The sequence below is a fragment of the Pan troglodytes genome, chromosome 8 (genome assembly GCF_028858775.2).
Source record: "Pan troglodytes isolate AG18354 chromosome 8, NHGRI_mPanTro3-v2.0_pri, whole genome shotgun sequence".
NCBI lineage: Eukaryota > Metazoa > Chordata > Mammalia > Primates > Hominidae > Pan > Pan troglodytes.
Genome location: NC_072406.2, coordinates 104958218 through 105531699, shown reverse-complemented (window position 1 = coordinate 105531699; position 573482 = coordinate 104958218). Strand labels below are relative to the sequence as shown.

At 41.2% G+C, this 573482-nt stretch overlaps 3 protein-coding genes, 2 long non-coding RNA genes and 2 pseudogenes across 41 annotated transcripts; 2 read left to right on the top strand and 5 right to left on the bottom strand.

Annotated features, from left to right (window-relative positions):
- Positions 1 to 12085: 12085 nt before the first annotated feature.
- On the top strand, positions 12086 to 12685 carry LOC740208 (large ribosomal subunit protein uL22-like; annotated as a pseudogene).
- A 74086-nt stretch (positions 12686 to 86771) lies between these two features.
- LOC450615 (X-ray repair cross-complementing protein 6-like) lies at positions 86772 to 89941 on the top strand (annotated as a pseudogene).
- A 10864-nt stretch (positions 89942 to 100805) lies between these two features.
- LOC134807199 (uncharacterized) lies at positions 100806 to 151355 on the bottom strand. Its single transcript, XR_010146986.1, has 3 exons — positions 151267 to 151355; positions 149751 to 149846; positions 100806 to 104351 (listed from the first exon to the last, which is right to left on the bottom strand). It is a non-coding gene; the product is annotated as an uncharacterized LOC134807199 (long non-coding RNA).
- A 67087-nt stretch (positions 151356 to 218442) lies between these two features.
- Positions 218443 to 222851, bottom strand: CYP26A1 (cytochrome P450 family 26 subfamily A member 1). 2 transcript variants are annotated; one of them, NM_001428151.1, is made up of 7 exons: positions 222203 to 222429; positions 221793 to 222017; positions 221256 to 221546; positions 221018 to 221176; positions 220372 to 220506; positions 219635 to 219787; positions 218443 to 219368 (listed from the first exon to the last, which is right to left on the bottom strand). In NM_001428151.1, exons 1-7 carry the CDS (start codon positions 222389 to 222391, stop codon positions 219027 to 219029), a joined length of 1494 nt encoding a protein of 497 aa, NP_001415080.1. In that variant the 5' UTR covers positions 222392 to 222429; the 3' UTR covers positions 218443 to 219026. The 2 variants fall into 2 exon arrangements, with proteins under 2 accessions (NP_001415080.1, XP_016774365.1); XM_016918876.3 differs by lacking the exon at positions 222203 to 222429 and adding an exon at positions 222492 to 222851 and having other exon boundaries at positions 218445 to 219368.
- A 4679-nt stretch (positions 222852 to 227530) lies between these two features.
- On the bottom strand, positions 227531 to 235500 carry LOC100610581 (cytochrome P450 26C1). The gene is given in 6 exon segments (NM_001428150.1): positions 227531 to 228005; positions 230003 to 230332; positions 231762 to 231917; positions 233303 to 233578; positions 234064 to 234288; positions 234831 to 235500. Coding segments are annotated over 6 exon segments (1569 nt in total). The 5' UTR covers positions 235035 to 235500; the 3' UTR covers positions 227531 to 227627.
- A 1309-nt stretch (positions 235501 to 236809) lies between these two features.
- On the bottom strand, positions 236810 to 491652 carry EXOC6 (exocyst complex component 6). Of its 36 annotated transcripts, XM_063782005.1 has the most exons (27): positions 491434 to 491596; positions 467779 to 467948; positions 464451 to 464508; positions 463368 to 463433; positions 459888 to 459999; positions 421392 to 421545; positions 401032 to 401203; positions 399711 to 399758; positions 399532 to 399622; positions 395039 to 395084; positions 385025 to 385229; positions 378773 to 378928; positions 374638 to 374706; positions 366258 to 366341; positions 360490 to 360536; positions 360245 to 360365; positions 358117 to 358188; positions 353183 to 353280; positions 345610 to 345715; positions 341635 to 341744; positions 339284 to 339395; positions 338320 to 338454; positions 319787 to 319966; positions 298604 to 298745; positions 282025 to 282098; positions 239266 to 239378; positions 236810 to 238077 (listed from the first exon to the last, which is right to left on the bottom strand). In XM_063782005.1, the coding sequence occupies exons 6-27, from the start codon at positions 421427 to 421429 to the stop codon at positions 237945 to 237947; spliced, it is 2352 nt and encodes a 783-aa protein (XP_063638075.1). In that variant the 5' UTR covers positions 421430 to 421545; positions 459888 to 459999; positions 463368 to 463433; positions 464451 to 464508; positions 467779 to 467948; positions 491434 to 491596; the 3' UTR covers positions 236810 to 237944. The 36 variants fall into 36 exon arrangements, with proteins under 36 accessions (XP_063638075.1, XP_063638074.1, XP_054515771.2 ...); XM_063782004.1 differs by lacking the exons at positions 421392 to 421545; positions 463368 to 463433 and having other exon boundaries at positions 341635 to 341741; positions 491434 to 491623; XM_054659796.2 differs by lacking the exons at positions 421392 to 421545; positions 463368 to 463433 and having other exon boundaries at positions 491434 to 491614.
- On the bottom strand, positions 446701 to 447811 carry LOC134807198 (uncharacterized). Its single transcript, XR_010146985.1, has 2 exons — positions 447724 to 447811; positions 446701 to 446787 (listed from the first exon to the last, which is right to left on the bottom strand). It is a non-coding gene; the product is annotated as an uncharacterized LOC134807198 (long non-coding RNA).
- Positions 491653 to 573482: the final 81830 nt, after the last annotated feature.

Sequence of the window (573482 nt, the reverse complement as noted above, 5' to 3'; positions counted from 1 at the left end):
AGGAGACAGGTAATACTTGCTGATGGTCTGAGGAGTGAATCTTGTCTCATAACCAAAGCTCGGGTCACTTTGAGCCTTTTGACAGCTACCTCCAGCACCCACAGACACAGCTGATTTGGCCCAAACCACCTTTATTTAACTAGCTGACGATGTTTAACCATTGGAAAAAGTCACATTAAAGATTATATTTTGAGCTTTTCCCCACACATTGAAAAGTCTGCCAGCATTTCACTGTGCAGAAATTGTCTGGAGTCATGTGCCTGCCAGTCACCCCAAGTCCCCTGCCTTGCTCCGTGGACGTTTGCTGCCCAGCTCCTCAGGATGCTGAGGGTGGGACGTGGGTGCATTTTGTTATCAAAGTAACCGGAGTAGGCTCGCCTCTAACCAAGACAGAGAATCAACCAGAAGTTCCCTGCTGGGCAGCACCCTCTACATGTCTCTGCCATTGTGGCCAGGCCCCTGCTCCCCATGGCTCCACGCTGGACTTCAGGGCAGCACCCCGCTCCTTCCTGGGCCCTCCTCACCCTCCCCAGCTGCTCCAAGTCAGCCATGACCCCAAGATTCTAGGGACATACAAACAACATCTCCTGAACAGGCTCCTCTCAGCAATGAAAATTCACATGGCCAATATGGCAATGCTCAATTTGATTAAAAAGGAAGAAAATATAAATTAAAACCACAATGAACTATCATTTCACATACTCCAAATTGGCAAAAAATTTAAAAGTCTTTGACATCAAGACTCAAGAGGGCTGTGCAACAACATATATTTTTATACATAGCTGGTAGATGTTTAAACAGGTAAAACCACAGTAAAAAACAATTTGTCATTATCTACCAAAGGTATCAGTCCCTGCTCTGTGACCCAGCAACCCTACTCTTAGATTTGTACCCTAAAGAGACATTAACACAGTGCACTTGAAGAAAAATTTTTAAATGTTTGAAATTGCAGAACATCGGAGAAACTCTCATGTTTTCCATTAACAGTAGATTGGATAATAAATTGAGGTATAGTCATTTAATAAAATACTATAAAGTGGTGAATGTGAGTGCACTGTAGCTACACATTACAAATGAATAAATCCGAAACCAGAGGTACGTCATCTTTTGGCTTCCCTGGTCCACACTGGAAGAAGAAGTGGGCCACACATAAAATACATTAACACTAACGATAGCTGATGAGATTTAAAAAAAAAAATCACCAAAAAAAAAAAAAAAAAAACCTCTCATAACGTTTTAAGAAAGTTTATGAATTTGTATTGCGCCACTTTCAAAGCCGTCCTGGGCTGCATGTGGCCTCTGGGCCGCAGGTTACACAAGCTTGGCCTAGAAGGAATGTTACAGCTGGGGGAATCTAAGGGATAATTCTTCCCTTATATCCACAGCATAGAAGCCCTGAACATAACTCCTAGAAATATTTTTTCTTTAAAAATTTTAAAATTCATTTATATTCACTGCAGACACTTTATTGGGAAAAAGCATAAAAAAGAACATTAAAAATCCATAATCTATCATGAGATAACTACTATTAACATTATCTTGTGGTGTTTCCTTCTACTCTTGCCGTTTTTAGACATAAAATTGGGATTCCACCTCCAGAACTTCCCTGGCCTTGCCTTCATGATTCTCCAAGGCTTTTGTTTGTTTTTTGTGACAGGAGCTTGCTCTGTTGCCCAGGCTGGAGTACAGTGACACAATCATGGCTCAATGCAGCTTTGACCTCCCCGGGTTCAGATGATCCTCCCACTTCAGCCCCCCACGTAGCTGGGACTACAAGCACGCACCACCATGTCTGGCTAATTTTTGTTTTTATTTTTGTTTTGGAGAAAAGGAGTTTTGTCTTGTTGCCGAGACTGGTCTCGAACTCCTGGGCTCAAGTGATCCAACCGCCTCAGTCTCCCAAAGTGCTGCGATTACCGGCATGAGCCACCATGCCTAGCCAACTCTCCAGTTTTATATCTTGCTTTTCTTCCCTCTCTTAAAATTGTATTTCATAGGCCGGGCACAGTGGCTGACACCTGTAATCCCAGCACTTTGGGAGGCCGAGGTGGGCGGATCACGAGGTCAGGAGTTTGAGACCAGCCTGGCCAACATAGTGAAACCCTGTCTCTACTAAAAATACAAAAATCAGCTGGGCATGGTGGCACGTGCCTGTAATCCCAGCTACTCGGGAGGCTGAGGCAGGAGAATCGCTTGAACCCGGGAGGCAGAGGTTGTGGTGAACCGAGATTGCGCCACTGCACTTCAGCCTGGGCAACAGAGCGAGATTCCATCTTAAAAAAAAAAATTGTATTTCATAAACATTTTCCACAATTTATGAATTTCAAAACCTAATTTATAATGGTCATTTAAAATTCCATCACATGGATCTACTCTAATTTAACAAATCCCCTATCACTGAGGATATATGTAACAATATATATTGTTTCCAATTCTTTGCTATTTACAATGCTGCTTTAAACATCCATGGACAAAGATCTTTGCTTGTATTTTGGGGCCTCTAGATCTATTAAATTGTTAACAGTATAAGGTCAGGGACAATGTTTGTCTTGTTCACCCAACCTTGTGCATGAGATAGAGCAGCATCAACGAATGGGCAAATGAATTTCTTATTCATTCCTGAGTCAAAGGGGAATTCCTGAGTCAGAGGGCACGAGCATATTTAATGCCCTTGAGATACATTGCCAGTTGCTTCCTGAAATGTAGTACCAATTTATACCCCGCCCCAAGTAGAGTCTTGAGAAGTTTCCAGCCAGAATTAATGGCCATTCCTTAGCCACTCTTTCCATCTACATGGGGTGACTTTCTCCACCTTGATTGCTGGCCCTCAAACGCAATGGGGAAGAAGGGGCCTGCCACAAGTCTGTTTTGAGGACCTCCTGTGGGGACAGTAGTCTCCCCTCTGGGTCGGGAGAAGTAGAGAAGTCCTCCAGTGCCCTTTAGAAAGAGCATGTACTTGGACTCTTTGCTCTTGGAAAATGTGAATTCTACTAAAGAATCCTCAATATGCTTCGAGTACGCTGAGCAAGTCCCCATCCAGGACGCTAAGATCTACAAGTCTGTCTTGAAGCCTCATCAATTTTCAAATTAAACTTCTTCATATTTCTTTTAAAAAGAGGAGAGGGCACTTTGAGTTAACTCACAAAAAAAGACAAAAAGTAGAATCAAGCAGTAAAATAGAATTTCCACAAGATTAAAATAAAGGTATAAGAAGAAAAGCAAATGTTCTAAGAGTCAATGTACTGCTCTGATTTGGGTTTAAAAAGTGACTTGGAACATCCGTGAGGGGAATATTTGTCCTCTGGCTGTTCTTAACTGGTTGGTAATAGGAAAGGAAGATAAATCTTGGGACCTCAAAATTATTAAGCCAAAGGGAAAAGTCAAGCTGAGAACTGCTTAGGGCAAACTTGCCACCCATTCTATTCCTAAAAAAGATATGTATTAAAGGCCAGGTGCAGTGGCTCACGCCTGTAATCCCAGCACTTTGGGAGGCCGAGGCGGGTGGATCACTTAAGGCCAGGAGTTCGAGACCAGCCTGGCCAACATGGTAAAACCCCATCTCTACTAAAAATACAAAAAATTAGCCAAATATGGTGGTGGGCATCTGCTACTCAGGGGCCTGAGGCTGGAGAATCACTTGAACCTGGGAGGTGAAGTTTGCAGTGAGCCAAGATCACGCCACTGCACTCCAGCCTGGGCGACAAAGTGAGACTCCATCCAAAAAAATAAATAAATAAAAGATATCTACTAAGATAAAAAAGCTACATATCTCCATCACAAGGAAATTTGCTGTGGACAAAGGACAGACAGAACTCAAAGTCATCCCTCTGCTGAGATAAATGCATATCTGGTTGCCTCCTTTAAAAAGTCTCATTAGAAACTCAAAAGAATGCAACCTTTGTCTTGTGAACCCCAAATATCTGAGACAGGTCTCAGTCTATTTAGAAAGTTTATTTTGTGGCCGGGCTCGGTGGCTCACACCCATAATCCCAGCACTTTGGGAGGGCGAGGCAGGCAGATCACAAGGTCAGGAGATCGAGACCATCCTGGCTAACACGGTGAAACCCCATCTCTACTAAAAATACAAAAAAAATTAGCCGGGCGTAGTGACAGACACCTGTAGTCCCAGCTACTCGGGAGGCTGAGGCAGGAGAATGGCGTGAACCCGGGAGGCGGAGCATGCAGTGAGCCAAGATTATGCCACTGCACTCCAGCCTGGGCGACAGAGCAAGACTCCATCTCCAAAAACAACAACAACAACAACAAAAACAAAAACAGAAAGTTTATTTTGCCAATCTCTTAACTACCTATGATCTGGCCCTTCCCACTTTGAGTTGTCCTGCCTTTCTGAATGGAAACATATATTAATTCATGTCTCATGTCTCCTAAAATGGATAAAACCAAGCTGTGCTCTGACCACCCTGGGCACATGTCGTCAGGAACTCCTGAGGCTGTGTATTGGGCACGCATCCTTAACTTTGGCAAAATAAACTTCCTAAATTGACTGAGACCTGTCTCAGATTTTAGGGTTCATTGTAAAAACATACAGGCCTTCAGAAAAAAAGTTATTATACCAAAAGGTGACAGAAATGGCTCATCAGGATCTTAGCGCAGGTCCTACATTTGTGAAGTTCCCATTAATATTCACTATTCTTCTTATTTTTTTTTTTTTTGAGACAGAGTCTTACTCTGTCGCTCAGGCTGGAGTGCAATGGTGTGATCTCAGCTCACTGCAACCTCCCCCTCCCAGGCTCAAGCAATTCTCATGCCTCAGCCTCCCAAGTAGCTGGGATTACAGGCACCCATCACCCTGCCCAGCTAATTTTTGTATTTTAAGTAGAGACGGGGTTTTGCCATGTTGACCATGCTGGTCTTGAACTCCTGACCTCAGGTGATCCACCTGCCTTGGCCTCCCAAAGTTCTGGGATTACAGGAGTGAGCCACCGTGCCCACCCTTGTTGTTCTTATTTGTATATTTGTAGAGGGCAGAAATGTTTCCCATAACAGCTTTTAATAAAAGTCAGAGAATACTACAAAAGCAGTCCTTTAAAGAACTATGCTGAGATGGCTGGCATTCATACCTATTTCAAAGAGTACAGCTTTTAAATTCTTTCCCAAATATTTTTCCTTTCCCTGAGACGTTTGATAATGATCCTGATGGTGAAAAGATCAAAGCTCTGCTCTCAGGGAGGACGGGCCTCCAGGCCCTTTGCTGCTGCCGGGGGACATCTCTGTGAGCCCGGCATGCAGGTGGGGGTGGCATCCAGAGGTCACACCTGGGTGGAAGCCACGCCACCTCTGCGCAGAAGTGGGTCCATGCCAGTGCCACATGCACATACTCGCTCAGGCTCCTGCAGGCATGCTTGTTTCAGAAGCTTTCCCTCACTTGAGGGGGCCATCATTCATGCCCTTTTCTCACTCCCGACCCGGTCACAAGCCAAGCTTCTCTGTCCAGAAGGCTGGCACATTCAGACAGCATGATGATGGAAAAATATGAATACTAGTGAGACTGCTTTCTCTGCAATACTCCTGACCTCAGAACAAACATGCCAGTGCTGGGGACACACACCATGCAGGTCCAGCAATCAGACCTCCTTGCAGTCACAAAGGGCAGTAACTTCGCGGGCTGCTGGGGACAGTCATGGGACATTGGTTGCTGCCAGGCATTTTAGAAGGGCCCGAAGAGGACACTTCTGTTTGAGCTGAGTCCAGGCCTCCTCTAAGGTGTCCGAGTCATCTCTGTCACCTCCTCTAGAATCCATCTCCTCACTCTGCTCTTCCTCTCCCACCCTCTCCTCCCTCTGCTGCTTTCCTCTCTGTATCTCTTGTCTCTCCATTTTGTCTTTAGCCCTTATAGGTGTTGTTGCTGGTACAGTACAGATGGTACCGGTGATGCTGGTACTTAAAGCTGGGAAACCTGCCAGCCCCCAACAGGAACAGAGACTCTGTCCTCTTCTTTCCCTGTCCCTGAAGCATCTGGCCTTGTGCCTGACCAGTGATGAGTGCGCCATACTCAGGTCTTGAATAAAGGAGAAAAGATGGCTACCCTGAGTTCAGTCACTCTGTGTGACATTGCTTTATATACTGGCATGACATATGAGCCTTTGGTGAACTTTTACCCAAATAGCCCAATACAAAGGGAAATTGACTAAAAACCTTTAGGTTTTGCCTGGAGGTTTAAAGCTTTCTGAAAGCCTTGCTTTAATTTATACATTTATTCTAATTCTTGCATTCCATTTCACAATCTTTTTACTTTAATCAGCTTTGATTCTGTCTAGTACTGCCTCAAATGAAAACTGCCTGTGTTTTCTTCATCCAACACAGAGGATATGTTGGGGGCAGTCCAACTTAAAATAGAGGCTATATGGCATATGTGATATTCACTTTGTGTCCCCTTCCATCCCAGAGAGTCTCAAAGAGAGAGGCTATTTCTCCTCCACCCTTTACATCCCCAGCTGCAAGTAAATTGCTTCACATTCAAGCAACTCTGTGTCAAGTGCTCCAGGGTAAGTAGCAAAGAAATGTCTGTACATATAAATTCAATAATGGTTGGCTGGGCGCGGTGGCTCACGCCTATAATCCCAGCACTTTGGGAGGCCGAGGTGAGCAGATCATCTGAGGTCAGGAGTTCCAGACCAGCCTGGTTAACATGGTGAAACCCCATTCCTACTAAAAATACAAAACTTAGCGAGGCATGGTGGTGCACGCCTGTGATCTCAGGAGGCTGAGGCAGGAGAATCGCTTGAACCCAGGATGTGGAGATTGTAGTGAGCTGAGATTGCGCCATTGCAGTCCAGCTTGGGTAACAAGAGCGAAACTCTGTCTCAAAAAAATAATAATAATGGTTAAGGTTCACCTGAGCAGTGCTGGGGAGGCCGGTTTATATAAAAATGAGGTTGTAAATAACTAATTAAATTACCAATCTCTCCACCACTGCCTTTGTCCATCTTCAATTATAATATATTCCAGAAACACACTCCACGTCTCTCCCATGGCTTTATACACACCCTGCACACGTACACTGGGAAGGCCTACAGTCCAGTTTGACGTGTGTTCACACACTCCTAATCTAGCACAGGGCCTGGTGCATAGTTGGTGCACAGAGGTCAATGAAATCCTGGTACTCAACAGCTCTGACCAGTCATCAATGTGGTCACTGTCTTGTTGGAAAGGCAAACACATAAGCAAATCATTGAGACAAGATGTGACTACAGGGACTGATACACAATCACAGTAGAGAGTTGGAAGGGAAAGAAGAGAAAGAACTCAAAAAACGAAAGAGTGTGGGGAAATGGCCAAAAGTTGGGTCCAGAGTGGATGGGATGAGGTCAAATCCTGGTTCTCTTACTAGCACAGTGCCTAAAACTCAGTAAATGGGAGTTATTGTTGTTGTTATATTATTATTATTTCAACAGAGGAATACAAATAGGTTAAGGATAGGTCTGGTAACATGGCCTAATGCACTGCTAAGGAGAATATTTCATCATGTAATAGAATTAGCCAAGGTTTCTTTGGGAGAAACGGCCATCACGTCTCCTGTGTTTCAAATACTGTCCACAAGATGGCAGCAGTGGCCTCAGGTTCTCACCGGGCCTAAAAGGCATTCCATTCAGTCTGCATTCCACGGAACCCCACCCCAGACAGGCATCTCTGGGACATATTTTGAGTGGAAGGCGACCAGCACCGCATCTAAACGATGCCCTTCCTTCTGGAATGCTATGGAAATCTATGACTAGACAGACAAAAACGCTCTGGCCTTGGGAAACGCTGGAACTCACGCATTCATTCGCCCCTTCATTCCTTCAACAATTATGTACTAAAAGCCTACCGCATCCCAGTTATCCTGCAAAGGAATAAAACAGAGGGGCCTGCTCTCATGACCCATAGCGAGTCGCAAATCAAACAGTGGTAGATCACAGGAAGGAGTCTCTCGTGCAACGAAAAATTACAAGCCTGCAGACTGTCATAATACAGGATCGAAGGTTAAGCAAAGGAAAACAGACCTTGTGACGGGATGTCCACATTGGCTCTGCTGTAAATACGGACAGGAGTGGCAGGGAACTTGAAGGAATAGAAATTGGTAGAATTGGCCAGGCGCGGTGTCTCACGCCTGTAATCCCAACACTTTGGGAGGCCGAGGCAGGCAGATCACAAGGTCAGGAGTTCAAGACCAGCCTGACCAACCTGGTGAAACCACGTATCTACTAAAAATACAAAAATTAGCCGGGCATGGTGGCGCACACCTGTAATCCCAGCTACTCAGGAGGCTGAGGCAGGAGAATCGCTTGAACCCGGGAGGCAGAGTTTGCAGTGAGCTGAGATCGCACCACTGCACTCCAGCCTGGGCGACAGATCAAGATTGCCTCAAAAAAAAAAAAAGAAGAAGAAGAAGAAAGAAAGAGAGAGAGAAAAAAAGAAGAAAGAAAGAGAGAGAGAGAAAGAAAGAAAGAAAAGAAAGGAAAGAAAGGAAGAAGGAAAGAAAGAAAGAAAAAGAAAGGAAAAGAAAAGAAAGAAGGAAAGAAATTGGTAGAATTAAATAATGATTGAGGGGTTTGCCCTTGCAAAATTACTGAAGTTCTTTTTCTCCCCCTCCTTTAAGCTAGAAATCTGGGCTGGCTAATGGAAGCTGCCACCTGGAATGTCTGGGGCAGCCATGCAAGGTTACATTCCAGGCTCCAAGCAAAAAATGCCAGCAATTTACCTTTTTGTCAACTGCAAATTAAAGTAATTTCCAGGCAGAGGATTTCTCCTGCTTGTGATGAGCACCCCAAAACACCACGGCTGTTTGCAGTTACCTGGCTGCTCTGCAGGGGAAACAAACCTGAGGCTGAAGGCACCTCAGGGTTGGAATCAAGGAAAGGTTTGCTTGGCTTTTCTTTCACTGAAGCACCAAATCAAGTGGATACAAAGAGGGAAGCAGGGAGAATGTCTTCTATCCCTAGCACTTTCTAGAATGTGGGACAAGAGAGGCACTCAGCTTTAAATAAATAAAGAGAAGGCGTAATCTGCACCTGCTGTCATACCCAGCTCTATGATGACAATAAGATATACTCATCATTACCAAGAGTGCCAGGCAGACATGATGCTGAGAACGTTACAGCCACTTATCACTGAATCCTAAGGTGAAATAATTATTGGCGTTTTATAGATGAGCAATTTGAGGCTCTGTGAAGTTAAATGATTTGGAGGAAGTCACAGGTAGTAAATGATAAAGGTCGGATTTAAACCCCCATTTGTCAAATTCCTCCTTACTTAACCCCATACAGCCAACCCAAGGTAGAGGTGGTGAGAGAGCCATCTCCTCACCGGAAGACATGAAGGCATATTCATTCACTGACTGAACAAGTACAGAGCACCCACTCTTTTTTTTTTTTTTTTTTTTTTTTTGAGACAGTCTTGCTCTGTCATCCAGGCTGGAGTGCCAGGGCACGATCTTGGCTCATTGTAACCTCCACCTCCTGGGTTCAAGCGATTCTCCTGCCTCAGCCTCCCAAGTAGCTGGGATTACAGGCACCTGCCACCACGCTTGGCTAATTTTCATATTTTTAGTAGCGACAGGGTTTCACCATGTTGGTCAGGCTGGTCTCAAACGCCTGACCTCAAGTGATCCGCCCACCTCAGCCTCCCAAAGTGCTGGGATTACAGGCATGAGCCACTGCGCCCAGCCTGAGAGCACCCAGTCTCTATCAGACCCTGAGCATGCAGAGGTAAGTAAGCACTGTCAACTGCAGAGTAAGGCAATTTCCAGGCAGAGGGCTTCTGCCAAGCTTGGAAACTGGAGATGAAACAGAATTTGCGCATCCCTTTCACTAAAGAGGGAGGCCAGTGCCTGGGACTCAGATCAAAAGCAAATGAACAAGGAACACTCACTTGCCAATAGCATGTTCATTTGGCTGATTAGAATGTCACCCATACTTAGAAGACAAGCTTTACGCCCCCTGTGTGCACCTGGAAAGAGACAAGGCCCACTCCTCCAACACATGTGCACACACGAACACACACACACACACACACACACACACCCCTACCTACCCAATGAGAGGCCTGGCTGTGGACTTTGCTGATTCTGGGATCACTCCCAGTCATTTCCAGAGCCCTCCTTAACCTATTTCTAGTCCTCTGTTGAAGTAATAATAATTATAACAATAACTCACATCTATTGAGTTTTAGGCCCTGTGCTAATAAGAGAACCAGGATTTGACTACAGCCCATCCACTCTGGACACAACTTTTGACCATTTCCCCACTGCACTCCCTCTCTCATGTAGCTTCCAGCAGAGCCCTAAACAGCATGACCCCACTGGAACTCCCTCATCTTCCCTCATCTGTGGCATTTTGGGGCCTCCTTTTTCCCCTCTATTAGACTGGATGACCTGAGAGCTCTTCTAGCTCGGACACTTCTTAAAGCTGCTGTGGGCTCTCTGTGGTCCCTCGTATAAGGGCACTCCTTTCATCCATGAGGGCTGCACCCTCATGCCCAATCACCTCCCAAAGGCTCCACTTCCCAATACTGTCACACTGGGGGTTAGGATTTCAACTTATGAACGGGGGGGTTGGGGGCAGGGACAGGCCAGGCACGGTGGCTCATGCCTGTAATTCCAGCACTTCGGGAAGCCAAGGCGGGCGGATCACCTGAGGTCAGGAGTTTGAGACCAGGCTGGCCAACATGGTGAAACCCCATCTGTACTAAAAATACAAAAAATTAGCCAGGCACAATGGCAGGTGCCTGTAATCCCAGATACTGGGGAGGCTGAGGCAGGAGAATTGCTTGAACCTGGGAGGCGGAGGTTGCAGTGAGCTGAGATCACACCATTGCACTCCAGCCTGGGCAACAAGAGCGAAACTCCATCTCAAAATAATAATAATAATTTGGGGGGACACATTCAGTCTATAACACTGATACTCAAAGCCCCAGTATTTCTTACTGCCTCTAAAAAGAAAAGGTTGAGGCTTCCTCTTTCTCCTCCAAGTCACTAAACCATCACCACTGTCCCACCTCTTCAAATCGGAAGTCTTCACAATCACTTACGAAGTTCTCCCCTCATCCTCATCACCACCCTCCTCTGCCCTCCTTGCCATTGTTCCTGGAAGACTTTGGTACCTGACACACTCTTGCCTGTCATCACTCATGGGGATACCCCCAATGCCTTGACCTTTGGCCTTCTAAGATGCTGCAACTTTCAGTCTTAACTCCACTGGAGGCACCCCTAACACCCCCAGCCCAGACACCACTCACACCTGTTGGGCCTTGGGACACACCACCCCAAAATATGACTGTAGGAGACCAGAATATGCCACCCCAAAATATATTTCTTTGGCATATTTTGAGCTGCTTATTCTGAGAAACTGCAGGCACAGCAGTAGCTCTGAAAAGCTGTCATTTTATAAAAGAAATTTACATCCATAAAGAAAATGGACATTAGTAAAAAATATTTGTATCAGGAAGAGGGCTGCTCCAGAAAATGTTTATTGCCCGACTTTCATCTGCGTAACAAGACAACCTCCATTCACCACATATCTCCTCCCCTCACCCTCCCATTGCCTGTCTCTGCCACCCCCAAGAAGCTCTGGGCCCCTATTCCTGTCTTTAGCTCAGGATGCTGTATATAAGCTTCCATCTTCTGGCCCTTCTTCGAGTCTCATATTTGGTGTGACTCTCTGTGTATGCATGTAATCAAAATGCTTTTTCTCCTGTTCATTTGTTTTATGTCAATTTAATTTGTAGCCTGGCCGAAGAGCGTAGAAGGGTAGAGGAAAGCCATTTTCCCCTCCCCTACTAACCCTGTGGAAATACCTTGCCTTCAAGGTATGGGCTCCAAGTTCCTGACTCCCCCACAACCTTCAGGCCCTACAGAGACAGCATCAAGACCTGAAGTCCCCAATCCATCACCCCCTTACCCAACCCCACTGGTTCTTAGCCCACTTAACTTCCCCCATAGACAGAGCTAAGTCAGCCATTTCCCCTCCACCTGAGTTCTCTCAGCTCTCCTCCCCTACCCCTCTAAGTGCCTGTGAATTGACTCCTTCGTTTTTTAACTTCAAATGCCACAATAACTTTACACAACTTCGCTCTTTCCCTAAGCAGCCTGAGGTAATCTGTGAAAATGGTTCGCTATTCACTTGACCTGGAGAACCCCATGAAATCATGCAAATCAAGAGTTCCAATCTTCGTGTTCACTTTAAGAACACTTGTGAAACTGCTCAGGCCATCAAGGGTACGCATATACGAAAAGCCACGAAGTATCTTAAAGATGTCACTTTACAGAAACAGTGCGTACCATTCCGACGTTACAATGCTGGAGTTGGCAGGTGTGCGCAGGCCAAGCAGTGGGGCTGGACACAAGGTCGGTGTCCCAGAAAGAGTGCTGAATTTTTGCTGCATATGCTTAAAAACGCAGAGAGTAATGCTGAACTTAAGGGTTTAGATGTAGATTCTCTGGTCATTGAGCATATCCAAGTGAACAAGGCACCTAAGATGCGCCGCCGGACCTACAGAGCTCATGGTCGGATTAACCCATACATGAGCTCTCCCTGCCGCATTGAGATGATTCTTACTGAAAAGGAACAGATTGTTCCTAAACCAGAAGAGGAGGTTGCCCAGAAGAAAAAGATATTCCAGAAGAAACTGCAGAAGCAAAAACTTATGGCACGGGAGTAAATTCAGCATTAAAATAAATGTAATTAAAAGGAAAAAAAAAAAAACTTTACACAACTTCTCCATCTTCTTTTCCTTCCTCTTTCTCAGAAACAGTTGCCGCTCCCTGCCCCCTAAACCTACTCCCCTCTAAGCTTTGAGTTAGGGACACCTCCTCCAGGAAGGACCTGTCTTACTCAAATATTTCCTCTGTTTCTGGCACCCTCAAACTCGCTCTCTCTTCAGGCCACTGCCCTCAAACTACAAACGTGCTCGGGTCTTCCCACCAGCTTGGGAGGAGTCCCCAGCTGGACGGAAGATATGTTTCCTGCCTTCCTTCTCCCGCCATGCCTGCTTTTGAAGACTCACTCTTCACGCCCGATTCTCACAATGGCTCAGCTGCCATGTTGTCAGAGGCGTGTGAACCAGAGCAACTCCATCTTGAATAGGGGCCGGGTAAAATGAAGCTGAGAACTACTGGGCTGCATTTCCAGATGGTTGAGGCATTCTAAGTCCCAGGATGAGCCAGGAGGTCAGCACAAAATACAGATCATGATGACTTTGCTGATAAAACATGTTTGCAGTAAAAAAGCTGGCTAAAACCCACCAAAACCAAGATGGTGATGAGAGTGACCTCAGTCACTGCTACACTCCCACCAGCACCACGACAGTTTACAAATGCCTTGGCAATGTCAGAAAGTTACCCTATATGGTCTAAAAAGGGGAGGATGAATAATCCACCTCGTTTAATATGTCATCAAGAAATAACCATAAAAATAGGCAACCGGCTGGGCGCAGTGACTCACACCTGTAATCCCAGCACTTTGGGAGGCCGAGGCAGGCGGTTCACCAGGTCAGGAGTTCAAGACCAGCCCGACAAACATAGTGAAACCCTGTCTCTACTAAAAATACAAAAAATTAGCTGCCCATGGTGGCAGGTGCCTGTGATCCCAGCTACTTGAGAGGCTGAGGCAGGAGAATCGCTTGAACCTGGAAGGCGGAGGTTGCAGCGAGCTGAGATTGCGCCATTTGCACACCAGCCTGGGCAACAGCACAAGACTCCTTCTCACAAATAAATAAATAAATGGGCAACCAGCAGCCCTCAGTGAAGTAGCCCTTCTTTTATTCCTTTGCTTTCTTGATAAAGTTGCCTTCACTTACTCTATGGACTCGCCCTGAATTCTTTCTTTTTTTATTTTTGAAGACAGAGTCTCACTCTATCACCCAAGCCGGAGTGCAGCGGCACAATCTCAGCTCACCGCAACTGCCCACTCCCAGGTTCAGGTGATTCTTGTGACTCAGCCTCCTGAGTAGCTGGGATTACAGGCGCCCACCACCAGGCCCGGCTAATTTTTGTAATTTTAGTAGATCCAAGGTTTCACCATGTTGTCCAGACTGTTCTCAAACTCCTGACCTCAAGTGATGCATCTGCCTCGGCCTCCCAAAGTGCTGGGACTACAGGCGCGAGCCACCACGCCCAGCCCTTGAATTGTTTCTTGCACGAGATCAAAGAACCCTCTCTTGGGGTCTGGATCGGGACCCCTTTCCTGTAACAATGTCATTCCTCTGAAACACCACTCTCCAGTCACCAACAACTCCTACTTTCTAAATCTAATGATCTTTCCCTACTTCTTATTCCTTGTGACCAACACAAGTAGAATCTGCTGTCAAACCCAGGTCCTTTGTACTCCAGAGGTCTTAACGTCTCCTTGACATTGACTCTCAGCTCTAAATTTCCTGACTTTGTTGGGCCTCAGTTTCCCTATCCATTAAAGGAGGAAAACAAATGCCAACATCATAGGGTTGTTGTGGGCACTGAATGAGATCCCACATGCCTGGCATATTGAAGGGGCCCCTAAGTGGTTATTATTAGTGTCGCCTTCTCTCTTGTGCTGAGAGAATATCTCGGTTGTTGCCGGGCGCGGTGGCTCACGCCTGTAATCCCAGGACTTTGGGAGGCCGAGGCGGGCAGATCACGAGGTCAGGAGTTTGAGACCAGCCTGGCCAGCATGGTGAAACCCCGTCTCTACTAAAAATACAAAAATTAGCCAGGCATGGTGGTGGGCGCCTGTAGTCCCAGCTACTCAGGAGGCTGAAGCAGGAGAATTGCTTGAACCCCAGAGGCGGAGGTTGCAGTGAGCCAAGATGGCGCCACTGCACTCCAGCCTGGGTGACAGAGCGAGCCTCTGTCTCAAAAAAAAAAAAAAAAAAAAAAAAGAATATCTCAGTTAACCTGTAATCCACCAACAACAGCAATCACTGTGTAGGCCTCGTAAGGGCAGGCTCTTATGGCTCTAAGAAAATCCAGGTATTTGCCTTGCACACAGTAGGTACAGAATAAGCTCACTGTTGAGGGTAATGACTGCCTTGTAACCTCTAGCTGTTTCCTCAGTCTTTTTAATTTCCACAAACCACAAATGCTTTTTCTGCCATGGACTTGGCTGCTTAACGGTTTCAATCGTTTGAAAAGGAAAATGACTCCTTTATTTTTTACTTACTGTGTTTGGGGAGTCCTTTGATGTTCCATAGGCCTTTCAAGACTGCCTCCTTAGAAATAGGAGCTTGGCTTTTGCCACAGGGAAGTGAACTTGAACCCCAAAGGTTGAGCTGGGACCCCGGAGTCCCAGGCAGGCGTGTTCCTCACAGGCCCCAGGCCTGACCCCAACCTGGAGCTGGGAGAAAATGCTATTTGCAAACTCTTCATCCTTCTCAAAGCTGTCATTTTCGTCAGCCCCACTGGGCATTTTGACAAATGCCTTTGCTAATTACTTAATTATTTTGGCCTGCACAAGTGTGGGAGCTGTTTTCTTAAAGAAAAGAGGGCTTAGCCAGTCCATTCTTATCCATGCAAGGCCTGAAAGTAGCCCATTTCAATCCTATTAAAGTGTTTGGGTAACTAAGAACCCCCACCCGTCAAATTAACTCGAATACATTATGATGCAAGAACCCAGAGGCACAAAGCCCCCCTTCCCCAAAGCCAGGCTAAAACTAGCACTTGTTTTCTTACACCACCGGCTTGTTTCTTCTAGCTCAAGCCTCTTTTGCATAGGAAAGAAACCTGTGCTTATCTGCAGACTTTCAATTAAAGAAACAATTAGGCTAAATGGTAAATGCTTAAATGAGTCTCTCCTGGAATTAGCCAGGAGTGTGAGTCTGCCACCCAGTCATCAACACAGTGGGGTGCTCGGGCAGCCGGAAAGCCCTGCAGATTCCACCCTGGAAGGGGGTTGAACTGGCCCTGCTGGGCCCAGCCTGCCCTGACAATCTTAGTCTCGCTAATACTCTCTCTGCGCATCCTCTCCCTCAAGTGCTACCAAGCAGCACTTAGCACCTGGTCGTGGGCCGGATTGTGTCTTCGTTGCGCACTGGAGAAAAGGCTGTTGACTAGTTCATTGGCTCAGAATACACGGAGGCCACAACAGTCTCAGAATCAGCCCTGAAATGCATTGCACTTGGAGGCCTGAATCATCCAAAGTGGTTGTCCACCCTGATCAGATACACAGCCAATGGCCACAGCCAGAGGCTGGCCTGGTGCCTGGCACAAAGTAGATAGATGCCCCATAACTGGGTGTGGAATAAAGCTGGGGTATGCCTATCCTGCTGGGGTATCCAGCCTGCAGGAGGAATCTCAGGGCACAGTGGAGTCTTGGTGAATCAGTGGAGGGGGCTGGGGGCTCACAGAGGGCTCCAATTAGGGTTGACCCAGGTATTTGTTTGCACAGCTGGGACCAGAGAAACGGAGCTGACCCAGGTCTTTCTCATGAAAATTCAATTCCTGCCCCTGAAAATACCAACATTTTGCATTGTTAAGAATCAAGTCATAAACGCTTCAACTAGCTGTAGATGAAGGGATCTTAGAGATACATGCCTTTCTTTACCCACAAGAAAATTGAGGTGTGGAGAAGATGAGTGATTTGTCTAAAGTCACACAGCCAGTTGGAAAACATGAGAAGTGCCTATTTGCTGTAGAGGCTGAAAAGGTAAAATTCCTAGGGAAAAATTTAACAAGAAGAAAACTCTATTTTTTTGGAGACAAGATCTTACTCTGTTGCCCAAGCTGGAGTGCAGTGGCATGATCACAGCTCACTGCAGCCTCCACCTTCCTGGGCTCGGGTGATCCTCCCACCTCAGTTTCCAGAGTAGCTGGAACTACAAGCACAAGCCACCACACTCAGCTACTTTTGTATTTTTTGTAGAGACAGGGTTCACTATGCTGCCAAAGCTGGTCTAGAACTCCTAGGCGATCCTCCCACCTTGGCCTCAAAAGGATTGCAAAGTGCTGGAATTCCAGACATAAGCCACTGTGCCCGACGGAAAACTCTCAGGTTCGAATTGGGTTCATAAAAGAAAACAGGAGTAAATGTGAAAACATGCCCTTCTTTGGTATTAATTCTCCCTAATTTAATCTATAGCTCAATGCATTTCCAATTAAAATGTCAAGAAAACGGGGTAAAGGGGCTTGATAAAATGATATTTATTTATTTATTTTATTTTTTAATTTTTTTGAGATGGAGTCTCACTCTGTTGCCCAGGCTGGAGTGTACTGGCACCATCTCGGCTAACTGAGACCTCCGCCTTCCGGGTTCCAGTGATTCTTCTGCCCCAGCCTCCCGAGTAGCTGGGATTACAGGCACCCGCAATCATGCCTGGCTAATTTTTGTATTTTTGTAGAGATGGGGTTTTGCCATGTTGGCCAGGCTGGTCCTGAACTCCTGACCTCAGGTGATCCACATGCCTCAGCCTCCCAAAGTCCTGGGATTACAGGCATGAGCCACTGTGCCCGGCTATTTAAATTTATCGGAAAAAATAAACGTGAAAATGACTAGAAAAGGTCCAAAGAAGGATAATCGGTCACACGCGGTGGCTCACGCCTGTAATCCCAGCACTTTGGGAGGCCAAGGCAGGCAGATCACTTGAGGTCAGGAGTTCCAGACCAGCCTGGCCAACATGGCGAAACCCTGTCTCTACTAAAATACAAAAATTAGCTGGGCGTGGCAGCAAGTGCCTGTAGTCCCATTTACTCAGGAGGCTGAGGCAGGAGAATCACTTGATCCCGGTAGGTGGAGGTTGCAGTGAGCCAGGATCATGCCACTGCACTCCAGCCTGGGTAACAGAGCAAGACTTTGTCTCAAAAAAAAAAAAAGAAGGATAATCAGGAAGGACTACTCCAACTAGATATTAAAATACATTATGAGAGCCAGATGTAGTGGCTCATGCCTATAGTCCCAGCACTTTGCAATCCTTTCAAGGCCTCAGGAGGCTGAGGCAGGAGGATTGCTTGAGCCCAGGAATTTGAGTCCAGCCTGGGCAACATAGCAAGACTCTGTTTCCAAAAAAAAAAAAAAATTAAGAAACAACAATAATTTTAAAGGTTTATGATGGAGAAAAAATAGTATAACAAAATTGGAGGGGACCAGAAATAGGGTGAAATACATGCAGAAATTTAGTTTATGGGGAAAGTGGCATTTAGTGAGGAAAAGAGAGATCACTCAATAAATCATTTGGGGACCATTGAAAATCAGTTAGAAAAAATAATGAAGTTAGTTAGACCCCCATTTCAACCCTTAACACCAAAATTAATTTTGGTTAGATCAAAGATTTAAACTTTAAAAAAATCAAACCACAAAACGTCTTGAAGCAAACATGTAAAATGTATCACATAAGAGTGGAAAAGAACTTTCTTTTTGTTTATTTGATTTTTGTTTTTTAGACGGAGTCTCGCTCTGTCGCCCAGGCTGGAGTGCAGTGACACAATCTCAGCTCACTGCAAGCTCCACCTCCCGGGTTCACACCATTCTCCTGACTCAGCCTCCTGAGTAGCTGGGACTACAGGTGCCCGCCACCACACCCGGTTATTTTTTTGTGTTTTTAGGAGAGACGGGGTTTCTCCATGTTGTTCAGGCTGGTCTCGAACTCCTGACCTCAGGTGATCCGCCCACCTTGGCCTCCCAAAATGCTGGGATTACAAGCGTGAGCCACTGCACCTGGCCAAGAGTGGAAAAGAACTTTCTAAGTAGATCACAGAACCTTGAAGCCAAAGAAACGACTGATAAATTTGACTAGATAATACACAGCCAAAAGAAATTCTATGAACAAAATAAGATAACATTGGAGATAATTGTTTGTGATCTTTGACTGATAAAAGTTTCATTTCCTGTTTCACAAAGAGCTCACACCAATCAGCAAGATCTATATGTACAGCTCAATAGAATAATAAGCAAAGGGTATGAACAGGCAGTTCACAGAACAAAAGAACCAGGGTAACCAGGCAGAATTTACAATGGTCCTGCTTCAGCTCATTAAGCAATCTTTCCTATGACTTATTTTCATCAGAAAATCCATCAGTGGAATTTTTAGTTGTACATTTGCTTAGAATCGTCATTGTTATTTTTGTTCTCCCTGAGCCAGCTCTTCAATGGGCAGAGTCCCAGGCATAGCTAGCAAAGCCAGGAAAACGCAAGGGCCACTTCACACTGCTTGCCAGCCAAGTAATTCACTGCCAGCCCTCCTTGGTGTCTCCAGATGTGCAGGTCACCAAGCCTTTTAAATTCCATGCTGGGGTGGAGAAGGAGAAAGCCATTGGGCAGGTATGGAGCTGCCCTCCAGCATTTGAGAAAGGGAACCAAACCCACGCCATCTTAATGTCACCAAACACTCATTCATGCCACCTCCTGGTAATACCTTACCCCTCTTGGCTTCCATAAACATGGAACCCACTGTTAATGCTCACTCACCATGGAGTTGGGCTTCCTGCAAATCCAACTACACATGTATATATATATATTTTTTGAAGTAGGGTCTTTCTCTGTTGCTCAATTGTTGCTCAAGCTGGAGTACAGTGGTACAACCTCGGCTAACTACAGCCTCGACCTTCTGGGCTCAAGTTATCCTCCAACCTCAGCCTCCAGAGTAGCTGGGATCACAGATGCCCACCACCGTGCCTGGCTAATTTTTGTATTTTTTGTAGAGATGGGGCCCCACTATGTTGCCCAGGCTGGTCTCGAACTCCTGGACTCAAGCCATCTGCCCACCTTGGCCTCCCAGAGTGCTTGATTACAGGTGTGAGCCACTGTGCCCAGCCTCCTCCAACTACCTATAATACAGAGAACCCAGAGTGCAGGCAAAAAAAAAAAGCCTCTTAAACAGATGTCACTCTTTACCCCATAAGACTGACTCTCCTTGAACGCTCTTCAGTTCTGGGTTTATGTACATTTCCATTGAGACATGCTCTGCGAATTTCTCAGAGTGCAGCATATGAAGACTGCAGACAGGGGTCTGCCATGCTAACAGACCCATACCAGAAAGGCTGATCCAAGGCCCACTGAGTGAAGTGCAGTACTGAGGTGATGCCTCAGGGACAGACAGAAAGAAGGGCCATGCATAGTTCTGCTGTGTTTAAGAAAAGGCAGCAGGTCACCCATTTGAAAAATAAAATGGGCCAGATGCGGTGGCTCACACCTGTAATCCCAGTACTTTGGGAGGCCAAGGCAGGTGGATCACCTGAGGTCAGGAGTTTGAGACCAGCCTGGCCAACATGGCAAAACCCCAGCCCTACTAAAAATACAAAAATTAGCCAGGCATGGTGGCACGTACCTGTAATCCCAGCTACTAGCGGGAGCTGAGGCAGGAGGATTGCTTGAACCTGGGAGGCGGAGGGTGCAGTGAGCCGAGATTAAGCCACTGCACTCCAGCATGGGCAACAGAGCGAGACTCTGTCTCAAAAAAAAAAAAAAAAGAAAAGAAAAGAAAAAAAAAAGAAAAAGAAAATGGGCTGGGTGTGGTGGCTCACGCCTGTAATCCCAGCACTTTGGGAGGCTGAGGCGGGAGGATCACCTGAGGTCAGGAGTTAGAAACCAGCCTGACCAACATGGCGAAATCCTGTTTCTACTAAAAATACAAAATTAGCTGGGCGTGGTGCCACATGCCTGTAATCTCAGCAACTTGGGATGCTGAGGCACGAGAATCACTTGAACCCAGGAGGTGGAGGTTGCAGTGAGCCAAGATCACACCATTGCAACAAGAGCAAAACTTGTTTGCAATGGTGTTTGGGCAACAAGAGCAAAACTCTGTCTCAAAAAAAAAAAAAAAAAGAAGAAAAGAAAAAGAAAATAAATTTCACCCTAGAAAGAATCAGCTTCAATGACTACCTTAAAATCACCTACTGTGGAATATCAATAAATGAGGTATTGATGAAGTTTGAGGTCAGTCATTCCCCTACTTATTTTCATTCTCTTTAAGCACAGACCATGCCACAGGAACGAGAACAGTGTGGGCTCTGATACAATACACAGCACTGATCCGCACATAAACTCATGATTGCTGTTGCCCTATGTGATTGGCATCAACAGGAAACATAAAGGACTAAGTCTCTATTCTTTTACTGTTTTCCTGTTGCAAATTTACCAGACTTTCCATTTCTTCATTTACACACTGGGAATAAAAATACTCACTAGTAATATTTCGTTGCAGGCGTTAACCGAGGCATGTCAGAGGCCCAAACAGCACCTGGCACATAGCAGGCAGGCAATAAATAGAACTTTGTTGTTGTGGTGGTGGTTATTGTTGTATTTCCATCATGTTAATATCCCAATTTCCAGATTAGAATCTCAGAATCAATCACCATTTTTTCTTATAACATTAAAGCTCTCTCTCTCACATATACACACGTACACACACACACACACACACCCCTTATACATCTTAAAACACAAAAATTCAGGATCTTGGGATTAATTCTTTATTACTTTTTCAATTCCCACAATAATAACAATAGCTAACACTTTTCTAGAGCTCTCTGCATGCCAGGCACTGGTCTAATTGTTACCAGAAAGGAGTCTCGATCCAGACCCAAGGGAGCGTTCTCAAATCTTGCCCAGGGAAGAATTCGGGGCAAGTCCATAGAGTAAAGTAAAAGCAAGTTTATTCAGAAAGTAAAGAAACAACAGAATGACTATATCATAGACGAGTACCACTGAGGGCTGCCAGCTATTTCTATGTGTATTTCTTGATTATATGCTAAACAAGGGGTGGATTATCCATGAGTTTTATGAGAAAAGGGCAGGGATTTCCCCAGGCACTGAGAGTTTCTCCCCCTTTAGACCATATTGGGTGACTTTCACTACAAATTGCCATGCATTTGTAAACTGTCATGGCACTGGCGGGAGTATATTTTAGCATGCTAATGTGTTATAATTCACGTGTAATGAGCAGTGAGGACGACCAGAGGTCACCATCTCGGTTTTGGTGTGTTTGGCCAGTTTCTTTACTGCATCCTATCTTATCAGCAGGGTCTTTATGACCCATAACTTGTGATACCAGTCTTGCTGACCTCCTGTCTCATCCTGTGACTAAGAATGACTGACCTCCTGGGAATGGAGCCCAGCAGGTCTCATCTTATCTTACCTAGCCCCTATTCAAGATGGAGTCACTCTGGCCTCTGACATAATGATTTTACATGACTTAACTCATTTAATTCTCACAGCAGCCCTATGAGGGAAATATTTGTATTATCTCCCATTTTATAGATGAGAAGATTGAACACAGGGAAATTAATCACATTAACAAGATCTTATAAGTAGCAGGCCTGAAAAGCATTGCTTTGTGGAAAAAAGCAAGATAATTAAGAGTGTGTTGTGGCTGGGCACGGCAGCTCATGCCTGTAATCCCAGTAATTTGGGGGGCTGAGGCAGGCAGATCGCTTGAGGTCAGGAGTCCAAGACCAGCCTGGCCAATGTGGCGAAACCCCATCTCTACTAAAAATACAAAAATTAGCTGGGCATGTTGATGTGCACCTGTGATCCCAGTTACTTGGGGGGCTGAGGCAGGAGAATCGCTTAAATGCAGGGGGTGGAAGTTGCAATGAGCCAAGATCGTGCCATTGCACTCCAGCCTGGGTGACAGAGCGAGACTCCATTTCAAAAGAAAAGAGTGTGTTGTGTTGTATAGACTGCCGAAATGTAAATACACACATATACATACATACATATTTATACATATGTGTATTTATACATATAGAGAGAAGAACATGGGAACTAGGGTTCAAAGGGAAACTTGGTTTTCACTTCTGAACCTTTGGAATTTTTCATGCACATTTTACTTATTTAAAAATTAATTAGGCCAGGCGTGGTGGCTCACACCTGTAATCCCAGCACTTTGGGAGGCCGAGGCAGGCGGATCACTTGAGGTCAGCAGTTTGAGACCAGCCTGACCAACATAGTGAAACCCTGCCTCTACTAAAATACAAAAATTAGCTGGGCAAGGTGGCACATGCCTGTAATCCCAGCTACTCGGGAGGCTGAGGCAGGAGAATCGCTTGAACCTGGGAGGCAGAGGTTGCAGTGAGCTGAGATCACAACACTGTACTCCAGCCTGAGTGACAGAGCTAGACTCCGTCTCAAAAAACAAAAATTAATTAATAATTGAAGAGTTCTCCAGCTCAAGCTGGGTCACTCCTCTCTGGAGTCCCCTGCCCCTCAAAGCAGGCTCAGACCTGTTTCTGCACACATAGGCCAGCTATCTGGGCCGGGGCGCCAGCCCCAGGTTACAGGCAGGCTGGTGACTTGGAAATGGAGTTCATGTCCAGAAACCTTGTGGAGAGTGGGGAGGAAGTCATATGTTCTTGGTGCCACCCCCATCCCCTCAACTCAGCTTTTTTATCTGCACCAGGCTTGGAAGTAGAATGTCTGCACCCCCAACACACACACACACCCCAGCACAAAGAAGACCCCCTCCTCTCTCCACCTGATTTCCATTGCCTGCCCTTCTTTTCAGGCCAGACAAAGCCTTGCATTCCCAATTAGCCACCAAGGGTTTAAAATGCAAATTTCTGGAGGAGTTCACAACCTGTGTGAAAGAGTTTCCATGTAGGTGTTAATTATTTCCACCTCCTCCTTCCTGGGCTGGTCAGGGTGAGAGGAAGCAAGCCTGGTGGGACTGCTGGCCAGAGGTGAGTGCCCCGGGTGGAAGGGAGGGCGCCTCCCTAATCCTCTCCCATTCCAGTTCCCTACTCGCTCTGGACAGGACGTGCCATGGCCCCTGAAGCTCCCTTCCCTGTCACTATCTCCATCTCAAACATGTCTCCCGGCAAGAAAGCTGGACAGGGACACAGAGGAGACAGAAAAATAACCTCCTGGCATCTCTTGCTTCAAATCCTGATCCCTCCTGGAGGAGGTGCAGACCCTGAAAGGAAGATCCAGGGGTCCTGAGAGAGGGTCCACCTAGTAGACGAGTCTTGTTCCCTGTGGCCCCAGAACAGGAAAAGAGTAGAAGCCACTAGGAATGAGAAGGAATGTGCTTAGTAAGTACCCAGCACACAATAAATCCGTAAGTGATACCTAATATCTGTATTTTTGGCTGAAAAATTGCAAGAGCAACACGTTTGTTGCAAATGTTCAAACATTATGGAAGAGTATGAAAAGTAAAACTCCACCCTGCCCCCAGAGTTTAGGTTCTTCCAGAACTTACTTTTTTTTTTTTTTTTTTTTAATTGAGACAAGAGTCTTGCTCTATCACCCAGGCTGGAGTGCAGTGGCACGATCTCGGCTCACTGCAACCTCCGCCTCCCGGGTTCAGGTGATTCTCCAGCCTCAGCCTCCCAAGTAGCTGGGACTACAGGCATGCATCACCATGCCTGGCTAATTTATGTATTTTTTTTTTTAGTAGAGATGGGGGTTCACCATGTTGGCCAGCCTGGCCTCAAACTCCTGACATCAGGTAATCCACGCGCCTTGGCCTCCCAAAGTGCTGGGATTACAGGTGTGAGCCACCGCGCCTGGCCCAGAACTTTTTATATATACAAATACACACACATAGGGTTGTTTACAATAATGCAACTGCAGTACATGCTTTGCCCCATAGCTCCTTTGCTCTTTTCCCCCACTCAGTAATATATATTGTGGATATCTTTTTATATCAGTACATTTGATACCCATGGTTAATATCAGTAGTTTAAGTAGATACCTTATAAAAAGCTGTTTTAGGTGACTCGGCCTGTAATCCCAGCAGTTTGGGAGGCCAAGGCAGGTGGATCACCTGAGGTCAGGTGTTTGAGGCCAGGCTGGCCAACATGGTGAAACCTTGTCTCTACTAAAAATATAAAAAATTAGCCAGGTGTGGTGGCATACGCCTGTAATCCCAGCTACTTGGGAGGCTGAGGCAGGAGAATCGCTTGAACCCGGGAGGCGGAGGTTGAAGTGAGCTGAGATCGTGCCATTGCACTCCAGCCTGGGCAACAGAGTAAGACTGTCTCAAAAAAAAAAAAAAAAAAAGTTGTTATAATTCTTTTTTTCTGATTCTAAAAGTAGTGCATATTTAAGGTAGAAAAACTTGGAAAACATACAGAAGTATAAAGAAAAAAAACACAAAGCACCCACAATTCCAGCCCTTTGAAGTACCTGTTGTTTCCCATTTGGTCTGTTTCCTGGAAGAATAACTTGGTATAAAAAGGCCCTGAGAGGCAGGAAGTTCCCACAGTCATGGTAATGATAGCCATTATTAAGTGAGCACTAATCTGGAGCTTGGTGCTGGTGCATCCATGACCTTCAGTCCTAACTGCAACCTTGCAATGAAGCATGGACTGGGAGGCAGGTGCAGAGCCTCTGGGATTCATCCATCCCTGACACTACAGCACTGATGGTTCCCACTTCCTGAGGACCCTGCTTGCAAGACAGGTCACTGCCCTGACTATTCTCCCAACCCTTTTGCTGATGTCCTGCTCCTCCCCAGCACATTTCAAAAATTCTTCAACAGCTTGATATTTGAATTCCTACTGACTGTCCCATCTCCCTCCTTCACCTCCCCAGCCCACTGGACTGTAAGCTCCATGAGAGCAGGGACAATATCCAGTGTGCCTGTGCTGTGCCAACCCCTTAACAGCCTTCAGTAAATGCTTGTCGAATAAATGTATCCACTAAGCCACAAGCTGATCTTCATATGCTCCCACCTCACAGCGCCTTTTTTCATCGTCACATTGTGTCTGTGGACACTGTGTTTAGGGAGTGCTTCAAAGCTCATCTCCAAGCCTTTCCTGGCAGGCTCACCTCCCTCTACTGAAACCAGCCCTGATCTCTTTACATTTTGATTTCCTCAACCATTCACCAGATGATCTGCTGTTCACAATCTCATCCACAACATTTACTTTTTTTATTTATTTGTTTGTTTTTATAAAACTGACCCAAGGGAGACTGCTTTGGTTGGTTGTATTGCTTTAGCATCAAATTAGAAGTTAGGAGGTTCCCTGTGATCTGGGGCTGCCACATTTTCTCTAGGTCTTAGTTCCTTCTTCTGTAAGTGAAGGGATTGCACTACAGTCACTCCGTGTTTTTTTCTTTTTTTTTTTTCCCAAGTGCCAAGTTTTATGATTCTGGGACTTTGATGTGTGAAAGGAAAATAAATCTTGGGACCCCCAAATCACTAAGCAAAAGGGGAAAGTCAAGCTGGGAACTGGTTAAGGCAAACTTGCCTCCCATTCTATTCGAAGTCATCCCTGGGAGGCTCACCTCAGATAATGCATATATGATTGCTTCCTCTCCCCTATTGCTTATGTAAAAATGCAGATTCACTAAGCCAGACTCAATTGTATATTCAGTGGAAAGCTGATCAAAGACTTAAGAGAATGTAACTTTTGTCTCTAATCTACTTCTAACCTTGAAGCCCCCACTTCAAGTTGTCCCACCTTACTGGAGGACGGAACTAGTGTACATTTTACACGTTGAGGCTGTGTCATGGGCGTGTCCTTAACCTTGCCAAAATAAACTTTTAAATTGACTGAGACCTGTCTCAGATATTTGAGGTTCACAGATGTCTACTTCTATTCATTCCTGTAAACTTTCACTTTGATAAGAAGCCTCACTTCCTGAAAAAAATTTCATAAACCTGAATTCCGGGCTTCAATTTTCAAACTATGAAATTAGAAAATACAAGTAGTCTTCATTTAATTAGAGCTGATTTTCAAGAATAATTTCTGAGTTTGCCAATTATTCTTTCTTGTTCTGGGTTGCAGTTGGAATTTATAGACAGGGTGCTACTTCTAAACGACAGTAAGAGCTGGTGGTGCCTCCCTCTTCCATCACTTTTCTCCAAAAAGTTCTGGTGTCTGGTGCAAGAGGAAATGGCCCTAGTGCTGATGCTAACGCTACTATGATTATCAAAATAGTTGACATCTTTGAGATTCCTAAAGCTCTTAGAGGTCCAATTTCTACGGCTTTTTTTATTTCTTTTCCTCCCACTCATCACCCACAATTCCAATTATACGAAGCCTAATGTTCCTTTCCATTGAAGGCCTTGCCTCTCATCTTCTCCCAACTAGGGCAGTCCCTTAAACTTGTCTATGAAACTCCAGTGTGTTTAATTTCGGTTCCTATGTGTTCTATTTCTGGAAGTTCTATTTGGTTCTTTTCCATATCTGCTAGATTTTTTAGAGCCTATTTTTCCTTCAAATATGTTCAAGTTTGTAATTTACATAATAAAAAGCTTATTTACAATATGTCCCTGATAATTCCACTTCCAGAAGTAGGTGTAGGTTTGTTTCTGTTATCTGTTGTTTCTCTTGATTTTTACTCCTGTTACATTCCTTGTGTTGGCCACAGTCTTAAGGCATAAAAATGCTTTTAAATGACACACAGAAACAAAATTCTCCAATCATTTCTAAGACCCAGTAGTTTGCAGTCATCTTGAAACAAGGAAGAGAGATATGTTTTGGAAATACATATGTAAGGATCATCGTCAAGACCTATTGGAGTTCAATCTACTAAACTTTTGATCTCATCTCTTTGTAGAGCTGGCTTCTGTTCCTCATGCTTAACTGAGGCAGAAGAATAGGGTCTGGAGGCAGGGAACATAAGGCTGATTCATGCTGACTTCCTAGAACTAAATAAAATAGAAACATATATCCTTTCCATTTACATAGGGCATACACTGAGTAAATGACTTTGTAAGTTTATTTCATCCTCTTCACTTACATAGGGCTTACACCAAGTAACCAATGGAAACCTCTAGAGGGTATTTAATCCCCAGAAAATTCTGTAACAGGGCTCTTGAGCCCCTATGCTCAGGCCCACTCCCATACTGTGGAGTTTACTTTCATTTTCAATAAATCTCTGCTTTTGTTGCTTTGTTCTTTCCTTGCTTTGTGTGTTTTGTCCAATTCTTTGTTCAAGACACCAAGAACCTGGACACCCTCCACAGGTAACCATAATTCACATAACCATAACTCATCCCTTGCCCTTAGGCTTACATAGTTGTATGTGATGTTTGCAAAGGTTGTCACATCTATTACTACTGCAATTCTCCCTGCAGTCCTATGAGATAGGCAGAACTGGAGGTTTTTAATCCCCATTTTCCAGACAAGGAAATAGTTATAATGGGTCAAGTGTCTTGCTCAAAGTCAGAGGGATAAAGAATGGGGAGGGAGATACCAGCTCCCTGTGCCTGCACCTCTGCTTCCATGCAGCCTCTCTTGATGGGCAGTTAGAATCCACTAGTGCCCATGATTACAGGCAGCTGACTTCCCAAACCGCTGTAGTATTTCTCAGCAAGAGGCAGTTTTTCTCAACAACTGTGTTGGAAAACATGAGATTACAAGAATGAGCCACTCCTTGCTTGGTCAATTGAACTGCCTAGAAGATGACAGCTCCTCCTGCCAGGCCCTCAACACTTTCAGTGAGGCCAGGGTTCTCAAGCACAGGCAGCCAGAAGCTCCTGTGATTTCTGTTGTGTCCCCCATGTGAGAGGAGGAGAATCATCCAGGAGAGATGGTGGGAGGAGGAACAGACCTCATTAACAGGAGCTGTTGGCTTCAGACCTACTGGGGCCAAAAGCCCCTAGAGAAATGTTGCACCTACTTGCAGAAATCTTTACAGCAGGAAGCCAGAGAGACAGACCACTGAGGCGGGGTCCTAGAAATGCCTGCAATAGCCTGAAAGTTGACATGTTTGAACCCTTCCCTGGAAGGCAGGAGATAGGGGACAGTAAACACCATTTTCAAAGCTTTCCTGGCCTCTCTATAAGGTTGGTGGCTGCTGGAATATAAAGAATGAAAGATAAAATGGGCCAGGCATTTTTTTCAATGAAGAAATCTGATAGGGATATAAGAGAAAGGTACTCTTCCTAGAGCTGCAAGAAGCTCTTGAATCCCATGAAAGGGTGTCTGATGCCAAATACAGACAGAACTGGTTCACATGTCAGTGCTTCATTGACTGGCTGGGTGACCTTGGGCAAATTGTTTCAGTTCTTTGAGCTTCAGTTTCTCCATTAGCAAAATGAGGATAATAACCATAACACCCACGTTGTGGCGAAGGTTTAGAGAGAACGAAATGACCTAAAATCCATTCAGTGTATGACAGCTAATAGTGCTACCTGTCATTTTATAGAAAGAGGAACTGAAATCCAGACAGTCAATATAAGGTGCCCAAGGCCATCCAGGAAGGACTGGCTGATGAGCAGTCAGGAGATAATGTGGATTTTCTTGTTTTAATTTCTCAGGGATTCAGTTTCCTCATCTATAAAATGGGAATAATATATATTCTCGATACCTTATCTGAAACACTTGGAGCCAGGTTTTCAAATTCTAGAAGGAACAGTCTGAATACCATACCTCTAGCAGGGTTTAGGGCAGTACCCAGTAATCAAACACATTACCATTTCTGCAGCAAAATGTCAGAGTATTTATATTAGGCGGGAAAAATAAAGACTATATATAGCTTCACGTTGGTTCAGGTTAGATTTCGCTACAAGAAGAATTTGGGTTTTTAGAGCTTTGGAATTTCAGATTGTGGACCTGTGATACCTACTTCAAGTTGTTTGGAGGATTCTACACCAAGTGACCAGCATGGCGGGGAGTGGGACTCATGTTAAAGTTTACTATTATTATCAGCTAGTCTAGTGATTTGACACAGGGCTAAAAGCTGCTAAGTCACCAAGACTATCTAGGCAGGATGCTACATCTCAGAAAGCCTCAAGAGGATGTCTACTGTATGTACTTTGAGTATACCATGCCCTTCCTGCAGGGCTGGGGAAGAGATGAGAAGGGACAATTTTCTGTGAAGACGTCCCATACTATCAGGCTGAACCATGAGCACTTGAAGCGCTCCCCTAAAGTACCACTGGGGTCCTATTGGGCAGGTCCTGGTTCTGGAGCCTCTGGAAACTGGGCTGAAGATCATTTCAATTGGGGAACAAGAAGATGATGCTCTAAACCAGGGGTTGACGCCTCAGAGACCTGGAAAGTAATATAAAGGAACAAAGGGGCCCAGGTGTGGCCTATGGCAAGTGGAAGAATACCTGCCCATCCCAAAGGGCAGATGACACCAACTTAAAGTTGTTGGTTGCCATATAATAATTTAAGCCTTGTACTGACTAATATTTTGATTTTTAAAGAGACGTTAACATCTGAAATACGTGAAATGTCCTGACTTTTACCTATTGGCTACTCATATTTTTAAATGCTGTGCAAACCCAACAAAACACATCTGTAGACCTCCGATCTAAATAATTGTAGTGAGTGTAATTTAATTGAAAGCTTACTACGTGTCCGGCAGTGCCCTACAAGTGCTACATGTGTTACATTTAGTGGTACAACAACCCTATGAAGGAGGAACTGTTATTGGTGTTTTACAAAGCAGGAAAACTGAAACTCAGATGACATTAGATATAAAATGGTTACTGTCCTACAGGTCAGTAAAACTTATCTTTGCACTCTCATTTCTACAAATAGAAATAATTTACATCTCTACTAGAAACATCCACAAGCAACTTATCGATCTTCTACAAGTTAATGCCCAAAGTTACAGAGTCTGAACCTTAAGCAATAATGTCTTAGCTCAGGCTGCCGCAACAAAGTACCAAGACTAGGTGGTTTAAAATATATAAATTAACTTTTTCATAGTTGTAGAGGCTTGACATCCAAGATCCAGGTTCTGGCTGGTTTGGCTTCTGGTGAGAGCCCTCTTTGTGGCTTGCAGATGGCCACCTTCTCACAGTGTCCTCACCTGGCCTTTCTTCAGTGTGTTCAAGCTGGTGTCTCTTATAAGGACACTAATCCTATCACATCAAAGTCTCACTCTTATGACCTCATCTAATCTTAATTGCTTTCTTAGACACCCCATCTCTAAATACAGCCACCCTGGGGGTTAAGGCTTCAATATACAAATTTGAGGAGGGACACAAACATTCAGTTCATATAAATAGTAAAGAGTAAGTGAAGCAAAATAATAATTCCCAGAGCACAAGATGATCCCTAAGTGAGCTTGTTGGACAGTTCTCTAGTATGTCATTGAAACAAGGACACACAACAATGTCTTTGCTTTATTTCCAAATTTTGGATAATTTTTCTGAATAAGTACTTGGAAAGCAAATTTTATTAAGCTATCACCTGAAAACTCAGGAAAGCTGAAAGCCTGTCTTGTTCACATGAAAATAAGCTCAGCACTGAAAATTGTCAAAGAAACACCAGCAAAACTTTTCCACTGATTTTCCTTTAAAAAATATTTTTCATATCAGTGATAAAACATTTTTGCCATTATAGGCCAGGCACGGTGGCTCACAGCTATAATACCAGCACTTTGGGAGGCTGAGGCAGGTGGATCACGAGGTCAGGAGATGAAGACCATCCTGGCTAACATGATTAAACGCCATCTCTACTAAAAATACAAAAAATTAGCTGGGCGTGGTGGCATGCACCTGTAGTCCCAGCTACTCGGGAGGCTAAGGCAGGAGAATCGCTTGAACTCGGGAGGCTAAGGCAGGCGGAGGTTGCAGTGAGCCAAGATCGTGCCGCTGCACTCCAGCCTGGACGACAGAGCGAGACTCCATATCAAAAAAAAAAAAAAAAAAGTGTCACTATAATAGGACGACAAATGATTTTCAGTTTCAGGGGACTGAAGAATCTAGTCCTCCCCTAAGATCCCAGGATAGGTTCACAAAGTGTGACTATCTGAAATTGAAGGAAGGAGAGTGACAAACGTAGATGAGATAGGCTGGGCGCGGTGGCTCATGCCTGTAATCCCAGCACTTTGGGAGGCTGAGGCAGGCAGATCATGAGGTCAGGAGATCGAGACCATCCTGGTTAACACGGTGAAACCCCGTCTCTACTAAAAATATAAAAAATTAGCTGGGCATGGTGGCAGGTGCCTGTAGTCCCAGCTACTTGGGAGGCTGAGGCAGGAGAATGGCGTCAACCCGGGAGGCGGAGCTTGCAGTGAGTGAGCCAAGATCAGGCCACTGCACTCCAGCCTGGGCAACAGAATGAAACTCCGTCTCAAAAAAAAAAAAAAAAAAAAAATGTAGATGAGATAATCTATCCCTCCCTCACCCCGTCAAGACTGTGAGCTCAATAAGGACAGGAACTGTCCTCACTGATTTCCAATCAGTGAGCCATTTCCATATTCACTAACTGAACTCCTACATGGTGGAAGCTCAACAAATGTTTGATAGATGGATGGAAGAAGGGAGGGATAGATGAAGGGAGAGATGGATAAATGGATGGATGAATGGATGGTAATTAATTGAATGAGTGCTTAGGGTGGCTCTTGACTCAGTTTTCCTCTGCTATAAGGACAAAGTAGGAACATTTTCTGGGTTTGCCAAGCATAGCTTGGACAGTTTGGGGAATTTGGATTCAGTTATTGTCCTCATAATTTTCATGAATTTAGCTTCTCTTTCAGTGGTTACATTTTCATTGGTGCTCCCTTTTTATAATTTTTTTTTTTTTTTTTTTTTAGAGGCAACGTCTTGCTATATTGCCCAGTCTGGACTCAAACTCCTGGGCTAAAGAGATCCTCCCATCTCAGCCTCCCAAGCAGCTGGGACTACAGGCATGTGCCACTGCACCCAGTGATGCTTCCTTTTTAGGCTCACTGTAGGCCTCTTGCTAAGATTTGCGCAGTCCCCTAGCATTTCTTAAGAACATATCACTGTGTCAGGCATTGTGCTATGGCCTCTTAAATATGTGATTCTACTTAATCCTCCCAATAACTCTGTGAGGTAGATGCTATTGATCCCATTTTAAAGACATGAAAATTGGCACCCACAGCTAGTAAATGGAGATCAGACTCAGGGGCTGGGTGCGGTGGCTCATGCCTGTAATCCCAGCACTTTGGGAGGCCTAGATTGGCAGATCACTTGTGGCCAGGAGTTCAAGACCATCCTGGCCAACATAGTGAAACCCCATCTCTACTGAAAATACAAAACTTAGTTGAGCATGGTGGCATGCACTTGTAATCCCAGCTACTCGGGAGGCTGAGAGAGGAGAATGGCTCTTGAACCTGGGAGGTGGAAGTTGCAGTGAGCCAAGATTGAGCCACTGCACTCCAGCCTGGGTGACAGAGTGAGATTCTGTCTCAAAAAAAGGAAGAAAGAAAAAGAAAAAGAAAAAGAAATCAGACTCAAGCTTTCTTACTCTAAGTCTGATGTACTTTCTATTACTTAGCAGTTTGGGTGCTACAAATATTTCCTGAGAAGACTGCAACAGTTTTATAATTTGCATGAATTTATATTTATAAAATTATAATTATAAAATTAATAATTAACTATTATTAATTAAATGAATATTTGCTGAGCATTGAATATCATATTGCCAGGCCCTAGGGATAAAACAATGAACATGATTAACAGAGTTCCTGTCCTTATTGAGCTTACAGTCTTGATGGGTGAGGGAGGAATAGATTGTCTCATCTACTTTTGTCACTCTCCTTCCTTCAATTTCAGATAGTCACATTTTATGAACCTATCCTGGGATCTTAGGGGAATACTGTAGATTCTTCAGTCCCCTGAAACTGAAATATGGGCAATTTTGCCAAGAAAGAAAAAGGGCAGGGTCATGACCAGAGCCCCTTAGACAACTGAGGATGCAATTTCCCAGTGGCATTGGTGTCAAGTGCCTCTAGTGCTGGACTAGGCCAGGATCCTCTATGCAAGAGAAAGGGACCTCCCAGGATATTTCCTTCCTAAACACAGACTGTCTTCCTGGGATCCACTGGAATTCTTTTTGCCTCATTGAAGGGCTCATTGGCAAATACTCTTCCTTGGATTTCAAAAAAAAAAAATGTGCTTTTCAAATTAGAGTCCAAGAAAAATAGGATTGCCTTTAATATTCATTTTTTTTCTTGCTTCATTTCTCTAGCTATACACAGAATGACAGAGAGAAGAGCAACCACATCCATATAAATTCCATAGCTGGACCAAAACCTCAGGATTGGCTATCCCTCTCTATAAACAAGGAACGAACACCCAGGGATAGTAAAAAGCCAAAAGTCAAGACTGTGTTGTTATTTCCAATTAGTGAGCCATTTCCATATTCACTAACTGAACTCCTACATGGTGGGAGCTCAACAAATGTTTGATAGATGGACGGAAGAAGGGAGGGATAGAGGAAAGGAGAGATGGATAAATGGATGGATGAATGGATGGGTAATTAATTGAACGAGTGCTTAGGGTGGCTCTTGACTCAGTTTTCCTCTGCTATAGGGACAAAGTGGGAACATTTTCTGGGTTTGCCAAGCATAGCGTGGGCAGTTTGGGGAATTTGGATTCAATACGAAGAAAGTATCCAGAGGCTTGTCAATGCCCTCCAAAGAGCAGAAGGAAATTGAGCTTGTTGTAGCTGGTCATATCACTGGGATGAACACACATGAGTGTGCCCTGACTCATGCTCATGAGTTCAGCATCCTTTGAGCTACTTTTATTCTTTATTTTGTATCCATGACACTATTTCCACAATCCTGAATAACTGGGCTTACTTGATTATATTTAGTACACATCTTCTCTGGAGGTTTTGTTGCCATATTATTGTTCTCATTAGCCTGTTGATGTCATAGAATAAAAACACTACATTCTGAAAAGGACAGTGTGTTTTATTACATGAAGGAAAGAAAGAGTCATAATTGGTTTTGATTGTTAAACACTAAGAACAGGCTCCGTCATCGCTATTTAAACTCACTGAAATGAGAAAATGATGTTCCAGCTTTGAATGAATAATCTATATTGCTTAAGTAGAGTAATTATAAAGGGATAAGTGGAGAAAAATGGAAGGAAAAATAAAGGCCATGATGCAGCAAGACTGAGGAGCCTCAGCTCTGGTCCTCAACTAGCCACGTGTTCTTGAGCAAGTCAGTTGGCCCCTGAGACTCATCTCTCCATCTACAAAACAAGGGGTCTCTTCCTACTTCAGGACATTGCTTTTCTTATCAGAACCTATTTACTAGCATTATGGGTTTTTCAAAGGAAAACTTTATTTTATTTTATTTATTTATTTTTTTAGATGGAGTCTTGCTCTGTCACCCAGGCTGGAGTGCAGTGGTGTGATCTCGGCTCACTTCAACCTCCACCTGCTGGGTGCAAGTGATTCTTCTGCCTCAGCCTCCCGAGTAGCTGGGACTACAGGTGCGTGCCACCATGCCTGGCTAATTTTTGTATTATTAGTAGAGATGGGGTTTCACCATATTGGATAGGCTGGTCTCGAACACCTGACCTCGTGATCCGCCCATCTCAGCCTCCCAAAGTGCTGGGATTACGGGTGTGAGCCACCGTGCCTGGCCAGAAAATTTTAAAAGATCCTTTTTCAGGTAAAGATTAGCCTTATTTTTCCTCTTCTTTTGACTTTGAAATGCCTTTCTTTCAGCCCCAAGCCATCTTTTCTATTTCAGTTTCTTCTATGTTGTTTTTCTTGCTGTCTCTGACTTTGTCTTTTCTTCCTCTTGACATGTTCTCCTGGGCATTCCTGCTGCTTACTGCAATGTCAATCTCAGAGAACACAGAGCTGCGAGAGTTGTGAAATCTTAGAGTCAGAATAGATAAATAACATGTCCATGGAAAAGGTACTTGAGGTATTTGCCTTTGAGGTAACTGTCATTAGCCAGGTTTCACACGGGCACTTTCTAATATTTGAGTTTTTAAAATGAAATCTTTATGAGAATGCTTTTGACCTAGCAATTTCCCCCTAGGAATGTATTTACACAACAGTACAAGGCTATAGGTTCAGAATGCCTTCTTAGCATTGCTTGGAAGAGTCAACTGCACCTAACCTACAAGCTCTGTGATGGTTAGACAAATCATGGCACAGCCAGGCAATCCATGGCCTGTCTCAGCTCTGTGACCTGTGATAGCTCACCTATTCTGAGGGTTGTTTCCAGGACATTGAGAAACTTGGACACCTTATTCAAACCCCCTTAAGGATACTAAAAACTGTAACAACTTCCTTTGTATATGGCAGAAGCATGAGCATCCTTTTTAGGTACAATGAGACCCTCTCATCCACGGGGGAGACGTTCCAAGACCTGTGGTGGAGGCCTAAAACTATGATAGTACTGAGCCCTATATATACCATGTTTTTCCTATACATACATACCTATGATAAAGTTTAATTTATAAATTAGACATGGTGAGAGATTAACAACAATAAATAATAATGGAATAGAATAATTATAAAAATACACTGTAATAAAAGTTATGTGAATGTGGCATGCCTTTCTCCCCTCTATCCCTAAATACCTTAATATTTTTGGACTGTGGTTGACCACTAGCAACTGAAACCATGGATAAGGGGTAACTACTGTATTAGTAGGTAAAGGCCCTAACGTTCAACTCATTTTTCTTTTTCCTTTGAGACGGAGTCTCGCTCTGTCACCCAGGCTGGAGTGCAGTGGCGGAATCTTGGCTCACTGTAAACTCCGTCTCCGGGTTCACGCCTCAGCCTCCCAGGTAGCTGAGATTACAGGCACCTGGCACATGCCCGGCTAATTTTTATTTTTATTTTTTATTTTTAGTAGAGACAGGGTTTCACCGTGTCAGCCAGGATGGTCTTGATCTCCTGACCTCGTGATCTGCCCCCCTCAGCCTCCCAAAGTGCTGGGATTACAGGTGTGAGCCACCGTGACCGGCCCTCAACTCACTTTTCTAAGTAAGTGTTTATGCCTACAAGCTTCTCCTTGAGGTGAAAGATTTAGTGCTTCTTGATCATAAATGCAGTCTAATGTCCAGACATTTACTGAGCTCTAACCAGGAGTACTGGGTGCTGAGGCTGGAGAGATTTCCAAGATTTGAAAGGTACACAGAGACCCAAACAGGAAATTCTAGTGCAATGTCGTGCATGGTGAGAAAGAAAGAACCTCATGGCGCTACGGAAATGTTTATGGGGGTAGAAGGACACCTATTCTGGGCTGGCAGGAGACAGTTGGGGATAGGTGGCAGCGAGGAAAGTTTCCCTAGAGATGACCCAGAGCTTAGGCTAATTAGAGAGCCTCGCCTTTCTGACACCCTTCATAGGTGGGAACTGTCCAAACTGCGTCACTCTGCATCCTAGAAGTCTGCATATGACTCCTATCTCTGCCACGACTTTTCTCTTTCCACTTTTTCTCTTCAGACTCAATAGGCGTTCAGCCTGTTCCACCTGGTCCCTTCCTGCTTCCCACTTTCCAAGGGCAATAATGGTACAGTGGACAGGCAGTCAGCATTGACTGTGAGACTTGAGCCTCAGTTTTCACATCTGTGAGATGGCACTACTCATAGTATTTTCTTATTTAAAAAGTATTTTTTGTGCTAACAAAAAGCTAGCGCAGATGGCATATTATGGACCAACACTATGGTCAGCTCTTTACATACAAATTATCGCTTCCTTTCATTTTCACAACAACCCAGTGAAGTAGTTAAATATTATCTCCATTTTAGATACCTGGGAAATGACCACAGAATGCTCAAGCAACTTGCCAAGGGTACCAGCTGGTCATGCCCTTATTTCAACATCTTGTTTCAAGGATTAGGTAAGACAATGAGTATAAATGCTTAGCAGGGTGCTGGCACACAGCAAGCACTCCATAAATGATCATTACTGTGGTCGAGTATAAACTCTAGTGCAGAGACTCAACTGCTTTGGTCTTGTTTTATCCCTAGCACCCTGAACTATACCTGACACATAGTAGGTGCTCAAAATATATGTGTTAATTATTCAAGAGTTCTTGCTCCTGCTTTTTTGTGTTTTTTGTTTGTTTGTTTGTTTTTGTTTTTGTTTTGTTTTGTTTTTGTTTTTTGAGACAGAGTCTCGCTCTGTCACCAGGCTGGAGTGCAGTGATGTGATCTTGGCTCACTGCAATCTTTGCCTCCCGGATTCAAACCATTCTCCTGCCTCAACTTCCCAAGTAGCTGAGATTACAGGCGTGTGCCACCACACCCAGCTAATTTTTGTATTTTTAGTAGAGATGGGTTTTTACCATGTTGGCCAGGATGGTCTCAATCTCCTGACCTTGTGATCTGCCCACCTCGGCCTCCCAAAGTGCTGGGGTTACAGGCATGAGCCACCGCACCTGGCCTGCTTTTTTGTTTTATTTGATGCTTTGTTTTGTTTTTTTCCTGCTCCAGACTAGTTTCTTCTCTCTCAGCACCTGTTGAATGTGGGGTCCCTGAAACCTTAAGGACAAGACTGAGATCATATGTGCAAATCACCAATATGGTTTGGCCTTGGGTGGTTTGTCCAACTGCCTCCATTTTAGTTTTTACCAAGATGTTTAAGAATATCCTAAGCAATGGCACCTAAGGGAAATGGTGAATTCAAAGATATTGAAGCTATTTTGAAGCCCAGTGGTGGAGAAAGGTGAGTTCTGAATTTACACTACCTAGATTCCAATCTTGGCTTTGCCACTTTCTAGCTCAAACAAGTTACTTAACTTTTCTAAGGCTCAGTTTTCTCATTCTTAAAACGCAGATAGTGATAGTATCTATTGCCTGCCTTGGTGGAAGGACTAAACAGGACAACACAATTTAGATGTTCAGTGTCTGTTTCAAAGAATGGAAGCTGTGGCTGGGAAAAGCACAAATCCAGAGGCTGCTTAAGATCTCAGGTTTGTTTTTTGTTTTTGTTTTTGTTTTTGAGATGGAGTCTCGCTCTCTCGCCCAGGCTGGAGTGCACTGGTGCGATCTCAGCTCACTGTAACCTCCACCTCCCAAATTCAAGCAATTCTAGTGCCTCAGCCACCCGAGTAGCTGAGATTACAAGCGCATGCTACCATACTCAGCTAATTCTTGTATTTTTAGTAGAGATAGGGTTTCACCATGTTGGCCAGGAGGGTCTCAAACTCCTGACCTGAGGTGATCTGCCCTCCTCAACCTCCCAAAGTGCTGGGATTACAGGCGTGAGCCACCGTGCCCAGCCTCAGGTTTCTTTCTTTTTTTCTTTTTTTTGAGACAGAGTCTCGCTCTCTCAGGCTGGATTGCAGTGGTGTGATCTCGGCTCACTGAAATCTCTGCCTCCTGGGTTCAAGCAATTCCCATGCCTCAGCCTCCCAAGTAGCTGGGATTATAGGTGCCTGCCACCACGCCCGGCTAATTTTTTGTATTTTTAGTAGAGATGGGGTTTCACCATGTTGGCCAGGCTGGTCTCAAACTCCTGACCTCAGTTGACCTGCCTGCCTCGGCCTTCCAAAGTACTGTGATTACAGGCATGAGCCATTGTGCCCAGCCTCAGGTTTCTTTCTGTTATGATTTTCTTCTCGTTCTTTCAAAGTTGAGACTGATCAAGAGAAGTCCTCTTGCTTTTGTGGGTTTATATTTGCAGCTTTGCAAATGAAGAAAAATGCTTTTATTATCATTATCAGATATTCTTTCTGCTAATAAAAATTATTTTATTTATTTATTTATTTATTTATTTGAGACAGGGTCTCGCTGTGTTGCCCAGGCTGGAATGCAGTGGCACAATCTCAGCTCACTGCAGCCTCTGCCTCCTGGGCTCAAGCAATTCTCCTGCCCCAGCCTTCAGAGTAGCTGAAATTACAGGCATGCGCCACCACACCCAGCTAATTTTTGTATTTTTAGTAGAGACAGGGTTTCGCCATGTTGGCCAGGATGGTCTCGAACTCCTGGCCTCAACTGATTTGTCCGGCTCGGCCTCCCGAACTGTTAGGATTACAGGTGTGAACCACCACGCCTGGCCCAGAAATTATTTTAGCTAGTGATATGCTGGCAAATGTTTAATAGGCTCTCTGGGGGGGGGAAAAGCCCTTATTAGGAGCATTTGCCAATTTCCATAATGTAAATACTCCTACCATGGCTGATCTCAAGCTACTGAAATGAATGTCACTGAGTGTGGATTTTTCAAAGAAATGAGAACAACCAGCTTTGAGGTGGCTCCAATGATTTTGGATGCCATTTCATACAAAGATACTCAAGATACTTTTAAAAGCATTGATTACATCCCTCAGTTCTGCTTGACTTTTTCCTTGACATTATATGAAAAATGTAATATATTATGCACAAGAGGCAGTGCTCAGGCTGCTGGAGTCACATCTTGGCTCAAACATTTACTGGCTCTGGCACCTTGGATAAGTTATTTACTATCTCGCCTTTAGTTTACGTGCTAACTGGGACTAAAGAAGAACTTATCCCATATATGTACATGGATGTTGTGTAAAGTGCTTAGCCTATGCATAATATGTACAATGCACAAATGCATCATACATGTTAGCTATTTTTAGTACTATATTAGCCCAGAGAATTCTTGCTGCCAACCCAATAATTAATAGCTTGTCAGTATCATATTTAACTCTCATAATAGCCTTGTGTTGAAGACCACCCTGTCCCACGGTTGAAAAACCCAAGGTCCAGTGTCATATTGGAGTTGTTGTGGCTATTCAGTGGAACACTTATCTTTCAATACTTGGTCCTAGGTTCAGAGTAATGTCCTAATCAAGCACATTGAAGAACATGAGTTTATTACAAAATTGAGTCTATCCTAAAACTCCATTCAAGTCTTCAAAGTTCTCAGAAAAGAATCAAGGACTACATAATTAGGCTGGGTGCGGTGGCTCACACCTGTAATCCCAGCAGTATGGCAGGCTGAGGCAGGTGGATCACCTGAGGTCAGGAGTTCAAGACCAGCCTGACCAACATGGCGAAACTCCGTCTCTGCTAAAAATACAAAAAAAGTTAGCCAGGCGTGGTGGTGCATGACTGTAATCCCAGCTACTCAGGAGGCTGAGGCAGAAGAATCGCTTGAATCCGGGAGGCAGAGGTTGCGGTGAGCCAAGATCGCGCCATTGCACTCCAGCCTGGACAACAAGAGCGAAACTCCATCTCAAAAAAAAAAAAAAGAAGAAGAAGGACCACATAATTTGCTATGTAGCAAGGCAGAAACCAAATTGAGAGGACTAAAATTGTTTTCTAGAGACTCAGAATGGAATCAACCTTGTCTTGATAACTCAGAGAATCACTATAATCCAGGAGCATACCAAGTTATAACACATGGATGGACTTAGCTCACCCTTCAGCCTTCTTCTCACAGACATTGAAGGAGAACCTTAGAGCTGGGTTTTCTTCCTGATTCTCAGCTGTGCTCTGCTTAGATGAAGTTGCCTAAATAGTTCCAAATGGGGAAGTTCTTATTGTACTAAAAATCTAGAAAATAGATTTCTGGGAAACAGAGCACCTGGAAAGTGCTGGAATGTGCTTAATGTTCCTATTTAAATACTCGCTCCTTGCTGTTTTCTTTTTTATTATGGTTAAAAAAAACCCTAAAACACACCATTTTAACCATTTTGAAAGTATACAGTTCAATGGCTTTTAGTACATTTATGATGTTGTATAGCTGTTATGTCACTACAATCTAATTCTAGAACATTTTTATCACCTGCAAAAGAAACCCTGTACCCATTAGCAGTCACTCCCCATTCCCCTTACCCTGAACCCCAGCAAACACTAATCTGCTTTTTGTCTCCATGGATTTTCCTTTTCTGAACATAACACATATTTGGAATCATACAATGAATGGTCTTTGATGACTGGCTTCATTCACTTATCATGATGTTTCCAAGGTGCATCCATGTTGTAGCATGTATTAGTATTTCATTCTTTGTGACTCAAGACCATTTTGTTGTATGGGCATATCACGTTTTGTTTATCCACCCATCAGTTTGTAGATATTTGGGTTGTTTACATATTTGGCTATTATGAACAGTGAACATTCATGTACAAGTTTTTGTTTGATTATCTGTCCTGGATTCTTTTGGATATATTCCTAGGAGTAGAATTGCTGGGGCATATGGTATTTCTATGTTTAACTTACTGAACATATTTTCTTTTTTTCCAAGATAAATTTAGGGGAAAAGTTATCCTAGAATGAGAAAGTATGAGCTTTCGTATCAGAGAAACCTGACTGAATCCCAGGTCATTAACAAGCAGCCATTTGACTCTGTTAACCTTTCTCCTACATAGTTGATAGCAGAGTAATACCTTAACAACAATACTGCTAGTAAGCAAGTACATGTGTGATACTTTACTATATTTCAGACTCAGAAATAGAAGAGGAATTTCTTGGGTTTCTGGGAAGATGTTTACTCATTATGTCCCAGGCTCAAAAGAGAAGCAGTGCAAATGAGGTAATGTCGACATTAATAGTAGATTCTTGCCAGCTCCCAGCCCCCATCTGCTCATCAAATTAGGCCTTGCTTGACATCTTCCCTCTCCCCCAACACTTATTTTCCAGAATTCCCAGGGGATTCTGATCTCCATATACACAGCACTGAGTTTCTCATGATATTCTGTCTCTGTGAGGCACTATCCCCTCTCCCCACTGTGCCATTGCTCTCCATAGGGCCCCTGCCGGTGGCCCCTTTAGGCAGAACGGAAGGGATGTGGGAAGACCTGCCCTCTCCCTGTTTGTTCAGTGTCACATTTTGTCCCTTGGACTCTGAGCCAACAGTGCTTGGGCACAGGTTCAAAAAGTATCATATAAACATAGCTCCTTCCCCACCCCAGTATTAGGGGACAGGGAGACAAAAACAGTGGTTCATGCCCTCCATTCTCCCCTCCCTCCCAGGTACTCCTGAGGCAGAGATTGGTGGGAGGAACTCCACCATTTTCTCTCAAGAACCAAACTGATGTGCACATCAATTCGTGCAAACAGTTCTTGGGGTAAGGGGGTGGGGAGCACCCAAATCCCCTCCCAGCGGTGTATCAGCTTCAGCTTGGGTTGGACAAGAGCTTCCATAAGCATTATCTCAATCAATCCACAATCTTATGAGCCAGTTAGTATTATCTTATGAGCTAGTTAGTATTATCCTATCTCATAGTTTAAAAAAAGATTTCAGTATGAGATGTTCAGTATTAAAACAGAAGAGACTAGGCCGGGCACAGTGTCTCACGCCTGTAATCTCAGCACTAGGCCGAGGCGGGCGGATCACGAGGTCAAGAGATTGAGACCATCCTGGCCAACATGGTGAAACCCCGTCTCTACTAAAAATACGAAAATTAGCTGGGCGTGGTGGCAGGTGCCTGTAGTCCCAACTACTCAGGGGGCTAAAGCAGGAGAATCACTTGAACCCGGGAGGTGGAGGTTGCAGTGAGCTGAGATCGCGCCATTGCACTCCAGCCTGGTGACAGAGCGAGACTCCATCTCAAAATAAAACAACAACAAAAAAAAATAGAAGAGACTAAACCTGTTCAACAGGCAGCAAATTTAGTGCATTCCTGTCTGCCATCTTCAGCCAGGGATTTGGTTATCTTTTTTTTTTTTATGTTTTTGTATTTTTAATAAACATTTCTTCTGATTACAAAAATATGAGTTATGTATTTTTAAATTATTTTGACTATAATTTTTAATGTTGTAGAACTATTATTGGGTTTTTCTTTTTTATTTTATTATTATTATACTTAAAGTTTTAAGGTACATGTGCACAATGTGCAGGTTAGTTACATATGTATACATGTGCCATGCTGGTGTGCTGCACCCATTAACTTGTCATTTAGCATTAGGTATATCTCCTAAAGCTATCCCTCCCCCCTCCCCCGACCCCAGATTTGGTTATCTTAAGGCACATAACTAGAATGCCTGGACACCTGCATGTAAACCTCCCTTTGTGGCTTCCTTTTTCCAGTGAATTGTTTAAGCATATCCCTGCTGATCCCCTATCTTTGCTGCCTATGGTCTTTTATGGCCCCTGATAGGATCCCAGACCACCCCCTGGTATGTAAAAGTTTTAGACAACTTAGGGTCTGTGAAAACAAGATGCCAATCTTGGCTCCCAAAAGACTAGGATAGAAGGAAGAGTCAGGGTCTGGCTTAGTTGTGTTGTTTACCCTGAATGGAAGGAAGAAAATGAGGTTCTGGAAAACATGGATGTAAAAAGCTTTCTATCTTGCCATCCATCATGGATAGAGAAGGGGATTTTTGAGATTTAGATAAACGTGGGCCAAAATGCTTTCCTGGTTTTATCCTTTCTTTTTTTTTTTTTTTTTTTTTTGAGATGGAATCTCGCACTGTCACCCAGGCTGGCGTGCAATGGCGTGATCTCAGCTCGCTGCAACTGCCTTCTCCCAGGTTCAAGCGATTCTCCTGCCTCAGCCTCCCAAGTAGCTGGGATTACAGGCACCTGCCACCATGCCCAGCTAATTTTTGTATTTTTAGGAGAGACAGGGTTTCACCATGTGGGTCAGGCTGGTCTCAAGTTCCTGACCTCAAGTGATCTGCCTGCCTTGGTCTCCCAAAGTGCTGGGATTGCAGGCATGAGCCATCACACCCGGTCTATTCATCTTTTTAAAGGAGGCTCATTAGTCACAGGAAGCCATAACTTCTAAGGGGCAGATATTGGTGTCCAACCATAGATGAGGAAACAGAGGCTCAGAGAGGCAAGTTCACACAGCTGGGCCCAGCCAGGAACAGATCACTCCAAACCAAAAAGTTTGAATTTAGAGCCCTCACTTTAGGCCTGGAGGGTTATAAAGAAGGCTTTCCTCAAGCGCTAAAGCTGTGTGCTCATAATGGCTGGAATTTCCCAGGGCCTGGGAAGAGAATTCCAGGGTATCCTGGACTTATATGAGAAATAATCATCTGTATTTTCACAAATCTCCAACTGAAATTTAGCATTTCCTTCTATTATGAATGTAGGCAACAAACCACAGGAATGTTAGCCATACCTGGGACTTTGTTAGCAATGGAAATCACTGATATTTTCATAGCATATCTCAAAATATCACTTACATTCATTGCTTTTTCCAAGTTAGGGTAGTTATTAAGCCTGTGCTGGATTTTATTATCTACATTAGTAAAGGAGCTGACATTTTTCTATATCATAACCAATTTTTTTGTTGTTGTTGTTGTTGAGACGGAGTCTCACTCTGTCACCCAGGCTGGAGTGCAGTGGTGCAATCTCGGGTCACTGTAGCCGCCTCCTCCCAGGTTCAAGTGATTCTCCTGCCTCAGCTTCCTTGGATCACCATCACGCCAGGACTCAGCTTCCTTGGATCACCATCACGCCAGGCTAATTTTTGTATTTTTAGTAGAGACGGGGTTTCACCATGTTGGCCAGGCTGGTCTTGAACTCCTGACCTCAAGTGATCCACCCACCTCGGTCTCCCAGTGTGAGCCACTGCACCTGGCCAATTTTTTAAAAACATATTGAAAGTCAGAAGTGGTGGCTCGTGCCTGTAATCCCAACACTTTGGGAGGCTGAGACTGGAGGTTTGCTTGAGGCTGGGAGTTTGAGACCAACCTGGGCAACAAAGTGAGACCCCTATCTCCACAAAAAATATAAAAATTAGCCAGGCATGGTGGTGTGTGCCTGTAGTCCCAACTACTCGGGAGGCTGAGGTGAGAGGATCACTTGAGCCCAGGAGTTCAAGGCTGCCATAAGCCATGACTGTGCCATTGCACTCTTGCTGGGTGACAGAGTGAGACCCTGTCTCAAAAAATATAGATAGATGATAGATCAATAGATAGATAACTGTATATCAATATAAATATTTTCCTTTGTAATTACATCACATATAATTTCTGTAAATATACATTTATATAATATATACTATATATACACATATGTAATTTTATGTATTTTAAAACATTATTTGGCTCATCATTTGCAATAGCCAAAAGGTGGAAGCAACACAAGTATCCGTCAAGGGATAAATGGGTAAACAAAATGTGGTATATGCATACAATGGAATATTACTCATCCTTAAAAAGGAAGAAAATTCCAACACATGCTACAACGTTCATGAACCTTGCGGACAAGATGCCAAGTGAAGTAGGCCAGTCGCAAAAGGATAAAGACTGCATAATTCCACTGAAATGAGGTGTCCAGAGTAGTCAAATTCATAGAGACAGGAAGTACAATGGTGGTTCCCGGGGGCTAGAAGGTAGGGAGAATGGGGAGTTATTGTTTAATGGGTACAGAGTTTCAATTTTGCAAGATAAAAATAATTCTGTGGATGGATGGTGGTGAAGGTAGCAAAACAGTCTGAATGTACTTAATGCCACTGAACTGTATGCTTAAAAATAGTTAAGATGGTACATTTTATGTTATTTGTATTTACTACAATTTTTAAAACAGGACTATTTTTTGGCAAAGGGATCCACAGACTTCGTGAGACTGCCAAAGGGGTCTGTGGCATGAAAAAAAAAAAAAAGGTTAAGAATGATGCTCTTGTAACGATAATGAAAATTATACATTTAATGATACAAGAGGATCCACCTCCCCATCTCCCATACTCTAGCCACAAAAATTCCATGGTTCCATGCTACTTGTAAAATGGAAGGAGTCAGGGGACACACTTTTATCATTTAGTAGCGGGGTACCTTGCGCAAGCCACATAACCTCTTTGAGCTCCCGTCGTTTCAAAATGGAGGTGTTATCCCTGCCCCTCCTCCCTCATGGGGCTGTTGGGAAGCTCAGGGGAGGCAGCAGCAGCTGTGACCATCCTCAATGTCTCTGGTCCTTGCCCCTCCTCACTGACCCCTCTCGCCTTCGTGAAATGCCTCCTCTCCTCAGGCTGCAGAACACTTTCTGCGTCCTGCCCTTGCAAGAAGGCTTTTTTGACCGTTCTGGTTGAAGCCAGGGCTCAAAAGTCCACCTTCATTTAGTGGGTGATCTCTCACGGTCGATAGACTCCTCCCTGGACCAGCAACCAAGAGCAAGGGCTTTGTAGTTATACTAAGAGCAAGGACTTTATAGTATAGAGTCTGGATATGAATCTTGGCTTCAGCACTGACCAGAAGCTGTGTGTCCTGAATGGAGAGCAAGCTCCTTAACCTCCCTGGGCCTCAATTTCTTCATCTATAAAATGGCCTGACAATAGCTATGTAATTATAATTGTCACAATACAGTGAGATCATGAACAGCACATAGTAGATATTTAATCAGTGGGATTCAGTACTTTTATTATTATAGTTGTTATTCTTGGACAATAAACACCTTCAGGCAATGGATGGAAAATCTGTAGGCCCTACAAAAACTTAGACATACTAATAATTACAAAGCTCACAGGCACATCATAAATACTGGACACATGGATGAAGACAGGGAAATATAGTTGACTAATTACTGGTCCCAGATTATCACTATCAGAGTCCACAAGCACCCTGCCGAGTGAATTACGCAGGTATTAATGATTCTCCTCTCTCTGAGGCCACAGCCTACTGTTCTAACAGCCTGTTCAGGACTCAGCCTCTCCGAGTTCGAACGTGGATTAATTTTCTTTTTCTTTTCTTTCTTTCTTTCTTTCTTTCTTTTTTTTTTTTTTTTTTTTTTTTTTTTTTTTTTTTTTTTTTTTTTTTGAGGCAGAATCACGCTCTGTTGCCCGGTCTGGAGTGCAGTGGCGCCATCTTGGCTCACTGCAAGCTCCGCCTCCTGGGTTCACGCCATTCTCTTGCCTCAGCCTCCCGAGTAGCTGGAACTACAGGCGCCCGCCACTGCGCCCAGCTAATTTTTTGTATTTTTAGTAGAGGCGGGGTTTCACCGTGTTAACCAGGGTGGTCTCGATCTCCTGACCTCGTGATCCGCCAGCCTCGGCCTCACAAAGTGCTGGGATTACAGGCGTGAGCCACCGCGCCTGGCCCCTGGATTAATTTTCTAATCCTCAATTTGCCATCTGGAAAATAAAGCTCAAACAGGAATGCCTTTAGCCGTTCCCGACCCACCTCTCTCCCCGGCAGAACGTCAGCCTTCCTGGTCTAATCAATTAGACCTGGTCTAATCGACCCCTCAGGATCTCCTCTGCTGTGTCCCGGGTTCCCTCCCCAGGGTGCCAGACCAAGGCGCACCCTCCGGAGGCGCAGGGCTGGGATGCGCCAAGCAGATCAGGGGCTCCCAGATAGGCGGGGTCAGGAACCGCCTCCCTCTTTAATCTCTGAGAATCACCCCCACTCCACAACTTCAGTTCCACCCACCCAGCAGGGTCCCGCAGCTGCAGCTGGGAAGGTAATTAGCAGCCACCATAATTGGGGCTAGACTGCTGAGGTCCTGGGGAGCGACCCCTGCAAGGATGCTAGCCCATCCGGCCTCTGCTAACCTGGATCCGCCTGCTCAGCCCATGCATGGAACAGGGGAGGTATCTCAGGAGGCCGCCCCAACAGCATTGGCCCATTTTGTCAGTGACTGCCCCAGCATATCTGCGCCTTAGTCATTCTGTGACCTATCCCTCCCTCCCATCACTAAACCATCACTCTAACTCCTTTGTTCATGCATGCATTCTTTGTGCCTTCGCTCTGCACCATTTAGCCATTGTTTTCATCATTTCATCATATCCCATTTTAAAGGAGCTTGCAAAGATCATGACGATTGTATAATATAACCAATATTAGTTGAGGCACTTACACTGTGCTAAGCACCTTATTTCTCTCTCTCTCTCTCTCTCTCTCTGTCTCTCTCTTTTGAGACAAGTTCTCACTCTGTTGCACAGGCTGCAGTGCAGTGGCCCAACACGGCTCACCGCAGCCTCTGCCTTTTGGGCCCAAGCAATCCTCCCACCTCAGTTTCCCAAGTAGCTAGAACTATGGGCACGCACCACCATGCTGGGTGAATTTTTTTTTTTTTTTTTAATAGAGTTTCTGTCTTGTCATCCAGGCTGGAGTGCAGACAGGCATGTGCCACCACACCCGGCTAATTTTTGTATTTTTAGTAGAGGCGGAGTTTCACCGCGTTGGCCAGGCTGGTCTCAAACTCCTGATCTCAGGTGATCCACCCTCTTTGGCCTCCCAAAGTGCTGGGATTACAGGCATGAGCCACCCTGCTGGCCTTCATTGTCACTTGTTTCTGATGAACCAAGAATTATTATTATCACTACTGTTGTTATCCCAAGAGAAATGAGGGATAGTGAAGGCAACATGCCGGAAGTTTCACAGCTAGTGAGAGGCAGAGCCCCAGGTGATCTGTCTCCAGGCCCAATTCTTCACCTCTCCACTATACTGCTCCCTAAATGGGCATAAAATGCAGCTACAGTAAATGCTTCAAAGTTGAGCAAATCATAAAAGCAACCAGAAACAGCATAAAGCCCTCCCTCAACCCCACACATTCTAGTCCTATGGGTACAATCTTGGACAAGTCACAGCATCTTTCAACCTCAGCTTCCCCACTTGTAACAGAGATGCCCACCTTGCAGGGTTATTGTTAGGATTAAACATGATGAGGATGCAAAGTGTCTGGCACATAGTAGTACTTAATAAATAACAGCTCTCTCTCTCAATTCTAAATTGGAATCTCCTGGCATTGGCAGTACTGGGAAAGAGCTTTCTTTAGGGTGAATGGCACATATTCCTATCTGATTGAACTTGGGTATCATGTGCAGAAAGCTAGAGGCAGAAGGAAGAAGAGCATCAGTCTCTGCTGGCCTTGGTCCAGAGGTGCTTTTCAGACACTGCGAATTGGATGGAAGAGACATTGGGCCCGACGGGAGGCACATTCCTGTCCTCCTGACACCCTATTTTGTATGTCTAGTGATTCATGTTCACATGTACAGAGCAGAGAATGAGAAGGTGAACTGCTAACAGACAGATGTTCTCTTGGCCTAGAGAAGGGAGTACAGGAAAAGGAGGGTGGAGAGGAAGAGTGGGCACTGGGAAACATGAGCAGAGCCAAGTCTCAAACAAAGGCTCATTGAATTTGTTCACCTTTGTGATTTCTTCAAACCATCTCGCTTTTTATATAGGCTGCCATATTGCACTGTGCCCATTGACTTGTCAGCCCTACCAAAGCCAAGTCCGGGCCCTCTCCATCATATTTCATATTCACTCCACTATGCCCAGTTCAGGATCTTATATGCTAAGGACATTTACTGCCCAAGGGTGGCTAGTTTGGCCTGTGACCTCTCTTTCTCCTTCCTCCTTTTTCATGACTCTATAAAGAATTATGATTGACTTTAATAAGTTAAAGCATTCTTCAGCCAAGAACCCCCTTGCACATGGCCTCCCACAGACCATTATGGGGGTCAACCTTCACACACGATGCCATGTGCCATGGAGGAGACCTGGGTGGAGGCTGCAGGGTTGGGTTCTGGAAAGGGAGCATATAAATGTAGGTTGAGTAGACACATACCTGAAGGCCCTTTGAGTGACAGCCTAGGAATAATCAATCATCAAGCCACATGCCTCTCAAAGTGTGGCCTCAAGCTCCCTGCATTCAAATGACAAGGAGTGTTGGTTAAAATGCTGCTCCCCCAACCCCCACCTCTGCCCCAGACACACTGATGGAATTCTCCATGGGTGGGACCCCATGTTGTCCATTTTAAAGCAGCTCCATCCCAAGACTCTGATGAATTCTAATGTTTGAGAACCACTGTCTTAGACCTTAGCAGATTCACTCTAGAATCACCTTCCACTGGCACCCTGGCAAACTGAATGTCCACATTTCCAAAATGGGTCATTTCCTGATGAAGATGCCCAAACCTCCCACACTGCAATGGAACCCCCCGCCATGTTCCTGTCATCACCTCCACTTACCCATTGAATTTCCCTGCTATCTTCTCATATCTAACCTGATTATCATGTAAGCCTCAAACCAAACTTAGTATTTTAGGAATAAGACCTAGAAATGAAAATTTCCAAGGAGGGGGGAAAAAGAAAAACCACTCCGTAATCATAGTTTCTCACAAGAGGGAATATAAAAATGGATCTAAAAGGGTCCTTTCATCTCAACTCTCTATAAATGTTTAAAATAGGGTTGGTGATAATTAATGTTTCTATAAGTATATGCTTAAGAAGTCATCACAATCAGCCTTTGTCGGTTCAGAGTTGGCAGCCTGGGCCCACTGCATTTCGAAGGGAATGTTTGAGGGTCATTTCACATTGCCTCACTCCTGGCAATTCGAGAGCTGCTATAATTCTGCCAAAGAACATAGAGGGTTTCCCAGTCAAGTTCCATCCTGATTTTGATTATTGTTTATCTCCAGTCCCTGTCTGAATAGTCGTAGTAAAATAGAGGAAGTTTTACTCCTGAATCCGAGGTCAGCTTGTAATGAACCATGGTTTCAATTGCATGAACAGCTGCTTCTTTTATAAGCAAGGAGGGTTCACTTACAGTTCAGGGTAACACAGAAATAATTTAAAGAACAAGGACGCTTCTATTCATTTCTTTATTTTTTTATATATTTTTGAAACATTTTGACATTTGAGTGGCTGTAGAATGTGGATTATTGACTAGACTCAACAGGAAAAAAAGAGCCAATAAAGTTAGAAAAGAAAGAAATACAATATTTTTTGACCCATCTCCTACCCTAATCATTATAGAAAAGTTTAATTTGTATAAGAAGAGTTCAAATAATTGGTCACACTTTTTTTAAAAAGCTTTGCTGAACGTTTAAAAATTTTTATAGCAAATACCTTCAAAAAGGTCCAAAAAATAGTGAAAAAATAAAAAACACTAGAGTGTGAATAGAAAACTGGCTCTTAGTTTAAAAATAAGTTAAAAGAGTATCTCTCCCCATTACTACCAGTGGGATAGAAAATAAAATATTTTAGGTTTGCATTTTTATGTTGCAAGTATGCCTGGCACTTAGCCAATAATAGTATGGAACATATTATTGCATCCTGGATCTGAAGGAACCTTGCAGATCACACAGCCCAGCCTCCCACCTGCAGGAGGAATTACTGCTGCCCCATACTTGAGACCTGGTCACAGAGCCTTGTGACTAAATAGTCACAAGATGTCAGGAACAGCATCTTCCAGTGTGGTCCAGTTCTGCTCATCATTATCTCTTCAAGTTGGCATTATCTCCCAAAATTAAAAATATACGTACTCTTGAACCCAGCAATTCCATTTCTAGAAATTCATCCAACTGATAGACTTGCTCAAGAGCAAAATGGCATTAAGTAGAAAGTTATGCATTGCAGCCCCACTCGGAAATAACCTAAATAGAAGACCAGTGAAAGAAATTATGGTACATCCCTGCACTGGGATATTCTAATAAGAAGAGCCCACATAGAATGAATGCTACTATGTGCCAGGCCCTGTTCTAAGTGTTTTGGAAGTATACATTTATTTAATCTTCATGGTCACTATTATACTATTGTGTAATGAGGAAACTGAGGGAAGGAGAGATTTAGCAGCTTGCTCAAAAGTTTATAGCTAGTACACGATGGATCTGGGATTTCATTTGTTTGTTCAGTCATTCCATAAATACCTATTGTGTGCTTACTGCAATATGCCCTACAGGGCAAAGGAACAGAGTTTTTGCTGTCACAGAGCTCGCTTTCTAATGCGGGAGATGAAAACAAACAACTAAGCTGGGCATGGTGGCTTGTGCCTGTGGTCCCCACTACTCAGGAGGCTGAGGCAGGAGGATTGCTTGGGCTCAGGAAGTGGAGGCTGCAGTGAGCCATGATTGCACCACTGCACTCCAGCCTGGGTAGGAGAGTGAGAGGAGGAGGAGGAGGAGGGGGAGGAGGAGGAGGAGGAGGAGAACAAGAAGGAGAAGGAGAGGAAGAAGAAGAAGAAGGAGAAGGAGAAGAAGAAGAAGAAAAAGAGAAGAAGGAGGAGGAGGAAAAGAAGAAGGAGGAGAAGGAAGAGGAGGAGGAGGAGGAGACACAACTAAACAAGCACACATATCATGCCAAGTTATGCTAAGAAGAAATAGAAGGGAAGCAGGTAGAGGGTGATGTAAGAGAGCCATTTGAGATGAGGTGGACTTTTTGTTTCAGGTCTGAATAAAGCAAAGGAACATGCTGTGAGCCAACCAAGGACAGCCTGACTCCAGAAGATACATTCTTCCGAAATAAGACATAAAGCCTTTTGTCCAGTAACACGATCAAGGCTACTCTGCATACAGGTTTGGAAAGTTCTCCAAACATATCGGGTTTGTGAAACAATGTGTGGAACAGCGTGCAGAGAGCACAGTCACTTCTGCATGTGCACACACATCCTGCTTATAAACACGTAGACTCTCTGTAAGGACACACAAGAACCAGCAAGCAGTGGCTGTCTTCAAGGTGGGGAACTGGGAGGCTGGGTAAAGGGAGTGAGGCTGAGTTTTACTATATGTCTTTTTGTACTTTTTTCTTCTTCTTTTTTTTTTGAGACAGTCTTGCTCTGTGGCCTAGGCTGGAGTGCAGTGGCACAATCTCGGCTCCCTGCAGCCTCCGCCTCGTAGGTTCAAGCAACTCTCCTGCCTCAGCCTCCCAAGTAGCTGGGATTACAGGCGTGTGCACCACACCCGGCTAATTTTTGTATTTTCAGTAATGACGGGGTTTCACCATGTTGGCCAGACTGGTCTTGAACCTCTGACCTCAAGTGATCCACCCGCCATGGCCTCCCAAAGTGTTGGGATTACAGGCATGAGCCACCTCTCCTAGCCAGTCTTTTTGTACATTTTGTATTAAGATTTTATTATGAATTATTTGATAATGACAAAAGGATATTTGCAACATATATGCAAATTATGTAGTCTAATTTTTTAAAATCAAGAATGCCAATGCACCTCTACCCCCGACACACACAGACAGAACCTCACAGCTATTACTAGATCATTTTCAGCTCTATAGAGGCTACTTCTGGGCGCTTTCTCAAACCCATCCTTTCGTGTCCTCTCTCCCTACTGCACTTCCTCCTCCGTAAATACCCCCTTCCTGAATTGTATGTCTATTATTCTGTCGCTACTTTTTATAACAACTTTATTGAGATATAATTCACATATTATACAATGTACCCATTTAAAGTGTACAATTTAATGGTTTTTAGTGTATTTGTAGTTGTGCAACTGTCATCACAATTTTTGAATATTTTCATTACCCCTCCAAAACACTCTGTCCTCCAAGTCTGTCCCTTATCCACCCAGGCAACTGGCAACCTACTTTCTGTCTCTATGGAATTATTTATTCTGAAATGGCATATACTGTAAGTGGAATCATATAATATGCAGTCCTTTGTGACTGGCTTCTTTCATTTAGTAAAATACTTTCAAGTTTCCTCCATGTTGTAGCATGTCTCGGCACGTTGTTTCTCTTTATTGCCAAATAACATTCCATTGTATGGATAACCCCATTTTATTTATTCCTTGAAAGACAGTTGTTGTTGTTGTTTTTTCTTTTTTGGAGATGGAGTCTTGCTCTGTCACCCAGGCTGGAGTGCGGTGGCAAGATGTCGGCTCACTGCAACCTCTGCCTCCCAGGTTCAAGCGATTCTTGTGCCTCAGCCTCCAGAGTAGCTGGGATTACAGGTGCATGCCACCACACCCAGCTAATGTTTGCGTTTTTAGTAGAGACAGGGTTTCACCGTGTTGGCCAGGCTGGTCTCGAACTCTTGACCTCAGGTGATCTGCCCACCTCGGCCTCCCAAAGTGCTGGGATTACAGGCATGAGCCACTGTGTTAGGCCGATAGTTGTTTTTTTTTAAGTCTTTTGAGTCTTTTGCTATCTTTTAAAAATAATTATACAGATATATTCTTAAACAATATATTATTTCATCTGACTTGATTTTGAGTTAATAAAAACTATACCGTGCTATATACAGCCTTCTACAACTTACTTTTTGTCATTCAACTTTGTTTCAACGATTTGTCCATGTTGTGGCATATGTCTATAGTTTTTCATTTTTATTACTGTGTACAATTTCATCATATGAAAATATTACAGTTTATCCATTCTCCTGTTGGCGGACATTTGCTCATTTCCAGTTTGGCACACACAGTCTTTCCCGGAACATTCTTGTACACACCTCCTGGTGCGTGTGCACAAGGGTCTCTCTGGCATGTATACCACCAGATGGATGGCTGGGTTACAGAATATAGAAACGGTCACTTTTCCAAGTGACTACACCACCAGCTGTTTGTAAAGATTTCTTGAGCCACATCCTCACTTGGTATTAACACCTTTTAGAGTGCATACCATATGCTTATAATGCCTCTTCAAAAAATAAGGCAATTTTTAAAAATTCTCTCTTATTCAGAAGTGAGGTCTGCTTTCCTGGGATCCAAAGAACTGAACTTCACTCTATTCTTTGGAGCTATACAGAGCAAATCTAAATCCCACTGTCTAATGCCAACCCTCCAGACATTTGAAGACAATTATCATATTTTCCCAATCTTGTCTTCTTCAATGCACCTAGATAAGTCAAAGTGAGAAGATACAGGAGAAGTTGGAATTGGGTGGACCCCCTTCTTTGATTAGATGTGGAGCAGAATTGCAAAGTGTGTTCCTGGTTCCTCAGGAGGCTGATAGGACCTATGCTGAAAAAGAGGTTCTGTGGACAGTAAACCTAAGAATGCTGAACTAAATGATGTGAAGGCATCTTCTTGGCTGTAGAACTTCTCAGAGCCTTTAACACAGTAGCTCACATTATGGATTTTTGAGAGAGGTCATCCAATTTAACAGAGTACCTTTTGGTGAAACACAGGCCAAGCTGGTCATAAGAAAAAGTGAATACCTGGTCTTTGATTCCCTTGACCTATTTTCATTCACTTTTGCTCTTTTTAATCATCAGTATACTATGTCTTTCTCCTCCCCAGCCCTGCCCTTACCACCAAAAATATTTCTCATTAAAAAATTATCAATAATTTAGAACTTTAGTGTAAATTTTGATTCAAGTCCTGTCCTTCCCAGGGGTTTTTAGCCCTCAACCTTAGAATAGAAGCTTTGAACCCAGATTAAAAGAGAATTCTAGAAAGAAGAGATCACCTCAAAGGAAGTATCAAAGTGCTTTCCTTTTCTCCTGATTTCTGCTCATTGTTGTGGTCAGAAAATGCAGTTCTGAATGGTAAAACCTAGTGAAATACTGCACGGTGATGTGTTTTGTCAATGGTCATGGACAAGTATTCTCATGGTAACAACTATAGTTGGTTTAATTACAGCTAACATTTAAACTTTACAGACAACATCATATTTAACCCTCCTCACAACCCTAAGAAATAGATATAATTTCCGTGTTACAGATGAGGAAAGTGAGGCTCACCCGATTATGCAGCTCTGGAACTTTCTGTCTGACCCCAAAGTCTGCACTGTCAAATCTTTGCTCACCCACCTTCACTGTCAGCATGGGTCTTGCTGATCACCAGCTCTACAAAACCTGCTGCATGTCACCCCACTTGATCAAAGGACAGCAGCCTTCCAAGTGGCCCTCCTGTTTTTCCTGGAATACTAAGTATTCCATCTCATCAGCCTACTTGGGCTTCCGGGATGAAATTCTCAGCTAACCTCTCTCTGACAAGAAGAGTATTTTGAGCTTAAAGTTCAGCCATTTATACTTTTCCAGGATCCGCTATCCTCTCTGGATTGATTAAACCAAAATCTCACTATCTATTCTTAGCTCACCCCTTGATCCCTTGATCTAGGCAAAAATCTGCCAACAATCTACCATAATCTTCGCCTGAAAATTGCCCAAATGGAGGCCATTCCTTTAACTTCTACCAAGGGTCCACCTGGGCCCAAGCTTACCCCGAGCTCAGATATTGGGATTTGATGTGAATTCAAAAGCAGTCAAGGATAACAGGAAGACCGGGCACAGTGGCTCACACCTGTAACCCCAGCACTTTGAGAGGCTGAGGCGGGAGGATCACTTGAGGTCAGGAGTTCGAGACCAGCCTGATCAACATGGTGAAACACTGTCTCTACTAAAAATACAAAAATTAACCAGGCATGGTGGTGGACACCTGTAATCCCACCTACTCAGGAGGCTGAGACAGAAGGATCACTTGAACCTGGGAGGCAGAGGTTGCAGTAAGCCAAGATTGAGCCACTGCACTCTAGCCTGAGTGACAGATCAAGACTTCATCTCAAAAACAAACAAACAAACAAAGAAAAAAAAAAAAAACCAGAATAACAGGGAACACAAACCAGGCAATCCTCTCCTACTCTGTCCCAATTTTGCTTTTCTTTTGTTTACAGATACCAGGAGTTTAAAAAAAGACTGGGGCCGGGTGCGGTGGCTCATGCCTATAATCCCAACACTTTGGGAGGCTGAGACGGGTGGATCACCTGAGGTCAGGAGTTCAAGACCAGCCTGACCAACATGGTGAAACCCCATCTCTACTAAGAATACCAAAAAAATTTGCCAGGTATGGTGGCGCATGCCTTTAGTCCCAGCTACTCAAGAGGCTGAGGCAGGAGAATCACTAGAATCTGGGAGGTGGAGGTTGCAGTGAGCTTAGAGGGTGCCATTGCACTCCAGCCTGTGCAACAAGAGCGAAACTCCATCTCAAAAAAAAAAAAAAAAAAAAAAAACTGGGCTCCTGGGTCTAGTTCTGGCTTCATTTGGGAGTACCCTATCTCCTGACTTTTCCCAGGACACAATAGGTACATAGTTAAACACACATGGGATTCAGGATCAACCCCATGTTCTGATCTGATTTTTAAAAATACCACCACAATACTAAAACAGTCTCAGGGTGCTTGTCTGCAAACACTGCCTTCTGGAGGAATCTGCCTCATTGACACGTGCTGCTGCATAAAAATGACCTCAGGCTGGGCACGGTGGCTAATGCCTGTAATCCCAGCACTTTGGGAGGCTGAGGTGGGTGGATCACGAGGCCAGGAGTTCAAGACCAGCCTGGCCAACATGGTGAAACCCCGTCTCTACTAAAAATACAAAAAAATTAGTCTGACATGGTGGCAGGTGCTTGTAATCCCAGTTACTTGGGAGGCTGTGGCAGAGAATTGCTTGAACCTGGGAGGCGGAGCTTGCAGTGAGCCGAGATCGCACCATTGCACTCTAGCCTGGGCAACAGAGCGAGACTCCGTCTCAAAAAAAAAAAAAAAATGACCCCAATTGTCATTTTAATATCATCTGACTCTGGCCACAGCCAGTAGAATAAGGAGTGAGTGACATCTGACCCAGTGAGAAGAATCAACTACAAACCAGCCAGCAACCTACACCTTATATGGCTGGCTCCAGAAAATAAGGCACACTAGTCAGGCTTCTCTCTAGAGAAGAGCCTCCAAAGGGAAATTCCCAAGTGGTGATAGTGGTAGCAACTACCGTTGAAAAGCAAGGCAGAACTGAGGCTTGTGTGGCCATTATGGCGCATAAGCAAGATGAGATTTTGGGAGAGGAGCAATTAAATCACAGAGAAAGCCAGAGGGAGGAAAGAGGGGAAATAGGTGCACTGAGAAAAGCTGAGAAGCCATTAGAGAGAGAAAGAGAGAGAGATCCTGTTCCTGTCTGGGGTTTCCCATCTTAGTCCCTTGAGAGCTGGCTGCACCGGGCTCTGGTCCACAGCTTGTGTTGTGTTTTTCCACTGGGTTCTCATGATTAAGGCCCCTTTTCTTGAGCACACTCAACTGGGTCTCTTTTCTTTGTAACCAAAAGGATCTGACCAGAATTCCCCAGACTGTGAAGACAAGCGTTTGCTGCCTCAGAGGAGTTTGGCCCAAGGCAAACACTGCTAATCCTTTTAAATCCTGGAAGCCCCATTAAGAGATGTAAAAATTTCTAGGAAATGTAATACGTGGACAGGCTAACTTTTTTTGTTTGTTTTTGTAAAGGGAACACAGACATGCAAATGAATGCAATAGTTTTAGCTAGTGTCTTATAATTCCAAAGTCTTTTTTTTTTTTTTTTTTTTTTTTTTTTTGAGACGGAGTTTCGCTATTGTTGCCCAGGCTAGAGTGCAATGGCATGATCTCAGCTCACTGCAACCTCCGCCTCCAGGGTTCAAGCAATTCTCCTATCTCAGCCTCCTGAGTAGCTGGGGTTGCAGGCGCCCGCCACTACCCCTGCTAATTTTTGGTATTTTTAGTAGAGATGGGGTTTCACCTGCTGGCCAGGCTGGTCTCGAACTCCTGACCTCAGGTGATCTCTCCACCTTGGCCTCCCAAAGTGCTGGGATTACAGGCTTGAGCCACCGCACCCAGCCCCAAAGTCTTTTTTAAGAACAAGAAAACGTATTACATGTTAGGTTGTTTTCACATAACATAATTGTGTCTGATGGTTAACATTTAAAGCTGTATTTATTTAGACTATAACTACAAATTGCCAATTGAATTCATGTCTAATATTTTACTGGCTAGATAGCAATTTCCAGGATTAAAGTGCTTTTTGATTTTTAGTGTGTTTTGTTCACTGCTTTATCCCTAGTACCTAGAACAATATCTAGTACATAAATATTTGATTAAAGTATTTTAAATACTTTTTTTGTTTGTTTTTTGAGATGGAGTTTCATTCTTGTTGCCCAGGCTGGAGTGCAATGGTGCGATCTTGGCTCACCACAACCTCCGCCTCCCAGGTTCAAGTGATTCTCCTGCCTCAACCTCCCAAGTAGCTGGGATTACAGGCATGCGCCACCACACCCAGCTAATTTTGTATTTTTAGTAGAAACAGGAGTTTCTCCATGTTGGTCAGGCTGGTCTTGAACTCCTGACCTCAGGTGATCCTCCCACCTTGGCCTCCCAAAGTGCTGGGATTACAGGCGTGAGCCATGGTGCCTGGCCCTTAAATACCCATTTTTAAGTGCAGTTGCAAGCTAACAATTTTATAGTATTTTTCTGTATGAGATTGGTTTATTTGTTTGTTTGTTTAATTTGTAGTTCACCTCAATCAGGCAAAATCTGAAAGCAAAAGAAGTCATTCCCATTATCATGAAGTCCTACTTACTGTTGACTTTTAAAGATGAACAGACACTGAAAGCATTCATTTTGGGGAAAAGACCCAAGGAAGAAATAAAGGGGAAAAATTCCAAAACTTATTAGGTATATTTTTGCCACAAAGAGCTTGTCCTAAATTTCCTGAGTTAGCCTTCTTACTTCACTCATGCTTGATTTTTATTATCTTCACAGATACCTAAAAACAAAGTAATGTTTGAACCAAACAGAGATAAGCTGGAGAGACTAGACTCAGTCATTGGTTTAGACCCATCTCTGACACTTCCCAGACATGTGTCAAAGCTTTCTGGAGCTCACAGCTCCCCACCTCTAAAATGGCAAGAGAAGAAAACTAGACAATGGCTAGCTAGTTTCTTTTGAGCACTAATCGTCTCTGATTCCAGACTTCTAGCATCCACAGATATATTTGGTGCTTTGGTGTATTTCTAGACCCAGACAGTTTCCTTCCCACATGGCAGAAACAAAGCTCTCAGAAGCCAGGGGAGACAGGGTTTGGGCCGTGCTGAGACCCTGCCAGCCTGGCACAGGCAGGCTCTGTCTGGAAGGCACCCAGACCACATTCCTGATCCAAATACCCAGTGTCTGTGACATTTGAAAGTACCTTTCCAACCTCAAGACTCAAGCTGTGGCTCGATTATTTAATGCACTCAGAAGCAGTTAAGTATTACTTACCTTGCAGCCTTTGAATCTTAGCAGAAGAGGTTTACCATTATATGACTAGATTGAGCAAGGAAAAGTTTCCTCCTGTTTCTTAAGTGTGTCTATATTTTAATTCTCTATTTTTAAGTGGAGATACACCTAGAGTAGGAAAGTTGCTTAAAGGTCACCTGTCCTGTGGTTTCAATACCCATTTCCAAATTAGAGGTACCTGGGCATTTCTCTAAAAATATGGATTCCAGGGCCCACTTCAGATTGACTAGGTCAGAAACTGAGGGTGTTGGACCCAGCAATCTGTGGTTTAACCAGCCCTGCAAGTGATTCTGATGAGCAGCTGGGTTTAGGATACACTGCCATGGACCTCCTTTTAGAATTATGGAAATATTTCTGTGGGAAGCAGCACTCTGTGTAATGAAGATTTGATTTCTAGAAACTCACTTTAGAGGAAGCACTTGGGATAGCATGAGAAATCCACATTCCAGGACACGTCATGAGGCTCGGTCACTCAAGGTCAGTTTCCTCACCCCACCAGGTCCCAAGAGGATGAGAGGAGTCAACCAGAGGCAACTGGTACTCGGACTCTGAACTCTTGGAAGCTCAGATCCTTTATCTGTTCCCAGGAAGTGTGACTGTCAGAGTCTACTGACACTGACCAAGCTGTGAACCTGGGCTCAAATGGATTGTGTTGAACCATCTCTGTGATGGTTAATATTGAGTGTCAACTTGATTGGATTGAAGGGTGCAAAGTATTAATCTTGGGTGTGACTGTGAGGGTATTGCCAAAGGACATTAACATTTGAGTCAGTGGGCTGGGGAAAAGAGACCCACCCTTAATCTGGTGGGCACAATCTAATCAGCTGCCAGTGAATATAAAGCAGGCAGAAAATTGTGAAAAGGCGAGACTGGCTTAGACTCCCAGCCTACATCTTTCTCCCATGCTGGATGTTTCCTGCCTTCAAACATCGGACTCCAGAGCTCTTCAGTTCTGAGACTCGGACTGGTTCTCCTTGCTCCTCAAGCTTGCAGACGCCTATTGTGGGACATTGTGATCATGTAAGTTAATATTTAATAAACTCATATATATATATACACATATATACGTGTGTGTATACATATACACACATATATATATTAGTTCTGTTCCTTTAGGGAACCTTAATACAGATTTTGGTACCAGGAGTGGTTCTAGAGGAACAGAATTCATAATTTTTTTCTTTTTTTTTTTTTGGAGACAGAGTTTTGCTCTTTCACCCGGGCTGGAGTGAAGTGGTGCAATCTCGGCTCACTGCAACCTCTGCCCCCTGGATTCAAGGGATTCTCCTACTTCAGCTTCCCGAGTAGCTGGGATTATAGGTGCCTGCTGCCATGCCTGGCTAATTTTTGTATTTTTACTAGAGATGAGGTTTCATCATGTTGACCAGGCTGGTCTCGAACTCCTGACCTCAGGTGATCCACCTGCCTTGGCCTCCCAAAGTGCTAGGATTACAGGTGTGAGCCACTGCACTCAGCCAGGAACAGAATATTAAGGATGGAGTTCTTTTGTTGGTTTTGGGGTTTCTGGAGTTGGCTGCTTAATATGATTAGACCCAAAAATGCTAAGGACTCTACTTCTAATAGTATGGAGAACACTGGTAGTCCTTGGCATGAACTGTTTAGAGAGTTATGTAAAATAAATGCATTTGACACTCCTGATTCACCGTTCATGAGATGCAAGGAGTTCCTTAACTCTATATATAATACCTTTGACCATATGTGGAGAACCAAGGAACAAAATGAAGCTGGTTGGTTGCTCCTAAGTTCACTGGACAAAGTGATGAGAGAAAATGATGAACTCAGGGATTCTGTCTTCTGGCTTCAGAAGCAGATACTGAGCCTCAAATCTTCTAAGATTGCCCTGAGTGAGAGTCTTATCTCCTGTAGAGAAAGAGCTGAAATTGTGGAGAAACAGACACAAGCTCTTATCATGCGAGTGGCTGACCTGCGATGAAAGGTGCATGCACCTCACCGGTGTCTACTGTTAAAGTGAGGGCATTGATTAGAAAAGAATGAGACCCTGTAACCTGGAATGGGGATGTGTGGGAGGACCCTGATGAAGCTGGGAACACTAAGTTTGTAAGCTCTGATTAACCTCTCTTGCCAGAAGGAACAGCTTCACCAACCCCAGTAGTGGCAACATCCCCTCCCTGACCCATGCTGCCGTCAGCCTTTCCACCTTTGTCTGAGAAGACAAACTCTGCACTGTCTGAGGCAACAGTGATGGCCTCCATGGAGGCAGTTGCCAGGCAAAATAATGTTGATTCTCCTCAGGAGCCACCCTCAACACCTGTTTGCTTCCAGACCTATAACTAGACTAAAGTCCTGGCAGGCACCTAGAGGTGAGGTTGAGAGCATGACCCATGAGGAGGTTCACTACACTTAAAAAGAACTGCTTGAGTTCTCTAATTTATATAAACAGAAATCTGGAGAACAGTCACGGGAATGGATATTAAGGGTATGGGATAATGGTGGAAGGAACATAGAGTTGGATCAGGCTGAATTTATTGATTTGGACCCACTAAGTAGGGACTCTGCATTTAATGTTGCAGCTTGGGGAATTAAAAAAGGTTCTAATAGTTTATTTGCTTGGTTAGCTGAAATATGGGATTAAAAGATGGCCCACTGTGAGCAAGCTGGAAATGCCTGATCTTTCTGGGTTTAATGTAGAGGAAGGGATCTAAAGGCTTAGGGAGAGTGGGATGGTGGAGTGGATTAGTCACTTTAGACCTACTCATCCCAGGTAGGAGGGTCCAGAAGATATACCCTTGACCAATGCCTTGCAAAATAGATTTGTGAGGCAAGCACCTACATCTTTGAAGAGCCCTATAACTTCTCTTCTCTGTATGTCAGATCTAACAGTAGGAACCATAGTCACTCAACTACAAAATTTAAATACGATGGGAATAATTTGATCCTGACGTGGCAGGGGCCAAGTGGCAGCAGTAACCGTCAAAGGCAAGGTGGGTGTAGCTACCGTAATGAACAGCAGAGACAAAGCACCAATCAGAATAGTCTGACTCATGTAGAGCTCTGGCATTGGCTAATTAATCATAGTGTTCCTAGAAATGAAATTGATAGGAAGCCTACTGCATTCATACTTAATTTATACAAGCAGAAAACTTCTAGCTTGAATGGACAAAAGACTAATTTGAATTACAAAAAAGGAGAATCATGGTCCCTCAATCAATTTCCAGACTTGAGCCAGTTTATAGACCCAGAACTCCTTGAATGAAGGGGAGGCTGGATCCCCTTAAGGAAGGGCCTCACTACATTACCGACAATTTGTGCAGTGAACCTTTCTCCCATCTTTCCCCAAAGACACCTCTGGCCTTTTATTGGGGTAACTGTGCATTGGGAAAAGGGAAATGATCAGACATTTCAGAGACTACGGAACATTGCCTCTGAGCTGATGTTGACTCCAGGGGACCCAAAACATCACTGTGATCCTCCAATTAAAGTAGGGACTTATGGAAGTCAGGTAATTATGGAGTTTTAGCTCAGGTCTGACTTACAGTGGGTCCCCACAGTCATCCTGTAGTAATTTCCCCAATGCCAGAATGCATAATTGGCATAGACACACTTAGCAGCTGGCAGAATCCCTACACTGGCTTCCCTAACTGGTAGGGTGATGGCTATTATGGTGGGAGAGGCCAAATGGAAGCCATTAGAGCTGCCTCTACCTAAAGAAATAGTAAATCAAAAACAATATCACATCCCTGGGGGGATTGTGGAGATTAGTGCCACCATCAGGGACCTGAAAGATGCAGGGGTGGTGATTCCTACCACATCCCCATTCAACTCTCCCATTTGGCCTGCCTCAAACTGACCGAGCTGTGAACCAGATGGATCTTAGAGAATGACAGTGGATTATCACAAGCTTAATCAAGTGGTGACTCCAATTGCAGCTCCTGTACCAGATGTGGTTTCATTTCTTGAGCAAATTAACACATCTCTTGGTACCTGGTATGCAGCTATTGACTTGGCAAATGCCTTTTTCTCCATTCCTGTCCATAAGGCCCACCAGAAGCAATTTGCCTTCAGCTGGCAAGGCCAGCAATATACCTTTACTTTCCTACCTCAGGGGTATATCAACTCTGGCTTTGTGTCATAATCTTATTTGGAGAGACCTTGATCGCTTTTCACTTCTACAAGATATCACACTGGTCCATTACATTGATGACATTATGCTGATTGGATCCAGTGATCAAGAAGTAGCAAACACACTGGACTTATTGGTGAGACATTTCCATGCCAGAGGATGGGAAATAAATATGACTAAAATTCAGGGAATTTCTACCTCAGTGAAATTTCTAGGGGTCCAGTGGTGTGGGGTCTGTCAAAATATTCCTTCTAAAGTGAAGGATAAGTTGCTGTGTTTGGCCCCTCCTACAACCAAGAAAGAGGCAGAACACCTAGTGGGCCTATTTGGATTTTGGAGGCAACACATTCCTCATCTGGGTGTGTTACTCTGACCCATTTATTGAGTGACCCAAAAGGCTGCCATTTTGAGTGGGGTCCAGAACAGGAGAAGGCTCTGTAACAAGTCCAGGCTGCTGTGCAAGCTGCTCTGCCACTTGGGCTATATGACCCAGCAGATCCAATGGTGCTTGAGGTGTCAGTGGCAGATAGGGATGCTGTTTGGTGCCTTTGGCAGGCCCCCATAGGTGAATCACAGTGGAGGCCTCTAGGATTTTGGAGCAGGGCCTTGCCATCTTCTGTAGATAACTACTCTCCTTTTGAGAGACAGATCTTGGCTTGTTACTGGACTTTGACGGAAACAACGTTTGACTATGGGTCATCAAGTCACCATGTAACCTGAACTGCCTGTCATGAACTGGGTGCTTTCTGACCCATTTAGCCATCAAGTGGGTCATGCACAGCCTTCCACCATCAAATGGAAGTGGTATATACGTGATGGGGCTTGAGCAGGTCCTGAAGGCACAAGTAAGTTACATGAGGAAGTGGCTCAAATGCCCATGGTCTCCACACCTGCCGCCCTGCCTTCTCCTCCCCAGCCTGCACCAATGGCCTCATGGGGAGTTCCCTGTGATCATTTGACAGAGGAAGAGAAGACTAGGGCCTGGGTCACAGGTGGTTCTGCACAATATACAGGCACCACCCGAACGTAGACAGCTGCAGCACTACAGCCCCTTTCTAGGACATCCCTGAAGGAGACCAGTGAAGGGAAATCTTCCCAGTGGGCAGAACTTCTAGCAGTGCACCTGGCTGCACACTTTGCATGAAAGGAGAAATGGCTAGATGTGCGATTATATACTGATTCATGGGCTGTAGCCAATGGTTTGGCTGGATGGTCAGGGACTTGGAAGAAGCATGATTGGAAAATTGGTCACAAAGAAATTTGGGGAAGAAGTACGTATGTGGATAGACCTCTCTGAGTGATCAAAAACTGTGAAGATATTTGTATCCCACGTCAGTGCTCACCAACGGGTGACCTCAGCAGAAGAGGATTTTAATAATCGAGTGGATAGGATGACCCATTCTGTGGACACCACTCAGCCTCTTTCCCTAGCCACTCCTGTCATTGCCCAATGGGCCCATGAACAAAGTGGCTATAGTGGCAAGGACGGAGGTTACTCATGGGATCAGCAACACGGACTTACACTCACGAATGCTGACCTGGCTATGGCCACTGCTGAGTGCCCAATTTGCCAGCAGCAGAGACCAACAATGAGCCCTCGATATGGCACCATTCCTCAGGGTGATCAGCCAGCTACCTTGTGGCAGGTTGATTGTATTGGACCTCTTCCATCATGGAAAGGGCAGAGGTTTGTCCTCACTGGAATAGACACTTACTCTGGATATGGGTTTGCCTATCCTGCATGCAATGCTTCTGCCAAGACTATCATCCACGGACTCACGGAATGCCTTATTCACCTTCATGGTATTCCACACAGCATTGCCTCTGACCAAGGCACTTGCGGCTAAAGAAGTGCAGCAGTGGGCTCATACTCATGGAATTCACTGGTCTTACCATGTTCCCCATCATCCTGAAGCAGCTGGATTGATAGAACGGTGGAATGGCCTTTCAAAGTCACAATTACAATGCCAACTAGGGGACAATGCTTTGCAGGGCTGGGGCAAAGTTCTCCAGAAGGTTGTGTATACTCTGAATCGGCATCCAATATATGGTACTGTTTTCCCGATAGCCAGGATTCATGGTACAGGAATCAAGGGGTGGAAGTGGAAGTGGCACCACTCACTGTCACCCCTAGGGATCCACTAGCAAAATTTTTGCTTCCCATTCCCATGACATTATATTCTGCTGGCCTAGAGGTCTTAGTTCCAAAGGCAGGAATGTTGCTACCAGGAGACACAACACCAATTCCACTAAACTGGAAGTTAAGATTGCCACCTGGACACTTTGGGCTCCTCCTACCTTTAAGTCAACAGGCTAAGAAGTTAGAAAACTGGAGTTACAGTGTTGGCTGGAGTGATTGACCTGGATTATCAAGATGAAATCAGTCTACTACTCTACAATGGAGGTAAGGAAGAGTATGCATGGAATACAGGAGATACATTAGGGCATCTCTTAGTAGTACCATGCCCTGTGATTAAGGTCAATGGGAAACTACAACAGTCTGATCCAGACTGGACTAAAAATGGCCCAGACCCTTCAGGAATGGTTTGGGTCACCCGACCAGGAAAAAAATCAATGACCTGCTGAGGTGCTTGCTGAAGGCAAAGGGAATACAGAATGGGTAGTAGAAGAAGGTAGTAATTAATACCAGCTACGACCACATCATCAGCTTCAGAAGCGAGGATTGTAATTGTCATGAGTATGTCCCCCTTCTTTTGTTAAAAATATGTTTTGCATATATATACTTGTGCTAGGAAAATATCTTCATTTTATTTTCTTTCTCCTTTATCATGTGACATAAGATTTATTGACTTCACATTAGCATTTAAGTATTGTTAACTTTATGTAATAGTTTTTGGGTTGGGGATTGGTGCGTTTCCAGTTGTATGAAGGATAGTTGTTTTATGTTAGGCATAATTATGACCTTATTATTGTCTTTACTTAAAGATTATGTATGATCTCAGGAGATGTGTATGGGTTCAAGTTGACAAGGGGTGGGCTTGTGATGGTTAATACTGAGTGTCAACTTGATTGGATTGGATGCAAAGTATTAATCCTGGGTGTGTCTGTGAGGGTGTTGCCAAAGGAGATTGACATTTGAGTCAGTGGGCTGGGGAAAACAGACCCACCCTTAATCTGGTGGGCAAACCTAATCAGCTGCCAGTGAATATAAAGCAGGCAGAAAATCGTGAAAAGGTGAGACTGGCCTAGCCGCCCAGCCTACATCTTTCTCCCATGCTGGATGTTTCCTGCCTTTAAACATCAGACTCCAAGTTCTTCAGTTGAGACTCAGATCGGCTCTCCTTGCTCCTCAAGCTTGCAGAGAGCCTGTTGTGGGACCTTATGTTTGTGTACGTTAATACTCAATAAACTCCCCTTCATGTGTATATATATCCTATTCTGTCCCCCTAGGGAACGCTGACTAATACAATCTCCATGTATTTTTTTTTCTAGCTATAAGCTTACTTTTTCCAAAACTTTTTATTTAAAAAATTCTCAAGCCTACAGAAAAGTTGAAAAAAATATAGTGCAACCCGTATCTCTATCTATATCTATATCTTTATCTATATCTATATCTATAGATATAGATATTTTTTGAGACAGGGTCTCACTCTGTCACCCAGGCTGGAGTGCAGTGGCACAATCTTGCCTCACTGCAACCTCTGCCCCCTGGGTTCAAGCAATTCTCCTGCCTCAGCCCCCCGAGTAGCTGGGACTACAGGTGTGTGCCACCATACCCAGCTAATTTTCTGTATTTTTAGTAGAGACAGGGTTTCACCATGTTGGCCAGGCTGGTCTCGAACTCCTGACCTCAGGTGATCCACCTACCTCAGCCTCCCAAAGTGCTGGGATTACAGGTGTGAGATATGGCGCCCGGCCCGTATCTATATATTCTTTATCTAGAAAATTTGGTTAACATTTTATCATATTCGTATGGGGTTGTTTCCTCTCTTACTCCATTCTCTTCACATAAATGTTTTCCACTCCTCTCCCCAATCATTTGAGAGTAAGTTGCATGTCTCACTTACATGTGATGTCTGCATCACAACACTTCGTAGCTAAGTATTTCCCAAGAACAGGAATATTTTCCTATCTAAACACAATATAACTAGCACACTCAGGAAATTTAATCTCAATATAATACTATTATCTAATCTGGGGTTCATATTCGAATGTCCTATATTGTCCCCAAAATGCCCTTTGTAGCTTTTTAAAAGGACATTAATGACCCAATCTAGAAACACACTTTGCATCTAGTTGTCATAACAACTTTTTTCTCTCTTTCACTATAGTGATATTTTTAAGCATTCACTCAGGTTATTTTGTAGGATGTTCTTCAACTTTGGGTTTGTCTGATTGTTTTTTCCTAAGTAGGTTCAAGTTAAACATTTGGGCAGGAATATTAGAGAGATCTTTCTCCAATGTGTATCTTAGATGTATCTTTCTCAGTGCATGACATCAGGAGGCACATGTGGCCACTTTGTCTCATTTTAAGTGATGTTAGGTTTGATCATTTGGCATACAAGTATTTTTTTCCCTTCTAATAAGTGGACATCAATGAAGTGATATATTGAGGCTGTGAATATCCTTTTCCCTTGGTGCTTCTCAGTGGTTGAGCATCCCTTGATGAACCTTTACTAGCCTCTGTTATTGAAATGGGTGGTTGGAAATGATGATTTTAAAAATGTCATTGTTCTTTTTACATTTATTTGGTGGCATTATTCTATAAAAAAGATATTTGCCATCTCACTCTACACTTATTATTATTTTAGTGTCTCAATGGACTCATTGATTTGTTTTTGATGTGTTATTATTTATTATTTTCACTGTTCTTCTTAATGTTCCAATTGACCCAAATTTAACCAATGTGAGCTCCTTCAAGATGGCTCCTATGTCTTTTTGACATCTCATCAGTTTTTGAACACTTCCTTTACTTTCTAGCATAAGGAGATATTCCAGATTCACCTTGTATTTTCCTCTACCCATCCCTTAAATTATCCATTTCTTCAAGGAGCCCTGGCTCCATTTAGAGCTCACTACTACTGGACTGTCATTGTTTCTAGGCCTTTGGAGTAAACAGAGCTAGGAAATATATATCTGTGTATATATAATATAATATGTATACATTTATTAGATTTATAATATATAGAACATATATTATAAATATATATTTTAAAAGTATGCATTTGTACTGATACTTTTGATTCCAATCCAACACCAAAGTTTTTTTCTCTTTTCTTCATTCCACATTCATGTCTCCCTTCCCCTAAAGTAAAATCTTTTTTTCCCCAAATATGAATATATATATAAATGAATATGTATTTATTCATTTACTACAATATACTCAAAATAGTTTAATAATTACTTCACCACAATCACCACTGACCACAAACTGCCTAAGGCAAAGATTTTTTCAGTTTTGTAATCTTTGGACTACATCCCACCAAGTTTGTGCAGTTAGAGTACTTTGTCCAAAAGTTTCTTGGATTAGTTCTTTGTTTTCCTCTGTGTGGTTATATTATCAAATTGACCTACGGTTATATTCCACTAAGCTTTTAATAAATATTGAGGACAAGCTCAAGGTCATAGCCACTGATAGAACCTAGAGGGCAATGATCTATGTTGCGAATTCAGGGCAAACTCATGCTTTTAGTCACTGATGGGGAGCAGAACCCACATCCAGACCAGGACCTTTCCTCTTCCACGTGACATGAAACTAAGAGGCAGGATAGAGGCAGGAGGCAGAGAAATTCTAGGCAGACAGAGGCAGGTCCTGTCCCACCTTCAAGCCAAAAAGCCTGAAACCCACCACCAAAAGTGAGAACTTCTATTTCTGTTTGCCCGCTCTCTCCCTATTGGTTCTTTCTGAATAGTGCCTTTTAACCAATCAAATGTTGTCTTTTCCAAAACTACATATAACCCACCCCACCCCCCCACCATCCTGTGCCTATAAAGACCCCAGACTCAATAGGCAGCGAGAAGAGATGGCTTGACTTCAGAGAGATGGCTTGACTTGAGAGAGGCAGCTTGACTTCAGGTAAGGCTACCTGTCCTTCCTGTCCCCTTTCCAGCTCCCCTCTCTGCTCAATAAAATTCTCTACCTTCACCATCCTTCAATTCATCCCCATGACCTCATTTTTCCTGGACACCAGACAAGAGATCAGGACCCACCGAGTGTAGGTATCCAGAGAGTCTGTCACACTAGCCCTTTGCCCTCACTGGCAGAGGGCAGTTGCCCCATGTGACAAGGCAAGGAGCCAACTGAGCTGCTAACACGCAGCTGACCACGGACAGCAGAGCTAAGAGAGCACTGTAACACTCCCTCTGGGACACCAGGGTAGCAGGCACCCCTACCTGGGTATCGCCATGGGCCCTACATGAAGCTTGCTCCTGCCAGCATCTGGAGTGGCCAGCTGGATCCTGCACTTTTTCACTCATGCCTGGTCTGGTCACAGGCCCTGCATGAAGCTTGCTTCTGCCGGTGCCTGGAGCAGCTGGTGCCCAGAGCAACCGAATGGATCCCACACTTGCTCACTCATGTACTCCCTCCTGCAAAGGGTTGACTTTGGTGGGCTGAGTAAACAGGTCACGCCTGTCGTGAGTCCGTCGAAGGGGCCAAGAAAAATCCTGCATCAAAACTATCAGAAAATGAGCACACACATATCTGCAGAGCTAATGTCAAGTAAAGTTCAGAATGTTAAGGATCTAGGTTTGTCTCTTTTTTTTTTTTTTTTTTTTTTTTTTTGAGATGGAGTCTCACTCTATCGCCCAGGCTGGAGTGCAGTGGCATGATCTCAGCTCACTGCAACCTCTGCTGCCCAGGTTCAAGTGATTCTCCTGCCTCAGCCTCCTGAGTAGCTGGGATTACAGGAGCCCACCACCACACCCGGCTAATTTTTGTATTTTTAGTAGAGACAGGGTTTCACCATCTTGGCCAGGCTGGTCTTGAACTCCTGACCTCGTGATTCACCTGCCTCGGCCTCCCAAAGTGCTGGGATTACAGGGGTGAGCCACTGTGCCTGGCCTGTCTCATTGTTTTAATGCTTCCTTGATTTATGAAAAGAAAGTTGTGTATGGAGAACACCAGAGACAGAAACAAAGGGAGATGAGGTAGGAATTAAAAGAGAGAGAGAGGCTTGGCGTGATGGCTCATGCCTGTAATCCCAGCACTTTGGGAGGCCGAGGCGGGCAGATCACGAGGTCAGGAGATCGAGACCATCCTGGCTAACATGGTGAAACCCCATCTCCACTAAAAATACAAAAAATTAGCCGGGTGTGGTGGCACGCACCTGTAGTCCCAACTACTCGGGAGGCTGAGGCAGGAGAATTGCTTGAACCCAGGAGGCAGAGGTTGCAGTGAGGCAAGATTGTGCCACTACACTCCAGCCTGGGTGACAGAGTGAGACTCTCTTAAAAAAAAAAAAAAAAGAGAGAGAGAGAGAGAGAGAAAGAGAAAGCCAGAGGAGAGAGAAAGAAAACCAGACAGAAAAACTGGCATCTGCATAGAATGGGGACCATGCAGTGTCCTGCAAAGCCCAAACTGTATCAGTCTTGGCTAATCCTTCCCTGAATTCTCCTCTTTATAGAGTGGGTGAGTTTGAATTGGAGGATTTGCCCTCCTGTCTGGTCTAGTCAGACAGCTGGGAGACCCTCAGCAAACTCTAATGCTCCACAATTCCAGAAATTGGCCAAGCCTCTATTCCTAGCCAGAGAGACCTCAGCAGCTACTGTGGGTGTCAGGACAGATTCTGTGTGATCAAGGTGCCATTGGGTGGTGCTGGTGTCTTTGTGTCAACAAGATAAGCCTTTCTCCTGATTCTTCTGGGTGCAAGTTAGCTGAAACTAGGATCTTCACTTTCATGGGTCATGCCATGGACAAGGAAGAAGGAGAGCTGAGTTCATCCTTTCTGATGTCTGTTTTATGCTGTCATGGCACAAAGGAAGACAGAAAGCCCCACATCTGACTTGGGAGTTGAAATCCAGGTGAGGGATGAGGATAAACAGGTGCCGAGGGCCTGCTGTTTATACAGGTGTGCCAATTCTCCGACCACCTTGGTACTGCCCTCCCATTGACGAGCCCACTAGTGGAGGGCCCAGCATCCACTCTGTATACCATGGTGGGCTGCAGTTTCATGGGAGAGCTCCATCTACTGGAAGAGCCCTCTACCCCATCTGCTCTCTAGAAAGTGGTTAATACACATTCCCCCTAAAGTAAAAACCTAGATGTCATTTAAAGTGTGATCCCTCCAACAGAAACATAAGTTCCAACAACAGATCTAAAGGCAATTGATGTTGGAGCAATAATGATGGAAATCTGGGTGGCCTTTTCCAAATACCAGTACAGGTGACACTGAGGGGCAGCGGCTCTTCAGAGCTCACTTCAGATCATAACCCTGACCACTCATAAGGGTGCCTCTGAATGGAATAACAAGATTTGGGTGATGCTTGGAGGATTCTGTTTTCTTCTAATTAATTTATTCTTTTTGAGTTACCATAAAACTTGAAGGCCTAAGTAAATTCAGGGCACCCTAAAATGCACTTCAACAACAACCTGGCCAAAATCTCACAATATTCTCTGTAAGCTATTCCATTCAATTGCAGTGTCAAACTGAAGCATTGGTGGGGCCCAGGCAAAGTATGATAATATCACAGCTCCTCCCTCTACCCTATACTTGCTTTTTCACAGACAGTGAAACGTTGGCATCATTCTTCAGGAGACACATAAGGGAAGGTGACTGAGCACAGGTGTGGAGCCAGAGGCTCAAGGTATGGTGGAGCTGCGGCTGGCACTAGCTTCTGAGCTTTCCCGGTTTCCTTAACCATGACCAGGAGGCCCAGAGAGCCACAGGTCTGAGAGAAGAGTGAGAGGAAGCAAGGTTCCAGAAGCACCATCTCTGGGAAAATATGGCATTGAGGACTTGCAAACAGATTTACTAATGGGAAAAACTATGCTGAGAAACACTTTTGGTGTATCAGAGGACATGGGAAGATTTAGCTTAAGGTTCAAAGAAATCTTAGCAAAGAAAAGAAAAAGAGCAATAATTAGCCTCAGGAAACTAAAAAGTTATACAAGAAAATAAATGTCATGATAGTACACTACTTGGCTCAGCATTAAACAAGATTAACTGTGTGTTGCTTTGATTGATTGATTGATTGATTGAATGTGTGTGGAGATGGAGTCTCATTATATTGCCCATGCTGGTCTCGAGCTTCTGTGGTCAAACAATCCTCCCACCTCAGCCTCCAAAAATGCTGGGCTCCCAAGCATGAGCCACCACCCCTGGCCTTTTTTGTTTGTTGTAATTGTAAGCTTGTTAGCAATATTTGACTTTTAAAACTGTGTTCAAATATTATTTTGATTGAAAGTTTCTTTGAAAAGTGTTTTCTTTTTTTTAGGATCTTCTGCTAGAGAAAGTAGATTGGACCTGAGTTCAGTGTGGCATTGGCAAAAAGTTAGATCTTGATGCCCAGTGGTTATGTTCTCCTAGCTCTTTTCTCTAAAAGATTCGAGTTCAGAGGAAAGTCAGAGGCTTGAGATGTGGCATCAGATTGTGTCCTCTTGGGGGAATGGGAACATCTGAAAGTCACCCATAGCTCAGGGCACTTCAAAAGCATCAGACATACTTGTGAGATGGTCATTTCACTGGCAGGGCAGCCTGGGACTGAGAGTCAGTGGGCAGTCTCCAGTGCTGGCTCCACCACTGACAGGTTGACCTCAAATAGTTTATTCCACACATCTCACACTTTATCCTGGGCTTCAGTTTGTTCAGCTCCAAAACTGATAGGGCAGGGAAAGGGCACAAGACAATTATCTACTGGTTGTTACATCCAGTCATGAAAGTTGATTCAGTACTTCCCACATCCCTGCTGGTCACAGGAGTTAAGCCTTGAACCAAAGCCCAAAAAGTTCTGTACTCATGTGGTATTTAGCTTAGCAGGGGGATGTACAGGAAACCAGGAAGCACATATATAAATGACTACAAATCTTGAAGATAAAACTGATGGCAAGCAGGTTGGGGGGAGCTTATTAGATGGGCTGGTCAGGGAAAGCCTCTCTGAGGAGGTAACTTTTGAGTTGAGATTTGCATGATGATAAAAGGCATTACAGGGTTTATCCAAAGTGCCATGGGAGGAGAGGGTTCAAAGGAGCACAGAAGGGCTTTAAGTGGGAATGTGTGATATGGGCTGATTTGTGTGTTAAAAACACTCCCTGGCTGCTGTGGGAGGACGAGAGGGGAAGCAGGGAGATATCTAAGAGGCTGCTGCTGTAGTCCAAGCCAGTATGAGGGCGGTTGGAGAAGAGTGAATAGATTTGAGCTATAATTGGGAGTTCTAGAGTATTTCTGCAGCTCTTCTAGCTGAGGTGATAGTGTAACCACCTTCAATCTGGCTCAAGACAAGTCTAGTCATCTTACCTTGGAAGGACCAGGCCATCAAGCCATAAGCAGCGATTTAATGGTGACTCCTCCTAAGGAAACTGCCAGGCCAAGCAGAACCTTTGTGCACTTTTTGAAAGGACATCCTTTTCTCCAGGGAAATATAGGTCTATGCCAGGGCTCATCATGGTTTGACTGGTGAGGATGATCTCGCCCTGGGCTGGGTGCCTTTGTGCAGTGCACAGCCGGCCAGAGGGTAGGTAGCAGCTCTGTCTTCTGGGTGGGAAAGGCCCTACCTTCAAAGCTGGAACAACAGAGACTTCCCAGACTTGTGGCAGTGCTAGGGACTGGGAGGAGGGACGGGCTCTGGTTAGAGCCCCCTTTAAAAATCCTTGATAGCTATGGGTGATCTCTAATCAAAAGTATCCCCCCACACACACCCAAAATTAGCTTCCTTTCAGAGGGTGGCACGTCTCTCCATCACCACCACTCCCAACCTGAGTACCCGATGGAATCCCATTGCCTCATTTCACGAATGGGTAAACTGAGGCCAGGGAGAGCGGCCGCTGCATGCCTGAGGCCGTGGCTGTCGAGGGTTGGGGCAGCTCTGAACCCCGGGTTGTTCGCCTCCCCAGGTGGAGCCCATCGCGATCCCTGGGCTCCGAGGGAGCCGCCTGGCCACCCAGCACATCGGGTGTCCTTGACTGGCCGCCTAGGCAGGCGAGAGGAATACGGGCTGCACTTGGAGGGGATGCTCAAGTACCTCGGGAGGAGAAGCTTTCTGTTTTGCAGGAGAGGAAATAGAAGCCCTTGGAAGAAGAGACCTCATCCCAGAAAATAAAAGCTTAGGACAGGCTGTAAGGCGTCCCCTGGCGGCGCCTGCCTGCTCTCCGCGTCCTGCGGCCTCTGCGCCCCTGATGGAGCCGGGCCCACCCCGCGCCGCCGCCCTCACTTCCCTGCGAGGATCTGGAATTCCGGGGAGCCCCAGCCTGGCCCCCCGAGCCCAGGACCTCATTGACGGCCAGGAATTCAATAGCAACGGGCCGGGGGAAAGAAAGGAGGGAGCAGAGGGGCTAGAGAGAGAGAGGAAAGGACTGGAGGAGGAGAAGAAATAAAGGAGGCAAAGAAGCAAAGGTCAGAGAGCGGCACACTCTGACATTCATGAACTTCCAGGAAACCGTCTGGGATCTAGACTCCTCCCCCCAACCCCGGATGTTTCTGGTCTGTCCTTTATTGGCCCCATCTGTTTGTCTTAGTCCCTTTTCTGTTGCTTATAACAGAATACCTGAAACTAGGTAATTTGTAAAGAAAAGAAATTTATTCCTAATAGTTATGGAGGCTTAGAAATCAGGGGTGGAGGGGCTGCATGTGCGAGGACCTTCCTGCTGGTGGGGACCCTGCAGGGTCCTGAGACTGCACAGGAATCACGTGGCGAGGCGGCTGGGCAGACTAGTCCCGGCTCAGGACTTCCGCTTTTAATGAAGCTACCAGTCCCGCTCCCATGATAACCCATTAAGTCATTAACCCACGAATGGATTATGACAGGAGCCCTAGTGACCCAATCACCTCTTAAAGGCCTCACCTCTCAATATTGCCACACTGGAGATTAAATTTCTCTCTCTCTGTCTCTCTCTCTCGTGTGTGTGTGTGTATTTGTGTGTGTGTCTGTGTGTCTTTTAAGTTCAACTTCTATTTTAGAGTAAGTGTGTGTGTGTGTCTTTTAAGTTCAACTTCTATTTTAGAGTCAGGGATACATGTGCAGGTTTGTTATATGGGTATAGCTCATGATGCTGAGGTTTGGGGTATGATTGATCCCCTCACCCAGCTAGTGAGCACAGTGCACAATAGGTAGTTTTTCAATCTCTGCACTCTCTATCTCTCCCCCATTTAGTAGTTCCCAGTGTCTATTTTTCTCATCTTTTTTGTGTCTCTGAGTGCCCAGCGTTTGGTGCCCACTTATAAGTGAGAACACACAGCATTTGATTTTCTGTTCCTGCATTATTTCACTTAGGATAATAGCTTCCAGCTGTATCCATGTTGCTGCGAAGGACATGATTTTCTTCTTTGTTGTAGCTGCGTAGCATTCCATGGTATATATGTACTACATTTTCTTCATCCAATCCACTGTTGATGGACACATAAGTTGATTCCATGTCTTTGCTATAGTGAATAGTGCTGCAATGAACTTACAAATGTATGTGTCTTTTTGATAGAATAATTTATTTTATTTTGGATAGATACCAGTAATGAGATTGCTGGTTCAAATGGTAGTTCTAAGCTCTTTGAGAAATCTCCAAACTGTTTTCCATGGTGGCTTAACTGATTTACATTCCCACCAACAGTGTATAAACATTCTCTTTTCTCTGCAGCCTCACCAGCATGTTTGTGTGTGTGTGTGTATTTACTTTTCAGTGATAGCCATTCTGACTAGTATGAGGTGATATCTCTCAGATGGTAACCACTCAAATGGTTTTGATTTGCATTTTTCTGATAATTACTGATGTTGAGCATTTTTTCATGATTGTTTGGCTACTTGTATATCCTCTTTTGAGAAGTATCTGTTCACACCTTTTGTCCACTTTTTCTTTTTCCTATAGAGGGGATCTTGCTGTGTCGCTGGAGTTCAGTGGTGCAAGTATGGCTCACTGTAGCCTCAAACTCTCGACCTTAAGGGATCCTCCCGCCTCAGCCTCCTGAGTAGCTGGGATTACAGTTGTGTGCCACCACATCTAGCTAATTCTTATATTTTTGAAGAGACAGAGTCTTGCTATGTTGCCAAGGCTGGTCTTAAACTCCTGGCCTCAAGCAGTCTTCATCTCCTGCCCTCAAGGAGTCTTCCACCTCAGCTCTCCAAAGTGTTGGGATTACAGGCATGAGCCACTGTGCTCAGCCTTGCCTACTTTTTAATGGGGTTATTTGTGCTTTGTTTGTTGAATTGTTTAAGCTCCTTATAGATTCTGGATCTTAGATCTTTGCCAAATGTATAGTTTGCAAATATTTTCATGCATTCTGTAGGTTGTCTGTTCACTCTGTTGATAGTGTCTTTGCTGTGCAGAAGTTCTTTAGTTTAATTAGGTCCCACTTGCCAACTTTTGTTTTTGTTGCAGTTGCCTTTGTGGACTTAGTCATAAATTCTTTCCCAATGCCAATATCCAGAATGATGTTTCCTAGATTTTCTTCTAGGATTCTAAATAGTTTGAGGTCTTACATTTAAATATTTAATTCATCTTGAGTTACTTTTTGTGTATGGTGAGAAGTAAGGTTCAGTTTCATTCTTCTGCATATAGTTAGCCAGTTATCCCAGCATCATTTATTGAATAGGGAGCTCTTTCCCCATTGATTATTTTTGTCAACTTTGTCAAAGGTCAGATGGCTGTAGGTTTGCAGGAGATTAAATTTCAACATGAGTTTTGGAGGAGACAAATATTCAAACCATGACAATATTCATTCATTCATTGATTCAATTCCATATCATTGAGTGCCAGGCCTTGTACCAGCTGCAGGGGTGCGGACATGAGCCAAGCAGGCCAATATCTGTCTTTGTGTAGCTTAGACAGACAGATGCTGGTCAAACAAAATCCCAATACAAAATAAACAGAGATGAGTGCTAAGGCAGAAAAGAACAGTCACTCTTGAGCACATAATAGGGGGACATGGAATCATATTTTTGACGGTCAGGGGCCTTGAGGATGAGATAAAATTCCTTCCTTCCAACTTTTTTATTTTGAAAATTTCAAATCCATAGAAAAGTTGCAAGAATATTACAAGGAATATCTTATACCCATTATCTAGATTTACCATTTACTATTTTGTCACATTTGTTCTCTCTTAATTTTTTTCTGCACCATTTGAGAGAAAGTTGCAGACATCATGACTCTTTACCCCGAAATATTTCAGCATACATATGCTAAGAACAAGGACTTTCTCTAGAACCACAATGTCTTGTCCAATTAATTTTAGATTAACATACTAGTTGCATCGATATTCAGACTGTTATGGGCTCAACTATGTCTACCCTAACAATTATATGTTGAAGTCCCAACCCCTAGTACCTCAGACTGTGACTATACTTGAAGATAGGGCTTTTTAAAGAATGTAATTAAGGTTAAATGAGGTCACATGGGTGGCCCTAATCCAAAATGACTAGTGTCCTTATAAGAAGAGGAAATTAGACTGGGTGCAGTGGCTCACGCCTGTAATCCCAGCACTTTGGGAGGCCAAGGCAGGTGGATCACTTGAGGTTAGGAGTTCAAGACTAGCCTGGCCAACATGGTAAAACCTCGTCTCTACTAAAAATACAAAAATTACTTGGGAGTGGTGACACACACCTGTAATCCCAGCTACTTAGGAGGCTGAGGCAGGAGAATCACTTGAACCTGGGAGGCGGAGGTTGCAGTAAGCCAAGATCATGCCACTGCTCTCCGGCCTGGGCAACAGAGTGAAACTCTGTCTCAAAAAAAAGAGGAAATTAGGACACAGATGTGTGCAGGCATTGAGGGAAGATCATGTGAAGACTCAGTGAAAAGGTGAGAGGAGAGAGGCCTCAGATGAAACCAAACTGCTGACACTTTGATCTTGGACTTCTAGCCTCAAGAACTGTGAGAAAATACATTTCTGCTGTTTAAGCTACCCTGTCTCAGGTATTTTGTTATGGCAGTCCTAGTAGACCATGGACCACACAGTCCACAACCAAATTTTTCTAATTGTCCCAGTAATATTCTTTATACCTATTTTTTAAAATCTGGGAACCACTCAAGGATCACATGTTGCATTTCATTGTCAATCTAGTCTAGAACAGTCTAGAGTTTCCCCATAAATCTAGAACAGTCTTCCCCACATTTTTGTTTATGCTCTGCCCTGCTATTGATGTCTTTGAAGGATCTGGACCAATTTTCTTGTACAATGTCCCACAGTCTAGATTAATCTGATTGTTAGAATCCACTTTAATATTTTTGGCTAGAGTACTTCGTGGTAATGCTGAGTGGATGAGGTAGGCATTGAAAACCAGCAGTGGGCAGTCTGGGCAGAAATGTCAAACACTGCCATTCACAGAGCAGGTACTGTGGAGGGGCACTGCTGCAGGCATCTTGGGTGTCCTGCATTCATGAAGGGAGGGCAGCGAGAGCCCGTGCATGTGCAGGGGAAGTGCAGGGCTGTAGGAGCACCAAGGGAGTCCAGGGCAGGTGGAAAAAGGAATTTAAGGATGGAAAAGGACAATTGAGGCCAGAATATAGAGATGATGAATGCCAAGTTAAGGCATCTGGTTTTGTGTCTGAGGGCTTGCAGACTCAGGGACATGTTTGTGATCAGGAAGCCCTGAGGGTTTGAATACCTTGTCCAAATCACACAGGAGTGGCATGGCTCTAACCGGAGGCCAGGACTCTGATTCTTAGTTGTTGTCTACACACTATTGACAGTTTAGCTCACATGTTTATTGCATGGTTAGGATATTGCTTGGGAATCAGTGAGTTCAAGCCCTGAGAAGAGAAAACATAAGACACAGAGTCTGAGGAAAAGAGGTTGGTGGGGGCTGGGAGCAGTGGCTCACGCCTGTAATCCCAGCATTTTGGGAGGCCAAGGCAGGCAGATCACTTGAAGTCAGGAGTTGGAGACCCGCCTGACCAACATGGTGAAACCCCAACTCTGGTAAAAAAATAAAAAATAAAATAAAATAAAATAAATGGTTGGTGGAGTCAGGGAGTCTGTCGATCTCCAGAGCCAAAGTCTAAACTGAGATGCAGTCTATGAAGTATACCATAAGTGCCAAATAACCATTTGCTTTTTTCCTTCCTTTTGTTCTTTTGCAAACTATATTCTCATTGGCTAGTTCATTTCACCTAAATAAGACACCTATCCACTGACTGATTAGATGTTCTCATTTGACAGATTTGAAAACCTGAGGCCTGGAGAAGTTCAGAAACTGCACAAAAAAGAGTTAGTGATGGGGCCGGGTGGCATTGCAGATCTCCAAAGTACCCGTGTCTCTTGACATTTCAAATTTCATGACATTCCCTTACCTCTCCCTAATTTGCTGTATGAAAATGGGGTTGAGCAAAAAGATGAAGCAAACAGGAGTCAGGCTCTAGGTTTCCAAAGAGTCTTTTTTGAAGACAGCAAGTCCCCTTGCTTTTCAAACCCATTCGTGAGCACCACAGCAGCCGTGCCAGTGAGGTCCCAGGTTTGGACAATGAGTCTGGCTGAGCACAGGCCTGGAAGGACAAACCAGGGCTCAGTGTGTCATGTGGTAGTCACTAGGTTCTGAGACACATGGGCACCCAGAACCCCTTCCCACAGAGCCAGGGCCAGGGTGACAATGGGCCACTTAGCCACCAGCAGCCTGAGGGAAAAGAAATGATCCCATGGCCGCTGGCCCTGAAGGAGGACCAGGCACCTCTGACAGATTCTGTGATACCCTTCGGGGGCTAGGCCCTGTAGGTGGGTCCTGAGGCCCTGAGACTATTGCAGGCAGCCAGGCAGTTCAGGCCTCTGCCAGGGGGAAAGGCTGTGGTGACCACAAAGGCAAGCCCCAGCATCTCAGAGCCAGCCCAGGCCACACACTGTGCTGACCACGACTGAGGTGTTGCATACCTGGTTACATCTCCAGGGTCTAGGATGGACCTTCCAGGAGAGGATACAGAAGGGACACAGGATATCAGACTCGAATCACCTGCTTGGTCAGGTACCCCTGTCACCAACAAAACAAGCCACTTAGTCACAGATTCCCCCAGCTCATTCCCACACTTCCTTTCTTCTTGGAGAGGAGGGACTGCAGCAAGTTTACATCAACCAGGACTTATTGAGGGAACACAGTACCAGCCTCCACCAGTTACTGAGTGAAACCCAATCCCGACATATCGTAATCATAGCACTAAATCTGAAGCTGTCATAATCACAGCACTAAAATGGAGGTCAGTCACACTGAGACTTTGAGGGGTGTGTTGATGGGGAGAAAAGACAAGAGACAAATAATCCCAATATAGTGCCTGGCTCCCAGCAAGAGTTCTGTAAGCTTGAAATGGAATACAGAGAGGAAAAGAAGGGACAGGAGAAGGAGGGAAAGAGGGGGAAGTGAGGAAGGAAGAAGGGAAGGAAAGGGAAGGGAAATTACTAGGTGATAGTGATCTAATTGCAATTTCTTGCAATGCTTTAGGTGTCGACAGGAAACGCTGTGTTCTGATGTAAAATGGCCACACAACACCATACTCTACAAGCGCACATAACTGCAGCCACACTGGTATACGCACAACTGCCCATAGCCACTTCCACCTGGGTAGACAGCCTCACACTATAGTCTCAACTCCCCGATTCTCCACTGGTCTACAGGACTTGTTTAAGAGCACCCCTCCACTCCTGTCCACTCCCCACTCACCCAGGCACTAGGAAGGCCCCCCTCCAACAGCCTTCATAGCCCACAGCCACTACCACTCCATACTCAGCTCGCACTCAGATGCGCAGCCACACCCCCAGGGGTACAGCCAGACACACAAGCAAGATGCCTTGTCCCCCCAAAGATTGGGAGAAGCTGGAAAGGACAAAAGGGAGGCAGACAAGGAAAGAAGCAGAGGAGACACTCAGCCCAAAACACTAGATGACCTATCAGCCCTGAGCCTGCTTCCCTGAATTGCCAGGAGCAAAGAGAAGAACAATTCCTTATAGGAGCAGGCATCCTACTCCCGGAAGAGGCCTTATATATCCAGGTTCCCGAGCAAGCAGATGTCTGAAAAAGTAATCTGACCCTCTGAGTAATCTCAAGGGACACTTCCTAGTTCTGTTATTCTCTGGTTCCTTGGAGAAGGGCAAAAATAATACATATCATCTCATGTTTGAAACACCTTACTGACACTACCATCTTGTTATAACCATGTGTGGTACTTTCAATCCATTACCTCAACTTACGCAACTTGGCTTGTCATTGCATTCTATGCAACCTTGGCTGGGAGAAAAGAGGTCTGGGTTCCAGTTCTCTGGAGGTCATTTAAACTCCTCATGTGCCAAATTCCTCACCTCTAAAAGGAGAGGACACTCTAGGTGATGCCTGAGGCCCTTCAAGTTCTAACGTCTTAGGCTTCTACCCATCTAGAACAATGCTTCCAATAGAAATATCATGTGAGCCACATAGATAATTTTAAATTATCTGGTCACCACCTAAAAAAGTTACAAGAAGTACACTTTGGGCAGATCACGAGGTCAGGAGTTCGAGACCAGCCTGGTGAAATCCTGTCTCTACTAAAAATACAAAAATTAGCCAGGCATGGTGGCACGTGCCTGTAGTCCCAGCTACTTGGGAGGCTGAGGCAGAAGAATCGCTTGAACCTAGGAGGCAGAGATTGCGGTCAGCCGAGATCGTGGCCACTGCACTCCAGCCTGGGTGACAGAGCAAGACTCTGTCTCAAAAAAGAAAAAAAAAAAAAAGTAACAAGAAATAGGTAAAAATAATTTTGATAATAGATTTTATTTAACCCCATATATCCAAAATATCAGTATCTAAATCACTAAGCAGTGCTTTAAAAAATCTTTTGTTTTTTTGAGATGGAGTTTCACTCTTGTTGCCCAGGCTGGAGTGCAATGGTGCCATCTTGACTCACTGCAACCTCCACCTCCCAGGTTCAACGGATTCTCCTGCCTCAGCCTCCCAAGTAGCTGGGATTACAGGTACCCGCCAGCAAGCCCGGCTAATTTTTTGTATTTTTATTAGAGACGGGGTTTCACCATGTTGGCCAGGTGGTCTCGAACTCCCGACCTTGGGTGATCCACCCCCCACTGGCCTCCCAAAGTGCTGAGATTACAGGCATGAGCCACAGGGCCCGGCCTGTTTTAAAAATTATAATGAGATATTTTACATTTTTTTTTCCTTCTGCGTCTTCAAAATCCAGTGTGTATTTTATACTTACAGCACGTCTCAATTAAGATGCTAAATTTTCACTGGAAATACCTGATCTGCTTTTAGATTTCATAAAATTTGCAGTTGTAAAAGGTATGACCCACATACCTAAATTGTTCCAAATACATTTAAAAATTTTTTCCAATAACTGAATCAAGCATTAGGTTTTCCACTCTTTTTAGTTGACAAGTAATAATTGTACACATTTATGGGTACAGCATGATATTTCAATATGCATATTTAGTGTACAATGGCCAAATCAGTGTAATTAGCATATGCATCACCTCCAATATTTATCATTTATTTGTGTTGTGGACGTTCAAAATCCTCTCTTCTAGCTTTGTGAAAACATACAATAAATGACAGTTAACCACATTTACCCCACAGTGCTGCAGGACACCAGAACCCATTCCTTCTACCTAATATTGGTTTTTAAATTAAACTTAAATTAATATACAATTGTGATCTTCTCTTGCATTAGTCACATTTCAGGGACTTCACTGCTGCACGTGGCTTTCCATAGTGGAGATCGTTGCATGGGACAGTGGGGAGGGGTCCCGTAGGTGTGACCCTTCCCGCCCTGCTCACAGCCCCAACTGACTGCTAGTTCAGAGTGAGAGTGGAAAGGTGTCACAGCCAATGTCAAGCCAGGCAACACCTGCTTGGCCACTTCATTGTCTGCGTACCAAGGAGAAGCCAAAGAAGGGCAGGCCTATCTGGTCCGTGGGCACAGTCCCCAGCCCCTTTCCATGGAGCTGCTGCCAACGTTTCCGCAGGCAGAGGCCATGTTTCCAGCTCAGACGCAAAGGCATGGGGAGGCGGCAGGCATCTGAGCTTCCTTTTCTTACTCAAAGGAATGCCCACCAGGCAGCCAGCCAGGGCACAGCCCAGACTCTACGTGTCACTTTGGGGATTTGGGCTTTATTAGCACAAGTCAGATGCAGTGTGATAGGGGCGGTGGTAGTGGTGAGCAGGCAGTAGGGACAAAGTTCCAGGGGACGGTGGGGGAAGCATTAGCACTAGCAAACAAGGTCAAGAGAAGGGCATATCTGCTCTACCAAGGGTACAGGGAGAGTTCATAGATTTCAGAAATGTCACTTGGAAACTCACAGCACTGCTTGAGGGGAAGCATCGAAAGACACCGCCAGGACAATCCTTTTATGCCTTCTAGAACTGTGGAGAAACGTTACAACCAGCAAGGGCTTTACACTTTAATTTTTTCTTTTTAATAGAGATACGATTTTGCCATGTTGCCCAGGCTGGTCTTGAACTCTGCGCTCAAGCGATCCACCTGCCTCAACCTCCCAAAGTGCTGGGATTACAGACATGAGCCACTGCGCCTGGCCAGCTTCACGCATATTGTTATAATCTTCATGGACAAATCGAAACTCAAGTAACTTGCCTAAGGTTTTTCATCTACAAAGCTGAAATTTAAATTCAAGTCTATTTGACTCCAAAGGCTGCACCAAAGATTTAATACTAATAATATTTTTATTATTATTATTATTTCAGATGGAGTTTTGCTCTTGTTGCCCAGGCTGGAGTGCCATGGCGTGCTCTCGGCTCACTGCAACCTCTGCCTCCTGGGTTCAAGCGATTCTCCTGCCTCAGCCTCCTGAGTAGCTGGGATTACAGGCATGTGCCACCACACCCGGCTAATTTTGTATTTTTCGTAGAGACAGGGTTTCTCCATGTTGGTCAGGCTGGTCTCGAACTTCCGATCTCAGATGATCCACCCACCTCGGCCTCCTAAAGTGCTGGGATTACAGGCGTGAGCCACCACGCCCCACCAATAGTACCACTGTTCATTAGTTATTAATAATATCTAATAATAACAGGTTATGTTTATTGAATGATGCCATGTGCCTGACACCACGCCAGGTAGTTTATAGACTTGAACTAATTTATACTCACATTTCTGTGAAGTATGATTTCATACCCATCTTACAAATAAGGAAAACTGAGTTTCACAGAGGTCATGTAACTTGTCCAAGGTCTTGAAACTTCTAAGTAATAGAACAGATTCGAGCCTAACTTCCAAGCACATGAGCTTAGCCTTGATGTACTGCCTCTTATGGGAATACTTATGGTGGCAGATGCTGCTGATGTCCCACACTGTATCTTCTTGGTCCACATCTGAGCTCACTACAGCATCCCACCTCAAGTTCCTGCATCTCTGCTTCTCTGCCTGAAGGCTTTCTTGGGCACCTGGGGAGCTGTGGGGGACTTAGCACCTTTGGGCATGCATTAGAGTCTGAGAGCTGCTATGACAATGTTCCATAAATGGGTTGGCTTAAAACAACAGAGATTTATTCTCTGACAGTTCTGGAGGCTAGAGGTCTGAAGGCAAGGTTGATACCTTGGTGGTTGGTACCAGCAAGGCCACACTTTCTCTGAAGGCTCTTGGGGAAGGTCCTGCCTCATCTCTTCCTGGCTCTTGGGGGTTGCTGAAAGTCCCTGGCAGTCCTTGGCACGTGGCAGCATCACTCCAATCCTGCTCCCATCTTCACATGGCTGCCTTCCTGCTGTATATCCCTGTTCTTGTGTCTCTTCTCAAGGATACCAGTCTTATTGGATTAATGGCTGGCTCTACTCCAGGCTGACCTCAGCCTTTTTTTTTTCTGTTGAGGCAGAGTCTCGGCTGTGTGGCCCAGGCTGGAGTGCAGTGGCACAATCTCGGCTCACTGCAGCCTCCACCTCCCGGGTTCAAGCAATTCTCCGGCCTCAGCCTCCCGAGTAGCTGGGATTACAGGCCCCGCCACCATGCCTGAGTAGTTTTTGTATTTTTAGTAGAGATGAGGTTTTGCCATATTGGCCAGGCTGGTCTGGAACTCCTGATCTCAAGTGATCCCCCTACCTCGGCCTTCCAAAGTGCTGGGATTACAGGCATGAGCCACTGTGCCCAGCCTGACTTCATCTTAATTAATTACATCTGCAACAACTTTATTTCCAAATAAGGTCACATTCTGAGGTTCCAGAAAGAACATGACTTTTGGGGGCACACTATTCAACCCAGTTCAGGGGGCAGCCTTCAGCCGACGAGGGAGGTGAGGGGGTAGCCAAATGCTCCAGCCACCCCATCCTCTGGTGGCACAATTCAAAGGCGTGTTCCACGTGAATTCCCAGAGGTTCCCCAGTGAGACTGAACCTCAGCTGCCCACAAGAGCCCTGCTCATTAATGTACCCATTATTGACTTTTCTTATTTCCCTGTCTCACTTTCCCTACTTCTTCATTTGGGCTTCCTAGGATCACCACCCAAATAAACTACCTGTCCCCAGGTTTTCTTTTTGGGGCGGGGGGGGCGGGGGCAGGGAATTCAAATGCATGACCTATTTTTGGTTAAAAGTGAAAAGAGATTCTTGTCTTCTGTCCAAGTTGGTCACTTCCCTGCGCCAAAGTGAACAGTAGCCAACATGTCAGGGTGGGAGTTGTATTACAAAATCGAGAGCGATGAAGAAGCAGAATAAGAACAAGAAGAGAACCTTGAAGCAAGTGGAGACTATAAATATTCAGGAAGACATAGTTTGATTTTTTTGGTTGATGCCTCCAGGGCTATGTTTGAATCTCAGAGTGAAGTTTTGACTCCTTTTGACATGAGCATCCAGTGTATCCAAAGTGTGTACATCAGTAAGATCATAAGCAGTAAGAAAGATCATAAGCAGTAAGATTATAAGCAGTAAGAAAGATCATAAGTAGTGAGATCATAAGCAGTGAGATCATAAGCAGTAAGATCATAAACAGATCATAAGCAGTGAGATCATAAGCAGTGAGATCATAAGCAGTGAGATCATAAACAGATCATAAGCAGTGAGATCATAAGCAGTGAGATCATAAGCAGTGAGGTCATAAACAGTGAGATCATAAGCAGTGAGATCATAAGCAGTGAGATCATAAGCAGTAAGATCATAAGCAGTGAGATCATAAGCAGTGAGATCATAAGCAGTAAGATCATAAACAGTGAGATCATAAGCAGTGAGATCATAAACAGATCGTAAGCAGTGAGATCATAAGCAGTGATTGAGATCTCTTGGCAGTGGTGTTCTATGGTACCGAGAAAGACAAAAATTCAGTGAATTTTAAAAATATTTACGTCTTACAGGAGTTGGATAATCCAAGTGCAAAACAAATTCTAGAACTTGACCAGTTTAAGGGGCAGCAGGGACAAAAACGTTTCCAAGACCTGATGGGCCACGGATCTGACTACTTGCTCAGTGAAGTGCTGTGGGTCTGTGCCAGCCTCTTTAGTGATGTCCGGTTGAAGATGAGTCATACGAGGATCATGCTGTTGACCAGTGAAGAAAACCCCCATGGCAATGACAGTGCCAAAGCCAGCCGGGCCAGGACTGAAGCTGGTGATCTCCAAGATACAGGCATCTTCCTTGACTTGATGCACCTGAAGAAACCTGGGGGCTTTGACCTATCCTTGTTCTATAGAGATACCATCAACATAGCCGAGGATGAGGACCTCAGGGTTCACTTTGAGGAATCCAGCAAGCTAGAAGACCTGTTGCCGAAGGTTCACGCCAAGGACACCAGGAAGCAAGCACTCAGCAGGTTAAAGCTGAAGCTCAACAAAGATATAGTGATCTCTGTGGGCATTTGTAATCTGGTCCAAAAGGCTCTTAAGCCTCCTCCAGTAAAGCTCTATCAGGAAACAAATGAACCAGTGAAAACCAAGACCCTGGCCGGGTGCGTTGGCTTACACCTGTAATCCCAGCACTTTGGGAGGCCGAGGCAGGCGGATCACCTGAGGTCGGGAGTTCAAGACCAGCCTGACCAACATGGAGAAACCCCGTCTTTACTAAAAAAAAAGACAAAATTAGCCAGTCGTGGTGGTGCATACCTGTAGTCCCAGCTACTCGGAAGGCTGAGGCAGGAGAATCGCTTGAACCCGGGAGGCGAAGGTTGCGGTGAGCCGAGATTGTGCATTGTACTCCAGCCTGGGCAGCACGAGCGAAACTCTGTCCAAAAAAAAAAAAAAAAAAAGGAAAAGAAAAACAGAAAAAACAAAGACCCGGACATTTAACACAAATACATGCAGTTTGCTTCTGCCTAGTGATACCAAGAGGTCTCAGATCTTTGGAAGTCATCAGATTATACTGGAAAAAGAGGAAACAGAAGAGCTAAAATGGTTTAATGATCCAGGTTTGATGCTCATGGGTTTCAAGCCCTTGGTAATGCTGAAGAAGCACCATTACCTGAGGCCCTCCCTGTTGGTGTACCCTGAGGAGTTGCTGGTGATTGGGAGCTCAATCCTGTTCAGTGCTCTGCTCATCAAGTGTCTGGAGAAGGAGGTCATAGCATTGTGCAGATACACGCCCCACAGGAACATTCCCTCTTATTTTGTGGCTTTGGTGCCACAGGAAGAGGAGTTGGATGACTAGAAAATTCAGGTGACTCCTCCAGGTTTCCAGCTGGTCTTTTTACCCTTTGCTGATGATAAAATGAAGGTGCCCTTTATGTATGTATGTATGTATGTATGTATGTATTTATTTATTTTTGAGACGGAGTTTCACTCTTGTTGCCCAGGCTGGAGTACAATGGTGCGATCTCGGCTCACTGCAACCTCTGCCTTCCGGGTTCAAGCAATACTCCTGCCTCAGCCTCCCGAGTAGCTGCGATTACAGATGCCTGCCACCATGCCCAGCTAATTTTTTGTATTTTTAGTAGAGACGGGGTTTCACCATGTTGGCCAGTCTGGTCTTGAACTCCTGACCTCAGGTGATCCGCCCGCCTCGACCTCCCAAAGTGCTGGGATTATAGGCATAAGCCACCGCGCCTGGCGAATATGCCCTTTACTGAAAAGGTCATGGCAACTCCAGAGCAGATGGACAAGATGAAGGCTATCATTCAGAAGCTCCGCTTCACATACAGAAGTGACAGCTTTGAGAATCCCGTGCTGCAGCAGTAAGTACTTCAGGAACCTGGAGGCCTTGGCCTTGGATTTGATGGAGCCTGAACAAGCAGTAGATCTGACATTGCCCAAGGTTGAAGCAATGAATAAAAGACTGCGATCCCTGGTGGATGAGTTTAAGGAGCTTGTTTACCCGCCAGATTACAATCCTGAAGGGAAAGTTACCAAGAGAAAGCACGATAACGAAGGTTCTGGGAGCAAAAGGCCCAAGGTGGAGTATTGAGAAGAGAAGCTGAAGACCCACATCAGCAAGGGCATGCTGGGCAAGTTCACTGTGCCCATGCTGAAAGAGGCCTGCCGGGTGGATGGGCTGAAGAGTGTGCTAAAGAAGCAGGACCTGCTGAAAGCCGTCACCACGCACTTCCAGGACTGACCAGAGGCCACGCGTGCAGCCGCCCTTCCACACCATGCCCAGGCTGCCTGGCCTTGTTCTCAGCCGGTTAAAATGTGTTTCTTCTGAGCTAGGAAGGACTTTAAGTTTTTGAGGCTTTCTGTTGCCATGGTGATGGTGTAGCCCTCCCACTTTGCTGTTCCTTACTTTACTGCCTGAATAAAGAGCCTTAAGTTTGTACTATTAAAAAAAAAAGTTAAAAGAAAATGAGCCTTTTGTCTGTTCAGTATGCCTTATCACAGGCAGCCAGGAGGCTTTTCTAGGGTCCTGTAATGATGGTTTTTGCTCCATGTTGGTTTAAGCAGGTTTCTGGGGGCCCACAACACCTTGGATGAGTAGGTGGGAGCCTGCTAGGGAGGGCTGGGTTGGGAAAGTGGGATATATGTCTATAGCTGGTGCTAGGCCTGTGGCTCTATGTAGAATGACTTTGCTAACTTGTGTCATCAAGGTTGACTATTTTATCAGTTATTCGCAAGAAATAGTATAAACGTCAAGAAGTGTTTCTCAAACCAAGGGAATCCAATATGATAGCAACTGAGGGAAGATCTAGGGAAGGTGGAACATAGCGTGGTGATAATGTCAACTGGGAATTTCTAATATTATCTAATATTCATATTATGCCATATCATCTATAGCATCCACCAGCTCTGTGGTTTTGTTCACAATGGGCTCATCCATCACCTAGTTCAACATTTCTCAAATGTATCTTGCCAGATGCACCTGAGAAAAAAGTTTCTGTGATCCAATCACGTGGATGAATGCTGATTACTATTCACTCTTCTTGAAGAGGCACAGTCCATATTGATATATTAAAAGTTCTGAAAATTTTGCTGTTGAAATTAAAATCCAGTTTAGCATTGCTTCCCATACTTATTTTGCTATGGAATCTCTTCCTCATGTAATACCTATTTAATCTATCATAGAGCTGGTATTCCACAGAATCCACTCTGGGAAACCCCAATCTATTTAACTAGTGTGGGTGCAAAAATATCTTCTGCAGCCCACAGGACTTCCTTTGCAGAGTGTGCCAGGGCACAGCTGTCCTTTTTTGTCCACACCTCACCCCCAATCTCCAACCTCCCTTCCTCCTTTTTGCTTTTTTCTCCATTTGGGTTTAGGTCACATGGATTCTTGGCTGTGGGCTAACTCCTCCACTGCCATTGCCTTGACACATAAGTCCTCTTATCTAAGTCCTGCTTGGGGACCTTGGTCCAGCGGGGGTTCGGAGCGGCTCCCTCATCCCTATCTCTTCCAGGTACTAAAAGGTTCTGGGGACCCTCCGGGAGACAGACATCTACAAGGAAAGATTCTATCACCAAGGAGCATCCACAAGCAGCCACCATGATTCAGATCCTCCTACTTGGCTAGGGACACTGGAACTACTTTCCAAACGTGGGGTCTGTTGTGGGTTTAATTGTGTCCCCCCAAAATTTGTAGATGTAAGTCCTTACCCCAGTACCTCAGAATGTGACCTTCTTCAGAAACATAGTTGTTGCAGACATAAGTGATTAAGAGGAGATCATACTGGAGTAGAGTGGGCCCCTAATCCAGTATGACTGGTGTCCTTATGAAAAGGGGGAATTCGGAGACAGGCGCGCACATGGGGAGAGCACCACATGAAGACGGGAGCAGTGCCTCCACTACCCAGGAACTACCAGAAGCCAGGAGTGTGGCTTGGAACAGATTTTTCCTTAGTGCCTCAGAGGCAGCACAGCCCTGACAACAGCTTGGTCTCAGACTTCCAGCCCCCTGAATGTGAGAGAATCAATTTCTGTTGTGTAAGCCACTCTGTGTGTTGTACTTTGTCACTGCAGCCCTGGCACACTCGTCCATGGGGGAGAAGTCTCTGCTTCTTCTCCTCTGGATTCACTAGCAGCGGTTCCTGACCCAGCTCCCTCACAGTGGGAGGAGGTGGAGATATTGGAGCTGACGTGCAGAGCCTCCCCAGTCCCGGGCCCTCTCTTTGTTAGGACGTGATCAGTTCGCATGGCACCCTGTGGCTGTGTGGATAGACTCAGGACCCCTCTTCTGGTAGAAGTGTTTGTGTCCACTTCTTGAGTTCCACAGTGTCTCTGAACTCTGATGATCATAGTCAGTGGGAGTGGTACTCCCAGCTTCACTCTCAGGCCCCATGCTCAGACTGACCCCTGACCAAGCAGTGAGGATGTCACCTGGCTGGGAAAGCATCACTGACAGGGACAGGCCAAAGTCCTACCCAGAGGCAGAACGTGAGATCCCGACCCCTTTGGGACGCAGTCAAAGCTACAGGCCTTCCCCGCCACTCAATCATGCTGCTTCCTCTGCATTCTGATTTGTTGCCGTGGAGAGAAGCAGGATGCGGCCCCCTGTATCCAACACCAACAAAACCACTGTATTTGATAATTATTAATCAGATAGACAAGGGGTTTCTTAATCTTGGCACTATTGACATTTGAGCCAGATAATTCTCCTTGTAGGGGCTGTCCTGTGCACTGTAGATGTTCAGCAGCATGCCTGCCTCCTACCCACGAGAAGCCAGTAGCAACCCCCCCAACCAAAAATGTCTCCAGACATTTCCAAATATCCCCTTGGGGGCAAAATCTCACACAGTTGAGACCCACTGAAATAGATCAACCTCAATACACTGATGCTACTCTGAGGTCCTTCCAATCCAAGGTCATTTCATTATTTCAATGATTTTAGGTTTTTAAAATGTATTTACTATTGCCTGATCTCAATTATATAAGAAAAACCTACAAAAAAAAAAAAAAAGACTAGAAGAAAATGTTAATGCATGGTTGTCTCTGAACGCTGGGTAGTGAATTTGTGAGTGAATTGTCTTTCTATTTTTCTGAATGTTTCTTTTATTTGCTATAGTAAGCATGTATTAGCTTTATACTTGAAAATAATCTATTTGACTAGTGACCTAGGTATTTTCATGTTAAATGCAATAATAAGACCCTATTGCACACAGGATTAAAAAACTGGTTGAGTATAACCAAAGCAAAGTGATAAAGGAGAAAGAGGCACAGTTTAAATCCTGGCACTTCTACTCACTTAACTAGCCATGGGCATGCTGTTAATATCTGCCCTGCTAGGCCGAGCCAAGGCTGAGTGTGGGAATATTTGTAAAGCATCTAGAATAGTAGGGGTTCAATACATGGTGGCTCCCACAGTTATTAGGCTCCCTTCTGGTTCAAGACTCGAGGGCCCTCTTCATCCTGTGCCTGTGGTACTGCAAAGTCCTCTCCATACAGAGTTACCAGCATGGATGTGGAAAGCTCAGGAAAGCCTCCCTGGGTAAGTGGGTCCTTTTTCCCAACCCTTCCAGACTCAGGGACTCTTCTAGAAGAAGAATAATGACAATGATCATTTATAGTATTATTATTTTATCCCACAGTTTTCACAGATGGCCCTTCTTCTTCTCAAACACCCTATGAGGTAGGAATAATAATTCTCTTTTCAGAGATGGAAAACCAAGCTCAGAGAGGTTATGCAACTTCTCCAAGGCTGCACAGCTGGTAAGCAACAAGAGCCAGCATCAAATAGTCCAACCCCCTCCAATAAGCAATAAAATTGAAGCTCAGAGAATGAAGTGACTTGTGCCCAAAGTAACCCAGGTAATAATGTCTCAAAGAAGAGCCAGGCTCATTTCCACCTTCACAGCACATGCACAGGCAGCTCCGATTTGAGGGAGAAGAAGAGGATGCCAATTTCGCTAAACATCACAGTATAGAAAATAAAATTTGAAGCCAGACAGCCCGAGTTCAAATTCTAGTTCTATCCCTTGCCCCAGCTGTGTCATTCCGAACAAACTACTTAAAGTCTCTGAATTTTCATTTCTTCATCTCCAAGAAGAAAATAAGAAGATATTTAATAACAATCCACATACACACTTAGAATATAATAAGCAGTAGAAAAACATTAGGTGTTAACAAATTTTTCACAATGAGCTACTAAGAAATTAGGCAGTGACTAAATCTTTTGTTCCTTTTACTGCCAAAAAGCATTTTTCCCATGATTTAAAGTAAACCACTATCACTGTGAAAAATTTGAAAAACAGGGATAAGTATAAAGGGAACAATAACAATCACCTATAATGGCAACTAATTAAAAACAACCACAAAAAGCTCTTTACTTTGGGAAATCTCAAACATATAAAAAGGAAAAACGGATAGTATAGGGAACCTTCATATTCCCATCACTCAGCTTCTTTAAATACTAACTTTTGGCCAATCTTATTTCATTTATAGCCCCATCTGCTTCTCTCCCATTTCTACCTTCAATCTTTTGTGGCAAATCCCAGACATTATATAATTTCATTTCCAGATATTTCAGCATACATCTCTGAAATATACAGATTCTCTTTTCTTAAATTATAATTCCAATATTATACCTTTTACAATTAATAATGTTTAATATTATCATATTACCAGGTCCAAATTTCCCCTAATTGTCTCATAAATGTTAGTTTGTTTTAATTGGGACCCAAATTGCATCCACATGTTGGATTGGTTCAGGTTTCTCAAATTTCTTTTAATCTATAGATTCCTCCTCCATCTCTTCTTTTCTCCTTGTAATTCATTTGTTTAGGAAATTGAATCATTTGTCCTATAGAGTTTCCATAGCCTGGATTTTGCTGATTGCATCCCTATAGTATTAGTTCACATATCCCCTGGACTGTGTGTTTCTTGTAAATTAGAAGTTCTATGTCAAGAATACATTATAGATGATATGGTGGACTTCCATTGGGACACATGTAATGTCTGTCTCTTAATCTCTCACTTTGAGAAGTGAACAGCCTTTGATGATCATAGCCCAGATCCACAAATTTCATCAGGGGTTACAAAAGAGTGGTGTTTTAAACCTATCAGTACTTTCCATGTATTAGCTAGAATGTTTCTACAAAGAAAAACTTACCTCATTGTGAGATATAGTTCACCTAGGAAAAGCAAAGTAAATGCTTATTTATTTATTTATTTATTTATTTTTTGAGACAAGGTCTCACTGTCTTTCCCAGGCTGGAGTGCAGTGGTACCATCATGGCTCACTGCAGCCTCAACCTCCCAGGCTCAAGCAATCCTCCCACTTCAGCCTCCTAAGTAGCTGGGACCACAGGCGCATGCCACCACGCCCAGCTAATTTTTTTTTTTTTGTAGAGACAAGCTCTCACTATGTTGCTCAGCCTGGTCTCAAGCTCCTGGGCTCAAGTGATCCTCCCGAGCCACTGAGCCCAGCAATACTTGATTCTTTTTGGCCAACTTTCAAAATAAAGATCCTTGGCATCATCCAAAGTGACCAATGAGTTTTGTTGTTGTTTTGTTTCGTTTTTGTGTCATTATCAGTTGATATTTATATTATTAACTCAAAAACATTAAACATAGCTTACATGTTTTAGTCCACTGTAGAATAAATTATTAAAACTCAAATTATCTGAAGTTTTTCTTCTTTTTCTTTGTTATTAAGTAGTATCGGGATTAGTTGATCTTTAGAGGTCTGCTGGAATTTTCCTGAGAAACTGTTAGGGCCTGGTGCTTTTTGTTGGTGAGCTCTTCATTTCTTCTATGGTAATTGGTCTGTTAAGACTTTGTGTCTCTACTGAGACCAATTTAGGTAAGTTGCATTATTCTAGAAAATTATCCATTTCATCTAAGTTTTCAAATATTTTGCATAGAGTTGAAAAAAACAGTCTCTTATGTTTTTAGTTTGGATTTCCTCTGCTTTGATGGTCCTACCCATCTACCCACACACAGTATTTCTAATCTTGTGTATCCATGCTTCCTCTCATTTATCTTCTTGACCAGTTTAGTTGGTGCTTTGTATATTTTGTTGATTGTTTCAGCCTTAGGTTTATTTTTAAGTTCTACTTTCTAGTTTATTAATTTTTGCTTTCATCTTTATTAATTCCTTCCTTCTAGATTATTTTGGCGCACTCTGTGGTTCTTTTCTTGCTTTTTGAATGGGGCATTTAATTCACTTATTTTCATTTTTACTGATATAGATATTTAATGCTAAACTTTTTCCTTTATTAGTTGCATTAGTTGAATAGCCTAGACTTGATTATTTGTGTTTCCATTATCATTCTTTTCCAGAAATTCTATAATTTCAAGTTGTCCTTCTATCTCTAACAGCTGCTTAGTAACATGCTTTTTCCTAATTTTCAGATACAGTAGTCTTTTCAGTTTTTTTTTTTTTCCTTTGGTCTCTTTGGTTTTCTAATTTTGTTTATGCTTTGGTTTTTGTGGTTTTGTTTTGTTTTTGTATTATTACCAGTTGGTATCTATATTATAATCTCAATGAACATAAACATAGTTAACATGTTTTAGTCTATTGTAGAGGAAATTATTAATCCTGTATTTGGTTGAGCATTAATAGTTTGGGTTTTTAAATTTTGTTTATAATTATTAATTTTATTGTATTGTGATCAGAGAGTATTCTCTTTGTTCTTTGAAATTTAATGAGGTTTTCCTTATGGCCCAAAGTGTAGTCATTTGAGAAGGTGTTTTTGCCACTATCGGGGTCCAGGTTTCTACATACATCTATAAGATCTATCTTATTGGTTACGTTTGTATCTCCTGCATCCTTATTGTCAACTTGATCTCTCTTGGATCGACAGACATGGATTAAAATCACCAATTATTTGGGTTTCCATTTCCCCTGCATCTTGAGTTGTTAGGTGCTTCAATGTTAATAACTTAGATATCTTCAATGTGAATTGTTACCTTTAGTATTTTAAAGTCCCCTTCTTGCCTCCTTTAGTGCTTTTTGGTTTAAATTCCATCTTGTCAGATATCAAAATTGTAACTGCTTTTAAGTTTTAATTTGCATTTGTTTGAATATCTTTTTCTTTCTTTTTTTTAACCTTTCAGGACCTTTTGTTTTAGGTGTTCCTCTTGTGTAGAGCAGTGTTAAATTTTGCTATATTAGCCAATGTGGAAGTCTCTTTTTTAGTAAGTAAATTAAGCCTATTTACATTTATTGATATTATTGATACGTTTGACCTTGCTCTATCATCTTATTTTATCTTATTACTAACTTCGAATATACTTTTTTATCCTTGAAACTTTTCTTCCAGCCTGTAAGCCCTTCACTGGGCAAAGTTTCATGCAACTCGCTTTTCTTTCCACCATCCTTCATGCTGTTTTTGATGCTATTTTCTAGTTCACACCGATCATATATCCATCTTGTGATCCTAAAGCTTGGAAACCTCAGCCTGTTAAAACACTTAAGAGTCAAAGCATTAGTCTGTGGCAGTGTGTTCCATCACGAATGAAGGAGTTGTTTAGAGAGACTCACCCAGGCTCGCTTGACATAGGAATGAACCCGGAGTTTGGAAATTAAAAGACAAAGGGTGTTAGGAGAGGAGAGAAATGCTTCTGGGAGCGTTTCCCCTTACTTAATGAATTACTAGGAGATTTGTGGCTACACAGCCCGTCCGGGTAAGTCTTTCAGCATGTGGACCCAGGAGTGTCATGGGCTTGCTCCACTATATCCTCACTGCCCTTTCCGTGAACTGAGACACTTCCTGTCACCAGTTTATTTTCACTTCTCTCCTGGCAGCTGGCCACTGCAATCGGCATGCATTTGAAATCATTTGCTACTTACTTGAGAATTCACACTAGGGAGAAAGGGAAGAAAATAACCATTCCTGGGGACACCACAAAAGTCAACATTGACGAAAACTCATTTCCACTTTTTTTTTTTTTTTTTTTTTTTTTTTTTTTTTTTTTTGCTACCCAAATGACTGTGGATTAAGAGACCCAGAGAATGCCAAATAAACTGTAGGATAAGAGAAAGAAAAGTTCAAGTCAGTTGCAGGGGTGCCTTAATGAAGCTGCAATCCCTTTGCTAGCCTCGTGCAAGCCAGTCGGCTCCGCGGTCTATCACCCTCCCTCTTGGTGTTCAGCGCCAGACTCATCCGCTCCAGGCAGAAGTTGCACATGTCGGGATTTTCTTGGGATTTTTCTGAAGAGCTTTGATTTGGTCTCAGATGTGTGGGTTTTGTTGTTTGTAAACTAGAAACATAGGAAGTTGAAACTGAGAGGAAACCTCAGAGGAAGGCAGTATCACAGCAAGAGCTTTGGTTTAAATAGTCTCGGATTCAAATCATAGCTCTGACACTGTGTGACCTCTCTGAGCCTCAGTTTCCCCATCCAAAGGATGAAAAATTTAACACAGGGTTTTTGCAAGTCTTAAATGAGTTAAGTCAGTGATCCTCAGGTCAGCAGCATCAGTATCACCTGGGAACTTGTTAGAGATGCAAATTATCAGGCCTCACCCCAGGCCCACTGAATCAGAAGCTCAGGAGGTGGGCTTTGCAACCTGTGGCTGAAAAAGCTCTCCAGGTGATTCTAATGCGTTTGATAACCACTGGTGTAACTAAAGTGTCTAGCACAGAGTTGGCAACATAGTAAGTCTTAGATAAATGGTAGCTCTTTGCATTGTTATTATTTAGAGCTCAGCTCAATCCTGTGTTTATGGCTGGATCAACAGGGGCCCAGGGAGGTAGCAGTTTGCTCAAGATCACAGTGAATTAGTTGAATTAGTGGCACAGCTGGGATTGAACCCATATCTCCTGGTTCCTTCCTGTCTCTTTCTCGCCCTCTTAAAAAAATTTACAATGATGAGCCAATGTGTCTTCTTCACAGTAAGTTTGGGAAATAGGGAAAACAGGTCAAATAAAACTAAAACTTACCTACAACCCTAACCTTCCCCTCCCAAGAGACAGCCATAGTTGACTTCTGTATGTTTTCTTCTGTATTTTTAATGCACATAGATATAGGTATACAATGTAATAGTTATATATTATACATGTATATCATATGTATTGTCATTCATATAATACATATAAGGGTGTGTGTGTGTGTTTAGTAACACAAAATTGGGATCACACTGACTAAATTGATTTAAAAGTCAAATACTACTAGGTTTATAATTTTTAAAATAACTCCATCTCTCCCCACTCCCAATTCTTGTTCCCAGAGGTAACTACTTACTGTCTTTTCAACTATTTCTTATATTTTACTCCATTTTTATAAATAACAGCTTATTGTACTTTCATGATTTTTTCATATTATCTATTAACTCTCAACTATGGAGAATGAGGATTTAGGTACTGCCTAATTTCTTAGTAGTAGCTCATTCTGCAAAGTTTGGTAACACCTAATGTTTGCTGAGTACTCATTATATGGCAGGTATATTCTAAGTGCAAATGCAGATTATTTGTCCTTAAACATATTCTTTTCTTCTTGTAGATGAGAAAATGGAAGCCCAGAGACTTAAGTAGTTTGCTCAGAATAACATACACTATCCCCTCAAAATGCGTGCAAACACTATAGTGGACATATTTTGAAGTACCTCATTTTATTTATTTATTTATTTATTTATTTATTTATTTATTTTGAGATGGAGTTTTGCTCTTGTTGCCCAGGCTGGAGTGCAATGGTGCGATCTCAGTTCACCACAACCTCCGCCTCCCGGGTTCAAGCAATTCTCCTGCCTCAGCCTCCCGAGTAGCTGGGATTACAGGCATGTGCCACCATGCCCGGCTAGAAGTACCTCATTTTACATTGACTCCTTTAACTCCCTCTCATCTACCCATTATGATGAGTTCCCAAAAGCCATCAAAGTCCTTACCCTAGGAATCTGGAATTGGAATGGAGAAAGAGTTAGAATTTCAGCCTGTCTGGAATTGTCATGTGTGTGCATTTGGGCTCTGTGGGTAACTCTCTGCATTTGCCCCATAGACTAAATATCAGAGAGATCTGGTATGCAGTGAGAATGACAACAGAGGTCCAGAGAGAAGCAGAGATCCATGAAACAAGAAGATTTGTGCAGACTTTCCACTTCCCAACTCCAACCCCCCATGAAGCTTGGCTCATTCCTAGTGTTTAATGTAGTAGAATGTCTCTGAATCTCAAAAATAAGTTGTCTATCTTTGCTTTAAAAGTTCAAGTGTGTTTCTGTTTCTTGCCCCCAAACAAGCTCTAATGATGATATGATCATACATAACAGTCCCAGCTTAAGAACCCCTGCCCTAGGCACAAGAGCAGGCACAGAGTTGATAGGAAATTGGGTATATCCCCATTCACCAAGCTGCAGTATAAGGGATAATTAGATTGGAAAACAGGACCATGAGAAATGGAGAGGAGGGAAACATTTTGCAGCAGCATCGTGTGGACGGATGAGATCTCCATTCAGTGCTTAGTAGGACCAGAAATCCCAGAAGCAGTTACAGATGACTGAGACAAGGCCATGTGGAAATGTAGGATACGAGTATGGTTTGGGAGGTGTCTTGGATTCAAAAAGAGAAATTTGGAGCTGTTGCAGCTCTTGTGATCTAGCTGGTTGGGAAAAATCACAGAATAACTTTAAGTTTCCATTTCTTGTGAATCTATTGATTCTTCCTTAAAGATCAAGCCGGCTTTGTGCAACCTAATAAAATGAGCTCATTCCTGGTCCAGTCCAAGTCAGGAGCTGCTAGCACTGAAACAACAACCCAAAAAATAATTAGACAATTTTTATCCCTCGCTCCTCCCAGGTTCTCCTGACACTCTCCAAATTCCCATTCTGAGAAGGCAACTATTTTATTTATTTATTTATGTCTATATTATTTGTTGCATAGCAAATCACCCCAAGACTTAGTGGCTTAAAACACCTATTTATGATCTCTATAGCTTCTATAGGCCAGAAATTTGGAAGTGGCTCAGCTGGCCAGTTCTGGCTTGGGGTCTCTCATGAGGCTACAGTCAAATGTTGGCTGGGACTGCAACATCCAAAGGCTGTACGAAGGTTGGAGAATCCAGTTCCAAGGTAGCTCACTCATGTGGTTTGCAAGTTGATGCTGGTTGTCAGCAAGAGGCCTCAGTTCCTCTCCTCATGGACTTCTCCACAGGGCTGCTTGAGTGTCCTTATGCCGTGGTAGCTGGCCTTCCCCAGAGTGTGCATTTCAAATGTTAGAGAGAGCCAGGTGAAAACTGTAACTTTTTAATGACGGGCTTGGAAGCCACATGGCATTTCTTCTGCCACATTCTATAACATTCTTTTTTTTTTTTTTTTTTTTTTTTTTTTTTTGAGATGGAGTCTCGCTCTTGTTGCCCAGGCTGCAGTGCAGTGGCGCGATCTTGGCTTACTGCAACCTTCACCTCCCAGGTTCAAGCAATTCTCTTGCCTCAGCCTCCCAAGTAGCTGGGACTACAGGCACCCGCCACCACGCCCAGCTAATTTTTGTATTTTTAGTAGAGACGGCGTTTCACCATGTTGGCCAGGCTGGTCTCAAACTCCTGTCCTCAGGTGATCCCCCGACCTTGGCCTCCCAAGGTGTTGGGATTACAGGCGTGAGCCACCGCGCCTGGCCAACATCCTATGTTATAAGTGACTCACCAATGGCCCACATTCAAGGGGAATGGAATTAAACTCTACCTTCTGAAGGAAGGTGTGTCAAAGAATTTGAAGACTTATGTTAAAATCACCACAGTAACCAACATATCTGTTTCCATGGAAATAGAGGGAAAACTATTATGGTTCTTTATTTAACATTTGAATATCTACAATCAGGGAGGGCTAATAGGATTCAGATGGTGTGCCAATTCCCACCTGTTCCAAGTGGCTTCCAGGGGTACTGTACTGCAAAATATTCTGAGGGCAAACCCAAGTTCAGGAAAGAGTAGTGCCATGGTTCATTTGCCATGTCTGGCATCACAAACCCTATACATCCCTACACCAGAGTAGGGAGTGCTGGCACGTGAGCAGGTGCTTAGCCCTGTGATTTCTGTGGCAGGTGCTTAGCCCTGTGATAGGGACAAATATGAATAAGACACAGGCCTAGCTCTCCAATTGTTTACAATCTATTTATTGAAGACTATGATGAACATAGTGAGCTACTCACTAAATTCCAGTCCTCCCTTTGTTTCATAGTAATAAAACTATAGCTAGACACATGGGTACCCAGTGGATACATGTCCTAGTTTCCTGTAGAGTTAGCTATGGCCATGTGACTAAGTTTTCTCCAAGGTAAGTAGAAGTGATAGATGCCAATTCTGCTCTGGTGCCTCAACACTGGCTACACCTAGGAGATGGTAAAGAAAAAACATGAAAGAACTAAGGTCCCTGAATGACTATGTGGACTATAGACACCAGCCAATCTGAAACCTGCTTCCTAAATTTTTACATGAGAGAGAAATACATGTCTCTGTTCTTTAAGCAACTGGTCTTGGAGATCTCCTTCTTGTAGCAATTAATACAACAAAGACAAATGAGACATATAATAAACACTGCAAAGTCTTCATACAGTATAAGATAATCACACAAAAGACATCATAACCTCATGTAAGGACCGAATGAGTCATACTGAATATTGATGGTACAAATTTAATAGTAATAGAACCTAATTGTAAATAGTAACTACTCGTAGAATTGTGAAAGTTAAATGAGATAATATCTGTGAGTGCTTTGGATAGTGTATAGAATAATGTAAATGCTCAATAAATTTCAGGATGTTGTTCATATAAATTCAGTTATAAACACTGGTGGGGTGTGTTTTGGCACAAAGTGTATATAACAAGAATCAGACATTTTTGTACTTAAACACAATTCTGTCCCGTTATTTCATTTGTTTTCTGGGGCAGGTCTATTCCTTGCCCATTAATCTGTTTATCTGATATGAAACCAGGACGATGTCTGAGGCAAGAAAGCTAATGTACAGCACAGATGTGGCCTTGGTCTCTAAGGAATTCATCGCAGTCGCCGGAGAGATGAGTGAAAGCCTGTTCTTGACATTGAAAAACTAAAACCATGGAAGGAATTTAAAGCATTAGAAGTAAAAGCAGTAATTCTGTGTCTGAGCCAAGGCAGTCTAAGTATTGGGTGTGTATTAACGTTCATGAGCGGAGCTGCTGTATAACCAGTAATTTTTTTCATGAAGATATGCACTTAGTGGAGAAGCACACAGTGCACAAATATATGATAGCAGAGAGTGCCCCTTCCCTGCTTCTCAAAGATCCCCCAGGAAGAAGAGTACAATGCAATTATCAGGAATTATATACTTGGTTCTTCCTCAGCATTAGGAAGAAAGGCACCTTTTACCTTGTTCCTTCTGTGTGTTCTTTTGAGGCAGGGGACTCGGACAGTCACGGGACTAATGTGTGAGAAATCGAGAGGAAGGTTGGAGGTCACGGCCGTGGGAAATTAGATGGAATATATGGTCAGTTCCTCCTCTCACTGAGCTTACAGTCTTATGGGAAAGATGGACGCTCACCCAGGAAAAGACAGAAGGTACAAATTATACACCCACAGTTAATGAATGGTTAAATCTCACAGCCCGGCCTGAATGTTACAGGAGGCAGAGAAAGGCTCATGCATTGTGAACTAGGTTAGACCCATTAAATATCAGAGATGGAAGGCACCAGTGGCTTGGTATTGGTTTTCTTCTTGCAGTTGGTAATAGCTTATTAGTCTAATTCCTGCTTGTATTATATAACAATGTACATTCCAGAGCCAGGTAGAGAAAAAAATTTACCATGGATCATTTTTGGTCTGGCTGATAAGAAAAGGAAGAGGGGCTTATAAGAGAAAGCAAAGAGGAACTTTTGTGTCTCTTCTGGTGCAATCCCTCAAAAAACACCCCCAACCCATCCCACACCTCCACTCCAGCCTTGGGTTGATTCTATTCTAGTTTCTATTCAAAGGGAATCAAATGAACCTATTTAATGTGTCACATGGTGTTCCAATATATTTGTTTTTACTTGTATATACGCTTTCACAGGACTTCTCTCTGGGATTTGAAACTTTCAGTGCTCCCTTCCATTCCAATGATGACTTTGTCTTTTGAAAATCTAAGAAATATCCCTTCAGCTGGATTTGAGATGTGAGGGAGTCAAGTTGGGGTAAAAAAAATTTTTTTAGCTTAAAAAAATTCTCAGACATTTTTTGCTAAGCCATAAATCAACAGTGGTTGAATTAAAACCGATCAAGCTTGGCTTGGGTTTAGACCTCCATGAGGTCTCTGGCTAAGCTTGAAGGGGAAAAAAATAAGTTAATACTAAAAAAACAAAAAACAAAAAAAAAACTCCTGTGCATGTCCAGTTGAAAGAGAGCAAATTCCACTTAATGAGAATTGGCCCTTTTAATCACCACAACAAATGTATCTACATAGCATTTCTTCATGTTGGCCCCAAACCTGGTTTTCTGTTCTTTTCTTTACGCATGGACCAAGACTGATAGAGAAGAAAATGGAACTTGCTTCGAGAATCCAGAGCCCCTCTTTCAGAAACTGTGGCTCACCCAGGGAATTGGTATCTAATCTGTAATATCAACTTCAGTGAGAACATAAATTGGTTAGCTCCTTGGTCTCTGGCTTCAAGGAGCATCTTACAGACAGGGCGTCAAAATGGTCCACTCCCCAAGACAGAGTGTCTGGGCTGGATGCTGGAAGGAGTCTTCATAGCATCCTGGCCCTCTCTCTTTCTCCTCAGTGGGTCAAATCTAACAGAAACATCTTTGTTTATAAGGCCAAAAACTAAGAAGAAAGTCATTAGAAAGTCACCTGTGATTTTTCAGAGGCGGCGTCTGCATAGAACCATGGTCTCGACTGTTTTGATTGCAAATCTTTTGGGCATTTCTCTGAAAAGCAACATAAAAGAGATTTCCAGAGCCATTGAATTTTTGAGGATACGTATTACTTCCCAGGCACTACAAGCATTTGATTCTGTGGGTCCCCAATGTTGGAACTTGTACAACTTATGTAATGTAATCATTTTATAATTGCATTTGGGTTTTATTCATGGTTTCTTTCTTTCTATTTTTTTGTAATTTTATTATCCATGTTTAATGTTTGGGAACATATCTCAAAAGTAGCCCCACCCCTACCCCGACCTCAAGTTCTAACCATCAGTTGATCTGCCTTGCTTTTTTTTTGGTTAACATAATGAGCAAAACAGTACTTTCATGGACTATTTGGACTATTTAAGTCCTGGAAAGCTAAAACTCAGAGAGATATCTTGCAAATGTTTATATAATACAGAAAAATATCTGTTAGGCTTAAAAATCTCTAGTTAATTCACTTATCAAACATAACTGTAATAACATCACATAAAGAAAATGAAAAAGTTAAAGTACCAAGAAGATATACTAGGTCTCTGACCTTGACTGTGAACTTATTGCTTTGGCTCTTTTAAGCAGAATTTCAAATGGAGAGGTCCTTAAAAGCACATTAACACTATTTTTTATTTATTTATTTTTTTGTGAGACGGAGTTTCACTCTTGTTGCCCAGGTGGAGTGCAATGGCGCAATCTTGGCTTACCACAACCTCCACCTCCTGGAATCAAGTGATTCTCCTGCCTCAGCCTCCAGAGTAGCTGGGATTATAGGCACATGCCACAATGCCCGGCTAATTATTTTTATTTTTAGGACAGACGGGGTTTCTCCATGTTGGTCAGGCTGGTCTCGAACTCCTGACCTCAGGTGATTCCCCCGCCTCGGCCTCCCAAAGTGTTGAGATTACAGGCATGAGCCACCATGCCCGGCCACATTAACACTATTTAGCTGCCTATAAGGTGGCTAAAAATCACAATGTCTTTGATGTACTTGCTAATTCTTTCTAGGTTCTCAGGCATCAAATCTCTGCTAACTTTCTTTTTCTGAAACAGCCTCAACAAGTCCAGAAGCAACCCTCTCTTACTTTTTTTTTTTTTTTTGCTGTATCTTCTCTATCCTTTGTAGCATAAGCCTATGTCATTTTACTTCTGTAGTTTCCAGTTCTCTTCCTCTACGTATGTAAATGCACAGTGAATTATCATTAGGGAGAAAAAAAGCAACCAGATATGGTTTACATACATTAAATGTAGGCATCCACCAATTCACAAATTAAATCTATTTCAAAAATATGTTATTGGGGACTTAACATGCATTTTTTTTCCACAGAGACTGTGTTACGCATGATATATACAGTCTACATGGCTCACAGAAGTATGTTTGGTTTTATTATCAAGCTGACATAATATTAGTTGTCCTCTAGTTTCCCATTATTACTTTGAGTTACTCCTGGAACTCCAAATTCCAACGAGAAATCCAGACACAGGAATTACATCTTTCCCAGTGCAACCCCAGAAACTAGAAGAGAACTTCCCCTCCTCAAATGCTACATCTAATACTTCAGTAGCAAAAAGAAATGTTTCTATCTGTTCTTCTTTCCCCATACCAGTTCAGAGCCAAACGAGGAAGCATTAGAGCCTTGTGAATAAGAGCTGAACATGATTTCTAGCTCTGCTACACACTACCAGTGGGAGCTTCAGGAAGTTATGAAATCTCTCTGAACTTCAGTTTCTTCCCGTCTAAATGACAATGACAGTACTTCTCTCTGCCCTAAAGTAAAGATAAAAATACCCACCCACTGGCTTGTTAGAATTAAATTAGATAATGTATAGAACATCTTTAATGCACTGTAAGTGCCTGATGAATAGCAGCTATGATTTTCAGTCTCCTGATCCTGAGACCATGTGGTGTTGGTGGGGAGAGATCACTTCATCCCTGAGTCAGGTGCCTACCCAGGCCCACCTGTACAGTGAAACCTTTCCCCCAATAACTTCAAGTCAAACATAGGCAGATTTCTTCCAGTTAAAACAAACAAAAAACACTGGTTATGTTTACCAATAGGGTTTGGTAAGCCACAGCTGCCAAGCCCTGCTGCCAGTCGGGTCCAGCCACAAGCCAAACTGGCAGTAAATGCAGGACCCTTGGCCAGAATGGGGAGCTGGGGGAGAATAGGGGAATGCAACTGGTCAAACCAGTTTGACTTTCTTTAAATGAAAGAAAAATGGTGAGATTGGCACATTTGATGATGGCTGAAAAATAAACATTTAGAGCGTCTTAACCACTCTTCAAATATAGATTCCATTGCTGGATCTATTTTAAAAATAGTTTCAAGATATTATGCATGCCAATACTTTCCAATCTGCAGAAAGCAACCCATTAATACAGTATAAAATAAATGTAATGGGTTGCTATTGGCATTTAAAAAAATAATAATTAATTTTATAGAGACAAGGTCTCACTATGTTGCCCAGGCTGGTCTCAAACTCCTGGCCTCAATTGATCCTCCAACAGCAGCCTCTCAAAGTGCTGGGATTACAGGAGTTAGCCACCAGTTCTGGTCGCATTTTTTTAAAGAAATGGAATAGAATAGAAAATAACAGAATGCACCAAAACAAAGTAATGTTGAGTTTTGTTTCGTGAAACTGGGTTGAGACATAAAATGAATTTTTATTGTGTGCTGCAGTGAAAAATTTTGAAAGCCACTGATATAGACTGTTTTGCTTATAGTTCTTAGAAAGGACAATTTTGCTAAAATGTTATCTACATTCAGCAAGAACAAGTTTTATTTTTAAAGTTCTTCACAGAATCAAAAGTACTGCCTCTGCTTAAAAAAAAAAAAAATTGGGGCACCAACAACTTGAGTTCTTGTCCAGAAAAAACTATAAACTTTCTCTTAGATTCTGAGAGGCTTTGGGATTCAGTTGTCCAGACAGACTATCAAGTCAAACAAAATTGGGATTTACCAGAAAAGTAAAGCAGATGTGGTTATATAAATACTGGTCCAAATGGAGAGGATTAATTGAAATCTCATTGAAAAATGGGAGGAAATGATCCCTATGAAAGAGAATGATGGGTGGGGGGTAAGTGGGACCTTCTTCTAATGGTGTCTGGTACATAATAGGTACTCGATGAATATTTTTGAATAAATGAAAATGATCATGTTACAGGGATAACCAGCCATGACTTTCAGATTGCACTGGGGTGGGGCTGGGGGTGTCCCAACCCACAATTCTTGAGAAGTTTGACTGATAAAATGACATTTAGCAAGAGTGATGAAAAACAATGCTCTGAGTGAATACTTATTCCAGGTATGAGAGAGAGTTAGTACCTGGTGTTTGTTATTCTCTGAATTCCACCCACCCCTGCCCCACCCAATTCATTCTCTACTTTTTGAGGTCCTGTTCTGTATCCTGAGTGGCTGACCTTCACCTCTGGCTTCCAGTTGGGTTTGGTCAGCAGAGATTAGCAGGCTGGAAAAGAAAGAGGTCAAGATATTTCTTCTCTGCTCCTATTCCACTTCAACACCCTGGTTCTCATAGAGGCTGCATCCCTCCAAGACAATGGACGCCACCAGCTCCTTCCTCCATGGCCATCCAGCCCTCTCCAGCAACAATGCTTCCTTTCCTTGTCACTTCAGGCCCAGGTATGGTCATGGATCCCCTCTACTGCTAGTCTTTAGATGCCTCAGTTTCCCTTGGGAATTCCCTCAACACTGATCACTTCTCTATAATTGGTCATTTCACGAAAGTCTCCTAATTTGAACCACCTGAGGCTTATTCTGTTTCCTGGTTGGACCCTGAGAAGTCCGGTATTTAAAGCATACATGAATTAACATTTTTTAAAATTGAAGAATGGCACCAAACTCATAAGCCAAGAATGTTTCAAAACACCATTTCTTCTATCTATAATAAATAAAAAGGCATTTTAAGCTCTTAAAGTGTTGGAGTTGTTGTAAATAGTGTTTGGAAGAGAAGAGTAAGCATTTCGGTGGCTGGGCTTCTGGTTGTTTGGTTTCTGGATAAAGAGAAATATCTTGTGATGTGACATGAGGCTTGGTTAGGCCCATTGGGCTGGTTGTCCAGGAAAGTCCGGGAGTGGGATTACACAGGCCTTTAGGGTGAGAGAATTTCTTAATGGGAGAAATTTGGTGGTAACTAGGGAAAGGGGAAGATGAATCTGGCTACCTTTCCCCCAGAGTTTCAGCAAGGAAGGGAAAATAAAAGAACAATCTTCTAGAAGAGTGCAGTGGGCAACGGCAGGGCTGGAAGAAGTTCCTGGAAAGAGGCTGAACGTGGTCTACGCAGAGGATTCACCAGAGCCTTTCACAGTGGTGCTTTCTGCAGTGGTGCTTGCCTCTCAGTCCCTCTCTTTTCTTTTATTCCTTTCCCCTTGGTGATATTGGCATCAGTACCATCTATCCCAGCCACCAGATGAACCCAGTCTCCCTCTTCCAGCAATAGCTTTCCTTTTCCTTTTATTTTCTTTGAGACAGGATCACACTCTGTCACTCAGGCTGGAGTATAGTGGCACTATCAGAGCTCACTGTAAGTGTAAACTCCTGGGCTCAAGCAATCCTCCCTCCTTAGCCTCTTCAGTAGCTGAGACTACAGACACACATCATCATACCTGGCTAATTTTTTTTTTTAATTTTTGTAGAGGTGGGGTCTCCCTGTATTGCCCAGGCTGGTCTTGAACTCCTGGGCTCAGGGCATCCTCCCACCTTGGCCTCCCAAAGTGCTTGGATTACGGGTGTGAGCCAATGTGCCTGGCCTTCTTTCACTATTATTAGACTTGTAGATTTGAGTATTTTCCAGCATTTTGTTTCTAACCCAGCATATCTAAGGTGATGGAGTGATTGGTACAATCAGAGGCCAGGTATAAACCAAAAATAACCTGGGGTTAGTGAAGGCAGGAAGTCAGAAGTCTGTCCCCAAATGCAAGAGCTCCCTGAGTGCAGGGACCACATCTATCTTGTTCATTGTTGTTCTCCAGTGCAGGGTACATAATAGATGCTCAATAAATATTTACATAGTGCAGGATGTTATCAGAAACCAACTGACAGCTTATTCAAAACATCTTTGGCCTGAGCAATGAACCTAAAGGTGAGGTGGGCAAACTCTAATGAAAAGCATATTTCCTTAAATTTAAGGGACATTGTGACTCTAACATGATATAGTTACATCTTAACTTGAAACACTTCACCAAAAATTAGAGCCTCCACTGAGGAAGTTCCTTGGACCTACAGAGGCTCGGGTGTCCCCTCCTGCCCCTCTTCCCAGATGAAAGGGAGCCCATCTGGCACAGGCTGTAAACCAGATGTGCTGCAGCAACCAGCATAAAGGTCTCCCTGTGCTCACAATTCCTGTCTAGGAAGTCAGAGAACTTTTGGGAAATGCAGAGAAATGGCCAAATTGGTTTGCCATGGAATGTACAAACCCAACTGACCCCATGATTGGATTTCATCCTCTGACCACAAGAGTGCCAGGCAAGGGAAATGACTGAAGTTTTCCCCCATCTAGGGCCCATTAAGACAAACTGATTGACTTTAAACTTTCAGGTTTTAATTTGCCTTCTACCCACATGGCCCCTCGGGAAGGTGGAAATAGCCCTTCCCCCTAAAAACGAGTTTAACTCTTTTTCACTTTGGTTTCTTTGAAGATGGTATTATATGATGGAACTTATTTTAAAATATGTATTATTTTTCTAATTGTAAATGAGGTAACATACTTATTGTAGAAAGTTCTGGAAATCCTAAGAAAATATTTAAAGTAACATTTAAAAAATCAACTGCTATCTTTCCACCCAGAGATAATCTCACAGTTGATGTTTTGGTATACTTCTTATTCGATTTTTTATGTAAAGATACCTGGGTGTGGATGTGTATTTTAAAAATCAGGACCAACATTTTTTCTAGCAAAAATTACCCTGTTATAAGAAATTACCTAAAATTTATGAAATTACCCAAAATATTAGGTAAAATACAGGGAAAATTACCTAAAATATAAGAAATTACCTAAAATTTTCTAGCATAAATTAGCCTGTTATAGAAAACCCCATAGTCTTGGCCCAAAAGCTCCTTAAGCTGATAAACAACTTCAGCAAAGTCTCAGGATATAAAATCAATGTGCAAAAATCACTAGCATTCCTATTCACCAACCACAGTCAAGCCAAGAGCCAAATCAGGAACACAATCCCATTCATAATTGCCAAAAAAGAATAAAATATCTAGGAATACAGCTAATCAGGGAGGTGAAGGAGCTCTACAAGGAGAAATACAAAACACTGCTCAAATAAATCAGAGATGACACAAAGAAATGAAAAAACATTCCATGACCATGGATAGGAAGCATCAATATTGTTAAAATGGCCATACTGCTCAAAGCAATTTATAGATTCACTGCTATTCCTATTAAACTACCAATGACATTCTTCACAGAACTAGAAAAATCTACTCTAGGCTGGGTGCAGTGGCTCACGCCTGTAATCCCAGCACTTTGAGAGGCCCAGGCACACAGATCATGAGGTCAAGAGATCAAGACCATCCTGGCCAACATGGTGAAACCCCGTCTCTACTACAAATACAAAAATTAGCTGGGTGTGGTGGCATGCACCTGTAGTCCCAGTTACTTGGGAAGCTGAGGCAGGAGAATGACTTGAACCCAGGAGGCAGAGGTTGCAGTGAGCTGAGATCATGCCACTGCACTCCAGCCTGGCAATAGAGCAAGACTCCATCTCAAGAAAGAAAAAAAAAGAAAGAAAGAAAGAAAAGAAAAGAAAAAAGAAAAAACTACTCTAAAATTCATATGGAACCAAAAAAAGCCTGAATAGCCAAGGCAATCCTAAGCAAGAAGAGGAAAGCTGGAAGCATCATGCTACCTGACTTCAAACTATACTACAGGGCTATAGTAACTAAAACAGGATGGTACTAGTACAAAAACAGACACATAGACCAATGGAACAGAATAGGAAACCTAGAAGTAAGGCCGCACATCTACAACTATCTGATCTTCAACTAATCTGACAAAAACAAGCAATGGGGAAAGGACCCCCTATTCAATAAATGATGCTGGGATAAATGACTGGCCATATGCAGAAGATTGAAACTGGACCCCTTCCTTACACCATATACAAAGATTAACTCAAGATGAATTAAAGACTTAAATGTAAAACCCAAAATTATAAAAACCCTGGAAGACAACCTAAGTAATACCATTCTGGACATAGGAACAGGCAAAGATTTTATGACAAAGACACCAAAAACAATTGCAACAAAAGCAAAAATTGACAAATGATAGCTAATTAAACTAAAGAGCTTTTGCACAGCAGAAGAAACTATCAACAGAGTGAACACACAACCTACAGAATGCAAGAAAAGTTTTGTAAACTGCATCTGACAAAGGTCTAATATCTAGCATCTATAAGGAACTTAAACAAATTTATAAGAAAAAAAACCCATTAAAAAGCAGGCAGATGACACAGACAGTTTTCAAAAGAAGACATACAAACATCCAAAAAGCATATGAAAAAAAGCTCAACATCACAGATCATTAGAGAAATGTAAATCAAAACCACAATGAGATACCATCTCACACCAGTCAGAATGGCTATTATTAAAATGTCAAAAAATAACAGATGCTGGTGAAGTTGTGGAGAAAAAGGAATGCTTATATACTGTTGGTGGGAGTGTAAATTAGTTCAGCCATTGTGGAATATAGTGTGGTGATTCCTCAAAGACCTAAAGACAGAAATACCATTTGACCCAGCAATCACATTAATGGGTACATACCCAAAGGAATATAAGTTGTTCTACCAAAAAGACATATGCATGTGTATATTTATTGCAGCCCTATTCACAACAGCCAAGACATGGAATCAACCTAAATGCCCATCAATGACAGGCTGGATAAAGAAAATGTGGTACATATACATGGAATACTATGAAGCCACAAAAAAGAATGTGATCATGTCCTTTGCAGGGACATGGATGGAGCTGGAGGCCATTATCCTTAGCAAACCAAGGCAAGAATAGAAAACCAAATACCACATGTTCTCACTTATTGGTGGGAACTGAATGATGAGAACACATGGACACACAGAGGGGAGCAACCCTCTTAGAGGGTTGGGGGTGGGAGGAAGGAGAGGATCAGGAAAAATAACTAGTGGGTACTAGACTTAATACCTGGGTGATGAAATAATCTGTACAACAAACCCCCATGACACAAGTTTACTTATATAACAAACCTGCACACATACCCCTAAACCTAAAATAAAACTTAAAATAAAAATCAGGACTAAAATTTTTCTAGCATAAATTACCCTGTTATAAGTGAACATCCTAGAACAAACTTTCTCTACATCTGTCTGTATTTCCCCATGCTTCATTTCTAAAAGGGGAATAAATGAATCAACATTTTTGAGGCTCTTGATACATATTGTCAAATTGTCCTCCAGGAAGATTGTACCAAGTTTTGCTTTACCTGCTGGTTTGATTTTATTTAATTTTTCTTTTATTTTCTTTTCTCTTCTTTCTTTTGAGACAGTCTTAGTCAACAGGCTGGAATGTAGTGGCATGATCTCTGCTCACTGCAACCCCCTCCTCCCAGGTTCAAGCAATTCTCATGCCTCAGCTCTCCCAAGTAGCTGGAATTACAGGTGTGCACCACCACGCCCAGCTAATTTTTGTATTTTTAGTAAAGACAGGGTTTCACTATGTTGGCCAGGCTGGTCTTGAACTCCTGGCCTCAAGTGATCCTCCTGCCTTGGCCTCCAATTTTATTTTTGAAGAAAGTTTGCCTCCTTCCCTCAGAGTGTTTTATGAGTTGAAATTCTAGGGCAAATTCTAGGGCAACCTGTCTGTAACAGGTGAGGGAGTCCTCCGTGCACTTACAGGTGCAGGTGAAGAGGTAGGTTAGACCATCTCAGGAGTGTTTTCCATCCAAATACCTATGATTCCATCCATGAATCAAAGACTGCTCTCAGGAATCCTCGATCTCCAGCCCTCTCATTCATTTAGGTATCCAAGGAGGGTTTTTTTTTTTTTTTTTTTTTTGGCACTATTAACATCTATTTTGTTTATTATAAGCTCCAATATTTAAACTGAATCAAATAAACATTCACTGAGGAAAAAGATTTGGTGTTTAGTCTGCAACAATAAAATACCCAGCTTGGAATAGGCAGATAGGACTTCACATATCTCATGAAAGGTCACAGTAAGGTGTATCCTTACTTTGGATGTGTCCAGGTTAGGCAACAAATCCAAATTTCTCAATAAGGTAAACATTTGGTAGCTTTTAGGATGGCTTAGTGTCTGATTTCCCTTTTGACATTTTATGGGGAATTTCCCACCATATGAACCTTGGAACAGTGTTTTCCTTTCTCCCCAAAGCCAAATATTGAATTTCCCAGCATCCTTTGCACTAGGGCAAGGGCATGGGGTCCAAACTGGCAGAAACAGAGTGCCCACCTCAGACACAGAATTGGGAGCTGGCAACTCATGAAGCAAGATAAAGGGAATTATTTCTGCAGCCACAGCAGTAGTAGCAACATCCAGTTTCCAAATGGCTGCAGTGGTGGCATCAGCAGCAGCCCCCAGGGTCCAGGGCTAGTGGTACTGGTGAACAGTTCTGCAATGTGGATTTGGCTATAGTCTTTAGAGCATTTATTCTAAGCCTGTTCCTGCCCTGTTTTCCAAGCTCATCCCCTAACTTTCCCAGTGATTCTATGACCTCCCTGATATCCTTTTGATAAACTTCTTTTCTGCTTAAATCATTCTGTTGCTTGCAATCAAGAGCTCTGATATATGAATAGCCTCTTCAGTCTTAGCATGGTCATCTATAAAATGGGATTATGGGTGCTGCCTCAGAGTACTGAGAGGCGAACTGATGAAAGAGCACATGAAGGCCCCTAACCCTACATCATGTATATAGTAGAAGCTCAATACAATATATAGCGGATTGTCACACTTATTTTCCATTTTGGGCCTCTCAGTTTACCTTAACCATGGATATCAGGGTGTGTTGGGGAGAAGAAAATCAAGCCATTTTACTCACAGTTGTAAATGTCACCATCATTATCTTGATTGTGGCAGTTATTCATTTATCGAGTGCCCTATTGCATGCCCGGCACTGTGCCTGGCAACATACATATCCTGCTTCCAATCCCTGTAACACTGCAAGGTACATAGCCTTCCCATTTTTCAGATAAACAATCTGACATTACACATGGTTAACAATTTGCCTAAGTTTTCACAATGAATTTAAGCCCAATGGAGCAGAAACTGTGCAAAAGGAATTGTGCAAAAGTTTAGAGGCTTCTCAGAAAAACTAAGGAACTTCAAATGTAGCTATATTTAGACATCCAGACATAATCAGTTTAACCATTTTGACCAAATCAGAACGATTAAATGGTTTGGTTGAGGTTTCAGACTAGAAACCTTGACCCAGAATCCTGTGACTTAAGTCAAAGAGACTGAATAGTTGTGCCTCTGTTTAGACCCTGGAATTTCAATGGGTGCAGATGATGTTTATCAGAATCGTCTTGAGGATTCTTTCAAACCACACATACCTGTCCTCCCCTCCTCCCCAAAGAGAAGGGACTGAGTGGCAGTTGCTGATACAAGAAAATCCTGAGACCAGACATAGATGCCCTGCAATTTGGGGAAACAGAAGGGAATTTTTCTTTTCCCATGAAGACTCATAGCCCAGCTTTACTGTCTCTAGGCACTAGGAGAAAATGAAATTTCAAAGGTCAAAAATAAAAGTACTCATTTTGCACAATGCCACTGGAGTGACACTGCAATGACGGGAAAATGTGAACTATGTGAGGGAGGGCGAGTTTCGCATGCAGGCAGACAGGCTCTTCTCAGTGCAGGGACTCCAGAGCCCCAGGCGTCTGGAACCCACCAGGCACCTTCACCCACCCGGGGAAGCCTGGTGCCTTTGCATGTCTTAAAAGCCAGTCTATACTTTGGCTCCTGGAATGAAAAATTACACCAAAAGAAATGCCTGATTTTTATTAACTAGCCTCAAAAGGAGTCTTTCACTAATTCTGGGGAAAGTATTTTGCTTGAGTGCTATCCCACTTTGGCAAATGTGATGTGGAGGGGTTGGCTCTAAGGGGTTTTGCCCTGGGCAAATGGTTGAGCACAAACACCCTGCTGACTCCGGGGACAATTTAAAGGCGAGGGAAGAGATTTCCTTGAATCGATATGGTAGAGCCAAAATAAATGGCTACTCCTGTTCTCTTGAGAAAACATTATTATGATTTTTTTTTTTTCTCACAAAAGAAATCCCCGATGCAATTGACCAGGGAAAGTACTAGGAGGCCTGGTTTGGGATTCAAAGAGGCTGGGCCTAGTCCAGAAGCCTCTGAAGCCGGTTGCTCAGCCGCCATGTGCCTGGAGCAAGGGAAGGGGCGGAAGTGGCTTTGGATCTGCGCCACCCTCGCAGCATGTGAACAGGCCTGGGTTTTGACAGATTAAAGATGGCTCCTGCAGACCGGGCAGGAGTGGGTGGTATCAGGGCTTTTACCCAAAGCTCTCCGTCAACTGCAGCAAAGTGAAAACGCACATGGACAATCCTGGATCAGCAGCAAAGATTTTGGAAGGAAATGTTAGCGAAAAGCCAGAGCAGGAGACCAGAGCAATAAATCAGGCCGGGAGAAGTCTGAGTTGAAGGATGCTGCTGCCTGGCCTATCACTCCCCGGCCAGCGGAAGCACACGTGGGTCACATCCGCGTTGACTCTAGCACCCTGCCAGCTTATTCTGGCTCCAAGAAAATGAGAACATCTTGGCTAAAGATGTTGGGGGCAGCGAGTGATTTTAAGTAAAAAAAAAAAAAAAAATCTACTCGAAGGGAAACCAAAGGCCTGGGGCCTCTCACTTTAGACAAACGGGCTAACTAAAGCATGGTGGCCGGAACTAAGGTTCACAGGAGAATAAAAGCTGATGGAAAAGAGAAAAGCAGGGGAAAGAACCAGTATCCATCTTTCAGGGATGTTTTCTTGGGTACCACACTGATGATTTTTAGAAAATTAATAGTAAAATGCCAACACAAACTCCCTAGTCACTATTATAAGGTGGTTAAAAGCTCAGGATTGATTGATTAATTGATTATTTGAGACAGAGTCTTGCTCTGTCACCCAGGCTGTAGCGTAGTGGTGCAATCTCGGCTCACTACAACCTCCACCTCCCGGGTTCAAGCAATTCTCCTGCCTTAGCCTTCCAAATAACTGGGCTACTGGCACGCAGCACCATGCCCGGCTAATTTTTATATTTTTAGTAGAGACAGGGTTTTACCATGTTGGCCAGGCTGGTCTCAAACTCCTGACCTCAGGTGATCTGCCCGCCTTGGCCTCCCAAAGTGCTGGGATTACAGGCGTGAGCCACTGCACCTGACCCAAAAGTCCAGGATTTAGATTCAGACCTCTGAGCCTCAATTTCTTCATCCATATAACAGGTGCAATAATTCCTGTTTCATAATGCAAGGATTATCCAAAGCACAGGGCCCTGGTGTGGCAGCTGAGATCATTTGTGACCACTTCCGAAAAGTGTTTCCAGAAATCATGGCAGTTGATGGGAAAGAGGCCTCATTCTTCCAGATTTCTTTGTGAATGGCCAAGGAGAAAGCAGAGAAAAATTAGCTAATTGTGTGTTGATAAAAAAATGATCCACGTTAAAAAGAGAGAGAGAGAGAGAATCCACTTTGTACTTCTCAGCCCCTGCCTCTTCTAATTTAACTCGCCTTGGTGCCAGAGTGACCTTTATAACCCCAGATCTCTCTGACCAGGTCTTTCCTTTGTCCAGAATTTGCACTGGTTCTTCACACTCTAAGGGAAAGGTCTTATACACTACAGCCCTAGCCTCCCATTCAAGTCTCAAGCACCACCTCCTGTGGTTCTCATGCAGGGAGGAGCTGGTCCTCTCCCTCCACTGTGTCCACACCCAGGGGCTTTTGGAAATGATTGGAAGCCTGTGCTTGTCACTGCAGGAGTGCTTGATGGGGAAGGGATGTAAACTGTATCCAGTGTGATTGCAGTGTAGGCAGTCTATCACCATCCTGGACCAAATGCCAATTGCAGCCCTGCTGAAGAACCCTGGGCCCCTGTGAAATAGAGTTCATGCCTCTGGTCTTTGTTCCTGCTGTGTCTCCTGCCTACAGTGTTCTTGCCTTCACTCCACTCCACCAAACTTGTTCTTCCTCAAAGGCCTAGTTCCAAACTGATATCCCCTAGGAAGCCTTCTGAGAGGAGATCAGTCCATCTACACCCCCAGCAGCAGAGCTAATGGTTCATTCCTAAATACTCCTCTGAACCAGCCACTGTGGGGCCCCCATTCACACTGGATTAGTTGACACATCTACCTCCCCCTTCCCAAGGGCTGAGAGTGGTCCTCTTCATCTTTGTACCCTCAGAGCCTAGCACAGTGCTCAATGCTTACTGAGAGGAGGAAGGAATGATAACCTCCAGCTGTTCTTCTTGTCCATGAGCACATGTCAACAAAGTCTTCAGGACAGGAGTCTATCTTCTCCAGGAAACAGCACAGGAGTCTTGCAAGATTAACTGAAATCACATTGCTACCAGCATGCTCACACTTCATTGAGAGCTAGGTTGCTGAGACATCTGCTCTTCTCTTTATTTTTTTCTGTGAATTGAGTTATTTTTTCTGGGTCATTAAAAGTTGTTTAATTTGGTTAATACCTTATTTATTTAATAATAGATTCTACCCTGGAAGCCAAGTTCAGGAACTAGGAGGCAGGGTTGCTATTTCTTTGATAGAGATCTCCTTGGCTCCAGTGATCTTAGTGCAGAGACACTCTAGGAAACAGACTCAAGTTGAACATTTGGATTCCTTGGGGAGGTGCTATCATGGTGGAGACAGACATATAAATAGCTATATATGAAGCAGAAGGTTGTTAGTGCTAAACAGGGAGAAGCACAGTGCCAGAAGAGAAGTGCTAAATAACATGTGGTGAGTGAATAGAAACCAGCAATCAGTTTGAGAATAGAGGAGGCAGCAGAGACACAAGTCATTCAAATAATGATCATCTTTGTGTTAGCTTAGAAGCTGGCCCAAATTGTGATGACATTTGATTACTGACATTAATTACTTACTAGATTCATGTTCTTCCATCCACTCTGCACAATGCTATGGGGTTAAAATTCTGAAAATGTATTTCCTGTCTTCTCCCCAACGCTTAACTTTCAATAACCTCCCATAATCTATAACCCAGACTCTTTAGCCTGGCATCTGAAGGTCTCCCTCAGCCCCCACTGTGAACAAAGTCCTCCTCCCTGCCTTCTGCCACACCCCTGCACCAACCTTCCACTTCAGGCAAAGTGGTCAACTGACTGTCCCCCAAACATGAAGAGAGGCCCTGTCACCTTTGTGAATATGATCATGCCATTTCTATTACCTAAAACATCTCCTTTCCCTCAACTCCTCCAAATCCTGCCTTTTCAAGCTTCAATTTCCCCAATACACTCACTTGCTCAATTTCCCAAAGCCAAAGCCTCCCAAATGGTGCCATTTATTTTTTCAGCCAGTTTCAAAGCTATAAATTGGCAACCCTTGCATCCAATCAGTTCTGATTTGGAGGACAGATCCCATGATCCAAACATAGTTGCCTAGCACCATGGCCCTCAGCACCACCATGAGCAGGCTAATGTTCCTAAGAATGAAACAGAAGTTGAAAAAGCACATAGCAAATTGAGTCTGATTTTTCCTTTTGCTTTTCTTATCACTGACAGCTCTCAAACTATCCTGGACTTAGTCAATTTAAAAAGAGCTTTGACCGGGCGCGGTGGCTCACACCTGTAATCCCAACACTTTGAGAGGCCAAGGCAGGCGGATCACCTGAGGTCAGGAGTTTGAGACCAGCCCGACCAACACAGAGAAACCCTGTCTCTGCTAAAAATACAAAATTAGCCAGGCGTGGTGGCACATGCCTGTAATCCCAACTACTCAGGAGGCTGAGGCAGGAGAATTGCTTGAACCTGGAAGGCAGAAGTTGCAGTGAGCTGAGATTGCGCCATTGCACTCCAGCCTGGACAACAAGAGCGAAACTCCATCTCAATAAAAAATAAAATAAAATAAAAAATTGGCCACACGCAGTGGCTCATGCCTATAATGCCAGCACTTTGGGAGGCCAAGGCGGGCGGATCACCTGAAGTCAAGAGTTTGAAACCAGCCTGACCAACATGGAGAAACCCTATCTCTACTAAAAATACAAAATTAGCCAGGCATAGTGGCACATGCCTGTAATCCCAGCCACTCAGGAGGCTGAAGCAGGAGAATCGCTTGAACCCAGGAGGCAGAGGTTGCGGTGAGCCGAGATCACACCATTGCACTCCAGCCTGGGCAACAAGAGTGAAACTCTGTCTCAAAGAAAAAAACAAAAAACAAAAAAACAAGAAAAGAAAAGAAAGAAAAATAAAATAAAAAGCGCTTTAATCCTTTTTACAAAGTCCTGTTGGACAGGAACCCGGGTTTGAAACCTTGTCCTGTGGTGGCTACAGGAGGGATACTGAGACCACGTGGCCAAGGATGTCACCCAGGACAGACTGGGGCTTCTCAAATCCATCCCAGAGCATGGAAGCACAGACTCAAGCAGTCTTCCTGGTGGCCTGAGGCTACCCACAAAGGTAGCCATTCCTGTCCCCACCATCCAAAGACTCAAGTGAATCCTTCTCCCCTTAAGGTAAAGTAAGGCCTAACATCAGAGGAATTGGCTTCCAGACCATCCCTGCTACCTTCTAGACAGGTGTACCCAGTTAAGTCATTTAACCTCTGGGCCTCAGTTTCCTCAATCATAAACTACAGATCTAGCCCATACCTCAAAAGACTATTTCAGGATTAGAGCTAATACATATATACATAAGAATATTGATACAAAGAAATTGATAGGTAACTGCTAGTTAGGGTTCCCTCTAGACAGCTGTTGGGAGTCCTAAAAACTAATGCAGAGTGACATCCATATAGACAGGAAGTCACCAGGACACAGCACAAATCCATGGTGAGTGGAATGTTGGATATTTTTGCATTGAAATGATGTCTTCTCTGCTGGTCTCCACTATCCTCAACATGTGTGCGTGCTCGCGCGCGCACACACACACACACACACACACATTCTCTCTCTACAGTCAGCCTTGCCTAAGCTGAATGGGACCTTCTCAGCCTGACCCTCTCAGAAGTCTTGTTTCTGTCATTTTCTCATACATCTGCCTTTTATTCTAGAGTCACTGCCATGGGACTTTTGTCCCTTGAGAATCCATATCCCCTTCTCACTGTCCTACAGTTACAACCAAAGAGTGCAGACCGGACTATAGCTCCCATTTCCATTCCCAGATTTCCTCTCTTGATATGTCCCCATAGAAATCTCTCTTACTTCCCACCCGACCCCCTCTTGACAGACCCTCAGCCATCATTCCCCTGAAGTGGGTTCTCCATAAACGCTTTATGAGTGAACAAAAACTCCTGTCATTATTCACTATCTTACAAGCTCTTTAAAAGAATGCCACCAACTCCCCTCCTGTCCTGGCCTCATCAGGAGACACGCAGCGCCACAATACAGGGCAGGTCAACCAGAAACAGAGCCGTAAAATCTGGGCAGCCCAGTTCAGCCAGCCACAAAAGCAGCGAACCTTGTTTTTCCTTCCAGCCTCACAACCCCACCAGGAAGACAGACCACCTTTAACTAGGTCAACCAAATTTCACAGTCTTCACCCCACACTTTCCCCCTTTATCATCATGGTTCTCAGTTCTTGGTTGGAGGCATTAAATTTATTGTGATGATTTATGTCTGGAAAAAATGAAAAATCTCATCAATTCTTGACGGAACCGAAAAAGACCTTCTCGTATGGAAAAACACACCATTCAGGACAGCAGCATAGCCTCGGACCATCTCTGCTCGGGGATTTTTCTAAAAAGAGTACTAAACTGGCTAGAGCTAAAATTTTGGCAACTTTGAGATGAAAGTCAGGACAGGGAGGAAACTGCTTTTGAAAAGCCAGTCTCATTTAACTCATGAAGAACCATCCGTCACAGGACTTGACCTTCTCACCCCATCCCTTCCTATCTGCTTCCACAAATGACCAAGCGTAGCTTTCCTCTCGTGACCCTGCAGACCAACTCCTTGGTAAACAAAGAGGAATAAACAGCGGCCATATAAAAACACCTTGCTTGGACTGACTCCACTTGCCCCAAATGGTCTGCCTGAAAGTTGTCCCTTTGCTTTTACACACTGCAACCTAAAATCCAATGAGAAACACGTTTCTTTGTAAGAAACGAAGCATAATACGTTGATGCAATATGAAATCTCATTCCACGGTATTGAGGATTTCACTGGGTTTAAGCTGAAAGACACCCTAACCCAAGGAGGCTTGTTATCTTGTTTGCTTTAGCCTCAACCCTAAAGCTGCAAACACAAGGCTTACAAAATGAGGGGCTCTTGAACTGAATTTGAGTGTGCGTGTATTTATTAATAGATAAGTGAGAACGCAGAATTATTCTCATTCCTGTGAAAATTTCACTCCACCTACACTTGTGTAACCAGGTCAAATCAAGCCTGAGTTATATGAGAACGTGGATTCTAACTTTAACAAATACATAAAGTCATGACCCTTTTGTTTTGATATGCTGCCTGGTCCAGACAGGCAGAAAAGCCACCACTAAAACCAAGTGGTATACAAGACTTCACAATTTATTAAGAAGATTAGTTGGCTTTAGTTTGTCCACTAATGATTAGTCACTGAATGTGCATTCCCTTGGAAGCCTCAGAGGTCAGGTAACTCAAGGAACAGTTTGGTTTAATTTTATTTCCCTCTTTCTTTTTGATACGTCACTGTGCTCTGGAAATTAAGGGCTGTTTTACCTACAACCATTCCTAACTATATTATATACAACATGACAAGCCCACCTTAAATATTGTATGTTTATTCACTTTCCACTATATTTGTAGAACTGCCTGCTGTGAAATTACAAAGTTCATGGTTCAGCTGAACTTTTGAACTCAAGTGAGGATTTGACACAGCAAAACAATCTAAATGAACCCAACATGAAGTTTTCATAGTCGAAACTGCTTTTCAGCCTATTGTCTGGGGTAATTGGGTAGGAAAGTTCTTTATTGATGTTGTAAAAACTACCAGTTTAATAACAGGCAGAGGGAGTGGAGAGGAGATGAGTGGATGTACCTTGGAGCGTCTAAAATCACGCTTCTTTGCGAGTTCACTGAACTCTACCTGACCCTGTGAGGAAGGTCTCCCCAGGACAACCCAACAACTCTAAGGTTTGTGACCAAATGGCTGCAGCCTGCCAGCTCTCAATACCTCAGCGCAGAATGACCTTTCAAATACCACACAAAATAATAAGAATATTCATTTAAAAAATAGTAGCTGCCACGATGCATTGAATGACTACCAAGTACCAGTACCAGGTACACACTTCTTCATTAAATCTTCACAAAAATTATGCCAGGCTAGGATTACCATCTCCATTTTATAGATGAGAAAACTGAGACCAGAGACATTAAGCAATTTGTCCAAGATCACACAGCTGATATCTGTGCCTCAGTTTCCTCATCTGCAAAACAGAAGTTGGACTAAGTGATCTCAGAGTTGAGGTTTTAAGTGCTAGCTTACATGCATGCAGCAGTCAGAGAGGGAAATTCCATGTGGAAGATAGAAGAGCTTTCATTCACTGTAATCCCAACGCAACCTATGAAGTAAGTTGAGGTAGGGTAACCTCAACTTTATCGAAGAAATTGAGTTTACGTGGGTTAGTTGACTTGCCTAAGGTCACACAGCTGGCAGGAGCAGAGTTAGGATAAAATCCCAGACTCTAAAGCTTATGCTTCTTCCATCTCTTAACTGCAAAGTCAGTGTGATGTCCTTTGGGTCTCGACCTCTACATTAAAAATTTTGATTGAGTTTGAGAGTGAAGGTTGGCAGGCTAAGGGTGGGAAGGAAGGTTTGTTTGGACTAAATATCAGAGTTATTGCTTCAGAGTTTTTATTCTAAAAAACAAAAACTTCACTTCTTGGATTTGGGAGCAACTGTGTCCGAAAGCTCTCCTACAGAGTGGTGCTAACCCCTGCTATCCCTGGTCACATTGCCTTTGGTGTGACTGCTATTGAGAAAGCCAATGAAGAAAACCTGCTGGACATTAATACCTGAGAAAAAACACATAAAATGCTTAGTCTAGTTATTTAGTAAATGCTTAACAAAGCTACCTATTACTACATTTTGGTTATTCCTACTTGAAAAATAAGAACACACGGTCCTCCCACTCCACACCCTGGCTGTTATCAATGTCCAACAGGACTTCTCCCTTATATTTTATATATGCCTAATATATACCAATATGTAGATTTGGGGTTTTAAAAATTTTGATTATTTTGTCTTTAATTGGACACTTTATCTGTTTACAAGTAGCTTAATTACTAGTTTATGTGGGTTTAAAGCTGCCATGTTATAGTTTGCATTCTGAATTGTCCTATCTGATTTGCATTCCTTTTGTCTTCTTTTGGATTAATAAAATACTGTTTTATTATTCCACCCATGGCATTATTAGTTTGGAGATATACACACTATGTTAATTTTTAGGGGCTACCCTAGTGCATTAGTCTGTTCAGGCTGCTATAATAAAATATCATAAACTGGGTAACTATTTCTTACAGTTTGGGAGGCTGGAAAGTCCAAAACCATAGTGCTAGTGGATCTGATGACTGGTGAGGGTCTGCCTTTTGGTTCACGGATGGTACCTCTTCACATGTTTTCATGTGATGAAAGGGGTAAGAGGTCTCTCTCAGGTCACCTTCATAAGGGCACTACTCCCATTCATGATGGCTCCATCTTCGTGATCTGTTCACCTCCCACCAAAGGCCTCACCTCCTAATACTATCACATTGGTGACTAGGGGTCAACATGAATTTTGGGGGGACTCAAACATTTGGACCACAACACCTAGAGATTATAACACTCATCCTTGATTTATCAGGTTCTAGTGTTATTTGATACTTTTACTCATTTCCTATTACTCTCTCCTCCATAATGTTATACCATGCTTTTGTATTTTAACTCTACATTTTGAGCTTCCTTAGATATTATAACTTTTTTATATGAGTAATACACATTTAGATTTACCACATTTTTGCCTTTTTTCTTATTTCTCGAATCTCTGAACTTCCATGTGGATTATTTTTCTTCTGTCTGAAGAACACTCTTTTATACTTCCTTTCATGTAATCTGCTGATGATACATTTTCTTGACTTTGGTTATCATTCTTAAATGATATGTTCCTGGCTTTAGAATAGCAGGTTGGCAATTATTTTCTTTAACTACATTAAATATATAATCCCATTGTTTTCTGCCTGCCATTGTTTCTGTTGTGAAGGCATTCATTATATTTTTTGAGAAGTTTAGTGTTAGTCTAAATGTTGCTTTCTGTCTAGCTGTTTTTTGTTTTCTGTTTTTGTTTTTCATTTTGTTGTGTTTTGTTTTTTTGAGGCAGGGTCTCACTCTGTCACTCAGGCTGGAGTGCAGTGGCACGAACACAGCTCACTATAGCCTCAACCTCCCGGGCTCAGGTGATTCTCCCACCTCAGCCTCCCAAGTAGCAGGGACTACAGGGGCCCACCACCACGCCGGGCTAATTTTTGTATTTTTTGAAGAGATGGGGTTTTACCATGTTGCCCGGGCTGGTCTTGAACTCCTGGGCTCAAGCAATCCTCCTGTCTCGGCCTTTCAAAGTGCTAGGATAACAGGCGTAAGCCACTGAACCCAGCCTCTCTGACTGTTTTTAAGATTTCGTTTTGTGCTATGGTTTGAATGTGTCCCCCAAAGTTTATGTGTTGGAAATTTAATCCCCCATAAAATAGTGTTGAGAGGTGGGACCTTTAAGAGATGATTAGGTCATGAAGGCAATGAATGGATTAATGTCATTATCATGAGAGTGGTTTGTTGTAAAAGTGACTTTGGCAATCTCTTGCTCTCTTGCACCCTCTTGTCCTGCTTTCCACCATAGGATGACACAGCACAAAAGCCCTTGCCAGGTATGGGCTCTTCAGTCTTGGACTTTCCAGCCTCCAGAACTGTAAGAAATAGAACTATTTTCTTCATAAATTACCCAATCTCAGGTATTCTGTTACAGCAGCACAAAACTAAGACATCTTGTCTTTGGCTTTTTTTTTTTTTTTTTTTTTTTTTGAGATGGAGTTTGCTTTTGTTGCCCAGGTTAGAGTGCAATGGCGCCATCTCAGCTCACTGCAACCTGCACCTCCCAGGTTCAAGCGATTCTCCTGTCTCAGCCTCCCGAGTAGCTGGGATTACAGGCACATGCCACCACGCCCAGCTAATTTTTGTATTTTTAGTAGAGACAGGGTTTCAGGCTGGTCTCGAACTCCTGACCTCAGGTGATCTGCCCACCTCCGCCTCCCAAAGTGCTGGGATTACAGGCATAAGCCACCGCGCCCGGCCTTGTCTTTGGTTTTTAGCAGTTTTACTGTGAAGTATCCAGGTGCATTTCTTTATATTTACCTGTTTGGGGTTAAATCTGTGACTTGATGATTTTATCAGTTTAGGAAAATTCTCAGCCTTGAATTCCAAATAATTACTTCTGCCTTGTCTCCCCCACTCTACTTCTGGGATTCCAAATACATGTATGTTAGATCCTCTCATCCTCTGTGTCTCTTACTCTCTCATCAGTATTTTCTATCCTTTCTGAATTTTTTATGTTTCATTCCAGATCTTTTTCACTGACATATCTTTTACTTCACTAATTCTCTCTTCAACAGTATCTATTCTTTATAAAACCTATCAATAGTATTAATAATTTGGGTTACTATATTTTTCATTTCTAAGTTTTCTACTTGATTCTTTTTCAAATCTACCAAGTCCTTTATTATGGTTTTCAGGTCTCTGACAAAATTCTCAATCTTGTCCTTTTTTCTTTGAATATTAAGCATAGTTATTTTAAAGTCTGTGTTCAATAATTTCAATATCTAGAGTCTATATGAGACTTCTATTATCTGTTGTTTCTTCTGATTTATTTTGTGTTGTCTTGTCTCCATGTGTGTCTGGTTATCTTTTATTGTGTGCCACATGTTGTGTTTGTAAAACAATTTGTAAAATTATTTTGAGGGACAGGATATTATCTTCTTCTAGAAAGGGTTTATATTTGCTTATTCCAGGTGCTTAGGGGCACTAGCAATACCCTAACCCAATTTCTTGGACTGATATCATTCAAAGCTGGGCAGAGAAAGCCTAAAGTTCACCTTTACACCTAAGGTGTAGCCTCTCAAGATCTTAACTCAAAGAGACAGTAGTGGGAGGGGTTAGCCAATCACTTTTTCAGGCCTTACATTCCAACTTTTTTTCCCTTAGCCCCATGAGACTGTTAAAAGAAGAGGTCATTCTCTCAACCACCTCTTCCAGATTCCACAAACACCCTAAGTGCCAGAATTACCTTTCTGGATTCCCTTCTTTTCTTGGATCTTGTACCAGTAGTTCTTCACTATCTCTATGTCTTTCTAATGTTTACAAACAGATTTTTTAAAAATATAGTTTGTTTAGCTTTTCTACTTATCCTCACCAGTAGGGTTGGTCCAAATTACCTATTCCATAATTATTAATAGTGAAAGTTTTTTAAAAAGTATTTTTAATGTTCTTTACATTGAGATTGTTCTTTTTCTAGATTTTTTTACATTAAAATACTCTTTCTTTTATAAAGTGATTATCAGAGTGAATGAAAGTTTTGTGTTTTGTTTTTAATCATATTTGACCAAAAATAATGTCAAACTAATAGCAGTTCCCAAAATCCCTTTGAAATGTTAATGAGTCATAAAATTTATAAATTCAGGAACACCGGCCACGTGCAGTGGCTCATGCCTGTAATCCCAGCACTTTGGGAGGCCGAGTCAGGCAGATCACGAGGTCAGGAGATCAAGACCATCCTGGCTAACACAGTGAAACCCTGTCTCTACTAAAAATACAAAAAATTAGCCAGGCGTAGTGGCAGGCGCATGTAATCCCAGCTACTTGGGAGGCTGAGGCAGGAGAATGGCATGAACCAGGGAGGCAGAGCTGCAGTGAGCGGAGATAGTGCCACTGCACTCCAGCCTGGGCAACAGAGCGAGACTCTGTCTCAAAAATAAATAAATAAACAAACAAAAATAAATAAATTCAGGAACACCTACATTATTATAATAAACCTATAGAGTGAGTACTATTATTATTCTCACTTTACAGATGAGGATACTGTTTCACAGAAGTTTTATAATATAATTTCCAGCCAGGGCCGGGTGCTGTGGCTCATGCCTGTAATCCCAGCACTTTGGGAGGCCGAGGCGGGGGATTACCCGAGGTCAGGAGTTCGAGACCAGCCTGACCAACATGAAGAAAACTCATCTCTACTAAACACACAAAATTAGCCGGGCATGATGGTGCATGCCTGTAATCCCAGTTACTCGAGAGGCTGAGGTAGGAGAATCACTTGAACCTGGGAGGTGCAGTGAGCCAAGATCGCGCCATTGCACTCCAGCCTGAGCAACAAGAGTGAAACTCCGTCTCAAAAAAATTCTGGCCAGGAGCGGTGGCTTACGCCTGTAATCCCAGCACTTTGGGAGGCCAAGGCGGGTGGATCACCTGAGGTCAGGAGTTTGAGACCAGCTTGGCCAACACGGCAAAACCCCGTCTCTATTAAAAATACAAAAATTAGCCAGGCGTGGTGGCACACACCCGTAATCCCAGCTGCTTGGGAGGCTGGGGCACGAGAATCACTTGAACCTGGGAGGCAGAGGTCACAGTGAGCTGAGATTGCACCACTGCACTCCATTCTGGGTGACAGAGTTTTGTTTTTCGTTTTTTTTTTTTGAGACGGAGTCTCAAAAAAAAAGTTTCATAAAATAATTTCCCTAGGATTATGCAAGTAAGGGGTAAATCAGATTTTAAATCCAGGCTTTATCTTCCTTTGGCAATTGGGGGTTAATTTTTTAAGTTTTAAACTTTGGTTAAATATACATGATATGGTTTGGCTCTGTGTCTCCACCCAAATCTCATCTCAAATTGTAATCCCCATGTGTCAGAGGAGGGGCATGGGGGGAGGTGACTGAATCATGGGGGCAGACTTGCTGTCTGCTGTCTTGCTGTTCTTATAATAGTGAGTGAGTTCTCATAACATCTGATGGTTTAAAAGTGTATGACCCTTCCCCCTTCGCTCTCTCTTTCTCTCCTGTAGCCATGAGAAGACAAGTCTTGCTTCCCGTTTGCCTTCTAACATGATTGTAAGTGTCCTGAGGCCTCCCCAGCCATGTGGAACTGTCAGTCGATTAAACCTCTTTTCTTCATAAATTACCCAGTTTTAGGTAGTTCTTTACAGCAATGTGAAAACGGACTAATACAATACATAAAATTTACCATTTGAAAATGTATAGTTCTGTGATATTAAGTACATTCACAGTGTTATGCAATTATCATCACCATCCCTCTCTAGAAGTTTTCCCTCTTCCCCAACTGAAACTCTGTACCAATGAAACACTAATTCTCTATTCTCACCTCCCTCCAACCCATGGTAACCACCATTTGTCTTTCTGTCTGTATGAATTTGACTACTCTAATCACCTCATGTAAGTGAAATCATATAATATTTGTCCCTTTGTGACTGGCTTCTTTAACCTAGCATAATGTCTTCAAGGTTCATCCATGTTGTAGCATGTGTCACAATTTTCTTCCTTTTTTTTTTTTTTTTGAGACGGAGTCTCGCTGTCACCTAGGCTGGAGTGTAGTGGCGCCATCTCGGCTCACTGCAGCCTCTGCCTCCCAGGTTCAAGCAATTCTTGTGCCTCAGCCTCCCAAGTAGCTGGGATTACAGGCATCCACCACAGTGCCTGGCTAATTTTTGTATTTTTAGTAGAGAAAAGGTTTCACCATTTTGGCCAGGCTGGTCTCAAACTCCTGACCTCAGGAGATCCGCCCGCCTCAGCTTCCCAAAGTGCTGGGATTACCAGCCTGAGCCACTGCACCCGGTCTTTTCTTCCTTTTTAAGGCTGAATATTTTATTGTTGTATATTTCATCCCTTTGTTTATCCATGCATCAGTTGATGGACACTTGGGTTGCTTCCACCTTAACTTTTTTATTTGCAACTTATTTTATTTGCAAATTTGAGCATGTTCATTCATCTATTCATTTATTCATTCATTCAACAAATATGTATTCTTTCCTATTATAAGCTCAGGGGTTTATAGCTATGACAAGATAAACAAGGTTATTACTCTCACACAGATTTTATACTGGTGGAAGAAGGAGATGATAGACAAGTAAGTGTATAAATTATCAAAAATCATGCAGTATGATAAGTGATATGCATAGAATTAAAATAGAATGACGTTATAGTTAACAAGTTGGAGGCTACTTTCGACAGGGTGCTCAGGGAAAACATCTCTGAAAAGATAACATGTGAGCAAAAATGTGAATGTAAGAAAGGAGCCAACACCAGGCAAGGTGGCTCACGCCTGGGGTCTCAACTACTCAGAAGGCTGAAGTGGGAGGACTGCTTGAGGCCAGGAGTTTGAGACCAGCCTGGGAAAAACAGTGAGACCCTGTCCCTAAAAAAAAATCAAAATAAAAAGATAAGCTGGGCATGGTGGCACATGCCTTGTAGTTCCAACCACTCAGGAGGCTGAGGCATGCTTGGGTCCTGGTGGGTGAGAGGGAGAATGGGGATCAGGTAGGAGTGGTAGGCAACGCTTTTTAAGATAGGATAGGGAGTTTTGATTTTTTTCTTAGTAGTAGTAGTAGTTTTTCTTAGTAGTATGATAAGTAGCTTTTCTTAGTAGTATGACGCTCCACCCAGATCTTCTCAGCATGCATATCTAAACAACAAAGTTTGCTTACTGCAAACACCGGTGCCTGTCTGCCTGAGGACTGCATGCAAAGCAAGCCAGAAGCTCCAGGGATCAATGCACCTGGAAGCTGCTCTCCGGTAAGGCATTGGTGGATAAACACCACCAGCACTGCTGGATAAATACAGGGAGTTGGTGGATAAATACCCTACCCTGTACCTTTGTTGGGATAACTCTGAGGCATGGCCTTACTCTCTCTCAGAGTTCCTTGGCAGGACTGAGCTCCAGTTGTAACTTGTAACTTAACACACCTTATTTGGCTTCCAGGTTTCACTTCTCTACTCCCTTGCAGATGTTTCCTGGGATCACCTCTCAAATAAACTATTTGCCTTAAAAACCCTTATATTGGAACCTGCTTCTGAGGGAATTCAAAGCAAAAAGATAGGAGTCATTAAAGGAAATATAATTGTATTTTTAAAGAATCACTTAGGAAGTTCTGTCTGTTTCTGAAAATTGAAGGGAGAAATTCCCAAAACAGTGAGTCACAGAAGGGGAGCATCAAATTTTCCATAGAAATTCTCCTTCAGTCCTTGACTAACCCCTGAGCTGTGCATGCGTGGGGAAGACGACAAGAAGCCCAGTGGAAAGCAACAACTGAGAGACTGAAAAAGATTGAGCAGCTATGCAGTGCTGGGAATCTGGAGTTTGAAGTTCAAGTCCCAGCAAATCACAGATAGTTGGTAAACACTCCAAGTCTTCCACTGAAATCCAGAAAGGCCATATTTAGGAGGAACTTCAATCTTTAGGAAGTGAGGATCACAGCACAGTGTAAAGGCTATGTTCTAGACCTAAAGGCAAAGTCCAAATAAACCAACTCTAACAAACCTTATGCCATGCCTTCACAGGACCAAGGTGATTTGTCTGCTGGAAGTACATTAAATCACTACTCCTTAAAGAAAGAAAATAGAACACAGCAGCCATATGCAGAAGATTAAAACTGGACGCCTTCCTCATACCATATACAAAAATTAACTCGAGCTGGATTAAAGACTTAAATGTAAAACCCAAAACTATAACCCTGGAAGATAACCTAGGCAATACTGTTTAGGTCATAGTCATGGGCAAAGATTTCATGACACAGACACCAAAAGCAATTGCAACAAAAGCAAATTTGGCAAATAGGATCTCATGAAACTGAAGAGCTTCTGCATAGCAAAAGAAACTATCATCAGAATGAACAGACAACCTACAGAATGGGAGAAAATTTTTTTAAAATTATGCATCTGACAAAGGTCTAATATCCAACATCTATAAGAAACTTAAACAAATCTACAAGAAAAAAAACATTAAAAAGTGGGCAAAGGACATGAACAGTTTTCAAAAGAAGACATACATGTGGCCAAAAAACATATGAAAAAACTCTCATCACTGATCATTAGACAAATGCAAATCAAAACCACAATGAGATACCATGTCACACCAGTCAGAATGGTGATTATTAAAAGGTCAAAAACTAACAGATGCTAGTGATGTTGTGGAGAAAAACAAATGCTTATACACTGTTGATGGGAGTGTTCAACCATTGTGGAATTAGTTCAACCATTGTGGAAGACAGTGTGGTGATTCCTCTAAGACCTAAACACAGAAATATCATTCAACCCAGCAATCCCAATACTGGGTAAATACCCAAAGAAATATAAATTGTTCTACCAAAAAAAAACACATGCATGCATATGTTTATGACAGCTCTATTCACAATAACAAAGATATGAAATCAACCTAAATGCCTATCAATGATAGACTAGATAAAGAAAATGTGGTACATATACACCATGGAATACTATGCAGCCATAAAAAGGAACGAGATCATGTCCTTCGCAGGGACACAGAAGGAGCTGGAGGCCATTAGCTTCAGCAAACTAACACGGGAACAGAAAACCAAATACCACATGTTCTCACTTATAGGTGGGAGCTAAGTGATGAGAACGCATGGACACACAGAGGGGAACAACACACACTGGGGCCTCTCAGAGGGTGAAGGGTGGGAGGAAGAAGAGGATCAGGAAAAATAACTAATGGGTACTAGGCTGAATATCTGAGTGATAAAATAATCTGTACAACAAACCCCCATGACACAAGTTTACTTATGTAACAAACCAACACATGTACCCATGAACTTAAAAGTTAAAAAAAAAAAGAAAACAGAACCCAGAATATCTATCATGTACCACTGTCAAGCAAAAGTTACTAGATGTATGAAAAGGCAGAAAAATGTGATTAAGACACGAAAAGAAATACAAGCAGTCAATAGAAACAGATCCAAAGGTGACCAAATGTTATAATTAGCAGACGAAAACCTTGAAGTAACTCTGATAAATATGTTACAGAATTTTATAGGAAAAGGGGAATATAATGGGTGAGAAATAGGAAATTTCAGGAAAGATATAGAAACTCTAAAAAAGAATCAAATGAAACTCCCAAATATCAAAAATAAAGTATTTGACATAAAAAATTTATTTAAGATTCACAGTAAATTTGGCAATACAGTAAAAAGATTTGTGAACTTGACAGGTTAATAGAAATTAAACAAGGCTGGATGTGGTGGCTCAGGCCTATAATTCCAGCATTTTGGGAGGCCAAGGTGGGCAGATTGCTTAAGTCCAGGAGTTTGATACCAGCCTGGGCAACATGGTAAAACCCCATCTCTACAAAAAAAAAAAAAAAATTAGCTGGGCCTGGTGGTATGCGCCTGTAGTCCCAGCTACTTGGGAGGCTGAGGTGGGAGGATGACTTGAGCCCAGGATGTGAAGGTTGCAGTGAGCTAGGATCATACTACTGTACTCCAGCCTGGGTGAGAGAGACAGACCCTGTCTCCAAAACAAAACAAAACAAAACAAAATTAGCCAGGCGTGCTGGCGGGCGCCTGTAGTCCCAGCTACTCAGGAGGCTGAGGCAGGAGAATCACTTGAACCCGGGAGGCAGAGGTTGCAGTGAGCCGAGATCACACCATTGCACTTCAGCCTAGGCAACAAGAGCAAAAATTCCGTCTCAAAAAAAAAAGAAAGACAAAAAAGGGGAAAAAATTAAACAAATTGAATCACAGAGAGAAAAAAGATTGGAAAAAAAACAAAAAAAAAAGAGTCAGGTTGACCCATCAGAAAGTATTAACTAGACTAACATACAGGTAATTGGAATCCCAAAAAGTAAGAGAAAAAAAGGAGTGGGTAGAAAAACATACAAATTTGAAGTAATACTGGCCCAAATTTTTTTCTTCTTTGATTAAAAGCATCAACCCACACACCCAAGACATCAAGGGAACCTCAGGCTGAATAAAATCAAGGAAAGCCACAATTTGTGATTAAGATGAAGATGCATATTATAGACCCTAGAGCAACCAGTAAAACAATAAAACCAAAAAAAAAGCTAAAAATTCAATATAATAGAATGAAACACTGCTTTTTTTAAAGTTAGCTCCCCAAAAGACACAAAACTAGGAACAGAGAAACAAATAACAGACATACAAATAGAAAACAAATAGCAGGATTAGAGACTTGAACTCAATCATATCAATATTATATTAACTATAAGTAGACTAAACACTCCAATTAAAAGTTAGATATTGTTAGATCCAACTATGTGCTGTTTATAAGAAATACACATTAAACACAAATTGAAAGAAAGAAAATTATTGTACAAACACTAAGCATGTTCATATCAGATAGAGAATACTTCAAGACCTTTGACATGGATTATCAGAAATAAATACCAGAGATAAAGAGAATTACTTGAAATAAAGAGGGACATTTTACAATAATTAATGAAGAAAATATAACATTTTAAACTGTATATACACCTAGTAATGGGGCCTCAAAATACATAATGCAAAAATTGACAGAATTAAAGGGCAAAATAGATAAATCCACAATTATGTTTGGAGACCGTAACACTTCCTTTCTCAGTAATTGTTAGAACAAGAAGACATAATGTCAGTAAGGGTATAGATTGAAAGAACATTATTAAACAACTGGGTCCAAATGACATTTGTAGAGCACTGAACAACTGCAGAATACAAATTACTTTCAAGTACACACAGAACATTCACCAAGACAGGCCAAATGCTATGACCCAAACTTTAAATTGAATATTGAACATTTTCTGTTCTTAAAAAGTCTCCTACTACCCATCCCTATTGCTTCTCCTAACTGCACTGCAATTGCCACCCCCTCTCTTCTCCAACCTCTTTTCTTTCTTTTCCTTTATGATGATAATCAATTTCGTTGTCATATTTGTTTCCTTGAACTTTGCTAACTCATGCTCTTATTATCTCATCTTCTGCCTGAAGAGGCATATTGAGTTATTTTCTTGAACAAAGATGGTTTCCTCCCTGAGGGGAATTTTTGTTCCTTGTGATTAAAAAAGAAAGCTGTCCCCAACCTTCAACTAAACTTAATTTTTTTTGTGGAGGGGGCAGGGACAGGGTCTCACTCTGTCACCCAGGCTGGAGTGCCGTGGCAAAATCATGACTCACTGCAGCCTCAAACTCCTGGGCTCAGGTGATCCTCCCATCTCAGCCTCCCCAGTATCTAGGATTACAGGCGAACATCATCATGCCCAGCTAATTTTTGTATTTTTTGTAGAGACAGGGTCTTGCTATGTTGTCCAGGCTAGCCTCAAACTCCTGGCCTCAAGCAAGCCTCCCCGCCTCGGCCTCCCAAAGTGCTGGGATTACAGGCGTGAGACACCACACCCATCCTAAACTTAGTTTTATGGGCAGATTATTTCTTCATGGCAAGAGTTCTGACCAAAAGATTCCTCTTTGGAGGACTCCATGGTGATTTGAGGTTCTCTTACTCTCTCTGCCCACCTTTGGGTGTCCACCATAGCTGAGCTGGGAGGAAACACTCCCAGACTCACCAGAGTACACTCGGCTCATAATTTGCTTTCTCCCATTCCTGCCTTGAAAGCTATTGCCTTATTTCAGCCATGAGTGAGTTTCCCAGTGGCGGTCATCCACTCTATGACGATGTGCTTCCCCAGAAGAGGGAAGTGGCTGATTCCCAGGAACCAGCAGTAGCAGACAGGCTTGGCTCATAGAACAGACAGCGTGGCTCCTCCTAGGCAGAGTGGGAAGCAGAGAGGCCAAGCCACAAACAGGAGCGCCTCATCAGACACTGGGCACACACAAAAGCAAAGGCCAGGCCTCCCACATTCACACCATGTGTGGGGGCCTCCTCACACAGGGCAGCCCACGTGGGGAGCAGAGCCACCAGCAGGAGCCTCTCCATGTAAGATGTAGCCTGAGAACTCTGACCTACCCACTCGAGGAAGCTCCAACTGCCAAAGGAATAGCCTTTCCTAAGGGAACAACATGCTAATCATGCAAAGACAAGAGACTTCAACATGTCTTCCTCCCTTGGAAAAGTCAAATTTTTAAAATATAGACTAAGAAGAATGGTAATTCCTATGTAATTTCCAGATATTTTGCTAAATGGTTTGTACGTATATTATTTCTAATTCTTACAATAATCTCGCATGTAAGGTGTCATTATCCTCATATTATAGACAAGGAGATTGAGGACTTGAGAAATTAAGAAACTCACCCCAAGAACACAGTTAGGACATGGTGGAGAAAAGGATAAAGTAAAAGATTTTTTGTTCTAAAACCTACATCACACTACTTTTTCAAGAATTCCCTTAGAAGCAACAAAGACTTTTGTTAAACAAACACATTCTGTAATCCTAAAAGAAACTCATTCCGGCCACTTGTGGAACCTCCCAACTTCACAGATACTCTTGCCTAGCTCTCATCCCATCCAGTTCTCTGTTGTCTCTTGCCCAGTTGGCTTCTGGACATAACCTTGTCTTTCTGGCCCTCTACTTGTCCAGTTTAATACTTCCTGCTGGAAAACATGAGATGTATTTTTCTAGGCTCAAACTTCTGATATCCTTCTAAGGTCTTCCTTTTCACTTCTGGTTTTTAGTCAGAAGAACATGCCTAGATCTAATGTGATTTATGGGACTCTGACAATTGACAGTTAAAATACCCAGTGAAAAATTTAGCCCCTTCCATCTCTGGAGCACACGAAGAAAATGATCTTACAAAGGCCACCCATTAGAAGCCCACTACTGCAGAAGTTACCCTTATTTTTTTTTTTTTACTTTATTCTGTAGAGCAGTTTTAGTTTCACAGCAAAATTGCGAGCAAAGTATAGAGATTTTTTTTTATATACCTACTTCCCCCACATGTATAGTGTCCCTCATTATCAGCATCCCCCACTGGAGAGGTACATTTTTACAACGGATGAACCTACATTAAAACATTATTAGCACTGGAAGTCCATCATTTACATTAAGTTTCTAGAGTTACCTTTTGAGAAAACAAGTCTTATGTCATACTCCTGCTTAAAAACCTCTACTGGGCCTCTGTAACTTAAGCCCACATTTCCCAGAGTACAGATCATTACGACCAAACCATCTTCTTCAGCCCCACCTCTCTGTTACCATCACATTGAATTTCCAGTCTTTTGTATCTTCAGGCATTTGCACTTGTTGTTTTCTCTAACAAGAAAACCCTTTCCCTGTGCCTGGAGAACTCAAGGCCCCATCAGTCTTTCCTGAGTGCTCCCATGGCTTTTTGCTCATATCCCATATCAGTGGTTCATTGTCTTTCAATTCAACAAAGGCTTCGTGAGCACCAAGTGCTGGGAGAAGAGCTAGGCTTTAGGCCAGAGTTCCTATTCTTGAAGAGCTCTCCCAACAATGAAAGTGTATTAGTCCATTTTCATGCTGCTGATAAAGACATATCCAAGACTGGGTAATTTATAAAGAAAAAAAGGTTTAATGTACTCACAGTTCCACATGGCTGGGGAGGCCTCACAATCATGGCAGAAGGCAAAAGGCATGTCTTACATGGTGGCAGACAAGAGAGAATGAGAGCCAAGTGAAAGGGAAAACCTCTTATAGAACCATCAGATCTCATGAGACTTATTTACTACCACGAGAACAGTATGGGGAAACCACCCCATGATTCAATTCTCTCCCACCAGGTCCCTCTCACGACATGTGGGAATTATGGGAGCTACAATTCAAGACGAGATTTGGGTGGGGACACAGCCAAACCATATCAGGAAGCAATAACACCAATGCCACTATCAAAACACATTGTTTTAGTCCATTTGCATCATTATAAAGGAATACCTGAGGCTGGGTAGTTTATAAAGAAAAGAGGTTTATTTGGCTCACGGTTCTGAAGACTGTACACATAGCATAGTGCTGGCATCTGCTTCTGGTGAGGCCTCAGGAAGCTTACAGTCATGGCAGGCAATGGGAGCCAGCATGTCACATGGCAAGAGAGTGAGCAAGGTGGGGGGTGTGCCACATTCTTTTAAACAACCAGATCTCACTTAAACTCAGAGTGAGAACTCACTCATTACTGTAAGGAGAGCATCAAGACATTCATGAGGGATCCACCCCCATGATCCAAACACCTCCCACTAGGCCCCACCTCTAACATTGGGGATTACATTTCAACATGAGATTTGGAAGGGACACACATCCAAACCATGTTACTCATCTATCAGAAAAGTAAAATAAAATTTGCAAAGAAAAGAAAGGTTAACCTAGTCTGGGGAAGTCAGGAAAGCCATCACAGAGGTGGAAGACCTAAGCAAAATCTGACTGAGTATGAATCTGTTGATAAATGGGGTAAGCAGGGAACTGGTGGGGAGAACATTTCACAAGAATATTATCACATAAAATCAACAATGTAGCATGAGTGTATTCCTTAGCATTTGTTGAAAAGAAATGAGGTTGGAGTTTGTGTTAGTTCATTTTGCACTATTATAAAGGAATATCTGAGACTGGGTAACTTATAAAGAAAAGAGGCTTTTTTTTTTTTTTTTTTTTTTGAGATGGAATCTCACTGTCACCCAGGCTGGAGTGCAGTGGCATGATCTTGGCTCACTGCAACCTCCTCCTCCTGGGTTCAAGCAATTCTCCTGCCTCAGCCTCCCAAGTAGCTGGGACTACAGGCATGCACTGCCACACCTGGCTAATTTTTCTATTTTTAGTAGAGTCGGGGTTTCACCATGTTGCCCAGAGTGGTCTTGAACTCCTGACCTCAGGTGATCTGCCTGCCTTGGCCTCCCAAAGTGCTAGGATTATAGACATGAGCCACTGTGCCTGGCCAAGAAAAGAGGTTTAATTGGCTCACTGTTCAGCGAGCTGTACAGGAAGCATGGTGCTGGCATCTGCTTGGCTTCTGGTGAGGCCTCAGGGAGCTTTTACTCATGGCAGAAGTTGAAGCAGGAGTGGGCATATCACATGGCAAGAGAAGGAGCAAGGGTGGGAAGGAGGTCTCAGACTCTTAAATAACCAGATTTCACATGAACTCATAGAGCAAGAATTCACTCATTATTGTGAGGGTGGCACCAGCCCATTCATAAGAGATCTGCCCCCATGACCCAAACACCTCCCACCAGGCCCCACCTTCAACACAGGGGATTACATTTTAACATGAGACTAAAGGGGACAAATATTCAAACCATATCAGAATTGTTTCATCTATAGAGTGTATTACAGAATTCTGTGCCAGATATGTACTGAGAATAAATAGAATAAAAATTACTATGTAAAATATAAAATGGGCCATAATATTTCTTCAACAAAGGAAAGGTGATCATAACCTGCTCTCTTGTGACCACACATCACAACTAACATTTGGAGCAAAAGCATTACAAATGAATTCTACAAATCTGAATGTAGTATTGCAGCAGACACAAAGAACAGAATTTAGTAAGGCACCTGAGGTGGTTGTAGATGTGGCGCTTTATAAGCCACATGGATCAATTTGAAAAATAAATTAATATCTTAATAAGAGAAAGTACTGTTGCCAAAAAATGAAAAAGAATATGTAAATGGCAGGCAATTTTTATCAAATTATGCAGAAAGATGAAAGTGAGCAATATTAGAAGTTGCACCTTGCCTCCAACTGACTTTATTTTTTTGAGACAGAGTCTCGCTTTGTTGCCCAGACTGGAGTGCAGTGGCATGATCTCAGCTCACCGCAACCTCCACCTCCTGGGTTCAAGCAATTTTCCTGCCTCAGCCTCCTGAGTAGCTGGGACTACAAGCGACAGGCGGGCGCCACCACCCCTGACTAATTTTTGTATTTTTAGTAGAGATGGGGTTTCTAATTTTTATATTTTTAGTAGAGACAGGGTTTTGCCATGTTGGCCAGGCTTGTCTCAAACTCCTGACCTCAAGCAATCTGCCCGCCTCCACCTCCCAAAGTGCTGGATTACACTGCACCCAGCCACCTCCATCTGACTTTTACTCCTACTTTGCTGCTCTTGTAGCTGCACAGGTATGCAGTTAGGGATTCATTACTGAGCACAGAGAATAATACAGAGTCAGAACCAGGCTCAGAGTGTGCCCTGACAGAGATGCTAAAGCTGTATGCTTAAACAATAAGGATTTCTTTTTTCTTTTCTTTTCTTTTTTTTTTTAAGATGGAGTCTCGTTCTGTCACCCGGACTTGAGTGCAGTGGCGCAATCTTGGCTCACTGCAACCTCTGCTTCCTGGGTTCAGGCAATTCTCCTGTCTCAGCATCCTGAGTAGCTTGGATTACAGGCGTGCGCCACCATGCCCGGCTAATTTTTGTATTTTTAGTAGACACGGGGTTTCACCATATTGGCCAGGCTGGTCTCGAACTCCTGATCTCAGGTGATCCACCTGCCTCAGCCTCTCACAGTGCTGGGATTACAGGCATGAGCCTCCGTGCCTGGCCTAACCAATAAGGATTTCAACATATGAGTGATTTGGTGACAATATTCTAGTTAGACATGGGGTTTTTTTCAAAGAACACTATTTTTACTTCAGTTGTCTATCTAGAGTAGTTTTGTGAGGGTTAATAGAGTTGCCAGGGAAGTAAAAGCCATGTCCACAACCCTGCCACACAAGCCATCTCAGGTGGCACCACTGCTATCAGTCACCACCCAGCTTTTCAAAGGAATGGTCTGCACCACTGCCTCTCCTTCCCACATCTCCCCTTCAAACCAGTTTCTACTCCCTCCACTGAGACCATTTTCTTAAAGCTCACCAATAACCTTAGTGGACAAAGAAAACAGGGTTTTCAGCTTTTGTTCTCTTCAGCCTCTCCATAGAATTTACATCCTGACCACTCCCTCCTTGCTAAAACTCTTTCAATACTTCTATAATAATAAATCATGTGGTTCTTCTTAAGCCTTCCTTTTTCTTATTCTCCATTCTCCACTTCATACGCCACATATACATAAGAGTTTTCAAAGTTAAGGCTTGGCTTATCTATGCTTCTTCCAGTCACCTATGCTTAAGGCTTCAACTAACACCTTTGTGCAGAGGACACTGAAAACTTCCAGCATCTTAAAGACTCCAAGCAGCTTTTTTCTGTTTCTTGTCATATTACCTTGTCTAGGATTTATAGTCCAATGCTGGTAATAGAGATGATATTGACATCCTTGCTTATTCCTAACTATAGTGAGAAGAATTCTAATGCTTTCTCACTTAGACTTATTAATATAGGTTTCTAGTCAATACTCTTTTATCAGGTTGAGGAAGTTATCTTCTATTCCCATTATGCTAAAAATGTAATGTTTGTTTGCTTGTTTTGGGCCGTGTGTGTGTGTGTATGTGTGTGTGTGTGTGTGTGTCTGTGTGAGAGAGAGAGAGATAAAGTACACATAACATAAAATTTATCACTGGTAACATTTAGTATATGTATAATATTTTGCAATCATCACCACTATCTAGTTCCAGAAAATTTGCATCACCCAAAAAGGAAATCCTGCACCCATGAAGCAATCTTCCCCACTCCCCCTAATCCCAGCCTCTGGCAGCCATTAATCTGCTTTATATCTATACATTTTATATTCTAGAAATGTAATCATACAACACATGGTTTTGGTGTCTGGCTTCTTTCCCGTAGCATAATATTGTCAAGGTTCGCCCATACTGTAGTGTGTATCAGTACTTCACTCCTTTTTATGGCTGAATAATATTCTGTTATCTGGATATGCCACATTTTGTTTATCCATTTGTCAGTTGATGAACATTTAAATTGTGTCCATCTTTCGACTATTGTGAACAGTGCTGCTATGAAGATTCGTGTATAAGTTTTTGTTTGAACATCTGTTTTCAGTTCTTTCAGTTGTATACCCAAGAATGGAATTGTTGGGTCTATGCTAATCCTATGTTTAACTTATGGAAGAAATGTCAAAGTGTTTTTCACAGCCTCTGCACCATTTTACATTCTCACTACCAATGTTAAAGAGGTCCAACTTCTCTACATACTTGCCCATGCTTGTTTTCTTTTTTTTTTTTAATGATAACTATCTTAGTGGGTATGAAGTAATACCTTGTGGTTATGGCTTGAATTTTCTTAATGACTACTGATGTTGAGCATCATTCCATATACTTGTTGGCCACTTGTATATCTTTTTTGTAGAAATGTCTATCCAATTTAGTTGCCTATTTTGTTGTTGTTGTTCAGTTGCAAGAGTTATTTGTATATTATGGATACTAGTCCTTTGTCAAATATGTGATTTCCACATATTTTCTCCTATTTTGTGGGTATTATTTTCACTTTGTTGATAATGTTCTTTGAGGAACAAAAGTTTTTAATTTTAATGAAGTCTAATTTATATATATTTTTCTTACCTTGTTTGTGCTTTTGGTGTCATATCTAAGAAACCATTGCCAAATCAAGGTCATAAAGATTTACCCATATGTTTTTCTGTAAGAGATTTCTGGCTTTCATTTAGGCCTTTTATCCATTTTAATTTTGTGTATGGTATAAAATAAGGGTCCAACTTACTTATTTTTTATAGGGTCTCACTATGTGGTCCAGGCTGATCTTGAACTCCTGGCCTCAAGCAATTCTACTGCCTCAGCTTCCCAAAGTGCTTGGATTACAGGTATGAGCCACTGCACCCGGCCAAACTGTATTCTTTTGTATGTGGACATCCAGTTGTTTCAGCACTGTTTGTCAAAGAGTAGTCTCTTTCCCCATTGGATGGTCTTGATACCCTTGTAATAATAAATTGGCCATAGATTTTGAGTTTGTTTCTGGACTTTCGTTATTAACTGAATGTTTGTATAACCCCAAAATTCATATGTTGAAGCCCTAACCCTCAATGCAATGGTATTGGAGATGGGCCTTTAGGAGGTGTCTTAGTCCATATTGTGCTACTATAATGGAATACTTGAGACTAGGTAATTTACAATAAACAGAAATTTATTGGCTCATGGTTCTGGAGGCTGGAAGGTCCAAGATCAGGGAGCCAACATCTTGTGAGGGCCTTCTTGCTGTATCATCTCATGACAGAAGGCAATGAACAAGAGAGAGCAAGAGAGAGAGCAAGATTTCAAACTTGCAGCTTCAAGCCCTTTTCTAATCTGCATTAATTCATTCATGAAAGTGGGGTCCACATAACCTAAACACCTCCCAGTTAGGCTCCACCTCCCAACACTGTTGCATTGGGGGTTAAGTTTTCAATACATGGTTTTTGGAAGACACATTCAAACCATAGCAGGAGGTAATTAGGTTTAGATTAAGTCATAATTTCAAGGTCCCCATGATGGGATTAGTAGACTTATCAGAAGGAAGAGAGTTCTCTCAGCCCTCCTCTCCAAAGGGCATGTTCCAAGAAAAGGCCACGTGAAGACATAGCAAAAAGACAGCCATCTGCAAGCCAAGAAGAGAGTCTTCCCCAGGAACTGAATCAGCCAGCACCTTTATCTTAGACTTCCAGCCTTCAAAACTATGAGAAATAAATTTTTGCTGTTCAAACCACCTAGTCTACGGTATTTTATTATGACAACCCAAGCTGACTAAGACACCTTTCAATTCTATTCCATTGATCTGTATTTCTATCCTTATGCCAGGACCACACTGTTTCGATTACTGTAACTTTATAGTAAGTTTTGAAATTAGGAAGTGTGAACCCTCCAACTTTGTTCATCTTTTTCAAAATTATTTTGACTATTTGGAGTCCCTTGCAATTTCTTGTGAATTTTAGGACCAGCTTTCCCATTTCTGCAAAAAAAGACATTGGTATTTTGATAATGATTGCATTGAATCTGTAGATCTCTTTGGGTGGTATTGCCATTTCAACCATATTAAGCCTTCTAATCCATAAACACAGGATGTCTTTTTAATTATTTAGGTCTTTTCTAATTTCTTTTGGTAATGTTTTATAGCTTATAGTATATAATTCTTGCACCTATTTGGCTAAATTCATTCCTAGGTATTTTATTCTTATTTGTTTGTTTCTAACTATATAAAAAAGTATTAATTTTATTAAATAGTTTTCTCAGCCTGTGATCCCCCATGATTATTTTCCTTTAATTTGTTAATATAGTGAATTATATTGATAAATTTCCTAAAATTGAACCATCCTTGTAACCCTGGTATAAACCTTGGTTGATCACAATGTATTGTGCTTTTTGTATATTGCTGAACAGAGGAGGGAAAGAATAGAGAAGCCCAAACTTAAAAAAAAAAAAAACCAAAACTCAAACTTTACTTCTCAGCCTGTCTTGCTGAGTAGTCATTTGACGCAGTTCTGGCCAACAAGACAAAAGCAACAGTTACTTTGTGGGGCTTCCAGGAAAAACTCTTTCAAAAGGAACTTATGTGGAGGGTCTAAGCCCCTCTCCCAGAAAAGCACAACTGGTTTGCATGGTGACTCACCTTGGGGTGATGAAGGCCCCAAAGTGCTGTGCTGGCCAACACATCTGAAAGGGATTTTGGAGAAAGAGCCCATTTTTTAACTTAATTCTTGGGTAAGGAATCTAATAAATGAGGTGACTAAACACCATTGGAATTTAAAGCTCTGGAAAAACACTCTCATCTGCCAGACCTATCCATCCCTATTTAATACCTTCAACTCTGAGTAGGAGACCCCTTCTGTCATTGTGAGATGGGAGGCAATAATAGGGTGACAAAGCAGAGGGTGGGTTTTATGGACTCAGCTAGACCTGGGTTCAAGTCTTAGCTCTGCAAGTTCTGACTTGACCTCTCTGAGCCTCATTTCCCCACCAAGTAAGTGGTGATAATGAGAGTTCCAACCCTGTAGGACTATTTGGGGGTAAAGAATGAAATGAACTATTGCATGTAAAATACATGGCACAGTACTCACATATGAGCTGTTGTTATGCTTATTATCATTAGTATAATTTATGTATCAGTTTAAGTAGAATACAATAATGATTACATTTTTAAAACAATGATGTGCTTTTGGAAAGTCCTCCATTTGAGTTACTTGAGGAGGTAGCATCATGTGTTACCACCCAAGGAAGTAATTGTAGCACCTGGTGACTGTTAGAGCCTCAGGAAAAGGAGCTAGAAGCTCTGGGTGAAACTGTCTGCCTTTAATCCAGAACCAACTTCTGTTACATGGTAGGGAAGCATAGACCAAGTAAGCAGAATCAAGAGTGGGGTCAAGCAGCAAGGAGTGGGGAGAGAGAGGCGAGTCTCCAGGGAGACAAGATGACCAGCCAGACAAAATGGCCTCCTCCCTGTCTGGGTGCTCAGGAGGTGGCCCAACGGCTGGCACACAGCAATAGATAGACGGCAGGAACCCTGGCCTGCCTCGGAGACAGATGCATCCGTCATCCTCAGGCAAGCAAGCAGTTTTTAGTGGAAGGTGGTGACTAGAAGTCAGCAAGCAGTTTTCAGTTCTAAAAGGATTTCAAAGCCTGGACAGCCCAAGAAGCAGCAGAGCATGACCTGAAGCCTACACAGAGTGTCTGAGCTTGGGAAGATCAGCCGGAAGATCAGCCTTCTGAAGAGGCCAGGTGTCTTGCTCTAGAGCCTTGGCTGGGAGTGGGGTTGGGGCAGGGATGACTAGGCCACGTGAGAAGAGGAAATGCCTGAACACAGGGCCTTCTCCAGTGCATGGAGGATATTAGCGCTCTGCCTGGACCTGCTCGGATTGCTGCACCATCTTGGGGCATACTGGCTCCTACTGGCCTTTTCTTCACAACAGCACCTGCACCTCTTTTAATGGAGGGCTCCCTTCTGGCTGTCAGAATCCCTTTCCCTGGGAATTTGTCTCTTTGGGGGCAGCCCTTAACCAATGACAATCGCCCCCTGATCAGGACCATCTGAGATGTGACCTGCATGCCTCAGTGCTACCCCGGAGGATGGAAACAAAGTGGCCTTATGTGGGACTGTGCTTGATAGTGCACCCCTGGTTAGCTTTTTCCCCTGCCTGCCTCATTCCCCACTGCCCTCTGGTTTTTCCTGGGAATACTTATAAACAAATCACTTGGCAAGAATCCTCCACATCTCAGGGTCTGTACCTGGGGAACTGTGCTTCACAGCAATGGTATCTACCACCATGCCTTGCACAGGTGCATGTTAAATATTTGGAGAGAGACACAGACGGAGGCAGAGGGACATTCTAGCATGACCTGAGCCACTTCTATCCATAGACAAGAACCCAGGCCTGGCCAGGACAGCATATGGTAAGAAAAAAAGGGCTCACCCTAGAAAAATCATTGTAACCTGGGGGCAGAAAAAGACAACACTTTGTCCTGTGGGTAGAATTTCCTCTTCATTTCCTTTAGTGAACGCCTCCACAAACCACAATGGGTTGGGTATGAAGTCTCTTTGACTCAGACCTGAAGGAAGTTCAATGTCAGGTCAAAAAACAGGGAAAGGGAGGTGAGAGAACATGCCCAGAGAGCAGGTCAGAGAAAGGTGGAGGCCGCAGATCATTGCCATCCAGGCTTCTCTGGACAGCCAAGACAGGTGGCACTGAGACCAGTGCCCCAAGGGTGGTAAATGTCCTGCCCCCTCCCAATCTCTTCTTTACATTTCTTCTAGAATGACATTTCTAGAATGGAACCAGGGAGGGTATCACAGAGAAGGTGGCATTGTGCTATGTCATTGTGGTAAGTAAAATAATGACCCCCCAAATATGTCTGTATCCTAATCCCTAGAACCTGTGAATATGGTACCTTATATGGCAAAAGGAATTTTGCAGATGCAATTAAGTTGAGGGTGTTAAAATGGGGGAATTATCGGGGAAGGCCAAATGTAATCACAAAGGTTCATTTGAGAGGTGGGAGGATCAGAGGGAGAAGATGTCACAACAGAAGCAGTGGTCAGAATGATGTGGCCATGAGCCAAGGAATGCAGCAGGCCTCTAGAAGCTGGAAAGGGCAAGGAACAGATTCTCCTTAGAGCCTCCAGAAGGAATGCGGCTCTACAGACACTTTGATATTAGCCCCCAAGATACCCGTTTTTGACTTCTGCCCTCCACAACTATAAGATAACACATTTATGTCATTTAAGCCACTAAGCATGTGGCAATTTGTTATGGCAGCAGTAGGAAACTAATACAGCCATTAAGGATGAAGAAGAGTCTTCCAGAAGAAACATGGAGAAGACTTTTTTTTTTTTTTTTTTTTTTTTTTGGTGACAGAGTCTCACTGTGCTACACAGGCTGGAGTGCAGTGGCATGATATTGGCTCACTGCAACCTCTGCCTACCATGTTCAAGCGATTCTCCTGCCTCAGCCTCCCAAATAGCTGGAACTACAGGCGCCCACCACCACACCTGGCTAATTTTTGTATTTTTAGTAGAGACAGGGGTCTCACCATGTTGGCCAGGCTGGTCTTGAACTCCTGACCTCAGGTGATCCACCTGTCTCAGCCTCCCAAAGTGCTGGGATTATAGGTGTGAGCCACTGCACCCGGCTACAAGACATTCTTGAGAAGAAATAGAAAGGCCATGACAGGTGTGGCAAAACACAGTGGGTGGGGGAAGCTGCTGGCAAACGGTAGTGGATGCTGTCGGTTGCCTATCTAGCATCAGTGCCCCCTACTGCCTTCTTAGCCAAATCCCAAGTTTTCTCAGGTACCTCTTACCCCACAAAGCCACATGCCTCAGGGGAAGCTGGCACCACTCCCCACTCTGGGATGGGAGGAGACTCATTGGCCTGAGAGTGACACCAGCCAGTGGGTATGAGCCCAGTTCTGGCCAGTGAGAGGAAGGGAAGTCACCAAAGGCAGGGGCTCTGAGGAAGGCTTTCTTCTCTCCTCTTCATCTGGACATTGTTGGTCTGGCTGTATGTCGTGGAATCCCTCTAGCCATCTTATACCCAAGTGGAGGAAGAAATCAGCACCCAAAGGAGAGCAGAACGGACAGGTGGAAAGAATCATGGATGTCAATGAGTCCTTAAAACAAGCAACTTGAAGTCTTCCCTTTTAGTGGACTTTCTGTATTGTGAGATCGTACATTTTCCTATGATCTGAACCGCAGTTTCTGTTACTTGCAGCCCAAAGCATCCTAACTGATATTGCTGATTTAAAAGGTCAAGGCCAGGTTACAAAAGACCTTGAAGGCCATGGTGAGGGATGAGCAATGCATGCACCTGTCATCAGGGGTTAGACATTTTTAACAGGGGAGTGACCTAACTTGTGTTTGGAACAAATGACTGTTAGTACACAGAAGATAAAAGGGGATTGGAACAGACTGGATTGAGGGGAGAGAACAGAAAGCTACCATAACAGTGCGGGTGAGGTGGGCTGAACCAAGGGATGGTTTGGAGGTGGGGAGGAAAAGAGACAAGATTCAGGTCCCATCAAAGAGCTTGGAACCTGAGAGAATACAGAGCATGAGAAGTTGAGATGACTACAGAATTTTTAAAAAATATACTCATTACTGTAATCCCAAGAATAAGGTATCTTAAATGCTTTTTAATGTCTACACCTATAATAAAGGGAAGCCTCAAGCCTCTTTCCCCTCCATTTCAACTGGGCTGGAGCCTGTATTTAAAGTACGTCAAAAGAAACAGTGATTGAAGTCAACACAGACGTTAAGAGTAAGATTAACACCCAGAAAAGCTGCAGGGCCCATAACCTTCCCCCAGAGGGGAGCTGACATGTTCTCTTTTTTTCTTCTTTTGTCTCTTGGGCATGTACCAAATCGTGCCCCAACTGAAACATCTGGAAGTGCACCAGGGACTCTCTAACAAAGGACAACCCTGGGAGCGAACTTGGCAATGACATTAGCACTTCTGCAGTAGACACACCAGTGTCACTTTTCAATTTAAAAAAACAAAACAAAACAAACAAACAAACAAAACCACTCCATTTCAGATTTTTGCCCCAGGTCAGAGATTCCTTTCTCAGGTAAAAATGCCATCATAGGCATGAAGTCAAGACTGTGAAAAGGAGACCCACGCTCACATATTCCAAATGGCACCTGACTTCTGGCTCCCCGTTTGTAAGAAAATACCACAAGCTGTTGAGAAATGATGAATAGTCCTAAAACTGTAAAGCGAAGAGTGATCAGCACCACCACAATTTGAAGTATGAAGACTATCTGTAGACAATCTGCACGTTTAACATCATAAAAGATGTCCGATGAAAGATTTCTGCTCCAGAAGAAGCTAAGGCTTTGCCTTGCCTTCCGTTTGACTCCCATTCAGCCCCTATATTTATATAGGTGAATATATTACAGTCAGAGATTTTCAGGTTATATTTCACAGATGACATTTTTAATCTGCCTCAAAAATGTAAACATAGCAAGGGTGTTCTGCAGACACACTGCCTGGAGCAACTGTCAAATGGAAAATTCAGTGGAAAGTTTAGCCTGTCTCCAGTTTAACTAAGTTGAGGAATGCTGCAAAAACAGGTGTTGTCTGACACAAGTAATAATTATCTTTCACCTTGATGGATGTTAGTTTAATCTGTTCCTTACACGGTAGCTTGGTCTCAGCTGACTGAATTTAGTGCCAAAAAAGCAGATGAGAGGGTGAGTGTGGCTGGTATGTGACACTAGTTATAAGACAAGGCTTTTGGGAAGTTTTGATTGATTTTCCTAAGGGGGCTTAATCATTTCTCCTGTTTGCCCAATAAATATTTAAATCTAGATGGATATCATGGTACTCTGTTAAGGTACTAACATTTTCATTAATGGATTTTAAGAGAGTTTCATTGAGAGCATGATTCAATTCAATGACTTTCACAGAGAAGGGAAAATGAGTTACTAGAACATTTCCTAAGACATGAACAGACCCTATATATTAATGTTTCAGGATAAATTACTCAGCCAGAGGGACTGCAATGTTAGCTGGGGAAAAGTAGAAGAAAGGCCTTCCAAATGCTGATCTTAAGCCTTATTCAAAGTCTTTCAAACTGAAAGGCATATAACTTGAAACATTACTCATGTATCTAGCAGCCCCAAAGAAGCCTGTCTGTGCCAAGGATAAAGCCGCATTGTCACTATATGCTGCTTTCTTTTTTATCTTCTGGAAATTTTTTTTTAAGCTAGTGACAGGCAATTTGATAAGATGCTGCTTTTGGCAGTCTTTTGGACACAGTCATTTCAGAAGGGAAAGTGGTCTATCATCCCCAAATGGCAGGAATATGTTTTATAGATAATATTCAGAACAAAGCCTGTGAAACTCACCATACTCAATTCATGAAATATTGAAGTTCCTACCATGAAAATCAGTAGAGTGTAGTGAGGAGGCTGGGACCCTGGACTGCTTGGATCTTGACTTCTTTACCTACCAGCTGAGTGGCCTTGAGCAAGGCACTTACCTTTTCTATGCCTCAGTTTCCTCATCTGTGAAATGGGGATGATGTATTTCTTACTTCACGGGATTTCACTGTAGTTGTAGTAAACATCACAAAACCCTGTGGGGAATAAAATGATGAACGAGATGCCCACATGCATGTGCGCACCTTCTCAAAGAACTTAACAACAAAACAGGGCAGGCAGAGATTCATGAACCATTGCAGAATATGAATGGGATAATGACCAAGGGTAATAGATAAACAAAGAGTTCTAGGAGCAAGGAATGACTTAATCCAACATGAGCTGGGCTTTAGAAATTAAGTAGGATCTCAGTGGGAAGGAGATATCCGCAAGTAGAGGGAGTTAACTGCTGTGATGGAGAAGTAGAGAGAGTAATCTCCCAGCTGAAAGATCACTGTGAAAGGAAGCAAGCAGGCTTTGTCCTACCATACAACCCTGCACCAAATGCAAAACACTGGGAATATTCAGGGCTCTTTAGAAACACTGTTCCACCTCAATCACCCCAGAATAGGCTGTTTCAACAAGCCACATCAGAGCCATCAGTTTGATGCAGACAAATCGAGCATGAATTTTATTACAAACTAGTGTCTTCTCTGGGTCCAGTCCCAGAATCAGAGGCCACAGGGACCAGGGAGCTGGTGAGAGAGCTGGCGGGGAGCAGATCCTGTGTGTGTGTGTGTGTGTGTGTGTGTGTGTGTGTGTGTGTGTATGTGTGTGTGTGTGTGTTACTTGGATCTCCCATGTTTTTACCCACCAGTGAGTACCATGGTCCCATTGATAGCCATACCCCAGGCTGTCCCGGCTTTTCCCACATTTCACTTCCAACTCTTCTCTTCAGGAGGTCTGTCTCCTGGACAGCTCTCACACAATAATGGCTAACATTTACTGAGCACCTACTTTGTGCTGGGCACTGTTCTTAGCTGTCAGCAATCCAGGAGATGGGTACTATTTATTTTTATTTATTTATTTATTTTTTTGAGGTGGAGCCTCATTCTTGTCACCCAGGCTGGAGTGCAGTAGCACAATCTTGGCTCACTCCACCTCCTCGGTTCAAGCAATTCTCCTGCCTCAGCCTCCCAAGTAGCTGGGATTACAGGCGCCCGCCACCACCTCCGGGTAATTTTTGTATTTTCAGTAGAGACGGGGTTTCATCATGTTGGCCAGGCTGGTCTCGAACTCCTGACCTCAGGTGATCCACACACCTTGGACTCCCAAAGTGCTGGGATTACAGGCATGAGCCACTGCACCATAATAAAAGGTACTATTATTATGCCCTTTCCACAGAGGTAAGAACTTGCGTTACATGAGCCTGACCATGTAAAATGGAGCTTGACAGCCCTTCACTCAGGGCCACACCAGCTCATTGCCCTGTGATTGCTGGGCCACTATTTTTCTATCTTCCACTGGGTATTGCCTGAACTGCCACCACCCTCTCTTGACCACCCATCTCCAGGGATCTTCTCCTGTTTCCTGGGCTCTCCACAATAGAGACACTGGGCTCCAAGTGACAGTTCTTACCTTGCTACCCCAGCCCTTTTCCAGAGCACCGTTTGCGGGAGGGAGGGAAAGCGAGGGAACAGGCATGGATATGGAGGCCATGCACACCTGGAAACCTGGGAATCCTCTCAGCCCTGCTGTTTAATCTGACTGTGATGCAATAATTTTCTTCTCAGTCACTTTGCATGCCAGGGACCCCCAGCCAATGATGCCCCACCCGGGATTTGCTTGGTCACGCTAATGTGCCCCAGCTTCCCTGTGTTGTAGCTTGTACCCACGTTCAGTGGTTCCCAAGCTCTTGTACTGTGCCCAAGAAGAATGAGGATGCACTGTACATTGAAAGGTGAGGAGAGGGGAGAAGAATTTTATTGAGCAATGAAACAGCTTTTAGCAGAGAGGGGACACGGGGGTGGTCCCCCTACCCAAAGGCAGGAAAGTTCCCCTTGTATGGCTGGGCCCAGGGCCTCTTATGGACTTAGAATGAGGAATGCTTGCTGATGGGTTTGGGAGTGTGCAAAAAAGGTTAAAGCAAAAACACCACTCAAAGGTGGGCACAATAGTATAGAAAATCAATTAGGAAAGGGTAGGTATATGTGAAATAGATGAAGGGCAGGGAACAATCAGAGGAAAGTGTGCCAGACAGGAAGACAAGTTCTCAATCCGGTCTAAGGATTTAACTTGTAGTTTGGCTTTCAGGCTTTTTAAACTGTCTTTGGCTTGGAGGTGAGGTTTCATTGGGGACCCACCCCTATCTGCCTAGGCATTTGGCTGCCTTCTGATGCTCTCCACTGTCTTTGCCAAGCTTCTTTATTGCAGGTGACTTTCTCTCCAGAGACTCCATGGTCCTCCCTCCAGTCTGGCCCCCTTTGGAAACCTTTTTCCAGGCTCTCAGACAGGATTGAACATGACCAAACCTAAGTGTTGAGCCAAGTTCAAGTCTCTCCTCAGGTCCCAAGTAAATAAGACGGAGTTGAGCCCCTGGTGTTCTGTTCTCCTAAATATGGCCCATGAAAGAAAAGAAGTTTCCATAGCATTTTATCATAAGAGCCCCTTGTGCCCTGCACATACAGAAGCCCTCAGGAGATGGTTTTCTCTATATCAGTCCCAAGCACCATATTCCACGTCTAAACAGCCACAGTCCCTACAATTCTGAGACCTCTCCAGAGGCCTAGATCTGTGCTGATGTCACTGATAGGATCCCCTACGAAGAAAGCCCTACCTCACCCCATAGCATAGTGTATACCTACCTTCCTCATTACACAGATACCTGGATTGCTGCTTTTACTCTAGAACCAGGACAAGATGGCCCAGTACAATCAGGACTTATTAATATGTAATGGCTAAATCAGCTAATGTTCACTGATAAGTGCATGGTCATATTAAAACTTCACTGTTCTGAATGTTACATTATCTCCCATTCATTAGGCATTTCTCATGCCTAGCAGTTTAGTCTATCCCATTAATTCTTCCAACAACAATAATATGTTGGAGCTATTATTTTATCCACTTTTCAATGGGAAAATTGGGGCTTAGAGAGGTAAAATCACATGCTCCAAGTTGCACAACCAGCAACTTCCCTATGCCAGAGGTTTCAAACCATGAAGCCAATAGCTAGCGAAGCCCGAATAAGAGCCCAGAGCAATCTAACTGCAAAGCTCACCACCAAAGAAAAAGGTGTCTTCCTACCAGAAATGTCCCAAAAAAAGATGGTTTTGCTCTCCCTAGATGGAGCCAGGAGAGGCTATAGGTCCACAGCAGTCCCCTCGCCCCCTATATGGGAAGGAGGCCATCAGCAGGGCTAGAGCAGAGAGGGACTACATTTCAGGAACTATCAGCCCAGGTCAGCAGCCAATTTGCAGACCCAAAATCCAGACATGGAAGGACAAAGAGCTCCACAAGCCCCACCCATGTCAGCTTGGCCAAAGCCCTGGAGCCAGAGTGATATTAACCCACAGCTGGAGTGAAATTATTTATTTTGGGAAACCAAAGGCTCAGGAAGAAATGACATGATCAGACCTTGGTGAAGTATTATCCAACCTTGGTGAAGTATTATCCAACCTTGGTGAAGTATTAGCTGAAGTCAAAAAGCAGGACTATATCCCATCCTACCGTGACCACAGTGCAGCAGCCGCAAAGCCTACAAATGCTTCTCCACCTACCCCCTTCCTAAACCCTCAAGAAGACCAGCCCTCTGACAATGATGACTGAAGAGAGTCTCAAAGGTCTCTCCCTGGATTCCCTTGTTTCCTCTCCAGTCTCTTTTCTCCCTCTACCTCATGAACACCTGGGTCTTCCTACCACCTTGGTCCTCCCCTCAGGGTCTTGGTTCCATTTGGAGGGGCAGGGCATCCTTGAAGTCCTGCAGACCCCTAGGGGGCACCAGATCTTTCCTGCATGCCACAGTAAACATCTACAATACAGACAAATGCTTATATAGCTCAGAGTGGCCATAACTCAGACGCATGGTTCTTCTTAGAAAGTCTTTTTCTATACTGCAAAGCATGGAGAGGGAAAGGAAAAAAGGAGATAATGGGGAAGAAAAACCCAACCTACCATTCACTTATCACCCTGGTAACCATGTAAGTGTCTCAGTGCTCCTAGAAATGGTGCCCAACATGGTACCTGACACATAATAAACACTCGATAATGTGTTGAATTGAATTAAAATTTATACATTAAATTTCTATTTTTAAAGCTCAGAACCTAAGGAGTGCCAACAAAACAAGCACCTTGAATGTTCGTCTGTACATCTACACTAGGAACTTATATAGTACATGAACTACTTTGTGACAAATCCAATGTAATGGCCCAGAAATAAAGGCAGTCGATTTTCAAGAAAATGGCAATGGCTCATCAGAAATCTGAAAACCTAATGGGTCTCTCCTTCATGATCTCTTCCAACGTACTGTGAAAGCTGGCTTCCTGAGGATTCAACCCCGGGTCAGATGCAGGTGGCTCTCCTTCCAGGAAGCCTCTTCTGGTGTGGTTATAATCCACGGACAAATCTAAGGACAGACCCAAACCCGAAAGGTCTACAGTGGGAAGATAGGAAGAAGAACACACACTAAATCCAGTGAAGCTAGACTAGAACTGTGCTAATTTAAATGTGTGTTCCTACATAATACAGACACACACACACACACACTCACACATATATTCTTTTTTTTTTTTTTTTTTTTTTGAGACAGAGTCTCGCTCTGTCGCCCAGGCTGGAGTGCAGTGGCGCAATCTCGGCTCACTGCAAGCTCCGCCTCCTGGCTTCACGCCATTCTCCTGCCTCAGCCTCCCTAGTAGCTGGGACTATAGGTGCCCGCCACCACGCCCAGCTACTTTTTTGTATTTTTAGTAGAGACGGGGTTTCACCGTGTTAGCCAAGATGGTCTCGATCTCCTGACCTCATGGTCCATCTGCCTCAGCCTCCCAAAGTGCTGGGATTACAGGCGTGAGCCACTGCACCCGGCCCATACATTCTTTTTTTAATGGCAGGGAATGAGTGAATCCCAGCATTCTGGAAGTTTGCTTTGACAACTGTAAGAAATACGGAGACAGAGATGAAAACTGACCGGAAGTCATAGCAATGAAGTTTTTGCAACTCAACATTTACTTGACTTAAACATATATTTTTGAGTGTTTACTACATTCCCAGTCTAGGACTGAAGATGTAAAGATGAAAGTAACATTATCCCTGCCCCTGAAAATCTTACAACCCGGTCAACTATTACTTCCTTTTTTCAGACTTCCATTTGCAGTCTTTTAACCATTGACACTCACATCTTAAAGGTTACACAGCCCTAGAACAAGCAATTAAGTATCACAGTCAGTCTTCATTACTTAGTAGCCATAGAAAGTTATGCAAAGCAAGAATGAAAATATAGGCACAATCATTTATTGAACACTTATTGAGTGCTAGCCACTATACTAAGAGCTTCACCATGCATTATCCCCTTAGTGCATAACAACCATGTGAAGTAGGCATTATTATTCAGTTTTATAGATGAGAGAACAGAGGGGGAGAGAGGCGAGAGAAATTGCCAAGGTCAGGCAACTAGTAAATGATAGAGCTGGGATTTGGACCCAGATTCATCTAACACAAGAGAAACAAATCCTTAACTTCTAATCTGTGTTACCTCCTAGGGTGACATAGTGGTTATTGGGGGCATCTCAGAAATCATGTCTCATTTGATTCTAATATGGTGGCCCCAAGAATAGAATGAGAAAATGCAGATTGATGGAAGCATTCAAATGTCAAAAAGGATCGTGTTTCCAATCAACTGATAAAGAAAGAGTTTAGAAGGCCTCTTAGGCAACATGGGAACGACCGAATGAGGTAAGTAGATGAGTAGATGAAAGAATGTGGCTGGGGAAGGGAATGACAATTGGAGTAAATGGTGCATATGGCTGGAGCAGAAAGGGAGAAATTGGGTCAGAATGGAGAGTTGGGGCTGGGTGTGGTGGCTCATGCCTGTAATCCTATCACTTTGGGAGGCCAAGGCCGGTGGATCACCTGAGTTCAGGAGTTTGAAACCAGCCTGGCCAACATGTTGAAACCCCATCTCTATTAGAAATACAAAAATTAGCCAGGCATGGTCATGGGTGCCTCTAATCCCAGCTACTCAGGAGGCTGAGAGCAGAGAATTGCTTAAATCTGGGAAGCAGAGGTTGCAGTGAGGTGAGATCAGCCACTGCAATCCAGCCTGGGCAAAAGAGTGAAATTCAATCTCAAAAAAAAAAGAATGGAAAGTTGGGGCAGACTGAACTAAGGAATCTTTCTCATAGTCCATATAGAGCCTGAGCCCAAAAGTGGTATAAACGAATCTGTGAATGCAATTGAATGGAGGTGGCGGGGGGAACAATGGCAGGATGGATGGGAGAGGCCATGCCAATTCCAGAGTCAGAGGAGGCTTTGAGTTTATAATCTGGAATGGAATGAGAAGACCTGAACAGTTCACAGACATTTCTCATTGCATCTGAACTGCTGGTACTGGGAATGGCATGAATGGAAGAAAGGCTGGAAGGCAAGGGGCCAGAGCAGGGGTGGGGAGGGAAGAGGAAGGAAAAAGACTTTAGCTGGATTTAGGGGCTGATTGGGTGAGAATGGAAGTCAGAGAGTCTGGGCATCTTGAACAATGGTGTTGTCACTAACAGAACAGGGAACTCTGAAAGGAAGAACAGGTTTGTTGATTGTTTGGGATGTGTGTGTTTGTTGAGGTGGGGTGATGAAGACAGAGATGAGTTTTATGTTTACACATGTTAACGTGATAAAACCACCATTTGTAAATATTCCACATAAGCCTGAAGCCTGGAAGATGTCTAAAGTTTAGAATGTGCATTTGGGAATCATCTGCTTCAAGAGGATCAAGTTGTTCTCTGTGCCTACCTAAAGCAAAAAATAAATAAATAAATAAAACAGAACTTGAAGCCTTTCTAACTGTGCTTTTTTTTTCAAAGGGGTAGACTTCCAGAGGTGGAAGTGGCTGGAACACGTATCATCCTTGACTGTCCACTTGGCAAATTTTGAATTTGGCACTCTGTACACGTTATTGCCTTCTATTGCTTTCCCTCAACCCTGTAAGGAAGGGGTTATTTCCTCATTTTTATAAGATTTAGAGAGGTTGATTAGATTTCACAATGTATACATAGCAGAACTAAGATTAGAAGTCAAATGGGTTTCCGAGATCCAGAGTTGCCTGCTGTTGCAGTTATAGTGCTAGTTCAGTGGCATTAGCTCAAAGGTCAAGGTCAGGATGGTCCTCTGAATCATTAGCCACCGAGCACAGATCCACTCTGAGACCCTGGAATATGGTTACCAGCTTTCCTGCTTGTGATGCTAAGCCATATTCCAGAAGCTCTTGCGAAATTCTTCTGTCACAGGTATTTGGCCCTAGTAAGATGTCCACAGCCCATTCGACCCCTCAGAGCTGATTACAAGGATATTAACAGAAATTGCTGCCTTTGATAGTAGTATTTAGATTTTTTTTTAATCTTAAAATAGGCTGGATGTGGTGACTCACACTTATAATCCGAACACTTTGGGAGGCTGAGGCAGGAGGATCACTTGAGCTCAGGAGTTCAAGACCAGCCTGGGCAACCTAGTGAGAACTCATCTCTACTAAAAACACAAAAAATTACCTAGGCATGGTGGCATGTATCTGTAGTCCCAACTACTTCAGAGGTTGAGGCAGGAGGATCACTTGAGTTCACGAGTTCCAGGCTGCAGTGAGCTAGTATAGCGCCACTGCACTCCAGCCTGGGGAACAGAGTGAGACCCTGTTTCAAACACACACACACACAAAAAAAAATCTTAAGATAGTTGAATAAAGGTATTAGTCAACAGACAAAAGAATTAGACAAACCCATATATGTTTGCAATTGCCCTTGGGACATTGTCCAAGGAGATTCTCAGAGCGGCAAGGCGGCTCTGAAAGCCATTTCCTGAGAAGTGTATAAAGAATTTCCCTTTTTTATACATGTACATAGCATGTAAGGACTGAGATTCTTTTATGTTAATTAAAAATGCCAAGTTTGATTTTATAACACATACTTCACTCAAAGACAATCATTCTATAAAATAGAGCCGCCAATAATTGGACCCTTCCACAGCCTGGCAACTTTTCTTTCCCCTTAGGAAGGAGCCATCTCCTAGAAATGCAGACAGCTTGTCCCCAGACACAGGGAGTCATCACCAGCCTCTAATAACTGCTTGTCTTGCCAGGAAGACGGGCAAGCCAGGGCAAGCCCACGGCCTGCAGCATCCGTGTCCGATTCACTCTCCTCAGTAAGCAAACTTTCTTACCCTCAGAGTAGGGCAGGGTGAGGCAGAGCCATTTCATAGGCTCCAACTCAGCAGGAGTCCTTCTTGGATGCTATCTTCCATACATGGGGCACAACAAGTTCTTTGCAAGAGCACCAGTCACCCCAGCTCATTCATATTTACCGTATTCCCATACTGCCCACAAGTGTCCAAACTGCACCCCCACGCCCCTCCTAGCCAGCCACTGCATGCACAAGCTACTTCAAACTGACCTGTCCAGGAATCCTGCTTCCATGGTTGGAGTTGGAATGGAGTCTGGAACCTAACTCTGAAGTCATGAAAGATTACTCCTGACAGTTTTAAAGTGAGTGTGAGTTGTCTTTGAGAGCAGAGTTGGATCCATTTGTTCAACCAACGATGAGCTATGGCTTTTTTCCAGGGTGGGAAGATGTTTGTTTTGTTTGTTATTTATTTCTTGTGGCTTATATACTCAAACAGGATTGAGTTTTGAAAAAGCAAGTTCCCCAACTTTAAGATATTTTAAGATTGTTAGGATTTTATAGCTAAGTGAAGCCTTATGTGAACGACTCTGGCCTCCTCATAGCTGGATAATCTATTGGACAGCAGCCTCCATTCGAGGAATGAGAGCTAGAGAGAAAACTTGGCAAGCTTCCTTTTCTGAGGAAGAAGAGTGGTGGGCTCACAGAAATTACTGGTCTGTCTTTTCCAATGTAAGCCAAGCTATAAAAACATCCATCTGCCTGGCATGGTGGCTCACGCCTGTAATCTCAGCACTTTGGGAGGCCAAGGCAGGCAGATCACTTGAGGTCAGGAGTTGAGACATAGCCTGGCCAACATGGCAAAACCCCATCTCTACGAAAATACAAAAACTAGCCGGGCATGGTGGTGGGCGCCTGTAATCCCAGCTACTCGGGAGGCTGAGGCACGAGAATCCCTTGAACCTGGGAGGCGGAGGTCGCAGCAAGCCAAGATTACACCACTGCACTCCAGCCTGGGTGATAGAGCAAGACTCGGTCTCAGAAAAACAAACAAACAAACAAACAAACCATCCATCCTAGCAAAATGGATCCACATGGACTTATTGGCAATATGGATTAAGGATGATTTTTTTCTTGTTACTTAGGACACTGTGGAAACCCCTTTTCTGACTCTTTTTCGCATGTGTTCTGAAAGGTAAGGACACTGTCTCTTGAGTGCTTAGCACTCAGTAGTAGCAACTCTCACTCTACAGAAGAGGAAACAGGCTCAGTGCTAGCCTAATAGCTACAATGAGCAATATTAGGATTCAGATCCATTCCAGTAGCAAATTCTCACTAATTTGTTTCCCTCCCTAGGAAATGGTTCTAAGAGGAAAGGCTCTGAGCTCAGCCAATCCTAGCCTATGTCTCAGTGACTACAAGGAAAGTTTAAAATGTTAGACAAAAACCTTCCTTAAATAAGCAAACAAGCTTCTGAGAAAATAAGAGTACTTCACCACTTGAGGCCAGGATTGAAGCAGGAGATCAGAGCTAAATTAACTATTGCCACCACTGCACACCCGGGGACATCTATGGATCTTCAGGTATCTCATATGGAGTGAAGAGCCAGACCACACTGTATAGGGCCAAGATTCAAGTAGAGTATGCCCTGAGAAAAAGATGAACTAGAAGAAAACCCACCCAGCAATTTCAGACAGCAAAGAAAATAGTAGAGGTAAAAATAGCAAAAACAGTAATAAAATTTCCCTGAGACTTTATAACACAAATTTGGCCACATAGAGAGATTTGGGGCCATAAACTGCAGTACTCATATGGATAAAAAAAAGCTCAAGGAGAATTTCATTTAAAATAAAGAATTTCATTCCAGGCACAGTGGCTCATGCCTATAATCTCAGCAGTTTGGGAGGCCAAGGCAGGAGGATCACTTGAGGATAAGAGTTCAAGACCAGCCTGGGCAACGTAGCAAAACCCCATATCTACAAAAACTTTTAAATTTTTAAAAAAAATTTTTAAATGTTAGAAAAATATTCTAAGGAAATCACCAAGGATTTATCCAAAGATTAAACTATAAAGATATTGATCACAGTGTTATTCATAAAATTAACCGTAAACAAATTAAGCATCAAACAACAGATTAGTTAATAATCATCATCATCATACTAATGTTTATTGGCCACTTCCAGTGCCTGGCACTGTGAACTTGGCACAACAGCCACTCTCTTTATAGGCTCCACTTAACAAACTCACTGGTTGACCACCGATCATTAGTTCTGCAAGTCGTGCCATCTAATGATCACAGTGAGCTGAACACCCCAGCCTAGCTGGCCTCTCCCGAGTAGACTCGTGCATCCTGTCCTCATAAGTGAGCTTTGCGCTCTTCAAAAGTAAGATGGGCTTGTTCCTGGTATGAGAGAAACAAACAGTTGCAAAAGATTGGGGGAAATAATACATATAAGACACTGTATACTCAAGGTTTTTTGTTTGCATGGGACATACTTATACTTAAAAAAAAAAAAGTGTTATCTGACATTTAAATTTAACTGGGTGGGCCAGGTACTAATCCCAGCACTTTGGGAGGCTAAGACAGGTAGATCACTTGAGCCCAGGACTTTGAGCCCGGCCTGGGAACCATAGCAAACCTCCATCTACCAAAATTATTTAAAAATTAGCTGGATGCAGTGGCATTTGCCTGCAGTCCCAGCTACATGGGAGGCTGAGATGGGAGAATCACTTGAGTCCAGGAGGTGGCGGTTGCAGTAAGCTATGATCATGCCACTGCACTCCAGCCTGGGTGACAGAGCAAGACTCTGTCTCAAAAAAAGAAAAAAAGAAAAAATTGGCCGGGTGCGGTGGCTCACGCCTGTAATCCCAGCACTTTGGGAAGCTGAGGCGGGTGGATCACAAGGTCAAGAGATCGAGACCATCCTGGCCAACATGGTGAAACCCCGTCTCTACTAAAAATACAAAAATTAGCTGGGTGTGGTGGCATGCACCTGTAGTCCCAGCTACTCAGGAGGCTGAGGCAGGAGAATCGCTTGAACCTGGGAGGCAGAGGTTGCAGTGAGCCGAGATCGTGCCACTGCACTCCAGCCTGGTGACAGAATGAGACTCCATCTCAAAAAAAAAATTAACTAGTTGTCTTGTATTTTATCTGGCAACTCTCCTGGTGATTCCTCTAGATAGTCCTTACCCAAATCTTCTTCAAATACCAGCTTCACCCACAAGAAGGTGTCTTATCACCACAGTGACTTTTGTGTCCCTACAGACCTCTGTGTGCCAAAAGAAAGACAAATATTCTCCTCCTCTAGGACAGGGGACTGGCCTATTTCTAACCAATATTGAGGGGCTACTCTAAAAGTTGGCCTGAAGAGCTGGCTTAGTGAGAGCCCTAGGTCCCCACGAAGTCCATGATGCTCCTAAGTGCTTGCAGCAGCAAGAAGGCAAGGAGAAGCACAGAAGATAGCCCTTACTCACCTGGCAGTTTTGCCCAGGATTAGCAGATCATAACTAGGCTTGGGAAGCTGACCAGGGTTTCCCATGAACCCCTCCTGTGTTCTCCTGAGCCGTTTCTCTTTATTGGGCAGTTCATCTCATACTTCCCAATCCCTTTGAAGCCCCCACTTCTGGAAAAATAACCTGTCTTCACCTGCCCATGAAGTCATGTCTACATCTTTCAAATGAGTCCAAGTCCAGTTAAAGAGGAAAAGACCTCACCCAGTCAATTCTCCCCTAGAACAGAAAGTGAGACATTGTCTGAAGGCACTAGAGTGTTGCACAGAGCACATGTGTATGAACTTTTTCCTTGTCTTAGGGACAGTCTATTGGGATGACACATTTGGACATCCCCATGAAAGGTGAGGTTGCTGCTGCAGTGAGGAAATGGCCTGCGATGAGGTGAAAATGTGAAGGGGAGGTGCCTTACTGGAGAACCTCATACACAGTAATGGCTGTCATGAAAATGACCCCAATTTTGCCTCTTCTTGCTGGGAACAAGAGGGGAATTTCACATCTCAACATTTTGAAGGGGTATCCTTGGTGCTAGTTTGAGATGCAGGGAATTTCTAACTTTCAGAAAAACCTACAGGTTTGAGTAGATATGACATGAAGACCCAGAAACTGGAAACCACATCTTGGGATTTGGTGATTTGGAGTTTATTTAACAATGATGTTATTTGATAGTGGAAAAATTGGAAACAGTCTGCATGTCCATAATAGAGGATTACTTAAATAAATGAGGTGCCTGTGGATAGAATTCTCTGTTGCCATTAAACATGACATTGAAGGCCAGTTAATGATGTGAAAAGACATTTGATATATAATTAGGTGAAAAGTTACAAAACATGTGCAATAATAATTCACCAAAATGTGGACAGTGATAATCTTTGAGAGGTAGAGTTACCAGTTATATTCTTTTTGCAAGTATTCATCTACTTTTTTTAAACGATGAACATGGGTTGCTTTGTGGAAAGAGAAAAAGTTATTCTCTACATACTAACAATCTTTAAATACTGCAGAACTGTAAGAACCTAGAATTGTGCTTTTAATTCAGATAAAAACCAAGGAACCAAAGATCTATTTAAAATCAAACAACAGCAAGGAAACTCAGCAGGGCTTCAAACTGTTCCCTACATAATAGACATAATATTAATATTTTATAAATTTGTAGACTCTCCATGAAGCTGATGAGGGCATACGTGAGCTACAAGATATAGAGACCATGCAATGAAAAGCTATTATCTCTTGGCTGGACGCGGTGGCTCACGCCTGTAATCCCAGCACTTTGGGAGGCCGAGGCAGGTGGATCATTTGAGGTCAGGAGTTTGAGACCAGCCTGACCAGCACGGTCTCTACTAAAATACAAAAATTAACTGAGCGTGGTGGTGGGTGCTTATAATCTCAGCTTCTTGGGAGGCTGAGGCAGGAGAATTGCTTGAGCCTAGGAGGTGGGAGGTTGCAGAGAACCAAGATTGTGCCACTGCACTCCAGCCTGAGCGACAGAGTGAGACTCACTCTCAAAAAGAAGTAAAAATTAAAAAAAAAAAATTACAAAAAAAAAAGCTATTATCTCCAGAACATTTTCTCACTCTGTGCCACACTTCAGGCTAATCTTCTAACAACCCCCATGAAGTAGGGTTGTAACCAGACTTAGCTGTCAAAATCAAGGTCTTTTTTCTATGTAATTATCAGAAAAGAAAAGCTTTAAAAGCATGAAAAATGTGTGCACTTTCTTTAGTTGTTATGAGGGAAGAGAGTTAACCCAGATCTACAGTCACATGCACTAGAACCAATGCCAACAAGAATCCAAAGAAAAGTTGAGTTTGCTCAACCAGTGGATTATTTGTAGAAGAGCCAGTGGGCTAGCCAAATAAACCAGATTGGTTTTTTTAATGTTATAAAGGGTTGCTTGACTTAAGTTTCCACCCCCTTCCATTCCCTATTCCCATCCTGCACCCTCCTCCCTACCCAAGAGCAGGAGAATTCGGTGGGTATCTAATAAATGCAGTCTGCACATTAGGGCAGGGATTCCATGCTCACAACCAGGTGTTTCTCCACATGACAAACAACCTTTTGATGTTTGGGGTTTTCTACACTTTCCCTGAACTGAACTGATATTCCATCTCATTGAATTAAGTCAAGCCTGTTTGGATACCTTGTCCTTGAACAATAAGGCAAAATAGAAATATACTGATCCATGATGGCTGGGGTCTGCGAGCTCCCTTCTCCATTACCTAGACAAAAGTTGTGCGATCTTGACCTCTAAATCTAAAGGTATTTACCACCGAGACCATCAAATGTGCTATATGTGAGACTTTTATCTAGTGAAACGATCCCAGCCCAGATCTCACTAGCAATGCAGCAGCGAGGTCTATTTAGAAAGAACATAAACAAGCCAAAGACATGAATGAGGAAGCCGGTGCCTTCCCCACACAGGACTCCTTCACATTAATCTGGGAGAGGGTGTGTTTCAGGAGCCCAGCTTCAAGGGAGTAAGAAAACCCGAGGCTTCATTCCATAATTCTTACTCGCTGCTAAAGCCATGAGGCCAGGATGTGTGTTTAAAGCCTCTTTAATTCAAAGACCTGTTATCTTTACTTGACCTTATTTCCTGTCATTGGCGAGAATCAAGCTGCTTCTATTCCCCCTAATAGCCATATAGTATAACCCTTGCTGGGAACAACCGCTGTGTGTACCTTCTTTTGTGGCAGGCCGCAATCTTGGGAAGTAATGTGTCTGTTTTGAAAAGAGTCATTTACAGCCTGCTGTTTGACCTAAGGGATCCAGGAGCCCACCCTTTTCTGGCCTCATACACTGTATTTCCTTCCTGGGTTTTTCGCAGGTTTAATGCAGCACAGGTGGTGGTATGTTTCCAAACCAGGTGTCTGAGGCTAAAGACATCCACTAAAATATTTGGGTTTTTTTTTCTTTCTTTCTTTTTGACTTGGAATTTTAGCACTGTGAGCTACTGAGACTTGGTAATGGCATGACTTGATTTTTTTTTTAAATTGCATTTTGGACTGTCCTTTTCACAGTTTTTCCTCCCTGCAGTTTAACATTCCCTAGAGATGCTATAAAATCCCTATGGTTTACTTACTAACACTTTTCAATATAGTGTTGAGGCCACACACACAAGCTGACCACTCGCCAGTTGATTAGAGGTAGGGCCAGGACTGCAACAAGCTGACCAGGCCACAGAAGGGCAGGATGCAGGGAAACGCCTGGGCAGGTGGGCGGCTGCAGACAGGGCAGGACCTGACACTGACAAGGAAACAGATTCAGAATGGTTAAGTAATTTGCCCAAAGTCACACAGCTCCTAAGTGGTAGAGCTGGGTTCAAACCCACACTCTTTAACCACTGATAATACCATACCATTTGGGGGTAAATACATCTGTGCACCCAAAATATTTTAACACAGGCAATCCAGACATGTCAATGATGGAAAGTTGTTACAGATGGTCACCGACATGACCCTACAAAGGATTCCTCACTTGGCCTAGTTTCATTAAAGTTCCGACTTTTCCATAAAATCTACTCTCATACCTTATTCTGTGAGACAAGTCTACTACAGAAACAAGTTTCTCATGGCTGACAATGATCTTTTGATAGAAAGTACTGGAATTGGTTCTACACCCATTTCTCTCACTCATTAGCTTGAGAACCTTGGCAAAGTCATTTAGCTTCTCTGAGGGAAATAGGATGACCACATGTTCCAGGTTGCCCAGAACAGTTTACTAGTTTACATGTGTTCATTCCACTGTGAGGGTTAATGGCGCCCCTTTTTACTCTCTAAACTATTCTGGTCTGGATAAGTTACATGGTCACTTTAAGTAGAGTGTTCATCTTTTGAGACTATTTCCCATTCTTTTGATATCAGCACCTCAATGTTTCTTGAGGAATCCTCCTGCCCCATATGGCTTAGGCAGCTGAAGATGGCCAATTAAGTTTCCGAATTCCCCCAGCCATGGTAACTGTTTCAGAGATGAGCACATGATCTACACCTGGCCAGTGAAGGTGGGCGTGCAGGACTTTTATAGGAACTACCAAGGAAGAGGCCCTCTCTTTCCAGTGAGGTTGTTGGGCTGTGGGATGTAAGCCTGGGGCTGGTTGTTGGCCATGACATGAGGAACGTCTGCCAGAGAAGAAAGCCGTGCAGACCGTGGAGGAATGGAGAAGGGGAAAGGACCAGCATGATGGTACTGCTTGAACTCATGGCCAGAAGCCGGTTATATGGAGGGACTTCCTAGTTAAATGTACTAATAACTTCCCTGTTATGCACAAGCAAGTTTGAATTGGGTTCTGTCACTTGCAACTGAAGGAGGGCTGTCTAAAAAGGGAGATTGGAATAGAGTATTTCAGCTCTGGCATGTCATACCTCCATTGATAGATAAATTAACACACACAGAGAAACGTACATAGAGCTCCAACCCCACTGGGGAAACTGAGGCATGGCTCACCCAGGTCTTTCATGGTTTGGTGATGCTTAGAAGAACATCAAACGTTATCTAATCCAGTGGTTTTGACTGGTCCATGGAGACCTAGGTTCTAGAGAAGTGTCTCAGTGACTGCCCTAGGGGGTGAGATGTGAACGTGAAAGTTAGGGTCAGAGAGTGAGAGCAGGCAGGACCTAATGGCTCTCCTCTATTTCACCCAGGGAAGCTCCCCTGCTAGCTCTTTTATATATTAGTATTCAGGGCGAGAGTTCATGCAGGGGATGTAAAGGTTCCATTGCTCAAAGAAGACTGGAAAAACACTCATTTAGTCAACACCTAGGATTTTAAGAAGAGGACCCCAAAGCCCAGAGGTAGTAAGGGACACCCCTTCCCTCAAGGTCATACATAGTTGACTTGAGAGGGAAAACCTGAAACCTGTCTGGTTCTCTTTGACATCACAATGTCTTCTTTGGTACAATTTTTTTTTTTTGAAATGGAGTTTCACTCTTGTTGCCTAGGCTGGAGTGCAATGGCGCCATCTTGGCTCACTGCAACCTCCGCCTCCCAGCTTCAAGTGATTCTTCTGCCTCAGCCTCCCAAGTATCTGGGATTAGAGGTGCACACTACCATACCCGGCTAATTTTTTGTATTTTTAGTAGAGACAGGTTTTCACCATGTTGGCTGATCTCAAACTCTTGACCTCAGGTGATCCACCCACCTCGGCCTTCCAAAGTGCTGGGATTACAGGCGTGAGCCACTGCACCCGGTGAATTTTTTTTAAAAAAAGCTTTTACTTAATGGTATTATGAGGACAAATAGAGTTATATCATAAGCAATACATATTTATATACCATATAAAATAATACAAATAAAATTTTGTATCTGTTTCCTTGCTTGGTGCCTGTGTCCCTCCTTAGCTCTAAGCCTCAGGTGCTACCACCTTAAACACAATGGGAGCACAACAAAAATGTGTTTAAAAAAGTAAGAAAATAACTAATTCACAGAGGAGCATGCCAAGCAGCACCCGGGGATGAAATCGTCAAAATCCAGATTGCAGAAAACGCTCAGGACAAACATGCTTCTTCAACAAATCTCAAGGGAAAAAAAAAAAAAGAATAAGTCTGCAGATTAAGAGAGATCTGAGGAATAGATGAACCATATGCAATACGGGATCTGAGTCAAACCAAAGGTTAAACTTAGAGATAATCAGGGAAGTTTCAAAGACTATCTGGATGTTGGATAATATTGTCATTGTTGTTTTAAGGGTAATAGTGATATCGTGGTTGTGTTTAGAATAAAAGAGTCTTCATCTTTTAGAAATACACACTGAAATATTAAGGGCTGATGGCTGAAATGATGTGATCTTGCAAATTTTGTGCAAATAACCTGGGAGTGAAAAGGGAGGTGGGAAGTAGAGTTGAAAGATTGACCTAAAGTTGATCCTTGTTGAAGTTGGAGAGAGTCTATATGGAAATTCATTGTACTACTTTGCTATTTTTGGGTATGTTTGCAATTTTCTATAATAAAAATTTAGAAGGAATAAAGGGAGGCAAGGAAAGGAGAGAAAGGAAAAGAAGGAAGGCCCCTTTTTTTTTTCCTTTCCTTTTCTTTTTTTTTTTTTTTTTGAGACAGAGTTACGCTCTTGTTGCCCAGGCTGGGGTGCAATGGCGCAATCTCGGCTCACTGCAACCTCCGCCTCCCCGGTTCAAGTGATTCTCCTGACTCAGCCTCCTGAGTAGCTGGGATTACAGGTATGCGCCACCATGCCCAGCTGATTTTGTATTTTTAGTAGAGACGGGGTTTCTCCATGTTGGTCAGGCTGGTCTCAAACTCCTGACCTCAGGTGATCCACCTGCCTCAGCCTCCCAAAGTGCTGGGATTACAGGTGTGAGCCATCGCACCTGGCCGGAAGACCCTTTCTTTGGAGCCAAACTTGGATTCACATCTTGGCTCTTCCATTTACCAGCTGTAAGGATCAAGGCGTAGCTGGACAAGCCGCAGACAAAATCCCTCAGACACCAAGTTAAAGAAGGAAGGGCTTTATTCAGCCGGGAGCTTCAGCAAGACTCAGGTCTCCAAAAATGGAGCTCCCCGAGTGAGTAATTCCTGTCCCTTTTAAGGGCTTGCAACTCTAAGGGGGTCTGCGTGAGAGGGTCATGATCGATTGAGCAAGCAGGGGATACGTGAGTGGGGGCTGCATGCACCGGTAATCAGAACAGAACAGAACAGGGATTTTCACAGTGCTTTTCCATACAATGTCTGAAATCTATAGATAACATAACCGGTTAGGTCAGGGGTTGATCTTTAACTAGGCCCAGGGTGCGGCGCCGGGCTGACTGCCTGTGGATTTCATTTCTGCCTTTAATTTTTACTTCTTCTTTCTTTGGAGGCAGAAACTGGGCATAAGACAATATGAGGGGTAGTCTCCTCCCTTAAAGGTTACTATTTATCTTCAGTTTCCTTCACTGCAATGGTACTAAAAATACTACTTGTCTCCTAGAGAGGTTGTGAGAATCAAATGAAGTCATATACGCAAAGTGTGTCTGGTAAATTGTATGCAGTAAAGGGTAACTGTTATTGTTAAGATCAAATGTTAAACATACTGCCCTCATATCCAAGTAAAATTGGTGCCAGAAAAATTACACTTTAGGCCAGGCGCAGTGGCTCTCGCATGTAATCCCAGTGCTTTGGGAGGCCTAGGCAGGTGGATCACATGAGCTCAGGAGTTCAAGACCAGCCTGAGCAACATGGCAAAACCTCGTCTCTAAAAAAACACAAAAACTAGCCAGGTATGGTGGTGCATGCATGTAGTCCCAGCTACTTGGGAGGGTGAAGCATGAAAATCACTTGCACTCAGGAGGTGGAGGTCGCAGTGAGCTGAAATAGCATCACTGAACTCCAGCCTGGGCGATAGAGCCAGACCTTGTCTCAAAAACACAAAATTACACTTTAAAAAAAATAATAACTAAGATTGTGGAGTGCTGTTTTACCTGTAATAACTGTCCTCCTCTCCTCCCTATTCATTGATTTTTTTCCATCCTCATACTCAAAGTGAAACCTCTTTAAACAAAACTTAAAAATTTTAGTAAATGGTAACATAATAAATGACAAAAACTAATAAAAATAATTTTTTAAATAAAGCTAAATAAGTTTATTTCACCTTATATGACCAAATTTGGAAAATAATGGTAAATGTGCTCTAATTCTTAGAACAAGCAATAAATGAATTAGTTTCAGGGGTTTTGGTGCAATTTTCTGCCAACATTACATGACAGTACAATAGCAATACCTTCACTTCAGGTTTTATTCTATAGCATGATCATAAAAATAGTCATTTTCACAAAAATATTACAAGACATCACCCATTTCCTGAAGCCTTTCCTATTCAAGTCATTCTGTTTTGAAGCATCCTGCTACCATTCTTTTCTTCAATTGGTAGTGGACTAATTTAGTGATATCCACATTTTCAATAGCTTTTTCAGAAACCATAGGACTTTTCCAACATCACCCTTTAGAATGTTTCATGAAATCCTGTATTCTTGCATGATTTTTTTGATGTGTTGTTAACTTGGAAAAATGTCGATGTTAAGTCAGGTGGAAGGAAACAGAGCTATTCAAAGGTGTACTAATTTTATAACGTGTTAGTTATTCAGGAATTCTGCATCCCTAAGCAACCTACCAATTGTTGGAACTGGAATACAAGGCACAACCAAGCTGTATTGTGCCAGTGCTGCCCCCTGGTGACAGATATGAAGAACTGGTCCTCCCTTCACTTCTTTCTCCTGGAGAGGCTCCCCACCCAGGCTGTGTTCTCCCTTTTTTCCTGCCACCACTTCCCCTTCTATAACCAGAACCAGGATTTGTCTTTCATATGAAACCTCTGACTATCTTCTTTCTTTTCTTTTGCTCACAAACCTCTGAAAACTCTTCCTCTTACCTGCCTCCAACTTCACTCTCCATCTAGGTCGCAAAAACAACCTCAACAGAAGCTGATGAACATAAGGCTAGCTCCAGGAGCTTGCCTGTCTGTGTCACAGAACAGAAAAGCCATATGTTCAAAATGAAGTTAGAATGAAAGGCATTGCTATCAACCTGGGGGGTCCTGGAAGGTGCCCAGAAGTTCTCTTCAGAACTCTGTGCCTCTTTCTTAACCTTTAAGAAAAACTTTCTCAAATACCAGCACTCATAATCAGTCACAAACAATTTCTTTGTTAATCTTTTTATTGCTGCTCTGACAGGGAAGAAACCTTTGTCCAGGTCATAGGGGTGGCCCTCCTAAGAGACTGTGCTGGAACTGTTGGGGCCCTCTTAAATGAAGGCAGCCATCTTTCCCCCCTCCAGGTTGCTTCTTGGCATCCCAGTCTGCTGTGCTCTCCGGACTGCAGAGGACCCAGTGCTTACTGGCCTCCCACTCATATCCATGTTGGTTTCTCCCATAATTTGTCCTTCTCTCCTTCCTATTCATTGACTTTTCCACTCTCCAGCATAGCTGCGTCCTGGATTCAAGTTCTGGCAATACCATTTACTAGGTGTGTGTGATCACGGCATGCCACCCTTCTAGGCCTGATGTAGTTTGAATGTGTGTCCCCACCAAATCTCATGTTGTATTGTAATCCCCAATGTTGGAAATGGGGCCTGGTGGGAGGTGTTTGGATGATGGGGGAAATCCCTCATGAATGGCTTGGGCCATCCCCTTGGTGATAGTGAGCTTTTGCTCTGAGTTCACATGAGATCTGGTCATTTAAAAGTATATGGCATCTGCCCCCACTCTCTCTCTCACTCCTGCTCTTGCCATATGACATGCCTATTCCCCCTTCACCTTCTGCCACGATTGAGAGCTCTCTGAGGCTTCACCAGAAGCCAAGCAGATGTCAGCACCATGCTTCCTGTAAAGCCTGCAGGGCCATGAGCCCATTAAACCTCTTTTCTTTATAAATTACCCAGTCTTGGGTATTTCTTTATAGCAATGCAAGAGCGGCCTAATACAAGGCTTCAGTGTTCCCATCTTTAAAATGAGAATAGCGACAGTACCAACTTCATAAGGTCACAGTGAGGGTTAAATACATTAAGAAAGAACAGGGGTGTGTGTTTGGTGGTGGAGGGGGCAGTGGTACTTGTGGTACTTAGCATCATGGCTGGCACAGAGCTAGCACCCAATAAATGTTAGCCCTTGCTTTTTTAGTTCCTTTGTGTCTTACACCTAGGCTATCATGAACTTGCCAACGAACCCCGGGGGAATACTCCTTCCTTGGCTCTTCATGTGCCAGACTCATTTTCACTATTGCCAGAAGATGTGTAAGGTAGCAGCAGAGAAGGCATGAACAGCACAGCCTTTGTGAGGGTAAGGAATCTGCAGGATTTTTCCTAAAGAAGATTTACTTTTCTTCTTCCCTATTTTCCAAGACTTGACAACCCCTTAGGTTCAGGAACTAGCAGAAGCAGTTTCACCTTGGAACACACTTTTATTTGTTACTTAAAGTAAAGGTAGACTTTTAAATTTCTTCCTTTGTTTATAAATAGGACATGATTATTGAAGAGAATTTAGAAAACCACAGAAAGTTTAAAGATGAAAAAAATCACCTGACTTCCTCCTTTCAGAGATAACCACTGATAACATTTCACAATCTTTTTTGCACACGTATATCTCTATGCTTGTTAAAAATAGACTCCTGGCTGGGCGTGGTGGCTCATGCTTGTAATCCCAGCACTTTAGGAGGCTCAGGCAGGTGGATTACTTGAGGTCAGGAATTCGAGACCAGCCTGACCAATATGGTGAAACCCCGTCCGTACTAAAAATACAAAATTAGCCGGGCATGGTGGCATGTACCTGTAGTCCCAACTACTTGGGAGGCTGAGGCAGGAGGATCACTTGAACCCAGGAGATGGAGGCTGCAGTGAGCCAAGATCATACCGTTGCACTCTGGCCTGGGCAACAGAGCAAGACTCTGTTTAAAAAAAAAAAAAAAAAATTTCTACCATTCTTCAGTTTTTGTTATACTTTCATGCTTTGCTTTATCAATTAACTTATATAGTGAACATTTCCCAGCATTCAATATTCATAAAAAATGACTGTACCGTAATTCATCATGTAAATGTACCATAAGTACTATATATTCTTCTATCATGTCTAATTTAAACAACCCTGGAATGAACACTTTATCAGAAATCTGTTGTCTTCAATTCTGAGTACTTCTTCAGTATTAATTTCTGGAGGGGGATTGCTGGGGTTAGAATGGATTACCCCACTTAATACTCTTTATACATACTGCAAAACTTTTGCAGAAAGGTTGTACCAATTTACAATCCCATCGGCAAAGTCTGAGGGACCTAAAAGGCCCACCTCTAGTCTCTTGTCCTGGAGACACAGCCCATCAGCTTCTGAGTGGAGGTTGTGAAGGGCTGCTCACCAGAGCATTCGAGAGGGATTCACACTGCTTCCTGTTGCTTATTTTCAAGAGAACTTCAGGTGTATTAAAGAGGTGTCATACTTCAAATGACTCCTGTGATCTGACACTGCATTAAATTTCTCCACCGTTTTTTGTTTTTAAAGACAGGGTCTCGCTCCATCACCCAGGCCGGAGGGCAGTGGTGTAATCATAGCTCACTGTAACCTTGAACTCTTGGGTTCAAGTGATCCTGCCACCTTAGCCTCCTGAGTAGCTGGGACTACAGGCATGTGCCACCACACACAGCTAATTTTTTATTTTTTATAGAGATGGCATCTCACTATACTGACCAGGCTGGTCTCAAACTTCTGGACTCAAGTGATCCTCCCACCTCAGCCTCCCAAAGTGCTGGGATTACAGGCTTGAGCCACCGTACCCAGCCTCCACCCTCTTTTTAGTGAAACCCCAAAGGCCCTAGCACTAAAAGTGGTCAGCATGTGGAACAGCCTGAAACCCACCATCACTACCTCATTATTAGCTAACGCAGCCCCTCATGTGTTACCTGCAAACATTAATCACAAAAGTAGTTGCTTTTTACTCATTTATTTCTCATCTGTGTTCCTCACTATAATATATGTTCCACAAGGGACCACAGTGTCTTATTCATCACTGTAAGCCCAGCACCTGGCCCTCTGCCCAGTATAGAGCAGATGCTCCATCAATATTTGTCGAATAATCAAATGATTCGTCTTTGTCCCTCAAAAAGCTACCTATATCACATGTGCCCCCAAGTTTACAAGAGTCTGGGGCTCACTGCAACCTCCGCCTCCCAGATTCAAGCGATTCTCCCACCTCAGCCTCCCAAGTAGCTAGGACTACAGGCACGTGACACCACACGCAGCTGATTTTTGTATTTTTAGTAGAGACAGGGTTTCACCATCTCTACATTACATCAGATGTAAATGTTTAATAGTAACTTAAGATATGGCCAGTTATTATATTGCCAAGCAGGATGTAAGTTTCACAGCTGGCATAGTCATTTTGTCAACAAAATCCACTGTTACTCACGATCTTCCCTATTTAGGAAGTCACTGCGAGGAGACCCCCAGCATGAGGCAATAGCTTCACAGCCATTCACTGGAGCATGTCACTGGGTTGGAGTTTGGGGCCAGCTTAGAACTCATATATTGGCCAAAGTAACACCTCTGGGATTCCAGTTCTAGAGGAATATTTTAACCTGTCCAGTTGGAACCAGCTGAACTGTTCACACCCCTGTGTGGCTAGTGCAAGCTATTGAGAGAATGGATCACTGTCACTTTAAGTTTGAAGTGCCCAAATTACATATATTTTCATGAGGGGTGAGTGTATTTTCATGGTGTACATACAGTGTAGGCACCAAACTACCCGGGCTTGACTCTCAGCCTCTCTCTTACTAGTTATATGACTCTGGGTAAATTCGTTAAGCTTGCTGTGCCTCAGTTTCCTCATCTGGAAAACAGGCATACTAACCGTGTCTACCTTATATTGTTTTCAGAAGGATTCATGGACTAATACATGTAAAACACTTACATTGGTCCTCACACAGAGGAAGGACAAATGAATATTCACCATGGTCATTACTGCTGTCCCCTGGCCATCATCCTTCCTCATGACATCACCTTCAACCCCTCCATCCCCGGCCCTGCTGTTGCTCCTGCTCTTCCTTCTCACCTCTCAGACTGTGGTCATTCAACAATAAAGACCTATTGGACCAGCTGGATGCCAGAGACTGTGCTAAGTGCAAAGGACACAGTTTGCCCCTTCTTCTTAGAGTCCAGTACACGAAACAGACAAGAAGTCAGGCAGTTTCAAGGCAGTATGCTAAGAGCTAGGGTGTTGGTAGGCGTGGCCTGCCATAGGGGCATCTGCCCCCCATGTGGCCAGAGAGGTCTTCCTGAACAGAGAAACCTGGCAGGTGAGCAGAAATGAGACAGCTGAGGGGGTGAAGAAGAGAATTCCAGAAAGAGGGAAGAGTACACAGAGGGGCCTGGAGGCAGCTCTAGACCAGCTCAGGGAATTCAAAAGAGCTCATTCTGACTGGAAAAGGAGTCAGGGAAGGTGGCCGGCGTGGGGAGTTCTGAGGGGTGATGATGTTGAGCCCAGCAAGGCCGGATTATTAAGGAGTCTGAGGCCTTAACACAATCTCCCAGGTCTCCCTGTTCCAACGGGGAACACCCAAAGGATGTTGAATAGGGGAGTGATATGATTGTTTTTCCATTTCAAAACCGTTCTGGCTGCAATCTGCAGACTACATCACATGGGGTTAAGAATGGAGCCATGGAGACCAGTCAGGAGGCATTGGATCTAGGCAGGATGGTGGCCTGATCCAGGATGTCAGCGGGAACTGGGGATGGAGAAGAACAGACAGGTTCGTGAGCTGTTAGGAGGAGATGTGAGGCTGACTTGATGATGGACTAGATAGTGGGCAGTGGAGCCCTGACCCTGTCCCAGGTCCTGAGCTCTGGCACTTGGATCCTGTGATGCCACCAAGCCTGTCTTCCTATCTGCAGCCTCACCTGCCCCCATATGCCTCTTGCCTGGCAGTCTGGCATTCTGCTTCCCCGAATACGATCCTAAACTGGTCCCCTCTGATCCCACCAGGATTGCTCATCATTGGCTTGGGCACCTCTATGCTCATCTGGGAACACAGTGGCTCCCCATCTCCCTTTTCATTCAAACACCTGACCCACCCATTGCTCCCTCCACCTGGATGTATCTTCCCTGCTCTTCAGGACCTAGATCCTTCTCATCCTCTGCTGAACCATCGCCTCCTCAAAGCAGGCTTCCCTGGGCTCCCCCACTATGCTCTTCCTTGGAACACTGACGATTTGTCTGTGTTTGTGGAGTTTCTGCAGTTTCTGCCTGTCCCCTGCATCCCCCATAACATATACCCTTTGAATGTCAGTCCAGCAGGACACTGCTGCCTTGCTTTCCGTCATCTCCCAGGCATCTAGTGCTATGCCTGACATGCGCTGCTGCTCCACACATCGTTGTGGAATGAGTAATGAGTGAAGGAAGCACACTGTGTCCCTGACCATCAGTCAGAGCAGCTCCTTTCATAGTCCAACCTTGCCTGCCTCTCAAGCTTCATCTCCAACCTCACCCCTACACACATACACTGTGCGCACACACACACACACACACACACACACAGACACATGCTTCAGGCTCTATGATGCCAATCTGCCTACAATTCCCCACTGCCAAACCTTTGCACACATGGGTTCCCTCACAGCCCTCCCATCAACCCAGTCCACCCCTATGGATCCTCCAAACCCCAGCTCAGACATGACCTTTCAGGAAGCCTTTCTTCACCAACCATCACAACTAAGTTACTCTCGTCTCTCCCTCCGCTCCCTCTGTACCCCATCATTATTGCACCTGGAAGTCACCATGAATTTGAACTCTCTGCACATGTCTTCTAGTAGACTTGAGAGTAGATCCAATCTTTCGACTCTGGAACCACAGACCCCTCAGGGCTTCTGGGAGAATCGTGCACTGTTACCAGGGTTACATCGCCCCCTCCTCTCTCTTCAGAAAGACCTGCCCACCCTCTCAAGGCCCTCATGCCAGCAGCCTTCTGCTCTTAGACACAGAGCTGACTGATTTCTCCAGCCTTGCCCTTGTCCTTCTACAGCCAGGTACAAGAGGCAAATTACAATTCTGCTTCCTCCCCTTTCATCCCCAATATTTTCTTTTTTTTTTTTTTTCTTTTTAAGATGGAGTCTCACTCTGTCACCCAGTCTGGAGTGCAATGGCGTGGTCTCGGCTCACTGCAACCTCCACCTCCCAGGTTCGAGCGATTCTCCTGCCTCAGCCTCCCGAGTAGCTCAGACTATAGGTGCATGCCACCACACCCGGCTAATTTTTGTATTTTTAGTAGAGATGAGGTTTCACTATGTTGGCCAGGCTGGTCTCGAACTCCTGACCTCATGATCTGCCCGCCTCAGCCTCCCAAAGTGCTGGGATTATAGGCGTGAGCCACCATGCCCGGCATCATCCCCAATATTTTCATAGAAATAAAAGTAAATGCAGGCCTGGTGCAGTGCCTCATGCCTGTAATCCCAGCATTTTGGGAGACCAAGGTGGGTAGATCATTTGAGGTCAAGAGTTTGAGACCAGCCTGGCCAACATGGTGAAACCTCATCTCTACTAAAAATACAAAAATTAGCTAGGTGTGGTGGCGCACGCCTGTAGTCCCAGCTACACAGGAGGCTGAGGCAGAAGAATTGTTTGAACCTGGGAGGCAGAGGTTGCAGTGGCCCAAGATTGTGCCACTGCACTCCAGCCTGGGTGACAGAGCAAGACCCCCATCTCAAAAAAAAAAAAAAAATTAAATGCACAGATGGACATCCAAAACCAGAAATCAATAATGATGGCTTCTTCTGGAAGGCGAGGAACAGAAACATGGGGTCTGAGGAGGGAAGGAGACTTCACTCAACTTCCTTTGTCTCCTTTTAACCAGGAGAATGCATTAGTGCTTATTGCATTGTAATTGTAATAACAAAGTAGTTACTAAGCCAGAAATACATGAAGGGCAGAAATCCTTAAGAAGGAAGGGGTACCAGGTCAGGGCTTCGGGGAGCATGCAGAGGGGATGGGGCCACCCAGGCTGGGAAGAGGCTGCATTTGCACATCTGCCTCCTCTTCTGACCCGCCCTTCTCCACCCCATCAGGAGGTGAACAAGCAGAGACCTCCCCACCCACAGCCAAAAAAAAAAGTGAGCCATCAACTGTATCTTCCTGACCCAAGAGTTACAGATGGGGCAGGAGGAAAAGCTTACACACCCATAAATAACGTGTCCTGGGGACTTACTATTCCAGCACCTGGGCTCCAGGACTGCCTCAGGGAAGGGCTCAGTGAAGTATGTGCATTTATAGGCCTTCCATGGATGCAGAAGTGCAAACAGCTATCCACACACCATACAAGGCACCCATGATGGAAACACATGCCAGGTACAGATGTGGGTGGAGAAGAAGGTAAAGCCTTTTTATCTTTTTTTTTTTTCTTTTGAGATGAAGTCTCGCTCTTGTCCCCCAGGCTGGAGTGCAATGGTGTGATCTCGGCTCACTGCAACCTCCGCTTCCTGGGTTCAAGTGATTCTCCTGCCTCAGCCTCCCGAGTAGCTGGGATTACAGGTGCCCGCCACCACGCCCGGCTAATTTTTTTTTTGCATTTTTAGTAGAGATGGGGTTTCACCATGTTGGCCAGGCTGGTCTCGAACTCCTGACCTCAGGTGATCCACCCACCTTGGCCTCCCAAAGTGTTGGGATTACAGGTATGAGCCACCGCGCCCAACCGGGTAAAGCCCTTTTTTTCTGACTGCAGCATCAACTGGCCAACCTCTGCCCACCAAGGACCCAGAGCCAGGAAGGCTCAGTTCGTGGCTACCTGAGGGCTCCAGGACACGCAGTACATTCATCAGGGCAGTGAGTCTAGTGACCACTTGGCAATCGGTACCACCCCTCCTCCCAGGAGAAAGTGGCTTCATTGTCCCAGGAGGAAGGGAGAAAAGAAATCCCTTCATGGGTTAGAAAGCAGTTTGCTTTTTTCCCCCTCTCTCCTTTAAGAATCTAGTTGTTGAACCTACCTTTGGCTGTTATGTCTCTCCATAATTATGCACAAGGCAAGAGAAAGCAACAACTGTAACTTGAGACTCAGCAATTCGGTTTAACCACCCCAAATAACTGACAGCGCGGGTATAAAACATCCCGCAACAATGCTGGCCCAATGGCTATTACGGTGATTTACTCTGGACCACATGAAGTTCAGCGGCCGGGGAAGAGGGCAGAGCCTTAAACAGGCTTTCATGCCTGTGTCGTAAATTCAGATCATTGCTTCAAAGGTGGTGCCAAAGTGCTGGTAACCCAAAGTCAAGGGGCCTAGGTTTTGTTTTCCAGGGCAAAGGGACACCATCAATGATGGGAGAGTTCTGCAGAGGTGACCCAGGGATGGGTTCCCCGCCACGTCTTCCCTAGCTTTGTCTCTTTGGCCTAGAAGAAGAGGCATAAAAGGTGTCAGCGGCCCCAGTGCTCGGTAAATCACTGGGTGTGAATCAGTAGGGCTGGGTGACGGCCTTAGGGGGTCCTTTCTCCTGGAGGCCAAGCCCAGAAGGCCCCATACTCGGTGACCCCATCGATGGGTCATCAGGCCTTGCTCAGTTACAGAAGAGACCTCTTCCAGGGTTAGAAAGAGGTGATGGGAGAAGAGTCCTCAATTCCCACAAAGAAATAGCCTCAACCCACTGTTTGGGTGGGAATTAAAGGAAAACGTGACATGCTGATACTGACCACTTAATAATCTCTAACATTTAATGAGCTTGGGCTTTATGCCAGGATTAGTGCTACTGGGGAAAAAAAAAGATTTTGTTTCAGAGCCAAAAAGACCAATGAGAAAAAGAAGTGTATATATTATATTTGAGACAAATATTAGTCATTCATCAACAACAGCTCCCATCTATTAAGAGAACACTTTACCCCAATATTTACCTGGAAAGGGAAATATTATAACTGCCATTTTGCAGGAAACAGAGGTTAAGAAACTGATCCACAATCTTACCGCTAGTTACACCTAGGTATATGCGTGCTCTTTTATATGACATTGGTATATTTATTTCATATTTTAAATTTAGAATTGGAAGTCCTTTACACTTAGTGATTAGGTATTTTGAAACATAAAGAACAACTGTGTTGCAGGATACGATGTCACATGCCTGTAATCTCAACACCTTAGGAGGCCAAGGCGGGAGGATGGCTTGAGCCCAGGAGTTTGAGATCAGCCTGGGCAACACAGACAGACCCCCCCATCTCAGAAAACAAAACAAACAACAACAGAAGAGTTGTTTTAACTATTTTTAAGCATTTCTGGAAAAGAAATGTCTTTATTTTATTGGATGTAGTAGAGAAACCATTTGGCACAACAACCGCCATCCCTAGCATGTTTCATAAGTTGGAAGAGTTGAGAAACAGTCCATGACCCAGGAAGGCCCAGAGGTTCGGGAGACCTGGGGTCTGATCCCACCCTGACACTCACTTGCTGTGTTACCTGAGTCAAGCCCTTCCTCTTTTTGGGCCTTGGTTCATCTTCGAAGGTAAGGAGGCCGATTTCTCAGGTTCCCTCCATCCCAGCCCTAAAGCTTGGGATATAATTGGTGCACTCTGGGGGCAGGCTGCTACCTGGACACCCCATCCTGAGTGATACGAAACAGAACTTTCCTAGAGGAGTGGAACCAAGAGGGTTACATTGTTCAGGGACCTTTGTGCCTCTCTTGCCTCACTGTGCTTGTAGAGCTAGATTTGTGCTGTCTTCAGGCCCTACAAGAGTCTTGGCTTTTATGTAGCAGAAGCTTCTGCCGCGAACACCACCATAATGGCCTGGTCCAGGGATGGCAAATGGGTTTTCCCTCGTTTGCACAATGGTAGTCAGGGTCCAGTCAGGGGACAGAAATCACACCAGCGATTTTAATAGTCAGCATTGAACATAAGGAATTGTTAGCTAGGTATCCAAAACGGCATAAATGGAACTCTAGGGTATCATGGAGATGGCAACTATGGAAAGCAGCTCCACCCACACAGCCAGAGCCCAAAGGGAAGTATTGAAACATGGAATGTTGGAAAAGGCAAAATTCAGGCCTCTGAGGAAGAGGCTGGCAGGCTGGTGCCACTGTCTTTGAGGGGCACAAGGAGGGTGGTGTCACAAATTTTTGAAAAACTACAAACTGGCTCAGCTTTTACCACAAGAAGAAACTGCTGTTGTCTGGAAGGATAAGCATTGCCTGGGTGATGTGCACAGAAACCACAAGCAGATAGGAAGGAGGGATGCCGCTCCTCCTCTTCCTCCTCCTCCCCCTCCTCTTCCTCCCCCTCCCCCTCCTCTTCCTCCCCCTCCCCCTCCTCCTCCCCCTCCTCTTTTCCCCCTTCCCCTCCCCCTCCTCCCCCTCCTCCTCCTCCTCCTGCCTGGTTGCTTTCCTCTAGCTCCCCCTGGTGGGCAGAGTCGCAGCCCCAATATCACAAAGCGGGTATGGAAGGGTGAGTTTGGAGCTGAGAAGCATGCTTGGGCTGACCACCTGGCCCAGCCACCTTCTTTGGGTTTGGTTGTAGCTTCCTGGAGTGCAGCATTGAGGCTTATGGGGCCTCTTCATGTTGTGATAACTTGGTGATGTCAGCCATAAGCCCAGAAAAGAGAAGTGGTGGCATGAATGCCACATATTAGCCCTTTTTCTGGTGACTAAATTACCCACCACAGTGAGCGGGAGAGGTGAGCGCCACTTCCTGACTTCTAAGGGCATTGACAGCTGAGCCACAGAGCCAAGATGATGATCAACAGATTCCTTCCCCTTCACCTCCCTATCCAGCTCTCACTTACCTAATGTCCACAATTAGGTCATGTCCAGAATCCAAAAGTAAAACATAAACCCTTTACCCAGTGATTTCCTAGGAAATGTGGACTAGAGCAAGAAGGATGGTTGAAAAAGAGGCATGCCCCTGGCCACCACCCTCTCACAGCCAAAGATATTCTTCTCCTAGGACCCTGGAAGGGCAAGAGTGAGGAATGGGAACAGACCCAGACAGTAGCATGAACCAAGCACTCCCCAGGAATTCAGCCCAGAGAAGAGTCAGTCAGAAAGCTGGCAAGGCTTTAGATTCAGGCAGCCATGGGTTCAAGTGTCAGGTCAGCCACTTTCCTTATGTTTATAATTAAGAAACATACCACCTCTGTCCCTAAATTAGGTGGACAAGAAACATAGATTTGTATATTTTTTTTTAATTTCAACTTCATTTCTATTTTGCTGATAAGAAATAATAATTCTAGTCTTTTCCACGGGGGTTTCAGGAGGATTTCAGTGGTGTGGCAGAGCTGGCTCGTATGGTTCACAGGAGCAGATTGCATGCTCCCTTCCCAGTTCTGCAGAGAGCTCACGTTGGTATCCTGAAATCTGCCACGGTGGGAGCTGCGCTACCAATCAGCAATGTTCAGTTTTGGTTTTTGGAGACCCAGATCACTAGTGCACCACAGATCCCCTTCCTTCCCAGGGCCTGCATCAAGGTTGGGAGGTGAGAAGAGGTAGAGGGTACATTTGGTAATGGAAAAGCGTCCTTCCATTTTCAGCCAGGGCTTCACACAGATCAGCCCCAAGATGATGCTTGCTCTTGTCTGCAAAGCATCTGTGCAATGCTTCTCTCATTCCCTTTCTGTGCCACCTTTGAACACAGACCCTCTGCCCGGCTGTCGTTGTTCCCTCCCTGGACACGCACTGGAAAGCACTTCCCTTGCAGCTCTGATGACAAAAGAGAGCTCTCTGCTCTCCTCACTCATCCCTAGCCGCTCCTCCTCATCCTGAGTGTGAATAAAATCCTTTTTTTAAGTGTGAATAAAATCTTTCCCTCCTCACCTTCCATTTTCAAATGCTATTATTAATGTTTTTATACTTTTGGAAACAAAACACCAGGAAATTCTGTCTCACATCTACCTTGAGCTCAGGAGCACAGGGCAACTCTCTGTTTCAATGGGAGAAAGAGGGGGAGGGAAATACTAGAAAGGAAAAATAGGTTAATATAGCAAAAATTTCAGTCCATAAATACATTGCATAATTCTGACCTTTTGAGTTGTTTTTTTTTCCCCACTAGCTAATTGCATTCTCACACTTCTCTGTTGAGGTTGGAAGGGCAAATAATGTCAATAAATGATCTGTACAGTGCCTAGCACATAGTAGGTCCTCAATAAATGGTGGTTTCTTTCACCTTCATTGAGGCTCTGCACGAAGACAAGATTCAGTGGGGATAGAAAGTGAGAAATGTGTGCCTCATCCTTCTTTCCCTTGCATGGTGGCAGGGAGTGTGATCCATTGGTGATCCATTGGGTTGGTCATGTGACCCCTCCTTTGGGCTTTGAGAAGCAGATACTGGTACATTAATAATGGGTAAAAAAAAAAAAAAACCCACATACTCAATTAACATGAAATGTCCTCTTAGGTGAAGCAGAAAGACTGATGGACGATTCTAGAAGTGGATAAAACAAGGAATGCTCCCTTGGAGCATGGCATCTTGGCAAGCCACCATCTTCTTGGATGGTTTCCCCTCAGTCCCTTTCCAAGCCTTCCTCTTGCCTGTTATTCCAAATCTACAAGTTTCATTATGGTCAGTTTCATCCATAATCATAATTGCCATGCACCTCTCCACACCATCCACTGATGACTCCAATTCATTCTTCTCTGCCCTGAACACCAGATTGTATTTGCAGCTCTCTTTTGAGCATTTCCAACAGATTCCACAGATACCCCCACACTCAGTACATTCCATCTTGAAGTCTTCATCTTCCTCCCTCTCCTGACAGTGACCATCATCTGCCATCTCCATCCTAGTGAAGATTACTTCCACCTCTAGTCATCCCAGGCACCTTCTTCATGCTCATTTCTTACATCAGTTGATTCTAAGTTCCTATGGTTCTGCTCTTTAATCATGCCTGCATCTATAGCCCTTCTGTCCAGGCGCATTAGAGCAGCCCTTGTTTCTCACAGGGACACCAAATTCTCCTACAAATTCCTTTCTCTGCCCTCCTGTCTTGGCCCCTTCAATCCAGCCATCACTGCCTAAAACAAATCTGAATGTATGAAAGCTCCCTATTAAGCGACTCCCTATTACCCATGCACTGAAGTTAGAACTTGACATGACACTCATGGCTTTCCAGGATCCAGCAATAATGCCCTGAACTTCAGCCTCATCTATTTACTCTTCTCACACTGCCTATTGCCTGCTCCAGACACACTGAACTATTGATGCTTTCTAGTTCCTTCTGCCTATGGCACCATTTCTCCTTTTGCTCCAGTAAGCCATACTTATTTTTACAACTCCATCTCCAGGACCTCCTCTGTGAAGCCCTCCTGGATTCTGCACCTCTTTGATGAGGTTTGATAATTCCCCACTTGAGTGTACTTCTGCCCCTTTTTTGGGGTTTACCTTTACCTTCCCACAGTACAATTCTTTCTTTTATACATCTGTCTTCCCCTCTACTCCAGGCTCATCGAGGAAAGGGAACATGTCTTAATCAAGTTTTTTTTTTCTATATAATAAAAGCCCTCTGATAAGGGGGGTGCAAATAGAATTATGCTGTTGCAAGGTGATTTCATTTGTAAATTAGGAAGGCAGAAGTTTGAAGTGTCAGGGATGAAGTGTGATTATGAAACATGAGGTAGTAAAATCCATTCTAAACAGTTTTGGATAAGATTGGGATGTATACTATTAGCCCTAGAAACCACTTAAAATATTTTTTAATGTATAGCTAAGAAACAAATACAGGAGGCCAGGTGCAGTGACTGAGGCCTGTAATCCCAGCACTTTGGGAAGCTGAGGCGGGTGGATCACCTGAGGTCAGGAGTTCGAGACCAGCCTGGCCAATATGGTGAAATCCTGTCTCTACTAAAAATACAAAAATTAGCTGGGCGTGGTAGCGGGCTCCTGTAATCCCAGCTACTCAGGAGGCTGAGACAGGAGAATTGCTTGAAACTGGGAGGTGGAGGTTACAGTGAGCCAAGATCACACCATTGCACTCCAGCCTGGGCAACAAGAGTGAGACTCCATCTCCAAAAAAGAGAGAAACAAATAGAGAAAATAGGCTTGGTGCAGTGCCTTAAGCCTGTAATCCCAGCACTTCGGGAGGCTGAGGAGGGCGGTCCATTTGTGGTCAGGAGTTCAAGACTAGCCCGGCCAACATGGTGAAACCCCATCTCTACAAAAAATACAAAAAAAAAAATTTAGCAGGGTGTGGTGGCACGTCCCTGTAGTCCCAGCTACTGCTACTGGGGAGGCTGAGGCATGAGAAATGCTTAATCCTGGGAGGTGGAGGTTGCAATAAGCTGAAATCATGGCACTGCACACAAAGCGAGACTCCATCTCAAAAAAAAAAGAAAAAGAAAGAAGCAAATAGAGGAAATAAAATGGAATATCAAAAAATATTTGGTGGTTGGGCGCAGTGGCTCACGCCTGTAATCCCAGCACTTTGGGAAGCCGAGGCAGGTGGATCACTTTAGGTCAGGTGTTCGAGACCAGCCTGGCCAATGTGGTAAAACCTCGTCTCTACTAAAAAAACAAAAATTTTCTGAGTGTAGTGGCATATGCCTGTAGTCCCAGCTACTTGGGAGGCTGAGGCAGGAGAATTACTTGAACCTGGAAGGCAGAGGTTGCAGTGAGTCGAGACTGCACCACTGCACTCCTGCCTGGGTGACAGAGTGAGACTCTATCTCAAAAAAAAAAAAAAAAAATTGGTTAACCCAAAAGAAGGAAGACAAGGAGCAACAAAGAAGAAAAAAACTGAATAAACAAATGGAAAACAAGTAGCAAAATAATATTGGGTTGGTGCAAAAGTAACTGCAGTTTTTGCTGCAATTACTTTTGTACCAATTTAATAGATTTAAACACAGCCATATCAAAAATTACTTTCAATGTAAAAGCCGCAAATTGAAAGGCAGAGATTGAGGCCCGGCATGGTGGCTCACACCTGTAATCCCAGCACTTTGGGAGGCCAAGATGGGAGGATCACTTGAGCCCAGGAGTTTGAGACCAGCCTGGGCAACATGGTGAAACCCCTTCTCCAAAAAATGCAAAAAAAATTAGCCAGACATGGTGGTGCGTGCCTGTAGTCCAAGTGGATAAAAAGTAGAACTCAAATATATGTTATCTATAAGACATAAAGCTTCATTATGAAGACACACATAGACTGAAAATGCTTATAGCTTTATTTATAATAGCCCCAAACTGAAAACAACCCAAATATACATTCAACAGATGAACAAATCGTGGTATATTAACAAAATAGAATTTTACTCAGCAGTCAAAAGGGACAAACTGTAGTACACCTATCAGCATGGATAAATCTCATAAAAACATTAGGCAGAACAAAAGACTTCAGATCCAAAAGAGTACACACTGCATGATTCCATTGATATAAAGTTCTGGAACAAGCAAAGCTCACCTACAGTTAACGAAAACAGTGGTTGACTAAAAGAGGAATTGACTCCACATAGATATGAGGAAACTTTCTAAGGTGATAGAAAAGTTTACTTTCTTGATTGTGATGGTGATTATACAAATGTGTTCATCTGACAAAACTCATTGAGCTGTATACTTAAAATGTGTGTGATTTAAGGTATGTAAATTCATACCCCCCAAAAATTGTTTTTTTTAAAAAAAGAGGATGAAAATGTGCAATGGTTAAGCCACTGTGGAAAGCAATTTGGCAGTTCTTCAAAAAGTTAAGAATAGAATTATCATATGACCCAGCAATCCCACTCCCAGGTGTATTCACAAAAGAATTGAAAACAGGTACTGAAACAAACACATAGGCATGCATGCTCATGGCCACAGCATTCACAATATCCAAAAGGTGGAAACAACCCAAATGTCCATCAGCAGATACATGAATCACAAATCATGGCATATACATTAAAGGAAATCAAAATAGTGCACCCAAAACCAAAAATCTGACATATTTTGAGATAGCTGTTCAGAGGGCTTACAAACAGAAGTAGGCCTGCAAAGCTGCCTTTTGTGGAAGAGACTTGGCATCTGTAGAGAAAATCTGCACAGATGCAGCCAGGCTTTTTCTGAGGCCTTCCTTTGTCTAATCTAGGAAAGATTAACTGAGAGTCTGACACCTTTAAAAGTCTGGAAGAGCCGGGCATGTTGGCTCACGCCTGTAATCCCAGCACTTTGGGAGGCCAAGGTGGGTGGATCACCTGAGGTTGGGAGTTCGAGACCAGCCTGACCAACACGGAGAAACCCCGTCTCTACTAAAAATACAAAACTAGCCGGGCATGGTGGTGTATGCCTGTAATCCCAGCTACTCGGGAGGCTGAGGCAGGAGAATCACTGGAACCTGGGATGTGGAGGTTGCAGTGAGCCGGGATCATGCCACAGCCTGGGCAACAAGAGCGAAACTCCACTGAAAAAAATAAAAATAAAAATAAAAAAATAAAAGTCTGGAAGACACATTTGCCATCTATTCTTTCTGAGGGCTGCTACCTGTGAAGTTTCATTTACATTACAAGACCACGTATGCTAGCCATGCCTCCCCTTCTCCCCCTCCCATAATCTGTTTTGCCATAATCCAAGCCGTTATTCTTTCTGCAACCTCAAGATGTTGTATAAGCTTCTGAACCCTATTGAGGGGTTGGGGTAATTACTCTGTGGTTTTCTCCCATGTGCACATTAATAAATCTGTGTGCCTTTTCTCTTATTAATTTGCCTTTTGTCAGTTGATTTTTCAGCAAAATTTCACAGGGCAAAGGAGGAGCTTTCCCTTGGCCCTTACAACATAGAATGAAAGAAATATCATTTGGCAATAAAAAGGAACGAACTACTGATACATACTACAGCATGGGTGAGCACTGAAATTGAAAACATTATGTTAAGTGAAAGAAGCCAGACACAAAAAATCACATATCATAGGATCCTATTTACATGAAATATCCAGAATATTTAAATCCACAGAGAAGGCACAGGCCAAGGACTGAGGGAGGGGTAAGAGGTTTCCTTCTGGGATGATAAAAATGGGGACTAGACAGAGGTGGTGCTTGCACCACATCATGAATATACTAAATGCCCCTGAATCGTTCATTTTTCAATGGTTACTTTTATGCTATTTGAATTTCACATCAATAAAAAGAGATTTCTTTCTACTTCCAACCAAGAAAGAGTAATGGAAACCAGATTTACCTCCATGCCTGAAACAACCAAAAAGAATGGACAAAATATATGAAACGGTAGTTTCCAGGACACTTGGTAACAGGCAACAAAGGACAGTGATCCCTGTCTGATAAGGAACAAATGACGGGAAGCCTATGACCGCCCCAGCTTACGGACTTGAAAGAGTTTCCAGGCCACAGCACATGGAGGAGTAATTCAAGCAGAATCCAACAGACCCCTCAATCGAGGAGACACAGCTAAGAGTCTGGAAAGACCCAGACAGTAAGAGGAATATAATAACTACAGGAATATAAAATATCTTATTAAACAAAAAAACAAGATGTAACTCAGAATGTCTGGCATCCAATTAAAAATTACCAGGTAAAATAAAGAAGCTAAAAAATGTGATCCAAAATGAGGAGAAAAATTACCAGTTTAAACCAACCCAGAACTAATGCAGATGTCAGAATTAGCAGAGATAGACATTGTAACAGTTATTATAACTATATTTTATGTGTTCAAAAAGTTAAGCAGAGACAAGGAAGATAAGACCAGAGGGCTGGGAGAAGACACGCACACTGAACTTCTACAGATGCAGACTACGATGTCTGAAGTGAAAAATAGTGTGGGCTGCGTGCAGTGGCTCATGCCTATAATCCTAGCACTTTGGGAGGCTGAGGCTGGCGGATCACTTGAGGTCAGGAGTTTGAGACCAGCCTGGCCAACATGGTGAAACCCTGTCTCTACTAAAAATAACAAAAATCAGCCAGGCGTGGTGACACGTGCCTGTACTCCCAGCTGCTCAGGAGGCTGAGGTGGAAGGATAGCTTGAACCTGGAAGATGGAGGTTGCAGTGAGCTGAGATCATGCCATTGCACTACACTCTGGGTGACAGAGCAAGACTCCATCTCAAGAAAAACAACAAGGAAAAAAAATACTGTGGATGGGATTAATAGCGGATGAGACATGCAGAAGAAAATAGTAAATTCGAATAGATAGCAATAAAAACTACCCAAAATGAAACAAAGAAAAGAGAATTTTAAAAATGCAAACAGCATCAGCGAGCCATGAGATGACTTCAAGCAGTCCCCAAAGGAGAGGAAAGAGAGAAAGGGAAAAATAATTGAAGAGAATTATTGGTAGCCGGGTGCGGTGGCTCAAGCCTATAATCCCAGCACTTTGGGAGGCCAAGGCGGGCGGTTCACGAGGTCAGGATATCAAGACCACTCTGGCTAACATGGTGAAACCCTGTCTCTACTAAAAATACAGAAAATTAGCTGGGCGTGGTGGCGGGTGTCTGTAGTCTCAGCTACTTGGGAGGCTGAGGCAGGAGAATGGCGTGAACCCAGGAGGTGGAGCTTGCAGTGAGCCGAGATTGCGCCACTGCAGTCCAGCCTGGGTGACAGAGCGAGACTCCGTCTCAAAAAAAAAAAAAAAAAATTATTGGCTAAAATTTTACAAAATTTGATGAAAAGTATAAATCCACAAATCCAAGGAGCTCAACAAACTCGAAGCACAAGGAATTTGGAAGTATATTATAATCAAAATGCTCCCAACCAGTGTTAAAGAGAAAATCTTAAAAAGCATTCAGAGGGAAAAAAAAAAACCCACATTATGTACAGAGAAACAGAGGTGGGACAGCAATAAATGTCTTGTTAGAAACAATCCAAAAAAGTAAGACAGTGGAGCAGTATCTTTAAAATACTGAAATAAAAAAACTATTAATCTAAAATTCTCTACTTGGTAAAAAATGTCTTTCAAAAACAAAAGCAAAATAAAGACTATTAGGCAGACAAAAGCTGAAAGAATTAGAACAGACACACATTACATGAAAGGTTTTTTTTAAAAGTTCAGGTTTCCCTCCCAATGGGGCATGAGGATCCGGTGTTCCATTCTAGCGGGAAAATGTGGACTTGGCTGAAGAGCAGGCCCATATAATGTTTGAGAAGACCATGAAATACATCAGGGAGAATCTGCTGCCACTTGACAGGCCCGATGGCACCTACGCTATGTGAGTGAGAAGATTCTGAAGTTGGCTGCCAGTATCTCCAGGGACAAGCTGGTGTTGCTGGGAACCTGCTTCGGAAAATTCACTAAGACCCACAGGTTTCAGTTGCACATCACAACTCTGGATTACCTTGTACCCTATACCAAGTATAAAGTGCGGATAAAGCCTAGAGCTTCTTCCTGGAGCAGATCAGTCCTTCCTGTATGGGAACCATCTGTTGAAATATGGTCTGGGTTGAATCACCAAAAAGACTTCTCAGTACCAGGCAGTGGTGGTGTGCTCTATGGCAGACATTCCTTGGGTTTTGGGGTGGCAGGAAAATCTACACAAGACTGCAGAAAAGTGGACCTCCTGGTGACTGTGGTATTTCATCATGCAGACACTGGGAAATATGTGAGACATGAAATGACGTTGACTTAAAACGAAGTCAAGGCCTCACAGCTGTGTGGAAGGGCCAAGCTTTGTTCCCTGTATTTGTGCAGACTCCACTCTCATGTTGAACTTTGTCAACACTGTGACCTCTTCAGGGACTCCTCTGTTTACTATTCTCTCTACCACTGACAGATGCAGGCTGGATTCTTACTGTACAGAAATGCCTTTAAAATGGAGTTTCAGATCTTTGTGTTTGCACTAAATAGAGTGTTTTGTTTTGTATTTGAATCAGGCGGCTTCTTGTTCTGAATAACAGGTTCAAAATCATTGGAACTGAGGACAAGAATATCTGTGATAACACTTTGTTTTCCAAACTCATAAGAGCACAATGGATTTTCTCTGTTGTTTATTCACATGATGAAAGATAGATATTGACATATCAGAATAGTAGGCCACTCCTGGGATTTTGCATATGAAATTTGGCTAAAATAACAAGAGAAATTTATTCAGCTATTTTTCTATACAGTAAATTCTGTATGGTGAGGAAGAAAAACTTGGGTTCAAACCCCAGTTCTGCTGCTGACCAGCTATATGGCCTTGGATGAGTCATTCAACTTTAATAAGCATCATTTTCTTCTTCTGTTTGAAAAAACCACAAAACTTTTAAAAGCTTTAATCATTTACCTGAGAATGGTTTTTAGAATTAGAAATCAGGCCGGGCATGGTGGCTCATGCCTGTAATCCCAGCACTTTGGGAGGCCAAGGTGGGTGAATCACCTGAGGTCAGGAGTTCAAGATCAGCCTGGCCAACGTGGTGAAACCTTGTCTCTACTAAAAATACAAAACATTAGCCTGGCATGGTGGCACACGCCTGTAATCCCAGCTACTCAGGAGTCTAAGCCAGGAGAATCGCTTGAACTCGGGAGGTGGAGGCTGCAGTGAGCTGAGATCGTGCCATTGCACTCCAGCCTGGGCAACAAGAATGAAACTCCGTCTCAAAAAATAAAAATAAAATTAGAAATCATAATTGTAAAGCATCTAGCACAGTGCCTGGGAAATGTTACGTATTGAATAAATGGTAAGAGTTATTTTTCTAGTACATATATTATGTATTTCTATTACGAGGTGTGGGGTCTTATGAGTGTCATTTGATTACATTATCTTGTTTTTTTGTTTTTGTTTTTGTTTTTTGTTTTTTGTTTTTCTTAATGAGAAAGAGTCTCGTTCTGTTGCCCAGGCTGGAGTGCAATGGTGCCATCTTGGCTCACTGTAACCTCCACCTCCTGGGTTCAAGTGATTCTCCTGCCTCTGCCTCCCAAGTAGCTGGGATTACAGGCGTGCACCACCATGCCCAGCTAATTTTTTTGTATTTTTAGTAGAGACGGGGTTTCACCATATTGGCCAGACTGGTCTCAAACTCCTGATCTTGTGATCCACCCGCCTTGGCTTCCCAAAATGCTGGGATTACAGGTGTGAGCCACCACGCACAGCCTACATTATCTTGTTTTTTACGAGCTGTTTCCTCGCTCTTTTTCTTGGATAGAATGAGCCCAGGCTGAAATGTTTTTTTTATCACTTTGATTTCATGAAACATAATTTATTCACAGGAAAAAAAAGTTCAGGCAGAAGGTAAGTGATACCAGATAGAACTATGTATCTACACAAAGGAACAAAGAACACCAAAAATGTTAGCTATATAAGATTTGTTCTTAATACGCAAATATCTTTAAAAATAATTAATAGTTTTGGGGTTTGTTTTTTTTTTAACCCTTATTCTATCTTTATTTTTATTAATAAGAATGAAGAACTTAAACAGAAAACATGTAAAAATAGAAGTAATTATACAATGTAAAAGATTCCCTCTTCAAAAAAGACAAAGAGCACAAGTTTTTAAAATTATCAGTTTACACCCTCAAAATATGGAACAATTTCTTTAACACAACCATACTCAATATCATTGGCAATTAAGTGAAAAGTAAACAATTCACACAAAGCTGGTGAAAATGTAAACTGGCACAGCTTTGCTGTAAGAAAAAAATCAAGTGAATATTAAAAGCTTTGGAAAATAACCTTTCATACATCCAACAATATTTATTTGTTAGGCCCCGTATGAGGTTTTAAATGTATGTTAACAAGACTGACCTTGTCCCAGTTCATGATCCAGTTGTGGAATGATGAAAGACAAAATTTTTAAAATAATAGCTAATTACAAAAGATGTTATGGAAGGAAGAGTCTACTTAAGAAAAGGGTAGTTGGGCAAAGCCTGAGAGGTATCCTGTATACTACAGATTGTACTAAATGCTATACATATATTGATAATAGACAGGTTTAATTAAAAAATAATAACAACATATCAAGAGGTTTCTAACATGTTTAAATGTGTATACTTATACCAAATAAAATGTATATATATATATATATATATATATATATATATATATATATAGCAACAGGAGCATAAAGGCCTAAAGGTAAAAATATGAATCTGAGGTATATTGTTGTAAGGTTATTATACTACATAGGAAGTGATATAATATCATGTGAAGATAGACTGTATAAATTCAAACTAACAAAACCAAGAGTTACAACAAGCCAACTATTGAAATGAAATGGAATAATAAAAGTTAATTCAAAAGGTTTTCAAAAAGAGGAAAAGGGGAACAAAAAACAGAAAATATAAAGTGAAATAAGTAGCAAAATGGTGGATTTAAATCTATCCATATCAATAATCACATTATATGTAAATGGTCTAAATATCCCTATTAAAAGGCAGAGACTGCCAGACTGGGTAAAAAAGCAAAATGCAATAATATGCTGCCTAGAAGAAACCAACCTTAAAGGTAAAGAACAAATAAGGTTCAAAGTATAAGCATGGAAAAAATATACCATGCTAACACTAATCAAAAGTAAGTGGAGTGGCTATATTAATTTCAGACAAAGTAGAAAAGTAAGTTTCAGAGAAAAAAATTACCAGAGATAAAGAGGGTTATTTCATAATGATAAAAGGGTCAAAGCATCAAAAAGGCATAATTAATTTTGTTTATGCACCTATTAATATAGCTTTGTAATACATGAAGCAAAAACTGATAGAATTGAAAAGGAGAAGTAAAATCACAATTATTGTTGGAGATTTCAACACACTTTTTAAAAACAATCACTAGAACAAATCAGAAAATCAGTAAGGATATAGATGAATCAAATAACACTGTCAACCAACTTGACATAATTCATATTTATAGATCATTCATTCCACCCAACAACAGCAAAATGCACTTAACTGCACATGGAATATTTACTATGATAGAATATATGCTGAGCCATAAAACAAGTCTTAATTTATTTGGAAGGATTCAAGTCAAACAAAGTGTGTTCTCTGACCACAATAGAACTAAATTATGAAATTATGAATCAGTAGCAGGGAGATATCTGAAAATTTCTCCATGTATTTGAAATAAAATAATACATTTGAAATAACCTATGGGTCAAAGAAGAAATCAAAAGGGAAATTAGAAAGTATTTTAAAGAGAATGAAAATGAAAACACCATATCAAATTTTGTGCTCAAGAAGCACAAATTTCATGCTAAAGCAGCATTAGAGGGAAATTTATAGCACTAAAACACCTAGTTAGAAAAGTGCAAATGTCTCAAATTAATGACCTAATTTTCCTCCTTAAGAAACTAGGAAAAGAAGACCAAATGAAACCCAAAGTAAAAAGAATAAAAGAATAAAGAGCAGATCAAAAATCAATTAAAAAAAAAAAAACACAGAAAAAGGGGCCAGAGCGGTGGCTCATGCCTGTAATCCCAGCACTTTGGGAGGCTGAGGTGGGCAGATCACCTGAGGTCAGGAGTTTTAAGACCAGCCTGGCCAACATGGAGAAACCCCATCTCTACTAAAAATACAAAAGTTAGCCAGGTGTGGTGGCAATGCGCCTGTAATCCCAGCTACTCGGGAGACTGAGGCAGGAGAATCACTTGAAACTGGGAGGCGGAGGTTGCAGTAAGCTGAGATCGCACCATTGCACTCCAGCCTGGGCGACAGGGCGAGACTTTGTCTTAAAAAAAAAAAAAAAAAAAAAAAAAACACAGAAAAAGAACATAAAATAAAGGAAAAACTAATTTTTGAGAAAATAAACCTCTAGCCAGATTGATCAGGAAAAAAGGAGAAAATACGCAAATTGCCACTAACATAAATGAGAGATGTGACATCACCACAAACTCTACAGATACTAAAAGAATAATAAGAAATTATTATAAAAACCTTTATGCCAATAAACTTGAAAACTTAGGTTAAATGGACAAATTCCTTGAAAGACAAAAATTACTGGCCAGGCACGGTGGCTCATGCCTGTAATCCCAGCACTTTGGGAGGTTGAGGCGGGTGGATCACAAGGTCAGGAGATCGAGACCATCCTGGCTAACACGGTGAAACCCTGTCTCTACTAAAAATACAAAAAATTAGCCGGGCATTGTGGCGGGCACCTGTGGTCCCAGCTACTCGCAAGGCTGAGGCAGGAGAATGGCGTGAACCTGGGAGGTGGAGCTTGTAGTGAGCCAAGATCGCGCCACTGCACTCCAGCCTGGGCAACAGAGCAAGACTCCATCTCAAAAAAAAAAAAAAAAGAAAGACAAAAATTACTAAAGCTCACTCAAGAAGGAATGTAACCTAAATTGGCCTATATCTATTAAATAAATTGAATTTGTGAGTAAAAACCTTCCCATAAATGTCCAGGCCCAAATGGCTTCATAGGTGAATTCCACCAAACATTAAAGGACAAAATAATACCACTTCCACATAAACTCTTCTAGTAAAGCGAAGAGGAAGGAATGATGCTTAATTGATTCTATGATGTCAGGACTACCTTGGTATCAAGACTACACAGACACATTACAGGGAAAAATATCTACAACTCAGCATTCCTTAAGAACATAGATACAAAATTCTTAACAAAATTGTATCAGAGCCTGTCTCGGTGTCTCATACCTGTGTAATTCCAGCATTTTGGGAGGCCAAGGTGGGAGGATCACTTGAGCCCAGGAGTTTGAGACCACCCTGGGCAACATAGGGAGATCCCATCTATACAAAAAAATTTTTTAATTAACTTGGCACGGTGGTGGGTGCTGGTAGTCTCAGCTACTCAGGGTGATAAGCTGGGAGGATCACTTGAGCCCAGGAGGTCGAGGCTGCAGTAAGCCATGGTCTCACCATTGCACTCCAGCCTGGGTGGCAGAATAAGACCCCCATTTCAAAAAAAAATAAAGGCCAGAAGCAGTGGCTTATGCCTATAATCCCAGCCCAGCACTTTGGGCAGCTGGGGCAGGTGGATCACCTGAGGTCAAGAGTTCAAGACCAGCTTGGGCAACATGGCAAAATCCCATCTCTACTAAAAATACAAAAATTAGCCAGGCATAATGGCACATGCCTGTAGTCCCAGCTACTCAGCAGGCTGAAGCATGAGAATCACTTGAACTGGGGAGGCAGAGGCTGCAGTGAGCCAAGATCACACCACTGCACTCCAGCCTGGGTAACAGAGCAAGACTCCGTCTCAAAACATCATCATCTTCATCATCATCATCACCATCATCATCATCATCATAAAGTAAAATAAAAAGTCTGGGTTTGGTGGCTCACACCTGTAATTTGTAACTTTAGGAGGCCAAGGTAGGAGAATCCCTTGAGCCCTGGGCAAGACAGTGAGACCCCATCTCTACAAAAAAATTCAAAAATTAGCTGGGCATGGTGGTATGTATCTATAGTCCCAGCTACTCAGAAGGCTGAGGCAGCAGTATCTTCTGAGCCCAGAAATTCAAGGCAGCAGTGAGCTATGATCATGCCACTGCTCCAGCCTGGGTAACAGAGTGAGATCACATCTCTAAATAAATAAATAAATATATATTTTTTAAATTTAACAAATAAAATCTTAAAAATATCTAAAAAGACTAGGTAAGCTTTATCCTAGGAATGCAAGATTAGTTTAAAATCAGTGTAATTTACCATATTAAGAGGCTGAAAAAGATAAATCATATGAACATCTTAATAGATGCAGTGAAGACATTTGATAAAATCTAACATCTATTCTTTATTGTTAAAAAGAATACTGTCAGCAAACTAGGAATAGAAAGAACTTCCTCAACTTGATAAAGGGCATTTATGAAAAACCTTCAGGCAACATAACACTCAATGGTGAAAGACTCAATGCTTTCCCCTTAAGACAAAGAACAAGACACCCCTGTTCAATTCCTCATTTCTACTCTACCTTGTACTGGAGGTTTACTAAGCCAAGAAAAAGAAATAAAAGGCACCCCAATTGAAAGGGTGCCCAATTGAAAGGGATTTATCTACAAGTGATATGATCATCTATGTTGTAAGATACAAAATCAATATACAAAAAATTTATTTTATTTCTATGTGCTTGCAATAAATAATCAGAAGTTGGAAATGAAAGTAATATCATTTACAATGGCATAAACAACATGAAATACTCAGGGATAAATCTGATAAAATATGCAAGGCCTGTATGCTGAAGATTACAAAACATTCCTAAGAGACATTAAAATGAAGCGATATCCCATGTTCTTAGGTAGGAAGACTCAATATTGTTAAGATGTCAGTTCTCTTCATATTGATGTATAAATTCAATATACTCCCAATCAAAATCTCAGAAAGCTTTCTAAGAAATTAAAAAGCTGATTCTAAAAGTCAGAAATACAAAGGACCTAAAATAACCAAAGCAACTTTGAAAAATAAAAACAATGTTGGAGAACTATACTATCTGATTTCAAAACTTATTATAAAACTACACTTAAGACTGTGGTATTGTTGTAAAAGTCGCCAAATAGACCAATGGAACAGAATAGAGAGCCCAGAAATAGGCACATATATGGACAACTGATTTTTTATGAAAGTACAAAGACAAATCAATAAAGAACAATCTTTTCAAAACTGGTGCTAAAACAATTGCATATCCATATGCAGAAAAATGAAATTTGATCCATACCTCAAACCACATACAAACATTAATGAAATACAGACCCTAGGCGGGGCACAGTGGCTCATGCCTATAATCCCAGCACTTTAGGAGGCCAAGGTAGGTGGATCAACTGAGGTCAGGAGTTCGAGACCAGCCTGGCCAATGTGGTGAAATCCGGTCTCTACTAAAAATACAAAAATTAGCTGGGCGTGGTGGCACATGCCTGTAATCCCAGGTACCAGGGAGGCTGAGGCAGGAGAATTGCTTAAAACCGGGAGGCAGAGGCTTCAGTGAGCTGAGATCGTGCCACTGCACTCCAGCCTGGGTGACAGAGCAAGACTCCAACTCAAAAAAACAAAAGAAATATAGACCCTAAAACTATATAACTTCTAGAAGAAAACACAGAAGATATTTGTGACTTTGGGTTAGGCAAAGGTTTCATAGACATGATACCAGAAGTCCAATCTGTTAAAGAAACAATGTATAAGCCGGATATTAGCAAAATTAAAAACCCTTTTTGAAAGACTATAATAAAAGATTGAAAAGACAATTCACATAATAGGAGAAAATATTTGGAAATAATACAAATTACCTGCACCCAGAATATATAAAGAACTTTCAAAACTAAATAAAAAAAAATTCCTCCCTCCTCCCAAAATGGGCAAAAGATTTGAACAGACACTTCCCCAAAGAAGATATACAAATGGCAAATACAGTACTCACATGAAAAGATATTCAACATCGTTTGTCACTGGGGGAAAGTGAATTAAAACTACAATCATATCACTGTGCATCTATTAGAATGTCTAAAATCAAAGTGACCACACCAAGCACTGGTGAAGACGTGGAGCAAGTGGAACCCTCTTGCACTGCTGGTGGGAATGTCAAGTCAGCTGGATGTGGTGGCTCACACCTGCAACCCCAGCAACTTGGGAGGCCAAGGCAGGGGGATCATTTGAGCTCAAGAGTTCGAGATCAGCCTAGGCAACAAAGTGACAGCCTGTCTCTACAAAAAAATAGAAAAAATTAGCCACATGTGGTGGCACACACTTGTAGTCCCAGCTACTCAGGAGGCTAGGCTGGGAAGATCACTTGAGCCCAGGAGGTCAAGAACACAGTCAACCATGATCATGGCACTGCACTCCAAGCTGGGCAACAGAACAAGACTTTGTCTCCAAAAAATAGATAAATAAATAAATAAAATGTAATACCACTTTGGAAAACAGTTTGGAAGTAGTTTTTTTTTTTTTTTTGTAATAGGTTAGACATATGCCCACTATATGACCTAGCCATTCCACTCCTAGGTATTTACTCAAGAGAAATGAAAGCATACGCCCATACAGAGACTTGTACTGAAGTGTCCTCAGCAGCTTTATCTGCAACAGCCAAAAACTGAAACCTAAATATCCATCATATCTGAATAGGTAAACGGGGTCTATCTATACAATGGAGTACTACTCCACAATAAAAAGAAATACGGTATACACACAATAGCATGAATGAATCTCAAAATAATTGTAATGAGTGAAAGAATCTAACAGCAAAGGATATATTGTATGATTCCATTTATAAAAAGTTATAGAAAACACAAACTAATCTACAATGACAGACAGTATATCGGTGGTTTCTTGGGGACAAAAGGAGCAGGGAGGAACAAAAGAGGGATGATAAAGAAGTGCAAGGAAACTTCTGTGGGTGACAGATTTGTTCCCTATCTTGATTATGGTAGTGGTTTTGCAGGTCTATAACAATGTCAATATTTATAAAATTATATACTTTAATAGGTGCCATTTATTGTATGTGAATTATTCTTTACTAAAGCAGTTAAAATATTAAATACAAACGTAATACTTTTTTTTTTTTTTGAGGCAGAGTCTCGCTCTGTCACCCAGGCTGGAGTGCAGTGGCACGATCTTGGCTCACTGCAACCTCCATCTCCTGGGTTCAACAATTCTCCGACCTCAGCCTCCCGGGTAGCTGGGATTACAGGCGCCCGCCACCACGCTCAGCTAATTTTTACATTTTCAGTAGAGACGGGGTTTCACCATATTGGTCAGGCTGGTCTCGAACTCCTGACTGCAAGTGATCCACCCGCCTCAGCCTCCTAAAGTGCTGGGATTACAGGCATGAACCACCGCGCCCAGCCCCAGAATGTCTTGTAGCAGCTGTTTTCCTGTTCACGTCCCCTCGCTGCTGCATAGGGCAGGAGATATGGGCCACAGTAGCTGTGATCAGCAAGAAACCAGGCTCCACGCCTCACCCCCAGGTCTCTCTGAGGCCCAATACAGACTACAAGGCCTTCCAGCTCCCTCCCCCTTAGCCTCCGGCAGATTCACTGGAAAAGAAGAGCAAACCCTCAACCCCTATCTTTGCACCGCGGGCTTCTTCCCTTCTCAGCCTGTGCTCCAACTGCTCTCCCGGCTTATCAGTTGTCCCCAAGCAACAGCTGGAAAGTCTGTAGTGGGGACCCCCCTCTGCTCCAGGCTCTTCTCTCACCTTCCTAGCTAAGGGCAGTCCCTCCAGGGCTCTCCTTGAGGCCCTCAAAGCTCCAACCAGCCCCTTTGTCAGACACTTTTGGAGAAGTTCACTGCCACTCCTCCAAAGAAATTGAAACAGTTTGATTCTCACTTAAAGGTTCTGTTTGCATTGAGGAGTTTGTCACACATGCTAATGAACAGCCGGCTGACCCAAGGACAGAAGGGATGGAGGTGGCCTCTAATAAATTATTCCTGGCTGCTGTGCTGATAAGATGCAAACAAGTGACCAGGGACTTGCCTGTGTCCTGGACTTTGGTCAGTACAGCTCCAGTTCATCTTCTTGATCAGCTCAGCTCCCAGGCCTGCAGCTTCCAGGCGCCCCTGCTAGGCTGGGGCAAGGCAGGCAAGCAAGCGTGCTGGACAGCAGGTGTGGGCAACAGGTGGGCTGAAGGCCTAGCAGGGCCCAGCTCCTGCTGGTTCTCTTCACGAGGCCCACCCTCAGGTGCTTTTAAGTGGAGACAGCTGAGCAAGTAGGTTTGCACATTTTCTAAGGATCTCAACAATGCAAGACCACTTTCTCCTCCCTTCCTTAATTGTAGTGCCTTTTTTTCCATTTATATAAAAGTAGTTCACACTTATTGCAGAGCATTCTGCAAATAAAGAAATCACGGGAAAAAATTAAACCACATGCAATCCCATCACCCAGAAATGACCGCTTAAATTTGACTTCCATTCCTCCTTACCTTTACTACACATGTGTTTTAAAAGCAAACATGGGGCTGGGCATGGTGGCTCATGCCTGTAATCCCAGCACTTTGGGAGGATGAGGCAGGTGGGTCACCTGAGGTCAGGAGTTCAAGGCCAGCCTGACCAATATGGTGAAAGCCCATCTCTACTAAAAATACAAAACTTAGCCGGGCATGGTGGCCTGGGCCAGTAGTCCCAGCTACTCAGGAGGCTGAGACAGGAGAATTGCTTGAGCCCGGGAGGCGGAGGTTGCAGTGAGCCAAGATCACACCACTGCACTTCAGGCTGGGTGACAGAGCGAGACTCCATCTCAAAATAAAATAAAATAAAAGCAAACATGGAATCATAATAATAGTAATATTTATTAAGCAAATGCTTACTATGCACTAGACTAAGCTAAACCTTTCATTTGGATTATCTCATTAAATTTTCACAAGTCTGAGTGATTGTGTCATTATTATCCCCATTTTATAGATGGAGAAATTGAGGCTTAAAGAAGTTGAGTGCCTTGTCCAATGTCATCCAGCAATTAAATGGTGGGGCTGAGATTCCAACTTAGGAGATCTGATTCCAGAACCGCCACTCTCACTCTGACTGCTTTGAGACTAAAAATTCTATAAATATCTAAGTCCTGAGCCTTCAGCATCATTTTTAATGACTACCTAGCACTCTATTGTTCAGATGTACCATCATTTTCCCAGTTACTTATCAATGAACAGAGGTTGTTTTCAATGTTTTCTACAATACATTCACTGATAAAGATCCTCATAGTTCAATATTTGCTCAAAAGCTAAAATTGGAATCCCTGGGCCCAAGCATATGTATAATTTTAAGGCTTTTGATACATATTGCCAAGATGGTCCTCCAAAAATAATGAACCAAATTATACTTCCTACATCCTCATCCACACTAGAATACAAAGCATTCTTCATCCAAGTGATTAGAGGCAGCTCAAATTCCGCCACATGAATAATACAATTAGATTAATTAGGGATTTGGGGTAGCTCAACAGTTTCCATTGGAAATTCCATCCTCCTATCGCAGAAGAGCTGAGGCCAGATATTGAGCAGAAAGGAGGCTCAATGAGAATGAGAACAACTTCCACTTAATTGAGTCAGGTTAATAATTCTGAAGTTCTCAGAAATGCCTTTGTCTCCATCACTGTCACTGAACAGTCACTGTCAGTGACCAAGGGGGAGAACAGTGTGTGGAATGTCCCTGAGTCCCTTGGCTAAGTCCAGCAGGAGGCAGCTTGGAGCACGGAGAGGACAGAGAGCTGGGGGTTAAGACTCAGGAGTGCTCATCTCAGCCCTGGGATTTCTAATGAGTGTGAGCATGACACAGCAAGCCTCATTCCTCTCTTCTGGAGGTGAATGCCTGGGGGGTGGGATCATGGCCTGGAGTTCCCACCAGCTGCAATCCCTTATATCCCAATGTCCCAGAATAGAACACTAACTAACACCAACTGCCATTTATTTCACTCCCACCTACACGAGACACAAACTCAGCATTATACTTGCATACATTATCCCATTTAAGCCTCCAAAATCTTTGTAGTGCCACTTTTGTCCTTGTTTGACAGATGAGAAAACTGAGGCATAGAAGTTTAAACGAGTCACCAGTGTTGGACTGGTGGCGAATGGCAGAACCAGAATTAGAGCCCAAGACACTCTGACTCAGTTTAAGACCCCATTTCTAAACACTGGGCTACACGCACTCTCCTCTAATCAGAAAAATAGTTCAAGGCTAAGAGCCAGGTCTGTGCTGTTCCTCACTCCATCCCCAGCACCTAGCCCAATGCCACAGTAGGCAATGAGGGTTTGTGACTGTCTTAGTCGTCTATTGCTGTGTAATTACAAAAAACTCAGTGACTTAAAATGGTACCCATTTGCCAGGTGCATTGACTGACACCTGTAATTCCAGCGCTTTGGGAGGCCGAGGCAGGTGAATCACGAGGTCAGGAGTTCAAGACCAGCCTGGCCAAGATGGTGAAACCCCATCTCTACTAAAAATACAAAAATTAGCAGGTGTGGTAGTGGGCGAGATCACGCCACTGCACTCCAGCCTGGGCAACAGAGCAAGACTCATTCTCAAAAAAAAAAATTAGCTGGGTGTGGTGGCACATGCCTGTAGTCCCAGCTACTCAGGAGGCTGAGGCATGAGAATCGCTTGAACCGAGGAGGCAGAGGTTGCAGTTAGTCGAGATCGCGCCACTGCACTCCAGTCTGGCGACAGAGCAAGACTTCATCTTAAACAAACAAACAAACAAACAAACATTCATTATCTCACAGTTCTGGGAGTCAGAAATCCAGGTACAACATCACTAGGGTCCCTGTTCAGCATCTTACAAGGCTGAAATCAAGGTGTCAGCTGAACTATGTGCCTACTAGAGCTTGGGATCCTCTTCCAGGATCATTCCAATTATTGGCAGAATTCACTTACTTGCTGTAGCATGACTAAGGTCTCCATTTTCCAACTAGCTGTCAACCAGGGACTGCTCTCAGCTCCTAAATGCTACCCCCAAGTCCTTGCCATGTGATCTTATGGATTCTCACACTCTCACCCTCAAATCTCTTCCTTCAGGAGGGTTCCACCCTTTCTGAGATAACTTTTGGCTGAAATGTACACTCATTCATTCAACAACGTTTGTTGAAGACCTACAGTGAGCAAGGTACTTTGTTCTAGGTGCTCAGGTACAGCAGTGTCAAAAATAAAAATAAAACATCTCTGTCCTCAAGGTCCTTATATTTAGTGAAGAAGACTGATGGGAAACTAGAGAAATAAGTAAACTACACAGCGTAGTAGATAGTGAGAAAGTGGTTTGGAGAATAGCAAAGCAGGGAAGGGCAGAGGCCCAAGGAAAAAGGAGGCATTTATTTATTTATTTATTTATTTATTTATTTATTTATTTGATGGAGTTTCACTCTTTTCACCCAGGCTGGAGTGCAGTGGTGCGATCTCAGCTCACTGCAACCTCTACCTCCTGGGTTCAAGCAATTCTCTTGCCTCAGCCTCCCAAGTAGCTGGAACTACAGGTGCATGCCACCACGCCCAGCTAATTTTTTGTATTTTTAGTAGAGACGGGGTTTCACCACGTTGGCCAGGCTGGTCTCGAACTCCTGACCTCAGGTGATCCGCCCACTTGGCCTCCCAAAGTGCTGGGATTACAGACGTGAGCCACCGCGCCTGGCCCTCTGATGGTTTTATAAAGGGGAGCTCCCCAGCACACCCCCTCTTGCCTGCTGCCATGTAAGATATGACATTGCTCCTCCTTCACCTTCCACCATGATTGTGAGGCCTCCTCAGCCATGTGGAACTGTGAGTCCATTAAACCTCCTTTCTTTATAAATTACCCAGTCTCGGGTATGTCTTTATTAGCAGGGTGAGAACAGACTAATACACCTGCACATATCTACTGCACTCCAGCCTGGGCAACATAGCAAGACCACATCTCAAAAAAGGAGTCAAGCGTGGTGCCTCACTCCTGTAATCCCAGCACTTTGGGAGGCTGAGGCAGGCAGATCACTTGAGGTCAGGAATTCGAGACCAGCCTGGCCAACATGGTGAAACCCTGCCTCTACTAAATATAGGAAAATTAGCAGTGCAGTGGTACACTCCTGTTACCCCAGCTACTTGGGAGGCTGAGGCATGAGAATCGCTTGACCTTGGAAGGCGGAGTTTGCAGTGGGCAGAGATCACACCATGCACTGCAGCCTGGGGGACAGAGTGAGACTCTGTCAGAAGAAAGAAAGAGAGAGAGGGAGGGAGGGAGGGAGGAAGGGAGGAAGGAAGGAAGGGAGGAAGGAAAGAAGGAAATTAGAGAAAGAAGCAGGGACCTTGAACTTCCTGCTGAGATGGCCCAGAACTGTGAAGGCCAAGCAGGAGGAATGTGAGTGACGGCAGCCTCCAGGGTGTTGGAAATAGCAGCTGCAGGTGAGTCCTGAGCTCCAGGAAGACCCCAAGAAAAAAATCAGTACCAGCAGTTCCTGGACTCAAAGGGCACTAATAACTATTGTTAAATGGTCCAAGCATTTTAATGTGTTTATATCTGAAAATTGTGATGAGGAAGGCATAGGGGCTTATTTACTCTGTTAATTCTTTGTCCCATGAGAGACACATTTCTGCTTAAAACAGGGAAAGAAAGAGAAAATAAGGCTGCCAAAAGCAAAGAAATTCTATATGTATATTCTTAGTTCAATTTTTGGATTAAGGGAGAATAGAAAAAACAAAATCCATGGGAATGCCAATTAAAAGTTCCCTTTATGTGCCAGGCATGGTGGCTCACCCCTGTGATTCCAGCACTTTGGGAAGCTGAGGCAGGAGGATCACTTGAGCCTAGGAGTTTGAGACCAACCTGGGAAACATGGTAAAACCCTGTCTCTACAAAAATTACAAAAAAAAAAAAAAATTAGCCAGGCGTGGTGGCACACACCTGTAGTTCCAGCTACTTGGGAAGCTGAGATAGAAGGATCGCTTGAGCCTGGGAGGTTGAGGCTGCAGTGAGCCATGATCACACCACTGCACACCAGCCTGGGCAACAGAGCAAGAAAAAAAAAAAGTTCCCCTTACCTTACATTTGTTAAAATGGCATAATATGTTCATTCTGTGCCAGCTAATATGAAAATGTGTATTTAAGTTTATGAAATCCCACTAAGGAAAGACTCTACTTTCTTACCCAAATAAGATTTTTATATATTTGGGTAAGAAAGTATCAAAATATTTTATATTTATATTTTATATATAAATATAGTTATATTTTATATTTTTATTTATATTTTAGATAATACAAAGAGGCAAATAGCATTTCTTAATGAGACAAATCAAATCTTTTCTTTTCTTTTCTTTTCTTTTTTGAGACAGAGTCTCCCTCTGTCACCCAGGCTGGAGTGCAGTGGAGAGATCTCAGCTCACCGAAACCTCCACCTCCTGGGTTCAAGTGATTCTCCTGCCTCAGCCTCCCAAGTAGCTGGGATTACAGGCATGCACCACCATGCCCAGCTAATTTTGTATTTTTAATAGAGACAGAGTTTCTCCATGTTGGTCAGGCTGGTCTCAAACTCCCTACCTCAGATGATCCACCCACCTTGGCCTCCCAAAGTGCTGGGATTACAGGCGTGAGCCAACGTGCCCAGCTAAATCCTCTCTTAAGTAATTTTTTTTTTTTTTTTTGAGACAGAGTCTCACTCTGTCACCCAGGCTGGAGTGCAGTGGCGTGATCTCGGCTCACTGCAACCTCTGCCTTCTGAGTTCAAGTGATTCTCCTGCCTCAGCCTCCCAAGTAGCTGGGATTACAGGTGCGTGCCACCACACCCAGCTAATTTTTGTATTTGTAGTAGAGATGGGGTTTCACCATGTTGGCCAGAATGGTCTCGAACTCCTGGGTTCAAGTGATCCTCCCGCCTCAGCCTCCCAAAGTGCTGGAGTTACAGGTGTGAGCCACTGTGCCCAGACCTCTTTTAAGTAATTTTGGAGTACCAGCACCTTCCCAACTCACATACCACTGTCTCTTCCCTAGAAGCCCCAGAAGGCCAACTCCTACCACGCCCACAGGTAAACACCTGACCACAGCTGGGTGGATCACATTCTGTCTCCCAGGAATTTGAATTTGGCCAAAGAAACAGCTTACCAGTCTCAGCAAGAGTACGGAATGAGGGGTAGATCTATCCAGTAACCCCAGCCTAGCCAGGTCATGCCTTATGGTCCTGGAATTGAGAAAACCATGAATTCTGTGAACATGTCTGAGCCCATTCTATGGGCCAGATCTGGAGAATCAAGGACATCCTGATAGTATACATGGACTTGGTCTTCCAAGGCTCTAGGCTTGCTGAGGAGGCAGACATGATACCAGATCATTGGCACTGTCCTGGAGGGGCTATGCCAGTAACACTGGGAGGACTTGCAAGCACTTCCCCCTTGGACCTCAGTTCCTCATCTAGAAAACAATCGAAACGACTCTTCTGGTTTTACTGCCTATAGCTTCTGAAGACAAAAGCCACCTGATTAGAGTTGGGAGGCTGGAAGGCAGATTTTAATTTCCCACCTGTTATGGACTGAATGTTGGTGTCCTCTCACAAAATTCATATGTTGAAGCCCTAATCCCCAATGTGACTGTATTTGGAGATAGGGCCAATGAGGAGGTGATAAAGGTTAAATGAGGTTAAAAGGATGGGACCCTAACTGGACAGGGCTGGTGTCCTTGTAAGAATGGGAAGAGACACCAGAGCTCTCTCTACACAATGAGAAGGTGGCCATCTGCATGCCAGTAAGGAAGCCCTCACCAGGAACCACACTGGCCAGCACCTTGGTCTTGGACTTCCAGCCTCCAGAACTATGAGAAAATAAATCTCTCTTGTATCAGCCACCCATTCTGTAGTATTATGTTATGGAAGTCCAAGCTGACTAAGGGCCCACTTCTTCAAAACTGGGCAGATGGCCCAAAATTGGGCAGAGGTGCAGTGGCTCACACCTGTAATCCCAGCGCTTTGGGAGGCCGAGGCAGGCAGATCACTAGAGGTCAAGAGTTTGAGACCAGCCTGTCCAACATGGTGAAACCCTGTCTCTACTAAAAATACAAAAATTAGCTGGGCGTGGTGGCGGACACCTGTAATCCCAGCTACTTGGGAGGCTGAGGCAGGAGAATCGCTTGAACCCAGGAGGCAGAGGTTGCAGTGAGCTGATATCATGCCACTGCTCTCCAGCCTGGGCAACAGAGCAAGATTCCATCTCACAAAAAAAAAAAAAAAAAAAAAAATTGAGCAGACGAGGCTCTTATATGGTGATATTTGCCCAGCGACACCTCCTGAAAGCACACAGACTGCTTCCAAAGACAGCGTCCACCAAGTTCTCAAGGGGTATAAACAGGAAGGTTCCTCTGGAAGCCCTGACATCTGCCCTGTCCCCAGCCTGAGGCCACCCCACTACCAGGATCCAGGAGCTGACAAAACTCATGGCGGACGCACTGGGTGGAACTCCAGGCTCCTCTAGTAAATCCCTAAATCCCTGCTGCTTTACCAGTGGGTGGAGGAAGCCACACTCGCAAATGGGCAGCCTTGAATGCATGAGGCACAGAACGGGGCTGTTGGGCCTGGAGCACAGCCCCACCTGAGCCGTTCCTCCAGCTTTCCTGCCGCAGTGTGTGTTGGTGCCAGACGGGACCCTGTGGAATGCTGGGAACTGGGTGACCTCAGGCCCCTCCCAAACCAGGCTGCAATCATGCCCCACTTCTGTAGGGGCTCCCCTCTCTTCTCTTCCTTCACCTGAGTTGACCCATTCCTTGCCTCCCTAAAGCTCATAAAATGCCATTTCATTACATGATGTTTTCATTCATGCAAGAAGACCACCATGTTCATTAAGATGGAAGACAGGGAGAACTAAGTAGATCTTAGTTTTCCCTGCCTCTATTAATCATGAAAGCGTGGCTCCTCAAAACCCAACCTTGTCTTTTGTTTTAACGTCCCAGCTTCCCTTTAGAGTTCTCTCTTTTTCTTTTTTCTTTCTTTCCTTTTTTTTTTTTTTTTTTTTTTTTTTGAGATGGAGTCTCGCTCTGTCGCCCAGGCTGGAGTGCAGTGGTGTGATCTCGGCTCACTGCAACCTCCGCCTCCCAGGTTCAAGTGATTCTCCTGCCTCAGCCTCCTGAGTAGCTGGGATTACAGGCGTGTGCCACCACTCCTGGCTAGTTTTTGTATTTTTAGTAGAAATGGGGTTTCACCATGTTGGTCAGGCTGGTCTCGAACTCCTGACCTCATGATCCACCCGCCTCGACCTCCCAAAGTGCTGGAATTACAGATGAGCCACTGCACCCAGCCTAGAGTTGTCTCTTTCTAGGCCCACATCAAGCTCTGTGCCCTTTGGAGTTAACTCCTGAAGAATCTTTAAAAAAACAAAACAACAAAAGTCTCTCTCCTCCCTTGGCTTCTGTGATCCCAGCTCCCCAGCCTCTCTCTTTCCTCTCTGGCCCATCCATCTCTGGCCCATTCCCCTTCTCCCTGCTGACATCATCCACTCCCTCCAAGCCTATCTCCACAGGCGGAGCTCTCCACAGACGCAGACCTGCCTGTGACACTTCCACCAGGTGCCCTGTGGTTTTCCACTCCACAGGCCCAGAAAGGACTCAGCATCCCCTCCCCAAACCAGCATCTGCTCCTGGTCTGCATCTCTCCTGGGCACCTTGCCTGTGCCCAGTCACCACAGCTCTCAAACCCAGGCTCCTGCTTCTCGATCTAGAGTTACTATGAACCAAGGTAACATACATAAATATAAATCACCTAGCACAGTGCTCAGCCTTTGCCAAACAAATGCTCATTCATCTCTCCTTTCCCCATGTCTGCAGCCCTGTTCTCTCCATCATGTGTTTTATCCTCTAGAGACCAATCTGATTTCTGGAGTCACCATTTGCCAAAAACACCCTGCAATTTTCTGTTTCTAATAATCCAGCTGCAGAGGTAAGAGTGTCTTTTTTTTTTTATCTTAAACCAAGTTGATATTGTATAAAATTATCTGGTTGTTTTGATTTATCTAAAATATTTAGACTAAGAGGATACCTGAATTTTTTTAAATAATTATAATTTTTTTAAAAGCTTGTCTCAGGAAGTTTTTATAAAACAAAGTAGAAAGAACTCATTCCAGCCAGGCATTAGCCTTCCTTCTCACTCTGCTTTTGGAAGGATTTGCAATTCAAATTGAGGATAAACTATTTTCACTTAGAAAAACACATTCCCTCTAGCAAAGAAACTCTTTTGAATAAATCTCTGCAAAAGAGCCATATCTTTATGCTTCATATGTGCAACATTTAACGAGAAAATTCTATTAATCTTTTTCTTCTTTTACTCTTTCCCATCATCGTAATGATTTTCCTTAATGATGGAAATTTAGAACTGCCCAATCCACAATCACACACATACCTCCTTTGTCTTTTCAGATTTCTTCCCAACAAAACCCCACAGACGATGGAGATCAGATTTAATTTAAATTATTTTAGCTGACATCAGCTTCCGGCCAGATCCTTGGTGTCAAAATGGAACGGAAAATTGAAATAAAACCCATAACTATAGTTGAATTATCTTGATAATTGTCTAAATTTCTGTATCCCCTAAGAGAACTACTTTCAGATCAATGCAGAAGAAAAAAGCATATTGATGTGTTAATAAGTAAAAGGAACAAATGGCCCTGTGGAGTCCGGCGTGTGGGCTCTGGAAATAGACTTTCTGATTTGAACCTCAACTGTGTCCCTTACCAGCTGAGGGACCCTGGGTGAGTTGCTGATATCTCTGAGTTTTAGTTTTCTCATTTGGGGTTGTTGCGAAGGTTAAATGAATTAATTCATACAAAGTGGTAAGGACAGTTCCTGGCACATACTAAGTGCTCAGTGAAAATAGGAATCATAGGCCAGCACAGTGATTCACACCTGTAAATCCAGTACTTTGGGAGGCTGAGGTGGGTGGATCAGTTGAGGTTAGGAGTTTGAGACCAGCCTGGCCAACATGGTGAAACCCTGTCTCTACTACAAATACAAAAATTAGCCAGGCATGGTAGTATGTGCCGTGCCTGTAGTCCCAGCTACTAGGGAGGCTGCGGTGGGAGAATTACTTGAACCTGGGAGGTGGAAGCTGTAGTGAGCCGAGATCGCCGCACTGTACTCCAGCCTGGGCGACAGAGTGAGAATCCATCGGGAAGGGGTGGGGAGGGCAGAAGAATCATTATCTGTGCCAGTTCCAAATTCTATAAACCTAGTACATACAGTACAGTGTAATCATTAGAACCTTTTATTCAGATGGCCTTGGTTCAAACCCTGGCTCTACCACTTACTAGCTGTGCGACTCTGGGCAAGTTACCCAACAGTGGCTCCATTAGCACAAGGGATGTTAAACATTGTGTCTGCATCATGGATATTGTCATGCGTATGAAATGAAATGGTGTGAAATACTTGGCATTTATAATAAATGCTCAACGAATTTTGGCTGTTAGTTTTCCTTGCATGCTACAAAAATAAGGCTGATTAACTCAGAACTGTTTCCCTAAACGCCTGGGGGTTTTCAAAAGGGTAGAGCTATAAGATTTTGCTACCTTAATTGTTGATTAGGGGCCAAATATCATTACAATACACCTCCTATTTAGGGCAGCGGTTGGGGCTACAAGCCCTCATAGGTGGGCAGCAAGGCCCCTTAGACAAAAAGAAGTCGGACATTCCCTCTCCTTCAACTGGCAGCCCAGTCATGGGCACGTGGCCTGCGCTCAGCCAATCAAAAGTTGCAAAGGTTGTCTTTTTGCAACTGGCAAGAGACTATGCTTCTGAAAGTAGGGAGAAGGAAGGTTGGAGGTGATGGGTGGAGATAGGAAAGATGGGTTGAAAGGGAAGACTGACAGCTGATCTCTAGAGTCTTGTCCGCTCCCACCACCACACCTCCACTTTTTCTCTCTCCTAAAACTCTGAATTACAAAATCAACACATTCTTTACAACAGAAGAAACATCCATAAATGTATTCAGAAAGTGTGAATGATCACCTTGTGAAGTATCCGCCTCTATTCTCCTCCAATTAGCCATGTCCCTCTGCAGCTTATGCTGTGTGACAGCATGTCATAGCCATCCCTCAAGGTCAACGGATGTCTACTGTATGCACTCCACTATGGCGCCATCATTTTCCATAATATAAATGCACCAGTGTTTTTTCAAGCACTCCTCTTTGGACCGGCACCTTTTTAGATATCCATTCCCATTTTAAACGCGCATCCTCAGTGACCCAGCAACCTCGCTTTCAGGAACCAAACCCCAGAAATAAAGCACTAGTGTATACATAAAGCTGTGCATGCAGGATACTTAGTACACGTTGCCTGGATTGTCAGGAACTGGAAATAACCTAAATGCCCAGCCATCTCCCCTTATCTGTGTTGTTTATGGCATTTTGTTTCAGGAGGGGGAAGATTTCAACCGTAAAAAGTATTTTATGAAAACCACAACTCAAAGCCAGGTGAGAGTTGGTACTTTTAGGTTCCTTCCAGCAATTACATTTTAGCTGACTTTCCCCTGGGGGGTTATGGGGAGGCAGGAACCAAAAATACAATGTGTATGTCAAGGTCCGATTACCATAGCACAAGAGGATCATTGTTAGGTCCATTTTACCCACAGAGACAGCAAATCAGAATCCTCAGAGAGTCCAAGTTGAGGTTTTGTTTCCATCCGGAGAGTCTCAAACCTTAGTGTTCATACAGTTCACCTGGGGCTCTTGTTAAACTGCAGATTGATTCATTAGGTCTGGGGTGGGGCCTGAGATGTTTCAGCTCCAATAAGCAAACAGGTGATACAGATGCTGCTGACCCATGGACCACACTTTGAATTGTAAGGATCAGATCAATTCACATCTACTGTCTGAACTGAATCCCAGGACTATCCAAGTTTTAGCACTGAAAGTCCCGAGTCCCAAGAAACCCTTGAGTCCCAGGCAAATCAGAACAGTTTGTCACCCTAGGGGTTGTATTAGCTCAAGTTCAGATGACTCAGAGGCCTGAAAACATAAATGAATTAAATTGGCTGGTTGAAAACTTTGGCAAACAGAAGAACTTCAACTGCTCACTCAGGCTCTACCCGAGAGTCTCCAACTTGCAACTTTGTCCTAGATGACCCCATAGAGTACATCCAGCTGAGAAATTCTGTAACATGTTTTTTTCTGATGATAACTGTAAGTGTCTATGGATGAGAAGTCACAATGAAAATAGTAGAAATCAAGGACTACTCAGAAACAAGATGAAAATGACTTAAAGAGAAGTCAGGGGAAGAGTCTATACAACCAGTGAAAAACTCATTATGGGCCAGGCACTGTGGCTCAGGCCTTTAATCCCAGCACTTTGGGAGGCCAAGGTGGGTGGATCACCTGAGGTCAGGAGTTCAAGACCAGACTGGCCAACATGGCAAAACCCCATCTCTACTAAAAAATACAAAATTAGCCAGGCATGGTGGCCCATGCCTATAATCCCTGCTACTTAGGAGGCTGAGGCAGGGAGAATTGCTCGAACCTGGGAGGCGGAGGTTGCAGTAAGCCGATATCACACCACTGCACTCCAGCCTGGGCGACAGAGGGAGACTCCATCTCAAAAACAAAACAAAACAAAATAAAAAAAAACCTCACTATGGGCCAGGCACAGTGGCTCACGTTTATAATCCCAACACTTTGCAAGGCAAAGGCAGCAGCATTGCTTGAGCCCAGGAGTTTAAGACCAGCCTGGGCAACATAGGGACATTCTGTCTCTACCTTTTTTTGTTTTTTTTTTTTAATTAGCCAGGCATGGTGGCACATACCTGTGGCCCTGAGCTGCTCAGGAGGCCAAGGTGAGAGGACTGGTTGGGACCAGGAGATCGAGGCTGCAGTAAGCCTTGATCTTGCCACTGTACAGCCTACGTGACAGAGCAAGACCCTGTCTCAAAACAAAAACAAAACAAAACAAAACAAAACTCACTATGACAGCCAGCCTTCAAGATAACTCCCAGTGATTCTCGCCCCCTGGCATTCATGCCCTGTGTGCTTCTCTCCTACACTGGATACAGCTAACCTGTGTAATCAATATAATATTGTAGACATGAAGAAGTGTGACTTCCAAGGCTAAGTCATAAAAGGCATTGAGGCCTTGATCTTGCTGTTTTGTTTGTTTGTTTGTTTGATCACTTGCTCTGGGGAAAGCCAAGTGCCATGCCGTGAGGATACCCCAGCAGCCCTATGGAGAGAATCACAAAGCGAGGTACTGAGGCCTCCTGCTAATAGCCATATGAAGGAGCCATCTTGGAAACAGACCCTCCAGCCTCAGTCAAGACTTCAGATGACTGCAACCTGGCCCACATCTTAGATGCAACTTTATGAGAGACTCTGAAACAGACCCACTCAGCTAAGCCACTTTTGATCAAGCACTCTAAAAATTCTCCAAAGATCGAAGACCCAAGAAGTTGCAAACTGGACACCAGCAGGGCCACAAACAAGTTTTATTTTGCCTGCACAGTTTTTAAAAAGGTAATTAGCCACCAACATCTAAAAAACAGGATATTCCCATTACACATTCCTTATGTAAACCTGGATTTCTAGCACTTCCTGAAACACCGAAAGAGTTTCAAACCGAGTTCTTCATTCCTGTAGGTCAAGAGTAGGTCAGCACTGAGTAGCAAGTGCCCACTTTAGAGGGAACCTGTGGTCCCCACATCAGCAGCACGCCCACCATATCCTACTGTCTCTCCACCTGGCTAACATTACTTGTTAATATTATCTGCCAGCCCTCCTAAGTCTGTGATCCTTGACTCACGGATGAGAAGCCTTTACACCAATGGTACTCAAAGTATGGTCCCCGGAACAACAGCATCAGCATCACCTGGGAACTTGGTAGAAATGCAAATTCTTGGGTCAACCCAGAAACTCTGGAGTGGGCAATCATCTTTGTTTAAGCCAGCCCTCTGGATGATTCTGATGCCTTATAAAGTCTGAGAACCCCTGTTTCTCATAAGTAAGTGCTTTTGCCTTTAAAACCCATTTTCTGCTGTTTAGTAGAAGGGGCTCAAACGATCTGAAAGTCCAGCTCTACCAACGTGAAGACCTCAGCCCCCACATCCACCATAAATGCCAGCAATCTGTACCTTCCGCCAGGTTTTGTGTCAAATTCTCTGAGGCCACAAAATTCCAAGTTCTCAAAACACCTCCCAGAGTCCACACACTCTCAGCAGTATCATGACAAATAAGAACTATTTGGTCTCAAATAGTCTGCTAACCTGCATTTTTTTCCCTGACACGTATATAAGTAAACAATACAGTTGATTTTTTTTTTTAAACTGAGAGCAGGGTCAAGTCCTACAGTGTGCTGGGCACATTCTCTGTTGTAACCTAAAATTTCTTTCAACCTCGGGTTTCTCAGGTGTAAATTGAGGGGCCAGATGACCTGTCCTCCTTTACGGCCCTAAAAGTCTGTGACTACCTGACATTAAATGAACTTTCAATTTTGGAATACTGAATGCCCCCATCTATCATTAAGTCATTGTTGTGTTGGACAATATGGCTGTACTTAACGAACCAGTCAATGAATTGATTTGGCTGTACTTAACAAATTTGTTTTGTCACATATCTATTATAAGCAAAGCACCCGGTCCTCTTTTCACAATGCATTTAAGTGAACCCATTAGTGACTTCAGATAAAAATCTTGAAGCAGGGCCTGGCGCTGTGGCTCACGCCTGTAATCCCAGCACTCTGGGAGGCCGAGGCCGGTGGATCACAATGTCAAGAGATTGAGACCATCCTTATTAACATGGCGAAATCCCATCTCTACTAAAAATACAAAAATTAGCTGGGCGTGGTTGAGCGTCCCTGTAGTCCCAGCTACTGGGGAGGTTGAGGCAGGAGAATCGCTTGAACCTGGGAGGTGGAGGTTGCTGTGAGCTGAGATCATGCCACTGCACTCCAGCCTGGCGACAGAGTGAGACTCCATCTCAAAAAAAAACAAAACAAAACAAACAAACAAACAAAAATCCTGAAGCATCTACCATCCTAAAGGCGTGAACAGGTTTCTAATTCCTCAACGTACCAGGGAGGGCTCAGCAGCAGTGAGAAATCTTACAGTGTGGGGCAGCTTCTGTGCTGAGGGTGCGTGGTTATGAATATTGCAACATGATATGTCTCACCCAGAAAACCCACCATGCAGTCCCAGGCTGAGTCTTCATCCCTGTCTCAGGGTTCTAACTCGAGTTGACTCTACTTCAAAGGAAGGAAAGCTTGTTTGGTCAAATACCCGTGGAGCGTCGGTTTCAGGAATGTGACATGCTGTTAAACCACAGCCGTGTATGCTTGCGGCCGCTGAGATTTTTCAAGGATGAAAGTTTCACTTTTCAAAGAAAAACATGGCACCATGTAAGCTGGAGAAACATAAGGTAAATGGTGTCAATTGGCCCCAAGAAGCTTTTTCTTCCAGAGAACACCTACTACGTGTACATTCCAGGGGAGGCTGGAGAGGTATGTGAAAATGGACTAAATGTATAAGATTAGAACAATGAGACACAGTTCCTGCCTCCCAGCACATTTCAGGAGGTGGAGACAAAGGACAGCTGGGATGGGTAGAGGACAATGTCAGTGCATGGGATTATGGGGACCCGGGGAGGACTGGGGAAGGGAGCAGGATGTGACCCCAGAGGCCAGGTCAAGCGAATGGTCAGCATGGGCAGGTTGGGGGGACTAGGGGTGGTTGGAGCAGACACAGGACCTGGAGCAGGAAACACCAAGTCACAGGGCAGGGGAGAGGTCCCTGGGCAGTCAACACAGGGCACTTGGTGCCTTTCTGAGGTCACATATCTGGGCTCCCACTTCCACATCTGCCTCTGAGGTTTGGGAGAATGATCACCAAAGACTGCTGAATGCCGCTGGAATAGGACATGGGGATGTCCCATCTCCACAGCCCCAGGCATTTCAAAGTGGGTATCTGAGGAACTGAATTAATACAGAATCACATTTCGGAGATTCACAACTGTTTAATTTTGGAAGGGGGATGGGGGTCATCTAACCCAAGCTCACCCTCCATGTCTTGATCTCTGTGGTGGCTTAGGTATCCAGCTTTGTATTTGGCTGCCTCTGTTGACAGAGAGCTCACTCTCTCCCTCTCACAAGGTAGCCTGTTTCATCACCAAAGGGCTGGAGTTGTCTCAGAATGTTTTCCTTACATGGCGCCAGCATCTCTCTCCTATTTTACCCTCCTAAGAGCATGCTCTGTCCCTCAGAACGGGTCTGAACCTGTGTTTACTACAGCAGCCCTTTAACTGTCTAAGGGAGCCACCGCAACCTCCCTATACGTCCCTCGTTCCTCCCTAGGTGCTTTCGTGCGGTGGCTCCCGCACCTGGTTGCGGTCATCCGAAGGCTGATTAGTTTGCCCGCGTTCTTTGGAAACTGTGCTCCCTGCTCCCTCAAAACTGACAGCGATTTTCCAGGTAGAGTGAAAGCAACATAAGCCACACGTGGGCAGTGTGGGGGCAATGCTGGAAACCTGGGCCGCTGACCCCATAGACCACCAAGGGTTGGCGGCTGCTTCAGGAACTGAAAGACGCGCAGGTCAGCCCAGCCTGGGATAACCCCTTCCAGAGGGTCCAGGCAGCCTTGACCAGACCTGATGCTAAGTACTTGCTAAGCCCTGGGTGGCCTGTAGCTTCTCACTGTCCGGGGTAAAAGCAAGCCCTGGGCCAGAGTCTTGTACACTGGAATTCGTGGACACTGGTGGGGAAAACCACTGGCCTCTGAGCCTGGCATAGAAGGGAGAAGCCCGCCCCCTTGTGGATCTCTGGAGAGTAACAGGGTGCAAAAAGCACTGAAACCCCAACCGGAGACAGGGAGTCTCGGGGAGCAGCCACCTCCTCTCAGCGCTCCCATTTCACCAACCACCTCTGGGGACCTGCAAGAGAATTGATCTGTGCTGGCACGGGAGTGGCAGCAGGGGACATAAAAGGAAGCTAGGAAGTTGAGACCCCTGGATTATGTCTGGCAACAGCGAGTTAGAAATCGGGCAAGTGTTATTAGCTGTTTAAAAAAAGAAAGAAAAAAAATGGCATCTGGAGGTCTTTCCTGGTTCTGCCACTCCCTGTGTGGCCCCAGGAAAACTAGTCTGTCTCTGGGCCTCCAAAGACCTTGCTAGGTAAAGGCTCCAATCCCTCTGAATGCTGAAGCCTCAGGCTTTCACATCTCAGTCCTGACAGTGGTCTGTGGTTGGTGGCAACACAGTCCTGATTGAAGAGAACATGGGAGGCAGCAAGGGCAAAGGGCATTGCGCAAGGGGAAGCAGAGGGCACCAGCTTGGTCGCCCACCCGCAGCAGCCCTGGACAGCACAGCACCCCTATCGCTACACCATGCTGCTAGGAGCCCGAAGGGTCATTTTCCAGAGTGAGTCCAAGAGGGGTCATGTCCCCTCCTTCCACAGTTTTGGCCAAATCTACATCATTTCTCCATCACGTGGACACCAGCCCAGAGGTGCCTGTGCCATAAAACATACTTGACCCAGAGAGATGTGACCCAGGCCCATTGTCCAAGACAGCAGCCTTGCTCACATGCTTCCAGACTGCCTTTCCTCTGCACAAAGCACATGATCAAAGATTGTGTTTTTAACGTATTTTCAAGATGAATTCTTTGCTACTCTGTAACTGATCAGGATAATTGGGCTAAATCTAGCCCTGGGAAATGCAAACCAGAAGCACTTTCCTCGAAGCTCCCCAGATTAAAAAATGAATGATATGTTAAGATGGCTCAGATTTCCGACTGCACTACATTCGCAGAGAAACAGAGCCACTAAGTCAGCGAAGATAGTGTTTTAAAGGCCAGCTGTCCTCCAGAAGAATGAAAAGTATTAAAACTCTTTTAGGTGGGGCACAGTGGCTCATGCCTGTAATCCCAGCACTTTGGGAGGCCAAGGCGGATGAATCACTTGAGGTCAGGAGTTCGAGACCAGCCTGGCCAATGTGGTAGAACCCCATCTCTACCCAAAATACAAAAATTAGCCAGGCATGGTGCCATGCGCCTGTAGTGTCAGCTACTCAAGTGGCTGAGGCACAAGAATCACTTGAACCTGGAAGGTGGAGGTTGCAGTGAGCTGAGATTGTACCACTACACTCCAGCCTGGGCTACAGGGCAAGGCTGTTTCAAAAAAAAAAAAAAAAGCTGTTTTAAAATGGCTTTGTGCCGGGTGCAGTGGCTCACGCCTGTAATCCCAGCACTCTGGGAGGCCAAGGTGGGTGGATCACCTGAGGTCAGGGGTTCAAGACCACCCTGGCCAACATGGTGGAACCCCTATCTCTACCAAAAATATAAAAATTAGCCGGGCATGGTGGTGTGCATATATAATCCCAGCTACTCGGGAGGCTGAGGCAGGTGAATGGCTTGAACCCAGGAGGCGGAGGTTGCAGTGAGCCAAGATTGTGCCACTACACTCCAGCCTGGGTGACACAGTGAGACTCTGTCTCAAAAAATAAATAAAATAAAATTTAAAAATGCCTTTGTAGAAATTATCTGAAATAATTATGCCCTCAGTCTAGCATGCTCCTAGCTGGAAATGTCCAGGAAAAATGTTAGGGGTAGAAGAGTCATCTCTGCACACTATAGTACACTAAAGCTTTGGCTGAAACTACATAGCCTGAAATGTCTCATTTTTTAACGGCATTATGAGTTATTACATAAACATCCTTTAAAATTCAGAGCAGTCCAACAATAAGAACAACCCAAGTTCTACCTAAAAAACTACAGTCAGGTAGAATATGTAACTGTAGACAGAACACTTTTCAAACACCTATTTAGACCACCTGGTTTCTGCAGTATTGCCAAATTCTAAAATTGTAATGAAAAATGTAAAGTTTAAAACCTACAAGTCATCAGAGGTTCAGTGAGCAGATTGTGCCATTCCAAAACTGAAAATGTGCTTGCATAAGCAAGTCACTGGGGCTAACCTTTCTGGATTGAGAGTCTGGCCTTCAGTTCAGACCGTGGCTATGCCAGGGTCAGAAATGTGACAAAACTGTGCTTTCACAGAGGTTAGCCAAGGTTCGCAGGGTCATGACTGGGCCATTTTATCAGTCATGTCAGGCTCACACCCTATTGCCTGGGATAGATAAAAACTTTATCTGTCAGTCTGCTAAATCTGCTCCTCCTGCCTCATTTTGAATAAAGAAAACCTGGGCTCAGCTTATCTTAACCAGAGATGCGCCTTTCCTAATACTGTTTCCATATGCAACTTCTAAGTAAAGGTGACACGCCAATGATTTCTGGTCTCATTTTAGTCAAGAGCTGTCCATAACTGGAGTGACTGGCTTTGTCTTATCTAAAACCGTAACTTCAGAGAACAGTTCTGGCACTATTGGACAACACAGATTTATTATGTTTATGACATGTTAGATGAGCTGGAGAGGTTAGAGTGACAGTTCTCAGTGTTACCTTTTCAGGTTCATCTTTCCCTAAAGTACAGCAAACCAAAAAAAAATTAAATTAACTTGGATCAATTTTCCAAATAGGGAATCTAAATGACTATAGAAGAATTTACAGAGATACGTCTGGAATAACACACACAGACATATATTTTCTAATAACTGTTAACATAAAAAACAGCTAAGATTTCTTCTCACAGAAAACAGAGATGCAAAGATGACAAATAAGCCCAGGTAGGCATTGTAAAATCTGGTTAAATACACTAAGAAAATACTAAACTGGTGAGTTTTACCCAACAGGAATCTTAAAATACCAGAAAAGTACCTTCAAATTTTACTTTATTTGGAAATGATACAAATTCATTATTTTAATATTTAAAGATTGTGGTAGTATAGTCAAAACACATAAATATTATAATATACAATTAGAAATTAAATATAAAGTCAACACAACACTCCTTAAAAACTCATATGTACACTTCCAATAAGTCTCAGGCTTGAACATTCAAGCTCATCAGATTTCCCCATGGAAATGGGTGAATCTTGCAGGGAGATTGTCCACAGGATACACGGTGGGACTGGTTTTCATTGTAGGAGGTCCATTTAGAAGCTGCCAGTCACAATGCCTGGCCAGCTCCACTGTAAATATTTTGAGAAGAATTTTTGCAAATTCTTTGCCTACACAGCTCCTAAGGCCTCCTCCAAATGGAATGAAGCTGAACCTGGATGCATCCTCTGGGTGAGGCAGCATGAATCGGTCAGGATTAAATTCTTCCTTGTTGGTGAAGATCTCTGCCACATCATGAGTATCACAGATACTGTAGATAACATTCCAGCCCTTGGGAATCTGGTATCCCTGCAAAAGATTATGAAACCCCAAGGGCTGACAAACTGGAATTTAACTTTCAACAACAAAAAGCAGTCACTGATATCTTTGGGGGAAATTATGAGCTAAAAGCAAGGGAGAGGTAGAAAGAGAGAGGTGGATCCAGGTTGCTGAAACATATCTCCATATAGGGCAGAACAATTATCAAAAGTGTAAGAATTGCAGCCACAGCATAGGGAAGAAAGAGGAGTTTTTAAACCACAACAAAAGGGAGAAAGAAGAGAATTTTAACTTACATTTAATTCAAAAGTCTTCAGAGCAACCCGAAACCCTCCTGGAACTGGGGGATTCAGTCGAAGGGTCTCCTTAATAACACACCCGATGTATTTAAGTTGTTCCAAAATTTCCATGTCCAACTTGTTGTCTTGATTGCTCTTGCAAAGTAAACCCTATCAAAACAGTCATACAGAGGTGAACAGTTATTTTGTGCTCCAATAAAATCAGCCCAGCAGACGTAAACAGGGCTTAAGTGGAGACTAAACCCAAAGGGCCCCATGATGGGAGAGACTGGGAGGGGGAAACAGCAGCTAATGGCCATTTGCCTGCCCAAATCCACTATCTATTTACAATCCCAGGAGAATGCTGCTTACCAGTTAGAAGGACCAAGTTTCTCCCCACGCCCCCCCACCCCACACTCACCACCACCACCCACACTAATCAGCTATTCACACTATGTATGCCCTTGGACACACCAATTCAAGAAAGTGGAACCTATCTGAGAATCTCCACGGTTCAGCAAAAGGTGGAGGAGGGGGTAGGAATACAAGGTCAAACCCTGCCCAAGTGGGCTCACAGCTCAAGACTCCATCCTGTTTATTCACAAAGCTAATTCTGCCCACTGGCCCACGCAGCCCTGGGCCCTGCACTTTCAATATACTCCATGAAGGCAGCACACTGACTTATTCAGAAGTTGGCTAGGGAGCAGCTGAATTTCCTAAGCTAATAAGGACACCCCCAGCCCCAGTCTCCCTACCTTACTCTTCAGCTCTTCTCGCACTTTCTGGAGAACATGTGGGTAGAGCCCCAGGTAAGTGATCAGAGATGTGGCTGCACTGGCCGTGGTTTCGTGTCCTCCAAAGAGGAGTTCGGTTGAAGATTGCTTTAGTGCCTAAGAATAGAGTAAGACCCACATTCTCACAAGTCTGCCTGCGGTTTGACAGACTCAGAATCGAACTGAGAGTTCTGGAGGAAAGACTAGAAGGGCTAAATGTTTTGCTGACAGAAAGTCAAGGAAAGCAATATCTTTAAACAAAATGCAACGTCCCTTTAGTTCAGCTGGAGCAGTAAGGCGAGTACGACCCCGCTCTACCGGAAACTCCTGAGTTAAAGTCTTAGTTTTATTAAAATCGCAAGGTTCTTTATTAACATTTTTGCAAATTCCAACTTTCCCTTTGAAACCTGGAAAGGCTAGGGGATGCCCCCAGTTCCGCCGCAGCCCCTTCCGCAGCTCTCCTGACCGGGTGTCTCAGCCTTCCTTCGGGATTCCATAGCTGTAGTCTGAGCCGGCCGCCCACTCCAGAAAGCTGGGCCCCAGGCGCGCGCTTTGGGGGCCCCAGGAACAGCGCTTGGGAAGCCAGGGGACCAAACTCCGCAGTGCCTGGTCTGAGGCTGTCACTCACCTGCATGTCCAGCCGCTCTCCCCTCTCCCACGAGTGCTCGATCAACAGCTGCAGCGCGTCTTTGCAGCCCTGGCCCGCCTCGGATGTCCGCAGCCCGCAGATCTTGGCGCGAATGTTCTGCTCGATGCGCGCGTGAATGAGGTTCCGCGCCTTCATGCCCTGAGCGCAGAGAGCGCGCGGCGGTGAGCAGACGCCCAGGTCCCGCGCCCCTAGTCCGCAGCCCGTTTGCCGCCCTTACCCGGTACAGCCCGCTGAAGGGCACGTCGATGGGCAGCGAGAAGAGATTGCGGGTCATTTCCTCGAAGGCCTCCACAAGCTGCTGCTCGGAGTCCCCGTCGCCCGCCAGTTGGGGTTCGCAGCCCAGAAGGATGCGCATGGCGATTCGGAACATGAGGCGCTTCACCTCGGGGTAGACCAGGAGGCCGCGCTCGCCGCAGCTCAGCCACTGCTCCAGGCTGCTGCCCACTTCCTCGGTGATCACCGGCACGTAGCATTCGAGTGCCTCGCGGCTAAAGGCCCGCATAATCACCTGAGTCCCGAGGAGGGGACAGCGTTAAAAGCCTCCATCCGCCCCTCTCGTCTACCGCCGTCCCCTTCCAGACACCCCCAGTCCTGCCAGACACATGGCACTCTCTGAGCTGGGAAAGCTAACCTGGAGCTGGCAGAGGGTCCTAGCCCACCTCAAGCTGCTAGCCCGCGCCTAGCATCCATCAGCCGGAATTCCGCTCATAAATGGGGTCCCCCTCCCTGTCCAGCCGTCGCCTCCTGCCCCCACCTTCTTGCGCTGCTTGTGCGAGGAGTCGTGCAGGTTAGAGAGGCAGCCAGATCCCAGAATGGTGCGCACCGACGCTGGCCAGTGGACCGACACCAGCCGGTGCTCTCCGAGCAAGATGCGCCGCACATTGTCCGCGCCCATCACCCGTACGGTGGGCCGCCCGAACAGATGCGTCTTGTAGATGAAGCCGTATTTCCTGCGCTTCATCTGCAGGAACTTCCTCCGCTGTGGGAGGAAGGCGGAGGAGAGAAGTGGGCATGAGGGGGCGCCGGGGAGCGCCGCGCCTTCCGCCAGCCCTGCTCCTAGCCGCAATAGCCTGCCTCCCGGGGGCGCCTACCCCGACTTCAGCAGAAGCCCAGAGCCGCGCCGGGCTCCGGGGAAGCAGCCTGTCCCGCCCCACGCTCCCTTACCTGCAGTACCATCTGCAAGGTTTCCCCAAAGAAGGGGAAGCCCATAGTCCCGGGGGGCAATGGGAGGGCACAACTGCGGTCGCGGCCGCTCACGCAGTACAGGTCCCAGAGCTTGATCGCAGCCAGGAAGAGCAGCAGCGGCAGCACGAAGGTGCAGAGCGCACTGGCCAGCAGCGCCGGGAGCCCCATGGCGCGCCGCGACCTCCCGCGCCACCTGCCGCCGCCGCCAGCGCTTCAAACCCCACGGCGCTGCCGCTTTATAGGCGGCCCAGGTTGCTGCCCACGTTACCTTGGTCAGACAATTAGTTCACCCAAAGTTCATCTTTAATTGCGGATTGGGCCCCTGGCTCCTCCCCCCGCGAGGCGCTGCCCAAAATCTTTAACCGTTTGTTCCGCGCCGAGGCAGAGGCGGCGCGGTGGCGGCTTCCCTCCGAGCGCGCCTCCTGGGGTGCGGGGCTAGGAGCTGCCCGCCTCCCCCATCCAAGGTGTGCTGAGCTCCGAGGCGGCGGTGGGGGAGGGCCAGGACTCCGAGGAGCCGGAATTCCAAGCTCTAGCCTTCCCGGCGGTCTCTTTGGAATCCCTCCCGCCCGGTCCCACCCGCTGCCCCGGCCCAAAGCAGCCTTCACTGGCTTTCCATTTCCAGGCGCCGGGTGGGTTCTCTTCCACGTGATGAGGAAGCAAGGGAAAGTCCGTTCAGGAATCGTCCAGCTGCCTCCTCCCACGTGTGGGGAAACTGAGGTCCAAGAGAGATGCATAAAGCAGGCCTCCAGACGTCTCCGAAGGATCGCGCAGAAGAACTCAGGGCCAGAGTCCAAGAGAGAGCCTCGGGGCATCGGGCGCAATAGGCAGATCTGGGATCCCCAGCTCCCCAACCCCTGCAAGGGGGCCAGGACTCATGAAGTCTTAGAAGGTCCTACTTCAGGATACAAGAAGGCCTCCAGGTCCCTCAGGTCCCCAGGTGCTACCCTGCACAAGCCTGATCCCCGACCCTGGGGCACTTCGTCTGGGGCTCGGCAGTCGGTGCCCGTCTCTGAGATCCAAGCACAGCTCGCCTATTCTGAGGGCCCTGCTGCTTGGCGCCCCAGCTGGACAGCAGGGAAGGGGGTCCTTAGCCCTGGCAGGATAAAGAGACGGTATAAAAGAAAGGGGAGCCCAGGAGTCCTGGCTCCGAGGCCCGGCTCCATCTGTACTGCGTGTGACCTTGGGCAAGTCACCACACATCACTGTGCCTGTTTCCTCCTCCTTAACCGGGAGGCGATCATTCCCGACCTGTCTAAGCCTCAGGGTAGTGAGTTCCCAAAAGGGGGCTCCGGTTGCAACTACTCTTCCCAGCTCCAGGCACGGTAGACTGCGTTACCCGGGTGTCCGGTACACCGGGCACTGGAGTCCTCCTCCTCTCTCCCAAGTCCCACCCAGAGTAAAGCCACTGTCCTCATCCAGGTGAGGGGGTGCTCGGCCCTAAACTCAGGGCTCTACCGACCCCTAATGGGAGGGGTGAAGGGATCCGTACTGGGAAGTCTTCTGTACTTTGCCCATCTACAATCAGCTGCTACTGAGCTGCCAATGCCCGGAGCTCAGACGCTGCGGGACGCGCACCTGCGCTCTCTGCTCTCCACCTGCCGGAGCTTCCCGGCTCGGGACCAGTCAGGGTCACACGCTACCTGGGTTTGGGCGCTGAACGCACCTGCGGCTCCGAAAATGAAACAGAATGACCTGCATTTGTTTAAAACTGAACACTGTCTCTGGCAGAAGCACGCCCCACGCCTTGGAAAGCGTCCCTTGGAGGTGGAAAACTGCTCCTGAGAGCTTAAATGCGTTGCCCTTCTCGCGGTAGTCCCCAAACCCGGAGGTATCAGGAAATATCTGCAGAGGTCGGAGGGACCCGCACAATCCTAGCGACGCTCCAAGCCACAGTCGCCGCCACAGGGAGTGTTTCGGGGGGTCAGCGTTTCCCCATAACCTGCCCAGTGTTTCAGAGGCTCTGGGCAGGGTTTCAGTCTCCGGCAAACGATTTGGTGGCTGTAAACACGGCGAACCAACCTCTGGCCACTGCAGGAAGCCAGGCCAATCGCGCTGGAGGTAATTCTCAGAAATCCCGGGTCCGCCCCTTTCTGGACAGCGCCTCCGGCCGGTGTGCAAAGCCGACGAATGGGGACGTGACCTGGGGCCCATTCCCAATCCTCGGGCCTGACCCGCCTGTGACCCCTGCAGGCCGGACCGTGACATCCGAGTGAACTCTGCGGGGCCACCTCGCCAAGTTCAGCTCACGCCGGGTCACAAGATGAGCGGGGCCTGCACGCTGGAAATTGCCGCAGGGAAAAATACGTTTTAATCTATCTGTACATCGAGGCCGGCGGGGGCGTCCGGCAGGAAAGGATTAAATGTGAGAGTGAACGATCATTAAAGAACATCTTGAAGGGGGGCAGGGCGGGGGGGGGGTCAATAAATTACCAGGCCAATAGGAACTTTGATCTAGGAATCTCGCCAAGCTTTCGTGGGTGGTGGTGGGCGGGGAGGGGGGTGGGTTCACTGAAAAACAACTTGTTTCCAAGATGTTTACAAAACAGCCTCCCTATTGCTAAGAGGCGGGGATGGGGAGTCGGGTTTTTTGTTTTTTTGTTGTTGTTGTTTTTTTCTGCTGGTGGGGTGGGGTGAGGGTACAGGGACTAGACTGGAGTCACAGCAAAGGAGTCCACCTCCGCTTTTCTCCTTTCAGCCCCCGGTCTCATTTCTGAACGTGCGTTCCTGTCTCAGAGTTCTATACCTGCTGTTCCCTCTGCATGTGGCACCCCTCCCCCAGGCCACCGCTGGCTGGTTCCTTCCAAAGTCAAATGTCACCTCCTCCAAGGTTCCCCCCACCCATCCAGCCTAATTTAGCCCCAGACACTATCACAGGCCTGTTTTATTTCCATGACGGCAATTATCACCACTGGACATATTCTTACCCTTTTGTTTGCTAGTTTATTTCTTGTCTGCCTCCCTCCAGAGCATATCAAGTGCAGGAGGGAAGGAACCTCCTCTGCTCCTTCCCCAGAGAATCTGCAACTACTAAAACAGGAGCTAAGATATCCCTCAAAATTACTGAGCATGATGTACCCATGGAAAATTAAAACTGGAGCCATCCCTACAGAGGCTTATAGTTAGTCCAGACCCCAATGCAGGTCAACCAGGTCTTCTTGGAACCAGCTCAACTAGCCTTGCTTCTGAGGGTCCCCACCCCATTCTTCTCTCCTCTCTCTAAATCACAATCAACCCTGAAGCCTGCATCCTTCTCCTCGCCCAAACCCACGCTTCTCAGGCCAGGCTGTCCTCTGCATTTGCAAGAGCACTCTTAGGGCAGGCCCACGTCCTGCCACCTTTGCTGCCCCTGGTGTCTCCCAAGCTCAGGGCCTGGCACCAGGCCCTTGACTGACAATGGGTGATGAATTCCCCTGTGTGGGGGTTATGGCAGTGTCAGCCCAGGTTGGAAGGGCTTGCTGTACTGTGGAGCTACCAACCCTGTAAGTGCCTGCTGTGTCCCCCTTCCTTCTGGCCCTGGGATCCACCTTAAGCATGAGGTCAGGAGGGCACTGGCTTTCTTCTGGTTCACTAAGGGGTCAGCTCAGGCCTAGGCAGCTACTTCCCTGGCTCACCCCTTATGTCCGGCTGCCCCGGCCTGTTGGAAGCTGGGTGGCAGATTGAAGTGGGCTGTTGGGAATGATGACATGGAGGCTTTTGGCTTTGATTTAAACACTGGTTGGAACCTCTGTACCGGAATGGTTGAGAGAGTCCTCAAGTCTAGCTAGGGCTTATCATGAAAAGGAGGCCAAAGTGTTCAGCCCTACCGGATGGCCACAGGAACAGAGGTTGGGGCAGAAGAGTGAAGGGATGGGGGTGGAGGAGAGCACTGGCTGGGGAGTCCAGGAGCCTATTGCTGGGCTTCTCAGGTGAGTCATTCACCTAGATTGCTCCTCAATTTCTTCTCTGTGATAGAGAGGATGGTGAAGCCGTAAAACCAGAAGGCCCTGAAATGGCAGGGAGGGGTGAGGGCGCAGGGACTAGACTGGAGTCACTGGAAAGGAGTGACTCCAGGGTGTGGTAGGTCACACCTCTAACCCCAGCACTTTGGGAAGCCAAGGCAGATGGTTTGCTTAAGCCCAAGAGTTTGAGACCAGCCTGGGTGACATGGTGAAACCCCCCCGTCTCTACTAAAAATAGAAAAAAAAAATAGCTAGGCGTTGTGGCACGTGCCTGTAGTCCCAGCTACTTGGGAGGCTGAGATGGGAGGATGGCTTGAGCACGAGAGGCAGAGGTGGCAGTGAGCTGGTTGTGCCACTACACTCCAGCCTGGGCCACAGAGGAAGACCCTGTCTCAAAAAAATAAAAATAAAAATAAGGTCCCTGAAACCTGGAGACAATTCACAGCCCAGCTTCCGGCGTTATACTCAGAGAGAAGTCAGGGCAGCCCAGGCCCTAGGCTGCCCAGCTCCCAGCTCCTCTCTGGGTATACTGTGGGGTGGGTCCTTCCCTGGCCTCCCCAGCCCTGCACCCCAGTGCCTTCCCCCCAGGGAGCAGATGCCCAGCTAAACCCTAGCCTCCTCACTCAACCGCTCCCAAGACACTTTATTTCTTGGCCTTCCTATTTTTGGTACAAATATCTCAAACCTCTCTAATTATGTCTCAACCTCCCATGAAAATAATCCAGCGTTGGAGACGTGTTGGTGTGCCTATTCTCCTCTGTATACATGACAAGAGTAAATGCCTTCTTAAGGTAGGAATTTTTCCTTTTAAGAAGTGGCCAGCAGAATCCGGTGACCTTGAGCCCTTTCGAGTCTGGAAGTGCCCACAGTTGCTAGTTTCCGCCGAGACCGGCAGAGTGGCCAAGGCGCACGAAGCCAGACGCCAGCTGCCAGAGGGCCTTCCGTCAGGCATCCTCTGCGTGTTTTTTCTATGGCCCAAAGCCAGGCCAGGGTTGCGCCCACGGCGTGCCCGCTTCCTTACAAGGGTTGCAGGTCCCACCGCGTGCGTCGGGTCTCTGCAATGTCCCCGAGTTGCAATATTCCCACTCCCCTGCCACCCCTATCTCGCCTTCCCCCATCCATGCACCCTCCCTGGATTGGCTCGGAAAGGGGAAGCCAAGCAGCACCTCGTGGGGATCTATCTATTCCCTCCATTCCTGCTTGGCCCACGACATTTTCCTTCCTCTGGGCGCGGAGCGCAGAAGGCATCTTCCCATGGGCTTAGATGCTTCTCTGGCGCGGCAGCGGTGGCTCGCCCTCCTCCTTCCTCGGGTCCGGCACACATCCGCGTTTGGCGAACATTTGTTGAAAGATTGTTGAACGAGTGAAAGAGTGGGCGCGCGACGCTACAATGGGGAGCCGCAGATGGGTGGCGCTGCGTGCGCGCCATAGCCACCGGCCAAGCCGTGTCCTAGAGCGCAAGCATGTCAGAGGCATAGCCCATTCCCCGCAACCGAAGGCGTGAGGGGGTGGAAAAAGAGCCGCAGCCCGTCCACTGGGTGCACGATGGGCACCGTCTGCATGGCGGGGAAGGCGGGTGTGGCCAGTTCCCAGCGCGCGGTGCGCACTAGCTCCACAGCTAGCAGCTGGAGCACGGCTTGCGCCAACTCCTGGCCGAGGCAGCTGCGCGCACCGCCGCCGAACGGGATGTAATGGAAGCGGCTGGAGGCGCCCCGGGAATCTTCGCGCGCTGCGCCGAAGCGCTCTGGATCGAAGCCTTCGGGAGGGCTGCGGTACACCGCAGCCGTCTCGTGCGTGTCCCGGATGCTATACATCACGCTCCAGCCCTTGGGGATCTGGTAGCCCTGCAGAGAGGCGAGGAGATCAGCCTGACCACGAGGCACCTGGAAACGGGGGGCCCTGAACTGACCCTCCACCCTGGTGCTTCCATCAGGCTTCCGAAAACCAGGAGGAATCCGCGATTAACCCGGAAACCAGGAGAAAGCTCTGTGTTCCAATCTCAACTCCTTCACTGGTGAAATGTATGAAACCTTGGGCTAGATGCGCAGCCTCTCTGAGCTTCAGTTTCCTCTTTGAAAAAATGAGGGGGAAAATGGCCCCTTTGTTGGTGAGGATTCAAATTAAGGACTTGGCACATATGAGTGTTCAGTAAACGGTAACTATTAGTTATGTTCCCGTTTGGTTTTGTCTTTTTTTTCTTCTGACCTTAGATGAGGAGACCTAAATTCTAGTGCTATACCTCCCAGCTGTTAGAGTGGGAAAAATGCACATGACAATTCCACGAGGTCAGTTCCATGGTAGAGCTCTTCTTTGCATTGAACTGAAAACTTGCCATCCTTCCCATCCATCAGCTGGACGATAATGTTCAGATTTGGTACCACACTTTAAGAAGGTGCACATGAGAATCAAACTGGCCATCCTTAAAATGCTGAAAGGCAGTTTTCATGTTCCCTCTGCCCACCCCTAGCTTTTTCAACCATTTGGCTTTTTGATACGTCTTCCAACCCCCTGACTACACTGCTACCCTCATATCAAGTTCCAGGGTGAATACTCAAAGTTTCTAACTGGGGAACAGAACATCTTGGAATCATCCCAGGAGCTCTCTCTCCTCTCTAGACATCAGTGTTCTCATCTGTGAACTGAAGGTGGCTAAGACCCTTTCCTGTCCTCTGCTCACCACCCTGGTTCTGTGCTTCCCTAAGGTCTTGTAGGGCACTCCAGCGCCTGCAGAATGAAGCTTGCATTCCAAGACTGATTCCGCATTCAAGACACTTCTCAACATCCACCTTTGTCTGAGTCTGCTCTCTCTGTAATAGGCTCTCCCATCCAAACCTTTCACTGCTCCAGTTCAAACTCCAGCTCTCAGAATGTGTTGGTGTCATCCAGCACTAGAGATCACTCTCTTCACACTACAAGTGGGATGAGGCTGTCAGTCCCGGCCCCCTTCCTCTCCAAGTGGAGCCCCTCCAGGGTAGAATCCCAGTCCCTTTGATGCCTCCTGAACCCTGGCACGCAATGTGCCACAAATGTTCACTGTGGAATGCCCATCTTTGCCTGGAGCCACCCAGCCACCAAGCATGGTGCTCAGGGGACTGCAACGACAGCCTTTCAGGCAAACACCCACAGTTTGGCACAGCCAGAGCACCACTGCCTGAGGCCACCACTGTACCCCCACAGCCCGGCCCCACCTGGATGTAGTGTCAGAGCTGGAAAGGACCAAGACAGCTTCCTTGCAGAGAGTAAACTGAGGCCGACAGTGAAGAGGGAACTGCCCAAGGTCATACGGAGATGGAGTCAGTTCTAGACCTCAACCTTGCTCAGCCCAAACCGGCCTGATCAGAGATGAAGCGTCTACCCGGTATTTTAATCCCCCCCTCCCCTGGAATCTGGCCCCAGCCAGAACCCTGGACCGGTCGCAATGAAGGGTTCCTTGATCTTGTGAGGGAGCCAGAGGGGTGGAGCACAGGACATACTGAGGGGTTCTCTTTGTTCTCCATCCACACTCACTGGCTGGGAGGGGGTGCTGCACGGATAGAAGAGTATTTTTATTCTAAAACTCCGCTCTCATTGAATTGACCGTTCCGAACCGCTGCCAAAAGCTGAAGGGTACGAGATCCCTAACCTTGCAGTCTCGCCAGGCTTTGCGTCCCTCAGCCGGGGATCCGGGGAGGTGGAACAAGGCTCAGCCCATTTTATAGGACGGAAGGCTGAGGCTCTGAGGGCAAAAGAGGTGACCGCGCCGTCCGAATCCCTCCGCCCTCCTCCCACCTGGGCGCCGCCGCGGCAGGCGGCAGGCGGCAGGAGGCAGGAGGCTGGCCATGGGCTGGCACGGCGCACTTACGTCGAGCTCGAAGGTGCGCAGGGCGGTGCGGTAGCCCCCGGACACTGGCGGCAGGAGGCGCAGCACCTCCTTGACCACGCAGTCGACGTAGCGCAGACGGCCCAGCGCCGCGAGGCTGAGGTCGGGCTCGCAGCCGCAGTCGGGCGGGGGACCCTCGCTGCCCCCAGCGGCCCCGGGCGCGCAGCCGCACGCGCGCCCCAGCCCCTGCGCCACCAGCTCCTCCCGAATCTTGGCGATGGCCGCCGGATGCTGCAGTAGCAGCAGGACGAGCGAGGTGCTGGCACTGGCCGTGGTGAAGAAGGCGGCGAAGAGGAGCTCCACAGCCGACTCCTGCAAGACAGCCCCGGGCTGCACTGAGTCTCGGGCGGTGGAGTCGTCCGGGGCGCTGACCCGACGGCCCCGTGGAGATGAAAAGCACCCAAATTTACTATTGCGAAAAGCCAGGGGGCAGGGAAGTGCTATTACCGCCGCGACTGTGTGTACGGTTTTGAAGTCGATTAAATCTCAAGTCCACCATTTGGGAAAGTCAGCTATAGCAACAGGCAACATTAGGATCTATCCACCCGCCTTGCGATGGTTCCCAGAGAGAATGCGGGAACTTACTCTAAGCACTCTTCTTGGTGCTTTAAGCATATTCACTCATTCGGTTCTCACCTCCCCTCTGTGAGGCACAATTGCTGCTCTTGTTTTATGGAGTTGAAAACGGAGACTCCAGAGTAGTGCTCAAGGTCCCTACAGCTAGCACTCCCGGCAGGCGGGCTCAGGAGTCCAGTGCTCTTCACCACCTGGTGGTGCGGCCGCCAACCCCAGTGGAACAGCCTGACAATGGCTGCAGTGCAACAAAGGCACCTGCAGCAGCAGTGCCAGCCTCGTACCAATGCCGGCATCATGGCTTCATCCTCTCCCTACCGGAATGGTCCCAGGGAGTCACTAAATGTCTTCCTGGTCTGCTCTGCGCAAGAAGAGCCCATTGCTCATGCTCTTATTAGTTCCAATCTCAGAAAAGAAGCTAAAGCTGAGGCCTACCCTTCAGGGATGTCTCTGGTAGAAAGTGGGAAACTGAGGCCCAGAGAAAGGATGCGTGGGAGTTGCTTATGGAAGATTGAGGTCTCCCTATTTCTAACTTCCACTCCCCCTAACTTCTCCACTCCTTTTTGGGTGCTCAAGCAAGTCCTGGGGCCATTCCAAAGCTTACCACCTCCCCTCCACTGTATGTGCGATGTGTGTACAAGGGGAGGGGTCCTAATTCTCCAGGAGATCCACAGCAGCAAGACAGACGGATAGAGGTACCAGGTGCCAAGGTAGCTCATAGAAGGAGAGAGGTGATTTTGGAAGGAAGAAGGGAGCTTTGAGGATGTGGAGTTTGATCCTGAGCCCCTTAGAGTTTCTAGAAAAAATGAATAATGAGGGCTTTGTAGGCAGGGGGACAGCAGAGGCAAAGGCATGGAGTGGCAGAGAAGGGCAGTGGGGGAAGGAAAGGAGAGAGAGCCGTTTGTGGCCAGAAACCTGCAAAGATGGGCCTAGGATTCTTGCCTTCAGTTCTCCTACTGACAAGGCTGGCTGGTGGCTGAAGGCTGCAGAGCTAGTGAGTGTGGCTGAGTCATTACTGGAACCCAGGTCTCCTCTTGCCCCTCATCTTGAGGACTGCCTGTGCCTCAAAGTGGGGCCACACAAGATGTGGCTCTGGGGATGCAGCATTGGTGTAGGGACCTGCTGGGAATGCAAAAGAGGGGAGAAGGAGCGGCCTGTCAGCACCTACCTTCAGCTCCTGCATGGAGGGCTCATGGCCCAGCTCCCTTGCACTGTGAATGATTAGGTCGAGGGCATCACCCGGCTCTGCAGCCTTGTCCTCGTGAAGCTTCTCAGAAATGGCCCCCTCCAGGTGCTGATGCAGCTGGTCCCTTGCCCGGATGCCCTGATGTTCAGGGAGAGAAGAAAGATGGGGCAGGAAGGCTAAGGGGGCCAAGCCCGGCCACTTACCCAGAAAACCTTCTCAGCACTGGCTCTGCCAACATCCTTGTGTTAACAGCTTCCCAGCTTAGCTCCTGGCCTGGCATATGGCTGGGCTCAGAAAATGGTCGGGGATATGTCCACTGTCCACAAACATCATTCTGTCTTGATTATCACAATCCCCCTCTGAGCCACAGCAGAGTTACTGTCATCCTGAGGAGAGGATGCTGAAGTTCAGAGAGGTCAAGCAATTGCCCAGAGTCACACAGCTGTCCATGTCCATGCCTGGCACAGAGCCCAGTGCGGCTAGGGTCAGCCCATTGCCCTTTCCCTGTACTAGGCTCAGGCTGGGGTACCTTGATGCACCCAGCAAAGCTCTGACTTAGAGGACACTATTGGATTTGTAAGCATTAGCCTCTGTAAGAGCGTGGGCAATAGGGGATGCCTCTCCAGAGTTCAGGGAATAGCCGCAGCAAAAGCATTCCCCCGGGGAAAGCACTGTAATTCAGCACTTGAGTTCCATAGTCGGAGGAGATGAGGTTAAAGTCCTGTTCGTGCCCCTACTAACGGTGTGATCTTGGGTAAGTCAATAAAATAAGTTTGGCCAATAAAATGAGAATCATAACACTTTGCAGGCTGCGAGGATTAGATCAGAAAACGTATCCACGGTGATCAGCCTATAGCATGATCCTTTACACATATTATTTTTATGCAGGTGACTGAAAACCAGGGAATCAAACAGTGGGAAGTCCCAAAATAGGGGGACCAAAAGGCGGGATGGGGCATCCTAGCTGCTCTCCGGGTCCTGCCCATTGTTCTGAAGTCTGGAGAAGCAGCAGTTCTCTGATCCCGAAACCTAGCGGGTCCAGGGCTGGTGGAGCTGACGCCCACACCCCTGGGTCCGGGGCTGGCGCTGGGCTGGACCGGGGCTCATCTGCAGCCCTCACGCTCTCCTCGGTTCCGCAGCCATCTGGGCTTCCGAAGAGGTGATGGAGGCCGGCCCCAGGGGCGCCGCTGTGGGAAGGAGTCGGACCGACTGGCAGGACGCCTGCCACCGAGACCCCAAACTCTGGCGGCCCGCGCTTGCTCAGGCTGGAGCGCGTCGCGGCAGGCGCGTCCCACGGAGGTCGTGTGGCCAGCCCCAGGTCACACCAGCGAACCAGCACAGAGGCCAGGCCCAGAGCCCACCCCCACGCCACCGCCACAACGCCTCCCACCCCCGGGCCGTGCCGCCGTTCCCAGCAGAGGTGACGGACGCGCGGGGTGCGCCGAGGGCGTCCCGTCTGGGTCTGGGAGACCCGCCCGCGCCGCGGAGCCTCGGAGGAAGGTCTGGAGCCGGGGCGGCCGTACCTTGCGCAGGCCACTGAAGGGAACGTCCAGAGGCAGTGAGAAGAGGTTCTCCACGAGCTGCTCGAAGGTCCGGGCCAGCGTGGCGCACTGCGCCTCGTCCAGCCGCAACCCCAGCAGGATGCGCGCGGCCATGCGGAAGGTGAGCGCTTTGGAGGCGTCGTAGACTGAGACCGGCCCGCCAGCCGCGCACCAGGAGCGCACCTCATGCCGCAGCGCCCCCTGCAGGCGCGGCACGTAGCGCTCCAGCGCGGCGCGGCTGAACACGCGCGCCAGGACCTGTGGGAGCGCGCGTGATCAGCGCTGGCGGCGGTCGGGCCTCATCTGCTTGGCGATTCCGGAGTAGCCAGAAGGCCAGTTCCGGTCCTTTCTCCCTCTTCCAAGCGGCCCAGACCTAAACTTCCTGGCTTTTGCTTTCGCTATTTCCCCCAGTTCTGCTCTGATGCACACAGTCCCTCCCAACCATCCAGGCTCCAGCTGCCATCTCCTCTAAGAAGTCTTCCCTGGCCCCTTTCCAGGTCTGAGTCTCCAGCGCTTCTGCTATCACAGCCACGGAAGATGGGAGATGAAAGAATCTTTTAGCGCAGTCCTAACTTTATAAACCGAAGCCGAAGGTAACGGACCCGCCCAAGGCCACCCACTAGTTACCAGGGACCTTGGTCGGGTTCACAGTGTATCCAACACCGGGGCCCCGGCCTGGCCCATGGCAGATGCCGGGGACCGCGGATCCGACGTATCTACGGTCCATTCCCGTTTCCACTCACCTTGCGCCGCCGCCGGTGCGGCTCGCCGACCGCACCTAGCAGTGTGTGCGAGCCCAGCAGGATGTGCGCACTCTGCGGCCACTGGCTGCGCACCAGGCGGTGCTCGCCCAGCAGGATGGTGCGCACGTTCTCCGCGCCGCTCACGCGGATCACTGGCCTGCCCAGCAGGTGCGTCTTGAACACTGTCCCATAGCGCTCTCGGCGAGAACTGTGGAAGCGCGAGCCCTGCGGGCGAGGCGGAGGGTGGAGAGCTGGAACTTCTGGGCCTGGGCTGGGATCTGACCCAGACCTCCCAGCTGCCTTTTGATCACAACTTCCTGTCCCTGGCTGGCGCGTTTACAAAACAAGATCCCCAGTGGGCCTGGTATCTACTCTACGGGAATGTACATGCTCCTGTTCCTATTGGTGAGATGAGGAAACAGACTCAGAGTGAAGAAGTGAGCGCCCAAGGGCTCACAGCTGGGCCAAGCTCCAGGCTCCTTTTCTACCCTTGCAGGACGTGCTCCTCAGACCCCTTCCTAAAACCCCTTATGTTTACCCCCTGCGTTGTGTCTGGGAGTTGCTCTGGGGAGAATTCCAGTGACTTGAGGTCCCTTCGAGGGAACGGAGTAGCTAGGCAAAGGCGAGAGTTGTGCGCGCTTCCTGGGGTCGTGGGCGATGGGCAGGGACTGGCTACAAATCCCATGGGCATTGAGACTGAGGAGGGTCCAGTGGGAGCCGGGGGAAGAAGGGACCGTATTAGCGCTCGGGGTCGAAGGACTGCTCACCTGAACTAACCAGTGCAGCGTTTCGCCGAAGAAGGGCCAGCCCATGGAGCCCTTGGGCAGAGGCAGGGTGGAGGCCCGGTCCCGGCTCAGCATCCAGCGGAGGGTCCAGAGGTGCTGGGCCAGGCTGAGCAGCAGGCCCGCGCACAGGAGAGCAGTGCCCGCCGCCCCCAGCACTGACAGGCAGCTCAGCCCCCAAGGGAACATGATGAGCCCGCGGGGGCCAGGCCGCTCAGAGCGCAGGGAGAGCAGGGGACGCAAGAACCGGGGCGCGAGCAGTGCGCAGTGCTCACCTGTTCCGTCCGCAAAAGGCCTGGGGTTTGGGGGCAAAGCCCGAGATTTATAAGCTCAGGCCAGAACTCTGTTCTAAAAACAGACGGACGGTGAAAGACTGCAGTGACCGTGCGCCCTTAGGGAACGTGCCTTCCTCGAGGTCGGCACGCTCAGGACTTTTTCCTGGCTCCTGGGCCCAAATGCCAGTCCCTCTCGAAGGTGCCTGCTGCCTCGGGAACGCTCACTCCCGGCTCCGCGGGGCACCTCCCACCTCCTCCCGGGCTCAGCACCCTTTGGATAGAAGAAGGGAAGGAGGGCGAAAGAAGAGCAACTCACCAGTGTTGCCAACCTGGTCTGCAGACCCCCGCCCCACCTGTCCCTCCTCCAGTCGTTTAACCCTTCTTGGCCCACGCTGGACACGTTTATATAGATATTGGCTCCCCTCCTACAGACCGATCCCGGTTCACACAACGTGACGTGTCTTTGCATATTTAAAGCGCTCCACGCAGAGTGGTGATTGGAGGCGGTGGGCAGCGGCGCGCTCACGGAGGGGCTCTGAGTAGGGAGTGGCAGGCGCCGGGGCGGCTCGAGCTGGGGTGGGGGCTCGCCCCGCGAGCGTCCTCGGGCGGGGCCTGCGGGTTCGCGCCAGAGCTTCCCCGCTCTTCGCAGGCGCTCAGAAAGTGGGCGAACCCAACGCGCAGAACTGACCCGGGCTTGCGCCCCGCAGCGCTCCTGGCCCACCCCCGGCCGCTGGCTCCCTCTGCGGTCCCCGCCCTCGAGCTTCTAGGTGCCCTTCTCTCGCCACTCCAAGGTGAAAGAACTGGGCTTTTCTCTCCTTTGCTCCGACTATTTCAGGGAAACTGCAGTCGTCGACGCCTGCGTTGGCAACGCAAAAGCCCAGGAGGGATAGCGCAGCCGAGATTCTCCGACAGCTCCCCACCTCTCCCGGCTCTCTGATCTACCACGTCAGGTATCCTTCCAAAGATGGCAGTTCCACTACTGCCCTAGGCTTCATAAAGACGTCCTAAGCCTCCAGAAGCGGATACCCACGAGCACCTTTCCGGTCTCAAGGACCGAATTCATCCTTCCCTGCACATCCTTCCCTCCCTCCCCCGAGTTTGCCCGACGACTCTTGTCAATCTACATTATTGCGTTTTGGGCTTTGTGCGTCCCATTCAAGGGTTCCAAATGCCTCAGGACTCACTCGTTCTTGTCCCTACAGCGCAACCTGGGGTGTGTGTGGAGGGGTGCAGGGTGTTTATATTATTGGTAAGAGTAAAGAGGTCCGACAGTGGTCTCCTCCAGGCAGTGCAAAGGCAGTATCTCTCTGAATCCCGGGACGTCTCAGCCAAAGCAGGGAAGACACCTCAAGTACGCTGGAGGGCTGGGTAAGGCGCGAAGGGCAGCCCCATTCCAGTCTTCAAAGAGAGCTAGCTGTTCACCGCTCCTCTCCTCCAGATTTCACCGTGCCTGAAGAACTACCATGCTTTTCATGTAATATTTTTAAAAACATTAAATACTTTGGATTAAGAGAAGATCGAGAGAACAAGTGCGCATATGTATATATATATGTGTGTGTGTGTGTGTGTATGTATATATACTGTTTTGGTGCCACTCCCATTCCAGTAACTAGGAAATAATATGCCTTTTCTCCCGGAAGCACTTGTTTTAAATCAGTAAGCTCTGAATAGACAAAATAGTAAAATGCATTTTCAACAACTTGCTCAATATTTTTAATATTTCATCACAAAATCCAGAGATGTACATATAATTCTTTACACTTATTTTACAGAGTCAGGCATAGTTTCTTACAGGCCTAAATCCTGAAAAGGCAAAGGGAAGATTCAGCATAAATACAACAAAGGGAGAATAAAGACTGGATTTATATTGCCATTTGGACCACGGAAACATACACAAAGGAAAATGTACATTTGTTTTAGGTTTTCCAGAGTTCATTTGGTTTGGCTTGTTTCCACAATGAGGATAAAGTACTGAAATCTGCTATTTGAAGAAAGTAACCTGACCCCTGTGGTAACTTCTGTGTGCAGGAACCATCTACCCTCGCACAAGCTGCACCTGAAGTGGTTAGCCCCATTTAGTTCCTGTCCTCTCTTTTAACTGGAACCAAACCAAACCAAACAAATCCAGAATGGGGTCACCTACAAGCAATATAGTTAGAAATATTAACCCTGATGAACAGAAACAACACTGCATCTTTAGAAAATCCAAAACCTTTTGTTCATATTCAGAACGATTAAATTAAACCACCCAAGTAGAACAAATAATTCACATTCTTACTGAGTTAAATCAAGTTTGATTTCAGGCAGCTTTAAAGATTTATCTATTTCCCCTTCAGAATTAGCAGAATTAGAAATTTTGGTCTGCTTAAATCACATTGAGGTGAAAATAAAAGCTAAAAGTCAGAAAATGGTAGCGAAATACTACCATATCAGACATGATTGAATTCCAAAGCCATATACTGATCAAAAAACAGATTATCATTCAAGTCTAAATAGAAAAAAATACTTATGAGTAGAGGCATATGTTTTTCAAATGTATTTGTAATCAATTTCATGTATAATTTGTGAAAATTTATGTATTACACTTTTGCATTTTCCCCTAAAAGTGAAAAAATGGTCATTTTTTTCCATATATAAAATAGTATTCGATTATTTAAAAATCCATACAAATGATATTTATTACTATTTCTTGTTTAAGCCCTCATGTATCTTCTCTATTGTATTTTTGGATTCTGTAAACAAATTACTGTATCATGACCAATACTTGCTCAAGATCAACGTTGAATCATGGATTTGGTGTCACTGAGTGCAAGCCATGTGAGGTCTACATGTGCTGGGACATACCATTCACCAAACTTCTCAGCTGTTTCACGACTGTCTCTATCAACTTCTGTTTGTCTCGATCATTCTTCCTGAACTGAGCAAATATATTGTTCTTTTTGCTAGTATCCTTCATCCTAGAAACATATGTGAATGAAGAAGCTTGGTAAAAGAAAATTAAAAGCTAAGCTGTCACAAGTAAAATATCTTGGCATGCTCTGAATTATCCCACACTAATCCTATGCTTGAAAAATATAGTTCAAAGAAAGTAGATACTAAATAAACATACAGATATAGTAACCATGCAAAAAATTAGAAGCTTTATTTTACATTCTATGTTAAGTGGTATTTTTGCATTAGTATGTACATCTAAAATATGCTAGGTTTACTACTATCATACTATTTTCTAATATTATTCCACAAAGTATGCTAAAATACATACCCTGTATAGACTCTGCTAATCATATTCATAGCAAGATAAGGTGAAAGGAAAATAACATTAGAAAATATAAAATAGCGATGTTTTTGCCTCAGTTGCATTTCATGGCATTGTAAAATAAATTTACATTTATTTTAAACACTTCCTCTTGTCCTTTCAAATCAAATACACCACAAATATTTTGAAATATAGGAAAATAATAACAATTTTAATTTAAAAATTGAAAATTTTAATAGTGATACTTTTTTATTTTTCTTATCCAGCAGCCCCCAGAATCACAGCAGATTCAGAGAGTCTCCCAATAGTGACATTTTAAATGAAATATGATTGAGTAAAGAAAAAGTCTGTCACATAATGAGAGGGAAAAGTTAACACCTAAATTTATGTTTAGTTGGACAAGATGCATCAGTAAATCCCATTACCTCAGTTTTTACTGTATTTTTTTTTTCAAATCACATATTTCTCTACCTGCAAAGAATCCAAGTCCATAATGCTAAGATTTAGGTAACACTGGTGGCAAACATTCCAATTCCTGGTCACATTTGACAAAATACCTTCTTTCCTGAGTTACAGACTTTTTTTTTTAAAGAAAGCTCCAATTGTCACATCCCCAGTAAACATATTTCTAAGGTCAATTAAGCTTTCAATTCAGGATACAAAAGGAAAGATGTTTTGTTCACATCAATATAAACAGCAGTTGCTTATGAAACTACACCAACTCTGAAGGGCAAGAAAGAAAAGCTTATTTTTTGGTCATTAAACTAGAGTGAGCTTTTAAGCTCCATCTAGACTTTTCTTTTTTGACAGAAATCTCTAGTTCTTCAGTTTATCACTGAATCAAAAGGTGCTAAAATGTTATACAAAAAAGTTTTCAGAATATACTCACTTCTCCAAAAGAGTAAGGGCTGTGTTTGGATTCACCCGAAGGTACTTAGAAGCTGGCTGCCCATAATCAGCTAGGTAAGTAGACCAATCCCAAACCATAAACAGGTCAAGGAGCTGCGAAAGATGGGGGAAATGTTAAATCAACTTTTGATTATTTACCCAGTTAATACTTAAATTATATGCTATCCTTGGTCCATTTTAATATGGCTTGCTTCTTAGATGGAACAGAATACGGAAATACATTTTTAAAACTTCATTAACTGTACTTTACAATCAAAATAGATCTTTTTACTTTGAAATTACTAAAAATGCCAGGGGTTGTTTTCTAGTAAAATACTTCATGTTTTCAAATAATTGTAAAATAATGAAAACAATGTTAATATAATATATATTAACCCTTGTACTGATGTATAGAAATTTTATCTTTATGCATTAGTCAGTACCCAGATTTAATTAATAAAGGTTGGTGCTACTAACCTGTATGAAGAATTTTAAAGAACTTAAATTGAACCTTTTTTTCTTAGAGGTAAGTATGTTTACCTTTCAAGGACGCTGTTTGCACCTAAGACTTTTTCCAAAGTAATTGAAACCAAAAGCTCAGATAATCTCAATTAAGTGCATTAAACAACCTCTGCTGGATTCTCTCTGGTGATAGATCCTCTGTAGTATTATGAAATGAGGGCTTCAGGATTCAGCCTGTTAACTCTAGGCTACCATTTTGTATAAACAAACAACAACAAAAAAGAAACCCTCTTGTTTCCCGTGGTGTCTTAAAATTGACTATTTACTTTATAATCTCCAGTTAGAATCATTGTCAAATATGGAAGTAATCTTTTAAAAGCAATGCCATGCCTAAACCTAAGCACCAAACTCTTTATCCAACTTTAAAACCCTAATCCCCTTTAAGCCATTTAAAACCAACTTCCTATCCCCATTTGAATTGTTTCAGAAAGCTAAATGCTTTACTTACTACCTTCCTTTAGTTTTTATATTCTTTCTTTTTGTTTTAACTCACTTTATAAGTAAGGGGTCTTACTGGTTTTGCTTTCAAATGGAGGAAACATTTGCATTTACTCATGGGATACAAGAGCCGACCACTGACTCTGAGAGGGATAAAACTCTGGGGTGATTAAAACCTCATAAAGAAAGGTTACCAGAAACTAGCTTTTCTTGATGAAGGTAAAGAACTTGCTTGACTCTTTCCCCATCCAATTTACAGGTATTAATAGAGATTTTCTTGCAACAGGCAGAAAATTCTATAATGAAAATATTAACTATGGAAAGCCACTCTATTTTCTTTCAGACAAGATACCATTCTGGGCCATACCAACAGTTGAAACACTAGGATAGAAACTATACTGAGACAATGTTAAAGAATATACTGTCTGAAAAAGAAAAGGGAACTTATTTAAAGTTCTGTGTAATTTTTAACTGTTGTTTGGCCACATTTTTCCCCCCTTTCACAAAGAGGAAAAGTTACTTTCATACACTCAGATGGTAAGAGTGTAAATTAGTATTACGTCTCTGGAATGTGATTCTGCAATGTGTTTAAGAACCTTATAAAAATGGCCATTCCCTTTGATTCAGCAATCCTACTTCTTGGAATGCAACTTCGAGAAACAGAAAAAAATTTATGCACAAAGATATTAATCTCAAAAATGTTATTTGTGTTATCAAAAACTGAAAATAGCCTAAATCTCAATATTAAGAGACTGGTTAAGTAGTGAGGTCTATCTGTATGATGACTATCATGTGGTTATTAAAATTAATGTTTACAAAGAATTTTAAATAACTTGGGATAATGTTTATGATAAATGTTGCTACTTAAGTTACATAAAAACCCATCCAAAAAGACTGGAAGAAAATTTGCAAAAACGTTAAGGATACCGGTTATAAGCTGGGCATGGTGGTGTGTTCCTGTAGTCCCAGCTACTCTGGAGACTGAGGCGGGAGGATCACTTGAGCCCAGGAGTTAAGAGTCCACCCTGGGCAACATAATGAGACTTCACCTCTAAAATAGTAATTTTTAAAAAAGAATGATTGTCATTTATGTGGTGGGATTAAGGTTAACTGTTATTTTCTTTATTTCTGTAATACTCTACAATGGATATGTGTTAATACTATAGTTATAAATAAGGTTTATATATTTATATATTAAAATAAATTTCAATAATGAACACCCCTCACAGAGTTGTCAACAGAAGCCTCATTTTCAAGGATTCTTCTTTCAGGTATATGTGTGTATTTGCACAACTGTGCATGTGCAATGCACAGTGTCAGCAGAAAGCAACCTCTTAAGGCTCTTTTTCTCTAGGCTGATTTACCCCCAAGTGGGAAAGGAGGAGCCGACTTAATGAATGAAAAACCCGCACCAACTCCAACTGTGAATACAGAATTGATTCTTTTACAGCACAAGACCAGACTGTCCTAGATAAAGAAACACTATGCTTACAATGTTCACATATGGTCAGATACTCATATGCAAATCTCTTATGGGAAAATCCGTAGAAATTACAGGAACCACAAAATTAAACCTACCTGCCCATATGTAGACAAATCTATATGCTTTCATATTGACATTAATCTTTGTATAAATATTTATAGAAATACATATTGTACACAGTTAATTTACAGATATCTGTAGAAATCTGCACGAATTTGCAAATTAATGGTTAAGGAATTAATTGCCAAAGCAGATAAAAAGGCCAATGATCTACATAAGATTCATTTATTTATTCAACATATATTGACTCCCCACCTATCACGTGCTAGATACTGTGCTAGGTACCAGAGATACAGCATTGGAACAAGACAAAATCTCTTTCCTCAAGGAGCTTACATTGTAAGATAGGAATAAAGCAGTAATCTTTTGATGTTAACATGGAAGAAATTCTAAAGAAAAGCTATTCACACAGAATCCTAGTAATTTAAACTACAGTAACCCATGAGGAAGCTACTATCACTTTAATATAGAATAAAATAGAAACCATTAACTTATATAGAAGCTGGTGACTGCCAGCTCATTCCGCTCAGTCTATGAATCCAATGACTGAAGATCCAATGGCTGAGACATTTCAGTGTTTGTGTCCCAAAGACTACACATGGACATGGGCAGAGAGCAAAGATGGAGCCAGCAAGCATGTTGATCTCATATTCTCATTTATCATTTTCATGTGTGTAAGCATTTTTCAAATGCATTGTACTGCTGGAACAAGTAAATAGAAACAAACTTCAAAACTGGGCAGGCAAGCTCATAAAGTGTGTCTAGCACAGTCTAACCACTCAGTAGATATTCAGGAAATAACTGATTAAATGATGATGCCAGACCATTATTCCAAGTTTCCTTGGGAGCTTTTTTCTTAGGCTTTATAAGTACAGGCTACTTTAGCTTATGCTGATAGCTCTCTGAAAAAGGCCAATGTTGGCTTGCAGGCAAACTATGGCAAGTGAATATAGTGAAGTGACATCCCTGTATCTCTCTCAGCTTTTCACTGGAGTATTGATAAAGAGGAGAGACTCCATCATGATACAGCATTGGGTCTAACGTTAAGTAAGTCAAATGATCTTCCCGGAGAAAGTAGCGTTAATATTTCTGAATTGTCTACCAGTCTCCTTCACGCATAACAATTATAAGGTCATTTTTCACTTTTTATAATTCAGTTCTATTGAAGTGAAGGATAAAACAAAAAACCAGGACTTTATTCCTGGGTCCCACCTAACATTATGCCAGGCCAGATTTTATGGACTGAACCCATTTCCACAGGCAGCTATCCATGCCTGTTCTGACCAAGATGACCCTGGTCTTTGATTGGGATGACTTTAAAAGAACATGATTGCTTTGGAGTCAGAGTGTGATGGGAAGAAAAGGGGAAACTGGGGTGTTGCCAGGTACAAACACTAATACTTGCCTTCACTCTACCCCAACAGTCACTGCCTTGCGGACTGCCTCTCACAATTGGTTAGGCTTCACAGGATGCACTATGTTCTTAATATTAAGATCTACATTATGAAAAATCTCACTTCTCTACTTAAGTTTTGCTTCCTTCAGATGGCAATGCACAAATAATATGTTTGTTATTAATCACACAAAATCTCTTTCAGTCTTGTAAATAAACAGTATGACATGGTCTCAACAGGTGTATTTATTGGTTAACACATACACCTGAAGTTCAAAGATGTAGATCAAACATGAACAAAAACAAAAATCTCCCCAGATTACCCAAAAGCAATTTTACAATTACTTATTAAAGGATAAAGTCAGGCATATGATAATGAAAATTGGTATTAAGCTTTATAAATGGGTTTCTTCCAATAGTCAAGTAAAGTAATTCCACCTTAAATCCTTTTGGGAAGTAAGCAAAGTACAGATGATATAAAAATGAAAAGGCAAAATCATGTGCCTGAGTTCTACCTCATCATGATTTGTAAGATTATCTGAAATTAGTATTCCAAGTTTTTTTTCACCAAGGATTCAAAAATACCCTTCATAACTAATCTGATAACATAAAGTGGGTGTATGCCAACATTTGTAAGTGAGTTGTACATTTCACTTCCTCAGCATTCCCTGTGTGTGTCCAGCAAACACAAAGATCAGCTTAAGGAAAGAAGTGTTACATGGGTGGTCCCATTTATATGCTCAAAATAGTTGAATCACTTCAGAATCACTGAGGAATTCATTTGTGTCAACCCATTTAGCTTGCTGACAGTTTCCCATCCTACAGACTCATTCTCGATCCATGCCCAAGGAACTTGGGGTTTCAGACCTGTTGAGATCACTTTGTACAAATGACACAATGAATCTAGGCAGACTTAAAACTATTCTATGAAACTCTTGAAGTGACTTTTTGCCTTTTTAAAAGTGAACCCACAGTGCCAGGTCATTTTTTCCTTGAATCTGATTTAGCTTTCTTTGTTTTGGGTCTTTTGGGTTTTGCTTTTGAAGCACCTCAGGGGCAGTGACCCAGGACAGAAGATAAATAAAGTTAAGCCAACCTCAAGAGAAAAGCAACTGGGGATACCAGGTTTGCTTTTGTAAACGTGAACAGTGACCTGGGGGCTCAGGGTCAACCTCAGTCCCCCAAGTTCCCTTTTCCAAACACTAAATCCACCTGGGACCTCAGAGTTGCTTTGCAGATTCCAAAAGTAAACCAGGAGATCATTTTTCCTTTGCCTCCAAAAAACAAAGCTGAGACCAGGGTTCCTAGAGTGCTCCAGAGATTTAAACAACAAAAGTCCTAAACCCTAGTACTGCTTCAAGGAAGAAATACTTGTCCTTCAAACAAATCCTGAGTAATTCGCCACTGGGAATTCAAGAAAAATGGGTCTTACTAAATTAGCTACATTGGAAAAAACTACAAGTCCTTTTACAAAATATATTGTGAGTCAAATGATGAGCTCCATATGATTTTTAAAGCACCTGGATTTTCCTTCCTTTCCAGCCATCTAAAAACACCACATTTGGAAAACTCCACATGTAGCACAGAATTTTAAGTAGCAGTCAGAAGGAGCATAGGCAATAACTACAGTACAAAAAAGCAAAACAGTATTGTGCCTCCAGCTACCTCACTTTTTTGCCTTCAGGTGTTAACTGCCTTCATGCTACCTTCTGGATCAGATGCACTTTCACCCAAGCCTGCCCTCTTCCAATGTCCCATATTTAGACTTGCTCTCAGCCAATCCTTTCACTCCCACCTCTGTGAGGACTAGGAGTGAGTTCTGAGCACTTCATGCTGCAGAAGCTGCTTAAAGGAATTAGTCTCTTCAAGTAACTTCACTCAGGTGAACTGTACACGCAAAGGTAGAATGTTCTTAAAGTATTTTTTTATGCTAAGCTAATGTAGTAGTCCTAGAAAACCTCTAGGTGAGTTTGGAATTTGAAAAAAAAAAAGAGGCACAGAGTAAAATTTACATAATTGGATTTACACACATCCATATTTGCTTTATTTTGATTTTTTTCTTTTTGGTCACTACCATGGCTTAAATAGCATATAGATACATACATGTGAATTTATGTGGTTAATTTATTAAAATTAATTTTATCAAATACATAGTTAATAATCAAATGGAGCATATCATGAAACCAACAGTTCACTGCCGTCCTCAGAAGTAACCATGTTTAACTCCTTATTTATTTGTTTTTTGTGTTTTCTGTTGTTGTTGTTTTGAGACAGAGTCTCGCTCTGTCACCCAGACTGGAGTGCAGTGGTGCAATCTTGGCTCACTGCAACCTCCTCCTCCCGGATTCAAGCAATTTTTTTTTTTTTTTTTTTTTTTTTTGAGACGGAGTCTCGCTTTGTTGCCCAGGTTGGAGTGCAGTGGCGTGATCTCGGCTCACTGCAATCTCCACCTCCCAGGTTCAAGCAGTTCTCCTGCCTCAGCCTCCTGAGTAGCTGGCATTACAGGCACACACCACCATGCCCGGCTAATTTTTTGTATTTTTAGTTAGAGATGGGGTTTCACCATGTTGGTCAGGCTGGTCTCAAACTCCTGACCTCGTGATCCACCCATCTTGGCCTCCCAAAGTGCTGGGATTACAGGCGTGAGCCACCGCACCTGGCCTCAGGTTCAAGCAATTCTTGTGCCTCAGCCTCCCAAGCAGCTGGGACTACAGGCACATACCACTACGCCTGGCTAATTTTTGTGTTTTTTGTAGAGACGGGGTTTCACCATGTTGCCCAGGCTGGTCTCAAACTCCTGGCCTCAAGTGATCCACCCACCTCGGCCTCCCAAAATGCTGGGATTACAGGTGTGAGCCACTGCATCTGGCCTTTAACTCCTCTTTTAGTTCTAGTGATTATCTCACTATCTCTAATAGGCTTATTTTTCTAATTTTGAGTTTATTATTTTACAGCTATCACATATGAGAATTTACCTTACTTTATACCAGCTCTCTTCTTGGGTAGCTATCCTACCATTTTTGTCTATTTTTGTTTTTATAACTTTAATACAATTAAACCTCTATTTCTTGTTATATAACTTGTAAAGTTTTTTTTTTTTAAACAGCTTTGAGATGTACCATACAGTTAACTCATTTAAAGGGCACAAATCAATGGTTTTGACTCTATTCACAGAATTGTGCAACCATCTCAATCAATTTTAGAGCCCCTGAAAGAAACCCCATAGCCATTAGCAATCACTCCCCAAATGGGAATCAAATAACATGTGGTCTTCTGGCCTACCATGGTGGCTCACACCTGTAATCCTAGCACTTTGAGAGGCAAAGGCTGGAGACTAGGAGTTTGAGACCAGCCTGGGCAACACGGTGAGACCCTGTTTCCACATACAATTAAAAATTAGCTGGCTGTGGTGGTGCACACCTGTAGTGCTAGCTACTTGGGAGGCTGAGGTGGGAGGCTAGCTTGAGTCCAGAAGGTGGAGGCTGCAGTGAGCAATGAACTGTACTCCAGGATGGGCAGCAGAGCAAGACCCTGCCTCTATTTAAAACAAAACAACACAAAACAAAACAAACAAAACAAAAAGACCTACCTGGTCTTTTGTAACTGGCTTCTTTCACTTAAGCATAACATTTTCAAGGTTCATCACGTTGTAGCATGCATTATTACTTCATTCCTTTTTATTGACAAATAATAATATATTGTATGGATATACTACACCTTGTTTATCCAATCTTCAGTTGATGGACATTTATCTTTTTTGGCTATTAAAAATAATGCTGCTGGGCCGGGCACGGTGGCTCACGCCTGTAATCCCAGCACTTTGGGAGGCCAAGGAGGGTGGATCATGAGGTCAGGAGATCGAGACCATCCTGGCTAATACAGTGAAACCCTGTCTCTACTAAAAAAATATATAAAAAATTAGCCGGGCATGGTGGCAGGCACCTGTAGTCCCAGCTACTCAGGAGGCTGAGGCAGGAGAATGGCATGAACCTAGGAGGCGGAGCTTGCAGTGATCTGAGATTGCACCACTGCACTCCAGCCTGGGCGACAGAGCGAGACTCTGCCTCAAAAAAAAAAAAATGCTGCTATTAACATTTATGTACAAGGTATTTGTAAAAAACTGTTTCCATTTCTCTTGGGTATATATCTAGGAGTAGAATTTGTTATATAAACTTTTAATAGGATCTTCTGACTTTCCATTTAGCAGTATAAGAACATTAGCACCTTATGTAGTTGAGTTTTAAAATAATTCTTTTGGCAATTGGGATAAAATATTTATATTATGTATTTAAACCCAAACAACAAATAGATATTTAATTAAAGTTTCCTGAAAGTTTTTTATGAATGCAAAAAGATGTTAATAAATTCTTTTTTTTTTGAGACGGAGTCTCACTCTGTTGCCCAGGCTGGAGTGCAGTGGCACGATCTTGGCTCACTGCAACTTCTGCCTCCTGGGCTCAAGTGATTCTCCTGCCTCAGCCTCCCAAGTAGCTGGGATTACAGGTGTGTGCCACCACCCAGCTATTTTTTTAAATTTAATTTTATTATTATTATGCTTTAAGTTTTAGGGTACATGTGCACAATGTGCAGGTTAGTTACATATGTATACATGTGCCATGCTGGTGTGCTGCACCCATTAACTCATCATTTAGCATTAGGTATTAGAGACGAGGTTTCACCAAAGTGCTGGGATTACAGGCATGAGCCACTGCACCCAGCCAATGTTAATAAATTCTTATCAATTTTTTTATTTCCTATTTTTGAAAAATAATAAAAACCTTCAATTACCCAATAGAAGAAAGAACCTGTCATATAATTTCCTCAAGTAGATTCACTTCAAATAGTTGAATGTGACTTAGATTTTTTTTTTATTATACTTTAAGTTCTAGGGTACATGTGCACAATGTGCAGGTTTGTTACATATGTATACGTGTGCCATGTTGGTGTGCTGCACCCATTAACTCATCATTTACATTAGGTATATCTCCTAATGCTATCCCTCCACGCACACACAGAAACACACAGGCATGGCTTGCTTTTCTTGAGAGTACTGAACGTAAGAGTTCAGCTTCATGTAGGTCATACATGAACTAGCAGTACTTTACCTAATTACTGAAACCAAAAATCTGGATTTAGTTTGCTTTGTGTCTTTTCTCTCACAATTTTTTTGTTTGTTTGTTTTTTGAGATGGAGTCTTGCTCTGTCCACCAGGCTGGAGTGCAGTGGTGTGATCTTGGCTCACTGCAACCTCCGCCTCCCAGGTTCAAGCAATTCTCCTGCTTCAGCCTCCTGAGTAGCTGGGATTACAGGAACACGCCACCACACCCAGCTAATCTTTGTATTTTTAGTAGAGACGGGGGTTTCACTCTGTTGGTCAGGCTGGTCTCAAACTCCTGACCTCGTGATCCACCTGCCTCGGCCTCCCAAAATGCTAGGATTATAGGCGTGAGCCACCGTGCCTGGCCTCTCTCTCACAATTCTTCCATCTGATTTATTGACAAATAGTACCAATTTAACTTCCTAAATATTTCCTGTATTTACTTTCTTCCACCTTCTTCTTCTCCTCTTTTTGTTTTGTTTTGTTTTGTTTGAGACATAGCCTCACTCTGATGCCCAGGCTGGAGTACAGTGGTGCAATCTCACCTCACTGCAACCTCTGCCTCCTGGGTTCAAGTGATTCTTGTGCTTCAGCCTCCCGAGTAGCTAGGATTACAGGCACACGCCCCCATGCCCAGCTAATTTTTGCATTTTTAGTAGAGACAACGTTTCACATGTTGGCCAGGCTGGTCTCGAACTCCGGGGCTCAAGTGACCCACCTGCCTTGGCCTCCCAAAGTGCTGGGATTATAGGTGTGAGCCACCGTGCCTGGCCCTCTCCCAACTTTCCATCCCTACTATTACTACGCCTGTCCTAGTTCAGACATCACAATCTCTCCTCTGGGGCCGTTGGTCTTGCCTATTCCCTTTGCCTCTCTCTTACAATATTCCAGATTAGCCAACCTCCACACTGCTGCCAGAGAGATCTAGCTAAAACACAAATTTGATTACACCATTCCCTTGTTTAAAACCTTTGATGGCTCCCCATTTCCTACAAGATAAATTCAAGTTCCTTAACATGACATGCAAAGCTCTCTTGCACCTTATCCAGGTCAACCTTTTGGCTTCTCCCTTCAAGTAATCCAGGCTCCTAAACGAGGAACTACTCTTAGTTCTCTAGAAACCATGACTGGGCCAGGCGCAGTGGCTCACACCTGTAATCCCAGCACTATGGGAGGCTGAGGTGGGCGGACCACCTGAGGTCAGGAGTTCAAGACCAGCCTGGCCAACATGGTGAAACCCCATCTCTACTTAAAAATACAAAATTAGTCGGGCGTGGTGGTGGGCACCTGTAATCCCAGCTACTTGGGAGGTTGAGGCAGGAGAACTGCTTGAACCCAGGAGGCAGAGGTTGCAGTGAGCCGAGATCATGCCATTGCACTCCAACCTGGGTGACAAGAACAAAACTCGGTCTCAAAAAAAAAAAAAAGAAACCATGACTACCCTAGGACACTCCTCACTCCTCAGCTCTTCTGTTATGGAGTCTCCTTTCCCTCCTTCTTCACCCAGGTAGCTCTTACTTAGTCCATAACACTTAAGTCTAAATCAGTCTCCCAGGAAGCCTCTCCAGACCACCTTGGTTGGGTTAGCTGTTACTCTTTTTTGTGTCCTCATACTACCCTCCACATATCTGTATCACAGTGTTTTTCACAGTATATTGACATTAGAGGTTAGTTTGTGTATCCACCAAAGAATCAAATATCAATAATTCCATTTTTAGTCTGGGTGAATCATAGTTATCCCAGCACTTGTCTCCTTCCAATATCTCAACAGTTGAAGTGCCTTTTTCCTCCTTCTAATAATGTACTTTGTAAGTGCCTCAAAGCTAGTGACTTGTTTTGCTTAGTATCTGTATCTTCACATTTAGCCCAGTAACTGGCAAATACTAGGCATCAACTAGATATCTGTTGAGATTCACTGCATATGTTACCTTTTGATACATAATTTCATAAGTCTACACTGAACCCATATCATATATACTGATAATAGGGCTATGTTATCATTTACTTGACATCTAAACTACTAGTAATTAAGACATCTCTGAATTTTAGTAATGTTTTATAATTATTCTGAAAGCCAGACTAGGCTATTTATTGATTGATTTAATTTGTGCCATGGGATGTACTAAAATATTTCACAACCAAAGTTCTGCTCCTTTTGTAAACTAGTGATGCCACCATCAAACATGTTAAGTAAACATTCCCAGGTCATACATTTAATTTTCTGTACAGATTCACTACATCATCTGCTACACTTACATAACAAGTAGTTATGTAATGACTTCACCAATGAAGCTCAAAGACCTCTAATACTAAGGAAATCAAACCTTGAAACTCATGATGAGAGGTGTTCAATAGACTTTCAGTTCTCTCTGATGAGTCACTTTGCTCCACTGAAGCTACGAAGAAATAAGATCTGCTTGTATGAATTGACTTTGGAAGAACTTGAGCAACAAAGGAAGACAATATGAATTAGCCAATGAAAAAATTGTATGCCAACATGTCTATACTCCAGGATATGGCAGTTGCTTGAATGAAGGAAGCCAGACCAGGCTAGGATTTCCGCAGTACAATTGTTAAGAAAAACACGAGGGAAGAGAATAACTAGTTTTTCTAAATTCAAAAGAATCTAAGTGCTTCTTCTCCCTCTTGCCCCACCTCAATGGTTATGACTTAAAATAAGGCAAATGAACACTTGGAGAATCCAACAGTTAGATTAATTTAGTCTTCAATATAGGCAGTCACATATGTTTTACCCTAAAATTTTAGGAAGTCAAATAATACTTATAATTTGCTATTAGTTATAAACAATGACTGGCTTTTCTTTAAGGCTGAACTAAAATTAAAACTAAATACTTGGCCAGGCATGGTGGCTCACGCCTGTAATCCCAGCACTTTAGGAGGCTGAGGTGGCAGATCACTTGAGGCCAGAAGTTTGAAATTAGCCTGGCCAACATGGCGAAACCCCTTCTTTTCTAAAAATACAATAATTAGCCGGGCGTGGTGGCGGGTACCTGTAGTCCCAGCTACTCAGGAGGCTGAGGCAGGAGAATCGCTTGAACCCGGGAGGTGGAGGTTGCAGTGAGCCGAGATTGCACCACTGCACTCCAGCCTGGACAACAGAATCAGACAGTGTCTCCAAAAACAGAAACAAACAAATAAAAAATCCCCCAAAACTAAATATTTAAGCCCCCAGAGGCACCTTATTCTCTTATTTAAAATGGAACTCAAGCCATTCAGAATAACTGAAAGAAACCAAGCTCATTAAATCCCAATTGCCTCAAGAGGAAAAGGGAGATCATTTCTATGGCAATAAATTAGTGGGGAAAAAAATAGACTCCAATTTTGGCAATAAATCTTTGGTGAAGTGATGACCTAAATTTCAGAGTCAAATCTCATTTCTTATGCTTTATAGAGATAAGGCCTCAGTTTATATACTGAGGCCCAGTGTATAAATACAGACCCATTACCATTTTGCCTTGGAATCCTGAAGGGATGCAAAGTTGGATTACCATACTTAGTCTGATGGAAATAAGGGAACTAAGGATCTCTGTGGTCTCTGTTAAAGAGAATATTATAATATCTCGGTTAGTATTTGTATTTAGGAGAGTTTATAACCTTACTCATTTCTTTCAAATCTTATATTTTATAATCTTTACTCAAACAATTAAAAAAGATGTGCATTTAGTTTACTTTTCTTGAATCTCAAAGGTGCTTCTCTTATGCTAGATAATATATTAACCCCTAATTATCCATTTACTTCCAGACCTGATTGTATATGTAATTACCTTTTGTCACGTATAATAATTTGCGCGACAAACATGTCAGAACACTTGCTGCTTAGTCTGTTTCAACAGATAAATGTAGTCTTTCCATAGCCTCAAGGCACAATTAAACATGAAGAAAAAAGGCAGTTATCAAACTATGCTGAAGCTGATTCACTAAGGCAGAAGTTCACAGCATGTAGTCAGGACTTACTTTGGGGCCTGATGCTTGCTTGAATGCTTAGTTAGTAACACATTTCTGAGACAACGAAACAGAGACAACACTGTAACATTCTGACCAGTGCAGGTAGCCACATGAACTTCAAAATGGGCAACAGATGAACTTTAAGATGCAGCTCAGTTAAGAAGCAGCTACTGGTAAACAGCTATTGAAGTCACACCTTCACTACAGGTTATTGGATAAAATTAAAAAAGAGAAACTAAATAAAAACAGCAGTTGAAGGACTTATTTTCTTGGGAAGATAAATGCAGCCACTGGAATTAAATGGATTCTGATCTAAGTCCTGCGATGCTTGCACGATGTGAATCTGCACTATGAGAGTACAAAAAGAAATCCCTACCTGACCTCTGGATAACCTAAAAACAGGAAATTAGGACATTTCTAAGCAAAATAGGCTGTTAGCCTGTTAAGACAATTGTTTCCATTGACACTTTGCATAAACATCTTACACTAGGCCATCAGAAAAAACTCAAACCATGGCATCTCTTCTTTGTAATACATAAAAACAGTGCCTGGCCCAGTGCCCTCAACACAGTTGAGGTAAAGTTTGTTGATGATAATTAAGAGGAGAACAAAGAAGAGAAAGAGAAATAATAAACAGGTAAGAAAACTGGAAGTATTCTTTAAGTATTTACAGATCGGTTGAAAGTAAATTCATAAAATATTAAAAATACAACTTAATTCATAGTAAGAATCTGGGGTAATTAAGAGAGTATGCAATGACTTTAGGGAAAGCTCAATAGACAATACAACTTAACATGAGTCAGCATTTTAAAAGAATAATTGTAGCTGGGCGCGGGGGCTCAGGCCCGTAATCCCAGCACTTTGGGAGGCCGAGGCCGGTGGATCACGAGGTCAGAAGTTCAAGACCAGCCTGGCCAAGATGGTGAAACCCCGTCTCTACTAAAAATACAAAAAATTAGCTGGCTGTGGTGGTGGGCACCTGTAATCCCAGCTACTCAGGAGGCTGAGGCAGAGAATTGCTTGAACCCAGGAGGCAGAGGTTGCAGTGAGCCAAGATTGCGCCACTGCACTCCAGCCTGGGCGACTCCATCTCAAAATAATAATAATAATAATAATAATAATAATAATAATAATTGTAAAATATCTGATATTTGATTATGGTGCTTCAGAATGTTAGAAATTGGCACCATCTGGCTGGAAAAAAATCAATCTCTTCCTTTGTATCACTTAATCAATACTCTGGATATTATTTGGCTATCCAATTATACTTCACTTAAATAAGAAAATACTTCAGAGCTAATACTTCTTATGACCCTGTCTTAGTCTGTTTGGGTTACCATAACAAAGTACCACAGATCGAGTGACTTATAAACAATACAAATGTATTTCTCACAGATCTGGTAGCATACTATAGCAGGTACCAGTAGTGTTTAGTCTGTGCCCTACTAAATTTCCTCCCAACCCAGATTTTCAAAAATCAAGCTACTTTCATTTTGATTGAATCATTTAAGGGAGTTACAAACTCTGAGTCCCAACTTTCTCTTCTGTAAAAGAGATTGTGTTCACATGTGACAAGCACTATATTTGACACTAGTGATGAAAAGACAGTAATGGCCCAGTCTTTGGATTTAAGAAGTTCATAAGTATAAAGGGAAAGATATTCACACAAACATAATTACAAACTAACATGCTGATTACACAGATGGACATATGTATAGGCTATTATCAGAGCATCAATTATTGCTTAGGGGGTGGGAAGTAGACCTAAGGAGCTGTCTTAGATGACACCCAAACTGAGTCTTAAGAAGGAGTTAATCAAAGGAGGGGTCGTGGTATTTCAAGCATATGGAACAGTGTCAGGAAAGACACAAGGACAAGAAACAGTTATGCTTATGGGGAAATGCCATGTACTTTAGTGCTGCTAAACTGAAATATGAGTAAGGGGTAGTATAAGACAGGCTGGAGAAGGGGTCAGGAGCTGAATCATAAAAGGATATATATGCCTTGTTCAGGAACTTTGGGTAGCCATTGAAAGGTTCTAAACAAGGAAGCTGGCCGGGTGCAGTGGCCCAGGCCTGTAATCCCAGCACTTTGACAGGCTGAGGGGGGTGGATCACTTGAGGTCAGCAGTTCAAGACCAGCCTGGCCAACACAGTAAAATCCTCTCTCTACAAAAATACCAAAATTAGCTGGGCTTGGTGGCATGTGCCTGTAGTCCCAGCTACTCAGGAGGCTGAGGCAGAAGAATCACTTGAACCCAGGAGGTGGAGGTTGCAGTGGGCTGAGATCGCACCAGTGCACTCTAGCCTGGGAGATAGAGCAAGACTCCATCTCATAAATAAATAAATAATGCCGGGCACGGTGGCTCACGCCTGTAATCCTAGCACTTTGGGAGGCCGAGGCAGGCAGATCACTTGAGGTCAAGAGTTCGAAACCAACCTGGCCGATGTGGTAAGACCCTGCCTCTATTAAAAATACAAAAAAATTAGCCAGGTATGGTGGTAGGCACCTGTAACCCCAGCTACTTGGGAGGCTGAGGCATACTTGGGAGGCTGAGGCAGGAGAATTGCTTGAACCCAGGAGGTAGAGGTTGCAGTGAGCCAAGATCATGCCACTGCATTCCAGCCTGGGCAACAGAGTGAGACTCCATCTCAAATAAATAAATAAATAAATAAACAAACAAACAAGGGAGCTGACATGGTCAGATTCACCACTTCGGTTCTGTAGTAAATGCACTTAAGGCAGAAAAAATAATTAGGAGACTGTTGTAACAATCTTAAAATACATTGGGACAGACAGGTACATAGTTGGGATAGAGAGAAAATGATGAATAGGTGGTAGGCAAGTAGTTAACATGGAGAGAAGAGGATGGGTTTGAGAAATACTTAGGAGAAAAAAATCCCTAGGACGTGGTGATTGTCTAGGACATGGCAAAGTGGTTCTACCAATCAAAAAAGACAACATGAAAAAGGGATGTGATTTGAGAATAAGGGAAGACAACAAGTCAACAGCTTTGGTCACACAGCATGCGGGACACACACCTAAGTCAAATGGTTTACCAAGCAACTTGATATGTATCTAAGGCATACTGCCAGAGATCTGATGAAAGCGGGTCAGCTCACCTAGGTCAGGAGTATAGGGAGCAGTGTTCTAAGGACAGAAACCTTGGGGAAACCAACATTTAGGGGGCAGAAAAGGAGACCACAAAAGAGGAAGGATGTTAAGGGAGTACAGACTCGGAAGATGAGAGAATTTTAAAGAGAACATGATCCACATTACCAAATGCAGCAGAAAGAACCAATAGGATATGGGCTAAAAATGTCTACTGGCCTTCCCTGGTGACCTAAGTGAACACTATTTCAGCAGTGTGGCAAAGCAGATAGGAATGGATTGAGAAATGAATGAGAGATGTGGAAATAAGAATAATCAATTATAAACCACTCTTTTAAGGCTGCAAATGAGGGAAGAGAAATTGGAAATAGGTAAAATGTTTTTAGGCTAAGAAAACGATAAAGCAGGCCGGGCGCAGTGGCTCACGCCTGTAATCCCAGCACTTTGGGAGGCCAAGACGGGTGGATCACGAGGTCAGGAGATCAAGACCATCCTGGCTAACACAGTGAAACCCCGCCTCTACTAAAAATACAAAAAATTAGCCGGGGTGGTGGCAGGCACCTGTAGTCCCAGCTACTTGGGAGCCTGAGGCAGGAGAATGGCGTGAACCTGGGAGGCGGAGCTTGCAGTGAGCCGAGATCGCACCACTGCACTCCAGCCTGGGCGACAAGTGAGACTCCGTCTCAAAAAAAAAAAGAAAAGGATAAAGCAGAGGAAAGGCAGATGAATAATGAAACAAAATGAAACAAAATCCCATACAAAAGATAGGGTCAAGGGCATAGGAAGATGAGAGTCTCATTAAAAAGGCTTCCTAACACCTGAGAATGAAGGACAGGAAGAATGGGTGTGGATATAGATAAGCTGACTACAAAAGCAACAGTGAGAGGTTGATGGTGATAGAGATGGAAGACAAGAGGCTCAGAGGGGCTGGAGCTTTCACTCAAGAGTGGAGGAACAATGGTCTACAAATAGGAATGAGGAACCAGGGGAACACGAATCTCATTCACACGTGTAGCCATGAAAGAATGCATCCTGCCACTAGAGAGAGCTGCAGGGTTAGCAGTATCCTCCGAATTCTATGAAAAGGAGGTGAAGAAAGCATTCTGCCACACAGTTGAAGCAGTAGGGCCATTTACATTGCAATGAGGGTTTTCAGGTGGCATAGAATAAGTGGGCCAGAAGAAGTGAAAAGATGAGTAGACAAAACAAGGAGTGAATGAAACAGGAAAAAAGTTGGAAGGTGAGAAGGAGTAGAGTAAGGAAGTGGAAACTACTTAATTGCATTGAATAATCAAATTTTATTTTAATCTTCTCAGATGAAGGATGTGTGACTGGGAAGTAACAGAAACAGCAGTGTCTGACCAAGTCTCAGAGAGAAATGGTGGAGGCTGCCCTGAGATTTTCAAAAGGGAAGAGAAGCCTCTATTTGGATGGGGTGAATCTCCAGATATCTGGAGCAGCAGCAAGGGCACTTGCTGGGGAGAGCTTCTAAGAGGTTTGGAGCCAGGGGTTAGATTTTTGGAAGTCCCTTCCAATCCTCAAGTCTTAGGATTTTATGACCATGAAAATCACTGAATCACAATTTGAAGGTAATTGATAGATGTTCTGACATTTATGAAAACACAAACGGGTTCAAAGAAAAGGAGAGAAATATACATTGCAAAATACTCTAGGGACTAAACAGTGACTTAACTATGAGTACTAAGCACTGCAATGCATATCTAAGAGGAAGTTTAGAGAATAATGCTATAAATGGTAGTCTCAAATTAAAAAATACCTTCAGCAATATCAGCCTTTTGGTGTATATTAGTAAAAATTTTCATGACAACTATTATCCACTTGGCTCTGAAGAGGTCACTATTGACCTTTTGGTCTCCCAAAGTGCTGGGATTACAGGCATGAGCCACCATGACTGGCCTTTTTTAATAGATGGTTTATATATATATATATATATATATATATATATATATATATATATGTGGAAGAATACATCCCTTTGAAGTGCTAGCAAAGTGTTGGCAGCGTTGAGTTCTCTGCACCATCTAAATTAGAAGATAGGTGGCTCTATGGGCCATTGATAACTTCCTAAAGTGCGGAGTGTGTACATATACTTACTTTTCCTTTGTATGTTTGTTTTCACTTTCTAATCAAATTTTGAGTTCTTCAAGGGTAGAGGTAATAGCTCTTCTCCCTTTAGGGTACTCAAAGCTTGTTGAACTGAGCTAAATTATATTTCATAGAACACTTTAAGAAGCAAAAGTTTAAGAACTGTGTCTCTCTGGGACAAAACAGCCACGAAGGAAAAGCAGAGATTATACATGAAAAAGCTTCTAATTTAAACCACTGGAAAGCTCAATATTGTTGAATCAATATTGCTTGAGTCTAGAACTCTGTCATGTATATATACGTCTCATTCAAGTAGAGTGCTGGCTGTTCTCTATAAAAGTAGAAGTTGAGTTTCAGGGAAATTACGTGTCATGTTCAAATTTATATGTAAAATAGGATTAGAAGATAATTTCTTCAATTTATAAATTAACTGCTTAAACAATTAGACTAGGATGGCTTAATTTACACAAACATTTCTTTTTATTTGTATGTGTAGCCAATCTGCTTTCAAAAAGAATGCTTAGTAGGATTTTTTTAGAACTCTGTTGTCAGATTCACACTTGATATGGCAAATACAGTATAGGTTGTCTAGGGAATATTATTTTATGTAGCAAAAAGATCATAACTGAAAATAGGAATTGTGGTTATTATATTCACTAGTATGTAAAACAAACAGTGCATTTACTGTTTTTCTAACAAAGCATTTAAATATTTAAACTTCCCATAACTATCCTCCAAACTGAAAGAAACCTGTAAAAAGAAAAAAAATTTCCAGTCAACAAAAAAAACTTATTAGAGAAAAATATTTCTTTTTTTTTTTCTTTTTGGAGACGGAGTCTCGCTCTGTCGCCCAGGCTGGTGTGCAGTGGTGCGATCTCGGCTCACTGCAAGCTCCGCCTCCCGGGTTCACGCCATTCTCCTGCCTCCACCTCCCGAGCAGCTGGGATTACGGGTGCCCGCCACCGCGCCCGGCTAATTTTTTTGTATTTTTAGTAGAGACGGGGTTTCACCGTGGTCTCAATCTCCGGACCTCGTGATCTGCCCATCTCGGCTTCCCAAAGTGCTGGGATCACAGGCGTGAGCCACCGCACCCGGCCCGAGAAAAATATTTCTTAAAAATGAGTAATAAACAGGTGCGGTGGCTCACGCCTGTAATCCCAGCACTTTGGGAGGCTAAGGCAGGCGGATCACCTGATGTCAGGAGTTTGAGACCAGCCTGGCCAAAATGGTGAAACCCTGCCTCTACTAAACATAGAAAAACTAGCTGGGTGTGGTGGCACGTGCCTGTAATCCCAGCTACTCAGGAGGCTGAGGCAGGAGAGTCGCTTGAACCTGAGAGGCACAGGCTGCAGTGAACTGAGATCACACCACTATGCTCCAGCCTAGGCAACAAGAGAGAAACTCCATTTCAAAAAAAAAAAAGGAGAATAATAGGGCCGGATGTAGTGGCCCTATTAATCCCCGCACATTGGGTGGCTGAGGTGGATCACTTGAGGCCAGGAGTTTCAGAACAATCTGGGCAACATGGCAAGACTCTGCCTCTACAAAAAATACAAAAATTAGCTGGGTGTGGTGGCATGCACCTGTAGTCCCAGCTACTCCGGAGGCTGAGGTGGATCACCTGAGCCTGGGGAGGTTGAGGCTGCAATGTGCCATGATCACACCACTGCACTCCAGCCTGGGCGACAGAGAGGGACCCTGTCTCCAAAAAAAAAAAAAAAGTAGAAGAAGAATAGGAAGTTTGGCAAAAATGTGAATTAATTTTGAGAGAAAAGATATAGCTCCTTGTTGAGTAATGCCAATGTTAATAGTTAATCATTAGTTTACTGCATATATGATATTTATCAAAGGCCAGAATATCACTACCCTCCATAGTTGACAAACTGTTCTAAAAATTTTAACCTATCCCTTTCAGTGAAAAAAAGAGCAGGAATATTGATGATTGAAAACAGGTAAATCTGGGACTGTCTCTTTTTACATTATGCACAGTCTGTGGAAACAAAGATTTAATCCTTGTGTAACTCACTGAAAATTTACCTTAAAACATATCATATTACAATAATGCTTATATTGTAAATAAGAAATATTCCATATTTGCCCAACTGCAAACTTATATGACATAATTTTTTCCATAAATCTGTTAGCTTTATTTATTGTCATATTGCCAAGTTACGTATCTCTTTTAAAAATAATTCTGATTTATATATTTTTTTGGAGAGCTTTTTCAGCAGTACCCAGTAATTCCACTTCTAAAGGCCTACAGAAATACTTACACAAGTGCTCGATATATATGTATAAATATATTAATGGCAGCTTCATTAATAGATAGACAAAACTAAAGAATCCATAATGTCCAACAAATGAGGACTTGTTTAATAAATTATGGTATATGTACACTATAGACAGTACAAAGAAATTAAAACAAATGAAACATCCATATTTACCAATATGAAAGCATATGTTGCATGAAAAATGTGAATTATATTTCCCAAAAAGGAAATAACTACATGTGTGTATGTAAGTATCTGCATGTATACATGTTCGAATGTACACTACAAAGGTCTGGAGGGAAATAATGAGTGTGAGAGACTGAAGAGGAGGGGAAAATAAGAGCTTTCTCTTTTTTTTCTTTTTTTTTTTTGAGATGGAGTTTCGCTCTTCTTGCCCAGGCTGGAGTGCAATGGTGTGATCTCGGCTCACTGCAACCTCCACCTCCCAGGCTCAAGTGATTCTCCTGCCTCAGCCTCCCAAGTAGCTGAGATTACAGGCATACGCTATCATGCCTAATGTTTTGTATTTTTAGTAGAGATGGGGTTTCTCCATGTTGGTCAGGCTGGTCTTGAACTCCCGACCTTCGGTGATCTGCCTGCCTCGGCCTCCCAAACTGCTGGGATTACAGGTGTGAGCCACCGTGCCCGGCCTGAGAGCTTTCTTTTTAGGTTTGATTTTAGTTTAACAGTGAACATACAATATCTATTTCCTGTGTTTTCGTTTCTGTTTTTCTGGAGACAGAGTCTTGATCTGTCATCCAGGCTGGAGTGCAGTGGCAAGATCTCGGCTCACTGCAACCTCCGCAGGCCAGGTTCAAGCAATTCTCATGTCTCAACCTCCCAACTAGCGGGGATTACAAGCATGTGCCAATGCACTTGTCTAATTTTTGTATTTTTAGTAGAGACGGGGTTTTGCCATGTTGGCCAAGCTGGTCTAGAGCTCCTGGCCTCAATTGATCCGCTCACCTCAACCTCCCTAAGTGCTGGGATTACAGGCGTGAGCCACCACGACAGGCCCCAATTTCCTGGTTTCGACAAATACTATAGCTATGTAAAACGTTAGCACTGGGGGAAGTGTACAAGGGACCTCTCTAAACTATATTTGTAACTTTTTGTGAGTGTGCAATTATAGTACTTTTAAGAAATTTTTAAAAACAGTGAGCATAAACAATTTTTGTAATTATCACAGTGTTTGTTTTTGGTTTTTGAAAAATCATTTTACAGGGTAATTTTCCAAACTACAAAACAGCTCTAACGTTTACTCTTAAAATAATCATAAAAATTTGAGTTCAAAGTTCATATCGATAGCTGAAGGCATAAGCACCTATCACCTACATATTTAAGCACATAAACTATAAACTTCCAGAATTATGACACTGGAGCAAAAAGAAGAAAAAAGCAAAAGTCATTTAGGTTCAGACTAATCCTTTAAAATCTAAGCTTTCCAAAACGGCAGCATACTTTTCTAATATCTGGACCTTAAGGTAAACTTTGTGAGATGTCTGGTCTTGTTATATTCAGAAGTAAACCCAAATGTATCTTCCTTTAATTCTTTGGCACTTCAAATGAATTTAGGATTGTCTGAGGAAAAAATGCTTGCTGGAGGAGCTGTGTGAACAAGCTTGTTGTCCTGCTACTATATCTAGTCAAGCATTCAGATACTACAACTTTGGCAAATCCCATTAATACTTTAAGAAGTCAACGACTTTAAAACTTCTAAAGAAAGTTCCTGTGAAGTAGTCACAGGGGCAAGTTTAAGCAGGCAGGGTGTGTATACAATATAGTAACAAAATAATGCAAACAAAAGAAGATTTGTTTAATTATAGTGGAAATAATTGTTATTTAAAAGTGCCTTCTTCCTCATCATAAAAGAATAAACTGGACCAGTGGCAAAAGAATTGTATGTTGTGATGCCTTAAGATTAGAAACAGAAGACAGAAATTTCAAAGTAAAGTCCTGGCAGACGTCCAGTCTCTATGGCAAGAATTCTGGCCAAACAATTCCTTCATAAGTTTCAAAGCTTGTTCATGTCCCTTTAGACAGAACTCAAAGTTGTTCATTTTGAGTCAAATACAAGTGTATGTTTATCAGGGTTTTCCTATCTTTCTATGGTGATGTACATGGGAACTTCTTTCCTAAACCTTATAATCATTTGGGGGTATGGTAGAGAGAGATTATCAGGCCATGTACAAAAGGATAAAAGAAAATGGGTGAGGGGCTAAGAACAAGGAGGTGGGTGCCCAGGGTACTTCCCTTTTCAAGCAAGACTGGTGGAAGAAACTGTCAGCTTTTAATAGTTCACCTATGATATGAACCTGGCATAGCAATGCCACTGCCCTGTTGAAGTGTTAAAAACCAATAGATGGTAGCTGCTGACTCAATCAACTGATAACCTCTTTACTGCAAGCTTCACATAATTCCTAACTTTAGCAATCAAGATTAAGCATGCTAGGTAAAAGCTCTCTCCCAGAAGTAAACTCTACAACATTTTCCCTCACAGATTTCATTAAACCATTGTAATATATATAGTTGAAATAGTTCAGGAAACAGTTTCCAAAGTCATGCAGTAGTTATTAAGAAGAGCAGGACTCCATCCTGTCTCTGATTTCCTACACAATAGTGTTCTTGTCAACAAGTCATTCAGATACTTTGGTGGCTTTCTTTTTACACTCCTAACTTTTTATCCTTTAGCTGTCTTTCAGAATCCAATAGTCTTTGTCTTCAACTTTATCTCATTACTGCCAACTAACTTATCTCTCCAATAGTCTGGCTCTTATTTAATTTCTACCAGTCACTTCTTTTTCCCCAGTGCCTGGCACTCAATCATTTTTATTGAAGAAATAAATGAGTAAATAAACAAGCAAATAAATCAAAATCTATCCACACCTAATGCTTTTTACTGCGAACAGTTTTAGGAGTCCACTAACAAACGCTTAATTTATTTACATATTGCATTGTTCCAAAAGGGTTTTAAGGCAATTTACAAAAACATATGCAAGACAAATTTAACTTAGTTAACTGAGAAAAGCCAGGGCCACGAGAAAATGAGAGTAAGAAAGAAGATGAGGTTAGTACACAAAATACATGTGATGCTATGCTATATTCCTGAGTTTTTCTGTCTCCAAAATACAGAATAAAATACCATTAATTATACAACTCACAGTTCTCTTGAAATAAAAACAAACCAGTTGCTCAGGGTAAATTCAACTATCTGTAATACTGAAAGCGGAAATCTCTTGAGTCTGCTGGGAGCTACTATGAGCTACTATGAAATACAGTGAACCCAATCATCAGTAGTTACTACAGCAATTCTATCATCTGTAGTCTGGACTACCAAAACAATCATCTAATTGCTCTTCCTGATTCTACTTTTGTCCCTTTTAAATCTATTCTCCTTAAAACAGCCAGAATAAACTCTCAAAATACAAATCAGAGTATGACACTAACCTGCTTGAAACCCTTGAATGATTTCCCATCATACCTATGATCCAAACTCCTTAACAAAGCCCTCAAGGCCTTACGTGATTTGGCTCTGATAATCCTCCTAATTTCATTTGCCCCTCTTCCTCTTGCACACTACATTATAGCCATACTATTACCCTTTCTCTTTCCTAACAGCACCTTAGGACTTTGCTCTTGCTCTTCCCTCTGCCAGGAATGCTATTTCCCTATATTTCCCAATTTCACTCAGTTATGTGCTCAAATGCCACCGCCTTAAAGAGGGTTTCCCTGATCACCAAATCTGAAGTGGCCCACCTCACCTCCAGTCACTATCACATTAACCTGTTTTATTTTTCTCTTACCATCTAAAAGTTATTTGAAATTCCATCTAAAACTATTTAAATTAGCACTCTTTGTTGTGGATCTCCCTCCAACAAAGGGGGATTGTGAGAGGAGGGATCCTGCCTATCTTGTTCACCACTGTCTTCTGCACTTAAAACAGTGCCCAAAGCAGGTGCTCAAACACTTGTCGAGTAAATGAAGAAACATCTGAAAATAGGGCAGCTCTTGGTGATCTGGCTTAATCTGGACAGCTTTCAGTTTTGCTGGAGTTGTGGTGTGTAGCTATCTATTTTTAGGTCACATATGCTGCCTTTGAGATGAAAACATTAGACTTTCTTCTCAGAAAAATGCGCATACAAAATTCTGCTTGAACCTCCTAAAACCAACCCATGGTTCTCAAGTTGGAACCCCTGACGTAAAGGCATGTAATGACCTTTGTGCAATGCAATCTACGTTGTTGTTTGCTGTTGTTTTTGTGACCCTCACTCTGTTGCCCAGGATGGAGTGCAGTGGTGCAATCATAGCTCACTGCAGCCTTGACTCCCAGGCTCAAGCAATCCTCCTGCCTCAGCCTCCTGACTAGCTGGGACTACAGGTGTGCACCACAATACCCGGCTGATTTTTTGCCTCGGCCTCCCAAACTGCTGGAATTACAGGCATGAGCCACCACACCCGGTCTGCAATCTATGTTACAACTAATTCCTGTCTGTGGAGATGAAGGCTAAAGGGGGAAAAAAATCAATAGAAAACTACAAATTATTCATAACAGATTTCCCTATAAAGTGGTAGAACATAACAGTGGTCAAATGTGTAATGCCTATGGCTAATGGTTGCTTAGTCCTTTTGTAGTGTATTATATTGAGAAGCCCAGACTTAACAATTTATCATGAAAGAAATGGCATATATCTTCATGATATGTGCATTTGTCTTATTAGAAAACAAATCTGTGAAGTGAGGGGTAGTATTATGGGGTGCCTCTTTTAAAAATGGCATGGGGCCGGGCACGGTGGCTCATGCCTATAATCCCAGCACTTTGGTAGGCAGAGGCGGGCAGATCACCTGAGGTCAGCAGTTCAAGACCAGCCTGACCAACATGGTGACACCCCCTCTGTACTAAAAATACAAAAATTAGCTGGGTGCAGTAGCATGTGCCTGTAATCCCAGCTGCTCGGGAGGCTGAGGCAGGAAAATCGCTTGAACCTGGGAGGCGGAGGTTGCAGTGAGCTGAGATTGCGCCACTGCACTCCAGCCTGGGTGACAGAGCGAAGACTCTGCTCAAAAAAAAAAAAGAAAGAAAGAAAAAAGAAAAAAGAAAAGAAAAGAAAACGCATGGACTACACTCTTGTCTAATTAAATGAGAACATATTAGATCAGGACACAGATAAGAACAAGTCAAGTTGTAAGAGTTGATAAGTTAAAAACCAACTAAAAAATGAAAAAGAATGGGCTTTACCTTCAGAAATAATTCCTGAACTCCTGGAGGCAGAGAATCTTCCCTGGTTTCAATTAATAAAAAGATTCATGTGCAGGGTAACAAAATGATTTTTTTTTTAAAGTATTCTTTAAAAAATGATGTTGCATCAAAGAAGTGATGACAGGAAAAAGAACATATCTAGGTGTAAATTTCCTCTCTTACCTGGCAGGGAGGGCTTGGTGTCAGGTAAAGAGATCAACTGAACAAAGTAGCTTTTGTTCCTCTACCCCCTTCTCTTTCTGCATCTGTAGGTGCTCACAGCTAAATTAACGTGAAAAGTAAACCATCTGGGCCAAAAATATCTGTAAGTTCTAAAGGACTTACAACATTTTTTCATCCTATTTTTAGTACACTAAATAGTAATACTGTTTTCTTCCTGGAAGTTTGGCTTTAAGGTTCTTATTTTGGCAAAAATTAGATTGTTTGCCTTAAGGGAAGGTGTATCTTGAAAAATGTCACTTTAACTGTATTTCTTTTTTGTTAATAATACTATGAGACACACTCTACAACAAACAGAAAAACACAGAACCTATCTTGATCATTTTACTAAAACATCTACCCTTCAAATTGTTCCCATCTCATTTATAATTTATGAAGTATATTAGTAAGAGAAAAAAGTAAAAACATATTCTTTATTTTTCTCCATACTTGGAGACTGCATACTTTCTCTGCATACTTGCAGACTGTGGCTCAGTAACAACAGCCTTGATGAGTCACTAAGGAATCCAACAACTGTTAGGATTTGAACTCTACATGAGCTGGTATTTTAATTTCTCAATTAAATCTTCTCATTCTTCACAAGGAATCCTGTGTTACTGTTCATGCTTCTTAAAAACAAGTTATTCTGTATGACTGACTGGTTTACTGCATCTAAGCAGCATTAATTCTCTAGTAATTATCAAACTTCATAAAATTATCTGAATGCTTTTTTTAGAAGTTCAAATTATTTTTGAAAATTTACCATTTTTTTGGCTGGGCGCAGTGGCTCACGCCTATAACCCTAGCACTTTGGGAGGTCGAGGCAGGCAGATTGCCTGAGCTCAGGTGGGCAGACTGCCTGAGCTCAGGAGTCTGAGACCAGCCTGGGCAACATGGCAAAACCCCGTCTCTACTAAACAGAAAAAACTAGGCTAGTCGCGGTGGCTCAGGCCTGTAATCTCAGCACTTTAGGAGGTCGAGGCAGGCGGATCACCTGTGGTTGGGAGCTCGAGACCAGCCTGACCAACATGGAGGAACCCTGTCTCTCCTAATAATACAAAATTAGCTGGGCGTGGTGGCACATGCCTGTAATCCCAGCTACTCAGGGGGCTGAGGCAGGAGAATCACTTGAACCTGGGAGGCAGAGGTTGCAGTGAGCCGAGATCGCGCCATTGCGCTCCAGCCTGGGCAACAAGAGCGAAACTCCATCTCAAAAAAAAAAAAAAAGAAAGAAAGAAAAACACTATGAGATCCATTTATTTTCAATAAATGATGCTAGGTCAATTGAATAACCATACAGAACAAAATGAATCTGGAACTTTACATCCCAAACTATGCATAAAAATCAACTTTGGATGGATTATAAACTTAAATATGAGTGGTAAAACAATAAAATTACAGAAGAAAACAAAGGAAAATATCTTTATGATTTCAGGGGTAGGGCAAAGATTTCTTAAACAGGACATTAAAAGAATCATAAAAAAATAATAAACTGGATTTCATTACTATTATGAACTTCTCCTCATCAAAAGACACTATTAAGAGTGAACAGACAAGCAACAGAGTAGAAGACATTTACAACAATACATAGACCTGATAAAGAACTCCCATTCAGAATATACAAAGAAATTCTATAAATCAGTCAGACATAGACAACCCAACAGAGAAAAATGGCCTCAAATCTCGGCAGGTTATTCACAAAAGAGAACATTCAAATGGCAAATACATGGATGAAAAAAATTCAATTTTATAAGTCATCAAGAAATAAACAGGCATACTTCGGAGATACTGTATGTCTGGTTCCAGACAACCTCGATAAAATGATTATCACAATAAAGTGAGTGACACAAATTTTTAGGTTACCCAGTGTAAATGAAAGTTATGTTTACACTATAGTCTATTAAGTGTGCAATAGCATGTCTGAAAAAACAATGTACACACCCTAATTAAATGTACTTTACTACGAAAAAAATGCTAATGATCATTTGAGGCTTCAGCCAGTAGTAATGTTTTTGCTGGTGGAGACTCTTGCCTCAGTGTGGATGGCTGCTGACTCATTCGGGTGGTGATTGCTGAAGGCTGAGGTGGCTATGCCAATATCTTAAAAAAAGACAACAATGAAATTTACTGCATCAATTGACTCTTCCTTTCACAAAAGATATCTCTGAAGCATGGATACTGTTTGGCAGCATTTTACCCAGAGTAGAACATCTTTCAAAATTGGAGTCAATCCTTTCAAATTCTGCCACTTCTTTATCAACTAAGTTTATGTAATATTCTAAATTCTTTTTTTTTTTTTTTTTTTTTTGAGATGGAGTTTCACTCTTGTTGCCCAGGCTGGAGTGCAATGGCACGATCTCAGCTCACCGCAACCTCCACCTCCCAGGTTCAAGCGATTCTCCTGCCTCAGTCTCCCAAGTAGCTAGGATTACAGGCATATGCCACCACGTCCGACTAATTCTGTATTTTTAGTAGAGACAGGGTTTCTCCATGTTGGTCAGGCTGGTCCTGATCTCCCGACCTCAGGTGATCCACCTGCCTAGGCCTCCCAAAGTGCTGGGATTACAGGCCTGAGCCACCGCATCCAGCATATTCTAATTTCCTTGTGAACAGCCTCTTCACCAGGGGTAGATTCCATCTCAAAAAAACACTTTCCCTGCTTATCCGTTAGAAGTAATACCTCATCCATTCAAATTTTATCATGAGATTTTAGCAACTCAATCACATTTTCAGGCTCCAGTTCTAGTTTCCTTGCTATTTCCACGACTTCTGCAGTTAGTTCCTCCACTGAAGTCTTGAACCCCTCAAAATCATCCATGAGGAATGGAAACTTTTTTCTTTTTTTTGAGACAGGGTCTTGCTCTGTTGCCCAGGCTGGAGTGGAGTGGCACGATCATGGCTCACTGAAGTCTCGACCTCCAGGGCTCAGGCGATCCTCCCACCTAGCCTCCAGAGTAGCTGGGATTACAGGCAAGCACCACCATGCTTGGCAAGTTTTAAAAAAAATAACATATGACAGCATCTCCTTATGTTGTCCAGGTTGGTCTCAAACTCCCAGCCTCAAGCAGCCCTCCCACCTCGGCCTCCCAAAGTGTTGGGATTACAGGGGTGAGCCACGACCAATCACAAATGTCTTTAATGGCATTTAGAATGGAGAATCCTTTCCAGAAGGCTCTCAGTTGACTTTGCCCAGACCCATCAGAAGAACTATTCTATGGTAGCTGTAGCCTTTCAAAATGTATTTTTAAATAATAAGACTTGAAAGTTGAAATCATTCCTTGATCCATGGGCTGCAGAATGAATGCTGTGTTAGCAGGCATGAAAACATTTATTTCCTTGTACATATCCATCAGAGTTCTTGAGTGATGAAGTCCATTGTTAATAAGCAGTAATATTTTGAAAGGATTCTTTTCTTCTGAGCAGGAGGTCTCAACAGTGCACTTAAAATATTCAACAAACCATGCTATAAATAGATGTGCTGTCACCCAGGCTTTGTTGTTCCATTTATAGAGCACAGGCAGATGCAACAATTCTTAAGGGCCCTTGGGTTTTTGGAATGGTCATTGAATACTGGCTTCAACTTAAAGTCACCAGATGCATTAGTCCCTAACAAGACAGTCTGAATGTCTTTGAAACTTTAAAACCAAGTATTGCCTTCTCTTCTCTAGTTATGAAAGTCATAGTTGATACCTTTTTCCAACAGAAGGTTGTTTGATCTACACTGAAAATCTCTTGCTTAGTGCTTAATGTAGCCACTTCATCAATTACCTTAGTTAGATCTTCTGGATAAATTACTTGCTGTAGCTTCTCCATTAGCACTTGCTGCTTCATCTTGCACGTTTATGTTATGGAGATGGCTTCTTTCCTTAAACCTCATGAACCAACCTCAGCTACCTTCAAACTTTTCATCTGCAGCTTCCTCACTTCTCTCAGCCTTCATAGAATTGAACAGAGTTAGGCCCTCCTTGCTCTGGATTATACTTTGGCTCAAGGGAATGCTGTGGCTGGTTTGATTTTTATCCAGAACACTCGGACTTTCTCCATATCAGCAATGAGGCTATTTTGCTGTCATATCAATCTTGTGTTCACTGGAGTAGCACTTTTAATTTCCTTCAATAATTATTTCTTTGTATTCACACCTTGGCTGTTTGGTGCAAGAGGCCTTGCTTTTGGTCTATCAGCTTTCGACATGCCTTCCTCATTAAGTTAATCATTTCTAGCTTTTGTGAGAGACATGTGGCTCTTCCATTCACTTGAACACTTAGAGGCCACTGTAGGATTATTAATTAGCCTAATTTCAATATTGTTACCTCTTAGGGAATAGGGAGGCTCCAGGAGAGGAAGAGACGGGAACAGCTGGTTGGTAGAGCAGTCAGAACACACAGGTTTATTGATTAAGTTCATCATCTTATATGGGTGTGGTTCATGCACCCCAAAACAATTACAATGGTAACATCAAAGACCACTGATCACAGATCAAAAACAGACATAGTAATAATGAAAAAGTTTGAAATACTGTGAGAATTACAAAATGTGACCAAGGATACTAAGTGACCATATGCTGTTAGAAAAACGGTACTGAAAGACTTCCAGGATGCAGCAGTATCACAAACCTTAGATTTGTAAAAATCACATTATCTGTGAATCGCAACAAAGCGAAGCACAGTAAAGCAAGGTATGCCTGTATATTAAAACCACAGTGTAAAACTACCACACAGCCACTGGAATGGCTAAAAAGGAAGAGACAGACAATACCAGGTGATAACAGGGATGCAGAACAGCTAGAACTTCCCTACACTGACGGCTAAAGTATAAACTAGCACAAATGCTTCACAGTATCTATTAAAACTGATCATGTGTATACACTCCCTGACTCAGCAATTCCATTCCTAGGTAAACACTCAAACGGAAATGTGTGCATATGTTTACCAAAAGACATGTAAAAGAATGATCATGTTAGTACTACTGTAACAGCAAAACTGGAATCAGTTCATATGTCTACCAAGAGCAGAACATATACATAAATTATGGTATATTTGTACAAGGGCAGACTACACAACCAAGGGAGTGAATGAACCACAGCTATACGTAACAACATGGATAAATTTCAAAGACAATGAGCAACAGAAAGCAGAACCAAAAGTTATCCTGCATGATTTGGTATATACAAAGTTAAAACTCAGGCTACTTTTATCTTTGGTGTTAAAAGTCATGATAGTGGTTATCCTTGAAAGGGAGGAGAAGAATGACTAGAAAGAGGCACAGTGTGGGGTGGGGGCTCTCTTTTGAGGTACTGGTCAAGTTCTCTTTCTTGATCTATGTGTTCTATAGATGTAGTCACCTGGTGAAAAATCAGCAGCAGTATACATATGATTTGCCCAAATGCATAATGTACTTTAATAAAACATTTATTTGAAAGTGCTATGAGATCCACATATATTTTGCACATTTAAAATTCCCTTTCAAATTCTCTACATATCATTCAAAGGAATGACCACTCCTCTTTTCTCTAGTTTGCCCAAAATTAAAATACTTGAAATAAATTAAATACTTGAAAACAAGACCTAATCCTGAATGGGTTAAGTAAATTATTATTGTGGCATAGGATTATATTTGGAAGAAGAAAATAGTACACTTGACTCATATATCTAGGCCAATAAAAACCTATTTTATATTCCTCTGCAAAGCTACACTTCTAAGCATTAAATTAAATTCCCAAAATTTAAAAACGGCTTCTCATATGACAAGGTATATCATCCCTCACTAGCCTTGTAACTCTCTTTTTAGGTGCTCTCCAATTTGTGAGTGTCTATGTCATCATGCAATATACAGGCATAGTCTTAACAGCCCCAAAGCACAGTGGTCTAATCCAAATACCACAATTTCATGAATGCAGTCTAGGAATTACCATCACACAATTTGTTCATGGAGGTTAACTAAAACTACCAGATCTTTTTCACATTGTAAGTCAGATTTCCTAAAACCTGAAATTTAAAAAAATTATTTTTAAAAAAGTTAAACATAGACTTAATATTTTTCTTACTAAATTTAACTTTGTTGGCTTCGGCTCATCACTCAAGCCTACTGAGAATACTTTGATTCTGTCTCCTGTCATCTTGGGTAACTCTCCTGGCTTCATATAATCTACACATACAATTTGTATTTTTTCTATGTCTTAACTCAAATTATTATTTTAAAAATATGTTGATCCCTGCGGTTGGGCTTTCCAGGAAAAAAAGACAAAAGAAAACTGTTGATCCCAAACTGTCAAAGAAAGACATTTAGAGGGCACTGCCAGCATCTTCCTTAAAGCATTTGCCAAAGGATGTTTCATGTAATAAACCCTAAAATAAGTGAGGGAGGTGCCCTGTAATGAGTTTGGGAATGCTGGGTTACTGCAGAATTCCTATCTTTAAAATTCTAATAAAAGGCCAGGCACGGTGGCTTACACCTGTAATCCCAGGACTTTGGGAGGCCTAGCTGGGTGGATCACCTGAGGTCAGGAGTTCGCGACCAGCCTGGCCAACATGGTGGAACACTGTCTTAGCCAGGCCAGGTGTGGTGGTGTGCACCTGTAATCCCAGCTACTTGGGAGGTTGAGGTAGGAAAATCGCTCGAACCCAGGAGGCAGAGGTTGCAGTGAGCCAAGACTGTGCCACTGTACTGCAGCCTGGGCAACAGAGTGAAACCGTGTCTCCAAAAAATTAAAATAAAATAAAATTCTAATAAAAATGGTCTCTAAGAGGGGTTAAAATATAAAGTGCTTCCCAAACTTACCTGACTTGGAAACCTTTTCTCATCTTGAGAAATCAGTGTTCCTGGAAAGACCCTTTGGGAAATGAAGCTCTAGGGTGGTAACAATACATCAGCCAGCATTCTTTGGGCAAAGGATTGTTTCATTAGCTTGAAACCCACCTTACTGCTTTATCATTTGACCTACCTAAACTTCTCCATATTTTCTAAAAGATTATCAAGATACGATCAAATGAAATAATGATATCTTGCCAGTGTAAGTAACTTCTCACAAAATGCAACAGGATCAGTTAAAGAGGATTTAGTATAGTATTAGTGAAGCAATGGATGCTCAATCTACTGTGGAAATTATATGCCGTTAGAAGCTATGAAACTGAGAGACACCTTCTTTAAAGTTTTCCATCAAAATGGCTATATTTAAAAAGCTTTGGCGATTAAAAAATAATCTTTGGTCACCTGGAAAATTCAGTTATATGTGACACCTCATTTCCCAGTGATATTTTGTGAAATATTTCTATGTATTAAGAATGAGTTATTAAAAAATAAGTTATAAAAAATTATCACTGAATACTGCATATTATACAAAGAATCTTAATATAGTTTAAATTTTTTTAAGTTTTCATATATTGCCAAAAGAATTTCACATATTCATCTGAAGTCCACTTGAAATATTATATTTAACAAAACATATGGTCTTTGTAAATGAAAACAGACACAAATAAGTATATCAAGTCCTTCATCATTTAGTAACTTAATTTCAGAATAGGGGGTAACAGGATGATAGGCTTTACTTGTAAAAAAAATTTACACGAACAAATCATATTCACAAAGCACATTTAAATTGATGGAGGCAGCATATTCACATAATGTGGCACCAGTACCGCTAATCCTCCACATTGTCTACTAGAGCAGTAGGACTTAAGATGTTGTTGAGATAACTGGCTTCCATTAGCAAGTATGTGATTGGCAGGATGATAAAGTCTTTTCAATCACAGGTCAGCTATTTCCTTTTCCTTAGAAGAGGGCAATCCCGATGATCCATCTTTTAGCTAGTCTCTCATAGAGTCCCAATTCTCTTGCCTTCAGCTTTGATATGGTTCTAACTTTCCTCTTGTATCAGCTCATACTTGTCATCAACTCCTCTATTCAGAACAGCAAATATCAGGAGTTTGACCTCAGGGCAAAGTCCGGGTGGGCAGGTAAAATCTGACCACTGGACCTACTTCCTAATCTTTCATAGCAACTCATGAAGCAGTATCAAATTCAAACTAAAAAACAGAAGCATGACCCCTTATAAGTACTATGAAAAGGGCTCTTTTGCCTTTCTAAGTATGCTTGAAAAGAACTGTCAACCACCCTATTAAGACAGAAATGGATCACAGACTGGAAAAAAAAAAAAAAAGAAGGAAAAGTGCAGAACCCCAACTGAAATGTAAATAAAGGTGTTAGCAACCCCTTTACATTTGGTGGTATACTACTTCATATAAAAGTGTTAAAGCAATATGCTATGAAATAGCTTTATGAAGTGAGGAACATAAAAGCCCTATTGAAACTTTAAAGCATCCTTCTTTAAATAATCACTAACATCTGATAAAAAAAAAAAAACTTTTATCACCTCATGTGAGACTTCACTTTTCAAGACCAGTTTTATTTTTATTTTTTGCCAATTCCCCATACTTGGCATTTCACCACTTAACTATTTGTAAACTAATTTTAAAAACAAATATAAGCAAAAAAACAAATATAGGTGAAAAATATCTATCTTTTTCAATTTATTAAGTCCAAGCTACTAAAATAATAAAATTCAAGCCATGCCACAGTGATCTAGCAGCTAAGGAATTGGTTGCATATTCTTATTTTGGAATACAAAAGTCCAAGAAGAGTATGATTACATTTTGACAATAATAATCAGAAAAAAGTATTTTAAGCCCCTTTTAAAACTAGAAAAATTAAAATGTAATAAAATAACTCACCCAAAATTTTCTATCCACTGATCCCTTCCACTGCATATTTACTATATTCTCAAAAATTGTTTTATATTTAGTTATTTCTACATAAATCTTGTATTCTAACAATTCTACACACATCATCATAGATTTCACAATTCTACATGTTTCATAATAGATTTTTAAAATTAACTTAGAAGTCTCATAGATTACATTGATGAGGAAAAGTCAACCAGGACTTAATGCCCTCTAAGTGCACATACTTGAAAAGTAAATTCAACAAAAATGACTTGAGATGTTTATTAATATTCATAAGTATGTCTTAGTAACGATTCCCTAGTGAGCTATATACTTGTAAAGAGGTCTTCTATGCTGTCAAATGATGATTCTCTTTGAAGGAAGGAAGTACGTGGGATCAGTGTTTTAATCTCCATTAAACCAACCATCTATCTATCTGGAAAAATCAAAGAAAAGAATCCTTACGAACAGTTTCATAAACTATGTGGTCCTACTCACAATCCTACAATGAGATTATCAACTAGTTAACATCACATAAATGAATTACCACCATAAAAATTCATATACAACTGAGAAAATATCACATGAGAAATTTCAAACTTTCTATAAACAGATTATTCATATATAATGAGAATTATTCTCAAATCATCTCCTCTTAAAGCTGTCCTTTGGATTGGAGAATATGTTTATGTCCTTGTAACTTACACCAGTAGGAAACTTACCCCACTAAGTGACCTTAAACTAACTGGGAAATGAATATACAATCAATCCTGTTTTCAACTTGCTAAAGAATCCTGTTTTCAATAGTACATCACCTTGTTCAGGGAAATAGCACTGCAACAGAGGGAACTCCTTCTAAAGGAAATGGATCTACTGTCAACAGAAAGAATCTCTTCTGGTAAACTAGAATGAAGTTGAGAGTTGTAGGGATAAAGGGAAAACTCCCTCACCCTTGGAAGTTTAACTGAAACATCAATTAACAAAAGGCAAATTAATAGGAGAAATACCATATACATTTATTAGCATGCATGAGAGAGAATCGCAGAGTGATTTTTCCACTATGCAATGGGGTATAGATGGTTACATGTTTTTGTTTGTTTTGTTTTGTTTTAGAGGTAGGGTCTTGCTATGTTGCCCAGACTGGTCTTGACACCCGGCTTCAAGTGATCCTCCTACCTCAGCCTCCCAAGTGCTGGGATTACAGGTGTGAGCCACCATGCCTGACCCTGTATCTTTTTTCTTATGGGAAAGGGAGATGGGGAAAGTGTGGATGATTTTAGGAGGGTAGTGAATGATTTCTAGGGGAACTTAATGGGAATGAAGAATATACAATGGTCTGGGACAAAGTCTGTTGAGCCTGTGTGACAAAAGTCTGCCCAGGTGTGTTGACAGACTTCAGTCTTTCTTCTTGCATGAGTTTAGCTAATACAAGGGAAGGAACCAGAGGTAACCGTTTTCTTCCGTGACAGGTCCAAACTTCAAGCAGATGAGGGAATTTTAGAGAACAACTTTATCCCGTACTTTGGGAGAGACAAAGTATTGAGAGATGGTGGGGCAGTGGGCGGGGGTGGGAAAGAGGCCAGAGAGACCTCAATGCTGCTTCTTCAGTTCAGCATGTCAAAGCACTGTATTTTAGAGTACTGGTTTCTGAGCCCCAACATTTCCCTGTCTAAAACTTCCCTAGAAGTTTCACATATTAAAAGCTGAGTTAGTGGCTGTGAAAAGACAAATCAAGTTAGTAACTCAATGGCAAAATATCTCATCAAATCAGTATCTTATTTTGGGGAATAGGTCAGTCCAATTAAACAGCTGTGTCTTATTTTAGAAGACAGCATTGCAGATGGGCCCTCAAAGCTAGGCCTCTATATGTAAGGTAGGCAAACATATTTTTAATAAGAGGCATCTCTACAGAAACAGAAGAAAAACAATGGTCAATGTCTGGAGTAGTCTATAAGCTAATTATTGGAGTCTCTGAAGCATCTTCAGGTTGCAGTGGCAATCTGACAGATTTATTATTATTATTATTATTATGGTTTGAATCAGGTATTCAAGCAAACTTTTTGCACAGTCCATATATCTGTAGGCATAAAGGCTGTTAATACGTAAGTTGCTCTGGTGATTTTTGTTGAAGTTTATATTAAGTTCTAGCTTTAGGGCTTTAAGAAAAGCAGTTTTAATTTTTAGTGATTTTAAGTGAGAAAAATGTGAAAACATTAGTTTGGAGACTTGTAGCTAAAAAAGAATTTAGGATTTGGTCTAAATTGCAGGCAAATAATAAAAATAATGGACAAGGCTAGAATCTAATACATGTATACTATGGTTTTTCCTTTAATATGTATTTTTTCTAGTCCCCCTTTTAAAAAAATCAAATACAAATTATACTAGGACCAATTTATTTGTAAAATAAATTTTAGTCTTACCATATTTGGCCTGATTATTTGTATAGTGCAGCAAGAATAGTGATTCACCATATGGACTTTTTAAAAATGGACTTCACTGGAACTTTTAATAAGGAATTTTGGATTAGACTTTTAAAAGCCTCAAGGGTAGGAAAGCAAGCTGAGCATTTGCCATCAGACTGTGCCTCTAATATCGGTATGAACTGGGTGAAATTTTCTCTTTTCAAGGTCCTTGAAGTATCTTGAGGTTCTCAGGCCTGCCAGAAAGTGACATTTTTTACTTATCCCAAGGTCAGGAACCTTATAAGGGAACTGTGTGGATAGGGAACAGGGCCAGTCTCTTTTTTGTTTTTTTGTTTTTAAACTTTATTGGCTTTATAAAGTCAACCTCAATCCCTCAAAGCAGTCTGGTCATATATGAAAACGTGACATTTTAGTCAAATCCTTGGTAAAATAACCAGTGTTTTCAATGTGTCCTGTTACAAAAGAAAAGATTCTTATTGAACTTATGTAAATAATTAGATTGTCATAAAACTAGAATATTTATGGATAGTTTCTAAATTCTGGAGAAATCATCTAGAGAGAAAAGTAAATGTTTTGATCTTGTTCGTAAGTATATTTTAACTAATTGCTGTAAGTTATGAATAGCTTAGAAGAAAAAATTTTCTTGGCTCTGGAAAACAAAACATAGGAAGAATCAGCAATGTTTTAAATAAAAAGTCAACAAAAAATCATTTTGGGCCAAGTGTGGTGGCTCACGCCTGTAATCCCAGCACTTTGGGAGGCCGAGGCGGGTGGATTGCTTGAGCCCTGGAGTTCAAGACTAGCCTGGGCAACATGGTGAAACTCCATCTTTACCAAAAATACAAAAATTAGCCAGTCTTATAACCTGGTCTCAAAATAAATAAATCAGTAAATAAACAAATACATAGATTAACATTTAAAAATAAAATAATAATAAATTATTTTAGTCCACCATCAGTTCAGTTCCATGTAACTCTTGTTTTGCTTGATGTTGGGTTAGCAATCTTTATGAATGTATCAGCTTTTTAATTAGAGTCCTGGAAGTTTTTTTACCTAGTCCAGTGGTATGATTTCCAAAGTTACCAGACACCTGTATGTAAGAGCATTTGTCAGAGTCTTTTTTTTTTTAATTTAATATTTTTATTTTTATTATGAAAAATTTCAAACATATATGAAAGTAAATAGCACAATAAACCCATCATCCTCACCTCCCAGATTCAGCTACTATCAATAATTTTTCTTTTTAAAGTATTTTAAAACAAACCACAGAATACATTTCCCTGCTTTCTCCCACTGATTTGTCTGAATTGGGATCAAAACAAGTTACACACATTATATTTGGGTTTTATGGCTCTGAAATATCTGGTAAAAAAAAAAAAGTTCCTTTTTAAGATTTAAGAGGCAAACACTATCTGAAATACAAAGAAGGAATTGTGAGGACAGTATGCCAGCAATCATATTTTGGTGAGTAGGAGCATGGATGAGGAAAAAAATTAATGGAAAAAGACCAGCAGGAAATAAAACAGAATGCCAATAATGATGTGTTTGGGTAGAAAGACTATGAGTAATTTTTTCTACTTTTTTGTATATTCTAATGTTTTTTTGAAAACATGTATAACTTATGTACATGTACTTTTTCATTTTACCTATAATATTTTATTATGCCTCTAGTAAGGCATTTAAAAAACATATTCACCATGTCATTATTATACCTTTTAAAAATAATTTAATACCAAATATCTAATATCCATATTTCCCTGATTATCTCAAACCTGACCCCTCCCTTTTTTTTATAACTGGTTTGTTCAAATTAAGATGTAAACATGGTCTGTACATTGCTGTTGGTTATGAGGTCTTATTTAATCTTTACATATAGGGGAGTGTGATTTATGTCAAAGATGGTTATGTGATGGTCTGCATAAAGAATGTATTTCTTTTTTAAAATTTTTATTTTTATTTAATTTCTTTTTTTTTTTTGAGACAGAGTTTCACTCTTGTTGCCCAAGCTGGAGTGCAATGGCACAATCTCGGCTCACTGCAACCTCTGCCTCCCAAGTTCAAGTGATTCCCCTGCCCCAGACTCCTGAGTAACTGGGATTACAGGCGTGCGCCACCACGCCCAGCTAATTTTTGCATTTTTAGTAGAGACGGGGTTTCACTGTGTTAGTCAGGACGGTCTCGACCTCCTGACCTCGTGATCTGCCCACCTCAGCCTCCCAAAGTGCTGGGATTACAGGCATGAGCCACCATGCCCGGCTTTTTATTTTATTTCAATAGCTTTTGAAATATAAGTGGTTTTGGTTACATGGATGAATCGTATAGTGGTGAAGTCTGAGATTTTAGTGTATTCATCATCCAAGTAGTATACATTGTACCCAATATGTAGTGTTTGTTTGTTTGAGACAGAGTCTTGCTCTGTCGCCAGGCTGGGGTGCAATGGCATGATCTTGGCTCACTGCAACCTCCATCTCCCCACGTTCAAGCGATTTCCCTGCCGCAGCCCCCCAAGTAGCTGGGATTACAGGAACCCGCCACCATGCCTGGTTAATTTTTTGTATTTTAGAAGAGACAGGGTTTCACCGTGTTGGCCAGGATGGTTTCTATCTCCTGACCTCATGATCCACCCGCCTCAGCCTCCCAAAGTGCTGGGATTACAGGTGTGAGCGACCGCGCCCAGCCCCCAATATGTAGTTTTTATCCCTCATCCCTTCTCCCACCCTCCCCCTTTTGAGTCTCTGGAGTCCATTATATAACTCTGTATGCCAAGAAGCAAATTTTGGACTGTAGCCAATTGTAAACTGCTTTTTGAGGAGAATCAAAGAAAAACAATTAATATTCTGTAGATGACAAAAGACTTAGAATAGCCATGGTTAGGCTGAGTGCAGTGGCTCACACCTGTAATCCCAACACTTTGGGAGGCCGAGGCAAGTGAATCACCTGAGGTCAGGAGTTTGAGACCAGCCTGGCCAACCTGGCGAAACCCCACCTCTACTAAAAATACAAAAAAAATTAGCTGGGCTTCGTGGCACACGCCTGTAGTCCCAGCTACTTGGGAGGCTGAGGCAGGAGAATTGCTTGAACCCAGGAAGCAGAGTTTGCAGTGAGCCGAGATCACGCCACTGCACTCCAGCTTTGGTGACAAGAGCGAGACTCCATCTCAAAAAAAAAAAAGAAAATAGCCATGGTAAAAGACACCAATTGACAAGGGAATTTTGTTATTTTTGTGACATATAATAACATAATAATTATGACTGATAACATATATCAAGACATCAGAATTTCAGGAATCCAATATAATTTTGGAACACATGAATATTTGTATAAATATAATTCAAAGCAAGTTAAATACCATTTCTTATTTGACAATGTTTCTCATATGATTTTCTTATATCGAATAAGCCCTAATATGTCTCTCTTGAGCTTCCAGGGGCCCTTTCCGGAATATCCAAAAGTTTGAGTTCAAAAAGACAATTTTAGAATCTGAAATTTGGGGAAGTATGTCAAATATCAAAGGTTTAAAACACTTGATTAAAATAGGATCACAGGTGGTTGGGCGCTGTGGCTTATACCTGTAATCCCAGCACTCTGGGAGGCCAAGGCAGGCGGATCACTTGATGCTGGGAGTTCGAGACCAGCCTGGCGAACGTGGGAAAACCCCGTCTCTACTAAAAATACAAAAAAAAAAAATTAGCCAGGCATGGTGGTGCGTGTCTGTAGTCCCAGCTACTCAGGAGGCTAAAGCAGGAGAATTGCTTGAACCCTGGAGGCAGAGCTGCAGTGAGCTGAGACCATGACACTGCACTCCAGCCTGGGCAACAGAGTGAGACTCTGTCTCATAAATAAATAAACAAATAAATATAGGATCACAGGTGACTGTAAAATAATAGTCATTTACTTAGCCAGTGATAATTTAAAGATTTCAAAAAACAAATTTTTTTTTATTCTTTGATAAAGAGAAGACAGTTTTTTAAATAGTCAAATGACCTAATAAAGACCACCTTCTTCACTTTCTACTATCTTTCCCGACTCAGCAAGGTTAATCATCCACAGATCTAGGTCACCTATAGCAGTGTTCCTTGTTTGATGTAATATCTGAGCACTGACTGCAAACAAAAGTACATATGAATATATTTTATATGTACCATACTTTACAGACATAATTTGGAGATAAGAATGGCTTTTTCAGTCTCCTTCTAAACCTGACTTGAAGATATACCAATTATTTCCACATGACTCATTGTCTTTTTTTTTTTTTTTGAGACGGAGTCTCGCTCTGTCGCCCAGGCTGGAGTGCAATGGCACAATCTCGGCTCACTGCAAACTCCACCTGCCATGTTCAAGGGATTCTCCTGCCTCAGCCTCCCCAGTAGCTGGGACTACAGGCACGTGCCACCACGCACAGCTAATTTTTTGTATTTTTAGTAGAGATGGGGTTTCACCGTGTTAGCCAAGATGATCTTGATCTCCTGACCTTGTGATCCACCTGCCTCGGCCTCCCAAAGTGCTGGGATAACAGCCCAGCCGGCAACTCATTGTCTTATAAGGATTCCTAACCAGTTTATGTTTTGCTTCTCTAAAGCATGTTTAAGCTCCATCAGGATAAAACTATTTCTTATATTACTTTTATATTTATTTCAACCACATCTTTCCTCTGCAAATAATGAATATATAATAGACAATAAGTATTTAGGAAACACTGGGTTGGAATTATCTATATTCTCAAACATTTACTGAAGTCAGAGTTTCTTAACTGCTCAAACTGGTGCTGCTCCAGACATCACTGTGGTAGAGTCTGTTCATACCAATGATGAAGCCTCATCTCTATCCCCTAAAGGGAATGGGAACCATTAATAGACTGATACCACAGTGGCTTTGTTTTAATTCAATCTCCATATGGTTCTTCTTGCAAAGGCCACAGTCACTCCTACTGTCTATTCCAGCACTCCTGAGCCCTCTAACTTGGATCCTCCTTCCTATTATGACCCCCTTGTGACTCCCCAGCTTTATTAAGCTACTTAATAATAGGAATTAAAAAAAACAAAAAGAGGAAGAGAAAAGAGGAGGAAAAGAATAAAAAAAAAAAGAGGTGGAAAAAGGGAAGAAAATAAATAAAACGACAATAGAGATGTCAGAGTAGCAAAATGAACAGAGTTTTTAAATGACCATATTTGTTACTACACTTAGAGTATTGTGGCCAGAAAAGAATTGTGTAAATGTCTCATTACATTTTTAAAACTTATTTTATCCTTCTTTCTGGGATCAACAGAAAATTTATAAAAATAGCATTCTTTACCATTGAAAAAATTTTATGCAAGGGGTTACTTTCTAGGTTGTAATAATTTACATTTAACTTGGGTCCTGACATTAATGTTAATACCACCAATTTTCATATATGACCATGAGATTATTAAGAAATAATTTGAACATCAAGTGTCATTATAGCAAGCTACAAAGTTATGATTTAGTAATGTGCTTAGCAGGTAATGACTATTAAATAAATTGAATATTCACTGATGAGAATGCTCTATGAAGTTGAGGTACTGAATGCATTACAGGTTCAAAGAGACGTGCCAAATACATAGTTACCAAGGAAGGATTTTTCTTAAGATAGGTTGTTTCAAGGCAAACAGGCATTCCTGTAGCATTAATTAAAAAAAAAAGTGAGAGGAGGGCAAGAGTTAGAGGGCAACAAATGGGAAGTACATTATTATATCTTACTTGTCTGAGGTCAATGAATGCTAGCTGCAGGGTATCCCCCTGGAATCCTGGCACAGGCTCAGAGCTGGCAAACACTATTAAAAGAAAGAAAAAAAAAAGAATAAAAATGAGATCACAAAATATACAAGAGTTTAACTGATAAATTAATTTCTACTCATTATAAATGCATTATAATATTTACACATAATCATTTCAAATGAAGATTATTTATAAACTTCAATTTCCACTACTGAGAAAGTTCTCCACATCCATTACCTCAAGTGTTTTAATAATTTTAAATTTCTAATCTGCCATTTAATCACTGTAATCCTAATCACAATAAATTTAGGAGGGTTTTCTTACTAAAATTTAACAGTAACGTACTTCAATCAAGTAAAGCTTTCTGACCCTTTTTAGCCTTAGGTGAACGACTGTAGAAGCATTTAAAAATGATACCAATTCCATGGCTGTCAACATATTTTGAAACATTTGCTTTGCTACAGAATAGGTCCTATTAAAAAATCCCACCTCTAGCTAATAGCAATAAAAGGCAGACACCAAGGTAAGAAGTCAACTTTACATGCAGACAATAGGTAAAATGTTCTAAGTAGAAAAATCAGGATGATGCAGGAATGTCTGTTCATGCCTTTTAATTATTTTTATTTTTATTTTTATTTTTATTTTTTTTGAGACGGAGTCTCATTCTGTCACCCAGGCTGGAGTGCAGTGGCGCCATCTCGGCTCATTGCAACCTCTGCCTCCCAGGTTCAAGTGATTCTCCTATCTCAGCCTCCCGAGTAGCTGGGACTACAGGCGCATGCCACCACGGCCGGCTAATTTTTTTTGTATTTTAGTAGAGATGGAGTTTCACCATGTTGCCCAGGCTGGTCTCAAACTCCTGAGCTCAGGCAATCCACCTGCCTCGGCCTCCCAAAGTGCTAGGATTACAGGTGTGAGCCACCACGCTTGGCCAGTGATTTTTTTAGAAAGGATTCATGCCTCAACTAAAAAAAAATCTCAACGAGAATTTTTAAAATTTCCACAGATTCCTTCAATAATTTTTTGTGGTTTAAAATTTTTAATACTACTAACATAGCTTACTTAATTAAACTAAAGACAATTCCAATATTAGTTATTTTAAAAACTTAAAACACTTGGCTCATAAAAAAGACCTTGTCATTTTACATGCAAGCTTCTCTGATAAGAATGCCTGTAATCATTTTCCCACCCCATTAATTTCTAATTTTCTTTTCTTCTTCTTTTTTTTTTTCTCGATCTGTCACCCAGGCTGCAGTGGCATGATTATAACTCACTGCAACCTCGAACTCCTGGGCTCAAGGAATCAGCCTCCCAAGTAGCTGGGACTACAGGCATGCATCTCCACACTTGGCTAATGATTTTTTTGTTTTTTTGGGGGTTTTTTTGGTAGAGATAGGGTATTGCTATGTGGCACAGGCTGGGCTTGAACTCCTGGCCTAAAGCAACACCCCTGTCTTGGCCTCCCAAAGTGCTGGATATTCTGATTTTTTTAGAGAACATTATAGGTGTTCCATTTGTGAATTTATCTGAGCTAGAATTTTGGAAGCCATTTAAAATTTCAGCCTATATAGTTCTTGGAATAACAAAAGCAATTCTTAAATTTAGTGTATTCTGTGTGAAATATAGTTTAGAAAGGCTCAAAATCAACAATTAAAAACAATTAATAAATGAAAATTTGCACAGCTTAATTTATCTGGCATCTCTGGGGAATGTTGCTGTTGTATAATTTTTGCTTTAAGCATCAGAATTTTTCTTTAATCTTAGGCATATTTTACAAAATTCTAAAATGTATCGTAATTCTCTGGGTCACCATTAAGAATACATTTTGTTCTATAAAGTAAAATTCCCAGGGCTGTTATGGAAGTAAGAGCTGTTTTTTTTGTTCTATTAAAAAGCTGTGCTATTTGAGTTTTTGTGTCTAGCTTTTCTAATTTTTCTGCCTTCTCCCTGGTAGTTTTAACATGAATTCTTACTCCCTACTCTCTCCCTCATCTGTCTTATTAATTTTATCTTTACTCTTCTTGAGCAGGTAAGCCAGTTAATCAATTACTAGAATTATGTCTAAAGTAAGAGCAAATACAACCTAAGTAAGGGCCTCTCCTACTAGTAAGGTTAATAGGTTTTATACACGTTCCTTTGAGCATATGTACCTTTTGAGAATGAGTAACCTTTTGGTTACTCAGAGATGCACCACTTTTCCCCCTTTGTTCTTGGTTCTCTGCTAGGTTATGATCATTAGATAAGTGACTAAATTCACCATTCTCAGACCCCTTTTTTCTAGAAAACCAAAATTTAGTGACCAAATCTAGCCACACTTTTCAGTATTTAGTACAATTTATTCATATCACTGTCTTGTTAGACAATAAGTGGTATACTTTCATACAGTGGTATCACCATTACCCCCTACTATGCCCTAGGTAGCTGAGTTGCCTTTCTCTAGTATCATTACATCTTAACTGAAAAACGATAAGCAAAATTATACCTTTTATATTACATTGTAAAATATATTATTTTATGTTAGCCTTTTATATTATAATCATAAAAGGTGTTTAAAGTAAAGGTGTTTTCTAACTTTAAAAAAATACTTTTTTTGGCTGGGCATGGTGGCTCATGCCTATAAATCCTAGCATTTTGGGAAGCCAAGGCTGGAGGATTGCTTGAAGCCAGGAGTTTAAGACCAGCCTGGGCAACATGGCAAGGCCCCATCTCTACAAAACAAAATTAAAATTAGCCAGGCATGGTGGCATGCACCTGTAGTAGTTCCACCTACTGGGGAGGCTAGGGCAGGAGGATCGCTTAAGCCCAGGAGGTTGAGGCTGCAGTGAGCCATGATCGTACCACTGCACTCCAGCCTGGGTGACAAAGCAAGATCTTGTCTTAAAAAAAAATACTTAGGACCATCCAGCATTTTACTGGCCTTTTTTTTTTTTTTTTGGTCACAAAAAAAACCCATAAATCCCTAGTGGTTCTCAACCAAGGCTGTAAATGTTACCATAGCTTCTACCATCACCATGGATAGATACACATATACTCATAAATAAAGACTTTCTATGATGCAGGGAGACTCATTTTATCAGGCACAAAAATAAGCTCAATTTCAATTAGACATATAGTTATTATCTACTTAATGCTCAGAATTTTTCTACATTAAAAATAATCTTAAAATAATTTTTCTTCTCCCTAGGTTCCTGTTTAAGATACTATCATTTAACCAAAGAGCTCAATGTCAAAATTAATGATACTATAAATTTATATAGCACTTTATACTTTACTAAGCACTTTCTCACACACCATCTGCTCTGAGCATCACAATAACTTACTTGAGTAAATAGGGCATGCAGATGATGGATCATAAAATCTTGCAACTGAAAGAGACAACCTCTTTGAAACACGTCCAACAGTCCCCTAAAGACTCAGTTTAAAAGTTGCCGAGTCCATTTTTTTTTTTTTTTTTTTAAGAAATGGAGTCTTGCTTTGTCATCCAGGGTGGAGTGCAGTGGCGCAATCTTGGCTCACTACAACCTCCTTCTCCCAGGTTCAAGCGTTTCTCATGCCTCAGCCTCCCAAGTAGCTGGGATTACAGACGTATGCCACCACGCCCGGCTAATTTTTGTATTTTTAGTAGAGAGAGGGTTTCACCATGTTGGCCAGGCTGGTCTCAAACTTCTGACCTCCAGTGATCTGCCTCGGTCTCCCAAAGTGCTGTGATTACAGGCATGAGCCACCACACCCAGCTGAGTCCTTCATTTTATAGGGCAGAAAAATTAAAAGGAAAGTGACTTGCCCGGGATTATATAACTAATTCAGGTTTTCTGGCATTTACTCCATTAATCCAGAATCTGATTAAGTATTCAGTCTCTCATCTTTTATCACATCTCTCATAAGAATCTAATCAATATGGAAGTGAAATTCACTAGATTATAACACTCAGGGCTTTTTCTCAAATTTTTTTAGGGGTAGAAGGCAATTTAGTGATCTGATAATCATCTGGCACAGAGGACATTCGTAATGATATGCTATTGATTCACAGCTTCGTATTTTTCCCTTTATTTCTTTAAAACTCTCAACTGCAGTCAATCCTGTTGTTTCTACTTCCCAAAATATCTCTTGAATCTGAATTTGTTTCTACCTTAGTACAAACTATCATCATTTCTTGCTTGGATTACTGAAACACACCCTATCTGATCTCCCTGCTTCTGGTGCAACCTCTCCATCCACTTCTTCCAGTAGGATTTACACAGATGTGACTTGTGCCACCTCACAGTTTAACATCCTTCAATAGTTCCCCATCATCTTAAAATGAAACAAGGCTAAGGTCCTTTGCAATCTAGCCTTTGTCTATCTGCCAGCCTCATCTCATCATTTCCCTAGGGGCACCTTAGTTTCCATACCACACCAAACTACCTGTACTTCCATGCATATACCACTCTCTTTCCATGATGCTTTGATCCCTCTGCCTACAGCATCCTTCCTCTTATTTTCCATCTGGGTAAACTCTTATTTATCCTTCAATCATCGTCTTCCTTGGGAAGACTTCCATTATCCCTGCAGGTTGGCTTAATGTCCTTTCTCTGTGTTCTCACTGCAACTTCCTGTGCACAGCCTAACTTCAGCACTTACTTTGCTGCCTTGTAATTGTTTATCTGTCTGGGTCTTCCCACTAAATCATGAACTCCCTGAGAGCAGGGACGGTAACTTCACTTCTACATTCTTATCACCTAGCGCAATGCCTGACTTACAATGAGTATTCAATGAAAGTTTCTTAAATGAATGAAGAAAAACAGAACCATAAATAAATAAATTCTAAGGAATGTCATCCAGTATTGGATAGTGATATATTATGTAGCTTGTTGATTAGATTTAGAATGATGCTGTCCAAGAGAATGTTCTGCAATAATGAAATGTAATATCCATGCTAAACTTAATTTTTGGTTTTATTTTAGTTAATTTTTTTTGCGACAGGGTCTCACTCTGTTGCCCAGACTGGAGTGCCATGGTGCCATCACAGCTCACTGCAGCCTCCCTCAACCTCCTGGGCTCAAGCAATCCTCCCCTCTCAGCCTCCTGAGTAGCTGGGACTACAGGTGCCATCATGTCTGGTTATTTTTTTTATTTTCTGTAGAGACAGGGGGACTATGTTGCCTAGGCCAGTCTCAAACTCCTGGCCTCAAGCAGTCGTCCTGCCCTGGCCTCTCGAAGTGCTGAGATTACAGGTATGAGGCACTGCATCCAGCTTAATTTAAATTTCCTAGCCATATGTATTTATTTAACAGTGCAAATCAAGAACATAACTGTACACACTTAGTGTATTTATATAAAAGTAATTTAGGGTGGGTGAGAATACTCCTAATAGTTTCTTCAATTAAAACTAAATCATGAGCTCTTCCACTAAACAAGAAGCTCCTGGGAAGTAGTTACATACACCATGCCTGTCACCTAGGAAACAGTCAATAAATGTGTGTTGAATGAATAAATAGTAATACAAATCATTTCTACTAATATTGTCTATGATCCCAATAATTCATGGGGTCAATTTTAATCTTTTAAATTTTTAAAGAATTGATGACTAATTTCTGAAATCTCTAGAAGTACTATCATCAAATTACTTTTTGGCTCATCCAGATTCTCATTTTGTATATAATTTGTCATATTTGGGGGATTCCTAATTCTCCTCCCTTGGACCATCTTTAAAATTTTAAAAACAATAATGCCCACTTCCCCCCCTATTATGGTGTCTTTGTTTTTGTCATTTAGCCATGCCTTTAAGGGTATTTTTAAATAACACACATTGATCCTGGTTTCCCAATAAGATATGTAAAAATCATTTCCAGACTATAAAGTGTTCTTTTTTAAGAGATTCCAAATCTTTTTTTCTCTTAATGCCTCCAATTTGACTATTTCCTTTTTAATAAACAAAATAACTTCAGGATATTCATTTCCTCTTATTTTCTGCAATAATAAATGATTTCAAGTTTTCTTTTCTTTTCTTTTTTTGAGATGGAGTCTCACTCTGTTGCCCAGGCTGGAGTGCAATGGCACAATTTTGGCTCAATGCAACCCCAACCTCCCAGGTTCAAGCGAGATTCTCCTGCCTCAGCCTCCTGAGTAGCTTTGATTACAGGCATGTGCCACCAGGCCCTGCTAATTTTGTATTTTTAGAAGAGAAGGGGTTTCACCATGCTGCCCAGGCTAGTCTCAAACTCCTGACCTCAGGTGATCCGCCCACCTTGGCCTCCCAAAGTGCTGAATTACAGGCGTGAGCCACCGCACCCAGCCTGATTCCAAGTTTTCAAATATTCTTAGATTAGAGAAGGAGGTGTCTGATCTTATTGGGAAGGTATATTATAACAATAGGGTAAAACTCTGCTATATCAGCCTAACTTGGAAGAAGACTAGTTTGAATCAATTTAGATGAAAGTGGGAACAAAAAATAATGTATGCGGGGTAAGCTGTGATTATAACAAAACTATCTTCCAAATTGGCAATCGATGAAGTTGGGTTTTGTTTTGTTTTTGGAGACGGAGTCTCGCTCTGCTGCCCAGCCTGGAGTGCAGTGGTGTGATCTCGGCTCACTGCAACCTCCATCTCCCGGGTTCAAGCAATTCTCCTGCCTCGGCCTCCAGAGTAGCTGGGATTATAGGCATGTGCCACCACACCCAGCTAATTTTTTTGTATTTTTAATAGAGACGGGGTTTCGTCATGTTGGCCAGGCTGGTCTTGAACTCCTGACCTCAGGTGATCCACCCACCTCGGTCTCCCAAAGTGCTGGGATTACAGGTGTGAGCCATTGCGCCCAGCCAGCAATCTATGAAGTTTTAAGAGAACAAAGAATACCTGTAGGCAAAACATGAGTTATTTGTATATATAACAAAAAATATTTTTTGAGTAGGAAAACAGGCCCTTCCCCTCAGGATCTACGCAAAATGTAAAGGGTTTGTTACGAGGGGGGAAGGAAAATTGCCAAGATGTCAGGCCATAAGTATTTATCTTGACTGGAAAATATAAAACCTACTCTGAAATTAAACTCAGAGGGAATTAAACTCAGAAGTCCTTGAAAAATCTTGTTCTAGGCAGACAGTTATCTTTATCATAAGGCAGAGAATGTAGATTGTTTACAATGTAGATATAGAAAACATCCATACAGGGTAGGTAGAATTGTCAGGGGGTAAAGAGGGTGGGGGAGAAAAAGGGCCCATGGAGTCATAAGAGGGAACACATCAGAAGCTTGACAAAAGATTGAAAGAAAGGGGAGGAGGCTAAGCTAAAGTTTTAAGATCTTGCTTGCAAATGACCACACAGGTGCATATAAAATGGAATAATTCTGTAACTAAATAAATGGCTGAATATGAATGCCAATATTCATTCTATTTGAAGATACTTCTTGTAATTTCATTTCTATCTAGATCTGAATATTAAAGTAGCTAGTAAGAACTCAAGTTTTGTTTAACAAACTTTGTTATTAGGCAAACAAAGTATCCCATGTGAACCAGCTGTGTCGTTAGAAGGAATGACTAAGAGCACCATCTAGTGGTTTTTCTGGTGGTGAAGAACTTATGCTTGGGAATCAGGAGAGTTAGGATTCTTGGCTTTTAGATGTATTTTCTGCTGTATGCGGTCAGCAACAGTGGGATGCAAACCTCGAGGACCAACTGTTACTCTACCTTCATCACCTCATTTTTATATAAAGTAGTATCTAGTTTTCTCCATTTCTTGGAATTAAACCTGGGCAAAGTATCCTCCATCAAATAGGTTAGGTATCAAATTCAGGTATCCAAACCAGGAACAAATTCAGGTATCCAAACAGTGTAACAGCATCCAGCTTACTTTTTAAAAAGGCACTGAAATATTCTTCTCTTACCATCCAGATGATTTTGCCTTAATACTTTTATTATGGGGCACAGCCCTTTTTCAAGGCTAGAATTAGAGGTCATAGTCGCTAAAACTCTATAAACAGCATTCTTTTTTTTTTTTTTTTTTCTTTTTTGGCTAAGCTTTCTTGTTTTGTTTTGTTTTTGAGACAGGGTCTCACTCTGTCACCCAGGCGGGAGTACAGTGGCATGATCATGGCTCACTGCAGCCTTGACCTTCCAGGCTCAAGCAATTCTCCCACCTCAGCCTCCTGAGTGGCTGGGACTACACATGTGCACCATCACATCTGAGTAATTTTAATTTTTTTTGCAGAGATGAAATCTCCCTATTTTGCCCAGGCTGGTCTCGAACCCCCGGGCTCAAGCGATTCTCCAGTCGTGGCCTCCCACAGTGCTGGGATTACAGGCATGAGCCATTGTGCCCAGCAGGTTAAGTTTTTAATCCAAAAATTAAGAAAGACCAAGGCTTTCACATTAAGAAACTTTTCTACTCTCCAATAACTCACCATTGAAATAGGTGCCAGCACTCTTTAATCTGGAGCTATTCTAATGCCTTTTCTAATACCTACAGATTTCAGATGTTAAACCCTTAGGAGCTAATAACCTAACTTAGACATTTGGGCAGAATGAATTTTAAAATGTATTCTAGACCTACTCTGGATACTTCAAATATAGAATAGGTCTTTCTGATTGCCTGATGCTTTGGAAATAGTCCGTATTTTCTTAGTAATATGAAGAATTTCTGTGACACCTTTGTAAGAACTTGTTTAGAGGACATATTAATCTTTTCTTCTATATGGTTATATCTATAAGGTATCTATATTGGTACCCAATATATAATAAGTATTTAATAAATATAAAACAAAGTACATACACTGATTCAGAACATCATTCTCATACCTTGGCAAATGCTCCTCCAAATAAAAAGACATTTATCTTGAACTTATACAAAATTTATACTAAGATCAAAGGTTCAATGTAGCTTTCAGAGGGAGCTATTTTTGCAATTTCCAAGTATGTATTCCTGGTTATCTTCCTGACTGTCTCCAAACATGCGGTTATACTAGCATTATGGTTATGGTCAAATTAACCAAAAGTTAACCTCTACATTTATACACAGATCCTACCTAGTATTCTCATACCATATACTTTTACAAAGTTTAACAATTTATAGTCATATTTATTAATGAAGTTATTAATTACTGTTTCCCCACTGGACTTAAACTCCAAGAGGGTAAAGACCTTTTCTGTTTTGCTTACCACTGTATTCCCTCAATGCCATGCACATAATAGATATGAAGACATAATTAATATATGACTTCAAAGCCCCACACTCTTCAATGTCTTAACATTTAACTGCCTTTGAATCTCAGAACCAGGACGTTATCTTGAAACATTTATCAATTCCAAATTCCATGTGTTATGGGAAAAATTTAGGCCTCTTGATGGTTGAAGGGTTTGTCCAAGCCAACTTGCTCAAGTTAGAGGCAGAGCCAGGACTGGAAGCAAGGTCTCAACTTCCTGACATGTACTCAGACCATCTTAAGACTGATCTGAAAGCAATTTAAAAAAGAAAAGTTCTATATAAGTTCATATAATTCTATATTCCTGAACTTAGACATTGTATCCACTTTGACCAAGCATAGGTTAAAAAAGTAGAAAAACAGGAAAGATCCAAAGAAAATTTACAAAAAGGCATGTGAAAATACCCTACAAGGAAACATTTTAAAAAATAACTACTTAGCTCAGAAAGATAAAGTTAAAAGGTCATTCTTCAGTCATCAAATATGTGAAGAATTTTTATGAAAGAAATAATGATTAGTTTTGTTTAGATCAAGGAGTTAAATGGTCTTGAGTTGAAATACAGCAGTATCAGCTGGGTCTTAACTTTCTGACGACAAAGGTAGAACTCTAGAAGAGACCAGTGTTGGTTACAGAGAGTTCCTGATTTGTTACTTTGTTAATTTAGTCAATAAATAAACATCTGTAGACCTTTTATTATGAGCATAGCACTCTGTAAGATACCTGCAATTTCAAATCTTCTATGTTGAATTTAATTAAACTATCCATCCTGGATGGTTAAATCATATCAAATTGTACCTTTACTCATTCACTCTTTTTATGTATTCCCTCCTCCAAAATGCCTGGAATCCATACTCTCCATTCCCACTGATGAAGGTTAAGCTTTTTTTGTATTTCACATGGAAAAGTTCAACAGCCTTTTAACAGGTCTTCCTGCTTTCAGTCTCTCCCTCATTCCAGTACAAATTTCCAAATGACACTAGAGTTAACATTCTATGACACACATTTAATCATGTCATGGTCCTAATTAAAAAACTCCATTTTGTAGTCCATCCACATATGATTATTTGAAGATTCCCTAAACATTGTCTTATCACAGTGCTTTTGCCTGTCTCATTCCCTCTGTTCAGAATGCCCTTCCCTGCTTTTGGTGAAATCTTATCCATCTCAATTTTTACTTTTTACCCAGCTCAAATTTTACTTCGGTCATAGTCAATCTTCTCAATCCCACAGCATACAGAATTAATTGCCCCCTCTCTACACATAATACATATTCTATAAATAATTAATTATGCTCTATTACAGTTATTTACCTGTCTCGTACCCAACCAGACTATGAAATCTTTGAAGTTTATCTTTGATTTCCCAGTATATAACAAACATATAATAGGTTCTCGTTAAACATTTGCACAAATGAATCTTCCTATAAAGAAGTTGACTTAACATGGGAAAAAGTTCTGTTTCATAATTACAGACTGAAATTTTAGCTCAAGCTAATTTAACTCACAGGTACGTGTGTCACCCGTCACAAGGAATACCAAAAAAAAGAGCATCAACACATTGTTTCAAAAAACAAATGAGCACATAGATGGGTCAATGCTAATTCTTCTTCATCATCAGAAAAATAAAACGAACAAAAACAAAAAGTACATGGCTGAATGATGGTATAGAATAATTTGTCAGTAACTGAATTATTTCCACCTTTCCACCTCCCCCACTACATCTAGATGTGCTATTTGTTTCTACCTGCAGATTGACATTTTGAGGCCGAGGAAATACATGTATGATGTTTTTCACAGAGTAACAAGAATGGGAAAATAAACATTTGGATTCTGATTAAACCAAATAAAAGGAAAATCTAGCACAGAATAAAGGTCATTGTTGGTGCTTATATTTCAATCTTGTAAATGAAACTCACTTCTTATTGCTTAAATTTTATGATTTAAGCACCTTTTCTGAGTTGCCCAGCATTTCTTTGGTGGCTCATGATTTCCAATCTGAGTTCCTGATCCTTGCTACTGGACTTCCTTGGACTATGGCTCTCTTGCTAGCATATCACAGACTAGCAGGATTTTATGTTAATCCTGAGAACCAATCACAGGCTATTAAGTAAAGATTTCTGAGAGTCTTCAAGAGAAAGTGATCACTATGAGTCAATACGGATTTATGACGAATCCGAGTAATGTCATTTTCTTATTTGAAAGGGTAATTAGACTGGTAGATAAGGAAAATTCAATTGCTGTTATTAACTCTTCATGCTAGCAAGGCTTCTGACAGAAGCTGCTCATAACATGAAGCAAGATGCCAAACTGTGAGTTAGATTCAATCAGAGGATTAGCAACTGGCTGAGAAATCTTAAGGTACTCATAAGGTTCTGAATAATTGACCTAAATAGATACAAAGGAGAGGTCCATGTAATACCGCGGTTCTCAAACTTTATCATGCAACAGAATCAACTGGAGGGTCTATTCAAGCAAATTGCTGGCCCCATCCCCAGAGTTCCCAATTCAGCAGGTGGGGCCCAAGAATTTGCATTTCTAACAAGCTCCCACATGATGCTATTGCTGCTCATTTGGGGACCACATTTTGATGATGTACTGTATCTCAGGATATTGATGTTCTGTATCTAAGGATATGAATAACAGGTTTTGTTCAATATTTTGCTAATGACTTTGTTAAATATGTAGAAAGAATTATTACAAATCCACAGATATTAACTTTTGATATAAAAAGATCTCAACAGGCTAGTTATGGAACACATCTCAAAATTTATTAGGGATAACCTTAAAATTCTAAAATAAAAACCAACCACATATATATAGGATAAGAAAAACAGAGCTTAGCAATCACCAAAAAAGGGGGGGAGGAATACACAGAGATAATAGAATCCTGTAGCTTCAATGATTTGGAAGTATATTCTAGCTACTGAAAAAGGTTTAACAGTTTTGGCTTTATTAATCAATTATAGAATATGAAACAATGTATTTGATAGCAAAGCTACATAATTATACTTGTTCTGTACACCTGAGTATCTCTATATTTAATCTGGGGTATCAGATATGAAAGAGAAGATAGTTAAACCAGTTTGTTCAGAGAAGATTTTTGGATCTAAAACTATATCACATAAGAAGAATAAGAATAAGGAATTATTGATGTCTGGCCTTCAGAAGATTTAGAGAGATGTAAGAGCTGTTTTCATGTAACTGGCTTGTGGATAAGGATTTGTTTTTTCCTGTGTGACCCTAAGCCAAACTTCAGATATAGTTGTCAGGCTGCTTTCTGTACACAGGTGCCCAACTGAGGAGAAAAATGGGAAGGAGAGAGCTAAATCCAGCTAATGTTTTATTTGATAAGCTATGTGCCTTCGTAGGGGCCAAGTCCAGATGGGAAAATAGTAACTTTCTCTAATTCAGATAAAGGGGGCAGGCAGCTCTAGAGGGCTTTTTCCTTTTACTGAGAACACCTTTTCTAATTTGCACAAAAACACAATATAGACTGGTGGTGACTCTAACCCTAAGGTATAACTAGGTCTATTAAGAGAAATTTAGAGAGAAAGTGGTTTCAGTTCAGTGTGAGAGATTGACAGAGTGATGTATTGTATGGAAATGTATTTTCTGAAGAGTATTTAATCTCCCAAATTGGATGTTCAAGGAATGGCTGGACAATTACTTGGCAGGTTTATTATAGAAAGGATTTCAAGATGGAGGAGTGTGTGAGCATGTCTATGTTATTAACAGGTGTGTGAAGAAACTCAATGATCTTTTAGCTTCTAGGATTCCCCATCTGAACTACCTGCCTTTCCTCTTCTTCATATTCCAGTTGATTTCCATGGTATCCTGACCTTTTCTCTTCACAGACTTACCAGGCACTCTAGCCTTTCTACTACCTAGCCAGATTTTTCTTCTTGCCTCCCTTTCTTCTCCTTTCCCTGCCCCAATATGCAGAAAGCATACATACTACATTAAAATTGAGAATAAGCTTTGTATATTTAAAGAACTACTTTCCTCCAGATTTAAACAAGAATACTTAACATGAAAACTTATTTTTAAAATTCTTTTAACATATTTATTAGAGAAAGCTAAGTTTCATTTTTTAAACGATTTATATATCAATCACTGAAAGTCAGAAGTTGAGGGGTGGATGGTTCTTTTGCACCAGAAAGACTTCTTTATCCATGCTATATTACTTAAGTAAAAAGATGTCTTTTGGAAAATAGAACACCAGAGATAGTGAAATAAACACAAAAATTTTTAATCAATTTTTTTTGTCCCATCAGTAGTAAATGCATGTTACTGTATTCAGAAGTAATGATTAAGGTAATACAGAAGTATTAAGAAGTAGAGCCAACCATAGGCAAAATCTTAAAGGAATCCGAGTTGTCTTCCGTGGTTTGTCTTTGGAGTCCCGGTCTCTCCCTTTTCATATCTACAGTGCCAGGACCTTAACCCCCATCAGGCTAGGGTTTACCCCTCTTGCAAATGGCCCCAGGCTTTTTTGAGTTATAGCTCATACTCAGGACCTTTCTTGGTCTCTTCCAAGAGACTAGCTCTTAAAGAAAACATCAGAGTTTTAAAAGGAGCCTCTAGTAACTCTGCCCAAAGGAGTATCTGAAAGTGGAAACTATCCTATGGCAGGATAGTGAGGCAAAGATTCCAGGGTGTTTGGGCCTTTCTCCAAATGTCAATAGGCTAGAGAGGTAAGAGAATAGGGAGAAGATTTAGACAACTGAACTTGTCTAATCAAACAGTAATTTCCATCTTTGAGCAATAAATTTAATTTAGAAGACACATCAAATGCCAAAAAGGTAGTTTAATCGTTTAGTTATTTTGAAGCCATACTAAAGATGTAATACAGTAATCCCCTCTTACCCATGGGGGATATGTTCCAAGACCCCCAATGGATGCCTGAAACTGCAGATAGTAATGAACGTTATATTAATTATGTTTTTTCACATACATACATATATACCTATGATAAAGCTTAACTTAAAAATTAGGCACAGGGCTAGGCACGGTGGTTCATGCCTGTAATCCCAGCACTTTGGGAGGCCGAGGCAGGTGGATCACCTGAGGTTAGGAGTTTGAGACCAGCCTGGCCAATATGTTGAAACCCCGTCTCTATCAAAAATACAAAAAATTAGCCGGGCCTGGTGGCGGGCACCTATAGTCTCAGCTACTCAGGAGGCTGAGGCGGGAGAATTGCTGGAACCCAGGAGGCAGAGGTGCAGTGAGCCAAGATTGTGCCACTGCACTCCAGCCTGGGAGACACAGCGAGACTCTGCCTCAAAAAAAAAAAAAAAAAAAAAATTAGGCACAATAAGAGATTAACAACAAAAATAATAAAATAGAGGACATACGACAATATACTGTAATGAAAGTTATGCAAATGTGGTATCTTTCTCTCACACACAAAATGTCTTAATGTACTATACAGCAGGTAACAAAAACTGCAGAAAGCAAAACTGTGGCTAAGAGGGACTACTGTAACATGAAAATGTCTTGAGCAATGCTTATATAAGATATTTACACAGACAATGTCATACTGGAATGATCTCATAAGACAACTTTTAAAGAAACTTAAGAAACCAGTTTCAAAGTATTTGTGGAATGGGAATAAAAATTACTTTCAGCTTAAAAGCTTATAAAAATGGCCAGGCACAGTAGCTCACGCCTCTAATTCCAGCATTTTGGGATGCCAAGGCAGGAGGATGACTTGAGGCCAGGAGTTTGAGACCAGTCTGGGCAACACAGCTACACCTCATCTGTAATTTAAAAAAAAAAAAAACTTGTAAAAAAAAAAAAGTGTTTCTTTGGGATATTGTTGTAAATACAAAATAGGCCAAGGGTAGCTCATGCCTATAATCCCAGCACTTTGGGAGGCTGAGGTGGGCAGATCACTTGAGGCCAGGAGTTTGCGACCAGCCTGACCAATGTGGCAAAAGCCCGTCTCTACTAAAAATACAAAAATTAGCTGAGCGTGTTGGCACACACCTGTATCCCAGCTACTTGGGAGGCTGAGGCACAAGAATCGCTTGAATCCAGAAGGCAGAGGTTGCAGTGAGCTGAGACTGTGCCACTGCACTCCAGCCTGGGTGACAGAGTGAGACTCTGTCTCAAAAAACTAAAACATAAATATATAAATAAATATTTGTCAAACAATAGCTTTACTTTGAGAAAGAAATATAATAAAGGTTTTCTAATTAGAGAAAATTAAAAATGCTTTCTGGGAAAAGAAAATTAATCTTTCTCTTCCCTAGGAAAAAAACCATTTTTCTTTTGTTTTCTAAATAAACATTTCTTTTTTTTTAAATAAATGGGTAGGTTTTTAGAAACTTTGGATTGTGTGTGTGTGTGTGTGTGTGTGTGTGTGTGTGTGTGGTGTGCAACAGACAATTGATCTTGTCCAAAGAGCCTATCTAATTATTTTCTATAATATTAATGATGTTTTTCCTAGCACAATGCCTTATACAGAGTGGGCACAAACTATTTGATATCTGTTGAAAAAAATCAGTCATTTCTGCTTCAGTTGCAAACTGCTGACATTTAATTTTTTTAATGTCCTTCACAAAGAATACATTATTGCAAATTTTTCCTCAGACAAATATTTTATAATCCTTCTTGTGCCCCACTGATTTTCAATTTATCAACTGTGGTGCCTGATAGAATTGTCAACCAGGGATTTTCATTGTTTAATCAGTGTACCACTTATTTGAAAGCACTGCTTGAAAATTGCTCACATATACTCATATCTTGTACTTAAAGAATTATAATTTGAAGGTTGATAAAACCCATATCCAAAAGCACATGTAACAAGGCTAATGACCAAATAGCATATCCAGTTTTGAAGCTGATTGACTAACGTCAACATTAGATTATGGAATCTGCTAGCCTTGTTACCTAAAAAAAAATAAAGTGAAAAACAATGGCAATACTAAAGCCTTGTGAAATCTAAGGAAAGGAGAAACAAAAATTCAGAAATTTCATTTGGAATGCAAGGTCCTGAGCTTATTCTTCTAGCAAGTATCTAAAAAGTTACTTACAGGGCAAGTAAGAATGACAGAATCATTTCATTCATTTATGACAAACATTAGGGGAGTCCTAGAAAAAGGCAAGAATGACCAGACAAGGAATAATGGGGAAAATGAATCATGTTTTTAAATATCCCAATCTGGAATGCCACTTCAGTGCCTCTCTCTAGAGGCCCTAAATGTGAAGCTGAGATATTTTTATCTTCCTGTTTCAGGAAGTTAGCCCTACTCCTAAGGCTGCTAAAAGTTTAGCTGAACCAGGCCTTCTCCCTCCTTTCTGAACTATCCTGCTAAATACATTTTTTCATATAATTTAAGCATAGATTCCTAGTAATACATAAGAATAAACCAATATAGTACTTACATTCACACTGTATGACATCTAAGTTAAACTGCTGAACAGCTCCCATGCTTATTTGTTTTAACTCACTGTCCAGTAGCATCTGCATTAAGGATGTTGACAGATGCTGGCAGGCTGACATGCAAGCTGTCTGAGCAACTTTCCCCTGTTTAAAACAATCAAACCAAAAATCAAACAAATAAACACACATAGAAATACATCATAAAGAATCAGAAAAATCATACACCTGGCATTCTTTTTGTTGCTTATGCTTGGTACAATAGTGGTTACTTTCCTTCCTGTTTCTGTATTCTGAGTGGTTATACCTTTATATCATAGAAATTAACATTAATATTCTTAGTTTACTTGGCTTTCTCAGGATATAAATATCATTAAAGCTCTAACTGCACAAAGGAAAATTAAAATACCAGTTAAAAACTATTATTTCAGATCTCTCGAAATACTGAAAGCACTTTAGAAATGCATATTAAAATGACACTTATGACATAAAATAAGTCATACTGACAGAACATTTTATCCATATAATGCTCCTTAATCTCTCCTTTAGCTAATTAACCAAGTCAGAATAACGGAAGTTAACAGTATAATTTACTATTATTGCTATTTAAATTACAGCTAAAATTCAAAATACCCTCTGAATCGTAAGTCCTTACTTCTAATCAGAACATTAGTCTATAGCATAGCTTCAATCACTGGCAGAAAAAAAAAGGTTTGTCTACCAATATGACTTCAAGATTATCTACAGATGTGCATTTAGCTTTAGAAATTCAGTTTTTAAATCATCTGGTAGGTTGGAAGTATGTGGTTGAATACTTGTGGTTTTCTTTCAGTATAATATACATCATTAAAAAATATTTCCTACTATAATAATCTCCTAAAACTCTACATGAACTTTCACTGATGGCCTAAATTGTTTTCTTAAAAATGGCCTTTTTAAATGTTTAGCCTCTGCATTACACAGCTGACTCACAAAACTACATCACTTTTAGTGTAAATTAATTTTTTTTTTTTTTGAGACAGAGTCTCACTCTGTGGCCAGGGCTGGCGCAATCTCGGCTCACTGCAAGCTCTGCCTCCTGGGTTCACACCATTCTCCTGCCTCAGCCTCCCAAGTAGCTGGGACTACAGGTGCCCACCACCACACCTGGCTAATTTTTTGTGTTTTTAGTAGAGACAGAGTTTCACCATGTTAGCCAGGATGGTCTCGATCTGACCTTGTGACCCGCCCGCCTTGGCCTCCCAAAGATAAATTATTTTTTTAAACAGGTTTTGCATTTCAACTAGAGGTTTAAAATATTATAAAAACTCTTTTAGGTAAAGTTCTCCTGCGTAATACTGCTCCTAGGATGGCTACCTTCAACTGACAATCATGTGATTTCGTGATGGAATGACTACTATGATAGGATTCAAAGATCTATGAATATCATCAGAAATAATTACTTTTGGAAGACATGCCATGTTTTGCCTCATTTGCATTAACAAATATTTACCCAGTCATATTTGATAATTATATTTTTCCTACTTATCTCAAAGGCCAGAAAGCTACAAAATCATGACCAAAATCCCCCAAACAGAAATGTTACAATATATTAGTACAAAAACATATTACATAGGGTTGATTTGTGAGAAAGGTAATAAAGAACATAAATACATTTTCAAGATGCTTATTACAACATTTGTTAAATCACACATTAAAAGTCAGACTAGAAACAACTTTTTGAATGAGTTTTTTGCATTTAGACACTATGCACAGTGAAAAACTGCATATGTGAAACGGAATGTCAATTTCTCAATCGAAAACTTAAGAGATAAAAGCCGATGCAAACAATATATTTGACAGATACTGATGAACTGCCAAAAAGGAATGTAACAAACAATGCAAAACCCAGCATGATTCAAGATCCCCCAAACTCAAGAGGAATTAGTCTGGGAGACATGCAGCTCCATTCCCCAAGCAGAATAATATCAATATGAATGAGAAGTGGGGAAGCAGAGAAAGGAGAAATCAATGGCATGTCATTTAATTACAATGTAATAGGCTTCAGAATACTTAATGGAAATGTCATTTTGACCTAATGGAACAACTAGTGCATTTTAGTTTAATGTGCTTCTCCATCAAATCAGCTCCATGTCCTATGCATGCTGCCACTATTATGTACTAACTGCAAAAGCTGATTAATAAATTGCCAGAAAATTACTATTAAATTAATTTCATAAGCAAACACACTGTACAATATAAGTGGTATTATTTTATGTAAACTTTTAAAATTTAACATGGGTTCAGACACTACAAATGATTACATAGCAATAGCACTGGAGCTGAAAGTAAGATGGTAAGAGTAGACACTGGCTATTCCAGAAACCTGGTGGAAATAAGTAATGAAAACACACATGCACACATACGTACACACACACAAATTTAGCTCTTTATTTAAATATCATGCGTAATACTAAAATCCTAACATTGAATTTCTTTTGATTAGGCATACTAAATCCAGGCTTATTGTTCTCAAAGATAGAAGATTAAAATATTTATAAAATATTTTATAAATCTTCAGATGAAATACATAGCTCAAAATTTAAGTTCACAATATCAAAAGTTCAGATTCTTTAAAATTTTTTAAAGTTATATTCCATAAGATTATACGATATTTTTTAAATGTCTACTTTGTAACTATAAAATGTATACAACTATTCTTAAACTTCATGTACTACATATTTTTAGATAGAAATGTTAACACTCCAAAAATTTACACACCCGAAAATATATTTGAAAATTTATTTTTAATGTCTATAGCCATTGGCACACTGGTATAATCTTCTGAACACTATTATTATTATTATTATTATTGATGCCTTTAATAATATATCATTTTCTAGAATAAAAATAGTCTGAGTACTTTTACAATGATCTTTTAAAAACTAGCCCTTTTCATTAGAGACGCTCTAGTTTTTAACATTATTAACAAAAAAAGCCAAAATAATTAAGTGAAGTGACTGAGAAAACACAGCACATTTAATAAATTTCAAGCACCTCAAAGTTTCTCTTGCCCTCATCTGAAAAATTAATTGCAACTATTACCAACATTTTCCCTCTCTTTACAAAGTTCAATAAATAAGTAAAAACACCTGCTAAGCTTTTAAAGTTAACTACTTTTTTACCCTGCTCTAACATTTGGCTGAAAACAACTTGCAAAGAGAGAAAACCCTTAGACAAACTTCTTATATTTCAAAGGAACTTGTAAAAGAGAATCTGCTGACATATTAGATCCTTTTTGCATTACCGAAAAGCTTTTCTTCTAAGAACAATTGTGGTAAAGAGACATTTGGCTCCTAGGAAATTCCCAAAGGGTCAACCATATGCATCCTTCCATGGCACCTTCACAGTGCTGCTTTCTAGATTCATGTCTCAAAAACAGCTTTCATCATTTACTTGTGTGTCAGTCAATATGATTTATGGACTGCATTCAACAAAGTCAAAGCATATAGAATGAGAAATATGACTACAATCTGCTAATTTGTTTTGTATTGAGCCACTTAAGAGTCAAAGACCTGATGTCAGACTGAGACCAGTAACACAATTAACCAGCCGGTGACAGATTCATCCATCCTCCCTGCCAGGCTGTGCCAATCAAAGACAGCATGAGGCGACATTTGGTGAAATCAGTAAGAAAACTCATTCTCTAAGTAACCTATGTGAGACCTTGATTGACACTTTTTGAATTTAGTTTGTGGAACACAGCCACTCTTTACCCAATAGTCCCTTACTGCAAGCTGTGAAATAAGGCTTTTAATGCCAATCACAGGAACAATAAACCACAAACCACCAACCCTCAGTTTAAAAGGAATTAAGAAAACACATCTGCTTGTATGTCAAGACAAATTTCCAAAATAATTTACTATCATAGATTAGGCTAAAGACACTCCGTTTCCTGTGAAATATCATAAAATAACAAGGTAAAAACACAACATAGTTTATTAGATTATGGCTCAAAACTGGTTTGTTTTCAAAGTAATGTTTTCATGATCTACTCTAATATAATTGTAAGAGAAATGTAGAACACTTAAAAACTAATTTGGCCCATTTAAATTTTCATTTGAAGTTTTCATTTGTGTCCTACCATTTTCTTATTTCAAAGGTCTATTAAAAAAAGGTTTGATTTCAACAGTAATTATTTGAAAGCACTTTACAATGCTGCTTTCATTCTCTCAAGTACATTTAATGTTAAAATGTGCTCTTGAAATCACATTCTTTCCGTATTGGTCTACTCATCCTTAATGATTCCAGGAGAGTCCATTTTTCTTTATTTATATTCCCACAAAAGGTTAACTTTGTACAATAAACTACTTTTTTACTTAAGTAAAAAGAAATACACAGACTCAAATATATTGTACAACATATTATTCTTTACATTGATAAAAGGTTTTGTTTAAAAAGTCTAACTCTTGTCAAAGAAAAAAGGAAAACCGAAATAAAATCATGGTCAATTTGGATATTAAACCTAACACTGATAAGTGACTTCATTAATTCTGATTCTGTATGGCTTTTTAAAGTTACCTAAATTAACGCAGTAAAATATTATCATTTTATACAAACTCACTATCATCGTTTGCTACATAAATTTCAGTTACGAGACTACGAAACAGTCTTTTTCAGAAGCAAAAGAAGGGAAGTATTTTAATGAATTAAATTTTTAATTCATTAATGAATGAATTAATGAATAAATTCATAAATTAATGAATTTAATTTCATTTCGGTATGTGTATTTTAAAAGGTTATAAATTGTAGCTCTCCTAAAGAGTATGTGTATTTTAAAATGTTATAAATTGTAGCTCTTTTAAATTTTAAATTTAAATTTTAAAATACACATACTGAAAGAATGAGGTATTTCATCAGGTGGAAACACTAAAATTAAAAATTATAAATAGTTAATTGAAATATTAAAAAAGAGGTATAGTTGAAAAACAGGTATTTTAATTCAAGAAATCTGTTACTCCTCCATTTTATATAAGAACCACTAATCTAGAGTTTTACTATATGAAACATCTTGTTCAAATGTAAATACTGTTATGAAATCAGGAAAAAGATACCTAAAACATAGAATATGAAACTTTCCCCAAGATTATTTCACAAATGCACAAGAATTTCTGTACCTAGTAAGATCAGTTTTAATTCATTTTCTGGCTGAACACTGCACATAACACTGAAATGTCTGATTCTCAATAATATAGAATAGATATGTTATAAAGGTTTAAATATCAAGATGAATTCCCTTAGTGAGTTCAAATAACATTAATACTACCTTGAAGACAAATTTTTTTTTTTTTTTTTTTTTTTTTTTTTTTTTTTTTTTTTTTTTTTGAGACAGAGTCTTGATCTTTCACCCAGGCTGGAGAGCAATGGAAGGATCTCGGCTCACGCAACCTCCACCTCCCAGGTTCAAGCAATTCTCATGCCTCAGGCTCCCAAGTAGCTGGGATTACAGGCATCTGCCATCATGCCCGGCTAATTTTTGTATTTTTGTAGAGACAGGGTTTCACCATGTTGGCCAGGCTGGTCTTGAACTCCTGACCCCAGGGGATCGGCCCACCTGAAGACAAATTTTTGAAATTATGCTCTAAAATTCATAGATCAAAATATACTCATTTTAACACCCACAACATTCCCCCAAATACCTCTTTACACTCTATATTCCTCTTATACTCTATTTCTGTCCATCTCTAACTACTTCCAGCCCTGAAAGAATGAATTGGGACACATCAGTTAACCACAATCCCACAGTCAACTATAAATTCCCATTCTCCCCTCTGAGGTTGTTCTCCTTCCAACAATTACCAATCATAAGGGTATGAGACAGTAACAGAAATGTCTACTCTTAAGACACACACACATACAGAGAGAGAGAGAGAGAGAGAGAGAAATAGAACATGATCATCTTAAAGTTGAAAAATTTTTTCCTGAACTGGGAAAACCACAGGACTGCATAATACATGGCGTATTTTTACTTCCCTCAAAACTTCCCCTATCCCAATCATAGGGCTTATCAAACTTTGGCAGTCTTTTTGTTTGTTAAACAATCTTTTGAGTATGGCCTTAGAAGGCATGCGGTATCCAAATTTTTAGCTTTCTACAAGTAGCACTGCTTCTGCCATGGCAGTCCCATGATATTGCCAAATTCACCCTAACTTTTGTTTTTTTTTTTTTTGAGATGGAGTCTCACTCTGTCACCCAGGCTGGAGTGCAGTGGCACCATTTCAGCTCACTGCAACCTCCGCCTCCCAGGTTCAAGCGATTCTTATGCCACAGCCTCCCCAGTAGCTGTGACTACAGGCATGAGGGACCATGCCCGGCTAATATTTGTATTTTTGGTAGAGACGGGGTGTCACCATATTGGCCAGGCTGGTCTCAAACTCCTGACCTCATAATCCGCCCACCTCAGCCTGCCAAAGTGCTGGGATTACAGGTGTGAGGCACCACACCCGGCCAGACTCTGTCTTGGGAAAAAAAAAAAAAGTTGCCAGAATCACTAACGGGTTAGACAACAGAAGTGGTTTACATATAATCATTAATTAGTAAAGTGGACAAATGTCACTCAAGCAAACTGGCTTCCCTTTCATACATGTAGGTGGCAGACTATTATAAACAGCCATATACAAAAAGATAGCACAAAGTAGGTCTTTGTCACTCATGAATTTGTATTTAGGTTTCAATTCTTGATATTGACTCTCAGAGTCTAGTACAAGCAGAACTTCATTTGCTGAGGCACACATTTGAATAACATGTTCTGTGAAACGGGTTATGATGGGGGAAAAAATGACTCAGAGACTGAGTGCAGTCAAAGTCTCAACCTCCCTGGGGTTGGGGGAGGGAGAGCATTGGGATAAACAGATAATGCATGCTGGGCTTAATACCTAGGTGATGGGTTGACAGGAGCAATAAACCACCATGGCACATGTTTACTTATATAACAAACCTGCACATCCTGCACATGTACCCTGGAACTTAAAATAGAAAAAAAACACAGGAAAACAGTCTCAACCTTCCTAACACAACGTGGCTTTGCTTTCTTCTGTTAGTTAACATGAATGAAGTAACTCTCATTAAGGTCTACAGCTTCAATTGCATTTTATATAGTTCTTTCCTAATCCACTGGGTTCCTACTAAAACTCTCGTGTTGTTTCCTTTTAAAAGCCCTTTCATTACTACTACTTCCAACTAAGCCCTGACCGAGGGCAATTCAAAATATTGTTTTCTGCAATGTTTGACATCAGGAAAATATTTAAGTATGCTATGCTATATACAAACTTAAGACTTATAATTTATGAAATTAAATTTCTCACCAAGATTAGCCAGCACTTGGCTAACTTAGACAACTTAGTAAATGTCTAAAAGGATTAAAGTTACGAAATACAAATATGTTCATTTTCAACTAAGAAGCAAGATTTTTAAAAATTAACATCTAGTAGTGAAAATCAACTGTTTTATAACATTAAGAAAAAGCTTAATAAGAATAAAACTTCTATTTCAAAGAGTGGACCTTGACTATTTCCAAATTTTTCAAATATTTTGTCTCAAAGTTTTTTTAACTCTTTCCAATACAGGGATATATTATATTGTCAATGGTTTGTTCATGTTGATTTTTGTATACTTGGAATTAACTCATAACAATGGATATAATATAAAAATGGATATCAAAATATGTCATAGAAATACCACTTTGATTCCCACAGAAATAACTACAACATAAAGAACTTTTTGAAAATACTCGATATTCAAGTGCCAAACTTTCAAAATCTCTAATGCAAATTTATCTAAAACTGATCCCAATATCTGCCCCTGCCTCGTTAAACTGACAATAACAATTTGAGTTTTTGGATGGCCGGTCAGTTTTACTTCTGAATATCACTTCTGTATGTTGAATTATATGGTTCATCAGCAGGAAGTCTGTTAGCAAGCTTAATAAGCACTCAATGATTATTATATTGAGTGAGTAAAAAGGGCAAATGAAAGCCTAAGGGTCTGTGTCTTCAACAGGACAAAGTATTTCTCCTTAATGTTGGGAATTTGCAACAGTTATTCTGGTGCTAAAGGGTCTTTTGTTTTGATCACTACTAAATTTACAGTTGAGTCTAGAGAGCTGTGGTTTTAGTTACTGTATTTTTCCTTCACTGAGGTGTGCAAGAAATGAGTAAAGTATAAATACAAATATTTCTAATCAGTACTGGTATCATCTTTACTAAATAACTCTCATACAGATATTTTCCAAGTTTCTGCCTGAGAATAATAGATTGCACCTTCACTTCAAAACTAGAAAGTATTCTCTATTTGACAAATTTCAATTTGGAAATTGATTTTTTAGGCAGTATACTTTTATACGCTTTATACAAACAAGAAAATGACCTTCATGTTGTCCATTTCTTCACTCTTTCATATTTACTTAAAAAAACACTTATCAAGCAACTACTTTGTGTAAGACACTGTGTTAAGTGTTACCAAATATACAAAGATGAATAGATGTAGTTCCTGACATAAGAGGTGTAAGTTCTACAATAAGGAAAAGAAGGCAAGTCTACAAACAGCAGTAGTATAAAATAAAAACAGGACCATAAAAGCAAGACAAAGTATCCACATGCAGTTAAGTGGAATCAGCAAAGGCTTTGTGAAAGAGGTTGCATTAGAATGTCTTTGGGAAGAGATCCAGGATTTTTACAGTTATAAATAAAGCTAAGGCAGAAAATCCAAGATAGATCCAAGACACAATGAATATGCCAGTTTGGATGCACATGTTTAGTAATGGTCAGAAATGCGTGTGTGTGTGTGTGTGTGTGTGTGTGTGTGTGTGTGTGTGTATTTTTTGTAGAGATGGGGTTTTGTCATGTCAGCAGTGATCTTGAACTCCTGGCCTCAAGTGATCCACCTGCCTCGGCCTCCCAATATGTTGGGATTACAGGCATGAGCCACCGTGTCCGGCCTCAGAAATATATGTGGAAAGAGGCTGAGATAATTTTCTTTTTGCTAGCCTGTGGAATTTCTACTTAATTCAATAGATAATCAAGAACCCCTGATGTTTCTGAATAGGGAAATAAAATTAGACTGTGCTTCAGAAAGAATAATCTAGCACTGGTATATAGGATGGACTGAAGTAAGGAGACACTGTTGGTAGAGACCAATTAGAAGACAATTACACTAATCAAAACTTGAACTTCAGTAACAGGAATAAGAACAGAAAGAAGAGGATATAGGTTAGGAACACTTGCATTTCAAATGCTAGATAAGATTTTGTTTTTCCCTAAGAAGAATTTTCAATATTTATACATTCAAAGAATACTTGTTAGTTCTTATTGTGTCAAGAGCTCACAAGTAAAGGTGAAAAAGACAAATATGGAAAAAAAGCAAAATACGATTAAGCCATAAAAAAGGTAAGAGCTAAGGCAATTCAGAAGACCAATACTGAGCTGGGATGAGAAAGAAATACCTGCACTGGGTCATGAATCACACTGGGTCATGCACTGGGTTAGACTTCTACGAGTGCAGTTTGGGATCAGGGTGGTAGAGAAAAAGCATTCAGGAAAAGCATAAACCATCTTTGAAACAAGTAACGATAACAACTAATATTTTTTGAGTATTTATTATATGCCAAGCACTTTTCTAAACATTTTAGGTATACTATTTCATTTAAGCTCACAAAAATCTGTAGGGTATATGTTGCCACATACCTCATTTTACAGATGAGGAAAGACCACAGAGAAGTTTCCAAATGCACCTTAATATTAAGATGCATTTGAGGTGAGTGCAGTGCTTTTACAATCTAGTCTCAGAGAATCTTGACTGCTTCACAAACAACTAATATTACCTTCAAATTTAGGTTTCCACAAAACTAAAAATTTATCAAGGATGTTGCCAAAGTAATTAGCCTTTAATTTAAATACCTAAGCAGAGAAAAATAAGCCTGCAGGAAGTTCATTATTTTCTAATTTACATGCTAGCTTTAGTTTATATCTACTTACCGACATGGCTGCATGATCATTGTTGTTAGTCTGAGAAGGAAGTCAGCAAGGCAATCAAATAAAAAAGGAAAATGTATTCTAATCACAGCAGAATCAGTGTTTAAAGTAGCAAAAGGGAATATACTCTAAAACAAGCAAGTTCTTTCTGTGTTTGTTGCTAATTTAGAGGCATTCATCTATCACATAAATGTGACCATAATTTTTTATTTTGAAGATTTAGGCATGAGTTTTTACATCCATACTAATCAGACAAATCCTCCTCCATACTTTTGTCTCTCTCATCAAGTTGTCTAGTCAGAATTAAAAAACCAAGAGCTTTAGCACTTATGTCTACTGAATAAGCAAATTTAGAACACATCAGTTTTTTGACAAGGTTCTGTGCTACAGAGCAGTGATTCTCAAATATTAAGCAACAAATGCAGCTTGTTAAGCTTCAAAAATTTTAGTTCAGTTAGGTCTAGGGCCAAGCACTGGAACCTAAATATTTAACAAGAAGCTCTTCCCACAGATGATTTTCATACAGAAAGAAATGTCAATTTCTTCAAAAATGACAAAATTATAGAGAATATATTATTCTGAAGATGCTTAGGATAAGTCTACTTCTTCACATAATCTGCTAATACAGCTTAAATAAATTACTCGAGGAAAGATGGCACACTAAATTATTTTACAGCTAATTATTTAAATGTTTTGTCTCCCCTAAGGAGTGAACAGCAAGTCAAAGTAAAAACTAAATCACTGGTCTCAATTTAAATACATATATGCCCCTGCCGTAGTTCTGTACTAATCATAAGGTACTGGCTTATTCCTTAAAAGCATTAAGGATTAATTACACATTAATTCCATAAATAATAAGAATTAATTAAAATATCCTTAAAGTACTATTTAATTTTTTAAATTACCTAATTTACTTTTCAAATTTTAATAATAAAATATATGGTATTCAAGTACTTTTTTTTTTTTTTAAGAAAAAGATATTTACCCAGATATGTGGATTTAACTTTATTATATTAGGTCAATGAAACCAGAATTTATGTATTAGTGGAAGCTGAACTTCCAGTATTGCCTAGACTGAAGGTCCCCCTCCATATGGGAAGCTGCCCTCTTCACCAAATACATAATGAGTAAAGGAGAAACCACAAGCAGAAATGGAAGAAGCAGATACTCACTAGCCAGGCTGGTCAACCTAATTAACCCTAGTAGGCACTGGGACAGCAGTTGTGTTAACCAGACAAAGAACTCTTCTGGAAGACTGGAATAGACCCTAGATAAACACTAACTTTTTTCTAGATTAACTTCGAATAAATTTTATTTGCATTAGTAAAATTATCCCACCATCATAGTCATTTTATTCAACTATATTTTCCATAATCTTTAATCTTTCAAAGTGTATATAAAGATGTCTTAGGAGATACAAAGGCCACAAAGTTAAGATGAAATTCAGACAAAATTTAGTAACCTAGTCAATAAAAGTCAGTCAACAACATTCAACATATAACTACCATGTATGTCACAGGATGTGATAATGAAAGTATCACAGTTCACAATATATCATTTTTACATGAATTAGATTCAATAAATCACATCAACATTATTCATTGCCGTTATAAATTTTTAAAAATTAACATTCAAGTAAGAAAAAACAATTTTTAAGGATATATATATATATACAATATATGGTTATATTTTCATGATAAGGAAAACACATAAATGTATTCAAAGCTGCCTACGCCATAATTTAAAAATTGCAATCCTTGTATTTTTCAATTCTTTTTGGTGTCACATAAAATAAAGGGTTATTAAAGCCATGATTGTACTGTTGACTACTACCTTTTTCCTTTATAGTTTTCAATCATGTAAAAGGCCATCTGAACCCATATACTTAGAAAAAAGTGTGAACCAAAAAATAAAGGGCAGAAAAGTGCAGAGCTAAAAGAGGACATGAGGTGTCAGAATAAATAAATCAACATTTGGATTGAAACGTTACATTTGTCTGAAAGAATGATGCTTACAAACATACAATATTATATACAGGGACTTTAGAGATGATCTAATCTTCTAGGAGAAGGAAGCAAGTTGTTCAGAATCAAGATGGCAGACTAAGTTAATGTTTACTCGTATCCTGAGATACAAGTAAAATAAAAAGTATAGAACTTCAAAAAAGAATAAAATGTTTTCAACAGCAGAAAAAAATGAAGGTGTATGTGGGAATTCATGAACGGGTGCTTTCTGCAAGACAGAAAGCAGATGAAACAGAGAAAAGAAAGCCACTGCCCGTTATATGCTAACAGAGAAGTAGTACAGTAGAGCTTGGAGCCAGCTGTGCATTAGAAGTCCAGAGTTGCAGGTATGAATGAGGATAAAAATGAGAAACGGGATGGAAAACAGGGAAAATAACTGAAGATTTCTGAAACAATTGTACCAATGATCCCCCACCCAGAGGGCCAGAGAGCACAGGCAATTACCCTAATGAAAGAATATTTTGGGGAGAGCTGAGGCTCCTGATGCAGGGAGAAGTAAAGGGGAGCACAGGAGAGCAGAGGGGGATGGGGCAAAAGGAGGAAGAGGGAGAAGAAGGAAAGGGAATACATTCTCTTGATATTTCTTAGAATTCAGGTTTTGTTTTGTTTTGTTTTGTTTTTGAGACAAGGTCTTGCTCTGTTGCCCAGGCTGGAGTGCAGTGATGCAATCATGGCTCACTGCAGCCTAGACTTCCTGGGCTCAAGCGATCCTCCCACCTTAGCCTCCCAAGTAGCTGGGACTACAGGTGTGTGCCACCACACCTGGCTGATTTTTTGTATTTTTTGTAGAGACAGGGTTTCGCCACGTTGCCCAGGCTGAAGAATTCAAATTTTAAAACAGATACTAAAACCTGGATGCCAGAAGACAATGAAGAAATGCAATGAAAGTACACAGAAAAAGCTAATCAACCTATAATTATATAACCAGCCAAACTATCAATCAAGCATGAAGACAGAAGACATTTTCTAATATGCAAGGACTTAAATAGTATACTTCCCTTTTGTGGGAAAGTTATTAAAGTTACTGAAGTTTTACGGGAATTCAGCAAAACCGACTGGTAAAGTAATTTTTAAAAAACAACAACAAAACAAAACAAAACAAAAAAACAAGAAGCCTGGGATCCAAGAAACAGTTCCTACCACAGGAGAGCAAGGAACGAAAGTCCCAGGGTAACAGCTATGCCCCAATTCTAGAGAGCAACCGGTACTGGTTAGGGACAAAGACCTCTTAAAAGAGACCTCTTGGAAAGAAGACATTTTCACACAACTGAAGGAAAGGAAATTAGAACACTCAATATGATGAAGGTACAATATTCACTCATCAAAAAGGAAAAAATTATGTTTTAAATATTAAGTCAACTAAAATGTGTATAATTTCATTAAATAATGGAGTATAACTTTAAAAAATCTATTTGGCCATGATGCCAGAATTATTCTCCTTCAAGTGCCCAGAAATTGGATACTGGACCCCAAAATGAAAGGAAAACAAAAAATGCAAGCATACTATGCTTTGTGTAAAGGGAACAATATGGGCATAATCATAACAAACACCAGTACTGTTTACTGGTGTTTAGCTTGGAAAGCCAGCCTACGAGAAAGGATAGATTTGATTGTGGTTGTCAGAATGTAAATACTAATAACCTGAATAAAGATAAAAATAATAGTACAGCTATCAGAAGAGAATAGATGGAAGAACTGATGGAGCAAAGGAGAGGAAGGCTAACTCCTTTATTTCAAATAGAAGGGAATTAAGATACTGATTAAAGTAGAAAGAACCAGAAATAGAAGTACAGTATAACTATTTTATATAAAGAAATAGGCTTGGCGCAGTGGCTCGTGCCTGTAATCCTATCACTTTGGGAGGCCAGTGTGGGTGGATCACTTGAGGCCAGGAGTTCGAGACCAGCCTGGCCAAAACAGTGAAACCCCATCTCTACTAAAACTACAAAAATTAGTAGGGCGTGGTGGCGCACGCCTGTAATTCCAGCTACTCAGGAGGCTGGGGGACAAGAATAATTTGAACCCAGAAGGAGGAGGTTGCAGTGAGCCAAGATCCCTCACGCCAATGCACTACAGCCTGGGCAACACAGTGAGACTCTGTCTCAAAAAAAAAAAAAAGAAGAAGAAGAAAGAAATAGAAGAGATTTTAAAATGTAACAATCAATACTTTAAAAAGGGGGAAGGGAAAGGTTGCTACTTGTACTTTTGTATTTCATAGGTTCACTAGATATTCTCTATTTTTTAATAAGATAACCACCAGAAGAAATAAAACCAAATAGTGAAAAATAGCAGTCTGGAAGACTGGGAGTGGAAATGGGGAAAGGGAAAGGAGAGGGTCTATTTTCCATTCCAAACTCTTTTGGACTACTTATCACACCATTTATGTGTATTAACTGGAATGAAAGCAAAACAGAACAACCTTTATTTTTAGCTCTATGAAATAAAATAGACATTAGCAAATTAATCCAGAGGTTAAATAATTTGTCTGCTTTCACAATAGCGGTTAATTGGAAGAATCAAGCCTAAAACCCAAATCTCAAAAATTTCAAGATAGTGCTGAATTCTCAGAAAGAATTCTTAAGGAGAGAATGATTTTAAAAGTTAGATACTATCCATTTCTATCCAAATAATGTATCTTTATTTATTCTTGAGCATATATTTGTTTCTCAATTAAAGAAAGCATATTATGTTCTAAAATCATTAATGGAAACTAAAAATGCAAATTAAAAATTTAGTAACATCAGATACATTTAGTGGGAAAATAGTTTACAAAGGATACTAAATTGGCACATCAGTAAAACACTACAGCCCAAAGCAAACAATTAAACCAAGGGAAAAAAACTCTTCAAAGGAAATACCTGAAAAGAGAAACACCTTAAAAGGGACAGATGGAGAAGAAGATGCTGTTTAAATCGAGTAACACTTGTACATTTCCCCATCTTGAAAGAAGTTTCTACTATAATATTTTTAATCTTATTATTGAGCATATACTGTGCTTGATTTCTTGAGTTAATAAAAACTAAACAATTTTTCTTTGACAGCATGATTATAAAAGTTATGCTTTATTTAGTGGTGTGCTAGTAAATATGTAACAATGATTCTCTGGGGAAAAAGCCTTAATTTGTATCCTTTTTTTAAAAAAAATGGTCTAATCACTCCTACCATGGCTACCAATGTGATGCCACTGTCAAGGCACAGTTGGAAAGAAGTGTGCACAATTGGATCTTGGGATATATATTTCCCAACATGATCTTGAGGCCATTTACTAATCTTAGAGTAAAAGATATTCAGAGGAATACTCCTGTTAATAGATTTTGTTTAATGGACAGCTTTTTAGGCATCTAATCTCTGATGTGAGATTTTCTTGAAAAATACCCCAAATTACCACATAGAGAACCATATGCCAACAATAAATTCATATTATTACTAAAGATCATGTCTGGTTTTTTTTGTTTGTTTGTTTTTGAGACGGAGTCTTGCTCTGTCACCCAGGCTGGAGTGCAGTGGTGCAATCTTGGCTCACTGCAACCTCTGCCTCCCGGGTTCAAGTGATTCTCCTGCCTCAGCCTCCTGAGTAGCTGGGATTATAGGCATGTGCCACCCTGCCCGGCTAATGTTTGTATTTTTAGTACAGACGGGGTTTCACCATGTTGGTCAGGCTGGTCTCGAACTCCTGACCTCATGATCTGCCCAACTCGGCCTCCCAAAGTGCTGGGATTACAGGCGTGAGCCACCGCGCCCAGCCGATCATGTCTTTTTTTTTAAATTGTCCATCATACCACTTCCATTAATGCAGAAAATCAAAAGTTAAGCATATTTGAAAGCAAAGGAAAAGATATCTTTCTGGGAATAAATTTTTTGATATTTAAAATTCAAATTAGAACCAGATTTATCTACTAATTTAATATCCCTAGAGTAGTAGCAAAATTAAGCAAAGAATATTACATTATAGTTAAAGACAAAACAATGAAGAGTTTCTACAAAGGAAGAAAAATGAACAAATTGATCATTCCATATCTTCTATTTACTCTACCATAAAAGACAATCATTTGTTAGTATAAATATTTGCATAAATTGGGTACCTTTAGTGATAAACACATGTGAAGACATTTTTAAAACTCACTGTCATTTACATGTCTCCCCTATGGACGGTAAATCAATAAACTATCTTCATTAAAATGAGTACACAATTAACATTTATAAAGGAAGAAAATGTTAGCTGTTATTTCCAGAAACGGACCCATGCTGGGTGGTTAGGCAGTAAGTTCACAGTAAATCGTTACTGAGTTCCATTTGGCAGTCATGAAGAATAACAAGATATGTCCAAGCTGCTCAACAACTTATTCTACTTATATTCATGTCAGTGATGAATGAATGTTTAATGTTTTTAAAAATTCTTCTGGTTTAAATTTTCTGGCTAATATAAAATCTTGTTTAAAAAACAAAGCTTGCTTATACATTCACCTTAGAATAGTGTCATAAATGCATAGAAAAAGAGAACCTCAAGAATACTTGCAAAAATGTTAACAGTGATGATTTTTATTTTTATTTTGTAAGACAGAGTCGTGCTCTGTCGCCCAGGCTGGAGTGCAATGGCGCGATCTAGGCTCACTGCAACCTCCACCTCCCAGCTTCAAGCAATTCTCCTGCCTCAGCCTCCCGAGTAGCTGGAATTACAGGTGCCCGCCACCATGCCCAGCTAAAACAATGATGATCTTTTTACAAGATAAAGGTGATTTTTGTCTCCTTCTCTATACTTGGCTATATTTTCTAATTGTCAGAAAAAAATTATTAAAAGAAAGGAAACTTACACATTTAAAATATTGAAAACTGGCATGATTTCCAAGGGTACTAATTTAGAGATAAAATTACATATTAATCAGACCTCATTGGCATTAGCTAGCATCTGACTGTTAGCAATTGTAAGCACTGCAACTCAAGCTATAATAATGATTCAAATATGCCTTACAATGAATGCCTTTCATAATAAAGAACATTTTCAAGTGGCTGTATAATACAAAGTCATAAGAATGAAAACTCATATCAAGTTTAAAACACAGGCATAAATATAACGAAAAAAAGTGAAAAAGTTTCATTACACAATGAAACTAATACTATAAAGGGTTTTAAAACTGTAACAAGGGAAGAAAGGAGAATAAAAGACCAAACTAACATTTATTAACAGTACCCACTTTTTGCCAAGTACCCTGCCAGACAACTTCTCTACATACTATTTTCATTCATTTTATGACAGTCCTATGGGAAAAATGGATTATGCTCATTTTGCAGAAGGGAAGAGGCTCAGAGAGATTAAGCAACTTGCCAGGATCCCATAGCTAGTAAATTACAAATCTAAAGTTCAAATATAAGTATTTCTAACTCTACAGCCCATCTATGCACATCCTCAAGCACTCAGATCTCTAGAAACAATAAAAGATAAACATTCCTCACGTGAATTTGCCTTTTTATTATTCTAATTGAAGATGCTATATTTAGCAGGGAAGCTTAACATTTTGGGTAATGGGAAAATATTTGTTATTTCTATCAATACTATTTAGCTTGCTGTTAATTCCTGTAGCCAGAAGAGAGGCTGCCTTCTCAGCTAGAGCATAGAAAAATGCAGATGAACAGGTATTTTAATCTGGAGGCAAGGTGAGGGGATTTTTTTTTTTTTTTTTTTTGAGACAGGGTCTCCCTCTGCTGCCCAGGCTGGAGAGCTGTGGCATGATCTCAGCTCACTAAAGCCTCCGCCTCCTGGGCTCAAGCAATCCTCCTGCCTTAGCCTCCCAATAGGCTAATCTTTTAATTTTTTGTAGAGACGAGGTTCACTATATCGCCCAGGCTGTTCTCCAACTCCTGGGCTCAAGCGACCTTCCTGCCTCAGCCTCCCAAAGTGTTGGGATTACCAGTGTGAGCCACCACAGCCAGCAAGGGAAGTAATCAATTCTCTCACTCATCTAACCTTGGATATAAGAGGTATTTAAAGCGAACATTATTTGGGTTATTGTGGTTTTCCAAATCCTACAGGTTTCCACTGCTACCACAATATGTGAAAATGACAGAGTTCTTTCCCTGGACTCCATCAAAACCATCATTATCTATTAATCTGTACTGTTCTCATGTCCTGTGAGCAGAGAACAAAATTTCACTGGATAGATCATAACTTTTCTGGAACAAATGGAACTTTTCACTAGGCAATGGTCATCAGCAATTGCACATCATGACAATCTTTGACTAAGAAAATATTCTGATTAGCCAGGCATGGTGGCCTGCACCTGTAGTCCCAGCTACTCGGGAGGCTGAGGGAGGAGAATCGCTTGAACCTCGAGGCAGAGGCTGCAGTGAGCCAAGATTGCACCACTGCACTCCAGCCTGGGTGACAGAGCAAGACTTCACCGGAGGGGAAGGGAGGGGAAGGGATCCCTTTTGGCAGGGGACTGACAGAAACTAAATACTCAGTTTAAGGGTGGAGCTTTTAAGCTAAAAGCTTAAAAGGTTCAATCAGGTAACTTTCAGGGAGAGTCACCTCTATCCCAGAAAATCTCCAAATTTTTACACTATTGGACAATATTTGCACATTTGAAAGAGTGCCCCTTGGTTTCTCAGCTTCCATTGACTCTAACGTACTCCATTGTTCCTGAACACTACCAAAACCAAAGACAGGGCACGGGGCCCAACCAGAACCACCACTTAACTCATGTCTGTAAGTAGGATGGCTTGTTCTGCTTAAGAGGACTGATTTGCAGTTAAATGTGATAAGCTTCGTCTGAAGCTTCTTTGAGGGTTAAAGAAGGCCAGAATTGGCCCTTTACCCTATTTGGGTCCAAGAATAACCTTAAACCAAGAAATCATTTTCAACTTAAAACATTTAAATAAAAATGGTAGCTTAATGTAATGCCATACTTCATCTAGAAAAATAATAGATTTAATGCCTCTGCCTCTTCTCTTTGCTTAAAAGAAAACAATCTAGTTGAATATTTAATACAATTTCAGGATTTTAGAAAACTAATATATAAAGCAATAATAAAATCACTCTATTGACTCTAAAATTTACCATAGTCAATAATTTATTATTTTTGCTTGAAAATCATGCTTGTAGTTCATTCTTGAATAACAATATATTGTTGTTAGGACCATTTTTCTCTTTTGTTTTTTTTTGAGACAGGTCTCACTCTGTCACCCAAGCTGGAGCACAGTAGCATGATTACGGCTCACTGGAGCCTGCACCTCCCACGCTCAAGCCATCCTCCTACCTCAGCATCCTGAGTAGCCAAGACTAAAGGTACACGCCACCATGCCCAGTTATTTTTGTATTTTTTGTAGAGACTGGGTTTCACCATGTTGCCCAGACTAGTCTCGAACTCCTAGGCTCAGGTGGTCCTCCCATCTTGGCCTCCCAAAGTGCTGGGATTATAGGTGTGAGCCAACGTACCCAGCCCACTTTTCTTTTTTCTTAGGTGTAAACTATTATTTTCTTTTTATATGGTTGTACCTTGTATTTATTGTTGAATTTATTGGTCTACAAAAATTTATTTCCTTTATAGAAAAATCTATGTTAGATGACATAAAAATCCAAAATGGCATATGAAGACTCAGCTAAAGCCATACAAAATGTCGTAATAGATAGATGAGTGATCTAGTTAGACCAGGATTCTATTTCTCTCAATGCCACCAGAGTATGTCTTATGAAAAAGCAGGGTTTCCTCTAGGATGTCAGCCTAGAAGGTGACCTTGGAAGGTGAGACATTTACCCCAAACATTTCTAACACATTCCATTTATGTACAAAATTCCTACCCATCACCTCAAAGCAATACATGACACAGATATTAAAACATAAAACGTGTGTGTGTGTGTGTGTGTGTGTGTGTGTGTCTGCAAGCACGTGCATGTGTTTGTTCTTGAGGATTGCTTTTGGCTAGAAGCATGATTTATACTGACAAGGTGAATTCAAATTAATTTAACAACCATTTAGTATAAACTATATAAAAAGCACTTCTATAGAAATTCATTGATATAAAAATTAAATATATTTATAGATTTCCTTTTTCAGTTCAAAGACAGCAGTTGGGAATACAGTATCATCCCTGGGTAGGAATACAGTATCATCCCTGGGTAAGCTTCTAAAATTCTCTGGCCCAGATCCATGATGACAATCTCTTTAAAATAGTCTTCCATTAATTTTTTTTAGGAACACCTTCCCTCAACTTTTCTAATTGGTTCTTTGAAGCAGTTTCTGATGGAGAAAGAGTAAAGGATGAGGAAAATTACCTTTTTTTTCCCCATTCCAAGCAGGGAGAGGATGGTTGGGCGCAGCTGTATAGGTTCCAGATTAACCTATTTATGCCTAGCATTCCATTATTGGAACACTAAGCTTGTGGGAGTTATTTATATCACACTGCTCAAGGTCATCTCCAAGATCTGATTTTTCACACAAAATAATTTGCAACCTCCAGCATAAATGGGTTAAACACTTTATTCTTCTGTTCAGCTATATCGTATCATAAGATAAAAAGGTTGATAAAATTTCTTCCTATTTTTTTGTATAAAACTATTGCATTCATGTTTTAATAGTTTTATTATTTCTGGATATACCTAGTAAGAGTATGTTCATCCCACCATAATATCTCTAGTCTTTGCAGTCCTCATCTGAAGAATCTAACATTTCAGCTTCTTTATACCCAAATGTCCTTGCTGTATCTTTTTTTTTAATGTTTCATCAACCAACTGTCCAAAATGTAGATGTGCTATGACTACGTGCCAGGACAGAACAATGCTCCAGTTTTACTTTTACTCTCTTGGCTCAAAAATAGCCAGTAATTTCTTGGTCCTTTCTAACTGGAAAAGCCATTAATTACGTTAACTCTATGTAAATTATTTCTATTAGAGATTATTTCTATTTAAGTCTATATTGTCAGTTTCAGGGTTTTGCCTTGGCTTTGGTGGAAAGAGAGTTATAGTTATTTTGGTTAAAAATAAAATAAATTAAAATTTCAAACAATTTGGCTAAGTTATAATTCCTTACAAATGGATTTATAATAATGGAGAAAGAAACATGCACTCCAAGAAGTTGGTTTAAGCAAGGAAACCTCAAACTAAATTCTAAAATATACTTTAGTAAGCAAACATAAAACAATTTTTGAAAATTTTTATACTTACAGGCAAATGAGTAAACACTTGAAAGATGCTTCTCAAAAAATTTATAAGGTCCATTAAATAACCACTAGCTCTTCCATCTGGCTCAGACATTGTCCAGTCATAATCAGCAAGCTGAACAAATTCATCAATTTTTTGATTCAGTTTGGTATATATTTCTCCTTCTGCTGCATGTCGAGCATCCTAACATGGGACAAAATAACAACAAAAGACAAGAAACAGATAATAAAACAAGTGTTTTTACAATTCTAGATATTATTTTACATTTACCTTTGGTTTAATATTTTAGTCATTTATTCAAAGTCCAGGAAAACTGTTGGTTTTTTTTTTTTTTCTGGCAGTACTCTATTTATTTGACTGGATATCACATCTTTTCTTAGTTCCTTTCTAACCTATCACCTTTTTTTGTCTTTATGTGATAGAATACTTTATGAGATATTAATTCCTGACTTGTTCTCACAACTCTAAGAGGACCCTTAAGAGAAACAGAAGTAGAAAAACGAAAGTTGCCAAGAACACAGAAGACCACCTCTATCTAACCCCTGATTCACTGAGAGCAATTAAGTTGGACTATCACAGAAGAAATGGAATATCTGCCAGTGCTTTGAGTTTAAGAAGGGGTGGAGGCAGAAGAGAAAGAGATTGAGATAGTTAATTTCTCTGAGAAGAAAGAAACAATAGGAGTGATGCCAGCAAAAATAACAGCGGGAGGATCTCCAAACATTTTCTCATCCATAAAAGTAACCAGAAAACTTATCAAAAATTGTCAAAATCAACCTTTTCAGAACTCTGAAAATTAGCTCAAAACTTGCAGAAATACAGGCATCATTTATTCAAGAAAAACAGCTAAATCTTGGTAGAAAAATGAGCTTTGTAGCATTTTAATGTGCCCTATTTCCATTATTCTTCCTCTGTTCCAGCTCTACAGTACTCTCAAAAGACAACATTCTAAAACTCTGGTGGAAACCTATAGCTTGCCAGCTATCAAAGCAGACAGAACAGAGCTGCAGCTCCTTCAAAGCCACATTCTCAGAGAATTATCATTATTTGACCTATCTGGTGGTTCCCTGGAAGACTCCATGCCTATTTACAGGGATGTCTTTATTTGACCTGAATCAGGACTTGCCTAGTACAAAAAGCCTTTTCCCCAGGGGCAGCTGTCAAAAACAATTAGAGGCAATAAGTTTAACATGGAGGATGCCTGAGATGGTAGGTAACAACTGGGACAAACGATAGGTCAACCAAAGGGCTTAAAAGGAAAAATTAGGGAATAAAATGTCCACAGATGACTTTGAAAAGCTCTAACAGATTCCTGGGCATCTAAAGGGCCACATACATACATAGGGCTGTGTACACACTTGGGAAAGACCTAAGAAGGCTCCAAGCTCTCATTTATGGCTGACCTTGAAGCTCTGTGCAAGACAGAAATAAAACAGGGTAGTGACAGGAGAAAAGCAAATTCTAGGCAGCAGTTTTATGTGACTAGCCAAAGGAAACTGTTGAAATAGCTGCAGAAGCTATGGGCTGATAAGACAAGACCCTGAAAAACAGGGCGTAAACCATGCTGGCTAAGACTGACAAGACTCAACATGGTGACAGATTTGGCCTAAGTTTCACCCAGGGCTCAATGTACACTCATAACATACTATATCACATACCCACCAGTGCCATGACAATTTTAGGAACACTCATATTTGGTGTAAAAATGGGTGGCACCACAGTTCCAAAAAAATTCCACCTTTTTCCAGGAATCATCATGAATATTTCATCCCTTGGTTAAAGAAACTCATAAAGATAGCAGCTCCACCCCACCTTGTGCATGACTCACTCACTCTCTCTCTCTCAAGTGTGCCTGCACTCCCCTTTCTTGAATGTGTACTTTTTTGTTTTGCAATTAAGTCTCCATACTTTCACTATTTTCTGACTCATCCTTGAATTCCTTCTCACGACAGTGTCAAGAGCCTGGACACTGGCTGGGATCGAGGTCCCAGCAGCATTTGGGGACGTCCCCTAGCCCACTGGTATCATGTGCAAGCAGGAAGTAAAAGTCAAAGCAGAGTGATTAACTTCCTATCTCAGTGTTTAAGACACACCCCAACATGTGCACGGAGCCCTTTGGCAAAGACTAGGGGACTTACAGGTTCCAGGCTTTTAAGCAGATCTGTATCCAATCACTAGATGACCACTAAGCTAACCAAGCAAAGACTTCAGTGGCCACATATGACAAAGAACACAGACTTACAGATTTAGTTCAGAAAGGTCACAAAACAAACAACAGATGGGAGAAACAACAAACCCTTGGGAGAGGAGAGAACTTCCAAAGTTGTCATCTTATATTATTATAAATGTACAGTTATCAACAAAAAATGACAAGTTATGCAAAGAAACAAAGTATGACCAATACACGGAAAAAAAGCAACCAATAGAAACTGTGAGGCAGCTCAGATGTTGAACTTATAGGACAAAAACTTAAGAACAAAAGGAAACCATATCTAAAGAACTAAAAGAAAATTATGAGAATACATCAACAAATAGGGAATATAAATAGAAATTATTAAAAAGTACAATAAGTGACACGTGTAATCCTAGCACTTTGGGAGGCCGAGGCAGGTGGATTACCTGAGGTCAAGAGTTCGAGATGAGCCTAGCAAACATGGTGAAACCCCATCTCTACTAAAAATACAAAAAATTAGCCACACGTGGTGGTGTGTGCCTGTAATCCCAGCTACTTGGGAGGCTGAGGCAGGAGAATCACTTAAACCTGGGAGGCTGAGGTTACAGTGAGCCAAGATGGTGCCACTGCACTCCAGCCTGGGTGACAGAGTGATACTCCATCTAAAAAAAGAAAAAAAACAAAGTACAATAAGTGAAGTGAAAAAAAATCACTAGGCTGGGCGTGGTGCCTCACGCCTGTAATCCCAGCACTTTGGGAGGCCAAGGCGGGTGAATCACGGGGTCAGGAGATCAAGACCATCCTGGCTAACATGGTGAAACCCTGTCTCTACTAAAAATACAAAAAAATCAGCCAGGCCTGCGCCTGTAGTCCCAGCTACTCGGGAGGCTGAGGCAGGAGAATGGCATGAACCTAGGAGGTGTTCCTTGCAATGAGCCGAGATCGCGCCACTTCACTCCAGCCTGGGCAACACAGCGAGACTCCGTCTCAAAAAAAAAAAAAGAAAAAAAATCACTAAAGAAGTTCAACAGCAGATTTGAGCAGGCAGAAAAACCAGAAGACTTGATCCACAATATAAATCAACTGGACCTACCAGACGTCTATTGTACACTCCACTCAGCAAGAACAGACCACACATTATTCTCAGATGAATAATCAAAATGTACCATTCCCACATTTTAACACTTCTTTGGCTCCCTCTCCAATTTTCACACTAACCACTTACTACTCACTGCCATGGTGGGCTGGGGAAAACCAACTATTGATAGACATCTTTCTATTTGCATGCCTGGCTTCACAGTAGGATTAGAACAAGAATTCCAAGATATTTCTTCTCTCCCCATTCAGTGATCCAACACAAAGCTGACATTAAGGAGAGGCACTGAGTTCAACAGAGCTTCCCCTCAACTACAGAAGAAAGTAAAAATAAACATTACTTTAGATAAAACAGATATTTAAGTTAATGTTAATTATATGAATTGAAATTTTAATGAAGCACTATTAAATATGGTAGTAGCAAGATGAGCTCTGACTCAAAATAGTTAACTTATACAGTCATCCTCTGGTAAGAGATTGGTTCCGGGATCTCCCTCGGATACCAAAATCTGCAGATGCTGAAGTCCTTTATATAAAACGGTGTGGTATTTGCATATAATCTACACACATCCTCCTGTATATTTTAAACAATCTCTTGATTACTTATAACACCTACTACAATGTAAATGCTATGTAAATAGTTGTCACACTGTATTGTTTAGGGTATAATGACAAGAAAAAGAAGTCTGTACATGTTCAGTACAGATGCACCACGCATTTTTTCTTCCAAATATTTTTGATCTATGATAGGCTGAATCCAAGATGGGGAACCCAGAGATATGGAATGAAGGCAGGAAGTGTGTGTCTGTTTTCATTCACTGATATATCCCTAGCACCGAGAACAGTGCTTGGCACATAGTAAGCAGTAGATGAGCACTTGTTAAATGAAAAAAGGAAATCACCCCTGTCTTGAAAAAAGTTTATAATCTAGTTGAGGACAGAAAATCTAGATAAGGATAGAAAATACAATAATCGACCAGGTGCGGTGGCTCACATCTGTAATCCCAGCTCTTTGGGAGGCCAAGGTGGATGGATTACCTGACGTCAGAAGTTCGAGACCAGCCTGGCCAACATGGTGAAACCCCGTCTCTACCAAAAATACAAAAATTAGCCGGGCGTGGTGGTGCACACCTATAATCCCAGCTACTCAGGAGGCTGAGGCATGAGAATTGCTTGAACCCAGAAGGCAGAGGTTGCAGTGAGCTGAGATCGCGCCACTGCACTCCAGCCTGGGCAACAGAGTGAGACTCCATCTCAAAAAAATAAATAAATAAAAATAAAGAAAATACAATAATCCCAAAATGAATAAACATGCACAAATTATACTAACTACATGTATAGTAAAAGTATACCAAATAAGAAGAGATCATGTTGGTTAGAAATAGGGTTTCATGGAGGAAAAGCTACATGGTGATATGGAAAAATAGGAATCTAGAAGAAGTATTTATGTGGTGGCTGTTCCAGTTACTATTTTTGAGTTAGTGGCTCAAAATAACAAATATTTTGTTATACTCACAGGTTCTATGGGTCAGGAAACAGTGGAGATGACTTTGTACTACAGCATCTGTGACCAGCTGGAAAAGACTTGAAGGCTGGCAATAAGACTCAATAGCTGGGGATTAGAATCATCTGGAGGCTTCCTCACTCATATGTCTGGCACCGGGGATGGGTAGCCTTTCCATGTTGCTTGGCTGCCTCAAAGCCAAGCACTTTAGTGTTTCCTCAAAGCACTAAAGTGGCTAAAGAGTAACTGGGCTTCTTACATGGCAGCACAGGGCTCCAAGCATGTGTGCTCCACACTTGGAATAAAGGCAATAACACATTGCCTTTTATGTCCTAGCCTCAGAAGTCTAAAGTCTCAAATGATTTTTACTGTACTCTCTTGGTCAAAGCTGTCACAAGTCTGCCCAGATCAAGAGAAGGGGTAGATACAGGTCCCCACTTCTCAATGAGAGAAGTGTTAAGGAATTTGTAGCCATTTAAAAAATCCATTCCTGCTAATAATGAATAACGAAGAAATGACTCATAAAGAATATGGGTTAGTACTTCCACTTACTTAATAGAAAAAAACAAAACGGTTTTGGGAAAATGGGAAGGCGTGTGATTCCCACTATTTCACTTATCTTTACATCTTAAGCAAATTAACTTAATTTCTTATTTATGAAATGAGAATCATCCCCATCTCACAGGGCTGTTTTGAGCATTATACAAGCTTCTACAATTAATACAAAGTACCTAACAGTAATTGGCACCCAGAAGGGGCTAAAACAAATTAGTTTTCTTATACTTACTTATGTTTTTTTACCTAGTAATGCTCAATAAATGTCTTACTAAAAGAACTGTATGGAGACTATTAATATATCACAATTCCAAGCCTTCCAAATTGCCCAAGTTGGCTTAACTTAGTGTAGTTATTTTTATGTAAGGGAGAAAAAAATGGGTATTAAACATTAACAGAATTTTTTTTATGTAAAACATGGCAGGCACAGTGGTTCATGCCTATAATCCCAGCAGTTTGGGAGGCTGAGGCAGGAGGATCACTTGAGGCCAGGAGTTAAATAACTGCCTGGGCAACATAGTGAGACTCTGTCTCTACCAAAAAATAAAAAGTTTAGCTGGTCATGGTGGCTTGTGCCTATAGTCCTAGCTACTCAGGAGGCTGACGTGGGAGGATTGCTTGAGCTCAGGAGTTTGAGGCTGCAGTAAGCTACGATTGCACCACTGCACTGCAGCCTGGGTGACAGAGCAAGACCTTGTCTTTAAAAAAAAAAAAAAAAAAAAAAAAGGTGAAACACTAACCAGTGGAAAGGGGTGTCATATTTAATATGTATAATTCATGGCAGTAACACCTATTTCTCTTTAACTTCATTAACATTAGGGGCAGGTACCTAAGATGGTAAATGCTTATGACCTACAGAACTAAAGATAACACACCTTAATGACATCATTTGTAAGTCAATTTTCTCAAAGCAATACAAAAATATGTATTTACCATTTTGTATTTTGCCCCAGTGTTCATAATCAGTTCCCTCATTCATGTCTCACTACATTTACTGAATCTAAGCAGATGAATATAGTTCACTACACAACTGAAGATAGGCAGTAATTCCAGAAGGCAGCTGGATAAGAGAACCCTAAACCTCAGAACTATGTACAATCATCTCATAAATACTCAACCTGCTTCCCTTCTATCACCAGGCAAAGAAAATTGAGAGTCTGATTGCTCCTATCTTTCGCTGCATTTCCTATCTGCACTCAGACCACTATTTATGATTTCTTTTGCTTTTTTGGGATGCCTCTAATACAGGCAGGAAGAGAAGATGCATAACAAGATTTTAAAAGCCAGATTCAAGAAGCTCCCCTCCTCCAAACTTACAGAGCTAAAGTACTTGGTTAACTTTAGATTGATATAAAACTGGGTATTTTATTAAAACCAAATTTAAATCCAGCTTTCTCTTTTTTTACTTTACAGAATTTTATTAAAATAAAATAAAGACATTAGTTCACATTTTCCTAGATTTAAAAAAGCAATATGGGACAATTGAAATATTAACCAAAAGTTGAGGGGGTGGTAGAGACCAAATATCTAGAAATTTTTAAGTCACGAGGGAAAAAACACTATTTTTATCTGAAAGAAGAAAATTTAAAATGATGACAAAACCATTCACACCATCACACTAAAAAGCTTCTGCATAGCAAAAGAAACTACCACCAGAGTGAACAGGCAACCTACAAAATGGGAGAAAATTTTTGCAACCTACTCATCTGACAAAGGGCTAATATCCAGAATCTACAATGAACTCAAACAAATTTACAAGAAAAAAACAAACAACCCCATCAAAAAGTGGGCAAAGGATATGAACAGACACTTCTCAAAAGAAGACATTTATGCAGCCAAAAGACACATGAAAAAAATGCTCATCATCACTGGCCATCAGAGAAATGCAAATCAAAACCACAATGAGATACCATCTCACACCAGTTAGAATGGCAATCATTAAAAAGTCAGGAAACAACAGGCACTGGAGAGGATGTGGAGAAATAGGAACACTTTTACACTGTTGGTGGGACTGTAAACTAGTTCAACCATTGTGGAAGTCAGTGTGGCGATTCCTCAGGGATCTAGAACTAGAAATACCATTTGACCCGGCCATCCCATTACTGGGTATATACCCAAAGGATTATAAATCATGCTGCTATAAACACACATGCACACGTATGTTTACTGCGGCACTATTCACAATAGCAAAGACTTGGAACCAACCCAAATGTCCAAGAATGATAGACAGGATTAAGAAAATGTGGCACATATACATCATGGAATACTATGCAGCCATAAAAAATGAGTTCATGTCCTTTGTAGGGACATGGATGAAAGTGGAAATCATCATTCTCAGTAAACTATCGCAAGGACAAAAAACCAAACACTGCATGTTCTCACTCATAGATGGGAATTGAACAATGAGAACACATGGACACAGGAAGGGGAACATCACACTCTGGGGACTGATGTGGGGTGGGGGGAGGGGGGAGGGATAGCATTAGGAGATATACCTAATGCTAAATGACAAGTTAATGGGTGCAGCACACCAGCATGGCACATGTATACATATGTAACTAACCTGCACATTGTGCACATGTACCCTAAAAGTATAATAATAATAAAAAAAATAATAATTATTATTATAATTACATGCTTTCTAGACCATGTTTAGGGAAAAAGTGGTTCAGAAAACACCACTTTCTAAAAGGAACTAAGCAAAAATAAAAGGGAAAACATAAAAATTTATTTATTGCTTTTTGTTATTGTCACTAGAACTTTGTTGATAAGTCTGTTTTTCTGAGGTGACACCACGAGCAGGTTCCACTTTTCCCATAAAATATCTAAGTTAAAATAACCTTTTCTCAAGATGTTAAAAAACTTTCGGGGAAGGGTACCTAATATTTTTTAAGGTTTATTAATGCTTTCCACGGGCTATAATAGGAAGCAAATAAATCTATGTCAGGGAATCACGGGCTGTACTGTGTCAAAGAAAAATTTCAGACAGCACTCCCGAGCAGATATATGATTAAAGTCAACAGTTGAAAGGACTTTCCTAAGGACTAAGAATTCTGCTTATTTTATAATCCAGACAAATATAATCATTAGAAAACATATGTGTCTGATCTTTGTAGCTGCATGAACTGGCTCACTATATTTTCTTTTTAAAGAAATGGGAGCAAGGATAGAAAGAAAAGATAGAAAAGGCTTTCAATGTAACTTTTCCTGTAGTTATACATAGGAATACACTAAATTATGTGGTAAGACATTCCTAAGAGATGATTACTAATGATTACTAGCGATTTAGTAATTGCTAAGGAAATTAGTTAGAACTTCTTGGGGAGTTCTACAGTTGAACCCAGAATAGTCTCAATCTTATGACCTTAACAGAAGGTCAAGAGCATTATCAACTCTTGACATTCTAGTCAGCATATCAGCTAACTCTTAAATAAAATGTAAAGATTCAGTTTATAAACAAAGTAATTCTTCCTTTGTTTGTTAAGGAAATAGTGCCCTCTGGAGGCAGAAATGTATCTAGCATAATTTGAGAACTTTAAAAAAAAATTTCAATGTGTAAGAATTAAATATACTATCTGTGGTTCCCACCCATAGGTGTGCAACAGAACCCACCTGAGGAACTTTTTAAAACATACACATGCACAAATTCCACCTAGACCTCCTGGAGCATAAACATGTGTGTTTTGAATAAAAGCTAAGTAGTAATAGCTAAAGATTTTAGTAAACATATACGATTTACTGTCTATTGTCCATTCCCCCTCTTGGAATAATTCCTAAATACATTTTGGAAAATCACCCTGCCCCCATTCACAGCTATCTCATTTGGGTAAGACTGAACTGATACCTAGCTCCAAGGTTGGGTCTTGCTAAGTTTAAGTCAATTACCAGTCCCATCCTCTTACAAAAAAATTATACAGCAGCTGGTGGAGGGAGACAGTTTCTCTTCCTTTAGATGACAGGACCTGACGATGTGAGGTTTGGGACTGTGAGCAGGCAGTCATTTTGCTACCAGACTGAGACAGCCTAGAGCTGCTGGGAACTGCTGGGTCACTATAAGTAGTCTGACGATGAGGCCAAAATTGCATAAAGCAGAGTTAAAAGATGGAGAGACTCTGGATCCATGGTGACATCTACTGAGCAGCAGTGCCCTATCTTTGGACATCTCAGTGTCACTGGCCAATAATTTTTCCTTTATTGTTTAAGAAACTTTGAGTTGGTTTTTCTATCAGTTCCTGTCAATTTTCTGTTAATAACCCTGATTAATACAACTATCTTATAAGAGAAACATTTATTCAATATTTAAGAAAAAAGTTATTTGATTTTGCTCATTTAAAGCAAGGGAAATACATGTATATTTTTATGGGCCTCAAATATGTAGGCAATAGATAAAGTTAGAGCTATCACCATAAAGGTGTCCTCCCTAATTAACTTCTTCCTGCTCTAATAAACAAAATTCCAATAATCCATTATCTTGACCTAAACATTTCTAATGTTAGTTACACTGCATATAGCATCCAACTTATTATCCAATGTCACTACTAATGCAGAAGGGAAAAAGCAAATAAGACTAACCAATATGATTTATTAACAGTATTTAGTTATAATGAAGGAAAAGGTATAATAAAATGGCCAGAGAAGCCAATTAATAAATTATATTTTTTAAAAAATATATATATAATTTCCATTATTTATTTTAGATGTTAATGTGGCAATCAAAAGAAGTTGTTTTATTCTTTATATTCTTGTTTTATTATTTTCTTTACATTTAGTACTTAAAAATCAACCAAAAAATAAAAGAGGGATTTGTGTGCTAAGCATCTCATTAAATTAGCAAAAAGCACTAATTCACCTGGTTACTTTTCATCAGGTTTTTTCATTATATATTACTGTGATTTTTTTTTTAAGAGTATTAGGCATTAGGATATGTATTGTGCCTTATACGCATGCAAATCACGCAAATCACAGATTACCATTTGATCAATACTCTGGGTAAAACAAAGCTCAAGATCTGCTCCATAATGAACTAAGAAATCAAAAGTTAAAAGCCATGAAAAGCTTGTATGAATTACAAGAACTGAAGTATCATAAAGTTCTAGAAATCTCTCTAAAAGATTATCTTGCTGGGTACAGAGGCTCTCGCCTATAATCCCAACACTTTGGGAGGCTGAGGCAGGAGATCACTTAAGCCCAGGAGTTTGAGACTAACAGGGGTAATATGGTGAGACCCTATCTCTACAAAAAATAAATTTTAAAAAATCGGCCACGTAAGATGGTGCGCACCTGTAATCCCAGCTACTCGGAAGCCTGAAGTGGGAAGATCACTTGAGCCCAGGAGTTCAAGGCTGCAGTGAGCCATGATCCAAAAAAAAAAAAAAATTGCTCTTTATAAAAAGAAATACAGTCATCATGGACTATAAGCCAGAGATTAATAATATCACAGTTCTAAAGTACACAGGTCACAAATAGTATAACTAAATGTTCTATTACAAAGGTAGGTTACTGTAAGAGTTATGTTAATTATACCAAAAACAATTTTCAGAGGGAAATACAAAGTACTTCTTAGAGAGTTAGATAATGCAAGGTGAAGTATTAGGTAAAAAGCTACAGACCAGATACAGCTGAAGATCGAAATTTAAGTAAAGGAAACTGACACTAACTGCTTCTAGAAGAAATTACATTTTTCCCCAGAATATACATTCAAAACACATGTAAACCAAACATTATTTTAAACCAAAAATAAGCATCCTTATTAACATAAGATGAATAAATATGATTTTACATTCCATCTTCTGGGTCATTATCTGAATGTCTGAATATAACTTCAGCTTTCTGCCTTCTGTGCATGGGTTTATACCAATTCTTCCTTATCCTCATCTCTGCTGATTAAAATCTTACCCATGCTCCAAACTGATACAAATACTTAAATGCCTTCAGGGTCCAGGCAGGTAACAAGAATAAGTATGGCAGGCAGGGTATTTACCGTAGGCAGGATCATTATAGAGTTTAAGTCTCATCTAAAGGTATGCAAATTCGAAACATTTAGAAAAACCACAAAACCAAATCAAACATGTCTACAGGACCAAATTCATCTACTATTACACACTGTTGTTATTTGTTTGTAGTTATCTGTTCTTCTAGATTAAAAGAATCCTAGTGGTCAAGAACCATTCCATATCTTCCCCTCAGCAATTAGCACAGTACCACAGAAATGCACTTTAGGGCCTGACAGCGGCTTACACGTGTAATCCCAGCACTTTGGGAGGCTGAAGCAAGAGGATTGCTTGAGTCCAGGAGTTCGAGACCAGCCTGGGCAATACAGTTAGACCCTGTCTCAACAAAACAAATTTTTTTAAATCAGCCAGGGTAGTAGCATGGGCCTGTAGTCCTAGCTATTTGGGAGGCTGAGGTGGGAGGATTGCTTGAGCCCAGGAAGTCGAGGCTGCAGTAAGCCAGGATCAAGTCACTGCACTCTAACTTGGATGACAGAGTGGGACCCTGTCTCAAAAAAAAACCATATATATATATTTGTTTAACATTTTTACATTACATTATATATACATTTTTGCTTAATAAACATCATTTAACATACACCCCCAAGTGAAAAATGACACTCAGTTTAGACAGAACCATCTAAGGAATTACTGCTTTGTTTACAGGACTATCTTTTGGGACACAATCAAAGCCTTACTTTAGATAAGACTAAATATTTCATTTCTTGTTCTTTATCAAAGTAGCCTGTCCTAGAATAACCTAAATCTCTCATAGAGCCACCTGCTAATTACCTCACTTGTAGAGGGAAATAAGGGTTTTGAGCTATAATCAATTATCTGGAATAATTCAAAATCCAGTCTTTGGATTATCTGAGATTGTCACAGGTCACTGTAAACTAAATACTCCTCTAATTCTCCGATTACCTAAGTTATCTCCTTTTCCTTTTTAAAAAGTGGCTGCTACATTTTTACCTTTCTAGTTTTCAGGGGCTTTTGTACCTCAAAAGTGTTCACAAATAATGACTAGTGGCTTTGTGGTAGCATCTGCCACTCCTTAAGTGGTTGTTTGTCATCAGGTTTGCAAATCATCTGATATAAATAGCTTTTTAAAGTAGTCCTCAACCATTTATCTCCCTACTCTATTTCTGCTTTCCATGATCTTTATAAGTGGCATTTTCTATAATTAACTGATTACTGATGATATTAAAAAAAAAAAACAGAAAGCGGAGCACTCTTATCTATGAGGATTGAGGTCTCTACATTTTGTTGATCCTCCTCTTTTGTTTACAGAACTGAAAAAATGTTTTTATTTTTCCTGTTACCTTTTATGTTTTTGGCAAAGTAGCATGTCCCTTATTTACTTTTCTGTTCTATTTACGAAGGGACCTACAATTACTTATTCTATTCCATATATATTTGTTACCCAATCTGCTTTTGCTTTTGGTTGTTTTCTAACTTACCTTTTAGGATTTTATGTCATTCAAATGTATTAAATCAGCTGTAAGCATAAAACTGCTTTATACAGTCCTCTCTAATGGGGGAAGGCCAGAAAAGAAGTTGGTGGTAAAGGATGACAAAAGAAATAAATGTCATATACATTGCCTTTTTAAAATGGCAATCAAATTGCATACACAATACAATGAATTTTACAAAGGAACACTCCATCAATAAAAAAGCATATAAGTAATCAGAAGCTGACATGCAATTAATCAGTCAAGGCGTAATTTTGCAAGTACCTTCACAAAGCAATACATCAGCTTTACATAGATAAAACAACAAAACATTATAATTAAAATGAAAAATTTTTAAACTGCCAATAATACCTCATTAGTTCTAAATGTTTATGCCAGTTCCTGAATTTGTATCTTTACTACTAAAAATTAAATAAACATAAATTATATTTTACCCATACCGTAACATCTCAGTCAAAGGTCATGTATCCAGTCAATAACCAGGATGAAAGCAAAAGAAAAGTTTCTAAATAGCCAAAAGTGATACAGTTCACACACTAATAAATAAGGTGTAGTAAATTCTATCATGGAATACCATATTGAATTCAAAATAAATAAACTACAGCTACATACAACAACACAAATGAAATACCCCAACTCCTGCTGAGTAAAAGAAGTCAGACACACAAAAAGATGCACTCTGTATGATTTCATTTAAATAGAACCCAGAAAAAGGCAAAACTACTCTGCTGTTAAAAGTCAGTACTGAGAGGAAAAGAGATAGTGACAAAGGAGAGGAATGAGGAAGGCTTCTACGGTGCTAGTAATGCTTTATTTCTTGACCTCATAGTTACAAGTGTGTTCACCTTTTTTTTTTTGCAATTTAAATAGACTATTTTTTAGAGTAGTTTTAGATTAACAGCAAAACTGAACAGAAAGTACAGAGATTTACTACATACCCCACAAATTCCAAAGTCCACAGTGTACACCGGATTCACTCATAGTGTTTTACATTCTATGGGTTTTGATGCATGTATACACAATTACATACTTTTAGAGCAATAGTCTCACTGCCCTAAACATCCTCTGTGCTTCACTTAGTTATCCCTCCACCACTCCCTCACTCCTGGCTACCATTAATTTTTTTATTGCCTCCATAGCTTTCTCTTTTCCAGAATGTCACATAGTTGCAATCATACAATATGTAGACTTTTCAGACGGGCTCCTTTCACTTAATAATATGCATTTAAGTTACCTCCATATCAATGGCTAGATAGCTCATTTCTTTTTAGTACTTAATAATATTCCATTGTCCAGATATACCAGGGTTTATTTATACATTCACCTACTGAAGGACATCTTGGTTGCTTCCAAGTTTGGGCAATTATGAATAAAGCTGCTATAAACATCCATGTGCAAGTTTTTGGGTGAACCTAAGTTTTCAACACCTTGGGATAAATACCAAGAAGCACAATTGCTGCATCATATGATAAGACTGCGTTTCACTTTCTAAGAAGCTGCCAAATGGTCTTCCAAGGAGGCTGTAGCATTTTGCATTCCCACTAGCAATGAGTAAGAGCTTCTGTTGCTCCACATCCCTGTCAGCGTTTGGTGTTGTCATTGTTCTGAATTTTGGCCACTCTAATAGGTGTGTAGTGGTATCTCACTGTTGTTTTAATTTGCATTTCCCTTATGACATATATATGGAACATCTTTTCATATGCTTATCTGGTATCTCTGTATCTTCTTTGCTGAGGTATATGTTAAGGTCTTTGGCCCATTTTAAAATCAATTGTTCATTTTCTTCTCATTGAGTTTTAAGAGTTCTTCGCATATTTCAGACAAGAGTCCTTTATCAGATAAGTCTTTTTCAAATATTTTCTCCCAGTTCTGTGGCTTGTCTTCTCATTCTGTTGACAGGGTCTTTCATAGAACAGAAGTCTAAAATTTTAATGAAGTTCAGTTTATCAATTATTTCTATCATGGATTTTTCCTTTGGGGAACAATCAAGACCAATTAAAAAGTCATCGCCCCACCCAAGGTCATCTAGATTTTCTCCTATGTTATCTTCTAGGGGTTTTATCATTTTGCATTTTACATACAGATCTGTGAAACATTTTGAGTCAGTTTTTGTGAAGGGTGTAAGGTCTGGTCTAGATTCATTTTTTTACATGTGGATGTCCAGTTGATTCAGCACTATTTGTTGAAAAACTATCTTTGCTACATTTTATTACCTTTGCTCCTTTGTCAAAATTCAGTTGACTATATTTATGTGGGTCTATTTCTGGGGTCTTTAATCTGTTCCATTAATCTATTTGTCTGTTGTTTGTCCAATACCACATCTTATTCATTACTACAGCTTTGTTTTGTTTTGTTTTGTTTTGTTTTTGAGACGGAGTTTCACTCTACCGCCAGGCTGGAGTGCAGTGGTATGATCTCGGCTCACTGCAACCTCTACCTCCCGGGTTCAAGCGATTCTCCTGCCTCAGCCTCCCGAGTAGCTGGGATTACATGTGCGCACCACCACGCCCAGTTAATTTTTGTATTTTTAGTAGAGACAGGGTTTCACCATGTTGGCCAGGATGGTCTTGATCTCCTGACCTCATGATCTGCCCACCTCCCCCTCCCAAAATGCTGGGATTACAGGCATGAGCCACTGCACCCAGCCTCATTACTACAGCTTTATAGTAAGTCTTGAAGATGGGTAGTATCAGTCCTCCAACTTTGTTCTTCTTCAATACTCTGTTGGTTCTTCTGGGTCTTCTGTCTCCATATAAAGTTAAAGATCACTTTGTCAACATCCATAGAAAAACTTGCTTGGATATTAATGGGGAATACATTAAATCTGTAGATCAAGTTGGGAAGAACTGACATGTACCATGTCCTTGCTCCATAAGAGGAGAGTTTCAAGCCCTTAAAGACAATTTACTACTGTCACTTCGCCACAATCCTAAAAGGCTTTGCTACATAGTCATTAGCAGACAAAAAGAAAAAAGAGGCAAGTTAGAAAAAGAATCAGAAGTGCATTTCTTCTAGGCATTTACAGTTGCAATTACTGCCAGGACTCAAAAGAAAACTCTTCAGAGTAGCAGGCTGGAAAAGCTCCTTGGAGCCAAGTTAAAGATCCCTGATGCCAAAGAGAAAGAACTGGACTATTTCTCTACCACACAAGTTAGAAAGGGAATGGTATTTCTATTTTTTTTCCTCTATACTGATGCAAATTTTTCCAGTTAGGAGAAGACTTATATTAGCTTTAAGTAGTTCTCTAATTGGGTCTGAGTTACTTTCAAAAAGCTGAGGTACTGCTTGAGGGTAGGAACTACTTATTGAACCTCTTTTATATCACTTACAGAGTTAGCAAACAAGCTAACAAAACAGTCTATACGCTATTTTATAACATAAATACTTATGACACAAGATCAGGTAGCTTGTGTGTGCATATGCAGTTTTTGGAAGGGAAGCAAATGGAGGTGTAGGTATCAAGTACTTGTTTCCAGAATCATTAAGCAATCAAATAGAAAGATGTTTTCTAGGGTCACTGAACTGAAAAAAAAATCAGGCTAAGAGGCTATATAATCCAATCAAATGTCTACAGCCAAGACTGTACTTCAATCGTTTTTGTGAAAGAGGCAACAGACTATTCACTATGAATGGAAATTCCCCAGTGTCCCTCAGTAATTCACTTTAATATTGATTTAACAATCCTCCCTGTTGAAATGCTTCCCCTTTTCACATTTAGAGACAAATTCCTCTTGAAACAGACCAAAAGACAGAACTGAAAAATACTTGACCTTCAAATCTTAAGATGAAAACAGCTCTTGCTTCACATATTAGAAAACAGAAAAGCATTTACTGAGTTCTGTGTGAAAACAGAACAAACAAATAAACAACAAAAAACAAAGATGCTTTGCTATTTACAGAGCAGAACTTGATTTCCAAGGAAATACACCAAGGAGTATGCAATGATAGTTATGGCTTCAACTCTGGAATGATGAACAAGAGCTAACATTTCTAAACATTCTTTCCCAACAGGCAGATTTTGAGAAAAACAGTTCCAAGATCCCCTAATCTAAGAGCATTGTGTTCCAGTATCTTTGGTTCTCTGGCTTATGACCGATAAGAACAATTACTTGAAGATCCCTAGAAACACAAGATGCTAAGGCAATTCATGTTTTAATCAGAGGGTACTGGGTAAGCATATTAAAAGTAATGTTAACAGTTAAATATGCCTACAACTCTAAGCCTGAGAAATCCCTTCTTGACAGGGTATCAGTAACAGATGGATGTAAGGACAGAGAGAACAATAAAGAGAAAGTAGAGGCATTATGTAAAATCTAACATAAAAGCTAAGAATCAATTTGTCCTTGGATAAATAAGTAACTAAAAACTTGTGGCATCTCCTCCTATATTATCATACTTATTATACCATATTGTTAAGTGTCTTTTATTATTTTTTTCCTCCTCTGAGCTTCTTGAGGGCAAGGATACATTTTTGTATTCTCAGAGTCTAAACAGAGTGCTCAGAGCCTGACTTACATACAGTGAATGGCTCTGGGCTAAGTATCTTCCTTACTCCTCATAATAATCATATGAGGTAGGTACTGTACTGTTACTCTAATTTTATAGATAAAGAAACCTGGAATCATTTACATTAAAGAACTTGCCCAAGGTCACAGAGCAATCTAACTTCAGAGTATATGAATTTAATCACTGTACTATATTATCTGAATAAATGAATGCCTGCTTTTTTAGGCTTCTAAGTTTTAATAACTAATTTTATAAGTCTGCTGATTCAGATATCATTCTGCATTTGTGTCTTATGTACTGAAATGACTACATGAGCTCAAGAGTCACCAGAGGAGCATAATATTTGGGGGCCAAGCAGGTAATTCTAGGATCCCAGGGTTGTTTGTGGACTTCACACTTTCAACATATGGTTAAATGTTAACATTAAATTAGTTATTTTAAAACACAAGTACATTCATTTTTTACAATGCAAGTTACTACAATAAAATCTTGGGGGTGATTGATAATATAACAAAAGTAGTTAAATAGAATTCTTTTTAATAGGAAACTTTTAGAAAGAGCTATAAGGTTAAATTAGCAAGCCCATTTTACAGATAAGTGATCAGTACATGGTTTATCATTAGTTTAATAAAATATTCAATTCAAGGGGATTTATACACACTAGACTAAGCCAGTGTCTCATCTATGACTCCAAATAATAAAACAGCTTATGAAATTATTTAATCTTACATTCTACCTAAAACAACCATTAATTAATCCTCAGTATATCCTGTATATTATTCAGACAGAAATCTTTCCACCCGCAAAAGAGGTAGGACTTCAATGACATGTAATAATATTTATTTTTCTTCAGATCAGAACCAATAAAGGATGGAAAACAAATCTATCCTTTTTTAATTTGTCTTACATTTTAAATTTTCAAAAATAAACACTCATATAGAATTAATTTTTAAACTGTGAAATATTAATTCAGTTAGACCTAGTCAGCACTACTATAAATCATCAAAACATGAACAAAGCATAATACATTGTAGAAAATAAGTATACTTTTCTCCATGTTAATAAGATGTTTACAGTGCCAAAAAGAAACTGACATTTACCTGCTCATTGTTGACAATGAATACCTCTATTCTTAATTTTTAGGAATACAGTAGATCTTGCATATATAAGAACAGTCTTTAATTCCTTAACGTTTGCTTACAGTGACTGAAATGAAAATTTTTGGTCAAATTTTTACATACCTTGAAAGTAGAAAGTCCATAAAGTCTTGTAGTATGAACAGTTTCTTGGGAAATATTTGTAATGTTAGTTATAAAGTCCTCAAGATATTTACAAGCTTGCTCCAGGTGTGTTGTGTTTATGATGATTTGCACCAGCTAGAAAACACAAGATATATCCAGTAAAATACAGGTTACACGTATGTAAAATCACCTAATTTTTAAAAATAGGATTATTACTTCCAGCAACTGTACCATATCTACATAATTGCAGCATTATAGGATACAACTATCTGATTTTAAAAGCCTGTTGCAAATACTCCTTATGAATTTATATATATATACACACACACACACACCAAGAGTCTAAATGCCAGTTATTTTAAAATAACTTTTCATAGTATGTTTCAAATCTTAAACATTTAGCAAGTAAAAAATTAGGATTGTGACTTTTCCTGTAGTCTGGCAATCAGAAATCTAAATAGATGTTCTAACATCTTTATCTACTATTCCCCATATGAACCCTTTTCCCTCATTTTTTTATTTTTTCTTCCAGAGACAGGGTCTTGCTGTCACCCAGGCTGTGTAGTGCAGTGGTATGATTGTAACTCACTGCAGCCTCAACCTCCTGGGCTCAAGTCCAGAGTTAGCTATGAATATAGTTGCACACTACCACGCCTGGCTAATAGTCTTCATTTTTTGTAGAAACAGGGTCTCACTATATTGCCCAGGCTTGTCTCAAACTCCTGACCTCAAACAATCCTCCTGCCTTGGCCTCCCAAAGCTCTCGGATTAGAGGTATGAGCCACTGTGCCTGGGATCCTCACATTTCTGGAATTTACACTGGTGTTTTTATTTTGAAAACAAATCTGCTTATATTAATACATTTAAAACAGGAAGCTAGTTTTACAGAATGACGTTCAGCAATAATTTAAAATAATTGTTTCATACAATGAAACATTTCACTATATGTGTCTTTTTAACCTACCTCTGTCAAACCTATATGAGGTTTTCTAATAAGGTTCAATAAACAGCTACTCAAAGTTCTGGTCAGCAGCAGATTTGTTGATTTTCTAAGCATATCGTCTATTTCTGTTGAGCTAAAAACAAAGATTGATATTATTAAACTTAATGAATGTGGTTAGTTAACATCCTAAATAATTTAACACAGTTTACTAAAATAATTTTCCCCGTCATTATTTTATATCTTTAAATAAACTACAAAGACCCATATTTATTAAATCACAAACTACAATTTAACTTTGCAAAAGGGACATTTTCCATAAAGTAGAATATTCATATATGGCATAATTTAAATTTATCCAATGAACAACCACAGAAAAATCAAGGAGGACTTGGTATAAGGAAACAAAATTATTCCTAAATTCCGACTCCATCATGGGATAGTAACTTTGTTGTTTTATTATTTTTATTATTGTTTTTGAGCCAGGGTCTCACTTTGTCACCCAGGCTGGAGTACAGTGGTGCAATTATAGCTCACTGTAGCCCCAAAGTCCTGGATTCAAGCAATTCTCACACTTCAACATTCTGAGTAGCTGGGACTACAGATGCATGCCACCATGCCCAGCTAGTTTCAAATATTTTATAAAGACAGGGTTGCACTATGTTGCCCAGGCTGGTCTCAGACTCCTGGACTCAAGTAATTCTCCCACCTTGGCCTCCCAAAGTGCTGGGATTACAGACGTCAGGCACCACGCCCAGCCCCAAAAGACAGTCGCTTTGAAAGAAACTTCATACACAACTATAGCTAAAAATTATTTTTAAAATACAAACTGATATGAGCTCTTTCTAGATATAATAAACAAATTTAATTTTTAATATAACTAAGTTATCAATTTTCATTGATTTTTTAAGTCTTCAAAGAAATAAATTACCTTAAACTAATTTTAATATGATGTTTCTTAACATCCTAAGTATTACTAAGCTAGCACTAAAAAACAAATTCCCTTCTCCTAACCATTCGGTCTTCAATTTAAGTAAATAATGATTTCTTGGATACAGCCTCGTTATCACAACAGTTAACTGTCTGTAGACCATGGATTATCCATCTCAGCACTATTGACATTTTAGGGTGGATAATTCTTTGTCGTGGAGACTGTCCTGCACATTTGGATGTTTGGCCTCTATCCACTAGTTTCAAGTAGCACCTCTCCCCTGAACTGTAACAACCAAAGATGTTTCTAGACATTGCCAAATTTGTGGGGAGGAGGTGGTGGCAGGAGAACCAAAATTATCCCCAGTTGAGAACTACTGCCTTAGATACAGGCTAACATTTTTGCATCCTTTTACTTTTTATTAAAATACTACTTTTAAAAATCTGTGGGCCAGGCGCAGTGGATTGTGCCTGTAATCTCAGCACTTTGGGAGGCTGAGGTGGGTGGATTGCTTGAGGCCAAGAGTTCGAAACCAGACTGACCAACATGGCAAAACCTCATCTCCACTAAAAATACAAAAATTGGCAAAGAGCAGTGGCGTGAACCTGTGGTTCCAGCTACTTGGGAGGCTGAGGTGGAAGGATCACTTGAGCCCAGGAGGTCGAGGCTGCATTGAGCCATAATTATGCCACTTCATTCCAGCCTGGGCAACAGAGTGAGTTCCTGTCTCAAAACAAAACAAAAACAAAAGCAAAAACAAAAACAAACAAAAAGAACTATCATTCAACCCAGCAGTCCCATTATTGGGGATATACTCAAAGGAAAATAAATCATTTTACCAAAAAGACACATGTACCCATATGTTCATTACAGCACTATTCACAATAGCAAAGACACAGAATCAACCTAGGTGTCTATGGCAGCACCCCTGGCCTCTACCCACTACTAGTTCCAGTAGCACCTCCCCATTGATAGCAATGTTGGATTGGATAAAGAAAATGTGGTATATAAACACCATGGAATACTACACAGCCATAAAAAAGAACAAAATCATGTCCTTTGCAGCAACATGAATGCAGCTGGAGGCTATTATCCTAAGCAAACTAATGCAGAAACAGAAAACCAAATACTGCATGTTTTCACTTGTAAGTGGGAGCTAAACACTAGGTACACATGGATGTAAAAATGGAAACAACAGATACTGGGGACTACAAGAAGGGGAGGCAGGGGTTGAAAAACTACCTGTTGGGTACTATGCTCGCTACCTGGGTGACACATTCAAGCATACCCCAAATCTCAGCATTACACAATATGCCCCTATAACAAACATGTACCCCATGAATCTAAAATAAAAGTTGAGGAAAAAAAAGTTATGGCATAAAAATAATGTATTAATGTTTCATAAAAGTTATGACAAAAATGCATTTGTGATTAGTAAACTTACCTCCGGTGTAGTGACTCTGAAAATTTAAGGCTGGCATAAATAAATTCTTTAACTTGAATGTAAATATGAGGCACTGACTGAGACATGGGGAATTTCTTTGGGAAAGACTGCTGTAGAAAAAGAAAGTTAATATGAAAAAGACATGCTAATCACTAAAAATGTAAAATTAAATTGATTTCACACTTGAATAGCAAATACCTGCATCAAAAACTCTGTTATATTTCTACATTTTTGATATTTTATCAAAATATTTCTGAAGAAAATAATGTGGCAATTTACCCTTGTTTCTTAAATCATATTATCAGACTTCCAACAAGCAGAGAAAACACATACCAATACCTCTGGTGTATTCTGATGATGAGTATTCTGGTGATGAGTATTCTGTCTGTAGGCAATGCCTAGGCTGTCTGCTTCTTTGTGTATTTATCATACAAGAGTCAGGGTGGCCATGAAAATTATAGGCCAGCTTTCTGGCTCAGAGTCATTAAATAATTCTAAGACTCCCTTCATTTACCTTCAGTGAAGGCTTGATGCCAATTCAAGAAGTTATCGAGTTTATTCCATAACTCCTAGAATACCTTATAGCAGGTTTCTGACCTCCATGCCATTAAACACTGGTATGCAGCCAATGGCTTACAGGGTCCTTCCTGGCTAAACTACTTTGTAAGTCATTATGCATTTGAAATTCTCAGTCTCTAAAAGGTAAACTCCTTCCAAGATTGTTACTAAAAAAACCCTCTTTTCTATTTCAGTAAGTCTAATATACCCTTCTATCTTCACCTTCATTGCAACCTTGTTATATCGGTGAAAGTACCATCACCAAGATCACCAGTGATCTCACAGTTGTTCAATCCAGTGGTTTCTTCAGCTCTCATGTTACCTGACTTTTTTGAAAAATCTGACACAGTTGACCCACTCCTACTTCATAAATGATCTCTCCTTCCTTGGATTCCTGCCCACACTGGTTTTCCTCCTTTTTCTCTACCTACTCTATTTCTTTTCCTCTAGCCATTACTTAATTATTGCTGTGCTTTAGGGTTCTGTCCTAAAACCTCTCTTTCTACTACATATACTTTTCTTGGATGATCTCATATGGTCTTATGACTTCAATCACCATACAAGTACCAATATCTCCAAATCTACAACTCCAGATCAAATCTTTCTCTTAAGTCCAAATTCATGTATCTACCCATTGGACAGCTCCATTTGGCTGTACCATTGAGATGAGTTACTCAATAGGTCCAAAAGTGAAATTATCATCTTTTTCTTCTAAATTTGCTCCTTTTCTGTTTCTTATCACAGTGAATGCTGCCACCATCCAAGGTGGAAACTTGGTTATCTTACTTGACCCCTTTATCTCCGTTACCCCTCATATGCACATAATCAGCAACTCCTGTTGCTCCTACCTCCTAAGCATCTCAAATCAGCTTCAATGACCATAACCCCCATTCAGGTTACATAACCCTCTTCTCTCATCAAGATAAATGCAAAAATCTACTAGGTGGTCTCCCTGCCACCAGTCTTACTCTTTTCCAATCCATTCTCCACATATTAGCCAGATAGGTCTTCCTGAAGCACAAATCTGGTTATGTTTTTACCACTTAAAATTCTTTCATGGCTTCCCATAACCCTCAGGAAAAAGGATAAACTCTTTAACACTGTTTAGTAGGGCCATTATGGTCTGGTCCTTTCTACTTCTCCAATTTACATCTCTTGAGCTTCATCTCTTGTACTTCATCTACTTTGACCTTTATGCAGCCTTTCCGCATGGTGCATCCCCTATCTTAAGCAATGCAAACTTCTGTGAATTATAATTTCTTATTTATTTTATCTACCCTCACTTGACTATAAGCTCCTTAACACCAAAGACTGAAAATCTAGCACATAGCACTGTTTCTGGTATATAGTAGGTATATGAAAAATATTTGAAATTATTTTAATGATATTAAAGGCAGAATATAAATATGTTCTTATTTTGGCCAAATGATTCTAATAAAATTAACACAGCTATCTACAAAAATATTTTTGCATGTATGTTTACTATTACTCCTCCATTCATAATTTATGTTGAAAATAAGTTATTTGATAGTTTTATATATTTTCTAATAGTTTTAATTGAAAATTATACTTCAACTAGGAAAAAATATACACACACAACCAAAAGACTTTATTAAATAATTTATGAGATTTATTTTTCAGTTGTCGTATTTTAATTTTCCATGTGACTTTAACTATTAACAGTAGTTCTTCTTTTTAATAATGAGTAATACATAGACCAATGAATACAACTTCTAAGAACTTAAGAGGTACTGCATACATTAGAAATGCTCTGCAAGCAAAGTTAAATTTCCTTTTAATTATAAACCTATTATGATTGGAAGGGATATTAGAGATTACTGAGTTCAAACTCCTCATTTGACAGATGAGGCACAAATGCCCATACAGGCTCAGTCATTTGCCTATAATAAGCCACAAGCAGCCAGGTACGGTGGCTCATGCCTGGAATCCCAGCACTTTGTGTGGCTGAAGCAGGCAGATCATCTGAGGTCAGGAGTTCGAGACCAGCCTGACCTACACGGTGAAACCCTGTCTCTACTAAAAAAAACTACAAAATTAGCTGGGCATGGTGGCACATGCCTGTAATCCCAGCTACTCGGGAGGCTGAGGCAGGAGAATCACTTGAACCCAGGAGGCAGAGGTTGCAGTAAGCCGAGATGGCGCCATTGCACTCCAGCCTGGGCAACAAGAGCAAAACTCCGTCTCAAAAAAAAAAAAAAAAAAGCCACAAGCAGAGCTAGCACATGAATCTAGACCTAGTCTAGTGCTCTTTATATAGACACTAGCCTGAACAAACTCATTACCAGTAACTAAAAAAAAAAAAAACTAAGCCATGAGATAGAGAATATTCTGGTGATATTTCTTGACAGAACAACTTTCATTGGGCTTTCAAAAAATACAGAATTAGAATAATTATTCTGGCCTCTTGTATTAAAACATAGCTAATAGGTATATGCAATGGCGGCATTAGCTACAATCTAGAAGCTATCCATTTAATTACCTGGTTCTGTATTTAGTGACTAGTACACATAATATGCTTAGTTTATGTATAAAAATAGAACAAAAATTTACAGTCATGATTCACTCAGAATTTGGTCTTGCTCATGCTGAAGTGATAAAAATGTAGAAAGGTACTGAATTACAAAAAGTTGGGAAAATAATAAAGAAGAGTAAGGAGAAAAAAACAAGAATAAAGAGAATACAAAAGTGACAGTTACAGTTAAAATGACATCCTTTTCTAATGAGATCTAATTCTACTCAAAGATATTGAATAGGTACAAGGGTGCATGTTTGCACATATATATATGCACATACACATGGATTCATGTGCATTCTGAGAATCTCCTACATGGCTGGTCTACTTCCTTTCTCTACCCTGTGTTTTGTCATCTTGACTCCAAACATAAATATTCCTACTTCAGGAAGAAATCTACAGGTAGCTATTGCCTTCACATATCACTTATTTAACCAATATAAACTTTTTGTAAAAGTGTACTTCTTTTAAAATCTTCCACAGTGATAAACAATTCAAAGAAATTCTTGTCTCTTTCACTAGGATATACTCTTATTAATCTACTTTTCATTTGGAATCCACCCAACATTAGTAACACCTCTCCTAGGAATCCACCTAACATTTGGGGCAACTACTTCTAGTAGGCCCAGGAAAGTCTCTTCTTAACGTCATCAAAATCTCAGTAGTAGTAGTAGTAGTAGCAGTAGTAGTGGTAGCAGTAGTAGTAGTAATAACATACTTTTTAAAACTTCACAGAACATAATTAGTTTTCTCAATACAACAAAAAGTTGCCCCTCAAGAAACCACTGTTATTTACAGTCTCAGCTTAATATTTAATATTATGTAGTAACAAATACTATGAATTTATTTTTAAGAAAATCCTTGAATTAAAAACTAGCTTGTACCTTTTCAAGGTCTGGATCTTGAAAGGGAAATTTGCTGATGACAATTTTATATTCTTCTTCATTGACAACAGGGATGGGGCTGTAATTATCTTCTTCAAAAATGTCCCTGTTAGGAAAGGAAAATTGAAAACTTATCATTACAAAGCATATTATTAGACTACTAAAAGACAATACCTTAAAAAACCCCAACTATTACAAAAGCAGTTTTTACTTGTCAATTAAAGGTCCAAACAGGAAGATACTGACTAAGCATCCAGAATTCTAAAATTCAACAACAAATAGGTCTTGTCCCTCAAAATCCAGGTACAATCTCCTTTTTCCACTAGCTTGTTTTACAACCTCTCAGCACTTTAGTTTTCCATTCTAGAATAATTCTCAAGGTGATATATTCTGAACAAGCTCATTATCTGTAACTAAAAAAGGATCCATGTAATGGAAAGTATTCCTGTCATAATTCTTTTTATTTTTTTCTTTTTATTTTTTCTTTTTTGAGACAGAGTCTCGCTCTGTCACCCAGGCTGGAGTGCAGTGGTGTGATCTCGGCTCACTGCAACCTCCACCTCCCAGGTTCAAGTGATTCTGCTGCCTCAGCCTCCCAAGTAGCTGGGACTACAGGCGTGTGCCACCACGCCTGGCTAATTTTATTTTTAGTAAAGAAGGGGTTTCACCGTGTTAGCCAGGATGGTCTCGATCTCCTGACCTCATGATCTGCCTGCCTCGGCCTCCTAAAGTGCTGAGATTACAGGCGTGAGCCACTGTGCCCAGCCTCCTGTCATAATTCTTGATAGGAATAATTCTCAAGTTGTGTATCTTGTGTCTTCTCTTTTCCCAATGAGATTATAAACTCTTGAAGATCAAAACAATGTGTTATATTTGTTTAGCCTCTCATAATGTCATGATTAGAAATGGATCTTTTATAGTTGGTGACGCAGAAACAGTTACTACTCATCAAATATCCATGTGCTCTCCTGTACACCCCCTTGCAGTTAGGCAGGGCCATATGACTAGTTTTGGCCATTGGGCTGTGAATGGAAGTGACATGTGTTGCTTTGAGTTTAAAGCCTTTATGAGCCAATTGTGCAAACCTCCTTCCCATGGTGACAAGGAAGACAACACGTTGAAAAGTTAGAATCACAAATGCAAATAGCTTGTATCTCTGACTAGTAAACCTATCGTGGGCTTCTGTGTGAGTGAGGAATAAAACATGTTCATCCACTGATATTTGGGGAATTTTTGTTGCTGTAGCATAACCTAGGCTGTCCTAACGTAACTGTCATCCAATCATTGATTTCCTTTTAATTAAATAATTTTGATTAATATTTATTGAGCACCTATTATGTGCTAGGCTCTGGGCTGTGATGACAATTCCCTACCTCATGACAATAAACACAAGAAATCTAATAGGAGAGACAGATATGCAAACAAATTATAACATCTATAATGTTGTGCTATACATACAATACAAGAAGTACAAGGTTCAGAAACAGGACAAAGAAGGAAGTGACTATCAGAGTACGTGAAGAACATCTCATGGAAAGTTAGACAGAGAAGTTAGTGGTCCTCTAGGGTCTTTACAGATGAAAAAAATTTCTAAAGAGATTATGGGAGAAAAGCATTCTAGACCACTGGAATATATACGCAAAGGCACAAGGAGTGAAAAAGCATTAGTGTGTGGGGGGGTGTAAAACCACAAGTAGTGCAGTATTACAAAGTATAAAGTCTGAGGGACATGGTGAAAAATGAGATTGGACAGGTGTGCAAACAGACATCCAGATTTCACTCTGTAGGCATTAAAAGGTTTTAGGAAAGGGAATGTCATAGGAAGATATTCACTGTGTGAAGGATAAACTGGAAAAAGCCTAATAATGAACACAGAGAGATCACTTAGAAAAACTGAAGAATAATCTAAATAAAAGGTGACGAGGATCTGAATTAAAGCTGCAACAGTAGAGGTAGAAAGGAAGTAGCATAAATGAAAGCTTTACTTTTTTAAAAATTTTTTTTTAAGACAGGGTCTCACTCTGTCGCCCAGGCTGGAGTGCGGTGGTGCAATTTCGGCTCACTGCAGCCTCAGACTCCTGGGTTCAAGCGATTCTTTTTTTTGAGACGGAGTCTAGCTCTGTCGCCCAGGCTGGAGTGCAGTGGCGCGATCTTGGCTCACTGCAAGCTCCGCCTCCCGGGTTCACGCCATTCTCCTGCCTCAGCCTCCTGAGCAGCTGGGACTACAGGCACTGGCCACCGTGCCCAGCTAATTTTTTTTTTGTTTTTTTAGTAGAGACGGGGTTCCACTGTGTTAGCCAGGATGGTCTCAATCTCCTGACCTGGTGATCCACCCACCTTGGCCTCCCAAAGTGCTGGGATTACTGGCGTGAGCCACTGTGCCCGGCCTCAAGCGATTCTTACACCTTAGCCTCCTCAGTAGCTGGGACTACAGGGTGTGCGCCACTAATCAACCACACCCAGCTCTACCAAAAAATACAAAAATTACTTTTTTGATATTTACTTTCGCTAATTCTATTTCATTCTACATAGAGTTTAAAAATAAAGTAAAACGTTAAAAGGCAGGGCTAAATGAGGTGGCTCACACCTGTAATCTTTGGGAGGCTGACGCAGGCAGAACACTTGAGGCCAGCCTGGGCAACACAGCGAAATGCTGTCTCTGTTTTAAAAATAAAAATAAAAATGATGAAAGGTTAAAAGGCAAGTTACAGGGAAAGTAACTACTAGAAGACAATAAACTACTAACTTTATACAAATGCCAGGGAACCAGTTACTATGGAAGAAGAGATAATTTAATGTAAGGCACATTTATATTCTAAGAATGTTAATGTAGTCTTAAAATGATCTGTTTATAGAACCAAATTCTATAAACGTGTATAAGTTCCTACTCTGTCAGGCACTATACTAGGGCTAGGCAATCAAGAATATAAATAGCTCCATGGCATTGGTCTAGATAATGATTTTTTAAAATATAACCCCAAAAGCACAGGCAACAAAAGCCATAGTAGACAAATAAACTGGATCAAACTAAAAAGCTTCTGCACAGCAAGGAAACAACAGAATGAAGAGGCAAGTTACAGACTGGGAGAAAATATTTGCTGATATATATCTGATACATATAATAAGGAGTTAGTATCCAAAATACATAAGGAACTCAACTCAATAGAAGAAAACAAATAACTGAATTAAAAAGTGGGCAAAGGACCTGAATAGATATTTATCAAAAGAAGACACAAAAATGTCCAACAGGTATACAGATCAGGAATAAGCAAAGCTTAACATCACTAATCATCAGGGAAATCCAAATTAAAAATACAACAAGGCTGGCCAGGCACGGTGGCTCGCACCTGTAATCCCAGCACTTCGGGAGGCGGAAGCAGGCGGATCACCTGAGGTCGGGAGTTCGAGACCAGCCTGACCAAAATACAGAAACCCCATCTCTACTAAAAATACAAAATTAGACGGACGTGGTGGTGCAGGCCTGTAATCCCAGCTACTCGGAAGGCTGAGGCAGGAGAATCACTTGAACCTGGGAGGCAGAGGTTGCAGTGAGCTGAGATTGCACCATTGCACTCCAGCCTGAGCGACAAGAGCGAAACTCTGTCTCAAAAAAAAAAAAATACAACGAGGTATCACCTCACAGCTGTGAGAATGGCCATTATCTAACAGACACAAGATAAGTGTTGGTGAGGATGTGGAGAAAGGGAACCTTTGCACGCTGTTGGTGGCAATGTAAATTAGTATATCCATTATGGAAAACAGGATGGAGGTTCCTCAAAAAACTAAAAATGGAACTACTATATGATCCCAGCAATCTCATTTCTGGGTGCATAACCAAAAGAATTAAAATCAGTATCAAGCCAGGCACAGTGGCTCACATCTGTAATCCTAGCACTTTGGGAGGCCAAGGCAGGCGGATCACTTGAGGTCAGAGTTTGAAACCAGGCTGGCCAAGATGGTGAAACCCTGTCTCTACTAAAAATACAAAAATTAGTGGGGCATGGTGGTGCACACCTGTAATCCCAACTACTTGGGAGGCTGAGGCAGGAGACTCACTTGAACTTGGGAGGCGAAGGTTGCCATGAGCCAAGATCACGCTGCTGCACTCCAGCCTGGGTGACAGAGCAAAGACTCTGTCTCAAAAAAAATAATAAAAATTTAAAAAAAAAGATCGGTATCTCAAAGAGTTATCTGCATTCCCATGTTCACTGCAGAATTATTCACAATAGCCAAAATACGGAATTGACCTTTGAATGGATTTTTAAAAAGTGCATATACACAATGGAATACTATTCAGCCCTATAAAAGAGGGAAATTCTGTCATTTGCAACAACAAGGATGAACCTTGAGGACATTATGCTAAGTGACATAAGCTAGGCACAGAAGTCAAATACTGCATAATCTCACTTATATGAGGAATCTAAAACAGTCACACTCACAGAAGTAGAGAGAAGCCTGATTTCTGATTTATAGGTTACCAGAGGGTAGGGCGATCAGAAAGTGGCATAGGCAGGGTAGGGAGGTGCCAAGATGTTTGTCAAAGAGTACAGTTTCAGTCAGACAGGAGAAATAGGTTTTTGAGATCTATTCCACAGCAAGGTGACTATGGTTAATAATAATGTAACATATATTTCAAATTGCCAACAGTAGATTTTAAATGTTTGCACCATTAAAAAAAAAAATAAGTACGTGAGGTGATGGATATGTTAATTTGCTTGATTTAATCATTCCATAATGTATACAATATACCAAAACATCAAACTGTACCTCATAAATCTATAAAATTATTGTCAATTAAAAACTAAATAAAAGCACATGTATCCAAAAATAATACAAAAATAAAACAGGGCTCATAATATAGTGAGAGAGAGCTGCATACAGATAAAATGTAACAGTAGTCAGGTTATAAATTCTATCATGGAAGTAGTCAAGTTTTGAATATCATTCAATATTGATAATTTTTCTTTTTCCCCCATTTAATTGTTAGGTTGTCAATTCACTATTTATAAAATATTTAAGGATACGGGTCAGAGGTAAGCAAAGCTTAAGTTGTGCTACTTCTTAAAAATTTAGGTGGCCAGGCGGGGTGGCTCACGCCTGTAATCCCAGCACTTTAGGAGGCCAAGGCAGGTGCATCACGAGGTCAGGAGATCGAGACCATCCTGGCTAACACGGCGAAACACCATCTCTACTAAAAGTACAAAAAATTAGCTGGGCGTGGTGGTGGGCGCCTGTAGTCCCAGCTACTAGGGAGGCTGAGGCAGAATGGCGTGAACCCAGGAAGCGGAGCTTGCAGTGAGCCGAGGTCGCGCCACTGCACTCCAGCACAGGTGACAGTGCAAGACTCCGTCTCAAAAAAAAAAAAAAAAAATTAGGCAAAAAGCATGATCTGGAAGAGTATTAAAAGCAGAAGTCAAAATATATTTGGAAATTTTGTGTTAAAATTGACATGCTATCATTTGTTCTCCTCCACTATTACTTTGGAGGATAAAATTAATCCTATCTCTATGTGAATGAAGCCATTAGCTTCCCAGACAGAAAACAATACCTCATGGTTTCCCCAGTCTTGAGGAACAATCTTACTACTAGAAGTCTTAAGACAGGTAAGAGAGAATAGCTGGCCCAATACAATCTATCGACAGTTATGAAAACATAAACACCCTTCTGAAGAGGCCAGTTAAATAACATCAAGTCTATAAGATTTTATAACTATAAAAATATCATATTACATCATATTATACATTATATCATAGCATATATGTTCTAGATTACCATCTTTATCAATAAATGCTACCTTTATTTTTAAAATAGCTAATAAAAATAATTGTTGATAGTTCCATATGACTCATCAGGACTGTCAATTATCCATCTGGGATAGCATCCTGATAATATCACTCCTGAAGAATGTAAATACCAAAAACTCAAATAAGGATTTGTTTAGTTGATTTTACTAGATGTGTATCACCTTATGAGCCACTTAGGCACTAAAAAAATATTTTTTAAGAGCACAGTCTTGCCCTTTTGTGCAGGCTGGAGTGCAGTGGTGTGTTTATAGCTCACTGCAGCCTCAAACACCTGGGCTCAAGTAATCCTCCTGCCTCAACCTCCCAAGTAGCTGGGATTACAGGTGCGCAACACCATGCCCAGCTAATTTTTTTATTTTTTATTTGTAGAGACAAGGTCTTACTATGTTGTCCAGGCTGGTCTCAAACTCCTGGCCTCAAGAGATCCTCCCATCTTGGCCTCCCAAAGTGCTGGGATTACAGGCATAAGCCACCTCACCCTGTTCGAAAATTTCTATTACAGTATTTAGAAGGTCAATCTCCATAGTTCTGAAAGTTGATGGGATAAGTGCTAAGCTGGTATTAAATCATCTAACATACTTTTATTTTAATATCATCAAATATTGACACATTACTTCTATCATATTTTGGGTAAACAAGATGTAAAACCTCAAGATTGACTTTTTCTTCCTGTAAGGGAGAAGGATGGAGAGAAAGAGACAAAAAGGGAAAGAAAGAAAGAAGGGAGGGAGGAAAACTTTTAGTAATTAAAGTGGGGGGGGCATATTTCTCTTCTCATGTCACTAAAAAGTTACACAGATATTAAAATACTTTTGTCCATGGCCTGCAGATAAGTGGTTAAAGCAAAAGTAATTTTCTCGTTTAGATTCTTAAAGATTCTTAATCTAGTTATTTTATTTGTAAAAACAGCACTTGCCCAAAACAAAATTTAAAAGCTGTAAATTTCTGTCTCTAATACAAAATATCTTTGAATACTTATAGTCTTATAAGTATTTAATCATTTACTAGGAAAAAATTACAGATATTAGAACTACAAGCAAGTATCATTAAGAACTGATTATAAATGTTACAGCCACTATAGAAACAGTATGGTAGTTCCTCAAAAAATTAAAGATATATTTACATATGATCCAGCATTTCACTTCTGGGTATAAACCCAAAAGATTTGAAAGCAGAGACTCAAACAGATATATGTATACTGTACTCACGTTCACAGCAGCATTATTCACAATAGTCAAAAGGTGGAAGGAACCTAAATGTCCATCAACAGATGAACTGATAAACAAAATGTGGTATATAAAGACAATGGAATATTAGTCAGCCTTAAAAAGGAATGAAATTCTGACATGCTACAACATGGATGAACCTTGAAGACACTGTGTTAAGTGAAATGATCCAGACACAAAAGAACAAACATATCTGATTCCACTTACATGAGGTACCTAGAGCAGTCAAATTTTAGAGACAAAGCAAGAGTGGTGGTTGCCAGAGGCTGGGGGAAGGGGGAAATGGAGAGTTATTGTTAAGTGAGTACAGAGTTTCTATTTGGGAAGATGAAAACGTTCTGGAAATGGATGGTGGTGACAGTTGCAACAATTTGAGTGTACACCACTGAACTATACACTTGAAAATGGCTAAGATGGTAAATTCTATGTGTACTTTACTACAATAAAAATGATTATAAGCATTTTTATTAATATATGCAAATGAACCACTTGAGCATTTGACAAACATATTCATTATATTAAGGCACCATGACTTAGACTAACCTGAAAACTCCAGCCCATTTCTTAAGCAGTGTTTCATTGTATTGGTCTCTTATTTCAAATAAAAGGTCAAAAAGTCGGTTCACTGGAAAACCATAACCCTAAAATACAAAAAAAAAAAAGCAGATAAACAAGTGTACAAAAATATTCATTAAAAATGTTGGGAATACTAGAGAATCATTTGGAAGGAATCACTAGATCCCATTGCATGCCATTCTCACAGTAAGAAAAAAAAAGATACATTTTGACTTTCTACTACATTGCATTTGGTAAAAAAGAGGTTCAGAAAGAGTTTTATGAGAATAGAATGGTTTTTCCATTTCTTCTCTCTCTTTTTAGTAATGATTACAGTGTTAGCCTTAAAAAGTATTAGAAGTCAGAGCTGGAGGAAAAAATTCAAGATAAGTTTTTACATAACAGTGTGTTCGGAAGTGGTGCCCAAGGATACAAGAAGAAAAGGGAATGGATTCTGCCTGAGACAGGCTGGCTTCCTTTTGCACCTTCAATTTAAGACTGAGTTTGTCACATTGGGAAAATTTATATCTTTCCATTAAAGATTCACACTTCCGAATTTTATTCTTTCCGACTCCAAACTCATTGAAATCTTACCCATATCGGGACCAAACATTCTCTCTCACCTCACAGAATTCTCCACTTGTCTCTCCAAGGTTTCTCTCTCCATCTTTGTTCTTGAGCCTATCTCCTTCCACATAAACCATTCCATGGGTTAACTTCTTACTCTATTATGTCTTTAACTTCCACAGGCACCTTTCTCTTGGCTAAATAAACATGCTAAATTGTTTCCCATCTTTAAGCCAAGAAAAACAAGAGACCAAAACAGCTCTCCCTCAATTTTCTGTAGCCTGTCAGCTGCCTCTGTCACTCCCTTCATAGTCAAAAGTACTACAATCTCTCACTTCTATTCCTTTATTTAAACTACTCAACAATGTCACAGACTATCTCCTAAATATCAAATTCAATGATCTCACTCTACCTGACATCTCTTTCTTGAAATTCCTCTGCTTTGAATTCTATAACACCAGTCACTCTTCTTGTTCTCCTTTTACATCTATGAACAATCCTTCCAGTTTCCTTGTGTAACTTCTATCTCTAACCTTTAATCTTTTCTGCTAGCTCGCTAGGGCAATCTCAAGTCTAATGATTTCAACCTCTGATGATTACTTCAAATCTGCATCTCTAGCTAGGCCTCTCTAAATTCCAAATATTTAATTCCAACACCTGTTTCATCTCCAGTCATTCAGCCAGCAAGTACATTAAACTCACTTCCTCTCTCCAATGAAATCAAGTATTCCTCTTATTTCCTATCCATAATAATGCTATCATCAACCTAGTTTATCAACAGAGAATCTAGAAAACCATCTAAACACCCCACCCCTGCCACACACACATACACACACACACTGAGTTGTCACCAAATTCTTCTGATTTTTACCTTTTACAAATCAAATCTATCATTCTCCATCATCTACCCATCTTTCTTTCTTCCAGAAATATTCTTAGTGCCACTGCTTTATCTCAGGTCCTTAATATCTCTTACCTAGACCATTGTAAAAGCTTTCTAAACTAAAATTTCAACCATCTCTCTCTATCTATTTCCCAGATTCTCAAAATTTCATTCAAAAATATAAATCTGATTGTGCCATTCCCCTGCCTAAAAACTATAAAATGCTTACTAAAGTCCCACAAGATGTCCCATAATCTGGGTCAAACCACCTCATCAGTTTAATCACCACTATTTGCCCTTCCTTGTTCACAGCAATATTCTACAGTTTCTAATACCATCAAGCTGCTCAGTTTCACTTTCACCACACCATGCTTTTATCTATAGTTTACACATGCTATTTTTTCTTCCATTAATGCCCTTTCCTTCTTATCTATTTGCTGAACTCATCCTTCAAAACCCAGCTCAAGTTTCAACTTTCTGTATAGCCTTCCTCAACTCCTAGAATCTAAGTTAGTTATTCCACCTTCTGCAAGCCCAAAGCTAACATATTGCTTGCTGCATTAGGATGCCTTATTAAACATTTTATTCGTTTACAAGTAAACTGTGAATTTCTTGAAGCCAAGGGCTTTTACGTCCCTACTATCTTACTGACTTTTATGTCTCTACTATTGTATACATCAACTAGTCTGCCAACATGTATTGGGTACTCAAAAAATGTTAATAAAGGAATCAATAAATGTTTACTTGTTATTTGCCTAATAGGCAGTAAGGAATATAAATATGCTGGTATTACTTTTTCACTTTATTGTTTAGTCAGCTTTGTTTTAGAAGATAAAATACTGGCATTTTAAAAAGCAAAATTTCCTTAGGGTGGCAAGGGCTGATTTAAAAAACTAAGTATTATGTAACATTCTTTAATTAGTTTTCATGAAAAGACACTTACCAGTTCTTCAATTAATAGCTATAAATTTAAAAGCCGGCAATCATTAATTCAGTATAAGATGGACCTAATACTCAGCCTGTCAGCTTTGAGTGAAATGAAAATACTGTAGAAACTCTGAAAAAGTAGGAAGGACTGGTTTGACTTCTCCAGTCATATTTCAAAGCAATAATATGAGAAAGGTATCCTTGCAAGGGTTTATGTAACTATCATTGTTGCTTTTACAGTGCCAATATTACCTAAATATTATCTTTGACTTTTCTTTGATTCTCTGGAGAATTCCTTGGTACCATATCAAATACTGTAGATTCAGCTGTACTCAAAGTCCAGTACAATAACTATTTATTTCAGTCTACAAAGAAATAAGGACTTTGCACCAGAATACAAATTGATGCTGCTACCTATATTGAAAAAAGTCTTGCTTGTAGCAAGATGCTAACTGCACTAAACTTTGTACTTGGGGATATAGTTAATTTACATTCTGAGGAAAGTTCCTTTTTGTTATGGATCTAACAGATAATTTGCAGACTAGTAACAAACAGTTTGCAGACCAGTGGTCCACAGACCACACTTTGAGAAGAAGTGCTTTAAGTCATTAAGTACAGCAAAATTACTATTCAAAATTACTATTACTTTTGCTCTCCATGGCAAAAATCGCAATTACTTTTGCACTAACCTAATATCTCAAGCTACTTAGAAAGGGGCTCCCAAAATTTGGACAGCCCCAAATAAAACTTCCCAAAAGTTTTCTTGCAGTGAGATCAGTATTATATAGTCATCACAAAATTTATGAAAACAACAACAAAAAATCCCACCTTATCCCGCTGTTAAAATATAAGCCATACAAATTAATATATAATAGACATGAGTGATAAAATAATTTACTAAAGGAGCTTGTGGAATCTTCTCTTTAGGTTTAAGAATAAAGTAGAAAACTATAATTCTAAGATGCAAAGACTCTTGTGATAAAGCAAATAGTTTAAATCAGGATTTCCCAAAGCATATTATATAAAGTTCTAGATCTAAAAGATGTTCTAAGGGGGAAAAAGATTCAAGGGTCAAATATATTGGGAAAATGCTGCATAATCATCTTCCTTTTGGGAACTTATGGGTATAAATTTGCTCTCAGAAAAGTTTTCAGTGGAGAAATATGTTTTACTTTTGGACCACGGGACACTTTAACAGCTCTTATCACACTTTGGAAAATGCTAGTCTGTACTTCATGAAAAGTTACTTCTAACCATAAAATCCCATAAATTTACACAGGAAAAGAAAATGCAATCAATTCTTTATTATCTGTGATCAAGGAGGAAGGACAAGCTAGAAATCTCAAAACTTTGATACTGAAAATCACAAAAATATTGAGTTCTGAAGTAATTCAGTTTTAATCTTATTTTTTATATTACTTTCAACATCTCAGGGGGTGACATTGTTCCTAATATCCAGGGGGGAATAGGATGATATTACTCCCAATATCGCAGAGGGTGTACACCCCACCTGTGATATTGTTCCAAATATCCAGGATGGGAGAGGATAATATTACTCCCAATATCGCAGAGGTTATAAACCCCCCGCTGTGATATTTTTCCTAATATCGAGGAGGGAGAGAATAATATTACTGTTACTATCGCAGAGGGTGTACACACCCCACCCCGTAATATTGTTTCTAATATCCAGGTGGGAGAGGATGATATGACTCCCAATAACGCAGCAGGTGTACAACTTGCCGGTGATATTGCTTTTAATATCCGAAGGGGAGAGGATAATATTACTCCCAATAAAAAGAAAAATCTTATTTTTTTGTTTGTTTCATGTTTTTTGTTTGTTTTGAGACGGAGTCTCGCTCTGTTGCCCAGGGGAGCGCAGTGGCGCGATCTCGGCTCACTGCAACCTCCACCTCCTGGGTTCAAACACTCCTCCTTATTCTTAAAAAGAGAAAAACAATTCAAAAAAGTAAAGTGATTTGCTCATAGAACACATGGAAAACCAGAAACCAGGAAGAAAATGAACATACAGTTTTCAAATCATGTGTTTTCATACAAAGTATCATATTTAAAACTAAAAACAATTCTGAAATTAGTAATAAACCCATTTTCACAAATAAGGATCTAAAGCTTAAAGAACCTGCAGGCATACAATTAGTCAACAGCACAGGCAGAACAGAAACTCTGGGTCTATGTGATTCTAGAACCCACTTCTCACTGCCCTAAGGCAGAATTTATATCTTCTAATTTCTAGTTCACGGTTCCATTATACTCTGTATTCTTTTTTTTAACTGTAAAAATACTTTATTCTAACTGAATGATCAATATTTTAAAAGATGGTAGCATCCCTGAGTTCTGTTTAAGCTTCATAATTGAAAAGGAAGTGGTATGAATAGTCCTGGGTAATAGCAGAATACCAATATGTAGGTAAACATTTATTACTACTAATTTACTGCCACTAATCTACAATAACATAAATGAGTATAGCCTATATTTTGTATGTTTTTAAGTGATCAGAATAACCATTAATTATTAGGTTATCACCCACCTGTAAAGTATCTGCAAATATTACAATAAGATTCTTCAGCTCCAGAACAAGATCAGGATCAGTGCAATAGGACTGAGGGTGGAAACACACAAACGAAACAAAACACCGACAACAACAAACCAGAGTCATATGATTAAAAACTAAGAAATAAGAAATTGATAATGTTTCTTTTAATCTGCCAGACTTATAATAAGTTTAAAATTTTGGTTGGTTAGATCCACAACAGACCTTCTCTATTCAGTATAAACGTTTAGAGGGAGATCATAATATGATACTTATGATGCTTATATTTCAAAAGTTTTTAGATTTTAAGGAACTAGTTATTTAAACTGAAAAAGGTTTATAATAGACTATGTATTTTCACATTTCATCTATTTACTTATTTTCCATCTTATAAAAGAGACACTATGTATTACTTTTTCCAATATAAGAATTACAATTTCATTATTTTCTTAGTAATTAACCAAAAGAAAATTATTAATTTCAAAGGGACAGTGAGATTTACTCTGTCCCTGTCATAGCATTTAATAAGATTTTGAAAGTGATATGCTGTATTTAATATGACTTCATATTTGGTATCATGGAATTAACAGGAAATATACTTTAATTTTATATATTCAGAGCTGATCTGAATATCGACCATGATAAAATGTATTGTTCTTTATTAATATGCTAGGAAAAGTTGTAGTTCATTGGACAGTGTATCAAGAATCTACATTCCTGATAAATAAAAATGCAGCTTATTTATAATCTTTTTTTTTTTTTTTTTTTATTATACTTTAAGTTTTAGGGTACATGTGCACATTGTGCAGGTTAGTTACATATGTATACATGTGCCATGCTGGTGCGCTGCACCCACTAACTCGTCATCTAGCATTAGGTATATCTCCCAATGCTATCCCTCCCCCCTCCCCCCTCCCCACCACAGTCCCCAGAGTATGATATTCCCCTTCCTGTGTCCATGTGATCTCATTGTTCAATTCCCACCTATGAGTGAGAATATGCAGTGTTTGGTTTTTTGTTCTTGCGATAGTTTACTGAGAATGATGGTTTCCAATTTCATCCATGTCCCTACAAAGGATATGAACTCATCATTTTTTATGGCTGCATAGTATTCCATGGTGTATATGTGCCACATTTTCTTAATCCAGTCTATCATTGTTGGACATTTGGGTTGGTTCCAAGTCTTTGCTATTGTGAATAATGCCGCAATAAACATACGTGTGCATGTGTCTTTATAGCAGCATGATTTATAGTCATTTGGGTATATACCCAGTAATGGGATGGCTGGGTCAAATGGTATTTCTAGTTCTAGATCCCTGAGGAATCGCCACACTGACTTCCACAATGGTTGAACTAGTTTACAGTCCCACCAACAGTGTAAAAGTGTTCCTATTTCTCCACATCCTCTCCAGCACCTGTTGTTAATATCACATAAGCTAACAAACTTTCTTCAATTTTTAAAAATCTCAATGATCAATTATAAAATTATAAATAGACAAAATTTTAAGTATGAAAATATATTAATAAAGGTAAACTACTACAACTTTTAAAAAGGCCTATACTGACTAAGTATTGTCTTTATAACACTAACATATTTGTTATTTCCAGAAAAGGCATTAGGAAGATAGCTGATCATTTCATTTTCATCTATAAAAACCTCTCATTACACAAAGGTTCAATATTTCAAATTTTGAAAATTGCAAATTTTAAAGAAATTCATTATTATAGTGTATTACTGTAAATTGTAAACATCGAAGAACAAGTTCTATTGAGTTTTAATGGTGGAGTTTATTTTAGAAACAAAGAATTGAAATGATAATTAAAAACATTTTCTTCATGGTGCTTTTCAGGGATCTAATGAAGAGGTCAGTTGAGACTAATGAGACCTGCTTAATTCTTCATTTTCTATAATGCTAGAATAAAAGTGTTTTGGGAAGCCCCAGTCAGTTGCAAAATCATAGTCTGATATTATCAAACAAAAGCCTGACATTACTACTTCCAAATCTAAGCAACTACTAAAAAAATGCAGAATGATGGAGGTACAGTTTTCCTCTGACATTATGCAGCTCAGAAGTTCTTGAAGTAACTGAATTAAAATTTTAGTAATGTAAATTGTCTGACTTACTGAATGAGCTCTAAGGACAGCAATTATCTTTGAGAGGGCCATGTTCCAAAGTTCATCAGTGTATGCCCTGGTTACTAATCCTTGGGTCACATGTAAAATGTGATCTTCTACCACAAAGAACCTAAAAACAGTAATTACCAAAGCATGTGTTAAAAAAAAAAAAAAAACCCAAATAGAAAGTAAGTATTTCTGGCATTTAACATAATATAAAATTAATAATAGTTATTTCCATATTAGATACATACCCTACAATTTGAGTGAAATATCTTCTATAGCCATCAACTGTTTCATGCTTAAAATGAAAAATAAAAATCAATTTAAACCAATAAATACCGGTAACATAAAGGTAAGTTCCAAGTCACTACAACTTCATTAACAAATGTTTATTGAGAGCCTACTATATGCCACGTACATTTTTAGGTACCAGGGATATATCTGTAAATAACAAAAAGTCCTTATTCTCATGGAACGTACATTCGAAAGAAGATAAACAAGTTAAAAAGGAAATATGATTTCAGAACCCCCTTCTCAGCAGACTAATCAAAGCTGTCATCACCTCTACTTTGACTATGTATTATACCATCCTCCTACATAGTCTCTCCAACTTCCAGCCTGTCCCCTACCAGAATGTCCAGCTGCCAGAATGATATTTTCCAGCCTGTCCAGCTGCCAGAATGATATTTTTCAAATAGTAATCAGATTATATCTTCTGCCAAAACCTTTTATGGTTTTATGATTGCCTATTGTTTATAATTTTAACAAGGCATATAGAAAAATATTTGATCATTTGACTTTCATTCATAAAAAGTTTATTACATGAAATATTTCATATTTCAATTAAGTTCAAATGTTATGTTTTGCAAATTTCATGAATGTGATCAAATTTTCAAACATCTGGGTTTTTCTTCAGGTGTTTTGGGGGAAGAATTGTTAATACGTTTTAGCTTAGAAATACTGTGATTGGAAAATACAGTCTACATGTCACCAAATGCTTGATATTTCCTGATACTTGCTTTACAGCATAGTATGTAGTCAAATTTTTAATAATGGTCCATGTGTGCTTGAAAAGAATATGTTCCTACAGTTGTTGAAATAGGATTCTATATATTCCATTAGATGAAGCCTATTAAGCATGTTTTGTATTCTTACTGATGTTATGTCTACTTGGTTTAGAAGATACTGACACATATTTTAAAACTCACTATACTTGTGGATTTTTCTATTTCTCCTTGTAGTTGTGGCAGTTTTGCTTTAAATACTTTGAGTCAATGTTATCAAGTGCTTACAGGTTTAGAATTACCATTTTTATCAACTCAAAAGCACACAAATAACAAAAATTTTATTCTTATCATTCTAGCTTTCCCTGTATTATATAAAAGTATATATACCCTGTTTCTATTCCTTCAGTAGTTACTCTGGAAATCACATTACACATCCTTAAGTAACCAAACTCTAAAGCTAGTCAATGTTTTTACTCTTCTGCTGGACGCTTCAAACTGTAGGATAGTTTAATTTCACTAACTTCCATCTCATTCTGATGTTTATGTTACTGTTGTGTATTTTAATTCTATCTTATTTTTTTCTTATTGCTGCTGCACAAATTAAAATTCTATGTTGTTTTAATGTCCATAATATTTTACATTATTTCCTACAGTCATTTTAGATTTACCTAAATATTTATACTTTTTTTGCTATTCATTCCTTCTTGCATCTCACATCTTCCCTTTGGCATCACATTCCTTTTGTTTGAAGCATATCCTTAGGATCTCCTTAGTAAGCATGTCTTAGTGGCCAACTCTGCTCTTCTTTGTCTGAAAATGTCTATCTCTGCCCTTGTTTCACTGGATATAGAATCCTAAGTTGACAGTTACTTTTTTCAGAATTGAAAATATTTTATTGTTTTGTTTACTTGAAAATAACCTCTTTTCTCTTTGGGTACTTTTAAGATTTTCTGTTTATGTTTGTTTCTAAAGTTAAGTTTATTGAGGTACAATTTACATATAATAAAATTAACTCTTTTTTACATGTAGAGTTCACTGAATTTTGACAAATGTAGACAGTTGTGTAACCACCAGATAAATAAAAAAATACAACATTTCCATCTCAGAAAGTTCCCTCCTGCTCTTTTGTAGAGAATTATCCTGCCGAACCCATAGCCCTTGGCCACCACTGATCCCATTCTGTCCTAGAGTTTTGTCTTTTCAAAAATGTCATATAACATTACTCTTATTATATATAACTTTACTGCATATGAATTTTTTTCACTTAGAATAATACTTTTGAGATTCATCCATATCACTGCATGTATCAATTCCCTTTTAGTGCCAAGTAGTTCCATTATATAAAACATACAATAATTTGTTTATACACATGGATGTACCACAATTTATTCACTAGTTCACAGACATTCAGATGTCTCTAGTTTTTGGTGTTTATAATAAAGCTACTACAAACATTCACATATGAGCCACTGTATAAAGATATATTTTCATTTCTCATGGATAAATACCTAGGAGCAGGACTGCTAGGTCATAGAAGAGTATGCTTAACACTGTAACAAATTGCCAAACCATTTTCCAAAGTGGCAGTATAATTTTATATCTATCAGAAGTGTATGAGAGTTCCACTTGATTCACATCCTCACCAGCACTTGCTATTATCAATCCTTTCAATTTTAGTCATTCTAGTAAGTATGCAGTGGTATCTTATTGTGGTTTTAATTTGCATTTCCCTGACAAAAAAATTATACTGAGCATCTTCTCATATGCTTATTTGCCATCAGTTTATCTTTGGTAAAATGTCTATTCAAATCTTTTGTCCATTCTCCATCCAGCTTTGTTCCTAGAGCGTGGAATGGACAAAAGATTTGAATAGACATTTTACCAGAAATAAACTGATGGCAAATAAGCATGTGAGAAGATGTTCAGTATAGTTTTTCACAATGAATATGCTAATTACTCTGATTTGATCATTACACATTATATATGTATCAAAATATCACTCTGTGTCCCATAGATATGTACAATTATTATATGTCAACTAAAAAAAATAGCCCGACAGCTGTTCTTATATACACTTAAATTTGTTTCTCAATCATCTATTCTGTTCTATTTTCTGTTTATTCTAGTAAACTCAGTACTACACTAAAAAAAAAATCTTTTGTCCATTTTTAAATTGGTTTATCGGTCTTCAATTACTGAGTTATACAAGTTCTTTACATATTCTGGATAAAGCCCCTTTTTAGACATGAGTTCTGCAAATATTTTCTCCAAGTCCATATCTTGCCTTTTCCTTTCCTTTTTTTTTTTTTTTTTTTTTTTTTTCTGAGATGGAGTCTTGCTCTGTCGCCAGGCTGGAGTGCAATGGTACGATCTCAGTTCACTACAACCTCCACCTCCCAGGTTCAAGCGATTCTTCTGCCTCAGCCTCCCTAGTAGCTGGGACTACAGGCACACACCACCACTCCCAGCTAATTTTTGTATTTTTAGTAGAGACGGGGTTTCACCATGTTTGCTAGGATGGTCTCGATCTCTTGACCTCATGATCCGCCCGCCTTGGCCTCCCAAAGTGCTGGGATTACAGGCATGAGCCAGCCTTTTCATTTTCTTAACAACACCTTTTGAAAAGCAGAAGTTTTAGATTTTGATGTTCAAATCATCTTTTTTTTTCTTTTATGGCTCATGCTTTATGTAACTCACATAGGAAAATACTATAAATACACTGTAGAGTAATAAAGATTTTATCCTTTGTTTTTTCCTAAAAGTTTACAATTTTAACTCTTACATTTAGGTCCATGATCCACTTTAATTGTTGAAAGAGGTGAGTCAATATTCATTTTTTGCATATGAATCATTTAATTCTCTTGCAGTCAGAGGATAGACTTTGTATGATTTCAAGCTTTTTCTATTTTTTATTATTATTATTATTATTTGAGACAGAGTCTCACTCTTGTCACCCAGGCTGGAGTGCAATGGTGCGATGTCGGCTCACTGCAACCTCTGCCTCCCGGGTTCAAGTGATTCTCCTGCCTCAGCCTCCTGAGCAGCTGGGATTACAGGCACGCGCCACTATGCCTGGCTAATTTTTGTATTTTTAGTAGAGATGGGGTTTCACCATGTTGGCCAGGCTGGTCTCAAACTCCTGACCTTAGGTGATCCGCCTGCCTCAGCCTCCCAAAGCGCCGGGATTACAGGCGTGAGCCACTGCACCCAGCCCAGCTTTTTATATTTGTTGATGTTTGTTTCATGGCCCAGAATATGATATTGGTGAATCTTCCATGTGCACATGTAAGGCGTGTGTATTCTTCCATCCGGGGTGGAGTATTCAATAAATGTCAATCAGATCAAGACAGCTGATAATCGTTTTCAGGTCTTCTATTCCTCTTTATCTTTGGTGTTCTGCAATTTAATTATAAGGTTTCTAAGAGTGTATTTCTTTTTATTTAAGGTACCTGGGATTCCTTGGACTTGACTCTGTGGATTTCTATTCCTCATCTGTCCCAGAAAATTCTCAGCCATATGGCATCAAATATTCTTCAGTCTCATTTGCTCTATCCTCTTTCTGAAACTCCAATTAGATATATGTTAGACTTCTCTGTATCCCTCATGTCTCACTTCAGTAATTTTTCCTTCTGTGTCTTTGTGATGCTTACTTCCACATAGTTTCTTCAGATTAACTAAGAGAGAATTCATCAACTGTTAAACCTATTCATAATATTTTTAACTTCAGTTAATATGTATTTAATTTCTAGATATTCTACCTGATATTTCTTCACATCTATTTGGTCATTCTTTATAGTTTCTGTTCCCTATTTATATTAGCAAGCTTGGCTTTTATTTCTTTAAATATACTAAGTAGCACTATTATATACTCTATGGCTAATAATTCAAATATCGAGTCTTTTAGAATCTATTTTTGTTGTTAGTATTTCTTACGATTCTCACTCATTTGGTAATTATTTCTGACTGTGAATTGCTCAGTTTAACTCTGGAATGAAGGTGCAGAGATCTGTATTTGCTTCTGCCAGGCACTTGGAGATAGTATCAGGATGGAAATACTTGAAATGTTGAGCTTGAGATGTCTTTGACTATCCATGTATGATGAATTTGGGTTGCAAACACAAGTGGTAACAAACTGCTTATTATGAATTCTCAGAGGGATTTTTTCTCTCGTTCACTCAGCAAGATTTGAGATAGGTAATTTTCCTTACAGTATTCGCCAGAGGGAACAGAAGGATTTTTAGATGGTTTTATCTCTAGCTCATCCTAATAATGGGGCTTTAAATCCTTTGGAGTCTCAGCTTACAAGGGAGACAATCTCTTATTAGACACATACTTTGATTGGGCTCTGGGCTTAGCCCTCTGTACCCAATGTCATCAAAACTCATGCTTTCCTACTCAGCAGATTCTCCTAGGATAAAAGCTATATTCAGTGTTTCATTAAACCTATCTGCATTTCTGCCTTCATTTGGGTTTTCCTGTTTTGATTGTTTTATAGTCAGATATATTGAGGTATTAGTCACATACAATAAAACTCTTCAATATTCAGCTTCTATGAGTTTTACAAACACATCTACTAATGTAACACTATCACCACAACCAATATATAGAACAGTTCCTTATTCACTTAGTTTCTTGTCTTTTTGTTTGTTTGTTTTAAATGTCTATCTAGCATCTTCAGTTGTATTTTCAGTGGGACAGTTAATCAAGATACATAATCCACTATGTTGTCAGAAACTATCATTCCCTGATATTTTATATATTTCTTGTTGGTCCTTTTTTTTTTTTTAAATTCGCTATCTATCTTTCCTAATAGAATGTAAGCTCATGAGAAAAGGGACTTATCTATTTGGTTCACTGCTGTACCCTTAGCACCTAAACCAATGTTTGGAAATGGTAGGTGTTCAATAAATATTTGTAGTTGAATGAACAGTGATACATGCTTTGAAGAAATTAAAACAGGATAAGGGGATAAAAAGTGACAACATAACCAATTCAAAATATCGCATACTTACCATATTCGACTGGGGTTGCAATACCAGTCTTGCTTGTTTCTTTCTTTGTTTTCGATAATAGTTTTCAAATGTTTCCTCATCACCCTAAAATAAAATCAGCAGAGTAATGAAAAATACACATACACACACATACAACTAAAACAGATACTTCTTTACCCCTGAGTCACTTTAAATTTTCTAACTAGAATGTAAATGTTTAATAGCATTTCATACAGAATGTCAAGAATAAGTTTTGCCATTATAGTTTAAAGATAGTAATTTGTTTGTATCATGACTATTAGGAAGAATAAAGTTATGTTTAAACAATTTGACACCTACCAAACTTACTACTTAGGCTTTATAGATTTTTGATTGACCAAACCAAAATATGGCTATCAGTGAGGGAAGCCCAGTGAAAGATTAGCTTCAAAGCCTAAACTTCTGAGCATGTTATACAAGGCCCTATGTGTAACATGAGCATGTTATACAAGCCCCTGCCTCATCTCTTGCTACTCTTTCACTCTCAATATATCCATATACTGCTCTCTTTTCACTTCCAGGCTTTTGTGCAGGCTATTTCTGAAATAAGTTTCCCAGTTTCCTTTTCCCATATGATTTTTTACTCATCCTTCAGGACTTGCCAGAGATATCACTTCCTTGAGAAAGCTTTCCCTAACTTCTGAAGGCTTGTTATTTTCTGTTCTCTCATAGCAACCTGTACTTCCCTATCATAGCACTTATACCATGCTATAATTTCTTGGTTAGTCTATCTCAGTGTTGTCCAATGGAACTCCCTGTGATGATGAACGTTTACTATGTCTGTGCTGTCTAAAATGGTAGCCCACTAGTCACATGTGGCTATAGAGCATTTGAAATGTGGCCAATCTGAATGAGACACTGACTTTTACATTTAAATTTTAATTATTTTAGTAACTACATATAACTAACAGCTACATTATCCAACAACAGAGATCTATCTTTACTACCTCACTCTATTAGAGTATGGTCCACATTCCATCTAGCTCATCACTGTATCCCTATCACTTAGAAGAATGCTTGGCATGCAGAAGGCACTCAATAAATATTAGGTAAGTGAATAACTGAAAAAATAAATTAATTACTATACCTCAATCCCCTCTGTCTTCTTCACTGTTTAAAGAGAACCCATCCAACATCAGAAGGAAAGGTTGAGAACCATTTCCCTAATCATCTAAGGCTCCAAAGTCAAAAGAAAAAAACTACAGGAAAAAAATGTCAAAATCCACATTTTCACTGAAAAAAAGTCTGATTTTATTTTCTTTATACTTAAGTAGCTACAAAAAATGACTTTTCTTAGTGCTGTCTAAAGTAAACTTAAAATGCAGAAAATATTTTTACCTAGGTATCCTATACGAAACTTTTTCCAATTATTTTATACGTAAACAATTAAAATAATTTCAATAAGCTATAATGTCCCCCACACAGTTTTAATATGGTAACTAATTTTTTTCACCATAATTTTAAATAAATGTAGAGGATATAATGCATTTAAAGATAAAATGGAATTTAACATAAAACTGCTAAATCCTCATTTAAACACACCCAGCCATCACTCATTTAAAAAAATATGGGGCCGGGCACAGTAGCTCACGCTTTAATCCCCGCAACTTGGGAGGCAAAAGCAGGAGGATCACTTGAGGCCAGGAGTTTGAGACCAGCCTGGGCAACATGGTGAGACTCCATCTCTACAAAAAATTTAAAAATCAGCAAGGCATGGTGGTACATGCCTGTAATCCCAACTACTCAAGCGGCTGAGACAAGAGGATCGTTTGAGTTCGGGAGTTCAAGGCTACAGTGAGGTATGATCATACCACTGCACTCCAGTTGGGGCAACAGAGTAAGACCTCATCTCTTTTTTTCTTTTTTTTTTTTTATTTTTCTTTTCTCCTCAGATTCCTTTTTACCATGAAACCCCATATCTAAAAAAATATAAAATATACAAATATAGAGAGATACATGAACACATTATTCCTTAACATTTAGAAAGTCTACATTTTTCTTTTTGAACTCTTATTTCCAGTCCATTATCCTTACAGAATTTATTCTAACTTAATTTTAAAAAACATTGTCTAATATGATATGTTTTACTCTTATCTTTGAGATTATAAGGCTTTAGGTGTTATGCTGGGTTTTTTTCTTCTGGGTGAAATTATCATAATCAGTACTAAACTGATGCAAACGGCCTAAGTATATCATACATTTTGATAATGAGTAAACCCAAAAGTACATTTTTATTGGAAATAAATATCTTAATAGAATGAGTGAGACTTTTTTTCCCCCCATTAACAATATACTTTCTGGTTCAAATTCTGACCTGCAGACTTAGGGCATTTGATTTTTTTTTTTTTTTAAAGTCCACCCTAAAACCTAAAATCTAATTATCAAAGCCAGTCCTCATGATCAAACTAATAAGTCAAATTGTACTAAGTGTCTCTCAAGAAAAGTCTGACTCCAAGTTTCACTTCAAAAAAAGTAAAGATGAGGCTGAAATCAGAGGATTGCTCAAGGCCAGGAGTTCATGATCAGCCTAGGCAGCATGTCAAGCTATCTCTTTAAAAAAAATTTTTTTTTTAATTAGCCAGGCATAGTGGCATGCACCTGTAGTCCCAGCTACTCAGGAGGCTGAGGCAGGAGGATTACTTGAACCCAGGAATTCAAAGCAGCTGTGAGCTATGATCTCACCACTGCACTCCAGGCTGGACAACAGCGAGACCCCATCTCTTAAACAAAACAAACAAACAACAACAACAAAATTACATCATGAAAACCACTGAGAAATTATGGGTTTACACCATAATATCACCAACGCCAGGTGCATTGGCTCACGCCTGTAATCCCAGCATTTTGGGAGGCCGAGGAGGACGGATCACTTGAGGCCAGGAGTTCAAGACCAACCTGGCCAACATGGTGAAACCCTGTTTTTACTAAAAATACAAAAATTAGCCATACATGGTAGCACACACCTGTAATCCCAGCTACTTGGGAGACTGAGGCATGATAATTGCTTGAACCTGGGAGGCAGAGGTTGCAGTGAGCCAAGATTACACCACTGCACTCCAGCCTAGGCAACAGAGCACGACTCTGTCTTAAAAAAAAAAAAAAATTATGGAATTACAAAAAGCAGTCAATATTATTTAAACCCAGTGTGATTGTTTTGTGCATTCACACCCTTAAAATCAAGACAATAAATCAGTTTCTCATTACTTATTCTGTTTTCATTACTTAATTTACAATAATGCAATGTAATACACAACTAAAATTCTAAGCTTTTATGAAGTAAGGAGCATAATAAACAATACTACGTGCCTTCCATTAACATGTTGACATACATAAAACCTGTTCAACTTTTGGAAATAATTAAATACAACCAAGTATAAAAATCAGGGATATAAAAAAGAATAAAATAATATTTTTGGAGCAACCTGGATGGAACTAGAGACCATTATCCTAAGTGACAGAACTCAGGAACAGAAAACCAAATACTGCATGTTCTCACTCATCAGTGGGAGCTAAGCTGTGGGTATAAAGAGGCATGTGGAGTGGTATAATGAACACTGGAGATTCAGAAGTGGGGTGAAGGATGAAAAAAATCACCTATTGGGTACAATGTACACTATTCAGGTGACAAGTACACTAAAAGCCTAGACTTCATTACTATACAATTCATCCACATAACTAAAAGCCACTTGTACCCCTAAAGCTACTAAAATAAATAAAAGTACATTAAAAAATGCACCCCTACTAATCAATAAATCAAACAATAAAATCAGGCATAACTCCATTAATTTCATTAGATATGATGACCATCCTTTTTCTGGGTGTTTAACAAAAGAGAATGGTATATGCTGCTAAAAATGAATAGCCAGGGTTTACTTTAAATATGAAGTAGAAAACATTAAACAATTGGACTTAGACTTATGATAGCTAAACAGCTTTACCCACTTTATCGAATCATAATGTACATGAATATGAAAAAATAAAGCTAGCCAGTGTAACTTAAAATTTTTGGCAGCCCCAGAAAACACTCCATTCATGTTTAAAAGATACAGCTTTACTAACCCATATCATTTGGCTGTTTAAAGGTGTTTTTCTTTACAGCAAATGATACATCCTAACGAAGAGTATTAAGATTAGCCAAAATCATTGTTTACATTTAAACACATAGGACATAGTTTTAGCAATCAAAATTCTCTGTGTTCTCTTTGCTCTACTCTCACAGGGACTCTCTCTTAAAAGCAATTACTTGTTGTCAATAGCTAGGGGGAAAAAGAACAGGTCATTAAAAGGAAACTATCGTTATTCCTACCTATGTCATTACTCCCTACTACATATCTAAATTCAGAATATCCTACCACAGGACAAAATATACTGTTCCTAACATGATTTACCCTTAACAGAAATTTGTGCAAAAATGGAAAGGAAGGAACTCCCAATACAGTTCCTTGATTAATAATTAAAGGAGACTTCTCCTTTATTTGGCACCCTGGAAGCTTTTACACCTCAAGACAATGCACCATGGTAGTACTGAGTGTCAGTGAAGGGTATGATTTTCATTTATAAAGTAAACGTGGTAGCCTTCAAAACAGCCTCCAAAGATCCCCACCTCATGGTATTCATACCCTTGTGTGGTCCCCTCCCACAATGCACCTGAGTTCATCTATGTGACGAATAGGATAAAGCAGAAGTAATGGTATGTCACTTCTGAGATTGTGTTATAAAAGGAATGATGGCTTCCATTTTGGTTTCTCTCCTGGATGACTCACTCTGGGGGAAGCCAGCTGCCATGTCATGAGGACTTTCAGGCAGCCTGGTAGACACTCCATGTGGCAAGGAACTGAGGCCTTCTACCAGCAGCCATCATAGAGGCAAATCCTCCAGCCCCTGTTAAGCCTTCAGATGACAGCAGTCCTCATGACATCTTGACTAGAATCTCATAAGAGACCTGTAGCCAGAACCAGCCAGCTAAGAGACTCCCTGACTGCTAACCCTGTGAAATAATAATGTTTGTTGTTTTAAGGCAGTGTGTTATACAGCAATTGATAACTAATATGGTCACTATCTTAGGTAGCTGTCCTAGGAACAGAATCTGAGATCAATGATAAACTAAAGAAATGTTGAAGAAGGAAACTGTTCAAGAAGTGAGGAAAGTAAAAGGAACAAGAGGAAGCCAACCAAGGGTACCATCTAAGGCAAAAAATTGTGTGCCTGATTCCACACTGCAACTTCAGAGCATAGGTTATACCTCAGTGTTGTCCTAATCTAGGCAAGGAAGCTAGGCTTTCAAACACCATATCCACACACCATAACTTATTAATCTCAACACAGGTAATCTGATGTGGGGTAGCTTCTAGCTGAAAAGGGACCCAAGGGAATCTGAGCAGAGCACCAACAGTAAGAGAAGAACTATTCTGAAGACAGGTTGGGCTTCCCAAACAGATCATTTTTAGAAAGAAAACCATGGACCTAAAATTTATTTCCCTAAAGTTTCTAGCCCAGGGCCCCTTGGAAAGCCTTCATATACCCTTAAAAACTCCTAGGGCAGCAATTTGCACACTATATTTGGTATTCATCAGATAATTAGGAAATTAACTCATTCAATATTCAGTATTCTAAGTAAAAAAATGATCCCTAAACTCAAAGTTTAGGATACAGCCAGCTAAGTAAAGTCAGAGAAGCTCTTAGGACTTCTCAAAGTCTGAAAAATGATAAGCTATGATAAGCTACATTGTGAATATTGTGTGCAGCATTTTCCAAAGACAATCCCTTTTTTTGACATTATACCTATTTTCCTTTCATGGAATACTCATATTTGATCAAATAGAGTAGGATACCTTAGGATTTCGGACATAGAGCTTTTTTGGCTAAAGTAGACTTACAGTCAACAGTCCTTGAAAGCATACATATTAATGTAACCCTTTTATAATAACCCCTTTAACATTTACTGCCTGATATTTTATACCAGGTCCTATACCAAGCACTTTTATTATTTATATTGACTATAATATCCAACATAGCCTTGGAAATTGTTAACCATATTTTGCAAATGAGGAACTCAAATAAGGGAAGTAATTTTCCCAATGCTATAATGCTGGGAAATGGCAGAACTGGAATAACGAGTAGAAGGAAGAAGAGTTGTAACAATAATAAGAAATTAGTGGCCAGCCACGGTGGCTCATGCCTGTAATCCCAGCACTTTGGGAGGCTGAGGTGGGCAGATCACCTGAGGTCAGGAGTTTGAGACCAGGCTAGCCAACATGGAGAAACCCTGTCTCTACTAAAAATACAAAAATTAGTCAGGCATAGTGGCAGGCGCCTGTAATCCCAGCTACTTGGGAGGCTAAGGTAGTAGAATTGCTTGAACCCAGGAGGCGCAGGTTGTAGTGAGCCAAGATGGCACCACTGCATTCCAGCCTAGGCAACAGAGCAAGACTCTGTCTAAAAAAAAAAGAAAGAAATTAGCTTTACCAAATAATTTTTGGTTATATATACCAGCCAGAAGTTATTGTGCTAATGAAAGTTTATTAAATTTACAGCATAAAACAGTAAGACTATACTGTAAACTCTACCTCTACAAAAAATACAAAAATTAGCCAAGCATGGTGGCATGAGCCTGTAGTCCCAGGTACTTGGGAGGCTCAAGTGGGAGTATTGCTTGAGCCCAAAGAGGTGAAGGCTGCAGTGAGCTGTGATCACGCCACTGCACTCCATCTTGGGTGACAGAGCAAGACCCTGTCTCAAAAAAAAAAAAAAAAAGAAAGAAAGAAAACAATAGCACAAAGAAAAGGGTATTAATCTAACTGAATTGTTTTAAAGTAAGATGTTAATTGCAATCCTCAGGGCTAATACTAAGAAAATAGGCTGGGCTCGGTGGCTCACACCTGTAACCCCAGCACTTTGGGAGGCCGAGACGGGTGGATCACCTAAAGTCAGGAGTTCGAGATCAGCCTGGCCAACAAGGTGAAACCCCATCTCTACTAAAAAAATACAAAAAATTAGCTGGCCATGGTGGCGGGTGCCTGTAAACCCAGCTACTTGGGAGGCTGAGGCAGGAGAATCACTTGAACCCAGGAGGCGGAGGTTGCAGTGATCTGAGATCATGCCATTGCACTCCATCCTGGGCAACAAGAGCAAAACTCCAGCACAAAAAAAAAAAGAAAAGAAAAGGAAATGACAAAGGAAATGAAATGGTACATAAGAAAATATCTATTTAATGCACAAGACAGTACTAATGGAGGAATAGAGGAACAAAAAAGATATAAGACATGTTAAACCAAATGGCAAACATCAGAGCAGACATAAATCCTACCTTATCAGTAATTACATTAAATGTAAATGAACTAAACACTCCAAATGAAAGGCAGAGATCAGCAGACTGGATTTAAAAAAACAGACTGAACTATGTGTTACCTACTGGAGACATACTTTAGATTCAAAGATACAAAGAGACTGAAAGTAAAAGGATGGGGAAAAACATACTATGCCAATAGTGCTCAAAAGAAAGCTGGAGGGGCTATACTAATTAAAGCCAAACAGACCTTAAGACAAAAAATATTATGAAGAAAGATATTTTATGATTTTTTTTAAAAAAGGTCAATCCATCAGGAAGATATAACAATTATAAACATATATTCACCTGCCAACAAGGCCCTAAAAATACATGAATAAAAAACTGGCAAAACTGAAAGAAAAAATGGACAATTCAACAGTTATAGTTGAAGACTCCAATACTTCTACTTTCAATAACAGAATAGGCAGAAGACCAACAAGGAAGTAAAAGACGTGAACAACCCTATAAACCAACTACATCTAACAAATATCTATAGAACACACCACCTAATAACAGCCAGATACACATTTTTGATGTTTTGGGGGTGGTTGGAGGGGTGGGTAATGGGTATTTCTGGAATTAGGTAGTGGTAATGGTTGCACATCCTTGTGAATATGCTAAAACCACTGAATTGTATACTCTAAAAGGGTAAGTTTTTTTCGTATGTGAACTAGATCTCAATAAAGCAGTTATTTTTAAAAAGGAACATTAAATCAAAAATAAGAGCAATGTAGTATGGAATACACATGTAAAAGTAACTTACAAGAACTGTGATGTAACAACAGCACAAAGGCAATAGGGAGAAATGGAAGTATACTATTACAAGGTTCTTAAAATATACATGAAATGGTATATCACTTGAAATTACACTATGATAAGTAAACAAAAAATGTAAGTGCCTTACACACAGAGTGGATATTTCACAAAGAATTATGTGAAGATTTACAGCATATGATCAATTTTTAGGGCCTAAAATACATACATGCCTTTTAAATAATATAAAACTATATATACATAAATATAAAACATACTTACCAAAACAGAATAAATGTGCAAACATCGATAAACAGGGGAAAAATCGACAAGATCCTGAACAGTTAAGACCTGAAAATTAAACCATTTTTTAAAAAATTATAGGTCAAACTATTAGACCACCATTAGATAATGTAAAGTTAAAGATAGGCGAGAAGATTCATGAACTTTGTGTTACAACATTTATTCAATTCTCCCATATAAAGCATACACTATAAACGCAAAACCTTCTTTATTTTGTTTTGGCATTTCTTCAGCAGTTTATTCTTTGTAGTATGTTTATTATCACTGTGGACTGTTTTCAACTTAAGGTAACAAAGGAGAGAAATTGTATATTTTTAATATGTATGACAGATTACAGAAAACTGCTATGGATAACTAGATACCTTATTATTGTTTTGGGTAAAAATGATACATAGATTTCATGATTTGGCTATAGACAAAGTTCCTGTTCTTACGCAGCTATGTCATATGATTGGTCATTATTGCATTGAATTAAAAACACTATCAGTATTATTTTACAGAATGCTAAGAAAGAAAAAACACCACCACTTAAAACTATAACACTATCATCTTTAAGATGTATCCTATATTCTGAAATGTTATGTGGAAAAAAAAAATGCCTTATAATTGATGAAATGTAGTACTATAAAGTTTCTCAAACTTGAGAAATACATAAACTCTTTTTAAAGGAACACATTTGTACTCATGTGAATCTCCAGAGTGAACTTAAATTATTTTTACTATAACATTGCTTATTAGGGAAAATGATAAAAACAAAATGTAGTGCAGTATAGTAGTAAAATAGATCTGAGAGAACAGGGAAACCACCAAGCTCCTCTAAATGTAAAAGTCTGGGGGTAAGGCATGATGGTGATGCTCCCAGCAGGAAAGATATACAGAACAGGAAGGGGAAAATTGAAGTAAGAAGACTAGATGGTCTATTTTCAACATTCTGAACCTCAAAGGAGAAAATAATACAGAGGTCCTCTGAATATTTAGAAAGAACAAAAAAGCAGAGGTCAAAAATATTTATTTAATTTAAAGGGACAAAAAACCTAATAATAATTTCAAGGGACTAATCAGGACATACTAATTCCACATTAGGAAGGCATTTAACTGTTTGAAGCTGTTCATTTGTCTGTATTCAGTACAATAGCAGACATTCACTATATACGCATATATATACATATATACACATATATACACACATACACATATGTGCATACATATTCACACAAATATATTACATATATATTACATATATATTTGTGTGACTATGTATATATGTATCACCTCATCCTCAGATATACAGCAGAAATGTACATAGTGGCTGGGTGTGGTGGCTCACGCCTACAATCCCAGCACTTTAGGAGGCCAAAGCAGAAGGACCACTTGAAGCCAGGAGTTCAAGACCAGCCTGGACAACACAGCGGTTCCCCATCTCTACAAAAAATATTAAAACATTAGCTGGATATAGTATATACAAGCATGTGCCTGTAGTTCCAACTACTTGGGAGGCTGAAGCAGGAGGAGCATTTGAACATAAGAGTTTGAGGTTACAGTAAGCCATGATTATGCCAACTGCTCTCCAGCCTGGGTGACAGAGTAACACCCTGTCTCAAAAAAAAAAAAAAAAAAAAAAGAAATGCACATAGTAAACACACAGCTGTTCACCCATTCACAAATGCAGTCATGAGCACATAGTCATATGGTTCAACTAAAAATTCTTACTGCATCCCAATTATGTCCTTAGAAAAAGAATTTAAAATCTCATTGGCAAGGCAAAACTTATAAATTAATTGGGAATAACAAGGTTCCTATGATAGTAGCTAAATTTAAAAAAAAATTGAAAAGGACGATAAAAGGTAAGTTCAATAGAAGATTCTGTGGAGATAATTTTATTTATTTTTTTGAAATGGGCATCTCACTCTGTCACCCAGGCTGGTATGTAGTGACATGATCACAGCTCACTGCATCCTCAACCTCCTCTGGCTCAGGTGATTCTCCCACCTCAGCCTCCCCAGTAGCTGGGAATACAGGCACTATGCCTGGCAATTTTTTTGTATTTTTTGCAGGAAAGGGGTTTCGCCATGTTGGCCAGGCAGGTCTCAAACTCCTGGCCCAAACAATCTGCCCCCCTCGGCCTCCCAAAGTGCTATCACAGGCATGAGCCACGGCATCAAGCCCTGTAAAAAAAACTTTCGAAAGCAATAGGATGCCGGGCATGGTGGCTCACACCTGTAATCTCAGCACTTTGGAAGGCTGAGTGAGAGGATAATTTGAGGCTAAGATAATCTGAGTTCAAGACCAGCCTTGGTAACATAGTGAGACCTCTGTCTCTATAAGAAATTTTTTTTTTTTTAATTAGCCAGGCATGGTGATAGTGTGCTTTTAGTCCTAGCTACTCGGGAGACTGAAGTGGGAGGAACACTTGGACCCAGAAGTTGCAGGCTGTAGTGAGCTATGACTGCACCACTGCACTCACAGGCAACACAGTGAGCCCTATCTCTAAAAAAAAAAATGAAAGAAAAAAAGAACGAGAGAATGAATTTGGATATAGAAGATGAAAGAAAGAAAATATTTAAGGATAATTTCAAGGTTTCTAGACTTACTAGAACTTTTTTTTTTCCATTAAAAGACTAATCATAGTAGTTATTTTTGTAGTATTTCAGCACCAATTTTTTAAAAAGGTAGACTATCCAGAATTAGGCCAAATGACAAGACATTACGAAATAAAAATTTGACAACAGGTAATTCAAATATAAGTAATCACCATAAAAATAATTAGATTTGGGCGCAGTGGTCCACACCTGTAATCCCAGCACTTTGGGAGGCCGAGGTGGACAGATCACCAGGCCAGGAGTTCAAGACCAGCCTGGCCAGCATGGTGAAACCCCGTCTCTACTAAAACTACAAAAATTAGACAGCCAGGCATGGTGGCGCATGCCTGTAATCCCAGCTACTTGGGAGGCTGAGGCAGGAGAATTGCTTGAACCCAGGAGGCAGAGGTTGCAGTGAGCCAAGATAGCGCCACTGCACTCCAGCCTGGGCGACACAGTGAGACCCCGTCTCAAAAAAAAAAAAAGAAAGAAAAATTAGATTTACACTTTTACTACAGATTCCACTACCAGAGATTTAGAAATATAATCTACAATCGTGTTTATCTGTCAATTATCTAGCCCAACATTTCAGATGACTCCATTGTCCTAATAGCTCAATACAATCTGATTGACTTTGTCAACTTGAAATAAAAATATATACAGAAAAATTTCCAAGCAAAAAAATTTGAGAATAAACAAAGAAATAGGATTAAAATCCAGGACATGCACAGACCAGGGTGGTCTCTGGCATGTCTGCAGAACAAAGGAGGTTAGGGTTTTACTGGGGAGACAGATTGTTATGCAAATTGTTTTGAAAGAAAGTTCACTGGTGAGTGTCACTAGTTGCTAGAAAGGACTTGTAATTTTGGAGTTATGGTTAGGCCCTTACAGTTTTGGACTGACCTTGTAAGAGAGTTGTTTGTTTTTTTTCTTCTTTTTGAGACAAGGTCTCACTCTGTCTCCCAGGCTGGAGTACAGTGGCACAATGTCGGCTCACTACAACCTCCACCTCCTGGGTTCAAGCAATTCTCATGTCTCAGCTTCCCAAGTAGCTGGGACTAGAGGTGCCCACCACCATGCCCAGCTAATTTTTATATTTTTAGTAGAGACAGGGTTTCACCATGTTGGCCAGGCTGGTCTTAAACTCCTGCCTCAAGTGATCCACCCACCTCGACCTTGCAAAGTGCTGGGATTACCGGTGTGAGCCACTGTGCCTGGTCTGTTTTGAAACAGACAAGTGTTCACATGTAAGTGGCTAGCTGTCCTTGTAGGGCTGATGCAGTAAGCTATGGTTTCAAAAAATTTATTGTGATAGCTCCTGATACCAGGCAAATCGTCCATGACAGCCCTCCCTTCACGGCCTTCTCAGCCTCCATTCTGTCAAAGTTTGACACACTGACTCCATTTTGACTCTGACAACTTTTACAACATAAATTTATTTTGCATACGGGAAGACTAAATCAAACAGATGTACATTACAATCCAAAAGAAAAAAAATTATCTAATAATAGAAAAGAAAGAAAGAAACCCATCACCTCTTCTTCATTCTCATCCTCTTCTTCAAGTGAATGTTTCAATACAGTTTCATTCCTTTCCTCTGGAATTCTATCACGATTTATATACATATTCTTCCCAAATTTCATTTTATTTTGTTTCTGCAGAGAAACACTGAAGGTTTTCTGATGCTGTGCCTATTTTGAAGAGAGAGAAATTCAGATTATTCCAAAACTGATTATGGTCAAAATTGGTTCAAAAAATCTGTTCATAGTTTTTTTTATCTTTTTAATGTCTGTAGGTATAGAATTTGTAGTGATGTCTCCTTTCTTATTCATGATTTTTGCCTTCTCATTTCCTTTTTTTTAAAAAAAAAAAACAGGGTCTCACTCTGTCATCCAGGCTGGAGTACAGTGGCACCATCACAGCTCACTGCAGCTTCAACCTCCCCAGGCTGCGGTGATCCTCCTACCTCAGCCTCCAGAGTAGCTGGGACTACAGGCATGCACCACCACACCCAGCTAATGTTTCTTTGTTTTTTTGGTTTTTTTGTTTTTGTATTTTTTTGTAAAATGGGGTTTTGCCATGTTGCCCAGGCTGGTCCCAAACTCCTGGCTCAAGCAATCCACCTGCCCCAGCCTCCCAGAGTGCTAGGATTACAGGCGTGACCCACCGCACCCAGCTTCTCTTCCTTTTTAAACAGTCTTAAAATTATGTAGAACCATGTATTTCCTCAGTTGGCATATTGTGTGTTGGCAAGGGGGACTGGCCAACACTCTTTGGCCATACTCCCAACTTCCTGAATTAGCCATTAACCTCACAGAAGGAACTATAACATCAAGTTGCAAGCTTATTTTACTTCCCACTGAAAATGCCCACAGTTTGTGAAGACTAAGAATGCAGAAGCTGTCATCCCACAATTGATCATTGACAAAAAACAACATTTACACAGAATAAAAAGTTGAGAACCCTCATACTTTTAGGCATTTTAGTAATACTTCCCTATCAGAACTTCATTACCAGAAATAGAAAAAAATATAAACTTAATTCCAGGATTTTAATTTCCTTACACACTGCGAGACATTCTCTCTGTTTTGATGGGTCAGATTGTTGCTATTTTGTTCTGTTAGCACATAGGTCGTGCACTGGCTATTTTAGGCGAGTTCTCTCTAAGGCACATGTAACTGCCAATCAGCCTTCTCTACACTTAGGTTATCAGACCATGCAAGTTGCAGTAATCTGGCTCCTCTCTTACCTAGACTTTGATCCTGGCTGCCCCCTAGAGGCTGGTACTGGAGAAAATTATTATCACTCCTGTGTATTCCCTTTCCCTCTGTGCCCAAACTAATTTTGTCAGTGATTTTCTGTCCTGGGAGTATAAAATCATTTATTTAGAGTATTGTTTCCAAATTATGTTATGCACAAAACTAACAATTCACACAGTAAAAACAGATGTTCCTTGAAAAAAGGGTTCTAAGCTCAAATGAGTTATATAAATATTACATATTGTATCCTCCTCCTAGGAGATTTACAATTCATAAGTAAAGAAATCCACTTAACTTTATTTAACCCAGGTTTCCAAAATTTATTTGACTATTTAGTCCTTTTGTTCTCCCTAGAGCAGTGGTCCCCAGGCTTTTTTTGCAGGTGGATGGTTTCAGATGAAACTGTTCCACCTCAGATGATCAGGCATTAGATTCTCATAAGGAGTGCGCAACCTAGATGCCCCGCATGCACAGTTCACAATAGGGTTTGCGCTCCTATGAGAATCGAATGCCGCTGATCTGACAGGAGGCGGAGCTCAGGCAGTAATCCTCTTTAGCAAGCCACTCACCTCCTGCTGTGTGGCCTGGTTCCTAAAGGCCACAGACAGGTACCAGTCCACGGCCTGGGGGCTAGGAACCCCTGCCCTAGAGAGCAATATTAAAATGTGTGCCAGAGAACATTATATGGAAAATGTTAACTTACCCAATATAAATTTTAGATATTTATTGCTAATTAAACATCAGACTAAGAGTGGATTCATCTCTCATATTAGAATTTAAAAAATTCTCCCTAGACAATCTAAAACTCAGCTCTAAACTAATTTTCAAAAATAACTTTTTTTGTGCCACTCATGTTAGGCATAATAGCTAGATCCCAGGAAGGCAAAAATAAGCAGGGCAAAATCCTCCACTTAAAAAATTCAGTCTAGTTAAGAACATAAAAAAAGCAATTGTAGTGTGAAAAGTACAATGGTATACACACTGAGGATGAAGTGACCATCTCTCACTGGCAGTAGTGTAATGGGTGATGGCAGAAGATTTCACAGACAAGGTGATGTTCAAGCCCGCTTTTGGGAGGAAAAAGCAGGAATTCATCCGACTGAGAAATGTGAAAGAATGGACATTCTTGGTGAACACCTAGTATATTCCAAAATCTGTAAGACAGCAGATACTGCTAGAGCATAGAAGGGAGACAAGTATCAAGATGAGACTGAGGAACTTGGACTTAAGTAAAAGGTAACAGGGTATTACTTAAGATGAAGTGGTGTGGTCTTATTTGCATTTTAGGACAGTAACCAAAAGGAGAAGAGAATACAGGTAAGGAAAACAAATGATTCTATATAACAGTTCAGCTATGTAGAGGGGGAAACAGAATCTACAGGTATTTAGAAGCAGAATTGATAGTCACTAAGTAGGACTTAGTAACAAATAACATTAACAGTATGAATACTCCTGAAAAGTTTAAAATACTCCCCAGTTTCTGGAATTGTGGAAACAGGAGACACTACTATCTTGTAGGGAGACCCCCTGAAACTATTGCTATGGAATAAAAGATGAAATGCTCCTGATTATTGTAAATACAAAACTGCATGCAGGATTGTGTAAAGACAATGCCAGGTTGGACTGCCAGAATGAGCCAAAAGCGCGTGATGTGCTTCCCCCTGCAGAGAGCCTATGAATGGACGTGCAGTCAGGGAGGTTTCACATCACCAAGATTCCTATCCCAGAAAAGCAGATGTTCATAGCTCTGGGAATGGAATGCGACCCTTGTGAAGAGCCTATAAACGGATGCATGAGGGGGGTGCCTGTCCATATGGATAAGATAGGGCTATAAACGCCCTCATCTTGCCATGGCTCTTCTAGGCCCCTTTATGGTTAAGGCATACTCCCTTCTGAGAATTTCTGGTCTGACTGGTTGTCTAGCTTCACGTCCTGTTTCTATAGATTGTTTGTAACCAGCTTTTGCTGCAACTGTTACTGCTGATTAATATCTGGCTAATCATAGGTTATGGAAAGACTGTGTTTCTGTTTTAAGGCTCTGTTAGAAATTACTGATGCACACACTATATTGTAAATTTTTATCTCTGTATACTGTACTTCTACCTATAGATGTTATGTTAAAGAATTACTTCATCCCCATGTGACCATCTCACCTCATAATCAAATGACCCTAAATCCCTCACTAACCTACCCCGCCCTCACTAAACTTAATAATAAATGCTGGTATATCCAGTGCATTGGAGGCACTGTGGGACCAGAAGGCAGTGACCCCCCTGGACCCAGCTTTCACTATCTTGTGTGTGTCTATTATTTCTCGACCTGCTGATCCGCCTGGGAACAAAGAGAGAGCCCCGTTGCATTGCGGGCTGCTGGCCAGATCCTGCAATACTATCTGAGATAGCAAATATAAGAAAAATAGATTTAGGAAAAAAAGAATGGGTTTAGTTTTAGAAATGCTGGGTTTGGGGTAGCTTTAAGATATTTAAATGAATACATAACAAGTCCATCCATCCGTAAAAGGGATACGAGATCACGGAATTAAGCACAGGATACAGAGTGCACCCAAAGGCGGGGGCTGCTTTACAAGGTATAAGCTTTACACTCATGCCACCTAGAAGATTCCAGAACTAAACTGTGACTCTGCCAAACTGAGCACAGCTGATGAGAGACTTCAGGAGGCTTCTTATACATACACAAACACATACAAACACACACACACACACACACACACACACAGAGAGAGAGAGAGAGAGAGAAAAACCCACAAGAAATTGAAAGGTAGCATGAAGGGATACCAAGACAGAAAAAATACAACTTTTCTTATCAAATCTTGAGAAGTCTAACTCTCACTAGAAGGAAAACTCTCTAACTTCTCAACTCTGTGGAAGTTATTTCCAAAAGAAGAAATTGTAAAGAAAAACATCCCCACAGAGAGATGCTAAAAAAAGGTTTCTGTATGAAATGTCTGTTTAAATTGCAATGATAGGGAGCTTGATAACTTTTATGAGGAAAAATGATAGTGGACCAAGAGAGTCTATTCTCTCCCAGAAATAAATTTTTGTAAATCTTAAATCCTAGGGCCCATGATGTGATGGACTCCCTAAGTGGAAAGAATCCAAAACTGGTCTATGAAAAACAAGTCAAAGAAGATAAGTTTAATATTGACACTTGTGATTAAAATGTATAATGGAATATGAACTTTAAACTACTGTTTGCATTCTCATACTGAAAAAATTTACCAAGTGGTTGTGTTTTTAACTCCCATGGCATGCACAGATTTCCTTGGCCAGAGGTAGGAGAAATAGTATTGAAAACACTGTAATATTGAAGGGAAGAATACAATGGTGAGGAGCTCTACAATGGGGAAGACCCTCACTGACCAGAGACAATCAATAAGAAAGACTTAGGAGTTTCCAAAGTAGTTTGTAATACTTGGGGGAAAAAAAATCAAGCATTAGAAATCATGTAAGAATGTGCAATGCAAAGACAAAAAGAAGAAATGGTGTTGAGCATTGTTTTATTTCTATGACACTGTTTCATTTCTATGACTTTGCAAGCATAGCTCTTAGAAAATTTAATTTTTTTAACTTTTTATTATTAAAAATTTCAAAATAAACAGATTAATATCATGAACTCCCATCATTTATCTTCCACTAATATTTTTACATTCTTGTTCCATCTATACCTTTATCCACTCACTCCATATATACCCCAAATTATTATTATTATTATTTTGAGACAGAGTCTCCCTCTGTCACCCAGGCTGGAGTGCAGTGGCGCGATCTTGGCTCGCTGCAAGCTCCGCTTCCAGGGTTCACGCCATTCTCCTGCCTCAGCCTCCCGAGTAGCTGGGACTACAGATGCCCGCCACCATGCCCGGCTAATTTTTTGTATTTTTAGTAGAGACGGGGTTTCACCGTGTTAGCCAGGATGGTCTTGGTCTCCTGACCTCGTGATCTGCCCGCCTTGCCTCCCAAAGTGCTGGGATTACAGGTGTGAGCCACCCCACCCAGCCCCAAATTATTCTGTACAGTTTTCTAGTTTATTATTTTTTTATAGTTTTTTTTAAGTAAGATGTATATACATTGAAATATATAGCTAAGATCTGTACAAGTTTGACAAATACATTTTTATCATGGTATAAAACATTTCCATCTCCCCAGAAAGTCCCCTTGTGTCCTTTCCTAGGCAATTTCCCCACCCAGAGGTAACCACTGTTCTGATTTTTTTCATCTTAGTCTACCTGCTTTCGAATGACGTAAAAATGGAATCACACAGTTTGTGCCTTTTTGTATTCAATTTCTGTGGCTCAACACATCTGTGAGATTCATACATGTTGTTGCATTATCAGTAATTCATTCCTTTTTATTGCTAGGTAGTATTCCATTGTATGAATATACCACAATTTGTGTATCCATTCTCCTTCTGAAAGCCATTTGGGTTGTTTCCAGTTTGGGGCTAACTGTGAACAAAGATGCTATGACTATCGTGAGCCCATGTTTTTTGTTTCTCACTGATAAACACCTAGGAGTGGAACTGCTGACTCAAAAGGTAGATATATTGACTTCATAACTGCTGAGGCTTTTCCCATTGTTTGTCCGTTTATTATTGAACTGTAGTAGTTTTTAATTCACACTTAATACTTTTAATTTGTTTTAAATAGAGAACAGTTTAGAATCTTAGCATAAAAAGGCTCCCACTTGCCTCTGGGGCTGCCACTGTTTAGCTAATTCTATACCAGATTTGGCTGGTGGTAAAGGATAACATAACACCACATATATGGAGAAGAATGCTGAGAGTTCGGGCAGTAACTAAAGAATTCATGTTAAACTGATTTTACTTAAAAAAGGAATAAATGTGAAGCCAAAGAAAACACTGATAGAATCCTTTCTAAACAATAACCAGAAAAGTTAAGAAAAAGGTAAAACAAAAATAAGCATTTTATGTAAGTTAAAGAAGTAAACCTTGGATATTTTCCAGATCCTGTATTACTAAATAATATTAAATCAAAATTATTTTTAATCTCACCTGTTTCATTGCTGTTTCACCTATTTTGTCAGAATGTTTTCGAATACTTTCCAAAAAGTCTTTGAGATCAGACATGGAGATTTCTTTAATATCCTCACGGAGTTTGGGAAGATTTTCTATCATGAGCTGACAAAACCGGTATTGACTAACCCAGGGGAAGTACACATTCTCTAATTGTTCCATAGTTTTTAGGGCAGAATAGTACCTGTGAGAAGTTAAAAAAAAAAAACTCTATAAAAAGTTCTTATCACAATATTTTTACAAGTAAATCTAAATAATCAGTTTTACACTGATTATTCATCAAAAAGGACCTAGTCATAGTTAAAATAAGTAAAATTAATATTTACATCTATTTGTCAAGGACAAACTATAAACCACATAAACAAGCCACAGGCTCAAAGTTGATGGCATACATTAATGTAAAACTTCTTTATTTCACTTCATCTGAATCTATAACATCAAAAGCATTATGATAGTATCTTAATACCATAAATGAATATGTATAATTGTTTCAAACTTGTGAATTATAACATCTAGTGATTTGTTATATGATTTTGTATTCTGTCTCCCATCATAATATCCATCCACACAGTATCACCACACAAAAATTACAAAACATGAATATAATTCTAATTAAAATAAAGTTTATTTAACTTTTTAAAAAATGTCATACTACTATTTAAGGCAATTAGAAATACTGTTAAGTATCACACACACACACAAAAAAAAACAGGTAAAAATCCACACTGGGTAGAGTGCTTTTTCAATTCAACAAATATTTACTGAATGTAATATTTCCTCTTTTGGGCTTTGGGGGCTACTGTTTCACAGTGTGACATGCTGGGTATGCAGCAATTAGTAAAGTGTAGCCTTTGCCCTAGATAAATTGACATATATTTTCATATACATAATTTAGTTCTCTTTAGACTTCTATGAGGTACACTTCTATGGCAGATATTACAAGTAGCATTCTATAGATGAGAAAACTAAAATACACAAAAAGAGTATATAATTTAGCCAAGAAACCATATTAATTCATAGCTGGACTGAGACCTTAGCAAACTGTCGGTTTCCTACAATAATACTCAGCACCAAAAATCTATTTGAGAGTTAGGTAGAGGAACTTTAAAAATTAATTACATAGTATTCCGTATCTTTCTATTGAATTGGATGACATTAAAAGCAGGAAAAGGCATTAACTAATGTACAAAAAAGGCAAAACAAAGTAAGTTGATAGAAACTATGAGACATAAGTGAAAACAAAAGCAAGTTGAAAAGACCCACCAGGTGTGGTGGCTCACACCTGTAATCCCAGCACTTTGGGAGGCTAAGGTGGGCGGGTCACCTGAGATCAAGAATTCGAGACCAGCCTGGCCAATGTGGTGAAACCCTGTCTCTTCTAAAAATATAAAAATTAGTCGGGCGTGGTAGTGCACACCTGTAATCCCAGCTACTCAGGAGGCTGAGGCACAAGGATCATTTGAATCTGGGAGGTGGCAGTTGCAGTGAGATCGTGCAACTGCATTCCAGCGTGGGTGACAGAGTAAGAAACTTTCTCAAAAAAAAAAAAAAAAAAGACGTTATATTCAAAAGCTGTTTTAAAATACCAATTAGTTTTCTGGCATATACTCTCAAAGATAGAGTATATTCTGCAAATTGTCACAAAATATTACAACTAATTTAAAAATTAGACCATCTAAATTTTATCTTGGTAAACATCAGAATGCTTATAATGTAAACAAAATGTACATTTGGTCAGAAACTAAAATATTTAGGTGGTGGTATGGGTAGGAGAGATGTCATTACAATAATTTTGATAATACCTGAGATATTAAAGGCTTAGATGAAGTGAAATAATGAATTATGTATTTTCAGTGTAACCCATAACATTTTAAATGCAACAGATCAATTAACAGTCAAACCACACTATATGATCCTTGACTAATTTCCTGATTTGATATGAACTAGGTATATTTCAAAAGTATTCTCTCTACAGCAGGTATGGTTTCTGAAAATTCATGCTAATGTCTACAATGTATTTGAAATCCTAAGTGATGCAGAATAAATGAAAAGTATTACCAGTAGCTTTTGCAACATACCACAGACACAGTCAACTTACTTCATAGCACAACTGTGCCTCCCTTCATGCCGCTCATCTCTCACCTCCCATCTTGGTGCTCCCATGAGACATCATCAGAGGCAAGAGAGGTCATAAGACTTACCTAGCACCCATATACACACAACCCAGAAATGTAGAGAGTTAAGGTCAGGGGGTTGAACTCTTAACCAATAAGAAGAGCAAGTCAGAGATAAGTTCTCCTTTCCTCTTCCTGGAGGGAAGGTTATGATTTGCAATAACATATACAACCTCCCTAAAGGTATTTAAATAACTCAATAACTCACCCTCATATTTGCTCTCTCAACTTTCCTTTCTCATTTCCCTTTCCCTAAAACTAGGATTCGGAGAACTTCCCTAGGATTATACTCCCTAAAAAAGTAGTAAAATACATGATTTTTACCTCAGACTCTGCTTTCTGGGAAAATTCAGGTGAAGATATATAGAAAGTTTATCATCTTAGGCAGAGAGCAGAAGTCAGAGACCAGACCCTGGATCCTTTCTAAAATTTAGCCACAAATCTCCTACGTTTTATCTGTTTCTAAATGCAAGCAAAAACAGCACCACAATAGATTACCATTTCTCCTTTAGATACACATAATGCTGTTTTTACAAAATTGTAACAGTAATCCATAACCACTAGAAAAATACAAAACCTATAAGGGGAATATAAAAAGCACCTATGATCTGATGCTATCATGTTGTAATTAACTCATCAGCATTTGGCCACATTTCCATCCAGTCATATATCTACACTTCCAGTTCTGTAAGCTCATACTCTATTCAACAATATATAATGGAATTTACCTTATAAATTATTTTCAAACAAATTATTATCCTATATGTAAAGTCTTTTATTATAAGGTAATGATGTCCTTATAGTTGGAATGTTAAGTCTCTGATTTTTAAAAATAAACAAAGTAGAGCAAATTTCCCTATATGTTAAACCTCTGACAAGGTGTCTGTTTTTATAAATACAAGACACTTTTAAAAATATACATGTCATCACTAAATGGAGAACATGTGAGTACTCTAATGATTCTCTGGCCTACAAAGTACAAATTATGCCACTGTTCTTACTTCATTTGCCTTCCCTTGGGTATTTCCATTTCACCAGAGTTTGTCCTACCATAGAATTGGTTACTTCAGTCTCTTCTATTCTTTTTAAATATAACTTCCTGCATACAAAAAAATTTACAAGATACATGAAAAAGTACGAAATTTTTATTAAATTCTAAGTGGAAAAAATAAGACACAACTATATGATGTCTGAATCACTTCCAATGTACAGACATAAAGAGATAAAAAATAAAGGGATAGAGAAAGATATACCATATTGACACTAATCGAAAGAAAGGTAGATCAGCTATATTAATTTCAGATTAAACAGATTTCAGAGCAAGGAAAATTATTAGGGATAACGAACATTACATAATGATAAAATGGTCAATTCTCCAAGAAGACACAGCAATCCTTACTGTGTATGTAACTAACAACAGAGCATCAAAATATGTGAAGCAAAAACTAACAGAACTGTAAAGGAAAATAAATAAATACACTATTACAAGTGCAGACCTCAGCAAGCCTCTAACAATAATTGACAGGTTCAGCAGGCAGAAATTCAATAAAGACATAGTTGAACTAAACAGTACCATCAATCAACCGGATCTAATTGGCATTGATAGAATACTTCATCCAACAACTACAAAATACACATTTTTCTCAAGCTCACATGGAACATCAAGACAGATCACATTCTGGGCCACAAAACATGCCTTAAAAAATTTAAAGGAACAGAAATTATACAAAGCTAATATCATACTTAATGGTGAGAAACAAGATGTTTTTCCCCCATGAGATTAAGAACAAGGTAAAGAAGCTCCCTCTCACCATTCCCAGTCAACATCATACTACATGGAAGCAGTAGCTAATGAAATAAGACAAGAAAAAAAGGTATTAAGACTGGGAAAAAAGAAACAGAAGTCTTTGCAGGTAGCATGAAATGTATCTATATAAAAACCTTCAACAAAAAATTTTCTGGAACTAATACCAACTCTGATAGAAGTAATTAAAGAAAATCTATATAAATGGAAAGATATTCCATATTAATGAATACGAAGACTCAATATCACCAACTGATGATATCAGTTCTCCCCAACTTGATCTACAGATTCAATGCAATCCCAATCAAAACCCCAACAACTTACTTTGTGAATATCAACAATGTGATTCTGAAGTTCATATAGACAGGCAAAAGACCCAGAATAGCCACACAATATTGAAGAACAAAGTTGAAGGATAGATTGACACTACCCAACTTCAAGACTTAATACTGTATAAAGTTATAATATTAAAGACTGTATGGTAAAGGTGAAAAGATTAACAAGTAGGTTAAAATGAAACAGAAAGCACAGAAATACACAAATACAGTTAACTGAGGAAATTCAATGGAAAAAGAGTAGTTCTTTAAATAAATGCTGCTGGAACAACAAGACATTCACATGCAAAAAAAGTGAATAAATAAATGTAAACAGTGACCTTCACTTTTTATAAAAATTAATTCAAAATAGATCATAGACCTAAATGTAAAACACGAAACTCTAAGACTCTAGAAGATAACACAAAGGAAAATTTAGATGACCTTGGGTTTGGCAATTAGTTTTTAGAAACACCAAAGCACAATCCATGAGGGAAAGAAAAAAAGGTAAACTGGATTTTTCCAATTTAACGTCATTAAAACTAAAACTTCCTACTCTTTAAAAACACTGTTAAGAAAATGAAAAAACAAGCCACAGACTGGGAGAAAATATGTTCGAAACACAAATTGAATCAAGGACTTGAATCCAAAATATAAAAAGCACACTTAAAACTCAACAATCCAAAAATAAGCCACCAAATTAAAAAGTGATCAAAAGACTTGGACACCTCGCTAAAGAAGACATACATGTGAGAAGATGCTCAACATCATGTGTCATTAGTGAATTACAAATTAAAATAACAATGAGATATCATTACACACCTATTAGAATAGGCAAAATCTGAAAAAATGACAACACTAAATCCTGTGAAGGATGTGGAGCAACAGAAACTCTCATTCATTCTGGAGGGAGTGCAAAATAGTACAGCCACTTCTGAAGACAGTTTGGCAGATTCTTACAAAACTAAACATAGTCTTACCATATGATCCAGCAATCACATCCCCAGGTATTTACCCAAATTAATTGAAAATTTACATCCATAAAACCTGCACACAAATGTTTATGGCAGCTTTATTCACAATTGCCAAAACTTGGAAGCAACAAGATGTCCTTCAAAGGTGAATGGATAAACTATGGTTCATCCATACAGTGTAGTATTATTCAGTGATAAAAAAGAAATAAGTTATCAAGTCACAAAAGGACATAGAGGAACCTTAAATGCATATTGCCAAGCGAAATAAGCCAGTCTGAACATGTTATATATATACTGTATTATTTCAACTATCTGACATTCTGGAAAAGATAAAACTATAGAAACAGTACAAAGTTCAGTAATTGGTACAGGTTCACAGCAGGGAAGGATGGGGAAAGATAGGGAGCACAGGAAAGTTTTCAGGCAGTGAAACTATTCTGTATGATACTGTAATGGATACATGATATATGTCTGCCAAAATCCACAGAACTGTACAACACAGAGTGAACTCTACTGTAAAACTATGGACTCTGGTAAATACTTATGTGTCAATATTGGTTCATCAGTTAAAGTAAATGTACCATATTAATGCAAGACATTAATAACAGCAAAACTGCTTGGAAAGAAGAGGAAAAGTATATGGGAACTCTGTACTTTGTGTTTAATATTTCTGTAAACCTAAAACTGCTCTAAAAAATAAAATCTATTAAATAAAAAAAATAAGCAAAAGATGTGAACAGACACTTCACAAAAGAAAACATACAAACAGCCAAATACCAAATAAAATAAAAGGCACTTATGATACTTAAAGATCTCTAGATAAGCCAATTCTAAAGGTTTTCTTGCCACTGAAATTCAACATTCCCAAACCTTTATCATCTAGATGCCCTGGATTGTGTCTAATCTAAATCCTTTCTTTCTACAGTCTAAACCCATGATTTTTCTACCTCTGATTTCACTGATGGTAAAAAAAAAAAAACAAAAAAAAAAAACAAAAAACCTGTTTATTCTGATCTATAAACAATCAGTCATCAGGAAAATGCAAATTGAAACAATGAGATACTATTTTATACTTACCAAAATGGCTCAACTAGAACAACTAATTAAACACCATATGTTTGCAAGGATGTGGAGCAAATGAAATTCTTATATTAATACATTGCTAATGGAAGCGTAAATGGTACTACTAAAATAATTATTTTTTAAATTATATTTTTAAAGTCTATTTTTCAAATCATATTTTAAATAGAAAAGTATTTAACGGTTTCTTAAAAAGTGTAGCATTCATTTATGCTATCACTGAGCAATTCTACTCCTATATATTTACTAAATGGAAATATAAACATATCCCTACAAAAAAGACTTGTACCTTAATTTCATGGCAGTCTTATTCATAATACCTGCAAACCTGAAACCACCCAAATAGCAACTAATGGATAGATAAACAAATTCTAGCAATAAAAAGAAATTATGCAACCACAGACGAATTTTAAAAACATTATCGGGAGTGAAGAAGATTCCATTTATATCAATTCTAAAAACACACAAAACTAATCTACGATGCTAAAAATCAGAAAGTGGTTATTTCTAGAGAAGGAAGGAGAAATTGGAAAGAGGTATGAGCAAACTGTGGGGGTAATGGAAGTATTCTTCATCTTGTTTTGGTGGCAGTGACTGTGAGGAAGTATAAGAAAGCTTTTGGGTGGCAATAACATTCAACATCTTAAACTTGGTGGCTACACAGGTATGTTTATTTTAGTATAACATAAACAAAAATGTACAAGTCATAAGTCTACAACTCCAAGAATCTCTAAAAAGCAAACACAAGAGGCTACCTGAAAAAAAAATTTGGAGATCAAAAAAGAGCTCCTAGAAATTAAAAATTAGCAGAAATTTTTAAAAATCAGCACCACCTTTGGAAGGTAAAGATGAAATAATCTCATAGAAAAAAGAGCAAGCAGACAAAGAGATTTTAAAACGTCAAAGAAGAGATAAGAAAATTAGAGAACCAATCTACAAGACTGAACTATTAATATCCTAGAGAAATAAGAAAACAGAAGGAAAAAAATAATTCAAAAAAACTTCCTAATGCTTAAGGATATTATGAGATTAAAGGATAATTTCCAGATTAAAAGAAGGCTCACTAAGTACCCACCACAAAAAGTACCCACCACATCAAAGCACATCATCAGGAAATGATAGACCACAGAGGACAAAGAGAATGTTCTAAAAGAGAGAAAAGGTAGGTCACAAACTAACAACTTCAAACTGTGTGTGTGTGTGTGTGTGTGTGTGTGTGTGTGTGTGTAATAAGTCCACCTAGCACATACATCTTAGTTCCTTGTTTTTGTTTTTCTTTGAGACAGGGTTTTGCTGTCACCCAGGCTGGGGTGCAGTGGCTCAATCTCAGCTCACTGCAACTGCCTCCCTGTCTCAAGAGATCCTCCTGCCTCAGCACCCACCCCCCACCAACCCCCCAGTAGCTAGGACTACAGGCACGCGCTACCATGCTCAGCTATTTTTTTTTTTTTTTCAGTAGAGATGGGGTTTTACCATACGGGCCAGGCTGGTCTCAAACTCTTGAGCTTAAGCAATCCACCTGCCTTAGCCTCCCAAAGTGCTGAGATTACAGGTGTGAGCCACTGCTCCCAACCCATACATCTTAGTTTCTAAATACCATTAATACTAAAAGGAGCTAGGGTACCCTGGAGAATGGCTGCTTCCAGATCTGAGGCAAAAAAAAAAAAAAAAAAAAAAAGGCACAATGAGAGCTTGGAACATCTTACAATACAATAAACACAAAAATACTCAAAGACAAAGACACAGGAACTGGCTTGAGAGGTTTCTCTTGTTAAATTTGAAACAATTTGTGCATCAAAATGAATAATGACAATAATAAATTATAATATATTTATTTTAAAAATGCATAAGTTCACAGCCATAATCGGAAAAAAAGAAAAAAGGTGGTGTTGGGGAATAAAAAGCTCTTCTTTATATATATAAAAGCCAGTTAATAAATGTTTAAGAAATAATAGAATTTTTAAAATCAACATCTTGTAAATCCAATATAATAATGGATTAAGGCAAGAATGATAAAACTACTGGGTGAAAACCTGTTAGGAAACAGGACCCACATACTACTTATTAATTGCAAAGAGAAAAATATACCTTTTCAAAAGACATCTGGTAGACTTCCCCTTAACCAAATGATCAAATTTAGCATAACCTAAGGACAACATGACTTTATAAGCCTCCTGATGTCATGCAATGTGAGGTATCACTTATGCCATACTCTTGCCAAAACCTTTTAACTTGAATCTAAACATGAAGAAACAACTAGATAAATCCAAAATGCCCTGGTCTACAAGAGAACTGACCTGGACTCTTCCATGAAAAAAACAAAGAACAGGAGGACTGTTCTAGATTAAAAGGGACAAAAGAACACATACGAATCAATGTTTTCAGGGAGGGAAAAAGACGTAAGACATTTTGGGGATAGTTGAGAAAATGTGAGTATAAATATTAGATTATATTACTGAAAAACCGATAATGCCCCAAACTGGAAAATAATATGGTAATAATTAAAAGTTAGTTATTCAAAGACATAAATATAAATACCAAAATAATCCATTAAAAGAGGTAAAAGTTTTTGCTCCTATAAAGAAGGAATGGTGAATGGGAAATAGGAAAGGTGATATCTGTTTTTTTTTTTTTGGCAGCAAACGTGTAGGAAAATTATTTGAATCTTTAAAATGTGAGGATATATAACATTGATTTAAAAAGAGAATATATTTTTAATACATACGTGAAAGAAAATAAGACTTTCAGAATAGCTTTTGGCTTGTTTATTACAGGGAAAAAATCATTCTACTAAATGGTATTAACTGGTAAAGCCTAATGAAATTCAACATGTAGCACCATGAAGCAGGACATACACACATCTTTTACTATAGGTCTGTGGATGTGTTCTGATAATTAAGTAGTTACTAACCAAGAAGAAATCATTTTTTCCCTAGTCCAAATTGTCTAATTTATTCTGGTTTTTCTATGTTACTTTTGAATCATTTGTTTTTTTTCTTTTGTTTTTTGGGGGGTAGGGGGTGGGGAGGTGAAATGAGGTCTCCCTATATTGCCCACGCTGGTCTCAAACTCCTGGGTTCAAGTGATCCTCCTGCCTCAGACTCCCAAAGTGCCGGGATTACAAGCATGAGCCATGACACCTGGCCAAAACTGTTCGTCTTTAAAATATTTTAAACATCACTATATCCAATGCTCCTATGGCAATCAATAAACTACTTTAAATTACTTTCTTTTTCATCTGTCATATATGCATTTGAGTTATAAAACAGAATGTGAACTACTACATTCACCCAGATTGTCAAAATATAACTGCCTACACTCTTTTCCTTCCACAATATGCACTTAGCCCTTAGTTACATGCAAAATTATTATGTTGGTAAGCTAATCAATATTTTCATTCCTGTTCGGCTATTTGTACTTGATCAACATTACCAATCCTTGATATCATTTATAAAGGACAATGATTTATTAATAAAAGGCTAAGATTTGCTTTAGTGGATTATCCTGATGTGTGAATTTTAAGTACAAAGGTTAGTGTAATGAAGAAAGCAAAACTCATGATTCACTATGATTTATAGTAAATGTATCTGTCCTTTCAATAATAGAAAAAAATTCTTATTTAAAACAATAGGAAAAAACCAACTCACCTTTTGGCACTCATCTGTTCTTTCAGCTTACTATACATTTCTAGCACTGCATTAAAAAATATAACATTTTAGCTTTCAAAATGAAAAGAAAATATTTTGAGACATGAAAATAATCAAAGCAGGAAAGAGTATATTACAAATTCATTAGACTTCTACAACTTGAGTTAGGCTAATATTTTCAAATAAAATGTTAAATACTTCAAGTATATGAAAACATGTTAATTTCCTTATATACTGAACATTTTATTATATACACACACACATATATACATATAAATGTATTATACTGAACCTGGAACACTTGTATATGCTAACCACGTATAACTGAGACATTAGCCTACTAACAATTATCCTATCCAGAAACTACTAATATTTCTTCCCTGAAATAGAACTGGAACTTTAGACTTTAGTTATTTGAGAGAGAAAGTTGAGTGTGAGATTCACTGATTTTTGACTCAACATACCAAATAAAATAACACACTTGTGTTAAACTCACTATAAACAAAAGTTTATACCAAATCCACAAAGAAAGAAAAGCGTCAAAAGCTTACAGTAGTAGGAGTGAATTATAATACAGCCAGAAGTAAACATAACAAAGCATCTTTATTCATTTCATCCTTTCTATCAAATGCAATTGTTTGATAGAAAGGAATGCAATTATTCAATAAATTATTCTTTGCCAAGATAATATAGTGTCACTAAAAAGGTTTTAAACCTTTTTACCCTTTAAACTTAGAATTTCAAAGTACAGAATGAGTACACACTTTGCTTTCCCTCTACAATATGGACACACAACATTTTTTTCCAGATTTTTCTACAGTCATATGACTCCTCCTAGGGGTCTCCAAGTTTACAAAAAACATCGCTTATGTGTCTGAAAACCATAAAAACTGCAGTGGTAGCTGTAGTGAATCAACCCTGACTCTGTCGCCTCACAGGACCCTATGTATATCTCTATCATAGCCTCTATATTGTAATGTAATTTTTTTCACATTTTCCAACCAAAGCATTAGAGGGAACACATAAACTGGGAGAGCGCCTGCTGCAATAAGTATAAACTTTCTTTGAAGTCTCCAATCTTAACAGTTCATGTAAATTTCATATCTACCTCATGCTATTTCAATATAAAAATAATGCTTTCCTCAAAAACAGTAAAAACTAATACACCAGGAAAATAAATGCATTGTTTATGCCATGATTTTTTTTTTTTTTTTTTTTTTGAGACAAGGTCTCACTCTGTCACCCAGGTTACAGGGCAGTGGCACGATCATGGCCTACGGCAGCCTCAACCTCTTGGGCTCAAGTAATTCTCTCACCTCAGCCTCCCCAGTAGTTAGAACCACAGGTACGCCACCACAGCTGGCTAATTTTTTTTTTTTAAATTTTAATTTTCTGTAGAGACAGGGACTCCCTATGTTGCCCAGGCTGTTCTCAAACTCCTGGCCTCAAATGATCCTCCCACCTCAGCCTCCTAAAGTGCTGGGATTACAGTCATGAGTCACCATGCCCAAGCTATGACTTCTTACATCCTTTCATACTCCTCCTAATCCACGGAAGAGTTAGGCAACTGCACTGCAACTGATGACTTACTTGTCTTTATTCCCATAAGATCTGTGAACTCCAAGTATCTGAGACAGGTCTCAATCAATTTAGAAAGTTATTTTGCCAAGATTAAGGGCATGCCCATGACACAGTCTCAGAAAGTCCTGAAAACATGTGCCCAAGTCGTCAGGTGTACAGTTTGCTTTTATACATTTTAGAGAGACATGAGACATCAATCAATACGTGTAAGATGTATATTGGTTCAGTCTGGTAAGGCGGGACAACTCAGAAGTGGGGGCTCCCAGATTAGAAGTAGGTAAGAGACAAAAGGTTGCATTCTTTTGAGTCCTTGATCAGCCTTCCACTGAATATACAATTTAGTCTGGCCCAGTGAATCTGCATTTTTATACAAATAAAAGGGCAGAGGAAGCAATCAGATATGCATTTGTCTCAGGTGAGCCTCAGAGGGATGACTTTGTGTTCTGTCTGTCCTTTGTCCACAAGGAATTTCCAGTGGGCAAATTGTGAGGGAGTATGTAGCTTCTTATCTTTGTACCTATCTTATTCAGGAGGAAAATAGGAGGCAGGTTTGCCTGACACAGTTCCCAGCTTGACTTTTTTCTTGGCTTAGTGATTTTGGGGTCCCAAGATTTATTTTCCTTTCACAGATTGTAGGATCCTTCAAAAGCTGAGATTGTGTCATTTCCAACTTTATAGTTCCAATACCTACCATGATGCCTCACACACACACACAAACACATTTATAAGTGGATAGTAGGACAGAAAGATGAATAGAGGAAAGCAGGTAGTTCTGGATGTCGCCATTAGGAACACAATATTTATATGAACTAAGAGTTGCGGCCTAGCCTTAAAAACGAAGACAGTAGCAGTAACAAACGGCTGACCTCTACTTCCCTTTATTTCTCTATTTTACGTAGCCCAGTAGGGGAATAAGCTGAATTTGGCTCTTGCTCATTCCATCAGTACCCAATTTTTAAGGTTTATTATCAGACAGGGACAAAACATTCAAACTTAGAGGACATCTTCATGGCTATTACAATGCACCTGACGGTGGCAAAGAGGTATTATTAAACATGACTATAAGGAAATAGGTTTCTCAACCCTGAAACTTAACATAATAAGCCAACATTTTATTTACTCAAAGTTTTTATGTAAATATACCTGGTCCATCAGAGATTAAGCTGAGTAGAATTTCATTGATTCTAAAAAAAAAGAAAAGCTATTCTCACAAGTCAAAAAACAGGCCAGGCGCAGTGGCTCACACCTGTAATCCCAGCACTTTAGGAAGCTGGGGTGGATGGATCACTTGAGGCCAGGAGCTTGAGACCAGCCTGCCCAACATGGTGAAACCCCACCTCTACTAAAAATACTGAAATTAGCCGGGCATGGTGGCGCATGCTTGTAATCCCAGCTACTTGGGAGGCTGAGGTTGCAGTGAACCAAGATTAAGCCACTGCACTCCAGCCTGGCCAACAGAGTGAGACTCTGTCTCAAATAATAATACTACTAATAATAATAATAATAATACAATTTTTTTAGCCAAAAAAATCCGCTAACAGTTTTAACAATATAATTTTTAGTCTAAGCTAAATTTACATTATAAAAATAGCATATAGCGGGTGCAGTGGCTCACACCTGTAATCCTAGCACTTTGGGAGGCCGAGGCAGGCAGATCATTTGAGGCCAGAAGTTTGAAACCAGCCTGGCCAAAATGGTGAAACCCCACCTCTACTGTAAATACAAAAATTAGGCAGGCATGGTGGTGGCGCCTATAATCCCAGCTACTCAGGAGGCTGAGGCAGGAGAATGACTTGAGCCCAGAAGGTGGAGGTTGTAATGAGCAGAGATCACACCACTGCACTCCAGCCTGGGAGATAGAGTGAGACTCCGCCAAAAAAAAAAAAAAAAAATATATATATATATATATATATATATATATATATATATATATATAATATAAAACATCTCATCATCTCATTCTATTCTGCTGAATATGGAGGTTTAGGCTCCTTCCTAAAAAAAACAATAATAAGTTTAAAAATGGGACAAAAGATGGATTCAGCTTACTATATTTAAAAAAAAAAAAAAAAAAAGGCCGGGTGTGGTGGCTCATGCCTGTAATCCCAGCACTAGGCTAGGACAATGGGATTGCTTGAGCCTAGGAGTTCAAGGCTGCAGTGAGCTATGATCATGCCACTGCACTCTAGCTTGGGCAACAGAGTGAGACTCTATCTCTAAAAAAATTAAAAATTAAAATAAATAAAAAGAAAAAAGTCATATACCTGCTTCCTTTTGTTTGAATAGAATGCATCCAACTTAAAGTATATTAAATCCAGGTAAAGAAAATACTAGTTAATTTCCTCAGAATTTATCTGATGCCCAAGTAATATTTAGCCCTAACAAAGAGACCAGAAACAGCGTTTCCAAAATACAGGAGGAAAGGCAAGAATGGTGAAGATCCGGCTCTTTTGATGTTTTTCTTACCTTATCAGCACAATGAGATTGTGAGCAAAGCAAAAACAACCTGCTAAGTGACAAACAAAAAACAATGGAAAACTAGAGGTAAAAAATCAGGCAAATTAGGTAAAGGTGAGAAAATGTAACCAAAAGACTCTCCCCATGGGAAAGTATTCCGAGGAAAAACAAAAAAGGGTTATGGGGGACAAAAGGCAAAAGAGGCCAAAAGGAATGGAAATGTAGAAGTTGCTGTTCTAGGAAACTGATGTGACATATAATCAAACAAGAGCTTTCTAATATGACAAAAGCATGAAAATTCAGGGAATAAAATGAACCTGAAAGATAAGCATGGTCTTTGTTGTGAGGCAATCACCAAATAATCTGTAATTCCCATACCAAAGAATCACTACTTGCTATTATTAAATTACAACTTTACCAAGCCAAACGTTTTATTATAGACAAGTTTAACTCACCAGGAAGGCATAACTGCAATTTTTCTACTACAGTTGTAATATTTCTCTGCTGAATTCTACATCGAATGATATCTTCTGTGTGGACTATCACCTTAGAAAAGAAGGAATGTTCATATTTTTAAACAAACAGTTAAAGAACAACTACATACTGAATACCCAGAAAAGTATCATTTTCTCACCTCTTTTCCAGCATCTTGAAACCTTCGGTTGGTATCAGTAACTTGCACCTTAAAAATTTAATTTCACCTTAGTTAGACAAATATGCATAAAACTGCCCTGATGTAACTGCTCACCCTTGTAATCAGATCATGCTTCATGAGAAACTTAGAACAAAGAAATGCAAATTCAAATTAACTCTACAGCTTGAACTTGAACTTTTGATTGAAAAGGGCTTTTGTTAACTTCAATTACTTATGACAGTTCTTTTTAACAGATTCTGTGGCAAACTTCTCAAATTTACTCAGGATTTTTGAACTTTACTTGCTTCTCTAAGTCTGTCAAACAATTCAAATCACTGACCCAATTGACCACTGGTCCCCTTTTGATAACTTCAATGAGGTCTATGTGCCATTCATTGTCTGTAGGAAATGGTGATTGCATTTTATGGTAATTAAACATTCATACTTTGCTGAATGCAAACACTGGGTGGTTGATTAACATCAAACACAGAAATTTCAATCCACAGCAACATTTTAATGCTGCAGGTGCAGGCAAAGCTCAACCTCAAATTTTCCCACATATTAAGTGACTCATTAGGTCATCATAGTAAGGAAGCACATTCTGGTTTATTAAAAATCTCATTAATTTCTGAACAAAGATGCTCAGTGACCTCATTGATGCTGTAGTTAGTCTCTTGTTATCTGAATATCCTTTATACAATGGTTTTCTAATCATAACCTTTGGTGAACCAGGGTCATTTTGTCTGCTAAGTGCTCTAAACGTAAAGAAAGATAAATAGGACAATTCTTATAATTAAATATTTTTTATCCTGACTGAACAAATCTAGGTCTCTTTTAATAAATAATGTTTTAGCTGTATGGCAGAAAGTGTAGACCAACTTTCTTTAAGAAAAATACCCACTGCTGTTAAACTTTTCAAAAAGTTTTAACATTATTAAATAATGCTGAGAACATAACTATTTATCGTAAGTTTTTAAAGGAATCTTAGAGGATAACATTTTATAAATATTGTACTAACTGTCATTTTAGAAATTCAAAAACTGCAAATAGGGCCTTTCATTGTATGCATGTTTTGAGTTCACTTCCCTGCATGGAAAGAAATCCTGTTAAGTCAGTGCATTACTTGCTTCAGAAAAAGAGAATACTCCTGTCATTAGCATGACAACTGTGTTAATAGAGCATAAAGAGCATTCCCTAATACATATACTAATTCACTTCTTGAAAGTAACATACTTAATAATGACTTGTACATATGTACTATCAACTAAGACTTGAGTAATTTAATGAGAACAAAGGCAAACAATTTTAACATATTTCTTACCTTCAGTTTTTCTGCATCAGTCCTTACTTTAAGGAGTTCTGTAATAGCATCTACAAAACCCTGATGATGAAAATTACACATCTTTTCAATTTCCTTGTCATGATTACGGATACAAGCATCTAACTTTTCCATAAACTTCTTGTGCGCATTTGGTTGGTCATCATACACAGACCTGAATGTATATAAGAAAGCTAAAATTAACCAAAATGTATTATTTAGTAAGCCTGATCTTTGCAAGAGGTGATATCTTAAAATTAAATCTCTGAACAAATAAACTGGTGATAATATTACCTTTAGCAGAAATAATTTGCGTGAAAGTATTTTATTTCTTCTTGAACATGATAATATTAAAAGAACCACACAAGCTCTAGATATAGCATGAGGTATCTGGAAATAAAGGCATGAGGCTCAGGAGATGTGGGCCTAATACAAGTCTTTAACATACTAACATTCAAAAACAAAGAATTACTGAGTGAATGAATGATTAAAGAATGAATGAACAAACTCATGATTTTTACAGCATTTACTATGTAAAGTAAATGCTCATGTTCTAAATGCTTTATATATTAACTCTTTAATCCCCACAACAAGGCTACAAAGTAAGCATTGTTATTACCCTTGCTTTACAGAAGAGTTACAGATTACTGAACTGCCATAAATTCCACAACCAGCACAAGTGATAGCTGGGATATGACTCCTGATAGTCCGGCTCCAGGGTTCATATTCTCAGATACAAGCCCATATTGCAGTCACCACAATGTTTCCTAAACATGGCATATTCATTCCTACTGTCTCTCAGCTCATGCTGTCTCCACAGAGAGCGTACCCCTCTATTCACCATGCAGTAAAGGACTACCCTTGCCACTGATTCCTGGGAGGAAAGCCTTTGGCATACCCTGCCTGGTAAGTGTCTTCTTTGTTTACCTGGAAGGCTTTGACTGCCAAATAGCAGATGCTAACAGTGTGACTCATGGTGAGGCCTGAGGCCACACAGTTTTAGCTGTGGAGGGGCAGGAGGTCAGCAATGTGGGCAGTCAGCCAAGTCTACATGGGTAGTCAGTCATGGCTATATGACCAAACTCCAATAAAATTCCTGGATACCAAAGCTTGGATGAGCTTCCCTGATTGACAATACTCCATGCGTGTTACCACACATCACTGCTGGGAGCAGTAAGTGCTGTCCACAATTCCACTGAGAAAGGACAACTGAAAGCTCACTCGTGGAACTCTCCTAGTCCCTGTCCTATGTGCCTTTTCTGTTGTTGATTTTAATCTGTGTAGTTTTTTGAAAGTTTTTGTTGTTGTTGTTTTTGCTGTAACAAACAGTAACTATGAGTGTAACAACTTTGCTGAATTTTGCAAGTCCCTCTAGCAAATTTTTGAACCTGAGAGTGGTCTTGGGAACTTTCCAAACCTCACCCCCACATCCGTTGCCCATTGTTTGAGGTTCATTTCAAGTCCCATTTCTTCCAGCAGGCCTTTGCCAATCATTCCCATGCCAAGTAATCTTTTCATCTGCAGGACAGGTAAACTTACAACCCCTTACAGTTATTCTGACACGTAATCATATATTACTTTGTATTGTAATTTACATGTTTTGTATTTAAAATATATTTTGTTTCCCCAAATAGACCATAAACTTCTTGAGGGTAGCCTCTGTCTTAGGTTTTTAATGAATACACTCTCTAATACAAGAGGTAACAATATAGGATACCAATTATTAAGAATTTAGACTCTTGGCAGCCAGGTGCAGTGGCTCACACCTGTAATCCCAGCATTTTGGGAGCCGATGTGGACAGATCACTTGAGGTCAGGAGTTTGAGACCAGCCTGGCCAACATGGTGAAACACTGTCTCTACTAAAAATACAAAAATTAGCTGGGCGTCGTGGCAGGTGCCTGTAATCTCAGCTACTCAGGAGGCTGAGGCAGGAGAATCGCTTGAACCCGGGAGGCAGAGGTTGCAGTGAGCAAAGATCATACTACTGCACCCCAGCCTGGGTGACAGAGTGAAACTCCGTCTAAAAAAGAAAAAAAAGAATTTAGGTTCTTGGCATCTATGCCTACATTCTAATGTACGTCAAATATAAATTCTAATTTTTTTAATTTTTTAAAAAATTTAGGTTCTGTAAGAGCTGAGTTAGAACTAGGCTCTGATCTTGGACATATTCTCTTTTCTATCTCCATGTCATCTTGACTTGTAGCTTTAAATTCCATAAGCACACTGACACCTGCTAAATTTTTATCTCTGCCCTGACCTCTCCTCAAACTCATATATCTCTCCAATTAGATGTCTGATAAGCATCTCAAATATGTCCGAAAATGAATTCCTGATCTCCTTTCACAAAACCTGCCCTTCCCATAGTCTTCCTCATCTCAGTAAACCCCACTTTTCTAGTTGCTCAGGCAAAAAACCTCAGACTCACCCTTGACTATTCTCCTTCTCCAGCAAACTACCTCCCCATTGGTATCACCCTGGACTAAGCCAACAACATGTCTTGCGTAGATTTGTCAACTGCTTCCTAACTGGTCTCCCTGATTCCATCCTTGTTCCCTTTCAGTCTGTTCTCAATACAGCAGCCAGATGATAGCTAACGGGAATTGTCCCATTAAAACCTAAGGCAAAGCCCACGTCTCTCTTCTGCTCAAAACCCAATTTATCTTACAACAGCCCATAAGACCCTACATAATTTTGCCTCTTGTTACCTCACTGACCTCACTTCCTGTTACTTACTCTCCATTTTACTTATTCCATGCCAGCAACACTGGCCTCCTCATGGCTTTCTTAATACACAGGCATATTCCCATCTATGCTATCTAGATAGACCAGACACAGAGATAGATAGATAGGCAGACAGACAGATACACACACACACACACACACACACACACACTATCCCCTTCCCTGCTTTATTTTTTAATCTTCTAAAACAAAGGAGTTTATCACTATATCATTCCTTCCACTGTAGAATATACTCTCTGTTTCACACTTTTAAGTATTATCTGTCTTCCCCTACTGGAATGTAAGTTGCATGAGGACATAGTTTTTGACTGTTTTGTTCCCTATTGTATCCCCAGCCCTAGAATAGTGTCTATCATATAACAGAAGCTCAATAAATAATTCATTAATAAATGGATGAATTAATAGATGAATGGATGGAATTAGAAAAGGCACTTACTAGCAGTTCAACCTCAGGTAAGCCACCTGAATTCTCTAAGTATCAGTTTTCACAACCATAAAATCGGGATAAAAATAGCACATACAGCAATGAACAAGTAGAATTTGAAGTTAAACACACAATACTATTTACATTAGCATCCTCCAAAATGAAATACTTAGATATAAATCTAAAAAATACACAAGATCTACAGGAGGAAAACTACAAAACTCTGATTTTAAAAAAATCAAGGAACTAAATAAATGAAGAACTATTCCATGTTTATGAAGAGGAAGACAATATCATTAAGGTATCAGTTCTTCCCAACTTCATTTATAGATTCAAGGCAATCCCAATCAAAATCCCAGCAAGTTATTTTGCAGACATCGATAAACTGATTCTTGGGTTTATATAGAAAGGCAGAAGACCCAAAATAGCCAACACAATATTGAAAAAGGACAAAATTCAGCCAGGCATGGTGGCGCACGCCTGTAGTCCCAGCTACTCAGGAGGCTGAGATGGGAAAATTGCTTGAGCCCAGGAGTTTGAGACGGAAATGAGCCATGATTGTGCCACCGCACTCCAACCTGGGTGACAGAGCGCAACCCCCACTCTGAAAAAGAACGAAAGAAAAAAAAAAAGAACAGAATTGGAATACTGACAACACGACCCAAGATTTACTATAAAGTTACAGTCATCAAGATTGCATGGTATTGGTAAAACAAACAGATCAATGGAACAGAATAGACAGACCAGAAATAAACCCACATAAACACAGTAACTGAATTTTGACAAAGGAGCAAAGGTTATACAATAGAGAAAAGACAGTCTTCAACAAATGGTGCTAAAACAACCGGACATACACATGCAAAGAAATGAATCTAGACTAGACCTTGAATGATAATGATGTGTCAATGTAGGTTCATCAGTTTTTAAAAATCTACTACTGTGGTGAGGGATATTGACGCTGGGGAGGCTTTGGATGAGTAGGATAGGGAATATATGGGAAATCTCTGTACTTCCTCCCAATCTTGCTAGAAACCTAAAACTACTCTAAAGAAAAAAAAGTCTTTAAAAAATAGTATCTACATTAGAGTGTTAGGAGGATTAAATTAGTAAACATGAAAAATTCTTAAACAATAACTGACACATGGTAAGTGCTTAACATACACTAATGACTAGTATAGTATGCACATGAGACAACCAAATCCTCGTTAAACAAGTGAACCAGTGGCTGAACAACTGAGTACTAGATACAAATATCAAATAAATATGACCAAAACTCAATTATCACACCAAAGGATCTGACTACCACTAACACCTAACATTTTTATATGTCCTTTTGCATTTTTTACATTTAGTGTTTCATTTATTTCTTTTACACATCAGAGAAACTATCACTGCCTCTTTTTCACAAATGAGTAAACAGTATAGAAATGATAAATGACTTGCTCAACGTAGCCTAGCTGGTGAGTAACTGAGGCAGTACTAAAATTCCTACTTCGTACTTTTCCCACAATTAACATATATAACAAGAACTATTAACTAAATAACATTATTTCTAAGGAAAATTCTTGTGCAAGAAGTTTATCTTAACTGATCTTGGTGTGCTATAAACAAATTTTTATTTCATGATTATGAGAAAGTATTGTATTTAAGTAATATACATATGCATTTCTATGTTTTTTAACACGTTTTATTAAAAGTTGGACATTTATCTGGCTCTTAAAATACCAAATAATAAACATAATACACCAAAAGAATTTTTTATATTACAATTATCACATTGGAGCAAAAATCTAGCAAGAGATATTTCAGGACTACCCGAATACAGAGTCCCTTCAAGGGAGGATTTGACTGCCTCTGTGGATATAAAGGAGATACTGTCATCCCTTTTGAAGAAGAGTAATAACATAAATAAACAGGAAGAAGAGAACAATAGTTCTTTCCCAGAAGTCTATTTCAGTTTAGAAAGTTCTCAAAGTAAATCCTTTGGTATGTTTTTCCAATATATTCTTCAAAGTTTTAAAAACAAAACTCCTCCTGCTTTATAGTAATTCAGGATACTGCCAGTGCATCTACTATAGCATCACAGGTGAACTCCTCTTTTTCTGTTGTGCTATAATGGAGAAAAACAATATTTTTTTTTAGAATATATGCAATACCCACCCTCCATTAATAGAAAACCAAAGCCTGAGAGGGGTAAACTATTTACATTCCATGCCTTCCGCTGTTAAAAAATAGAACCGTAAGCTCCAATGAAAGAAATAAAAATAATATTAAGGAATTAGTACTGTGAATGAGAAGAGTAGGTCTTGATCTATTACGAAGTCTCAGGCTGTCCCAACTCTCTCCTGACCCTAGATAATCATTTGCTATTCCAGACATGCACATAAGCTGTACTCACAGCTGATACCACCACGTGTCACCCACAACCCATATCAATGAGCAGAGTACACAGAAATAAAGTCATCAAGGTGAATAAAAGTTCCAAACCACAGGAATAAATTGCATTTAAAGAATGTACTGAAGAATCAGGCAAGTGCCAGAATCAAAAATTCATCAAATGATAGAATGCTGGCCCTAGAAAAAGCCTAGAAAGTTCCTAGATCTATGTCATTTTAATAAATGCAGCACAAATCTAAAAGCCAGCAAGCAAGCGCTCAAAATGGAATTAATCGGCTGGGCACGGTGGCTCACTCCTGTAATCCCAGCACTTTGGGAGGCTGAGGCGGGCAGATCACCTGAAGTCAGGAGTTTGAGACCAGCCTGGCCAACAGGCCAGGTAGAAACCCTGTCTCTACCAAAAATACCAAAATTAGCTGGGTGTGGTGGCGGGCGCCTGTAATCCCAGCTACTTGGGAGGCTGAGGCTGGAGAGAACTGCTTGAACCCGGGAGGCAGAGGTTGCAGTGAGCCTAGATCACACCACTGCACTCCAGCCTGGGCGATAAGAACGAAACTCCGTCTCCAAAAAAAAAAAAAAAAAAAAAATTAAATTAATCACTACAAGTAGTTGATTTAATCCTCTACTTAAGTTGATAAAAAGTAATATTAAAAATAACTAGTCTAGAAATCTGCTAATAAGGCCAATAATAAATAGCTGACTGAATGGAGAGAGGCAAGAAAGGAGAAAAGGTGGACATGTATCAGAACACTGGAATGAGGAAAAAAACAAAAGCTACTCTTATCCCAAGAATCTCTTGACACAGTATGTATAGCAGAACTTATGGACCTTCTCTCTTGATAACCATGTAAGGTTAACCTTGAATCAGACAGCCTGACAATTTGGAAAGATGGTGGAAGGAGAAGAAAATGAAGAGAAGATGTGCTCTTCAGGTCAACAATTCCCCACAGTGACTTAACCGGCCAGAGAGGAGTCATGTCTGCTGCTTCTGGCTTAATGATGGTAATGATAAAAATAATAACAACCAACCAAGTACTTATTATGTATTAAGTGCTTTACATGCATTATCTCATTAAGTATAAAAACAGAACCATAAGTTCCAATAAAAAAAATTAAAGAATTAGTACTGTGAATGAGAAGAGTAGGTCTTGATCTACCAATTACTAAGTCTCAGGCTGTCCCAACTCTCTTCTGACCCCAGATAACCATTTGCTATTCCAGACATACTTCTGGCTTAACTATGGTAATCATTACAGCTTTACAACATGGATTCTGTTAGCATCACAATTTACAAATGTAGTTTGGGAAGATTAAGACATTGAGTCTGAAGTCATATAGTAACAGAGTCAAGATTTAACCCCAGGTCTACCTGACTCCAAAGTCAGTGCTCTGAACTATTATATTACATAGACTCTCCAGTCAGAAATGGTGATAAGCAGCATAGAATGCAGAGGGAAGTTACCAGCATAGCAACCAACCAGATCACCTTTGAAGATCAACAATTGAGACTGACACAATAGGGAATCCCTGATGTGCACTGTTGCACCCATCAGGTGAAATCAACCAATGGACAGAAAAGGGGGATGATAACTGAGGCATAGCTAATAGTTACGCAGTTTTAAATTACAAATGCAACAAAATAAGGAGGAGCAAAAAGAAGTAGAGAAAACCGAGGGCCCTGTACTTAATCTCAGTTGAAGAGACTCTGAAAAAGCTATTTTTCTTTTTTTCTTTAAATGATAATCATTATTCTTTCAAATTCTGATTTGTAGGAACAGAAAGGAAATGCTGTTTAGCAGTACTCACTCTTTGAGCCTAGTTGGTTTATAGTTATATCTACCTAATTCATATATGAATGTGCTAGATTTATTGCCATTCTAAATTTTGAATCAATAAACAATTTTAACAAAAATAATTTTTCGTTCTTTCAAACTGTCTCCCAAAATTTTATAATTTCTATTGGTAAGTCTAATCAAGTTCCTGTAAACAAACACACACATATTTATATACTAGAACCAGCAAGAGCGAACATTAGAAAATTAGTAAACTTTCCATTCTCCCACATCCAATAAGAGTATACCTTAGTGCTCTATATATAGACAATGACACATCAATGTAAGAGAGTTCAGGGCAAAGGTAAAATAAATAAATAAATAAAATAAAATTTGTTTAAAAGTAAAAAAGAGAGGGGGGGTTAGCTCAGTCATCCCTTCCAAAAGCTTAACACAATAAAATGTCTAATTCTGGCAAAATTTAATGCAACTCAGACAGAAGTACAGATGCAAAATCATTTTTAAAAGAAGAGATGGCTGGGCACAGTGGCTCACGCCTGTAATCCCAGCACTTTGGGAGGCTTAGGTGGGTGGATCACAAGGTCAGGAGTTCCAGACCAGCCTGGCCAATATGGTGAAACGCTGTCTCTACTAAAAATACAAAAATTAGCCAGGCGTGGTGATGCACACCTGTATCCCAGCTACTTGGGAGGCCGAGGCAGGAGAATCACTTGAACCCGGAAAGCAGAGGTTGCAGTGAGCCAAGATTGCGCCACTGCACTCCAGCCTGGGCAACAGGGAAAGACTCCCATCTCAAAAAAAAAAAAAGAGCTGACTTTAACCTTCATGTGAACAGAGAACAAATATGGCTTATGCCACACTAAAGATTTTACTTACATATTTTAATTTTAGCAACTAGGAATGTATAAAAATACTTTGTGTCTCAAAAATATAGCTAAAAAAATTTTAAGTATCAAACACATTTTCTATCTTCATTATATCAACTCTTGAAAACCAAAGTTTTCAAAGTTTAAATATGAGTTAACTCGCTGTAACTGATTATAAATTGGCTTTAGGGAATTTAAACAAAGTATCTTGCAGAGATACTTTCTTGAATTGTGTGTTTAGGGCTCCACCTAGTGGTAGTAAAATAAATACAAAAAGAAAGATAAGACATTAAAATGTTAAAATTGGTTCACTAGAAATTAATGCTTTTATCATCAAATCAAATGTCTTAACTGAGAAACTAAGGCCACTTGAATTTTTTGGAAAGATGCTATATTCTGTAAATAAATGACTTAGTAATCAAATTCCACAGTATTTTTTTTTAAGGAAAAGTTCCCTTTCTGATGAAAAACCAACATTCACGATGTATTATTGTGAAAAAAACTCATCGCTTTTTATACATTTTTTGTTAAAAAGCATGTAATATCCTTACACTATTTTGGGTATCTTTTTAATTCACTGCAGTCTTCATTGTAAAGAATAAATCCATTACAACTGTGAAGAAAATAAAATGTATTTACTCTTTTTTACTAAAATAATGTCTACACTTTGAGGAAAATCTGATATAATCTCAAAGTATCTAATTCTAATGTCCCGAAATTACTTATATTTGCTAGAATAGTATAGTTTCTTTTCTAGACAAAATAAAAATGGCTTTTCTCTGTCCCAGAATGCTTTGTTCACTAACAGAATACATATACTGGTTGCATAACCATAAAAGAGCATGGTCAGGGGCTACATCTGCATAGTGTATAATTTGAGAAAGTACCTAGAGCAATTGCCATTAAAATGCTAGTCACTGGCTGACTTTCCCATGTATTTTACTAAATGTCAATCAACTGCTTTTAAGAAAAAACAAAAACTAGCAAGAAAATGGACTTCCAAATACTGGAAAACTAGAAGCAGAAATATTGTTCAGGAATCCCTGGGCATTGACACTGCTTGTGTCAACTGACACCTTTTGGTGTCAAAGCTTCCTACAAACCTTTATCAGAAAACAAAACTTTAGGCCAGGCACAGTGGCTCAAGCCTGTAATCCCAGCACTTTGGGAGGCCAAGGCAGGTGAATCACTTGAGGCCAGGAGTTTGAGACCAGCCTGGCCAACATGCTGAAACCCTGTTTCTACCAAAAATACAAAAAAATTAGCCAGTTGTGGTAGCACACACCTGTAGTCCCAGCTATTCGGGAGGCTGAGGCAAGAGAATCACTTAAACCCAGGAGGCAGAGGCTGCAGTGAGCCAAGATCGCACCACTGCACTCCAGCCTGGGCAACAGAGCAAGACTCCATCTCAAAAAGGAAAGAAAAGAAAAGAAAAAAACAAAAAGAAAACAAAACTTAACTCTTTTACCCCTGACAAAATACTATCAGTTACTTCTGACTTCCTTTAATGCTTTTTAATGTCATTTTATACCTTTTCAAACACTAACCTATTTTCTGCCAGTTTTTCAAATGATACATTAGCCTTAAGTTTGCATTTCTATCAATAAAAAATTGCTTTCACACTCTTCTGTGCATTCTTTATTCTTCCAGTATAGGCATTTTTACTATTATTTCACCAGTTCTTCAAATGGCATATCAAGCTTAATTTCTAGCATATCAATCTTAATTTTATATTTCTCATTATTAGTAATTAAACTTTGGTATTTCATATTAGTAAGAGTACATATGATACTTCTTTAGCAATTTCATATTTATACTGAATTCTTTTCAGATTCTAGGTACTAATCTCATCGACTAGTACTGAAAACTTTGGTATTTCATATTAGTAAGAGTACATATGATACTTCTTTAGCAATTTCATATTTATACTGAATTCTTTTCAGATTCTAGGTGCTAATCTTATTGACTAGTACTGAAATTTTGGTTACTAACTATAAACTATATTTTTCTGAATATTAAATATATAAGACAATTAACCATGTTATAATTACCAGCTTTTGACAAACTAAACATTCTTTAAAATGCTGCTATAAAGATATAAAGACAGTTTTTAAAGCAAACACAAAGAAACAATAGAAATTACCAAAAGCTATTAAAATCATCCTATCCAATACACATCACTTGCTGTCAATCTCAAAATGATTTCAAAATATAGAATTTGGATATATCAGTAAATGTGGTAAATTCACCAAATTCTCCTGCAACAAATTAGTTCACAATTGATTTAAAGCCAAGATTTGAAAACATTTATTTAAACAGAAGCACATGAATTGTTACAGTTCTTTCAGAATAGGACATACATAGGCCCCAATTATGAAAGGGCAGTTATATAGCAAATAGTAAGCTTTCTGAGATGCAGAACGTTGCCCTACATTGCCCAGATAAAGTTATCAGCAGTTTTCTGTGCCTCTCGTATGGATCCTGGAAAGTAGGAGAAGCTACACTGAGACACTCTATTTGTTCCTACCTGAGTGACCATGTTGTTTCTAGTAAATCTTTGTATTCTTTGTTATATAAATTGAGAATCTGATCTAATCTTTCAGTGGAGCAGCCTCTGCAATATCAATTTATAACCCACTTGAAACCCTGAAGTTAGAGTCAGAAGTGAGACTTGAAACACCGCAACTCTCTTCAGTAGCCTCCAGATATACTTAAGAAACCCAAAATTTCAGTAACAACCATGTGAGAAACAATGGGCTAAAATATTATTTAAAGATAGTAGATAAATTATCTTTGAGAGATGGGGTCTTTTTTCATAAAGCCACATGATTTGGAATTATTTTCTTTTAAACAACAAATAGCAAAGACACCACCTCCCAATTTTTTTTTTTTTTTTTTTTTGAGACAGAGCCTCACTCATGTTGCCCAGGCTGGAGTGTAGTGGCACGATCTTGGCTCACTGCAACCTTTGCCTCCCAGGTTTAAGCAATTCTCCTGCCTCAGCCTCCCAAATAGCTGGGATTACAGGCACCTGCCATCATGCCTGGCTATTTTTTGTATTTTTAGTAGAGATGGGGTTTCACCATGTTGACCAGGCTGGTCTCGAACTCCTGACCTCAGATGATCCACCTGCTTTGGCCTCCCAAAGTGCTGGGATTACAGCTGTGAGCCACTGTGCCCAACCACCACCTCCTTATCTTAAATGCACAAAAGGTTTGCTCAAAGTAGCCACTCAATCTTGGAATAAAATATTTCTACTATAGTTAGTTAGCAATATGAAATACCAAGAAAAAAACCAATGTAAAAGTATCATATCCAGTACTCTTAACATTTTCCCAACCATTTTATCAAATACAGCAGACATGAATAACAACCTTCCCATAACATTCCCTGATTGTGTTAGTCTGTCCTCATGCTGCTAATAAAGACGTACTCAAGACTGGGTAATTGATAAAGAAAAAGAGGTTTAATGGACTCACAGTTCCACATGTCTTGGGAGGCCTCAGAGAACTTACAATCATGGTGGAAGAAGAGGCCAACATGTTCTTCTTCACATGGCAGCAGGGAGAAGAAGAATGAGAGCCAAGCAAAGAGGAATGCCCCTTATAAAACCATCAGATCTCATGAGAACTTACTATCAGGAGAACAGGATGGGAGAAACCACCCCCATGATTCAATATCTCCACCTGGTCCATCTCATGACTATTGGGGATTACGGGAACTATAATTTAAGAAGAGATTTGAATGGGGACACAGCCAAACCATATCGCTGATACTCTGCAATCCAGAAGCAAATCAGAAATACAACAGCTCCAAGGAAATAATACGTAGGTCAAGAAAAAGGAAGATTCCTTCTACCAATATTAAGTATTGTGTAAGTGCACAAGCAATAGAAACTGAAAATGAAGTGCAGAAAACAGGCATATACACAGGCAACTTTAATACAGAGCACAATTATTCCTTAAATCATTAAAATTTATCTACAATGAACCTATTCTTCAGAGAGGCAAGAAAGTAAATGAAGTAGTATTATGACATAGGTCCAAAATTCTTTGCACATCTTACAATAAGAGGAAGGGTCTACACTCCCTTCCTTTAATCTGGGCAGGCTTGTGACTACTTTCACCAATGGAATATGACAGAAGTGACACTATGTGACTTCAAAGACTAGAAAAGGCCATGCAATATCTACCTGTCTCCTTTAGACACTTAGTCTGGAGAAAGCCATCCACTATGTAAGAAATCTGACTATCCTAAAAATGACAAGCTGGAGAGGCCACATGTAGCCACTCCCAAATGACAGCCACAGCAACTGCCAGCAATGTGGGCGAGCCATCTTGGCTGTCTAGTCCAGCTGAGACTTCAGATTACTTCAGCCCCAGCAGGTAGCTGACAGCAACCAATATCCATTTGACTACAACCACATACGAGACCCCAACCTACAACTGCCCAGCCAAGTCTTTCCTGAATTCCTAAAGAAAAACAAAAAGTTTTCATGTAGAATACAAGTTACTTGGAAATTTGCATAAAATATTTAAAATAGTATTAAACTTAAAATCTTTCCCAGGATAATTCCTTTTTTCTCCATTTTTTTCCCTTTTGGCACTAGTCCTTTTTGGTGCTGTCCTAAACTTATTTTCTACCCCTGGATGCCCTTCCCCCTCCATATGCTTCAATACTAATTTTAAACTTCCTTCAAATTTCAGCTCAAGACAGTTCCTTAATGTTAATTTCATAAATAGCTATACTGGATAACCTTCCCATTACCAGAAATTTTCCCATTTTTTTTTAACACAAGGTTTATATTACACTATCTTTTATTAATACGTACATCAAATTTACTCTCCCACTACTTGGTGTATATTTTATCTTCTAAGTTCCTTGAGAACTGAAGGTGTCTTCTATTTCTACATTGAATTCACAAGTGCTGTGAGGATATAAATTACAAATCTTAATAAAAAGAACAGGCTCACTAGAGGGCACCCTTTACCAAAAAGTAAACTCTAGAAATCCAAGTACAGTCGGCCCTCTGTATCTGGGGGTTCCGTATCCCTGGATTCAACCAGCCACAGATGGAAAATATTCAAGGAAAAAAAAAATGGGTGGTTGCGTCTATACTAAACATGTATGGACTTTTGTTCTTGCCATTATTCCCTATCCAATACAGTAAACCACTATTTACATGGCATTTACATTGTTATTAGGTATTATACGTAATCTAGAAATGACAAAGTACATGGGAGGATGTGCATAGGTTATATGTAAATACTACACCATTTTATATAAGAGATTTCAACATCCATGGATTTAGGTATCCACACCGGTTCCCGGAAGCAAATCCCCACAAAAACTGGGATGACTGTATTTTCATTTAGTACCACATCAAAATATGATGTGAATCTCATACTCGACCTAATCAACAACTAAGTATTATGAAATAAAAATAAAAATAAGATTTCCCCATTTTTTGAAGTGGTTTTACCCTGTTACCTATTGCTTTAATATAACTGTTTTTAAAAAAATAGCAGAACAGAATCATAAACAGCACAAAAATTATCTGGCAATTCCAGGCTCCTATGGGTAAGTATAAACAACACAGCACAGGATAAACTTTTATACATTACAGAGTGCCTGACATACAACAGGCATTCAAATATTGAAAGAACACATATAATAATTTTACTAAAGAACATCTTAAAATCAGCGTTTGAATTTGCAATAAATATATAAAAGTTACATATATTGAAAACTGATGGGAAATCAGTACTGATGGATAAGATCTATAAGGAATTGAATATCAATCAAATACAAACAAAAACATATTTTACTTGTCTTCTTCATCAGCATTAGAAAATCTACAAAGGATGATTTTTTATGATTTATTCATGTTAGATGTCATATATGAGGATAATACTGAAATTACTGAATGAAAAATAACCTAAAATTTCTAACAGACCTATGAGCTTTTTTTTCTCTTTTAGAGACAGAGTCTCACTCTGTTTCCCAGGCTGGAGTGCAGTGGTGTGATCACAGCTCACTATAGGTTCGACCTCAGGCTCAAGTGATCCTCTCACCTCAGCCTCTCCAGTAGCTATGACCACAGGCGTGCACCACCATGCCCAGCTAATTTGCTTAAAATTCTGTAGAGACACAGTCTCCCTACGTTGCCCAGGCTAGTCTTGAGGGGTCCTCCAGTCTCAGCCTTCCAAAGTGCTGGGATTACAGGTGTGAACAACCACAACTGGCCTCTATGAGCCTTTTAACCTACTTCTAAACTATATAATAACATTAGCATTTTATAGGGGGAAAACATTAAGCAAAGTTAATGCTTAAAAAGATAATTTTTGGCAGTCCTGGAAAAGACAACACTGTATAAAGTATATCCTGAGGTGGAAGCAACAACTTTACTAAACTGCAGAAAATTTTAAAAATGAAAGCCAGATGCAAATACATTTAATTCTAACTTTGAAACAAAGAACCCCCTGAAATACATACATATTTTTAAAGACCTTTTTTAACAAGTGGCCTCAGTTTGTTGATTTCTTTGGAAAAAAGTGATAAGCTCTTATTACAAATTAAAAATGAAGTTCTTAAAAATCTCAACTTGACTAGGTATAAAACAATTTTAAAACCTTTAAGGTAGATTGAGAAAAACCTGGCTTAAAAAAACAACACATTTGTCATTGTTACAGGTAGATAGGCATGGGCAGGGCAGGAGAGGGCTCTCCCCGCCACCCACCAGAAATGTCAGGTGACAGTTTGACAGTTATCGCATTGTCTCTCTAAAAATGATAATTTGGCACCCCCAGGAAGAAGCAACTTCCTGGGCATGCATGTGTGATAAGAGACAAAAATGGTAAAGTATGATCTTCCAGGGGCGCACTCCACCAAAAAAGGAAAGAAAACATCAGATGGGCATGTGTATCACTCCCTAAACACACTGTGTGTGCTCAATTCCAAAGGGTAAGGAGGGCACTGGGCATGCGGAAAGTCCACCCTAAGGGAAGAATCATGGGGAAAAGGGGAGCCTATAAAGTCCCAGGATCAAGGTTAAGGTTCCTTTTTTTGCTGTCTTCTTTTGCCCTCTTTTCTGTCTTGGACCTTCATGTGCCTGCTTGGCATCATTACCAAAAAGAGATGTCCACAGGGACCTTTCTCGCCAAAGACGACCTAGAAAGAACTACAATGAAGAGGATAAGGAAAATCAAGTAGATGAGACTCAAGATCAGCAGTCACCTCGCCATCAGTACTGTAGCAACTTCAATTACTGATGCAGATGCTCAGAAAAACCTAAACCATAACATGGCAAACAAATAAAAGCAGTCAATCTACCAGCTAGAATTCACCCACTCCCAAGGCTGAGCAGGGCAAGGATGAATAAATGCCGGTTTACCATCTCTACCATCATCCAGTTTAATTATCCAACAAGAAGAAATGAATAGAAAATTCCAGCAATAGGAAATGGAACAAAAGGTTGGAGCTGAAGACCTTAAGTGCTTGCTTTTTGCCCAATGACCAGATAACTGGAACTATCTGCATTATCTATGCAACATGAGGTTTGTCGTATTTTTACCTAAAGACATATCCTTTTCATAATGACAAAAATATATTTTTAAAACTAAATATGTAATATACATATATATTTAATTTGTTAAATGTTTTTCAAAAGACAAAGAATTTTGCCATATAAGTATATCCAGAAGTAGTATGGAGGAAAACAAAAACACAGTTAGTGATATAAGGCTGATCCCAACTCCCATCACTGACCCTGACCACACAGTCCACTTCTATTGGTCATTTCTCAGCTTTGCAGAAGAATCAGAAAGAAAACATGAAGTTGAAAAAGGCAATTCCCACTCAAAAGCAGAATATAAATAACAAAACAAAACATAAAAATCATCTTTTTCCATCTGTATTAGTGCTTTGCAATCCACAAAGCAATTTTGCATACATCACTGCACTTGGTATCAAGAACCTGGAGAAGTATAAAGGACAACTGGCTTTATATCTATCTCACAGATGAGGAAAATGAGGCTCAAAGAAGTTAAGGGATTTATTCAACACCATGTGGCTTCTAAAAGGCCAGAGCCAGGTAGACAATCCAAATCTTAGACTCATAAGGAATGCTGAAGGATATTACAGGAAAAAAAAAGGTAAAAGGAGATGACTGCACAAATCGTCATTCAGTTGCTGATATTACATTATGTTCAATGTCAGTAATACATTCATTGCTGATTTCCACGGTATCTGTCTGATTATTATGGCAATGCCTGTAGTAATTAATTCTCTTGAAATTAAGCTCCTGCACAAAGAAGTGGGCAATACCAAAACATCAATGCATACACTCCCTTACAAACCACAAAGGGTAAGTTTCCTGCCTTCCCGTTCAGGGATGACAAAAACAAAAAAACAAAAAATCATTACGCAGATTCTATTAGCCTTGCTCTATTAAACTAAAAAGAACCATCCCTTCTAGTAAGAGAGCCCTAAAAGCAAACTTGGTTTAAGTTCTTTTTTACCTCCGGAATGAATGAATGAGGATATGAATGAAAAGGGAAGGTAGGAAAGGATTGCATTGTTTTGTTTTTTTCCATCGTTGAGAAATGAAAAGGGGCATGCATAGGGTAAAAGTGTCAGTGATTTTTCTTACAGCCCCTATCTCCTAAGGAAAATGAACTGGAGATTGGTCTCACTTAAGCTACTGGATGCCTGTCTGGGAACTGCAGAGGAAGAAGGAACCTACATCACTTTACTGTAAGTTCTTTCCAAGATCTGAGCCTCCTCTGCCCTAGCACAGGTTGGACATACAGGACCCTCCCTTCCTGAGTGCAATTCTGATCACATTCTTTAAACCCTCTCTTTTTTTAGGTTAAAATTTAATAATGTTTTGACACTGCAGCTTTCATTATCTGATACTCCAGGTTAAAAGGCAAAGCACAGTGATTAAAAGTGTAGGCTCTGGAGTCAACTGGCCTGCATCCACATCTACCTCTACCAATTACTGAGTGCAGGGGGCAAATGACCTAATCTATCTATCCCTACCTCAATTTCCTCAGCTGCAAATGGGTATAACAATGGTACCCTCTTTGCTTCTTGTTAAGATTAAATAACGCATTTAAGTGCTTAAAACATTGGCAATGTTCAATAGATGTTAGCTATTATAATTACCTACATGATTACTTTTATCTCCAGGAATGAAGATCTTGACTAAGAAATTATTTTAGATTTAATATTATTTTTCATAAAATTTCACACAAAATGAGAACCACTTAAATGTGCAACATAAGGAAATAATTAAATAAGCTAAGATATATGTACTTTAAAATATTAATCAACCATAAAGAATTACCTTACAGAGTGCTTATAACATTATAATAGGCATTGTCAATATTAAATTCAAAAAGATGAACACACAAATACAGATATACTCACAGGACAAACTCAGAAATACACACACCAAATATGGAGTACTTTTGGTTATAAGGGTTTTAAGTGATTTTTATATATACACGTGTTCTGAAATTTTTTTAATGAATATTTACTATTTTTATAATCAAAAAATTGTATTTTTATTTTGATAAAAAAGGGATGAAAATTTCTATATATTATAGTCACTGCTTCACTTAAAAACTATTTAATAGTAATCATTTAATATGTTGAATAACATAACTTTGCTCAATAAATATTCAATATTTAGTACATGTCCACTTTACATAGAAAAACTCAAATTAATGTCAACAATGATTATTCTTTAGTGGGAATAAAAGTGATTTTTTCTGCTCTCTATTCTTCTATATTTTTTAAGTTTTTCTATAAAGAAAGTTTGTGTTTTTCATTAATTCAGTCCAAAATAATTTACTAAGTCTGTTGTACTCATGGCATTCTGTTATGTAACACAGTAGGAATTCATGAGATATGTATGAAATCACAGGTCTCAGGGGCAATCTAATTAGGGCTATATTCAAAACATACTTATTCATACACAAAGACATACATTTACAAACAACAAAATAATGCTGTGTAGCATTTTCAAAGTCCATGCTATAAGAATCCAGACATATAAAATATATGTGTGTGTGTATCCATGTAGAATGCAGTATTCTAAGATGGAAAAATTTCGTGGAGGAAATAGGAGAATTCAATAATAGGTAATATTTGAATTGGTAGAGAAAGGAGGAGGAAGGTATTCAATTACGGGTAAAGACAGACAGGAAAGAACATGGCATTGTGCATAATTCAAACAGTTTAACTGATATGAAAGATATCTGTTGTTACTGGGAATTTCACTGTAATTCCCATACAGTGATTCCTAATCTTTATTTAGGCTGTGCCTGGGGATAGCATGACTCTCCTCTCTAATTATAATCAAAGTTATAGTTCTCCCTAGGAAAGTGCACAAACACAGCTATAATACCTACCTTCTCTCTGAGAACTGCTACCCATTGACAAGGTTGGACAAGCTGCATAGCCTCTTTCAAAGTACACTGCAACAGGGGTGTACAATCTGATACACTCTCAGGAATTTTAAATTAACTGGAATTCAGATAGTCAGGTATGTGCCTGACTAACATATAAAAGCTATAGGTGGTCATCCTCCACCAAGTACAGAGAGAAGCAGAGAAAGTCAGACTTCACAAAAGGATGAAGACAAAGTCATCAAGGAGAAATAGAAAGAAAGATGGTTGTCCACTTCTTTGTTCCAGTCTTTCAAAAAGTTTGGCTGCCCTAAGATTTTTATAAAATACCTCAGTAACCTTCACCATTTATTTTTTCATTTTTTCTTAAGCTAACTCAAGTTGGTTTGATTACCCGCAACTACAAATTTTTTTTAAATCCTGGACAAAGATGCTCACATGGGTGTGCATGTGTGGGGGTGCACACACACACACACATTTCTTACAATTAAAAAAGGTTTACAGACACCTTCATCTGACTAGTATATTAGAGCATATCTTCCCAAATGAATAAGTTATGGGAATACCACAATATTGATCATCTCAGCTCTCAATCTAATTTTCTGTTTGTGTCACAATATAAAGAATGGGAAGCCCTACCACATAATAATCCAGAAATAAGGGTCAAGACATGGTTTACGTTACTAGACTCCTGATGAAAACAGCATGTCAAAGAGGTCACCAGGCTGATGATGATGATGATGATATGCCATATAAATTTTACACACTTTTAGTTTTTTCACAACACCAACAATATTGTACTGCTAAGTAAAAAACTGAAGTTAAGGTAAGTATCCTAAAATACTGCTGCTCGGTATTCAAACCAATGCTATAGCCTGTAGCTACAGAGTAACTGAGAGTTTCTAGCAACTAAAGAGGAAAAAAATGTATATACATAGAATCCAAATTTCTTTTTTCCTTTTTTCTTTCTTTTTTTTTTTTTCTGTGACATGGTCTTGCTCTGTCGCCTAGGCTGAAGTGCAATGGTGCGATCCCAGCTCACTGCAACCTCTGCCTCCCCGGTTCAAGCAATTCTCCTGCCTCAGCCTCCCAAGTAGCTGGGATTACAAGCATGTACCAACACACCTGGCTAATTTTTTTTATATTTTAGTAGAAATGGGGTTTCACCATGTTGGCCAGGCTGGTCTCAAACTCCTGACCTCAAGTGATCTGCCCACCTCGGCCTCCCAAAGTGCTGGTATTACAGGCATGAGCCACCGTGCCTGGCCCAGAATCCAATTTCTTTCACCATGGAATACTGAAAAATATTTCTTGTTTACATAAAACTCACGTTCTATGTGTTTTTCCATGAAATATTTCATCTAGTTTGCTATATGTGCTCGTAAAATGCTTTATAAAATAATGCCCAGATGCTTTCTCTAATTTATTTGAAGAGATTCTGTCAAAGAATTTGTAATGACAGAATTGATATACTTTAATATGTTTCTTAAAAGATACATTCATATCTTAAAGGATTATATGACCCTTCAAAGCATCAAGAGCAAGCAAAAGCATAAAAATGAAGAACGATTTTCTGTATATTTCTGATGTTGAATTTTACTTGACTTGTTCTCACAAATAGTATCCTGTTTCCACGCACAGAAAAAAGTCTAGTGTCGTGTGTTAGTTAACATTGCCTCCTATAACTAGTGTTGACATTCTGTATTACGGACATTAATACTCACTGTAATTTTGAATAACAGCACAGCACACTGATGATCATTAATGAACATCCTCCATGGTGAAACCTGAATTCACAATCAGCCAGCACAGATTTGCAATAGACTTCCTCCTTCCTGTTTTTACATTCCTGACCAAAGAGGTATCTCTTCCTGTTGACTGTTGGGCATTTGGTAAAATGCAAAAAATGAGAGATGAAAACACCCACTATATTTAATTGTATTTGTCCTCTAGGATAAAATGAATTGCGAAAATAAGTTTTAATTCAAAAAGTTTAAACAAGTAGATTAATGAATGCAAATATAGACTGCTTTCCCAGAAAACTTCAGAAAATTAAACAAAAATATCAGACTGACTACAGCAGATCTAATGTGCACTTTGCGTAATAGCTTAAGAGATGAACTATATACTCAACCCAAGTCTTTTACAGGAATCTTAATCTACAGTTAAGAAGAAATTCACTGAAGGACTGACTTCACAGCAAAACAAAAAGAATACTACTCAATCATAGAAAACAAAACATAAAATTAATTGAGCTTTACACTTATTAGTTGTGCATGTATAATTCACTTAGGATTTACAATGCTAAAGACTATAAAGTCTATAAATATCTTTATTTTTCAAAATAAAGATGTAACATTAATATTTATATACCCAAAAATTCAAAACCAATCTCATCGAACAGAAACTAAAGGAGATGCAACAAAAAAGAGAAACAAGTTAATAAAAGGGGACTTTAACATATCTCTCTCAATCCAAGAATGATCAGGTGAAAAATAACATGAGGCTTTAGAAGATATAATGAACTTAATTAATAAGGCATGTATGTGTATAAAACTGTGAAGCCTAATAAAAAACCATACACTTTGAAGACCACATAGAATACTCATGAAAACTAACCATATATTAAGCCACTAATAAAACCTCAATTAATTTGAAAGAATAGAATAAAAACAGATTGATCTAACTATAATGTAATAAAAGTAGAAATTAGTAGCAAAATTTAACAAATAAAAAAGACTCTCCATACTTGGAAAGTTATAAAAAACACACAATATAAAAAAACTTTTGGATCAAAGGGGAAATAAATACAGCAGAATTGCTTTAAAAGAGCAATAAGGAAGATATATCAGAACATGTAGAATACACCTAGAGCAATCATCAGTGAAGAAGAACAGCATTAAATAATAACGTCAATAAATGAATTACGTACAAAATGCAAAAAGCTAGGAAAAGAATAAAAGAAATGGAAAGAATCATTAAAAATAAAAGCAGAAAGGAATGAGTTAGAAAACAAAAAATGTATGGAACTACTAAACAGGTTTTTTAAAAAAATCGACAAAACAGGCAAACCACTAGTTAACCAAACAAAAGGGGAAAACAATGACTGAAATTACAAATACACAAAATTTAAATTTAAATACAAAAAATACTAAAATTAGGACTGACAAGTGGGATATAACCATTGAAAGAGAAGAAATTATTATTATTATTATTTTATTTATTTTTTTTAAACGGAATCTCACTCTGTCACCCAGGCTGGAGTACAGTGGCACAATTTCAGCTCGCTGCAACCTCTGACTCCCTGGTTCAAAGCGATTCTCCTGCCTCAGCCTCCTGAGTAGCTAGGATTACAGGCATGCACCACCACGCCCAGCTAATTTTTGTATTTTTAGTAGAGACAGGGTTTCATCATGTTGGCCAGGCTGGTCTCGATCTCCTAGACTCAAGTGATCCTCCAGCCTCGGCCTCCCAAAGTGCTGGGATTACAGGCGTGAGCCACTGCAAACTGGCCTATGATTTTTTTTTTTTTTTTTTTTTTTTGAGACAGGGTCTTGTTCTGTCACCCAGGCAGGAGTGCAGGAACACAATCATAGCTCACTCCAGCCCCAATCTCCCACCTCAGCCTCCCAATTAGCTAAGACCACAGGTGTCCAGCTAATCTGGTTTTTGTTTGTTGTAGATACTGGGTCTCCCTATGTCACCCAGGCTGGTCTCAAACTCCTGGGCTCAAGTGATCCTCCCACCTCAGCCTCCCAAAGTGCTGGGATTATAGGCATGAGTCACCGTGCTGGGCCGAAATCTTATTTTTAGTAAGATTACACAAGTCTACTCAAATAAATTTGATAAACTTGAAGAAATGATAATTTTTCAAAAGAACACAATTTATTGACCCTCGAGAGAGAAAGTCTAAAACAGACCAATTATCACAAAAGAAACAGAGAAAAGAGTTAAAAGACTCCTCTACCAAAAGCACCAGATCCATTGATTTTCACAGGGGTAATTCTGAGAAACTTTTAAAAATAGATAACATCAGCTGGGCATGGTGGCTCACACCTGTAATCCTAGCACTTTGGGAGGCCGAGGTGGGTGGATCACGAGGTCAGCAGATCGAGACCATTCTGGCCAACATGGTGAAACCTCATCTCTACTAAAAATACAAAAATTAGCTGGGCGTGGTGGCGCATGCCTGTAATCCCAGCTACTCAGGAGGCTGAGGCAGGAGAATCGCTTTGAACCAGGCAGTCAGAGGTTGCAGTGAGCCAAGATCGCATCACTGCACTCCAGCCTGGTGACAGAGCGAGACTCCATCTCAAAAAAAAAAAAAAAAAGATAACACCTACACTAATTATATAATGCCAAAAAAAGAAAAACTTCCAATTTTGTTTAATGAAATGAGTGTAACATTGATCCAAAGATCGGAAAAAGTCTGTACCAATGTGCAAAATGCACCAAAGTGCAAACTACAAAGTAATCTCACTTATAAATATCAAAGCAAAAAATCTTTAAAAGCATACTAGCCAACAGAATTCAAAAACACACTGAAAGAGCAAATTGTCATGACCAAATGGGGTTTATTCTAAGCAGCAGGACTATTTCAATAATAGGAAATCCATTAATAAATTCAATCATACTGACAGAGCAAATAAGAAAAAATCCTATGACCATCTCCATAGATGCAGAAGAAACATCTGACAAAATTCAACAGCCTTTCTTGCTAATAAAAGCAGTATTGGTGAATACTTCCTTAACATGATAAAATATAAATACCTCAGTTCAAAAGCCAGAGCTGGGTGGCACGCGGTGGCTCATGCCTATAATCCCAGCACTTTGGGAAGCTGAGGTGGGCGGATCAACTGAGGTCAGGAGTTCAAGACCAACCTGGCCAACATGGTGAAACCCTGTCTCTACTAAAAAAATACAAAAATTAGCCAGGCATGGTGGTGGGCACCTTTAATCCCAGCTACTCAGGAGGCCGAGGCAGGAGAAACACTTGAACCCAGGAGGCGGAGGTTGCAGTGAGCCAAGATCGCACCACTGCACTCCAGCCTAGACAATAGAGTGAGACTCTATCTCAAAAAAAAAAAAGCCCACAAGCCAGAGCTATCCTAATGAAGAAATACTAAAGGTTTCCCCTGCTAAAGTCAGGAAAAAAAGATGCCCCCTGTCTCAACCACCGTATTGCAATTATTGGATTGTTAAGTTAGACTAGAGAAAGCAATCTTAGGTTTAAGAAGTGAAAAGGAAGTAAAATTATTTCTAAATACAGACTATATGATTACGTAACTGAAAAACCCAACAGAATCAGTGGTGAAAATTTATAAACAATAAGAAAACTTAATAAACAGTTTAAAAATTAGCATACAAAGATCACCAGCATTCATTTATATATGAGCAAAAACCAATTAAATGACAATGTAAGGCCCCTGTCTAGGCACGGTGGCTCACATCTACAATCCCAATACTTTAGGAGGCCAAGTAAGGAGGATGACTTGAGGTGAGGAGTTTGAGACCAGCCTGAGCAACATAGTGAGACCCTGCCTCTACAAGGAAAAATAAAAATTAGTCAGTTATGGTGGCATGTGCCTATAGTCCTAGCTACTCAGGAGGCTGAAATGAGAGGATCCCTTAAGCCCAGGAATTTGAGGTTACAGCTAGCGGTGATCATGCTACTGCACTCCAGCCTGGGCAACAGAGTGCGACCCTGTCTCTCTTTTTTTTTTTTTTTTTTAAAAAGAAAGGGCCTGCCATGGTGGCTCATGCCTGTAATCCAGCACTCTGGAAGGCCAAGGAGGGAGGATTACTTCAGCCCAGGAGTTTGACACCAGCCTAGGCAACAGGGTAAGACCTCATCTCTACAAAAAATTTTAAAAATTAGCCAAGCACTAATTTCAATCACATTGATGGAGCAAAAAAGAATCGTATGATCATCTTTATAGATGCTGAAAAACATCTGACAAAATTCAACAAACTTTCTTGTTAAAAACACTAAATAAAGTGGGTATTGATGAATGTTTCCTTAACATGATAAAATATAAATCCCTCAGCACAAAAGCCAGAGCTCTCCTAATGAGAAAATACTAAAGGTTTTAGTCCCAGGTACTCAGGAGGCTGAGGTGGGAGAATCACTTGAACCCAGGAGGTTGAGGCTACAAGGTGAGTCATGATCATGCCACTGCCCTCCAGCCTGGTCTCTAGCAAGAACCTGTCTCAAAAAAAAAAAAAAAAAAAAAAGAGGGAGGGAGGGAGGGAGGAAAGAAGGGAGGGAGGAAGGAAGGGAGGGCCCAATTAAAATAATGAGAAAAAACACCTACACATAATCTTAAGGAATTCTAAAATTTATTTATGGAAAAGTTTAACTCTCTTGAAAGACATAACATGTTCTTGGATAGGAAGACTCAATATCATCAACATGCCTGTTCTCCCTAATTAATTTATAATTATAGCTCAATCCCAATCAAATACTTTGAGTGTTCTAGAACTAGAGAAATTTATTGTTTGTTTAGAGAAATAAGGAAGAGTCACCAGGAAATCCCTGAAAAAGATAAGCGATGAGATGTGGGTAGCCCTACCAGATATTAAAACAACAAAGCTTCCAAAATTAAAAGTGCTGCATAGCACATGAATAGACATATAGACAATGAACAGAACCAAGAAACCCACATACAGTACCACTGCGTATAAAAATTCAGTACATGATAATGGCACCATCTCAAATCAACATGAAAAAGACCTACATTTTAATAAGAGGTACTAGGATAGCTGGGTTGCCACGTGAAAAAAGATAAAGAGCCACTCCTCATGCCACACCCCAGGAAAATGCAAACAGAATCAGATGCAACATTAAAAAACACCATACAAGTACCAAAAGAAAACATGGGTGAACTCCCCTATAACTCTGGAATCTGGAAAACTTTCCTATGACTCAAAATTCACAAGCTAAAAAGGGAAAGACTGATAAATTTTATTTCATAAAATAAAAAACTTTTGCACAGCAAAAAATAAAAAAAAGGATAACTACAGTAAAAAGACAAATGAAAAAAATGTTTCTAATGGCAATTTTAAAAAACTGAAATGGACAAAAAAGATTACTGAATGTCCTATCTAGCATACTTTTTGGGGTTATCTGTACCTTTCACTGTCTTTTGGCTATTTTACAACTTTATAAATTGTAGAAAGCTGATACTAATACAAATGACTCTTGTCCACAAAAATACAGATATATTTTTGTCAGTGGAATACAATTGATTACTGCCCTGTGGATACTGACCAGTTGTGTATCCATTTATATATCCATCTCAGCATTCCCAAATCCTATATTGCTTTTTGCCATTGCCTTTGAAACAGTTGTAACATCATACTGATTCCCTCTTAATAAGTTAAATACAATCTTTGGCACATATTCATTTTACATTTGTGTGAGGGTCATGATTTTACCTTTTTGAAAATTATCTTTTAATAGTTTTGGAAGTTTTACCAAAATGCCCAGTGCATTCACCTGACAGAGCCAAGAAAACTGCTTTACCAGATAATTGCACCTCATGGGCTACTCAAGCTTGGGTATTATCTTTTCTTGGCTCCCAGAAGTAAAACCCAAGCAGCAATATATACTTAACTTTGCTGCCTGTTTCTCTGGGTCATCCCCGCTTCCCCCATCCTCTCTACAAATTATATGTTCTGGTGTGGTTTCTAGTTACTGCATGGCCAGTAAGTTATCACCCCTAAATGGCAGCAATGATTGAGAATTCGATTTTATGATCATTTACTTGGTGATCCTTATAGACGGATGATAGAGATCACTTGGGTAAAAGATAAAAGAGACTTTGGTTTGTTAGTCTTTTTAACATATCTGTTTATTCTGAGCTCAAATCCAGTTAAGAATTTCATGTCCACCAAGAACAGGTCTTTGACATCTGGACCAATGAGTTTTTCTATCTCTGTGACTCTTACATCTCTTGACCTGTGAGTGAAGTTACAGAAACAAAGTTACAAAGCTCTGCATCTGTAATTCAGAAAGGCTTTTACCTCTTCATTAAGTATGTAAAACAAGTTATCTCTATTAATAGTTTAAACTATAAAGTCTCTTGAATGAAAGAAACTCTGTTCTGACTGGCTTATTGATACAAATAAGTACTTATATAAATAGAATATTTGTAAAATTCCCCCAAAACAAGGAAATTGAACTTCTAATATGTTAAATGTGTTAGACTTAAGAAAAATTCTTATGGAAACTAACTCAAAAACATTTTTAAAACCCAAGGTCACCTAAATAAGATACAATTTTGGCAAACCTTGATAATTTCAGTTTTTAAAAACAGCTATTTCTTGTCTCTGATTAATCATTTTATTCTGCTAAGATTTTTTTTCCTAAACACATACAGGTTTACTGATCACATAAGCTAACATTACCCTACATAATATTTAAGATGATGAAAAGGTAAACTCGTGCTCAAATAAATTATTCTGACAAACTTTTAATTTAAACATGTATGAAAATAATTTCCAACATTTTTAGGTAACAAAATCTTGATATTAAGTTAATTAATAAATAATAATTGGATATCTAATTAATTTTTAGTACAACAGAACCCAAGAAGACTGATTACTAAGCACAATTAAATTTATATATTTGTTTCTTTATATGCTATATAAAGGCTATGGTTTTGGGACATGTTAATGAAAGTGTTCAGTTTTGCCACTTTAAGAAGGTATAAAAGGAATGTTTGTGGCTATAGGAGTTTATATTACGTGTCCTCATGAGTTTTCCAAGTGTGATAAAATTCTTGTGTACAACAGACAGTTCTCAATGTTTAATCCCAGTGTTTTAATGTGAAATATAAATTAGTTACTTGGATTAAAAATTTAAAATCATTACCAGCAGTTAAGATAATACTGGGAAAAATAGTAAGAGAGAAATACAATACAATTGTGTAGATGCTTTTATTTTTCAAGAAAATTGAGTACACTTAACCCTTGAACAACACAGGTTTGAACTATGCATTCACTTATATATACACAATTTTCTTCTGCCTTTGCCACCCCTGAGACAGCAAGACCAACTCCCCCCATCTCCTCCTCAGCCTACTCAACATGAAAATGATGAGGATGAAGACTTTTATGATGACCCACTTCCACTTAGGGGATATTAATATAGTTTCTCTTCCTTATGGTTTTCTTAATAACATTTTCTTTTCTCTCACTTACTTTATTGTAAGAATACAGTAGATAATAAACATAACATAGAAAACATGTTTTGATTGTTAGGTTATCAGTAAGGCTTCCAGTCAACAGTAGGCCATTAGTAGTTAAGTTTTGGGAGTCAAAAGTGATACTCGGCCAGGCCAGCACTTTGGGAGGCCGAGGCAGGCAAATCACTTGAGGTCAGAAGTTCGAGACCAGCCAACATGGTGAAACTCTGTCTCTACTAAAAAAAAAATACAAAAATTAGTTGGGTGTGGCGGCGTACACCTGTAATCCCAGCTATTCAGGAGGCTGAGGCGAGAGATCGCTTGAGCCCGGGAGGCGTCTCCCTCTGTCGCCCAGGCTGGAGTGCAGTGGCGCGATCTTGGCTCACTGCAACCTCCACCTCATGGGGTTAAAGCTATCCTCCCACCTCAGCCTCCTAAGCAGCTGGGATTACAGGCGCACGCCACCACGCCTGGCTAATTTTTGTATTTTTTTAGTAGAGACGGGGTTTCACCATGGTGGCAAGGCTGGTCTCAAGCTCCTGGCCTCAAGTGATTCACCCGCCTTGGCCTCCCAAAGTGCTGGAATTACAGGCGTGAGCCACCGTGCCCAGCTGATACTCATATTTTTGACTGCAATGAGGGGACAGTGCCCCTAAATCCTGTGTTGTTAAAGGGTCATCTGTAGTTTCATGCTAAAGTAGTAGTTATCAAAATTTTTGTTCTCTTAAAACTGATGGAGAATTCCAAAAATATTTTGTTTATGTGGATTATAACTATCAATATTTTTCAATTAAAAATTAAAACAGAATTTTTAAAAACATTTATTGATTGATTCATTTGAAAACAGCAATGATGAATGCAATGCATGTTAACATAAATAATTTCTGAATTAGTCAGGGTTCTCCAAAGGAACAAAACTAATAGGATATATAAAGACATATAAAAGATTTATTACAGGAATGGGATCACACCATTATGAAAGCCAAGTTGTACCATAACATGCCGTCTGCAAGCTGGAGAACCAGGAAAGCCAGTGGTATAATTCAGACCAAGTCCAAAGGCCTGCAAACCAGGGGGGCTGCTCGTGTAAGCCCCACAGTCTGAAGACCTGAGACCAGGTGTTCCGATGTCCATGGGCCAGAGAAGACAGATGTCTCAGCTTAAGAAGAGAGAAAGAATTCACCCTTCCTTCACCTTTTTATTCCATTTGAGGCCTCAGTGGATTGAATGTCCACCCACATTGGCGATGGCAGACCTTCTTTACTCAGTCTACTGATGCAAATGCTAGTCTCTTCCAGAAAAACCCTCACTGGAACACCCAGAAATAATGTTTCACCAGCTATCTGGGCAGCCCTTAACTTAGTTAAGTTGACACATAAAATTTCATCATCATAACCTTTTAGGATTATTTAAAAATAATTTTGACCTCACAGACCCCAAACAAAGAACCAGTGCTCTAGAGTCAAGTGTTTGTTTCAGAATATGAAAGAGCACAGTGAAGGACAAAACTTGGAAAATGAAGTATATCTGCCTTGGTTTATAATACCTGAGTCTGAAAACCAGCTATGAAATATGTTACAAACTTAGCAACATTTGCTTAATCTTGTTGGGCTTGTTTCCTTGGTTATTTGTTAATGCCTCTGCCTACAATACGAAAGGTTACTCTTTACCTTCTGTGTAATCCGCCTATATAACAGTGAGTCTGTTTGCCAGAATAATTTTCTGTGTTTCATAGGGACTTTATTATACTTTTTATTATTTAAGCAAGCAAAAAAGGTTTCTTCTCACTTATTAAAGAGCTGAGGTTCTTCACAATCAAGTTATCTATGTTTATTTTTAAATGATTCATTTTCATGTTAACTAAATAGATAACCAGCACCACCATGCCCAGCTAATTTTTTGGGGTTTTTTTCTTTTTTTTTTGTTTTTTTGTTTTGTTTTGTTTTTTTTTTTTGAGATGGAGTCTCACTCTGTCGCCCAGGCTGGAGTGCAGTGGCGCGATATAGACTCACTGCAAGCTCCGCCTCCCGGGTTCACGCCATTCTCCTGTCTCAGCCTCTAGAGTAGCTGGGATTACAGGTGCCCGCCACCACGCCCAGCTAATTTTTTTTTTGTATTTTTAGTAGAGACAGGGTTTCGCCGTGTTAGCCAGGATGGTCTCGATCTCCTGACCTTGTGATCCGCCCGCCTCGGCCTCCCAAAGTGCTGGAATTACAGGCGTGAGCCACCGCACCGGCCTTTTCTTAAAATTTTTTGTAGAGATGGGATCTCTCCATGTTGCCCAGGCTGGTCTCAACCTCCTGGGCTCAAGCAATCCTTCCCGCCTTGGCCTCCCAAAGTGCCGAAATTATAAGCATGAGCTACTGCACCCAGCCTCAAGACATCTTTTACACCTAAAATTATCTTTAAGGTTTCCCAGAGGAACCCTAGAACAGTTCAGTTATTTATTCTTTCAGCTTACAAAAAATGAAATGCAAGAAACTATTAGGTTTTTTTGATGTGCTACTCTAGTAAAAATTGCATGGGAAGAGTTATCAAATTAAAAGAGATGCTTAGCCTTCCTAGATTAAATGTCTATAGGTAAAAAATGTACTAACACAAACATTTCTGAAACTGTACTCTTTATGGGAAGTCCCTGGAGATTTGCCAATGCCCTTGCTATCAATATTGTGTTTTCATTGATCAAACTTTTAAAGTAGTAGTTATGTAATAAACCTGATAGGAAATTTTACTCTCTTCCATTCTGATATTATTGGTTACAGTGATTAATTAGCCATAGCTGTTAAAGTCCATCATCTACAGATAGTTTTATTATACTCTGATGCTTGCCTAAAAGCTCTGCTATAGGCTGTTAAGTCGAGCTTGTATCTTCAACAATGAAGGGCAGTTTCAGAGACTTGTGCACTCCAAACTATTGACACTTCACAAAATAGACTCTAAAAGTTAAATACAGAATTACCATATGACCCAACAATTCCACTCTTAGGTAATTACCCCAAATACTGAACATAGGCATTCAACCAAAACTTGTACATGAATGTTCATAGCAGCATATTCTCAACCACCAAAAGGTAGAAACAAATGTTCATCAACTAATGAATGAATAAATAAAATGTGGACTATCTATATAATGAGAATTATTCAGCCATAAAAAGAATAGTACTTTTTTTCTTGAGACAGGATTTTTCTTGGTATTGCCCACATAGCAGTCCATATGGACTGCTATAACTAAATACTGTAGACTGGGTAGCTTACAGACAACAGAAATTTCTTTCTCACAGCTCTGGAGGCTGGGAAGTCAAGATCACAGCAGATTCATGTCTAGTGAGTTCTGGTTCATAGATGGTGCCTTGTAACTGCATCCTCACATGGTGGAAGGGGCAAGCTAGCTCTCAGGATCTCTCTCTCTCTCTCATAAGACTACTACCGGTCCCATTCATGAGTGATGTGCCCTCATGACCTAACTACCACCCAAATGCCCTACCTCAAACTATCACATTGGTGATTTAGGTTTTAACATATGAATTATGGGGGGGGACATGAAACTTCAGACATAACAAGTATTGATTCATGCTACAATATAAATGAGCACGCTAAAGTGGAAGAAGCCAGACACACACAAAAACCACATATTATATTCCTCTATTACATGAAATATCCAAAATAGGTAAAATCATAGAAAGCAGAAAACTGGTTGCCAGGGGCTAGAAGAGAGAAAATGAAGAGTGACTATTTAATGTGTACAAGGTTTCTTTCTGTAATGATGAAAAATGTTTTAAAACTAGATAGAGACGATGGCTGCACAGCACTGTGAATGTACTAAATGTCACTGAAATACACATTTTAAAATGGCTGTTTTTTACATTGATGTTACCTCTATTTAGGAAAAAATAAAACAAGAATAATATTCGAGGGGGATACACTTCTGGAATAAAAGTGTGAGGAAATCCACAAACCTGTTCCCTAGTGAAACAACCCTAACTAATTCCACAAACCTGTTCCCTAATGAAACAACTCTAACTAATGAAAATTATTTTTTTAAAACACCATTTGAATTTCTGAAAATTGTCCTAAGAGCATACAGGAAAAGAAGAAACATTTATCCAAGAAAATATACTACATACTTAGTAAGAACAGTAAGAGTTTGTGGCCCTTGACCCATGACCCACATCCACCTTTTCCCAACCACCAATTCAGGTGACAGATCTACCCAGTGGGAGTAGCTGAGAAGGCAGGGCTCTCTTTCCTGCCAGGGTTTCAGTCAAGAGCCAAAGAAAGGACAGGCATTCAGAATTTCTTACCCCTGCCCCAACTGTGTTGCAGAGGCTAAAAAAAAAAGGTGAGTATGGCAGAGAGAATAAGGGCTCCATTCTTCCACCCAGCCCTCCTTCATCCTCCCAGCCCCTGGAGGATGTCATAGAACAGAGGCTATACCACAGTAATAACAACCATGGATATTGGGGACCCAGCTGCCCTCACTTTGGCCTGCTCATACCAGAGAGGCTCCACACTGAGAGAGGCAAGCCAAGACCAGAGACTGCCATCTCACCCAGCACCATGCTCTTAAAGCAAGGATATCACTCCAAGAGAGGGAGGCCACTGTTCGTGCCCCCAGATCTAGAGCAGTGGCTCAAGGATTATAATCAGGGGGTGAGGTAGAAGGTAAGTACAAAGAGCTCCAAAGAAGTCCCCAAAGAAACTGACCTTATGTAGAACAGAGTGTGGAGAAGCACAAACATAAGGGTGCTCTTGAAAACAATGAAGACTTTGGTATTAAGCAATTGAAAGGAGGTTGGTAGCTTCATGAGAGTAATAAGCTAAATTCTAAGTCAGCAAGTTTACCCAAGAGAACCAGGAAAAGAAAAAGTGAAGAAGAGCCTTCCTGCAGTGAGAACAAACCTCAGAGACTGGCCTGGGAAAACCACCACTGCACTCAAACAGATATTGGTACACCCATGTTCACTGCAGCATTATTCACAATAGTCAAAAGGAGGACGCAACACAAATGTCCACTGATAAATGACAGATAAACAAAATGTAATATATACATACAATGGGCTTTCATTCTGCCCTAAAAAAGGAAGAAAAGTATGACATGTGCTACAATGTGGATAAATCTTGAGGACATTATGCTTAGTGAAATAAACCCGTAACAGAAAAACATATAATTCCACTTATATTAGGTATCTAGAGTAATTTTAGTCATAGAGATAGAAAGTAAAATGCTGGTTGCCAAGGGCTGGTGAAAACTGGGGAATGGGAGTTAGTGTTTAATCAGAGTTTCAGCTTGGGAAGATAAAACAGTTGTGGAGAGCCAGGCGCAGTGGCTCACGCCTGTCATCCCAGCACTTTGGGAGGCCGAGGCGGGTGGATCACGAGGTCAGGAGTTCAAGACCAGTCTGGCAACATGGTGAAACCCCGTCTCTACTAAAAATACAAAAATTAGGTGGGCATGGTGGTGCATGCCAGCTACTCAGGAGGCTGAGGCAGAATTGCTTAAACCGGGACCAGGAGGTGGAGTCAGCAGTGAGCGAGATCACGCCACTGCACTCCAGCCTGGGCTACAGAACACGACTCTGTCTCAAAAAAAAAAAAAAAAAAAAAAAAAGTTGTGGAGATAGATGATAATGGTGGCAGAACAATGTAAATTGTACTTAATGCCAAATAACTTTATATGTAGAAATTATTAAAATGCTAAATCTTACATTATATGAATTTTATCACAATTTAAAAATAAAATAAAAAGCCAAGATTGGGAAGATTAGGGGTTTTAATCCACTAAAAAGTCAAAATAAATACAAAACAGAAAAATGAAAACATTCTGTCACTTATTCCTTTTGACATTTTCGGCACAATGTGGCTGGATATTTTCTAGCTGCTGGAGTATATAGTAGCTTCCTTTACCTGGTGGTGCACTCACCTCCCACTGCTAAGGACTCACAGTTGTACCTTGTCTACAGATGAGAAGCACTCCACACAACATTGATGCCTGGGAGGTTATATGCCTCCAACACACACACACACACACGCACATGCACATGCACACAAACATGCACACACACACAGACGGAGAGACAGAACAGCCTGCAGTGAAGGAAAGATTGTTGCAGGTTAAGGTAAAAACTCAGCCCCTCTACCTCAAGGTGAGATAATTCTGAGATGTCATTCAAGCTCTAGAATTCCCCGAGATTAGGTTAAAGCTAGACTTCTGGGGAACCCACAGGTTTGCTGATCTCTGCCTATCCTATTTTCCTTACTCCTATGGTTTCATCTGAAAGTATTCCCTCAATAAATCACTTGCATATAAGGGATAATATGCCACTGCAAAGAGGACCAAATTTAACTGGATCAGACTGTGGAATAACTTATGCCCCAGGACACTGTTGAAAATAATAATCACCCAGCAATTATTGGAATCTAACAGCTGAATGTGATGCCAACGAAGGCAGAAAGTTTAACAGAGAGATCAGGAAAACAGAAAGTCAAAGAGAGCACTGCTAAAATCACTGTCATTCCAGGGTGACAGCGTATATGCCAGGATTGCACTCTGAGGAGCAACATCAGAGACTTCCCACTGTGAGGGAAATACACTTGATTAGAATAGTCCAAACAAGCCACTAAACAAGCACACAAACAACAACCTGCCCCATGAGTGTTATGGGGTGGAAGGAATCAGCATCGAGAGTTGCTACATTATCTAAATCGTCCAGTTTTCAACCATAATAACAAAAAAAACTATGAGGCATATAAGGAAACAGAAGACTGAGACCAATAAACAGAAAAACAGGCAACAGTGGCCAGGCGCTGTGGCTCATGCCTGTAATCCCAACACTCTGGGAGGCCGATGCAGGTGGATCACCTGAGGTCAGGAGTTCAAGACCAGCCTGACCAATATGGTGAAACCCCATCTCTACTAAAAATACAAAAATTAGCCGGGTGTGGTGGTGTGCGCCTGTAGTCCAGCTACTTGGGAGGCTGAGACAGGAGAATTGCTTGAACCTGGGCAGCGGAGGTTGCAGTGAGCCAAGATTGCGCCACTGCACGCCAACCTGGGCGACAGAGCAAGACTCTGTCTCAAAAAAACGAAAGAAAGAAATAGGCAATAGAAACTGCTTATGAGATGGCCCAGATGTTGGATGTAGCAGACTTCAAAGCAGCCATAATAACTATGCTCACAGAACTAAAAAGAAGAAGCAAAGGAAAGTATGATGACAATGTCTTATCAAACAGAGATGGATAAAGAAGTAGAAATTATTTTTTTTAATAATTGGAAATTCCAGAGTTGAAAAGTCAGTAACATAAATGAAAAATTCATTGGAGGGTCTCAACAGTGGATGTGAATTGGCAGAAGGAAGAATCAGTGAATATACAAGATAGTCTGATTATGCAATCAGAGAACAAGAGAGAAAGAACAGTAAGAGAGAAAAAAGAATAAGGAAAATGAACAGAGTCTCAAATAAATGTGGACATCATTAAGCACACCAGCATACATGAGATGGGAGCACCAAAGTAGAGAAGAGAAAGGAACAGAATGACTATTTAAAGAAATAATTTAGAATTTCCAAAATTTGATGAAAAACATCAACCTACATATCTAAGAAGATCAACAAACTCCAAGTAAGATAAACATAAAGAGATCCATATCCAGGTACATCATAGTAAAATAATGAGAGACAAAGGGAAAATCCTGAAAACAACAAGAAACTGCTGATTACATAAGGGAATTCCAATAAGATTAACAGCTGACTTCTCATCAGAAATAATGAAGCCCAGAGGCAGTGGAAAGACATATTCAAACTGCTGGGGGGGGGGGGGGAACCCGTCAACCAAAAATCTTACATATGGTAAAACTATCTTTCAAAAATTTAGATGACATAAAGACATGCCCAGATTTTAAAAAAAAAACAGACAAACAACAACAACAAAAAAAACAGGAAATAGTTTCAAGCAGACCAGCCTTACAAGAAATACAAAAGGAATTTCCTCACGATTAAGAGTGAACTCAGATGACCATTTGATCACACACAGACACACAGACCAGACACACACAGACACACACACAAAGAACACCAGTAAAGGTAACTATGTAATTATAAAATACAGTATAAATGCATACTTCTCATTTCTTATCTGATTTGTGGAAGCAGTTGCATAAAACTACATGTACATAATTGTATTGGTGGCATGCAACATATAAAATATATATAGAATATATGTAATACAATGGACAATCACAACACAAAGGATGTATGTGGGAGCAAAGCCATTCTGGAGTAAGAAAATGACACAAGATGACAACTAAAAACCCAGCAACAAACGAAAAGAATCAGAAACAGTAAATAAGAAACTTAATATAACAAACTTTAAAAATACATATTGGTCTCTGTTCTTCTTTCTGCTTCTTTAAAAGACAAAAAATTATAAAAAGTAACAATTATAGTAATGTATTATTGTAATAGCACAAAAAAAGGGAAAGAAGGAATATAGCTATATAAGAGTAACATTTCTATACCTTACTGGAAATTAGACTAATTCTGAAGTCGATTCTGAGAGCAACCACTAAGAACTAACTTTTTTCTAAATTCCCAAAAAATCACTAATTAAAATATTACACCAGAAAATATTTGCTTAATGCAAAAGCAGCAGTAAAAAAGGAATAGAGGAGCAAAAAAAAAAAAAAGAAAGAAAGAAATGAGACATAGAACACAAGAAAAACAGCAGATGTGAATCCAGCTATGTAAATAATAACATTAAATATGAATAAACAATCAAAAGGCATAGGTTCTCAAATTGGATAAAAATAAGATCCAATGATGTGCTATCTACAAGAGATACACTTTAGATTTAATGACATAGGTTAAAAGTAAACAGAAAAACATATATCATGAAAAGAGCAACTATAAGAAAGCTGCAGCAGCTATACTACTATTTGACATAACAGACTTTAAAACAAGTCTAGAAATAAAGGATATTTTATGATGGCAAATGGTCAATCAATAAGGAATATATAAAGTATAAACATATATGCATCTAACAACAGAGCCTGAAAAGACATAAAAACTACTCATCATTCAATAATGGATAGAACAACTAAGCAGAAGACCAAAAGGGAATAGGAGATGTGAACAATACTCTAAGCTAATTAGACCTAACAGACCTCTATAGAATACTCCCTCCAACAACAGTAGGATACACAATCTTCTCAAGGGAACATGGAACATTCTCCAGTACAGACTATGTTAGGCAATAAAATAAGCCTCAATAAACTTAAAATAAACTGAAATCATACAAATTATTATCTCTGACTGCAATGGGATTAAATTAGAAATTAATAACAGAAGGACATTTTAGAAATTCACAAATATGTTGAAATTAAGCACACTTCTAAATAACCAGTGAAAGAGGAAATAATAAGGAAAACTAAAGATATTTTGAAGGTAAATGAAAACACACATGCCAAAAAGTTTTAGATGAAGCTAATGCTGTTCTTAGAGAAAAATTTATAGCTGTAAAAACCAATATTAAAAAATAAGAAAGATCTCAAATTAATAACCCAAACTTCCATCTAAGGTTGGGTTCCATCATAATAGAAAAGAGAGCAACCCAACCCAAAACAAGCAGAAGAAAGAAAGTAATAAAGATTAGATCAGATGTAAATGTAACAGAAAAACAATAGAGAGGCCAGGTGCAGTGGCTCATGCCTGTAATCCCAGAAATCTTGGAGGCAAAGGCAGGCAGATCACCTGAGGTCAGGAGTTCAAGACCAGCCTGGCCAACATGGCAAACCCCGTCTCTACTAAAAATATAAAAATTAGCCAGGCATGGTGGCATGTGCCTGTAATCCCAGCTACTCAAGAGGCTGAAACAGGAGAATCGCTTGAACCCAGGAGGCGGAGGTTGCAGTGAGCCAAGATCGCGCTACTGCACTCCAGCCTGGGCAACAGAGCAAGACTTCATCTCAAAAAAAAGAAAAAACAAAAACAATAGAGAAAAAAATCAATAAAACAGAGAGTTGGTTCTTTGAAAAGATCAACAAAATTGACAAACCTTTATCTAGAATGACCAAGCAAAAACAAAGACTCAAATTACTAAATTCAAGAACAAAAGAGAGAATGTTACAGAAATAAAAATAAGAAAAAGTTATGAGCAATTATATGTCAACAACTAAAATAATCTAAATGAAACACAACAAATTCCTAGAAAGACACAAACTATCAAAACTAACTCAAGAAAACTAGACAATCTGAGTATACCTTTAACAAGTAATGAAATGGAATCAGTAATCGAAAACTTCCCAACAAAGAAAATATACATGGCTTAACTGGAAAATTTTACCATATATTTAAAGAATTAACATTAATCATTCACAAGCTCCTCCAAATGTGGAAGAGAAGGGAACACTTCCTAACTCATTCTATAAGGCCAGCATTACCCTGATACCAAAGCCAGATAAAGACATCCATCACCAAAAAAAGAAAATTACAGAGCTGGGCATGGTGGAACATGCCTGTAGTTTCAGATGCTCAGGAGGCTGAGGTGGGAGAACTGCATGAGCTCCGGAGTTAAAGACCAGCCTGGGCAATGTAGCAAGATCCTGTCTCAAACATAAATTAAAAAAAAAATTTTCATGCCAGGCACAGTGGCTCATGCCTATAATTCCAGCTACTCGGGAGGCTAAGGTAGGAGGACTGCTTGAGGCCAGAAGTACAAGATCAGTCTGGGCAACACAGTGAGATTTTGTCTCTAAAAAAATTACAGAAATCCCTCATGAATATAGATGTAGAAATTCTCAATAAAATACTAGCAAACCAAATCCAACAGTATATTAAGAGGATTATACACTATGGCCAAATGAGATTTATCCTAGGAATGCAAGGGTAATTAAACATGAGGAAATCAATCAATGTAATGTACCACATGAATAGAATAAAGGGGGGAAAAAACCCAAATACTCATCTCAGTTGAGAGAACACCACCTCATTCTATGAGGTATCATTCTCATATCAAAGACATCACATACACACACACAAAAAAAGATCAAAATATCTTATGAATACACATGCAAAAATCCTCAACAAAATACTAGCAAACAGAATCCAACAACATATAAAAAGGATTATACATTATGCACTATGATCAAATGGGATTTATCCCATGAATACAAAGTTGGTTTACATCTGATAATGTAATATACCATATCAAAAGAATAACGGACAAAACCACATGATCACCTCAATAGATACAGAAAAAAGCATCTGATAAAATTCAACACCCCTTCATAATGAAAACTAAGAGAACTCCTCAACCTGATAAACAGCATTTATGGAATTCCCACAGCAGTGTATGAGAGTGCCAGTTCTTCTACATCCTTACCAATACATGGTATAGTCAGTCTTTTTTTTTTTTTTTTTTTTTTTTTTGAGATGGAGTCTCATTCTGTCACCCAGGCTGGAGTGCATTGGCACAATCTCGGCTCATGCATCCTACGCCTCCCAGGTTCAAGTGATTCCCCTGCCTCAGCCTCCCAAGTAGCTGGGACTACAGGCATGTGCTACCAAGCCCAGCTAATTTTTGTATTTTAGTAGAGACGGGGTTTCACCACATTGGCCAGGATGGTTTCAATCTCTTGACCTTGTGATCCACCTGCCTCAGCCTCCCAAAGTGTTGGGATTACAGGTGTGAGCCACTACACCCAGCCTCATTTTTTGAGTTGTTTTATTATTATTCAGTCTCAAACACTTCCTTTATACATTCTAGACAGAATTTATTTATTGGATATGCAATTTGCCAATATCTTCTCCCAATCTGTGGCTCACCTTTTCTTTCTTTCTTTTTTTTTTTTTTTTTTTTTTTTTTTTTTTTTTTTTTTTTGAGACAGGGACTCACTCTGTTGCCCAGACTGGAGTGCAGAGGCATGATCACGGCTCACTGCAACCTCAATAGCTTCTTCAAGGACTAGATATTCTCAATTCTGGTCCAATAAATAAAGTCCAATTTATCAATTTTTTTCTCTTATGTATTATGCTTTTGCAAACAGTATCTAAGACATCTTGGCCTATCCTAAAGTCACAAAGATTTCCTCCTATGTTTTCTAGTAGTCTTATAGTTTTGCATTTTACATTTAGGTCTTGGGTTCATTTTGAGTTAATTTCTAAATATGGTGCAAAGCATGGATCAAAGTTCATTATTTTATGTAAGGATATCCAATTTTTCCACCACCATTACTAAAAAAGACTATCTCTTTCTACTGAATTGCCTTTTCATCTTTGTTGAAAATCAATTGACCGTGTTAATCTATTTATGTGGTTTCTATTAAGTTTCACTGATCTATTTGTTTATCTTGATGCTAGTACCACAGTCTTAATTTCTGTAGCTTTATAGTAAATCTTAAAATCAGGTCTATGGGTCCTCCAATTCTGTTCATCTTTTACCAAGTTAGTTTGGCTAATCTAGGTCCTTTACATTTCTACATGAAATTTAGAATCGGCTTGTCAATTTCTATAAATTTTCATTCTGCTGGGATTTATTCAGATTATCTTGAATATCTAGACTAAGTTGGAGAAAACTGACATCTTAACAATACTGTCTTCCAATCCATGAAAACAGTATGTGTCCACTTACTTAGTTTAGTATCAGCAATGTTAATTTAATTTATATCAGCAATGTTTTGTATTTTTCACATACAAGTCTTCCACATCTTTAGTCAGATTTATCCCTGAGTATTTCATATTTTTGATACCATCAAATTTTAAATTTCAATTTCTGATTGTTGCTAGTACAGAGAAACACAATTGGCTTTTGCATATCCACCTGATTCCTACAACCTTGCTAAACTCACTTATCAGTTCTAGTAGCTTTTCTGTACATTCCACAGGATTTTCTATAATAGATGATCACACAGTGTGCAAATAAAGACGGTTTTCCAAACTAGATGCTTTTTTTTAAAATGGTCTTATTATACCGGCCTTATATTCAACATTCTAGTACAGTGTTGAATAGAAGTGGTGAGAATGAATATCCTTACCTCATTCCTGATTTTAGAGGAAAAGCATTCAGACTCTTACCACTAAGCACAATTTAGCTCTAGATTTTCATAGATGCCCTGTTTTAAGCTGAGGAATTTCCATTACTAGTTTCTGAGGGTTTTTAAAATCAGAAATTAATATTCGATTTTGTCCATGCTTTCTCCACATATATGATCATACAACTTTTCTTTGTTTAATATGGTAAACAATGTTAGATTGATTTTTCAAATGTTAAGCCAGCATCTTTCTTGAAATAAACCTCACTTGATCATGATGTATTCTTCACATATATATACACACACATATATACATATACAGAATATACTTTTTATATAGATGTATTTTATACTTTTAAATCCACATATATGGATTTCTCTAAAATTTTGTAAAATCTGTGTGTATGAGGAATACTGATTTAGTTTCCTTTTCTAGTTATGTCTTTCTTTCTTTAGTTCTGGTATCAGGTTAATGTTGACCTCAAAATGAGCTGGGAAATATTCCCTCCTCTTCAATTTTCCAGAAAAGTCTTTGTAGAACTGGCATTAATTCTTCCTTAAAGATGTAGAATCCACCAGTAAAACTATCTGGGCCTAGAGTTTCCTTTTGGGGAAGGCTTATAACAGCAAAATTCCCTTTCTTTAATTGATACAGGGCTATTCAGCTATTTCTTCTTAAGTGAACTTTGATAATACTTTGTATCTTTCAACTAATTTGTCCATTTCTGCTAAGTTGGCAACTTATGGCAACTGTACATTTGGCAAATGTATGAGCATGAAGTTGTTCATAATATATATACATTTTTTGAGATGGGGGTCTCACTCTGTTGCCTAGGCTGGAGTGCAGTGGCACAATCCCAGCTCTCTACAGCCTTAACGACCCAGACTCTGAGCCATTCTCCCACGTTAGCCTCCCGAGTAGCTGGGACCACAGGCACACACCACCACACTTAGCTAATTTTTGTATTTGTAGAGACAAGGTCTCATTATGTTACCCAGGCTGGTCTTGTATGCCTGAGCTCAAGCAATCCTCCTGCTTCAGCCTCCCAAAGTGCTGGGATTACAGGCGCGAGCCACTGCACTCAGCCTATTCATAATATTTCTTAACCTTTTTTTAATGTCTGTAGAATCTATAGTCACGTAACCTCTCTCACTCCCGTTTTTTTGTTTGTTTGGTTAGTTGGTTGGTTTTGGTTTTTTTTGTTTGTTTTTGTTTTTGTTTTTTTAAGATGGAGTCTCGCTCCGTCGCTCAGGCTAGAGAGTAGTGGCATAATCTCGGCTCACTGCAACCTCCGCCTCCCGGATTCAAGCGATTCTCCTGCCTCAGCCTCTCGAGCAGCTGGGATTACAAGCGTGTGCTACCACACCCAGCTAATTTTTTTTTGTATTTTTAGTAGGGACGGGGTTTCACCATGTTGGCCAGGCTGGTCTCAAACTCCTGACCTCAAGTGATCTGCCTGCCTCGGCCTCCCAAAGTGCTAGGATTACAGGCATGAGCCACCGCGCCTGGCCCTGTTATTTTTAATTTGTATCATCTCCTTTTCTACCCCTAAAGGTTTATCAATTTTACAGTCTCCTCAAAGAACCAGTTTTGAGTTTCACTGACTTTCTGTATTTCTGTCTCACTGAATACCACTCTGATCTTTACCATCTCCTTTCTTCCACTCTTCTGAATTTCATTTGCTCCTCTTTTCCTAGTTTCTTAGGCTAGGAGCTGAAGCCATTCTTTTCTAGTAGAGGTGTTTGGTGCCATAAACTTCTAACTATTTCTTTAGCTGCATTCACAAATGATATGCTGTGTTTTCATTTTACTCAGTTTAAAATACTTTCTAATTTCTCTTTTGATTTATTTTTTGTGTGTTAGTCAATGACCAAATATTTGGGAATTTTCCAGATAGTTTTTGTTTTTCTGTTTTTTTTTAACTACTGATTTCTAATATACTTCTGTTGTGGTCAAAGAACCATGTTATATGTCAGGGCCTGCGGAAAGTTTATCACGTGCTTCTCAGGAAAAGATCAGGCTGAAAAATTCTGCCGCTGAGAAAAAACAATATAAATAAAATGATAAGTCTACAGGCCAGCTAAAAGATAATTAGGAAATAACAACAAAAATTAATCTTAATACTAAAATATTTATGAATAAATTGATGTCTTGGATTTCCTTCAAAATAATCCAAGATGATAGGGAGTAGATAAGGGAAAAGATCAAACAAGACTGGCCAGGGAATGAATTGAAGCTAGATGACAGTTCATGGTGGTTCATTACACTATTTTACTTTTTTAAACATTTAAAATTTTTCCATAATAAATGGTTTTTAAAAATGCAATATTAACACTTCACTTCGTGAAACCTGAAAAAAAGGGAAAAAATAGTAGTAGCTTAAACAATGTTCAAGAGAAAAGACTGCTAGCAGTACCCTCTATATGTGTGCAAAAAGCGTCTGCTTATAAATGAGACAGAAATATACATATATATGGGATAAGTATGAGTCACCAGGGATTGCTAAAAAAAGAGAGTGGGTTCAAACAAAATGAGCCAGTTGAAACAACTGCCCAGCAAAAGAGAACAGAATAACACTATGAATACACATATTGTTCCTGAGTGTCCCAAAAATCTCTCAATGTATTTCAAAATTTTCTTCTAAGTTAATTTCATCTTTTTTCAAGGACACTACCTAGCACATTTTCCTAAGATGAAGCACCTCCTTCATAACCAGTACTATTTTCACAAATAAACTACTCTAGTAACTTTATCACACACTGCACTCTCAGTTTCAAGATGCAGTGATGAAAACAAAGCTTCCTTTTAATCTTACTTCTTTCATTACCAAGTATACAGTTTATTAAAAGAAATAATAATGTTGGAAAATTAAGGAAATGCACTAATTATGCATTATCATATCATAGCAGAAACCTTATGTGACAAAAATTTATAACATGCCTACCACATGCTTGGTGTTAGGGATACAGTAGTGAACAAATAGGCAAGGTCCCTAATGTTCTGAGTTTCCTGGGCATCTGAATACTCTCCCCTCCCCATTCTACAAATAAGGAAACCGAGATCCAGAGAGGTTAAATAATTTTTTTCCATGACTGCACATTTCATCAGAGGCAGAATTAGGGGAAAAAAAGAACCCAGGCCTCCTGACTCTTAAGGGCAAGGTGTATTTACATAACTTGAACTGGCTTCAATTTACACTATATTCACAGGTCCACAAACTGTACAGCGCTCTATTCTAGGAAGTGTATTCTGAAGAATACTAATGATAAAGCGTAATCAGTCTCAAGTTCCCTAAGTGAATAATAACTTCATTTATCATTATTATCACTCCAAAAGATGAAACCTTATATGTAAAAGGAACTTATTCTTGAAGACAGTGCCTAACCTAACCCATGGCTCATTACGTTGCCTGGCTAATAATATTCTATTGGAACAGCAGGTACTCAGTTTGGCATGGAATATGCATTACCTAGTACTATTCTTAAAATGAATGGGGAGGAACTCGATTTAAACGGAAAAATTAATGCAATTTTAATGAAATGTTTGTAAATAAGTAAAAGCTGTTCTGCCTCCAAAGCAGCTTAGATCCCGCGAGCGCAGGGTCACCCTAGCGTGTTCCCAAGCAGCAAGCAGCTGCTCTCCTCCAGCCCACGCTCTCTTCTCCAGCCCACGCTCTCTTCTCGCCCACTCCGGCCGCGCGGGGGAGTAGGGGGAAAGCGGGCCGGCGTCTCCCGCTCAATTTCAATTCTCCCACGCCCGCGGCAGCCCGGCGCGCCAGGCTTTCCACCCGCGCGCGACCTGGCACCTCCGTCACGCCGGGTGCCTGCTGTCGACCCTAGCCTGGCATGCCCGCGGCCGAGCAGCCCTCAGCCCCACCACGAGCGAGACGGGGACAGGCCCCAGAAGTGTCCTCGGGCCCGGGGGCCGCAGCCAGGAGGAGAACGCGGGGCCGCAGGGCCCGGGGTTAGAGACCCTGCAGCAGCCACACCCACCGGCTGCGGGGTGACAGCTACAGCGGTGGAGGCAGGCCGCGCCGACAGGTGCAGCCGCCTTCTCGGTCCCGCCCGGGTACCGGCTACAGTTCCGCCACCCGCGAGCGCCCCCGCCCGCCCCCGCGCGCACCACCTGTCGGGGAGCTTCGCGCGCGGCCGGCGGCGGACGCCCCGCCCGGCTCGTGAGGAGCCGCCGGCGTGGGGCGGGGGGCCGAAGTCCCGGTGGGATGAGATCTTTACCGGAGGGTGGGCCCCACACAGGCGGTGTCGGTGCTCTCGATCTCCTGCAGGATCCGCTCGTGCTCGGGGACGGTGCCCAGACTCTCGCTGTTCTCCGCCATTTTGGCTGGAAGCTGACGAGCCAGCGAGGCGCGGCGCCGCGGGAACGACGGGGGCGAGCGCCAAGTGGCGCGAGCGCGAAGGGGCGGGGCGGGGGCGGGGCGCTCGGGCCGGCGGCGCGGGGGCGCGCGGAACGCCGGGCAGAAGGCGCGCGACCCGGCTCCCGCCCCCGCACCTGCAGGAGTGAGCGGGGGCTGTGAGCGGGGGCTGCGGGAGGCGGCCGGGTACCCAGCTGGCCTCCTGCCCTCTCTCGCGACTAGTCCCTCCTGGGCGTCTTGTGCCTGGCCTTTGGGCTTTAACATATATCCTTGTCTTCTGTGCGTGCCACACCCTGTGCCACACGCGGGGGTACCGTAGTAATCAGCAAGGTGGACACTCAGATCATCACCCTGAATCTGTAATAAGAGCCACGGGGACATTTAACAAGGGCCTGATGTACTCTGGGTCGTGGGGAGTCAGAGAAAGGAAAACATGCATTCACGAAAAGCAAAATTGCATGTGATAGTAAGATTTATTTTAGGAACGAATAAAGATCCCAGTTGACCATGAAGACCGCTCCAGGTGGATTCATGTCCCCGCCTGCAAGAAGTCCACAGCGGCCAGTCAACTTGGAAATAAATTATAAGCGACATAAAAAATTAAATGATGAGAAGTTAAGACACTTGATGGCAAAGATACCAAAAAAAAAAAAAAGGCCCAGGGCGATGTGTAATTCATACCAAAGTCCGTGAACTCAGGTGCCCCCAGGTCAGAGTAGCTGGGTTGAGAAGGGGTGAGAGCTCTTGAAAGGGGGTTAGCAGCAGGGAGGTGGGAGAGAGAGGCAGGGAGGCTTGGACAAAGGTATCAGTGTAGAAAAAAGTCGTGCTTAATGACATGTTTGTGGGACACTGAGTAAACCAGTTTGTCATGATCAAAGCAGGGAGGAAGGAAGACTAAACAGGAACAGAATGGAAACCTAGCCTGAGGAACAACTACTTTCTGCTCTACATTAATCCAGGGCTTTGAAAAGCTTCCCTTTGAGTCAACCAAGCTCTTTATCCAGCTGTGTAACTCACTCACCCTTAGTGAGCTTTTACTTGAAACCTACCTCCAGCCTCCTCCCCACAAACATCCTGGGAGGTGGTATTGTGCAATAGTTAGAGCATGAGCTCTGAAGACCAGTGTCCGAAGACATTAATTCTTGGATTAATATCACTTGACAGCTGTGTGACATTGGGCAAGAACCTAGTTCTTTTATATGTCAGTTAAATGACTGTAAATGACAATGGCAGTGTCTGCCTCATATTGCTGTCCCATGGTGTATGAGTTTTCCATTGTTGCTTTAACAAATCACCACAAATTGAGTAGCTTAAAATGACTCAGACATATTATCTTACAGTTCTGTACGTTAGAAGTCTGTCACAGGTCTCACTGAGCTAAAAATCAAGGTGTCAGCATGTCTGTGTTCCTTGCTAGAGACTCTGCGGGAGAATTTGTTTCTTTGCCTTTTCCAGCTTCTAGAGGCCACCCACATACCTTGGCTTGTGGCCCCCTTCCTCCATCTTCAAAGCTAGCAGCATTACATCTCTCTGACCATTCTTCTGTGGTCACATCTTCCTCTGACTCTGACTTAGGCTGGAAAAGATGCTCAGTTTTTAAGGACCCATATGATTAGAGTGGACCCAACCATTTAATCCAGGATAATCTTCCATCTCAGGGTCCTTAACCTTAATCACATATGCAATATCCCCTTTGTCATGTAAAAATAACATATTCACAGGTTCCAGGGATTAGAATGTGAGCATCAGTGGGACCCACTGCCTACCAAACTTAGGAAGGGCCCTATAAAACATTGCTAATGCCCTCCTTCCTATTAATCTGGAATCTTCAGAGCAATGGATTCCAGCTATACACATCCATTGAGCTAAGACAGTCTTCCATTTCCTGCAGAGAGACCTAGCTTTTCATTCTTTTTGTAGGAGGGGATAAAATTTGTCTTCTTTTTTTTATGTTTCAGTTTCAATTTTCAAAAGGTTATTTTCCCCTCTCAAGAACTTCTTAGGTCGAGCACAGTGGCTCACACCTATAATCCCAGAGCTTTGGGAGGCTGAGGCAGGAGGATTGCTTGAGCCCAGGAGTTCGAGGCTGCGGTGAACTATGATAATGAGCAAAATGAGGAGAGCAGGGCATGTGGCACAGGCCAGTTTCCTGTTTGACCAATGTCTCCAGCTGGGGAATTACTTTCCTGATCATTCCTTCCCTAGAACTCTACCCCTTTTCTTCACCAGTCCTGATACCTTTTATTCCAAAGCTGGCTCCAAGTGCCCCTGCTCTGGGAAACCAGCCCTGCTTAGGCACTCCTCAGGCCAGGCCTGTTTCAACACCTGCCCATAGAGATTACTTCAACATAAGCAGCAGTATCTTCCCCGAAATTCAAGTGAACATGGAAGGAAGTCCATTTACCACTTCTCCTTCTGAAACAGTTTTTGCTGGTTCCCTCTGAGACTTCTGACAGTTCCGTGAGTACCTGGAGGTTTTAGCTAAGAATTCAAAGCTAAATGTCCTAAATAACTAATTGCACATTTGTTTTGTTTGTTTGGTTGGTTTTTTTGAGACAGAGTTTCGCTTTTGTTACCCAGGCTGGGTAACAATGGCATGATCTTGGCTCACTGCAACCTCCGCCTCCTGGGTTCAAGTGATTCTCCTGCCTCAGCCTCCAGAGTAGCTGGGATTTACAGGCATGTGCCACCACACCCAGCTAATTTTGTATTTTTAGTAGAGACTGGGTTTCTCCATGATGGTCAGGCTGGTCTCAAACTCCCGACCTCAGGTGATCTGCCCGCCTCGGCCTCCTAAAGTGTTGGGATTACAGGCGTGAGCCACCGTCCCCAGCCCTAACTGTACATTTTAATCATGGACATAGATATATCAAATATGTCAATGTGGGGTGGGGGAAGCCTATCCAAGGGATAAATGATTTTTTTTTTTTTTTTTTTGAGATGGAGTCTCTCTCTGTTGCCCAGGCTGGAGTGCAGTGGTGCGATCTTGGCTCACTGCAACCTCTGCCTCCTGCTTTCAAGCAATTCTCCTGCCTCAGCCTCCTGAGTAGCTGGGATTACAGGTACATGCCACCACATCCAGCTAATTTTTGTATTTATAATAGAGATGGGCTTTCACCATGTTGGCCAGGCTGGTCTCACACTCCTTCCCTAAAGTGATCGCCCTGACTTGGCCTTCTGAAGTGCTGGGATTACAGGCATGAGCCACCACGCCCAGCCCCAAGGAATGAATGATTTAACGTCTGCACTGAGAAGGTTGCGGAATAGCAGGGCACAGACAGGCAGATTGCAGATGCATGTGGAATTATTTTTTGGCAGTGGATATTGACTTCCAGAGATCAATCCAAAATCTCTTTTCAGGACTCCTGGAAGAAGAAAGATACACCAGGAAGACCAGCAGGACAGGAGATGCATTTTGTGTCCGGTATAAAAGTAATTGGCAAAGTAAGGATTTGACTTGTAAATAAACTCTTAGTCATTTGGAACTTAACTTTGCGCCATTTATCTACAGACTAATGACCTGTCTTGGGAAAGCGCCTCCCTCAGAACGAGGTTGTAGAGTGCAACTGCTCTGGTCTGGCATTTAACTACTTGAGTTCAAATTCCAACTCATCTCTTACTAGATGTTAGGCCTCAGGGAGTTACTTAACTTGACTAAGGCTCACGTACTTCAAGTGTGAATTAAGGACAATAAGAATCCCTAGCTCACCAAATTACGTGAGGATTAAAGAAGATAATATATGTATTATGTTTAGCCTAGAGCTCAATCAACATTAGCATTGGCGACTAGGGTTATCAGGCATTTGCTAGTAAGCCAGAGAGCCCAGCATTTTAGCCTCCTCTTTGATAAAATAAAAATAAAAACCAGACACATAAATGTTCTTTTTCCTAATCATTAAAAAAAAAAAACCTGATTGTGTATCAGGGTTTTCTGCATGCTTGGTGGATGTAAACCAACTGAAATATGTTTCCTGCTTTTGTAGAGAGGGAAACAGGAACATGTCTTTGGGTTGGATTCTTGGTTCCAGACCCATTTTAGTGAACCCTCTGGATCCTGCGCTTTTAAGGCAAGCGCCTTTCGTTGTCCTTGGGAGCAGTGCTCACTCATCCTTGGAAGCACATATCATGGTGGTGAACAAATCACTGAGTCTGTCTGCATTTCCAGGAACTGCTCCTACATCAGGCACAAGGACGATGCCTGTATTGTTCACTGCCCAGCTCAGTGCCTTGCATATAGTAGGGGCTCAATTAATAAGTGAATGATCCACATGCAAATACTTGTCATATTAAGCTTAATGTTGTAAATGGCATGTTTTTCTTTTTTTTCCTTTTTTTCTTTTTTTTTTTTTTTTTTTTCTGAGACGCAGTCTTGCTCTGTCACCAGGCTGGAGTGCAGTGGCGCGATCTCGGCTCACTGCAACCCCCGCCTTCCAAGTTCAAGTGATTCCCCTGCCTCAGCCTTCTGAGTAGCTGGGACTACAGGCACGTGCCACCACGCCCAGCTAATTTTTTTTTTTTTTTTTTTTTTTTTTTGAGACAGAGTGTCGCTCTGTCGCCCAGGCTGGAGTGCAGTGGTGCAGTCTCGGCTCACTGCAGCCTCCGCCTCCAAGGTTCAAGCAGTTCTCTCCCGAGTAACTGGGATTACAGGTGCCAGCCACCACGCCCGGCTAATTTTTGTATTTTTAGTAGAGACAGGGTTTCACCATCTTGGCCAGGCTGGTCTTGAACTCCTGACATCGTGATCCACCCACCTCGGGCCCCCGAAGTGCTGGGATTACAGGCGGGAGCCACCGGGACGGCCCACTCAGCTAATTTTTTGTATTTTACTAGAGATGGAGTTTCACCATTTTGGCCAGGATGGTCTCGATCTCTTGACCTTGTGATCCGCCGCCTCGGCCTCCCAAAGTGCTGGGATTACAGGCGTGAGCCACCGCGCCCGGCCAAATGCATGCTTTTAGAGGTAGGGTACACATTTACAAAAAGATTCCCCTCCTCACCCCTGGGAACCCTATCATTATCCTCTCAAAACTTTACATCATTCAAATGTTTCTTAAAGAGTTTTAGAGCTCTTGTTATAGAATTATAGAACTGTATCAAAATGTAAAGTACAGGCAGTCTTTATATATTGGCTCTGATAAACTAATCCTTCCCCGTGGCTTTTAGCCACTCGTTTCAGATGTCCACCGTCGCAGGGGCCCTCCTCCAGCTTCTGCCTTTTTGGTGTGGTGACCCCAAGTGGCCACACTCTGTAAGTGCAAGAGAATAAACAAAGCCCAGCTGGTCTGGGAGGATTCCTGCTGTAAAACCCTGTGCAGGAATCGGCTGTTCCCTAAAGATCTGGACCCCACGGTGGAGAACAATAGAAGGAAATTTGAAATTGAAGCCAAATAAAATCAGTTTTTTTCTAAAATACGGGCCAGTCCTCAGAGGAGTTCAAAAGCAACTAGCCCCGGGTTTTGTTCATTCAACAACTATTTTTATTAAATGTTTGCTGTGTACCATGTTCATGTATTAAGCTCTCAGACAGGGCTGGCTCATGGTGTGTGACCTACACAGTTGACTTTGGTTCAATACCCTGTCATCACCATCTTGTAATTCTTAATAATTTTTGAAAAAGGAATCTACATTTTCATTTTGCCCTGGGCCCCACAAATTATGTTGCCAACCCTGCCCTCAGAAAAATGTCCTGAAAGCCCTCAAAACTAAACATTTTAAAGTCCACTGAGCAGTTAAAGAACAATATCATTTTCTCTGAGTTCCATTCTCTCTTTCCTTCAAATAACACACCCCCCACCCCACCAACTCCACCACCACCACCAGTTTATAAGACAAGCAATTGTCCCTGCTCCCTACTCTTACCTTCCTTCTCCTTGTTGGTTTTCTTATTCGTCATCCTGTTCAATGCACTCTCTATTCCTCTCTCTTTCCCTGCTTAGCCTTCCTTTACTGCCCTTTGCCCTTTCTCCCTTTCCTCTCCCTTGTCCGATTTTTCTCTCTCCTCTTGGCAAAATAGGATTTGAAATGTAGCTAATGAAATGATGATGATGATGATGATGATGACAGCTGACATTTACTCCCTGGCTAGGGATATTAGCATCCCTAAATCTTCCTATTCCTTACCCTTTTTTTTTTTTTTTTCTGAGACAGAGTCTCGCTCTGTTGCCCAGGCTGGAGTGCAATGGTGTGATCTCAGCTCACTGCAACCTCCACCTCGCGGGTTCAAGCAATTCTCCTGCCTCAGCCTCCTGAGTAGCTAGGATTACAGGCGTGCACCACCACACCCGGCTAATTTTTGTATTTTTAGTAGAGACAGGGTTTCACCATGTTGGCCAGGCTGGTCTCGAACTCCTGACCTCATGATCTGCCTGCCTCGGCCTCCCAAAGTGGTGGGATTCCAGGCGTGAGCCACTGCACCCGGCCTGTTTTTTTATTCTTCATAGCACTTATTAACACTTTTTTATTGGTGTATTTCTGGCTCTTTTCACTAAAATACAAGCTCCCTGTGAGCGTGGACTTTCCAGATCTTGATCTTGCTGTATCAACGGCACCCAGACCACTGCCTGTCACATTGTAAATGGGCCATTATTATTTATTTACTAAATGAATGAGTGAATGAGCATTTGCTATGAGACATTACATTTCATTAATACATTTCATGCCTAATTCAACTAATCCTTTCAACAGCTCTATTAGTAATTATAAAGGCAGAATTTGAACCCATATCCTTCTGGTTCCAAAACCCATTCACTTAACCACTAAATAAGCAAAACTGTCCCCCTGGTTGGAATATTTGGCTCCTAAACATAAAAATGTTTTTAAAGTTTTATCTAGTGTTGCAATAAACATCACATAGCTAATGATATCACTTAAATGTCCAGCAAAAATTGGGTAACTGTATAGCCGAGTCTCATAAGACATTCCAGGCTTTTTGGAGGTGCAACAGATGCAGCAAGCCTCTGTCACAGTTAGGCCCAAATTTATTTCTGAACAATTTCTCTGGACTCCATTTTTATGTAGAACACTATACTATTCTCATTAGAGATTAAATCAGGTCATGATATGGCATTAGTATAAAATATAAGCATTAGTGAATGTGATTTTTCAAATTGACACCTCTCTCCCCTGCATATAATGCAACCAAAATAAAATTTACATTACTGTAAGCCAGGCACAGAAATGCAAATACTGCATGATCTCACTTATATGTAGAATCTAAAAAAGTTGAACTCAGAGAAGTCGAGAGTTGAATGGTAGTTACCAGAGGCTGAGGAGAGAGATAGATGGGAAAAGGAAAGATGTTAATCAAAGTTTCAGTTGGACAGGAGAAATAAGCTTTGGTGATCTACTGCACAGAATGGTGGCTATAATTAATAATAATAATATATTGCATATTTCAAAATTGCTGAAAGTAGATTTTAAGTGTTCTCACCACAAAAAATATGTAAGGTGATAGATATAATAATTAGCTTGATTTAATCATTCTACACTGTAAACAGACAGTGAAACGTCACATTATACCCTATAAATAGGCCGGGTATGGTGGCACACACCTGTAATCCCAGCACTTTGGGAGGCCAAGGCAGGCGGATTTCTAGAGTTCAGAAGTTCAAGACCAGCCTGGACAACATGGCGAAACCTCGTCTCCACAAAAAATACAAAAATTAGCCGGGCATGGTGGCACACGCCTGTGGTTCCAGCTACTCAAGAGGCTGAGATGGGTGGATTGCTTGAGCCCAAGAGGCAGAGGCTGCAGTGAGCCAAGATTGTGCCACTGTATTCAAGCCTGACTGACAAGAGACAGACCCTGTCTCAAAAAAAAAAAAAAGTTCTACACTCTAAATATATGCGATTATTTGTCAAATTAAAAAAAGTTTTAAAAAATTTACATAACTCAATATTTCACACCTGCTCAGAATTTCAAGGTGTTATGCATGATTGTTTACTTCAGGACTCTAAAGTATGTATTTATTAAGTCATACTAGAATATCCATCCCAAATGGAAACTAGACAATAATAGTCAACACTAATATTTATTATTTACTCTGTGCCAGCCAACTATTATGCTAAGCACCTTATAGACACTAATTATTTGAGATAGGTTTTATCATAATCCCCACTTTATAGTTTCAGAAACTAAGGCCAAAATCATACAAGTAGTAAATGTTCAGTCCAGATTAAAATCTAGACCTTTGATCTTAATGAATATACTTGATAAAATAAGATTTAATACAAATCTTACATTTATAAAGATATAAATAGCAAGAACATTCTAGAACATCCACAGTTAAATTTAACTACTTATTTTTTGTTTTAGTATGTCATTCTAAGATTTTATAGTATATACAGTTTAGGGGTTTTTTTTTTAATGTTTTCTTTCCTTTCCTAAAAGCACGTTATCTTTATTCCTAAAAACATTAAAGTCAAAGAAATATGATATCCTGTTTGCTCTTAAACTGATAAAACTTCATGGTCAGCTTTTGGAAAAGTGCCTGAGAGAGTCTGTGAATACAAGTGTAAAACAATTATGTTATCATAAAACAATTACAAAAATTTCTTCTGGTACGTCATCTTGTACAATTCCCTTTTCCTCCTATTTTTCCCAGCCCTCTGCAGGGCCTTCTTTAGACATCCACCCCCGCCCCACAGCCCCCCACCTTTCTACCTCCCACTAACTTTGCAGTACCCTACAATGTGTCCATGATTTTATCATCTCAGGCTCAGCTACAGCCACAAAACATGCTGTGACTTCTGAACCCAAGTCGGTTCAGACATTGTGACTTCAGGACCTGTTCTAAGGGGCTAACAACACACCTGCAGGATCCCAGGGGGCATCACGAGCCCCAGGCTACATCCAGGTCTGAGTCAGTATCCATGGGAGCAGGTCTGATGGGTGATGCCTGACAGCAGGAAGTTCTAGTGTGAATATGATAAATAAATGTTATGAACACTGCTACTACCCTATCCTAGGACCATACTACCGTCACTAATTTATCAGGATCATCCTCAATATGAAGATTCAGGCAACCATTCCCAATGCATTGAATCGATATGCTACTTGAAACCTATTGACCATCCTTGTGCAAGGAATTTGATAATACTGAGTAAAACAGGGACTAATGTTGTTTCCTCGAACATGGCCCCGGACAGCCATTAAGTCTCCCAGGGACAGTCACGCCCCCTAGCGGAAGGAGCTGGCAAGGAGCCAGGCACATCTACACCAAATGGAGAGGCTACAGTGAAAATCAGGAAACCTAAACAGAATGAGAACATCCAGTGGAAATTAGCCTGTGGTTGCAATGCAATGAAAACAATGATGCCCAGGGCAAAAAGATTAGGGCAGCAAAACTAGTTGCAGACTTTACCTGCCCGTAAGTTTCAGCCTACCAATATTCTGCAAGCTAGGGGATTTTTTTTTTTTTTAGAGGAGTCTCACTCTGTCGCCCGGGCCAGAGTGCAGTGGCCCCGTCTCGGCTTACAGCAACCTCCGCCTCCCAGGTTCAAGTGATTCTCCCGCTTCAGCCTCCCAAGTAGCTGGGACTACAGATGTGCACCACTACGACTGGCTAATTTTTGTATTTTTCAGTAGAGATGAGGTTTTGCCATGTTGGTCAGGCTGGTCTTGAACTCTTGACCTCAAGTGAGCCGGCCTCAGCCTCCCAAAGTGCTGGGATTACAGGTGTGAGCCACCGTGCCTGGCCTAGGTAGGGGATTTTGAATGCCCAAAGCTAAACCATGCTGGGACAACACAGGCACTGACAGTAGGCCTTCCTTTACATTTCTCCCTTTTTTCTTAAGTTCAGTCGCCATCTGCATGGCTAACATCAAATTCTACTTTTCCACCGTGGTATTTTCTTCCCCAATTCAAACTCTATAGTTGGCTGAGATGGCTTTAATGGATGTTTCATTGGCGATGCAAATAAACCTTGGGAAAAGTATAGAGTCTCAGCTCTCTCCTGAAACTATCTTTCCTTCAAACTTAATGCTATGGGCCTTAAATACCATTTCACACACAAAATGAAAACAAATGCAAGACCTCAGAATCATCTGATTCTTGTCCACTCTTTCAAAAAGAGGGCCAAAGGAGCCAACACAAGGGCTCATTGGGAAAGTCAGGCAGGAAACGAGCTGGACCATCTGGAAGAAGCTTGTCCTGGGAGTAGCCATGTATAAAGTCAGGAGGTGGGAAGACCACAGCCTGGTGGGGTGAAAGGCATTATAGGCCATTGACAATGACTCTTGGTCGCCACAACCCACTCATGACGTCTGAGACAGAGGAGACTTGTTTTCCCAGATGATGTGTGGGAATGAGTATGCGGGAAGGTTTGAATGCTCTGCAAAAGAAATGCCGTTCAGTTACCCTTGAATTACACTGGTAGAAACCATCTCTTGAGTCCTGAGTCACTGAGCTCTCCTTGTTAGGGGAGCAAACTCCACCTGGCCCAGATATGAACTCTGACCTCAAATAGGCCACCTCAGGTTGCCTACCTGCAAAACAAGGTGGGCAGGGAAAGGAAGCTAACAGAGTTCAGGATTTTACAGCAGAAAATATTTGTCAAAGCAATGCCTTTTTTCTGTGACAGGGAAAAACACGTAGGTAAACGCTTCAGTATTCTCTCTACCTCAATTCCCAGGTGTAAGCTTTTCCCTGGGAATGTTTCTCTCTTGCATTTCCAGTCCCAGTATCCTAACCTTTCTCTCACTGTTCATTCCGGGGCCTCAAGGCAGGGCCTTCAGCTGCCTCCAGCCAAACTCCTTTTCCACCCTCTCAACCCTTACAGCTTATAGTTTTCTTTTGATTTTGGTTTTGTTTTGTGTTTGGAGACAGGGTCTTACTCTTGTCACTCAGGCTGGGGTGCAGTGGCATGATCACAGCTCGCCGCAGTCTTGACTTCCTGGGCTCAAGTGAGCCTCCCGCTTTGGCCTCCCGAGTAGCTGAGACTACAGGCACAAGCCACCAACTAATTTTAAAAAGTGTTTTATAGGGACAGGGTCTCACTATGTTGCTTCAGCTGGTCTTCAACTGGCCTCAAGCGATCTCCCACCTCAGCCTCCCAAAGTGCTGGGACTACAGGCATGAGCCGCTGCATGTAGCCAGAGCTTGACATTTTAAAATACTTCCTCCTCCTTCTCTTCTTTGCTGAAATGATGACATTCTTGCTGGACTGCCTCTTTTCACTTTTATTAGAAAGGTAAGTATTTTCGTCACCATTAGCCCATGAGCTCATATGAATCACATTCTTAGGGGCTTCCACAACTGAATATTCACATCTAGATGGGGATTCACAATGGAATATTCACATCTAGATAGGAGAGGCTTCAAAGAATTCAGAGCATTTGTTCTGGCTTGTGTGTGTGTGTGTGTGTGTGTGTTATGTTATAACTATTTCAGGCTAAAGATTCCTGAGGGCAGGGCCTGTGTCTTACTTATATCTTAGTAACCTTTATAGAGTTTCCACAATGCCTAGCACCTAGCAGCTAGGTAAGTAGCACTAGAAAGAGCATTAGAGCTATGCCTTGCAAGATACGTTGGGTTTTAGCAGGCAGAAAGAAGAGCGAATAATAGGGGAAAGGAACCCTAAGCTCCAGGAGGCATATTGTCAAATAGCAGAGTCTAGTTTGACTGAAATGAGAGTCCTGCCATTATTTTTCAACCCTCGTATTTGGCCACATGAGCTGATGTGTTCCTTAAGCACAGTTACAGTAGAAAATCAGCGACACACGTACATATGTATGGAAAGGCATCAAATGCCAATCTAAGAAGTCTTCATCTAATCAACTTATTAGATGAACAGTTTAGAAAATTAGGAAAGCTTTTTGTTGAATACTGTCCCAGATAAAGGCTGGGGGTTGCAACTTCACTCTACCCCCCAAAATAACATCAGTGTGTTTTAACAGTAGCCTTTGGAAAGGAGTGTTCTCACCCTTTTTTATACCCAAACATTAAGCTAACAATTGGCATTTTAGGCCCACTGCATGGTCGTGACAGGGTAGCACCCGGGGAACATATCTATGCAGGCTCTGCCCTTGAGGGTGATGCTGAGAGAGTGCTGTGGCTGCCAAATCTAAATGATTTTTTGCTGTAGAAAGACAAGGTACAAGATTGGTACCAGGGATATTTTTCCTAAGAAGAGAAGGTAAAAAAGATCCAAGCACCAAGAAAGGAAGTCAAGTCCAACACCAGAGACAGACTAGCCGACAGGTTAGTTCTAAGGACAGACAAAGTCTGTAGATGTTGGCCAGTGTTGTGAGACCAGGGAGAGGTAGAAAGGGTTACAAGTTGAAGGCCAAGGGCTCTGAAGCAGCAATGGGAGCAGAGGCCATGGCCTAAAACACATCTAGGCTCCCTTCACCCTTTCTCTTGTTTCCACTTAGACTTAGCCACCTAGCATCTAGCACTTAACTACCTAGCACCTGGCACTTGACCACCTACCTAGCCACTAGGTGGATGCACAAGTTTTAGAAGGCAATGGTACAATTTAAAGTATGCCCCATGTGGAAAAAAATCGTTGAGTTTTCCATTGCTAAAAAGCTCTGATTTCTGCTATTGAAAATTACCAGCTCTTTTTCACACAATATTTATGATGCTCAGATAAGACAAAGGTATATGTAATAGTTATAATGGAGTTGTAATTATTTTGCAACTATACCTACATATTGATAATCCAAGAATCAACCAACAAATCTCAATTGTTTACCATGTCCCTAACACTACCCTAAGACCTTTGAAGATATTCAAACTATGTTTAATGCAAAATAAGATTTAAATAGCTGGGAGAAATTTATTCAGGTTTAAACTTTAGTGGATTTAGAAGCTCTTGGCCCTGGGGCCTTTCTGAGAATGAAGAGGTCACACACACACACACACAGATACACACACACACACATATCCTTCCACTTAATCTACAAATATTAGTCAACAAATATTTATTGACTGTCACTATCAAATTCAGTGATGAATATCTTGTTCCCACACTGATAGGTGTCAGAGACAGGCAGACACAGAGAATTAAATTTTAAAAGCTGCCCTTTGAACACAAATGACACATAGTTTTTCATTTTAATCCTGTTCTTGAACTGTGAAAATTAATACCCACATTACCAAAGAAGCTACTTTTAAACCTTATATATTGGTATCCAAGAAAATGTTAAAAAAGAAAAAATAAATAAACCTTATATGGAAACAAAATAATACATATCTGAATGGTCACCATACACTCAAGAAAGCAGCTACAATACAAATAAATGGTCTACATTTTTTCCTATGACTCATATCCACCCAAATGTAAATTGGCTTCATTGATATGTCTAATTGTTCTGAATGTTTTTCACTAAGTGATATGTTAAAGAAAACAATTGAAACCTCATATAAATTTATTTGGAGGTGATTGAGATCCTTTTTGATCATTTGAAATTCATAGTTTTTAATCTTATGGTGATGAGTTAGGAAACATGCAAAATAAAATGGATTAATTATGTCCTGTAATCTCTCCAAGGATAAGAAAACTTTGAGATTAAGTATATACAGAACTGTAACTGTTTTGCAAGAATATTTTTTACTCTTATAAAGAATTATAAAAAGCAGGGTAAAGGACCACCTTATCACCGCTAAAGAAGACACAATAAAATGCAACAGTGCCCTACCTTAAAGTAGCTTCAATAGGCAGCTCGAAAGACTGAATCTCAGCCAGGACATTCTCATAGGTTTGATCTGTTTCTTCTTCCAACATCGCTCGGCAGGCCCCTGATTTTCCAGCTGCAGATGTCAGATATTGAGTGAAAAACTGTTGTAATTTATAAAAAAAAAAAAAAATACCGTTTTCCTTATAATTATTAGAAGGATTCTCTGTTCACCCAAAGGAGCAACAAAAACAAGCTCACTGTCTGACTTCATGCTATCAAAGTCTTTGCTTCCAAGAATGTTGCGCAGCTGTTGCTGTCCTGTCTCCACTTATAACATTTTACTTATTATTAACCTTGACACAGTTCGGAAAGTTCCTGCCTAGTGCCAGCTATATTTATTCACTCGTTTCTCAAAGACAATAACTATATGTAGGAATTACAGTCATTACACTATACAAATTTATTAAATGCATTTGATTTGACAAGGCATATATATTAATATTATTTATGCTAAATACATAACCAAAGCTACATTCCTATTTATTACTGCAACTATGCCTCCGGAAGCATTTGTATTTGTGGGCAAGGGCTTGCCCACAAACCCAAGGAGGTAATTTGCCCAGGAAAAATGAAATGTGCTATGGGATGTGATTTTGAGATCACTAGGCTAATTCCTTGGTGCCCTGTCTATCTCCTTTGCTTCTCTACTTTGCTGTGTCAATTTCCTCCATTAGAGATAGAGCCATTAGTTCTTTTATCTCTTGTTCAAATACAAATGCTTCTGGAGGCATTTAGATCTTACTCCTTTTCAGTTCCTTATGCCTCACTGTGAATGAGTTTGCTAGATCCCTTCTGCAGAATAGGTTTTGATGGAGAGGAAGAAAGAGAATGAAGATGTCAGGGTTTTAAGAAGGCTAGCTGCCACCGAGAGGAAGAAAGAGTGCATGAATTAGAGGCCCAAAATAGCAAAGGAAAATGTGCCCTACAACCAGCCCCAAGTAGGCCTAAAGAACTAATGGGCATGTATTTCCCATTACCACTTGCATTCGATCTTCTTCAATTCAGTTTAGCCTCAGCTTTCTTGCTTAATACAAGAAAGACAATATTTAAAGGAATGAGTAGTGACATTCTTCCATAAGAAGCTTTTTATTTTTATTTTTTTGTTTTTATCAGACATTTTTAAAAGCTCTGACAAAAAATTGAAGTTTGTTCTCTTAAAAATGTAGTATTCAAAGCATGCTATAACTACAATCTATGGCATTTGTCATAGATTGCATCAGTTTGTCACCCCTGCCTGCATCCACACCCTTGCCAGTACTTCACTGTGGGCACAGTATTTGTCCCTGTCCCATGACTTTGGGCTCAGCCATGTGACTTCTGCTGGCCAGTGATATACATAAGCTAAAATAACAGCATGTGAGTTCTGAGCCTGGACTTTCTAAAGCCTCTAAGGCATTTTTCTGTTTGTCCTCTTGCACCTCTGCCATCACCTAAGAAAAGCATTCCCTGAGAGCTACATGAGATAGAGTCATCCCCACTGGTCCACAGACCTTCAGGGGAAAGTACATATTTTCATCTAGCTGCAGCAGCCTGAAACAGAACTGCCTATTCAAATCCACTCTGATGAGCCAAGCCCCAACTGAACCACAGACACAAGAGCAATACTAAATGACTGTTGTTTTCAGCCACAGACTGATGGGTTATACAGCAATGGCAAACCAATGCAGCATTCTTCACTTCAACCCCACCAATAGCCCCCAACCCTCAGCCCTAGTTTTGCTCCATGGCAGGATGGAACAAATGCAGCACCAATATGGCTCACACCATTTCCCAATAAGATGAGTAAGTCCTTTGAGACTTGACAAAAAATAATAATTTTCAATCTATCTTAAAGTTCTTGGCACAGTGGCTCACACCCGTAATCCCACCACTTTGGGAATCCGAGGCGGGTGGATCACTTGAGGCCAGGAGTTCCAGACTAGCCTGGCCAACAGGGCGAGACCCTGTCTCTACTAAAAATACAAAAATTAGCTGGGCTTGGTGGCACATGCCTGTAGTCCCAGCTACTTGGGAAGCTGAGGCCCAAGAATCACTTGAGCCCGGGAGGTAGAGGTTGCAGTGAGCCAAGATCGGGCCACTGAACTCCAGCCAAAAAAAAAAAAAAAAGTTCTTTATGTGCAAGGTTTTAAACTTATACCAAATTATAAGATTATATGTGTGCAGAATGTCTATCTGATTCATATCTGTATTCCCCATAATGCTTAAGAGTGTACACCTTGTAGGCCGGGTGCGGTGGCTCACACCTGTAATCCCAGAACTTTGGGAGGCTGAGGTGGGTGGATCACCTGAGGTCGGAAGTTCATGACAGGCCTGGCCAACATGGTGAAACACCGTCTCCACTAAAAATTAAAAAATTAGCCGGCTGTGGTGGCGGACGCCTGTAATTCCAGCTACTCCAGAGCCTGAGGCAGGCGAATCGCTTGAACCCAGGAGGCGGAGGTTGCAGTGAGTCGAGATTGCACCACTGCATTCCTGCCTGGGTGACAAGAGCAAAACTCCGTCTCAAAAAAAAAAGAGTATACACCTTGTATACAGTTATAGTAGATACTCAAGAAATGCTTATCCAATGAATGAATGATTGTGAAAGCTACTAGCTGAGTTACCTCTGCCTTGTAAGGAAATGGTGCAAATTATGCAAAAATCTGACAATTCTAGACTGTGTTTGTCAGAACCTGAAAATACATAAATACATGATGAGAAATCACTCTTAAGAGAGCCATCAGCATCACTATATTACATTGAAGAGAAGAAAATTCATAAATAATGCCACGTATTCATGAATACATACATCTGTGATGACTGATCCAGTTCTAAATATCACATGGTTTTAAAAATTCATTCTTCTCTCCACACAGCACAAATTTTAATTTTGAAAATTTTCAAACTTATAGAAGAATTACAGGAAGAATATAATGTGAACAAAAATATACCCTTCATCTGATTCACCAATTGTTAATATTTTGCCACATTTGCTCTCTTTCTCTCTCTCTTTATTCAAGGAGATTTTAGAATGTAGGCATATGCTCCTAATATTGGAGAGAAAATATATTAATTTAAATAGAATAGGCTGGGCGCGGTGGGTCACACCTGTAGTCCCAGCACTTTGGGAGGCCGAGCCAGGTGGATCACCTGAGGTCAGGAGTTGAAGACCAACCTGGCTGGCATGGGGAAACCCCATCTCTACTAAAAATACAAAAAATTAGCCGGGCATGGTGGCACGCACCTGTAGTCTCAGCTATTCGGGAGGCTGAGGCAGGAGAATTGCTTGAACCCAGCAGGTGGAGGTTGCAGTGAGCCAAGATCACGTCATTGTACTCCAGCCTGAGTGACAGAGCGAGACTCCAACTCGAAAAATAAAAATAAAAATAAATAGAATATAGTATAGAAGAATACTATACTCTAAAGTAGTTTAATTAACAAACCACTATAGCTTTGACTTACTGTCACTGCATGACCCCGCTCCTCCTACACAGCACATTCATCCTCTTCCGGTACAGCCGGCTCAGCCTGGAGATTCAAGGTCTTCTGTCCTGGTGGCCCAGTTGCTTCCCTCTGCTCCTCAGCTCTCCCCACCCTCCCTCTACTCCCACCCCACTGTCTTCTGCTCCTCCCAGTCCTGCTAAGTGCAGTTTCTCTCTGCCTCTTACTTTCTTCTACACCATAGGAGACACGGGCAACAACTTCCTGTTTCCACTGGCTAAACCAGCATCTTCCTTTTATTCAAAACTTTCCTTGAGTGCCATTTCCTGCCGGAAGTTCGCACAGATTAAATGAACAGGAGAGGCTCTCCTCCCAAAAGTAACAGAGAAAACAATCTCCCCTGTCTCATAGTGCTAACAACAAATTCATCAAATGAGGAAAAGAAAAGGAGGAAGTGGAAAGTTTTGAAACAGCCATATTCCAAGATGCCCATAAAAAAGAATGGCGTGTGTGACTGGAATGTTCCCAGTCTGGACCCTTAACCTCTCCTCCCACCTGCAGCTCAAACTCTTTGACTACTTCCTAGGATTAAGTCTGACCACTGACAAGAGACGTTTAAGTGACCCTAGGCTAGTGGTTCTCAACTGGGTGATCTTGTGGGTCCCCTGCTCGAGGGAAATGTCGGGAGACATATTTGATTGTCACCGTGGGAGGTGGGTGGTGCTACTGACATCTAGTGAGAATGGGCCAGGGATACTGCTAAACAACCTACAATGCACAGCACAAACCCCCACCTGACCCGCAACACGCGCGCACGCGCGCACACACACACACACACACACATGAATTATCCAGCCTGAAATGCCAGTAGTGCCCAGGCTGAGAAATCCTGCCCCAAGCTGATCTTTGGGACACACCATCAGGCTGTGTGTGAAGTTGATATAGTCCTGTTCCTTGGGGCCCTTTTCTGGGCCTTTTTCTTTTTTCTCTATAACTGAGTCTCTGTCCCATTAGTCTGCTAGGAACCCCTGTCCCTCTAGAACTGGAAATTAACCTTTTTTTAAGTAAGTTTATTCTTCAAATAAAACTGCATCAGTCACTCACCTTTCTCACTCCATCACCAGGACTAGATTCCCAGGCTCCTTGCTCTGTACTGGAAACACTAGTAGGAAGCATTATGTTTGTTACGAGAAAGGGGTCCCAAGAGAGGGTTCTTGGATCTCGCACAAGAAGAAATTTGAGGCAAATCCATAAAGTGAAAGAAAATTTATAAAGCAAATAAAGGAATAAAGAATGGCTACTCCATAGGCAGAGCAGTGGCATGGGTGCTCAGCTGCTTATACTTACCGTTACTTCTTGATTATATGCTAAACAAGGGGTGGATTATTCATGAGATTTCTGGGAAAGGGGTGGGTGATTCCCAGAATTGAGAGTTCCTCCCCTTTTTAGACCATATAGGGTAACTTTCTGACATTGCCATGGCATTTGTAAATTGTCATGGTGCTGGTGGGAGTGTCTTTTAGCATGCTAATGCATTGTAATGAGCAGTGAGGATGATCAGAAGTCACTCTCATCACCTTCTTGGTTTCGGTGGGATTTGGCTGGCTTCTTCACCACAGTCTGTTTTATCAGCAAGGTCTTTGTGACCTGTATCTTGTGCCAATTTCCTATCTCATCCTGTGACAGAATGCCTAACCTCCTGGGAATGCAGCCCAGTAGGTATCAGCCTCATTTTACCCAGCCCTTATTCAAGATGGAGTAACTCTGATTCAAATGCTTCTGACATGTTCATGTGTTTCATTGGCACAGGTGCCCCCTCTACAATTCACAGTCTCTAGGAAACATATCTGGGAAACTGGGGACAAGGCAGGGGTGCCCCAGAAGGTAGTGAAGTGGTGTTGTTGTCTGGCGTTGTTGTCTGAGGTTCGTTGCCTCATGCCAAGGAAATCAAGGACGTGGACACATATGGAGTGAGGTTAAAAGCAGAGGCTTAATAGGCAAAAGAAAGAGAAAGGAGAACAGCTTCCTCTCCTGCGAGAGAGAGGGGCACCCGAATGGGACTTCCAGCCTATGGGGAGTGCATCGGATTTTATAGACAGGCTTGAGGAGGTGGTGTCTGATTTGCATAGGGCGCACAGATTGGCTGGACCAGTTGTGACGTTGACATAGTGCATGAAGAAGCTGGCCACCCCACCCTAATCTTATCATGCAAATGGGCTTACCACTTGGCCAGTCCCATGTTGTCTGCTCCCTATGGCACATGTGGTTGGAAAGGAAAAGGGAAGATGGAGCAGTCATTTTGAACATGCCTAGTCCCAAGTGGCCTTTCCCTATTGGCACAGCTGCCAGCATTCTACTCGTGCAAGCTTCTAGCCTGCCTGTCTACATCTGTAACTCGATTTTACAGGCTCCTCTTTGTTAGAAAAGAAAATGATTTGGAGGCTGCTTTTCATTAAAAGGAAAAGTTTACGGAGGACTTCCTTACTCTATCTGCCTAAATAATTTCTTCTTAACTCCTCTATCAGTAGAAGAATACCAGATGAAAGTGGCCCACCCCTGGCAAATATCACCTGGTGTTTAATCCTGCTCAGAGTCTTGGTGGAGTTGGAGTTTTCCCTCCTATCCTTACCCCACTACTTCCTGTGCATTTTGAAGGGTTCACAAAAAAACAAAAAATACACACACACACACACACACACACACACACACACACACAAAACTCAGCAACCTAGAAATAGAAGTCTATTAAAAAAAAAAAAAAACGGCGGGGCACAGTGGCTCACACCTGTAATCCTAGCACCCTGGGAGGCTGAGGCTGGCAGATCACCTGAGGTCAGGAATTCGAGGCCAGCCTGGCCAACATAGTGAAACCCTGTCTCTGCTAAAAATACAAAAATTAGCCAGGTGTGGTGGCACACACCTGTAGTCTCAGCTATTTGGGAGGCTGAGGCAGGAGAATTACTTGAGCCCGGGAGGCAGAGGTTGCAGTGAGCCAAGATCGCACCACTGCATTCCAGCCTGGGTGACAGAGCAAGACTCATTAAAACAAGCAAACAAAGAAAACACTAATATCTTGTTTGCTGACTAAATGCCAAACATTGACCACCTCATCTCAGGAAAACAACAAACACTAGCTCTATTCAAAATTGTCCTGGAAATCTAGCCAGTGTAATAAGTCAAGATAGGGAAATAAAAGATGTAAAGATTGGTAAGAAAGAAGAAAAATTGATATTTGCGGAATACATAACTGTATATGTAGAAAATCTAGAGAGATCAACAAACAGAATTAATGAGTGAATCTAGCAAGCACTCTAGACCAAAAAATGCTGATCTGTATAGTAGCAACAGTTAGGAAATGAAATACAAAATCGATACCATATACAAAAGCAGCAAAATACGTCAAATATCTAGGAATGTTATATGCTACTGACTAGGATTTGGGGAGCTAATGGGCCATAGCTGAAAGTGCCAACAGAGTCACAAAACATTAAGGAATGATAAGGTCCAAGATTTCAGAAAGGCAGAATGAGAGTTCCCAAACCCAGTGGAGCCAGAGGTCAGCGTTGAATTGGGGGCCTATGAGATGAGCAAAAGTCCAAGAAAATCAGGAGCAACAAAGGTGTGGGAACCCCTGAGCCTAGAATGACCTTTAGCTCTTGCAACTTGCTTTTCTGGAATCATCTGGTCTGTGGGGGGATCTTCTGGCTTTAAGGGTCAGAGGTGATGCCACAGATAGCAGCAACTTTTTATTTGCCACAAGATATCACTCGCCTGTCCCCTCCAACATGCTGCCTTATACAAATCTGATAGTGTAAGCTGAAAGACAGAAATGCTGCCCAGGGTGTACACAGGTATTTCTCACTTCCTCTCCATAATACTCAACATGGGGATTTTTTTTTTTTTGGCAACAGGGCCTCACCCTGTCGCCCAAACTGCAGTGCAGTGGTGCCATCTCGTCTCACTGCAACCTCCACCTCCTGGGCTCAAGCCATCCTCCCACCTTAGCCTCCTGAGTAGCTGAAACCACAGGAATATGCCACCATGCCTGGCTAATTTTTGTACTTTTTGTAGCAATGGGATTCCTCCATGTTGCCCAGGCTGGTCTTGAACTCCTGAGCTCAAGCGATCTGCCCACCTCAGCCTCCCAAAGTGAGGGATTACAGGTGCCAGCCACCATGCACAGCCAAGTTTAATATTTAAAAAAAATACTGTGTGGGCCATGGAATGCACCATAGGCACATTAGTCCTATAGACATGGTTTATAGGGAGTGCATTCATAGGAAACTGTTATTCATTCATTCAAATAATATTCTTTCAAATAATATCGTTATGAATCAGACACATATCCTGCTTTTAAAATGATCTACAAGCACTCCATGTTCTGCCTCTCGCTCTGCCCTGGACTGCCCTGACCTCATCTCTTGCTCCTTACCTGTGTTTCATTCCACTTCAGTTGCACTGACCTCAGTGTTCCTCACACTTTACCAGGCATGCTCCACCTCAGGGTTTATGCTCCTGCTCTCCCGTCTTTCTGAAATGCTTTTGCCTTTGATATTCACTTGGCTCACTCCTTCAAAAATCACCTTCTCAATGATGGCTTTGCTAAAAATAAAATCCAACATTTTAACCTTGAGCTGGGACTCTCTATCCCCACCTCACTCCCTCTGCTTTGTTTCTGTCCCATAGTACTTTCTGTCTTTGGACGCACTGTACACTTCACTTGTTTATTATCTGTCTCTTCTATAAGAATGCAGATTAATGAGCACAGGGAATTTTTTTCTGTTTTGTTCACTGATACATCTCCAGTGCCTAGAACTGTGCCTGGAAATAGGAGACACTCAATAAATATTTGTTGGATGGACAGATGGATGGATGGACAGATGGACGGACGGATGGACGGACGGATGGATGGATGGATGGATGGATAGATTTTAAAAAATGAAGAAACACACAGATAAGAAAGGAAAAAAATAGTTTTAATACATGAAGGCAAGAGATGAGTGCTAGAAAAGAAGAAGGGATAAAAAAATGCCAGGAAAAGCAACCCAAGCACTCACCAATGGATGAATGCATCAGCAAAATGTGGTATAAACATGCAATGGAATGCGATTCAGCCTCAAAAAGAAAGGAAATCCTGTCACATGCTACAACATGGAAGAACCTTGAGGACATTATGCTAAGTGAAATAAGGTAGTCACAAAAAGAAAATACTGTATCATTCCACTTATACGAGGTATCTAAAATAGTCAAATTCATAGAAACAGAAAGTGGAATGCTGGTTGCCGGGGTGAGGGTACAGGGGAGATGGGGAGTTGTTTAATGGATATAGAGTTTCAGTTTTGCAAGATGAATACGTTCTGGAGATCTGTTGCATGACAATGTGAATATCCTTAACACTACTGATCTGTACACTGAAAAATGGTTACCATGATTTTTTAAAAACAGAGGGGCTTAGAAGAGAAGAAGAGTATCCAGAGGAGGGGTCATTGGAACTGTGAACTGGAGAGTGGATACCATTTGGATATTCCAGGGTGGTGAAAAAACTCATAGGCAAGTCCTATGCAAAGAAGTTGGTGGGAACAGGGACCGCTAATGTGGAGAGAGGACATGGCCAGGGAAGTGAAAGTATGGCCAGGGTGGTGAGCATGGGGCTGCTTGCCTGAGAAAAGGGTGGAGACAGATAGGTAAGCAGAGAGTTGGGCCCTTATTGTTGTTTTGCTCCTACAGAAGCTAACACCATGGCTGGCACAACATAGGTGTTTGATAAATATTTGCTTAACAAATAATCTGGACACAGGAACAGAGTGGTTTGTAAGTAAAGAGCAACCAATAAATATTTAATTATGATATCACAGAGTTTGTCTTGCAAATGCTATCTAAAATAAAATAGTTAAAAGTTGTTTTCATTGTATCAGTAGTAGTATTTCAACATTAGGAAATCTTTCAAGATATTCAGTTAAGTTCTAAAACTATAGCATTGTTATTTTCAGCAGAGTTACAATAAAACAGTTTGTTATTAGAAAGTTAGTTTTGTGTTTTGTGTTTTGAGACAGTTTCGTTCTTGTCGCCCAGACTGGAGTGCAGTGGCACGACCTCAGCTTATTACAACCTTGGCCTCCTGGGTTCAAGCAATTCTCCTGCCTCAGGTTCTGGAGTAGCTGGAATTACAGGCACCCACCACCACACCCAGCTAATTTTTTAATTTGTAGTAGAGATGGGGTTTCTCTATGTTGGCCAGGCTGGTCTTGAACTCCTGACCTCAGGTGATCCGCCCTCCTCAGCCTCCCAAATTGCTGGGATTACACACATGAGCCACCACACCCGGCCAGAAAGTTAGTATTTTAAGAAAAATCTGTGGCATTAAAAATTGTGATTCTACAGAGCCATTATATATTTTCCATATCATCTTTTAAAAATTCAGGATATAATATTTCATTACAAAAATGGTTTGATCTTTCAATGGATCTGTGATTTCTCAGTAAATTATATTCCTACTATTCCTTAAATAATAAAATTTCTAAGTAATAGGAAAATAGTTGGCTGGGCACAGTGGCTCATGCCTGTAATCTCAGCACTTTGTGGGGCCAGGCAGAAGGATCGCTTGAGGCCAGGAGTTCGAGACTGGCCTGGGCAACATAGTTAGACCCCATCTCTACAAAAAAACTTTTTTAAAATAAATTAAAAATTAAATTTTTAAATTAAAAAATAGTTTTAAAAAATCTATTCAAAATCTCTGATACGACTTACCTCATTTTTCTGTTTATAAAATCCTAGAGGTCATGGTATTTCTATGAATATTAGAATGTTACTACTGGTCTAATCCACCTGCTCCTTGGAACATGCCATGGTTTTGTACATCTCTGAGCCTTTATACGTGTTACTTCCTTTATCTAGAATGCATTTCCCAAACTAGTTTTCCTGTCTCTAACATGGGGATAATAATAGTGTCACCTTCCTCAAATGGTGGTTGTGATGATTACATGACTTCTAAGCATTTGTTAGGTAAAGTATTTAGGAGAGGGTTTGACACTTATTGATATAAGTGTCAGTTATTACTATTATCTTTCAAGACTTTGTTCAAATGCCACTTATTTTGTAATTTGCTGCCAACTCCCATAAATCTTTTGAACATGTCTTTACTGAAGTTCTTATCCCTTAATACTGTTGTTTTGTTATATATTTATCCACCTTGCTGGGCCATGTGCTATGCAAAGGCAAGGCATGTGCCTCATGCTTCTTTAGATTCAAGGCATCTAGATGATGTTAGGTATGTAGTGGGCATGTACTGAATGGAAGTACTTCCAAGTGAATGGAAGACTTAAGTAGGAATGATAAAGACACTGATGAATCAAAACAAGTATGAGTACTCTAGCCTGGGCAACAAGAGCAAAACTCCGTCTCAAAAAAAAAAAGAAAAGAGAAAAGAAATCACTAAAGATCTTGCTGTCTTCTCTCTAGTATCTTCAGCAACTCTTCTACTCAAAACAAGTATGAGGAATGTTTACTACTTCATTAAACTGGTGTTTTTCTAATTTGACAAGGAAATTCTAGACTAATTGTTTTAATTAACTATAATTATTCTTTTTCTTTATCTTCATGCAAATCTAGGTTTTTTTTTAAAAGAAGGCTCAAAATCTCTTCCATCTTCGTTTCTCTGGGTTCTGAATAAAAATAATTGCTATAGTAGAAACTTCACCAAATAAATACTTGGTGAACCTTATACCTCTTCAGTTTGTTATGTTAGGGTCTTCTGATTGAATAATTTACAGCTGCTTTTGTTGGTCTTTTCTCAGACATAAATCTTAAAACGTTTGCATCCTGGCCAATACAGAATCAACACAGTGCTAGAGTCGTAGAGCTAGATTATGGTGCTACCTAGTGGTCAATTTTTGGCACATACGTCATTGAAACTGTCTCATGCTCTTGCACGTTTTCATTTTATTTTTTTATACTGACAATTGTAAAATGTCATTAGAAATCATTAAAGATCGGCCAGGCACGGTGGCTCAAGCCTATAATCCCAGCACTCTGGGAGGCCGAGGTGGGCAGATCACGAGGTCAAGAGGTAGAGACCATCCTGGCCAACATGGTGAAACCTGTCTCCACTGAAAATACAAAAAAATTAGCTGGGCGTGGTGGCGGGCGCCTGTAGTCCCAGTTACTTGGGAGGCTGAGGCAGGAGAATCGCCTGAACCCCGGAGCCGGAGGTTGCAGTGAGCTGAGATCGCGCCACTGTACTCTAGCCTGGGCAATGAGAGTGAAACTCTGTCTCAAAAAAAAAAAAAAAAAAAAGAGAAAAGAAATCACTAAAGATCTTGCTCTCTTCTCTCTAGTATGTTTAGCAACTGTTCTATGTGTTGTTTCTCTTCCATTCACCTAGTTTGCATCTCTTCAGCGAATAGAGAATTTAAAGGCATACTTCAAGACCTGTCAGATACCCTTTTCTCCCACAGGAAACTGGAACTTTTACAGGCAGAATTCATGACACCAGCTTCTTTGGGCCAAGCTACCTACCACACGCCCCCTCTGACTCCAGGCAGATCTCAAAGGCTGCCCATGACAAAGGCACACCCCTTTGCACACATTCTTCTAAACAATCATTCCCTTTCCCTCTTTTGAAACCAAACAATTCCTTCAAAAACACAGTTTCAGGCATAAAATAGGAAATAGTACTAAACAAACGGAAATATTTTGCTTTAAATACTGAAGCCATTTGTTTACATTAAGAAATAGTTTGCATTCAAAGCCCATAAATGAAAAGAATCATGAATCATCCATCACAAGGGGACTTTATAGATAAGAAATAAGCTCTGGCCTGAACAATTGTATAAAGTATGAACAACTCTTCTCTGGGAGCTTTTGCTGAGTCATTTTTCAGGAAGTGGGCTGTCCAGGGAGATTTCTACGGAGGAACAATCGACAATATTTTCATATTAATAACCTCCAGTTGCTTTATTGTTCTCGAAACTTTTGTTAATGAGTATTTTCCTGTTCGGTGAAAAAAACATTAATCAAAAGACAAAGCCTAATCTGATTTATTTGTATGTGTTTGGGGTTCTTTTCTTCTATAAGTGATGTTAAATATATTTAACTAAGAGTTAGCTAATTGCAAACCTAATTGTCTTCATTAACTGAGTATAATCTCAGGAAATATTTTGTCCTGAACTTTATTTTTAAATATATGTGCAATAACGGGTTTTGGAGGGATGGTAAATACAGGCTGATACAGTTTGGATATTTGTCTCCACCCAAATCTCAGGTGGAAATATAATCCCCAGCGTTCAAGCTGGGGCCTGGTGGGAGGTGTTTGGGTCATGGGGACAGATCTCTCATAGCCTGGTGCTGTCCTCACCATAGTAAGTAAGTTCTGATGAGATCTGGTTTTTTAAAAGAGTGTGGCACCTCCTGGACTTGCTCCTGCTCCTACCATGTGAGATGCCTTCTTCCCTTCACCTTCTGATTGTAAGCATCCTGAGGCCTCCCAACAAGCTGAGCAGAAGCCCCGCCATGCTGCCATGCTTCCTGTACAGCCTGCAAAACCATGAGCCAATTCAACCTCTTTACTTTATACATTACCCAGCCTTGGGTATTTTTTTTGTTTTTTTTTTTTTGTTTTTTTTTTGAGACAGAGTCTCACTCTGCCACCCAGGCTGGAGTACAATGGCATGATCTCAGCTCACTGCAACTCCACCTTTCAGGTTCAGGCAATTCTTGTGCCTCGGCCTCCCAAATAGCTGGAATTACAGGCACCTGCCACCATGCCCAGCTAATTTTTGTATTTTTAGTAGAGATGGGGTTTTGCCATGTTGGCCAGGCTGGTCTCAAACTCCTGACCTCAAGTGATCTGCCTGTCTCAGCCTCCCAAACTGTTCGAATTAAGGCGTGAGTCACCATGCCCAGCTTTCAGGTATTTCTTTCTTTCTTCTTTTTTAAGGCGGAGTCTCTCACTGTCACCCGGGCTGGAGTGCAGTGAGGCGATCTCGGCTCACTGCAATCTCCACCTCCCAGGTTCAAACAATTCTCCCTTAGCCTCCCAAGTAGCTGGGATTACAGGCACCTGCCGCCACGCCCAGCTAATTTTTTGTATTTTTAGTAGAGACAGGGTTTCACCATGTTGGCCAGGCTGGTCTTGAACTCCTGACCTCATGATTCGCCTGCCTCGGCCTCCCAAAGTGCTGGGATTACAGGCATGAGCCGCCGCGCCCAGCCTCATGTATTTCTTTAGAGCAACACAAGAATGGCCTAACAAACAGGCATACCTTGCTTTATTGCACTTCATATACATTGCATTTTTTAAAATAAATTGAAGGTTATGGCAACCCTGTGTCAAGCAAGTCTATCGGCACATTTTTTCAACATCATGTGCTCACTTAGCATCTCTGTGTGACATTTTGGTAAATCTTGCAATATTTCAAGCTTTTTCATTATTATTATATTTTCTGTGGTTATCTGTAATCGATGATCTTTGATGTTACTATTATGATTGTTTTGTGGCATCACGAACTGCATCAAACTTAATCAGTAAATGTTGTGCATGTTCTGACTGCTCCAACTACCAGTTGAGTTCCGCATCTCTCTTCCTCTCCATGAGTCTCCTTATTCCCTGAGACACATGATATTGAAATTAGACCAATTAGTAACCCTACAATGGTCTGCCTATAAGTGTTCAAGTGAAAGGAAGAGTCACACATCTCTCATTTTAACTCAAAAGCTAGAAATGATTAAGCTTAATGAGGAAGGCATATCAAAAGCCAAGAGAGGCTGAAAGCTAAGCCTCTTGTACCAAACAGGCAAGTTGTGAATGCAAAGGAAAAGTTCCAGGGAACCCATGAGTAATAAAGAAACAGCCTTATGGCTACCATGGAAAAAGTTTTAGTGCTCTGAATAGAAGATCAGACCAGCCACAACATTCCCTTAAAACCAAACCCTAATCCAAAACAAGGCCCTAACTCTCTTCAATTCTATGAAGGCTGAGAAGGGTGAGGAAGCTGCAGAAGAAAGGTTAGAAGTTAGTAGAGGCTGGTTCATGAGGTTTAAGGTAAGAAGTTGTCTTCATAGCATAAAAGTGCAAGTGACACAATTAAATGAGTCACACAATTTTTTTACCCCTAGTGAAGATGCTGTGAACATCACTGAAATGACAACAAAGGATTTAGAATGTTGCATAAACTTAGTTGATAAAGTAGTAGCAGGGTTTGAGAGGATGGATGCCAATTTTGAAAGACGTTCTAATGTGGATAAAATGCTAACAAACAGCATTACTTGCTACAGAGAAATCTTTCGTGAAAGGAAGAGTAAATTGATGTGGCAAACTTCATTGTTGTCTTATTTCAAGAAATTGCCATAGCCACCTCAACTTTAGCAACCACCACCCTGATCAGTCAGCAGCCATCCACATCAAGGCAAGACCCTCCACCAGCAAAAAGATGATGACTCACTGAAGACTCAGGTGATTGTTAGCACTTTTTAGCAATAAAGTTGTTTATTTTTTTGTGAGACAAGTTCTCATCATTTTGTAGCCCAGGCTGGAGTGCAATCAGAGCTTACTGCAGCCACGACATTGCAGGCTCAGGTGATCCTCCCACCTCTGCCTCCTGAGTAGTTGGGACTACAGGCATGCACCACCACTCCTGGCTAATTTTGTATTTTTTGTAGAGGCAGGGTTTCACCATGTTGCCCAGGCTGGTCTCAAACTCCTGAGCTCAAGCGACCCACCTGCTTTGGCCTCTCAAAGTGCTAGGATTACAGGCATGAGCCATTGCACCCGGCTCTGCAATGAAGTATTTTTTAATTAAGATATGTACATTGGGTTTTTTAGACATAATGCTATTGCACACTTAACAGACTAGAGCCTAGTGTAAACATAATTTTTATATGCACTGAGAAACAAAAAAAAATTGTGTGACTCATTTAATTGTGATATTAGCTTTGTTGCAATGGTCTAGAACCAAACCTGCAATGTCTCCAAGTTATGCCTGTAATCATTTTGGATTCAAATTCTCTTCAAGACTGGGGCAATGTTTCCACTTTATGCCTTGGAGCCTCTTCTCCCCAACTCCTTTTGAGATTTCTCTCAGTTACTTCTCAGATAAGGGACAATCAGTGTGGGCTCCTGGAGACCAACTAGAAGATACAAGGGCCCTTCAGAAAACACTCTAGCAGGGTCATCGAGGACAGACAGGGTCAGTATGCTCCCTGGAGACTTCTAAAATGTACATGCTTTTTGGCCCTGTCCAGAGGTGCTGAGCCTCTCTTTTAGTTTATGAATGAGAACTTGTGACAAGGGGCTGAAGCCACCTGCCTATGAGACTGGGAGAGGTAAATTGTCAAATCAGAACATCATGTGATTATGACTTCTGTTCATATAAATGATTATCATGCTTCTTGTCTAATTTAACACAAATACATTACCCATAACCTGCCCCAACCCCACCTGCCCCCATAGAAGCCATGATGAGAAAGCCTCATTTCACAACACAATGTAGCTTTCCTTCCATACCAGGTGATGAACAAAATGGGTCCAGCTATGTGGTCAGGTCTCAGAATCAAGGGAGGCTTCTGTGTAGTGTAGCAGTTAGATTCAAAGACTCTAGAGTCAGACTGCTTGGGTTCAAATCCTACCTCTGCTATTTATTAGTGATGTGGCCTTGGGTACTTTTCTATACCCGGAGTTTTCTTCTCTACGTAATAGACAAGCTCCTGTCTCATAAGTTTGTTGGGAGATTAAATTAAGTAATGAAAATAAGGTCTTCAGAATAGTGCCAGGAAAGTAATTAACCCTATAGAAGCGTTAGTATTATGCCATAATGAGGAAAGTTATTATGTACCACTGAAGATAATTATTTTAATTAACTGATTTCTATTTTTTGGTCTGGTGAAAAGGATTGTTCCTCTACATCTTTTCAAATGGACACATGTGGATATTTCTCTGATGTTCAATGATCAGTTTCCAAAAGATAAGTTGCCCATGAAAATGCTAGGTGACCACAATGTTCAATGTTTATTATAAAGTTATTTCCAATGTACTGTTCTTAAGTTTGTTATGTGCTCATTCATCATTTTACAAAGACTATAGATTTAAGGACCTTCCATGTGCCAAGCCTTTGAGAAGCCAACAGGTCAGTGGAGAAATTTCTTTTTTATTCCAAATTAACTTGGGGGCGTGAGGTCTTGGACTGAGAATGTGCACCCTATACCCAGAGTGGCTTGCACACCTACTGCAAGAATCCATCTCTGGACCTTAGAGTCAGGATCTGAACACAGATCTGCCTAACTCTAGAGCTCAGAACCACTATGTGATAGGCCTCCCTGGCTCATTGGTGCTTCACAATCCAGGACCATCCCTTTTGACCTGACTCCTAGAACTTTCCATCCGGCATGCAACCCAGGAATAACCGCCTATTTGGTCTGCCCAGGCTCCTGGAGCTTATTCATGGGGTGAAGAAAAATGAGCCTTGACTCCTAGGAAAGTAATGCAAATAAAAAGGACTGGATTAAACACTCCTTTAGTGTTTCCTATTCTGCTTCAACATTCCCCAATCATCACTAAAGAAGGACTGTACCATGGATAAAGGGGGAAGCTGCTATTTTCTTGTGGTCTTTATTCATATCCCCCAGCTTCTCATTCTCAGCCTCCTTTCCAAGTTCCTTTTCATCTGTTTGTCTTCTAAATGTAGTTGTTTCCCATGATTCTGTCCTCAACTCTCCCTTCCTCTTACTTTAGGGTCCTGTGTGTTCATCTTCCACTTGTGTGTTGATGAGTCTCAAATCTAGATCTCCAACTGCACTTCTCCCCTAAGCGCCAAACTTCATTTTTAACACCTACATTACATCTCCACCAGAATATCCTATCCCATCATCATGTCCAAAATTGAACTCATTAACTTCCCTCTCCTCCCACTGTAAGTCAATTTCCATGCATCAAACACCCACCTACTAATAATGATAATATCCCCACACAGGTATTCCCAACCTGCTCTTTCTCTCCAGATCAATCTCTACCTAGCTCTTCTTCATTAGCTCTGACCTGGGTACCTCTGGGCATTTGTAGATGCTGTTCCTTTCATCTGGAATGCACTTCCGTCTGTCTACCTGGTAAACAGATTTCTATATGTTCTTCAAGATTCAACACAGACAGACCCCTCTTCAAAACCACTCTAGGTCCTGAATGGTACATCTCATAGGACATAATTTGGATAGGACATATATGCTTTATTTCCAATATTAAACTGAATTCTTTGAAGACCACTTTTGGGTGTTATTCACTTTTGTAGTTCTCAGAGCACTTAGTACAGGACCTCCTACAGAAAAGTCTTCAATAAATGTTTGCTGGAATAATTAATCAATGTAGTAAATAATTAATAAAGTAGTCAATAACTCATACGGTAGTAAAATGGAACCAGTATGCTTGAGTGGTGAGTTATTTCTTCCTCCACCCATTCTTTGTCTTCAAATTTCCCATTGCCTACTGTCACTTTTCTGGATTGGTCACCACTCAGAAATTTTGATGTTGTAAATAGTTTATCTTACAAAATTTTTGGAGTTAATTTGGTTTATAAGGCCTGACACAATCTGGCCCCTTACAAGGACAGCTATTGTAGAGTAGAAACTGAGAGAATGACTAATGTGAATTCCTTCATTTCAAACACACTATGATAAAAAGAAAAGTTTCCATTTATACCACATTTTACAGGGTTATGGTTCAATAGGTGATCTGTATGCTTCCTTTTGACTTCCAAACACATGTGTTCCTTTGTTTCTCAGGAAGTAATCATCATGTAGCCATGGAAATCAACGAGTGCAAAGGAAATGTTGCAGGGGAATAATGAAGCCAACTAACTCGGCTCCACAAAGTTGGTCACATCCTAAAACAATTAAAATACATCCAAAAGCCCCTACAGGAAGTGTTGATCAGTGCTTGGTATTTTGACAATAACTTGTACAGTATGTGAAAGCATTTCAAAAATTCTAAAGCATTTATGAAATGCAACATATTATCAAGATGAATGAACAAATGTTTATTGAGTGACTACTATGAACTAGGTACTTTTGCATATATGCCCTCATTTTATTTCAACAGCCCTATGGAATAGCTGGTTTTGGTATTATTTCCATTCTATCAATTTTTTAAAAATACTAAGACTCTCAGAGGTTAAATGACTTGTCTAGTAAGTGAAAGAGACAACACTTGAAGGAATATGTTCTTTCCATCAATCAGAATTCATCTTAAAGATGAATTATGACCAGATCCATGGACTAAATCTCAAGAGGGACCCAACACAGTACAAACCACCTCCCAACCAGCTTTCCATACTGGTAAATAAGACTCAACTGTTTCTCTCTCTGCTTAACTAGGCTTGCAATTTATATCCTTGGAGGCAGGTTTGTGATTTGGAGGTTTAAAACTTTATCTCAATAATAGGAAAGATCAGGACCATACATTTTTTGAAGTCATTTATAAGGCATCAACATCATATTAGTCAAATTCTGACACAGTGGACAATCCCATTATTCTCCTTTTCTTTTGGAAGAATTTGTAATGTTTAAATATTCATAAAGATCCAAAGTTTGTATTATACAGAAATTTGTCTTAAGATGATGTTTCAGTGGAAGGAATTGAGAGTAGTAACTGCTTTAACCTTTATTTAGAGTCTTAAAGTAATGGAGCTTACCTTTGGTGAAAACCTATGGACTCAGTCTCGTTATTTGGTAAGCCATACCTTATATTTAATGCAAATTATATTATTAAGTTTCTCATGCAAAAGAGTCCAGATAAGGACTAGGGCAGTCTAAACCTGGTATGGTAGCTCCACAAAGTCATCAGACACCCAGACTGCTTCTACTTTTCTGCTTTCTAGCTTTAGCAAGTGACTTCCATTCTCAAGGTCATCTCAGGATACAAAAACACTGCTGCAGATCCAGCCACCAAGCCCCCAGTCCAGGCAGCAGGAAGGAGGCTGGGGAAGGACAAAAAGGATGTGGACCAGCTGTGTGTCCCCCTTACATAAGGGTTTTCCAGGAAGTTCAATCCGGCTACTTCTGCTTTTATCTCATTGGTCAGGGCTTAGTCACATGGCCAAACCTACCTACACATGATGTTGGGAAAGATAGTCTTTATCTGGTCTAAAGAAGAAAGAATGGGGGAATGGATATAGGGGAGGTATCCACAATTGCAACCATAAAAGATGAAGCAGAGGGACAGAAAAGCCCACATAAAAGATCAAAGTCTTCAAAATAGAAGAATAATTGGGTTTGAATATCATGTCTGCTATTTATCAGAGGTAGCCGCATCAGGGAGACCAGCTAGAAGGGGATTTGGACCAGGGTGGTAGTGATGGACATGGGGAAAGGTGGTCAGATTCTGAATATGTTTTGAAGGTAGAGCCAACAGGATTTGCTAATGGATTAGAATGTGAGGTCTGAGAGAAAGAGGAATCCAGGGTGACACCAAATTTTTTTGTTATTGTTTAAGCAGCTGGACGAATAGAGTTGTTCACTTACTGAGAAAAAGAGAACACGGTGGGAGGAGCAGGTTCAGAATGGGAGTGGAAGGAGATCAGAGGCTCAGATGTTTATTAGACATTCAAATGGACACGTTGAGTTGGAAGGTGGACATAGAGTCTGGAGCACAAGGAGGTGGTACAAACTGGAGATATATACATTTAGAAGTAAGCAATACATAGATAGTAGTTAAATCCCTGAGACTGAATGAAATCATTAAAGTAGTATGTGCAGATGAAAAATGGAAGAGCTCCAAACAATAAGCCCTGGGGCACTCCACTGTTGTGGATGGCTAAGTGTTAACCAGCAGGCAGTGTTAACCATAAGCTGGCTAAGCGGGAGAACAGGAATGCATGTTCTCATTTAGGGCACAGAGAGCCCAGGAAAACTGAAAGAACCCGACAAGAAGATGAGAAGCAGTGAGGTGGAAGGAAAACCAGGAGTGTGGTGGAAGCCATGTGGAAGAAGTCTTTATGAGCAGGGAGTCACTGTTTTAAATGCTGCTGATAGGTCAAATAAGACCACTACATTTGCTATGTTTGCCTTTTAAGAGTAATTTCAGTGGGTGGTGGGGGTAAAAGGAGAAGAAATAAGAGGAGAATTGGAGATAACAAGTAGATGCAACTATTTTGCCGAATTTTGCTATAAAAGGAAAGAGAGAAATGGGGGTTGGGGTGTGTAGTAAGCTAGAAGGGAAAGTGGGACCAAGAGATGAGATTTTTTTTTATGATGAGAGATGCTTACATGGTACTGGGAAAAAAGGCAGAAAGTGACAATGCAGGGGAGTGAAGGGAGGATTGCCTGCAGCACTGTCCTTGACTTTGTAGGCGAGGGAGGGAAGGGGGTAGGGTTCTAGTGTGTAAGTGGAGGTGATGGTCTTTACAAAGAGCATGGAGAGTTCTTCCAGGGAAACAGAAGAGAAGGAAGAGTCTATAAGCCCAGATTTCGGTAGGTGGGTAGATGTTGTTGTGGGACCTTATGGAAGTTTTTTTCTGCTCACTTCTGTTTTCTCAGTGTATAGGAAGCAAGGTTATCGTGACAATGAAGATGGAGAAGAGTGGTTGAATTTTTGAGAAAAGAATAAAAGGAATTAGCTGGGCGTTGTGGTGTGTGCCTGTAGTCCCAGCTACTTGGGAGGCTGAGACAGGAGAATTGCTTGAACCCAGAAGGCAGAGGTTGCAGTGAGCCGAGATCGTGCAACTGCACTCCAGCCTGGGCGAGAAAACGATACTCCGTCTCAAAAAAAAACAAAAAGAACAAAAGGTATGAAAGAGTCCTCTTCCAATAGAGTAAATGAATGAATGAATGAATGGGCTAGGAAAACATAGTATGATCGCTAAGGGTCCACCAGAGATGAGTGATCAAGAATATAAAATGAGGCTGGGCACTGTGGCTCATGCCTGTAATCCCAGCACTTTGAGAGGTTTAGGCGGGCAGATCACTTGAGGTCAGGAGTTTCGGACCAGCCTGGCCAACATGGTGAAACTCCGTCTCTACTAAAAATACAAAAATTAGCTGGGCGTGGTGGTACGTGCCTGTAATCCTAGCCACTCAGGAGGCTGAGGCAGAAGAATTGCTTGAGCCCAGGAAGGGGAGGCTTCAGTGAGCCAAGATCGCACTACCGCACTCCAGCCTGGGTGACAGAGCAAGATTCTGTCTCAAAAAAAAAAAAAAAAAAAAAGAATGTAAAATGAGGTCAGCTTACCTGTGTCCTTTTGTTCAACTGTGAGATGGAGTAGGGAAAAGTTGAATTTAACAAAGATGGTAGTTTAGCCAAGATAGTTCAACAAAGTGAGAGGTGGGCAAGGAAGTTGAAGGTATATTCAGGTGAGTGATGAAAACATTTGACCACACATTTGAGCTGGGCAAGGAGGGAAGTAACATGGAAAAAGTTATTGACAGAAAACATATAAGAAGATCAATGGGTTTTAGGTTATAATAGAGCTGAAGGAATATTGGAGTTCACAGAGTGTGTGTGAGCCCACTAACAACAAAAAATAAAAAGTCCTGGAATTCTCAAATCTAAGCCTTAATGATGTCCGAAGATGTCTATAACATAGGGGCTTGCCAGTGTAAGTTCACCCACAAAAATAAAATCAATCAGCCTTCTTCCAGTCCTCTCCAACACTGACCTGAGACAGACAGAGTGGCCTCCTAACATGGCAGGATTAAATCCTGTTCCAGGATTCCAGATTTTTATACACTTCCTGCCATTTTCTGCAAATGGCAAAGGAGATATTCCAGTGACAAAGGAGGGCTCTGTGCCAGGTCAACCAAAGAACCTCCCATTTCTATAGCCTGAAGAGAACTGAACATCAGATCTCCAGCAGTCTATTGTGTTAACTGCCTTTCAGGGCAAGACCACATCTGTTTCTGAAGCGGTTCATTAAAGCTGCTGCACATGTACCAGGGCTGCCCTTTCCCTTTCCTGATTCCCAATCTTGCCTTGGGTGTGGAATAGAGAGAGAAATCAGAACCTCTCTGGCCAGGCTCTTTAAACAGGAAAAGGGAAGAACCCAACACCTTGGAGGTGTATAAGAAAGGAACGAAGTAGCCCTGAATCAAATCTCCCAGGAAAGACATTCCTTCTGAGTGTGTAGTCAGGGCCCAGTTTCTCTAGCCATTAACTAGTAAATACCATCCTGAGCATCTTCATATTATTGACTGACATTACAAAAATATCAGAGTCAAAAACACATTTGCAAAAGTCATGCTGAAATTCTCCTTCTTTCTCTCTATGCCACTGAAAAGCCCCAAGTTTATTTAGTATCTAAATTCATGACAGGCATTTTCAGCTTCCCTTATGCAAAAGTCTCTTATCCAGATTTTAGAATTTTTATACCATTCTCTTCATTGAGTATACAGCCCTAAGAGAGAAGAAATGGTCAATCAATAGTCTTTTTTTTTTTCAGCTTCTTAAAAAAATCTCCCAGCAATAAATATGGCCCCAACTATCCAGAAGTTTTGAACTTGAGTTTACTTGATTATAATGAACAAAACCAGCAAGTAATGTGCTTTAATTTCTTGAAATTTTTTAAAGGCCATTTTTGAATTTTTAAGTGTCAGATAGTACTCCTCTTTCACTTTTAGTCAATACTTCTAATACTTGTTACCCTTCACAAATCCCGGGTCCTATACATTGTTGAACTTAGGTAAGGTAAAGATTTGCCACTAGAGAATGGAACTGAAATCAAAATGTTCCGCTTCTGTGAGTTTAAGAAAAACCTTTAATGGTTCCTTTTAGTGTGGGGTTTGGAGTTGAGTAGTATTTAAAGCACTAAACTGTCTCTCCAGTATTTGAGGGGATTAGGTTTAGAGTTCATTGTGTTGACTGTCTTTTGAAAGATTAGATAGTTTAGTTAGGCTCCTACTGGCCATGTAAATGTCTCAGTGTTTATTGACTGTCTGCAGTCATTATCAAACACTCTGAACACAATCGACACCTTGTAAACAGAAATCCCATTATTTTTGTAGTACCGATAAGATTTACTGAGAATTTAATTTTTTATGATTGACTGGCCAGTTAAAGATATTAATGCATACAGGAGAGTGTGATAAATGAGTATGAATTCAGTCAACAAACTTGCCCTTTTTTTTGTTTGGAAGCTATAATCTCATTTTGCTTGTAGATTGTAGAAATAATCTATGTGGTATTCTTTTGAAAAAGGCTTCTTAAGTACATTTGAATGTGTTATATGCATTTCTACGAATCCTTCAATGATCTACAAAGGGATTTATGTTTTGAGGGGAAAGATGTCTTAAATCTTTCAGTACCTAGAAAGAAAATATATCTATGGATAGTGTACTAATTTATGCTAGGAACATGATAAGGACTTATTTGGGGGGTAGTTTGGGCCTGCATTTTAAAATGCTATAGCCAAAATAAAATTCGGAAAGGCATGCAATAGATGTGTTGTGTTTGACCAGAGGCAAAATCCATGAGCTCAACATTATTTTGATTCTGAATTTAGTGACTTCTGCAAGGGAGTTGCTCTTCAAGCTTCCCTCCCCACCCCACAGTAAGGCATGTGCTACACAGAAGAGGGTCAAGGAAGTGTGGTTTTCTTGGGGACCTGCATGGCACAGCTTCAGGAGATGACTCTGACAGCATTCAGAGTTTAATCTGGGCAAGAAAAAGCCTTGCTTCAGGAAGCATTGAAAGGGGCCTGGGGTTTAAGAGAAAGCAGAAAGAAAGAATGAGGTTTAGACAGTTCTGCCTGAAAGAAGTGGAAAGTGTGCCCCCAACACCTTTGATTGCCTCAGTATAAAACATATATTGTTTAACACACACAAAACAAAATCTTTACAATGAAACCCCAACACTTTTCCACAGCCTCAGCTCCCAGCTCTGCTCTACTCATCTTTGAACACCTGCCCCGGCTCCACAGCATGCACCTCCATGCCTGTGCCTTTGCCTTCACTGTACCCTGCTTTCCCACTTCCTGATGTGAAACTGCTTTTCACCCTGAAAGTCCAAAGATCACCTCTTCTGTGACGTCTTATAAGCTCCCTCATATAACTCACTCACTCGCTCCACTATATGCATGGACTTCTTGTAATTTCTTTGTGTGTCTAGCTTCACTACATCTGTAAGCTCCTAGAGGGCAGGACTCAATCTTGCTCTTTTTTTAAAATATCCCCAGAGTCTAGCATATAATATGTACTAATAAGTGTATAGAGCAGGAAGAGGAAGAGCCACATCTGTGCTTTTGCTCACACACTCCATCCTCTTTCTTTTTTTTTTTTTTTCAAGATGGAGTTTCACTCTTGTTGCCCAGGCTGGAGTGCAGTGGCGCAATATCGGCTCACTGCAACCTCTGCCTCCTGGGTTCAAGTGATTCTCCTGCCTCAGCCTCCCGAGTAGCTGGAATTACAGGCACACATCACCAAGCCTGGCTAATGTTTGTATTTTTAGTAGCAACGGGGTTTCACCATGTTGGCCAGGTTGGTCTTAAACTCCTGACCTCAGATGATCTGCCTATCTCGGCCTCCCAAAGTGCTGGGATTACAGGCATAAGCCACTGCGCCTGCCTTCCATCCTCTTTTAATATAAAGCTTACGCATTCCCAAGAACAAAATTTTGTTTGTTTGTTTGTTTGTTTTTGTTTTTGTTTTTGAGACGGAGTCTCGCTCTTGCCCAGCCTGAAGTACGGTGGCGCAATCTTGGCTCACTGCAAGCTCTGCCTCCCAGGTTCAAGCGATTTTCCAGCCTCAGCCTCCCAAGCAGCTGGGACTGCAGGTGCACGCGACCACGCCTGGCTAATTTTTGTATTTTTAGCAGAGACAGGGTTTCACCATGTTGGCCAGACTGGTCTCAAACTCCTGACCTCAAGTGATCCACCCACCTTGACCTCCCAAAGTGTTGGGATTACAGACGTGATCCAACACGCCTGGCCCGAAATGCTTTTTGAAGACTTCCTTGACCAATGATCTCTCACATCTTTAAACTCTCATAGCACCCAAGTGAGAATTGCACACTTGACACTTAACAGATTTGTAACCCATCTTAGTTGTGTTTTTGTATCTATGTGCTATTTCTCCAACCACAATCAAAGAACTCTTTGGACTAGGGCTTGAGTGTTTAACCTCCTCGTATCACCCAGGAGGCTTAGGGGGCTTCATTTAGGGTTGTTACCTAACAAGTGGTCGTTGATGAAGAGCTGAGGAAGGTCTGAAAGGTAGATGAGGAAGATTATTTGACAGATTCAGTGAAGGAGGGCACATTCAGAACAGCCCAGGCAAAGACCAAGGTCAAGCAATAAGGAGCAGCAGGTAGACCTCCCCCAAACCCTCAAGCACCTCAGAAGGAGACAAGGCAAGTCCACTAAGTGTTTAACAAGAAGAAATAAAATCCCTGCACTTAATTAAGCTCAGGGAAAGCCAGGGCACTTGCAAGTAGGAGCAAATGTCCACAATCAGTGGCTGGTGACAAACGAGGCAAGGAGGAGAAAGTAATAACAGTGAGAACACTGAGAACTGAGGGAGAACAGTGAGAACTAAGCATTTGACATACATTCTTTTTCTAACACATTTTTATTGAGATATAATTTATATACCAAACAATTCACTCAGTTAAAATATACAAGTCAGCCGGGCGCAGTGGCTCAAGCCTGTAATCCCAGCACTTTGGGAGGCCGAGGTGGGCAGATCACCTGAGGTCAGGAGTTGAGACCAGCCTGGCCAATGTGGTGAAACCCCGTCTCTACTAAAAATACAAAAATTAGCCAGGCATGGTGGTGTGCACCTGTAGTCCCAGCTACTTGGGAGGCTGAGGCAGGAGAATGGCATGAATCTGGGAGGTGGAGCTTGCAGTGAGCCGAGATCATGCCATCGCACTCCAGCCTGGGCAACAGAGCGACACTCTATCTCAAAAAAAATAAATAAATAAAGTAAAAGTATACAAGTCAATGCTTTTTACTATATCCACAGAGTTGTGCAACCAACAGTACAATCAATTTAGAATACTCTCGTCACCCCAAAAAGAACCTCCATTCCCTTTAGCAATCACTCCCTATTCCCTTCCCAACATTACCATTCCACCCTGACCAGTAACTCTAGTCAACCACTAATCTTTCTGTTTCTACAGATTTGCCTGTTCTGGACATTTCACATAAAAATAGAACACAATATGGCTTTCTTTGTGTCTGGCTTCTTTCATTTAGCAAAATGTTTTTAAGGTTCATCCATGTTGTAGCATGTAGCAGAATTCACCCCTTTTTATTGCCAAATAGTATTCCATCATATGGATGCATAACATTCTATTTACCCACTTACTAGTTGATGGACACTTGGGGTTGATTATTAACATATATTCTTTTATTTATCCTTTCCAATACTCCTGGGAGGTAGGTGTTAGTGTCCTCATTTTGAAAATGAGTAAACTGACACTCAGACTAACTATCCTGCACCTCTATATAAAGAATGGCACTGCAGGCCGTGCGCAGTGGCTCAAGCCTGTAATCCCAGTACTTTGGGAGCCCAAGGCAGGTGGATCACGAGGTCATGAGATTGAGACCATCCTGGCCAACATGGTGAAACCCCATCACTACTAAAAATACAAAAATTAGCTGGGCATGGTGGCTTGCGCCTGTAGTCCCAGCTACTAGGGAGGCTGAGGCAGGAGAATCACTTGAACCCGGGAGGCGGAGGTTGCAGTGAGCCGAGATCACGCCACTACACTCCAGCCTGGCAACAGAGAGAGACTCCATCTCAAAAATAAATAAATAAATGAGTAAGAATAGCACTGGGATTGATCTCGGTCTGCTTGAGTCCAAAGCCTACATGTTTAATCACCACCTGTTATTTGGCAAACATTGTCTGTGGAGGGATGTGGCTCATGCCAAATTCCAAAGATTTATAGAGGTCACTGGTGCTCCCCACCTTTCAAGGAATTTGGCTACAAATTTTCAAATTTCATAGTTATATGATCTGGAGGAAAGAATATGAGTTTTGGAGCTAGATAGTCTTGAATTTGAATCCCACATAGTAGCTGTGTGATACAGGGCAAGTTGTTAAACTTCTCTGAGCCTCAGTTTCCTTTCCTATAAAAATGAAGATAATTCCTACCTTGCAGGGTTGTTCTGAGGATTAAATAAGCTAATAATAATATGAGGTATCTGACACACAGTAGCTATTATTATCACAACTGTCTGCAGTGGTAGCAAAAGCAAGTAAAATACACACACACACACACACACACACACACACCTCCCAGAGAGAGGAATTTGAGGAGGTGAGTTTAGGATATGTGGTGGTGAGAAATCTGGGCAGAAATCTCCAGTGGTAGACAGACAGAGATAAAAGGCAGGAACTCAGGTGAGAGGTCAGGGCTAGAGATATGGATTTGGGGGTTATCAGCATGGAGGTGAGGGTTGAAGCTGTGACAACTGTTTGGGTAGAACCAGGCAGAAAATAAAGAAATTAATCCAGTGCCTGAGCCCTGGGACGTCCATAATTAAGGCCAGTAGAAGGAATAGAAGGAATAAGAAGCAGTAAAGAGTATAGGGATAAGCATTTGGAGGGGTTGTGATGATATCAGAATAGTATTTAATTTTGAAAGCCAAGGGAGAGAGGATATTTAAGAAATGGATAAGGGACAGAGGAGAAAGTTGAGAAGGTTAGGTTGTAGAAAAGTTTGCAATGATGAAAACTGAGAGTAAGCTATTACATTTGGAGGTCAGGAAGTCAACGGTGGCCTGACATGTTGAGCATCTCTCCATCCATCCATTCATTCATTCATCCATTTGTTTTTTCAGCATTCATTGAACATCTGCAGTGCATCTACAGGACGTTGTGCCAGGCTCCTGACAAATATCCAGGTAAGACATAATCCCTTGCTACACTGAGCATGACACAAAATGAAAGGAAAGTTCAATGTTTTAAGGCCCCTTTTGTCTATGAATTGAGCCAGGCATGAGAAACTGGGCCCCATGGGACAATTGTGATGGAATGATAGTGCATTAACAAATCAAGGGGAAGCAGAAAGGCTTGTCAAAGGTTGGCTGAAAGAAGGCGGGAATTTATTTATTTATTTATTTTGAGACGGAGTCTTGCTCTGTTGCCCACCCAGGCTGTAGTGCAGTGGTGCTATCTCAGCTCACTGCAGCCTCTGCCTCCCAAGTTCAAGCGTTTCTCCTGCCTCAGCCTCCTGAGTACCTGGGATTACAGACGCGCGCCACCACGGGCAGCTAACTTTCATATTTTTAGTAGAGACGGGGTTTCACCACGTTGGTCAGGCTGGTCTTCAACTCCTGACCTCATGATCCGCCTGCCTTGGCCTCCCAAAGTGCTGGGATTACAGACGTGAGCCACCACACCTGGCCGGGAATTTAATTTTAAAAGGAGGATTAAAGAGGAGGAAAAGAGAAGGCAGAAGCATTTCAGTTTACTTATTGGACACAAATGTCATCTGGAAGATTTTCTTTTTCTCATTGGTGTATGGTGGAGATGTCACTACATTGAGTCTACCAATTTTTGACACTTGGGGTGAATTTTTAAAGTTGACACTGCATTTTGATTCCATATATTAATAATTTATCAGCTGGATGCAGTGGCTCACACCTGTAATCCCATCATTTTGGAGGCCGAGGTAGGAGGATTGCTTTGAGTTCAAGACTAACCTGGGCAACATAGTGAGACCTCATCCTTTCTAAAAATGAAAATAAAAAAATTAGCCAGGTGTGGTGACTCATGCCTGCAGTCCCAGCTACTTGGGAGGCTGAGGCAGGAGGATCACTTGAGCCCAGGAGCTCAAGGCTGCATTGAGCTATGATCATCCAGCCTGGACAACAGAATGAGATCCTGTTTCAAAAAAAAGGAAAGAAAAAGAAAAAGAACTTCCCTTTTCTTCAAGGATCATCAAGGATACAAGTTCTCCTAGAACTTTGAGTAAAATGAATCCTTCAAGAAAATGCAATGTTTATCCTATAGTTCCAGTACCTTTTGACCCGTTAGAGAAACTACAGACTCCTCCCCTTTCTTCATCCCCCAGCCTGCAGCCAAGGTACTCCTAGTTGAAGAAGCAAGTTAGAGAATGAGGATTTAGAATACCATGGCTTCACATTTGTAGCCATACTTTCTACTTACCATTAAAACAAATAGATCAAGAATAAAAATTAATTCAGGAGTTATGAATAGGAAATTAAAAATAAGCATAAAAGAAATGGGATTACTAAAGTTAAGAAATAAAGCCAGGGCCAGGCGCAGTGGCTCACACCTGTAATCCCAGCACTTTGGGAGGCCGAGGCGGGTGCATCACGAGGTCAGGAGTTCAAGACCAGCCTGGTCAAGATGGTGAAACTCCGTCTCTACTAAAAACTACAAAAATTAGCCAGGCGCAGTGGCAGGCACATGTAATCCCAGCTACTTGGGAGGCTGAGTCAGGAGAATCACTTGAACCTAGAAGGCAGAGGTTGCAGTGAGCCAAGATTGCGCCACTGCACTCCAGCCTGGGCAACAGAGTGAGACTCTGTCTCAAAAAAAAAAAAAGAAAGAAAGCCAGAAGCCCAAAATTTAAAGGAGAAAATTATGACACATTAATATTAAAGAATAAAACAAATTAATATTGAAAAGGTTAAATAAAAAATTTAAGAAAGAAACTTTATATATATGTGTGTATATATATATATATATATTTTTTTTTTTTTTTTTTTTTTAGAGACAGTGTCTTGCTATGTTGCCCGGGCTGGTCTCGAACTCCTGGGCTCAACCAATCTTCCTGCCTTGCCCCCAAAGTGCTGGGATTACAGGCATGAGTCACCACAACCAGCCAAGAAAAAACTTTGAAGAAAAAAATATTGAGGCTGGCCCCAGTGGCTCATGCCTGTAATCCCAGCACTTTGGGAGGATGAGGTGGGTAGATCACAAGGTAAGGAGTTCGAGACCAGCCTGACCAACATGGTGAAGCCCTGTCTCTACTAAAAATACAAAAATTAGCTGGGCGTGGTGGCACGTGCTTGTAATCCCAGCTACTCGGTAGGCTGAGGCAGGAGAATCACTTGAACCCAGGAGGCGGAAGTTTCACTGAGCCGAGATCACGCCACTGCACTCCAGCCTGGGTGACAGAGTGAGACTCTGTCTCAAAAAAAATAAAAAAAATAAAAAGATTGAACTAAAACCACAAGAATCAAAAGACCACAAGCTAAAGTAACAATAAAATTTTTAAAACTGGATGCCAAGAAAATGTTAGTAACATTAAGATAAATAAAAAGATACTGTGGCTCATACCTATAATCCCAATGCTTTGGGAGGCCGAGGTGGGTGGGAGGATCACTTGAGGCCAGGAGTTTGAGACCAGCCTGGGCAACACAGTGAGACCCTGTCACTATAAAAAAAACTTTTAAGCCAGGCTCGGTGGCTCATGCCTGTAATCCTAGCACTTTTGGGAGGTCGAGGTGGGCAGATCATTTGAGGTCAGGAGTTCGAGACTAGCCTGACCAACATGGGGAAACCCCGTCTCTACTGAAAATACAAAAAAAAATAGCTGGGTGTGGTGGCACATGCTTTTAATCCCAGCTACTCGGAAGGTTGAGGCAGGAGAATCGCTTGAACCCAGGAGGCAGAGGTTGCAATGAGCTGAGATTGTGCCACTGTGCTCCAGCCTGGGCGACAGTGAGTCTCAAAAATAAATAAATAAAACCTTTTAAAATAAGCTAGACATGGCGATGAGTGCCTGTAGTCCTAGCTGCTCAGGGGGCTGAGGTAGGAGGACTCTGTCTCAAAAAAAATTAAAAATTTAAAAAAGATAAGTAAAAAGAAAGTAGAAGTAGATTTTTAAAAATCTAATCAAAAGATTAAAGGAATGAAACATGAAATAATAAAATAGTAAGATAAAAGTGGAAAATAATAACAGTGCAAATAAATTAAAATAGCTAAGAATAAACCAGATTAAAAACCAAAAACTCAGATGTAAAAGAATAAAATTATATCAAAGCTAAAACAGGTAAAAATTAGTGAAACATTAAGAGAAATATAAATCGATTAGAAAGTGCACTACAACACACAAATACAAACATGTTAAAGCTAAAGTGTTAAAAATGAATCTCTAGTACAATTAAACACCCATCTACAGAGACAAATTGACACGTACTGTCCATTCCTAATGTGATCCTCCAGGTTCAATGAAGCTACACCCACCCAGGTCACCTAGGGGAGGGCAGAGCCAAGGAATCAAGCCGAGTGAGGTTCCTGTCCTCCATCTAGTTGGAAACACCATGCATGCCCAGGATGCCAAGCAAGCCCACCTGTCCCATGGGCAGTTGGGAGATGCCAGGCTCCCCAGAGACTCCCTAGGCACGCACCACTGTTTCATTGTTGCTGCACACTGCAGAGCTCTTATAGGTGGTGACGTCATAGGACAACTGGCAGCCTATGAGGATTCTACAACTAGTTATCCTTTTCTCCCATACAAAAGGAGGTGTCTGTGAAGTTAGAGCTAGCTGCAAGTAATAGAGACCCAGAATAACAGCGGCTCAAACAAGCTAGAATGATGTTTATTTCTCATGTAACAATCAAAAAAGTAAGCCCAGACTGAGATGCTAGCCCTACTCTATAAAGTCCTCACGGTCCCGGGCTCCTTCCAACTTTCTGCTCACCATTCCAAGGACCCTACACTTAGTTAGGCCTTGTTCTCATGGCCCATGATGAAGCGCCCGTCGGGTCTCTCCAGGAGCAAGGAAATAAGAAACTGTGAGGAGCAAACACCAGTTACCTCTTAAGGAAGGTTTCCAGAAATGCCATCTGGCGTTTCAACTTACATCCCTTTGGCTAGACTAAGTAACATTTAGCTGCAAGGGATGCTGGGAAATGTAGTTTTAATTCTGGGGCCATGTGCATAGCTGCAAATTCTGTTATGGTAGAAAGTGAGAACGGATATTGGGTGTCAGCTACTGGTCTCTGTTTTGGGAGGATGCAACATGAGCGCTCTTCTCCCTCCCCCTCCTGAGGAATGCATCTTTACTTCAGGGGAGACCCAATTTTAAAAATCTTTTTCACCTTGGTCTAGGGGAGGAAAGAAAGCTCTAGTAAAACTACATAAAGAAATACTGGCATAAATATGAATGTTTGCACACATTTTGAGAGGGGTCATGATTTGATCAAAGACACCAACATCTCACTCTGGTCTAATGTATCAGGAATCTGTGAAAACTAAAGCAATTACAAAGTTGTGAAGACCCAGGTTTGCCTCTTTATATAAAGAAAGTCATTTGCTTTCTGGTTTGGCTTCTGTCTCCTATTGAGTTCCCTGAATATCTTGGCCACTGAATAATGGGGAGAAAGGTTATCCTATCCAGATACCCAATGGGGAAAAAGATTACATATCCAGAATGGGGAAAATGGGAAAGGTTAACCTTTCTCCCCTTTCTCCCCATTTTCTTCTTTGGAATAGGCCTACTGGACCCAAAGAATTTACAGAGGAATTTAGAGAAATGTACAGGTCCCCATTATGTTTCTAGCACTTTATTACTCACTAACAAGTATCAAAAAAGGAAAGGCCTTTGGACTAAGTGAAGAAAAGATACATTCATGGGACCTCAGTTTATCTCTGTGTAACAAAAGGACTGAATTAGATTTGATGGTTCTCAAACTATAGTCTGTATAAGCATCACACTAAGTAGCTGGTTAACAAAAATTCAGATTCCTAGTAGATAATATATTTTAATGTAATAATATAATAATGATATAGGCAATGATATAATCAATTATATGATTTCAGATTTGACATTGTAATTATCCTTTAAGAAATTGCTATTTATATAGTTTTGGTAAAATTGCAAAGAAAAAAATTCACAACGATCTGAAAATGCTATTAAAATACCCCTCCTTTGTTTTCAACTACATATCTATATGAGGTCAGACTTCGACCAAACAACATAACAGATGCAATGCAGAAGCAGAAAAGAGCCCAGCTGTCCTCTGTTAATGTTAATATTATAAGATATTAAAGAGATTTGCAAAAATGTAAAGTGATACCACTATATGAAATGATAAAATGATAGCCAAAATGTAAAATAATATCCACTTTTTAAAATGTGGCTGCTAGAAGACTTTAAATTACATTATTTGTTATTTGGGATGATATAATTTTTTCTTCATATGATATGCAATGTGCATTAACATAATGATTTTATTATTGCTTTTAAAAAATAAATAACTATTTTAAAAATTGTAAAAATGTAGATTCTAAGTTCCCTAAACTGCCACCCCCCCACCACCACCAGTACCAAGAATTCTGGTTCCATAGGAATGGGCTTGGGACTGGAAATGTTCATTTTGTATAATTCCTCCAGGTGATTATGATGCAGGCGGTCCGCAGCCTACCCTTCAGACAGGTGCTCTCTAAGGCCCCTCCCACTCCTAAACTGTAAACAGAAAGAAGGAAGAGAAATATATTATTTTAGGGTCAATGGAGAGATTTAAAATGGTGTTTTGGTTTCCTCGGTGTAGATTTCAGGGCCAGTCATGTGACCTCACTGCAAACAAGTTTTTTTGTGTCAATGCCTCAAAGTGTCCTGGCTTCCTCACCTGTCCTTAACCCTGCCCTTCTGGCCAGTGCATTTAGCTATGTTTGAACTCGATGTTTCCTTTGGTAAAGCTTGTCCCCATTATAGTAATTTCTCAAAGAATTTATAACCTTCAAGGTAAAGGTCTCTGAAATAGGACTCTAAGGATGCTCCGCACCATTGACACATTAAGAGCACTTCAAGTACATTAATGTCCTAAGTCCCTGGATTTATTGCAACACAGTAAAGCCTCTTTTCAGAAAGCCTACTCTTAGTTCCATTTATTCAGCAGGCTTTTCCAGAAAGAGATTAGAAGTAAAATGATTTGAGATAGAATCAAAGAATTCCATCTTTTTAATTAGTGTGCTAAACACAGGAACACCTAATACAAATATTTGGCTATGTGGCCCAGCGTGGGCTCTAAGGTCACCGGAGAAAATTTACAGGGAACTCCAAAGGCCCTGCACAATAGTTGTCTTGGGTTATGACTTTTCGAATTGCCTTCATTGTCGGTAGCACTACATTTGGAAATAAATAAAATTTGCCGAATTAGGGCACTCTTCGTGTTAAAATGTTTAATCTTCACTTTAATGAGTTTTGGTCATTGAAGCCTCTTTGTTTTGTGAAAGGGAGAACCTTTACACAAGGTTAGCTCTTTTTACACAGCCTAATGACTCACTAATTAAAAATCCTTTTTGGATAGATGCCAGGCTTGTCTGGTCAATGTGAGAGGGAAGGAAGCAGAAATCGATTTCAAAATATTTTAGGTTACTATAATTCTACATTGCATAATTTATTATTAAAGATATTCCATACATGACTTTATGAAATGCTGCAGTAGAGAAGAAGGTGCCAGTTCTGTACTCATATCCTGCTTTGCATGGTAACTTATCTCACAGATGAGATTTGACATTTGAGATTTCATTACATGATGTTTTATACCATGGGCTCTGGACCGCCTGCCTCTGATGTGCCACATTTGTTCCTTGCCTGAAATGAGAAGAAGCTATACTGTGAGGTGAGAAGGGGCAAAGGAATCATCCACGGCCAGGACAGGCCATGAGAAACAAGGAGCAGGGTAGAGGGAAAAACCTTAGGAGCAGAGCGTGTGGCAGAGGAGTGTATGTTCCATTTTGGAATATCTTTAAATGGACTTTTACCTTTTCACTAAGTTTTAACTTAGAGTGGTCTTTTTAATTTAGTTTAATTTGGCTGGGTGCAGTGGCTCACACCTGTAATCCCAGAACTTTGGGAGGCGGAGGAGGGTGGATCACCTGAGGTCAGGAGTTTGAGACCAGCCTGACTAATATGGTGAAACCCCATCTCTACTAAATACAAAAAAAAAATTAACTGCGCATGGTGGCACATGCCTGTAATCCCAGTTACTTGGGAGGCTGAGGCAGGCAATTCACTTGAACCCGGGAGGCAGAGGTTGCAGTGAGCCGAGATTGTGCCATTGCACTCCAGCCCGAGCAACAAGAGTGAAACTCTGTCTCAAATAATAATAATATAGTTTAATTTAATTTTTCAGACAGGATCTTGCTCTGTCACTTAGGCTGGAGTGCAGTGACACAATCGTAGGTCACTACAGCCTCAAACTCCTGGGTTCAACCAATACTACTGTCTCAGCCTCCCAAATAGCTGGGACTACAGGTGCATGCCACCACATCTGACCAACTTTTTCTTGTTGTTATTTTTTGTAGAGCCAGGGTCTCTCTATGTTGCCCAGACTGGTCTCAAACTCCTGGCCTCAAGCGATCCTATAGGCTTTTTTTTTTCCATTGGTTATTGGAGTACAGGTGGTATTTGGTTACATAAGTAAGTTATTTAGTGGTGATTTGTGAGATTTTGGTGCACCCACCACCCAAGCAGTATATACTGCACCCTATTTGTAGTCTTTTATCCCTCAACCCGCTTCCACCTTTCCCTCAAAGTCCCCAAAGTCCATCGTATCATCCTTATGACTTTGCATTCTCACAGCTTAGCTCCCACATATCAGAGAGAACATATGATGTTTAGTTTTCCATTCCTGAGTTACTTCACTTAGAATAATAGTCTTCACTCTCATCCAGGTTGCTGCAAATTCCTTTTTATGGCTGAGTAGTATTCATATATATATATATATATATCAGTTTCTTTATCCACTTGTAGATTGATGGGCGTTTGGGTTGGTTCCACAATTTTGCTATTGCGAATTGTGCTGTTATAAACATCCGTGTGCAAGTATCTTTTTCGTATAATTACTTCTTTTTCTATGGATAGATACCCAGTAGTGGAATTGCTGGATCAAATGGTAGTTCTACTTTTAGTTATTTAACGAATCTCCACACTGTTTTCTATAGTGGCTGTAATAGTTTACATTCCCACCAGCAGTGTAGAAGTGTTCCCTAATCACTGCGTTCACACCAATATCTACTGTTTTTTATTTTTTGATTATGGCCATTCTTGCAGAAGTAAGGTAGTATCACATTGTGGTTTTGATGTGCATTTCCCTGACCGTTAGTGATGCTGAGCATTTTTTCATAAGTTTGTTGGCCATTTCTATATCTTCTTTCGAGAATTGTCTATTCATGTCCTTAGCCCAATTCTTGATGGGATTGTGTTTTTTTCTTACTGATTTGTTTGAGTTTGTTGTAGATTCTGGATATTAGTCCTTTGTCAGATGTATAGATTGTGAAGATCTTCTCCGACTCTGTGGGTTGTCTGTTTACTCTGCTGACTGTTCCTTTTGCTGTGCAAAAGCTCTTTAGTTTAATTAAGTCCCAGCTATTTACCTTTGTTTTTACTGCATTTGCTTTTGGGTTCTTGGTCATGAAATCCTTGCCTAAGCCAATGTCTAGAAGGGTTTTTCCAACGTTAACTTCTAAATTTTTATAGTTTCAGGTCTTAGATTAAAGTCCTTAATCCATCTTGAGTTGATCTTTGTGTAAGGTGAGTGATAAGGATCCAGTTTCATTCTCCTACATGTGGCTAGCCAATTATCCCAGCACCATTTGTTGAAAACAGTGTCATTTCCCCCACTTTATGTTTTTGTTTGCTTTATTGAAGATCAGTTGGCTGTAAGTATTTGGGTTTATTTCTGGGTTCTCTATTCTGTTCCATTGGTCTCTATGTCTACCTTTATACCAGTACCATGCTGTTTTGGTGACTATGGCCTTATAGTATAGTTTGAAATCAGGTAGTGTGATGCCTCCAGATTTGTTCTTTTTGCTTAGTCTTGCTTTGGCTATGTGGGGTCTTTTTTGGTTCCATATGAATTTTAGAATGTTTTTTCTAATTCTGTGAAGAATGATGGTGGTATTTTGATGGGGATTGGGTTGAATTTGTAGATTGTTTTTGACAGTATGGTCATTTTCACAATATTGATTCTACCCATCCATGAGCATGAGATGTGTTTCCATTTGTTTGTGTCATCTATGATTTCTTTCAGCAGTGTTTTATAGTTTTCTTTGTAGAGGTCTTTCACCTCCTTGGTTAGGTATATTCCTAAGTATTTTATTTTTTTTGCAGCTATTGTAAAAGGGATTGAGTTATTTTATTTTATTTTATTTTATTTTATTTTATTTTATTTTATTTTATTTTATTTTTTGAGACAGAGTCTTGCTCTGTCACCCAGGCTGGAGTGCAGTGGTGTGATCTCGGCTCACTGCAACCTCCACCTCCCGGGTTCAAGCAATTCTCCTGCCTCAGCCTCCCAAGTAGCTGGGATTACAGGCACCTGCCACCATGCCTGGCTAATTTTTTGTATTTTACTAGAGACGGGGTTTCACCGTGTTGCCCAGGCTGGTCTCGAACTCCTGAGCTCAGGCAATCCACCCGCCTTGGCCTCCCAAATTGCTAGGACTACAGGCGTGAGCCACTGTGCCTGGCCAGGGATTGAGTTCTTGATTTGATTCTTCACTTAGGTGCTGTTGGTATATAGAAGAGCTACTGATTTGTGTACATTTATCTTGTATCCAGAAACTTTGCTGAATGCTTTTATCAGTTATATGAGCTTTCTGGAGGAGTCTTTAGGGCTTTCGAGGTAAACAATCATATCGCCAGCAAAGAGTGACAGTTTGACTTCCTCTTTACTGATTTGGATGCCCTTTATTTCTTTCTCTTGTCTGATTGCTCTGGCTAGGACTTCCAATACTATGTTGAAGAGAAGTGGTGAGAGTGGGCATTCTTGTCTTGTTCCAGTTCTCAGAGGGAATGCTTTCAACTTTTCCCCTTTCAGTATTATGTTGGCTGTGAATTTCTCATAGATGGCTTTTATTACATTGAGGTATGTCCCTTGTATGCCAATTTTGCTGGGAGTTTTAATCATAAAGCGATGCTGGATTTTGTCTAATGCTTTTTCTACATCTATTGAGATGATCTCGCTGCTTGTTATTGGTCAGTTCAGGGTATCTAATTCTTCCTGATTTAAGCTAGGAGGTTGTATTTTCCAGGAATTTATCCATCTCTTCTAGGCTTTCTAGTTTATGTGCATGAAGGTGTTCACAGTAGCCTTGAATGATCTTTTGTATTTTAGTGGTGTCAGTTGTAATATCTCCTGTTTCGTTTCTTAATGAGATTCTTTGGATTTTCTCTCTTCTTTTCTTGGTTAATCTTGCTAATGGTCTATCCATTTTATTTATCTTTTCAAAGAACCAGCTTTTTGTTTCACTTATCTTTTATATATTTTTTTTCAATTTCATTTAGTTCTGCTCTGATCTTGGTCCTTTTTTCTTGGGCCTTGGACCTTGGACCTTCTTGATTTCTTCTGCTGGGTTTGGTTTGTTCTTGTTTCTCTAGTTCCTTGAGGTGTAAGCTTAGAATGTCAGTTTGTGCTCTTTAAATCTTTTTGATGTAGGCATTTAGGGCTATGAACTTTCCTCTTAGCACTACCTTTGCTGTATCCCAGAGGTTTTGATAGGTTGTGTCATTATTGTTCAGTCTGAAGAATTTTTTGATTTCCATTTTGATATTATTTTTGACCCAATGATCATTTAGGAGCAGGTTATTTAATTTCCATGTATTTGCATAATTTTGAAAGTTCCTTTTGGAGTTCATTTCCAGTTTTATTCCACTGTGGTCTGAGAGAGCGCTTGATATAATTTCAATTTTCTTAAATTTATTGAGGCTCGTTTTGTGGCCTATCATGGAGAAAGTTCTATGTGCTGTTGAATAGAATGTGTATTCTGCAGTTGCTGGTGTTCCGTATATACCTGATAAGTCCATTTTTTCCAAGGCATATTTTAAATCTATTGTTTCTTTGTTGACTTTCTGTCTTGATGACCTGCGTAGTGCTATCATTGGAGTATTGAAGTCCCCCACTATTATTGTGTTGCTGTCTATCTCATTTCTTAGTTCTATTAGTAATTGTTTTACAAATTTGGGATCTCCAGTGTTAGGTGTACATATGTTTAGGATTGTGCTATTTTCCTGTTGGACAAGGCCTTTTCCCATTATATAATATCCCTCTTTGTCTCTTTTAACTGCTGTTGCTTTAAAATTTGTTTTGTCTGATATAAGAATAGCTACTCCTGCTCACTTTTGGTGTCCCTTTGCATGAAATGCCATTTTCCACCCCTTTACTTTAAGTTTATGTGAGTCCTTACATGTTAAGTGATAGCCTACAGGATGACCATGTTATTTTTGTATCCAGTGAAACTAAGCATCATATATGAAGGAAAGATAACAGTCTTTTTCAGATAAACAAATGCTGAGAGAATTCACTATTATCAAGCCACCACTATAAGAACTGCTAAAAGGAGCTCTAAATCTTGAAACAAATTCTGGAAACACATCAAAACATAATCTCTTTAAAGCATAAATCACACAGAACCTATAAAAGAAAAATACAACTTAAAAATCAAAAACAAAAAACAAAAAAACCAAGGTACACAAGCAACAAATAGCACAATGAACAGAATGGTACCTCCATCTCAATGCTATCATTGAATGTAAATGGCCTAAATGCTCCACTTAAATGATACATAACTGCAGAATGGATAAGAACTCACCAACCAACTATCTGCTGCCTTCAGGAGACTCACTTAACACACTGTAATCTCAGCGCTTTGGGAGGCCAAGTCAGGAGGATCTCTTGAGCCCAGGAGTTTAAGACCAGCCTGGACAACGTAGGGAGAACCTGGCTCTACAAAAAAAATTTTAAATTAGCAGGGCATGGGTGACTTGCTTCTGTAATACCAGCTACTTGGGAGGCTGAAGTGAGTAGATTGCTTGAGCCCAGAGGTCGAGGCTGCAGTGAGCCATGATCTCGCCACTGTACTCCAGCCTGGACAACAGAGCAAGACTCTGTCTCAAGTAAATAAATATTTCTTTGGGTAGATCCTGAAATGGTTTCTTTTTACAATATACTCCTCTCATACCACCCCAAATATGACTGTCACTCCCAGCACGTACCTGAATGTCTTTATTTCCATTTGTAATACCCTCTAGGATACCACTCATAACATCATGGGCTGTCCTGCATCTTTGCATCCCCAGGGCCTAGCCCGGGGAGATGTTAGATGTCATTAAATATTTGTTGAATGCATGTATAGATGGATATAGAGAATCATTAATTTAATACACAGTGTTCAAAGTACAGACCTTCCTTATGATGGTTAGAGAAGTATTGATCATTGTCACTAACTTAATCATATTGGTTTCTCCCAGGAAGGATTAAAGTAAAGAGGAATTTTGGAGCATAGGGCACTAGCAGAGAAGAGACAAGGAGCCAGGACTGGGTCAGGACATCAGTGAGCAGCCAGGAAGAAACCTGAAGGATAGGGTGAGGGGGTGAAGAGTCCCAGGTAATTTTCCAAACTGGGACCACATTATTCTTCTTGCTGAAGGCTTTCACACTCCTGGGATTGAAAAAAAAAAAATTCTTTCTATTTATCCCTGAAAAGCCAAGGTGTCCTGTAACCAAAAAAAAGGAAAAACAAAAACAAACAAAAAAAAAAACACTTGCAAAGACTTATTTTGAGCATCTCAGGGGGAAATGGTATAGCTCAAAGAGAGGCATCAGCAATGGCCTCAGGCTATACAATTTAAACAATGTATTTTATTTTTATTTTTATTTTTATTTTTTGAGGCAGAGTCCCACTGCACTGCCCAGGCTGGAGTGCAGTGGTGCAATCTCAGCTCACTGCAACCTCCACCTACCAGGTTCAAGTGATTCTCCTGCCTCAGCCTCCCAAGAAGCTGGGATTACAGGCTTATGCCACCACGCCAGGCTAATTTTTGTATTTTTAGTTAGCGATGGGCTTTCACTATGTTGTCCAGGCTGGTCTCGAACTCCTGACCTCAAGTAATCCTCCCGCCTCTGCCTCCCAAAGTGCTGGGATTACAGGCGTGAGCTACCCACCTGGCTGAACAACGTATTTAATTTATCAATCTCTGACGGACTTTCCATTCTCCTCTCTAACAATGATGCTATTTTCACCATCAAAAAGAGGCTGTCTTGTCCATTGCTGTTCTAAAAATAACAACAGTAAATTAGAAATAGCTTACATGTCCATCAACAGGGAAATGGTTAAATAAACTACAGACTACTATGCAACAGTTTAAAAGAATGAGGGTGAAATTTCTACCAACATGATGAGTTTTCAAAGTCCTATTGTTAAATGAGAAAAGCGAATTGAAAGAAATTATACTATGTCATCAACAAAATATTTTTTTTGAAACAGGGTCTCTCTCTGTCACCCAGCTAGAGTGCAGTGGTAAGGTCATAGCTCACTGCAGCCTTGAGCTCCTGGGCTCAAATGATCCTCCTGACTCAACCTCTCAAGTAGCTGGGACTACAGGCACATGCCACCACACTCAGCTCACCAAGCTTTTTTTTTTAAACACACACATCAGCGGGCCATGGTGGCTCATGACTGTAATCCCAACACTTTGGGAGGTCAAGGTGGGCAGATCACCTGAGATCAGGAGTTCGAGACCAGCCTGGCCAACATGGTGAAACCCTGTCTCTACTAAAAATACAAAAATTAGCCATAATCCCAACTATTTTGGAGGCTGAGGCAGGAAAACTGCTTGAACCCAGGAGGTGGAGGTTGCCATGAGCCGAGATTGCACCGCATCACTCCAGCCTGGGCAACAAGAGTGAAACTCCGTCTCAAAAAAAAAAAATTAAAATTAAAAAAAATTAAATGAAATAAAACACACACATCAAAGATATGCTTTACATATATGTAAAATCATACAAAATAGATCTAGAAACACCACACTGCTAACCGTGGCTACTTCTGGAGAGAGAATTAGGACCAGAGGCAAAGGGGTAAAAGGTTACTTTTGCTTTGTCTGTATTGAGAACAACAACAAAAACCCCTCAAATTATGGCCTTTTCTCTGGGAAAACAAAAAGAGAGACGCTCACCATTTATTAACTCACATTCTGGTGGATCTCTCATACTGTTGGCTTATGGGGTCATAACCTCCAAGGGTAGAACCAGTGCCTTTGTACTTTACATAATCTGTGTCTCTGTTGTCCAATATGATTGCTACATATGGTTACCGAGCACTTGAAGTGTGGCTAGGCTGAATTGAGATAGACTGTAGGTCTAAAAATACATGCCATAAATCAAAGATTTAACATGGAAAAAAGTAAACTATCTCATTAATAATTTTGTATCACATGTTATTACATGATATTATTATTTGTTGAAATGGCATATTAAATAGAATATACTATTAAAATTAATTTTACTTGTTTATTTTACTTTTTAAAATGTGGCTGCTGGAAGAGTTTAAATTACATAGGTATAGGTGGCACACATTACATATTTATTGGACAGTGCTGGTCTAGGTGATAAAAATTTTAAACCTGCTAATTACCTGAATAATTGTATAAATTACTGTATTTGTATCGCAAACAAATTTTTCCACCTAAGAAAAGTTAGATGCATGTTTCCACAACTTTGGATCCATTTTGGCTGGTTTACATTCAAAAAGTACACCGATATTTCCAGGACTTTAAACTGAGCTTCTGTTTCCCCATCTGTAATATTACCCACCTTGTAGTATGTTACAGTGATGTTTACAAGGGATCATCTACTCAAGTTCTTTAGTCTACAATTGTCTAAATGTGAAGTCCTCTTTGGGCTGGAAGCCTAAAGTATATTATGGTTTTGCCCCTCCTTGTCCTTCAATGGCCCTACAAAAGCCTAATAAATGTAAGTGTCCTCCTCCTTCTCTATTCAGTTGTAAGAAAGCACTCATTCACCTATCAATTGTTTCACATGGATTTTTTTTTTTTTTTTTTTTTTTTTTGAGACAGAGTCTCAGTCTGTCGCCCAGGCTGGAGTACAGTGGCACCATTTTGGCTCACTGCAACCTCCACCTCCCGGGTTCAAGCGACTCTCGTGCCTCAGCCTCCCAAGTAGCTGGGATTACAGGTGCATAGCACCATGACCGGTTTTTTGCTTGTTTGTTTGTTTGTTTTGTATTTTTAGTAGACAGGGGGTTTCACCATGTTGGCCAGGCTGGTCTGGAACTCCCGACCTCAGGTGATCCACCTGCCTTGGCCTCCCAAGGTGCTGGGATTACAGGCGTGAGCCACTGTGCCCGGCCCCACCTGGATTTTTTTAAATGACTTTTTCCAAGTTAACTCCACTTAATATATTATCTCCTTCTGTTCTTTTTTTTGTTTCCTTCTTTTGGATTTGTTCATCATATTCTTATAAAATTAACACTTCATTCTCAAAGCTCCTTGTTCTCTAAGAAACCACCACCAGGTACCCACCTCCTCCCCACTGCCCTCCCACTGTGTCCCCTGCAAATACAGACTTCCTAGAAAACCATTTCCTACAGCCTCAGTGATTTGGACATAGCTGTTTGTTTGAAGCAACCATTTCCTTACATGCTCTAATTTCACTTTCAGGTTTTACGTCCTTGGTTATTTGGTTCTCTAATTACAGATCCCCTTTTCTAGAAAGGAAGTACAAAATCATTTTACCGTATGTTGTAGCACTGAAATCTGTTTCCCAATCTTTTATTATAAAAGAAGTTGAACTTACACTGTTTAAGATCTATTAAATTTCCTGTAGGCAAACTATTCTTCGATGTTTAAAAAAGTAATTGAGCCAGTCTTTTTCTCTCTCTAAAGAAAAAAAATGTTTTGCTCTAGTTCTCAGTTAACATTTCTAATAAGGGGTCTTAGTAGACAAAAGGGATAACAAAACCTGACATGTATGAGTGCTTATTATAAATTAAACATTGTATATGTACTTGATAGTTAATATTTCCAACAGTGATTCCTAAACCCTGCCTAGGGAGAAATTGCTAGGTACGTTCGTTACCCTGTCTTCTATTTGTCCTTTTTTTGTTGTGTGCTCAGGAAAACCTCAGGGCCCAGGCTTCCCAATACTGGTTTTGAATATTCACACCCGAAGTCACTAATCTTTCTTGTTAACACCTTGTAGTTTGGCCCTTGATTAATTCAATCAGTGATTAGCACTTCTACAATAAGTGTTAATCTCTCTTTTGAAATACCTCAAAGCCCAACCCTTTACTGAGGATTTCTGCCCCAGTCAGAGTATACTGCCGAGGATTTCCCTATTGTGAGCAATATCTACAAGGCATTTCCCCTGCACACCACCAGTTTGGGAAAGGTCTGCTTCAAAGTCCTGTTGCACAATTAAAGCACAGAATTATAGGCTCAGGTTTGCACCTACTGCATGCGGTAGACTCCAGCTGAGCATAGCTAGTGATCCTGTTAAAAGCAGGGGCCAGGCTGGGCATGGTGGTTCATGCCTGTAATCCCAGCGCTTTGGGAGGCCGGGGTGGGCAGATGGCTTGAGGTTAGGAGTTCAAGACCAGCCTGGCCAACATGGTGAAACCCTGTCTCTACAAAAATGCAAAAATTAGCCGGGCATGGTGGCACACAACTGTAGTCTCAGCTACTCAAGAGGCTGAGGTGGGAGGATCACTTGAACCCAGGAAGTCAAGGCTGCAGTAAGCCAAGATCGGGCCACTGCACTCCGGCCTGGGTAACCAGAGTGAGACCCTGCCTCAAAAAAAAAGAAAAAGAAAAAATATTTTTTTGTTTTTTAAAGCAGGGGCCAGATTCTTTTGCAAAGCTGGAGGCCTTAATCAATAAGAAATAAAAATAATTTTAAAAAAACAAAAAGAAGAAGAAGAAAAGGAGCCAGATTCTTCAACACCAGGAGACCAAAACGAATAAACCTCCAGAGAGCACCCCCAGCAGTTCAGTCTGGGACGAGGGGACTCGAGGCCGGACAGAGCCGAGCTAGGCACTATTCTTGGGTTTCCAGCCACCCAGATGCTCAGTTGCTCAAGTGTGACAACTAGGGCCTTCTCAGAAGCAGCAGGTACAGCCTCAAACGCTTCAGCTGGCAGGTGTGAAGGCCTCCAGCTCTTCGAGAGCAGTTTTCTTCCTGACAATGGGTGTCTATCAACTAACAAATAAAATTTGAGATGGACCCTGCAATTGTCCTTCCCATTTTACAAGGGAGGATATGGGTTTGCCTTGACCACTGTCTAGGCTCACACTCCGCAAGTGGCAAGCCCTGAGAAGGCACCCCACATGAAGAAAGACAAACACAACCAGCTAACTTCTCCTCTTGCATTTGAAAGAGAACAGCTTTGATCTTAGTTTCATGGTAGGTGGTCAGCTTTCATTGATTTCAACTTTTTTTTTTCTAAGTTTCCCATAAAGGAAAATTTCTCCATCCTCCCCACTACTTCCAGAATACTGGGGGATTTCTCTCAACATAAAAGAATGTTGGAGTCTTTTAATTTCTAAGGGATCATGGCAACCAATTTGAATATTTTTCTCTATAGCACAACAGTCATGTCACAATCTTACGTTTAGAATATGTTTTCATTCTTCCCACTCATCAACTCTTTGACATAGGTACAGAAAATATCTTCATCCTATTTTGCAGATCTGAAAGTAGAGGCCCAAAAAGATCCTGTGTCTGACTTAAACCACACAGCCATGTTACTGAGTGGGGCTGAGATTTAAACTCAGGTCCCTCCAACTTCCATGGCCAAGACCATAACTACCATGCTCTTAGCCACCATAATCAGGAGCCCTGATTGGGCTTCTTCTCAATCAGTGGGATCAAAACTTGGTGTGAACTAATTCTTAGCAGCAGAGCAACGACTAGAAAACAATTGGCAGGCATCACAGCTGCACCAGGCCAAAGAGAGTATGTATTTGTCCACAGCCAAGCCAAGGGAATGGAAGAGCCCCAGAGCCAGGCATGGTGGTAGCAGCCAGTTGTACAAAGACCCATGGAACTGGGGCCAAAAGAAGTGAGAATTCCAAAGCAAGAGTCAAGGGCAGCCATGAGTGAACATGTGCTTTCATTACGCTTCCCTTTCATACTCTCCTAGACCAGATGAACCTGGACCAATGAATGGTTCTTGAGCTTTATAGTAGGATCTCTGAGGAAGGGTTGGGGGTGCTTATTAAAACACAGATTTCTAAGTCCACCTTATTCCTATGAATCAAAATCCCCGAAAGTGAGACCCCAGAAGCTTGTGTAAACAAGCTTCCCAGGGATGCCGACCACACCTGGAGAAGCAAGGACCAGATGGCAGAGGCGGGTCTGCAGGTGTGTGTGGCTTCCTGCAGTAAAGACAGCTCTGCCTGCTCCTGCATTTAGTTAACAAAAGCAGATGAGCAGGAGAAAGTTTCTCATGTGCTGAAACAAGAAAAGAGTTACTAAAAGACGTGTGAAAGCGACAGGAGCAAATGTCCCAACCTATCCCAGAGAGGGCTTCAGCAGCATGGAGGCACAGGTGTGGTGAGGTCAGAGGGAAGACGCCGCCACCTGGGCATTGTCTACCAAAACCAGGCAGTGCAGGTGACAGGTTCCTTGCTGCAACGGGAAGGGGAAGCAGATGAGAGAACAACAGCAAGGAAGAAGCTTGTAATACATGTTTTACCTCAGCTGTCATTCTAACTGCTACACACGCAGGCACACAAAACATTTTTTTAAGTTTTTGTTTGTTTGTTTGTTTTTGAGACAGCCTCACTCTGTCGCCCAGGTTGGAGTGCAGTGGTGCAATCATGGCTCACTGCAGCCTCTATCTCCCAGACTCAAGCAATCCTCCCACCTCAGCCTCCCGAGTAGCTAGGACCACAAGTGCATGCCACCACGCCTGGCTAATTTTTAAATTACTTGCAGAGACAGGGTCTCCCTATGTTGCCCAGGCTGGTCTCAAACTCCTGGGCTTAAGCGATCCTCCCACCTCAGCCTCCCTAGTAGCTAGGACCACAGGTGCACGCCACCAGGCCTGGCTAATTTTAAATTTTTTTTGTAGAGACAAGGCTTCCTGTGTTCCCCAAGCTGGTCTCAAACTCCTGGGCTCAAGCTATCCTCCCAACTCAGCCTCCCAAAGTGCTGGGATTACAGGCTTGAGCCTCTGTACCTGGCTTTAAGTTGTTTTAATAGCAGCAGTGGAAGCCTTCACACACTAGGAAAGAATAATCTGTGTTTGCTGAGATGGGTAGGCTATGGCAAGGCTCAGCCTTAGCCACTGAAAGAAGGCATTTTTCAAAGGCTGACTGGGGACATTAGGAATTATTTTGGAGAATTAACAGGAAGACAGGACTGCATTGATACTTTATATGCCCTCTTACTGTTGTTGTTGTTGTTGTTGTTGCTGTTGTTGTTGTTGTTGTTCAGTCTCCCAATAGATAGAAAGTCCTCTTGTTATAGACTGAATTGTGTTCCCTGAAATTCATAGATTGAAGCCTTAACTCCCAATGTGACTGTATTTGGAGATTGGGCATTTAAGGAGGTGATTAAGGTACATGAGGCTGAAGGGGTGGGGCCCTAATCCAATAGGATTGAAGTCCTTATAAAAAGAAGAAGAAACATCAGAGAACTGTCTCCCTCCATCCTGGCACAGATGAAAAGCCATTTGAGGACACAGCCAGAAGGCAGCTGTCCGCAAGCCAGGAAAAGAGGCCTCATCAGAAGCCAACCCTGGAGGCGCCTTAATCTTGGACCTCCAGCCTCCAGAACTGTGAGAAAAATAAATTCCTGTTGTTAAAGTCACCCAGTTTGTATCATTTCTTACGGCAGCCCTAGCAGAAAAATACACCTCTCTGAGCCTCAGATCCTTCATCTGCAAAATGGGGATAATCACATTACCTTTGCCATAGAGTTACTGAGAGAATTAAGTAAAATAATATGTGTAATAATGTGATATATGTAATAGGTTAACTGGCACACAATAAGTGCTAGTTATTATAGCCCATGTCATAGGATTGTTAATTTGACTAAGTGAGATAATCAATGTGATACTCTTGGTACAAGAGCTGCACATAGTAGGTGCTTAATAAATTGTAACTATAAACACTGTTATAAACTTTTATTTATTTATTTATTTTTTTTTTTTTTTTTCAGACAGTCTTGCTTCATCGCCCAGGCTAGTCTTGAACTCCTGGCCTCAGGTGATCCACCCGCTTCGGCCTCCCAAAGTGCTGGGATTACAGGTGTGAGCCACCATGGTCTGCCTATAAACTTTTAAATAACTTTAAATGCAATCATGTTGCTAAAACAACTTGCAATCAAATGCAGCCATGGTGCAGTCACAGCTCCCTGCAACCACTATCTCCCAGGCTCAGGTGATCCTCCCACCTTAGGCTCTTGAGCAGCTGGGACCACAGGTGCATGCCACCACACCCAGCTAATTTTTAAATTTTTTTTGTAGAGACAGTGTCTTCCTGTGTTGCCCAGGCAGGTCTCAAACTCCTGGGCTCAAGTAATCGTCCTGCCTCCGACATAAGTAAATGTCATGATTATTATATAACAGCTACCCTTCCAAAATGCTTTCAAATTCATACAAAAGGTTGAAAAAGAGCTACATGTTGACTATGTTATAAAGGAGAAATAAAGAAGACCAGTAAGCTTAATTTTGGTGCCCAAGAAAATACAAGGGAAAAAATTAATACAACCAATTTTCAAACACCTCGAGAGATCAGAGTGCACAATACTAATTTTATTAAGAAAAACTCTGGTCAGGCTAAGAAGACGGATTATCCAGAGCAGAGCAGCAGCAGAGCAGAACCGACCTGGCTAACTGTAGTGAGACTTTTGTCCCACATCCTTGGGTTTTCTAAAAGGTCAGGAAACAGAAGTCCAGTGACATTGTTCTTGGCTGGAAAGGCAAAGATTCTCATTAAATCAAGGAACCGAGGAGAGTTTTGAGAGGTCAGTCCTGGGTCCAGTGCTATTTAAAGGGTCCATTAGGGAGGATTCAGGAGGAAAGAAGGGCACTGCCACGGCTGTGGAGAGGTCGGCGGGCAGGGGTTGCACTGACAGGCACCCCACCTTAGCAGGTGCCATCCCACCTCCCTCGGAGCTTCCCGCCAGCTGGGGAAATATTGGTGTGGAATTTCCAAGCTTGTTAAAGCAAGAGCCACAGGAGGCAGAAACAAAGACCAGATTTGTACTTCTTCCCTTGCTTCCTCGTTCACTCTTTCCTTCATCCACACGTTTGCAGAGCATCTCCTAAGTGCGAGGCTCTGTGCTAGGCAGGAAATAAAACCAAATCCTTGCTTTCAATGGAGGGAGAGGCAGACAATAAAATTATAAGTAGAGGCCAGGCATGGTGACTCACACCTGTAATCCCAGCATTTTGGGAAGCCAAGGTGAATGGATCACCTGAAGTCAGGAGTTTGAGACCAGCCTGACAAATAGGGTGAAACCCCGTCTCTACTAAAAATACAAAAATTACCTGGGCATGGTGGCACGTGACTGTAGTCCCAGCTACTTGGGAGGCTGAGGCAGAAGAATTGCTTGAACCTGGGAGGTGGAGGTTGCAGTGAGCTGAGATTGCATCACTGCACTCTAGCCTGGGTGACAGAGAGAGACTCTGTCTCAAAAAAAAATTATAACTAAATGTGTGATAAAATGTCAAGATACAGGCTCGGTGTAGTGGCTCACATAAGTAATCCCAACAACACTTTGTGAGGCCAAGGCAGCAGAATCGCTTGAGCCCAGGAGTTCAAGACCAGCCTGGGCAACATAGCAAAACCCTGTCTCTACACAAAAAAACCCCACAAAAATTAGTTGGGCATGGTGGTGTGCACCATGGGAGACTGAGGTGGGAGGATTGCTTGAGCCCAGATATAAAGGCTGCAGTGAGCCATAAGGGTGCCACTGCACTCCAGCCTGGATGACAGAGTGAGACCCTGTCTCAAAACAAAACAAAACAAAACAGTGGGGATATGGAAGGTGCTATGAAGAAAAATAAGACAGGTAAGGGAATAGAGAGGGATGGGGCAATGAGGTGCCATCTTAGATGAGTTGGTCAGAGAAGCCTTCTCTGAGGGAGTGAAGTTTGAGCAGAGACCTGACTGAAAGGACAGAGCAAGCCATGTAGATCTCTGAAGTAAGAGAACCACAGGTAAAGGGACCAGCAAGAGGAAATGCTCAGGAAAGGAAAGGAGTGTAGTACCGGGGAAACAGCGTGGAGGTGGGTATGACCAGAGTAGAAAGAGAGAAGGAGGTGGGTTGGAAGACCTATCTGGGGTCCAGATTATATATGAGAGCCTTTTAAGAGGGGCCTTATTCTACATGTGTTGGAGAGTTACTGGGAAGCAAGTGAAGAGGCTATTGAAGAATCCCAGGGAAAGATGATGAAAACCAAGACCAGGGTGGCAGAGGTCAAGGGAGGAACAGCAGACTTGGAATATGGCTGTGATTGCCTAGCACATGACACAGACATTCATTTTAGAATAGAAGGATGTCTTTTCCCACAAAGCTATATGGATAATAAGTTAACAAGTTCTCTCTCTCTCTCTCTTCTTTTGAGACAAGGTCTTGCTCTGTCACCCAGGCTGGAGTGCAGTGGTGTGGTCATAGCTCACTGCAGCCTTAAACTCCTGGGCTCAAACTATCCTCCTGCCTTGGCCTTCCAAGTAGCTAGGATTACAGGTGTGTGACACCACGCCAGACTAATTTTCTTTGTTTTATTTGTAAAGATGGGGGTCTTGCTATGTTGTCCATGCTGGTCTCAAACTCCTGGCCTCAAGAGATCCTCCCACCTCAGCCTCCCAAAGTATGAGGATTGCAAGTATAAGCCACTACATCCAGCCACAAGTTCTCTTTTAATTATGTAAATCATTGTTCTAAAATTATTTTGGGAAAGAAAATTAAACTAACTGGCTGGGCATTGTGGCTCACACCTGTAAGTAATCCCAGCATTTTAGGAGGCTGAGGTGGGCAGATCATTTGAGGCCAGGAGTTTGAGACCAGCCTGGCCAACATGGTAAAATACTGTCTATTAAAAATACAAAAATTAGCCAGGTGTGGTGGCGTACTCCTGTAGTCCCAGCTACGCAGGAGGCTGAGGCACAAGAATCACTTGAGCTTGGGAGGCAGAGCTTACAGTGAATCGAGATCATACCACTGCACTTCAGCCTGGGCAACAAACAGAGCAAGACTGTCTCAAAAATAAAATAGCCAATTTGTGACGTTCTGGTCAATAATAAATAGCTATCATTTTTTAAGCTGTTTAAAGTATGACAAGACACTGGGTTTAATAGTCTTGTGTATATTAATTATCCTGTTGAATTCTTACAAGAATCCCATGAAATTGACACTATAGTTAGTCTATATTTTACAGATGGGGAAAGTGAGGCTGACTTAAAGAGTTAAATACCTTGATAAAGGTCACACAACAGAGTGGGATTCAAACCCATGTTTGTCTAACACCAAAACTCACCATCCTTCTACTTGTCATTTCCCTGTCTCCCCTGCCCCAACTTTTTGTTGTCATCTGGGCATCCCATTTCCACTGTTTCAGTGTAGTAATATTTGAGAATACATACATACCACCAGCAATAGCCAGGATGTGCCTATTGATGACATTACAGAATCTATTTCTTTAAAAGAGGGATTTTTTTATTTATTTATTTTTATTTATTTATTTATTTATTAGATGAAGTCCAGCTGTGTCACCCAGGCTGGAGTGCAGTGGTATGATCTCGGCTCACTGCAACCTCCGCTTCCTGGATTCAAGCAATTCTCATGCCTCAGCCTCCTGAGTAGCTGTGATTACAGGCACATGCCGCCACGCCTGGTTAATTTTTGTATTTTTAGTAAAGTCAGGGTTTCACCAGGTTGCCCAGGCTGGTCTCAAAGTCCTGACCTCAAGTGATCTGCCGGCCTCAGCCTCCCAGTGCTGGGATTACAAGTGTGAGCCACTGTGCCCACCCTAAAAGAAGGATTTTCACCTAGCATCCATGGATCCCTATGTTGGGGATGAGAGTGTCCATGGATTGTTTATCAAAATGTGTGTGAATCCCTAAAACTGTGTGCAAAATTTGGGGGATATAGTGTGCATTTTTGTGGAAAGAGAGTACCTAGCTTTGATTATGTTCTCAAAGTAGAACATGAAGCCAGCACTTAAGAGGTGATGACTTACAAACCACCATTTCCTAGTCTGTACTGTTTGGCTGCTTTTTCATTTCAGATTATTCTAGTTTTCTAGTCACAGGGCATTTTCTCAGAAAGAAGGAAATTTTTTAAATGAGCAAAAAATATTTAAAGGTCTCTTTTTCTCCTCACCATCTTACGAGTTTAAAGGCATTCTTTATTGGTGATAGCGTTGCCGTTCCTTCTTTTCACTTGCTAGAGCTGGAAAGTTAATGCTATTCACTTTGATATTCTTTAAAAGGTGCATCTTCTCCTGGCTTGACTTTTTTATTCTATACCTAAAAGACAGGGCTCCTTTGACATATTCTTTCTTACCTATACAGCCCAATTTCCATTTTGTCAGTGGAATTTTCTCTTATCACTGAAACAGGAAAGGTTCCCTTGTCCCCCACCTGGGTGTGTGGTGGGGGTGCGGGTCGCTTCTTCAGTGCCCTGCTGCTCAAACCTCTAGGGGAGCATACAGATGGGCAGGCTGTGGGGTTCTGACCCCACGTCAGTGTCTAGGGGTGAATGTTTACAGCTCCTTAAGCCCCAGTGGATGTGTGTTACAGGGTACTCTTTTAGTTTGCCATCTATGGGCGGCTTGTGTTAGCTTAATTAGACCCTCTACCTTGTTGCAAGGACAGAGGGCTTTCTGTACCCCGGGGTTTCTTGCCTTGGTGTACCGGAAGAATTGGATCATACCTAGGCTTGGAGAATGAGTGCAAAGATTTTTTTTTTTTTTTTTTTTTTTTTTTGAGATGGAGTCTCGCCCTGTTGCCAAGGCTGGAGGGCAATGGTGCAATCTCAGCTCACTGCAATCTCCCCCTCCCAGGTTCAAGCGATTATCCTGCCTCAGCCTCCCAAGTAGCTGGGATGCACCACCATGTGCCACCAGGCCTGGCTGATTTTTGTATTTTTAGTAGAGACGGGGTTTCACCATGTTGGCCAGGCTGGTCTCAAACTCCCAACCTCAGGTGATCCTCCCACCTCAGCATCCCAAAGTGCTGGGGTTATAGGCATGAACCACCACACCCAGCCTCTTCTTATATGTTTAATAGCTATTTGTATTTCTCCTTCTGCTTATATATTTGCCTATTTTCTACTGGGTTTTTGTCTTTTTCCTATCTTTTTTTGAGACAGAATCTTGTTCTGTCACCTAGGCTGGAGTACAGTGGCATGATCATAGCTCATTGCAGTCTCAAACTTCTGGGCTCTAGCAATTCTCTTGCCTCAGCCTCCAAAGTAGCTGGGACTACAGGTGCATACCACCACACCAAGCTACTTTTTCAATTTTTTGTAGAAATGAGGTCTCACAGTGTTGCCTAGGCTAGGGATGGTCTTGAAATTCCTGGGCTCAAGCAATCCTCATTCCTCAGCCTCCCATAGTGCTGGGATTATAAGCATAAGCCACTATGCCCAGCCTCTTATTTTAGAAGTTCTTTAAGTATTCTAGGTGTCAGTCATTTATTATTTATTGCATTGCAAATATCTTCTTCCAGTGTGATTTTTTTTATTTTGCTTTTGGTATCTTTGGGCATGCAGAAGTTTTATATTTTAAAATAATCATATTTGTCCATTGTTTTCCTTTATGGTTGACTTTTTTGAGTTTCACATTTAGATATCTTTAATCCACATGGAATTTATTGTTTGTGGTTATGTGGTAGGAGTCAAAAATGGTTTTTCTGTATTCTGTATGGATAAACAATTGGGTCATCATTTATTCACTGGTTCTTTCTTTTTCCTTACTAATTATAATGTCTCCTCTATCATATATCAGGTTTCTTTTACCTCTTTTTCTTTTCTGGGAGACAGAGTCTAGCTCTGTTGCCTGGGCTGTAGTGCAGTGGCACAATCATGGCTGACTGCAGCCTTAAACTCCTGGGCTCAAATGGCCTCCCACCTCAGCTTCCCAAAGTGCTGGGATTACAACTGTGGGTCACCACACCTGGCCAGTATCTGGGACTACAGGCATGCACCCCTATGCCCAACTAATTAAAAATTTTTTTTGTAGAGGCAAGGACTCACTATGTTGCCCAGGCTGGTCTAAACTCCTGGCCCCAAATGATTCTTCTACCTCAGCCTCCCAAAGTGCTATTATTACAGAATAGATATCTTTAGATATTTGGCTTTATTTCTGGGTTCTCAATTCTGTTCCATCTGTCTATTTGTCTCTCTCAAGGTAAAAATGATATTGTTTAATTACTATAGCTTTATAACAAGTTTTCATGTCTAATAGGATGAGTACCACTATGTTATTTTTCAATATTGTCTTGATGAATCTTGGATATTTGCTCTTTCATATGAATTTCTGAGCTCCTCAAGATCTATGAAAAACTGTACAGGAATTTTTATTTTAATTGCATTAAATTTATAGATTAAATTAGAAAAACATGACGTTATTATCATAATGAATCTTCCCATTTATGAGTATGGCATATCTCACTTGATTTAGGTCTTCATCTCAGTCCATTTGTGCTTTTATAACAAAATATTTGAGACTGGGTAATTTATTAAAAAAACAGAAATGTATTTCCTCACAATTCTGGAGTCTGGGAAGTTTAAGATGAAGGTACAGGCAAGTTCAGTGTCTGGCGGGGGCTGGGTCTCTGCTTCCAAGATGGCACCTTGAATGCTGTGTCTTCACACGGAGGAAAAGGAGAAGAGATGGAAAGGTAAAAAGGTGCCTAGCTAGTTTCCTCCGGCTCTTTAATAAGGCACTAATCCATTCATAAGGGCCAAGGCCTCACGATTTAATCACCTCCCAAAAAGACCCCACGTCTTAATACCACCACAATAAGGGTTAAGTTTCAACATGGATTTTGTAGGGGACACACATTCAAACCGTAGTATCTTTTGAGAAGGGTTCATAATTTTTGTCATAAGGGTCTTGCACGTTTTCTGTAAATTTTATTTGTAGATACTCTCTGTATCCTCATAAAGTTTTCTTGCGAAAAAGTAATGAGATATACCATGTAAAAAGAGCCTGGCACATAATAGTATATAAATATAAATATAAATATAAATTCCATTCCCTTACTTGCTCATATTTTGTCTTACATTACTAAAATCAAATAGAAAGGTCTAAAATTTGAATAATACCTTCCATAATGAAAATTTAAAGTATGCATGAGAGGAAAGAAAAAGGGAGTTACCCGGCTGCCTTCTAAATACAAAGTGCATCACAATGAGAGTTGGGACACTGGTTAAAGAGATGATATAAAGTGTGTACCCATGAACGGTGGAACTTCAATCCTTACGCCTAGAAATCACACTCTGAGTTTCACCACCCATGCAATTGTTCATATTCATTTATTCATTCCCCATTAATTGGAGTCCTCCTATGGGCAAAGAACATGTACATGTAGCATACATTATTTTATATCCTCAAGAGCAATTTGATCACTGGTTCCACACAGGAAATTTATATTCCACACAGAACTATATAGCGGCTAGTAAATGGTGTATTTACTAGCCACTATATACACTTAATAAATAACACCTACTATAGAAATTCAAAGAGGTGAGGCAAAGTGTTTTGTTTTTTTTTTTAATTAACACCTACTAGATGCATGGTGTCAACTCCCACCCCCAGGAATGTAACTTTCATTCTCAGGTTGGAATTTTTGTCAGTTTTATCCACTGCTATATCCCCAGCATATAGAATAGTACCTGACATAAATGTTTGTTGAATGAGTCAATGAATCTTTTACCTCTGTAGAATTTCTATGGTAGGTAGACTTTCTTCCCATTTGAGTCTTCCTATTTCCCTAAACTTGTTGAAATCTGTTCATTTTCTGAGGTTCACATGAGGCTTAAAATTGTGAAATAAAGAGAAGGATGCCAGCTGAGTTTAGTCACCTTAAGACAAATGATAACACACAGAAAATGACGCTCAGGACATTTCAGTCTAGGTCATGTCAAATGGACCTGAACTAAAGTGTAATAATGTGACCAGGCACCATGCTAAGCACATTTCATTCATAATCTCATGTACTCCCTCCAATAACCAAAAGAGAAAGGTATTATTACCCCTGTTTTATAGATGAGGAAATTAGGATTTAGAGAAGACAGTTTATCCAAGAATCAGTCACCCAAATAGTGAATAGTAGAGCCAGGATTCAAAATCAAGTTGTCCAACTCCTAAAAAAATGCTCTGAACCACTTTGTCACATTACCTTATCTGAGAGCCAAAGCCCCTGAATACGAAATAGACCAATACAGAGGGGTCTTGAGGTGCAGAACCAACCAAATCACCTAATCCTGGAGTCATCTTGATCCATATGTCAGAGATAGCCAAGGCCCAAAGCTCAGATTATCATTCATAGACATCCAACACCGCTGGTATCCGGCTCTCACCAGGAAAGGAACAGACCTTCCCCACTGACCAGCTATTACCTTTTTTTTTTTTTTTTTTTTTTTTGAGGCAGAGTCTCACTCTGTTGCCCAGGCTGGAGTGCAGTAGCATGATCTCTGCTCACTGCAACCTTCACCTCCCCAGTTCAAGTGATTCTCCTGCCTCAGCCTCCCAAGTAGCTGGGATTACAGGTGTGTACCACCATGCCTGACTAATTTTTGTTTTGTTTGTTTGTTTGTTTGTTTGTTTGTTTTTTAGTAGACATGAGGTTTCACCATGTTGGCCAGGCTAGTCTCGAACTCCTGACCTCAAGTGATCTGCCCACCTTGGCCTCCCAAAGTGCTAGGATTACAGGCATGAGCCACTGTGCTCAGCCCAGCTATTACTTATTTTCACTATCACCCCTGTGAATAGCTTCTATTCATGATATCATAGTAGGTCATTGGAGATGAATAATATTTGAAATCATGCTAGCCAGAAATATTTTAATTTTTAAAAAGTTTTTATTATAGAAAATTTCAAACATATTGAAAAGGTGAGGGAAATACCTATCCCTCACTTTATGAATTTAGTCCATTCCTTATAATGTTTTCCCTAAGAGAATAAGGAAAACAAGTTTAGATAAGTATATTAGTTTGCTAGGGCTGCCATAACAAAGTACTACAGACTGGGTGGCTTAAACAACAGAAATTTATTTACTCATAGTTTTGGAGGCTGAAAGTCCAAAATCAATGTGTTGGCAGGGTTGTTTTTTTCTGAGGCCTTTCTCCTTAGCTTCTAAGTGGCTGTCTTTTCCCTAGATCTTCACACTATCTTCCCTCTGTACATAAAGTGTTCAGATTTCCTCTTCTTATAAGGACACCACTCATATTGGATGTGGGTCCACCCTGATGACCTTATTTAACTTAATTACCTTCTTAAAGACTATCTCCAAATATAGTCACATTCTAAGGTTTGGGGTTAGATCTTTATCATATGAATTTGGGGAGCGACACAATTCAACCTCTAACTCTAAGTAATTAACGACAATTGGAAATAATAATAAACACCACTCATACATAAACTGTAACATAATGGAAGTTCATCGTACTCACTCGAAGAGGAAGAAAAGACTTGATGGGGGTCATAAGGGGTGGAGAGAGGAGATAAGAAGTCTTTTTCATTGGAAGGGGCAGTTTCTGCACCATTTTTCTCCACTATTTTTTCAAACTTCGGGGTCATCTTACACTCAAGCTGCACTTAAAAATTAAGTTATGGCATAGAAAACCACGTTGAAAGCAAAGAAAAAGCAAAAAGCTAAAGCCAGAAAAGAGCACGTGTAAGAAACAGACCGAAGAGTGGTCAGTGGTCCTGCATCTTCACATCTTTCTTGACATCTACATGTAAACCAAAATGGTTTGGGTTCATCCTAAAATGGTAGGCAATGCAAATTTGTTGAGTAAATTGGTGAATGTGTCTTTACCTAAAACCATAATGTTGAAATAGCACTTCTTGTGATGTATTTACTTAGAGTATGATGGGCTGAAAAGTCATTACCAAAAGAAAGTGGGTCATTGCCCAAAAAGAGGTATAACTTTTCAAGAGCTGCTGTGGTAAAAAGTGATTAGTTGAGCAGTCATTATTTAAATCTGTACACTGAGCCCTCATGCTTTAATTCACCCAGCTACAATCATTAACTCATGGCCAATCTTGTCCCATGTACTCCCTCACCCAGATTTCCCTCCCTCAAATTATTTTGAAGCAAGTCTAGATCATATTTTATCTATAAATCAGAATATTTTTAGAAAAGAAAATTGCTAAGCTTTTAATAGATTACATGCAAACCACAGTGGGCTAAAAGTTCTACAAGTGTTCTCCAATATCATGTTAATCTCCTGGTAAAGAATCTTTTTAATGTTTATGATTTAGATATGGTTTCACAGTTCAACTCTGTCATTTATTTGCTATATGATTTTGGCAAATAATGTAACTTCTCTGAGCCTCAGTTTCCTCATTCAAAAAATGAGGGCTGATAAAGGTATTTCATAAAGTTGTATTGAGCAAACTAAATTATATATAATGCACTTACCACTGGCCTGACATCATGTATACATAATAAAGGCAGCTATTTTTTTCTTTCAATGTCTTGTACAGAGTAGATGCTGAATAAAGTGTTGTTTACCATACAGTTATTCCATCCTTGTGAGAAGCTTCTGTGACATCTGATGAATTTTGCTGGTACAGTTACTGATGCCTGACTCTGCTAAGATTGCATGACTCTAAATCTAGAATCTTCTACCAGGGTGAATTCTCCCTGGGTTCAGCTCAACCGAGCAGTCAATTCCCTTTCCTTTATGCCCTCAAGGTAATTAAAAGTAGGTAGAGCACAAAACCTAGACCTCAAGTTGAAACTTGAAAGAAAGAAAAACAGGCAAAGTAGAAAGAATTCACCAAACTATAGCCTAGCAAATAGAAGGTCTGAAAATAGCTCCTTATATTAAGCATCAGCAAGATTTTCAAAAGCAGTATGGCAGCTATGCAAATATGCTGCAGCAAAGAAAGGAGAAAAAAAGAGGTCAAAGATACTATGATAATAGACTGAGATGAAATGAAAGATAGAGGTTAAGGAAACAAATCAAAGGCCAAAGTAATATTACTGAAGAACTATTGAATAAACAGAATCTACTGGGAAAATAATGTACATTTGCTTACAAATGAATTGTTATTATTATTATTATTATTATTATTATTATTATTATTTTGAGACAGAGTCTTGCTCTGTTGCCCTGACTGGAGTGCAGTGCTACAATCTTGGCTCACTGTAACCTCCACCTCCTGGGTTCAAGCAATTCTTGTGCCTTAGCCTTCCAAGAAGCTGGGATTACAGGCATGCACCACCACACTCAGCTAATTTTTGTATTTTTAGTAGAAACGGGGTTTCACCATGTCTGCCAGGCCAGTCTCGAACTGCTGGCCTCAACTGATCCACCCATCTTGGCCTCCCAAAGTGATGGAATTGCAGGCATGAGCCACAGTGCCCAGTCTAAAATGAAATTATTAATGCAAACAATGGGCTTCAGTTTTGCTTTTTAACAAATGCCAGGAAAAATGCAGAGACATTAAAGTAAATATAGAGAAAACAGAAATGGAAGACAGACAAAAACAAGCCAACAAAAGATAACTGATGTATAAGTTGCAAAGGAAAAAATGATATAGCACAAGCAACATTGAGATATATTCTGGTTGTAATTGAACCTTAAATATAAACAGTTCTTCACTAATACAAGCAAGAAAAACAAGCCATTTACAAGGATGCTTTGTTTGTTTGTTTGTTTGTTTGTTTGTTTGTTTGTTTGTTTTAGAGATGAGGTCTTGCTATGTTATTCAGGCTGGACTCAACTCCCAGGCTCAAGTTATCCTCCTGGCTCATCCTCCCAAGTTGCTGTGACTACAGGCATGCATCACACCCAGCTTAGGATTTTTTTTTCTTGGTAGAGACAGTCTTGCTATGTTGCCCAGGCTGGTCTTGAACCCCTGGCCTCAAGCAATCCTCCCACCTAGCCTCCCAAAGTGCTGGGATTGCACGCATGAACCACCATGCCCGGCCTCAGTTGATTTTTTTTTTCTTTTTGTAAGCCACATTGGCTTCAAGCCCTCCCTGGTCTCATTCCATGTCAGAAGGAGTGGAACATGCTTATAAAGACAAGTTGTCATTCATGAATAAGAGAAACAAGCAAACATCTCAAATATGAAAATAGACAAGCTCAAGTCAAATAGCACACATAAACCCTTTGTGGAAAAAAAAAATCCAATGATGACTCAAACTAACAAGAAGGCAGATAAAAAAGCCATGGTAAGAGACCAAGTTCAGCACCTTATGCCAAAAGACAATGGAGAAACAGCTACCAAATTCTGAGAGAAAGAAAGAGTGACTCAAGAATTTTGTATCCAGGCAGGCTACAAAGTAGTAAAGTAACAGAAAGACATTCTCAGGACTCTAAGTATTCAAGGACTACAACTTCTACAAGCTCTTCTTGTGTGTGTATGTTGGAGGTAGGGGAGTGGAGGATAGAAGGGGTAGTACTTGATGAGGAAATTGATACAAACCAGAGAGAAATTAAAGAACTCTAGAATGGAGAAGACATGAAAAGAGGCTGGTATAGAGCACTGAATCCACTTAAATTTAAAACAAAAGCTAACCAACTATGGAATCTATGGTTGCAAGACAGAATGTAAATATTAAAAACCTAACCACATAAAATGAAATGAACCATCTAAAATCAGCAGCAGATAGGGGAGATTGAGAATATTTAGTGTACTAACATCCTCAGCTCTCCTAGGAATGCATCAAAGATGCTCTCTAAAAGTGTAACATGAATGTGGGAAAAAAACACATGATTCAAAACTCATATTGCTTATTATAATTTTTCTCAACTTTAGAATGTCTTTAAAGAACTAATGTTCCTTGTGATAAATATTTATTTCAAATGCAGTAATTCCTTCAGTTTCACTTTTGATACAGTATAACTTTGGTTTCTTTTTCTTTTGTCAAATTGAAATAAGATTAAATGTAATATTGTTATTAAAATAGCATATCTGGAATGACCCCATTTCTGTCCAGTAGTCCTTTCTCTGTATGTGCATAAGATGCCTGAGCAATGTTCTCTATGAACAAGGATTAATGGGTAGGATTGGGAGTAATTTTTATAATTTTTTACTTCTTTTCCCCTACCTTTGCTATCTTCTCTTTCTTTTTCTTCCAGTGAACCTGCATTATCTTTATAAAGCAGCAATTGGTATTTTGAAAAATAAAAATGAGCATGGAAGAAAGATGGTCAATGCACAGATTTTTTGTCACAACTTACCTGGTTATAAACACAGAGACATGACCCTAACAATTCTTACTCACATAAGGATCTGGAAATAGAAAACACCAGTTGTACAGAAAATGCCAAGCAAGCTAATGGTAATGAAAATGATAATGGACAAGGAAATGAGAGGACAACCTGAAGAAGTGGTGCAAACTTTGGTTTGGGAGTCAAAAGACCTGAGCTCTTTTTCTGGTTTAGACACTTATTCTTGGTATCACTTTGGATAGATCATCGAATCTTTCTGATCACCAGGCCCAATACTGCAATATTTTCTCACTTTTCATGAAGGTCTGGAAAATATATACATATGTTTGTATATATATGTGTGTGTGTGTATATATATATATGTGTGTGTGTGTATATATATATTCTAGTCTCATTTTTCATGAAAATCTGGAAATATATATGATATTTAAACTCTGGCAACTAACCCAAAATATTTTAAACATTTATAGCCTGAACAGAGCACATCTGGATCCATATATAGCCTGTGGGCTTACCAGTTGGTGATCTACACGGAAGCTACAACTAATGGAAGCTCTTCAGTAGTCTACTGGAGCCAGCTCATACAGGCTTACAAGAGCCAATTGTATATATTCTTCCCAGCTCTATGTCTAATGACACCACATTGATAGACTGAAATCAGCCACAATGGTAGTATTTATACCATGGAAATTAGTAAATACTACAAGCCAGTCCCTCACCCCCAACCCTCCATCCCTCCCCAGGCCCTTTTCCCATACAGCTGATTATAAAACATTTACCAGAATGCCACTGTAGCTATCTGTCCCAGCTGATCCTAAAGTCATGGTACTGTATATCTGAACTAGAAGAGACCTAAGATATTCTGCCAGAAAAGGAAACTTCAGTTGAACTAGTTGGGGCCAAAAGAGGGGATATAATTGAGAAAGGGGTTGAACTTCCAAACCTTAAGAAAGCCAGGGATATGGTCTCCTGATTAATATAGGAGGAAACATAAGACCCAAATGTCACCCAGAAATCCTTCTCTCTCCATCACTAGTGTTGGCCTCTCTCTCTAGGTGTTAAAGCTTCATTCTCTCCTTTGGCTCCTCCCCTGTGGCAAGGATCAAGGCTGGGGACAGCAAAGAGAAGCCCTTGCTCCCTTGAGAACATGAGTCTGCTCCTGGCACATACGGCCCCTTCTTCCTCTCGGCTGAGTGTACAGCAGCTTGGTATGGGTCACAGGCTGGGTTTCAGCCCTCGTTGACCCCCATGTGGCCTATGTGCCAGGCAGAAGTTGCACAGCCATACGCAATGCTCCTATATGAGCACATTCTCCAAAGTGGTGCCTTTTCAATAAGCTTTAGCTGAGATGTTGATGTAATGGTGTTAAGAGTGTGATGAAAGGCAACAGGAAGCCGGGTGATGGCTCACGCCTGTAATCCCAGCAGTTTCGGAGGCCGAGGCGGGCGAATCTCCTGAGTTCAAGAGTTTGAGACTGGCCTGGGTAACATGGTAAAACCCTGTCTCTACTAAAAATACAAAAAAATTAGCCAATGTGGTGGCTCACATCTGTGGTTCCAGCTACTCAGGAGGCTGAGGTGGGAGGATCTCTTGAGCCTGGGACATGGAGGTTGCAGTGAACCAGGATTACACCACTGCACTCCAGCCTGGGTGACACTGCGGGACCCTGTCTCAAAAAAGAAAAGAAAAGAAAAAGAATGGAGGGAGGAAGGAAGGAAGGAGGAGAGGGAAGGGGAAGGGAGGGGAGGGGAGGAGAGGAGAGAGGAGAGGGGAGAGGAGGGGAGGGGAGGGGAGGGGAGAGGAGAGGAGAGGAGAGGGCAACAGGGAAGCCAGAGTCAGTTACTTCAAAATAGAGCTCAAACATCTGTGATTTAAATTGGAAATTTGAGAGAAGGAGCCTCTACTCCCCATCTGTCGCCCAGGCTGGAGAGCAGTGGTGTGATCTTGGCTCACTGCAACCTCCACCTCCCAGGCTAGTTTTTGTATATTTAGTAGAGACGAGGTTTCACAATGTTGGCCAGGCTGGTCTCGAACTCCTGACCCCAGGTGATCCACCTGCCTCAGCCTCCCAAAGTGCTAGGATTACAGGCATGAGCCACTGCGCCTGACCCCATCTCCCTTTTTTAAAAATAAACATTTTGTTTTAGGATAATTTTAGATTTAAGAAAAATTGCAAAGATAGTTTAGAGGGTTCCCACCCCTAGAAACAGAATGGCTGATGAAATATTTTTGTAACCTTAAAACTTAAAAAAGTATAAACAAATGATTTTACTTTGTATTTAGTTCATTAGTAGAAAAGAAGGTGAAAGTTATCTTTAAAGTTTAGAGTCTTGTGCTAAGTTTGTTCAAATCTGTTTTGAAATATTCACCAAATTGATAATTCCCCACACCTACCTTCCTATAGTATCTTGTATTGAAAATAAAACCAAAGGAAGAAAAAGGCTGTTAATAATCATGACAATGGCCCGGCACGGTGGCTCGTGCCTGTAATACCAGCACTCTGGGAGGCCAAGGTGGGTGGATTGCTTGAGCTCAGGAGTTCAAGACCAGCCTGGGCAATATGGCAAGACCCCGTCACTACCAAAAGTACAAAATAATAGCCAAGCCTGGTGGTGTGCGCCTGTGGTCCCAGCTACTTGGGAAGCAGAGGCGGGAGGATTGGCTGAGTCCAGGGGCAGACGGTGCAGTGAGCTGAGATCACACCACTGTACTCCAGCCTGGGTGACAGAGCAAGACCCTGTCTCAAAAAAAAAACCAAAAAATTATTTTAGAAAACAACAAAAATAAATAAATAAGTAAATAAAATAAAACTAATGGGAACTCATTAAAGGATTTTAAACAAGGGAGTGATTTAATCTTGCACATATATTTAAAGGAATATTCTGGTTGGAATGTAAAGAACTGAATGGGGAGAGAAGTCAAGGACCGGATGTGGTGAGAACAGTTAGAAGACAGCAGTTCAAGTGAGATGGGGTGGGCTTGGACCAGGTGGTTGGATGCTGAAATGCAGAGACATTTTATCATTTGGGATTTGGAGTAGCCATAACTGCAAACTCCAAATTACAGCGGCTTGGACAAATAGATATTTATTCCTCTGTCATATAATTGAAGCCCGTACATAGTCAGCCTAGAATCTGATTGGTGGCTCCACCGTTCTTAGGGACCAGATTCCTTCCATCTTATTTCTCAACATGTGACTTCCACCTCCCAGTCCAAGGTAGTTGCTCTAATTCCAGCCACCTTGTTTACAGTCCAGCCAACATGAATGAGGAAGGGAGGAGAAAAGCTATGTTTCTCTCTTTTTAAAAAAAAATCTTTTTTTTTTTTTACTTCTTGCAATGGTAGCATGACTGATGTCCCTCCCTTTAAGAGCATTTCTATAAATTATATGTGACACTTTTAGTTACAGCTTATCACACACAACTTAGTCACATGGTGCCATCCAAATGCAAGGAAAGATGGAAAATAAAATGGTTACTCTAGGTTACTGCAGGTCTGGCTGAAAATCAGGAGTTCTACAACTAAGAATGAAAGGAACAACAAACATTGAGGAATGGCCAACATCTTCCGCAACAGAAGTAGACAAAGTTGAGATATGTTTCGCAGGTAAAATTAGCTGGATTTGATAGTTGATTTAATGGATGGGTCGGGGGTGAAGAAAAGAGAAGGAACAAACCTGATTCCTACTTTTCTGACATAATCAACTGAATAAGTGATAGTGCCTTAGGGAAATGGGTAAATAAAAGGAGAGGCAGATGTGAGGCACAGAACAAAAATTAACTGCTGAGAATGTGTCCACTCAGCCCTCAAACTTATAAGGGAAGCAATTTATCAGCTTTTTTGTGTACCCTTCCAGAGATATTCTATGCCCACACAGGCATGTGTTTGTATACGTTTGTGTATGATCTATGTGTACATAGACACATTTTTTGCTTTTACAAAAACTGATAGTGTTTAATTACACCATTATATACCTTGACTTTTTCACTTTGTATGCCAACAATATAGATCAATAATTATTTGTTGGCATTTGTCTTTTAAATCATGTAGGAAATAAAAAGTGGAGATACAAACTTAAAATACATTAATACTGACTTTTATATTTACTTGCATACTTACCTTTACCAGAGATCGTTATTTCTATTTCTTAACAATTCTTGGTTCACAGGTATTTTTTTTTCTTTCAGCGCTTTAAAGATATCTTCCCACCGCCTTCTGGCGTCCATGGTTTCTGATGAGAAATTGGCTATTAATCTTATTGAGAATCACTTGAATGTTTCTTCCCACTTGCTGCCTTCAGGATTTTCTCTCTCTCTCTCTCTCTCTCTCTTTCTCCCTCCCTGCCTCCCTCTCTCTCATCTCTCAGCAGTTTGATTGTAATATGTCTTGGTGTGGATTTCTTTGAGTTTACCACACTTGGAGTTTGTTGAATTTCTTGAATGTGTAGGTTCATGCTTTTTATCAAATGTGGAAAGTTTTTGGTTATTATTTCTTTAAGTAATCTTTGTATCCCTTTTTCTTTCTCTTCTCTTTGTGAGACTCCCAAAATGCAGATGTTGATCAGGTAGATGGTATCCCACAAGTCCCTTGGGCTCTGTTCACTTTTCTTTTCTTTTTTTTTTTCAATTCTACTTATCTGAATGAATCATTTCAGTTGTCTTACCTTCAAGTTCACTGATTCTTTCTTATGCCTGCTCAAATTTGCTATTGAGTTCCCTCTAGTGAATTTTTCACTTCAGTTGTTGTACTTTTCAGTTCTGGAATTTCTATTTGTTTCCTTTTTATAACTTCTCTTTATTGATATTCTTTTTGTATTCATGTATCATTTCCCTGGTTTCTCTAGTTTTTTGTACATGATTTCTTTTAGCTCTATGAGCATATTTAAGACCATCAGTTTAAAGGCTTTGGCTACTAATTTTAATGTCTGGTCTTTTTCATGGATGGTTTCTGTCCATTTATTTTTTTCCTTTGAATAGGCCATACTTTCTCATTTTTTGTATGCTTTGTGATTTTTTTGTTGAAAATTGGACATTTGAATATTATAATGTGGTAACTCTAGAAATCAGATTCTCTTCCGTCCAAGGGGTTTGCTCCTCTTGATTGTTGAAGGCTACAGTTATCCACTTGTTTAGCGACTTTTCTAAACATGTTTGCAAAAACTGTATTCTTATGTGTGGTCACCAAAGTCTCTGCTCCTTTAGCTGTGTTCAGCTAGTGTTTTCAAAGAGATTCCCTTGATGCCAGGAGATTAAAAAACAACAACAACAACAAAGAAACACTTTTCCCATTCTTTGCAGGTTGGCCATATTGGGGCTCTCCTTCAACACTTAGCCAGCCTTCTTACAGCTCTGCCTTAGCCTTTATTTGTTGCCTGCACTAAGTCTAGAAGGTGAAAGCATAGGTGTTTCTCAGGGCTTTTCTGAGCATGCGTCCTATCTTGGGCATGTGTGTGGCTTTCTAAATTCCCCAGTTTACACTGGCTCTTTTGAGCGCCTTAATTTTCTCAAGAAAGTCTCTCCCCAACTTTTCCTCCCAGGCTTGGGGCAGTATATTGTGTATCTCAACCATAATCTTTTGTCCCAGGTGGCTGCAGGTTTTTTGTCTACCTTATAATGTGAGAGCAGTGCCTACTGCTTTTCTGCCCTAAATTCTAAGTTCAGTGAAACAGAGACAAGCACCTCGCATCAGACCTTCATTCACATAGCCTCCAGACAGTGTAGAATAGATAGACACAAGAATTTGTGAAGAAGGTTTCTTCCTGCTTCCTCCAGAACCAGGGCCAGGGTCCCACACTGGGAGCTTGGGCTGCTGTCTTCAAAACAGCCATCTCTCCAGGGAGTGGGTGGGGTAAGTGCAAGTAAAAATGCCACAGATATTTCCTTTTTTTTTTTTTTTTTTTTTTTTTTTTTTAAACAGGGCCTCTCTCTGTCATCCAAGCTAGAGTGCAGTGACAACCTCATAGCTCACTGTAACCTCAAACTCCTGGGCTAAATTGAGCTAGAACTACAGGAGCACCACCACACCCAGCTACTTTTTTTTACTTTTTGTAGAGATGGGGTCACACTATGTTGCCCAGGCTGGTCTCAAACTCCTGGCCCCAGTCAATCCTCCCGCCTCAAGCTCTGAGATTATAGGCATGAGCCACCGCACCCAGTCTTCTTACCATTTTTAAGTTGCCTTTCTCTTCATTCAGCATTCGCTTGATTGCTTTGGATTTTTTTTCACTCTTTTCCAGAGTTCTGACAACATTGGTTTTGACAGTGTCTGGTTTTTAAAAAATGTTTCCTGGAGAGAGAGATGTTTGGAACTGCCTATACCACCATATTGATGATGTCACCTTTTTGTAAGCTTTTGAATTTGGATTTTTAAAATAATTTCAGGCTTTTATAAGGTTGGAAAAAACAGTACAAATCACTCCTGTATATGTTTCTGTAGTGTCCTAAATTTTCACATCTTTTTAAAAAATAATCTCAACTTTTATTTCATTTTATTAATTAATGTATTTATCTATTTTTGAGACAGAGTCTCTCTCTGTTGCCCAGGCTGGAGTGCAGTGTCATGATCTAGGCTCACTGCAACCTCTGCCTCCCGGGTTCCAGTGATTCTCCCATCTCAAACCTCACGAGTAGCTGTGACTACAGGCACGTGACACCACACCCAGCTAATTATTGTATTTTTAGTAGAGGTGGGGTTTCACCATGTTGGCCAGGCTGGTCTCGAACTCCTGACCTCAGGTGATCCACCTGCCTCGGCCTCCTAAAATGTTGGGATTACAGGTGTGAGCCACGCACCTGGCCCAAGAAGTCTTAAGATTTGCATTTGGGAAGCTGAAGGCCCAGTAGATCCAATGCTATCGGTTCCAGTCTGAGAACAAGTCTGAAGGCAGGAGAAGACCTATGTTCCAGCTTCAAGACAGTCAGTCAGAGAGAGGAAACTCTCCCTTACTCTCTCTTTTGTTCTATTTAGGCGTTCAACACATCAGATTAAGGTTACATATATTAGGGAGAACAACCTGCTTCACTCGGTCTACCAATTCAAATGTTAATCTCCTCCAGAAATTCCCTCACAGATACACCCAGAATAAGGTTTAATCAAATATCTAAGCACCCCTCAGACTAGTCAAGTTGACACATAAAATTACTCATCACATTTGGATTATCAGTTTTTCTACTAATGTTCTCTTTCTGTTCCAGGGAAGAATCCAGGATACCATATGACATTAGAGGTAGCTCTTCTTTTATGTGATTACTCTCCCACTAACCCATATCACAGGGAGTCCCATACTTTTCCTCTCTATACTAGAGCCTCACTAAACTGTTGATATGGTTACCAGTGGCTACCAAGTTTCACTTCTCACATGTTCCCACCATAAGAGAAGAACTGCTCATATTCTCTGTGGTTCAAACTCAAAAATCCTAGAGAAGAGTTTTGATGGACTCGTCTTGTAACAAATGACTTCCACTAGATCAATCAGACATGGCTACTGGGGTGCCACGCTTGTGAAGCAATCTGTTCCTGCAGAAAGGGGACTCACTGTAAACTGGGCAGTGACTGCAGTTGAAGTCCACACTACTAGTGACCAGCTAGCCCATTTACCTCATTTCACAGATGAGAAAACTGAAGTCTAAAGAGGTAAGTTACTTCCAAAGACCCAGAACTAGTCTTTAATAAAATGAAGGCTAAATCCAGGCCTAATTCCTAGTCCTAGCACTTTCCTTTATGTCCCCAGCACTACATGATTTGGGTATTAATCCCAAGAATCAAAGAATCTGAAATTAGAAATAACCTCAAGGCTTATCTAGCGCCTACTGGTGCATGAATTTCCCAGTGTATCCAAGCTGATCCCAGAGAAATGGGAGCCTTTCCTGTTTATTTTTCTCCAATATTGGAATTTCAAAGTAACTCACACTCAGCAGGTTAAGATGCAAACTATTTTACTTAGCACAGAATTAGGGGGGAGGAAGAGGATGTCCATCAGTAGGTTTGTTTTTTGCTTGTTTGTTTGTTTGAGACAGGGTCTCACTCTGTTGCCCAAACTGGAGTGCAGTGGAGTGATCTCCACTCACCGCAACCTCTGCCTCCCAGGCTGAAGCTATTCTCCTGACTCAGCCTCCCGAGTAGCTGGGATTACAGGCACGTGCCACTACCACCTGGCTAATTTTTGTATTTTTAGTAGAGACGTGGTTTTGCCATGTTGGTCAGGCTGATGTTGAACTCCTGACCTCAAATGATCCACCCGCCTCGGCCTCCCAAAGTTCCGGGATTACAAGCGTGAGCCACAGCGTCCGGCCAAGTAGGTTTATTAAACAACCTAAACTATAATCATGTAATGAAACATTATACAATCCACTAAAGAGAATGAAGAGATACATATGTATTGACAGAGGAAGATGTTTCATATATAGCATTAAGGGAAAAAAACAAACTGATGAAAAAGGTGTGAACAGTGTAAACCTCTTTATGTGGGAGACAGCAGGAATAGCAACTCACACTACACTGTCAACAGTTGTCATCAGTGGTAGGTGGGATTACAGAGTATTTTTCCTTTTCTTCATTATACTTTCCTGTAATGTTTGAATTTTTAAAATAATGAGCATGGACCTTAAAAACATTATGCTAAGAGAAATAATCCAGACACAATTGTCACATACTGTATGATTCCATTTATATACAATATCCAAAATCGGCAAATACCCAGAGAGGGAAAGCAGATTTGGAGTTATCAGGAGCTGGGGGTGAGCGGGAATGGGGAATGACTACTTAATGAGTATAGGGCAATGAAAATGTTTGGGGACTAGATAAAGTTGATGGCTCCACAACACTGCCAAACACTAAATGCCACTGGACTGTACATTTTTAAATGGTTAATTTTATGTTATGTGAATTTCACCTCAATTTTAAAAAATTCTTTCCTGAAGCAAGAAAATCCCGGGACCACATATACTCTTCTGTGGGGTATGGGCAAATTGCTTATCTTTGCTACATCAGTTAGTTCATCTGCAGCTGGTCTCTAAAATACCTTCAGGCTCTGATACTATGATTCTGGGCACATTCAACTATAATTCTAGACACATTCATTCCTTTGTCATTTAGGCTAAGATCACAGAAGCTTTTTTTTTTTTTTGGCAGATATTATCACACTGATGACGTAATATTAAGAGGGAAGAAGAGGTAAACCATCTTTTTCAAAGATCGTAAATGTATGGCCTCATCCAAGCCTAATAATGAATGGCAAGTGACTAGAGAAAGAGAATAGGAGAAAGAAAATCAAAGGCATAAAGGCAATAATAATCAAAAGTAATACGTATTGAGTGATTTCCATGTCTGGAGTGTCTTCCAGACATTATGCTAGATGCCTAATAAATACTTATATTTTTAAAGGCAATCCTTAGAAGAGAAAATTAAAGCTCAAAAAGGGTAAGCAACTTGCCAAAGGACCCACAATCAATAACTAAAAAGCGTAGTGTTGAAATTCGGGCCGGGCACGGTGGCTCACACCTGTAATCCCAGCACTTTGGGAGGCCAAGGCAGGTAGATCACCTGAGGTCAGCAGTTAGAGACCAGCCTGACCGACGTGGTGAAACCCTGTCTCTACTAAAAAAAATATAAAAAATTAGCCGACCGTGGTGGTGCACGCCTGGTAATCCCAGCTACTCTGGAGGCTGAGGCAGGAGAATCTCTTGAACCTGGGAGGTGGAGGTTGCAGTGAATCAAGATCATGCCACTGCACTCCAGCCTTGGCAACAGAGTGAGACTCCATCTAAAAAAAAAAAAAAAAGAAGAAAGAAAGGAAAGAAGTTCAGGTATATTTATACTCTAGAGTTCATATTTTTCCACTTATCCATGCTGTTTTCCAAAAAGAAAAAGGAATCAAGGAAAACAACCTGGTGCTGAAGGCAAGGAAATACAAAAACAAACTGTAAAAAAAAGAAGTGAAAAAGGAACAACAAAAATCCAGGATTACCCTGTGCTTATAAGTGGCCCTCCCTGGGCACATTTTCATCCTGACCCTTGGGCATACCTTCTGTCTAGCTATGGTAAACTGTTCTTTCACTATAATCTGCTAAAAACAGTTCCACGGGCTTTAAATAATCTTACACCACTATTTCCATAAAGGAAACTAAGAATTATTACAGAGCTTGGATATTATTTTCTCCTTTCATTTTAAAAATGAAAGGAGCTAAACAAAAAAGAAGTAATCCCCAAAGTAGATAAATGGAAAATAAAGAAAAATAATTACAGGACGGGCACTGTGGCTCACGCCTGTAATCCCAGAACTTTGGGAGGCCAAGGTGGGCGGATCACCTGAGGTCAGGAGTTTGAGACCAGCCTAGCCAACATGGCGAAACCCTGTCTCTACTAAAAATACAAAAATTAGCCAGGCCTGGTGGCCGGCACCTCTAATCCCAGCTACTCAAGAGGCTGAGGCAGGAGAATCACTTGAACCCAGGAGGCAGAGGTTGTAGTGAGCCAAGATGGTACCACTGCACTCCAGCATGGGCCACAGAGTGAGACTCCATCTCCCCCCCCCAAAAAAAAAAAAAAGAACAGAAAAGAAAGAAAAAAGAAAAGAAAAATAATTACAAAGAATAAGTGGTACTTAGAGCATAAAATATTTAAACAATGCAAGTGTACAAGTGGTTAAGATAAAGCAGCAAAGGTACCATCAAGAAATTTGAAGAAGTTGAAGCAGGAAGGGAGCAGTAGAGACCGACTGTGGTTTTTCCCAGCATGAGAAGCTACTTGATAAAGGAAATTTAAAGTTCTGGGCAGTGGGGGCAAAACAAGTCCCAGACCTTCATTTGGCAAGGACACCAGATCACTTGCTGGTGAACAGTTTCTTGGCACAAATCAGGGAACAGCCAGTGGACAGACTGGCTGGTGGATCTGGAGGGAATCATTCCAATGGCTTCATACAGAACCGGAGAAGAAAACGGAAAAGGTGAGGTGGTCAATGGCTTGGGAATGGCAGATTTGTCATTTAGCCAGAAGGAAAATGCCTTAGAAGTTAAGTGGACACTAAAAACTTTCTCTAAGTGAACCTGTTTTCAAATCAAACTCAAGTTAGGAAGGAAAGACTCAGCTAGGAGGAATAAAAAGCACAAAAAGCATGCACAGAGCCAAAGAGCAAAAAAGACCACTGCTTGCACAAGGATTTCACTGTCTGAAGCAGCCCAGTCAAGGGGGTGAGCATATTCCAAATCGAAACCATGCGGCTACTCATCAAGTTAGCTGCCTGCAGCAGGCATCTTTCCATCCAAATTGGAAAGGAAAAAGTAAAAATGTCTCTGTTCAGAGTATGACTATGTACGCAGAAAAGTCTAAGGAATCTACGCACAAAAAAAGCTACTAAGACAAACAGCAGGATACAAAGTCAACACACAAAAATCAATTCTATTTCTAAATGCTAGCAACAAGAAATTGGAAAGGAAAAATTCTAAGTCCATATACAATAACACCCAGAAACAAAACAATTAGGAATACATCTGAAAAATAGCCGTCCGGGATTCTCTATTATTACAAATGAAAGCAAATACATTCCTCAGCCTAATAAACACCCAGCTTAGGTATCACTGTAACTGCTGTGTTCATCATGGGATAGGGAATAGGGGAAGGAGGGAAGTAGAGGGGGAATAACATTTACTTGAACTTTCATTTTGGAGTTGTTGTAGAGAAAATAAGAATGGCTCAAGGGGCTGGGCGTGGTGGCTCATGCCTATAATCCCAGCACTTCAGGAGGCCAAGGCGGGTGGATCACCTGAGGTCAGGAATTCGAGACAAGCCTGGCCAACATAGCGAAACCCCGTCTCTACAAAAAATACAAAAATTAGCTGGGTGTGGTGGCAGGCACCTGTAATCCCAGCTACTTGGGAGGCTGAGGCAGAAGAATTGCTTGAACCTGGGAGGCGGAGGTTGCAGTGAGCCGAGATCGTGCCACTGCACTCCAGCCTGGATGACAGAGGAAAACTCCGTCTTAAAAAAAAAAAAAAAAAAAAAAAAAAAGCTCAAGGGAGAAGGATAAAGATCACCTAAATGATTCTGGAATGGACCTTCATGTCCATAGCCAAAATTGAGTGCCTTGGTACCCAGAAGATGCCAGCAAGACTCTGAAAGCAGAGAATGTGAACCTGAGGAGGTCTCTTAGTCTGATTAAAAGACATTTTGCTAGTTACAAAGGAGTAACTAAGATCCGTTTCTATTTCCTCTGACTGAGATTTGCTGACTCACAAGACATAAACAAAGCAAAAATACACTGTAACTGCCACCTCCCATTCTTACTCTGCCCAGTGAGAGAGGAGGGCACATCCTTGGCCCAGAAGAGATGAAGAGGGTTACAGTTTCTCATGGTTCCAGTCAGAACTCAGCATCTATCAAAAAAGGTAGATATTGTTACAGCCCTTAAGAAAACAATCTCCCTCATCTCATCTGGAGAAGTCTAGAAATTCCACCAGTGGACCCTGGCTGGCCTAACAGTGGCTACAAAGACCAGAGGCAATCCTTCTACCTTTGGCTGCCTGGAAGAGAAGGCCATGGAGCTATCCTACTTTTGGGAGCTGAGTGGTGACATTATGACTTACTGAGAGTGGCCAGATATTATGGAGCTGGGTTGCCCATGTTCAACTCATACATATAGCCTTTAAAGATACATCATTCAAAGCCAACAATCCTTATATTTTATTTTATTTTATTTTTTTGAGATGGAGTCTTGCTTTGTCACCCAGGCTGGAGTACAGTGGCGCAATCTTGGCTTCCTGCAACCTCCATCTGCCGGGTTTAAGTGATTCTCCTCCCTCAACTTCCTGAGTAGCTGGGATTACAGACACATGCCATCACAGCTGGCTAATTTTTGTATTTTTATTAGAGATGGGGTTTCACTATGTTGATCAGGCTGGTCTCAAACTCCTGACCTCAAGTGATCCGCCTACCCCGGCCTCCCAGAATGCTGGGATTACAGGCATGAGCCACTGTGCCTGGCCCAATCCTTATATTTTAGGCACAGCATACAGCATTTGCCCCTAAATTCAAATTGTTGCATTACAATCAAATTGCATGCGCCTGCTTCAACTAATTCAGGAGACGTGATAACTAAAGGGGGAAATTTTTATTTAACATAGCAGATGCAGACGCAGGCACGGCGCCTCACACCTGTAATCCCAGCAGTTTGAGAGGCCAAGGCAGGTGAATCACTTGAGTCCAGGAGTTCAAGACCAGCCTGGGCAACATAGCAAGGCTCCCTCTCTATGAAAAATTAGCTGAGTGTGGTGGTGTGCCCCTGTGGTCCCAGCTACTTGGGAGGCTGAGGTGGGAGGATCACTAGAACCCAGGAGGTGGAAGTTGCAGTGAGCCAAGATTATGACACTGCACTCCAGCTTGGGCAATAGAGCAAGACCTTGTCTTAAAAAAAAAAAAAAAAAATAGCAGATGCATGGGCATCTTGGCTTAGAAAGGGACACGTGACCCAATCTTGGCCAATGAGACATGAGGGGTGGGGTGCTGATGCCTGCAAGGAAGCTGCTAGGAAGAATTTTACTCCATGATCAAAAGAGAAGCTTGAGAATTTGGGGGTTGGGGAATGGCTTTTTGGGTTTTGGAGATGGTTGTTACGTGATGACTGGAACTATGGCAGCTGTCTTGAACCACAAGAGGACAAGTTGAGTAAAACATAGCAGAAAGAGTCTGTGTGCAAAATCAATAAGCCACTTCCCAGCCCTGGGATGCCCTACCTCCATCCAGACACTGTGTTTGGATTTATTGCTTATATAATAAGCAATAAATATAAGCCACCTTTTAGTAAGGATTCTGTATTTATAGGCCAAAACATCCTAACTGATGCTCGGGTTATTAAAAAGACAATTCAACTTTGTCCAGCTTTTGTTCATTTGTCCAACTTTTCAATGGACAAACAATACAAACAGAAAACTCACACAGGAGGAGATACAGGTAACCAAAACACATCTTTAAAAGATGTTCAGTTTTGTGAATAACAAAGGAAACACAAATGAAAACAAATTTTTTTGCCTATCAGCTCTATAAAATTTGCTAATACTAGGGCTGATACATGTTTGGGGAAACAGGACCTTTCTGACTTTTGGGTAGATTGCAAGCTGTTACACTGGTACTCAATTTAGCAATGCATGTTAAAATTTCAAGGGTATGTACCTTTAACCCAACAATTCTACAGAAATACACATAAGCACAAAGATGTTTGCACAAGGATGTTCAGTAGTACTGTACTGTTTGTTAAACCAAAAAAAAAAAAAAAAAAAGGCTGAAATAGTCCAAAGTCTACCAATAAGAAACTGAGTAAAAAATTATAGCACATTATTCTGTGGAATAGCCACAGCTGCTCAAAATAAGAAGGTAAATCTGTATATACTGACATTTAAACCTATACAACATATACTATGAAGGAAATCATGTAAGTTTCAGAAGAGTATGTAGACATCCCATTATCTTTTTCTTTTTTGTGATGCTTTTATTGTACTGAAATAAATCTTAGAACAGCATACAACAAACAAATTATCATTAGGAGCCTTAATATGAAGGTCTGAAAATTTAAACTTTATACATTTCTGTGCATAGGGGTGTGTGTATGTGTATGTGTAAAGAAAACACATTTATTGCTTTTATAATTGGAAAAAAAGAAGTTTAATCTCATCAATCTAACAGAAAGTGCTGGTCTTCACTTAGCAGTCACAGTTATCCTAAGAGGGCTGTAGGCAAATGTCCCAACTCTATTCCTAGTCAAGGGGAAGCCCAGGATACCAGAGACACACAGGGAATCTGCGTCCTGCTTAGGATTTGAGGGTGAGGTGAAACTGACCCTGTGGCCATTAAGAGGAGTCTAAGAAACAGATCTGAGTGGCTGTGGCTATTCCACACTATCATGTGCTATTATACTAAGGGCAAAAGCTGAAAAGACAGCCTAAGAGCCCATGCCAGGGGCTAGACAGAGAGGCAAAATCCAATGGATGGGAACCTGTGGCACCAACCCTAAGCCAGCGGCACTGAATGGAGGTGACTGGTGTCTCCAAAGTGATTCTCTAAACAGCTGAGGCAGAGTGTGGCTCACAGGACACCTGCCACCTCACGGTCTGGATCGGAGGAAGCTATGAAGACAGCAAGCTATCAGTGAATAACTGATGTATAAAGAAGCAATAAAGTCTCTCTGGCCAAGTGAGGCAAAAAAAAAAAAAGCAACAAACCCTTAGGCTGATTGCAATTTTCTATGCAACATTGTTTCAGATTTTAAAAAAGAAAAAGAAAAACCATTTACCTTCTTAAAGCATACAATTTTTTAGGTGTAACTTAAATTTCTTTCCGGTCATAGGCCTGTGAAAGTTCGCATACTTCCTGATGCAAATCATTTTTTTAAGAGTGCCTCATTCTATTCCACTGGCTCAAAGAGATTGTACAGAATCAAGCTCTCTCCCTCTTCCTTTAACACCTGCTTTTGGTAAATGAGCATCATATGAGAGACTTGCCACAAAATGATACCCCAAACTCCTGAAGAATTGAGCTGAGAGGGAGAAGTCCGCTCCACCCTTTCTCTCTCCAGAAAACTGTCTGTCCGAAGCCTCTGGGGCAGCCAGCCATATCCTAGTGCAGCAGGGCTGGGTGAGAAGTCCTTTTTAGGCAAGGCATTAAAAAGAGTTGGCTGAGCAGATCTAAAAACCCTTGGTCAACAGGGCGGAGCCAGGCCTGAGGCAGAAGTATTACTTCACAGTTGCATTGGCTTCCTGTGGCCGCCAATAGAGGCAGCATCTGGCAGAAAGCCCACCACAGAGAAGAGGGAACTCCACGGAGAAGAAAATAGTAACGAGGCCCCAAAGGTGGAAGTACAGCCTGAGAAACTTTGCCCAGCCTGGGACTGGCTGCCCTGCCAGCTAGTCTTGCTGCTCTGCAGGGCCTGGGGCGTGGTATCCCCTCAGACTTTAAAATCCTGATATCCCTCCAATGGGGAGCACTTTTTATAAGCGCTCTTCATATATTCTTTAATCTGTGTCATTTATTCCATACCATGAAGCTATGAGGCAGGTGCTATTATTAACTTCATTTTTCAGATGGGAACACTGAAGCTCAGAGGTGAAATAATTGCCCCAGGACACAGAGAAGTCAAGGTTTGAAACCCCCACATGGCCAGCCCTGAAGCCCAGACTACTGAGACCGCAGCAACTGAGTTCTCAAGTGAAAATCAAGAAGATGAGGTAAGGGTTAGTGCTACCTCCAACTGACACTGTGGATTGGGGCAATCTTGCCTCCTCCCTCATAGGTAATATTTTGGGTTTTCCTTCCTTGCACATAACCAGGCAAATGACTGCAATTCTAAAAAGATACAAATATAAAAACAAGAAGTGAAACAGTGCAGACACCTGAAACCCAAAACCCAACCATTTCTGAAAGCGCGAGCTAGCGGAGCTGCCGCACAACAGAAATAGTTGTGTCCTGTTTAGATAGGCTTTGTTTTGCTACATGGCTGCGTTTGCAGTGAAGTGATATCAAGTCCTGAGGGCCCACTCCTTTGATGAGTTAAACACACAAAGGCCTACATTTTGATGTAATCTGATAGCATGTAGCTAAGTCCTAGACAAACTGCAACTGTGAGGAAGTGATAAACCCAACTTCCTGCACAAAGCTGCCTGAGATAACACTTTCCATGGACTGGAAGGAAAAAAAAAAGAGAGAGAGACATGATTGCTACAGAATTTTAAAGGAACTATTCCATTCTTAATAAATAACCTCTTTTTCATGTGGTCCCAGAAGAACGAAACAAAGCTGATTGCCATCCAGTGACTCTGTCGTAATTCCACATATGATTTAATTCCGATTTTACTCAGGCAAAATCGGTCACTTGAGATTCACTTGCTTTTCTCTCTTAAGGATACTACAGTTCTAACTTGAAATCTCAGTTATCTTCTTAGCCAAGAGAATATCTCTGAAATTTTACAAGAAGTCAGATTGAGAGAACTGAGGTTGTATTAACTGGCTCCTGGGGTTCTCACTAAGCCCCTAAAGAGGCCCATTCAGTTTGAATAAACACACATTGGAATCCTTGCCAACTTATCCAAGGGCCAATAGCTGTTTCTACAATACCAAAACAGGGTCAACGTGGCAATTTCACTAAGTGTTTATGTAGGTTGTGTCATATAGAAACAACCAATAAGAGCAGATTGTGCTGGGAGTTTTCTGCGAATGCATTCATTCATTCATTTAGTAATTTTTTTTTTTGTTTTTGAAATGAGTCTCACTTTATCACCCAGACTGGAGTACAGTGGTGCAGTCTCAGCTCACTGCAGCCTCCGCCTCCTGGGTTCAAGCTATGCTCCTGCATCTGCCTCCCAAGTAGCTGAGATTACAGGCGTCTGTCACCATGCCTGGCTAATTTTTGTATTTTTAGTACAGACAGGGTTTCACCATGTTGGCCAGGCTGATCTCGAACTCTTGACCTCAAGTGATCTGCCTGCCTGGGCCTCCCAAAGTCCTGGGATTACAGGCGTGAGCCACCGCACCTGGCCAGTAAATATTTATTGAGTGCTTACTACGTGCTAGGAAATTTAGTGGTGAACAAAAAAGAGATAGCCCCTGACCTCATGGACTTTCCAGTCTAGTTAGAGAAGCAGATATTAAACACGCAAATAATGTTAAGTGCTCTGAAGAGAAAGAATAGGGTGGTCCAATTTCCGTTTAGATGAGGTGGTCAGTGGAGGCCCAAATATTAATACCAGTGGAGGCCCAACTGATGATGTGGTATTCAGGCCTGAATCATCCAAACGACCAAGAATGAGGGAAGACAGCTCCAGTACAGAAAACAGTCTATTCGCAAGTCCTGAGTTAGGAAAGAGTTTTGTGCCTTTGAGGAACTAAAGGAAAGCCTGTGTGTCCAAAATAAATTAAATGAAGAGAGAGGATAGGATAGGAGGCTGGAAAGGAAGGCGGATCCAGAAAGTGTAGGGCCTGGTAGGCGTGAAGAAGTGTGGCTTTAGACTGAGTGTGGTGGGGAAACATTGCACTAATACTGCTTGACAGGATGGGTGTGGTGGCTCACGCCTGTAATCCCAGCACTGTGGGAGGCCGAGGTGGGTGGATCATTTGAGATCAGGAGTTCGAGACCAGCCTGGCCAACATGGTGAAACCCTGTCTCTACTAAAAATACAAAAATTAGCCAAGTATGGTGGGACATGCCTGTAATCCCAGCTACTCAGGAGGCTGAGGCAGGAGAATCACTTGAACCTGGGAGGCAGAGGTTGCAGTGAGCCGAGATCCCACCACTGCGCTCCAGCCTGGGCAACAAAAGCAAGACTCTGTCTCAAAAAAAAAAAAAAAAAAATGGCTGGGTGTGGTGGCTCACACCTGTAATCCCGGTACTTTGGGAGGCCGAGATGGGTGAATCATTTGAGGTCAGTAGTTCGAGATCAGCCTGGCCAACATAGAGAAACCCTGCCTCTACTAAAAATATAAAAATTGGCCAGGCGTGGTGGCAGGCCCCAGCTACTCGGGAGGCTGAGGCAGGAGAATTCCTTGAACCCAGGAGGCGGAGGTTGCAATGAGCTGAGATCGTGCCACTGCACTCCAGCTTGGGCAACAGAGCGAGACTCCATCTTAATAAAAAAAAAAAAAAATGCTGTTGACCTCTCAGCGTGTTCTGCTCCTAGATTGTTTTCTAGGCAAGGATCTCAAAAAGAATGCAGCAGTCCTAAAGGCCTTTGGGAAAAATTGTGAGATGAAATTCCTCCAGGTAATTTGGGACATCAAAGATATTCCCCTGAATTCAGTCAGTTCAGCCAAACCACACACCAGGACGGGGAAAAAAATCAGGACAATAAGAAAAATTAATCACTTGGATCACTTGTCATTTTACCATTTAAATATGATTCTAGAGTCACATGGTTCTTACATAGAGATAGGAAGTTAGCAGTCATGTGGACCAATTCTTTCTCATTTTACAAGGGAAGTAATTGAGGCCCAGAAAGCACATGGCCTTATCTCCTGGCTCCAGGCAACCTCCACCATATAAAGCTGCCTCTGAAGAACAGAAGTCAGGGCTGCCACACTTTCTCTCCCTTTCTCCTTCTCTGAGTGGGACCTAGAATTCAGAATCTGTTTCTAGATTGCTAAGTGATCTGTGGCATGCTACTTACCTCCAAGGCTTACTCTCTCTCTCTGATTCTTTATAATAATAATAATAATAATAATTATTATTATTATTATTATTATTATTAGTCTGGCGATGGGGGTCTCATTATGTTGACCAGGCTGGTCTCAAACTTCTGGCCTCAAGCAGTCCTCCTGCCTGGTCTGTGTATTGAGCTTCCACACTGGACTTCAGAGATTCCTTTGCTGAAGTTATTGGGATGGGAAAATCAACAGCTCAGTGTTCAGAATTGCACCAGCCAATCACTGAGGACAGAGGGCCTGGAAACCTGGGATTCGAAAGTGCAAAACTAATTTCAGGTTCTCCCCACTTTGAGTCTTCTCAATGTGTTGGTTTCATTCCACAATCAAATGTCCTAAAGGGCTTTAAGGTACAGGTTAATAAAATTTCTGTCCCCGCCTGTCATGTGTATTTCCAAGTCCTAACCCTTGTATCTCTGAGAACCTACTCTATGTAAGCCCCACTCATTACCCGGCCCTCAACTCTGGAGATTTTGAAGTGCTGGGTATGATTAGAAGTTTGCTTTTCATTCTTAAGCTCCTGATAAAAGATCCTACACTCCTTCAAGTGAAGGTGAAGAGCTTGCTGGTCTGAGATTGAATTGAGTCATTTAAAAATGTTGACAACTCCAGAACAAATCAGACTTTGCCTTTGCTATTCTGGTAGCTTTCCTCTTGGGGTTGACTGCACTCCTGCTTTATAGTCGCTGTCTGATCTTGGTAGGATTTCATTTAGTTGACCTCAGGCAAAATCCTTTACCTCTCTAGCCTCCACTCCCCTTTGGATGATGCCTTAGGCCCTGGCATTTCCAACATTCTACATGTTCAAGACAAATCAGGCCGGGCGTGGTGGCTCATGCCTGTAATCCCAGCACTTTGGGAGGCCGAGGCGGGCGGATCACAAGGTCAGGAGATCGAGACCATCCTGGCTAACATGGTGAAACCCCGTCTCTACTAAAAAATGCAAAAAAAAATTAGCCGGGCGTGGTGGCGAGCGCCTGTAGTCCCAGCTACTCGGGAGGCTGAGGCAGGAGAATGGCGTGAACCCGGGAGGCAGAGCTTGCAGTGAGCAGAGATCGCACCACTGTACTCCAGCCTGGGCAACACAGCAAGACTCCGTCTCAAAAAAAAAAAAAAAAAAAAGACAAATCAAAAGGAGTTTCGAATCACAACAGACAGAGTCCTTAACACCTCACTTCCATTTTTTTTTTCTTTTGAGATGGAGTCTCACTCTGTCATCCAGGCTGGAGTGCAGTGGCACGATCTGGGCTCACTGCAACCTCCACCTCCCAGGTTCAAGTGATTCTCCTGCCGCCTCAGCCTCCTGAGCAGCTGGGATTATAGGTGTGTGCCACCACACCCAGCTAATTTTTTTTACTATTAGTACAGACGGGGTTTCATCATGTTGGCCAGGCTGATCTCGAACTCCTGACCTCAGGTGATCTGCCCGCTCCTGGCCTCCCAAAGTGCTGGGATTATCTTTATTTTTCACTTTTTATTTTTTATAGAGATGGGGTCTCGCTCTGTCATCCAGGCTGGAGTGCCATGGGCAATCATAGTTCTCCACAGCCTCGAACTTCCGGGTGATCCTCCTGCCTCAGCCCCCCAAGTAGCTGGGACTATTGGCATGTGCCACCAAGCCTGGCTAATTTTTAAATTTTTTATATAAAAAATTTGCTGTAGGGTCTTGCTATGTTGCCCAGACTGATCTCAAACTCGTGGCCTCAAGCAATCCTCCTACCTCGGCCTCCCAAAGTGTACAGATTACAGGTACTGGAAAATACCTCACTTTCTAGAATGGAAGAAAGAAAGGGAGGGAGACAGAGAGAGGAAAGAAAGTGGGGGAAGCTAGGGAGAGAGGGAGGGAAGGGAAAAAGAAGGAAGAGAGGGAAGAAGTGATTGGTGAACAAACTAAGGGAGGAGAAAGGGGGAGAAATCTGTGCTTTCCAAACCTCTCTGCAGCCTTAATACAAATATATCAGGCTTTTGTTGTGAATAAGTTAATGCTTATTTAGCTTTCAAAATACAGCTCAGTGGAGTATACCTAGGAGCCCTTTGCAGCCTTTGGATCTGGAAGGGAGGAAAGACATGTACGTCAGCAACTTCTGTTTAAGAAAGCAAATGAAACATCCAGAGAAAAATTGTTAGAGAGGACTGACAATGTTTTTCTTTTACATTTGAAATACTTTCTATTTCATTGATTTTGTGAACTGTTGAAATTTATGAACAGCATTTAGCCCAGTGCCTAGTACTTAGCAAGTGCTCAGTAAATGTTGACTATAATTTTTCCTAAAGCGGACTTTTGGTTCAGGTACCAGAAAGTGTGTATTCTAGACCTCTGAATAACCATGTGACCTTAAGTAAGTCTCTCTGCCTCTCTGGGTTTGTTTTCTAATTTGTGAGGCTGAACTGAACTAGAGGGTGAATAAGAGCTTTTTCAGCTGGTATTCCTCAATTCCATTTCTCCTACGTGGTGCCTCCATGTGTGGATTGAACATTTATATCATTTTAAGGAAAAAAATATTCTCACATCGTATAATAAATCACTTACATAACTTGGAAGAACACTTCTTCCTTCTCAAAATTGGTGGGGTTTGGAGCATTAAAATTAGAAAGAAGTAAATGGGATTAACGTTCGCCTAAAGGACCAATTGTGAGGGCAAATTTTGAGCAACTAATTAAAATGTAAATCCTCTGAAATTTCAACATAGCGAGTCTGATTCTAACACTGCATTGTGGTATTTGGAGGACTGTCAGCGTTTCCCCAAGCTCTGCTGGCTCTTAACCCAAATCACATTGTCCACTGAAGACTTAGTACTTCCTATAACTGGGTTTCGAACATCCTTGGGAGAGTGTCATTTCCCTAAGGGCTTTTCTTCCAGTTAAATTGTTTTTGCTTTCCCAAACTGTGTCAACACATCTGTTCTTACCTATCTTAAAATCTTCATCCACCCAACAATTGTCCAAAAGGAAGAGAGAAAAAAAAAAGCTATTGTGCAATGAAAAAAAATTTGGCAAATCTCATGAAAACATTCTTAAAACATCTCTCATTTCTGAGAAACAAAGTAAAATGTATGAATTTTTGTTGTTGTTGTTGTTGTTTGTTTCATGACTAAGAAAATGAATCATTGCTACCAATGTAGTATTCTGACCATATAAAACAAGTATGAAGGAATGTTCAATTCAAAAAATAAAAATAGGCTGGGCATAGTGGCTGACACCTGTCATCCCAGCACTTTGGGAGGCTGAGGCAGGTGGATCACCTGAGGTCAGAAGTTCAAGACCAGCCTGGCCAACATGGTGAAACTCCATCTCTACAAAAACACAAAAATTACCCAGGCATGGTAGTGGGTGCCTGTAATCCCAGCTACTTGGAGGCTGATGTGGGAGAATCACAGAGGTTGCAGTGAGCCGAGATCGCGACATTGCACTCCAGCCTGGACAACAGAGCGAGACTCCGTCTCAAAAAAAAAAAAGAGAAAAAGAGACATGATGCTATTGAAGGATGTGGTGACTGGAAGGGGTGGGAGTCATAAACTGAAGCAAGCCTCCAGGGTGATCTCCCACCCTGGGGGAGCAAGGTGGGTGATGGGGCCAGTCTCTGAGACCAGAAACTCAGGAGAAGAAACAGCTTTAAGGAAAAGATAAATTCAATCTCGAACATTACACAAAGGACTTGGCCAGGCACAGTGCCTCATTCTTATAATCCCAGCACTTTGGAAGGCTGAGATAGGATGATTGCTTGAGCCCAGGAGATCAAGACTAGCCTGGACCACATAGAGAGACCCCCGTCTCTACAAAAATAAGAAAATCAGCTGGGCATGGTGGCACATGCCTGTAGTCCTAGCTACTTAGGAGGCTGAGGCAGGAGGATGGCTTGAGCTCAGGAATTTGAGGCTGCTGTGAACCATTATCTTACCACTGCACTCCAGCCTGGGCAAGAGAGTGAGATCCTGACTCAAAAATAAATAAATAAAGGGACCCATAAATACCCAAATATGACTGCTGGGTAATGGGATCTGTCCCTCCAGAACTCAGAGGGAGAGAACTGGGTTTGAGAAACACCCTGGGGTATCATCATTGTAAGGTGGTATGGTCATTAAAGCCATGAGTTTGGATAAAGTTTCTCGGGGGAGGAGGCTAAGAAAGTGGCCAAGGGAAAGCGATGTTTAAAGAGTGCTATAGATTGAATTGTGTTCCCCTAAATGTTATGTGTTGAAGTGCTAACCTCCAGCGCCTCAGAATGGGAGCTTACTTGGACATAGAGTCAATGTAGTTGTAATTAGCTAAGATGAGTGCTATGCTTTGAATGTTGGTCCCATCCAAAACTCACAGTGAAACTTAATCCCCATGGTGGCAGTATTGAAAGACGGGGGCTTTAAAAGACGATTGGGATTGGGTCATGAGGGCTCTGCCCTCCTGAAGGGATGAATTTATTCACGGATTTATGGAGTAATGTATTCCTGGGTTATCGTGGGAATGGGACTGGTGGCTTTATAACAAGAGGAAGAGCCCTGAGCTAGCACACTCCACGCCCTCACCATGTGATACCCTGCGCTGCCTCAAGACTCTGCAGAGTCCCCACCAGCAAGAAGGACTCATCAGATGTGGCCCCTTGACGTTGCATTTCTCAGCCTCTAGAACTATAGGAAATAAATTCCTTTTCTTTATAAATTACCCAGTTTCGGCCAGGCATAGTGGCTCACACCTATAATCCCAGCACTTTGGGAGACTGAGGCAGGTGGATCACCTGAGGTCAGGAGTTCGACACCAGCCTGACCAACATGGCAAAACCCCATCTCTACTAAAAATACAAAAATTACCTGGGTGTGGTGGTGTGTGCCTGTAATCTCAGCTACTCAGGAGGCTGAGACAGGAGAATTGCTTGAACCTGGGAGGCAGAGGTTGCAGTGAGCCGAGATTGTGTCACTGTACTCAAGCCTGGGCAACAGAGTGAGACTCCTTCTCAAAATAAATAAATAAGTAAATACATTACCCAGTTGCAAGTATTCTGTTATAAGCAACAGAATGAAGTTATGGTAGAGGAGGGAGCTGATATGATATGACTGGTGTCCTTACAAAAAGGAAAAATTTGAACACAGAGGCATGTAACAGGGAGAACACCATGAGAAGATGAAGGCACGAATCAGGGTGATGCTTTACAAGCCAAGGAACTAGTCCTGCCAACATATTAATCTCCAAATTGCAAGCTCCAGGACTATGAAACAATACATTTTTGTTGCTGAAGACACACAGTTTGTAGTACTTTGTTATAAGGAAAAGCCCACAAAAAATATCAAGATAATCAGGTCCAAGAAAGGAGGAAAGCCAGAAAAGCATGGCATCATCAAGCCGAGAACAGGAAAGCGTCTCAAAGGGAGGTCATAGTCAACAAGATCAAGTGTTCCCAAGAGGTTGAGGAGGACAGAAAAGTCGGCCTTGGTAAAGCAATGGAGAGGTCACTGGTGACCTTGGGAAGGGCAGTTACAGTGAATTAAAGAGGTGGAGGACAGATTGAAGTGAGGAAGAAAAATAAACTTTCCAGACATTTAAGGAAGGAAAGAAGATAGGAAGGAAGTTGAAGAAAGATCATTGGGTCATGTAGTTTTTCCTTTTTTGTTGTTTTTTGTTTGTTTGTTTGTTTTGTTTTTTGTTTTTGAGATGGAGTTTCACTCTTGTTGCCCAGGCTGGTGTGCAATGGCACTATCTCAGCTCACTGCAACCTCCGCCTCCCAGGTTCAAGCAATTCTCCTGCCTCAGCCTCCCCAGTCGCTGGGATTACAGGCATGTGCCACCACACCCAGCTAATGTTGTATTTTTAGTAGAGATGGGGTTTCTCCATGTTGGTCAGGCTGGTCTTGAACTCCTGACCTCAGGTGATCCACCTGCCTCAGCCTCCCAAAGTGCTGGAATTACAGGCGTGAGCCACCATACCTGGCCTATTTCTTCCTTTAATGGGAAAAATTTGGTATAGCTAATGGATGAGGATAACTAGCCAGTGGAGGGAGAAAGTGTGAAGAAGCATAGAGAAAGAAATAGATGGGGGGGAAGGTGAGGAGGCAGAGGGAGAAGAGGGGGAAGGGGAAAGTAGAGGAGGCAGAGGGAGAAGAGGGGGAAGGGGAAAGTAGAGGTGGAAAGGGAAGGAGAGGGGAAGCAGAGAAGAGGCTGAGAACCACAGAGAAGCCATTCTGGTGGCTGGGCTGACAGTGGTAGTGGTGACAGCCACACCCGTTTCCAGGCAACAGTGGCAACAAGGCCAAGGGCAGGGTCTGGGTTCTATGAGGGCAAACAGCAGAGGCATCCAGCGATCAATGGTGGCAGCAGCAGCATCCTCACCAGGCTGGATTTATGGCAGGATTTTGACTATGGCCCTGGCTACTGCCCTTATTTCTATCTATTCTCTGAGCTGCCTTTCTAGCCTCTTTGGGGATTCTGGGAGCTGCCCACTGGCTTTTTGATCCATTCTTTTTTCTATTTCAATCAACCTGAGTCAGTTTCTATTGCTTACAGCTGAGAACTTTACCTGATTCAATCACGTACAATGCTGAGCATTTTAGAAGGAGTTTTAAAAATCCTCCCAGCAAATCTAAGAAGTAGACTTATATTATCATCTCCATCTTCCCAATGAGGAAGCTGAGAGATGAAGAGCTTAGGTAACATGTCCAACATCACAAAGCTAGTAGGTAGCACAGCCAGGCTCATACCCAGGCCTATTTGCCTCCAAAGCACTTAACCACCGCAATCTCCTGCCCCTTCCTTGGGCGAGCTCTGTCACCTCCTGCAAATGGCATTAGCGCACAGTGAAACCGCCTCCCTGTGTCCCAGCATTGGGGAAACACAGTTCTGACTGCTCTGAGGAGCTTGTTTGGTGAGCCCATTGCGCTGTTCCTCTCCGTTCCTGGCGAGCCTTGACACCAGTACCCTCATCTACAATGACACCCAAACTTCCACCTTGGCCTACAATATCATGTAAGCAATTTGGAAATTCCTTCCAAAATAAGTTTCTAAAGCCAAGATCCCCATCCAGCAGACAAGGTTCTAGTTCTCAAAGCCTGGGCTAGAAGATCTTAAAGACTTGCCCACTAGGTCTTCCGATGGATACTATGACCATATGGCCTCATTCCTCCTGTGTCATTCATGTCCTCCGGAATGCTGAGATAAAGCCAGGAGAGCAAGAGGCTCACTGGGGAGAGGGAGACACCCATGGAAGATAAAGGAGGAGGCAGCAGAACTGGGAAGGGAGAGCCTAGGATCACAAGACAGATGTGACAGAATCTCAGTCAACTCCACAGGGAAACTTGGAGCAAAGATTGCTCATTTGAGAAGTCCCACATTAGACAGAAATAGCTAGGCCTGCACTCACCATGCTCTGTCATTGGCTAGGGGCTGACCAGGAAGAGCACAGCTCCAGCTTGAAAACTATGGTGGATTCTAAAGGTGCTGTAGCCAGGTACAGTGGCACACAGCTGTAATCCCAGCTACTTGAGAGGCTGAGGCAGGAGGATCACTTGAGGCTAGGAGTTTGAGGCTGTGGTGTGCTATGATCACGCCTGTGAATAGCCACTGCATTCTAGCCTGGGCAACATAGCAGGACCTCATCTCTAACAACAACAACAAAATGGTGCTGGAGCTCATTACACTCCTCCCCACTGAATGTCAAGTCCATGGCCACAGCACCTAACACCCACCTTCTTTTCTCTTGGAATACTTGGGATGTAAAGAACTGTATTAAAGAACCCCATTCTGCTCCCGCTCCACCATGCTTATATTCCACAGCGCCTGCTCTGACCTGAATCTATTTGATTTTTTTCTTTTTTTTTTTTGAGACTAAGTCTTGCTCTGTTGCCCAGGCTGGAGTGCAATGGCATGATGTCGGCTCACTGCAACCTCCATCTCCCGGGTTCAAGCAATTCTCTTGTCTCAGCCTCCCGAGTAGCTGGGATTACAGGCGCACACCACCACTCCTGGCCAATTTTGTATTTTTAGTAGAGATGGCGTTTCACCATGCTGGCCAGGCTGGTCTCAAACTCCTGATCTCAAGTGATCCGCCTGCCTCAGCCTCCCAAAGTGCTGGGATTACAGGCCTGAGCCACCACACCTTGACCCATTTGATCTTATAGATACAAATGATCCCAAGTCTTCAGAGATATATTAAATATAAAAGATTTGTTCCTCAAAATAATAGTATCAATAATTTTGTTAGAAGCCCCTATTATAAATATTTAATAAAAATTCTAATTCGCTAGCAGAACTCAACTCTTACAAACCTCTGAGACCTCCTCTCTCTTCAGCTAGTTGTATGCCAACATCTAAAGGGATCCCAGCAGCCTATATTTGTGTTCTTGGCCTAGCGACTTCCCAAAATGGCCCCACTATTTCCTGATAGAACAACACATGGGAAGACACTAAAGCTGAATGAAGCCTGAAATGGCCATTCCTTGGTGTGACTGCCTGCCTTATAGTGACTGCCACTGTTTCAGTGCCAGTGAATCAAGTTTAGGAGAGAGAACAACTGTTCCTTTTGCAAACCATTATTAAGCCCCTGCTATATGTCAGGCACCATAATAGGTGCTAAAGTTACGGTGGCTGTGGTGGTTTTAAAATACATCTGCAGCCAGGCACGGTGGCTCACATCTGTAATCCCAACACTTTGGGAGGCAGAGGCAGAGGCAGGAGGATCACTTGAGCCCAGGAATTCTAGACCAGCATGGGCAACACAGTAAGACCCTGTCTCTACAAAAAATAAAAAAGTAGCTAGGCATGGTGGCACACACCTGTAGTTCCAGCTACTTGGGAAGCTGAGGTGGGAGGAATCCTTGAGCCTAGGAGGTTGAGGCTCACTGAGCTGTGTTTGCCCCACTGCACTCCAGCCTGGGCAAAACAGTGAGGCCTTGTCTCAAAAAAATAAAAAATACATCTACAAATTATTTTACAAGTTTCCCTTCAATGATGGAGCCTAATTCCTCTTTCCCTTGAGTATGGGACAGACATAATGACTTACTTCTAACAAGTAGAATGTGGCATTAGTGATGATGTATGACTTCTGAGACTAGGTTATAAAAGGCGGTGTGTGTCATCCTCCTTGCTCTCTCTTTGATCAATTGTTCTGGGGGAAACCAACTACCATATCATGAGGACACTCAAGCAGCCCTATGGAAAGGTCCATGTCATAAGGAACTGAAGCCTCCTGCCAACAGCCATGTGAGTGTGCCATCTTGGAAGTGGATCCTCCAGCTGCATTCAAGCTTTCAGATGACTACAGCCCAACCAACATCTTGATTGCAACTTCATAAGAGACCCCAAACCACAGCCATCCAGACAAGCTACTTCCAAATCCCTAACTCACAGAAACTGTGAGATCATAAATGCCTACTGTTTTAAGCCACCAAGTTTTGGGGTAATTTGTTATACAGCAATAGACACAGTGGGAGACAAGACAAACACAGTTCCTGTCCTCATTCTTGCAGCAGATAATAACCTGTTATTAAACAAATGTGGAAACAATGTGAGTCAAGTTGTGCCCAGCAAATCTGTGCAAGTGCTAGACTTTCCCACCAACAGGAAATGTGATCAGGAGATTTGTTAGATTATTGTATTGATTGTGACTAGAATATCAGTTTGGTGTCACCAAAAGGTACAGCCTGTCTCTATGCTATGATCAGCAGAGAGACTGCAGTAAATGGTGGTGGGGTCTGATATAAGATCCAGTGGATCTGGGTCAGAATGGGTGCCATGGCAACCCAAACCTCCTGAAACCAGGTGAAGGGAAAGCAGCAGCCCAGGCCCTTACAGAGAAAGCTGGTCTGCAAAGAGTACAGGAGAGCTGAGAGAGGCAAATACGAGAGACCATGTGTGTGTCTCCAGGGAAACAGAGACAAACCACTGTCCATTTCCTGTGGGCCGACAGGACTTCCAGGGTTGTATTCTATGAGGTTTCCTAAACATATATATATTTTTTTCAATCAATCCCCTTTTTACTTGAGCTAACCAGCTGGGTTCAGTCATTACAGTAGAACAATCTCTGAGGTGCTCCACTCCAGCCTCGTAATGGGTCTCTCACCTCCAGTATCTGTCCTCTTCAGTGCACCCCACATGGGAATCCAGGAGTCTTCTTCAATCACTGCTTTAGTCAAGGCACCCTCCCCCTACTTCTCCTACAAACCTTAGTTAGGTCCCCACTCCTATAGGTCAAGCACCTCAGCCAGGTATTTACAGCCCTCCTCAACCTGGCTCCAACTCACCTTTTAAATGATTCCCCACTTATACCCTATCTCCAGATAAGCCGAACTCCCTGAAGTTTGCCATGGGTCTTGGTTTTTCAGCCTCATACCCTTCATCAAGTCACTCTTTCCACTTGGAAGCCCATCGCTACCCTCATCCACCTCACTTTATTCTAGCTATACAGCAAAGATGGTCTTAAGGCTGGGTGCAGTTGCTCATGCCTGTAACCCCAGCACTTTGGGAGGCCAAGGCAAGAGGATCACCTGAGTCAGGAGTTCAAGACCCTATCTCTACAATTTTCCCCGTGTGGTGGCACGCACCTGTAGTCCTAGCTACCTGGGAGGCTGAGGCGGGAAGATTTCTTGAGCCTAGGAGCTCAAGATTGCAGTGAGCCATGATCATGCCACTGTACTGCAGCCTGGGTGATAGAGTGAGACCCTGCCCCAGCCCCGCCAAAAAAAAAGATGGTCTTAAATGTGTCTCCATGAAGCTGTTGCTAATCCCTTCAGCTGGTATAATGTTTTCCTCCTCCGAATGCATCGTTTATGGTATTGGTAGAGTGTAAGTCCTTTTCTGACTATACTGTAATTACATATGTGCATAGCTCATCACCTCTACACAGCCATAAGCTTCTTGAGGGTGAAAACAAGGTTATTCATCTTGGTATCAGCTTGATCCTAAGCCCGCTTCTCTGTTCACTCTCTTCTCTCCTTAAATGATCTCATGATTTATGACTTCATCCACTCCATCTAAATGCTGATGCTTCCAGCCCAGACCTCTCGGCTGAGCACCCGATCCTACTCACACCACCTACTCCCATAGCCCCGTGGGTGTCTCCAGGCTCCTCGTGCTCGGTGTGTTCAGTGGGAACTCACCATGATGCCCCCCACCCAACTCAGGCCTCCTCCAGGTTTCCTTTCTTGGTAAATGCCACCCCCATCCCCTACTGGACATCCAGTTTTGCAAGCCAGAATCGAGGAGTCCTCTTGGAACTCCTCCACCCAGCAACATCTATGTCTACTCCATCACCAGGCCCTGTAAGTTTTACATTTTAAATGGTATTCAAGTCCCATAACTTTCCTCCACCTCCACTACACCCCTTAATCCAAGCTGTCCTCACCTCTCACCTTGCCCACATCCTCTGCTGGTATCCTAAATAGGCTCCCCACGTCACCTGCAGCCTCACATCTCCAGTCCTAGTTCATATGATTTGAATGTCACTTGTTTTGTTAAACTCAAATCTGGCCAAGTCACGCTACAGGTTTAGAATCTTCTGTGACTTCCCATTGATCTAGGATAAAGACTCAAATCCTTAATATAAACTGACCACAGGGCCCAGCATCATCTGGCCCCTGTTTATGCTCCAGCCTAATTTTGTGCTACTTTCTTTTTTACTCTCAATATTTCAGTCACAGGGCACTACTTTCAGTTCCTCAACAGCGCTGTGCTCTCTACAGCCCTGGGGCCTTCATGCATGCTGCTGCTTCTCACTCTGGCCACCACCTTTGCCTAATAAACTCCTGTTCATCCTTCTAGTCTCAGAACAGATCTCAGCTCCTCAGAGAAGCCTCTCTGACCAGATCTGGTCACTCAATTACATATCCTCATTGTTCTCTGTATTTTCTTTTATTGTATTTAGATTGTTCCATAATTATAGATTTGTGTAATTATTTGAAGGTAGATGTGGCTATTTTGTTTCAGCACATAGATATAGAAAATTATATTAATGACCAGCTACATTTGGCTGCCAATATTGTCAAGATATGTCAAGTTTTTCTGGAGGCTTATAATTTTCACATTTTCCTCTATTTTCTAGTTGCATCAGTAAAAAAAAAAAAAAAAAATTTGAGACAGAGTCTCACTCTGTCTCACCCAGGCTGGAGTGCGGTGGTGCAATGTTGACTCACTGCAGCCTTCACCTCCCGGGTTCAAGCGATTCTCCTGTCTCAGCCCCCTGAGTAGCTGGGACTACAGGCACGTGCCACCATACCCAACTAATTTCATATTTTTAGTAGAGACGGGGATTGATTCTTTCTTTCTTTCCTTCTTTCTTTCTTTCTCTCTCTCTCTTTCTTTCTTTCTTTTGAGATGGAGTTTCACTCTGTCACCCAGGCTGGAGTGCAGTGGTGCAATCTCGGCTCACTGCAACCTCTGCCTCCTGGGTTCAAGCGATTCTCCTGCCTCAGCCTCCCAAGTAGCTGGGATTACAGGTGCCTGCCATGATGCCAGCTAATTTTTTGTATTTTTAATAGAGACAGGGTTTCACCATGTTGGCCAGGCTGATCTTGAACTCCTGACCTCAAGTCATCCGCCTGCCTCAGCTTCCCAAAATGCTGGGATTACAGGTGTGAGCCACTGCGCCCGGCCTGCATCAGTTAAAATTTTACTTAGCTGCAAGTAACTGAACATAGTGCTTAACCAAATAGGGTTTTTTCTCTTTTTCTCACATTATAGAAGTCTTGAGGTAGGGCTGAGGCAGCTGCTTACAGAAAACAAGGTCCCAGCCTCCTTGTAACTTTTCTCCGCTACTCTTAGTGCCTTTCTTCCTTACAATGGAAAGCTGGGCTGCTGCCCCTCCAGCATGGTGTTCATACTCTATACAGAAAGAAGGGGAGGGGTCAAGGGCAAAACACATGTACTGATTGGACTTGTCCCTTTTTCTCAGGAAAACAATAGGGCTTTCCTGAAAGCCCCACAGAGGAAGCTTCTACGGATATTTTTTGGCCAGACCTGGGTTGTAGACACTTCAGCTTCAAGGGACTCTGGGGAGGTATGTGATCTTCCATGGGCAACCTGCTGCCCTAAGCCCAGCTGGAGCCCTATTAGTGAGGAACAAGGAGAGATTGGAGACCTGGAGGCCAACCAGGGTATCTGCCGCTCTACTGCCACAAACAAGTAGATCAGCTGGGTTCCAAGGCTCTGACTCAGTCTCAGAAGCCTATATGAAAGTAATCCAGATGAGTAAACTTTTTGAGTTTGAAATTTTGAGCAGAGAGACTCAAGCTCTTTAAAGAGAGAGAGAGAGAGAGGAGAGGAGAGGACAGGACAGGAGAGGAGAGGAGAAGAGAGGAGAGAGAAACTGGGCACGGTGGCTCACATCTGTAATCCCAGCATTTTGGGAGGCTGAGGTAGGTGGATCACTTGAGGTCAGAAGTTCAAGACCAGCCTGGCCAACATGGTGAAACCCCGTTTCTACTGAAAAAAAAAAAAAAAAAAAAGCAGGACATGGTGGTGGGTGCCTGTAATCCCAGCTACTTGGGAGGCTGAGGTAGGAGAATCGCTTGAACCCGCGAGGCGGAGGTTGCAGTGAGCCAAGATCATCCCACTGCACTCCAGCCTGGGCGACAGAGTGAGACTCCATCTAAAAAAAAAATAATAATAAAATGGTATTCATGCCTGTGGTAAGAAAGAAAGATTGGGCTCTGCATGTATAGTGCTAAGCCATGCAAGTGAAAAGTGAAGAAGTCCAACAAATACATGGTTGATTTATCTATATAATACTAAATAAATCTGCTTAAACCCAATATATGAAAGCATCCTTCCTCCTTGAAATATTCTTCTCATTGTACACTTCATTTTAAAGATTGACTTTTTTTTTTTTTTTGAGACAGAGTCTTGCTTTGTCACCCAGACTGGAGTGCAGTGGCATGATCACAGCTCACTGCAGCCTCAACCTCCCAGGTTCACGTGATCTCCCCACCTCAGCCTCCTGAGTAGCTGGGATTACAGGTGTGCGCCACTATGCCAAGCTAATTTTTTTGTGTGTGTATTTTTAGTAGAGATGGAGTTGTGCCATGTCACAAGGCTGGTCTCAGATTCCTGGGCTCAAGAGATCCTCCTGCCTCAACCTCCCAAAGTGCTGGGATTACGGGCATGAGCCACTGTACCTGGCCTAAAGATCAACTTTCAAGAAGTTAATTCATCATTAAAATTTGAGCCTACAATTAAGGCATGACATTACTAGACATTGCCCTCTCAGTCACATGGCTTCCTCCATACCCTTCATGCAGGCATGTGTTCAGTCTCTAGGAAGAGAGCAAGTGAGACGCTCTATCCATTCATCAAATGAAAAATAAGCACACCGCCAGTTCAGCCATACCTAAGAACAGGAAAGTCAGACGGCGAAGGAAGAATTAAGAATGCAAGGGATTCATAGAGAGATTGAGCCTATATTAGAGAGAGTTTAGAATGAGGGAAGCAAAGTGATTTGTGTGGGGAATGGCGGGGAGAGTTTTCTTCAACAAGGAGATGACAAGCTGGATAACTCAGGGGCAAGGCCACATGACCTATGGAGCACAGGCAACAAGATAGCAAGCAGGACATGCCCACACGGTGAGAATTTCTTTTTCAATTAGTACCACTGCCTTTAGTTAGTTCAAGTCAACAAGCTTTTTTTTTATTTGTTTGTTTTTGTTTTTGTTTTTTGAGACATAGTCTCACTCTGTCTCCCAGGTTGGAGTGCAGCAATCACAGCTCACTGCAGCCTCGACCTCCTGGGCTCAAGCGATGCTCCCACCTGAGCCTCCTGAGCAACTAGGACCCCAGGTGTGCACCAACATGCCTGGCTAATTTTTTGTTTATTTTTGTAGAGATGGGGTTTGCCATGTTGCCCAGGCTGGTCTCGAACTCCTGGACTCAAGCAACTTGCCTACCTTGACCTCCCAAAGTGCTGGGATTACAGGCTTGCACCACCACACCCAGCCAACAAGCATTTCTTAGCCATCATCTGTGTGCCAGAGGCTGGTACTGTCCTCTGCCTTGCAAGAAAGGAGAATAAATATTATCGCTAGATGGAACTTTGGAGGACTCACATTCATTTTAGAGATAAGGATATTAAGGTCCAGAAAAATTAAATGACCCCACAGTCACCCCAGTTAATTAACAACAGAAAGCCATGACAAGATCCAGGGTCTTTCAGGTCTTGAATGTTCACCCAAACAAAACCCTGAGGACCTGGATGAAGCCCATCTCTTCAACAGGGCAATTCCTCTGTTTCAGAGGAGATGGAGTTTTGCTGTTGCTGCTGTTGCTTTGTTTGTTTTTTTACAACTGACTTACCATGTACAAAGTCATGCCATTCAAAAATTATCCCTGATTCTCAAACACCCTGTTATTTTTCTCTGCTGTCATCAAGCATATATCAGCTGAAACCTGGCTGAAAATGCCTCCCATGAAGCCTGGTTCAACCTACCCAATATTCATTACTTCACTCTGCTCCCCAGCCCTTTTTCCCACATACATCATCCTCTGCCTTCCCTCCCCACTCTTGGGCACCTCCATGCACACCCACCAGATTGATCTGCCCTTTTTAATTAATTGTTTCAAGGTGTTCTGATGTCATGTCAGAGGCTAGGTCTCCCAACTACCTTTGTAAAGGCAGGAAAACAAAGGCAATACTACACATCGGCTGACGGTTTGGAATGAGAAGACCTGGATTGCAATTTACTGTTTTGTTTTGATTTTTTTTTAAGATGGGGTTGACCAGGCATGGTGGCTCACACCTGTGATCCCAGATGTTAAACAGTAAATGGGCCAGGGGCGGTGCTCACGCCTATAATCCCAGCACTTTGGGAGGCTGAGGTGGGTGGATCACTTGAGGTCAGGAGTTCGAGACCAATCTGCCAACATGGTGAAACCTCGTCTCTACTGAAAAAAAGACAAAAATTAGCCAGGCATGGTGGTAGGCACCTGTAATCCCAGCTACTCAGGAGGCTGAAGCAGAAGAATTGCTTGAACCTGGGAGGTGGAGGTTGTAGGTTGTAGTAAGCTGAGATCATGCCACTGCACTCCAGTCTGGGTGACAGAGAGAGACTCTGTCTCAAAAAAAAAAAAAAAAAAAAAGATGGGATCTCACTCTGTCACCCAGGTTGGAGTACAGTGGTGCAATCTCAGCTCACCGCAACCTCCAGCTTCCAGTCTCAAGCAATCCTCCCACCTCAGCCTCCTGAGTAGCTGGGACTATAGTCATGCGCCACCACACCTGGCTAATTTTTGTATTTTTGGTAGATACAGGGTTTCACTATGTTGGCCAGGGTGGTCTCGAACTCCTGAGTTCAAGTGATCCACCCACCGTGGCCTCTCAAAGTGCTGGGATTATAGGCGTGAGCCACCGCCCCGGCCCATTTACTGTTTAACATCATTGAGCCTCAGGTTCCTCATGTGTATAATGAGGATAACAATACCTGCTTTGTAAGGATGATGCAAAGACTCGATGAGGTAATGCTTCACAAGCACTGAGTGGTATAAAGTTTCATACTGGTATAAAGTCAGGGCTCAATATGTTTATTGTCATTATTTTATTTGTTCCCACTCTCCCATCTCTCCAAGGAAAACCTAACCCATGTCATTGGTCAGACCTGAGTTCAAATCCTAGTTCTTCCACTGACCAGCCATATACAATCTTGAGCAATTCCCATGACCTTCCTGAGCCTCCTGGAACAAAGTCTGGCTATGGGCTATACCCAATATTTGTTGACTGAATAAGATACAGTTTCCTTATGGATGAGACAGAGATAATAAATCTCATCTCACCTGATTGTTACAGCAGTTAAGTGAGATCATGTAAGCCAAGTACCTGCTATATTCTCCTTCTTTAACTCAATTGATGAACCAATTGCCAAGGAAGGGAGTGGATTCATTGGATGGGATTTTTGTTGTTGGCTTTTTTTGTTTTTTGTTTTTTTGTTTTGTTTTGAGATAGGGTCTTGCTGTGTAGCCCAGGCTGAAGTGTAATGGTGTGATCTTGGCTCACTGCAGCCTCGACATCCCAGGCTCAAGCAATCCTGCCTCCTCAGCCTCTTGAGTAGCTGAGACTACAGGTGCATGCCACATACCCGGCTAATATATTGTGTTTTTTGGTAGAACAGGGTCACTCTATGTTGTGCAGGCTGGTCTTGAACTCCCGGGCTCAAGCCATCTACCCACCCAACCTCCCAAAGTATTGAGATTACAGGCATGAGCCAGTGTGCCCAGCCAATTCATTGGATGTTAGATCGAGTCTTTAATTCATATGATGTCTTGATACTTAACTACATTTCTTTATTTCTTTGTTTCTTTTTTATTTTTTTTTTTATTTTAAGACAGAGTCTCGCTCTGTCACCCAGGCTGGAGTGCAGTGATGCAATCTTGGCTCACTGCAACCTCCACCTCCCAGGTTCAAGCAACTCTCTGCCTCAGCCTCCCGAGTAGCTGGGATTACAGGCGCCTATCACCACGCTTGACTAATTTTTGTATTTTTAGTGGAGACGGGGTTTCACCATGTTGGCCAGGCTGGTCTCGAACTTCTGACCTCAGGTGATCCGCCTGCCTCGGCCTCCCAAAGTGCTGGGATTACAGGCGTGAGCCACTGCACCCGACCCACATTTCTTTCTTTATTTTCCACAATAGCTCTTGGGAGAGGGTGCAGTGAGGATACATAACACTCTCTTCTCCATCTGAGTTCTAGATCAACAGAGAAAGAAGACAAGAGAATAATCAAATAGGGGACAAATATCCCCTTTAATAAGCTGATTTGGAAACTGTGGCTTATATAGGGTCCAGGGTCTCCTCACATTAAACTCCAAAGATAGGCAGACTCACATACTCTGGAGCACTAGAACTCTGAAGGCCTCCCCCCACCTCACCCAACTAGGAAGACCTGCCCCTGGAGGAGCAGAACAAGATGTGTAGTTAAAAGACTAGGCCATGCGTGCCCTTTCTTCTCGCACTCAAGCAACTCGCTCATCTCCCCAGGGGGTGAGTAAAGGTGAGACAGAGGCCAGGGGTATTTGGGGGAAACCCCATCTTTGAAACAAAAAATGGACAAGAAGTATTCGCCATCTAACAACCTCTATATGCAGCATGGATTGAATAAGCACCCTGATTTCCCCACAAGAATTTAGAGGGTACATGAAATAGTGGTGACAAGCCCAACCTGGAGGCAGCTGCTCAGTTTTGAACTCAGGCTCTGCCACTTACTAGCTATGTGACCTTGAGCGAGTTATTTCTCCTTCCTGAGCCTCTGTCTTGTTTTTAAATTGTACATATTTAAGATGTGTAACACGTTTTGCTACACTTATCTTGAGGTACATATACATGCCAAGGTGATTACCATAGTCAAGCAAATTAACATGCCCATCACCTCACAGCTACATTTTTTACTTTTCTTTATTTTATTTTATTATTATTATTATTTTTAAGACAGGGTCTCACTCTGTCACCCAGGCTGGAGTGCAGTGGTACCTTGAACTCCTGGTCTCAAGCAATCCTCCCACCTCAGCCTCCCAAGTAGCTGGGAAGCTGGGACTACAGACATGTACCACTGCACCCAGATCTCTCTCTCTTTCTCTCTCTCTCTTTCTCTGTGTGTGTGTGTGTGTGTGTGTGTGTGTTTGTGTGTGTGTTAAGAGTACCCAAAATCTGCCAGGCATGGTGGCTCATGTCTGTAAACCCAGCACTTTAGGAGGTCGAGGTGGGAGGCTCATTTAAGCCCAGGAAGTCTTGGCTGCGGTGAGCCGAGATTTCACCACTGCACTCCAGCCTGAGTGACAGAGGAAGACCCTGTCTAAAAAAAAAAAAAAAAAAAAAAAGTACCTAAAATCTTCTCTTTTGGCCAACACCAGTATAGAATACAGTATTATTAACTGTAGTTTTCATATTGTACATTAGCTCTCTACACTTGTTCAGCTTACACAGTCACAACTTCACACCCTTTGTGAGCCTCCATCTTGTCATCTGTAAAATGCCAATAATGAATATGCCTCCTTCACAAAGTGGTTGTGAGGATTAAATAAAAGAATGTTTATGAACTACTTAAAGCATTATAAGGTAAGTACAAAACAAATGTGAGTTATTATTATCATGAGGTTGGTAACTTTGTCTTACCAAAACTATAAACTCTTCAATTTAAAAGGTGAAAGAAAATACCATGCTAGCCAAGAATTGCGTACCAATTCTCTCACTTGAACCCAAAACAAAAAATAATTATCGTCAACACCTGATCATACCTGTGATCTTAGGACCATAAAAACCATCTCTCAGTGCCAACACCTCCTGCCCCAACTTCCCACGAAAGACATTTTTCATCCTGTTAAACTGAAGTCTCTTTGATCCCCCCAAATCCCATTAATCAAAAAGACACGTCTTTTCGATTACTGTCCTCTCTTATGGACAGCTGTGGGGAGATTGTCAAAGAGAAAAATCCTTATAAGGTTTTTAAAATATTTTCTTATGTCAGTTTTCTGCTGAGCTATTGAGGTTGGCAGAAAAACCCTTACAAAGTTTTTTAATATACTTATAGCAGTGCTTCTACTGAGCCATGAGGTTGGCAGAGGTTAAAGGCCTTGGCTGGGGTGTGGCTTGTGACATGAGTGTGAATTGTGATAATACTGAGAAAAAGTGGCCAGTTAGCTGCACTGCCCAAGAAGGATTCCTATTCATCAGTTATGCATGAAGGCAGTGGGTATTCAAGAAAAGAAAGCTAAAAAAGGTCCCAACTTGGAGGAAGTTGGATATGTTTGAACAGAAGTCTGAGATGTGTGTGGTAGGTCCCCCAGGCCAGGATAGAGACCTAACAGAACAGACTGTTCCCCCAAAACAGGCATGCGTGGTGGTTCCAGGTGTGGGTTTTGTTCTTTTTTTCTTTTTCCTTTTTTTTTTTTTTTTTTTGAGACACAGTCTTGCTCTGACACCCAGACTGGAGTGCAGCAGTGCAATCTTGGCTCACTGAACCTTGGCCTCTTGGGTTCAAGCGATTCTCCTGCCTCAGCCTCCCAAGTAGCTGGGATTACAGGTGCCTGCCACCATGCCCAGCTAATTTTTGTATTTTTAGTACAGATGGGGTTTCACCATGTTGGCCAGGCTGGTCTCGAACTCTTGACCTCAAGTGATCCGCCCACCTTGGCCTCCCAAAGTGCTGGGATTACAGATGTGAGCCACTGCGCATGGCCAGGTGTGGGTTTTGAAGTCAAAAGGCAAGGGTTCAAGCCTTGCTGTACCACTTCTTTATTATATGACCTTGAGTAACTCAAATGTCAGTGTCCCCATGCATAAAACATAATCATACCTCCTTTATGGGGATATAAAGAGAATTCAATAAAGCAATGTAGGTGAAATTCTCAGTACAATGTCCTGCACGTATCTGTGCTTACTAAATGAAAGCTATTAATATTGCTATACACAATCAGAAAAACAATCAATGTACTCCCTGTGAAAAACCTCTTGGTTTATGCTGAGAGGGCTGTGCAGGTGTTAGTATTCTCTTCGTCATTATGATGAGGTGATCTGCTTAGCTCTAGGAATTAAGTCTAGGAAATAAACCACCTGAAAATTGTTACCAATTCTTCCATTCTCTTCTATTGCTTGCTGGCAAGAAGTCTCTCAAGTCACATTATGTACCCTATAAAGTGTATGCTTTTAACCACCATGCCTTTTTCCTGTGTTGAACTGACATTCTTACTGCCATCAAACCTGAAGTCACTTTGAATTCCATCCACTGAGTCCATGAGCGACATGGAGAGTACAAATGGTGAGTTTCACACATAATCCAAAATTTCAATTTGACCCAGCTGTTTTAATGATCTCCCTTTCCATTCTCTTTCTAGGTTGGCCAAGAGGGCTTCCTCAAGTTCATGGGATGCCTCTGTAGCTCATGGACCCGTGGCTCCTGTGTGTCCACCATGGGAATCTTGGTAGGTAGAAAAAGAGGCTCTTCCTCGAGGCTGGTAGAGCCCCAGGTGGGGCCACCCCTTGGCAAATGGGGCACAAGCAGGATTTCAGCTCCAGCCAGCTCTTCAACCAGATGTCTTTGTGCAGTGCACAAATTGCACAACTGTACACAGAAGACCTGTGTAGCTATCAGAGTAATTTTGAATTACACATCTTGTCCCTTCCTTTGTCCAGTCAGAGATGAAAGCAGTACTGCTCCAGGGTAGTCAGGAAACAGAGGGCAAGGAAAAAAGTAGAGGGGAGTGTCAGAGAAGAAACATCTAAATAGTGGAGTTGACTATTTTGAACCCTCAGCGTCAGCTGCTCCATCTTACTTTGCTCATTGTAAACCTACGGTCTCCGTTGGAAAGCCAAGAGGATGTTTATATAGGGTGGATCCAACCACAAACTATCTGAATTACTGTTGGAAAACCTGACTCTACTGTGCTCCTTAAGAGTAGAGACAATATTTATTTCATTCACTGTTGTCTCCCCAGCTCTTAACATGGTGCTTGATAAATAAAAAAAGGGTTCAATAAATGTTTATTGCCAAATTGATTTTTTATTAGGAGAATAATAAAGCCAATTGCTGTTCTTTTTTCACAGGCACTAGAGCACTTGCCCTACAGGTTAGGCACAATAAAAATGTTTCAAACATTTAGAAGTCTGTAGGTATGAAGAAGAAAGGGCAGGTGGGAGAGAAATGTGTTTGATTAAATCTATAAAGAGCAATGTTTGATAGTTCAGAACATGAACTTTGGAGTCCCAGATTTCCACCTACTAAAGTGGGAACACTGCATAAAGTGACTTACACTGTATCAGCGTCCACCTTTCTAAAATAGGGTTATAATACCCACAGCAGAGTTGTTGAGAAGATTAAATAACAACATGTGTAAGAAACATTTAGGCCAGGAGTGGTGGCTCATGCCTAGTAATCCCAGCACTTTGGTAGGCCGAGAGGTCAGGAGTTCGAGACCAGCCTGGCCAACATGGTGAAACCCTGTCTCTACTAAAAATACAAAAAAATTAGCCAGGCGTGGTGGCAGGCACCTGTAATTCCAGCTACCCAGGAGGCTGAGGCAGGAGAATCACTTGAACCTGGGAGGCAGAGGTTGCAGTGAGCTGAGATCTCGCCACTGCACACCAGCCTGGGTGACAGAGTGAAACTCTGTCTCAAGAAAGAAAGAAGGAAAGAAAGAAAGAAAGAAAGAAAGAAAGAAAGAAAGAAAGAAAGAAAGAAAGAAAGAAAGAAAGAAAGGAGAAAGAAAGAAACATGTAGCACATTTACTGGCACATAGTAAACACAATGAATGGTAGCTAATGTTTCTGTGCCTTTAGAAGGCTAGGGAAAATTTTAAGTTAAAAAAGGGAAAAAATCATGTAAATGTGGCAAAATCTTGACAATTGGTGAATCTAGGTGATGTGTATATAAAAGTTCATTGTATTATTCTAATTTTATGTACATTTGAAAATTTTCACACATTTTTAAAGTTAAAAGGCAGGAAACACACAACTGCTTCCAAATCAACCAAATACTCCGTCTAGACTTCAGATATTCCCTCAACAAATATTTATAAAACACTGTGTGCCAGGCCATTGTGTGCCATTGCCATATGGAATGCTAAGTCCCTGTTCTCAGGGAACTTATAGTGTAGTTGGGAGACAAACATTAAGTTATGGAAAATTCTCCAAAAGAAGTGCTGAGAAGCCCAGGCATCATGGCTCACGCCTGTAATCCCAGCACTTTGGGAGGCTAAGGCAGGTAGATCACTTGAGGACGGGAGTTTGAGACCAGCCTGGCCAACATGGTGAAACCCCGTCTCTACAAGAATACAAAAATTAGCTAGGCATGATGGCGTGTGCTACTTGGGAGGCTGAGGCAAAGAATCCCTTGAACCCAGGAGTTGGAGGTTTCAGCGAGCCAAGGTCACACCATTGCACTCCAGCCTGGGCAACAAAGTGAGACTGTGTTCCCTGCCTCCCCCAAAAAAAGAAGTGCTGAGAGAATAGTGAAGAAAGAAATCAGTTTAGAGAAGGAAGTCAGGAAGGCCCTCTGAGGAAGTGATATGTAAACAAAGACCTGAGGAGCTTACCTGGGCAAAGGAGTCAGCACCCATGTAAAGCAACCATCATGTGCAAAGGTCCTGAGGCAGGAATAGTGGAAAGGCCAGTATGGCTGCAACACAGTATGAAGAAAAGGTGGCTCAAGAGGAGGCTAGAGGCCAGGCATGGTGGCTCATGCCTGTAATCCCAGCACTTTGGGAGGCTGAGGCAGGTGAATCACTTGAGGAGAGGAGTTCAAGACCAGCCTGGCCAACGTGGCGAAACTCTGTCTCTACTAAGAATACAAAAATTAGCCAGACATGATGGCTGTGCTACTTGGGAGGCTAAGGCAGGAGAATCTCTTGAACCCAGAGGCGGAGGTTGCAGCAGTGAGCCGAGCCACTGCACTCCAGCCTGGCAACAGAGTGAGACTCCATCTCAAAAAAACAAACACAGAAGAAGAATAAGAAGGAGGAGGAGGAGGAGGAGGAGGAAGGGAGGGGGAGGGAGAAGGAGAGGAAGAGGGAGAGGGAGAAGGAGAAGAGCAAAGGGAAATCTTTTTCAAATATTTTTCAATGTTTGCCACAGTTTTGCCACCAAGAAATTGGAAACTACAACTTTGTGCTTTCGTATGAGAAATACAAAATGAGCAAAAAACGGGGCTTAGGACAGGTAAGGGATAGGTACTGCCAAGGCTTTGGATCTATGTCCACACATGTTTTTCTCTCACAGTCATCAAATGTCAAAGATTTAATTTATTTCCTGATTCTCCAGCCCTATATTCCCCACCCCCACCCCACTCCCCCAGCACCTGCTAGCTGAGGCACCCTCTTGAACCATATTCTTCACTTCAGCTGTCTTCATAAATTAACTTTCTAAACTGGGAAAGCAATACTCCACACCGCTAAGCAGGGCCAGTTTCACTAAGACAGATGGAAACAAAGAAATAGGACCACATTCACTTGCAGATTTGCATAGGTCCAGACACTGAAAGCTGGGGCCTCTAGAATTCAGACAAGTTGTTCTTACAGCTCCTGAAAAGTCATCCTGCCCTTGGTCCTCAGCCTTATTTGGTGACCTTCCACCCCTTTAGGACTTTAACTGTGTGAACAGGGGCTGAGGACCCACCCCAGGATCAAGCTGCCCAGGTTCAAATCCTCACACTGCCAGTTCGACTCTGGGGACTTGCACAAATTACTTCACTTCACTAAAACTCTATTTCCTCCTCTACAAAACGGGGATAATGTGTGAATTAAATGAGATAATGCATGTGGCATATAGTGGATTAAGTGCTTGCAGAGTGTGAGCTATTTTTAATTTCTGTAATTCTGCCACTTCTTCCTGCCACTTCTCACCTCAAATTTAAACTGCCCCCATTTAGACATGTATTTTTTACTTTCTCTCTCCCTCTCTCTCTCTTATTTTTAATAGAGACAGGGTCTCACTACATTGTCCAGGCTGGTCTTGAACTCTGTGTTTCAAGCAATCCTCCCTCCTTGGCCTCCCAATGTGTTGGGATTATAGGCACAAGCCACTGTGCCTGGCCTAAATGTCTGTGTTTTTTTTTTTTTTTTCTGTTGTTTGTTTGTTTGTTTTTGAGACTGAGTCTAGCTCTGTTGACCAGGCTGCAGTGCAGTGGCTCTATCTCAGCTCACTGCAAACTCCGCCTCCCAGGTTCAAGCAATTCTCCTGTCTTAGCCTCCTGAGTAGCTGGGACTATAGGCACCCACCACCACACCCGGCTAATTTTTGTATTATTAGTGGAGACGGGGTTTCACCATGTTGGCCAGACTAGTCTCGAACTCTTGACCTCAGGTGATCCAGCCCCTCAGCCTCCCAAGGTGTTGGGATTACAGGCATGAGCCACTGTGCCCGGCCTAGACATCTGTTTTTAATCAGAGAATATTCATTTTATTTTTGGATAATTTGGGAAATTTTGTCTGGGTTGCATCTGAGATAGATGTCTGTCACAAACATAAAGGAGAAATAATTCCCTGGTTAATTCGCAAGTTGATATTGAACAGTTGCTCAGAACAGAGTTCTGTGGATGAAAAAACAAGAAGGGAGAAGAGGAAGAAGAGAAGGAAGGAGAAGATAGTATAGACCCAAGGTCTTAATGTAGGGAGGACAGATGACAAAGAAGTCAGTGAGGATGGGCCCCCTGGAAGAGCTATGTGTTGAATTGTGTCTTAAATGAGGTGATGGAAAAGAGATCAGCAGAGAGTCATAATAGGCTACTTAAGATTTGAATCTGTACATCCAGGACAGTGGTTCTCAACTGGGGGCAATTTTGTGCCCCAGGAGACATTTGGCAATGTCTACAGATCTTTTTGGTTATCACAATTGTGGGGGTGAGGGGTGCTGCTGGCACCTACTGGGAAAAGGCTACACATCCTACAGTGCACAGGACAGGCACCCCACAACAGAGGCTTATCCAGCCCAAAGTGCCAGTATTTCCAAGGTTGAGAAACCTTGATCTAGAACAAGCTTGTCCAACTCGCGGCCCATGTGCCACACGTGGCCCAGGATGGCTTTAAATGCAGCCCAATGCAAATTCATAAACTTTCTTATAACATTATGAGGTTTTTTTGCAATTTTTTTTTTTAGCTCATCACCTGTCATTACTGTGAGTGTATTTTATGTGTGGCCCAAGACAATTTTTCTTCCATCATGGCCCAGGGAAGTGAAAAGATTGGACAACCCTAATCTAGAAGACTTCCACTCTTTGAGAGAACTATGTCCTCGCCATCCTTTGCTCTTTTTTAAAAGATGAGTATTCACTGAAGCCATTATTAGTGTTTTCAAATACTTTTACTCCTGGCAATAAAGATAGTGTTTTCAGGCTCAGCTAGTAATAGCATCCTCTTTTCCTGTCACTGCTGCTGGGTCTCATCCTTACTTCCCTAATACCCCCACCCCACAGACATGTCCTTCCTTTCAAGAAATAAATCAAAATGCAGGAAAACAGTAGCCACATGTGTTAATGATTACATGATAGTACAATAAAATCCCAGGCCCAGTAGCCTTCTCATCAGTGCTTCTTTAGATAAGTCAAGACATTTCACCTGAATGGGCTGCTGTCCAAGCAGATTAAATTAAAAGAGCTTGTAGCACACTACAAAAAAACTTATCAACATAATTAATCAAAAAGAGTTTCCCTGGCTGTTTGTTAATGCATTGCCCCAATCGAACAGCTGAGGAATGTGACTGCTGGCTGTTGACCCTGGTAACCCAACACCACTGTGCTGTGTTGAATTGATAAACTAGTTTAAAAGAATGTTTACCTCCCTTTACTGTATGACCCTCTGCTTGGCATCCTTTTATAAGAGGATGAGCCCCGGTCCCAAGAGTCTAGTGTGTAAGGCAAAGACGGGCTGGAGAGGCTTGTACAAAGAAACTGATCTTACCATGGGAACTTAGTGCCTCATACTCAGGAGGAGACTCCAAAGCCTCTTGAGAGCAAATGGCCACAGTCCCTTGTAAAAACTGTCCCTCTACTTACGTCCACTAAGGGAGAAAAACAAAAGCTGTCCACGAAGACATGAATCTCTCTGGTGGGAACAGTAGGACATGCTGTCCAATCACACTCCCTTGCAGGACTCCTTGACTTCCGTAGCTACTCCAGGTCTGAGATACACCAAGCAAACACACATGGCATTCCAGACAATCAACCATCACTGACCAGGAGTTTGAGTAAACCAACAGCTTATTGGCATTTGTAAGAGCCAGTGAATGTGTGTAGCAAGGGCTAAGAGGTAGTTCAAGAACTGACTGAAAGAAGTTGACACTGGAGTCAGACTGGATGACTCCATGGCTAACAACGTGCTGCCACTTATTGAGCATGTTTTACGGCCATTGTGCAAGGCACTTTCTCTCCATTGGATCATTTAATCCTCGCAACAGTCTGTGAGGCCAGAATGATTAGACTTCGTTGATTTGCAGATGAGGAAATGGAGCCTCTGAGAGGCTAAGTGACACACTGTCAGCCTTCCTTGGAAGTCTTTGAGGCAGGGTTTAGGAAAAATGCTCACAAAATTAGCATGTATGTGGACCTGAATGAGTGGCAAGTGAGGTGAGGTACAAAGGCCTGAAGAGACTTGTAGAAGACGCTGGGAAAGAATGCAAGACTCCAAAGCTAACAAGGGAGTGGGTGGCTTGGGCATTCAAGGTATTAAGGCCAGAATAGAAGCAGGTAGTCTGATTGGAAGACAATTTTCAAGGATCCAGAGCTCCAAAGAGTGGGATGTGGCTACTTTTAGCATAAGGGATCATTGTAGGCATTAAATAACAATTACTTAAAGAGGTTATTAGCTTTTTTGGTTGCTTGGATTAAATGAAGGAGGAAAACCCTGAGTTTGGTGCTGTATGTTTTTAAACTTTAACACTTGCGACTCCTTTTTTTTTTTTTTTTTTTTTTCCGAGACAGAGTTTCACTCTGTCATCCAGGCTGGAGTGCAGTGGCATGATCTCGGCTCACCGCAACCTCTGCCTCCCAGGTTCAAGTGATTCCCCTGCCTCAGCCTCCCGAGTAGCTGAAACTACAGACATGCACCACCACGCTGAGGTAATTTTTGTATTTTTGGTACAGATGGGGTTTTGCCATGTTGGCCAGGCTGGTCTGGAACTCCTGACATCAAGTGATTCGCCCACCTCAGCCTCTCAAAGTGCTGGGATTACAGGCGTGAGCCACCGTGACCGGCCCCCCTTTATTTTTTTATTAACAAAGAGAAAGCAGGTCTTAGATCAAGATTCTTATTAGGGAATCCAGCTAGAATTTAGGAACACTGTTTTTTGTTTTCACTATGTTAATTTTTATGGTTACCCTCTATGTATGGTAATACTGGTTTTCCATTTATGGTAATAATGTTAAGTACTCTTTAAAAATGAATTTCTTTTCTTTTTTTTGTTTGTTTTTCAAGACGGAATTTCGCTCTTGTCACCCAGGCTGGAGTGCAATGGCGCGATCTTGGCTCACTGCAACCTCTCCCTCCTGGGTTCAAGCGATTCTCCTGCCTCAGTCCCCCAAGTAGCTGGGATTACGGGCATGTACCATCATGCCCGGCTAATTTTGTATTTTTAATAGAGATGGGGCTTCACCATGTTGGTCAGTCTGGTCTCAAACTCCTGACCTCAGGTGATCCAACGGCCTCGGCTTCCCAAAGTGCTGGGATTACAGGCGTGAGCCACCGTGCCTGGCAAAAATAAACTTATTTTCTAAGTGATTTTATGTAAAGAAAGCTGGTTCAATGATAGGAAGGGTGGTACATGGATATGGCAAAAACCAGGAGAGCCATATGGGAATGATTGAAGTTTGGGCAGCGCTGCAGGTATCCAAGAGAGAGAGGTGCCTCCTCAGGAGAAAACTAAGACACTAAGGAAATCAAAGCACATCTGGAGGACTGTGAAGGAAGAAGAGAAAGATTTGATATCAGGTTAGGTATTCACACCAGAGAAGGATAGTAACTAAAGGAAAATCTCACCTTGAATGTGTGCTTGTTTGACTGTGTGACATTGTGAAAAGCAACTTAGCAAAAGTTCTCTTTGTCTTTGCAATGATGACTGGTTAAAAAGTGAAAATCCCAGTCAATTAACTGGCTATTTTGTTTACATAAAGGCAACTCATCACTTTTTTTTTCAACCAACAAACTGACAGGTTAAACACACACACACACACACACACGCACACAAGCCTGAATTGAGCAGTTGTTTTGGCACCATTCTGAATTGCTCTGAACAGAAACTGAACATTATAATATTGAAATGGAGTTGACCTTTCCATGCAAAAAGGGAGCAGCTTTACACCTAGTAGTTTGCGAGGGTAGTGTACAACTTTCACCCTCCATCAAAATGTCCTCATCACTCACAGGCAGGGGTCTGACGTGTATGCCACTTGGTTTATGAGAAAAAGCAGAAATCGAAATTAAGCCACCATCAACTGTTAATACCTCCAATCAAACTAGTTCCAAGATGAGATCAGGAGCTCTGGAAGAACAAGTCCTTGAGGAAGGGAGGTCTTGGGTGGCTGAAGAACTTGGGAGGGACTGACAGAGGTCTCAAAGAGGGGAGTATAGTCACACAGCTGGAGGGTCCTGAAGGCCATTTTGCCTGCTTACCCATTTTGATCAAGGTCACACCAGCTGGGATTAACATGAACCAATCAGCTGGCATTTATGAATATTAGCTTAGTTTATTGTTGCTGTTGTTGTTATGAAATATTTCAAATATCAAGGAAATTGAAGGAATATCTTAATAGCCAGTTAAATACTCATCACCCAGATTGAATAATATTTACATTTTTTAGCCTACTTTCATGAGTCATCTTTGTAAAATGTGTTACAAGTGCAGTTCCTTGGGGGCTCTGGAGCAAATCATCTAGCGAACAAGACCTTAGATGTTGTCCAGGGCTACCCCACTGTTATGGACTGAACAGAATTCATATGCTGAAATCTTTACCCCCAGTGTGACGGAATTAGGAGGCAGGGGCTTTGGGAGGTGATTAGATCATGAGAGTAGAGCCCTCAGAAATGGGATTCATGCTTTTCTAAGAAGAGACATTAGAGGTTGCTTCTTGTGTCTCTCTGCTCTCTGCCATGTGAGCACTCAGTGAGAAGACAGCCATCTATGAACCGGAAAGTGGGCCCGCTCCAGACACTGGATCTGTCGGTACCTTGACCTTGGACTTCCAGTCTCCAAAACTGTGTGAAAGAAATGCTTGTTGTTTAAGTACCCAGTCTGTTATATTTGTTCTAGCAGCCCAAACTAAGACACCCACCCTACAATAAGGAAGAGAACAACAGCCAGGAATGGCCAAGTGCTTCATTAGTTAATAATTGTTTTTGTTTGGGTTTTTCTTAAGAATTTAAAAATCTTTTCTTTTTAATTTTTTTTTAAGAGATGAGGTCTCACCCTGTTGCCCAGGCTGGAGTGCAGGGGCACAATCATAGCTCACTGCAACCTCCAACTCCTGAGTTCAAGTGATTCTCTCTCCTCAGCCCCCTGAGTAGCTAGGACTAAAGGCATGCACCACCACACCTGGCTAATTTTTTCAGGGGTGTGTGTGTGTGTGTGTGTGTGTGTGTGTGTGTGTGTGTGTGTAGAAACAGGATCTTGTTATGTTGCCCAGGCTGGTCTCAAACTCCTGGCCTCAAGCAATTCTTGCACCTCAACTTCCCAAAGTGCTGCGATTACAAGTGGGAACCACCGCACCTGGCCCTCCATTATAATGTTAACAACAACAATAATGACAATAACTGACATTTATTCAATGCTCGCTCTGTGCCAGGCCCCCTGCTAAGTGCCTTATGGGCATCATCCATTTCACCCTCACATTGATACTATGGGGTTGTCAGTATGATTCCCATTTTAGAAATAAGCATCGAGGCTTTGAGATTTTAAGACACAACCATGGCACAGCTGGAATGAGCTGGGATGCCACATACTACTGACCCCACTGGAGCATGGGTGGAGCTGATGTGCTTCACCAGCCATTCTTCTCTTATCACTTCTATCTCCCCATGACCTAAACCAAAGGGATTCCCAAGCCTCGCTGTGCACAAGAACCACCTGGGGAGTTTGCTAAAAATAAGATGCTCAGGCCATTCACTTACTGAATCAGAGTGTTCTAAGCTACAGCCCACAAATCTGTACTTCAAACTACCTTTCCAAGTGCTGCTGGTGCACAGCCGGCTTGGGAAACTGTCTAGAGCTATTGACTTTTCCAGCCACCTGGAGCCAAAGAATCTAGGCTTCAAGACCTCCTGCCCTTCTCCTCCCTTCACAGTGGGCTGCTCATGTAGCTTCGCTTTATATATATTCATCATGTCCTTTGATGAGAGCTAGGACACCGTGTCAGCCCAAGGATGCCTGGCTGTTTAAGAAAATTCAGACCTCTGGGCCCTCCTGCCACCCACCTCCTGTTCAAAAATAGAGTTGTTGCATGCAAGCAGAGGCCAGGTGACCAGGACACAGGGGAAGACATAGCCATCAGCAGCTGCCCCACCCCTCCTTTCCCTGTCCGGCAGCTGAGGAGAGGCAGTTCTTCCCTGTGTAGCCATCAACTCTCCTAGTCAGTTGGTGTCCAGCTGGGCCCTGGGTCAGGAAGTTCACAGCAGTTTAGTCAGTATCATTGAACTGACTTTACAGCATCCCCGGGAGGCAGAACCATGGAAGGTTAGCCAGAGGAGGGACTAAGAGGCCACCTGGTCATTTTACAGATGAGAAACTGAGGTCCAAAGAGGGAAAGGAAGGAGAGGTATCCATATTTTGATCCATATTTATCTGTAAGAAGATTCAAGCTCAAAGGGATGTTGAGGGGCTTACCCAAGTCAAATAGTGTTCAATAGGCAGTAGGTTAGTTAGTTGGTTATCCAGAACAAGGAACAGAATGGCCCACTGGAGTTACCAAATTAGCTCTCTGAACTGTGAGCAGATCTCTCTCTGGTACATATTGATTGGATGGGTTTGGAAATTATGACACCTGCATCAGTAGGTACACAATTATTTGGAAAGTCATTCTCAGAAAGCAGTACACATATTGCCCAGGGGGCAGGAAAAGAGAAAGAAAGAAAAGAAAGCCATATGCATATTGCCCCAAAACTTTTTTTTTACAAAAAGCTCCTGCCCATATTCAAAACTAGGACTGATTGAACTGTCGACTCCAGACATGTGATGAGTTCAGGGCTTACCAATACCTTGGTCTGGCTCTTGGCCTTCTTAAATCATTTCTTTTTCCATAACCTTTCATGATTGGTCATTATTAAATGGTTCTTGCACGTTGTCAGTTCAGCTATTAATCAAATGAAATATTTCCTTTTTTTTTTTACGTTTTAAAATGGTAAACAACCAGTGCCACAAAGTTTCTTGCCTATGCTATAAAAATCTCCAAACATTTCTGGAAAATAATAGCCAAGGTTCAGTGAGCATTTTCTATGTACCAGGCACTATTCTAAGCACTATGTGTGCCTTCTCTTATTGGACTTCTGCAACAACCTTTTGCAGTAGATACTATTCCTATCCTTGCTTTATAACGGAAGGAATCTGAAACTCAGAGAAGCTCTGCAACTCTCCTAAGGTCATACAGCTAGGATTCAAACCCCGTCAGGCTTACTGCAAGACCTGCCCCCTTGACTGTACTGTTCTTCATAATTCTAGAAATAGGATATGAGATATTGAGAACCACCTATTTTATAAACATTTCAATGAACAGTTTTTTAACTCTTTTTGGAGACAGGTCTCACTCTGTCGCCCAGGCTGGAGTGCAGTGGTGCAATCATAGCTCACTACAGCCTCAACCTCCTGGACTCAAGCGATCCTCCCACCTCAGCCTCCTGAGTAGCTCAGACTACTGGTGCCCCCCACCACACCTGGCTAATTTTTTTAAAAAAAGTTTTGGCTGGGTGCAGTGGCTCATGCCTGTAAGCCTAGCACTTTGAGAGGCTGAGGCGGGTGGATCACGAGGTCAGGAGATCGAGACCATCCTGGCCAACATGGTGAAACCCTGTCTCTACTAAAAATAGAAAAATTAGCCGGGCGTGGTGGCACGAGCTTGTAGTCTCAGCTACTTGGGAGGCTGAGGCAGGAGAATCACTTGAACCTGGGAGGCAGAGGTTGCGGTGAGCTGAGATTGCACCACTGCACTCCAGCCTGGCCACAGAGAGACTCTGTCTCAAAAAAATTTTTTTTTTTTGCAGAGATGAGATCTTGCTATGTTTCACAGGCTGGTCTCAAACTCCTGGCCTCAAGTGATCCTTCCACCTTGGCCACTGTAACTACTGGGATTAGGAGTGTGAGCCACCATGCCCAGCCTCAATGAACATTTATCGAGTGCCTTTGATAGTGAAAGTCCTGCAGTATATACAAGGTCAATGTAAGAGATAGCCCTTTCTCTTATAAAGAGTCAGATAGGTATTAAATTAATGTACCAAAAGGCAGAATGTCCTAAGGACTACATTGGAAACAGATAAAGTA

What these genes read in the sequence shown, in the direction of transcription:
- CYP26A1 (NM_001428151.1), bottom strand. Translation starts at nt 222,391, where the DNA reads ATGGGGCTCCCGGCGCTGCTGGCCAGTGCGCTCTGCACCTTCGTGCTG. An exon ending in GAGAGCGGCTGGACATGCAG is followed by an intron (nt 220,507 to 221,017) that starts GTGAGTGACAGC and finishes CTCTATTCTTAG; the next exon opens with GCACTAAAGCAATCTTCAAC. An exon ending in TGAAGACTTTTGAATTAAAT is followed by an intron (nt 219,369 to 219,634) that starts GTAAGTTAAAAT and finishes AATCTTTTGCAG; the next exon opens with GGATACCAGATTCCCAAGGG.
- EXOC6 (XM_063781999.1), bottom strand. An exon ending in ATTGCAGTTATGCCTTCCTG is followed by an intron (nt 395,085 to 399,531) that starts GTGAGTTAAACT and finishes TTTTTAATGCAG; the next exon opens with TGCTAGAAATGTATAGTAAG. An exon ending in ATGGACTTTCTACTTTCAAG is followed by an intron (nt 319,967 to 338,319) that starts GTATGTAAAAAT and finishes GTCCCATGTTAG; the next exon opens with GATGCTCGACATGCAGCAGA.